General features: G+C 45.8%; 15 protein-coding genes and 1 pseudogene across 34 annotated transcripts; 8 read left to right on the top strand and 8 right to left on the bottom strand.

The window, feature by feature from the left end:
* Positions 1-33,930: 33,930 nt before the first annotated feature.
* Positions 33,931-73,576, bottom strand: LOC142560436 (ankyrin repeat domain-containing protein 13C). 3 transcript variants are annotated; one of them, XR_012823368.1, is made up of 14 exons: positions 73,421-73,576; positions 72,419-72,460; positions 70,145-70,249; positions 69,382-69,513; positions 67,859-67,925; positions 64,024-64,168; positions 59,090-59,245; positions 55,313-55,380; positions 54,919-55,012; positions 52,056-52,205; positions 47,684-47,712; positions 47,378-47,478; positions 44,875-45,451; positions 33,931-44,762 (listed from the first exon to the last, which is right to left on the bottom strand). XR_012823368.1 is itself a non-coding variant. In XM_075672552.1 (13 exons), the coding sequence occupies exons 1-13, from the start codon at positions 73,548-73,550 to the stop codon at positions 45,318-45,320; spliced, it is 1,353 nt and encodes a 450-aa protein (XP_075528667.1). In that variant the 5' UTR covers positions 73,551-73,576; the 3' UTR covers positions 33,931-45,317. The 3 variants fall into 3 exon arrangements, 2 of the variants coding, with proteins under 2 accessions (XP_075528667.1, XP_075528668.1); XM_075672552.1 differs by having other exon boundaries at positions 33,931-45,451; XM_075672553.1 differs by having other exon boundaries at positions 33,931-45,451; positions 59,090-59,221.
* Positions 73,577-82,558: 8,982 nt separating this feature from the next.
* On the top strand, positions 82,559-114,617 carry Cth (Cystathionine gamma-lyase). The gene is made up of 11 exons (XM_075672551.1): positions 82,559-82,900; positions 104,625-104,706; positions 107,073-107,168; positions 107,265-107,374; positions 108,045-108,176; positions 108,281-108,338; positions 109,114-109,191; positions 109,665-109,817; positions 111,144-111,318; positions 112,811-112,949; positions 114,540-114,617. Exons 1-11 carry the CDS (start codon positions 82,730-82,732, stop codon positions 114,549-114,551), a joined length of 1,206 nt encoding a protein of 401 aa, XP_075528666.1. The 5' UTR covers positions 82,559-82,729; the 3' UTR covers positions 114,552-114,617.
* A 4,907-nt stretch (positions 114,618-119,524) lies between these two features.
* On the bottom strand, positions 119,525-142,687 carry LOC142560424 (histone H2A deubiquitinase MYSM1-like). 3 transcript variants are annotated; one of them, XM_075672527.1, is made up of 13 exons: positions 142,437-142,687; positions 140,979-141,060; positions 139,901-139,971; positions 138,268-138,370; positions 136,520-136,618; positions 134,876-135,417; positions 134,289-134,455; positions 131,205-131,321; positions 130,731-130,891; positions 127,130-127,316; positions 125,089-125,364; positions 122,691-122,875; positions 119,525-120,752 (listed from the first exon to the last, which is right to left on the bottom strand). In XM_075672527.1, the coding sequence occupies exons 1-13, from the start codon at positions 142,508-142,510 to the stop codon at positions 120,651-120,653; spliced, it is 2,166 nt and encodes a 721-aa protein (XP_075528642.1). In that variant the 5' UTR covers positions 142,511-142,687; the 3' UTR covers positions 119,525-120,650. The 3 variants fall into 3 exon arrangements, with proteins under 3 accessions (XP_075528642.1, XP_075528643.1, XP_075528644.1); XM_075672528.1 differs by having other exon boundaries at positions 131,205-131,318; positions 142,437-142,685; XM_075672529.1 differs by lacking the exons at positions 138,268-138,370; positions 139,901-139,971; positions 140,979-141,060; positions 142,437-142,687 and having other exon boundaries at positions 136,516-136,606.
* A 235-nt stretch (positions 142,688-142,922) lies between these two features.
* Positions 142,923-147,899, top strand: LOC142560427 (kelch-like protein 24). The gene has a single exon (XM_075672534.1). It carries the CDS (start codon positions 143,083-143,085, stop codon positions 144,997-144,999), a length of 1,917 nt encoding a protein of 638 aa, XP_075528649.1. The 5' UTR covers positions 142,923-143,082; the 3' UTR covers positions 145,000-147,899.
* A 1,596-nt stretch (positions 147,900-149,495) lies between these two features.
* Cpes (Ceramide phosphoethanolamine synthase) lies at positions 149,496-222,907 on the bottom strand. 5 transcript variants are annotated; one of them, XM_075672537.1, is made up of 9 exons: positions 222,695-222,906; positions 169,430-169,475; positions 162,184-162,521; positions 161,115-161,288; positions 159,873-160,074; positions 156,882-157,036; positions 154,459-154,581; positions 153,159-153,239; positions 149,496-151,310 (listed from the first exon to the last, which is right to left on the bottom strand). In XM_075672537.1, exons 3-9 carry the CDS (start codon positions 162,490-162,492, stop codon positions 151,290-151,292), a joined length of 1,065 nt encoding a protein of 354 aa, XP_075528652.1. In that variant the 5' UTR covers positions 162,493-162,521; positions 169,430-169,475; positions 222,695-222,906; the 3' UTR covers positions 149,496-151,289. The 5 variants fall into 5 exon arrangements, with proteins under 5 accessions (XP_075528652.1, XP_075528656.1, XP_075528654.1 ...); XM_075672541.1 differs by lacking the exon at positions 222,695-222,906 and adding an exon at positions 222,399-222,417; XM_075672539.1 differs by lacking the exon at positions 222,695-222,906 and adding an exon at positions 222,233-222,385.
* Positions 222,908-223,845: 938 nt separating this feature from the next.
* Positions 223,846-224,840, top strand: LOC142559219 (uncharacterized; annotated as a pseudogene).
* An 8,063-nt stretch (positions 224,841-232,903) lies between these two features.
* On the top strand, positions 232,904-239,361 carry LOC142560430 (nucleoredoxin-like protein 2). The gene is made up of 3 exons (XM_075672543.1): positions 232,904-233,110; positions 237,254-237,555; positions 238,816-239,361. The coding sequence occupies exons 1-3, from the start codon at positions 232,919-232,921 to the stop codon at positions 238,955-238,957; spliced, it is 636 nt and encodes a 211-aa protein (XP_075528658.1). The 5' UTR covers positions 232,904-232,918; the 3' UTR covers positions 238,958-239,361.
* Positions 239,362-246,478: 7,117 nt separating this feature from the next.
* Positions 246,479-251,202, top strand: LOC142560432 (nucleoredoxin-like protein 2). Its single transcript, XM_075672545.1, has 3 exons — positions 246,479-246,612; positions 248,318-248,622; positions 249,668-251,202. The coding sequence occupies exons 2-3, from the start codon at positions 248,327-248,329 to the stop codon at positions 249,810-249,812; spliced, it is 441 nt and encodes a 146-aa protein (XP_075528660.1). The 5' UTR covers positions 246,479-246,612; positions 248,318-248,326; the 3' UTR covers positions 249,813-251,202.
* A 4,916-nt stretch (positions 251,203-256,118) lies between these two features.
* Positions 256,119-280,783, bottom strand: LOC142560428 (F-box/WD repeat-containing protein 9-like). Of its 2 annotated transcripts, none has more exons than XM_075672535.1 (9): positions 280,619-280,783; positions 279,038-279,258; positions 276,141-276,280; positions 273,277-273,399; positions 272,385-272,497; positions 266,124-266,367; positions 264,828-264,947; positions 261,236-261,400; positions 256,119-257,955 (listed from the first exon to the last, which is right to left on the bottom strand). In XM_075672535.1, the coding sequence occupies exons 2-9, from the start codon at positions 279,240-279,242 to the stop codon at positions 257,869-257,871; spliced, it is 1,197 nt and encodes a 398-aa protein (XP_075528650.1). In that variant the 5' UTR covers positions 279,243-279,258; positions 280,619-280,783; the 3' UTR covers positions 256,119-257,868. The 2 variants fall into 2 exon arrangements, with proteins under 2 accessions (XP_075528650.1, XP_075528651.1); XM_075672536.1 differs by lacking the exon at positions 280,619-280,783 and adding an exon at positions 277,595-277,673 and having other exon boundaries at positions 279,038-279,175.
* Positions 280,784-282,349: 1,566 nt separating this feature from the next.
* Synj (synaptojanin) lies at positions 282,350-399,658 on the bottom strand. 2 transcript variants are annotated; one of them, XM_075672521.1, is made up of 24 exons: positions 399,546-399,658; positions 398,070-398,121; positions 328,922-329,008; positions 322,302-322,575; positions 318,102-318,327; positions 317,617-317,700; positions 315,639-315,700; positions 315,398-315,494; positions 314,461-314,624; positions 312,304-312,385; positions 310,529-310,681; positions 308,745-308,901; positions 306,427-306,609; positions 305,511-305,616; positions 302,862-303,002; positions 301,711-301,903; positions 300,626-300,784; positions 299,586-299,739; positions 297,908-297,977; positions 297,423-297,629; positions 293,385-293,463; positions 290,236-290,404; positions 286,666-286,919; positions 282,350-285,959 (listed from the first exon to the last, which is right to left on the bottom strand). In XM_075672521.1, the coding sequence occupies exons 3-24, from the start codon at positions 328,968-328,970 to the stop codon at positions 285,237-285,239; spliced, it is 3,786 nt and encodes a 1,261-aa protein (XP_075528636.1). In that variant the 5' UTR covers positions 328,971-329,008; positions 398,070-398,121; positions 399,546-399,658; the 3' UTR covers positions 282,350-285,236. The 2 variants fall into 2 exon arrangements, with proteins under 2 accessions (XP_075528636.1, XP_075528635.1); XM_075672520.1 differs by lacking the exons at positions 398,070-398,121; positions 399,546-399,658 and adding an exon at positions 330,102-330,386.
* On the top strand, positions 330,864-432,363 carry LOC142560422 (uncharacterized). Of its 5 annotated transcripts, none has more exons than XM_075672526.1 (10): positions 330,864-331,121; positions 409,821-409,996; positions 410,104-410,187; positions 411,010-411,051; positions 414,041-414,249; positions 415,780-417,139; positions 417,390-417,542; positions 419,801-419,923; positions 421,961-422,227; positions 427,197-432,363. In XM_075672526.1, the coding sequence occupies exons 1-10, from the start codon at positions 330,998-331,000 to the stop codon at positions 427,365-427,367; spliced, it is 2,709 nt and encodes a 902-aa protein (XP_075528641.1). In that variant the 5' UTR covers positions 330,864-330,997; the 3' UTR covers positions 427,368-432,363. The 5 variants fall into 5 exon arrangements, with proteins under 5 accessions (XP_075528641.1, XP_075528640.1, XP_075528639.1 ...); XM_075672525.1 differs by lacking the exon at positions 330,864-331,121 and adding an exon at positions 354,077-354,475; XM_075672524.1 differs by lacking the exon at positions 330,864-331,121 and adding an exon at positions 368,631-368,928.
* A 4,406-nt stretch (positions 432,364-436,769) lies between these two features.
* mRpS21 (mitochondrial ribosomal protein S21) lies at positions 436,770-437,455 on the bottom strand. Its single transcript, XM_075672550.1, has 2 exons — positions 437,227-437,455; positions 436,770-437,053 (listed from the first exon to the last, which is right to left on the bottom strand). The coding sequence occupies exons 1-2, from the start codon at positions 437,304-437,306 to the stop codon at positions 436,870-436,872; spliced, it is 264 nt and encodes an 87-aa protein (XP_075528665.1). The 5' UTR covers positions 437,307-437,455; the 3' UTR covers positions 436,770-436,869.
* A 968-nt stretch (positions 437,456-438,423) lies between these two features.
* LOC142560425 (dihydropyrimidinase-related protein 2-like) lies at positions 438,424-517,872 on the top strand. Of its 3 annotated transcripts, XM_075672531.1 has the most exons (16): positions 438,424-438,774; positions 439,822-439,892; positions 491,188-491,282; positions 492,611-492,684; positions 494,965-495,078; positions 496,761-496,922; positions 500,599-500,738; positions 501,196-501,264; positions 501,829-501,949; positions 504,635-504,791; positions 506,913-507,054; positions 509,526-509,609; positions 511,102-511,281; positions 513,176-513,262; positions 513,924-514,134; positions 516,347-517,872. In XM_075672531.1, the coding sequence occupies exons 1-16, from the start codon at positions 438,651-438,653 to the stop codon at positions 516,430-516,432; spliced, it is 1,917 nt and encodes a 638-aa protein (XP_075528646.1). In that variant the 5' UTR covers positions 438,424-438,650; the 3' UTR covers positions 516,433-517,872. The 3 variants fall into 3 exon arrangements, with proteins under 3 accessions (XP_075528646.1, XP_075528648.1, XP_075528647.1); XM_075672533.1 differs by lacking the exons at positions 438,424-438,774; positions 439,822-439,892 and adding an exon at positions 447,489-447,913; XM_075672532.1 differs by lacking the exons at positions 438,424-438,774; positions 439,822-439,892 and adding an exon at positions 462,183-462,994.
* A 16,496-nt stretch (positions 517,873-534,368) lies between these two features.
* On the top strand, positions 534,369-544,233 carry LOC142560433 (uncharacterized). Of its 4 annotated transcripts, none has more exons than XR_012823367.1 (5): positions 534,369-534,752; positions 535,494-535,584; positions 538,341-538,526; positions 540,332-540,493; positions 544,128-544,233. XR_012823367.1 is itself a non-coding variant. In XM_075672548.1 (5 exons), the coding sequence occupies exons 1-4, from the start codon at positions 535,343-535,345 to the stop codon at positions 540,352-540,354; spliced, it is 303 nt and encodes a 100-aa protein (XP_075528663.1). In that variant the 5' UTR covers positions 535,180-535,342; the 3' UTR covers positions 540,355-540,493; positions 544,131-544,233. The 4 variants fall into 4 exon arrangements, 3 of the variants coding, with proteins under 3 accessions (XP_075528661.1, XP_075528663.1, XP_075528662.1); XM_075672548.1 differs by lacking the exon at positions 534,369-534,752 and adding an exon at positions 535,180-535,345 and having other exon boundaries at positions 544,131-544,233; XM_075672547.1 differs by lacking the exon at positions 534,369-534,752 and adding an exon at positions 535,180-535,345.
* A 9,095-nt stretch (positions 544,234-553,328) lies between these two features.
* On the bottom strand, positions 553,329-560,124 carry LOC142560431 (uncharacterized). The gene is made up of 3 exons (XM_075672544.1): positions 559,978-560,124; positions 556,341-556,570; positions 553,329-553,561 (listed from the first exon to the last, which is right to left on the bottom strand). The coding sequence occupies exons 1-3, from the start codon at positions 560,119-560,121 to the stop codon at positions 553,402-553,404; spliced, it is 534 nt and encodes a 177-aa protein (XP_075528659.1). The 5' UTR covers positions 560,122-560,124; the 3' UTR covers positions 553,329-553,401.
* A 10,146-nt stretch (positions 560,125-570,270) lies between these two features.
* Positions 570,271-574,967, bottom strand: LOC142560420 (uncharacterized). The gene has a single exon (XM_075672519.1). The coding sequence runs from the start codon at positions 574,894-574,896 to the stop codon at positions 570,655-570,657; it is 4,242 nt and encodes a 1,413-aa protein (XP_075528634.1). The 5' UTR covers positions 574,897-574,967; the 3' UTR covers positions 570,271-570,654.
* Positions 574,968-576,716: the final 1,749 nt, after the last annotated feature.

Raw genomic sequence — 576,716 nt, 5'->3', positions numbered from 1 at the left:
CCAATGCCTGCGGGGATCGGTTGGATGATATGATGTCGTCGACCTTTCTCGACGTATTCGCCTCGGCAATCAACGGTCCGTTCCTTAAGATGGGGGCGACGTGTAGGTCACTCGTGTATTCTCCTCCAAGGCTTTCAGGCATGCAGTATATCTCACTCTTTTCGCGGCGATCACATGGGCGCTGCCATGTTTGCTCACGTGGTGATGCGTCCATTGCTTGTCTTCTTTGCCTCCGTGCTTACAATGGATGTCTATGACTCCGGTGCGGCTTAGAAAATCTCTGTTTCGGGAGGTATCGCAGACGGTCACAGGGTATACGACCCTAAGCTTTGGCCATAGCTTGAGAAAACATGCAAAAGAGCTTTCGAGGCTGATTAAGCTATATAGGTCTAAACTGCGCGAGCAACGTATATGGTGCTCGTTCTAAAAGCGGGGCTAAATATGTATTCCAAGCTACCCAAACTTTCCGTTCATGAATTGAATGAGGATTAGTGTGTTTTGCTCTTCGTTTTTTACTTGGTAAATATAATGAAGCAGCGGCTTGTCACATTTCTGACTCAGTAAGGTTCCTCGGTGCGGTCACTATTTATTTTCCGCCTAATCACTCACGGGCGTGCTCAGTTCCGATAGATTTGTTCGTGCTGGACAAAAGGTTTAAAATGTATAGCTGTATTGTATATTGAAATACATTCTAGCAATGATCTGTTATCGTTAGTAACTTGCTTACTCTTGTGGCCCGTCACGAAACATTCAGCTTAGACCATTCGTGTGCTATCGGCGTGGTCCGTCATTTATTGTGCATATATAGTGCGCATATATTCAAATGTGCGCCCATTCACTTATTCTTGGCACACTGGCGACAGATGGGGCGTAAATATCTGTTCCAGTTGGGGCAGATGTGTGTAGACACTGTGCGCGAAACTTAATTACTATGACAAGAAGCGGTGCGACTCCCTTTGTCATTGTTTAACGAGCGGTGCTCACTCTTGCCGAGGTTCCGGGGCTGAAGCCCTTTCTTTGAGAGTTAGCGATACCACGCTGTCGGATGAGCAAATTTCTGCATCCTCGAGGAAAGCCGTACCATCTCGAAGTACCGGTAACACGTATGCGGAGAGTTGCAGAAGCGGTCCGCGAACTTGGCCACGCAGATTCATTCCATTCCTTAATATGCCAGTCACTATTTTTGCAGCCAACTACTGAACACGTCTTCAATCCACATGATTCAATCCAGCACGAGTGGAGCACAGTGCGTTAGCGAAAACTCAGTTGCGTTTCCGACAGCTGATCGCAAAGAAGCAAGGTAGAAGCGGTAGTGGTTTCGTATTCGTGCGCTGCCGCTGAGGCCACGTGCGGTGTGCCGCCGAAAGCGCCATCTCGTTTCTCTAGAAGAAACTGATCCGCGAAAAGGGTCAAGAGGCGTTCACGCGAGCGTAAGCGCGTGTGCACCGAAGAACTACATACAGGTAACGGTAACGAGAAACGCAAATAATAAACTGCAGTCTCAGATAATTTAAACATTACTTTATGGCACTGTGGATGGAAATCGCAGGTCACGCAAGGTGTCATGAGGAAAAAGCACGAACGAGAAAGGTGGTTTTGCGTCCTCGATAGGCACTGAACAAATGGCCCAAAACAATACCTTTCTAGAATGCTTAATTTGACAGGACACCATGTAACGTGCGTGTCATCCATGCCAATACAGCCTCGGGACAGGGAAATTTGAAGTCAAGAACGGTGTTACTCGAGTTCTCTTCATTATTGCGATATCCATTACAGGGACACTCGAGGCGTGTTCGCGCTGCAGCCGTCGGCGTTGTACTGAGTTTCCTATCAACGGCGCATGCGCGGCTGGCGCGCGGAGTCTTAGAGGGTTTCCAGAGACGCCGAGTGAGTTTTGGCTGCAAAAACGACGAAGCGAAGCGCACGCACCCGCCAACGCTATATAAGCTCAGTCACCTCTGTGGCGAAGCGAGGGCAGAGTTCTGCCTCCCGCTGCTGGCATAAGCACTGTGCGCACGCGCATTAGAAACATACCATAGCATTCTTGCCGAGCTGCTGCGTGTATGCTGATCAGTAAAAGTCAAGCTATGGCGTTACGTAATGTTTCACTTGCCGTTGACTAACGATCGACCGTGGTTTCCCGCCTGTCTCGTCTCGATCACCATCGCGGTGCGACGCCTGCCGCGACACTCGCCGCGCTCCTTGTCACGCCAGCGTTCTGAGACGCCTGGTAGCTGCCGGGGGGATGCTTATTGTGCACAGCAGCAGTTTCAATGTAAAACAGTTCAAGCCCCTAAAGTGAATAAGAGTTTAAACATGTCTACAACCCACACGCTTACACAATTTCTTTAATGTAAAGCGTCTGATGATGATGTAAAGCCTTGACGTAAACCTTGCTATCGGTGTGATTTGTTTCATGAGAATCTTTCGACATCCCTGCGACCGCGAAGACTTTCAAAATTTTTTAAAGCTTGCCTGTGCCAGATAGCACAATTGTAATTTATGGGCTGGTGTACCCGAAGAGGCGGACATCACTTGCACAAAAACATTGAAATGCATAATCGACTAATTAAAAACTTCGCTAATTAAGTTTTGAACTAGTTACCTCATGGTCCATATTGCAATCTACATATCCTAGCGGGTGCGACTGCAACGCACATCCATTTGAAAGGAATTGTGCGGACGACGCCATTTACGACATATACGCCGTCAAACTTGCGGTAAAAATGCACTGTCGTTCCACTTAATTTCCTAACAAAACGTCGTTTTCTGCATTCAAGCACAAAAGTAACTGGAAAGGGAATAAACATCTTGAAACTGGTGTCATCCCAAGAATTCGTTCCAAGTGGATCCGCCTCGCGAGCTCCCCGGCTAAAATGTGTAAATTACAATATGTGCCATACAAGGCACACATAAGTTAAAAACTTAATTGGTGAATTGGCGCAGCGGTGACACGTCACGCTCACCCGTGTACTTAGATTTAGGTGCACGTTAAAGAACCCCAGGTGGTCGAAATTTCCGGAGTGCCCCACTATACGGCGTGCCTCATAATCAGAAATTGGTTTTGGCACGTAAAACCCCATAATTTAAACATGCAACGCTTTGCGTTGTTTCTACCTTTGTCTGTGCGCCGACGCCAGCGGACCATTTTCTAGCAGGCTATAATAGCGAACCTTTCGACCACATCCAGTGTTTCACTTTGCGAATGGTTTCATTGCACCTTCACTGCCATCGGTCTTATCTGCTGTAGTGGCACGCTCTGCTATATATGACCAGCACTTAGATGACGTCTCGCAACTGCTGCCTTTCTCTGCTTTCGAACAATACATCTGCTGTATGCCGCACATTAGAACTCGTCTTACATGTCTCCTCTAAATCAGCGACTCTCTGTGCTTTCATAACGCCACGCTTAACATTCTCATTCGACAAAGATGATGGAGACAATGACGCGTTTTTTACGTATACGTTCGTTCTTTTATAAATAACACTCCTGGAAGACATCCTATGGGTGTACATATACACCTTTCTTTAGCGTTAGCCTTTGATTGTTTATTTTATTACCATTAATATTATTCGATGGTGTGGATTCCTATGCGGAACCTCTAAATTCGCGACAAACTGCATGAATGTTTGAATGATATGCAGGCTGTGCAACAAACAGGTGGCGCTTACAAAGCAACTATATTGCTTTGTAAGCGCTTTGCTTTGCACTGTCAAAGCTTTAGATATGTCGTAGCTGCATTAGTAGTTGACGCTTACTGAGACTAACGAAAAAATTCTCTCGCGATAAGTGTTAAGCAGAACATTAATCCTATATGCCACATATTTTCGGAGCGCATTTCTCGAAAGGCGTGCAAGGCACGGGATTGCAAGCGAATCGGTATGATTCGCGTACCGGATATCTTTGCATTAGAACATGTGCCAAAACGGTTGTTGCAACCTGAATTAGTAACTTTTAGTTAGTCACGTGCTTGAAGGGCGCAATTGTTCGCGCACGTAAATTCCACTGCGGGGAGCATAAAACAAGCCGCATAACTCGCGTAGACCTCTGAACGTACCTGCCGATGTTTTCATTATTGATAAATGCAAATAATTAAACAGCTACTCCGTAAGCCGTCAGCACTGCCTACCCGCAAGGGAAGCAGTAGTGTTGACACATGTATCACCATCATCAGCCTATTGATGCGAAAACCCATTGAGCGAAAAAGCCGTCGTCCGTAGCAGCAAAACGCCGCCTAAATTCCCATTGGCTGCGACGCCAGGTCACGTGCGCGCCTCGAAGGAGCAGAGCGGGCGAGAGGGAACAACTGTTGCCGCGCTGGCGCGCCAGGGGTTGCGTGAGGGGAGACGACATCGCCGCGACGCCACGTCATCCTCGCAATCCTGCGTTATCTGCGCATTCTTTGTACGCGCAAGCTCTCGCCTGCGTTCTAACATCGCCTGGGCAATCGGAACGAAGAAACTAATGTGTGGAAAAAAACAGAATAAACTCGAAAGGAAAAACATTGGCGGTAGTGAGTTCCGAGCCTACGACCCCACGCTCAGAAGCCGAGTGTCTTGCCCGCTGGGCTAACCCAGCGCCTCTCAGGTAGCAGGCCCGTGCACTCTGCTTTATTAAATTGTGCTACTTGGACCGAAATTTCCATTGCCAAGCCCGGCGTGACGAAAGTGGTAAAGACAAAATCACCGTGGCTTGCTCGGGAGTGTCCCCATTAGATTCTATGGCAGTCGGGCAAGGTAGCATGGCGTCACGGATCGAAGTGCCCCGGCTTTGCGCTATCTACGAGACGTTGGCCGAGCGTCTCAACGCGTTCGCTTGCCCGCGAGGAGTTCATAACTCGAACGATCGCTCAGCGGCGTTCAAGTGGACATTAATGATTACGCATTCACTACTCAGAAAAGTGCTTAGGTGTCCTCGGAGTTTTATTTTTCTATGCCCACTGCGAGACGAAGCGACACCATCGCCCGTATCATGCGCAGATACGACGTCAATACTGCGCGTGTGCCAACACACAAACTAAGAATTGTTTTTAGTAAACTTAAAGAAGTCGCCACAGAAAAAATTGCCCGGTGTAGTCTACATCATAAAGTGCGATGACTATATATGATTACACGTACACCGGCCAGACAGGTGACTTAGAGAAACGTGTGAAACAGCAGAAGTATGACCTCGAACGGCACGTGGCCTCGAGTGCCCTCGCTGAACATCTGGGATACACAGGCCACAATATTGACTGGGCAAGTGCACGTGTTCTGGCCAAGGAAAAGAACATTGCGTCACGCCTGCGTCTAGAATGCTTGCACATACAGACCACGGCACAGACGCTGAATAGGAATTACGGGACACTTCCGACGGTGTATAATCACTGCTTGTGTCACGTACTGAAACGCAGTTAAATACGCTGTCTCTGCTACGGGTCTTTTATTGTGAACAAGGTTGCCGTACGGGGAGCCGAAAAGTCGCTAAATTTCCAGTTCTTTTGGTCGGTGTATCTTTTCGGTTTTCTTCAATATGCATGTCCCTGGCCAGACGGGTTACCGTAAACTTCGGATTTGGTAGAGCGTTTTTGATTATAGGGTATGCAAGCCGCACCCAAGCGTGGGGGGTCGCAAGCTGCGGAGCGTACAAAAGAACCCAAAATGAGCACGAAAGAACGCGAAGGGCCCACGACGGAGTTTGCGCCCCCCTAAAAGCGCTTGGGCGCGGCTTGCGTCCCCTAACCTAAAGCTCTCTAAAGAGAGCTTTAATATAGGGGACGCAAGAGCTAGGGGCGACGGTACTGCGCATGCGCAGATCCCTGCGCCTAGGTCAGCGCATGCGCAGTACCATCGCCCCTAGCTCTTGCGTATGCAAGCCGCTTGCGTCCCCTAACCTAAAACTCGCTAATAGAGAGTTTTAGCTTAGGAGACGCAAGCGGTTTGCGTACGCAAGAGCTAGGGGCGACGGTACTGCGCATGCGCAGACCTAGGCGCAGGGATCTGCGCATGCGCAGTACCGTCGGCCCTAGCTCTTGCGTATGCAAGCCGCTTGGGTCCCCTAATCTAAAGCTCGCTAATGACTCGAGAGAATTCGTTCTCGGGCCATAGTTCGTGCCTTCGCGCTGCGGCACTCGACCTTTGATAGCGCAAGCGCGTCGGTACACCGCTGTCGATGAATCACCGTCCCTCCGCGCGTCTTCTTCGTAAACGCGCGCAGAGCACTCGAGATGGTCCGAAGAACGGGGTGTCGTATACACACGGCCAAGAAAACATCGCCAAGAGGCCGCATACCCGTCGTCAGCAGCAAACTGATTGTGCCCACTCGACACCGTCTGTTCGCGGCTGTTTTGATTTCATTCCCCCGCTGTCGCTCGCTATCAGAATGTCCTTCGTGCGCATAGAGTGCAGGGACAGCTAGTTCTCCGAGCCAGACGGCCTGGCGGTTATGACGCACTGCTGGAGCAGCAGCTAACGTTACGGAGACAAATATTTGCTTGATCAAATGATGTAATGCGTGTGTACCGTCGGTCTGCCTCACTGGCACGTGATCGTGCAAAGAAAGCTCGGTTCAAAACAGAGAACACGCTGAACGGTAGCGGTGCGTGCGTATGGGTGCGTGTGTTTGTGCGACTGTGCGCGTGCGCGGGGGAGGGAGGTGGTAATCGGGCGGGCGAGTGGACAATATAAGCAGCGTTCGCCGTACACTTGCAATGTATCGCGAACGCAAACGTCAAGTGCGGCAACTCAAGTGAAGGCTAACAAAAAAAAGTTTTTTTAAAAATGCCAAGTACAGTGAAATCCCGATAGAGAGAACCTCACACTAACGATTTTTTCAAGTTAACGAATTTATCGAGAATCCCCCACCAAGTGCCCATTGGTTGAATGCAAAAATGTTTTACTACAACGAATTTCAGAATAGCAAATTTTTCAGAATAACGCATCGAATTTCATCGTCATCGTATCTTAAGAACACTTCACAATAACGAATTTCGAACGCAAGAATCTGCTCGCAAAGGCACAAACGACGACAAATGTTCCGTATGTGCCACTGCCATCACCATCAGTAAGCCTGCCTATATTTCTCTATGCTCCTGCCCTTTCTTAAACGCGCGTTTGCCCTGTCGGCATCGACTGCACTTGCAATGGCGCCTCACGGGCCCTCGCCGTCTTTGTTCCGTCAACCGGGTAGCTCGGCAGGTTTGTCGGAGGGCTGTTTTGCTTGCTTCAAGCATGAGACGTTCGTTTCTACGTTCGCGATGAGCTCTGGAAGCAGCACGGAAATAAAAAAAGTGGAGGCAATTCTCTTTGCAAGAAAAGGTGGATATGCTTTCTCAAGTGGACGCTGGAAAAAAGTAAATCGACATTGCAAAGGTGTGGGGGATTGAACCATTTCTTCAAATAAACGTTCTTTCATTTCCGAATTGCTTTTTTTTGCGTGCTTTTACACATTAACGCGTTTGCATACATGTGTTCCCAGCAAAGGTAGGCGACTGCTTTTGTTGCATTTACGATTTTGCAGGAGAATCAGATTTTCTTTAATATTACGATTTTTCAATATAACGAATGGTTTTTAGCGCTCCCTTGAGATTCGTTGTATCGAGATTTGACTGTAGTAGGTGGCTTAACATTAAAATAAGCTTTAAGAATTGGCTGATCTCTCTCTCTTTCTCTCGGAGGAATTAGCCATAACAGAAAAAGTGAAACGTGTATTCCAAGAATTAGCGGCTGCCTCGTTGCACGTTCACCAATACAAGTCCATGAATGTGCGCCGTCTCTTATAATTACTTTCGCTCGAAGGGCGAAGATGAAACCTTCATTTTTGCGATAGCAGTAAATACGGACACTCCAAGTGCATTTTTGCCGTCGCCGTGATATTTCGTATAAAATTCAAACACGATAACGTCGTCGCCGCGCGCCGTACGCTGCATACGTTGTCAGTGAAAGCTTGCGAGGGTCAACCGACGATCGCGGTTGTCTTGTGGGCCCGAGGGGGGGCGGGAGCGCGCCGTCTTTTGTCGCACGCGAGGCACGGGGAGAAGGCGAGGGAGAGAGGGGGGCGTGCTACCCCGGCGGCGGCTGCTGCTTACGGCGAGGCCGCCTAGGCCTCATCTTCAAAGCGATCTGCGACGTGAACGAAACGCACGCGCCGAGTACCGGCAGCTTCGTATGCGCTGTGCTTTCGACGTTCCGTTCGCGTTGAAGCGAGAGACAACTCGCTGTTCTCACTGCTGCTTCAGCGCTTCCTAACTCCAGAGTTCTGACAACAAGTTTCCACGATCACCAAGCGCGATGTGTTCATGTTTACCTGTGCGCGTGTGACACCGTGCTTGTTAATTTAGTTAGCGAACGTTCGCAACTTTATACGGACGATAAAACTACTATCCTTACGTCGTATAGCTGCCTACCGCTTTGCCATCGCAATCAATGCTTCGCCTTTCGGGCGAAACTGCAAGTTTTCTTACAGAAAAATTGGTCATAACGCGAAAGTTAAACGTGCATTCTAAGAAGCAGAGGCAGCTTCATTGTACACTAACTAATACGGACCAATACAATATGGACCAACAATATGGACCAATACAGATCTATAAATTTAAACGGATGTACTGAGTACAACGGTTCTCTATTGCTGGCTCTGTGCGATGAACAGAACCTTAAAGTAGCTAACAGGGAAAATAAGTGCCATGGGCAGGTAACGTGGCAATGTGGAAATAGGGAGTCACGTATCGATTATGCCTTAGTCTCAGAAACGGTGATGACGATTATTAGATTCTATTGGCGCAAGGGCATCTAAGGTCAAAAAAGCGCCAAGACATGTCTCGTGGTTTTGCAGGATTGTAAGTTCAAAACAGTGATATAAATAAAAATGACTTTAAAGTATTTAAAATAGGCTGCATAGAGGCATACGCGTAAAGTAAATCTAAGTATTTTAGTGCATGGATTTTAAAAGAGAGAGAAAGAAGGGAAGGAAAGGCAGGGAGGTTAACCAAACTGAGTCCAGTTTTCTACCCTACACGTGGGGAGGGGAATAGGGAATAAAAGAGAGAGAGAAAATATGAGTCTAAATAGTAAAATAAATACAAGGTCTCAAATGCATTGGCTACAGGCGCACACATACTCACTGAGGGTATGAGCCATTGAGGAGGTCAAGTGAGTTTATTTTTTTACAACTCGACTAGACGCTGCGTTTCTGCACGTTATATGCGTGATCCCAATGGATGTACAATGTATGCACTCTACGCTTCACTTTGCTGACTGCTTGTTGTCTCTGCATTACGAGAGGGTTTGCCATTGCATTTTTTTGCTTGCTTAGGGAGGTATGAGCCATTGATGATGATAGTTTTTATACCATTGAACCGGACGACACGTTTTTCTTTTTTTTTTTTCAAGGCTATCGGGAGTATGATCCACGTAAGGCTTTCGCCTTGAAATGGTTAGGGCGCGATGGCGACAGTAATAGTACGAACGTTTCGATCAAGTCCCAATGACAAACGCGGCTAGATGACACGACCGCAACGGTGATGACGACAAGGACGACGCTTGACATGTAGATTTTTGAATTCATTACCTGAACAAACACATAAGCAAAGTCTGCCCGACTCTTGGCCAATCCACGTGAGTGGGCATGCGCCAAACTCATCAAGGGCATCATCATCATCATGACGGCAATGGCACATCTACTACAGGGGTGTGACGAAGACAGCACAATAGAGAGTAGAATGAAATACAGAAATGAGGTCGACGATGGACACGTAGACGGCGACACCAACATGCTGAGCAAGAAACGCACAAAACTATACAACTACGGCGATACGACGACCGTCTGACGCTAACTATGATATCAGCGGCATGACTACTGAAATGCTGTACAGGAAAAAATTGTGCATGAATTAACTACGATTACTGTCAAAGTAGGCTAATAGCACGAACGAAACAAACAACGACTGAACGAGCGAACTAACGAACGAACAAATGAACGTTTTCCTTGTCAAATTCGACAACCGGCCATCAATGGGCGAAAAAGGCAAAAAATAAAGGAGTCAGTTAAAAAGTGCAACCGACGATGACCGCCAAACGAACGAACGAACCAGCCAGCTACGATGATTGTCAATGTAAGCGAATCGCATGAATGAATTAAAAAACCACCGAACGAGCAAACTGACGAACAAACAACTGAACAAATGCATAAAGGAACGAACTAACGAATGAATGAACTAGCCAACTAACCAACGAACGAACGAATGAATGAACTAGCCAACTAAACGAACGAACGAACGATAACGAACGAACGAACGAACAAAGAAACAAATGAAAGTTTTCCTTGCCGATTCGGACCGTTAACCACCGCCCAACCACGAAAACGGGCGAAAAGGGCCAAAAGAGCTATTCGCTTAAAAGTTGCAACTGTAAACATTAGACAGCGCGCTGCTGATGTTATCAACTTCTTCCTGCAATAGGCGTTAAGTAGTCATGCTACTAACGACATAGTCATGAAGTCATGTCAACGTGGTTGTGTCATAACTCTGTTATTGTCTGCACAAAATATTGCTGTCGCTTATTATTATTATCATAATAATTGCTATTATTATGATTATTACAGGTTGATAACACAATGCATTAAAAAAACTGTGGTCGACAATGAAATCTTAAAGTATCACGCGAATACAGAGTACCCGGAAGCTACAAACGGAAGTGAACATAAGTCAGAAGGTCCATATCGCAAACAAAGATAAATATCAAGGATAGTCCCCAACAAGAACAGACTTGGGCACAAGCAAAATGTTATACGATACACTGGATTCACAAATAACGCAGTATGGTCAAGGAATTGTTTCCAATTTTAACCTAGTCTGCTGAAAAACGCCGAAGACAAACTTTTTTTTTTGTAAGTATAATATAACTATTAAAATATTTTGAGGGACACAAACTCGTGGCTGCAACAGCAGAGGGTACATGGCCGCCTGTGACAGCCTACGCAAAGCTGTCGAATCGCGCTTTCTCAAGATTACAATTGCCTCAAGCATGTCCCGAATTCGTGTCAGATATGTGTCCTACTTCTATGTGCATACGGACATGATGTCATCAGCATTCTTCCCTCGACAAGCATAATACATCGTCTTCATCCTCATGACATCGCTACGCAGACGTCTCACACTGTCTATCCACCTGATTTGGTGTTTGAACTTCAGAATATATTCTGAACGGTGCAAAACAGAAGTCTAAAAATTGCACGAGGTGAAGGTTGTGCATGAACATTGCATTAAGTTACTCATTTCATAGGATGACATCAAAGAATTGTGAGCATAACCGTCAGCTTAACAATATTTATCGAAATATACCGCTTCAAATATATAACAACATGTGCGTTGGAAAAGCATACGATGTTTCGTTCTGTATATTGTTCAAGGCATATCTCTGATTCAGCATTTCTGCCGACACTGATGTCGTGACAGCCAAATAGAAAACTAAGGCGAAATTTCGACAACCCTAAGGCAGCCTGCAGTATGCCTTGAATATACTATCACCAAGTTTGGAATTGCGCTTCGCAAAGTGGAACGAACGGGTTATGTTTTCAACGTGTAAATTCAGGGCGTGCTGCACTGAGAAAACAGCTGTGGTGCATTTGTCTAACCGTTTGTATGCCTACATCACAGGCACGAAGAAGAAAACGTTTACAGCTGGAAGAAGTGAAAAGAACTTCCCTTATAGCTGCTACACCAAAAGTTCATTCAGTGTAAACAGCTGCAACGATTGCACTCACCTCGTCTGCTGGGAAGTGGAACTTGGCCAGGCTGTCCATCCGCAAGCTGTTTGCACCGACATCCACGGGGATTTACACCTTACACGACTAGCCAGCATTCTTTCAGTCACTTCGTGGTGTCTTCAAAAAAGCAGCGTGACTGCATACAGAAGCGAAAGCTATTCAGGAAAGCAGGTAAGCGCTCTTGCTTGCAGCCGCATGCACATACAATAACAAAATATATCAAAGGCACAAACGAGCCGCATTATCGGTGCTGGCTACACCACCTGTTATTAGGGTGAAGGCAACGTTTAAATACAAAGAAATGGCCGGAATAAAACAGAAAGGAACTAAGAACGCAGACGCTCATTTCCAGGCTGTTATCCTACCAAGCCACCCAGCTTGCCGTGTTTATAGAGAAATCGTGATGGAGAGAAACAAACTTTTGCCACCTGTGATTAACGCACGCGTGATTTTCACGATCTTCTGATCAGCGCTAGAACAGCTGGCCACTCGATTCGTAGGGCGGGCAGCAAAGACATAAAGACACCAGGACCCCTAGAAGAACTGGCATATAGACACAAGGACGCCTAGAAGAATTGGCCAGCAGGCGCGTAGAGTGGACGAGGAGGAAATAAGGGGAGACGGCAGGCATGTTAGCCAGCATTGCGTCTGGTTGGCACACTGGCGGACGAGAAAGGGTAGGATGGCTAGCAAGATACCAGGCCGGTGGAACAGATGGCCACCATGTCTAGTGCGGACATGAAGACACTTGGCAGCTAGAAGACCTGGCCGCCAGGCCAAGAGAGTGGGCAATAACACACCAGGGGCAAGAGTGCAGATCGTTGTTCGAAAGGAGGGTTCAATTTGCGTTCAGTTTGGCCTCACGCGATAGGCCTCGCCCAATCAGCTTTTCAAACTCTGCTGTGTCAAATCGTTCATCAGGCGATATACAAATGGAACAATATAGCCCGAATAGCCACTGCCTCGAATGAGCTTTGGAGGACTACATGCTGGCACGCAACTGACTTTTAGGCTGTAATTGCCACACCACCTGAAGAAAAATTACCATTATTTCGATCTTTGCGAAAAACTATGTATTGCCTTAAAAAAGTTCTTGTTTGTCGACGTTAAATGTGTTTCTGGAATACAGGACAGTCTTGGTTGATATTCCTTTAGTAGATCTTTGACATCACCTATATTGTGAGATGGGCCCCTGGCATTCCATTGAATTTTGTTGCCATACTGACAAGAGCACGTGCTAGGATTCATAAACATATTGTGTAAAAGCACGGTCCATTTCTTGGCGCAGTTACAGGATGTTTATGCTTCTTAGCGCGCTCCAGAGCGCTGATCTTTTGGCGTCGATGACACCGGGGTTCATGGATCGACCTTCATAGTCTTCTCCGAGGCGCTGGAGGACCGCAAACTAGGCGCTGAGACTCACGACTCAGGCCTTGGAGTTCGGTTTGGCTTTGGAACTTGCGGAACCGAGGTCTGCAGGTCCGTCTTCGTAGATGTTGATGGAGCAGCATTTGCTCCTGCGTCAGGGGGGTGGACGGAATGATTACAGGACCACTGTCAGTGACCGCGGTAGATTGCCGAGGCATTTGCGACTTTGCCCTCCGTCGCACCACCTCAGAAAAGCTGATGTGATCTAGGTATATGAAAGACGTTTTTTGCTTCATGAAATGTTACGTTTTCGTTGACCTTTGGCAATGATCTGTTTCTTCTTCCATTTAGGACATGTCCAGGACTAAGCTGGACGGCTTGCATGAAAGTTCACACACAATGTGAAGATGAGTCGCAAGTGTCTGACGTATGATTATTCAAGCTATGATGATATTTTAGTCCTGAAAACCCTCCAACAGTTGCTCTTCACTAACGTCCAAGAGGTCGTCTTCTGAGATTACTCTACGGCTCGTGTTCATGGATCGATGTGCCGACACAGTGACTGCCACATCGCCAATGCATTTCAAATCATTCATTTTCTAGTATTGGGATTTGTCATTTAGCTCAAGAAGCAGGTCTTTATTGGTCATCTTCGAGGCTTTGTAGCTGCAGATCCGATTGTGTTTGCGAGAATGGGGAGAATTCACGCACACTCGCGACGCCTTCACTGCGGATCACATGTCACTTAGGGAAGTTTTCTGCGTTGTTTTTCAAAAATAATCTAAAAGTTGCATCGGTGCGCCCTCTTTTCAAAGGGGCGATCAAGGCAAATCGGGGTACGGGACGCCACAATATAGGGCTCGTGAGCTCGGCAACAGCGCCAGCCGCCCACCGCTGGAGCCAACATGAGGACGAAGCAAGTCTTGCGAGCAGCTAGACCAGTGCTCGCCAGATGTACAGTGCCACTGTAACTTAATATGGTATACTCAAGGTTGGCCATCCACACAAGGTTAACCCCCGCTGCCTGGAAAGTTGGAAGTAAACAGAAGAAAGTTTATTTTTTCCTTTCTTCATTACAGAAAGAGGAACCAAGAGCTAAAGGCCATTCGGCCTGACAGGGGCTCTTGCTCCTAAGTGCGTTCGGCTTACATGATGAACCGATGTACAAACAAAAAAGCAAATATAACAGGAAAACAAGCAAGTACGATGCTCTTGGTTCCTCTTTCTGTAATGAAGAAAGGAAAAAATAAACTTCAAACTTCAAACAGAAGAAAGTAGAAGACCAGAAAGAGTGAAAGTGAGAGATCAAGACGTAGATGGGAGAGGAGGATAGGAAAAGGCAACTACCGATTTCCCCTGGATGGGTCAGTCCAGGAGTGCCGTCTACGTGAAGCTGAGGCCAAAGGGATGTGTTGCCTCCACCGAAGGGCCTTAACGGTCCAAAAAACTCATCATCGGCTCAACTCCACCGGATCCCCTTTTCCTCGGATACGGCTAAGCTGCGCACGGCTACACGAGGGAGGGTCCAACCCTCATGTGCTCGGGTCCGTGGTGTCGCCACGCACCAAACGCCTGCTGACGCAGACGCCCCTGCGGGGGTGTCAGAAACGGTCAACGAACGACCACACCAAATTATGATAAATAAACATAAAGATAACCTGGGTAGCGATCATAAACGTTTAAGCTTAAAATCTGGGAGATATACTATCGCAAAACACGAACTAATCGCATCATAATTTTTTTAAAACGAATGAAAAGCAAATAAGAGGGATTGCAAAAGAAAAAAAGACACAGAGAAGAAAATGAAATGGAGGCGCTTTCTACAGCAGTCTGGGAATATGAGAAACTGGTAGGCGTTATGCAGCAGGAGATAAGAAAGACACGGAAAAAAAGTTGTAGGATTGGAAAGACGAAAGCACGTAAGTGGTGGAACAAAGAAATGAAGAAGCTATAGAACAGCGTAATCAGTCGCCTAACGATCACCGAGAGGCCAAAAAGTTGGCATTACACGAAGAGGCGCTCCTTAAGTGGAACAAATACCGAGAAAAGGGCAGCGATTGAGTTCGTGCAAGAGTAAATTAAATGTACAAGTGAATGTTGGGTGCATAGCATTCGCAAACTAGACAAAGGCGCCTCAGAAAAGATTTTGGAACCACGTGTGAGCACTCGTAGTTCCAACTAAAAATTCGCGGATGACTACAAGGGATGAAGTCGATAACATCTTCGAAGGAGGCGATGCACTGCGGTAAATTAGAGACATTATTAGGGACAACTTCGGCACAAAATAAAGCGTACTTCAGACTCAAACAGATCCAGCAACAGCAGAGAAGCCTGACAGATCAAAAGTTAGCATAGAAAGCTTAAATGGGAAAAAGCAGAAGAAAATGTCCCTAATAACACGGTCGCAGGACCCGACGAAGTCCCAGTACAGCTAAAATCAATAAGTTCGGTCCAAAGAGCAAGGCACTGCTGACTAATGCCACTGAACAAGTGATCAAAACGAAGAATATTTCGGTGAGTCTATGCGAAAGCAAACAAATATTCCCACATTGTTCCTCATATCAGAAGAGTCGGCTTAGCCGGTTTCGTCCTAATGGGATGTCTGCTATTTTTGGAAGCTCGCTGGTGGGATGTTGAAGTTTGTCCAAATGCAACGCAGGGACTGTGGGAACCATGGCCCCCATAGTGGAGGATTCCGGATTAATTTTGACCACGGAGAGCGGAAAATGCTAGAATTAGGGAGGGCCACGCGATGACACTGAAGCCAGAAAGAAGTCAGCCCAACACGTGATCGTGTCCCGGTATTATTTAGTGTATTCCAATGCCGCGTAGGCGCGCTCAGCACGTTCTTCTGAAAAAGACAACGGGCACGGCTGCAAGGCTGGCACTTTGCAACGAAAACGATAAATGTTTTAGTTAATACACTGCAGTAGACAACCGAAGTTGAACAAGGATATCGGGAAAAACGTTGGCAAAACTCCTGAACAAGGGTGTATCCAAAATATATTCAAGGGGCACCGAGCTCTCCCTACGTGGATGAATGCGAGAGCATTGCGACCACAGCGGGATGCCGATGCTCTTTCAGTCGTTGAGTGACTAGTAGTTCTTGGTTCGACTCCCAACAAAGGTCGTGGGTTATAGTGCATTAATTAACTATACTTTAATTAACTGTGCCTTAATTAACATTGCCTTAACGCCAAAGGTCGTGAGCTCGACTCCCACCAAAGGTCGTGGGTTTGAGTGCCTTAATTACCTTGGCCTTAACACCAAAGGTTGTGGGTTCGACTCCCACCAAAGGTAGAGGATTCGTAGCCTTTCTGGACCGTCGTGTGGTCACGCCAGCGCCGACAACGCCATATTTTCCGCCTCGCGAGCCATGTAATGCTTTCGCAGTAGTAAAACCTACCGATAACCGATCACGCTGGGCCGAGCCCGCCGAGCTGAGCGCACGCAGGGTCACGCGTTGGGCCCGACTTTTCTGAGGGAGGAAAGGCGAGCGGGATGGCTTCGTGGAGCGGAGATTTGGCTTGCGAAGGCTGACTGCGTGACGCGACGCTGCCTCCTAGTTAATGTCGGCTTCCTCCGCGATCTCGATTCCGTGTAACAATTAAACCTGTACACGAAAGCTCTTCATCTCCACCACTCCCGGCGAAATCACGGTCTCGCTCTCAGCAGCAAAATGCCGCAACCTCTGCAGCTCTTCTCGGTGGCTTTATTTAGAAGAGGCCTTCATCATCGGTTGTTGGATTTAATACACCTAAAAACAGCATACGCACAACCCGTCACATCAACATTGACCGCAGAAAAGCGCCGAAGACTGTGCGCTTCAATATCCCGTTTCGTTCGCTAAAATACATTTGAAACGAAACACGTACAATAATGTATGCACGTTACGACCTTCGTACGTTATTTTCTTATCACAACCGCCTTTCGTCGCGAGCATTGGCCGTCGCGGAGCACAACACCCATCAAAGCACGCATGCATAATTTGTACACCCCATGCACTCAAGCATGCAGCCTGTCTCCTCCACTGCCTTATTAATGCGTTAGCACTAGGAGTGTCGAAATTGGAGAAAAAAGTGTGTGTGTGTGTGTGTGTGTGTGTGTGTGTGTGTGTGTGTGTGTGTGTGTGTGTGTGTGTGTGTGTGTGTGTGTGTGTGTGTGTGTGTGTGTGTGTGTGTGTGTGTGTGTAAAGTGCGCGAAGCCAGTCACGTGGCAGTCACGCTTCCCGAAGAGGCAGGACGTGTCTCGAGTAATCTCCGCAATGTGGTAAACACAGTTTAAATCACGGAACTGGCACGTCAAAAAGGTGTGATGTATTGCTAATGCATTTCTGTCACATTTACCGCTAAATCACCCCTGATATTTCTAATGCGACAGCAATTACATGTACATTCCAGGCGCATCTCTGCCGTCGGCGTCGCCGTGAGGTTCCGTATAAAGTACAAGGGCGATAAAATCGCTGCCGCGCACTGTGTGCTATACGTGCAAGTGAAAGCATACGAGGGTGAGCCGGCGATCGCGGCTCAATTTCGCGCACGCAACGCAGGAAAGCGGGGAAGAAGCGCGCCTTCTTCAGTCCCGCGCATGGTTCCGTGGGGCGGTTAGAGAGGAAGGGACGCGTTATACTCCGGGCGGCCCGGTGTAGAACGCGTTTATGTTTGCTTGTGCACGCGTTACAGCACACTTATTTATTTAGTATACCTACATGTCTACAACTCTATACGGTGGGTAAAACTATTATCCTTACTTCGTATAGCTGTCCACTGATTTGCTATCGAAATAGGTGCTTCGCTTTGCGGGCGGAACATACTTCTTTTTTTACTTCACATAAGTGCTGTAGGTTCATATTACTAACATATCAATGTGAGGACACAACCAGACGTCTTCAATATCCGTGTCGTTCAGGCATGCAGAATATACAGCCTATTAGAATTTAACAGCGAACCTGCTAATACTAATGGAAAGCTTTTTCTTTTTATGTCAGCAAGAACAGCCCACAAAAGGGTGAGTGCAAGAAAAAGAAGAGAGAAAGAAAAAAATGAAAGAAATGAAAGAAAGTATCCCAAATTACGAGTCCGATAGGTGTGAAACTTTGCAGAAATGTGGAACAATTCACGTACGATCTGCAAAGAAAATAGTAAAGATGTGGGTTAATTCACATGCGACCACATCATTAGCCCTACATAAATCCAACGCACACGCTCTCACGGACATCCGTTTACCAGCGTGATATCTTCAAAGGGCGTCTAGTGATCCATCCGTAGCAAGACCCGAAAACCGAGCAAATGCGCAAATCCCCATGACATCGAGAGACGGATGTCTCAGAATAATGCCCACTAGCAAGAATAGAACAAAAGCTGAAGCTCCTAAATCCTCAAGTTATCCCCAGCAACAAGCAGCGATACGCTATGACGTTATTTCCTGCCCCTTTCTTGCTTCGTTATATCGCGTCTTTCACACCTCAACAAGTTTGAACAAAAAAAGCCGAACAATAAGCAGTGATAAATTATGTTATTAAAAAAATCCAACCGAAACCATACGATCTGAGGATCTTCCTGTCGTATAGATGACCGGAAGCGGCCACACAAGATAGCAAACAACCACGACGTCTCATATATACTAAAAAAAAAAAATTTTAAAATATCGAAATGGTATACAAAACAGGCAACATGTTGGTGATGCATATGATGATGATGATGATTTACTGGCATTCCCTTTGAGATGAGGCGGTGAATCCTGCTTGAGTTAATCAGGTATATGCTATACATGCTTTTCATTTTATGCTTCTTTTTTATACACCTCCTTAATCTTTTTTTTTCTCTTGAAGGCTCTATATACCCTGTACCGCTATACTTATGCCTGCAAACGCATCCAGTCGTATCAATCTATTTCCTTCCTTTTTTTGTACCAATACTCTACAAACGTCTTTTTCTTATCTAGGAAGCTGAATGGTTGGTGCCTTCCGTCCACTTTAAATCCAAGCGCTTCTGGAAAAGGATGTGCGCTATCGTATTGGCGGCGCTCTTAAGCGTGCGCCGAGCCTACCGCTTATCAGGGACGACGGCGCCTCCTTTCCGTGTGCAGCCAAGGAAGACGGTTCGCATTTCATTAGGATGTGCCGAGCGATCTGTGGATTTTTGCCGCAGCAGACACACGCCTCGTCTTGTTGTGAATGTTTGCTACGGTATGTTTTCGTCGTTAGGCGACCAGCTCGAGCCTCAAATAGCAAGGCACTGCCAGTTCTGTTATCGTACAGACTTTCTCTTCTAATTTCTTTTATTTTTTCGCATTCTTGTAAATCTCCTTCTCGTTTTCGTTATTTGCATCTAATTACCGTTGTCCTGTGTTAACAAGGCGTCATACAGAAAGCATCTATAAGCAAAAAGACCAAGAAACTGAAAAAGACGTGAAAAATAATATACACAGATTGCTCGTTTAGCCTAACGCTTCTAACAACCCAAATGAATCAAAAACCAATAAACTTGCCACTTTGGCGCGCTGCTCCTGCATGCGCCGAGAAGGCACTTCCAATGGGCACGTACGTACATACATGTTCCCTTTGGCGTCATTCGGCGCACTGGAAGTTGAAAACCGCCATCTATAGTGAGGGTTAGCTACACCACAAAATTATTTAACAAAGGGCTTAGTAATAGCAGAGCTATAATCAAATGAGAACTGTTTTGTTTAATCATCCGGTTTTACGAGGCCGAAACCCCGATTTGATTACGAGGCACGCCGCAGTGGGTGACTCCGGATTAATTTGGACCACCTGAGGTTTTTTTAATGTGCACCCAATTCACGGCGCACGAGCGTTTCTTTTTTTTTTTTTTTTTTGCATTTCACCTTCATCGAAATGCGGCCTCCGGCCGGGATTTGATCCCGCGCCCTCAGGCCAGCAGCTCAAAGCAACAACTGCAGCGGAATCAAGTTGTTCAATGTTACACATACAGCAAGGGCGATCATTTTGGAACATGAAGATCAGATCAGATCTGGGCTCGTTCTACAATTTTGCGATCACGTCGCGTCAAATTTAACGAAAACCTTTGTTCGCGAAAAAGTTCCGCTCGTAGGTCTCCGTGGATATACTTGGAAACATTCTTATGGTGAAAAGACAACAGAGGGGTATTTGGTTCGAGCATGTTTATTTCAGACAAGTCTCTACAGAGGTGAGACCGATAACGGCAAAGTCGCTGCAAACGCCCGTGTTATAATCTCGAGACAATGACACTGCTTGTCAACCTCAGCTCTTCTAAGTTTGTTGTTGCAGGGAAGAAAAAGTACTAAATAAAAGGAAACTAAAAAGAAGCGAATGAGGAAAAATGGCTCGTCGCAAGAAAAAAAAAAAAACGACCGACCGACCGACCGACCGATCGGCTGACTGGCTGTCTGGCTGGCGGACCGACAGACCGACCGACTGACTGACTGAAAGGACTTGCACTAACAAGTTCAGGTCTGTAGCACACAGCGAATTTGATGTACGTATGCACTCTTGCTCATCAATCGCTGGTTAAGGTTCACGATGAGATGTTGCGCTAGCGCTTTCATGAAGAATAATGTTTCTTGCGGCTCTATATTTTTATGCGGCGCTGCGGACGGGTGGAAGTTATGAGCGTCCCCTTTGAAACGGGGCGGTGGGTTGTGCCATCAAGCACTCGTTCTTTTACAGCGAAACAGTATATGACTCGGATCCCGTGATTTCTTCGTCTCCGTCTACAGAACAGTCGACAGAAAACCATTCCACGAATTCGAGCGAAAAGTGCCTATCTCCACTGTAATTACGCGTGCAAGGCACACACCCAGTCTTCGTTTCAATAAATGAAAGCGCAAAACAAGCGTCAAAACCACGTGATAGATGATAAGGCGCGTTCGAACAATGCGAAGCACGTAGCGTTCACCGCATGCGTTTCCCAGTTATTATGGCTGCATAAGCTGTAGTTGCAGGGAAGCGGCAGCTGTAGCATACGAAGAAGGGAGTGACGCCACTACAATTTAATGTGTAAAAGAAGAATCCATCATATTTGGGGTTTTACGTGCCAAAACCACTTTCTGATTATGAGGCACGCCGTAGTGGAGGACTCCGGAAATTTTGACCACCTGGGGTTCTTTAACGTGCACCTAAATCTAAGCACACGGGTGTTTTCGCATTTCGCCCCCATCGAAATGCGGCCGCCGTGGCCGGGATTCGATCCCGCGACCTCGTGCTCAGCAGCCCAACACCATAGCCACTGAGCAACCACGGCGGGTAAAAGAAGAATCCGCCTAGCAACTGATTTTCATTTGTATTGTTACAGCGTTATGGGACTCGGGACTCCCGAAAAGCAGTGTGAACACGATGAGCGATGACGGGAACAGCAAAGTCAATACGCACAACGGCGTCGTGCTCAGGCTGGGCAGGACGCAGCGCTTCCTGCCCAAAGCAAGCCACGCACATTTAGGACGCCTGAAAAGCAAGAAGCAGTTATCAATATCGTTTCAGAGAAAAAAAGGTTTGGTACAGTGCATTTGTCTTGCTGTCAATCATTTCATGTAGGGCATTGCTCAATTGTTCAAGGCTACGTAAAATTGGCTTATCGGATCAGGTGATACATACCACAGCTTCGCTGGGCAACCACCTTCACAGCGTGCATTTCAGCCCCCACCCTTTTTTATTGTCTAATATCCTAGCTATCCTCGAAAAACACACACACACACAAGGATAGATGGATGCTATCGGCGTCCCCTTTGAGGAGGGGTGATGGGTTGCGCCACCAAGTTCTTATTTTGCCTAACGTCCTACCTATCTTTACGGAAGAAAAAAACAACACACGTACACAGAGAGAATTCCCAGCATTAAACCTTCTGAACGACTACTGGACTTTGTTTTTGTACGCCTCCGTTGTTTGTGGTCTCCATACTTTTCTGCCACCAAACCTCCAATCGCTCCTTACTAATCTCTATTGCGGACACGCTCTTTCCCCCTGCTATCCCTTAACCCAAGGGTTTCAAGGAGGCCAGCAACGTCCGAAATTCCCAGCATGGCGCCGCCATCTAGCATGAACTTGGCGAACGACGGCTGCTGCTTCCGAGATTATAGTGCACACCTTCTCGCCCTTCGCCGATTTTATCCATTGTGTGATTGAACATACGATACGCAACAGGCTTCAGACAATATAAAGGACCAGTGCTAACACGAGATAACTTCATCGCATGCAAAAAAATAAGCGCAAACAGTCAAGGAATGTAGTGAGCGAAAAAAGGGATTTATAGAATGCGCCAACGATTACGATGCTCCCTAATGCGAAATTTGAGCGCGGCTGTATACGTGTTTTCATTTCGCGATATATTGACTGGCGCGCACAATCTGTCTCGTGCGGCACGTTGCAAACAGAGCGAAGTGTGGCGCGGCTGACTAGCAAATCGGGAGATCGCGAGAGGCAGCGCGTGGGTGACGCGTGGGCGCGATTCACAGCAGCCGCCGCAGACAGACCTCCGCTCACGCAGCGCTTTGTTGCCATTAGAGAGCTTTAGTTTAGGGGACGCAAGCGGCTTGCGGACGCAAGAACTAGGGGCGACGGTACTGCGCATGCACAGACCGCTACGTCTACTTGCGTCCTTGAGTTGTTTGGCCGGCCGAAAACATCGCTGCCCCTAAGTGGTCACGTTACCTACGTGACCCTCGCGGTGTCGGAGAACTTATGAGTAGCTAGCGGGTAGATAATCTAATAAATATTTCGGCAAGTGTCGACAGACGTTGTTTATATATATATATATATATATATATATATATATATATATATATATATGTGTGTGTGTATGTATATATATATATATATATATATATATACGCAGGAAAGAGACGACGAACTTTTTGGGAGACTTCTTTTTCTTACTTAACGTTTTCGGCTGGTGGACCAGCCTTCGTCAGAGTACAGTGAAGGCTGGTCCACCAGCCGAAAACGTTAAGTAAGAAAAAGAAGTCTCCCAAAAAGTTCGTCGTCTCTTTCCTGCGTATTTTACGTCGGGTCCTGCGTGCTGAACTTTGAAGAAAACCCCTATATATATATATATATACATATATATATATATATATATATATATATATATATATATATATATATATATATATATATATTAGAGAGGTTTGGCATGTCCGGTATTCGGATAAACGCAGTTGGGGCGGAGCCTTAAACGGGAGCGGCCTGCATGGTGCATCCATCTGGCGGCGCAAAGCTCAAACGGAGAAAAGCAGCTAATATTGCTGCAACCAAGTCTATTCTACTTCGCTGCTGGTGTAAATTTTCGGCACTGGCGTAACTGTGTTGCTGCCAAAAATTTATACCCGCAGCAAAGTAAAATACACTTAGTTACTGCAATATTAGCTGTTTTTGGTCTATTTGAGCGTTGCGCCACAAGGTGGCTGCACCATGCAGGCCGCTCCCGTTCATGGCTCCGCCCCAATGCCCCAGCCTGCGTTTACCCCACTAGCGGACACTCTAAATCTCTCTATTAACTGCTTTTAATAAGAATAGTTTTATGTGCTTTACTTCATATGCTTGATTTCATGTTTTAAAAAATGATAACGCAGCAAAGATCAGACGTTGATGGCGCTGCGAGCGCATGAGACCTCACTGCGGCTTGCATTTGGGGCCGCTAACCTATAACGTGTTTTTGCTTGCGTACGCAAACGCAAACGCACCGAAGCGCTAGGGGCCCCAACGCCTTGCATCCCCTAAACTAAAACTCTCTATTATGGTATCGCTGGACGGGCTCGCCACATGCCATCGATTAACAGACGACGGCACGCTACTCTGGCGCCATCTCGTAGCGGTCGTCGTCTCAAAGCCCGTCTTGCGCGGCACTACGCTTTTCTTTTCAGGCTTTCGCCACTCCTTCGCTTTCCGTCTCATGGTTCCACTGCACGCTCCTTTATCACTTTCATCCTGCTCTCTTCACTATCCCGGTCTTTCCCGCTGCACTCCGCGTTCGCTCTTATCCTTCGCTGTGCTCGCTCACTCGATTACGAGGGGCAACGCCGACGCTCGCCGAAGGAACGTGCGCCTAATTGCTGCGCTCTAAAACATGAGAATGAGAGAACGGCGTGAAGAACAAAACAACGGGAGGAAAACGTTCAGAACGAAGGAATGGGGAAATATGAAATGGGGAAAAGACTGGTGCTTGTATTTAATGCGCCAACACAGAAGTACTGTTCGAATTCCGCGATATCCACCCATGCACAGCGACCGTAGCAAGTTTTAGCGTAGTCGGGACTTCCACTAGCATGATTTTATTGCGATAGCAACTGTATGGACACTCCAGGCGCATTTCTGCTGTCGGCGTGATGTTCCGTATAAAAGTCCGAGGGCGATAACACCATCGCCACGCGCGCCCTACGCTGTATGTGCGAGTGAAAGCATCCGACGGGAGCCGACGATAGCGGCTCAATTTCGCCCGCGCGAAAATGAACAGGGAGGAAGCGCGCCGACTTCCGTCGCGCGCGAGACACCGGTGGGGGGGGGGGAGGGGGGGGGCGTTCTACTCCGGCTGCAACTGCACATGTGGCAGCTCTTGAGAGCGATCTGCGTTGCAGGTGCGTCGACGGCTCGTAGCTTTGTGCGTGCTGTACGTTCTCGGCGCTCAGTTTGCGTTGAAGCGACAGACAGCACGAAGGTCACTTCGCTCGCTGCTGCTGCTGCCGCGCTTCCTAACGCCAGCGTTTTCACAGCGAGCGCACGCGGTCATCGAGTGTGATGTGTTCATGTTTGCTGTGCGCATTGACACCATGCTTTTTAATTACTTGGTAAGCAAATGTTTACAAGGTGGTACAGCCGATAAGAGTACTATCATGACTTCGTATTACACAATTCGAATTATTTAACTGGACTTCTCGCAGACGAGGACCTGCACAAAATGTTGAAACGCATATGTGACTAACAAATTTTTCACGAATTCATGCAGCATTGCACAACGGCGCATATTGAAATTTAATAATTGTAGCCAGTGAGTTTCCATGGCACTGGTTTTGATATGCAACTTGGGATAAAAATGTACTGTTCTCGTTCACCTTTCCTTTTTGACGCCATTTTATGAATTGAAGAACAAAAGCTTCTGGAGCTAGCGCCAGTGTATTTCGTCGCACTTACGTAATGAATATGTCAAACTGGTGTCGTGCTGAGAATTCACTCCACGCAAGTGCACGCAAAGTATAATCAAGTAGCACGTCTCTATTATGCAACGTTGTTTGCCAGTGAACACGGCGCCATCGATCCCCACTTGATCTTTGTGCAGAGAGAAAGCTTCGCCGACTTGAAAGAAGTAGCAGCGGGAAAATTTTGGGCACGATATAGAAGACCTCTACCTCTAAAACTTTGTTTATCCCGCGCAAACGGCAACAAGAACTCTACCACTACCGTGTTCACGACACGTGCCAATGATCATTCGAAGATCACGAGAAAAGGTTCATGGCTAACTTGGTGCACCATTACCTGTCAGTGAGAACGCGCCAGCATGCGTAAGAAAAAAATAAGTGGTGAAAAAAAGCTCAAAAATTTCAGCACTCGAAACTAGTTCATTTACACTTCTGCGTTAAATCGTAGCGTCGCGCTATTCCCGCGGCCTTTGTTTTCGTCGAGCATTGTAAACGAACGATTATTCAGTCTCTAGAGTATTCAAGGTGTGTTCACATGGCAAGCAACATGTCGCCATTAAAATTGTTTAGTACTTATTCTTTAGCTTACTTGTCTATTGTTCTTTGCGGGTCTAAACAATAAAAAGAGTGCTGATAGCGCAACTGAACAATTCGCTTACCGCTCTTGCATAAAATAACCTTATCCATTAGCTGAATACTACGCGCAATTACTAACATATGTTTACACTGTACACTCCCCAAGAGGAATTTTCACACCTTCGGAATGTATACACGCGCGTCGCTCACATTAGGCGACTTATGTCACTCATGTCGAGATCGCCCGCGCCCATGTCTAATTAAGCTCCGTACAGCCTGGTGCACTCATTTTCGTCTGTAAGGTTGCTTTAAAGCCTCTGCAGGCCTTTAAGAACGTAAACGACCTCTTGACGCGAGAAAAATTGCGATAACCGCAGCTCTACAAATGGGCCCTGAACCACCCCTCTGGGTTGGTGAAATGCCATAGCCCGCGGGGGCATACGCTGCTGCGAACATCTACACCAAGTTTTGCTGTCGTATGCGGTGCGTGGCGCTGGCAAGCGGATCGCGAAGTCCACCTTTCTGTCAAACGCTCTCTTATAAACAGAAGGCCCTGTCCTCACTCTCTTCTGGACGCTTTTATTTCGTCATTCCCTCAGACGGCTACTATTGGCCGTTGGCTGACATCAAGCTGCGGTGGGCCACATGGCGTAGATACCGCGGCCGCCGCGGGTTGCCGCCACGAGTCGACTGGCTGAGCGCAATGCGGTTCACTCAGGGCAACCGCGTTTGGCCTAAGTTTAGCGCGTGGTAGGCACCAAAGGCGGAAGTCGTGGCGTCTACGTTAACATACAAAATGTAATTTGAACTGCGCGTCACGGTGACGTTAGAGACAATGGAGAGGTTTAGCTTCTCCGGTATTCCGGTAAAACGTAATCGTGTTGCTGCCAAAAATTTACGCCAGGAACGAAGAATACGCTCGGTTAATGCAATATTAGCTGTTTCTGTCTGTTTGATCACTGCGCCACCAGGTGGCTGCACCATGCAGACCGCTCACTTTTACGCCTCCGCCCCAACGCCCCGCCCGCCTGCGTTTTACCGGAATACCGGACAAGCTAAGCCTCTCTGTTTAGCCTGTCCGCTATTCCGGCAAACGGGGGCGGTTTGCGCGGATTGCCGGAAGTGCAGGGGCGTAAACGTGAGCGGCCGGAGCGGTGTAGCCGCCTGGTGGCGTAGAGTTGAACCAGACAAACACAGACCTAAAACTGCAGTAACCCACTATATCCTGCTTCGCTAATGGTGGAAATTTTGGCAGCGGCGTAATTGTGAACACGATTACGCCGCTGTCGAAAATTTACACCAGCAGATAACCAGAATATAGTAATTAGCTCTGTGTTTGTGTGGTTGAGCTTTGCGCCACCAGCTGGCGCCACTAATCTGGCCGCTCACGTTTACGCCCCCGCTAAACCGGCAAACCGCCCGCGCTTGCCGGAATACCGGACATGCTAAAAGTCTCTAATTTCATTGCGTCCGGTATTCCTGTTCCCGTTTACGCACCTGCAAAACCGGCAATCCGCCCAAACCGCTCCCGTTTACCGGAATAGCGAACAGGCTAAAAGTCTCCATTCTCCATTTAGAAGGCGTAGCGTTCTGCACACGCCCTACTGTCGCCTTCGCAGTTCGAAACATTGAAGGAACGGGAGCACGGCAGAGGCAGTGTTTGATTGCCAATAACTCCGCTCCTGCTGAACGCATTGAAGGAATTTTTGCAGCAAGGTATTTCCGAAATAGCCTATTTTCACTTCAAATGCCTTTCTCCACTTCGATAAAAAAGTGGTTCGGGGCCCCTTTTAACAGCGCACCGAAAGCTTGCGAGTGCTTCGATCGACAGGCCCGTAATACCTAATACCGTATCGCCACCTGGCGATCTTCGAAGACACTCGGTAGCTGTGGCATGGCCTCCGAGATCCATCGCGGCGCGCGTTTTTCGAAACGCGCGCGGGGGCAAATCTTGGAGGCCATGGCTGTGAAGGCACGATAGCGGCGCTTGTTGGCCATTTATCCAGAGTTACTGTGTAATGGAAAAGCTACCTCACAAAAGCTAGCACATCACGCTTCCCTCTGGACACACTACTCTATCTAGCCGCGGAGCGCGAAGTACCTCCTTCCTTTAGGTGGCCCCAGAGAATCGGTAACCAATGGGCGCCGCCACGTTGCTACGCCGTGCACATGCATATCAGATACGATTCAGATGAGACACGCAATCCATAGAGTTCGTATAACTCTATGGCGCAATCATCCAGAGCCTGGATGGATGGATGGATGTTATGAGCGTCCCCTTTGGAACGGGAAGGTGGGTTGCGCCACCAAGCTCTTGCTTTTGTACTGCCTAATGTCCTACCTAGGTTAAACAATGAAAAAGAACACAATGAACTACCACGCCCAAATTTTTTGATCCCCTATTGCGAACTGTGTTTTTGTACGTCTCCGTCTTTTGTCGTTTCCCTACTTTTCTTCCACCAATCCTCCCCAATCACCTCTTACTAATGCCTATTACGGACATGTTTGTTTTACCACTGCTCCCGCTGAACCCAAGGTCTTCAAGGAGGCCAGTGGTGCCTAAATCGACCGCTGGGTAGACGTCTTCACATTCCAATAAAATATGCTCCGTTGTTTCCCTAGCTTTACCGCAGCAAGCACATGCTTCTTCTTATATCTCGCTTTATAGGTGCGTGTTCTAAGGCATCCCGATCTCGCTTCGAAAAGTAATCAGCTTCCGTTTGAGTACCCATTGCCGTCACCCATGAGATTATTTCAGCCTCTCTGACTTTCCGCTTGACCTTCTTTGTTGCTGTGTTGCCCACCATACAGGCCGCATACTTGCTGGTAAGCTTCCTAGTTCTTTTCCTCCACTGTGAATCAATGTTTTTTCCTGTACAGATACCTGAACACCCTCCCAGCCCATTTACTTTCTTTCATATTATTCAGCCGTTCTTCATACTTAATTTTACTGCGAGCTTCCCTCACTTCAAAACTAGTCCAACCCATATCACCCTGCACAGCTTCATTTGTGCTTCATTCACAACTCTGTGAATTCGTATATACGCATCTCTTCCTTATACCATCATCATTCATCAGCCCTTTCCCTCCCCGTCCCTTTTCCCCAGAGTAGAGTAGCAGGCCAGAGCAAGTTATAGCTCAGGCCGACCTCTCTGCCTTTCTGTAAATAAATTTCTCTCTCTCTCTTCCCGTGAGCGCCCAATGCGAGGCGACCCACTGAGCTTTGGTTCCCGTCGAGTCCTGGTTGTACCCCTGATTTAAAGCAAACAACTGCATTTCCAAAAGTAAGTCCTGGAACCATTACACCTTTCCACATACCTAGGAGGACCTCGTACCTATTGTATCCCCATAGCGCTCTGTGCTTCCATTGTGGCTGCATTTCTCTTCCCCATTACTGTTATGGTTTTTTCGTGTGTTTCCATATATCTATTGCCTTCGTTTATCCATATACCAAGGTATTTATATTCTGTTACCCGAGGTATTTCTTGGCCCTGTATCTCCACTGTCTGTTCACTGTTTTCATTGAATACCATAACACCTGATTTTCTAACACTAAATTTCCAACCTAAATTGTTGCCTTCCTGTCCACAGATATTAGCCAGACGTTGCAAATCACTTTGTTTGTTAGCTAGCAACACAATGCCGTCCGCATAAAATAAACCTGGGAGCTGCTGCTCTATTACTGTACCCGCCTGTTTGTATGAGAGATTAAACCCGATATTACTTCCTTCTAGCGCCCTCTCCATCCTCGCCATGTACATCATAAACAGCAGCGGGGATAAAGGGCACCCCTGCCTGCAGTCCCTTGTTGATATTAACTTTCTCCTCGCTCATCCCTTCCCATTCAGCGCAAACGGTATTTTCTAGGTAAATCTCTCTCAAAAGCTGTAGACAATCGTTACCTAAGCCTTCCCCTTCCAGAATATCCCACAAAATCTTGCGGTGTAGGTTGTCGTGGGCTCCTGTAATATCTAAAAAGGCCACACACACTGGTCTGCTTCCTGCTTTTGATATTTCAATACACTGAGTAAGAACAAACAAGTTATCATCCAAATGCCTACCTATTCTGAAGCCATTCTGAAGCTCTCCCAAAATGTCATTATTCTCTGCCCATGCTTGAAGCTTTGATTGCCTGCATTGCGAGCCTGTATATTACCGATGTGATGGTCAACGGTCTATACGAGACAATTCCGTCTTTCTCCCCCTTACCTTTATAAATTAAATTCATTCTACTTTGTCGCCAACCGTCTGGTATTCGTCTCTTTTAATGTTTTTTTTTTCAGTACTTTCACCAGAGCTTCCTTACTTTTTGGTCCTAGTTCATTTATCAGCCTAACGGGAACCTCGTCTAGCCCAGTGGCTGTGCGCTTACGAATGTTCTCTTCCGCTTTCTTCCAGTTTAAATTTGTCAGCACCAGCTCCTTTTCCACTTGGGTCTCTTTCATACTCTTTTTTTTCTTCAAATACAACCTCGTCATTGCCTTGGAAAGATTCGGCTGTCACTTTTCGGATGTAATTTATTGCCGCTTCTCCTTTCAGTCTGTTTTCATCTTCGTCTAGGATATGTTGTATTGTTGTCGACTTGCTAGTCTATGGTTCCAAAATATTCTATAGGTACGACCTTCTTTTTCTCACGTATTTCTGACAACCAACGTTCACTTTCACCTTTTAATTTTTCTTGCATCAGTATTTGAACCATAGACTTTTTCTCTCGGTATATTTCCCATTTACTGGTTACTTCATCCTGCGGCAACTGCGCGTTCTTTGCCTGCCTGTGCTCTCGAGATGCTTTCTGTCGTTCGGCGATCGCTTCTCGTATCCCCTTGTTCCACCAGCTTTTCGGGTTTTTTCCTTTCCAACAAACATGTTGTTTCTCTTTCCGTATTTCTGTCGTTATTACACTTAGAAGCTCACCATATTCCCACTCTTTACTTGGCCATTTGCCAAGTTCTTCCACAACTCTAGTGACTATATTTGCTATTTTTTCAGCGTTTAAATTTGGACTGGCCATTTTGCTCTCCTTGCTCTCTTTCCCAACTACATATCCCATATCATATCACTCCCTATGCTGCTATGCCCTTCCTCATCAATAACCATTTCTCTCAACTTATCATGAATTCCTTCTGTCCTCAGACAGTAATCAATGGTTGATTGCCGGTTTCCCACTTCCCACGTAATCTGCCCTTCACACTTAGGCCCTGTGTTCACGATAACGAGGTTATGTTGCTCACAAAGGTCTAGCATTGACTTCCCGTTACTGTCGGTATAGCCATCTAAATCCTTTGTGTGGGCATTCATGTCACCTAATACGACAATTTCAGCACCATTCCCGAAACCCTTAATATCAGCGCTTATGCATTCCACGAACTCTTTATTCTTCTCTGTGCAATTTTTTCCGGTCCACAAATAGGTAACGCCCAGCCAAGTTTCCTTCCCACTCATTGTACCTGATAACCAAAGATGCTCTTGACATTGTGAATTTACCCTTTTGCATTTGGCTCCCTGATGGATGAGCATTCCGACTCCCCCTCCCTTTCTTTCCGACTTATTTCTGTTGCACCCCCTTCCCAAACATAATTCTCAATAACTGGCGGCTCTTCCGATTCTCTAAGGTGCGTTTCTGTAACCGCACACACCCCTATTTGTTATCTATGTAACTGCTCCTCAATCTCTGCCCACTTTTCCTTCCTTCTGCCACCCTGCATGTTTATGTAGCTTATTGCATGACGAGCACTATTTCTTGCTTTCCTCCTTTTTGTTTTCGACGGCGATGCTCTTCTGATGATCCCCTAGGGGACCTTCTTCATTACTATCTACTTGACCTCCTGAGCTGCCGCGGGCCCCTTAAAAAAGCAACAGCGCGACCACCAAGTCGCCAGCCCACTTCTCGTGCCAGCCTGTAAGTGAAGTGGATCCCGTCTCGTTTAAAACCACCACTTCTCACTTCCCGGTTTACTTCGACGACCTCGAAGCCTTTCTCTCGGCTTATTTTCCATATCGCCTCATTAGCAGCCACTACGGCTCTTTGTACGTCACTGTCACGTACAGGCACCCCCGGCACCGTGCACACCACGATCTGCACCTGAAGGGATAGCTCGCGCAAGTCGTCCACCCTCTTCGCCAAGCGCTGGGCTAGTCCTGGCCCTTTCCAGCTTAGGACGTCATTTAGCCCACCTGCTACTATGACAAGGTTGCGCACGTGGGCATTTTCCGCGAGCTTTTCTTTTGCTCGCTTTATGACAGAACCGTTTCCGCCCTGGAGATGTCCCTACCGCCACTCTTTTGTCGCCTTTCACCCTCTCCACAATTGCTTCTGAGCACCCAGCGAGGTTTGAGTCGCCAGCAATAATCACCCTTTCACTCTCTCCTACCTCGCCCTGCTTTCCTTTCACATTTTCCGCGTGATTCGGGCTGGACAAGGGGCCTTGTCCCCTGGGCTCCTGCTTTTTCCGCGTGGCGGCCTCAACGTAGGTGCCGCTCTTTCCAGCTAACCCTTCATCACCCCGCATGCATTCCACGTATTTCGCTGACCCCCCTCGCCTGTCACGTCGGGGGTCTGTGTTCCATTGTCACGCACATTCTCGTTGACAATGGCGACCCTGTTCAGCTTTTCCTCGGCTGCTTCAAGTCTCTTTTCAACTACCTTCCGTTCATCACGCTCCCTGTTCAGCTCATTTTTGAGCTCTCGCACCAGTTTGAGAAGCTCTTCCTGGAAAGCCTCCATTTTCTGCAGCCTAGTATTAACATCACATTGTGTGCCGGTTGATTCGATGCCCTCTCCATTCTCGTCTGTCTCCTCATCTGCCTTGAGGGACCCCCCACGCAGTGCTTGCTTTACCGTCTTTCTCGCCATGTATTGCACGGCTTTTTGCAAATACTACAATAGTATAATAATGCTACTACTGATGCAAATACTACAATACTATATCAATGCAGAGCGCGTGTCTTTTAGCAAAGACCGATACGCACAGGATCCAAATCCTCAAAATGTCGCAAAGCAACTCTCACCACTGTTTCAAAAACAATCAATGCCGCGGAGACCGAAGGTATGACACGCTCTCACTCGTGCTCAACCACGCTCCCACTTTCCTACCAAAACACGCACAGAAAAACCACTAACAGCTATTGTCTTGCCATTTCCAAGCTATCACTTAAATACTACAAACACTGAATGTCCCACCCGGCTGCACGTGTTGGAGCAGGTGGCACGAAAGGAATGCTCTGACCATCCTGCAAAACAAATGTACACGAAGCACACCCGCGCACCCGAAATACGAGACAAAAAAAAAAGGAAACAAAAAGAAAACCACTCAATTACAATTTAAAGGCAAAAAATCAGCAAATAAAAAACAGAAGCAAGCTAAAAGCATGCACAAAAACTTATGATTTCGTCGTCGCCGCCACGGAGCCCCGAAAAGCACGTCCATTCGCTACAAAATCCAAACCTCCCTCAGTATGGTAGCGCCATCTAGTTCACACGCCTGCAAACGCACCTTTTCACGCACCGTTAATTCTACGCAGAAATTTTTTAACTTTCTCAGAACTACGCGGAATGACCTTTACACAATGTTCATGCGTATGCGCCAAGCTTAAACGCTTGTTCTTGCATCACACATTTTGATTCTTTTTTTTTTTTTAGACTTACACTCTTAAGCAAAATTACACCCTTTCGCCACACAACGATAATCGGCATCTGTCCTGTCCACATTTTCTTTTGCGGCGAGTCCGGTCTTTTCCAGAGCGGTATGCGCGTAATCAGCTTGACACCGCATTCGGGACAAAAAAGTAGCGAGAGCCGAGTGTTCAGGAGAGGAAACGCAAGCAAGACAGATGATTATAGTTTGGGGACAAGATAAGCCCCAAAGGGTGTAAACTTTTTTTAGAGTGTAGCAACACGGCGGCACCATTGCAGTTGCCACTTTCTTCGCGCAGCTTTCCTTCTAGGGTTGGTACAGTAACGCTATGATGCTGACCAAATCGTCGTTTATAAAGCTGTGGACCAAATAACCTCCTCTGCGCTATCCTTGCTGCTAACCTTGAGAACTTCTGCTTCAGTGCTCAGGAAAAGAGAGAGAGAGCATTCGCGGCACAGTGCTAGAATCCGTTAAGACTCCGCTCAGCATCAAATTAATTTTTTTTTTATTGAAGGAAATGCGGCATGAAGACAGATAGATAGATAGACACAATGTGGCTGAAGTCCGCTAAGAATGCAAATCCATATGCGCCAACTTTATAACAGTTTCATAAAACTCCACGGACAAACTGAGGGGAGAAAGGGCGGGGGTCTGCCCTTTTTTCTAAAGCTTGCCCTGAACACGTGGCTTTCTAGGGATGCATACGAAGTTTATTAAAGAAATGTTTTATCTTTAGAAAAAGCAAAGAAGCACCACCAAACTTGGCATAAATATTGACAAGCAGCACACTTAGATAAAAGTGACTTTTTCAGTAACTTTGGTGTTCGTAATTTCACCTGCTTCAGGAACTTGTCTGCATAAACTTGCTCAGAGCAAGTACCACATATGGCATCCATTCAGCACCATAAGACTTCCAATGAAATTTTGGTGACTGCTGTCCAAAACGTTCTTGCAAAGGGGACTTAGTATTCATAAAGCTTGGCATAACATACGTGAAATCATAAAACAGGTCCTAATTTGTAAATTTGAGGAAAATCTTGGCGAGTTGGCAGGTATGCTAACTGCATTTAAAGAACACCTGGCATACTGAAACAGTAAAAGGTGTAAACACTAGCAGCAGAGTGGATAATGGTTGGCATCTTGAGATGTCTTAAACCGAGATGTGCTCTTAACGGAGACGTGCAGGACTCTTATAGAAAAGGTACAATTTATCTTCCCGGGGCCAAAATGTCCACACAATTATTTTTTTAAATTCTTTTGTGCAATGCAAGGATGTTTCTGGCATGTAGTTGTTGATTGCACAGTGTCACATGTTGCTACCCATTCTGCTATTCCATTTAGGTCTCTCTAGCAAGAGTAACTTGTACACCAACAAAAGAAAAGATAAAAACATTCTAATTCAGAACATAGCTGCAGACAAAATCAAAGCAAAATTTTTTTCAGAAGACCAGGAAGCTGGACAACATTTAACAGCGTTGTAGAAAACGATTCTCAAAAAGAGAAGTGAGCAAGGAAACATTCTTTCAGAGTGAGAAAACACCTGCTAAACGTTTCTAACCGAAGGACACTTTCACTCTCTTCTTACACAAGTCCACCAACACTGTAATAAGCGTCTCATGGGCTAGTTCTTACAATGAAGTCAATACTCGGTACAGCAAAGGCAACTCTAATAAATGACAGGTCATTTTTTATTATTATATATTTATTGCATTGACCAAACATCTTCCTTTCCATTTTTTTACCAATACTTAGTCATACACAATTAACAAAATCAACTCCTCTTCTCTCTCATTCTGCTTGCTACAAACAAGCACAGTATTCCATATAGACAAAAGCCCCTTAAATCACAATTCAAACTGGCAAAACAGACGAGATACAGTTTGCACAAAACAACCAATGTGACGATGCAATGTCTTTTTTTTTTTTCCTTACTGCAAAGGGATGGTGGGTCTGTAAATTTAAAGCTATGAATTTACTGCAACAGAACAATAGCTTCCACATCAGTAAAAAAATCGCTTTACAGGAAGGGGCTACTATATTTTGTCTAAATGTGGATAATACTAAAATAAACATCTAAGTTCATGTCATCAAAAAATAGTCAAAATAGTTACACTATATATTATCCTGCACTGTTTAAATCTGTATTTGGAGGCAGCGTGTTTCCAGTTCCTGCTTTGACAGGGGATGAGAGCAAGGTTAAACCACACTGTACCAATCGTATAGCCTTGAGGTTTCATTGCCAAGAGGTGCTCTACCCAGTGCTACTACCTCTATCCTTCCCTTTCTTCCTTTTATTTATTTACTGTACGAGGCCAGTACCTAAGGGATGAAATGATCACTTTTACGTAACACTGTTCAAGCATCCTCTTAAGCTAATCGGCGCAGTTTGTTAAACAATGCCAACAAAGTGCACATTCATTGCTTCAGTGTGTCACACGGTGTGGCGATATTGTCAATCCTTTAAAAGCGAATTACACTGATTCAGAGCAACTGCAAACCAGAGGCCTTGACCACCAATTGGAAGCTCACACTTCAGATCTAGACAGGGTGCACATTCATTGTTCAGTGTCACACGGTGCGACAATTATCGTCGTGCCACGTCAACTGCGAACACCAATTGGTCTGTCGGAAAAACTACAACCTGGAGACATATGTAACAGTGGAGATTTAAAGTCAACACACTTCAGCTCTAAATGCAACCTACACCATCATGTGGTATACTGCAACCACCTTGGTAACCACACATACCTCACAACCATGTCTCCATGCCCCCACCAGGCAGAAACCGGGAAACACGCACGCTGGGAACAACACGCCACCACCTTACACAGCACTATAGGGGGTGGGGTTTCGACTTTGAAATGTTCACTTGAGTATAGTTTTCCTTTAGCTATTATAGGCATAAAATAATGTTTCGCTCTGACTCTATAGGCTTCACTTCATTCTTTGATGCTTGGCGGAAGGTATTTGCATATGGTCTCTGGAATATATTACACCTTTGTACAATAATGGTTCACATACGTACAAACAACACACACACACGTTAAAATCAAAATGACTGGTGAAGCCGTACCAACATACACCGCTCACATTGCAGCTTGAAGGCTCCTCGCCAAACTCGGGAACAATAAAAAAAAATGTTTGGCTATACAGGTGCATGTAAAGAGGGAGCGAATCGCGAGTGAGCTAAGTCATGTATGATGCATCGAAGCAGACGACACAATGCCATTCACCAAAACAACATATGCACAATACATAGCAGATGTGCAATGGCACAACAGTTGTTTAAGGGCCACCGAACAGGCTGATCAAATTAAGCTGGATTAGTCAACCCCACTTTTGGAATAACAACAATTTCAGTCATCCTCCAAGTGAGAAATTTGTTAAAAAAATAATATTAATAATAATAATAACAAATAAACAAGAAATGCGCAAGGAACACAGTGCTGGCCCCATCTCGAAGTTCGCACACCATCTGCCCACGCAAGGAGTCTGACAGGGCCTACTCAGCATTAGTCTATTATTTATCAACAAAGGATGATTAGATTGCATTCTATACAAATAACTTAGCAAGTGTTAACAAATTCCCCTGTGCAAAGATGTCCCACATACATGAAAACTGCATGAAATCCATGACACCCATTTGATGATGTGGACTCAGCCTCCCCCAAGTTCGATAAGGGGAAGTTTGGCTTTCATCCTGTCTGCTAAAATATAAACTGTTTTCCACCAGAAAAATGTAAATAAATATTTCAAAGAATTTACCAGCTTAAACAGATTTAAGAGAAAGCTTTAGCTAGCTGCTATCATTACTACAACTTTGGCCACCTACCCTCTTTGCATGCAACAGTTGTGCCACATTGTGCGTACCCCTTGGCATGGCTGAGCTAGTATGTGCTATGCCAGTGCACATAGCTAATGTGATAGCAGTGCGTTAAAACTCTCCCACGCGTCCTCCCCCTCCCACCCCCCGAGTGTCCTGTTAATTTCAAACTTTCTGCCCACATGATACCAACACCGAGCAAGCTGGCAGTTACATGACAGATGTGCATAAAAGAAAAGGCTGTTTTGAATGTCAGCTCGCACAGTTTTCGTTGAGACACAGTGAGAGCCGTTAGCACAAGCAATACCATGCAGTACTGCTGCCAGATTTCACATAGACACCAAGCAAAAATGACAGTGAGAAATTTTGCGTTACACGCTGACACCAGAACAGTCTGTGGGGTGCTGGAATTGAACAAAACAATCACCAAATACAAGAAACACAAAAGTGTGGCGATGAAACATGAACAATCTGCAAAGAAGCCCCCACAAAGACACACTGTGCTACAGTGAGCAAAGCAGTTTCTTGCAAGCCATTCCATGCTCCTGACAATTATTTACTCTTGATGTGAATGCTGCAGCAATGCTCATGCCCTAACTAATCCCACAAACATTTGAGCAATATTTTAGCATACAATATTGTAGAATATAAAGAAATGCGGACTAAAGACAAGTTCCAAAGTCCTTAAAGCAGTGCCTTTGCATTTAGTTTCTCTGGGTCATGTAGTTCGCACGGGAGTCATTACCAAAGTCGAGTTTCTTACGCAAGGCGCACAACAATTACGGTGCTCAAATAGAGCGCGGCCTGCTCCGTTGTTTGCCAGATCAGCTGTGTTTTAACGTTTAGACAAAAAGACTTGCAAATGTTTCTTTCCTCAGTACGCATAAAGCTGGCATTAAAAGTTTATGGGGCACGGGTTCTGTGAAAAAAAACTCCATTTCAGCTCAATTTCACCTCAAATCACAGACAAGCTGTCAGTAATAACGGGCATATATTGGAAATGAAACCACTTCACTGCAGTGTTCCTCAGGGGAGCATACCGGGTCCTTTTCTTTTTGGTATTTGTATTAATGACATTGTGCACATATTTACCCCAGCAAAGTATATCATTTATGCCGACGATACAAGTAAGCCTTCTTCAGGAATTGAAGCAAATGCTTGTGTAGCTACTGTGAATTCCACCCTCTGAAATTTATACGAATGGACACAAAAAAAAATTGTTTACAGGTTAATGTCATGAAAACAAAATCACTTATTTTTAGATCAAGAAATAAGCCAGTTATACTGACAAAAAACATTTGCTTCGAAAGTGTTTATTTAAGTGTAGCAGCTACATTTAAAACATTGCGTGTTGTATTCAATGAAAGAATGACCTGGGATGGCTATACCTACTTTATTGCCAGCAAACTGTCGTAAATTATTGGTTTACTTTGTCGATATTGTCAACTACTGCCACCAAGAACAATGCTGGCAATATATCATTCGCTCTTTAGTTCTCACCTCAATTACAGTAATTTAGTGTGGGGAAAAATGTCAGAAGAAAACAGCAAAAAGTTTCTCATAATGCAAAAAATCTTTCCAAGAATAGCAGAAAATGTTCCTAAAACATTCCATACACAAGAGCTTCTTCCTAAACATAAAATACTTCCGATCACTGAACTGTACAATTTTTGCTTATGCTATGCTTTGAAGGGTGAGAGTGCCAATACAACCTTTTTTTTTTTCGTGAACTAACAGTGAACAAAGCTACGAAGTACACAACACTTGAAATCTCGATCAGTGGCACATTAGAACATACAGAACACATGGCTACCAAACACTTGAAAACATACTACCAAACATCTAAATGCCCTTTGTTACAACAATATTGCCCTAGAAACCACCTCATGCAAGAAGCTGTTCAAATATTTTTTACTGACTGGTATTCCATCGTATCTAAAAGCAAATTACTGCATTGTTCCCTTCGTTGCTTTATGTATGTGATTTATTTTTTTCATATGGGAACTACCTGTTGCGATCATATGTACTATTGTATCAGACACACATACTGTAATTTGAAAGTGTCACCCATTGTTTCTGCTGCCAAAGTTCATGACCAGGCATCCATGGCCAAGTCAAGCTGTCCAAGGGGTAGCTTTTACTATGGGCAACCTGCCACCATGTATATTGTGGTGAAATAAACTTATTATTATTTTGGGCTTGCACCCTTAATGAGAACAATACTGAGTCGGTCGCAAGTTGTGCTGTGAACTGCAACTTCTCAGATCCAAGCCACCCTACTCAGGCTGCATGGTTATCGAACGTTTTCAGAGATTCTGTTAACTTTTGATACCAACAGACACTGTTCACAACATAAACAGTGATATGGGCAGTTTCTTACTTTGCATTCATCTCTGCAGCAATAAATATGTTTTTTATTAAACAGTAAATACGAGCAACTTCTTTTGATGTACAGTCAACAAAAAAGCTTACAGGACACAGTATTTGAATAAAAGGCGCATTCCCATGATGCCTGGACACAGCCTTGAATTCAAAAGCTTCCCAATGTGTTGCACTGCCTACACTACAGCGGCTGCTACCTACACATTTATCATCAAATTACAAGTTTCTGCCTTATTAAAGTTGAAATTCATATTCGTCTTGAAACTCGCATGCCAGAAACCTTTGCGACTAACTGTGCAAGTGCTTGTTCTGTTTACAACACATTGTAACCTTGCCTGCCTTCGAAGATACTCAACACATTAATTTTCCAGCTTTCTCCTTTTCGAACCAAAAAATTTTAAAGAATATGCTTTCTCTCACTCATTAGGTGGCTTTGAAGCGTTTTCAGACTTTTCATTTTGACCTCTGACAAATAAAACAAAAACAAACCAATGAAAAAGATTACGTACATATTAACTTTTCTCACCAATTAAAGGGTTAAAGCTACTGAAATCCTGTATGGCCAATACGGGTAGCATGCTTGCTGGAATCGGGCCATAGTGCATGTCGACACAGTGATAAAAACGCCGTGACAACATACAGATAATGCCTTCTCGCGCGCAACTTGCTCTCAAATACTAAATCACACCTATCTGCAGCACATTTACATTTAAGAATTTTTTTCCATCATTTGTTCAATTTCGGTGCAAATAATTTCCACTGAGCTTTGTCTTGGTGCAATGCTTACTGCGAGCAATTATTGAATCCTATGGAATTTACCCTGCGCCATTACTTTACCCTGTATTCCAGGTAACAGTTGATGCCTTGTTGTGTTTACACCATTCACGAATTATGGAGATGTGTCTGCACTTAGCACTACACAAGAAATATCTGTTTTCATGATTCATGCACGCTAACGCAATCATTGTTAAAAAGGTGTACGCGCAGCACATGCATTCAAGGTTTCAGCTAAGACAAACAAATTATTATCAACGAAAAATGAAATTTGAAAAAAGTTTTAAAAATATTGAAATGTATGGACAAAAAACAAAAAAGCTTAACAAGCCTGGCAAATTTTGCAGGAAGCATCACACCAAGTTAAACGTGAAATCAACGACGGATGCATTTAGAGCCACCAGTAAAGCCCAAAGCACTGCACAGCATTTCAGAGGAATTCCTTGAGTTGACACAGCTCCTTGTTTAGTCGGCATAACACCTTGCTTAAAACTTCTCCTTCCTCCTCTCCCAAAGAAAGAAGACCCCATCTTCTTTTCTCAGTGCACTCTTTCCCATTTCAACTAACTCGAATTTAGCAAACATTCCAGCCTACTATTTCAAGCATCTTCATGAAAAACGACTAAGTACAGTAATGTGTTGTCCCAAGTAGTGCCCGTTGAAATGCTACTGTTTAATAAAAAATGAACTAAAAGTCACGGTTCTGTTTAACAAACACCAAACACATTGAGTTCATAGCAAGCCAACCAATGTTTCAAGATTTCATTGACTGAACCAGAATCTCAAATATTCCTAATCATAATTGTAACTAAACCATTTAGGCTACAGTACCTGTATTGTGCCTGTATTGTGTGTATTGTGCATGAAAGTAAAGGCAGTGAGTGTGGTGCATGTGTAAGAGGCGAGGACAAAAGGTGCTCTGATGCTTCGTGTTTTCTTTTCTTCTTCAACTGACATGCACACAATACGAGCTGAATGTGTAACATCAGTACTCCATTAAGGCTAAGAAGTCACCACGCTAAACGACTACAAAAACCACAAGCTGTGCTCTTAAAACCACATTGCTCCTTATTATTTTTTTAGTTGCACAATTGTCAGGATTAACAAAACATAAACCCTAACACTTGCCAAGAGGGGCAGCAGCTATTAGATCGTTGATGGGAGAAAAGTCCATTTGAAATCAGCAGTGCAAGTGCACGTAACTGCAAGCATACGTAATGCCCCCCCCCCCCCCCCCCGAGTTTCCTGGACTTCAAAAAAACAAAACTCTGCAGCTAAGAATTCAAATTCTAGCCTTGTCAAAGAATAGAATTATAATTCTAGTTCAAGAATTCTAGGCACCTGTTCAATTAGGTCAACAGACTTAACACGTTTCACAGGCAGGTTAGTGAAGAAAGATAATCCATTTGAGGCAACAAATTACCAAGTGTGACAGACACAGTACCCCATTCGTCATTGACATTTTCCTAGGAATACGATGCAATATGCAATGGTCTTAAAGGTCTCTAACCAGAACCGAAAAATATTCTGTAATCATCTCACACGGGTAGACAGACATGCACCTGTAGCCCACTAACATAGGTGCCAATTATAGTGTGCACAGAAACTTGTAAATGGATTAATGTGCACCCTAACTCCTTGACAGTGTCTTATTAACAAAGTGGTCCATGAAAAGCCCAGACATTGATAATGTTATAGCTATCACCCCAATATTTCGGTTGCCTCTCTCAACACTGCCTGCAAAATTAGCTCGAAATGCAAGAAATAAAATAAATACATAGAGAGAGAAACAAGACAAGTGATCAGAGTGTACAGAAAATGGAGAAGAGAGATCATTCAAATAAGAAGCCAGGGGCCGCAATTTCAAATAATCAATTCATTTTTCATTCTTTTTGCCTTTTGTAGTTGGCTCCAACGTGGGTTGGAAGCCAGCATGCTACCATTATCGCTGGGACAGGCCCCTCACCATGACGCCTGATAAGAAAGAAAGAATGGTAAATGAAGTGGAACATTGCAAAGTACAGGCCGGGAGCTCGAGGCACCACAAATGTTGCAAATTGCAGGCCCGGAACACTAGTAAATGTTTTTAGATAAAAGCTGCAACACAAGCTCGCCTCACGAAATACTGCAACAGCTTTTAAATCAGCTGAAATGCAGCATTAGCAAATACGTAAAAGGTATGTCGCATAGTAGGTCAGAAGGCAGTATTCTCTAAAGCTTCCCTCATGAAATAAAACAAAGCAAAAACAACGGGCAAAAAGTAGCCTCAAGTGGGCTACTCAAGTCTGAGTAGAACGTGCACAGCAGTCACAAACAATGCTCAATGATCAGCAGCTACATGTAGCAGCTGGAGCTGCAAAAATGTAAGTACAAGTGTACAAACGCATGGCACACATTTTATCATGACTCAAACTTTGGAACTTTGCCTCACACAAGATAAAGCAGCGAGACTGCCGTGATACCACATGCACACACGCACACACACACGCAAGCATTGCTGTGGCTGAAGATCAAGGAGTTTTCAAGAATGAATTTCGGCAACACGGCCAGCTTTCAAAATCCAATGCAACGCAAAGTTTCATTAGCACCATGTCTATGATGTACTTGGCAAGAAATGAGGGAGTGCAGTTATCTCTCGGTAGCCATGCCATGTACGCTTGCCAATGGGGAGATAGCCATAAGCCACGGCCTCGAAGGTGCAGCACGCCAGACAGAGTACACGTCCCCCTTTGCTTTAGTGGAGCACATCGCACAATGTAGGAACACAGACGCTACACCTGTTGTCAGAGTTTAGCTGCAACTTATGTTTAAGCACACAACCAACGTCAAATTGCCAGCCACACTTAACACCTGTTCACAGTTGTGTAACAAACGGGCCACTTGCACAAGCACCTATGATACAAAATGCTTCACAAGCCAACTGTTAAGTTGAAAAACATTTATATGTATGCATTTATGCAGCATCGTTCTTGTAACACTCTGTTTACAGTAACCTGTTTAGCAACATCCAGATTAGCAATGTGGTAAATGTACTGGTAAGGTACGACAGTGCTCAAGGTGATGAAGGTGTCGCAGCAACAAACAAGAACAGAGTGAGGCTGCAACCAAGGCAGCGATAAAGATTTGTTCACGACTTTCGCCTGTAAACTGTCACTTGTTAGTACGTAGGTGCAAAGTTTGATGCGGAGCACTTAAGACAAACCACTTCGCTTAAATTCAAAGTGCTCTCGCAGTTCACCAGCTTACATACAGTAGGAGCATGCTTTCAAACAACAATATCCTGGCTTTGGTAATGGTTTCAGCATTCTGCAGCATTGTACAATGGCTATAACGCACCATGTCTTACCGCCTTTAAGAGTAAACCACTGAGGTAATTACTTTGTCGTCTCAGCTTTTTATGTATGACATCGATGATGGTTGGCACTATAGTTACTCATCCCTTTAGGTTAAAATAGAAGCTTGCAAACCTGACAAGACAGCAGTCTACAGACCTGATAGCCATTTTTCAAAACAAGTGGCTAGCCCGGAAAGTAAAAAAGCTGAGGAATATTGCCTGCATTCCCTACTGAAAAGGATTCGTACGGATTCTCATAATTCCACATTCTCCGCATTACCCACACATAAACGACAGGACTCCCATGTTTTCCGTAAGAATAGTTCAGAAGACACAGAAGCTATAAGAATGCGCACAGATTTTTTTTTCTTTCTTTTAATAGGGTTGGTCCACTGTCGGCTTAGAAATGCACGGCTAGTCAGAGTTGAGTCGTTTCAGTCATTTCTAAAACCGAGATGAACCAGAAAGCCCGACATTTCTGTGTTAGCCATTATGATTGAGCAGCAATAAATGCAATAATAAAAAAAAGAAAGCCACCTTGTTACAAAAACACAATCTGTCATCAAAGCTTGCACAAGTCATGCATCGTACATAGGTGCTATCGACAAAGCTGTGTTCTTGTCAGAGCTAAGGACAAACGCAGCAATATGCGCACTGCAAAAATAACCCCATACATGAGGACATTCGTTTAAAAAAAAAAAAAAGCGTGAGAATAAACTTGGGGAGCCATGCCCTGCAAGGCTCCGCATAGAGTCGTCATGACATCACCAACGATTCACACAGCAGGCAATGCCGTTTGTTTGTCCGGAAAGCCCATCAAGGCAGGAACAAGGGTTGACGAGAGAGACACGCCAGGCAGCACTCTCTAGCAATCGACATGGTATGTGTTTGACAGACGATGAGGACAACTAAAGGAGTCTTTACGCACCTTTGGAGGGGCGCAGGATTGTTGGAAACGATGGGTACGGACAGGTGACCTCAGCCTCTGAAAAGTGGGGAGGAGGCTGGCGGGAGGGGGAGTTGCGTTGACACACACATAAGGGTTATGGACAAGGTCAAGAAAAAAAAAGGCTGTTGTGATCAAGTGTGATGGGAATATACAGAGGATGAGTTCACCTTGCTCTCTGATGGAAGGCCGGGGGACCACATGTCAAAGATGACAAACAATGTTGAGGAGATAAGTGCGGCTGCAAGTTAATGTGATGGGAATGTCCAGGGCAAGTTGACTTAACCTCATGGGAGAAGGGCGGGGTGGTGTGGTGTTGGGGGCATCGCACATCAGCACCGACACAAATCTAGAAATTGCTTCCGCGAGCACGATGGGAATGTTGAGGGCAGCCGGAAAGGGGGAGGCATCACACATCGACGACGACAGACAATGTTGAGGAGAAAGTGCTGCCGTGACCGAGTGTGACAGGAATGTCCAGTGCGACAACTTCGACGCACATGGGACGATGGCGATGGCGGACGACGCGGGAGGAAGGAGTCAGACGGGGTCGCCGCGTCATGACGACGCGGTGGCGCTCTTCGAAAGTCACCAAAAGCAAGTCGTCCAGGCATCATAAGTCTGGGAACCGGTTGCGGTCCTCCGCGTAATTTGTGGGGATCTCAAACAGTGCATCGTCTATGTTGTCCCGAAATTCGAAGTCCTGGAACGTGATCCGGGCAGTCACCGTAGGTAGAATTGGTATATCTGCACATAAACAGTTGGGAAAGATATGGGTGAACAAAACTTCTTCTATGCACAACAAGCTTCCAAGCTTCACATTATCTACATGGCAATCTATAGTCGACAACAAAGGAAACACAGTTGTATTTTGTTACCTGGTGGTTGTGCTACGAGACATTTTACTTTACGCTTTAAGGTGAAAACTATGCAGGTGCGCATGCTAACATAATTTTGCTGCTGCCTGAAATACTCGCACTTCATCATGGTACAGGATGTACTCAAGGTCATCTGCTTAAATAGTCGAATTTCATAAACCATAGGAACCTTGTCGAGTTTTTCTCCAAAAAGCTAAGTGGAAAAGTGCTGCTTCGGATTAAATAACAGTCTTTTGCACAATTTCACTAGTCGTCTGGCCACTGAGACACAGGGAGAAAAAAAAAAAAAACGAAGAAAGTGTCATTTTTGTTGTTGTATAGCAGATATGTAAATTTCACAAGCGATGCGCCAACGTGCATTATTACTGTCTTGGACACAAAATTAGCAGGTCTCTACTCAATTTGGTGCTGTATTTGAAAAAGATACAATAACTACTGTTTTTTTTTTCCATGAACATAAAGTCAAACGGTGCATCCACAGTAGGTGTGCAACTGTCGACTTTCACTGAAAATTTAAGTTCCGGGACTGCAGCGCTGTACATACTGAACTTGAAGACATTGTGGTGGAATTTATTCGAAAGCATTGTGCACAATAACTACACACTGTGGGTGGGGATGGGATGTCTCCTTGGCCACAGCAGTCTGCAAGCAAGACACAAGAAACCTGAAGCTGCTACTGACAGGAGTTGAGACTATCAAAACAAGTTGAATGGCCGGCAGTCACGCAAGGGTGCCTGCAGCGATCGCCAGCGTGCATCTTCAGTGCCCGGCGTGTGCCACTCATTGCGCAATGCCTAGTCCTACATAACAAATGCCTTGAGTATCTCCGATGATGTGCTGTGGGATGTCATACATGACTAGCAGTCGTGCCTGGACAACAATCCTAACAGTTCACATGCAGTTTTCACCTCGGACGACGAATGAGCGTGTTGATTAAATAAAGCATGTTCTGCAGTTACTGAATTGAGGAATTTTCTTGATTTCAATGTTATTCATCTCAACGCCAGGGGTCAACCAATATTCTGAACTGACCTTTAGTCCGGTTTTACGGCACCCAAGGACAATGGTTGTACAACATTGTAAGTCAGCACATTTGCCAGATTCTAACGATCACTTTTTCTTTTTTTCTTAAAAAAAATGTTGGAATATTGCATGTCTTACAATCAGATACAAAGCAGAAATCTCATTTGCAGAGTTCACAACAGATTACCATCACGGCCATCACAAGATGGCAACAGAACTTTCCATGTAGGTTGGCAAGGATGATGTGCAACATTTAATTTTAATGTTCATTCTAAGAGGAGCTACTTTACATTTAAAGATTGCGGGAACAAAGTCCCTTCACATATTTTTGTCATTCAACAGATTTAAAAGCAGTGCCAGATGAACTATCTAAATTATCAGTCAAGGCACAGGCCACCATTCTGCTTGCAATGTTTGCAGAGTTGTTCAAGAAATGTGGATTTATCGAAAGCATCGAACCACACTGGGTAAGGTATGCTGTAGTTCATAAATATTAGAGAGCTGTCTGACAGTTACAACAATTGACATTAAGTACGAATAAATTTACAATTTGGGATGTTAAATGCCACAGATTGCATCTTCTTCCAATTGTGAAAATCAGAGGCATGTTAACTTTTGTTATAAAATCAGACTGTGTGTATGATTTCGTCAGCACGTTATTCTTACTTTGAACCAATAAAAACTGGGTATGTGTTAGCTACAAGGGCCCTTTAGATAGAATTAGGTAAACATGGAACATTAATTCATCTATGAAACAAACAAGGAATGTCACCTATTTTAACAGGAAAACCAGGAGGTAGCTTCATCTGTACAAACTCCCGAAGCTTGTTGAAGTGTTTGAATGGCGCTATCACTTCCAGCACATTTAGGAGGCTGCCAAAAGTGTGAAAAAAATAAACAGACAAGTCAACGCACTGGATACAACATTTTTCATAAACGGCCACTTCCACAAGCCATAGCCAAAAAATTATCAGTCACGATAAGGGGAAATGGAATTAGGAAGCATCTCGGAATCATGCAGTAGTCACTGATGCAGCGAGAATGTAGCCAAACCTAGAGAAACTCAATCGGTACTCACGAATTTACAGTGAGGGGGAAATGTTGACTCTGAAATGAGAAAGAAAAAGTCATAACTATCATCATTATCAAATCTTTATTATCTATAAATATAGTGTAGTGCTAATTCTGTATACAATTCTTTGTAAAACTGACATCGTTGATGAATAAATTTGAAACTTGACACATCAAGTTCTTGCCAGAGAACTGACTAATAAGACAAATAAATGAAAAGTATATATTGTATAAGGAATCAAAAAGAATAAAGAAAAGCCACTACTAAGACAAGCTTTAGGTGGGGAGCTCCTACTAAATACATGGGAAAGGTGAAATAGTTTTCTCGTAAACCACTGCACTGATTTTCATGACATTTGTGGCATTTAAAAAAATTATAACCCAGCAACTCTGGGAGTTACATTTTCAATTTATGCTATCAATTCATTTTTAAATTCTTGAAAATTGTAAAGTTTCAGAAAAAATTATCAAGTTTGCAACTCTGAAACTCGGCAATCAATAACAATATCATGATTCTATAAAATGCACTTAGCTATATATCTAAAGTATACAAAATTTATGTATTATGCACCACTCTAAGGTATACTAGTACTAATGTTTGAGTACAACGTTTTGCAAAACCCTTGTAAGCATTGCAACTATTTCCCTTAAGCTGTAAATTCATGTATATCACAATTGTCTGTTCAAGATGCTCTAACATATGTAGTTTAACCTTTCCAGTGTTTAACTCTTTCGTTACAATGAGAAAACGGTAATGTTTTATAGGTCTAGGAAAAAGATTATTTACCCCTACAAATAATATTCCAGCACACACTGCAGCATAGCATACTATGCACAATGAAATGCTCTTTCCAAAAACAAACGTTGCTAAACAAAAAAAAAATATTAGGTAAAAAAAAATTCTAGACAGTGCCATTTTTGCTGCCAGTTGATTAAAACATCAATAAAAAAAACGATATCTACAAAAAAAATTAATATCAAAGGAAATCCAGAATATACATTTCAAAGATAAATAACAGAGGAATAGTGTCTGAAAAATGCTCTGTACACCGCCGTTCTTCGGGATAAAAAAAATAAACTAAAACCAGTTCATCACTCATGCCATGCGGTGAAGCAGTTCCTGGATTTTGTGAAGCATAGGTGCGCTCCGGACTTTTCCCACAAAACATCTGGTTTTTGTTCAACTTTGCAGTCCTCGTAACACATTTTGCAGTTCCGCCTTTTCGGCATTTTTTGAAGATGGTCCAATGAGAAGCCCCAGGAACGTACTGCACCAGTTCGTCTAGAGGCATGCACCTCTTCCGGGACCAATCGCTTTCAGCCTTGCTAGGCAACTACGAGATTATGCATCATATACCTGTTAGGTTTTTGCAGATTGTCATTATCACATCTGCAGAGAAGAAGAGTAGAAAGAAATTCCACACCATTGTAAACTGTCTTGCGCTTATCTGTAGTGCTGGGCCAAGATGTGCTACGGGTGGCCTTGGCGTGAATAGAAGTTTCTTTGCTGCCAATGGCAGCACATTATAACCAAGCAAAGTATGCGAAGTACGTCATAACCAAGCGAAGTATGTGACCTACTCGTGACACCTGAGGCAGAAAGGATGTTCCACATCCAACGCCAAGGTTTGTGAGCGGTGGTGCTGGCTATCACTCCCAGGGTCAGTTCTAGTAGCAACACATAAACACCCTGCAATTTGGATAGGGAAACGGCGTCGCAGTAGCTCAAATGGTAGAGCATCGCACGCATTATTTGAAAGACATGGGATCGTTCCCTATCTGCGGAAAGTTGTTTTTTTACCCACTTCATTTATCCATTAATCTATAATTTCTTTATTTCAATTAGTCAGTAGAAGTAATTTCCCGTGTTGTCCATGGTGTCTGTTTGTTGGCTTCTAATGATATGATTAATAAAAATCTGGCCCCTCAGTTAACCCTCTTCTCGTAGCCCTGGAATAATGTCACTCATAAAACAACGGTGTGACGACGACTCCATGACTACTATGGTACGACGATGATGGCATGATGAGTCAGATGACAAAGGTAGAATGACAACGATGGAATGGCTGTGACGGCATCACGATGATGGTATGATGACAACTCCATGATGACGATGGCATGACACACATTTGTGGGGACACGGGACGTTGACTGTATGACGACAACAGTGCAACGTCTGCATTGCGAAGACTGTGTGACAATGATGATGACTGCATGGCGAGAGTTCGATGACGAAGCTGGAGTGACGACAATGGAACAACTACGATGGCATCACGACAGCGATGAGTGTGTGACGGCTGCATGACGACAATGGTGTGATGACAGCCTGACGACATATGACTGTATGATGACGATGGTGTGATGACAGCCTGATGAGAGTGGGATAAAAAAAGCTGGAATGACGGTGCAACGACCGCGACAGCATCACGACCAAGTAGCTCGTGGCCCAAGCTGTTAGATAAATTAGGTTACTGGGTTGGTGCAGAAGGCTTGACAATGACACGACGGGAATCAGATCATGAAGCCGGAATGATGACAATGGAACAACCCCAATGGCATCACGACCATGGCCTAAGGTGATAGACAACCTGGGCCACTTAGTCGGTGTAATGGGCTAGACAGATAGGTAGGTAGGCTAAAAACAGCTGAAGTAGACAAAGAATGTTAATTGCATTAAAGAGATTATTCACATCACCAAAAGCGGAGGTGGCAGTCCCGCAGTAACACAAACAACTGAGGAGTAAAATGCCACACAATGAGTGTTGCAAAAGATGCCAAATTGACCCTTCGAATTAAGCGCTTTTCTTAGAAATGTATGGGAACTTGCTCTCCCCTCTCATCCCATTCAGTGCAGAATCAAGACTCAGTTTTCGGTAGCATGGTCACAGTATACCAGACACCAATCAGCGGTGTCTGGTACGACAAGACTGCCACATCAAGTTTTGGTGACATGAACAGACTCCTCTTCCTCATCTAAAGCCATGCTGCTCTTGGTGCACATTTTGAACTGGTCACAATAAAATGTAACATATAATCAATTATGTTGCACTCTCAATGAATTGATGCACTACAGTATTAACTAATGGTTTGACAGCTGTCCAATAAAGAAATATAAGCACGACGACAATTTTCGATCAATGCCCCTTGAAAGCCGATACCACACACACGATGTCGCCTCTACGTGTCTTGCACTTGCCGCACCTTGCGAGGAAAGGCAGTCAGCACCTACAGTTTGCGCCTACAAGAGACATGCACCAGTACGCATTCGCTCCTGGCTAGATGCCTTGGCAGACATTGCTTCATGTTGAGCAATCGACAGTGCTTCAAAATCCGCAATATGGATTTAGCTACTATCCGTTGGTCAAGCTGGTACAGAACAAACCAAGCCCGCACCAGGCAGCATGGCCAGACTGGAGCACACCAGTGCGAACATGCATTCCAGTTCGGCCATGCACATAGCAAACAATGGCCTATATGCATTACAGTTCCACGTAGTTGCGTCTGCTGCATAGCATAGATACCATGGCTGCCGCGAGGTACCACGACAAGCCCTCTCGCTGTAGAGACACTTAGACAACCACATGCTCCGATTGGGTGACCTGGGTGACGTGGCTCCAGGCTAATGGCAACCCGAGCCAGCCCAAGCAGCCATATCTGCCTTGAAGAGATATCCAAGCTTACAACGCGCTTCGACGCGCACAAACTGTCTCGCACCATACACACATGCGTAGACAAGTAGACAAAAAACTTGCGCACGCAGACAACTCTATGTGTGGTGTGGGTTTAGCATTGTACTTTCAAGTCATGAACTACATGCACGTATGAGCAAGACACGGTGTTTTTGACCAAAAAGGAGCAGGCACAGAATGCTATAGAAAGGAATTGCATGAGAGATATATGATGATTATAGTTAAACAAAATCAGCTAAGGAAGAGGTAAAAATTTTCTCTTCCACTTTTGAGTAGAAGCGCTATAAAGATGCCATTAAATTTACCTGCGGATAGTTCACATAGCAGTCTAATTACAGACAGGTTGTTAAGCTGCCTTACAGCAAGCCTTGGACTAAGCTTCCTTGTGTTTGATTGGCAACACTTCTGCTGACATAATGGAATTGGAAACCCGTCAATTTCAATCCGACTGGGTTTGCACTATTTCTAGACTCCATCCATCAACTGGAGATGCAACACTTCGATAATGCTCCTCAGCATTTCCTAGTATACGACGAGCAAAGAACAAGCATCAAAATATCCCATTTCATTCTTTTCATCTGCAGAAAACGTTTTTCAATCCTTTTTTAGGGAAGCTCATCTGCTTTCATTCACACAGAAAATTTTTTTAATCTAATGTCGGCAAAGTAACATTTCTTTTTACACACTCACCATGGCCAGGGTGGCCTTGAAAACTTTGGTAGTTGTCTTGCTGACTGGTGTTCGCCCCAGAATGGGCGGGTTTCCCGGTGTAGCCGAGATGTAATCTTCAAATGTGACGTCTCTTTGTGGAGGCGGAGGTAGCGACTTTCTCCGCTGCGGCTGCAGAGGGCATCACAAGGAAGAGTTCGTCAGTAATTTACTAAAATTAAAATCAAATCCTGGGGTTCTATGCGAAAAAAATTTCAATATGATGGAGGCACACCATAGTGGGGGACTCCAAATTCATGTTTACCACCTAGGGTTCTTTAGCATGCACCTAATGCATGGTAAACAGGCGTATTTGCATTTCGACGCCATCAAAATGAGGCTGCTGTGGTCGGCACTTGACACGATGGGCCAGGGCTTATCGGTGCAATGCCCAAGCCACTATGCCCCCACGGCGGGTAGTAATTAAAAAAATAAACTGCGGCAGAGTTCAACAGCTACACTGAAATCCATATCAATTGTTAGACATAAATTGTCCCCACAAGGTTTCCTCGGAGTACTGCCTTATACTCCTCCTCCCCCATGTGCATACATAAAAACATTGCTAAGGAAGGAAGTTGCTGCCCGGATAAAGACAAGTCTCCTTGCCAAGGCATGGGCTCCAGCAACATTTTATTGCAATAGCAATTATATGGACACTCTTAAGGTGCAATTATAGTCCGACGTTATCGGCGCGCGGGCGAGCGTCACTTACGGCCAGTCACGCTATGCTGCTTGCATTGCGCCAGCCAAAATGCCATCCCCTCTATACTTCAACGTGCGCAGCGTCTGTTGCTCTCCTTGCAGCATGAGCTTCCAATGGGCGAAAACGCACAATAATTCGAACACGCAAGCATTTGCGACGGTTAATTCAAACATACTGCACTCTGACAATGCTCTCAGCAGTGCACCAAATCATGCGGCAGTGCCTCCGACAAGCATTCCTCTGACCCCGCCATAGAGCTTGGAGAGAACCCTCAATGCCACGTGCAAAAAAAATAAAAAGACCATGGCGGAAACTTTTGCGCAGGCATGTGTGGGCTCACGTCACCAATTAATTGTTAGTGACGGGTGTCCTGTACAGTAAACGACCGATTTTCCCGACCCCCAATTTTTCAGACATTCCCAATAATTCAGGCGCTTTCACAGCACCGCCATGTGTCCTATAGAGTCAATGTATAGGAAAGTCTGAAATTTTGGACGCAAAACACCTTTGCCATCCGATTCTCCAGACTTCTTGCCATGACTGCAGGTGCGAAACGACATTAACTGAAGCCACCACCACCAGCATTTTAATTATCGCACCACTTTGAGCTGGCACTCTCGCATGCAGATCTGCCGGCAGCCGTAGCCACACAGCGGCAACGCTAGGCCTAGCAATTTCAACGTTCGCTACCAAGCCTGTTGCTGTTCAGTGCCGTGTTTTTCATTGAAACAATTCGCCGCTGTTACCAATGGCGCCTACTCCACCTTTGTAATCCTCACCAATGGTTACAAGGTGCGGAAAGCGAGACATGTTGCATAATGCCGGTTCCCGAAAGTCAGCTTTGCCCTGACACAGCAGTGTTAAGCGGCGACGTATAGGAAAAATTCGAAGTGGCAATTGTCACGGGACGTGGTACATTTCCTTTACTTATACATGCGTGCACCCGCTGCCTCTTATCACAGTACGAGCATTGATATGCCTAATAACTGATTGTCAATTGTAAGTACTTCCAACTCATGTGTTAGCTCAGTGCACAGGTAAGTCTTCCATTCAATTAGCTTCCTTTAATTCGAACTTCTTTTAATTCGAACAAATTTTCAGGCCCCTTCAAGTTCGAATTATAGAGACTCAACTGTATCATGTCTAAATTTTTTAATTTTCAAGATTAAAATTTTGCAACATCTCTAGCAACGTATCATCAATAAGTTTGTATATAAAGCATCTGTATATAAAGCCTGCTAATGTGCAATTTGTTGCACTTTGGAAAAACATCCAGCGCCAAAGGGTTGAAATGGTGCTGAAGAACACAAAATCATTTTAGACTAGTAAAGTATTCTTTCAAAACTATTTCCCATAATATTGCATAAGAGGTTGATTATTACAGAAAAAAATATGACCGCCGAACTTGCACTTCCCGAACTTCAATCCAAAACCCCATCACTCGCATGTCAGTGTGACGTCGTAGATTCCTCGTGTTTTGAACCATTGCGGCACAGTAAAATTTGATGAAACTTGCTAAGTTAAGACCTTGGCTCCTTTAGAATATAATTTGGTTCACATTTACCAATAGAATAACTAGGCTCAACCAGACACCACAAAAAACCATAACGTCATGGCAAGCTGGTGCAAGAACTTCAAGACGGCAGCGCCACCTGTTTTTGTTTTTGCACGTTTTGCGGCTCACCGCACCTCCTCTCCGGTTTGAGCGAGAGGAGGCCTGGTGAGACTTACCTGCAATGCCTGTCAATGAACGTTAACATAAAACAGCCATGTCCTCCACCAACATCTCTTTCAAAATTAATCTACTACCACTACAATGCTGTGCTGCCACCTACGATCAGCACGTGGAATTGACAGGGGCAGCTTTAAACATTTCAGATCCTAAAAATGCGTTCATAATTGTTACAACCCAAGCCAAGCATGTCCAAAACAGTTATAGTTAAAGCCATTCAGATGAACAGCTTGTAGAAACAAGGCAAGGGTTAAACTGGTCCCCTGTAATAGTGGGCACAATAATAAATGGATAGACGGCTTGGTCATAGCTGCTCCTAATCAGTATATAGTAATAATCCTCCTAGAGGCAACGAGATAAAGTGGGGAACACAATTCTATGCAGTGATTGGCCTAGATCTGGTGACGCACCTCTGCATTTTCTAGGACAGTCGCGTTGCCTCTCGTAAAGCTCTCGATTATTGCCCTGTTCTTGTGAAGATCTTCCTCGGTGAGGTGCTCCCTCCTGCAAATGGAAACACAAAAGTCACACCACATGGCAATGTGAACCTAAACAGGAATCAAGCGAGATAACAAGTGCCCACAACTTCATAACTTATCTGGTCAATTGCAGTTTCAATTGATTAGTGACTCATTAGTGCATCCCAGTCACTTCTGGTGACCACACGTGGGACCAGCAGTGTAACTTCCACTTTCACTACTGCACTGTCTTTGCAATTGCCATCTCGACCTCTAACGAGATGCACGGTATGCTAATGCCAATCCTCTACTTTTGTTACGCGACATCAAAGAAATGCACACAAACCTTTTTCGAGACTCGAATGTTAGGCCATTGATGCTGTAGAAATCTGCTCGAAACTTCCCGACCATCTCCTGCAAAACAAAACGTTCCATAGTACCTATCGTAACACATCAAAGGCCGCAATACAAACACAGCTCTACACCTGGGTCACTGCTTTCAAAGCAGTGAAGTATGCAATTATAGTACAGTGACTAACAACTTCAACCTGCAGTTACACGCATTCAAGTTCTGGTAATCTGTCTTTAGGCTTAAGAAAACATTTAGCACACTCCCACCTCATTATGTCCATCTTACCCACACGATTGTGCAATAGTGAGAAACAGTTCATCTTAATTGCAGCAGCTACAACTGCACAGGGCAAGGGCACTTCATTACAGGCATCACCTTATGGTGAAAAAAGTGTTGGCACATGAATCCAATTGCTCTTCTTTTACTTCAGGGAGCCTGTACACGCGGTCCTGCTGTGCAATTTTGTTCGTCAGCAGATCTCAGCACGGCAAAGTTAAAAATAGATTCAAGCAAATTAAATGTACAGAAACAGGCAAGGCGGAGGTAGAATCCTGAAGGAGAAAAATTGGCATCCACCCGAGAAAACCTTTGTACAGCCCCCCCCCTCCCCCCCCCCCCCAACTCCCAGAGGTCATTTAATCATTGCACAAGCATATTCAAAATATTCAAGTTGTCGATTATTTTGCCTTAGTGCTGTTGTTTTTAAGTTGGCAGGGCTAATGCCTCAGTCAGGAAGCAATTCTGGGTTCAATCCGCCGACCAGGACAAAAACTTTCAACTACGCAGATAACCTTGTGAGGAATCAGTTTTACTTTTCCTAACGTACCTGCAGACCTGTGAACTGTAAATTTTGTAAAATCCACAGGACACCAAAATGAAGGGGAGGGGGGGATTAGAAAGCATTCATTTAAAATCTTGTCCTGAACATACGCCTTCTATACTAACATGTTTCATTACTGCCATGGCCATGGATCTCTAGATAATTGAAAGCAGTTGTTTATTATTTACAAGCTTCTCAGTTGTCCACACATCTAATTAGTAACAGTATTATTACATATATGTGTCAATGTACACAGTCAAATCACGATATAACAAACAATATAACGAAATTCTCGATATAACGAAGTATTTAACTTTTGAAAACCTTTTGCACATAGAACACCATGTACTTAGAATCTTAATGTAATGAAGTGTGTTTGTATGTGATTTCAATATAACTAAATTTCACTGCCGCCGCAAAGGAATGCAGAGACAATAAATGGATAAGAAAATTCTACGGCCCCTTTCTGTGTAAAAAATATTGATCAGCGACTGTACTTACTTGCACAAAAGGTCGAATTTCAATACAATGAAATTTCAATATAAAGAAACAAATTTCCAATTTTACCGACTTCGTCATATCGAGGTTTAACTGTGCTAGCCTGGTTGCCTCTTTTATCGAATGGACCAGATGCTGTTTTCATAACGTATTTCATGTTCGATTTGATATTCGGTCGTCACATTTTATTAGAAAATTTTACTATTCACACGTTTCTGTACACCTAAACATTGTTCAAGAACACTGAGATATACATACCTGCCAACTCACTCAAGTTTTCCACAAGGTTAATGCATTTGGGCTCGTTTCACTATATTATGAATGTTGCGTCAATTTTACACAGACTAAATTCTGTTTGTCCAAGAATTTCACTCGACAGTCCCTGAGCCTTCCATTGGAAGTCTTCTGGTGGTAAACTGATCCAAAAGGGGGGTAAACTTGCATTGAGCGAATTTATACATGGCAAGTTCCCGAAGCAGACAATATCGGTGGCACCAGCCACCGAAAATGTCACAGTGATCTAAGAGCAGTGTGTTGTTTGTAAGTATATTTGTTGTGCCTATACTGTCGCTGTTTATGCTCCAAGCTCTGAGGTAACCACACAGTGGACTCTCTGCAAATGGAAACTCAAGGGACCAGTGAAATTGGTTCCGTTTATCAAGAGTTCCATTTACTGATGAGAGACTAAACTGAATGCAATTACATGAATACAAAACCGAACAACCATGAGGCTGGTGTTTAATTTTAAGAGGCAGTTCCATTTAAGCGATTTCCGTTTATCAAGATGCCATTGTATTTAATAAAGTGGGTACACGTACAGTGTTGTGTTGGCAGAAGGAGAGAAGTGTGACATTACAGCACCGCACACTGTTCTAAAGGGATGCAAATGTGGCCAGACTGGTCAAACAATAAAACATAACAAATTAATCCATGTGCAGCATAAAAATGAGCCATTCCTAATGAGTGACTGGAGATTATGAAGCAGAATTTATCTGCAATGTGCGTTCACTCAAGAACTGCTGTGCCTGCCAATTAACCACAGCTATTCTGTAGCAGAATCCTTCAAAATATGGTTGTAACATTCATTGTTCTATGTCCCTTAACAGTCCAGTAAGTGCTTTTATCTCTTATATATTCATAACAGATGAATATTGTTATGTACTGGGAATTACTTTATTCCGCACATAGTACACCTAATCAACGTAGCCTTGTCGGAGAGATGGCGACCACACTACATCACTTGGCGCAAACACACTGTCCACGTGATTGTCCCACAACAGGGCTTGCCAGGGATGTGGCACCACCCATCGGCACAGTGGGGAATGTTCACACATAGTTCCGGACACTCCCCACTACGCGGCTGCACCCGTCCGCATCCGAGGACCGAAACCCGAACTAATCACAAACACAACAAATATTTGACAACTTCAAATAGTGAAGTGAATACACGTCAAACAGCAAGGACTGTTCAAGTGATATTTGAAATTTTTAATATTTGCATAACCCCTACATTTAGATATACACCAACCTTCTCTTTCATAAAATTAGATTTCATATAATCCCACAGTTTAATGAATCAAAAGTTTGATAACATTTCATTTTGTCAGGTTAAATGTCAAAAGAAAACAAGGCAAACCCGTCCAAATAAAAGGACACGGGTGTTTCAATTTGTTAAGCCTGTTTCACATGCAAGCGACTGTGCCGCAGCAGTGACGGGAACTGTGCGGCACCACAAGTTTTCATTTTACATGCACCCTTCTTGCATGATGCTTGTCGCTGTGATGAGAATCTCGAGGAATGAGTGTCCGCAATGGGTGCTCACAGAAAGCATGTGCAAGCAGGGGAAGTTTCCATGTTCCCCAAAAGGTGGTGCAGAAACTCAATATTTCAGCGCGTGTGAGATGCGGGTTTTGTCGCTCAAAAAGCAACGTTAGTGCTCTGCATTTTCAAGTAGAAATACACTGTGCCGATTCCCATTTCCTTTGGTTTTAGTTCTTGTTTTAAGGCCTACTACCACTATAAGCTTCATACTGTAATTTGGCATGACATGCGTCTGTTGCTGGTTCTTGTTCTGGAATGCAGCCCGTGCGCAGTCTCGACCACAAAGATGAAAACAGCCTGGTGAGCAGGAATGTGTGGCTTCTAACCAATCTTTCGTCCCCTTTTCCCCACAGAGCCTTCGAGCAGAACAACAGCGGTCTCTTGGGTTTATAAAACTGGGATGACCTTTCAGTGAATAAACACGAAACTAAACTACGAGCACCGTACCCACAGTTAAAAACAGCTGCGTGCATCATCATGCATAATTTGCTATACTCAGGTTCATTATAATCAGGCTTGACAACAGTGTGCCCAGCAGGCTTTTAAGATGCGTACGATTTGCACGACGGTGAAAAAAATGCAAGCATTGGAGCACAAGAGTAAAGCTGAAGCGAGTACATTGTGCCACTCACGGTTTTGTCCTCCCGCATCAGCCAGCCGGACTGCGCCCTCTGGAAGGTCACCGTCTTGGTTGAGATCTGGCCGGCCACAATGTCGCTGCTCATCAGTATGTCCACCTCGTCCTCAATCTCGGTTTCTGTATCCTGCACAAGGGGGTCAACTCTTTCCTTACCATGGAAAAAAAAAAGCCCTTTTTGAAGGCGTTAGTACATTTTTATTGAACTCACCAAAAGGTATACATAACATGTTAACATCAATGGAAAGCTCATGAAATGCATGTTCCAAAGATATAAATTTCAAACACAAATTTCAGGATTTAAAGCACAATTTGTGAACAAAAAACTACTGAAAAATACAGGAAATCTTTACAATGTTGTGCTGATAAAATAAAAAAGAAAATCTGAGAAAGCCTAAGCACTTGTGAGTTGGGAACGTGAAAGCACCAATTTCCAAATGAACGCGGCTGAGCGGTACTTCAAGTTCTGTGCTTCGGCTAATATGCCATAGCGGTACATGCTGCCCAAGCCAGCAAGCAGCAGCCTACGGTGCCAACACCGCATGCCACCGACGTCCTGCATCATGAGAGACCGAGGGAGCAGCAGCAGCCACCAAGGCTGGCAGGGGCGCCAAGCAGCTAAGCCCAGTGGGGGTGAGAGAGAGAGAGAGAGACACGGACCGCACACCAGCTTCTGAGAGCAACAACGAGAGTTACGTGGCGTCACGGCGATGCTCTCTCCCCTCATGCAACACTTGACATGCTACTGCGGCAGCGGGTGGCCCCTTTCGCCCACTCTGCTCCATTGAGGTGCACTCGTGATGTGGCGTCCCAGTCAATGGCAATGCAAATTTAGGTGCTGTTTCGCTGTTACAGACGAGACACTCCGACTCTTTAGCTCAGTGGGCCCATTTGGCGCTTTCACATCATTAAAAGAAAATAATATTCTCGGATATACTTAATGCTTTCACTTTGATTTCCAACAAATGATGAAGGTTTCAATGTTCTAGCTGATAAGTGATGTGTGCTAGAAAAAATATTGGGTCCCCAGCAGAATTTGCCTGTTCCAGATAGGTGGCACAGATACTGGGCAAAATGTCACATTATCAGTAAAACAAATTAATCCTGTCAGAAGGGAGTAAACAAAACTTGCTGCCAAGCAGCTGCCAAGTGTCCAGGTTGGTTTGGCAGGTTGCCACTGTCCAATTGAAATTTAATGATCTGACATCATCTTCAAACTTACTGCGACTAGCAGCATCCTAACAATCATTTGAAGGCACAACATAATTGCAAGACCGCCATCGTCCAGAGCCCAGCTACAGGAGCGCATGCCATATGGTGACAATCACAAGGTACACACTGCTTTTTAATAATCGCATCCCCCAACGAGGGCAAGGAAATAACTTGGAAAATGAAAGTCTGCACCTTGGACTACATTGTGGCTGGTAAAGGAACCATGGAGAACCCTTAAAATCGGCACTCATGAGTTGCCCATGATGCATGTTCGATGGCCATGGTAAGGAAACAATTAAATGCAGAGGGGTTTAAGTCTCTAAGTATCTGGCTGAGAAGTAGTGAATGCTGGGCATGCTGGTATTCCACATTCAATAAGAATGGTGCGAAAACACAGATGAGAAGGAAAACATCTGCACTCATTCCTGTGTTTTCACGCCATTCTTTCTTGAATAAGTATCTAGCCGACATTTCTGTCATAGTCTACAAGGGAACTTACGCCTTAGTTGCCACACTCATGAATCGGCGAGGAGCAGTTAACCCTTTCCTTACTATGTCTGAAAGAATGGCTCCCCCTACCCCCACCACCACTCCATTTTACCATTTTCCAGATACATATTTGAAACATGTATGCCAGGGCATAATACGTAATTTTAGAAATACTAACTTTACTGAACATTTAAAGGAAATGCTTACAGGTTTAGACTGAAATAAATAGAAGGAAAATAAAAAATATTTTCACATATAAAATATGTTTCTAGCTCAAATGCCTGTATAACATGAGAGTTTTAACGTTCTAGCTCATCAGGAACATGACCTAGAAGAAACGTATTCTGCCTAGTGACAACGGCCTTTTTCTGGTAGGTGCCACAAATTTAGTCAAAACATCACACACTATCCGCTTCAGGTGCCTTTTACACAATTGTGCATGTTAGCATAGTGTATCAAAAGCAAATGCAGCTATCAAATTAATGATACTTATAATGGCTCACTTACATCTCGGGAACACTACTGCTTGGGCCTGTGCTAGAAGCTTGAATTATACATTTAGTCGCTGACCGATAATTCGGACATGCTTGACTATTCAGGAGGCTCTGCGGCACCACCACTGGCCCAACAGACCGCATGTCTAAGGATGACCAATATTTTGGGCCCCTTACAGTGCATCGCATGATAATTCAGACTCTGACTGCATGGCCGTGTCTTGACTTCACCGAACTTGAGCAGAACTAGAAATACTTTTGTTATCATGGACTGTCAGGCCCAAGGTGAGCATATGTGCGTGCAACAACGTGCTGACAAATTTCAACCGTATCCTCAGAAAACCACTTTCGAAGATACTTTCACTTTCCTGATATTTCAAATGGCTAGCAACGAACACGTCGATGGGTGGCAGTGCTTCCACAATGTGATAGGGTAGCTTACCCCCTTAACCTTAACAAAACGTAAGTTAACCATAACCACTTAACCATAACTTAACCATAACCTTAACAAAACTCACCACTGATAACAGTGTATCCAACAGTTATATTTGATCATAAACATTTGGAATTACTACTAAATATAATATTAATTGTCATATGATTGATTGACTGATTCGAGGCGTTTGCCATCACAAAACAACACAGAGGCTATGAGAGACGCCTTAACGTAAAGTTCCAGATTAATTTTGACCACCTAGGGCCTTTTATCGTGCATCTAAATTCATGCACAGAAGTGTTTTTCTGCGTTTCGCCTCTATAAAAATATGGCCGTGGCAGCTAGGAATCCAACCTGTGACCTCGGGCTCAGCTGTTCAACACCACAGACACAGTCACCAGCAGGGAGTGCACCCCGTTAACACAACCTCGCTTTCTGATACAACGTAATGTAAGGCAGCATCTGCTGTCGCCATGGCAATTACGTTAACTGTCATCGCTATGCTGGCTTAGCAACCTCATTTATGAAAGTGTATGAAGAAATTACTTACAACACAATGAATCTGTGTGAAAAGAAGTACAAAATGATAAGAGACGCAGCCATTTACTACTCGCCATGTGAATGTGCCCCCTGAGTGGCCTGAAAGCAAAAAGCAGTTGCCGACAGTGCCCGGGACAAGCCAAGCCACTAAGTTGTAAAGGCTGTATTTGCAGTTTGTCAAATGGTTTTCACGTATTAAGCATTTGTTCCTTTACATGTTAACTTTTTCTTTCTACAGGGCAATGAACATGAAAAAAATGTCTTTCTGGGTGTCAGTATTGGGTATCAAGTTTCTGGTATCCTCAGCCAACAGTGAATTGCAGGCAGCAAGCAACATTTGTTGGTTTGGAGCAGGAGCACAGCATGAGGAAAAAAGTTTGGCATGCGATTCACTTTCTTTTGAGAGCACAGTAGGAGGAGACAGGCTGATGCAAGATTTCTGGCAGCAATGAAATCACAAATGTAACGTAAAGCAAATACAATATACACCTAGCATATGACGAGAGGTGTCTATCAAAGTTCCAAACTAAGTCGTCGGTGGTTTGAGCTGAAGCCCACATCCAGTTTACTGCTATGTGTGTAGCTCCCCTATAACCAAAAAAAAGGTGTCAGCAAAATATTCTTCTTTCTTTTTGTTGACTGCTTACTCTGATGCACTCTGCGCATTCAGATAGAATATATAACATTTCTTTCTGGTATTTATATGTCCCATCCTGAAAGGGTTAAATAGTGACAAGTTCTTGAGAGACTTTACTGGCTGCTACTACTAATTTTTGATACTCGTAATTATCAAACAGCTTCGACTGACGACAGCTCCACCTTCAATGTCAGCACCAGCAAGGATGACAATGATGCTAGGAAAATTCCAGACAATGACTGTTGCAAAGAAATTGTACAATCGTTCTGTTATCAAGCCACAGCCATTCTCGACTCAAGTCGCCAGTGGACAGTGATTTGGTACATGCATAGAGCATACTCTTATCTACATGTAAATTAAATTATCCGGTTCTAAGTGCCAAAACCATGATCTGATTATGAGGCATGCTGTAGTGGGGGACTCCAGGTTAATTTTAACCACCTGGGGTTCTTTAACATGCACCTAAATCTAAGTACACGGGTGTTTTCGAATTTCGCCCCCATCGAAATGCAGCCGCCCCATCCCACGACCTCCATGCTTAGCAGCACAACACTAAAGCCACTAAGTAACCATGGTGGGTGGTTCATCTATCTGTAGTGAGAGCATGACAATGACAAAAATACTGCCTGATCAGGTCGCATGCAAGAATATGTGAGTGCTGCAATGCTTTGACAAGCTATTTGTGGCCACTTCTGGACTAAAGTTCTTCTCTGACGAATCCAGTGGTTTGGACTCCCAATTATTAACTTCAAGGTGATCCCTGCAGTATCAATCAATGAGCAACTCTATTCATAAGGAATAAAAAAATTCATATTGTATGTCAGCATACACTACCCCCTACTTGCTGTAATGGGCAGCAAATCACCTAAAAAGCACTAGAATGACACTAAATATTGTAGATCGTGTCACAGTAAATATATAAAAACTTATGAATTGTGTTCGTAATGCACTGTAATGGTGAAATGCTATTGCGACCTCATATAGTCATCACATGACTTTTGCGACAATTTTTGTGCAAACAGTATATAAAAGTCGACGCACAAGAGCAAGAGCAAAGTCCATGCCATTGCTGTCACAAATGACAAAGTCGCTGCTACAGGATGCAAAGCCAAAATCTTCACCTCGTAACGGACATTCTGGTAGACTTTCAGATTGTTGTCCAGCACTGTTAGCGACTTGGACGGTTTGTCGTTGCCCGTAAAAAGAAAAGTGATGTCACCGCGCTCCCATTTCATGTCGTTGAAGTCGACGAGTGTTGTGTCTAACCTGAAGGGACAGAGCAAAATGTCAAGTACAGGAAGAGAAAAGTGTGGAGGAATTGACGTAATCTGAACATGAATTGTCAGGTCCATGCTTTTTGCAACAATTTGTTTCTCTTGTTACTAGCCCCAGTGAACGTGACAATGTTTGCGTGCCAATGACAACTGCGCTGAGCGGTCAATCCCAACGAAAATGGCCTGCGGTGGCACACACAAACCAGTGATGAAGGGTGAAAAGACGTGGGTCAAGAAAAAAAATTATAAAATCTGGCTTCTTAAGTGTACATATCTTGAATAATTTTGATACATATGTTGTTGCAAAGTTAAAGAATCACAGACCTAATTTATAACTTCCTTAATTTTCTTTAACACTAAAACCAAAATTCTGCAACAAATTCCATAAGGCAGTTTACAACCACTTAAAGGGCAACTTGAGCATTTTTCTTGACTATATTAGGATATTGTCATTTTCAAATGGTATTGATAGTCATGTCACCAGTAGGGTGGTTCAATTTGCTTAGAAACTCATCAATAATTTTAAATAGCCAATAAACGAGGTACTGAAACCAAAACAGGTAGCTTCTTTGTGCGATGTCTACAATGAGTTGATGAGGTCAGATCCTACACCACCTTAATGCAACCATGGAGAAAGCGTGCTGAACACGCAGTACACATGGTGCTAATGCCAAACAAGCGAAGCTGATGACGTATTCCAACTACGAGGGGAGCTTCTCCAGTTCTTTAGAACTCTTTCAAACAATTTCAGCGATGATAATGAGTGCTGAAGGATCGCCTTTTGCTTTTGACCCATCGCCGTCACCGTGCGAGGCAGCTGACGAGCCCCAAGCTCAACGCCTCGTGCTACGGTAAGACGAAGAAAAGCACTGGTCATCACGTTTGTCAAAACGACGATTGTCGGCCGTCGTGTCGTAGGAAAAGGAGCCAGCTTCGACGTACCTTGGTGAATTGGGGGTGTAGACTCTCACGTCACAAACACATGGTGGCCAGAAAAAAGTCACACATTCGTGGACATGAGTTTATCTTCAGGAAAATAACTTCAGGAAAATAACTGCATTGCAGTCATATTGTTTGGCACAGATAATAAGAATGCAAAAGATAATTCAAAGCTTTATCAAGGTCAGTGGACATCAAAAAATCGCCAGAGTTGCCCTTTAATGACAGAACTTTTACATTCTATGACAGAGTTATTAGCAAATTCAGAGCTAGGCCGGGGCTAAAACTTTGAGGCAGCTGTTTCTTCACAAATGAACCGCAAGTAGAAAACGGACATGTATGAGCCCTTACAGTGCTTAAAACGTCAAAGAAACTATCCATAGTACAAGCAAGGCAAACTGCTCTTCTGCGACCCTATTATTGCGATTGCAGAGTCACAACTCAAATAATACACAACATAAAGTCAGTTGCAACGGCAAGGTTTCAGACACTGACAAGTTAGAGCAACGTCCTTATGGGCAATCTATTCAGGCAGGTAAAACATCCGGTTATTTGTCAAATACCTGCATTGTCGCTGCACACTGTCCGGAGAAAATGATAACAAGTGCGTAAATACTATGTCCCCTCAAAACATACACCGTACTATCCCAGAACTGGGGGAGGGAGAGATAAGCCTTCTAGATGGCAACAAAGGGTTTCAGGGACACCTAAAACACAGAACCAATCAGGAATACAAACAAACAAGACACACACCCTTTCACCGTGAATTTTTTTCTACTCACAAGTAACTTGAAGCTGAATCAATTCAAGCAAGGAAAACAATGAACTGAGCTCCCGCTGTACACTGTTCATGGATGGCAATAACAAATGGGCTAGTGCTGTGTTGTCTCAAAACTGCCTGCTATCTAAGACAGCAGCCCGCTTTCTCACCTTGGCAAGATGAGATAAGCTTTCTGAACAACAACAGTTTCAGGGACAGCTCAAATAGAGCGTAACAAGGAAACAATGCGAATGACATACGCGTTCTAGCAAACTTTACATATAAATGCATTTGAAAGGGTCTGAAACTGACAAGTGCAACAGGTTTACAATGCAGGAAAATACATCACTCTTCCCATCGATGAAAAGACTGGTTCATTAATTCGTGGGGTTTAACGTTCCAGTTTGACACTAGGACTACGAGAGATGGAGGGCTCTTGTTGAATTTTGACTAACGTTCCAGACTAACACTAGGACTACGAGAGATGGAGGGCTCTTATTTAATTTTGACTACCTGGCGTTCTTTAACGTTCCCCAAAATCTAAGTATTCACGTGTTCTTGCACTTTGCCCTTTAAAATGTGACTACTGTAGCCGGGAATAGAACCCAGAACCTTGTGCTCAACCAGAGAGTGCTGAAGCCACCACAGAGGGTACTGATGCAAACAACCACAATGCTTTTCCGTAAATGGCGAATTCGCTTTCTTTACAGGTGATATGTGGAATCCGCAAGTGGGCTTCTCCAGACATCTTGTATCGCCTAAACCAAGATGGTGCACCTCCAGGTTAGAATCATAAATAAGCCACCCTAACATGGACTCGTTCCACCACCTCTGCGTTCCTCCAATGCTCATCCAGGTTTTAAAAATGCAAATGCCAGCTTCAACAGCACAGCCACGAACACAAGCACAGCCAACTTGCCTAGCCTTGCCAGAATTCCTGCGTACTGAACATTACACAGTATCATCTATAGGTGCAGAAAATGGTAGAAAAGAATACACTATTCCATGGTGAACTACTGTTATCAAGTGGCCATGAGCTCTCAGAAATATACACGCATTCATCATCAGAACATCTCTTACATTCCATCAAATTATTTTCTTAAATTGCTTAAATTGAACATTGTACCTCCAATGGGTTTTTGACTGAACTGAGGGTACTTTCTGGTGAAAAGTGGGGCTACCAGTACACCACACACTGGCGCACTCGAACACATTTCCTTGCCCTCACCGGATTTTTGAATCGCCACGTATCGTCACAATGTCAACAATGTACAGCAATGCAAATTTTTCTCTCCACACCTTCAATCTCTGAAGTTTATCTACTCAAATATCCTATCAGTTCAACACGTATCATGCAAACAGACACCCTCGAAATCACTCCTAAATACACAATGGCAATACAAGCACAGCTCTGAAGTGCTTGAGAATGTCTGACAAGGAAAAAAGTGCCTATCTATTAACATGCAAGTTATTGAAGGAATGTGTTACATGTCACAGATATCTGCAGGAGCCACATTCGAATTACTAATTTAATGAAAATTTATTCTGCATGCTGGAAAAGTGGTAATAATGTCTAATTACTGTTTTTCTAATGCCATATCATCGCTTTCTGCTACCAGTGTTGCCAGCATCATACAATGTAAATAATTCTCCAACCGTATGCTAAACATTATTTCATATGCCTTTCAAAGTAACTGTTGAATGTCTCGGCAATTTGAATTACACGCTTCCTGTTGCCTCGGAAAAAGGGGAGTTTGTAAAGACTCTTTAGACAAGGAAAACATCCCGCCATCCAGCAACTTTCCTCCCACACACATTCAAACAGCATTCAAACCACATGGTGAGGCTTGCATGAACGTTCTAGCCTACGAAAGAAGGCCCCTTTGATGCTTTGTCTATGAAAAGATGCAATAAGAATCCTAGAATTACAAATAACTTCAGAGACAGCTGGGAATGTGGTGAAACTGAGGAACAGAAACGAACCGAATGTTTGATCCTTTTTTGTGAATTTTACAGATGTCTGATGGCAGTATCCTTGAGACCAATGGTACTGCAAGGAAAAAAAAACATAAAAAGAAAGTAGTTGGTCAAACAAAACGGTTAGAACTACACAGCCACAAGATTGCAACAAAACTGAACAAGAGGAACCCGCTGCAACTGTGACAAGAGAAATTCCACAAACAAGGTCATAAAAAATATCAGGCAACAATTAAAAAATGCACTCATTGGTTGCAGATAAAGCAAACATGTGACAAAGGAAAACAGCACCACTGAAATCTTTAAAAAACAAAGATTCAATGAAAGTCACAGGTCTGCATGACACACGTTACAGAGTTACAACGAAAGCTGGAGAACAGAAGGCTATCTCTTTACGTCATTTGCACTAAAATGAACCGAACTGTCTGCCTCGCATTGGCAGCGAGCTGCGGCTTGCGTTGCTCTCTGCTGAGCCTGACGTTGCCTGGTTGCCACCGTGCGCGTAGCTCTACAATTCACTTCAGAAGCGGTTCATACCTTGCAAGGAGGTGCCATAACATGCACTGAAGAACAAACAGAGGTATCGAGACTATGAGGCGCACGTGTCACATCCCCTGACATTTGGCATGATACAACGCAACTGCTGCATGTCATGACACCTGGTGGAATACAATGCAACTGCAATGCAAAGTTCGCATGTATTGACACTGTGCCGCGCACATCTCACATCGCGTGACAAGTGACACGATACATGGCATGCTACCTGGTGCAATATCCAAATGCAATGCAAAGTGTGCACATACCGATGCTTCGGGACACGCATCTCACATTGCATGACTCTTCACACGCTAGGACACCTGTATAGGACATTTTTCCATAGCAGCTAGCAAATGCTGGTGTTGTGCAGTGGTACAGTAGCCGACAGAAACTGCTTTTTTTTTCCTCATTCCTGGCAATAGCTGCAATGAACACCGACGGCGGACATCGCTAACCGAAACAGCTATTGAATTCATCCCATAACAGCTTATGCTGTAAAATATGCAAATAACTAAACACTGTTGTAAATGGCTTGGCCTAAATCAGTGCAACCGAAGGACATTTCTAGTAAGCTATACACATGTCAAGAAATAGCCACATGCAGATGCATAACCACATAAAGCTGCCAAGTTTGATGCTTTACTCTCAAAGTCCAAACTTGTAAACAAAAATGAGAGAGGCTTATAGAAGCTGGCGAAGCGCAAAGCACTCCTCCCAAATCCATAAAACAGCATTTATAACATTAGGCTTAACAAGCATCCTTCATACAATTCTGCCTTGTCCCACACAAAAAAAGAAAGAGAATGACTAAATAACATCTATAGATGGGAAAGTGATGAACCCTTACCAACTTGCCCAACTGTCAGTTCTACTACACACTATATCACACCTAAGGTAGCTAATTGCACCTAATTCGTCTGCACTAAACAACCTGTATACGGACAGTTTTGTCATGTAAAAAATTGAAAAGAAATGAGGTGAAGTCAACTCACTCCAACTTTGGAAGTCCCACTTGAGCTCCATGTAAAAATCGCCCATGAGTTCCAAAATACGCACGAGATCTGGCCTCCGGAAGTCCATTGCTTCCCTCGACTGCTGCTTGAGTTTCCGTAACAGGGAGAGTACTGCGGATACCCACATGAAAGCATGTCGAAACAATAGACACAGTTCCATTTAATGCAACATACATTTATCAAGATGTGAATTATGCACAGAGGCCATGTATTTTCCTATGATTGCTTTCAGATACACTTCACTTGTGTGCAATGAGGTCTAGCACTACACCTCACTGGAGTGATGGGCATACCGTCCACTGGCTCAGCCGTTCAAAGCACACTGACAGCGATATAGCCAAAGTAATCGGTGAGAATACGGCCTCGGAATATCGAAGCAAATTATTTCAGCAACGACCAAGTTATTTCACAAATATGATATCTGTCCGTTTTGATAAGTACATCTGCTTCGTACTTTTGCAGTTCAAAGTTTGCAGTTGCAGTTTGACTTCATAGTTTGTACACAAGCAAGACATGGCTGGCAGGTTGGTTTTGGGAAACTAAACGCATCGGACATCTCACGCTGGTACCCAGTCCTACGGTACACTAAATACCAATGTCGCTGTGATATGTGGATCTCCAAAAGATCCTTAAAGTTGCCCCTCAAGCTTCCTTGCTAAAAGTACGTAACAAGGACACTGCAAATGTGATAACAGAAAAACAAAGTATTTCGTAGAACAACGTTGGCTAGAAATCAACTCACTTGTCTGACGATCCCCGTAACTGACAGCTTCTGCTAGGCAGTTCCAACCTTGGCTGTTCTTCACTTTGACAGGAGCATTGTGTGCCAAAAGTAGTTGCACACACTCTAAATTTTAAAAAAAGAAACATAACACATGGTAACGCACAGTTAATTCACACAGTCTGTATTAAAAAGGTTTAGGCTGCTGCAGAAGACAAAAACACAATGGTGCACACAGGGCTGCGATATTGTAGCGATGCTTTTCCCCGATGCTAATGCCTTCCGCACTTTTTGCATTTGTGAGGGATCAAAAGATGTTCTGCCCTGGATGGAGCATCGTACGTGGCCACTCACAAACGCGAAAAGTTCCGAAAGGCATTGCTACAAAATTGTGGCCCAGCAAAGGAATAATGTCAACCACATAGGTCGCCACTACCGCATAAGCTCTCAATGTCTCAAAAGAGCAGTGCAATTCATTTTTCTTCCCACAAAAAGTATAACACAGGAATCAAGGATAGATAAACAAATAGATTAATAATGGGAAAATCAGACATCCACCCGTTTGTAGCAATTGCTACAAAGGAAACCCATACGGGTTCCTCGAAAGACAAGCCTCAAAGTTAGTTTTTTTTTCTTCAACTCTGAGGCTTTTCTTTCGAGGAACCCGTATGGGTTTCCTTTGTAGCAATTGCTACGAGCGGGTGGATGTCTGATTTTCCCTTTATTAATTACTTCTCTCCAACTTGCGGGTTTCCGCAGAACTACTACGATAAACAAATAGCGCGCAACATTTGTTCTACATATCTATGTAGATTCTGTGTTTCATGAATATGTGTTGCCCTATGTGCAAAAATAAAAGCATGGACATCTCTCTAGTTAATGTTCACAGGAGAAAGCAAAAATGCGGCAAGAATATTGTCAAATGTGTGACATTACCTGCAATTAAAAGGCAACTACCAATATACAAAGTTACTGAATTAACAAATGGCAACCTGTAATCTGGTTTGCCTTGAGTCTCAATAATTTCGACTCTGAAGAAAGGGTACAATTTCATTACCACATACACAGTGCTAAACAAAACAAGCCATGCAGAAGGGTGACATGTCAAAAACTGTGTGAATTTTCTTATCTTGTGACAACACATTTTTGCTTCACATAGTACATGTAATTGAAAACATCAGCACAAAGTAAAAACAATCAAGATCACAAGCCAAGTTCCTCATACTGTGCACAAAGCTCGACTGTGTTAGGACAGAAGCAAAGGCAAGCACCCTGCACAAAACAACTGCTGCAGCCACTTAGGTCAAGGGGCATGATGCATACAAACACAGGCACCTGCTTATGTGTTCACACAAATTAGTTGGTTGAAAAAAAGCTAATGTTGAGAAATGAATCTATCCTCTTCCCTGCCTTGGAGGAGCTGGGTTCGTTCACACATTTCTGGTAAAAACGGTCAAGGACAAGCTCAGCTCCATCAGCAGTACTTTGCATTTTTAGCAATGCCATGGACAAGCCTAGTTTTGTGTTGGCACTTTTTGTAGATGGCAGTGCACAACAAATGGAATAGTGCATTTAGAAGTGAACTTATTCTTTCTGAGGAACTAAATTAATGTTGGCAACTGGGGTTTTTTAAAATAATTTGGCCATATTTGGTAAGGATTCTGGATATAGTGAGGCACGGAAGGGTTTAAAATAATGAGGGGTTATCTTCCCCTGTTTATCAGTGCTTCTGATAATTATAGCTGATCCCATATATTGATAAACTGCAGAACACAATGGTGAGTTAAGCAAACATAATGCACCTCAATTCCATATGAACACCACAATATGTGTAATGAGCTGGGCATGATCTGGAACTATAGAACAATCTAGTTTGTGGAAAAACTCGACTTTCAACTTAACATTGCATCTGCTTTCATACAGTGGTCTAGACAAGGGGTAGCGTCAACAATTGAACTTAAAAAAAAAAATGTGCACGTCTTTCAGCATGGCCTTTCAACATGTTATTGCCTCACATCGACGAGAAACGTGAGAGGTGACGAAACAGAAAATATATTTCTTTGTGTGAACAATGCTCAGAAACTAAAGGCACAGATGGTATGACGTAAACACGAGTCTCTCGAATACAGCAGGTGACCTTTAGTGAGCTAACAAGACATGTCAATGCACTGGCCAAAAAAAATTTGCTTTGACACTCTGCAGTTAAGCACGAAACAAACAAGTACGAACCACTCAACGCTGCTTAAGTGCTTGCATTATAAATTTCGAATTAAAAAGAAAGTTCATCGGACATACCCTTCTGACCCAGCATGACAGCCAAGTGAAGTGGCGTGTTTCCTAAAAAAAAAAAAAAAGAAAGCGAGAGAAAAAAGAAGTCAGGTGTTGCTTTCGTACTTTCGTCACGCAAGCACGTCCTGTCATCTCAACTTGAAAAGGAAACAGGTTAAACTAGAACACGAATCGGTGTTTCTCTTTTTGTTCGTTACCTCTTTTACGTTTGTTAACGATGTCGAGTACATCGGCACGACACAGGCTCGAACGCCGAGCCTTTGGAGCCGCGGAACGTTCACCAGCTGGCTACGGTACGATGCCACATCACGCGAAGCAGAACGTTCTCATTCATTTCTACCATTTCCACATCGGCTCGTTGTCGCAGGCGCTACGCGCGTAGACATCGTCGCCCCATGCAAGGCGACACATAATCCGTTTACTAACCTATGCCGTTCCGCTGTCGTGCGTAAAACACGCCGACATCCCAGCGTCAACGTTCCCACGGCCGTAGTTTTATCCCACGGAACGAAAGCGTTCCAAGGCCACGCACATGTGAGCGGCCGATATACTGTCAAGACTGGAGCGGAAATTCCTTAAACCGCTTCCTCTCTCGGGCAGCCGTTAACAAGCGCGCCCGCGGGGCACGCCGAAAGAAAGTTGAGGGCGGAAACGCGGCAGTAAGAAAATTATGCGCTCGTCAAGTGCAGCTCCTTCCGTCAAACACGGTTCACGTCCGCCAGCGCCTGGACACCGACAGACGCGGCAGACCTCTTCGGAACGTTTTTCGTAGAGTGTTTCGCGGCGGTTGTCTCAACGACTAGATAAACAGTGGGTCAGGCTCGTTAATTTCGAGGTCGACTCTCTTCCGACGTCGGTGGCTCCTGCAAACGGGTGGGCAACGGTTTAGCTTTCCCGAAGTCGAAACGATGGGGCAGCTCTCGAGCTCTCCAATGCCCGGCTGAACGGGCACGGAACGAAAACTAGTCGCGAGAGGGCAGACGACCGGGTAGTGCGGGACCGTCTTACCGTGAACGTCCTTCTGCGCGACGTCGTGCGTCCTCAGGAGCGCCGAAACACGACGGACATCGCCTAGAAATACGTTTTCGTGCAACGGATACATGCTGCCGCCTTCACTGTCGCCGTCGCTGTCCGCCATGTTTACCTCTCGCGTCGCCTCGTCGGGCGTACGTTACGATGCGAGAACGAAACAAGGAAAAAAAAAAAAAAAAAAACGCCGGCGGCCGACGCGACGCGGCGCGACGGTACTTTTCACGTAGAAACAAACAAACAAAAATGTGGAAGAGGCGCATTTTTTGGTGCGAAAAGTTTAGTGACCTCGTGCTTTCTAAAATTGTCCGCGATCTTGCTCTTCGAATGGGTGAAGTGGCAGTGATGCTTCTGTCACAAACTAGCTCTGTTCAGTTCCATGAAAGCATCAACGACGTTATTCATTGAAGCCTCAAATTTGCGGTGGAGTAGAACTCAAATGCAATTTTCATAATAGTCAGGTTGAGAGAAAGTAGGAGGGAGGGGGGGGAGGACAAAGAAACTGAAAGCATAAACAAAGGCCAACATGGCGATAAGGTAGCATAGTTAAGTAACAACTGCTCTTGTGCTTAATTTTCAGTTGATGGATTACAAGTTTCAAGATTAAATTCTTGCACTTCAAAATTGGCCAAGAAAGAAAGCAAACTATATCAACAAAGCGGTAAGGGCCATAGAAACAAGAAATTATTTTTCTGACAAAAACAAGTTCTCGTTCACTAAGAAAAATATGACAGTCCCTTTAGCATACGCCAAAGAGGGTGAAGGCGAAAATTAAGTTTCTGCGCTCAAGAGACATCCATTAAATTACTTTACTTTCTCGAATGCGTTGTTACTCCTTATTCCTTGTTTTCTCTCACTAAAGGTCGTGGGTTCGAGTGCCTTAATTAACTGTTTCTTAATCAACTTCGTCCTATAGTGAACACCAAAGATCGTGGGTTAGGCTCCCACCAATGGTCGAGGGTTCGAATGCCTTAATTTTATATCGATTAATTGTGCCTTATTCAACTTCGCCCTAATTAACACCAAAGGTCGTAGGTTCGAGTGCTTTAACTCTATTAACTAACTGTGCCTTTTCTTGGCATGATCAGCGGCGTCGATGTGGCAGCGATGTGGAAGACGACGACGAACGCGTGAGAAGTGGCACGAGCGCTCCGATTTTCTGTGCCTCACAACGCGACCTTGAAACGTAAATATCCCTTAACGCCTTTCGCCTTAAAATTTGAATAAATTGTAGTAATACACGCAGCTTTCTTTTCTCCGGCTTTCCGCGAGTTCTTCGTAGTTTATGATTCGTAGAGCCGATATCCGTCTAACAGATTTTGGCTGACGTTTGTTCATCACCCACTCGTTTATTACGACCTATCGCGTTACAGTGGTAAGGTCCTCAGCTGCGCGCCCCACCTCCAAGTACGTATAATGGCTGACGCGGCTATGACGCTAAGAATTACAGAAGTGGGCTTCTCCGCACACGACATCTAGTTGAGGAAAAGCCAGTTACGTGCAGACGCGTTCAGCATCATGCCACTTGTAACAAGGAAACATTTCACGAAGAAGAAAATGCAGCCTCTAGGGGCTGCCATACTAATTGTCTCTTCTCTATATATTATCACGAATGACTATAGTAGGATACAACTAAAGAAACAGCCGTTGGCAACCAAGGCACACGGACCGCGCGGCGTTGTACGTGTTACTCCCCTAGCCCATTACAGAAGCAAACAAAGTCGTCGCCATGCGACGTTTTCGAATTGGCGTCGTACTTGATACCTCCGCAGCGTCTGCTGTTCTTGAAGAGTCTTTTCATCGGCGGAAGCGATGAGGTGCGCAACAGACATGGATAAAGTATATGGATCGAGTCTGAACATTTCACTCTTCAAAAGTCCTGTGTGCAGTTCATTTAATTGCTGAGCCCGTTTTACTCGTGAAACTTCACTGCCAACTGAAGTGGAATTTGACAGTAAATAGTTGCAGCGAAGCAAGCGTTTTATTCAAGTTCAAAAAACAATTAGGCTTTCGCCGTTCCACTATAACAGACGTGCGAAAACGCATAAAATTACGCTTATAACTTTATCTTTTGTGGTTGCGGCCTTATGTGTTGGTTAGCCGTATTATCTGTAGACCAACCAACCAACTACCCTTCCGCGAAAGTGGTCAAGCGCTAGCTCAGGCCGACCTCTCTGCCTTCCTTTAATTTTCTCTCTCTCTCTCTCTCTCTCTCTCTCTCTCGATGTAAGCTGACTTGCATTGATGTAACAAGCCCGGAAAAAAGCGTGGTACGCGGCCGTTCTTCCAGCAAAGGATGCGTGCTTTTCTTTCCCCACCTCCCGTCGCTATACGAGTCCAGTGAGGCAGTCCGCTCACTCAATCTCCCCCGTGATGTCATTCAACACCGCACTGAAGAGAGTCCCGGCTGTTCGCGGCCTCGCCTGATGTGAAGTGGGGGGGGGGGGGGGGACGTGTGGCCGTGCAGGAGGGAGGGGAGAAGGTGACTAACAATCGCCACATCTACTGGACCTGCCCTAGACCTGCCCCATCCTCAGAACTCGACTAACACCTCACCGCCCCAGTAAGGCATTGGTCCCGGATTCGAATCCCGGACAGGGCGAATTTTTTTTTCATCTGCGGAGCTTTCTTTCCGAAGAAGCCGTCTGGGTTTCCGTTGTAGCTTCGTGCTACAGTCGGATGGATGGTAATTTTTTCCCCTTTCATGGACTTTCCTCCACCTTGCAGGATTCCGTTGAACCGATTTTCCAAAACTAAATTATATGCGTATTATTCTCATTCTATGCAGTTTATAATATCGTGAAATTTCTATATTTTTACGTTATACTTATCCCAAGCTATGACGAACTGCAAACCACAGTTCACGAGAACGCACGCTGTCCGAAGTCGACGCACTGATGTCACGAGGACCAATTGAGGCGATGTTCGATATTTGTCTATAGAAAAGAAACGTGAGGAGAGGACCGGTGTACCCTGAGAAAAGCACGACGCGAAAGACAGTTGCAAGGTTCACTGTTAGCCGGCTTCAGTCCTGCGTCGTTGGCCCATCCAGCCTTTAGCTATGTGCTCCTGACTGGGTCACTCGCATAGAGAAATTGACATATGCATGCCCTTCTCGCAGTGCTAAGTTGATTACAGTTCACACTGTCGTTGATTTCTGTGTTGTCTGTCTTCGGCACATGCAATGAAGGAAGAACACAAAAAAAGAAAGATTGTGGTGTAAGGTTGTCGCGCTATCTGCGAGAGCCCGAGGTTTTGGAATAATCCCCCATTTCTTGGCCAATCCCCCATCGTGGGTAGGAGCCACGCAGGTGATAGGCAACAACAAGAACAACAACAGAGCCCGAGGTGCGATCGCACTATCAAGCACGTGTATTCGTTTTATTTTCGCTGTATGAACTTATCCAAGTCCAAACTTTATTGACAAGATATATCCTGAAAGAGAGATACCAATCAATTGCGAGAAGTGCAATGGCATCATTGCTCTGGATCACATGCTTTGGCAGTGTCCTGTGACTTTCACAGACTGTGACAAGGAGAGAGACTGGTGGCGGCGAGTCCTACACAGTGGAGTTCTTTTCGATCAAGTACAGGGCGTCCAGAAGGCCCATGATACGGCGGTAAGGTTAAACCTTACTGTCCCGACGTGGGAGCCGCCTGCGTCAACCTAAGGGTTGATCTTCAGGACATTGAATAAAGTTCATCATACCATATATATGAGCGACTCTCGGTAAGAGCAGCAGCAGCATCCAGCAGCAAGCCACAGTCAGCATCAGTACAAGATTTTTTCTTTAACTAACTGGCCGATATGATGACGCATTGCGCTGGCATTTAACGATTTATTACTGTCAAAGTTTTCATGGCCAAATATGAGCTCTTGAGAGCGCTTCAATACTAGCCAGGTGTTCTGTCCTTAGAGTGGACGACGCTGAACACGCTGTCACTCGACGCCAACGTCAAACATTGGCGGGTGACGGGGGAGGAGGCGCCGTACTTCGTCGCCTCAACGAGAGGAGGCGTTAGCGTCGCGATACTTAGATTTATGAGGATTTGCGGCCTTTGTGTTACTTCCGCACCGGGTCTATGACCGGGTATCGCTCGTAAGCTCGCTGGATAAAGCGATATTTCTTATCTAGGAACCTTAATCGCTCGAAGCCGTTAACGACCTCGCGCGTTATTTGCCGAGAACTTGGCAGATCGTGGCAGCCTACAGCAAATACCAAAGTAAACGCAGCGATGACTTTCCGCATTTCTCTCTTCGTGGGGCGCACTTAGGGTGATAGGGTTGAAGCAAGGGTCATTGATCCTTCAATATATTTCGTAGACTTCTATAGTGATAAAGTATATGTTCCACGTTTCTGCTCCCTTCCTCACAATCTTTCGTAGGAACTGCCTCGCTCTTTCCTGAAGACTTGGGTTTGGGGCGCACCCTGCGCCTTCTGTTACCTGGGCCTGGGCTCGCACACCTGAAGACCCCGGCCGTGGGCTAACGGTCCCGAAGTATCCAGCCCAAGCTGGACAATTATAAAAATTCTAAATATTGCCAGGCCAATATTGTCTGCGAACCGACCAAGGCCGGTTCGCAGACAACATCAAACAAGCGTCCGCCTAATGTTTATAGAAATAAGAGCGTATCTTTAAAGATCCGGTACAGAACTGATCTATCGATGAGGGGCAATGCGAAAGCATCTGAACGAAGACTCGAGACGACTCGGCAAATTCCAATGGAATGCAAGGGTGTTCACCCAGCGAGAACTGCAGTGAACGTCCACCTTCCAGAAACGCTGCAGGGCTTCGGCACGTGGGAGCCTAAACTGACCAGCGGATAGAGATCAACGAGAAACCATTGAAATACTGATGGAAGGAAAGTAAGGAAGAGATAGGAACGGGATCGTCACTGGCAAATGCAATTTTACGAGATAGAACAGAGAATAAGGACAGCCTTGAATGTTACATTGCAAACAGCGAGGATGGAGGGAGGAATGGAGTGCGGTTGGGGTAGCAGCGCAATTTCGTGCGCTCACATTTTCTTTCCATTCATTTTAAATAGATACTAAAATTAGTAAATTACCCTTCGATAACAATTTACAGAAAATTTAGAGGATGGAGGCATGTTATAGAAAATACGCAAAAATAAATGAAAGACGGGTGGCGACGCCACCTTGAAGTTCCCGCACCAGCTGGCCGTAAACATGGCCTCCGGGATTTGAGCTCGCCAGCTGGCGTGCGCAAATCCCGGAGGCCATGTCATAACGTCATGAATTTTGACGGCGTGTGCGCGGATGTATAGTTAAGTATTTATCCGTAAGGAGGGAGTACGTTGTATTCTAAAAGCGCGAAAGAGCTGACCTTAGCAAGGTTTAACAAACTTTAAGAGTTCCATTCCGACGTAAAATACTTTATCCGTCTGAACTGTTCCTTTGAATTTCTGCACCAGCCGCGATAGCTTAGTACATGGCTATGGTGTTGCTATGCTGAGCTCGATGTCGCACGTGGTCCGATCCGGGTCGCGACGGCCGCATTCCGATGAAGGCGAAATGCAAAAAAAAAAAAAGCACGTGTGTACTCATATTTACGTGCACGTTAAAGAAGTCCAGGTGTTCAAAATTATTCTGCACTCCCCACTACAGCGTGCCTTATGATCATACAATGGTTTTGGCAGGTAAAACCGCAGAACTTCATTCCTGCTTTCTCCCAAATGAATTACAAACTCGGCCAAGTCTCTACCCTTGTGGTAAATGCTGCTGCAGTAAAATGATTGTAAATCAAACATTCCGCACTACGGGACCGCGAACACAACGAAGCATGGTCTGCGTCGCATTAAATAACATATTCTGCGCTAAGTGAAAGAGCGCAGCGACCATCGTCAGCGCTCCTCGCTCCCGTTTCTGTCGTCTACGTGTGTCTTCGTTTAGGCTCCCGGCTTGTCGACCATTTGACCGCGTAGTGCCACTGTTTGTTGTGTGACAATAACGGCAGCGGGAAATGCGTTTTTGTTGCATGGCATAAAGAGGAGTGAGCAAAACCATCGTCAAGAAAAAAAAATGGCGCTGGGCAGGTCATGTAATGCGCAGACTAGATAACCGTTGGACCATTAGTGTGACAGAATGGGTACCAAGAGAAGGGAAGCGCAGTAGAGGACGGCAGAAGACTTTATAGGTGGTGCGACGAAATTAGGAAATTTGCGGGCGCCAGTTGGAATCGGTTGGCGCAGGACAGGGGTAATTGGAGATCGCAGGGAGAGGCCTTCGTCCTGCAGTGGACATGAATATGAATATGATGATGATGATGATGATGATGTGGACCATTTGACCGCGTAGTGCCACAGTTTCTGGTATGACAATAACGGCAGCGGGAAACGAGTTTTTTATTGCGTGGCATAAAGAGAAGTGAGCGAAAACATCGTCAACTGAAGGTCGGCCACCGAAGCAACAGACGGGGCGACGAATCTAAAGAGAGAGAGAGAGAGAGAGAGAGAGAGAGAGAGAGAGAGAGAGAGAGAGAGAGAGAGAGAGAGAGAGAAAGAGAGAGGGGAAAGATGACGATGCTTTATTGGCATTCTCTTTGAAACGAGGCGGTGACAAATAGTCGCCTAGACCGAACCCGCGACCACAGAGCCGCCAGTCTGACAGAACGCGTCACTTCGGAGATCCGCCGAAACGCGGTCTGCAAGCAGGTGGCGACCGCAGCTTTGCTTTGGCGCGTGAGAGTTCCCAAAGCCTGCATACAACAACTGTTGTTTCACATACGGTTGCAACGTACCCACCGACTGCCTGAAAACGGGGGAGGAAAAAGTGTGCCTCGAGGACCAATCTCGTTGCGCGCGAGATATTGCGAGAAAGGATAAACAGAAAGGAGGAGGAGAACAAACATCGCTAATCTGTAGGCAAGACAGGCAAACTAGACAAGGAAAATAAGCGACAGGACGGGCGTACACCGCGGCTAGTTTAGTCACGGAAGTAACTCGAGATCTCTGGAAAAAAAAAACAGAAAAAGTAAAAGACGCCAGCGAGAGTTAGAAGCGATTTCCATGTTAGATTGATCGTTCTCCCTCCCAACCATAGCTTTCTTTTATTTCTTATCTTTTATTAACTATTATTGTTAATATTATTATTATCTTATACCCGGTTTTCATCTGATTCTTTCCTTTTTCTCCAAACACAAAACGTTTACTTTTAAACTCACACGCCCAAATTGTTAACTCCCTTGTTATCATTATTATTTAGGCACCTAATTAAAGCGCCCGATTCTTGGCCAATCCCCCACTGTGGGTATGTGCCACGGCCACTCAGGACAACAACAACAACAACAACACCGGATGACGGTCGATCGCCCGTGCTGTGTGCGTGATTTTTGGTTGTTTAAGCGACAAGAACGAGAAAGCGATGGCAAGAAATAACAATAAACAATGACCCAAGACGTATGTATACTGAACATCACCGAACAAAACATAATAGAGGTAAAGCATCGTCACTCAGCAGTCAAAACAAGTAAATCTGGCACCACGGATCCCCTGTACTGGGTAGCTGCCAACTTGGCATTGGTAACAACCACTGCAAAAACGACATCGCACTGTCACAAACCCTGCAAAACGCGCAAGATTCGCGTCCGGGTTACTGAACTCCAACTTTGCTACGTACCTCCCACGAAAAAAGAAAGAACGAAAGAAATAGAACATTTCTTTCCCTCGTTGCTCACCCTTTTTGCCACTCCTCTGACAAGGCACGGGTATACAATACATAACAATAAGCAACATTTTTGTGCATTATGTGTCGACCCCGTTAGAAATCTCATACGGCATATATACGCCACATATCTAATAATCACACACGAACACATATGTTTTGCATGTGTTCTCGTACCATCATATGAGGTCGTTGAACATGTGTCATATGAGATTTTTTCGATTGAGCACGTGTTCGATTTCGTAAACATGAAGCGGTGGTTTTCCACGTAGTTTGTCTGAATACAAAAATAGGAAGAATGAATTTCCTTTCACTTTCCTAGAAGTATAACAGAGAACGCGAATTGGTCTGCGTTTATTATTGCAGCCTCACAGGTATAGCTGTTGGATGCTGTCACTTTTTTCACACACACATAAAAAAAAAGGAATATCGCAATACAAAGGATGCACGATGTGAGCAGACGACCCGCAAACATATCTGGCAGAAGACGCGCAAAAATTGGAGCCACATTCACAAATTCTATTTGGCGACAGACGAGAATGCTACTTTACATAACATACATGCGTTCTCTTTGTCGCAGACGATTTATCGCGAACTAAAATGACTATTATAACATTGAATGTTCGACGATGCTATATATCAACGTTCTGAAAGCTAACCAGCCTTTGTATAAGCTTGTTAGCTTTAGCTCCACTATATTTTTCTTACCATTGTTAATAATTGCCCATTTTCTCTGTCTGCTTTTTCTATTTTTCTCTTTTGTACTGCGTGCACCTGTTCACCAACATCCCGGATGCCGAGGGCTGTTGTCAGAAAGTCACTACACGAACTTGGCTGGGACCACAACTCAGTACAAATGGAAGGAACCGGGCAGATACATCAGCAGCAAGAGTATTTATAACACAAACAAAAAGCTTCTTACGCTAAATATGTTCGTAAGAGCATGCGCAGCCAATCGCGATGCACTACTAGCGAAGGCGCCCAGCCAATGGCAAACAGCTTTTACGAATAAAGAAGATTCGCGAATGTGGCCGCTGGTGTGAAAGGGAAATTAATGCTTAAGTGTGGAAGGCGAATTATTAAGCGACGTTTCTTAATTGTAAAAATACAACGCTTTCGTACGTAAAATCGCTAATGATGTCTTCGGATGTTTAATGGCGCCAGGCGAAGCAGAACTTGCAGATGATATCCCGACGAACTGCAGACAACACGCGAGGGAAGGAAAACGGAAAGGGAAATCAATGGAGAGGGCGCCGACGCGTCTCTTGTGAGTGCGTTAACACGCGGTGTTCCGATGGCGCGCCATGCACTTTCTTCCTCCCCGGTCATACGCACGCGTGAGGCGAGCTTCTCCTCTCCTGGCAACATTTTTTTGCTCGTTGTTTGATTGAGCCTTTTTTTCCTAGCATCCGCTGGGGGCTTGCTGGCGCTTCGGGAGTCAAACAAGCTCCACAGAAGACGGCGAGCCGGCAAAGCAGCGACAGCAGCAGTAGAGGTAGCGGGCCCTCCAGCAGACGATCAACACCGGCGCGTGTCGTCTGCTCACGAACGTATACGATATATTGACAGAGAAGGAAGAAGAAGCAGACGACAGACAGACAACATGGGTAGCAACAACGCATTGAATGACCACCGGCTCGACTACGCCAAGCTGCATTTCGACACCAACGCCATCCATGCCGGACAGGAACCAGATCAATGGACTTCGCGCGCCGTGGTGCCACCAATCTCGCTGGCTACGACGTTCAAGCAGCGAGCGCCGGCAGAACCGTTCGTGAGTACAGCTGTCTGTTCCACGTACACTAACGCACGTGTCACGCTTCTTAGAGGGAGTAGTGATTCAAAACTCGTGATAATTCGGATTACCAATAAATGCCTGCAGACTGACGCCAGAAAGATGTCTGTCCAGCTTAGATATGAAAGCTATGCAGACCACCGCTTCTTAAAGATGTGTCGGCCCAAAATGTTTCACGTCCCTTATCTTTGTCCAAGTTATGCGTGAAAAGTAATGTTGCTTGAATGCAGAAGTTCATTTATGTATGACACGTCCTTAAACTACATTTAGGCACCAGGCAACACTGACCCTTCGATCGAACTGCAAGGGCTCAGAGACGAAGAAAAAAAGACCCCCCCCCCCCTCCACACACACGCACGCGCGCGCACTTTCGAAGCATGCAAGCAATGATAGCTTGAACATAAGGTTTGTCTAGTTCCACGCAGTCCCTAACTTTTGCTTACGTTCGAAGCAGCTGCGTGTCGTCTGCTTCACGCCACAGCGAGCGCTGATGTATGCAAAGCGCCGCGTTCCTGATTTTCGTTCTTCTCTACTCATTTTCTTCTTCTTGCGAGTGTGGCAATCTGCCGAGGCGAATAATAGCCGCGCGCCCAGAATGGAAAGGCGGAACCGCGCTACAGCTGACGCACGAGGAGCGGGTAAAAGCGAAGGCTTCTACTGCCGTGTCAGGTAACGAACGTACCGCGTGTCTCCGCCCGCATCACGGCGTGAGAGCCTGCCACGTGTTCCTATACGGGAACGCGCCCCTGGTGGCGCGCGCTGTTTAAAAAAAAAATGATCTATAGACGGACTTCCGAGGGCCGTCAACCGACTCGCCGGAGCGGCAGTGATAAAACGACGGCGACTCGCCTTGGCAGAAAGCGAACACAGCTGCATTGATCAGGGCTCGCTTATCGCAGTTGATGTGCACTGTACACGAAGCACTATCGAGATTACTCGTTGCGTATGGCAGTATACAGACTTCGCGACAGTGTTCCTTGTAAAGGCACCACTTTGCCACCTGTGCTCAGACAGGGCCATTCGAACCGCAACGTTTACAGCGAAAACTTAGAATTTTCTGGCGTTATAGTATCTACCGGAGCTGCAAGCATGACAATAATGGTTAGAACGTAGATGTGCCTACTCACATCGTCCTTGCGGCTTCAACCAACACTGTTTCTTTGCAAGCTAGTCGTATTAAACACAGTGCGTTCAATATTCAACAACACGCAATGTACGTGCACAGCCTTATCTAGCTCCTTGCTGCAGAAAACTATAGGCGCTTTAGACCAGGAAGGCAAATAACGCATCTACTACCCGTAATTCACGTGCTAGCTAAACGATTGCAGCTCCCCAGTTCCCCTTTAGTAGTTTGAGTAAGAAACAGTTCGCATGAAACATATTGTCTAGATAACCCGTTGGCATGCGACACCACACATTTCGCGTGTTTCAACACGACGCCGTTTCGCCACTGATGCTATCAGACGGGGCTTTACAAACCCTGTGGGCATGAATGCTAATGATATAGAAATAGGGTACAACGGGTTTTACGTTCATTTATGAAGCCGCACGAACCTTATTCTTTTTTATGCGTCTTAGTATGCGCAGCGATACACAAATGAATTCATCCCGACACGCTATCCAGCGATTCGTCCGCCGCGGCATACTTTAGTGGCTATGGCGTTGCGCCGCTGAGCTCAATGTTGTGGGTTCGATCCCGGCCGCGGCGGCCGCACTTCGATGCGGGAGCGAAATGCAAGAAACGCTCGCATGTTTTTAGATTTAGGTGCACGTTAAAAAGCCTCACTCACTCAAAATCAACCCTGACTCCCCCACTACGGCGTGCCTCATAATCGGATATCGTGGTTCTAACTCGTCAAATTCCAAATCTTTTTTTTTATTATTGCGATAGAAATTATACGGATACTCCAGGCGCATTTCTGCCGTCGGCGTCGCCGTAAGGTCCCGTTAAAGTCCAAGGGCGACAAAATCGTCGGCGCGCGCCGTATGGTACGTGCCAGTGAAAACGTGCGACGGTGAGCCGGAGGAAAGCGCGGAGGAAGCAAGCTGCCTTCCGTCGCGCGCAAGGCTTTACTAGTTCCCAACATTCCGGTTAGGAATGTGAGGAACTAGTTAGGGAATGTCAACTGCCCCTTTATATAGTGCGACCGTGTTGAGGTGACGAGCTGCTTTTGTTTCACTGATGTCTTCACGGCATCGAAGAGCATCAGTCCTTCCATTATAGTGCAAAAAGAGAGATAGTCAGAGAGAGAGAGAGTACCACGGAGATAGGCATGCGATATGAAAATAAACAACGTATGCACGGCATGCAAATTACCCCTATAAGCTTTAAATTATCAGCAGCGACGAAAAGAAAGCAAGCAAACAAACGCAATAGAAAAAGAAGTAGAGTTGCAGACGAACTCAGAGTGCACAGACATGTATATTCATACTTATTTTTTTCTTTTTTCTTGTTTTTGTTTTCTTCTTTTTCTTTTGTTCTACGAAAACTTATTCATTTGTATATATGCTCTGCTCGGGGAGCGGTAAAACTGCTTTGTGCGCTTTGTTCGAGCGGCTGCGAAAGTGAATTAGTGATATTGCAGCAGCAAGTTGTCAATGAGCAGCGCCGCGTGGAATACTAGAATTCGCCACATCCATCACCGTGGAAACCAAGTACACGACGCGACCAAAATATATCTTTAATTTCACGTCTAAACCTCGGTACGATGACTTCATTTGTGACGTCACACATTTTTTTTTATACTTTCACGTGTTCGGGATGCGTGCGGTATGTAGAAGAGTTCCCAGGCGTACCCTTGGTTAATTTTCTAATGCAATTTAATTTTGCTTTTTTTTTCTATCAATGAGACACTGCCACATTATTTGAGGTCACGGGCAAATGGCCCGGGATTTTCAAGGAAACGTCGCCTGTTGCCTTTAGGCATAGACGTTTCCTGGCATTCAAAGCTCGCGCTCCAGATACGAATAATCTCTGCAGTTCCAGAAGCGTACGAACTGTTCAGTCTAAAACCGAATCACTGCCTTCAGCACGCATCCAGCGAATAGTTGGGAAACCGTCCCAAAATCCCGCAGTATACCCGTACGGAAATCGCGAGGAGAAATGCAGAAACAACGGTATCTTGCGTGCGAGCTCTTAAGCGCTCGAATCAAAATCAGATTTTATGGAGGTCGCCGTGGAGTGACTCCGTAGTTGAAGCGCCGAAACAATTTCGACGCATGGAGTTCTTTGACCTAAGTGTAAGTGTGGACATAAGGCGTCTCGCCCCCCTCTCTCAGCCTTTATTTTTTTTCGCCCCCGTTGATATATACCGGCGCCGTGGCCGGTCACCGAACCCGTGACCTCGTGCTCGACAGCCGAACGTCAGAGAGCCACCGAGGTCGAGTTCGAGCTCTTACGCTGCGCGCGTGTGTTATAAACATCACTAGATGCTTCAGACGTACAAATCCTGAAACACGTGTGCTGCATAAAATAGGAAATAAATTTAGTGTCTTCTTTCTTGCTGTTTTTCTTATTGTAGCATATTATTGCCCATACTGTCCGCTCTGGGGAAATACGGTATGACTTTTTCCAATAACTAAAAGAATGACTCGCACAACGGAAACACTTGTACATATACCTGCTGTGAGCATAAACGCGAACGAGCGCAGATGGTGGCATGATAGTGCGACGAACGTTTTTCTCCCTCTCGCTCTCTCTTCTCGCGGCACCAACGAACGGCCTTATAAGGCATCCTGGTAACTTTACAACGTAAGCAAAGCATGCTCGACCGCGTCAATCCTACTCAAGACAAAAAGACGGGGCGACGCATGTGGTTCTCGATGACGGAACGATTCCGATTGAAAGGGCGCGTCCGGAGTGGGGGACAGGTGCGTTAACAGCGATGAGCTTAGCTAGAGTCGGCAGCTTACTGTACGAACTGAAATCGTTGAATTTTCGGCTTCATGTGTACGCTCAATAGGTTGGGCCTCTGCGCAACAACCGCGGCTCTTCTCCAGCACTTATCCAAAACCGTGTTCACATATTTTCACAGGTTTTAAAGCGAAATAGCGTTTTGGATCTTTCGGATGTTTTCGTGGTTGGTCGGTCGATGGTCAGACTCGGCAAGCAAAACGTTTGTTATCCCGATCTCTCGCTCGTCAATGGTCAGACTCGGCCAGGGAAGCGTGCGGTCGTTCGTCCACTCCGGCTATTCGCGTACGCTGACAAAACATCCTCGATTGTTCCTGCAGTTTTCATTTTCTCGTACTTCAATAGCTGTTTCATCCCTTGAACAGGAAAAGTAACATTAGACAATTTCGAATAGTGAATTCTCGAATCGAATAGGAGAGACCGTTCGATTAGTATTCGAAATTTCAAATATTCGCCCGCTCGGGTTAATTCTACAAGCCGCGAGCCCGCAGTGCTGGCGAGCGTCTCGACACAGCCAACGCCTACAAAATATCTGCCAGCGGTCATCCACGTCACGCGACATTACGTCGTCTAGTGAAGCCGACGCTGTCGTTTGCGAAATATGCGCTTTGCGGAATAGAAGGAAGCTCCAAGCGACGACGACGTTCTACCGTGATCGAAAGTACATTTAGCCAACTGTTTGCATCATTTTAAAACGACGTGCGGCATGCCGTGGCACCATACTTATTTGCTTCAGCGAACACACGTTGGCGACATGCTGTTTCGTTCATTACCGTCATTGTCATGACGCAGCACTTCATTACTATTGTTATCAATCATGTAAACGTATACGAACACCACAAATAGAGAAATAAAAGTGGGCTAGCAATTGTCTCCTAAAAGGTACACTACGGCCACCCGCTTGAAGAGGAGAGGGAAAAGGAAAAGAGAAGGAGATGAAAAATGGAAAAAAAAAGGGGGGAGGGGGATGGAACACCAAAACTCGTCACAGTCACGCAAAGTACGAGCATGGCAGACGAGTGTTAGGCCCGTGGTTGACAAGAATTCTAGCACAGCTTTGTGAGCCTCATATCGAATTTAAAGCACGGCCTTTTTGGAAACGAGATATGATTTAGCGCAGTTCGAGCAAGATTAACTTGCCGTTGGAATCTGCTTAGCAGCACGTCGCGACAACCGTTGAATGTCGGGCACACTAACAGCGAGTGCTCAAATCCGCTGTTTATCACACGTAGACAAAATACCATCAATTTACCAAACATCCAATTGTGAACGGCATTGTATACACATGCATGAAATAACGTAAATACATCAGCCTTTCCTTCCAATATGTACTCTAACTTCGTATTTCATCGTGTTCAGAAACTACAAAAGAATATCGAATATTGGTGTTCGATTCGATCTGCAAGTTTCGCTACTTGAAAGCCCGTGGTCGGAATGAGATCGCTTGAACTGAATGGCACGCCACAGGGCAAGGGCCTATAGCGACGCGCTGTCGCGGACGGTCAACGGCTCGCTAACACGTCAACGGTCACGATAACACGTCGCGATAAAACGTCTCCGTCCATGTTATCCTCTGCGCACAGCTGCTACAAGAGGCGAAATGATATACAGGGTCATCCCACGACCGCCCGGTGTAAACAACGGCGGCCCGGTTGGAGTAATCGCACTCGATCCTAGTGTGAAATGCGACACACAGCACACCAACACTCTTTAAAAGAAATGAAAAAAATAAGAAGTCGTTGTAAGAACGCAGTTAGAACCAACGCGGGTACAGCGTTTCTAGCCTGCATAACGCATGTATCGGACTCGCTCTCGAATACGCCAGAGCTGGCCCTATACATGCTTTATATAGGCCAGAAACATTGTACCCTGTGGCGCTATAGCTGCGTTTGGAATTGGTAGCATAGGCCCATTACTAACAGCGACTACCTTGTTTAGCCGGTAACTTTACTAACTCAACCGTTACCAACTTCATTTGTACCAATGCAGTAAATAACTTGACAACTAAGTAGCTACTACACCACCTGTTTATTTATTTTTAATAGTGTGAAGCATACTCGAGTTTAGTGTGATTAAACCCCACGTGTCTTGTACGATTACAGCCCTGTTAAATCTGTGTTAAATCAATCAGTGGCGAGGGAAGTGTAAAGCAGTCTCGCCCGCTCTCGGGCTAATATATATATATATATATATATATATATATATATATATATATATATATATATATATATACCCACTATACCGAGACGGCTCTTACTGTGTAACAGTAGCCGTTTCGTTATTGCAGAAGCGAAGTTATCAAGCGATGTATGCTCATTTAATGTTACTCTTTACCGCCACTTCGTAAGAAAATCATCTGTGCAAGATTTTGCAACGTGTAATGACAGACGCCGCCACGGCCGCGGACAACGACCCGAGCCACTCGAAGATGCTCGCACGCTGTCGCTGTAAAGTAGTCCACGGCGCCGCGTGAGAAGCGGCGTGACGTCATTCAGAGTCGACGTCATTCTGCGACGATTTCGTCACTGTACGGAGCAGGACCGTGCGCAAACTGCACGCTGACGTCAATCGCGCGCTCGCGCAGATAGTTACGACGGAAACGGCAGCGCCGCGGCGACGAATAGACCCAATTGACGAAAGCTATACATATACTATTAGTGAGCAAGTCTCCATGGCTCCACGTTCAACCCTGTTAAGCTTCTCGGCGCTCAAACAGCACGCGCACGAGCGTTAACACACGACAATCGCTTACGCATTCGCGTGCATATAGCTCTTTCTTTTTCTTTTTCCTTGATGGAGTGAAGTCGACCGGAGCGCCATCTTAGCGGGGAGCTGTCACGACGGGACCACATTTGTAACCTGCTTCGAAGGCGAAAGCCTGTCGCCATCCAGTCTGGCGACCGCCTCTTTAAAACTAAACGAGCTCTAGCAGCTGCGTCAACGTGAGGCTGTTCCTAATGTATAGGTCGACTATTGGATGATCGCTTTTCCACTGAGAGACTATGATTAAAGGCGCGCAGAACCTCGGCATAGTTGGCGAGACGCGTTGCAAACGAATAGTGCAAGAAAGCGCGTAAACGTGGCACGGAACGCATAAAGTATATAGACAGGGCAAGCATCGAGCGCTGTAATTTATTACCTTCGTGTTTATCATCGTTAAAGAAAAGGCAGACAAGGGGTGCGAGTGTATCTTCAAGTTTGTCCGTCTTTTGTTATACGGAAAACAAAAGCACTCACAGATCCGTGCGATTACAGCTAAACAATCGACCGCACAACGCGACAGCGTTATCAAGATCGGCCCGCCGACTCCTTTGACAGTACGTTGCCTCTGGCGGTATCGGCCGGCGTTACAAACTTCATTGAAACCCTCCGGAAGACACGCATCATGCAATGAAATCAGGATCATCCCACTGTTGCCTTCGATAATACACTGCCTCCGAGTTTGTCCCCTCCTCCTCGCCCCCCCCGCCCATATTTTATTTTACATCAATATAAGAACGAAGGACGGCGAGTTTCCTGTACAATAACACATCGCATTAAAGAAATCGAGATAGTTAGGGGACAAGAAACAGCAAGAATGAGGGCCAAACGTTCGTTTTGTTTCGCTCCCAAACTGTGGCGCCGGTGACGTCAACGCCTAACATTATTGATTCGGTACAATGCATTGATTCCAGCTTTCGTAGCGAAGGAAAAGGAAAAGGAAAACGTCCCCATAGCAGCGCCTGCTGCTTTGAAAGGCGAAGCCACGACCATTTCTTTTTGATCGAGAAGACCTTCGCCTGTTCACTCTGCCGGACAAGTGGTTTGCGTGCCGCCGCCATTCACATCCATAGATCGGACCATGCGGGCGAAAGAACTGCGCACATAAGTGCACCACGCCTTTCGTTGCAGGATGCCGTCTCCCGTTCATCTCTGTAATGACCGGCTGCAAAACACTATGCTGCAGCTCGCACTCGCCTGAGCTGTAATTTGGCCAAATAAAGAATTAAAAAAAGAAAGAAACAAGAAAGACCAAGATAATGTAAGGTTTCCCCATACGCGCGCCATGCGGGCTATTTACGCAGTCTGCGAAATCGTCGCGGCACTTAAAGGTGGGGGCTTTGAAAAAAGAAAGGGGGGGGGGGGGTAACATTGAGCAGGCTTTCCGCAGACGAGCAGCGCTTTCGTAAACACATACGTCAACGGGCTGTGATAACGTGCTCAGTTTTCGCAACGTAGAAGTTTAGTCCTGGCGCTTATATGTACGCCTCGCGGATAAGACGGCATAATCCGCTGCCATCCGACCAAACGCACAGCACGTATCGTTCCAACGAGACGCCCAACACGTGTGCCGCGTTTCCAACAGGTGGCAGCAGGTTGTCTCTAATAAATCGGCATCCTTTACGATATCGCCGCCATCGCGTGCCAAACGACATCTTCAGAAACTGATGCCAATATACTCGGCCCATTGAGCGAAAAAAGCCGGCGTCTGTAGCAGCGAAACGGCGCCTAAATTCCCATTGGCTGCGAGGCCACGCCACGTGCGCGCCTCGACGGAGCAGAGCGGCCGAAAGGGAGCCAGGGGTGTTGCGTGAGGGAAGAAGGCATCCATAATTACTTTGTTTAGCGCAAAACAACGGACACAAGAAAGACGACAGGACAAGGCGCTACTCTAGAAGGCATCGCCGCGACGCCACGCCACCCTGGCAAGCCTGTGTTATCCGCGCGTTCCTTGTCCGCGCAAACTCGTGCCTGTGTTCTGATTTCGCCTGGGCAATCGATATGAAAAAATGAGTGTATATAAACAAAAGGAAATTCGAAAGGAAAAAAACACGTTCGCGGTAGTGAGTTCCGAGCCTACGACCCCACGCTCAGGAAGGAAGGAAAGAGTGGAGAAGGAAAGGCAGGGAGGTTAACCAGTTTAGCTCAACCTGTTTGCTACCCTACACATGGGAGCGGGATTGGGGGGGGGCTGAAAGATGGGGAGAGAGAGAGAGAGCACATAGCACGCTCAGAACCAGTGTCTTACCCGTTGGGCTAAACCAGCGCCTCCTAGATGGCGGGCATACCCGCCGTGGTTGCTCAGTGGCTATGGTGTTGGACTGCTGAGCACGAGGTCGCGGGATCGAATCCCGGCCACGGCGGCCGCATTTCGATGGGGGCGAAATGGGAAACACCCGTGTGCTTAGATTTAGGTGCACGTTAAAGAACCCCAGGTGGTCAAAATTTCCGGAGTCCTCCACTACGGCGTGCCTCATAATCAGAAAGTGGTTTTGGCACGTAAAACCCCAAATATTATTATTATTAGATGGCGGGCATGTGCACTGTGCTTTATGACATCATGCTACTTGGACCGAAATTTCCCTTGCCAAGACCGGCGTTACTTAACCGGTGACGTCAAAATCACCGCGGCTGACTCGGGAGCATCCCCATTAGATTCTGTGGCAGTAGGGCAAGGTAGCATGATGTCACGGATAGAAGTGCACCTGCCTTTGGTCAAGTGTCTCAACGCGTTCGCTTGTTCGTAAGTCGAAGGACCGCTTTCAGCGGCGTTCAACTTGACATTAATGCTTTCATATTCACAACTTAGAAGGGCGCTTAGGCGTCCTCGTTTTTATTTTTTTCTAATCAACATTATTCATCAGTGCGTATATTATTCACCATTATTGTAGTATTCGCATTGTGGAATTTAAGGTTATAGAGTGATTTATTTATTTATTTACTTATTTATTTATTTATAACGAGGAAGAAGCTAGTGATCTAAATATGGTGAAAATACATATGAAGATTGCGTACTTCGCTAGTACGAAATATTCACGGGTGCCGTCAATTCTTTTGTGTCACTACATAACGTTTGAAGTCACAATAACAAATATTAGATTGCGTAGATTGCCATTGTAGCTGTACAATCGTAGTACGTCTCAGTCTGCGGCCGTATTAACAGTTCCCTCTAACTTTTGTAGAAACCTACAAGTGCCTTTTATCATATCACCAACTGTGCTCTGGAGTGCAGAATCGCAGAGGTTACGTGAACTACACTGTTGTTTTTTTTTTCTATTGCGAGGTTGGGTTGATTGTACTGAATTCCTCGGTGACAATATATTAACGAAGGTCAACACCACTGACTTTAGAGGTCATCTCGCAGAGCGTTACACACCGGCTCGTGCGACGGCGTGTGTCGACCATGCTGCTGGTGAACGAAGGTGTTCAGACTGCGCCGCCGTAAAGAGTAGCGCGGATAATTTGGTCACCATATATATATAAACACGCGCGGCCAGCCGACAGGACCGAAGCACTTGCTTTATTATATAAACACCGGGTGGTCGGGCTCGTTACAGCCCGATAACACCGGAGTGGTTGCACAATTGCGTCGGGACGCGGTGTTGTCGACCCCTCGATGAGAAGCAGGCAAAAGTGTTTGCTGTACATATATACCGCTGCCGGACTGAAACAGAATCCTACGTATATATACGAAGACCTTACGGCAATTTCGTGTGGGGCACGGATGAGTAATGATGAAGTTAACAGTCGGGCGCATAAGCGTATTAAAAAAAAAAATTGCATTCGAGGGTTTTACGTGCCAAGAACCACGATCCGATTATGAGGCACGCTATTAGGGGGGTGGTCTCCGGATTGAGTTGGACCATTTCTTTAACGTGCACCAAACGCAAGGTACGCCAACGTTTTCTTTCCTTTTTTTTTTTTCATGCCCCCCCCTCCCCCCCTCATCCATCAAAATGCGGCCGCCGGGGCTGGGATTTGATCTCGCGGTCTGACTCGTCGTGCTCAGAAGCGCAACGCCAAGGCCACTAAGCAACCACGGCGGGTGGGCATAAGCGTATGAACGACTGAGTTACGCATCTGAGTGAGCTCGCTGCTGGGTGGTTAATAAATTAACGAGTTGGAGTACTAATTACGTAAGCAAAGCAATTCGGTGAGCGCCCAAGTCGGCGAGTAGAGTAAAACTGAGCAAGCGTATAAGCGAGATTTGCATAACTACAGACTGAGCGAGCGATTGAGTATGCGAGCATGTATATAGAATGAGTGAGTCGAGCACTCACGTCGATACGGAGCAGAGTGCATGCTGGTTGTGCTCTGTGTGCATAGATTGCATACGGCACGACAGAAAGCCATAGCACGTCGCAGTCGTCGAGGTGAAGTGACCAACGTGGCCCCTCTGACTGACACGACCCACGCAGTCCGGCAAACAACAGGGGAGTGTAGTAAGCCGTGAAGCAAAAGCGTCCTTGTTTTAACCGGTTCACTGGGAAGCAAAAAAAAAAAAAAACGAAAACGCGGGAACGCGATGTGCGCCAGCCCTCTCAATTTACAAGGAACAGCAGACTTCGACATACGTATCATCTATAGGAAGCCATGCAGATGCATGACTTCCTGTAGCATGACTTCCTGGTGTGCTCGGTGGTATCAACCAACGAGCGCACACGAGACGCGCGCAACCAGGCATGCAACTGTTCAATGGCTGCTTCAATGTAATGCTTCGGCGAAGTGGTACGCCATTCAATAATGCGTGACATCATCAGACATGCGGCTAGCACGCGCGCGCACGTGCGAATACAGAGACGTAGACGCGTGCGCTATTGGTTCAGCGTACACCGCCCACGATAAGCAAATGAGCAAACCGCAGCACACACACCCCGTGCCAAGGTGCATAAATCTACGGATTTCGCGCAACGTTAAAAGGCAACGATGCGCTCAACGTTCTGACGAATTAGTTAATGCGTTTCTTGCAAGTTCATTGAATGCGCTGCCCAGACAGTTAGCATACGTAGTGTTGCGCTGACGGTACCCAGTAAGCGGATGCATCATTGTGAGGTCACAATACATATGCTTACTCAGTTCATTGCGAATTTTGCGGCTGCAGCAAGGTAAACATACAAGGTAGCGAAGCTTCGAAGCTTCCGTAGAAAAGTTCAAAACATGGCGGTTAATCGGTGGACCATAGGGTTACCACAGATTTAATAGGAGTTACAGTATATGCTCGATACTCTAGCGATGATGATGTAATGCGGCTAAGATTCATACGGCTTAGCGTCATCGCGTGACAAGGAAACACTTCCGGCGGAACAAAAATAATGTGACGTCATACCCGTTACAATCAAAAGTGACATCCCTTTGTTCTCAAAGGCGCGTAATTTGTTTTGGTGGCCTGCCTTTAGAGCTGTATTTTCTAAGGGTGTGCGAATATTCGAAATTTTCGAATAATGTGTCGAACAGTATCCTATTCGATTTGGTCACTATTCGTAAATGCGGATAATTTTTTTTTTTCGAATTTCAAAGCCTCAACTGCATTCAATTAAAACATAAAAGTGGAGTAAATGTAGATAAATTTCCACCCCCTCGGCCACAGTGTAGACATAAAACGTGGGACTTTGCGCAGTAGAGCAGGCTACGTCGCTTAGGCAGCTGTACACTTACGCAGCAATCATTCGCATTCTCTACTACTTGTTCTCCCCGTAATGCTCAATTTGTGTTTTTAGTAAACAACGCGCTTCACCGTACTATGTAATGACAGAAACTTGCTCACTTTGAGAATACTTCGACGTGAACATTGCGATTAACGGTACGTTCATTATCCGAAAAATTACTCAATATTAGCTTCAGCTCGCTTCTGGCACTTTTCGTTTCGGTCTAAAAAGATCGCTATTCGCACACCCCTAGTATTTTCAAATGCCCCGCCATCCGAGTAGGGACTTCACCACGTGCTCTATAGATTATTTTGCGGAAGCGTTTAGGTGCCGCCATCTTGGGCTGCTAACGCTGCTGTTTTCTCTCTCTAAAGACGAGGCGTACGTTAGTATACAGTCGATTCGCAAGCATGAAAACAGTTATACAAATGCGTTCAGCGTTTCGTGACCATGTTAGGTCGCTTTACTTCTTATAAAACATATAAATTCTTTGTGTAACAGCCCAAAATGGGGCGCCGGTTAACCGAACGTAAAATCGTCTATACCACCGCGGACTTTACACGTCGCCGCACTCGCTGATGTCGGTGACAGTTTGTTCTGAATCGCTTTTTTTTTTTCGCCAGAAGCTTCGTGACCTATTTGGCTGCAGCTGCCGGCCCCACGCGAGCGAAGCCCGAGGACAAGCGCAGCACTTTATTACTACTGTTATTTTTCTTTTTTTTTTTTACGAGCAACGTCACCGCGTTACACGACGTCAGCGAATTTGGTCTGTGTCATGTCTACGTCGTCATAGCGTGGCCAGATATGGCGTTTCAAATTAAAATGCTTCACAATATTCTTACTTGCTAACACGCTATGTATATAGTGGAAAAGCTATATATCACACTCGCAACGCATTTATGCTACATATCGCCAGCATACTATGAAAACAATCTTTTTCCCATATTGGCGGCAAACGTGATTGTTTATATTGACTGCGATTTTAGTTTTTTTTTTCGTATAAAAACGTGTTAAAAATGTCGAAATAAAGATTTCGTTTATTTTAATTCTCATCCTGTGCGTTCGAGAAGCGCGCGTCGCAGCTTCTAAAACCTTGCAAATATGCCCACACACTAATTTAAACGCGAGCGTATTCTATGAAATGCGTTTACTCGACCCAGTTTTTCCAGTCATGCTACGTAGAGAAGTATTTAGACTTGAAATGTAGAGTAATACTCTGCCACTCTTGAATAGTGCGCATAATGTTGTCGCAAGAGAACAGCGATAATAAATCCTGCGCGCATTTCTTACTTTAACGCATGCTTAATTAGTCCGCGGCAGTCTCGGGTGATTTCTTAAAGGGCCCCTCACCAGGCCACATGGCAAATTATGGTTATATGCTAGAAGTTCTTGCGTGCCCTCTCTACGGAGCGTACGTTCTGCGGCTAGTTTTCCAAATTGTTTCAACAATAGCAGAGCTAGAAATATTTCAGTGCCGCTACCCCCACGGACTTCGGGAGGCGATGTAGCCAAACTAATCCGTAGTGCCCCGAAACGGCGTGCCTCATGATCAGATCGTGCTTTTGCACCGTAAAACACTAAAATTTAATTTAAAAAAAAAGATAAGCTGTGATATTGCCATGCGAAGCAGTCACGCTAGCGCAGGAAGCGTTTTTAGCACTCTCTTCGCTCCTAGGGTGTGTATCGATCGGTCGGACTCTCCTTGCGAGCATATTCACTCCTTTACCAGTACACACACTCTAAAGAAAGTTTACACCCTTTGAGTCTTGCCACACAACAATAATCGTCATCTGCCTTGCTTGCATTTCCTTTCTGCTTTCCTGTCGGCAATGCTATGTGATGCTGATAACGCGCATGCCGTTCGTGACTTGGAAGTACTTGGGATGGCAACGTTAAGGAAATGCGGACAAGACAGATGACGATTATCGTTGTGTGGCAAGATACGACTCAAAGGGTGTAAACTTTTTTGTAAAGTGTACTTCGGAGGGGGAGGGGGGGGGGTGTTCTGAAAGTGTATCGAGCCGTCGAACTCTTCTTCTGAGCCCGCTCGCTGCCCTTTCGCGTCGACGCACTGCGCGGTTTTTTCCTTTGGCAAACGCAAACGGGCGGCGTGATCACGTGACCGGCGGCGCCGCGTGTTTGGTCTACACACGGCTGCGCCGCCGCTCCAGGTCCTCCGTATCGGCCACCCGAACAAAGCACTTGCGCACACAATGACACCATGCGACGGCGCGCGCCATCTTTATCGAACGGAAACGTGCCAACCGAGAAACTCGGCGCCGGCATACGGGCACTGATAGCGCTTCCGCTGGCGAAGACCGACCCCTTCCACATTCGCACCCCTGTACGTCGAAAGGCATTGACCGCGTGTCTTCGCCTTAAAGGGACACTGAAGAGAAACATTTTGATATGTTAATAAATTACCCTTCTATAAAATACAAGAAGAACGCTCTTATGTGAGGTTTATAGAAGCCAGAAAGAAAAAAAGAACGCAGAAAAGTGAACTGGGTGCCGACGCCCGTAGAGTTTCATACAATAATTACTGGAGGGGACTCTGGTGCTATTGTCTACAGAAGCTGCAGCGGGAGCGGCTGATCCAGCGTGGGGATTATGGGAAGTATAGGATTTGCCCGAGCTTCGTCCTTCCGATCGACTTCGTGACCATGTGAACTCATTTTCAACAATGTGCTGCGTAATAAATAATTAAGGAAACATGATTGAAATTGTCTGATGGCGGGACTCGAACACAGGACCTCTAGCATAGACACCCTATATTCAAACCATGGACGCTTTTTTTTTTCTTTACTGCCTCGCTCGACACTGTTTACTAGCTCAGAAGAACAGAATAACAAGATGATAGTACCGAGAACCGTCAGCTGTTTACCGACTACAGGTAGGCACGTGCAAGATTTCTAATCTTGTAACCCACTCTGGTACACACGTCTGCACCTTGGACGCATGCATCAACAAGCGACATATTTGCATTTATCGCGGACAATTGAGCCCGCACGCCAGCGCCTCGAGACGCTTGGCGCCTTCCTATTTGGCCGCCTCGACAAGCTGAATCGTTGCCAGTTCTAGCGACTGCGCGTGTTCGCAACGTCTCCTGCACTTACAAAAGTATAGATTGCTCTGAAATTTACGACAGTGAAGGCACACAAAGCGTAATAAACGAATCCGCAAGAACGTCTGAATCCACAAGCACGAAGATCAGACAAATCCATGCACTTCCCATCATTCCTATGGTGGCTCAACGATTGCAGCGCCGGAATTCCCTTTATAGAATACTGCAGGAAACTCTACGGCGACGCCGCCTTCAAGTTGCCGCACTAGTTCGCCATGACGTCATGAATTTTGGCGCCGTCTGCTCGGGAACAACTCATTCTTTAGCGGGAAAGGCGGGCAACAGCCAAAGAGAGCAAAAGAGTGAACTTAACGAACTTAACAATTTTCAAGAATTTCTACCAAGCCACAACGGTCCAAATACAAAAAAAAGCTTTGAAATCCGTGACGTCACACTAACGTAACGGAGCGGGGTTACGTGCGCGAAATTAAAGAAATCGAAACTTTGACCATTGTGTCTATAACGATTAAACTGCAACTGCGAAATTAACGAAAATAGAGCAGAAATTTGGGCTAGTTGGTGTTGATGCATTTGCTGAGACACATAGTTACTAGCGCTAACAAGACTAACGGAACAAAAGGAACTAGTGCTCTGTCCTGTCCCAACTTTTTCTTCCGTTAGTCTTGTTAGCGCTAGTAACTATGTCTTAACGAAAATGGCCTTTAAAAATACTTTACTACCTAGTTGCTCATTTAATGTTTCTCGTTAGTTCCCTTTTGAAGAAAGAAAAACTAGCGACATTAAATCAGTTTCGTCTAGTCATGTATGCTTTCAAAACGGCATTATCCGAAATTCGCCAAAATGTTTATTACTGGCGGAAATAAACGGCAAAGTTTTTCTTACACACCGGTACGACAGTGTGACGTTGCCGATTCCAAGGTACTTCCACGTATTTACGATGAGCAAAACGTGAACAAGGTGAATGCAGGAGCCAACGTTTCGACAAGTGGACTTGTCTTCTTCTTCCACTTGTCGAAACGTTGGCTCCTGCATTCACCTTGTTCACGTTTTGCTCATCGTCTTGAATTGCCATCTCCCGCATTCCCCGTCTTTTCTCTGGAATTCCACGTATTTAGTTAGATTACGACCCGGGAAAAGTTGTCCAAACTTCCTTGTTGAGAAATAATTTGGTTCATTTAGAAGCTTAATGTACGCCTTTCTTTACTGATACACAATAAGCTAGGCTCGATTAGACGCTTTCAGAATCACTGAAATCAGGTCGCGCCGGTGCGGGAAGATCAAGGCGGCGTTGCCACGTGTCTAGTCTTCGAGTCTTTTCTCGCTTACGGAGTCTCCTCTTATGTGAAGAACAGCCATTCTGCTATTGCAGAAACGTAATTCACAAGTTCAGCTTGGCTTATTACTTCTCCTTCCCTGCGCTTCCCTTACGGAAATACAACAGCGTTTTTTATAAGTTTACTGAAGGCTATATAAAACCTTGGCAGAATATGTTGCTGGGCCAGTTGGTCCATTCTTGGAATAATAAAAGCACAAACTTTAGACGGGACAGTGAGACAGACAAACGGACAGGCGCTTACTATTCCACGCTATGTAGAAACGGCTGAAACTCGTTTTAACGCCTATGAGCATTATTGTTGAAAGTGGGTCGACATGCCACCTCCTCAATTTTCTCCAATTTTAATGAAACCAGGTTTGACGAAAACTAGTCTGGTCGGCGATGATCACGGTAAAGAAAAGCGGGAAGCCGACCACGAAACAAAACTTTAACCGAAAACGGAAGTGACGTTTCGACTCCTGTGCGGGAGACGAAACGTCTCTCTTGTTTTCTTTTAAAGCTCTTACTTCGTGGTCGGCGTCCACATTTCTTTACCACTCTCCAGTTTTACTCACTCTCTCTCTCTCTCTCCATCTCAGATTTGTACGATTTGAGTTTCCGCCGATTCCGGTCGTTAGCCGTACTTGCACGAGTCCTTTTCCAACGCTTCCCTCTTCTGTATATTACCCTCGCTTGACGTCTCATTTTAACAGAGTGCAGGGATTTAACTCGTTCATCCATTTCAAGATATCAGTGGTTACACCCGGCCTACCTCCCAGTCAAACACATCTTGCTATTTCGTCCACACACACACACACACACACACACACACACACACACACACACACACACACAGACATATATATATATATATATATATATATATATATATATATATATATATATATATATATATATATATATATATATATAGTGCGGGCGGATTTAGTATAGCGGGCATTAGGTCTTAATTATGTTCCTTTAGTTTTCAGTGATACGGCGGCCTCGCGATCTGACCAAGTTCGACCTCCCCTGAGCAACTGTGTAAAACACTAATTACGTCGAAAAAAAATAATTATCCTGTTTTCAATTTTTTTTTTGGGGGGGGGGGAGCTGCGCTGAAATATGCTACTGGAACGGTATAATAACGGCAACAGAATGTGGCAATGCGTTATTTGTATTGGCGATGAATTATTGCGCAGATTCTATTGTCCGCCACTGTTATTAAGCGTGGACATTACTTTGCATCGAATAGCTTACTTCTAAGTCTGAGGCAGGCTTCACAGTAAATCGGGAGACCATGTAAGTGTGTTCAGCTTATCAGGTTCAATTATGCGAAATTTTCGTTTTAGGGCACAAATTGCGCTTGGAAAGATGTTAGAAACACCAAGTGAAGTTGTATTGCGCAACGTACGTATTTTACCTGCTTCGCTTTTTTTCCGGCTCTGAAGAAAGCCTACGAATCATCCCTACTTTGGGCGCGGTGTGTACAATTGTACACGCCAAGACTGGGCATCAAGAGGAAAAAAGCACTTACGAGAATAATGGTGTTTAAAAGCTGTCGCATATATTTTGAGGCACTTATGATTTGTAGCTTTGCTGCAGATTCGAATACAATGTACCAAGTGTCTCAGCGAAAGTAGCTGGACGACAGACATTCGGGCGTTTACGTTTACGTGACGCCATGTTGCGGGGTCGCTTCCTTTTTTTGCGGGGTCACCCATTTTTTTCAAGTGACTCGATGCGCGATTTCCGAGTACGCCGAACAGGCGGTTGTTGCTGTTCTGATGCATTGCAGAGAGATCACGCGTGGTGTCTACGTTTTGCAAACTTCACAAAACTCGCCGAGGGCGATGAAATAAAATGAATAGAGCACTAAAAAAAAAAAAAAAAAAAAACCAAGGCGCGTACAAGAGCGCGCCTGTGCTGTTTTCTGTCTTGTTTTTTTTTTTTTTTGCGTCTCGTTGAAGTAACACGTCTCGTTGAAGATTCTTATAACGTGTCCTACTGTAGTATACGCTTTCAACAAATTCGAAGGCGCAAGAAATGTAGCGCAAGTAAATTTCCAATGGGCAGAACAATTCGGTGCGTGAAGCGGACGTGCAAGACACGAGCTCAGGACGCGCTTACGCACCTGGGGAGTTGTTCCGTAAAAGTCCACCTATAGCGGACATGCCCATTTAATCTGTTGCTGAAGTGCTGACTGGCTGCGACGCCTGGCTGCTGCGGACGTGCGGTGCAAGCCCAGCCAATCGGAACTGCAACGGCAGACGAAATGGACGTGTCCGCTATAGGTGGACTCCTGCAGAATAACTCCCCTGGATTAGAGAGCCTTTAATTCAGTCGTGTTTACGAAACAACGAAGCCCCCGCACGCGTGCAAAAGCGACCGTTCCGTCCACGGGACAATGCGCCATAACCCGCCCCCGACACGCAACCGACCGCCCATTGTATATCGCGCCACGAATTGAGCGCATGCGCAATAATTAGGCGTTGCTCGTTCGGTAGCAAGATGCACGCATAACGAGAATCGTAGCGTATGCATTTCGCGGCTGAGACGCAAGGGCTCGAAATAGGCCTAAAGGGAACGTGGCAGAGCAACCTTGTAATATCTGACACAAGTAAACGCAAGGGCAAAGCTAGCTATATATTACGCCCGGCACAACAGGATTTGCTTCCTCGCTTGGGACGATCGGTTCTCTCGCTTCTACCGTTCCAGCCATATGCGATCGCCCGGGGTTTTTCCGGGTCGTAATCACATAATCGTCCACTTATCTAGATTACGCCGAATTCAGAGAGGACCGCGCGCTTCGCGGCAGGAACCAAGCATTCCTGTTGATCCTGCTTCAACTAACGTATTCGTTCCCCCCCCCCCCTTTTTTTTAAACTGACTTTTCGTTCGTGGAACAAGCTTGAGGAGCGGGTCCAGTTTTTCTTTTTTTTCCTTCTTCCGAGGCAAGGGCGAGCTTCTCAAGAATGGCAGCGATAATGATGACGCAACTATAAACTCGTAATTTCGCGCAAACCTACCATTTTAACTTGGCATGCAACATGCGCCTTTGTGTAGCAGCGGCAAAACTCGTCTCTGGACTCGCTCTGTATAAGGGACGTGCACTAAACAATAGCATATTTAGACACACAGTATACCTTAGCACACAGCAACATATGTCATCTACGGACTGTTCATCAACTTAAAGTTTCATGGAATTTTTAGAAGCCGCCTGTGGAACGTAATTCTATAGTCCTTGAGCTGGGTTATTCTGAGAGACGAGCATCACTCGCATGGCAAACCAGGCGTCGCAGTCAGTCAGCACTTCAGCAACAGATTAAATGGGCATGTCCGCTATAGGGGGACTTTTACGGAACAACTCCCCAGGGGTGTAAGCGCGTCCTGACCTCGTGTCTTTCACGTCCGCTTCACGCACCGAATTGTTCTGCCCATTGAAAATTTACTTGCGCTACATTTCTTGCGCCTTCGAATTTGTTGAAAGCGCATACTGCAGAAGAAAATGATCACTAATTCACTTAAATAATTACTTTCCGGCACATATTGCAATTTTGGAATGGTACCCAGCGTGCTTGAAAGGCGTATGAATTTCCAGAATAACGCCAGATATGCGCCATCAAACTCGATGTAAACACTGCCCCACACAAGTTTTTCAAAGAAAGCTCTTTTAGGCATGGAAGCCCAAAAGCAACTGGAACGCCCATGCATTTCGTCCCACACTTTGGAAAATATCTGAAAACAGATTTCATCCTCGAAATTCAATTGAAGCGGAAATGTCTTGCAAACTCACAGGCTACAATTCGTAAACTGCAACATGCGCCACAAAGTAATTAGTGATTACTCCTTCAGTCGAATCTGTGTGTGGATTTCTCGTGCTGGTAATGTCCGCCTTTTAAAAATTTTTTGGATAGATTATATATATATATAAAGCACCAGAAAACTCGAGAGACGAAGAAAATATCTAAAAGGCATTGTAATAGGCATTGCACAACGGAATTGCATGACATCCTTTTGTGAGGGACGATACACCACAGAAATATGAGAGGAGGTCGGGACATTTCAAGTACGCTCGTTGATCCACGGTGCAGTTGCCCGAGGTGTCCGTACGTGCTAGCTGCAGTTGAAGGGACACTAGAGGCAACTATTTAGTCAAGCCAAAGTGATCGATTAGTGCTCGAGAGCGCCTAACGCACTAATATTATATCGCGACCATAGCTTTAGTAATAGAGAAATTAAGGTCACGTGGGCCCTCAGTTCCGATATCGCTTGCGGGATCTGGCGGATGCAGCGAGAAAGACTACCCCTGCCGCGTGGATGGCAGCTCGCCTCCTTGAGCAACGGCCTTTGAACATTTCATTTGCTTCTATATCGGCCACTATACTAAACACAATTTCTAAAAATTCTGCCCGTATAACTCTGCCTGTACGCGGCGCTTTTCAATTCACAGTGTATAATAAGTATTTCTGGCGGGGCCTGATGAAGGGACCCTTCAAGAATGTGTGCCAACTAGTCCAACGTTTATAGATACTCCTGTAAACGATTTCCCTTTTTGAGACCGAAATACCCATTTCACGAGTTTTACTATGCGACTGCTACACCAAAGCACGCCGGTAGTAGCAGTTTTTAGCGGGCTGGAGGGCAATGGTTAATATATGTTTGTACGGCGACGAATCTGCTTAGGCCTCGAGATCAAACGGTGGGGAGATAGTTTTCTCCCCACTGAGTGGGTTGAGCTGCTGCACCCCGAAACTTCCCCCTAATTCCCCCTTCCCCCAACGTTATTTTTTAGCCTAGGGAAAGTGGCGAAGGCTACTGTCATCATTGCGCCAGCAAGACCGCTGCACATGCGCGCTGAACGTAGTGAAATCGGTCTACGAAAGCCAACAGCAACTGATTGGGAACTTTGCAATGCTGTTCAGCAGTAGGTTATAGTTCTGTAAAAGCTAAGTATGCCTCTTGCTTTATCTTGTACGTCGCAGCAATTCGAGTACTCGAGGTCCGGAAACCCGACCCGCCATTGCCTGGAAGAGTGCATCGCGGCCCTGGAGCACGCAAAGTATGGTACGTCTGTGATTCATGCAGTATTCGCGGCAGATTAGCGTAACACCGCAGACACGAGGAGCGATGCCCATGTTTGTGACCATGCTTGCAGCGGCGTGACGCATTGGAAGCGACACACCACGTACGAGTGAAATTAAACTGAACATTCTCATACATAGTATCTTTCGAAAATGAAGAGCAGGAACGCGTCGTCTGCAAACTGAAACTTTTGCGAAACAGAGGTTTACGTAGGACGAGGGGCGTCTCGGGCTAGATTCAACGCTTGCACAAAGGGGGCTTGTCGGCGAGAGTAGTGTCCTTGACAAAGATAAGCTCTCTCGTTGAAATGCCGGTATCAGCCTGAAACATTCCTTGCTCAATTACTGTTGACATCGCTTAAAGTTAACTTTACAAAAAATTGCGATAGGCCACTCTCAGAGGTATGAAAAGCCAAAGACACAGTGAGCGAAGTAAGAAAGACGCGGGCATATCCCTCTCAAGAATATTATATTCAAGAAGGGAAAAGTAGTGCGATATGCGAAATTTATGTGGCAGTGAAGCACGCAACGAGACTGTGCAGCAATTCCGTTCGCAGCCGGGCTTCTGGGAAAGGCTGCTACAAGGGCAAGTTCTTGACAAGAAGTGTTGCCGCTGTTATCCGCTGATAACTAGCCCACGTTCAAAAAGTCACCGCTGCAAGCAAGTTGCTCGTCCAGTGCCACCACAAATAAGGTGGGGATGAGGTGGAGATACGGATGGGGAACCGATACCCGTCTGCCCGGCTGATACTTCAATGACATATTCAGATATCATTTGCAAAAACCCTGGCTGTATGGCTGAAGCTACGGGTGGACTGCTCTCAGACATCCATCTCCAGAGCACTTCCGACAAGCCTCAACTGAGCTCTTGGACGATTGCGCACAGGTCGCAGTCTTCAGACGCCTCTCAAAGATAAGTAGGAAGGATAGGTCGTGACAATGATGGAAAGGTTGCTCAAGTAGGTACAAGTGGTACATGCAAGATAGCATGACAAATCGCCAGACGAGACACAGGTATTCGGTTCGCTGAAAAAATGACCATGGTGCTAATCTTTGCTATGCGTTGTCGCGAAACTCTCAACAAGCTTCTCAAGGATTCTCTTTTCTCTCCCTCTCTATATATTTAGAGTTCCAGCTATGCTGATATATTAATTCCTGCTAGCCAAGTGACGGAAACATCAAAGATGGTACTACTATACATTTGTTTCTCACTTAAATGCAACTGAGCCGCTTTACTGTCCCATGAGTTAATACCGATGTCACTTTCTTTGACCACAAAACTCAAGCTTAATGCAACAGACATTTGTGTCGTCCTTTTTGTTTGTCTTGGTCCCCATGTTTTCTATGCTTGCCCTTTCAAATCATAAAACTTCAAAACTTTCAGCCAACATAGCTGCAGTTTCTGTAATTTACTATCAGGCAAAACCACTTTGGCATTGTACCCCCCCCCCTCCCCCCCCGCCTCCCCGATGGTTCAGATATATGCATTCCTGGCCATGCCACAACTGCATTTCAATGAAGGCAGAGCACCAGTGTGCTTACAATTTATTCATACACACGAAAATACACTAAAAAAATAGCGATATAGATTGATATACCACACATCTCATTTTTACAAATTAGCTGACCTTATCAATGAGCAGGAACTTAGTAAGAAAGGCCGCAAGAACAAAATTAGATTAGCAGTTTAAACTCGGCATTCATACATGTCATAGCATTTGACAGCGTCTACTCAGTGTAACTTAATTATCAATGAAAAATAATTACACTGCACCCTGAAGTAAGCGCATTCCAACTCATTCTGCCAATATTTCAGAACTTTTCTTGCTTGAATGCGGTTAAAATATGCCACATTAGTACTTACTGAGAACCCTATATTTCACATTGATGCAAATAGGGCCACGGAAGATTGGTCTTGATCTTATTTGCTAAAAAAAATGACGCTCTTCTCCTAAATAAAAGTAGACAGTTTTGAAAACTAATCTACCAATCTAATTTTATTTAGTGTTTAGCGTTTCTTTTGAACATCACATGGTTGAAATCAAACAGCTTTCCACTATGAAATGGTCCATGCCCAGGTGCCAGCTTTGGATTGCAAAGCACCACCAACTAACTTCGCAGTTTTCTACTGATGATTTGTCAAGACATTTGAACAATCGGTAGATTGCAGCCATATTGAACCGTACCCTTCTTCTTTATTTCTATTGAATATAATTGCGATACTCAGTAGGGGTAGCAACAGGTGATTCGGACTTGATGACATTGCAGCACATACATAATTTCAGCTTTTGCATGTTGCGAAAACTGCAAATGTCCACTCACATGTATTTTTTTCCTTATTCTCACCAGCTCTCACATACGCATCAGGCCTGGCAGCCACACACAACCTGACGCATCTCTTGAATCCCGGTGATCACATGGTCAGCTTTGACGACCTGTATGGAGGTAAGGAACATCGCCACCCAATAGCTTTTTGCAGGTCCACAAACACTGGTTCATTAAGATAGCCATTTCAATGAGAGTAATGTGTGACATTTTCAGGTACAAACAGGTTGTTCAGGAACTTGCTGGTACCTCGAGGATTTGAAATGACGTTCGTCGATGCCACAGACTTAAAGAAATTCGAGGCTGCGCTAAAGCCCAACACAAAAGTAGGTATTGTGTTTGTAAGTAACAAAATGACATTGAGGCACATAATTTTCTGTGTTTTGCAAAGGTCTGATTCAGGCGCAAGAAATGAGGGAATGGGGAACAACTTTTCAAACATTTTAATGCCAGTAAAAGTTGCTCTTGCAATTTTCTCAAGCTAGAAGAGTTATTCTCGGCACCGTCCAATTTCACCGGTTTACGTTTTCAGCCAATCGGAAAAGACTGGTAGCCATCCTGTCCATAAGCCAATCAATGCTGAAAAGATGGCAAATTCGACGATATGGTGAAATCTTAATGAATTTAGCCACCCTGCGTTGAGCGGCCTGCAACGACACATGCTTTAATTAATTAAAATCGGATGAAGTCTAAAGGCTGAAAATTACATTCCCAAGTGTTCTACTTGTCTGTCACTGAATTGCATATCAGTCTGTTTAGCATATCTTTTTAAAACAAAAAGAAACACCTTTAATGTTCTTTGTTTTAATTATCGCACGAACAAAAAGTGTTGAGAGAGCTGTTGTGTTTATTCAAAAGGCTTAGCACAATAAATTTGTTATTTCAGTATTCGTCAGTGCAAACACGGTGGGTCGATAAGCTAACTCAGTCTAATAACACACTGACTCGCTTAACTTTTTTTCTTTCTCACTTATTTTGTTCACTCCTTCTTCCAAGCTTGTATGGCTGGAAACGCCAAGCAACCCGACCATGAAAGTTGTTGACATCAAGGGGGCCTGCGAGATTGTCCGAAGAAAGTGCAAGGCCATTGTCGCTGTTGACAACACCTTCATGTCTTCCTATTTCCAGGTGCGTTTTACACTCGCGTCAAGTCTTAAGGTTTAATTGTTGACCTCTTTTTTTGGAACTGAGCAAAACTAAAACTTCGCTTGTGCACAACTTCTTGCTTGCAGAAGCCTCTTCTGCTTGGAGCAGATGTTTCCGTCCATTCTCTCACTAAATACATGAACGGTAAGTGCCCACTTCACAAAAACTGTCATCAAGATCTCGGCTCACATGAGTAACAAGCATTTCTGTGCCATTTTTAATCCACTTGCTGACTTGCAAGTTAAACGGACATGAAAAAGGAATACGAAGTTAATATAGACTTGCAATTTTGATTCCTGGAACACCAAGAACGCCAGTACTAATGCAAGCGGAGAGAGTGAAAAATTTGAACAAGCTGCCAGATTTGGTCAGATTCTGATCAGGGCTACTTAGCATTTTATTGATAGGCAAGAGTTACAGTGCTTTACAAATGAACCCAAAGTTGAATGCTGTTTAGAAAGGTTTCTCCACTGATCAACTGCCCAAGTGTGCAAAGATAGCTTGGAATTCATCATGTAACACTGACACTGACATGCTGTGGTTCGTGGGCGAAATTCTAAAAGAAAATCTTTTTACTTCATTTTCTGTTAGTACCTAGTAAGCTGGCTTCTGTCAAACAAATGAAGACAGCATCTTAAATGAATATTGCATGATTACGAACCAATATAATTGAATGTTGGCAATTCAATCTTGAACAGCACGCCAGTATCGCATGAGCTATCAAGAGCTAAAGCCACGCAGATAATGTCTACCGTGATTGCTCACCTGAAATGAGTAAGAATGCTTCAATATTATTAAATAATTATAACACACTTGTAATCACTTGCAATCAAATGTGAGTTTGCTTCAATACATGATAGTGCTTGGTAGATACACCAATTCACCAAGCAATAGCTAACACTCGCTATTAAATCTGCAGGGCACTCGGATGTGGTCATGGGTGCCATCTGCACAAATGACAAGGAGATTAATGACCGACTACGATACTTCCAAAATGGTGAGTATATTAGAATGACAATGTGGCTGGCAACTTAGTTGCCTCTCAATGACGTCGACCTAATGTACAAGGTTTGTCAATCCACAGTTTCATCAACAAATATCTGAAGTGCTAGCTGGGGTGTTCAGACCTGCCCTCAATGCAAAGTATGTTGGCAGAGTAAAACAGCAGCTTATATTAAGACATTAGTACATTCGTGATGCACGAAGCAACTTTCCTCAGTTGTCTAATGTTTTATGTATTAATGGCCAAGATCAGAATTAGCGAAACTTGAGGGTGAGAACATGATCTCCTAGAGGTCAGTCACACTGACATACAAGGGAGCACAATGAATGGCCAGTGACCATAGTGTTTTCTCAGTGTCTGGAAGGAATGTGCCAAAGACACAGAGCATTAATTCCTTCACATGTCTGCTAAGCCTGTGATCTCTAACCAAGTTCAATAAGCGAGTCACTTGCACACGTGCTATGCAGCTGCTGGTGCCGTGCCATCGCCTTTCGATTGCTTCCTCGTCAACCGTGGCCTGAAAACCCTACACGTTCGCATGGAGAAGCACATGGAGAATGGCCTCAGGGTGGCAAAGTTTTTGGAAGCCCACCCTCTTGTAGAGAAGGTCATCCACCCAGGTGAGCTTCAGCAAATAGGCCAATGAAATGCAGGGATATTAAAGCTTGTTTTCATAGATCAGCCTTTTTCTTTGCATGACAATGATTAACTGCATTAGCATATCCTATGCTAAACACCCTTCCTTTTAAAGCAAATCGTCCACTGCCCATGCATCTGATATGTTTGTCTGAAGGTATGTCTTCACAAGCGTCGCAATACCACAGTGGCATTGGGCTGTTGTGTTGCTGGTGAATTACTAACATTGGAGCATATGTAATAGCCAATATGGTGGAGAGTAGATGTATGTAGGTGAAGTAGATCATAAAGTAATCATTCACATGGGCAGTACGGATTAAGCGAAGCCAGCCACGCTTTTGTGTGCACTCCACCCCGGCGGCTGATAGCGTCGCCCGGACTGGGACGACAGTATCATGAAAAGCGCTGGCAGCTGCGAGCGAATGTGTCGTCTGCCTCTAGCACCAACGGGTCACCGAAACTCGAGATTATGCACCCTCTAATACTAAATGCGCGGGAGGACTGCTTACATGATGCCATGCCGTCTCGGCATGCCCACTCTTTGCACATGCGGCATACCTCTAAAGCAGAGTGCGCGGCTATATGTGCTCAGCTGCGCTTACAACCGTATGCAGCCATGGCTGAGACGCGCGCCAACTTATCCCCCACTCCTTTCCCTCGCGCGCGCTTGATCGCGTTGCCAGGACCTCGCTCCCCTACCATTCTTTCCCTGTGCTCACGCAGGAAGGTGGCACTCGTGAAGTGATCTTTCTTGTCTCAGCCTGCGCACTTTCACTCGGCACTCAAAGCAAACAGTGCACAGGGCGTGACAGGATTTTATCACACTTGTACTTTATACAGAACATGATGTGGCTCCACTTCCGCGGTCGCTCTTGTCGCGTGGGGCGCGATTTGAGAGGTGCGCTTGCAAGCTGCCGCTTGTAATTTAATATGGCCGTCTACGTTCGTCGAAGTTTCGATTTATTGTCTCGGCATTCCTTTACGGTGGCAGTGAAGTTTTGTTGTATTGAAATCGCATATAAACACACTTAGTTATACTGAGGTTCTAAATACCTGACGTTCTATGGACAAGAGGTTACGAAAAGTTAAGTGTTGAAGTTCGTTATATCGACGTTTAACTGTAATTGTTCTTGGCTGACCACGGAAGGGAAAGGAAGTTCATGTGGATGTGAACGAATCATAATGAAATGATAGGACACCATCATGCTATCACATTATTGTCACATGAGGCCCTGCGAGTTTTTCTCAAAAGGCACAGACAGCACAGATGAGCACTCTTTCATTTACACACAAATGGCTAAAACATGCAGGCCTGCCCAGTCACCCGCAGCATGAGGTAGCCAAACGCCAGTGCTCCGGGTTCAGCGGCATGGTGACCTTTATGCTCAAGGGTGGCCTCAAAGAATCCACGCTCTTCCTCAAGAATCTCAAGATAATCACCCTGGCTGAAAGTCTTGGCTCCATTGAAAGTCTTGCCGAACTGCCGTGAGTATACCTTACATGACAACCTTTATTTTTTTTTGTAGCAGTAACAGTTATTATAATGACTAACAAGGTGGAAAAAAATTGCAACTGTTTACATCTGGCATAAAGAATAGTAAAACTTTGAAGTTCAGCAAATTGGTGCTTTGATGCCCAAGAGGATTTGGTACAAAATATACGCGCACACTAGAGACACTAACAGGAACAAACTCCTCTTTGTATGTTCAGATTACCCAATGTAGTATTGATTGCATAATCTGCTGTTATTTATTTCTGGGAAAGGTGAAAATACATCTAAGTTAACTTTTTTTTTTCAGTGGATAGCACCACACGTCCCTTCTCTATGTATTCTCACTATATCACCAGTTTTAAAATTGGCTAGCAATGATGACAAAACATTATTTATTTCGTTTCGATACCTTAAACACTCCAGTTAAGGGGTTTTGCATAATATAAGAATGTCACTGGTCATGGTGTCTGTATGTTCAAAATCTAACTATTCTATCAGAACTAGACAGGCCAATCCCAACAGTTCAGTAATACACAATGTTGCTCATGCAGGCGGAAGGTGACATAACCAAAATGCATGTTGGCTGAGCTGTAAAAGCATGTTTACTGTGTCTCATCAACACTGTGCACAAGTGAACATGTTGAATGAACATTCCACATGCATTTTATTGATGATGTCTTCAATAGCTGCTAGAAACAAGTATCAAGATGCTCGTTGCAATATTTAAGTTACAAAAAGCTACTTTATGCACGGCCAGACCTATCGCACCATATTTTTAGGAATTTTTGCTTCCAGACTGGGGCTAGTTTCACATTTTCTAATAAATGGAGACATCAAAATTATTGAGTAGTTCAGCTGAAGTAGTGCAGAATTGTGATATGTCACAAGCAATCTTGAAATTTACACAGCTCAAAGGGAGCCTAATGAGAAACGCCAGGCAAGTTTAGACTGACAAAGTATTCTTTCAAGACTTTACTTCCATTAACTTCGTGATGATAGGTTTGAGTAGAAGAGAAAATGAAAATAAAATGCTTTTTTTTTTTTGCCAAGTTTGTGTTAAAACCTCTGCACCCCTGCGTCACTGTGATCCCACAGATTTCAAAGTAGCTTATCCTATTTGGGCAGCATTGGCCAAGTCAGAGCCCATGAAACTTGCCATATTCCATCTCTGGCTCCTTGAGAAGACAATGTGGTCCATTTTTAGCAATAAAGAATTAACTAAACCTGAGCAGATGCTGTCGAAATCCGTGACGTCGCAGCAAGCTGGCGCAGGAACTTTTCAGACTTTTCTGATTTGCCAAGTCTCTTCTTACGGTGGTGTTTTTGGTACAGTAGCAGGGTACCACTTACTAATACTGGCATTTTTCTCGTCAGAGTCCCTTTGAAAAAAATGCAAAAGATTGGGGTTTCAAATAGGCTTTCTCGGCTACATGCCAGGTACTTCCTCCTTAAAAATAGGACTTTCATTTCTTTTTTTTTTTTCAGAGTGACCATGACTCATGCATCAGTACCTGAGGATCAAAGAAAGGCACTCGGCATTACCGATAACCTCATCAGGGTCTCCGTAGGGATTGAAAACTGTGATGACCTCATCAATGACATTGATCAAGCCCTCAAGAAAGCTGTAAGACACAATGTCTCAACTATCTACCCATGACATGTACTTTCTACATGATAAATATGAAAAGCCTAAATTTACATTTGATAGATAGGGGGCTCAACATCTAAGCTGCACAAATATGCATTCTGTAAGAATAAATGTCAAAGGAGAAAGCTACCTTCATATACACTCACATATCAGGTTTGAATCTACACTTCATGCATAATCGTTGCTTCAAACCTTTTCAAGTTTTCCCTTATACCTGTACTGCTCACAAGTGGGCCCCAATGCATGCCATCTTGACCAGTGCATTGTCCAAGTTCTTGTGACTGCCTTAGCTTACATCAGCTTACAATTGCATGCCACAAAGCACTGCACTCACCAAACTGTTCACACACACTGTTCGGAGTAGTGTCTTGTTCAGTTACGTCACCACTTTCCCTCGCATGTATTTTTATTACCATGTACAATAACAGCGACACGTGGGCACATTCAAGTGCAATCAAGACCAATTGGCGCAGAATTTTTTTTGTTTGGCTCCCTTCAGCGAGCTTTTGCACAAACCGATTAGGAGCAAATCTTTTTTTTTGCCACGACTGGTTCCTCTATGCAAAATCTTGCTGAAGGAAGCCAACTGCAATAGAAAAACTTGAAAACAATCGGGTTCGACTACAATTGAAAGTGCATGTGTGACAACAATATGAGACACTTGCTTAATGAGCACTTTTGTATGGTTGTATAATTTGCAGAGCTTCTTAAGAAGAAGCTTTAACTTGGGTGCTCCCATCTGAATACATGCAGAAGAATTCATTTTTTCTCGGCAACCATAGCACCAAATTTGACAAGGTTTGTTGCATTTAAAAGAAAAACTTAAAATCTAGTGACTGATGGTTTCGAATTCTTGATCTAGATTGTTCATTTTTTTATTAATATTTGGCAAAAAATCTAACATTTTTCAGAAACTGAAACTATCGAGCTTAAAGCTCTGTAACTTAGCAATGAAAAAACATTATCACAATTCTGTGAATTGCACCTGATAGTACATTTAAAGCTAACAAAATTGATATGTTACACAAGCCTGAAAAAATTTAGTAATGTGGAAATATAGAACCCTTGTATATGTAACAAATTAACGTAAAATGCAACTTGACATATCGAATTTGTCTGCTTTGGATGATCTAATGAATGCCATTTACAGTACCGTGATATCTGTTCTTGATGCAAAGTTATTAACTTATAAATTTTGTGCATCTATTTTTTTTTATTCTTTGAAAATCTTTTAAACAAAATTCAGGCCCTAAATCGAAATTACACTTCCAACAGTCACTAGAATTTAACTTGCTCTCTCAAATTCAACAAACTTTATTAAAATCAGTCCAGGGATTATCTCAGAAAAGTGTTTCTGTGTTTCACATGTACGTATTTGAATAGGCCGTGTCGGAGCTGGGCCCGAGCTAAAGCTTCATCTTAATATTAATTTGTTCAGAAGCCCATTCCTTCACTAAGGAACAAAACAAACAAGAAATTTGCATAAAAGCATTAAAAAATGTAGTTAAATGGTTTATCGCATTGTTTGACTTATTTTCCCTAAGTAGTATGCATTCTTCTTTACAGATTCATGCCTAATAGGAGATTGTGCCACGAAGACACTTCTAGCAATGTTTATCTATTGCCTAATACTTGTTTGCAAAAGAAGAAAAAAAGAGAGCAATAAAATATATAACAAAACAAGATAAGCTTTCCTCACTTTGTTCAGCCTACTTGACCACTGCGACTGCTCGATGCCATGTCATCAGGTGAGACAAGATGTTGGATCACGAAAGAGTAAAATAGGCAGCTTGACGAAGTGGCTATGGCATTATGCTGCTAAGCACAAGGCCACAGGTTCGACTCTCGGCCACTTGCCTATGGAGGCAGAATGCAGAAATGTTTTTGCACAACTTATACTCCGTTTCATACTTAGTAGGCAATGCTGCTGCAGCCACGTAAGTATGGATCAAGTATGAAATAAGAAATGGATCACTCCGCGCATTTCGTAGTGAAGTCACTTTTCGATATGAGGCACCTTAAACAGACTAACGTCTTTATTTATTAAAACTAATGTACAGAAGTATTGTTTGTTTGCTTTAAGCTTACTACATTTTAATCACAAATGCAGACAGTGTGCTGTGGAACCTGTGCCGCCGTGCAAACATGTCACTCCGCTTCTTTTCATATTTGTGACGCCTTCTATGTAGCATATGCTTCACATATTGCAATTTTAATGCACAACGTCGACGCTATGGCTGGTTACAGCAACTTATGCAGCACATTCTATTTCTTGCCGTCATGTGGCACACACTTATTTGTTCACAAATGCAAGAAGTGCGAAAACTTGCTCTAGCCTCTGCAGCCTTCTGCTATATGTGGAACGGAGTGTAGGTTCACACTACAGAACCCCAAGCCGTTGAAATTGATCCAAAGCCCATCACTATGGTTGCTCCGCGTGCTGCTTTAGAAGGTTAAACCTCGCAATTTGATTTACAGAGACTCAGTTCCATGGTAACAATGAGCACCAGAACACTTGTAAGGCAAACTGTCTTAAGCCTGTGTACAAAATTCTGCATACATACTAGCACCAAAATTATTCACACTACTTTGCAGTGATAAAGAACATTTTAATACTTAATAACTTCACTGAAAAATAGATTCCACAGTGCACCTTCAGCGGAACAAGCAATGCAGGTGGCAGTGTATTCTGCAGCATACTTCAATGAAATTTGCTAAATATAGCTTATGCACATCGTGCTGCTAAGTCTTGCGTATTTTAGACCTCAATGGCCAGACGACTTTACCGCTTTCAAGCAGAGCTTTCATGTGGAATCAGCATATGGCGCATCAGGATTTTATTTGCAATGTCTGCTTGATGTACACAAAACTCCCCGGTAAGAACTAGATTACGGCACGCAGGGAAACTTCTAATACACGTAGTCAGTGTATCATACCGAAAAATGTAATGCTGTAAAGTACTAAAGATGGAATCGCACAGGTGAATGATGCATACATCACAAGAGAGTGAAGTGCAAAATGAATGAGTGTAAATACTTGCAAACACACCAACAGTGATACTGTACTAGCATACGTTTTAGAAACTACACAAAACACAAAAAAATATCGAAACTTACAGTGAGATTGTGTTATACCAAGGCACTGGGGACCATGGAAATAAACGGGGACCCACTAGCTCACAAAGGGAGCCATTCACCGCAAGTGGAAAGGGCCCGTACAACACATTCCAGAAGGATGTGAGCCGCAAGTACCCTGAAAACTGTTCCAAGCGTCCAGCCGCTCAAACATCATTCCTATGCACACACATTTCATCGTCACACGATTAAAACAAGCCTAATCAGAAAAGTGGAGACAGGGGAGATGCCAGATACACATCACATGTATGCACATTATAAACATCATGCATTACTCTCTCAAGAAAAAAAAGAAACTTTGCAAATGTATGCAAATCCCAGCAAACTAACATCAAGGACAGCAAAGGTGTATGGAGGGAGTTCTCACACTTCTTGGACTACCGAAAAGTGTGAGAACACCTACTCAAGACTTCGCAAGTACTTTACTAAATCAGTATTTTCTAACAGTTCATCATATCCAAGCTCAGTACTTTGGTGCGCTTCGCTCCCCACGTGTTCCCATAAGCTGCAATTTCAGCTGCATAAAAAGCCTCGACAACCTTTGTGTGAGGCAGGATGGGTTCTGTAATTATCGTTATGCTATACCAGCTCCTATGATATAACATCTCGCAATTAAAAATGGTGAACTATAGTCAACGAAAGGTAATTGCATTGCATTTCAACACGAAAGACATGCAATTACATTTTCCTACAATTCCCCGCTGCTATCTTTTTCGCGCCACTGTAAGAGTTGCTTTTTTACAAAGTTACCTATATAAGTTGCAAGGGAGTGCCATTCTGGCACACTAATCATCCTTGCACTCTCCCATCATTGCTGATGTGCGATTCACTTAGCGGGGCAACGTGGCATTTTGGCTGGTTAGCAGTGGCTTTTCTTTAAAGGTTCCAAAGCATGGTTCATGCCGACATACACACGAATAAGAATTTACTGCAAAGGATACAGTTAATAATAATAAATAATAATAATAAAGCTAATACATGTATCATCCTCCCCTCCTCTAATCTTCCTTCTACATGGAGGAAGATTAGACATGGAGGGCGTGGGAAAGGGGGAATGTCACTACCTTGAAACTTGTCTAGGAAACTTGCTTTATATTAGGGCTTTTGACAAGAGTTTCTGTATGCTGACACATAATAGTACCTTTACTATTTACTGCAGTGTGGTGCCCTCTCTGTCTAGCTTCGACTCAAAACTGGCAGTAGCATAGAGCTGCTGTCCATGACCTGAGAATGCTGAACCACTAGGTAAAAGTGGTGGTCCAATCATTCACAATTTAAATTTTAAGAGAATACGTAATGTACAAGAAAGAACTAGTGGACACCTCAATGGTTACATCCAGCAGTTGCAATAGGCAATCAGTTCCTAATACTCTGAGGTGGTCATCACTGTGGGCTGCAACGTGGACGCAGTACATTGTGTAGCCCCTTCAGCAGAGGCTTGCTCTGCAACTTGGTCCTCTCTTTGCTGTGGACAAATGTGACGTATACTTCTCTAGAACGCCAAGCAAATCAATCTAGATTGATTGAATGTTTGTTTTGAGTCTGTTCAAGTGTGGTGTTGTGAAAAAGTATTACAGGCTTTCACATACTAAGCAATGCAAGGGCTACGAGTTTCCATTTTGGTCCCTTCGAAACAACTGCCATGACCGGGACTTGAACCCATGACCTCATCATCAGCAGCAGAAGAACATTACTGAGCAATCCTGCAAGAAAGCATTGCGTCTTTTATACTTCATTGTGTAGGAAGAAGAAGGCGCATTACTCGACATGATGAGACGAGTGGCCAACAGGCGGAGGGGTCTGAAGAAATCGGACACCTTGCGCCTCGTTGAGGCCTTTGTTATCTCACGAATCGTCTACGCAGCGCCGTACCTGCAGCTCCTCAAGAAGGACGTCTTACAACTTGACCCAATAACCAGAAATGCCACGAAGCAGGCCCTGGGTATTCCCATAAATTCATCAACGACAAAATTACTTCAAATGGGAGTCCACAACACAGTAGCCGAGCTCGTAGAAGCCCACCTATCCAATCAAAAGGTATGCCTTAGCCAGACCAAGGCGAGCAGAAGCGTCCTCTGCACGCTAGGAAGCAGAAGAAGCAGCAATAGCTCTCGCACTCCTGCAACCAAACGTCACCAAGGTCGTCCCACACACACACACTCACAAGCTGTGGCACTAAAAATTCTTGGTGAAGCTACGCCTCCTAAACAAGCAATCGAATTAGTTTGGGTCCCGGCTCACTCCTCAGTTGAGGGCAATGAATATGCTCATCAACAGGCCCAAGCGCTAAACTCCCGGGCCAACGAGGAGGACGCAAGGGGATGGCAACCCATCACAAATTACAGAGATATAGTCAAATATTACAGGGATGGCAGGAAGACATTCCCGCACCCCCACCACTCCTTGACCGGAGCCGAACAAACAATATACAGGCAAATCCAGGCAGGATCCTTTCCCCACCCCTGCCTCCAGAACAAAATATACCCAGAGAGATATACGAACACATGCCCTCACTGCAATGCATTAGGCACCCTTCGGCACGTCATAGGAGAGTGCAATTTTTCCATAGACCACCCCCCACCTATACCCATAACTAACCCCCCTGCTATTCCCACCCTGTACGAGCGATGGGAGATCATGCTGTCCAGCCCCGCCCTGGAAGACCAGCTCCGCCTGATCCACAGGGGCCAGGCGGCCCTGGAAGCATATGGAGCCCGCGAAGAGGGAGCCACCCCATCAGACGCTTAACGCGTTTCATTTCATAATGGACCAGCAAAGTTGTTTCTCTCTCTCTCATTGTGTAGTGTTGTTGACATTAACTATTTGTGTGTAGTCTTATTGCGAGTTAAACAGCACTACACTTCTCCAATAAGATCCTACAAACAAGATGTTGAGGTTTATAATAATGAAGTATAATAAGTGATTTCCTTCAATAATTGCATTTCTTGAGGTCTACTGTACTTCCCACTGTTAATGGAAGCACCAAGCCAGTAATAAAGTCAACATAATATGAACATCCCTTCACTTTTATTTGGAAGAAGTGGGCAACAGAGTGAACTAGATGTATAATGATCAGTGACCCAAACGTAATAATTTGACTGCATGTTGGCTGGGGCTTTTTGTGCCACCGGCGAGTGCTGGGGGTCCAAATCCACCACAATGCATTACAAAGGCTCACTTTCATTGTAACCCACAATGCATCACCTTGGTGTCATACAAAATTTGTTTGTAGGCCTTTATGTCGCATCTCAGTGATAATGGCAGAATGCTAAGTTCGTACTCCTTTGACAATCCATTGTACTGCATATGCAAACAATGTGCTCATAATGTATGTAAACAGGCCCTACAGTGAAACTGTGCCTGCATGCAAGGCTCACTTTTCAATGTGAGCAAAAGCAGTAGGGAAATAAGTCAATCTCTCATGACAATATCTTTATTATACATTTCAACAGTAAAATAATTGTAGTGACAACAATGATTTTAAGTTTTATGTGATTCTCAAAAACAAGACAAACAATAAGAAAACCCAGCGAGATGCTGCAAAACCACAACATGAAATTGCAGAGGTTGGAGTACTATTTTAATTTTTACCAGATCATAGCTGTTACTCGTTTTCTTCAGATATATAGAATTATAGAATCTATAGAATCTACAGAATCTATAGAATTTTTAAGTAGAGCTGTGATGTAACCTTTTCATTCTCTTTCACAGCTGTAACTAGAAGAGACGTCCTTAAAATAATAATGTACCAGATTAATCAATGGTGACGGAAACCTTCTGAATGCTGGTTAACAGCTGCAAATACGTATTCCTTGTTATGTTGTGCTAATATCTGCAATCACTATAGGCACCATGACTACCACTTGGCACCTTTCCACAGGCAGCAATTTGCAAAAACAAGCATTTTACCAATTATTTGCATGCAGTTTGCAGTTGTCAAATGGTCACAAAGTTGAAGTCCCCAGTGCATATCATACAACTGAATGAATGAATGAATGAATGAATGAATGAATGATTCAGTACAATGATATAAAAAAAAGCAAACCAATGGTGCTTCATTTGCAACAATATATGCATTGTATAAAACAAGAACCAAAGACAAAAAAAAAGAAAAGGCTTGCAGGAAAGGGTTTGTACCCTTTGAATGGAGTAAGTCTGATGGCTCAAGGATTAAGTAATGGTACAGGAAGTAGTGTCAAGAACTGCTGAGACGAAACTTTCAGACTCAAACAGGGCATAGTAAAAAAAGAATGAGAAATGAATCAACTAGTGCAACCAGTAAGATTACATATTTAATTCCTGCTTTCGTGGTAAGCTCATGCTGGAGTGAAAGACTACTATCTATGACTTGTTAAAAAAAGCTCACACCCTCCGATTTATTTTGCATAGTACATCGAGGACTTGTTTGAGCCACGAGGTTGCATTGCACTTAATTTTCTTAAAGACAGAAATGATGATGACAATCAAGATCAATGCAGCTCTCGTATTACTGGGAAAAAAAAAGCTAGCTTATGTTCTGCATATGAATGCCACATGGAAGTTGCTAGGTGTCTGTTAAGGCTGCGTGAATGGCTTGCAAAATTTCAGTAGCATCTTCCACTGAAGTTTCCGAGTTTGTTATGTGAAACTGGAGGCTGGCCAGCATCTATTAGGGAGAAGAAGAAACAAAGAATGTCCTTTGTTTTCAAAGGTGTCTAGACAGGTAGACAACAAAATGGACATTAGGACATAATAATGTTTGCTCACTGCAAATATACTTACAGTTCAACCTTGCTAAGTAGAATAGGACACAAAAATACCTCCATTATGTCCATTATTTGCTATAAGCACATATAGTATTTGTTACATGCTAACATCAGCTATAAATGTGTTACATTTACCTTGTTATATCCCATAATTTGTTAAATAGTGGCGTGGCCGCATTTGTATATAAAATTCAAAACATCTCAGAAATATCATATTCAGAAAAATATAATGCATCTAGTAGGCAAAACAGCTGATTGCCTAAGTGGGCAAGCAACACTAGCTGGCATAAAGCAAATGTCTTAAAAATTGCAACTGGAACGAAAGCTGGTACAAGTTGAGATAGAGCATGTGCTAAACAAGTTCCAGAAGTATAACTGGTTGTAGCACAAACAGCGAAGCAAGATTAGTGAATTAAGGGGCAGCCTTGGTCTAGCCTGTTCATTCTTTCACTTGTCTTGCTTCACCGTTAGGCTGCAGCCAGCTGAGTATTCCTACAAACTAGCTCACTTGCATGGCTTCCACAATTAACCATGTTCATGGAGTTTTGGTCCACTCTGCCAATGTAGTGAGAACATTGAACAGTCTCAGCTGCTCTCTGGAGCTCATCAGGTGTCCCAGTAAGAGGGAAGAATGTTGCTTTGGAAGTGCTCCGAATTGGCCACTAGAGTTAACCATTAATGTAGATAGACTCATAAGCATTAATGCCACCATACTTTCCTGCTACTCTAAGGAGCACTGTTACTAGTTTTGCGAAGACTCAACTTCGCAATTAAGAGGTTGGCTTTTCAGTACAGCTCAGGTATTTGGTGGCTAAGCTTGGAACTCACCTTCGCAATTGGGAGGTTGGCTTTTCTGTACAGCTCAGGTGTTTAGTGGCTAAGCTTGCCACATTCAAAAACTTGGAAAAAAATTTAATAAAAATAATTGTACTGGGTGCAATCACTGCAAAGTTCCAAATAAAATGACACAACCTTTATAATTTTGACGTGGGGTGGATTTCACACGGAACCAGGCCATTTGGTCAAATTTTTCAGGCTACAAGTTCCGGGAACACTTTTCTTGATTTGTTTGTTGAAGCCAGCTCCTCTTTCTGCTTCAGCCACCAACGTATGTACTTGCCGTTGACACAGAAGTTTCGGCCAGCTATTTGCTTACCGTTCTCCTCGACGTGCGCAAAAACCCCAAGCTTAAATGTAGCATTGTACAGTGCTCACAGAATGAAATGTGTCAATTTAGGCTTAACTAATGCGCACACTTTCATTTACACCGGCTGCAGTTCGTGACGCATTGATGTAATTTTCGCGCGTACACTTAGATCGGAGTCCGCGTCACCTTCGGTGACCAGATTCCTAGCGACATGACATGATACTCTTGAGTACTTTGCACATACGCAGGGTTCTACTAAATGCTCCCTGTCGCGTTTCATTCCGTGTCCGTGAGCACTGCACACCACCAAAAACTTCCTCTCCATTGCGGACACCTTGCAGATGAGCCAAGGGAGCTGGCAACGAAAACTAACCTCACAAACAAAGATGATGCCAGCATCTTGCGCGCTGCCACAGAGGAATACAGAGGAGCCAGCCCTGGCTGCACACTGGATGTCAGATGTCAAAGCACAGCTCTCTCCATCTAGTAGCGGCACACAAAATCACAGTGCGCGCAAAGCTTCGTTGATGTGCACGAGCGGCATCAATGTGCCGAATGCGATTGCTTCTTTGTTGGCATTCTTTTTTTCGAAATTTTGGGCTGCCAAGTTGGGGGAGCGGCCCACACACGGATGCGGCCTTTACCCGAGAGTATAGGGTACACAATGACCTGGAAAGTGACAACAACTTGCCTTGTCTAAATAACGAAGTGAGGCGCGCCAGGGATAAGGTTTGGACAGCTCCACCCGAGCAGGGCAGGACGACACCCTGTTGACCAGCTGGTGAATCACCGCTGCGACGTCCTGGACAAATGACTGGTCTGCCTTCAAGAGCTTCACACTGAAGGCATAAGGCACAAGAGCTGGGATGCCGGCTCCTAACAACAAAAGAAGAGCGATATTCCTGGTCAGTTTGCGTGATCAGCGCAACTAGTGATTTTCAAGCGAACACAAGTAGGCAGTGCATGTATTCACCACAGTCGCGGGTAAAAGCCACTCCACCTCACGCAACCTCAGAAATATAAACTTAGTCGGTGTCTATAACAGCAACGTCACCTCAGTCATCTATTGTGACTACACTACCACAATCATGCTATGTAAACATATGTAACTGGTTACAGAGCAGAGAAACCAGAAGAATTTGGTTGTGTAACTAGTTTACGCAAACGACATAACTTGTGTGAATTACACAACTGTGCCGCATACTAATTAGTTACACCAAATGTTGCGAAATTTATGTAAGTTATGAAAGTTATGTAAATTAGATGTGTTACCTCATTCTTCCGATTTCTCTGTTCTTATTCTGCTTGGTACTTCTGCTTGAACTTCGTTATTTTCTGTTGTTCTCGCTCTCCAGCTCGTTTTTGTTGTCTTTTCATATCTAGTACTGCTGCACAAAGCCTCTTAATCAACCTGGGGCAGCTGATTACAATAATATCACTCTAATTTTGCATTTTCAATTAATTTTCTTCCTTTCTAGCCAATAAATTGAATACCAATCATTGCTTAAGTAAGGTTTAACATGATTATCTGATTCTAATGCACATCTTAGTTTATTGCACCCTCAGTTTTTATTCGTTCAAAGAAAAACAGTTTGCATCCTACTATGACGTGAACCCAATTTTTTTTATACATATGTCAGATACCTCCGATCTTCACTAGCTAAAAAGAAAAATATAAAACCAGCAGCGTTAACCTCTACAGAATGGAAATTTATTCACACGTATTGTCCACGTCATGACTCTTAGATAACTCTTATCATTGTCTATGGAGCACACCAGTTTGCCCTGTATTGCAATTCACTGCGTGTAATATTATACATTTTTACAGCGAAGCTGCTTATGCAGACCCTGTGCCGTTGTTGTCGGACTTCGCTAAAACTATCATCATCAGCAATGGCTCGACATCGTCATCTTCTTCCACAGCTGGCTCTATTGCCACTCGTCATTCCAGCGTAGTATTTCACTTCTCTTCTGTCGTCGTAATGGGGAGGACGTGTTTAGGGGGGTAGGAGCCATTGCTTAAGGGGGTATGAGCCGTTCATTGTCTTACATGACGGACAGATTCAATTTTCAAGTGATTTGATTTTGAATAATCGCAAGCAAGGTGGATGCTGCTAACCACGCTACCGAGCAAACTCGAGACATTGAATGCAAGCGACAATGGCGGACAGCAGGCATACGGTCATTGACGTTATTCTCTCCGTCGCACCACGTGAAAAAAGAAAAAAAAAACACTGGGAGAAACAAACACACAAAGAAAGCACTCCTAAAGCATGTTTACCATGTGCAGTGCACGCAAAAGCGAAAATGAGGTGAAAGAATGGTGAAAGAAACATTTTTACAATATAGACTGCTGGCGAAGCTGACTCCCCAACGATCACGAATGAAATGATGGCCTAGGTCAGGCCTAATCACTTTTCGAATACTTCCTGCAATACATGCAAGGCTATGAAATCTAGGGAACACATGGTGTAGCACTACTGCTACTGGCATAGCACATATAGTAACCTTTACTTCAAAGGACTCCTGAACCACCTCTCAGGCGTAGTGAAAAAATGCAGTCCACGGATGGCAAATGCTGCTATGAACATCTCAGCCAAATTTCGCAGTTGTGTGCGGCGCGTGGAACTTGCAAGCAGAGCGCCAAGTCACATATCTTTCAGACACTTTGCCCACAAATACGGTTTTTGTTTCGTAGCTAGCTGTAATGTGCGGCCAATTTCGGGACCATTTTCTTAGAAGAAAGAGGTGCATAAAATCGGATAATATGACAGTTATTCATTGTGGTAATGGTAATGATTGTGTTTGCATTATAAACTCACCCAATAGTTGGATAGGTTGAAAACTAAGTGAGTTCTTGCCACGAAGCCGTTCGCACAATTCAGCTATTGCCATTAGGATGAAAATTTTGACATATAGGATTTGCATCTTCAGGTAAAAGGCAAGAAAACTATGACAGAGATATAGATTGACACACAAGGCACGACGCCGACACACACAGGTGCATTGAGAGTGTCGCTCTACATGTGCGTCGTAGTTTCGCACTTTTATCTTAAGCAGCAGCTACAGCCAGTCACACTTCGACTCACCTGCACGGCTTGTATCGTCATTATCTCGCACAACCCACCACTTGGTCCGGGTGGCAAGCCCTTTGGCTGGCAGAATGGCTGTGTCCAACTGCAAGAATGGGCTCAAGATGGCCGCCACGAAGGGCCTACCCTGGCTAGAGAAGAGAGCCTGGTAGTCGCGCTGTGTGGTGAGATCCCGCACCGATGGGTTCGGCACGAATGTCGGGTGTGAGTGGTACCAGCCAACGACATCACAGCCTAGCTCCTGAAGGGAATCCATGGCTTGCGTCTGAGACACTGTGCTCATCAAGAAAGGAAAGAGAGAAAAAAAAATGCAGCACCCAAGGAGTGTCACACACCACAGTACGTAACAGGACTCTACCATAAAACTTCCCTTACAGAGTACAGTTGACTTCCATTAATTTGACCCTCACGGAACCGACGAAATTGATCGAATTATATGGCAGGTCGAATTAAACAAGATGCACAAAAACACCGCTGACTCATTTGGCCGTATTTTCTTGAATCTCCGCATGCGTGTTTTAGCAGCGTAGTTCAGCACTCTGAACATCGAAAAATCACATGCATGAAGGGTCCGACTGCCCGCTGGCTGCAACTGTGCAAATTAACAGAAGCCGGTTGTAGAGAGGAGAAGTGGGCATGCTCCAGAACAACAGTCAACATCAATGTGGTTACAGGGACACACAAAACAAAAGAAATGATAAAGCAACTCCAAGCCAGTTCACTATATTCTATGGAGACCAGAAATTTGAAAAAGCTAGCCACAAATCATTGCATTATTTTTTTTAAAGATCTTTTTATTCACAAGAAATATGCAATTGGCATGCATGACATAATCTTTATTATCTTGAATATCTTTATGCTGTTGTTACGGTGCGATGTGCCTTTCTTGTTTTCCTTTCATGCATTACCTTACGCTGATTCACACTTCATGTTTATTCATTTTTATTTTCCTGAAGTAGAAACTAAAAGTGATCGCTTATGTGCTGTTCACTTTGTAAACACAATTTGTTGACATTCTAGTTTAGACCCGCTATCTGCCTATGGCCATGAGTCTAATCGGTGTTTGCCTATTTTAAGCATAGTAAATAAAGTGTAACAAACAAAAAAGGAGATGATTGTTAAAGTAGAATGATAGTTCTTGGGGTTGGATCGCATACGGCAGACATTGTCAGCGCCCGACTGCAAGCTTACCATTATCACTGAAAAGGAAGGTGTACAATGACTGAATTTTACCGGTGCTGACATATGGGGCAGAGACTTGGAGATTGACAAAGAAGCTTGAGACCAAGTTAAGGACCGCGCAAAGAGCAATGAAACAAAGAATGTTAGGCATAACGTTAAGAGACAGCGGCGTGGACCAGAGAGCAAACGGGTATAGCCGATTTTCTAATTGACATTGAGATAAAAAATGGCACTGGGCAGGTCACGTAATGCACAGGTTAGATAACCGTTGGACCATTAGGGTTACAGAATGGGTAACCAAGGGAAGGGAAGCACAGTCAAGGACGGCAGAAGACTAGGTGGAGCGATGAAATTAGGAAATTTGCGGGCGCTAGTCGGAATCGGTTGGCGCAGAACAGGGGTAATTGGAGATCGCAGGGAGAGGCGTTCGTCCTGTAGTGGACATAAAATAGGAGGAGGATAATGATGATGATGATGATGATGATGATAGCTTCTAGTAAAGTAGCCAATGCATGCTGCTGGGGACATTTATTGGTTAGCTACTGTGAGACGTGTGGGAGCTGCAACACTGAGAACGGGCCTACGTTACGGGTCACATTAAAATCTTTGCAAGGACACCCATTGCGCACTGGTACTGAGGTTGGCCCATTAAAGGCTGCCACCTCTGTTCACACTGTCTTTAGGATTGGCCCAGTTTTACTCAGCCGGACAGCTATCAGCCACAAGGAAAGGGAGGGGGGGGGGATAAGCTAAACAAAGCTTCGTTTTAATACCAGCCTAGGAGTTCATTCAAAGCAGAGCTTTTGTGACTGGTCCAATTTAGAAACTCTGCCCAACACCCCTTGACGAAACTCACCAGAGTCCATTTCACACTCAAGGTCCGTGCTAACAGAGTCGCACGCTTCTGCAGTGGAGACGACCAGACAGTTCCTGTGCTCATCGTAGTAGCCGCCCAAGAGTCCAATCACCTCAGTGTTCAGAAGGTGCGCATGAATGTCCATTCGCAAAAAGGCAGTCACTGAGACCTCAATGTTGAATGGCTCCTGGAATGAGAGAGAGAAGTTGAAACTTTATTGACAAAACTTTTGTCACTAATAGCACTAAGGTCTACATGAGCATCTTGGTCCAGCCAGCATGGAGAATAATGGGCAGTACATGTATTTGTCTGAAACTTTGTCCTTTTGGATTCAAATAGCCTGTGACATTGCAAAGCATCATTTTTGAAAAAAAAAACACTGCGTTATAAATGCAAGAATTCTTAGCGATAATGCATGTGCATAGAAACTTATTGTCCTGCCATGTTTAAAACAATGGTTCCTTGGAAGTTTAGGAATATAAAATCATAAAAAAAATTATGCCACAAGGACGTTTGAAGCCACAAGCATGAATAATAGACAATTCCATGCACTATACACGACAGCATTAGGGTAGACGAACGATGGCTGTGCTGAAGTTCTGTCCAGTAATTTTTGTAGGGAACTCTGTGGTTTTTTGCACAACAACCCCCGCTTAGCCATCAAGGTAAAAAGGCAGAGAGGTGAGAATAAAAAGTTTCTATAATAAGGTTGGAGTTTCTAAAACCTCCAGTACTAAATGCCCGGGAAGACGGCGCACATGGTGCCACACCATCGCGGTAGGCAGATTACTTCTAAAATGGGGTGCGAGGGCTGCATATATGCTCGGCCATGCTGACACCTGTGCAAAGCCACAGCCGTGCTAGAAAAGGCAAGGTGCGCCAACCTGTGAGACGCCCACAGGTCCCGTGACAATTAGCAGACCCCCCCCTTTTCCCTATTGTCGCCATTCAGCTTGAAGAAAATGTGACCGCACATTCTTATTTGAGAATCCATTTTGATTAGTTTCCCAATCACGTGTTCATGCAGTCACAATGCACCGATTTGCTCAAGATAAGATACACAATGTGTTTGCTCACGGTAAATACACAATACACAATACACCTGAGAATGGGTTGGTAGTGTGCCCTTCTTCGCGTCCATTTTTGTTTGCCTTCCTGCTCGATGTTCTTTTTGTCCCTATTGATTTATGCCGTACATAACGGTAAAAGAATTAATGACCTGGCACTTGTCCCTGAGAACGTAAGGTATTTGAGGACATAATGATGACTTCAGGAATAGCATCAATATTTCAGACAAGATTCGGTGTACACTTTCCGAATATTTTTCAGTGTTTTCTTTGCTGCTTTTCTAAAGATTCTTAAATAAAACCACCTTCAGTCTCAATTATACACTGAATTCGGCTTCAATAATACTTACACACTTGAATGCTGGGCAGTGTGTCCACAATAGCAGGCTTTGGAAGATTTTATCACTGAATGGCTGTTTGTTAGTCAGTCTTCTCTCAGTGACACCCACCATACAATATTTGTAATTAGGACACCATATTGAGGGTGACGTGGTCACAGAAGTTCGCAATTAGATGTTCCTCGATGGCACAAGCACTGTGGGCTCAAGCTAATTCATAACTTCATGATGACACTTAATAAAATTATGCACAGGAAGCTTGATGTTTGTCCGCCATTTGAAGCTGATTGTAAATGGCCATAATAGGGTTGTCACTCATTATGACCGCCACGTGCTGGAGAAATTCAACCGTCTGAATGACATGTTACCACTGGCAGCGCTTACTTAAATATCCTTGTCCCATATGAAAATTGGCCACAATCGCTTGTCTCATCCTGAAAACTAATCATTTCGCGATATTCAAGAAAGTGGTGATTACCAAGTCACTGTGGTCGGCACACCAGCCGATTACGGGAATGTACTGCTTCATCTCCAGTGTGACTGATAGCTGATACCCTGGAATAAATGTGCTAGATAGGTGACAGAGGGGTTGGTGTGGACCAATGTTACTAGACTAGCTTCAGTTGTAAAACTCTCCGCCCGCACCCTTACAGCCGTTGTCGCCAGATGGCAGCGTCGTTCCATCGAGCTCCACTGCAGACGCCTCGCCGCAGCCTTGGGCTCGTGCGGACGGGCAGTTTACGCGTGTTTCACGCTCGCTGGCATTCTCCCTTGTCCGAATTAGTGATACCATGAGAAAGTGGTATCCACCTACAGATTATAGATTTATAAGATTTATAGGGCCAGTTGGTTCATACTGAAAGAAGGGTAAATTGCACGAACGGAAGAAACGCATACAGCGAAGCGCAGAAGCTGTGTTTCTAAATGTTGCATGTAGATCCTGTCGTCTTAACGTTTCGCGCAGTTTCTTAACGTTTTGCACAATTTAGGCTCAGGAGCCTGAAGATCTGGCCAAAGTGCGTGATTGTAGGATGATCTTCATTTCCACAGAAGCTTCTCACCACACCAAAGAAGCGCTACAAGAAGATGAGGTCAGTCTTTGAACACACAAGCCAAAAAAAAAAAAAATCGTCGGCTCTTCCACTCCGTGAAGATGGTTAACAAGCGAAGCTGAAACGTGCGGCCCCTGTGTTTATCACTGGGTTAATTCCGAGGGTTCATTACAGTATTTCTCAATTATGAGGTTACACACACAATCGGCTGCAACGGAGAGAACGTCATCACTGACGGTATGCCCGCAGTCCACCGTTGTCGCTTGCGTTTGATGGCTCGAGTTTGCTCGGCGGCATGGTTAGCAGCCTTTGCCCGCCATTTTCAGCTTGTGATTTTCCGAAATTAAATTTCTTAAAAATTAAATCTGTCCATTATGTAAGACGATGAGTGGCCCATACTAACTTAAGCAATGGCTCATACCCCCGTAAACGCGGCCTCCCCATTACAACAACAGAAGAGAAGTGAAATTCTACGTTAGAATGATGAACGGCAACGCAGCCTGCTGTGGAAGACGACGACGAACGCAGGAAGCAGTGGCATGAGCGCATGCCGTGGATTTCGCAGAGAGTTCCCAGTCGGCACGAGGAATTGCTCTGTTCCACGCCGAGCGAAGCGTCACATTGCTTGGAGCACAGAAAAAGTGGCGCACCGAACTGTCGACATCGATCCGATAGCCGCCTATGCAGCAAGGTACACAGCACGTTGGCATCGTCTGCTGATATTCTTAACAAACTTGGCCAAGGCTACAGTTTCGCGGATGACATGCTTGCTGAAATTCACCGTCAACAACGAATAGAGAACACACCTGCACCGCGTGCTTAGTCCGGCCTGCCCGCATAGCCGGCTAGTGAGGAAGTGAAGCTGGGCGCAACTGCAGTGCCACGAAGGCACGGGCAAGTGGCAGTTTCGCGCAACGGCGCCAAGTTTGAAAACTGAAGCTAGTCTAGTAACGTTGGTGTGGACAACGTTAAGCACCTAGACGGATAGAATGAGAATGTCTATGGAGATTTAAAGCCGCGTCCTCAAGTACCTTGTGCACTCAGTAAGTTCATTTTCTGATCCTATCCCTTTTTATGTGACCACGAAATAGTGTAGAGTTAAGAGAGCAAAGCAAAACACAAACAAGTCGTGAAAAACAATCACCTGGCCCTCGTCATAACTTCTGCAGGGTATCAGCTTGAAAGGATTCTGCTGATGCCGGCCTGGCTTTGGCTTTGAGCGCACGAGCGTTTGAGAGATAACGCTTCCCTCAGAGCCGTGTTCCAGCGTCACACCGCCCCCTTTGACATCAATGTTGAGCACATCTGCAACAGATGTAGCAAACAGATACATGCTGGCTTCCAACTATCTAGTTACAAAGAAATATAAAAAAATATATATATAAAAGAAAGTAAAGCAAGCAAAATCCATGACACTATCAAGAAAAAAGAACTTGGAGTAGCATATATAAACAGCATAACAGCCATACCAGCTGTGAAAAAGAACTGCTAAAAGCAGTGGCTATGTTAGCGATTCTGCCCCAACTCCATCAGCATTGGCCAGTTACAGGCCAATTACACAGCAGGTCCACTTGTTTATTGTGGTATCAATGCTCCTTAGGTCAAGCTTAAACCTTACCTAAGCTGGCAGTTTTCCGTCTCTGTGGCCTCTCCATGTCTGCTCTCGGTTCTTTCCTCTTGTGCAAGGGCTTTGTGTGGGAAAGATACTTCGTTCTTTGGTATGTCACCTGGGCTGCTTGATGCAAAAATATTCAAGTAATAATTTTCAGACTTTGCACCTCCACAAGCCTAAGAAGGCATATGATTAAGTTTGAAACATGGTAAGTTTACTGTACTCTGCCAATATTATCAACCACATGTAGACGAGTCTTAATGCATGCATAAACGCTGGTCCTTGCCACTGGCTATCCCAGGCAACTACCACAACTTTCTTTTAGAAAAAAAAAAGTGCACGCCTGAAACCATCAGTGATACATGATAGTGTGATAGCACAACAGTGCATAAATAAATAAATAAATGCATAAATAAATAAATAAATAAATAGATCTTTATTCGGCATTCATTCACTTACAAAAATGAATGCTGGGACAAGAACTAAAAGCTGCTTGTTTGCAGCTTCAGGTTCTTGCCCCTATCCGTGACAATGAGGACAAATAATGAGGCATAACATGAAACTGTGTGCGCATTGAGGCTGTGGGTAGATTCAGCAAATCAATACCAAGTGCATGTATGAATATGCGGATAAACAATTGACATCTAACTATTTTCAGGTGGCGAACAATGTGAACTTCACCAAATAACATTCTAATGAGTCTATTAGAACTAGTACATTAATTGAGATAATACATAACTGGGATGAAACATACACGTTATCTTATCCCTACTGCAAGCTTTAGTAAAAGGAAAAGTTGCGATATCTCAACCTGCTTTCAGAAGCTCTACAACCATGCTGCAAAAACAGATTATGTGTGGTGTTTAATGGTGCAAAGGCCAGATATGACCAAAGAGTGCCTTGACACAAGATGACGTGTTGCCAATGAATTCTGAACGAAATGGAAAAATTGAGTGGTAATGGTCGGAGTAACACTGGTGTAAAATGCCTAAAAATCAGTCACTGTAAATCGTGTAAAATGTATAGCTAATAAAATAATGGCAATGGCTAGCTTGTCTATGACAAGTAAAATTTCGTTAGACTAGGTGATGCAATAAAGCATATCAGTTACACCAGCAACAGTGCTCCACGAGTGCCTGTAGAGGCCAGCACTGATAGACAGGCGTGTGCTACAAATATCCTGGCAAAATAATTGTCAGGACGTTTGTTTCAGTCAAAAGTTTAAACAGTTTCTTGAAGTTAAAAAGCAGTCCATTACTAAGAGAGAATTATGGGTGCAGAGGGATGTGTTCACGACATGCAGAAGGGAAAAACTTCCTCTCTGCTTCTATAGCAAGGCACTGGAGAACATGGATACCTAACTGTTAGGGTATTGCTACACTTACTACAAGTCAGAGAATTGCTTCCCATCAAGGGGTAAGGGTGAGTACCTTGTATCGTGCTGTTTTCTCTGATATCGAGTGCCCTAGTATAGGTTTTATCAAGTGTAGTTTATTGGATACCTCGGTATCCTACTGCTTCTGCCAGCGCTTCTTCAGCTTCTGCCCTAAGTATGGTTTGATGTCGGTGGCTGGAATGGGTCTGCTTGGGCGGGTGCCACTAATAACTACTGAAGTACCGTTGTCATCAACAGCTTGATTGCATCTTATGCCACTGTGGCCAAGTACCCAGCATAGCATGATGACAGGGCTCGGACTACATTCAATGAATGCGTGAACATGATAGTCCTATTGAGATTCGTTCGCTTGACGTGCTTCACTGCAGAAAGTATCGCGTATGCTTCCGCCACAGAAACATATGTTTATGAATTCAATTTACCGGATATTAAAAATGATGGTCCTAGAGCTGCGTAAGCAACACCAAAAGAAAACTTCGAAGCATCTGTGTAAAATTTAGTACAGGAATGTTTCCCCTGAAGTTTCCAGAAAATATGAATGTATATGTGCCTCAGGTGCCCATTTTGATATTTCTACGTGAGGTGTCACACTGGATACTCTGCCACTTCGAAGGCGGTGGAAGCCACATAGGAAACAGTAGGATATTCTTTAGAAGAGAGACGCCTGTTTCTTTGGACGTTGCTCCCAACCGGAGGGACAGAGGAGGCCTAGTGGCTGGGTGGCTACAGGACAACCTGGCTGCGCACAGGTTGCTTTTTACGAGACCGGTCCTGAATGTACCTGTACCAAGATGGATAACCAAGTGGTGGACGGAATCCAGCATCTTCAAAACACTAGGCAGGAAAGAGTCATAGACAATGGCTTCGTAGTCAAGGCACGACTGTATGAGACTTTTGTACAAGCTCAAGAGGCATCTTCTGTCACTTCCCTAAGATGTGCGGGACAAGAGCTTCAGTAGATTTGTTGTCTTCAGGCACTTCACTTTCAGATATTTCAAGTGTGCATTAAAAGTTAATTTAGAATCTAAAATGAGGCCTAAAAATTTATGTTCATGGCTCACAGATAGCCGTTCACCATTAAGATCAATAACAGGATTCAGTATTACAACTCTCTTGTTCGAGAAGAGACCGCACATACTTTTCTTGAGGGTTTAGTTTAAAACCGTTCTCATCCGCCCACTTAGACAATTTATTCAAGCCAAGCTGCACTTGTTGCTCGCAGATACTAAGATTACTTCGCCCTGCCATCTGCTAGCTGCCTGGTTAGCTCAGATGGTAGAGTGGCTGCCCCGGAAAGGCGGTGGTCCCGGGTTTGAGTCCCAGATCAGGACGAATTTTTCTTCAACTCTGAGGCTTTTCTTTCGAGGAACCCGTATAGGTTTCCTTTGTAGCAATTGCTGCGAATGAGTGGATGTTTGATTTTTCCTTTGTTCATTACTTCTCTCCACCTTGCGGGTTTCCGCAGAACTACTACGTCAAGAAAGAGGGTCATACAACTACAGAACAAAACCCCAGTATTTTGGGTAAAGAAAACAAATGTGATTGATCGGTTTCACAATTAGAGGCATGCACAGCAAGTTATCGCGAGTGCCAAATCGAACCAGGCATATTGCCTTTAGTCCCAACATCCTCATTCTTCTACAAGGAAACAATGAAACTGAAATGAAATGAAAATGAATGTACAGACCACTTACAGCAACCGAAGTTGATAGCTCCAATCTGTTCTAAATAGTCGTGAATTCTTCCGATGCAGTTCACGTCACCACAGTTCTTGAGCCCCTGCCTTGCCTGGGTCTTGTTCAGATACCGTGGCTTCTGGCTGTTCCACGCATCAATTATGAAGTTTCTGATTCTAAGGTACCTGAAATGTGAGACCACACAAATTTTTCTTATCAAGAAAGCTGAGGCCTTCTTTATTAAAGAAAAATTTCAACACGCTTCAGTTCACTAAAAGGTGCAGCTGAGTGAAACACAAGTGTCTGCACAGACAAAGATTAATGGTACCTAGAAAGGTACCATTACCATGCGATCACGCCTTTCAAGACTATGTGGAGTAGGAAAGTTATACATGAGGTCAAATGATTACATGGCCCGTAATATCTAAGTATGCAGCACTTTTTAGGTTTTTCCATATTTATATTTTGTGTAGTACCTTGATTAGCAGAAAGAAGCAACCACACTCTAACTTTAGAATACAGAAAATACACTCTATTTTCGAATTTGTTTTACTACTCAAAGAACCCCACAGAATATGGTGAAGTCTTGTTAACTTTCACAATACCTTTCTGGTGTCTTGGACGAGCTTCCGGAAAAAAACTCTGAATGAACCATCTTTTCGTCTTTGCTAACTGCAGACTTGTCCAGCACAACTTCAGCGACGGGAGGTTCAAACTTCACAGCAGCGGTCGCACCTTTCTCCAGGCCCTCGGGCAACAACCTGTCTGGGCTTGTTTCATTCTCTGTGTCTTCTGCGGATGAGTCAGTTGCCAACTTGGGGGTCGCAACTTCAACAAATGCATCGCTCTTCCGAAGAGGAGAACCAGGCGGTGAAAACACGACATCGTCGGTGCCATCGCAATCAATGTCTATTTCATCCTCTTCGTCAGCAGACTTGTCAATACTGACAATTTCACTCTCTGGGAACTTGTTCTTCAAGGTCTCGATGGCTTCGGCCTCCTTGAGCACGATCACATTCTCATTACGCGAGGTTGTCTGCGGTTTCATCTTTGCCTGTTTCTTGGGCGGTTTGGCCACCGGTCCTTTTGATGTGACGACAGGCACAGAGGTGTCATTGACTTGGCCAGAGGTTTTTCCTTGGAGAGCCTGAAACAAAATCATCCATGTCGCAACTAACGACAGCAAATGCTGATTGGACAACAAATGCTGAAAAGTAATAAAGCCAACTCTGCAATGCTGCCGAGATGAAACCTAATTATTCTGACTACTTTGTCAGCGTGACATCATATATTTCCTTGTGTTTTCTCATATTTGGGACATATTCATGAGGCAAAGATTTTCTAAATTTGCTAAGCTGTGTCTCTGGTTCCTTTAGAATGCCATGTATAGTTCTTGATCTGCGGATCCGGATCATGAGACGGAAATAATCAGAAGAATAAGAATGGGCTGGGATGCATTTGGCAGGCATTCCCAGATCATGAACAGCAGGTTGCCATTATCCCTCAACAGGAAAGTGTATAACAGCTGTGTCTTACCAGTACTCACGTATGGTGCAGAAACCTGGAGGCTTACGAAAAGGGTTTACTTAAATTGAGGACGACGCAACGAGCTATGGAAAGTGGAATGATGGTTGTAACGTTAAGGGATAAGAAAAGAGCAGACTGGGTGAGGGAACAAATGCGAGTTAATGACATCTTAGTTGAAATCAAGAAAAAGAAATGGGCGTGGGCAGGCCATGTAATGAGGAAAACCGATGGTCATTAAGGGTTACGGAGTGGATTCCAAGGGAAGGGAAGCATAGCAGGGGGCGGCAGAAAGTTAGGTGGGCGGATGAGATTAAGAAGTTTGCAGGGACAACATGGCCACAATTAGTACATGACCGGGGTAGTTGGAGAAGTATGGGAGAGGCCTTTGCCCTGCAGTGGGTGTAACCAGGCTGCTGCTGCTGCTGCTGCTGATGATCGTATAGTTCTTTTTTGACAATAAAAATGACCTAGATGTGAATAGGCACTGTCTAACATAATGAAGTCATGGTGAACTCGTGCAGAATTTTCCGAACAGCACCGCCACACGTCTCCACCCATCTTTCATTTACGTGCATGTTCAGGTTTAGCAATCCTCCTCTTGTGGCAAGAGTGGCCATTTCGTGATTGCATAAGTGTAAATTGCTAACACAGCTTATTAAGAGATAGCCTGAAGCATGTGCTATTACTACACTAAGCAATGCCATCATGTTTAATATACTCGCATTTTTCTTCAGGAGGTAATGAGCATGCGTCTTGACTTGTATGGTGCTTTTGGTCTTGATCAGAGCAGAAATCTTGCTCCATTTATTCCCGTGTTGTTCCTGCCAGAAAAAAACACAGCAACGAACAAGTAAGCATCCTGCGAGAAATTTTAGAAGTGAAGGTTGATTGACGAAATTCTTTTGGATGCTGCCACAATTAAGCTAGCTAAAAGTACATGCTTCAATGTTTCACCCTGTGATAAAAGCAATAATGTCATTGTACAATGGAAATTATTTCACATTAGCAATATTAAAAATTACATAAAATAATGCAGAAAGCACTGTAAATGTTTCTGTTTCAGTTTATTATTCATTCATAACAATTGGTTACAGGAAATGATATACAGGCAAGGGTGCCATAGTCAGAGACTGCACTGGGACCATTGGATTAAAAGTTATAAAAAAAATAAAGCGGAATAAGGAGCAGAGAAACAAAATATGGAATAAACAAAAAAATAAGCAAGAAACTTAGTGATGACACACATAGAAAGCAAACGAAGAGGAAAGATGCACTATCATTGCTAATTACACAGCGACAAATTAGCAAAATAAAATTATAGGCAATTAATCACACAGCAAATAATTTTTGAGCTCATATTTAAACGAGTACAAGGTGGATGACAACTTAATGGAATATGGTAGACAGTTCCAAAGTTTAAGCGCGCAAAAAGAGGAAGCCATCTTTCTGTAATTAGTATGACATAAAGGCAACAGAAAATTTCCTCGTGCTGCAAACCTTGTGTTATTAGGATTAAAAAGATCAGAACTAACAATGTTGTAACGAACTTGTTGAGTTGTTAATTTGAAAAATAATATAGCTAAATGATAGTTAAACAAATCAGTAACTTAAAGAATTTGGTTTGTACGTAGTTGTGAAGAGTCGTTAAGAGAAAAAATGGCTTTGCGTTATAATGCAAATAGCTTGATTTTGAATGTGCTGAATAGAGGAAAGATGACAATGATAAGTATTACCCCAAGAAGCAATACTATAAATGATATGACTACGAATGAAAGTGAAGTATAACGATAATAATGCTTCTTTGGAAAAAAATTTACATGATTTGAGTAGCGCTCTAAAGCCAAATGCTGCTTTTTGTTTGATGTGCGCAATGTGGTTAGTAAACTTAAGGTAGGGATCGAATTTTACGTCGAGGAAAGAAACACAAGTGGAGGCGGGACTGTCATGCCCATGACAAAACAAAGCCAGCAAATGAAAAAGAACATACCCCACCTGCAGGTTTCAGTAACGGAGCAAGAAAACTTCATATTTAAAAACTCTACTAACAGCTTATGCCAGACTACGTCACAAACACTCCAAGTGACTCGCAGCAATTACAAGCTATCATCCCTCTGATAGATGGAAGAGACAACACACCTACTGCTCTCTAATTGCCATGACTGCAATAAAAAATGTTGCTCTTTAGCTCTCCCTGCATCAGGTAATGCCCATCGATTCTGTCCCGTCTGAGGATTTTTTGCAATGCTCCCCGATTGCCTGACTTACGCAAGGAAGAACCTCTGGAGAGGTTCTTCTAGGAAGGTTCTCGTCTTCGGCGCCACGGTTTTGGTGGCGTCACCGGCAAGATTCACCAGAATGGAACAACACTGCCGTACTAGCAATCACATTGCAACGAACAGCCCCTTGTATTTATAGTGCGACTCGGTCTGAACAGCCAAGAGGCGAGAAAGCAGAGCTTTGAAACACTTGCCATGCATTGCAACAAAAGGGCTTCCTCGTCAGCCGTCCATTTCTTTCTTGCTGTTGGTGTGCCACTAGTTCCTGCAGCAGCAGTCGGTGACTGCTTCTCAGTCCTGAAAATATTGCCACCAGTATTCATCAGTATAAAGCGAGAAGTGCATAAGCAAAGCAAACAGGTCCTCTCATGTAGGCCTCGACACAATATTAACCCTTTTAACTTGCAAGTTCTTTCGCAAGTGTACACAATTTACCAATATCATTACATCTTGATTTGAAAAATATACGTGCACTTTACCTCTTATAATGACTTCAAATATCAATGAAAGAGATCTGATGAGAAAAAGAGGCTTTATCTGAGAAAAAATACTTTTTCTTAGCACACGTGTCAGGTTTAAACATACATTATTTGAACAGATGATAAAGAAAGGAAATGAAAGCATCGAAAGGTATGCTCAAATGCCGAAACTAACATGGACGACGTAAACAGAGTTCACAAGCACAGCTTGTTGCTGGCAAGCAAAGCAGAAGCAGCTGCGTGGATGAGTACGACCCCACTTTGACGATATACATACTAACAGCTCTGCTCTAGTAGTTGAAGGGCTAGTCCTCTGAGTGCCGGGTGTTTTGACTATTTCTGCCCACTGTTTGCACAAGTTTTCTATAAGTGAATAAAACTCAATTTCTGTTAAAATAAATAAATTAGCAGACTTTACATTCAAACTGTATTTATCGGCAATACTTTGTTGAACATGTCTCAATTTCTTTTTTTATTGCAACATTCAAACAAAAAAATTGTGATTATGCTCATAACCGATTTTAATTCGGGCGATTGGTACCTACTAAAAAATGAGATTTCATGTGGGTTATATTACGACTGAAGTGCTCCAACCGATCTTATCTCAGTTGATTGGTACCTACTAAAAAATGAGATTTCATGTGGGTTATTTTATGACTGAAGTCCTCCAAAAGGTTTATAGAAAGTTATTGAATTTTAGCATCACTCAACAAGTGCTTGGGCTTCTTGTGCGGGACCACCAAGCCAGAAATTGAGGGACATGTTATCCGAGCAACATCGACTCATGAACGTTTCTCGCAGAATCTTTCACATACAAATAAAAGCTGCCATGAAATTTCAGTTTAATCAACTTCTGTACAAATGCCATGACCAGTTCTTACAATACAGATGTGATGACAATCGTGAACAATACAGGGAAAAGCAGGCAGCGAGTGAAAAATGTTACATAGCTTAACTCAGGCATATCAAGGGGTGCGCACAGACGTCCAAATGAGATAACTTCGGCACGGGACTTCGCAGGTTCTTAGCGGATTAGATAGGGACAGAAATTTCAGCCTTCACTTCTTTTTCCTGCTAGCAGTGCTTGAAATATTATTGCTAACTGGATAATGCAATATAAAAACCCAGCAAGCATGGTTTTGGTCTGGGTTTTTTCAATATCAGGCATGACATCACAACTGTGCAATATGCATAAGAAACTGGTCCCTTGGCCCCTGACGATAATTGCATGACTAAGACGTGACGACATGTGGCATATTGTTAAGCACATATGTTTCTGCACATTTATGTAGCCTCACAACCTGATATACGTCATTTGTTAAAAAGCGTGAGAAAAAAAAAAACTTACTTTACTTCAACTGTGTTAGCTTCTGCTGTGCACCCAGCCTCATTCTCAACCGTTCCATCAATGGTAGCTGCCTGCGGACATGATACATTAGTGAGCATCTATATCGGCTCAGACTACATATGTTTCACAAAAAATGATGTCTTTCTTTTCTGGACAGGAAAAACAGTTATGAGTGCCAGCTTTTAGTTTCACCTGCTGTGCAGCTTTTTGCTTGTCACTGAAGAACAAGTTGACAAAAATAATTTTTTCATTCAACACATGTGAAATTGGATGCAGGATTGAGACCATTATTTATTAAACAGCACTCAAGAGACTAAAGACACTAAAGACCATCGAGGATGTGGGAGTAGACCTCAATTGTTTCTTTACTTTTCAGAATGCACAGAACCTTCATGTCGGCCTTAACTGAACGAACCTCATCATTTGCTGCCACAGCCAAAGGAAGCCTCAGTTTAAAATAGCTTATTCTTGGGCAAGTTGGCTGATTGCTGATGAGGCAGTTGTAGTGCAAATAAAATAAATACAAAGAACAGAAAACTGTGGTGTCCAGTCTAGTAGCATCCATGGTGTCTGGTCTTCTGTTCTTTTGTATTTGTTTTATTCCCACTGCAATGGTTTCACCAAATCTCCCTCCGTCCGAACGGAAAAGAAATGTTTACTTCATCTATGATACTGCACTTTGCATAACACACAAAAGTTGTGGCATGCAGTGATCATTCTGGTCCATCTTTTTAGCACTAATAATATATATGTCTGTCTTTAAGAACACACCAACTAGCCCAATGTTCCACTTTAAATGCATACACTTCGTCATTTGCTGCCAGTTAAAAGAAATCTCACTCTGCCTGAGAGTAATAAGAAAAGATGTCAATTTCATCAGTGACACTGCCCTTTCGCAACATTTTAGACACTAATAAGGTGAATGGGATTCAACGTCATGTGCACATGTAGAAAACAATGACACATAGCTTTACGCGTCCTTTTTGTATAAACGTGCAGGCAAAGAAAACCACACAAGGAGAAAAATTGCTGCTATATGAAGACAGGCAGACTTCAAGCAAAGAAAATAGGAACCTACAATTCGAGCATCTGTATGCCACAAGGGCTTGAATGTGTCGTTGAATTCAAGCAAGTCATCACAGCTGGCATCTCTGAAGAGCCTGCAATGAATATAATTCAGCTCAAACAACAGACTATGTTAGCGAATATTTATTTCTACTAGTAGAAGGTGCCATGCTACTATATAAAAAGATGAGTGCTGTTTATCAATCGCTGTACAATATGTGTAATGAATAAATATGGGAAAGCAAAGAACTAGCGTGAAGAACAAATCTGTGTAAATGTGCTGCTCCATTCAAATATTCCCAAATGTGCCTTCAATCGAGCCACTTGTTTGACACTTATGTAGTGGATAGCATTGAAACAAAGTAATCATTGCTAAATGTTTCTGTCCTACAGTGCTTTATAGTACTTATACACAATAAAATTCCGGGACGGAGAAGGAGTGTCATTAAAGACCAGTGACTTGTCAAGTTGAGGGGCTTGGCTACACACTAGCAGACGGATTAGAGGAAGTGGTTGGAGTCGGGGCACGTATTACGGCAAAGTTCTGACTGGCGTTGCAGAAGTATGTTGCGAGACTCTTGGGCAAGCCTCGGGAGATAAGTGAGATTACAATGAAGCGGGCCGGTGGTGCAGGACTTAAAGTCACCCAAGAGTCAGCGGGGGGATCAAAGCTGCTACCAATTCGGGCATTAGCTTTGGTACCCTGGCAGCGCCGCCAAAGTACACCGAGTATTGTCACGTTGTTTACACTTAGTACTTGCACAAATTCTCATTTCCCTCGCGATTCTCACTGGCTGACGACTGTGGCTCGCACTGGCAGCTCAATTTACTTATGTCACGCCATTCAGGTTAAAGACGCGTAATGTGGCGTTTTGTACAGTGTTTACGACGCAAAAAAGAAGCGCTGCGGACTTCTGCAATAGCAGTCGTAACCTTTTCACAGACTAACCACGACGGGTGCGCAAAACTACGCATGTTCGAGAGAGCTACCGCAGCGCTATCGTGAAATTGTATATCAAGGGGGAAAAATTCACATCCCCCGTCATTTCTGTCTAGAGCAATGAAACACTGTGCTGCTGATAGAATAATCATATATTCTAGGGCAGATTTAGGGCTTCGTGGATAGTGCTAGTGCTCCAGAAAGTAGACTACATAGCGTTCAGTAGTGGATACTGAACCTAGAAATTGCTGTGAGCTTACGCTTTCTTTTATGGCACAAGATTCCAGAGCTACAGAGAGCCGTGAAGGCAGCTATACGGTGTTCTGCAAATTGTTTTTCTTCAAGTGGACGGGAAAACCGCAGGTGAGCGCGAAACTGACAAGTGAGCGTAGTACGTTGCGTTTAAACTCGTCTGCTGACGCACGCGCGCTGCAGTGGTGGCAGTGATGTGCACTCAGTCATTTCCGTCCTGAGGATAAGTCAACTGGAGTCGGCGACAATCAAAGTTGTTTAGTAAAAGTTTGCACTCACGCTGTGTCGGCTTGGAAATCACTTTCGACATCCACCGATTCCCAGAAGCAGACATCTTCTTCGAAGGACGCCATGAAACCGACTGACCGACGTTGCCTCACGCCAAATTATTGCCTACAAGCATCATACCAGACGTAACGCTCAAAAACTACCCTTGTTTCAGATGACATTGCGAGAAGGAGGCGTTCTGACTGCTGATACAAAACAAATCACATGTGCGTTTCAAACAGTAAACAACGCTGCCATTGCAGTTCTCAAGGAACACTAGTGCCAATCGGTGACGCCGCTAGGCGCAATCGCAGCAGGCGGCGTTACATTACCAGCAATAAAGGAGCTATTGTGTATTTCAGCACGCTTATATTTTTGCATAGCTATAATAATCGCAGTTAGGATTGCCTACAGAGCAAGATGAACACTTCTGAAAACAAAATTGTAGGACATAGCCCGAGAACGCACACATTGCCCGCATGGCGGCTCGAACGGTTACATATCCGTGTGGGCGGCCATAATCGGGAAGTCAAATCAGTGAAATTGAAATGGTCAAATGACGATCGGAGCGACGAGTTCGCTCGGCGTTGCTTTGTAAGCGGGAAGGCTGCTGCGGGCGCCTTCGGCAAATCGGAGTAAGCTGTGCCACAAACCACCAATGAACTATATTCGGCGGCGCAGCGTCTCCGTAAGCTCGTGCGGCACAACCCGCGATCCGACCGACATGGAACTAGTTTCGGAGTCGTTCAGCTCCGAAAGCTGTGAGACTAAAATGAAGGATGAGTACAAGTACATGGACGAAGACCATTCCGACTCCATCCTCAAGGGTCTCAGCGCTTTTCGTGCCAGTGGAGCGTTCTGCGACGTCGTACTGTGCGCCGAAGCCGCGGAGTACCCGTGCCACAAGGTTGTGCTTGCGTCTTTCAGCCCCTACTTCAGGGCGATGTTCTCTAGCCAAATGGCCGAGCAAACGCAGAACCGCGTGGTCCTCAACGGTGTCGAAGCGGAGACGCTTCGGGACCTTATCGACTACGCCTACACGTCCACCATAACGATCACCCGCGCCAATGTCCAGTCTCTTCTGTCAGCGGCCAACCTTCTGGACGTGGCGCCGGTCAAAGAGGTCTGCTGCGCCTTTCTCGAGCAGCACATCGACGAGACAAACTGCCTCGGCATCCACACGTTCGCCGAGATGCACGCCTGTACGGAACTCCAGGCCAAGGCGAAGGACTACGCATGCCGCTCTTTCGAACTGGTGATGCGTCACGAGGAGTTCTTAGAAATCTCGGCCAACAAGCTCGTCGAATTCATCTCGTCGGACAGCCTGAAGATAGAGAAAGAGGAGCATCTGTTCGAAGGCGCCCTGTCCTGGCTCAAGCACAGCACCGAGTCGCGGATGGAAGGTTTCGAAAAGATCTTCGAACACATACGCTTGCCCCTCATGAGCCCATACTACCTCGTCGACGTGGTGGCAACGACCCCCGCCGTGTCCCAGAACCAGAGATGCTGCCAGTTGCTCGAAAAAGCAAAGGCTTACCACTTGCTACCAGATAGGCGGAAAGAGAGCCACCAACCGTGGACTACTGTCCGGAAGAATTCCTCCATGGTTGAAGTCACTATCTTGGTTGGAGGTGAAGATGATAAAGTGGTTCTGCGAAATGTAGACTGTTATGCCCACAGCAGCCGGTCGTGGCTGAGCCTTGCTTCTCTCCCATATGCTGTGAGCAAGCACGGTGTGACTGCTACTGGCCAGAACGTTCTTTTCATGGCTGGTGGAGAATACCCAGATGGATCTGTCAGCAAGGCATCATGGCGCTTCGATCCAGCATTGAACACCTGGTCTGAAGCAGCCCCAATGAGCGTTGCAAGGTCTGAAGTGGCCCTTGCAGCGCTAGATGGTTGTGTGTATGCCATTGGTGGCTGGGACGGCACGTCACGTCTCGCTTGTGTTGAGTGCTACGACCCCGCATGCAACCGGTGGGACATTGTACAGCCAATGAAAGTTCCACTGACAAGCCCTGCTGTGGCATCGCTCCAGGGAAAACTGTTTGTCACTGGCGTGGCAGTCGCCGACATTGGAAGCAGTGCTGACAATGTCAAGTCCTACAACCCAGTTGCTGACGACGTTGACAGCATCGACAGTGTTCAGTGCTATGACCCTAAAGCTGACTCTTGGAAAGAGCTGACTCCAATGTTGATGCCAAGGTCAGGTGCAGCCTCGTGCGTGTTTGACAAGAAAATCTACGTGATCGGCGGCTGGCACGTGTCAGAAGAGAACACAAACAAGGTCGAGTGCTTCGACCCACGGACCAACACGTGGCGCTTCTGCAGGCCCATGAGAGAGCGCCGTTACAAGCCCGGCGTGGCTGTCGTTGGGAACAAGATTTTTGTGTTTGGTGGTGAAGAGAGCTGGGACCAGCACCATGCCACAATGGAGGTGTACGATGCACAAGCCGACACGTGGCTTGGTTTGTGGGAAATGCCGCTGAAAAGGAGCTGGCTTGGGTGTGCCACGCTAAGCATCCCGCTCCACATGTTTGACGAAGAGCACGAGTGGGTGGCGCCAGAGATGTGAAACGCCAGTGATGTGCTGCTCGCCATTCACCAGCATTTCTGCCTTCTTTGCAGCTATTGCACGCGGCTTTAAAACAGTGCGTGCGGCTTTTTTTTTTTTTTTCGTTATTGTTGTGCCATCAGTGGACACTTGTACAGTTTCATGCGATGGAACAGTGCTTTCCAAACTGTGGTACCCGCAACCTGCCAAAGCTATATCAAGCTGCACTTTGCCTCTACCTACCAACATCTTTAGCAGCTTCGAGCGTGAACAGCAATACAAGCATTTACTGTGAAATTTACTTTTAAGTTAACAGTGCATGAAGCAATTTATAGAGAGCGTGCAGGCCTCTAGGAATGCTTATGTAATAACCAGAGAGCTTGTTTGGCATACCAGAGGACTTTCTTCAAAACAGCTTTGCCATACTGAATTTTGAGTTAAGGGTAATGGAAAACTACACTCATCTTCAGTCCGTACAAGCTCTCGAACCACTGCAATTCTGCAAACCAGGCAATTCTGATACGGCCTCTACTTTACAGAAGCAACAGCTCCTTTCCCTGCCATGGTCGCAGCCCACAGTTGAAGCACTGTTGTATTGCTTTACAGCTGCATGCTAGTACTCGCCATTTTTGCCAGGAGCCACTACTGCCACTCGTGGCCGTCTAGTCATTGATCTTATTTCCAAGCACCGTTTATTGGTGCCTGCTTTTATATGCGAAAGTTTGTAAATTTTAAATACATTGAGTGCTAGCTGTACCACAACTGTTTCATGTTCTCAGCTGGGATTAGAGGTGCATCTGTGTTGGAGTATTCAGAGACTGCACGATGCGGAGCTGTGAAGAAGTGTGTGACCATACACACATACCTTGTAATTGCCACTAGGAGCTATCTAGCTCGCTGATGGGGCTCGTGCATTTATTCTCTGGAAAACCAAGTTGACATTGTGATATGTGCAGAAGAAACCAGGCTATTTGTTGCATGCTTGGCATGAACCTTTATTATTTATTTAAACAATTTTATGCTTGAATTCATTTTACTAAAGTGGTCACAGCCTTGAAGACTTATTTCTATCTATGTGAATAAACGTCATGTTTACATTACAGCAGCAGGACATTACATGCACATCTAAAGTGCACCCTAGTACAACTGCTCAACTCTTCTGAGGAGGCTTTAGACACTTGTTGCAGATGCAAGATGCTTCCCGTTTCAAGATTGCCCGGGAATCGTAAGCTTCAGAACATGTTTTTATTGATCAATCACAAATTTTTATCACCTAGTTATAAAAATGTATACATGATTTGATGTATGTTACAGGAAGCACAGATACTTTGGCTTTAAGTACTAAGGTATGAAGGCAGAAGTCCACCCACCTAGTACGTGGACGAAGGTATGTAGTATTATCTCTAAATAGGTACCAAACAGCTACGCGTAGTCCACCTTGGATTAGGTATGCAGACAAAAATCACTGGGACATGCGAGTGGCAGCCGAGATGTGTTTGTGTTATCTGCCATTTCTTTAAGTCCAGAAATGAGCGCACAAGCTATGTCGCTGTCCTAAATCCACGCATGTCAACAGAAATAGTAGTGACATGCATGTCATGAAGACTTTTGTCTGCATTAATACAAGAGCACTGCTTGTCTTGGCTGGGACGGCTATTATCTACGCACAACTGACATGACCCACATTGCACTCTTGACACGAAACTTGTCGCTTTAAAACCACATACAGACTGCATTTTTTTTTTTTTACATATAATAGCCCAGTGAGAGAGACCGACTGATTTAGCAGGTAACCAGACAAAGCTCGTCTATCATTTTCAGCAGACTTCACGCTCTCAGCAAGTCCACTGTTGATTTACATTTCAAAGCACAAAATTCAGCTCCCATTGCTAAGACTCAAAACAGGAATCACTTGGCCAAAATTAATGGCGCTTTCAAGAAAGACTTGTTGACAGAATGTTGTTAATCCAACATCACACCAGAAGATGCAATGAATCGGGCAAGTTTGTGTAAGGGCAATGCAATTAAAGAATGTTCACAGGCAACCCTTCACCTTGCCAACCTAAACACACATAGGCAGTACATGATATGTGTCGCTTGATACATAGAGTAACCTTTGTGCAGTTACTTGCAGCCTTCTGGGTTGCTATAAGCAACTAAATTGAAAGTGTGCAAGGCTACTTCCTGTGCTCGCACTTCATAATGTATTCAATACCTAGCATCATTGGATATGTACATAGTAAGGAGAGGATGGGACCATAAATCCCTGTGCTTGAAATTAAGTGTTGCCTAGTAGCATGTTAGAGAATGCAATGTACAGGGAGGACTAAACTTGGCAGGAACAAGTGGCTCAAGCTTCATACCATGCCAGATACTGGTGTCGGCAGCAGCAGCATTGGAAATGCAGTTGTGAACGTCGCACAATACATTTTTGCTTGCCAAGGACTGACACAGGTAAACCAAGGAGTCTTTGGCACGCACAAGTGAATTGGTTATGCAGCTAGTTGGATAACACCTGGTGCCACAAGAAATGACTGAGCTCTTGTTACCCCTCACAGCCCTCTTGGTGTACAGTAGTGAGCAATACGAGTGGAAACTCCAAATTTCTTTTCGAGAAGCAGTTGCTTGTGACGTGTCAATTCAAATGTGGCATTTTAAAATGCAGCAGGTAGATCTGCCTTTAATGCTTGTTGGTACTGAGCACTTTTTGTGTTGGGAATGCAAGGTGAAGCCACTGCATTATTTTGAAGGCAATTTCTCTGTTCCCTTACATATTGCTTGAGGGTGCTGTGCCATCAGGGCCCAAAACCAGGGCGACATGAAGCTGAAGCCATGCATTCACACTTTCTTGCTAACGTTACTCCCCCTTTATACATAACACCAGCAGGATGCTATGAACTCCACAAACTTGAGTCAATTATGCCGATCCCCCAAAATATTGCTAGGTGACCACAAAATAGGTTCGACAATTTCAGATGGCCAAGATAAAAAAACATCAATAGAGATAGGATGCAGTCACGAAACTCGCTTTCCAAGCTCCTGTACCCAACGACCAACTGCACTTGTTTGAACAACTTTTTCACATACTAAACACACACACATTGTAAACCCAAGTTTCGTAAATATGAGTGAATTCACTCTATGCAGGTTGCTTCTGGTATGATATGTGATTCATAAGTTTGATACCTAACTCAAACAGTTGATTGCACTTATCAGTGTAAAAAGCAAACATGGCCTCCATCTAAAGACCCTTAAAGTAAAAACCCAATTTTTCGCATTTCAAATGCAATTTGCAGTAACCTTGTAGCAAATTTCACATTGTTTCTGCTTGTGCTTTCGATTCTCAACATGAGAAACTTTTATAACGAGGCATTCTAAACAATGTTGCTGAGCTAGAACATACCGAAAATGCTGCCTTGTGCCACTACGTGCTAGTACATCTATGATTATGAAAAGTCAAAAAACATTGGCCACACACTGGACACTTCCTTTGAATGAGGTGCAGTCAAATCCTTAGTTTGACACAAGTTAGGTCATATTTAAGCTTAATTTGATTGGTTTCAGGTGTCCCACAACAGGTACTCTGCATAAATTCAGCTTAGAAAAGGAGCTTGTTTGATTCGGTCACGATACGTCAACTGTTAATTCTATTTTACTGAAGCAATGCAAGGTAGCTGTAATAAGTGCAGCTTTACCTGTTACAGACATGCGAGCAAACAGCTGTGAAATATGCAAAGCAGTACTGCAGCAGTGATGCGCAAATCAGCAACTACACGTACAAAGTGATATTTTTTTTTTAGACAGCCAGTGTCGGCCCATTATGAGCATGCCATTGCATCGTTTCTAGGAAAACATCTTTTGACAACTTCGAGCAAGTTTGCACCCTGAAATGTGCAATCTTCTTGCACTTTCTTTTCGCCGCTTGGTATCCAGCACCGAGAGCTCGGCAAGCCAAAAGCTTTCCTCAATTCGGGCTTTGGAATGTGGGCACCAATTTTAAAATTTTATGCTGGCTACCTAAAAGACTACGGCAGCAATGAAAACAAAGCGCTGCTTTACATGCTAGCGTTTTGCCTGTTAAAGGAATGCCAAGAATGCACAATGTAGTTTTGTCCCTACAAAGTCATTTTTCAAGGCACATCTGTTTCCAAGCAGTAGTGCAGTCTGCTATCAATAATAATTTCAAATAAATAATGAAATCTTATATAATTTGGTCTTCAAATGAATCAAATCTACATCTACCACTGGGGTCAAGTTATGCAAGTCAACTGCAGTAAATCAAGGTTCTAAGACATGTTTCGAAGAAATATATTCATCCACTGCATTTCGTTATCAGCATACTCAAAATGCTTATCTTCCCCCATAGCAGCCGTGACTTATACTTAACGTCACACGCTCACTCTATTGTTAATAGCAAACTGTGAACAATAATGGATGATCACTTCAGCCCCTGTATTGCTTCTTAAAAAACGCCACCAAACAATACAAAATGGATTTGGTGTTGTGTGTACTCACAATAAAAAAATACATCTTTATTTATAAACAACTACAAACGTTCACTCGCACATCTATTTGTACAATCATGTCACCGGTTAAACATACTACTTTGATCTCTTACTCAAAAAAAGAAGCATTTGCCTAAACCACATGGCACAACAACACGCATTCATTGTCAAGGCCCTGCGTTACAACGCCCAAGAACCAGCAACATTTGTTCAAAGCATCCCCTGTGCTTAGCACACGAGAAGGGGGGACGCACATAAACGTTGCATTCAGCACACATGCCCACACTTGGGGAGCCTAACAACTATAAATAAATTGTTCCATATCTACACACCATTGTACACGTAACACTCTACTTTGATGCAGATTCACATGGTATCACAATGAACACTGCCGTATGATAACTGCATAGTCTTCGCGTCGCAGTCTTTCATTACACCGTAGCTGTGCAAATTTTCATGTTTGTTCATCAGTGATGAAAACTAAGCTGTGAAAATGGACTAGAAGTTACAAGAAAAGCACTAAGCTAGCTGGGGTATTGCACCGGTTAGAATTTTAGCCGCCGCCGTCACTCAATTTGTAAGACGTGGTACAGCTCGCTGCACAAATCTAAAAATTTCTACAATTTTTCGCCGCCGCCGCTCTCACCCCACGTCTCATGCTCACGCGCACGTGCGAGTGATCCACCCTGCCCCCTAGCTGCCTCAGAATCGGATATAGGAACACATTAGAGAAAATTTGGCACGTGGTGTCGGCACATTTCACTCAACTATCCCGATATGCACGACACCACAAGGTCAGATATGTATCCCCTGCCACTGCACTATCGCAGGAGCCAGTCACGTCAAGCCCGCGCACCTGAAGGCACAAATCGTCCCCACCGCCATGCCGGGACAGAGCTATAGACTGAAAAAAATAAAGGAATACCTTCTATCAGGCCATTAAAAACATTCACAAAGGCACCGCGAAGAATTTTCGGTGGTTCCGAATTTAGCAGTCCAACAACAGAGCTTGCTCTAATGCAATGCCTGCGTTCACCCTACCGGCGAACTGAAGTGTCACACCAACCTCAGAAATAGTTAATGCATTCGTGGCAAGAGAATTAACAAGTTTGCGATGAAAACAAGACAACATAGGATGCGCAATTTTGTGCAAGATCCCGTACGTCGTGTAGCAGTGCTCGGTTCTGGTCAAGGCATTCTTACAGTCGCATAGTTTTTTTTCTTCTGTTTTGCTCTTTATCTTTATCGAATACCAGTGTAGATATGAGAAAATATGTCAATACGGATGCTTTAGGGTGGGAAGAACGAAGTCAGATGAGATTGGAATGTTACAGTGCGTGAAGAAACAGGGAAAAAAGAAATGTTCAGAACAGAGCAGAGATACAGCGCTACAGTATGGGACAACTAGCAAGCGAACCGAAACCACCACTCCACAATTACTGCCGATGCAGGACAGTGGCACCAAGTTAGATGAAATTACACAAAACGGTGAAAGTAGTAGTCCAATGTGGCATGGAGGGGTTGGGTTCTGCCATCGGGCAGGTCTTGGAAATGTCACTCCAACACTCTGCTTCCATGCAACATGTCCGAGCGCAGCACCAAACTAACACTGCTCCTTGCAGCATAAAAATATAAGCACCACCGAAAAGAAAGAACGCAAAGAAAGTGCAGAAACATTCGGGCAAAAAAAGATGGATGCCTCGCATCCTGTCTGCTGCAAATGTGTTGTGGAATGCAGCTGGGTGAATGGTGACTTAGGCCTTTGTATTGAACTGCCTCTCCTCTTGAATGCTTCTGCCTGCTTTTTCATAAGAGGTAGCTCCGGATCTGCAAAAATTTTATTTATTTATTTATTTATTCACTTATTCATTCATTCATTCATTATTTGATGTGTAACCTTTCAAAGCAACACATGGCTAAATTTTATGGTTGTGGGTAACAGATATCTCTGACCACATGGGACTCTTAATGCATTCCTATAATTTAACCCGAGAAGCCTTAACACCATTCCACATGGAGGAAAATTAAGAGAGCTTGTTCAACATTATGTCTGGCAATGGAGAATATATTCATACAGAAAGAAGCCGCTAACAAATGGTTAGAACTTAATTACAGTATGGTAATCATTCATCAGTAATTGGTGTGCTGCAAGTATTCACAGTTGAAATCTTGCCTCGGTGTACCAGAAATGCTACTACTACAAGCTTTGTGTCAAGTTCATTGCCCTTACATCGAAATTTTGAGGCATCGAACTCGAAATACTGACACGGTGGGAGTGGGCTTTGTGAAGTTAAGATGTGCGTGAATTCTTGCATTTCGCACCTGCAACTGCTGGGAATCAAGACTACGACTTTACGCTCAGCAGCAAAACACCATAAGTGCTGAGCCATTACGCATCGTAATGAGTTTTTTTGCCATCAGTGTGTTTAGCAGTGAACATCTTTGAAATCGTTTGCACCATTTGAAGATCTTCCTCGGACAGATAGATAACTGTTGATGCACCATCAGAACAATAATGCTAGTGCGTTCAGTATTTGATCAACATAAACACTTGCAGAAGATGTTTGCATTTTTTTTCCTACTTAATCAAGTGTCTAAGTTGAATGCATGGACCAAGTTGAGTGTCGGCTTAGCGCAAGCTCCATCTGGAGCATGCTTAGAGCATGGGAAGACACTGACTCCTGTAGACTCTAACTTTCTAAATCTAGTTTCATGTGGTCTACCTTCCATAATTGCATATCATATGAGCGCCTGTTCCAAAACTGTCCAAATTAAATGGATTTATTGTACCATTCTTTATGTAGTTTCTCGTTAGGCATATGAAACAGTAAAAGAACATTCAAGTCCTAACAAATGACCCATCTTTCTACCTTGCAAGACATCTATCAACTGTTGCTACTACAGAAACAAAAGAAGTGGCCATTTACTAAATGGAACCTGTGTTTATGTCATTTACTGAGAGGTAAGGCATGCATACACATCTTTCTTTTGTGTGAGTGCTATGTAACTTAACATCAAGCTTGCAGCATGAGTATATATACTTTATATGTACTTAACTCATCAGCAATGCATCCCATCAATGCACTGTGCAAAGTGTAATATGCAAACTAATTTACAAAACAGCAAGAATCTTAGCATAAATGCAAGAATAACGAAAAGGTCTGCAAAGATATTGTCGCATTGTAGTGACGGTACAGAATAGAACTGCCAAAAGATTTAGTTCAAAATTTAACTCTTTAGTGGGTGAACTTCTGCCCAGCAAAAAATACAACACTAAAAGCCCAACGATAGCAGTGAGCACAAGTCACCGAAATCTGATCTCCAGGTCAAAGCACTGGCTGTTTATATGTATATGACTCATTGTCACCATATTTTTAAAAGACAAGGGGAAAAAAAGATGCCATATCAGTAAACTATATTGCAGGAGGTATATTTTTTAAGGGCTGCTAAGGTTATACTGTTATATTTAGTAAGTCATTATTTATGTTGTAATAGAGTAATTGTAACATTGCTAGTATTGTTAAGTAAATGCAGATTTGAGCTGTAAGGTACTACAGAAATAAAGCCTCCTATAACAGTAACAAAAGCTGAATGCATGAATCACATCATGTTGTCAAATCATATTTCCTATGACAAACCAGAGCCTTCTTTTATCAATCCCACTGGTGTACTTACAGTCCTCAGATGAAATTCTGTGAAGACCACCAGAGTCCCAAGCACTGCAAATCCAATGTATTGAATCCACAACAGGAACTCCTGTAAGATTCACACAAAAGTATCACCAAGTTTTCACCGAGGAAGCTAAAATATGCGCTAGTAAAATAATGATTTTGAATATATAGTAAAAAACAAAACAGTGCAGTCAAACCTTGCTATAATGAAGGTGAATCCAACATGAAGATACCTTTGTTACATCTGATATTCATCACAAGAATATTAATATGTGCATTCATTTAAGAAGTCTGGAAAGTCATCGTGACAAAGACAATGAATGGACATGCATGCAAGCTATCAGCTAGATTGGTTAGTTACAATTCATTTTGTAAATACACCTTGTAAATAGACTTGTGCATAATTAGTACTTCACTTGTGTAATAATCTCGTCGAGGTGCTGGGCATCAATCCCAGTACCTCTTGCACTCGCTATATTTCTTGTGCACTGTTAGTTGATTTTGGAGGAGCGAACTAGATTTGCGGCACTTTAGTTCCTTGCTCTAAATTTCTTTTGTTCCCTTATCCTAAAGGCAACTTGCCCCAATGTTGGTTAGCTGTCCGCGCAACACTAGTTCAGCCCAACATTTAAGCTTTTCCCATACAATAAGTCCCTCTCTCTTTATCATGCATGATGCTTCCGAGTGGATACAGGCATGCCGTGGGTTCATCGCAGTGTTCATTGGAAAATCATTGGAAATATGCACAGTGTGTCACCCTAAAGACAACCCTGGAGAGGCCTAAACTTTCCATTTTTCTACATTAAAAATAATAAATACTAAGCATGTGGTGATATGCTATGCTGACAGACAACTATACATGATGTCAGGATGTAGCTTTTCGCAGCTCAAGAAACCAGCAGCAGCCCAGAATCATTATGGTGTGAAACCAGGACAGCCAGCAATTTGAAGAGGTCGTAGGTGCATCTTTAAGGTTATCTCGCTGTCCATTAGTGGCATTACTATCTTAATATTATCTTCTCAACCGTCAAAAGTCCCTCCGATTCACAGCGTACTCATTACAGTTAAACAGACATGGTACAGTGTTTCCCAAGTGGCATTTGTGCCCGTGAGTTGGCATGCGAGAATGCGTGCAAAAGGCACTTAAGGAGTCAGTGAGATATGACGCACACCCCTACCAAGCATGGTCTGAACCAGGAGCTTTGTGCGTGACATCAGTTTCAACGAGCTTGCAAATTGAAGGATTGCAAACACATAATGAGCCCTATCAGCGCTTATAATTTCCTTTGGTATATGACACTCACCCACATACGATTAATGAAGATTGCAAAGAGGAACATTTGCATGAGTGCGTGAGCATTGGCGATGCGCCAGAACCACATAATGATCCACATCATGGAAGAACGCAGCACCTCTGTTTGAGCAACCTGTAAGCCAAAAAAGAACGACAACAAAGAAAAGCAGCAGAGCTTTTTTTTCTTTCTCTCTCTCTCTCTGAAGACGGCGATTGAAGAAACCACAAATCAGATGCATGGCGCATCGTACAGTGTTTAATAAAGTTAAGAGTTAATGGGGGAGAATTCCCTGCAGCAGACACCGCAACTGTCTCCCTTGAGGTGGACACCTTGGGGCACTATTCCCAATCTATCACCTTTGGGGCATGTGATTTCCAGGGCACATTGATTGGCTAATACCTAAGTCAGCAGTAGCACACAATGAATGGAAAGCTCTGCTTAAAATTTCATGGGTGCTATTCCAAACACTGTCAAATTCTCCCATTTTGTTAAATATGCCATCTTGTAAGCTCTGATTGGTTCAGAATTACCTGGCTACATTTTCTCCGACCAGGAGTGGCACCAAGGGGGAACAGGGAGTGGAGGTGGTCCCTGTGGTTTCACCAATGCCTCTGATTGGCTAAGAATGCAAAGAAGGCGGAGTTGGACAAAGTAGCAAAATTTGAGTATCCAGAATAGCACCCTCAGCATGCTTGAATACAACTGTGGGGTTTTCAATTATACTGATGCGTCACCAGCAAGTAACAGGATGACAAGTATGAAACACGAAGAGACAAATATGAAGAGTTTTGCCTAATGCAAATGACTGAGATGTACAGCTGCTGAGCCATTTCGTGGCAAAAAGGAAGCCGCCAACACCGGGCATTTCCAGGTGCCCTCCCTCTTAACAAGTGACCATGCGTGACACCGCCTGGCTTTTTTTAAGCATGGGAGAACTGGTGTATTCTGCTTTGAATAACCATCAGTTGCTAACTAGCAGTAAGAAAAAGTGCGAAATAAGGTTTCTTGTTAAAACAAAATAAACTCAGCTCCTTGTTGCAGAGTTACAAGCCAGTGTTGTTTACTTACGCATAACGCTGTATAACTTACCTCTGATAAACGCTGAAAGAAGAAATACTTTGTCATTCTTCAGGCACTGGCACCTCAACAAAGTACTTTGCTGTGTCACACATAGTATGCCTTTTAAGTGTAGAAGCTACAGCATGTCCCTGCGCTTTACCAAGATCAACAGAGCACAAGAGACGGATAACTCTGTGGTGCTGAATACACTTGACAGTTAATACACTCCTACCCTGTGCACTCTACTGACTAGCAATCTCTTCTATTTGTTGATTTGGAGATGAGGTCTACAACCAACCTGGTGGAAGAGTTGCAAGTCAAATGAGCAGAGGGTATGGGGAAAGGGACAGACATTTGTAAGAATAGCTAGTACCAGTGGCAGTCACACTGAATGCTGGGGGTTGATCTGTCACCCTTACTTGGCCGCACCAAGTCTATGAAGCCACTTATTTATGGCAATGTGTGTGTGTGTGTGCGTGTGTGTGCGTGTGTGCGCATGCGTGCGTGCGTGCGTGTGTGTGTGTGTGTGTGTGTGTGTGTGTGTGTGTGTGTGTGTGTGTGTGTGTGTGTGTGTGTGTGTGTGTGTGTGTGTACTGTCACATGAGAAGGCTTGGGTAGGTTGGCAGGTGTCGTGCAAAGAACATCTATTGGGAAATCTATATATAGAAACTCCTTGTATACATACGTGAAGAAGAGCGTCGGGCAAAAGGTCAGTGAGAATTTGCAACTCTAATTAAACGCTTCTAAGCTTGCAGCTTTGTTAATCCGATTACAAGGTTCATAATTTCATCTCATTATATTCACTGGTATTTCGCGCATTTACATTGGGTCTACAGAACTCTTGCAAAGCTTCACCATGACACTTCAACTCTCGTGATTGTAAGTATTCTTCATAAATACTTTATCATTATAATCTCTGGCAACACCCTGAATGGGATATGACGCCAAAGGCTCTTCAATACCAAGTGTGCACACCCGTATTTCCAAGTTCCCTTGCAACTTGGTTGATCACAGGCTTTAGGATTTCACCAGACACTTTTTAAGGAACTCACCAATATATACAACAGGCTATGTACTCTATCTCCGAAGTTTCGACCCCTAAACCTCTAGCATGTGCAGATACTCTAAAAATTGGCCCTGCACACGACGAGAGTGGAGAATTGTTTCAATAAACATATTTCAATAGCCCACCAAAGACAGGATAGGGGAGAGGCAAGAGGACAGAGCTTGTCCACAGTGCCATTCGCGGATCCCCTCTCCCCCCCCCCCCTCCGAAGTCTGAGAGACTCCAGAATCTCTGCACCGACAAAACTGAGCAGTGGCTCCGGTTCTCCCTCTCCCAGCTTCGTTATTCCTTTGCATTGATGACGCACCTCTTTCCTGGAGCCGGGCGTCTCCAGGAGTATGTGGTATTCGTTGATATAGCGGTCCCAGAAGAAGCAGCTGATGGCCATCTGGGCACCAAAGCAGAGCACCACAACCATGACCTTCTTTACCGGGTGCTGGACCACGGAGAAAGATGAACCACCTGTGGAGTGAGACACATGAACCAGTAAAGCCAACCGCTATTGATTTCCGAAATCTAGTTCCATGATCGTTGGACACTAACTGTGCTTCCGTGACTAAAAACAACTCAGGAAATAAAGATATTAAAGGCGGACTAAAAGGGAACACTGAGCTAACACTTGAATATGTAAATTACGTTTCTGGGACACCGAACACGTCAGTCTCTTCACATACGGAGAGTTTGTAAACCCGTAAAGGAAAAAAAAAAATAAAAAGAGCTGGCAACGCCATTTCAAAATTTCTGCACTGTCTGGCCCGTGACGTCATGAATTTAGACAGAGTCTTCTCGATACTGATTAACATTTTGTCAATAAAATATAAGGAACTACACCACATTCAGTGCACACAAATAAGCCAAACATTCGAAAATAAATTGAAATTCATGTCGTAACACCGACACTGACGTTGGGGCGCTCCGATTTTCGCGCGAAATTTTAAAACAAATCAGAGAGAGAGAGAAAGGAACAAGCTCTGACCTTTATTTTTTCCATTAGTATAATCCTGCCTGTCCCACCAAATAAATGAAGGCGACGTTTTGAAGAATGCTTACCGGTTCTAAACTTATTTACAGTTGCTTTTAACTGCGCTTCGAATATTATGATGCTATACTGATTGATTCGTGGTGTTAAACGTCCCAAAGCAACGCACTATAGGGTCACTAGAAACGCCGCGTAGTGGAGGGGGCCCTGAAGGTTTAAGCACCCGAGATTCTTTACAAAGCACCCATATTATTAGTATTACTTTCTTTTCATTTCGCCACCATCAATAATGCAGTCGCCGCGGCCGGGAATCGAACCCCGCGACCTCGTGCTGAGCAGCAGAACAGCTTAGCCAGTGACGTGGCATTAACGACCAAGGATGCAACCAGAACGCCCTCGTATGACGCGATGTGCAATCTCCTACGGCGATGCGGTCGCTACGCTTATAAAACTGTGGCGCTTGGCGATTATATGCCTCGAGGCATAGCGGGTCCGGGCGCTCACGCGGCGCCTAGGAGGTTGCGCGCTCGTGGCGATTGAAGCTTTGCGAATACGCATCGCGGCGGCGGAGCTGCCCTAAGGCATCAGCTATTTCTATTGAGCGAAGCAAAGGAAAAAAAATGCTAGTGACACCTATTTCATTCCTAGCAGCTTTGTTCGCTAGTGAATCGTGCCTCAATTCGCGCGCGTGCGCATATCTATCAGCGTTCGCTCTTGAACACCCAGAAGCTGGTTTTCCAGTATGGCTCAGTCACCCGGTGGCCGAGTTTACCGCTTATTGAAGTGGTAAAGTGCTGTGGCGAGGTGCGGTATGTGCGGGAAACGAAAATCGGTTCAAATACAAAGAATGGTTTCGAATACAACGCAATGCGCTTTGCCAGCTTGGAATTAAAATGAATAAAATTAAGAAAGGGAATAAAAGGTCGAGTTGTACGCGTGCAAGTATACGGTAGGTGCGCAGAATTACTTATTTGGAATATATCTCCTTCGGGCCGTATCTTTGCCCGCAACAATAATCGCCATCTGTCTTGCGTGCAGTTATTTTATTTAACGTTGTGGACCCAGTACTTTCATGTTACTAACGGTATGAGCGCAGTAGGCGTGACATGGCAATCTTGACAGCTATGAAAGTAGCAAGCGCCGAGTTTTCAAGAAAGTAAATGCAAGCAAGACGACGGTTATTGCTGTGGGACAAAGACAGGCCACAAAGGGTGTCAAATGCTTTCAGAGTGTACTTAAATGCTTCCATGCACCCAGCATAATAAAGAGCTAGGTAAGGTTATGCACACATTCTGGCTATGAGATATGCCGCAAAATAGGGCGCCGAGTCAGTGTTGACCATCGGGCATTGTTTAAAGCATAAGCACGCATTCAAAGCTGGGCGGTCTGAGCGTTTTTTGCATGCACCCACAAAGGAATGGGACCGTCGCCGTTGAGAATCGAACCTGTGACATGGCGCTCAGCGGCAGAACACCGCAGCCATTCTCGGTGTAACGGCGCCACAGAAAATAATAATAAAAAAAAAACTAATTAAGCAGACAGAATGGATATGAGCGCCTACTCCTAAATAAAGCTTTACAGATATAATATACAGTATAACACGTGGTAATAAGTCACCACCAGACTCGCGTTTCAGCCAGGCTTGAATGACCAGAAAACACGCGAAATAAGCCGAGTCTCTGCACATTTCCCGTCGGTCTCCTCTCGTGCATCCAACGAGGTGAGATGCCGGCAACGCCTCTTGGCGGCGCTCCTCTTCACGCGAGCGTTGTGAGACGCCTGGTAGCTTCCAGGGGGCTGTTTCACCTGCCCTGCAGCAGTTGATTTGCGTGCTACGCCGCATCAACACGTGGCACCCCCCTACAGTTAGAACACCAACCCGACGAGTCCAAGCGCACTGTTAAACGTCGCTGTTGCTGTCGGAGCTTCATGCTTCGGGCGAAACTGCCAATCTCTTTTTTTTTTTTACACCGTTTATGTTATGTGACACCATTACACCAGGAATGATACTTTAGAAATAAACCCGTAACATCTAGCACAGCTTTCAGAACTTCTAAACGCCATAACCGGCTAGGCCGCGGCGGCAAGATGCTTTCGCTTTGTTGTCAACTTGTCGGTGTACAGTAAAACCTCGTTATAACGAAGTTGAAGGAAAGCCGCAATCACCTCGTTATATCCATTACTGAATGCACTGCAATATGAACATCTATGGGGTTTCAAGAGGAATTTCACTTATTTCGTTACATCCCGTTTCGTCATAACGAGCTCCGACTACACACCGCGTGGTCGAAGCAGCGTGCGCGCCAATGCGCCGCCTACCGTTGGGCAGGGACTTGTCGACGGCCTCGACCTGCACCATGGGCAGGTAGTGCTTGGACGAGAGCAGCCGGCGGCGCAGGTGCAGGAAGCAGCCGACCAGGAAGGCGGTGAAGCCAATGGTGTCGGCCACGCCGTCCACCATGTAGCCCGACGTCTGGCGCATGGACATGAGCCGCACGATGCCCATGCGGGAACGGGCAACCTGCGCGATCCACGGAGGCTCGTAACCTTACCTAATCTAACCAAGACAGTTTTAGAGCTTCGGAAAGAGGCACTGTAGCATGACAATCTTGTGCCGGAGACGCTTGCTCTGTTTACTCTTCGGCAGCCGGCATGAGGAAACATAGCGTAGCTGCTCCTAGTAGACTTGTCACCTGTGCACTTTTTTTTACCACAGTCCTCGTCTTCTAATTTCATTTTTAACTGCGCTCATTCCATAACTGCGCTCATTAACCATAAGTATTAGGCGGTGAAATCAGGAATTAGGTAATATACATGATGAGATTATGAAAGCGCAGGCGTATGATGATGTTGGTTAACACAAGACAAGGGCAATCGGAGATCGCAGCCTTCGTCCTCTACTGCACGAGAATTAGTGTGCCGCTTCTGCAGCGATTGATTAAGATGCTGTTAATGTTGACAATGATGGCGAATCAAGTCAGAATTAATACAAACATAGCCCAACAACGGGCATCTACCGCACCTTACTTCCCTACAATCGACAAATTCCAGCCACGGATAAAATATCCTACGAACACTACTCCTCAGCATACCGTCGAACATGGCGGGCGTTCTCGAACTTTTCGAAAGGCAGACGCGAGCAGCAGAAAGCGCTCGTGGCGACGTATTATGGCGGTGCGATTGCAAGAATATATTCGTGGTGACTATACGTAGTTGAGAAAATGTTTTATCCAAGCGGATAAGCCGGACGCAGTCGATCACACTCACAGTATATCAAGAGAACTCCCTTACGAGGGCGTAACTATATGTTCCACATTAGACTCCACATTCTAAACAATAAAGTGGCGCAACCAGTTAGGTGCCCCCACAAAAAAGAGAGTCGCCGGCGCTCCCTGTCTTCCCGCTGCCGTATAGGCGGCCAAAGAAGGCTCAACACCGTGGTCATCTTGCAATGCGAACTTCGCATAACCATAAGATATGTGGCAACTAAGAAGAAAGCCAAGGAAGATGAAACTGGGGCAAAGGGCAACGAGATACACACACGCACGCACACGCACGCACCTGTCCGTCGAAGGCGTCCAGGAAGGTTCGCAGCGTCATGAGGAGCACGGCGAGCCGCTGCATGGCCAGACTCTCGGCCGTCACCACCTTGGCGGCAGCCAGCGCGCTCACCACGCCCGCCACGCTGATCATGTTGGGCGTGATGAAGTAGAACACCTCCGTGAATCGGGTCACCTGCGACGAGAGGGGGTCATTCCAATCCCTCGAGGATGTACGGCGAGGCGAGGGCTCGCGTATCGTTTCATCCGAGCTCGTTTCGGTTATCGCGACGTCAAAAAGAAAAAAGAAAGAAGGGAAGAAAAACGAAGAGGCGATGTTTTGCTTCTCCGCGCGGCGAGATGTGGCGCGCGAAGGATGGAAGGAGTAAAAATGGAGTTGCTTTCCGAGGGACGTGCAAGTAAACAACGATTCGTGCGGAGGTCGGTAAAGGGATGTTAGGGAGTTTAGCCTGTCCGCGTATACGCACTACCATTTTACAGGGAGTACCGAAATGCCGGAGACGTAGGCGTCAACAGCAGCGCCGGTGGCGCCCTCTCGCGACGCTGAGGTCAGCCAGAGCGCGTGAGGCCATTATTCAAACGACACGCTCAGTGCAGTGCGACTTAGCTGGTGGCACATAAAGCGTCGGCACCGGCACCGGCACCAAATCGTTAGCACCTATATAGTGGCTATTATGAATGCGGCCGCCGCAACAGCTACACGGTCTTGTGCTCGGCAAGAGAGCTATATACGACGGCAACCGAAAACAGTCTATGCGCTTTTAATAAAGTATTACTAAGATTTCGGTCTAGCTGGCGCATATCCGACAATGTCTGCGAAGCAAAGGATAAGCGGTAGAAGGAAGATCGAGAGGGACAGAAAGAGCGTGCTTGACTGGCGGCACTGCACATCGTAAAGCAACTTGCACCCTTAAAAGTGAATAAGGGTGTAAGGGTGCGAGTTGTAGATCGATTTAAACCCTCATTCACTTTCAAGGGCCTAAATTATTCTACGGTATAGCGAGGCGGCCTCGTCCTTTTTCCTTCTTTTCTTTCTCTAGCAGGCAAAGTTCGCGCACACGCGCGCTCACCCGGTCGAAGAGGTTGGCGAGCGGCGCGTGGACGTAGTTGTTGACCTGGTCGAGCATCATCATCTTGACCGAGAGGCCCGTGAAGGGCGAGAACAGCCGGGACGGCGCCGGCGCGGGCGTCGGTCCGGCCAGCTGCAGGCTCTGTATGCGGTGGTAGAGGGCCACGTCCATCCACAGGAAGTAGGTGAGCAGCGCGAACGACGCGAGCAGCGTGACGCGGTGCTCGAGCAGGGACGTCTTGCCGCCCGCCACCGCGCCGCCGGACGAGGAGGAGGACACCCCGCGGCCAATGACGCCGTTGAGCAGCATGCCGCCACCCACCGTCCGATCAGCTAGCCCTGGGCGCGCGAGCGCGGTGAGCGGCCGAGTCGGGCGGGGTTTATTTGTTCGCTTATTTTGGTAAGGTTGCGTTGAAAGCTGCTGCAGTGTGATCGATCGATCAATCAATCAATCAATCAATCAATCAATCAATCAATCAATCAATCAATCAATCAATCAATCAATCAATCAATCAATCAATCAATCAATCAATCAATTTTATTTCCTTTGGATGGGAGGAGTACGGGTCTAAAAGCTTGAGCAGCTTGACGAGGTCGCGACCCCGTTACAGTTGGCAAAACAGCAGGATGACGGTCAGTCATGCACGAAGAGTTCAAGTAAATCGATTAATATTACATGACATCGAGCAACGCAAAATTTTGTAACAAAGCGCGAAACAATAGAACCCATTTGGATAGGCTTCAAATGGCATGAACGTGGTAAAGAAACGATCGACAAGCAGCGATATCACGTGACGAGCAGATACGGTGTCGTCGACACCGCGCTGGCGTACGATCGCAGTGCCCCGCGTATGTTTGTTTTAATGCGGATAATTACTGACGAGTTCAAGCAAGCTTGCTGAACGCGGCCAATGACGTCGTTGAGCAGCATGTCGCCACCTGGCGTCCGATCAGGGCCTGCGTGTGTGTGTGTTTTAAGGCGAAGCAATCTCGACGAGTTCAATCCAGGTTTCGGTGACGGGTGCGTGGCCGTATTCGTGGCCCATCCCGAATACAGTGCAGTTTAAAAATGCGGGCCGTTCCCGCGAATGTGCCGCTCTTCAATGAACCTCTTTGACGCTAACTTGGGCCACTGGCTATCACAACAGACACCTCAACAGTGAGATCTATGTCAACTGGAGTTCACTCTGCTTAATTTTTTAATTCTTACCGTAGGGGAACGCCCCCTAATATATATATATATATATATATATATATATATATATATATATATATATATATATATATATTAGGGGTGTGCGAATATTGGAAACGTTCAAATGTTATCGAATATAGACGTAATACTTCTGCGGAAACCCGCAAGGTGGAGCGAAGTAATTAACAAAGGGAAAGTGAGACTTCCACAAGGACGAATTTTTCTTAAACTACGAAGCTTTTCTTTCGAGGAACCCGCACATGGGTTTTCTTTGTAGCACTTAGCTACGTTTGAGTGGATGTCTCACTTTCCCTTCATTAATTACTTCTCTCCACCTTGCAGGTTTCCACAGAAATATTACGTCAAACTCTTGCCTTTGCATCTGAGTTGTTGATAAATTCGACTTCGCCTGCCATCTGCTAGGCGCCTGGTTAGCTCAGATGGTAGAGCGGCTGCCACGAAAGGCGGTGGTCCCGTGTTCGAGTCCCGGAGCAGGACGAATTTTTCTTCAACTGCGAAGCTTTTCTTTCGAGGAAACCGTATGGGTTTCCTTTGTAGCACTAAGTTATCGAATATTATATATTTAATATTCGTATTCGATTCGAGAAATAGATATTCGAAAATGTCCGAATATTCGGTTGGATACGAATATTCCAATCAAATCGAATATATTGCTGACTGTGCTGGAACGGTTCCTAGCATTTGTTTCTGTCCAACCTAACAATATTAGGACGATTTTGTGCTGAATTATGCGATTTCGTGCTGCTAGCGAAATTTTGCCTGTAAAGCACAGTTAGCCATTAAACGTTGAAACATTGCGGAAAAGCCAGCTTCTCAATAGCAAGGGGCACGGGCTTGCGAACAGCGATCACGACGCGCAAGCGGGCATGTCACGTAGTGTTCTTTTTTTTTTTTTTTTTCGCGGGCATTCGCAGTAAGCTGAAAAACACTAATATTTAATAGACAGAAATACAGAAACATTTTATTCGGACATTTTGCAAACCGCTCTGCAACTTTCTAACTAGGAATTTTTTTCTAGCTTCGTTGCTTCAGATATTGGTTAATTAATATTGACTAATTGGTTAATTAGGCAAAATAAAAAAATCGCGCGACACGCTACGTACAAAAGCGAGCAACGTGCATTTGGTCGTGTCGTCTTAGAGTACATCAGCATATGTTTAATTTCTGGCTAAAGTTAGCTCAAACACCATATGTGTGTGTGTGTGTGTGTGTGTGTGTGTGTGTGTGTGTGTGTGTGTGTGTGTGTGTGTGTGTGTGTGTGTGTGTGTGTGTGTGTGTGTGTGTGTGTGTGTGTGTGTGTGTGTGTGTGTGTGTGTGTGTGTGTGTGTGTGTGTGTGTGTGTGTGTGTGTGTGTGTGTGTGTGTGTGTGTGTGTGTGTGTGTGTGTGTGTGTGTGTGTGTGTGTGTGTGTGTGTGTGTGTGTGTGTGTGTGTGTGTGTGTGTGTGTGTGTGTGTGTGTGTGTGTGTGTGTGTGTGTGTGTGTGTGTGTGTGTGTGTGTGTGTGTGTGTGTGTGTGTGTGTGTGTGTGTGTGTGTGTGTGTGTGTGTGTGTGTGTGTGTGTGTGTGTGTGTGTGTGTGTGTGTGTGTGTGTGTGTGTGTGTGTGTGTGTGTGTGTGTGTGTGTGTGTGTGTGTGTGTGTGTGTGTGTGTGTGTGTGTGTGTGTGTGTGTGTGTGTGTGTGTGTGTGTGTGTGTGTGTGTGTGTGTGTGTGTGTGTGTGTGTGTGTGTGTGTGTGTGTGTGTGTGTGTGTGTGTGTGTGTGTGTGTGTGTGTGTGTGTGTGTGTGTGTGTGTGTGTGTGTGTGTGTGTGTGTGTGTGTGTGTGTGTGTGTGTGTGTGTGTGTGTGTGTGTGTGTGTGTGTGTGTGTGTGTGTGTGTGTGTGTGTGTGTGTGTGTGTGTGTGTGTGTGTGTGTGTGTGTGTGTGTGTGTGTGTGTGTGTGTGTGTGTGTGTGTGTCGGAAGTCGATATGCTTCCATATGTGCTCACTTAGTGTGGCATGCATAGGAACAATGCTACAAGTAGCGTATATACGCGAGCACACAGAGGAACGTATACTTTTTACCTGTTACGTTACGGGATATTTTCGTTAGGAGAGCACGTAAAGCAATATTATTTTTAGCTGTACAGGAGCGCAGCCGTATATCTTCCTTGCCGGAGCATGCACCGAGACACTTCTTTTAGGTAATACGGTAGCACACAGAGGAGCACTACTAAAAGATAACCAAGCGGATCGTCTGATGGCTTCCTATTCTTTTTTCTTAAACTGCCTTTGTCACTAAACGAGAAAGCCAGAAAAATCGATCGCGTTCAATCACACCGCTAGCGTTTAATTTAACAAGCACAGCTCTTTCTTTTTTTTTCCCCTTTCCTTTTGGCGATTCTACGCGGATATCATTCCTACGTATTACGTCGACGGCACAGTTCAATTTCCAAATTAATAACCAGCGTGCGCAAGAGCCAGGTGCCACTGACAGAGTGATTATAGAACATAAGCGCAGTCGCCACATACCGGTCTGGCACGCTAGAAGATACAAAACGCAAGCTAAGCGAAAACCTCCCCTTATCACGCCTCTTTTTTTTCAGTCTTCTGAATAAAAGAAAGAGGAAGAAGACAACGGGAAGAACAGCGTTCTCAGAATTGTTCCAATAAAATTTTTTTAGGAACTCACATGCTGCAGTGCGAGGAATCTGTCCTTAAATTTTACGGTTTGCGATGAAAGAAGAAGTAAACATCTTCCTGAGGCATTGTGCAATCTGTCACTGCGTTCTTCGGAAATGCAGGAGCACTTCGAAATCTCCGTTTAACACGTCTTTTTCCGAGCCTTAGCGAACGAAATAGTTCAAGTCGGAATTGGCACCGGGCGCCAACCTCGCATGCAATGACACGCATTACACTCTCACTGCGTTCGAAACGGCTGCAGCACTTTCTCTCCGGCTGAGTAAGTGACGCCGAAGCTGAGTACACGCGAAGGCTGTACATGATGATGATGATTTGGGACTTTTATGGCGCAGCAGCCGTGCAGACTATAATGCGCCAAGAACAAAGGCTGTGCACAAAGCACAGGAATCGCGCAGGTACAGTGAAGATTCCCCCTTACCTGACGTCACGCGAGCTAAATGATCACGTGGGAATTCCGAATCACGGAAAGGCCTAGCAAGGAATCGTACACTAACGTTGTGGGAGTGGTCGGGGCGTACAAGTTATTCGACTCACAAAGTCGAGATACCACCTGGCGATCAGACACGGTGTCGTCGACAAGGCGTCCAGAACTCGGAGGGCGGGGTTCGCGGCTCTCGCCCCTCCCTTCGCTTCTGAGCAGATAGGGCAAAAAAACCGCAAGTCACGCAGTCGAATACGCGCCCTATATAGCTAATTGCGCAAAAAAAAAAAAAACGAAGCTCGCTGCGCAATATTGCTACCATCGTTTTCCACACTGTGCACATTCGTATCCCATCCCATTCGACCGGAGTATACGCAGCGTAACGACCCATATAACGCGCCAGGTATACAAGGAACGATGCACTTGTACATATAGGCTTAGAGCGGCTGCATTCCTTGCAGCACGCAAGGCTGTTTCTATGGCAGCTAGCAAGCGTTTCACAACGTTGGCTTTGCGCCAGTAACACTGATACCGCCTCTTTCAAGAACTATGGGGGTTCGAGCCGAACACGCTCTCGACAGGCCATAGCCGGGCAGCGTGCTCCTCGTAATCCATTAGCCCGCAGCGCAGAAGTTTGCTCTCCGCATGCCAAGACGTCGCACAAGGAGAATCCGAACGCGCAGTCGAGGGCCATTCGTATTCGCTGCCACGTGCGAGTGTATCGTGCATGTACACCCATACATGCCACATCGTTCATTATGCAGAAAGGCCACCGCGACGCCGTAAAAGCGTGCCCCCGCGATGTCGTGCGGGGAATCCATTTCGACTTCCGCTCCGGTGAGCTACAGAGAGCAAGCGCACGGGAAGTGACCTCTGGCGAGTGGAAGCGAAACAACTTCTGGGACCCAAGCATCGAGGGGTAGAAGAGTTCGGACCCCCGCCGAGCACGAGGTTTGCCGGCTGGCGCTACGCAGAGAGAGAGAGAGAGAGAGAGAGAGAGAGAGAGAGAGAGAGAGACCATTAAGTGCTCGCCGTTAAAACGCTCTTTGGAGGCCCGACGAAGGGGGGGGGGGGGGGCGCTTCCGCCGTAAATGATTGCGCTCTCAAAGCGGCCAGCCCGCGGTGCGCTTTCGGAAACGCATACGACTAAAGCACGCCACACTAGAGTTACTGTATATGCTACCAAAAGTTACGTAGAGTTACTGTATATGCTACCAAAAGTTACGTAGAGTTACTGTATATGCTACCAAAAGTTACGTAGAGTTACTGTATATGCTACCTTTGGTGGCATATACAGTAACTCTACGCCACACCACGTGAGAGCGCCACGAGCGGTCAGTTCTTTTCCCGGCGCTCGCCGCGGCTCGTCCTTTGTGAGTCGTCCGCTCCACGCCGTGCGTGGTCGACTCTTCGGGCCAAACAACCACTACATACGCGCGGCCGAAAACCGTGCTCGCTGGCAACGAGCCCACCACAACCGTTTGCGTACTCGTGAGCAGTGTGCTGAAGCGCGAACGAGCTAACCCGCACGACACAGTGAAGTGGGAAAGAGTCCGGGCGCATCCACGACTCCATAACATACCCTGACGCCATCTGCTGGAACCTCTCCGTGAAGAAGCGACGTCACGTGACACCGGCCGCGAAGTGTTCGGCATCTCAAGCGGTTTAGCCACGGTTAATTCCTAGTGTCTGCATTGTTTTAAACGCTGTGTTTGTGTCGTCCTGGCTGCGACACAACCTAGCGCGTACATACCGGCGTTGTGGGTAGGTCAGCAAATGTTTTTTAGCGAGCGAGCAACCTGATTCGTGCATATCGGTTGTTCAGTTCGCGTGATCTTTGATAAGAGTGTACCTATACACACCCACACTCTTTGCCGCAATGACAGTATATACTATTCAGAGCATTCGTCACGGGGAGTGCGTGTTGCCACACTCGCCAGAATTATCGCGGGACGATGATTTATCACCGGTCTATTAAAATATTATTATAATTTTTTTTCTCTCCTCAATTTGCGCTTCCGCCGTGTGCACAGAGTAAAATATTTTACACCCTTGTTAAGGGTGTGCGTTGCAAGTCTAGCGCTGAGCTCTTTCTCTCAACCTTTTTTTTTTTTAAAGCATTTATTCGCGCTGACAGCCGTACAATCTTTATGGGATCTCCTATTACAGTCAGAAATATGATCGTTAGGCCTTGCGAAGATTCTTGAAAGGACGCGTACTAACGAGGGATATTGAGTTGATATGTAACAGTAAATTACGCCTCCCTCCGTGAAATATAAAATAAACGAAAGAATAATTTAAAGGAAAGGAGAAACACCCTAAGTGAGACAAGTAGCTTGGCGAGCTATAAAAAGACGCAGGAACAAAAGACGGGCAGCGATGCCGCTTTGAAGTTCTTGCACCAGTTGACCCCGACATCATGGTTTTGACAGCGGCTACTCGGATCAAATTGTTTACCGCTAAACAAGAACTACATCGCGATATGAAGAGACCGATGACTCGCAACCTGGTACCTTTTGATAACTTTTCCTGCGTAATATATATATATGGGAATATGCTCGGATATATCAGTGACGTCCCACTGACGTGCAGGTACAACAGGCGCAAGAAGTTTCGACGCAAGATTCAGGAGAGCAAACACTTCGGCATTAAATTTTATCCGCCTGTAATAAACTTCCCTCAGCCAAATTAATGAAAAGTGTACCCTGAAAGAAATATTTTACCGGTTTAAACTCGGTTATACAGCGGTGCGCAAATAGTATTTTTTTTAGGCCGAATAGAATAATAATTTAGCATTCCCAGCATCGTATCGAATTGCGTGGTGATTTAGTGCTCCTCGTGTAAGTGTCCATCGGTGCAGCACGCGTTACGAAGGTATTTTGCATTCGACGGCACATTCCAATGAAAATAAAACTAGGGCCACAGCGACTTACCCAAGGGAGTGTCCAAGTCGATCCGCGATCGCTCTCATCGATGCCGCTGCAAAGTTGAAGAGAAAGAAACAGAGAGAGAGAGAGGCGCGTAGCCAATCAGAAACAAGTTGATCGTGGCCTTCCTCTTTCGCTCGCCCATTCCAAAAAGCAGCAATGCGAAGTGCATCGAACCCACGTTCTCTAATTTTCTCGGCTACTCTACTACTGCCCCCTTCCCCCCCCCCCCCCCAATCTCTTCCGCCACACAGAAGGCAAATACTGACATCTCGTATCTCGGTGTCTTATCTCGTGAAGTCGCTTGCACGTCCGATACACGACATTCCGCTAGCCGCGAGCAACGTTCGGATTAACTGTCATACCGAGCTATAAAGGAGATTAAAAGGCGGGGGGGGGGGGGGGGGGGGCGAAAGAGAGATGTCAGGTTGTCCTAGACTGGTAGGACATAGTGGCATTTCGGAGTACCAAATATTGTGATCCGTCATCCTTATTGTGATCCGAGGTTTGGCAAGCAAGACTCAAAAATAATAAAAGCGTGGCGACACCAGCGTGAAATTTCGGAACTACGGAGCTGCTCGCGACGTCAAAGGTTTTGACAGTCCACACGCTGTACAGTTGGGTGTTTATTAGCGAGTGAAGGTTACAGCATAGTTGAAAAGAAAGCATAAGCTCAACTTGAAAAACTTCTGCGACCGTTTTTCATCACAAGAGTTGCCAAAGTGCGCCAGAACACTATGAAATCCCCCATGTTGTACTATATCTTCGTGGTTGTGGCGCAATATTCGAAAAAAGAAAAACTCGGTCTTTGTTTGCTACATTAATAAGCTTTTTTGGGCTAAAAAATCCTACATTTCTTTACTATCAGCATAAGTTCAAACACGAAAAGGAAAAAAAAACTAATACAAAGCGTTACAGCGTTTCCAGTTCCGCCTGCATTCCCGTAACAATGGCTTAACTCAGACTCCAGAACGTACACACTTGGGACTGCTCTAAATGCTTAGAAATCGGCTACGGAGCAGTCACACGTCGAACTTCCATGTAACTACTCGTAACAGGAATCCCACTCAGTTGTTTTGTGTTCGCGTTTCAATTTACGCTGTAAGTACATAGGAAGAAACAGGTTTTTAAAAGAGAGGCTAGCAGAGTCAATGCCAGACGCTATTCTTTTGTGGGTCTTAATTACACGGTACACACGGCTTATGTGCTTCGAAACTGCGGAGCGAGCAACACTGTCCCTCTCCATCTTTGGGACCTAATAGCAAAGAAAATGTCTATAGCCGCCCCCCATACCAAGCGGACTCGATAAATATTCTGTCGCGCGCTAGTTGGCTAGACCCCACGTCTCGTCATTCGAGGCGGCAATGCCCGCCGCCATGTTGGTTCAACGCGCCCGTGCTGCAGCAGCGTCGGTGCATGGAAAACACCCTCAAGGGTGCAAATTAGTCTATAGCGCTTACATCTGTAAAGGGTGTGAGTTGTACACCGACTTGCATCCTTAAGGGTGCAAGTCGGTTTACAGCATATATACGCGCTTTTCGTCGTAGAAATTTGAGGATTACACAATTGGCTTCAGTGATTGAGAATGGATGGTTTGGCCATGCGATGGAAACAGGTATACACTGACAAGGAAGGCAATGATTGCCAGCCACTGATGTGGCGAGATGAAATGCGATCGACCGAGTGGTGCCAAGCCAATATAGAGACGGCTCGAATACCAATCCCTCCGGTGAGCAAGGTTGTCTTAGTACCCGCGGGCGGACAACGGACAAATCCACCGCTGAAAGTGTCCCGACAACTATAGACAGCGTAAAACTACGGTGCGCACTGGCACGTTGAGAACTGTATGGCGATTGCGTGGAAAGAAGAACACAATGGCGAGCGCTTTGTGCGTGTGATCTGTGCGACGTTTCCATGTGACATAGCCTTGGTTGTCTCCCATACGTGTGAATTCCCATCTGGTCATACACACGGTCCAGACTAATCAAGAACCATCCACTACAGCGTACTTCTCTATAATCACAAAATCATTTCACGTGTCAAATTGACCTTTTCATTTGCCAACGCAGAGCGGTAGTCGCAAAGTGATCATTTTACAAATGTAACTGCTCCAACCATAGCTGACAGTGTGCGTCGCCCCCCCCCCCCCTCCCCACCACAGATATAAGTGAGGGATAGCACGCGCCAAGCTATATACTATTAAACAAAGCTAGTCAACGGCGCAGGTCGCATTCGCGCATAGACCCGGCTGTCATCCATATATCGCACACGCGATGAAGCGTATGGAAAGCCACGGGGAAAAAAAGCAAAGCAAAGCGACAAAACCAGACACAATGAGCATTCACATTCACGCCTCTCAATCACACGTCAATTTGTAAACAGTTCAGAAAACCAACGTCCCTGATCTTGTCCATGCTCGGTCGCATAAGCGCTATAGCTGCCCGGTCACGTCATCACGATTGCGCATATGGCAAGAGCAAGGCACGATGTGCTGTCGGCTACAAAAAATTTATGAACCACGGGAGACGGGAAAATGCAACGACCAACTTTGTCACGGTCGTAAGCCGGCAAACCTATAATTCATACGAGCACCTTATTTAAACTTGGCGGACAAATACCGTACATCTGTCCGTTCCGAATAATAAACGTGCCTCCGGTGATAACTAACGGTTTTTACTGGACAACGTCACAGTACAGAAACATTTGCGGCCGACGGTGCACGAAGCTAAAACTCTCCATATTGCGGTAACGAAAATTCGTGCACGTTGCGCGAAGATCCCAACGTTACAATGATGAGTAGAACTTGTTGCTGGGCGAGTTGGTTGGTATCTAATGAATGCATTGTTGCCCCCCCAAAAAACAAAATAAAGACTTGGGAGGGAGAGTACGAAACGACAGACTGACGCGGCAGATCAGCGCTCAATCTGTCGTCTCGTACTCTCCCTCCCAAGTCTTTATTTTCCTTTTTTTTTTTCGGCGCAACAATGTATTCATTAGATCCCAACCAACTCGCCCAGCAACAAGTTCTACTCAACTACATTTCTAGTACAGTGGGCCCCTTTTCTACCATGTCTTCAAACTCGGCGCTCAATCTGTCGTTTCGTATACTCTCCCTCCCAAGTCTTTATTCTCCTTTTTTTGGCGCAACGATGTATTAATTAGTTACAATGATGTTCGCGGCTTTTTAGCGGCATCTGTTACGGTCCACGAAAATTTGCGCTCGACTGTGCGCCAGGCTAAAGCACCTAATATTGCGCGGAAGTCCCCAGCTTTATCGCAACGGCCGCAAGACGTCATTTTCCGTGACGTCGCCCAGTTTCCGCGGCCCTTTCCGTACGTTAGGGTGCTTCCTTTGGAGGAAAAGGCTAAAACTAAACTGAGTCATCTATTCCTGACACCAACGTAATTTCTGAGTAAAAACGCATTTGATGATCAATATATATATATATATATATATATATATATATATATATATATATATATATATATATATATATATATATATATATATATATATATATATGTCATGGAAACAATCTGTGACAACCGCCTTCTGCTCTCGCACCCTCTTATGCCTCACCAACGCTATAGCTGCTCTTCATTTTCTAACATGACATCGACAACTGCCGTTCAGTGACGGGAAGTGTGGTGGCACGTGTCAAATTAGCCAACCACGAATCGGGAAAGAAAGTGTTACAAAATGCGACTTGGCCTACTTCGGTTACTCGGTTTTCTGTTTCTTTTTTCTTTTTTTTTTCTGCCCCGGTTAGTCACTATGCACTACGCCTCAGGTACGTTAACAAATATCCTTCCCCAATTACTGACCAGGGCGGATACTGCTTAGCACGGCGCGTACATCGAATGACAGCCCGGCGACGTTAACGCTGCGGTTAAGGTGAACCTCATCCGCTGCCTATAGGCTCGGGCACAAGAAAAAGTTAACCGTATACCCGCGCATATGCATGCGCAGCCATCATGTCTAACAAAAACACCTGCCGTCTTTTTTTTTTTTTTTCGTTGAACATTACGTAACTCCGGTAGCCTGTGCACGAGGGTCGGGTTTACTGTTGTTAGCGTGCTGTTGCAAGCGTGGGTTTTGTCTATAGGGTGTCCCAGCTAACGTTACCCAAGCTAATCGATTTAAAAGAAAAAAAGAAGAAAGAAGAAAACGTGGTACAAGATGCGATCTGAAGACCTACGGTATCTGGTCGCCAGAAGTATGGCGACTGTACACCGTATGCCTTAAGATCGTATCTTGCACCATGTACTTTTTTTTAATCTTTCATTTTTTTTTGCTTGAACAGCTTGGCTAACGTTAGTGGGACACACGGTATAAACACAGCGAGTATAGGTAATTTAAATTCTGCCGTTTTACACTGTGAAAATGTTTACACCCTTAAGGGTGTTATTTTTCTCGTCGCACTGGTAACACCCTCACCGTTAGGGTCTTGCAGAAAATTTATAGAGGGCAACAACGCGGCTCTAAACTAGACGTCCGATGGCAAAAGACGTGGTTGAGAACTACGCAATCACTCCGACAGCTTTGGGCGCGCAGAAATATCCGACAGGAGAGTTTCATATCTCTCCCTGTGAAGTTCTGTCGAATATTTCTGCGCGCCCAAGGCTGTCAGAATGATTACGTAGTTTTCGACCACGTCTTTTGTCATTGCACGTCTAGTTTAGGGCTCTGTTGTCGTCCTCCATAAATTTTTTGTAAGACTCTAACGGTGAGAATGTTACCAGTGCGACAATTACAAAAACACCCTTAAGGGTGTAAACATTTTTACAGTGTACGCGTGAGAACCACGATCCGATTATGAGGTGCGCCCAGTACAGTGGGGAGAAGGGTGATCCGGAATAACTATGAGCGCCTGTGGTATTTTAACGTCGATTTAAATCTTAAGTACACAAGCGTTCTTGCATTTCGCCAACATCGAAGTGCGACCGCCTAGGCCGGGAGCGAACCCACGGCCTCAAGCTCAGTATATAGCACAGCGTATACCGCGGCATGTGAGTAAAGGTGCATTAATATAAGTTAACCCCTGCGATTAGTTTAAACCAGCTCTAAGCATTGCAGCGTCGCTAATATTTTTTTTTAGCAAGAACAGTATGTGACTACACGACGAATAGGAGAGGCAGCGTTTGGTTGATTACAGTTTACGCCCCGTGCTGCTAAATATATGAGGGACGATGTAAAGCGGAGACGCTGGATTCTTATTATTATCGTCACCATCAACATAATTTTACCCTTAAGGCCTCTTTACAGGGCATTATAAGGGAGGGACGAGACATAACAAGGACATGTCACAAAACGAATGCAGTAATAAACAAAACGGCCGGCGTTTTCCAAACAAATAAGTATAAATTGAGTACAACAAAGAACAAAATTTCAATCGTTAATATTGGGTATAGCAATCGAAGTAAAGCAGCCTTAAAGCGAACAAACTGCCAATACATTGAGGACGATGAGCAAAATAGGAACTAAAGGTAGAAATATATACAACGAAAACAATGATTAACAGCAATTAACATACCGACAGTCAACGTGCGATGAAATACAAAGCGCGCACAAAGAAAGCGTTGTTTTACAAGCGTTGTTTTCTATCAGGGATTATACATCTATAACAGTAGTAACAAAAATAAAAATGAAATGTACGAGACTTTACTCAAACCGTACCTCACATGAAGAATCAAACAATAAGTGCAACAATCATTTTTTGAGCATTTGGGGTTCGTTAACGCGCACCTAAGCACATGCACATCGGCACCTTCTTTCTTTCTTTCTTCGTTCTGTCCCCGCCAGTATGAAACGCCAAGCGAAGGATCGGACCGGCGACCTTGTGCGTCAATTTTGTTTGTCAGACCCCTCAACACAGTGAATTAATACATCACGAATAACAAAGCTATAAAGCTTATGCGTACGCGTTGAAAAGCAACGCTATTTGTCGCGCACAACGTGAGACTGCAGGACAACTGGCCTTGTGACGTCACAAATGGGAGCGTGCCGCGCGATCGAACACAATGGGAACGACGCGAGAAAACAAACAGCCTAGAAAAAGAAGAAGAAAAAAAAAGAAAGGCGGACAGGCTGCTGAGCGGTGACCGTCGCTGTTGCATGCTGCGACACGCGCCGAATGTCACGGCCTGATACGCACGTACTACACTACGGAGAGCTCGAGCGAGATCTACGAAAGACGGCGACGCTCCAATAAAGTTGTCACGGTGTCCTCCCCCCCCCCCCCCCCCGCATATAGACCACTCTCGCGTGTCATCAACAACGTCTGCGCTCGCCGGTGGTGCATACATTTAAGTGGAACATGGTGGACCGAACGGGCTCAAGCGTTGGGGGCTGGCCAAAACAAATACGCAGTTGATTTGTTTCGGAGAAAACATTGACGGAGGAGTGGAGAACAAGTATCCCAAAACACAGGGAGTTTTAAATAAATGTACGCACAATAAAGGAAAATAAGGAATCGCGTTTGTTGCGATAACGTATGAAAGCTGCGTTAAGCACGCACACTGGTTCACCTGCCGTCGCGGTTGTTGTTGGGCTTTTATTTATTGTTATCCCGAATAAAATTGTTAGAATACTCAGACGAGTTTCTTTTCGGGCTATCTAGCCACCCCACCAAAAATGTAGGCCCATCCCGAAGGTAGTGCAGTCTAGAAATGTTGGCCGTTCTCGTGGGCACGTGCCCGTGGATATGTGCCGCTTTTTCGGTGACCATCTCCGACGCCCACTTCGGTCACCGGGTACACGCGCGGACTTCGCGGCGGCGCCGCCAGAAGGCGCAGCTTCTCAAGAGGGAAGCCTGACAGAGGAGCACGGCACTCCTCGCACATGACGCGTTTCGGCTATTCGCATATTGGATAGTTCGTCGTAGATGAGTTACGCTCGAATTAGCCTTTTTTTTTTTTGCGGCGACCACCAGGCCTTGACCACTTCCATGTGTGGCAGAAGGGGTATACGCTGAAATGGGAAGATAGACAGTGCGAACGAAACCAAGAAAACGCAATACACGTAAAGAACACAACGCGTAACACCACGACCGAACGCCAAGTAAACCAAAACATAATAAAGTGCCCATAATAAAGCCGACTGAGACTACTGGAGAAGGCTACAAGCTAATAACGCAGTAAAGTACGCTGCGGCTAATTCTCTACGAATTAAAAAAAAAGTGAACTGAAATACGCATGCAGGTGTCTGGACCAAAAAAAAAAAAAGTACGTCTAAAAGGAACAACACACATACGGTAACAAGCGCCACCATGCGCTACGCTTCCAAATCTCTAGCGCGCAACAACCGTTATCTTCAGCGAGATAGATCTTGATCATGCATGAGCGGAAGGTGTGTAAGACGTCAGAACGAATGCTCTCTGCCTCGAATTCTTCCTAGCTCGCTGCGCATTGCCGTGTGCGCAGTGTCGTTTTAGTGGCATGAACATATTGGTCGAAACATAGCCAGCAACTATAACTTAAGAGGTTACTGAAGCATTTTATGCTAGAAGGAAGTAATTGCGCCAATCAACCGTCCATCGCTTTAACAAAGAATTTGAACCTTTTGACAACGCAGGTTGCGTACCGCGAACCCAATCGTTCGGGCTTCCCAATAAAATTACTTCAGAGACAGAGCATATGCCATGGTTTTCTTGCCTTCATTCCTTCCTTCCTTTGCGCAGCGCCGCCGTTTGTGCGGTTAAGAACGGGCGGGCTACACACGGGCAGACACACGGGCTGAAGCCGATGGCTCAGAAATAATTCCCACATACTTCGTCGTTTCCCGGTAATATAATCTGTTCCTCTCAAGTTGTAAAAAAAAAAACGAAAAGAAGAAAGATGTTCAGCCTCCCTTGAAACAACATTTGAATGATAAAGAATTCCTTATCGTCCAATATACACGTGGCGGCCGGCAAGATTTTGCTCCCGTAAGTAACGCGAGAACAAAGCGGGAAAACATTCGACTCCGAATCCCACTCCAGGATAACGCCTCCGATAAAGAAAGCCGCCCCCCCGCCGCAACGTCCGTGACGTCGGATGACGCTGCTCATGGCAACGAGCCGCCAAAAACTGAAACGCTATACATATCCATCAAATGTCGAGACGGCCCCGCTGCATTCCAGGTGCGAATTCTGGACCGCCGATGGAATGATTGGCATGGGTTGCGTCACAAGATGCATTGACAGCGGCCCATAACTCAAACGTTTGCTCGTAGTCGCGTAGACATACCCGCTACCGTCTGTCATCGTCATAACCTGTTGTTATTAGGAAAACAGCACGACAAACCTGCTTCATGGGAAGAGATTACACGCACACAGGGCAACAATGAAAAGAGCAGGTGATAGGCGTTGCGGGCCAAAACCTAGAAAAACACGGCCCACAAGGAAATAAGACACGATAGCATCTAACACACAAGCGACTGCCAAGGAAATAGAAACGTATACATCGGTTCAACGAATGCAAACTGAACCAGAATTTGTGAGAAAACTGCATTTGCATGCGCTGTTTAAAAAAAAAAAAAGAACTGCATGTATACAGCGACTGTAAGCGATCTGCATTCCGATTACTGCGAAACTTCCAACGCTGGTGCCTGTACCCATGTCAAGACACCGGTATTACATCGGCCTTCGCACGATGAAAATAAAGTTTGTTATTATATTTTTAAAAATATTTTTTTTGCTGGTTGCCCCAACGGGTTCGACAACAACATTTCTAGAGTAATCGAACATCGCACCAACGCTTTTTTATTGTCACCAGTTCCGTTCCGCCGGATATTGCCACGCGAGCAATGAGCGGCGACATTGTCACAGGAGCGGTGGAGACTCGAGCGGATTTCAAAGGCTTCTGTCGAAATAATCAGAGGCTAAGGCCAGCCCGTTAAGGAGGAAAGAAAACGCTAAATGCGGCACCGACGCTCCGTGAAAAGAAGCGCAGCTGTCGGTGACGTAATGGACGCGATGATCGCGCGAATTTCCGCACCTGCGGAGAAGCCAATTACGCTTTCAGCGATCGCTGTGCTGCTCCCCGCTTAACGGCTCGTTACGAAACCCGCGCTAAATACACGCGACAGGGTTGCTGAGCTTGCTTTTACTTATTTTTTTTTCTTCTTGGAAACGATCCATCACGTTCACGGCATCCGAGCACTGTCAGTGCGGTCTGCAAGCTAGTAACATACCACCGCGTAGAAGAGCGAGAGAGAGAGAGAGAAAGAGAGAGAGAACGTTTCAGTGAAGAGCAGAGACATTTGATAGGGCGCATGTTTAACCCTGCAATGCCCAAAGTTATTTCAACATCAAGAAAATTTAAACAACTTGTTCACCTTTATTCCTGTCCATGGAGAGCAGATTTGTGCGGAAAAAAAAACGGAGTAAGGACCTAATTGGCATAGCTAGTATATACTTCATGTGTAATTGAGCATCTATATAATTCAAAACTGAAACTTCGCTACAGAATAAAATGGATACTATAGGCTACGATATAGGTTTCCCGTAGTTCAATAAGAAATCGTGGTGTCAAACTCGGAGTGGCATAAACGATACGTTGGGCACTACAGGGTAAACCGCCAACATGCTGTTATTAATGTGGCAAGAAATAAGAAGGTGGGAGTGGCAAAGTCTTGTAGAAGTAACAGGGAGGTCGGATGATAGAGAGAAACGTATGAGAATCAGAGGAGAGAAATAAAAAAAATGATCTTGGTATTTTACATTACACGTGAGACGACAACAATAAAAGTGATCTGTAACGGATCTGTAATGATAAGACAGAAACGAGCTTAATTAGCGCTTCTAACCCTCCCTGGCTGCTTAGTGGCTATGGTGTCGGGCCGCTAAGCACGAGGTCGCGGGGATCGAATCCCGGCCACGGCGGCCGCATTTCGATCAGGGCGAAACGCGAGAACAGGTGCGCGTTAAACAACCCCAGGTGGTCCGAATTTCCAATTTCTCCCACTACAGCGTGCCTCATAACCGGGTTGTGGTTTTGGCACGTAAACCACCATCCCACCCCTTCTTCTTTTTTTTTTTTTTGACTAACGCTTCTAACGCAATCAAATGGTCACGTAAGCCAACGTAACTAAGACAAGCGCAACGCAGCGCCCTACGGCCCGGACCGACGCGGCACAACCCAAGCATAGCACCGTGCAGGGACGAGGATAAAAGAACGCGAAAGCAGGAATAGTTAAGGAGAAACGAATCGAACGTCGATTTTAGAGTCGGATGGCGGAAGAAAGTGGGCAGAAACAGCTCTCCGTCTGACCGCTCTGAATGCCGAGTTTGATTTGACGAATGCCCGTTAAAGTTTAAAAAATAAAAGTTGCGCCTTGTCTGTGAGGGACACCTCTGCGGCAGCGAGGGGTGGTCTCCGGATTAACGATTGCCCGGGCTTGATTTGTCGAAACCGTGCTCGGAGATCGCATTTGCATGCGATGTATGAGGCCACATTCCTGTATCATGTTTAATTCTACAAGTTGGAGAAACCGTTCATCTTGGTCTGCATGTGCTGGCTTCATAAGCTTGCCAAAGTTTGGGCACTTCGATGCCTTGTATTTTTCTCGTTCTACGCGTATCATTCGTTGCGTTATTTTCCAACAGAAACCGAATTACAAATAAGACTAGTCTATATTCGCCACGAACAAACCTCTAATAATAAAAGAAAACTCACCTAATTCATAGGTCGAGGTTTAACAAACGAATCTTCTAGAGAACGTATAGCCTGCACTCGAGTTTATGAAATGCAGTTTCAATTAATATACATACTATTTGCATTGTCAACAAATAGGTCCGCCAAAACTCTGACTGTAAGAAACAGCAATTCTGCCTTTCAAGTAAATTTCAACGCAGAAGTTATCCCTGGCATCAGCAACAGTGTAAATAGAATTATTGCTCCGGTAACCACCCCAAGGCCGAGGCTAAGCTCGACTAAAATTAAGTTGGCGCACGGCCATTTTGTTCTGATTCAGCGGTCTAACACTTCGCCGCACACAAAAGCATCTACGAGATAAGTTCCTAACACAATAATCATCACGGATACGAATTTACTTAATGCAGTGTGCTGGAAAGCGGTAACTATGCAGATGTAATGATATGTATTTCGCGAGAAATTGCTAGCAAAAAAGAAAAAAAAGAAGAAAGAAACAGAACATCTTCATAAAAACTGACGCGCAAAAAGCGATACGTTGTCTTCAGGCTTCCCTTGTTCTTTTTTTTTTTCTTTCTTAACTACATCACTGATATGAACTACACAACGCACGCTCGCACCAAATAAAAATAGCGACACGCAATATTAACCGATTACATTAGTCACAGAATCAACTACCACCCCTCGTATTTCACAGCAGTCAAAGCAACATCGATTCAGCATGCTCATGACAATACTACCATTACTGCCTTGTCAGAACTTCGATTCCTAGAAAAGAGGTGTGCAAAACTGCGGGGGCCTTAGAAGCGGACGGCGAGTAAGGGGGGAGAGGGGGGGTGTACTCGACAATGGAGAAAACGCAAGCGACGAATCGACAATAAGAATTACGGCGAAATTCAGGGGCGAAAATATTGGTTTCGGTTACGTACGATTAAGGCTCTGCCAGTCGTTGCTCGAGCGTGCAATACTCTTCCCAGCAGCCACTGCGCGATGAAGAAACAGTCACTTGCTGCGCACTGCAGAGAAGCAGCTCTACCGTTCCAACGCCACTCCGTCAAACCTCAAGCGTTCTTCTAAAAAAAAAAACCAAGTGAAGGAGGAGGCCAGCCCAGTCTCGAGTGCTGCTTAGTCGACGGGGGATCGCACCACTTTGTCACGCAACAAAGCAAAAGATTACCAGTAAAGAAGAGCGAACACATCAGCCGAGCCACTTTTGTTCGTTACGTGGCTCCCCCCGATCAGCAACGGACGTGCCGGCTTCGAGATACGGCGCGGCTTATCAAACGCGGAAAAAAAAATCGCGCGTCGCGTGACAAAAGCAGGTATCGGCAGATGCCCAGCTGCAGGAAATAACGGGCAGAGCAGCGTTCTTGCCCACACAGATAACGCGCGCCGCGGGTGGGATAAGCGTATGCAAACACGTCTCTCCGATAAGTAATTCGTGTGCCTCTTCTCTCGCACTTCTCCTTATCTCCTCCCTCGCCTCATCTGACTCACGCACTTCACATCGAGAGCTAGAATGATTGGGCGGGGAAGGTTAATGTTTACACAGCATTTTCGATAAGGAGTACAGATATAGCGCCACGCGCGCAGACAGCTTGCAGTGATATGAGGCAAGCACACCGAATGGCGAATCTCTCGCTTCCGTTAGAGGAAGAGCTAACCTTGGTGCTGTCTCAAAGGCTCCTCTAATCGATGATCCGCTCTGGCTCCAAGAAATAGATGGATGATACGACTATTCACTTGGGCGGCAGGTGAAGGGCCACAAGGTTAGCGACCGACCTTGCTGCACCGTCTTTGGTGGTGGGAGACCATCGAATAAGTGATGGGGTTCAACGTTCCAAACACGTCCCAACGTGCGGTAGGCGGTGTTCAAATTCACACACTGGGCCTCTTCGATGTGTCGCCCCTGTCTATTCGGAACTGCCCGAGATGCTGCATATACTCAACGTTCGTTGGCTAAAAGCACCGCCTTGAATATGTTTTGTTGGATGCGTCACTGAATTACGCAGTGTGAAGGCCGACCGTGTCACGGCAAAGTCAGTGGCCTTTGGAATTAGAGATAGTATATCGAAAACGTAAACGTCTCCGGCAAAAGTGCTACTGTCCCACCCCATATGGGTACGTGTACATGGAACCCGAGATGTTCGGCAATTAATCCAGAGCCTCGAACTATATATCCGGCGCCTCTCATATAAGTGATGTTCAAAACATGGCGTCTGTGACGCGTTTCAGGATCTGCAATGGCTTCCGGTGTATGCAGCCAGAAAAAGCACGGCCTTCCGAGATCCAAACGTGCCTGGCGGTGAAATCTATAACCACGAAATCACCGAACAGCGTTAATCAAGCGCAGTCGTTACTTAATCCGATGGCCGGCGCCACAATCACTTTCTGCAAGCGTGTCTTGCGTAGAGTAGCTTTCACTCCGGATATGAAATGTTGACGTGTAGCGGTTTTTAAAGTTGGTCAGAGGGTGCCGCTTGCTGTGTAAAGCCGCATGTAACGAAAACTCGCTTATATCGTCTTATACCGACGCTCATATATATTTTCAGCCGTACTACCCACGCGCCTTATTTTTGGTATAGTTGCGTAGAGGAACGAAGCCAGGATTCCATCATGCATGAGTTGCGTGCACAGATGACTCCGGTGTCACGCCACGCCATGACGCAATCGGAGCTAAATTTAAGCCTATCGCTCCCGGCGTTCACACACAGGCGTAACTCGGCCGTACGTTTGTCGATCCGAGCGGGAGTGGTCACGTTTGAGAGAGGCTGCAGCCATAGTATAGCTACAATGCATCGAATTCAAACGACTGGTAATAAGCAGTTACAAGGACTAGAAGTGTGCAAATAGTTGCAGAGGCTATGCGCCCCTGCATGCGGATGGGTGTCGGTGCCGTTATATCTGCTGAATTCTAGGCAAGCACAACCGTTATAAAAAGACTGTGGCACACGCAGTCGAAAAACATTTTAAAAAATATAACAGGACTGATGGCAACTCGGAAGCGGTGTCCTAACCTCGTAGCACGCAGGTACCTCGGGGAAGGTTGCGAAAGCAACATACTGACACGCGCATTCTTTCGCCGTCTAACAAATGTTAAACATAGTCGCTCGGCGCAAGACGCGTGCCTGCATGTATCAGAGTACTAGGGATTGTTGTTGCGAATTAGTCTATATGTTGTTTCGTGTTGTCGCTGAACCTTTCGTAATCGGATTGCACGCGCGACGCGAATAGTGGTTGTGCACATTCTCCAACTCGTGCGAGCACCAGCGATTACGCAGGAACGTTCGACGAGCCGAATACATAAATAGCAGACGCGTCAGGCCCACAAATCAGATGGGTCAGATACCGACGATCGACAGCAGTGCTCGTCCCAGTCGTTCTATACTCCAGTGTAACGATAGTTGTTTTTTTTTTTCGCGGGCACCGGCTCACTCAAGGAATCACCGTATTTATTCGAACATAGGGCGACTTTTTTTTGTTTCTTTCGACACTGCTGCCCAAAATGAGGCTATCGCGTCCTACATTCGTCACCAAAGAAGAATCGCGATCTATGTTCGTGTACAAAGCTAGCAAAAGTACCGAGCTGACGGAGGCCTCCATCGCACCCACCGTAAAATCAGTCTCGAGATTATCCAGACTGGCTTTAAGGGAAATTCTGCATATTCCACGCATTCAACGGCGCCGAGGACCACGTCACTTTGGGTGAGAAGGACGCCTGCGAAGCACCCAACGAGGGCGACTTCTCTGGCAGTTCCAACGAAGATGCAGCTCGTGGCATCGACTAGCGAGGTTGAGTAGCCGAGTTTACAGTAAACGAAGTTGCGCCACGTTCGAACTTTTATTTTTCTCTCAAAAAACATAGGTCGACCTATGTTCGAATTATTATCTTTTTTATATATATATTTATTTATCGGCGAGTTCAATGTACAGGGGTCGACTTACATTTGTGTTCGACCTATATTGGAGTAAGTACGTTGGTTTCGTGTTTCACAGCTGTTGCCACCGAGTTCTTCATCGTCGCTACAACGTGACAATGCCAGTACGCGCGCTTTTCTCCTGCATATAATAATAAAAAAATAATAAGTTTGCGTTCAGCGCTGCTCATGTTCTTGCTCAAATTTCGTGGCAAGATCGCAATTTTATGGTTCGGATTGTTCAATATAACATTTTGCGTTCTTAATTGCCTAGTTTTCAACAACAACAAACAAAAAGCCAAGTTGTTTTCGTGTAGGCCCATCGCCATAAATTGGTCTTAAAAACATGCCGGCTATGACTTGGTCGTTTTCGCCGTTTGCGATACGGCAAAAGATGATTTTCGAGATCGGGCTCTTTCATTTGTTCCAGTACTCGCTAGGAGATGTAATGTGGATATCACGAGACGCCCAGACGAAGATAAATACGCAATTTTGTTTTCCTTCAAGATTCCGCAAGTAACAATGCCAAGAAGTATTATCCGGACCATCAACGATGCGGACCATGAAATCTGTTCCTTTGCATGGAAATTTTAGCAAGAACAAAATATTGCAAAATATCGTTTTCTTTAATGGTGTGTATGGAAAGTCGCAGTCTCTGTATAGGATAAGTATACCAGGTGTTCCTACGAATACTAAGTAACTTTTAAAGAACCGCCTATGACAGGTAGAACAATTCTAGTCCTTGAGTTGGTCTAGTCCAAGGGGCGGACATTACGTGCGTGAGAAATCGAAATGCATAATTGACAAATTACCAATGATGTTTTCAACTAATTATCTTACGGCACATACTGCTATTTACAAATTGTAGCCCGCGTGACTGCAAGGCATGTCAACTTGAAAATAACTTTTGCAGATGACAACATTTTCGAGATGTGTACGCCATCAAACTCGCGGTAAAAATGCATTGTCGTTCCAATTACATTTTTTTTACTAAAAACCGTTTTATGCATTGAAGCATAAAAGTAACTAGGCCGCAAATACATTTTTTATTCGCAAACTCTGGGAAGCTGAAGTGATATCTCGAAACTAGTGTCATCGAAAGAATTCGTTCTAATCGGATCAGCCTTCCGAACTACCTGGCTACAATTTGTACACTGCAATACGTTCCGTAAGGTAATTCGTTTGGTTTTAATCAGTGAATGGTGGTTAATTATTCGATTATTCATTTCAATTGCTCGAGCAAATAATGACCGCCTGCTTGAGAAACCCAGCTCAAGGATTATAATTCTGCTATCTGCCACAGGTGATCTTTGAAAATTGGTTAAGGTCACTACAGAAGCACCCAGTATACAATGGCTATAACATTTCGCTCAGTAGGTGAAATCACTCTGAACGCTTTCAGGGAACGGGAAATTATTTTTTTCACAGCGTTACGCATTCGTTTCGCTCATATTCCTTATGAGATTTATCCTCGTTTTTTTTACCGGCCCTTCTAGCTTACATATAAGCTGCTGCGAAGGGCTCACCTACGGCAGGTACGCCAGGAATTAAGTGGTCAGGTGACCGAAAACACTCCAGATTCTGTAGTCGCAGAGAGCGGTAATCCACGCTGCATACCTCGCAAAAAGGTAATGATTCTTGCTCATCACGAAGCAATCAACGTTCTGCGGTGCGACATTTATGCCCTTGCATAGTCGGAGAGCTTTGAACGCGCTTCAAAGGCATTGAAGAGTAACGCGAAGTCTGTGCAGACGGCATGTCTGTGTGACGTCACAGATTCAGAGTACTTTCACAAGTTTGGGCCCCATTTCTGTTAGGAAAAAAATTTCTTCATGTTCGCTAGGTTGAACCTTAGGTTCGTTTAAGTTAGGATGCAAGGTAATCCTCGTCAGTCGATCAGCTATTAACCGGTCCAGGCAGACGCTGTCCAAACTTGTGACGTCACAGAGAGCTGGGGCGACGACTTCGAGCCCATCTCCTTCTTGCGCGCCTTTTTATACACCCTCGCAAGATACCATTCGCAGTAGCACTGATGGTGTTTCCGGTATTGAAGAAGTGCTAATTTACCGGTCGAAAAACTAATTATCCGGCCCCGTGTTCGGCCCAGGGGCGACGGTGGGTCCATTTCCGAGTGCAGAGAAAAAAAAAAGAAGTTTAATTCGAAGAAAGGCAGAGAAGTGAATTTGACGTACGTTCCTCTAGCCAGCGACTCCGCTCTGGTCTGGAGGAAGCGGAATACAGAACAAAATAGGAACAAAATTGGTGACGATGATGACAGGAGGAGGAGGAGGAGGAGGAGGAGGAGGGGAGTCAGAACACAAAACGGGCAACTCTACTTACAACCTAGTATCAAGGCCTGTACTTCAAGAAAAGAAAAAGAAAGAAAAAAGAAGAAATTAAGCGAGGCTTGAATGGCCTGAAAGCTAGATCTGAAAACTAGGTCTGCACAGTCACGCCAAACGCACAATTTAACGTCCTCCGACAACGGTTGACTGCAGAGACACTTGCAGTGTACAGGTTAGTGGGAAACAATATGTATAGTAGGCCTGTACGGCGCTACTTAGATGTCGAAGACCAACTATAGCCATTCTACAAAGCATTCTTGCGGGTATATTTGCACGCCAATTAACCCTGCAATATGCCCAGGCACAGTTCCACATCTAGGGGTACTAGGACAGCTTGTTCATCTTCAATGCTGGCCACGGAGACTACATTTCCACATAAATGCAGTTAAACGTTATCTGAGGTAAAGCTCAACCGGTATCATAATAAGTTATTTAGTGAATGGTTCGCGGAACAATCTACAACCGAAAACTCGCCCCAGAGTAACAAAAATGCTACTACAGGCTACGCGTTACCTTTACCACGCTTAAACCGTTATTTTGAGGCGTAAAACGCGGTGTAGCATATGTGATAGGTTAGGCGTCACGCTGTTAACGACATCGCCAATGAATACGCCAAGGCCGATGCTGAATCAGGGACCGAAAATAATAGCGGGCTCCCAAGAAATAAAACAAAAAAAGAAAAGGAGAAATAAAGAGGAACACGCGAAAGACGTGCGCTTCAAGAGAGTAACAGAAACACCCACACTGCTTTCGATGGCTGCTGAGAAACAACCTTTGCGTTTGCCTCGGACAGGAATAGAAGGAACAGCGCAGGCACCCGGTTACACGCCCTTTCTCGGCGGCAAACGAAAGGCAAAAAAAAAAAAAAAAAAGACGACCTCGACCCTGGAGAAACCGTTTTCCAGACTCGTAGAGGCACGACGGTATACAGAACGGTGCTCCAGAGACGGCGCTAACTAGGTTAGCGCGCAAACAGACGATACGCGAATATCTTCTAAGGTTGAGAGAGAGAGAGAGAGAGAGAACAGGATGTCTGTGGTCGCCACCTGGCTCAAGTCGTTACCGCCACTTCCCTTTCACACTCTTCCTCCCCTCTCCACTCTCAACCCTCGCTTATTTCCTGTGGGCTTAGCTTTAACGTTAGCTTCCAATGTGGCTCGGCACAGCTGTGGCCTGGCTCCAGAGGTCCGGGCTTGTTTTGCTGCTCGGACGGCGGGCAGCAACGAGTATACGTTCTTCACGTACGGCTGCGCTCAACGTGAGCTGCGACACGGTGCCCGTGGTCGAAGAAGACTTCACGCCGGCGCCGGCAAACGAAAAAGAAATGTTTAGCTGTTTACCAAAGATGATAGGAAACAAAGAATTGATTCAATAATAAATGCCAGTAATTGGAAGGGCGTTCTCAATTTTTCGCGCGTCGGCACCGCCTTGAAGTCTTGGGGTTCCTTCGGCCACGGCCATCGTGTTGCAGCTTGTACCGAAGGCGACTGTACTTGCGGTCACATTGTCGCTACAGACGCAATCATACACTCCGCCTTGCCGTAACGGCGCGGTAAGCTAAGTATGACTTATCTGGGCAGTCTAGCGCCATCTAGAGACATCTTACTATCCAATCTGTTGAAAGCCCGTGGTCATGCGGCTTCTGTCAGCATTTTTACGCGCATCCTTTCTAAAAACAACCAGTTTGGAACTGTTAGATACGGGACCTTCTCCTGAGCCTCCTTCGAGTTCACCAGACCACATCGAATCGCGTCACCGCTAATTAAGGGGCGCAGAAGCGCATCCACCACGTTCCCGAGGCGCGGCAGGTGCAAACAAGTTGGCGTCCCCCACCTCGTGCGCCGCAGGTGGAGCTATTCACTGCTTGACTCTTCCGGAAAGTGTAGCGGGAGCCTGGCACGGTTCCAGGTAACGTGAGTCCCGAGGCAAGACGGCTGTAATGCACCGTGAAGCCCTGGCAGCAATCCCCCCATCCGCCTTTGTGAAGGCAGTTGCAAGCCAGGAAGGCGATACCGCAGAGAGAAGTAAGCCCTCGGACAATTGGGGCCCAAGGAGCGACCCTCTGCGCCGGGTGTGACACAATCGCACGGGCGCCTACCATTGGCCGAAAATGACGCCACCTGAGCGGGCTCGCCGATTGGCCGAACGTGACGTGACTTCGAAACACCGAAAAGGTTAAAAGCCAGAGACCGGGAGCAGCAAGGGAGCACTCCTTCATTGATCTCTTTCGAGCTTCTTGCCACGGGCCGCAGCGTCCGAGTTGCTGCCCGCCCGCAATGACTTTATGACTGTTAATTTCTTTGTACTCTCACTGTAAATAATGTAAATAAACCTCCAGTTTTCATCCCGACGTCCTCCTCAACCTCGGCCAACTCCCGCACCCAACGGCAAGGTCCAAAAATCTGGGGGACAGCAATTGGGATTGTCCTCCAGATCCAACAGAACTCTATGTATACTACAATTAATTAAACTGAAGGAAATGGACGATGTCTGTGTGCACACAGTGTGTATTACATATTCTTTCTACACTGTAAACTCATAAGTCCCTGAAGAAGGGAAATCCTTGAAGTCTGCGGACAATTTACACAGCATCGGAGTTCATGATTATAATGTAGTACAGAGGCTATAGCGATGTCCGTCTGCTCGACATGGGACGGAACTATGGGGGCGGAATGCCTTTTCGGCAGTGTTTAGATTCCCAGAAGCATGCTATAATCACGCCCAATTATTCTTTCTTTCTTTCCTTTACAGCGAAACTCTTAGCCTCTAGTTTGTCGGGATTTCTCGGTCAGCGCTCAGCCCAAGAAGGAAAAAAGAAACAGTACCGCCAATATACGGCAGCTGGAAAAGCGCTTTGGGTTTGGGTTATCACATTTTCTCGTATATTCAAATTACAATCCGATGCTATCACGTATGCAGGTTGTGTGTAAGTTTCACTTTGCGAATTTTCTGACACAATTTACCTTGAAAAATTCCTTTAGTTTAATAAGGCACTTGCGCTTGACGGATGGCATAGAATAATAAGGAGTCGTGCTGCACTTCCGCACACGTGCGTGCGTGCGCGCGCGACGTATACGTCACTTGTGGTGGTGCTGCTTGTGCAACGTCGGCAGAAGCTTCGCTGCGCATCCACTTTCACAGGGTGAAATGAAGGCGGATTCTTTCTTTCTTTCTTTCCTTCTTTCTTTCTTTCTTTCTTTCTTTGCCTGCAGATCTCAACCACTCAGCCGAGAGTGGCCGGTCTCCGCGATGGCGGGAGCATAGCTTCATGCAAACCAATGAGATGGGGCAAGAAACAACATCGATACTGCATTTTTCATTTTACTCTTGTTTCAAGGTTAAAATCACCGTGCATACATCGAAACGATGAGAAAATAAACGGCAAGGAAACTAGTACATATCTTCTAACTTCATTTTCTGCCACTATACGTAATACAGTGACTATATATGTGCAAGAGCAGCTCCATAGACGTAAGCTCCACTGAGCAAAAAAAAACTTATGCGGACGAGGAATTCCGCGATAAAGCCGATTTTCCTGTCCGCCTACAAGACTGCAACTCTAAATTGAGGACCGCAGTCCAAACAGGGCGTTCAGTTCACTCGTCAATTTCAGTTTGTGCGTCTGAGTTAAGAAGATTTTTGGCATCAAAGTTTTTATTGCGAGAGCGATTATGTGGACTCCAAGCGAATTTTTTTGTCGCCGTCGCCGTGAGGTTCCGTATATACTCAGGTAAGTGTATGCTTTGCGCCATACCATGCTGCATGACATGCGGTATGCGCGGGTTACATTGCCCCACCATTCTATCACTAAACTTGCTCACACCAGGTCTTTTATTCTTGACAAGATTATTCCTCGGAATTTCGAGAATGGCAGCCCACAAACAAATATTATGAATCAAAACACCGACAGCGCATGTCTTTCACCTTAAATCTTCTCAGACTTAAACATTAAAAGCGCGAAAAAACAAAAAATCGCAAATCTTAAACTTGTATATTTATATTGACGCGGCTGTGCATTACCTCCGGGATCGGCCCAGGAAAGAGGTTTGAAACATGCTCGATACGGAAAAGTGGTCTCAAAGTCGCTAAGAAGGAAGTTTGCTTAATTAACATAAATGAAATTGTCCAATGACAGGATTCAAACAGAGGACCCTCAGCACAACAGCTCGTCTTGATTTAGCTTACGTTTACTCCAATTCGTACTGCCACTACAGCTACGAGTCTTAATTATACGTTTCGTGTAATATTCTAACATGTTGCTATCGCATTCATTGTTTCGACCCTACGGCGAAACTGTGATTTTTTTTGGGGGGGGCCCTGTGGTCCGTAAATTTTTGCAATAAACTGTTATACCAACATACAATGCGACAGCCAAGCGCTCCGCCCACCAACCACATCTCCATTTCGGGTGGTTGCTTGGGCTAGTTGGTAATTCGTGATAAAAAATGACGTGCAACGCGAAGGACAAGGATTTACAGCGCGAAGGAAAGTCCTTGTCCTTCGCGCTGTGCGTCATTTTTTATCTCCATTTCGGGATCCGGCGGTAAATCAGCGCGGGCCACAAAATCCGCACAACAACAACGACAATCGCTTAACACAAAGACGCCTCACAGCGAAAGACGGATGGGAAATACGGCCGCCCAAGCGCTCGCACTAAACACAGAGCGACGGTTGGAAACGCATTTATCGTCATTTACAAAACCAAGACGCCGGGCGCTGTATTTAATGTCAGCGCGTTCGGAGCGGCCGCTTTTGCGCGGTTGATTTACCTCGCAAGCGTGGGAATCGGAACAAGCGCATTTCGTTCGCCGCACGCGCGCTTAAAAACATGGGTTCGTTCGGACAGCTCCATTTATCATACCAGGGACATTAAATGCGCAGTGGTAAATAACGAGTTAAGCGGAGACTTAAAACCCAACATAAAATCAGTTCAGGCGAAGTAAAGTATTCGTTTTCAAGCTTTATTTTAATTAATTGGGCAAGAAAACCTTGGGGGCAACTCGAGGGCAACAATGTGTCAGTGTGGGCAGTCTACCAAAAAACATTTTTTTCTTTGTGCGATATTATTATATGGGGACTTGCCCCCAATTTGGAGGTATCGGAGAGTTTTAGATTAGGGGACGCAAGCGGCTCGCGTACGCACGAATTAGGGGCGACGGTACTGCGCATGCGCAGACCGAGACGTAAGTGTGTGCGCATGCGCAGTACCAAGGCTCCTACGCAAGCTGCTTGGGTCCCCTAGTCTAAAGCTCTCTATTTTCGGGCTCACAAAACGTGGGCCCGTCCCGAAGGCAGTGTGCACGCTAACACGGCATCTAAAAGTCCTAGCTGTCGCGAGGGAAGAATGAGAGGCACTGACACGTGACACACTGACACGTGATGCGCGTGCCTGACGTTTCAAAGAGCGACTGTGCATGGATACGAGAGAAGCATGCGTGCTTTTCGATCTTGTTATATGCGCTCCTGGGCCTGCACGGAACATGTCAAACACGGACGGCTGCGCACAATGCATGGCATTGACCTGTTCGCCAATATTTTTTTTAGAACCGAAGTGCAGAAGGTGCAGACGTATATGCATGTACCGGAGTGAGTTCGCAGACTTTGTTACACATGACGAAATACTAGAAACGTGTAGTGATCCGCAAACAACACCTGACGGCTCATCGTATATAAGATATTTTGTACCATTCTTTTGAGTTTGCCAGCTCTGTGACATGCGAGTCAACAAAGAAAATAAAAATGGCGATCGTGACCTAACGGTTAGGGCATAGGGCTGCTGTGCTGGAAGGCAGAAGTTCGACTCCACCGTCGGTAATGGATTTCTTCATAGCATCGTAGGCGCACTTCACCCACTTTCAATGCATCTAAACGAAACCAGAGGCTTGCTGAGCGAGCGTGTCAATGTGCATGAAATCCAATATTTTTCTTACATCATTCGTTATGAAAAGGGTGGTTATTCCTCAAGAAAATGAAAACCAATCTTCCCTCTCTTTCTTATTATTACATTATCTTTTCCGTTTATTTCTTTTTTTTTATCTCAGCCCCGGAGTGGCGCTCGAAATTCAAAGCACACTTTCTCGTATTTGGTTTGTTTTAGAATGCTAAACTAGAGTCACAGTAAAGGGAGAACATGAAAAAAAATCGAAATGAAGCGTTCGTTGTAACGAGGGTTCACTGTAATCTGAAGCAGCCTGCAATTCAGAGTTTACATTGCAAACATTGCCTTGCATTCGTCGATTTCGTATCGCCGGTATGAGTTGCCGGGGGCGCTTTTGGCACAACCCCTGGTCCGTCAACTTTCCATTACAAATGTACGTTCATCAGGCAAGCGACGAACAGATCCGAATAAAATCTGTTGAAGAAAAAAAAATGTGCTATTGTGGCGACGTAATTTGCATATTCACTGCTCGATTGTCAGACTGTCAATTGTGCGCTGAGTTCCGTGTCTGACTTCACATCTCCACACTTTTTTTATCGTAAGCTTACATCGTAGGCTTACGATAAACTTCAACAAACCTTCGATCGCTTATCAAACACGCCCAATTCCAGCTAATTTCGTAGGAGCATCATCCATTCTTTCGTTCTTTTATATTCAGTTCGCAGGAGATTAGTCTTTATTGCGATAGCGATTATACGGACACTCCGGGCGCATTTCCGCCGTAGCCGTGAGGTTCCGTATAAAGTCCAAGGGCGATAAAATCGTCGCCGCGAGCCGTATGCTGTATGTGCGAGTGAAAGCGTACGAGAGTTAGACGGCGATCGCCGCTCAATCTCTTGCACGCAAGCGAGGAAAGCGGGGACGAAGCGCACCGTCCTCTGTCGCGCGGAAGGCTCCGGCGGAAGGGCAGGGTGGGTAAAGCTAAAACCCCTTACACTTCGTAAAGTAGCGACACTCTCTTCCTCCGCCTTCACTCCTCCTCGTTTCTCTTTCCTTTCACGCTCCCTTCTCGACCGCGGCGCCGCCTGCACTGCTCTATCATAGCGACGGCGCCAACATGCGCTCCTCGCCACTCCGTAGGCGCTTCTCGAGCAAATGGCGCTGATGCACGGCGCAAGGGCCCACGTGATGCTATCAGGCCAATAGCGACGCGGCATCGGCCAGAGCGCGCGAGGAGGAGGCGGCACTCTTCAAAGCGTGGCAGCAATTTGCGAAGTTTAAGGGGCTCTAAGGGTGGGGGAGGGCACCTTCGCCTTCGGGCCGCTGTATCTTGAAAGCCATCCACGACGGGGACAGAGTCCGCCCGCGCGCTGTGTTCGCGTTGATGCGAGACGCAGTACGAAAGTCAGTTCGCTCGCTGCTGCTGCCGCGCTTGCCCGCTCCAGCGTCTTGACAGCGAATTCTCGCGGTAATCGAGTGAGATGTGCTTCTGTCTGCTTGGGCGCGCGTGACACCATGCTTTTTAATTTAGTTAGTATGCCTAGTTTATATATGGCCGACAAAAGTGCCATGCTTCCTTCGTATAACTGTCCACCAATCTGCTATCGCAATCGATGCTCCGTATTTCGGGTGAAACTGCGACTCTTTAAATATCAAACTCTAATCTAATTCTGATTAAATAATTCTAATCAACTGTTCCTTTCCGCTTTAGTTTACCGCAACAAAAAATTATGGAACAAGCTACCAAGCAGCGCCAACTCAATAACATAGTCTCACACACTCAAGCGAACACTTCGTATATACTTGAATTTTAATCACAGAGATGTGCAGGATATTATTGGCCATTTAAATTTTACCGTGCAACTAACTACTAATTAGGCTACCCTATTCGCTTTGTGTTAGTTTATTGCACTTTACTACTGTTTTAATGCTTTACTTGTTATTTCTTCGTTTTATTGTATGACACATACTTGTAAGGTTCTCTATTCAACTACCCCTTTAATTATGCTTTATGTCATTGCTTTCATTGTAATATAGATTTTCGCTTAATCATAGGACCGCTCACAAAACAATGACAGGACTTTTGCGGTCTTGCCTGTATATAATTTACTTTGTATTTAATTATGATCAATAAACATTTGATTGATAAGTGAACCCGATGACGCAGAGTTCTGGCATTAGAATAATAATAAAGAACCCAAACTCGCATTGCGGTTGGCTTGCTTTGATTTGCGCCCGGGAATCCTTCGGAAAAATAAATGATAATCTGGAACTTTAATGATACTACGACATCGAGCGTGTAAGCTCTTAAATCTGTAACAAAAACAGATCACGGTATTCGGTAAACAGCATTTATACCTATAAACTATGTATATTTTTACGACGCCTACTGCGGTATGCACACACTTAAATGTAGAGCCAGCCACGAAAGATTACGGGACGGGATAGTTCCACGACGAGTGAGAATTTTTACTCCGTTCATCAGCCATGGCGCTTGTAATTTAATAGACCACTGTGTAGGTCGCGTAGAATATTATTTAATGAACAACGAAACTTCAAGTTTGCGGCAACGTGCTAGGACATCTTGGAAACTCCGTTTTTTAATGCGTTTGCATTAGGAGTGTCAAATGAAAAAAAAAGTGAAGTTCTGTGTTTGAAGTGTCGGAAGCCAGTGACGCAATATACGTATATGACAGTGACGGTGGTCTGATCCGAACCACCGTCGGATGCAACTCGCTCCTCAAAGACGCAGGACTTATGTCGAGTAAGCTCCTGAACAACACCTTGCAATGTGGTGTGAACGCGGTTTAAATCCGTGGGTTCAAAGAGAGGTGCGACTTTATGCTCACGTATTTCTCTCGGGTTTACATCTAGATCAGCACAGAATTATGTTTTTTTAAGCTTCGTGTTCCGTAAACGTTTTGCGGCCGACTATAGACCGTTTCATCGGGCGAAGAGGATAGGGCGCACGGAGAGCCTTTCCTCCTCTCTGGCTTGGGCGATCCGGCGCGGCGCTGCAGTGCTTGAAAGTATTGCTGTCGCGTGCTGCGGAACGATTTCGAGATGTTCTAGATGGTACTTTTGAAATTTACGCCATGTCCGTTCATATAACGTAGTCAGGGAAGCTTTTCGGTGCATCGGTAAGTATAGTAGGCGGAAATATCTCTTGGGGGCGCAAAAATGTGACGCGTTTTATCAGCCGCGGTGTACGCACATTATCAGTCGCGGTGTGTGTATGTGTTGTGAACCATTTTGCTTATATCGGTTTTAATTCAACAAAGAAAACCACCGTCTCTGTATTAGCAGCATGAAATGGTAAATCTGCTCAATATCTGATCGCTTGGCGTAGGGAGTAAAACATAAAGCGTAAGAGCGCATGCTCGTGCACGGCCCACCTAAGGCAACCACGAAACATCTAAGCGGCAGGCGCTGTCACATATTTGTGATGCACCGGCATCGTTCTCGCGCATTTCAAGTCTAGTAGGCTTCAAATTACCATATATCTACGCTAGCCTTCCTGCATGAGGCCGATGGCGCTGCTCAACACAGCGATCACTGCGGTTGGTGAACCAGCACGGTACATATGTAAGCTGTGCGCTTCGGCATTGGCTTTTTGGCCTGCATACATCCATAATATATGAGAGATCGCATATAAAGAATGCGATGCCTATTTTTGATGACAAAATTTCCGTAATACGTGTGAGTGCGTCGTGGAGAACTGAACGAACACAACCGAAAAAAAAATTCGGTTATCATCCTCTTTCTCAAAAAGCAAGAGAAAACGGGCTAACGCCACACAACGTTTATAAATATATAACCGCTGATGTCATATGCTTGTACCATGCGGTATATAGAACAAAGATATATGTAATCCAGCACCTACCAGTACTTAGGACGCTCGCGCAGTTCGTAAACAGTCCCTTTGCTGGACAAGCGTAATTCAGACTGTAAGGTATGCTGCTATTACTTGCCAAAACTATTTTATTCAGGGACGGAAACCTCATCCATCGAACCAAGTAGTCACGCAATGCAACCTGCAGCGAACAGTTTGAACGCTTGCCAAAGTATAACATCACAGCTCCTATCGTAGCAGAACGGTACCCACGCTCACGCTGTTACGATCGTCGCGTATGTTTCATGGCTCCTAAACTGCAGCTTAGAAATAGAGGATAGTACTGCAATAAGGTCACATTAGTGATTGGAACATTCAGAAATACACAATTGATCTCCGAGGCTGATTGTAGACTCGAATATGTGCGCACACATCACGCTGCGTGTTCCGTCCACCTCAACGCCAGAAGAAATTCCGGCCATGACGCCTTAAACCACTTCAGCACGTCTCATAGAACCGTTTACCACGTAGAAGACGCACGTCATACTAAACAGACCGCACGACCGCGAAAGCAAACGCCAGAAACTACCGCGGAGCGTAAACCTGCCATGCAGAAGACCGCTTTCACCCAAGCCAGTATGGCGCTGCTCATAAGCGGCGCCACTGCGTTCACAATATGGCGGCGCCTACGAAAAAACGGTCTATATATGCCGTTCTCTACGTTAGAACATAGGGACGTCATATGCCTTTGTTGCGGAATGGGGCATATAATCCGAATAGTCTGTAAGCACTTTCGATAGGTTAGGTTAGGTTAGACATTGTTGACATCTAAGGCATGCCCTGACATCTCTATCTGCCCATCGAGGACAATGAGCCGATGGCTGATTGATTGATGATACTGGCAAGTAATAATCATCATCATTAGGCTGTGAGGGGGCCGGGGGGCATCTTTGTTACACATCTCGTCCGTTTACTTTTCTTCCTTTCTTTTGTTTCTTTTTCGCTATTTAAAGGCACAATAAAAAGTAAAACACGATGAGATATGTATTAGTAAATTACGCTTCTACAATACTAAAAAAATACAAAAAGAAATAGAGATGGTTAGCGACGCCGTTCTGATGTTCGCGCATCATGTGGCCCTGGCGTCAAGGATTTTAACGGCTTCCACTCGGGTGACATATAACTACAATCGTTCAACAGAAAAAAAAAACATCCATTTATCAGTTATGCAGCTGTCTCTTAAACGAGCCAAATACTAAACTTGGCACGTTTTAAGGAATTTTAATGCGCCACAGAAGGCCAAATATGCAAATACTTTGAAGTCCGTGACGTTCCAATGACTCACCGGAGTTGTTCTATCGGCGTGAAACGTATATATACATATACATATATAGAAGAAGAAAAGGAAATTCGGCCTTCGGTCTCTCTATAAGCAACTACTTGCCGCGAAATTAACGAAAATTGAGTTTTTAACGTCTCGAAAGAGCTCGTTATCTATATGAACTGATCTGTTGTTTCTCTGTAGTGTGACTTTAGAAAAGTAAAGTAATAGACTGGACTTTCGCGTGCCAAAAGCCACGATCCGATTATGATGCTCGCCGCAGTGCCGGACTCAGGATTAACTTTGACCACCTGGGATTCTTCAAACTGCACCTAAATCTAAGAACGCGAGCGCCTTTCGCATTTTTTGCCTGAATCGAAACACGGCCGCCATGGCTGCGGGATCGAACTCGCGACCTCGATGTTAGCAGCGCTACCACATAACCATAGCAGAGTCCTTATATGGCTCTGGCCCTATAGTAAGCTACCGCGGCAGGTGAGTGTGGTTTTTAGTCTTTGTGACTATACAGTCTCAACTACGGTCAATCACCATACGGACGAGCTTGCCGTGTTGAATAGAGACATCACGGTTACACCCCCGCCCCTCCCCCCCTTCCACGAGCTAAGAAGCCTTCCGAATAAGAACCGTTCTGAATACCCGGAAAACGGCAATGGTAAACCAAGAGCGCAGATTGGTGCGGCCGTACGAAGACGGCGAATGGAATATATATATTCTCGTCTCCCGCATTGTACCCGACGAATCAGAATTTCAGATTCGAAGCTTGGAATGCGAGTCGGCCATCGATGCATTATGCAGCGTGAGGCCCGCTATGCGTGGATGCATGCATTCCCTTTTCAATCGTTCGTTACATGTGCACGCTCCAAGGGGTAGGCGACCAACAAAATCTGAATAATCGTCCCCATTCAGGTTTCTGTCATATATATTGTTTTGTATTTTTGCCCGGAAATAGTAAACACTTCATTGTTTTTCCTTCCTTCCTTTTTCTTCTTTGCCCAACAAAAAGGAACGCAATTAAGACAAAAAGCGCACGCACGCACGCACGCACGCACGCATGCACACGCATACACGAAACGTACAGCATGAGCCCCCGCTGGATTGAAAATAGTAATGCTGCAAAGGGACGTAAGGGTCGAACAAAAAAAAAAAAGAGAGGCGTAAACTGTATAGTAAGGAGCCACACGTGTGCACGCAAGCACAAACCCAAGCACACACACACACACACACACACACACACACACACACACACACACACACACACACACACACACACACACACACACACACACACACGTACGCACACACACACGTACGCACATCCGCACATCTATAATCGCACACTCCAGTATCCCAGATGGGGCGGCGATGGTCTCGAAGGAAAGGAAAAAAAAAACGAGAGAATTCGATCGCCGCTTCGCAGTACATTGTCACCGCAGGAGACGTACGACGCAATTCGGCAGCGCGACAAGCCCGACCTCGCTACAGCTATAGGGAACCTTAATACCAAGTCTCTAGCGCCAGCGCCTACACTTCCGCGAGGGAGCGCTGCTGCTGTGCAGCAGCTGTAGACAGAAGCGCACACATAAAATACAACCGCACGCAGCGTGTAGAGGCTGCAATTCCCCTGCATTTCTACGTGCGTGCGTGCACTCTTTGGGAATTGATACATAAGGTGGCTCGCCCGCAGCCTTACTATTTTCCTCTCCTGCCTCAGGCGTGTACTGTGCAAAGAAACCCAATGTGATATTTTTTTTCATGACAAGATCTCAGGGAAGTGATCACGGTCGCAGAAGAACAGGGGGGGGGGGGGGGGGCAAGATTGCCAGCGTCAATCTTGGCAACGGCAGCACCCTGATGTGCGGGACGGCGGCCAGTTTGGCACGGCTGCATCTGACAGTACTATACTGGAACGAGATTTGCACGCGGTGTGTGCCAGTGTATACCTGCGTCCGTGCGTGACTGTGTGTGTTCGGGGGGGGGGGGTGCCTTTTTGTGAGCGTTGTGCGTTTGTCTGAGCGTACGTGCCATGTGCAATAAAGAGTTGGAGAGAGAGAGAGAGAGAGAGAGAGACGGTGGCCATTTCGAAACCTAGCGGTAAACAATACCACGGACGCAGAAGAAAAAATAAAAAACACCAAATTAATATTTCGAGACTGACTGCAGTTCAGTTTTGACACGAAGACTTCGCCGATAGCATTCATTTTTATCAATGTAAGTCTATGTAACACGCAACATTATGCACATATTTTTTTTCCCTATATGAAGTTAATAGATGCGCTGGTTTGAATACTAATGAAGTATTTCATTAGTATTCAAACCAGCGCACCTATTAACATAATTTAATGGGGGCACGTGTCCACATGAAAAGTGGGCCATACACGCACGTAAACGGAACTCATCGCCTGATGTCTGGCGTGGTGGCAGTGGCCGCACGGCAGCGTTCGGTCTTTCGTCGCATTTATACGTACCACAGCCAACGACCGATGACGCACAGTCGACTGAAAGAACGAATCGACCGCGATAATAACACCCGAGAAGCCAGGTCACGTGCGGACGCTGTAAAGATGTTCCCAAGATTGAAGATTGGGGAAAAAAAAATATAGCAGAAAACATAGCTCTCGACAAGCTACACCGAGCGTCGAATGAATACGCATACCGTGATTACGGGGGCGGTCGCGCAGCGATCCCGACGTTTTCCGGCGAAAGCAAAACACGGATCACACCCGGCGGGTCGCGGTAAACAACGCGAGAAGCCCGTCAGCCAATGCGGACAGCCGCGCGACGTCAGTCCGAGAACAAGTGAACTCGACAAAGCAATCCTGGTTCCTTATGAACAACAGCGCGAGGAACTGGAACGGTGAAAAAAAAAAAGACAAGAACGAGCAGTGCCCTGTTGCTGTCGTTCTTCCGTGTCTGCACCGTCCGGTCCCTGCTTTTGGCGCTGCTGTCGATAGAGAGCTTCAGTTCAGCGTAAAGTTCTTGCACTGACGGACGACGCGACGCTATCTTATACGCCGCAGAGTGCGGCTCGAACTAGTCGTGCAATACCGTGCAGAACGCTCAATCGCTCGCCAAAATAATTAGGTTTTTTTTTTTTTTCTCCTCCTTCACGAAAACACACTGACGTATAAGTAAACATTCTCGCCAGCTGCCACACAAGCTCAATGACGCGTTCGTCCTAATTCGATCACGTGATGGCATGCATAACGCACTCGTCCGCTCGTTCACACCTTATTGAAATGCTAAATCTCACTCGCTTACTCGACGGCGCATTCGCGTTTGCTCATCGATGCACTTACGGACAATATCGCTCGCACTGACTGATGTAACACACGCAAGCGTACACATATTCAGCGGCTATTCGATCGCCAACAGTCGGGAGACGTTGTTAGACCCATTTACTGATGTACTGATTCTGACGTAACCAAGCCAAGTTAACATACTCGTTCTGATGTCATTAACCCACACTTAAGTACATTCATTCTGATGAGACCAACCGAGAATGATGAGGCCCGCTCACTCACGTACTGATTCTGACGTAACTCATCTACACTGACGTACTCGTTATGACGTAATCAATTTACATTGGTTGTACTGATTCTGATGTAACCAATGTACGTTGGTTCTCACTCTTGCGTAGCCAATCCGCATCAACGTACTCACTCTGAAATAACCAACCTCTGCTGATGTACCCACTCACTAGGGTACTCATTCTGAAATATCCGACCCACATTGACATATTCATTCCAATGTAATCAGACCACACTGACGTAATGATTTTCATGTACTCAGTCGATACTGACGTACGCACTCTCCGACGCGCTCATTCTGACCATGTCCACACTGACCACGTGGCCTTTCTGATGTAGCCAACATACACTGACGTGCTCATTCGGATATGATCGAACTATACTGATGTGCTCCTTACTGATCACGACATACTCAATCCAGGCTGATGCACCTACTCACTGGGGTATTGATACTGACGTACCCACACTCATGTACCCTCTCACTGACGTAATGATTCTGACGTACAAAACCCACACTTATGCACCCAATAACTGACGCACTAACTGTGACGGATTCAACCCACACTGATGTACCAAACAACTGACGTACTCAACCTAGTGTTGTATACCCACTCACTGACTTACTCAACTCATACTGACGTACATGATGTGCCAAACTCCCATTGCCGTGCCCGCCTTCAGCTACACCTGTTCGCATTTCACTTCAACTGAACGTGTTTTTTTCATATCACACCCAATGGGCAGCTGCGTGGTTGCTTAGCGGATGCAACAGAGCGCAAGGCCGCGATTTCGATTCCAGGCCGGCCGCGTACTTCGATGGGAGCGGAATGCATAAAAACTCGCATGCCGAGCTTAACGCGTGCGCGTCAAAGAAACCTCAGCGGCCAAAATCGATCCGGAATCCTCGATACGGCGCCTTCCACAGCTCTCATGTCGCTTTAAGACGCGAATAAACCCCACAAGTCACGCATTCGTCCACCACTCACTGACAAGATCGAACTCGTTCACTCAATAAGACGCATCCACGCCGGCCGCTCACCGAGCCACTCACGCTCAGCCACTCGAATTAACGCACACGCGCACGCAAGGAGACGGATGAAAAGGAATAAGCGTATATAGGAACGTCGGGCACGCTACGTATACATACATCACAGCTGTCCCCGTCGACGTCGCGCAGCTTGCGCCTTCAGCCGGGGTTTCAGTCGGGGCGAGGAGAGGAGGGGCAGAGGGCCGCGGCGCGAAAGACCCGCGGCCGTTCCAATCTCCGCGGCCCCGCGATTTACGACTCGTGGGCTAGTTGCCTCGACAAGAAGCGGGCGGCCAGGAGAAACGGTCACGAGACCGTATAAGAGGAAAGCGCGAGGAAGTATAGTCGGTATAATGAAATGCGCGAAACAAAACAACGCTTGCAACGATCGAGTTTCGAGCAACGAAAGAAAGAAAGAAAGAAAGAAAGAAAGAAAGAAAGAAAGAAAGAAAGAAAGAAAGAAAGAAAGAAAGAAAGAAAGAAAGCAGAGGGAGGTGGGATTGGAGCTCCATAGGTAGGGGGGGGGGGTTATATATACTAGGCTCAGGAAGACGAAATGGCTTCGCACAACGAAGCCGTGCGGACGTAGCCGCAGTGACGCACAGGAAACGCTTTCCACACGCCGCCGGCAAGTAACGTCAAGTTACGAATCACTTTCACCTTCAGACCCTGCGGAAACCGCTGCGGAGGTGACTAATCTGTGTTTAGTTGCGGTTTGCCCGGATTGCGGAACGACTCCGTCCCGCTCGCAAGCTAGCATTTGCCGCAGCGCAATCACGTGAAGCTCGCGTCAACGGCTCCGCGCAAAGCGGCCAAACGGGGTTGGACGGCAACAACGACATTCACGGCGCGGTGTGCGCGCATTCCTCGAGGATGTGACAGTTGCCCTCTCCGATGTGCGAGTACGTGGGGCAAGGAGATTACGCAGTTTTACTTCGTGAGAGGTTGACGAACACAGATTAGAATTTGTTCCCCCCCCCCGTAAAAAAAAAAAGAACAGCCGCAAGGACACGCAGCCGCGGCGAACAACATTGTTGAGAATTATTGTTAGTAGTAAAGAGAATCAATTATAAATATTATTAATAAACCTCCATTGTGACAAGGTCATCGGGACAAGAAATTGACTTCGTTATAAGCAGTACTTCGTTCAAAGCGGAAGAGCTATAGGAGAGTCGCAGTAACGCGAGAACATTAAAAAGCTGCGCATGAAGCTGTATTTCGGATAAAGCGACTTCGCTATAACGAGGGTTCACTGTATAAGAATGAACTTGAATTTAAAGTAAAGACCTACTGCCCGCGAAGGCTCAGTGGCTATTGAGCACGAAAGTCGCGGGTTCGAGTCTTGACCACGGCGGCCACGTTCACTGACCGCGAAATGAAGAAAAGAAAGAAACCACGCTCGTGCAGGCTGCTTAGGGTGAACGTTAAAGAACTCCAGGGTAGTATATAGATTAATATATACCGAGCGCGTCTCATACGGCATCATTAAAAAACACGTAAGTTGCTTTGAAACGTGTAGGACCCATAACTGAATCTTTAAGAGAATTAAGAAAGATAACGCGTGGTCGTTGCTCACCATCAGGGACCACCCAATATGACCCGTTTTTGCCACCGCTATAGCAACGAAAGAAGCAAAATATAGCGATGATAATAACGGAGGATTTTTGAAGGCCTGAATAAAACGTGCCATTACGTTCGTTGGTGTCCGCGGCGTACCGCGACAACGAATTAAAGCATGATTTTTGGGCCCTAAAAAGCTCACGCGCACACGGCGTTCTGCGAGACTGCCAGTGTGTTTCCCCCTCGCGTGTGTCTTTTTCGCACCCTATCACCTCTTTCAAATCGCTCCAACTTGCCCAAGAAGAAACTTTATTACAAAATGACGCAGATAGAACCACGATGAAACGTCGAAAGAAATAGGCGCGAGACAAAGAAATAACACACACACACACACACACTATATATATATATATATATATATATATATATATATATATATATATATATATATAGAGAGAGAGAGAGAGAGAGAGAGAGAGAGAGAGGGAAGAAGGAAAGGCAGGGAGATTAACCAGACTGAGTCCAGTTTGCTACCCTACACGTGGGGAGGGGAATGGGGAGTGACAGAGAGAGAGAGAGAGAGTGAGTGAGTGCCGGCCCTTCAAAAGCGCAATACCGGAACGACGAGCAGGGTACTACAGATGTACTGCCGAAGCGAGGACCACGTTTCCTTTAGGGAGCATTCACATATATTTATATATATAGGCGCCTACACGAGGGGAGGGGAATGGGGAGTGAAAGAGAGAGAGTGTGTGTGTGCCGGCCCTTCAAAAGCGCAATACCGGAACGACGAGCAGGGTACTACAGACGTGCTGCCGAAGCGAGGACCACGTTTCCTTTAGGGAGCATTCATATATATAGGCGCGCGCTCGCAGGTTGGCCTACGCACGCGTACGAAGGCACTTCCTAGTATCGTTCGTATACAACGTCGCGGTCGTATACATATCGCACCTCGAGATCACATTTTTTTCCCAGCTCGTTTTCTTCGTACCGCAGGTATATACTCCCCAACGTGCCACTCCGTTTATATGCCATCTCTCCACAGCCAAGCAGTCCTCTGTCGCATTTTCTTTCTTTCTTTCTTTCTTTCTTTCTTTCTTTCTTTCTTTCTTTCTTTCTTTCTTTCTTTAAATTTCTTGCCCGTGCCCCTACGCAGGATCGTCTTGCGATCGAGTCAATTTCAGAAGAGCATGTACACATATCCAGACAAAACGGTCCACGGCGGCGCGAATGCGATTGTACTACCTATATGCGAGTGAAATCTCGACGTAATGCGATATGACAGCGGGGAAAAGAAGAGTCGTACATCTGCAAGAAATACGAGGGGATAAGGCCGGCATTGTAATGGGAAAAAAAGCGAAACGCGAGCTCGGCGTGGAGGCATTCTATTTCCGAGGGTTTATGACCATCCGGAAGGCGTTCCGTTTGTATTTGTAGCACGTTGGTTTAACCCGTATATCTTATCTCGGTTCTTCGCGCGAAGAATTGGGAGAAAACGCGCTCGTTGCTTGGAAACCGTTCCTCCATCCCCCCCCCCTTTGACATTTCATATGAAAGTAAACAACAGCAAAAAAAAAAAGTCAAGATTTCGTCACACATGTTGGTTTCAAGGCTACGCGAGTTGTATGCGGCTATACTGCCACATGCAAAGCGTGCACAAATTTGACTCGCTCACCAAGGGCGAGTTGTGTAGCGTACGTATTACGTGTTTCCGACCGTATTTGATAGCGCGCGCTTTTGATTAAAAAAAGAACGAAAGAAAAGCAGCTCCTACATCAAAGGCAGCGAAGCTGCAATGAGAGAGTTACGACACCCTTCGGGAGGGCTATACGGGTCTATTTTGCCACTGCCCGAAATCTACCCGCGGATTTGCAATTGCAAACGTTATCCGATGCAACTGGTTCCTTATACGCTTCCTTATGGACTCCCGATAATTCAACTCTTGCGGGACCTCAAGATTTGGTGGAATTATCCGAAAGGTCGAATTAACGGACAGCGGCAGAATTAATTAATCCGAATGTTTTATTTATAACTGTTTGAAGTAATCTGTAATGCATTTCTTGTTTCTTGCTTTTGAAGCGCGATTCAACCAGTACGAGGCGAAAAGAGCCGACGTGTTCAGAAGCTGCTTCAGCGTGACACGACATTAAATAGGCGGGAACGAATAGCCTCACGGACTGAAAAAAAAGGATAAAGTACAAATTTAAATAGAAGAGCTTCACACCTGTAGGGAAACAGTAGCACCATCTGCAAAATGTGTTGTGTTTGCAAGCTATCAGTAGCCGCTGCGCGCATGAGGGGGCACTGGTCGCGAATTAGGGCCCAATCAACCGAAGCGGTATGCTATTGAGTTGGAACTGAACGAGTTTTCCTTACATATTAATGTATGTTCTTTCTTCGCTGCGGCTCTCCAGACGATCGAGTTAACCGAGATCGAATTAACCGGAGTCGATTGTAGCCGAGTATCTTCAAGCGCTTCACCAAATTCGAGCTTAGTGCCTCTGCAGTTCACGCTGTGTCCGATGCGTGTTCCTCTATAGGCTGCCACTGGCCCTACACCGCAAGATAACTCCCGCCCTTAAAAGTGTGTAAATGGGTCTGTAATTCTCCCCCTTACACCATTTTTCGGTGTAATGGTGAGAGTTGTAGGCCTATTTAAGCCCTTATGCGCGTTTCTAAGGGTGCAAATTATTTTGCAGTGTACTGCGCCCTCTTCCCCTTGTGCTTCGAACAAGGCGATGACGGCGGCCGGTAGGATTGAGCTATATTCCATGCCGATCACACCACCGCACGAAAACCGCTGTTGAACATGCTTGTACAGCTACGCTGTAAATAGAAATTACGTTCGAATGCGCCCCTGTCACCTCCTACATTGCTTCGCTAAAACTTCGCAATCAATGATTCGGAAGCTATAGTCGGTAACAGGTAAAGAATGCAAGCGGGAGGGTCCCCTCTCCCGAAAGAAAGCGTCATGCGCTTCGCCATTTATCCATCCGCGCTCCAGGAAAATGGTTCCTCGAAGATCCACCGGCGCAGAGAAAAGAAGTCCCCCGCTGTTCGACAATCGTACGGGCACGCTGCGATAAGACACTATATAATGTGTCTCAACCCGCGTCTTTGCACACACGTACCAGAAGCGCTCATCTAAATTTTAAAGAAGGCTCTCCGCTCGAAGCGCAGAAACACATGACAGTCTATAATGACATCACTTTTAAATAGGGCAGCCGACAAATAGGGCGGCCACTGTTTAATAGCTGTTTAAAAATTTATCGCAACATAGCAATCTGCCTATATATACCTATACCTATATATGTCTCTGACGATCTCATCCCCATCTCTTCTCTACTTTCTTTTTAAGCATGAAATGCTGTTAGCTCCCGTTGTCGGCGACCTTCAAGTGGCGTTGAGCCAAAAGCCAGAGCCGTTATCCGGACACTCAAACGAGAACTTCCGTGCAAGTTGCGAGAACAAAACGAGATCATCCAGGCAACCAGTCAAAACGTAAGAAAATGCGGTCTCTGGACCCAAACCCTTTGTACAGGGCCCCATTACATACGCTAGTTACTGCCCAAGCAAGTTACAAAAATCGTTGCTTCCGAGTTATTCCCAATGCTTGTTCACAGTATCACTCAAACTGTAACTTCTAATACGCTTAAGTTTTGTCACTTCCAATAGCGACGTTCAAAAGGCAAGATACAGGGCACCATACACTTAATTGTCATCTTTTGCCGCTGAGACAGGGTTGTCTGTGCGCTTTAGAACGCCAGCGGTGCGTGAGTTCCGCGGCGCTGGTTTCGCGTCGCCTCGAGAGATGGCGCCACGCAAGCGCTTTTCTTCTAGCTGGGCAGTGCGCTCCGCCTCCCTGTCCTCTTCAGCTGCCTGTCGCGCCGCCTTCAACCGGTTTTCTTCTTCTAGCTGGGTAGCGTCCATATAGACCGGTGCACAGTATAGCGTAGTGCGGTGTAGTGTGCTGAGGCGTCCCGTTGCGAATATGCACAACATCCATTTTAAGATCGCGGCTCGTATCATCTTCCACCAATATGCTTTGCCCGCGGCTATCTTATGCTTGCATCTACTCTTGATTACGAGAGTCGTTTTTTCTTTTCTTTTTTTCAACCAATCCTCTAATCTTCCCTTCTTTATCTCCACCGCTGATAAGTTACCGCTCCCATCAGATTTTCGCTGCAGCTCTTCTGGAAGGTGGACGTTTCCACTGGTTCTGAGGCGCTGCGGCGTACTAACTCTCTCTCTTTCTCTCTCTCTCTTTCTTTCACCGCTTATTGCTGGTTGGATGGAAGAAATAACGGCGAGACATTCCAAAAACGCCCGACGAGCGTGGCCTTTAAAGAACGGATGGAGTTTAGGTACGCCACAGGAAGTTCACAGCGCGCTCTACTTCCGATTCGCGTGAGAATCCCGCGTTATACCACGTGCACGGACGTCGCGGAATTTCTTAGCGCGTCGCGGGACAACGCATACAAAGGCAACATGCCTACTTCTGCATTGTCCGGCTGCTTTGTCCCCAGGGATAATTACTCTGAAGGCTACGCAATGGGGTTTGGGTTTGAACCTCCGCTCAGCGACTCTTCCATCCCCCCCCCCCTTTCTCTGCAGCCGATGCGCCCCTATTTATGCCCGTACACGACGAAGTGCTAACTGCCTTTTCAGCACTATACACTTGCGCGCATCCAGAGCAAGCGAAAACAAACACAGCCTCGTAAAAGCGCGCACGTATACCGAACACACGAGATAGTGCGAGACAGCGCGTGCGGTGCGTGTAGTGGACGAGGGGGCACGCCACATTACACGAGGGTCGTAAAGTGGCTGACTCCATATAACGATAACCTCAGTGCCGCTCTGGCGTTGGTAGAGCGCCCTGTTCTTCATTATACGAAATGGGGTCTTTTCCGCTCGGCCGCCCCCGGGCCATAAAAGAATGCGCACTCGCTGGATTATGCAAAAAAAAGGTCTTTGTTGCATTCGGAATGCCCTGTATAAGCACGCTGTTTTTTCGGACAGTAGTCTCTTTCGGGGAGGAATGTATGTTGCAGCAGTGTGCAATGGCTTACGGCCGGCAACGGCCTGTAACGCGTAAGCGGGGCTTACACACATCAATGCATATGATTTCGCTGAAAACCTGATACTCACAAAGACTTAATGCAGCACAACGAAGGAAGGGACATAAAGTATATGTTTGCAGGAACCCGATGAAGTCGGGTCGAGTCGGCTTGTCGGACCGAAAACCGGTCGTCGAGTGAGCGTCGAGGCGAGTTATGTAAAACCACTGGCTAGGGTTGGGTTGACTCACCCGATGCGTCTGACAAGAGACGCGTGTAAACGCGGTCGAGTAGGGCTGGGTCAATTCGACTTCCGACTCGACACGCTCGCGTCGACGTAAACGCGTGCTACACAGACACACATCACAGGCACTGCGTCTTCTCCGTCACGAGCATCTACGTCTTCCATCGTGGCTGAGCCCGCTGAGCTGCATTATGTCCTTGAGCAAGCATCAGCTAGCCAAACAGCACGTCCTTGTGCGCTCACACTGATAAGCTTCGCAGTAATCCGAACAAATCCTTCTCTATGCACTTCAATTATCGATATAATTTCGACACAGAAACGTTCGAATCGAAGAATTCATTTCAGCTTGTTCCACAGCGTTGAATATACGAGGAAGCGTTATCGCTCATCCACGTATATTGGGCTAGTCAAGTACCTCATCAAAAAAAAAAGGGGGGGGGGGGTCATGACTACCTCTTATTTCATTGCCAACACAACACCCGCTCTTTCAATAACAATATACTCTACAATTTACAGCATTGCTGACGTTAAAATTATTCTAATGGTAAACAAGATCATCGTGAATAATTAGCAATTGCCTGGGACTAACTTTGCTCACTGCAGACGCAACGCACGGAATCAGTTAAAAGTAAGTTGTCTAGTTTCTATCCACAATGCGTACGGAAAGCGAAGATTTTCAGAGCGTTGGCCCAGCACATGTGGAACTGCTTGTTCGCAAGGAACTAAGACAACCTGCCACTTTTCGGTCATCATTAAAACTATTATTATTACCTCCTTTCCTCCATTTAAGCCTACAGTTGCCACAGCCGTTTTATTTATTTATTGGTACCATTAACTTACATGTGATACATATTTCTTAATATGTATCTTACCTAATATACATAATCTACATCCTGCATGACTTATCAAATATTTTTCATCTGGTGACTTTACATCACAGGTATTGAAAATACGCACGCCTACTTGCATGCTGCCTGTGTTTTCTTGCGGTAGCAATTACATGAACACTCCAGGCGAATTTTCGGTGTCGGCGTAGGGCACCGTACATATTTAGGTGAATGTATATGATTACCTATGCGAAATACGCCAGGTTATACTAATACAATATTCAACCCCTAAAGTTGCTCACGCTAGGTCTTATGTTCTTGACTAAATTATTCCCCAGAATTTCGAAAATGTCAGCCCGCAAACAAACTTCGTGAAACATAACACTCAATGCGCACGCCTTTTATTTTAAATCTTCTCAGACTACTGAATATTAAAAGTGAAAAACCCCAACATGTCAGTGCTCAAATCTGAAAGTGATGAAATTTTAATGCCACGGCTCGGTACCGGCAGCGTAGTGGCGCCTGCGCGATGTCATCGCAGGCCCGACACGGTGTGTTAAATCTTTTAAGGTTTAAGGATGTACGGGTTCAAATGCGTTTCGGACACTCTTTATCTGTGCACTGCAATTGCACTCTCGCGCTCTTGTCGACCCCCAACGCGGTCCACAAAGATCGGCCTACGCGATCCGCGAACAAACCACCAAAAATATGTTGTGATCTCACCGACTTCTTCGCATAATGCGTGTGTACATTTCGTACGAGGACCACATGTACCGGTACACAAGCATTTTGCAGACACTCAACGGTCAAACAAAAACCCGTATTTAAAAAGAATGATTTAATAAGCGCTGCTGCCGCTTTGACGGGCTTTTAACGGGTCTGGACTGGGGGCCTCGGCAAATCCAGCCGCTGTAATAGTAAAGTTATCTCTCTCTCTCTCTCTCTATTGGAATGGTTCGATAACTATCCGGAGTTCTATAAAGGCGCAATCAAACGTAACGGGCGCGCTGACTCCCCACCCCTACCCCGCCCGCCCACTTCTCGCCCCACGCACACATACAAAAGAAACATTTTCGCGACCAGGTCTCGCGAGGGAGCTCATATGCGCTGCAGCACAATGGGAGTAAGTAACGCGGAAACAGAACGTGCCTCCCGATGAAACGATCTCGGGGTTCTGCCGTCTCGATTGAGCCCTGCGTCTTCGATCGACACAGAGCTCCATTGCCCCCCTCCCCCCCCCACCCCCTCCGCGGCTGTCTCTAATATCCATCCGCACTGAAGCTCTGATTGCTCAGACCATGTCCCCTCCATCCCGCACCCCTAGCGGCTTTCAGACTGCTGTTCGTCTTATTTTATGCACCCCGCGATTTGTTCGTGCTTTCCGCGCGCTGCTCAGTCCGTGTGTGCCTACGATATGAGCTAACCATCCCAAGCAAAGGGCTTAGTCCCACCCTTTGAGTCACAGCATGCTGCCATCGAGCTAATATTTAGAAACAGGGCACTTGCACTATGCACGTTGCGTGGTCTCTGTGTCTTCTACCCTGGCCATATATATTCAAGCGGCCCGCAACCGTAGAGAATAACCTGTCGAAACCTGTCCGCGTTCACGGATCGGCGCTTACGTGGAATCGAGCAGTATAGTGCTGGCGGCGCCATCTTGTGACGGACAGTTCTGTTACAGATAACACAATACACGGTTATCCGAAATCTTGAGGCGCCCTCATACTTCAGAGCCCGTACACAGCAGAACCACTGGCGGATCCAGAGAGGCGAGAGGAGGGGACAGGCGGGTACTGGAAGACAAAGGCCGGCGCCGTTGCTAACCGGCTTTTCGGCTAACCGTTACAGTGACTCAGCTATGTTGGTTCCGATAGTGCCATTCTTTCCTTTCTTCATCTAATATCTGTCCGAATCTTTCCCCAGTCACCAAAGAGAACCGGCTGCGTGACTCATGGAAAAGAAGGGGGCTCGCATACTGGACTCCGCTAATCCTTCCGTGATGCCTTCCATCCTACCGAGGTCACGCGCACAATGGGGGCGTATATAGCGGAGGACAGCGGACCACATTTTCTCCTTGCTGGTTCGCCTGACGCTACACGCTTCGAAAACACCGAAGCGCGTGAGACAAAGACGCAGGAAGAAACACGTCAGACACCGTGGTGTGCCTTCTTGCGTTTCGTTTTGTGGTCCTCGTCTCGCGAGCAGCAAGGTTTTCGAAGTATCGGCAGCCAACAAACCCAAAAACTAGCTTTGTCGCAGTGACGTGTAGGTTTCGCTGCACTGCACGGAGTCAATGAGACGAAGTATACAAGTCGAGCTGAAAGGCCGGCGTTTTCGTTGCATTGCACAGAGTCAATGAGACGAAGTGTACGAGTCGAGCTGAAAGGCCGGCGGAACGCCGACCACGTCGCCACGCCAGTACAGCGGAATCAGCATCGAGGCAGTGGCACGGGAGCCGCAATTCGAGGCGGCATCCGCGTCCCCACCAGCCGGCGTTGGCACGGCACGGCGATGGGGCAATCATCCCGTTCCGAGAATCCACGAAGGATGCTCCACGCTTCCCCCACCCCTTTGCCGCGGTCCCGGCTCGCAACTTCCGGGAGGATCGAGATGAAAGGAACCGAGCATTAGAGGAAACGAGGATACCGAATTAGCGCGATTCTAAGCAGCCTGCTTCGTCTCTCGCCTCTCTTCCTGCGCGAAATTCCTATATTCTCTGACAGCGAGAAGAATAAGGAATAAGGGCGTAGTGGCTTTGGCGTTGGCTGCTAAACCCGACGGCTCGGGATCGAATCGCGGCCGTGGAGGCCGCATTTCGACGGGGGCGAAATGCAAAAACGCCTGTGAACCATGGCGCACGATAAAAAAAAAAAACACACATTTTTCAAAATTAATCCGGAGTCCCCAATACGATGTACCTCATAATCATATCGTGTTTTCCGCACGCAAAAACCCAGGATTGATTGATTGATTGATCGATTGATTGATTGATTGATTGGATAAAATCACCCGATGAATTCGGTATCTTGTTAGTGTTAACGGGGGCCTCGAACTTGGCAGTCTTCATGCCACGAGGCAGCACACGAGGGTTTATTGTAGAATGTTCTCGCTTTGTTAGTGAAACAAAGAGGGATACGAAGTCGTACACAAACACTTTTCTGTCCTTCTCTGCGCACACGTGCCCGTTCGCGCCTTTCTTCTAACAGAGGATTTATTAGCCAGTCGCCCGCTTCTATATATGTGCTCATATACCATGCGACGCCTGCGGTTAACATGATGTCCCGCATCTGCCGACTCGGTCGTCAACAGCGCTGGCTAACAATCCCAGGGTTTTAATCTTGTACACGTACACAAATACCCAAGGAAGCGGAAGGGAGGATATAGCCCCCGCGATAGCGCTATTGATAAAGCGCCGCACGCGTGTAATGCGGAGGATGCGGGTTCGGCTCAATCTCTGATTGCGAGTTGTCTTCTCGGCCATTTCCATTTACCGTTTCTCTGTTATTCTTTTTTTACGTTCCAATTAAACACAATTAAGTTTTTTCTTACCCACGTTTCCTCTGGCTTCGTTGTTTGTTTCTTCGCATATATGGTCGTACTCTAAAAAGCTCCTTGCGGCACCGTTCGGCGCACGTTGAGTAACGTAACCTCTAAGTTCGCGAAGCAAATCGATGATCTACTCCGTCGCGTCAGTTTATGCAGGAAATGTGACAGCGCCCGCAAAAGTAGAGCCACGTATCAGGTTGCGATCTGTAATACGCAACCGGGGTGTGCGAGTGCGTAGGTATAGTTTCGTTATCTTCGGAGCGCGCTTAATTCAGTTAATTTCCCTCTCCCACTATAGCAGCACCGGATATTGGTCGGCCGGCCGCAGGGAGACAACGGTTTCCTTATTAACGCCCCGGCAAGCAGCCGCTGTTGCCTCCCAGGGCGGCCGAGAAATGAGGTATATACCGGCAGGGCTGGCGTATAGCAAGACGTGCGCTACACTATATACTATACTATACTATACTATACTATACTATACTATACTATACTATACTATACTATATAAGGTGTCCGAGAGAGAAAGAGAGCACGACTCATGTCGTCTTTCACATCGCGTTAACGAACAAGGCACTGCCATAAATACAGATATTTAGGAGTCGCCAAAGGCGTTCCGGAAGCTGGTAAATGAAGAGAGATTCATCGCCCTTCGGGCGCCTCGGAGCCCTCTACTTTCGCGACAAGCAAGAAGCGCGCGCCTCCTGCTCACCCATGGCATCAACGATGTGACGCAAGCGATAAATGTCAAGCCGTATGGCCGCATCTCCACCGTTAAGTCAAGCTGCAGATGGATACGCGCGCTCATTGAAACACAGTTGCTCGAATATGACGATATATACTAGGCTATTGTAATTTTCTACACGACACGCGCTAAATGGAAAAAAAGAAAGAAAAAAGAAAAAGAAGAAATAAAAAAGATACGAAATAACTGCGACCCTTAAGAAGAGGGAAAAAAACGAAAATCTAGCACATACTTTCTTTTTCTTTTTCGCGCCTCGTTGGACATTCCACACTCTGGCATCTGCTTACCCACAGTCATTAATAACGGCCGCCGACAGACGCAATCACACATGTTAAGCGGCAATATGCATTGTTAATCGGACACTTCGCCATTCATTTAACAGATCGGTACGAAGCCAAAGTTGAAGTCACACATTCAAATACGAAGAATTAAATGCGTTTAGAATCATGCAACCAGCTTTTCGTTTTCGAGGGCACAAACTTCAGGGAAACCTCCCCTTTTTTTTTTCTTTCTCTCTGATACCGAAACACCTTAACGAAGCGATTAATTATTCCTAACGAGAAAAACTGAATTAACGGCCGCCTTCAAGGAATCCGTCCGTGCTGCCGCACCGGAAAAGCGCCACCACCGCGTTCACTAACAGCTGTCAGGGCGGACTTTTAATTAGATGCTCCCTCGTTACTGCCCGCCCCGTCCCGGAAATTTGCGCCGTAGAAAGATGGGAAGAACCACTTCGACCTACACCGTCGTCAGTAAATCAACCGACGTGCTTACCGCTACACGCGCCAATGCCACATCAACAACTGCGTCGACCGTTATATCCCTATACCGAAGGCTTCCAGCAATGAAATCCTTAGCGTATAGGCACCCAGCAACGGAGGATTGAAAAAAAAAAGAAAAAACCCGACGGCTGTCCCCTTCACATTACCTGTGAAATAGAGCCTTGTCGGAGATGTGGTGGTCGCTTGTAGATCAAGTGCTCTGGCTCTGTTAATGTAAACGCTAGGTTAATGAGAAAAAATAAATAAAAGCCGGTTGTTTCCGACGAAGCTATTATCTGTGTCCGAGTGTTGATGGATGTTATCGCCAATAAAAAAAATAATGTCAGAACGTTCAGGCTTCATCCGAAAACTATTGACACAAAGATACACGTTGAACAGTATATGACTGTACGGCAAAAATAAGTTATGGTAGACTTCTGGGAAGTGGGGAGGAAAGCTCTTGCTTTACTGCACCCCTCCAAAGATGACGGCTACCCGGATTCACTTCCGAAAAAAACATTTCCTAGCGCAGACAATTCTTTAACGCGACTGCGCTAAGGACCCCGTGTGGCAGAAAATCCGGTGTCGGCGGAGTTGTCCGCGAGCGAAATTTTCCGTATGTATTTAGGTATACGACAAGTCTTGCTTTATGACATGCGGTATAAACGGGTTATATTTCCACGTTATTCTATGAGTAAAGTTTCTTACATCTTATCTTACACACTTGATAAAGTTATTCCGTGGATTTCCGAGGATGAGAGCCCGCAAACAAATGTCACGAAACAAAACCCGGGCAGCGCGAACTTTTACGGTAAATCTTCGCAGGCGTATATATTAAAAGTGCGAAACAAAAACAGAAACCTGAAAATTATGTAATATATATATATATTTTTTGGCGCGGCTGCGGACTACCTCTGGGACCGGACTACGCAAGAGGCCGCGTTTCTACCAGAAAGCTCGCCTTCGTGCATACAACGCTCGCCACCAGCGTTTCCCAGTAAACAGTACGGTTACGTACGCTGCTGTTGCCGGAAAGCGTGAGAAGCAGTCGGGGATCTTTTTAATGCTATCGCGTACAACTCTTAAAAGGCAACGCTTAAGCGTCCTCCAATTTTTTTTAACCTTCTCGACTCCCATGCACTCCTGACATGAGCTTTATGCGCGCATACGTTATAGCGTTACTGCGCGAGCAACCGCGTGCATACATACCCCACCGTCGTGAACGTCAAGCTAAATGCACGCAACCATTTATTTGGACGCTAAAAAAAGAAAGGCCGACGGCTTTGTTGTTGTTGTTTTGTTTCCCTTCGGTGTCGTCTCGCGCACAATCGAGGTGAGACAGCTGCAACGCCGCTGCAACGCAGCAAAATAATTTACACCTTCAAAAATGAATAAGGGTGCAAATCTGCCTTATTTTAGGGTGTACACCCGTAAAAGGGTGTACGGGTCTGAGCACACCCCACCCGTAAAAGCGTGTACGGGTCTGAGTGCACCATTTTAGAGTGTACTCAGACCCGTACACACTTTTACGGGTGGGGTGTGCTCAGACCCGTACACCCTTTTACAGGCGGGGTGTAGTAGTCAGACCCGTACACCCTTTTACGGGTGTACACTCTAAAAGGGTGCCCTCACACCCGTACACCCGTTTAGGGTGTAACAGTATGAATTATAGAACGACTTCTATGCCTTCATTGAAAATGGTGTAAGGGTGCGAGTTACATATGCCCGTTTACAGCCTCACTCACTTTTAAGGGCGTAAATTATTTTACAGTGTGACACGCTCCTCATCGCGCCAACTTTCCGAGACGTTTGCAGGGCGACGCTAAACCTTGGTCGCTGATTGATTAAGTGATCGACTGATTAGTGGGTTTTAAAGGCGCTAGGCCCAGATCTGACCAAAGAGCGCCACTTGCTAACCTTAATTACCATCGCTTTCGATGCTTCACCATTAGGCGAAAGCGACGTTCTTCTTTGTGTGCGTGTTTCTATCTTTAAGACGGCATATTCTTTTGTTACACGATCCCTCAATACAACGTAATCGCGAAGTCTGTGGGACCTTAGACCTATACAGTTAAAATTGAATAAGAAAGGCCGAGAGCTGAGTGAGCGGTTCGGTATATGCGCTTGTGCGAAATAAAAGCCAGCCAAGACAATAATAAGAACAACCTGGTTTCTAACGATTTTGTGGCTTCGCAAATTGAGAATATTCAACAAAATATTGGGCTATAAATGGAACAACTCGCCACGATTTGCATAGCGGCTTTCGTATATGCTCAGAAAAACATGATTCGTTGTAAATTTAGGCCGAAAGACCAGACATAAAGCGAAGTAAATAAATTTACAAGAACATCTGAAGCCACCTGCAGGAAGAATGGATAAATGCACGCAATATGTCCTTGCACCATTCCCCATAGTAGCCAGGCAATCGCAGTGGCCGAGTTAACTCCAGTATAACTTTAGCAGGAAATATACAAAAAGGAAAACTATACTTATGTTTGACATGACGTAACAAACAAGAAATGGAAAAAAAATTACGTTGTGGCACGCATTTCGGTCACAAGTATTGGACTGTTATCGCGCTCGGCGCGAAATGGAGCCCGAGGCACGGACGCAGGGCGCAACGCAACGCCGGAAGTGCGTCATGAATGCGCTCCCTGCGTGGTTACAGTTTTACGTGCTACCGAAGACACAAAAAAGGAGAGAGAGAGAGAGAGAGAGAGAGAGAGAGAGAGAGAGAGAGAGAGAGAGAGAGAGAGAGAGAGAGAGAGAGAGAGAGAGAGAGAGAGAGAGAGAGAGAGAGATGAAAGGAAGAGAGAAAAAAAAACTATAGCCCTCTATATACTTCCCTATACACTATACCCGTACCTGCAGTGACCAAGCCGCGAACGAGAGCAACGCGTTTTGAGACCTGACGCTTCCGGCCACCACGTGTGCGTGCGTGTGTGCGCACAGCGATACACCAAGTAGCGGCAGCACGTGGCTGTACAAAAACAAAGATATATGTAAAAAAAGCCAGCTAAACGCGGCAGTTACAGGATACTGCTGGCGCACGCAGCCTCTTTGCCGATATACCTGCCGTGCTTTCGACAAACTGGTGCGTAAACAGTTGTGACGTGTAGTACGACCGGCAACGCTAAGGCTTCGCCGAGCGAGCGAGTGCAGCTGCTACTCACTCCAGCACTGACATCGTTCCCGCTCGAGCGAGTCGTAGCGTGCTGAAACAATTAAAAAGCAGAAAAAAAATTATGGGGTTTTACGTGCAAAACCCACTTTATGATTACGAGGCACGCCGTGTAGCTGGGGGACTGCGGAAATTTGGACCGCCCGGGGTTCTTTAACGTGCACCTAAAATCCAAGTACCACGGGTGTTTTCGCATAAGATTAGGTGGGGTGACGAAATTAGGAAATTTACGGACACAACCTGGAGGTCAGCGTAGGACAGAGGTCGCTGGCAGAGGCCTTCATCCTGCAGTGGACATAAGAATAGACTGGTGGTGATGATGAGGGACGCTGTAAACCTAGAGGACTCCGAATTAATTCCGACCAGCTGAGGGTTTTTTTCTTTTTTATTTTGAAGGATGGAAGAGAAGGGGGGCGGTCCTGTAGCATCTTCTGCGAAAGGAACCAACCTCACGACTTCACTTAACAGTATACACGCTCAGACCTTCATGTTCGCTGACAGCAGGGCTGGGCAAAGCTACTTTGCAAACGTATCACGATACTGATACAAGATACTGAGACGAGAAGTATTATAGATACAGATACAAGGTAAAAGCGGATTAATTGCATCCGAGACGATACTTGTCATATGTACCATAAGATAATTCGATACAAAAAGTCCTCATTATAGTTGCGCGGCAGATGGCGCAACAAGTTATTAGGTTTACGGGCGCATTTCCTATCTCCCGTCAGCCAGACATTCATCTTTTCAAATTGCGTCTACTGACACGCATATACAACATTATTTCGATGTTCTAACAACTATCTATATCGCAATTAATCCCGAACAGTGTACGGGGCCGATATCACGCGCAGCAGTTAGTGGAATTACGCTGCGCAATCAGGATTTCTTTTTTTTCATGCCGCCTCTACCACCTGTACGATACACTGCTTTGCGGTTCTTCCGTAAAGCGGGTCAGTGTCTTATATTGAAGCGTGTTCGTTTGTATAGTTTTGTATAGTTTTATAATTGTGCCACATGAAGTTTCCGTGTGCATAATCTGCATATTACGCAATAAATATATATTGCACGCTTCATATGGAGATAACAAAGTTAAAAAAAATTTACACCGCAGTGTGCATATTTTGTTCCATGTAGCCGTCAGTAAACGGCAGTAAATATAACTTAGGATAAGAAGGTATTTTTTTAAAAAGGTACATGCACTGAAAAGTCAAAAGAAGCTTGGTGAGATCTGTCACCACCCAATTTCAAGGCGGGTACTCACGTCGTCGTCATCATAATCATCATCATCATCATCATCATCATCATCATCATTGTTACCACTGCAACTGTATAATGGGTTCACAGCAACTTTCAAAGTGTTGTGTAACTTTAGGTGAAGACTGAAGCTCGAGTTGGAGCAGTACGCGCCGCCGATGATGGTCTTGCAAAATGTGCATCCAAATTTGACTTTGCACCCCAGTCAGACGCAGAGACGGTAGACCATGTAGTTTTGAAGAAACAAAAAACAAAAAAAGAAGAACGTTTCGCACGGTGCAGGAAATGAGCAAAACTGTGGCACGAAAATAACCAGCAAATATTACGTAAGCGGAGGCGTCGAACTATGGAGGGGAAGCCAACCATGGAGCTTTATGAATGAAATTAAGAGAGAGATGCTTTCATATAATCGAAAACGCTGCAGCAAATGCTGTTCGAACTCACATTGAGGATACACAATTCTCTGAACGCGAAGCTTTACACAAGGAGAAAGATTGCCCATGGCGACTACTCATCCGTAGCGTCTGGAAATAACGCAGAAACGATCGAGCATGCTCTGTTCTAATGTCAAAGTATCCGTAGAGAGGTGAATATATACATTTACTCAGTCGAATTCCTTGAGTTTTAGAGGAATACTAACGAGAAACACTAAATTATTATAGACTGATAAAGAATATTCTTTCGGAATTCTATTCTATTCACGCTGGTTTTTCCGTAAAATATGACTATTACACCAGAAAATGAAGGTCAAATTTTTCTGTAATATCACGCCGAAATCCCAACGCCAGCGCGTCGGAGTGACGTCACACATTTCAGAGTATTTTTCAGCGTCTGCCGCGTTTTTTGCGCAGTAATAAGTTATTGAAACTTGCGGAGTCCAGTCCTCAGCTGCTTTAGAACACAGTGTACAAGTTCGCCTTTGCCAATAACAAATAATTCACTGCGCCCGAGCAGATGAGGTCAAAATCCATAATGTCACGCCGAGCAGGTGAGGGAACTCACAGGCCGCGTCGATGCCTGTCTTTCTTTTTTGGGGGGAGGGGGAGGGGAGGGGCGTCCTTTACGGTTTGATACCCAAGCCTCTTCACACGGTATTATTAGATCAGTTTTTTGGACATTTCCTTTTTTTTTTTGTAAGGGTAACTTAGTAATACAGCTCACATATATTTTTTTCTCTTCATCATCTCTTTAAATGTAGTATAGGAGAAAACCAAATGAACCAGCGGTGGAAAATATTAAAAGACGGCTGGAGTTATAATAGAGTTGGCACAAAGACCGTGCGGAGCGGCACCAGGGCTCTGAGTTCCATTGTAGACCTTCTCACGCTGCTCTCTAATTGTGACGGCCGCCAAACTGTTTCTGACTCGCGTCATCTAGCTGATTCCTAATGGTAGACTATTAAATAAATTCAATGCAGCATTAGTGAAATAATACGACAAGTTGTCTTTTACGCCACGCGACTTCAAACAGCAGCCGACGTATAGAGAGAGATGTGCGACAGCGGTGCGGGCAGGGCGATGGCGGCGGGCAGAGTAAGTTCAATAGAACAAGGCTCTCCGTTATTCCTACAGGAATTATACCGACTCTCGAGGAATATTTGCGCCGTCACCGTCGCCGTGCTGTCCTGCTATTGACAACGCCTGCGCGTGGAGAAGACGCACTTTAGACACAGACGCACATCAGGCGCTTGCAAAGTGCAATCAAAGTACTTAAAATTTGCAGCGATGTGCATTGGTGTTCCAGATATGTTTCTGCACTGTGCCAAGCACGGTGCGTAAAACTGCGGCCAGATCAGCCATGCATTTCACGAAACGTGTGAAGTCTGCATGTCGTAAAACAGGTGCTAAGCAGAACGTTTCAAGCAAGATGGTACGCTATAATCATCGACTTTACTTCCATTCTGCAGTTGGAAAATTTTACCTAAGGAGTATAATTAAAGAAGTTATTAAATCTTTATTCACTACCAATACCGGAGCCGCACAGCAGTCGAGTTTCTCAATCGTGTTTGGTTACAAGAAAACTGAGTTAGCATGAAAGTGGCGCCTCGGAATAAATTTTAACTGCTCTAAGAGACTCTGTTTCTTGGTGGATTTTGACATAGGTGTACCTTGTGCCTTAATAAGTACGATATACTTCGTACGACGCATCGAAAATACAGGTACTGATATACGTCTTGCCGAATGCATCACGATACAGATACAAGGCACCCAATAAGTGTCTTAAGATAGTATCACAGATATGTATGTTTCTTCGATACAGCCCAACCCTGGCTGTCAGGCGAACAATGTCACACGGCAGTGACGCTTCCCTTCATGTTTTACTCAAAATTCTAGACTCCAGAATGTAACAATTCCTTTTACTCTATTCTGCTTATTTCGTATAGTCCACCGTTCACGGCCGGCCGATCCGGGTGATCACGTGGACGGACCGTCGCTCTGACCACTGACGATACGCGAACAGTACTGGCAATGTAATGGAATCATTCCATTATCTGACCCAAATGGGTCTATTGCCGACATGTTATTCTACCCACTTTCTAACCTTATTCGTCGGAAAATCTCTTTTTGCTTGACGTTTAATGGTACAAACACATTCTTCAAAGAAGGATATACGTTTCTGGTCCGATGCATCTTGACCCTATTTGTAACCCAAGCTTAATTTAATGTCTTACGTCATTTAATTTATGCGCGGATATACAATGCGAATCGTTCTATTGACACGCGAAAGCGACGTGTTTTAATGTATCGCAGCCGTAAGCTGGAAAAATGGGGCACCTGTTACCACTTCTCATTTAGCAAGTGGAACGCGTCGTCTGCTACACGTTATTTAAAATGGCGTGCGCTTTTTGTGATCACAACGCTACCGAAGAGAGCACGCTCCCAGTCGAAATCGTCCCGCCAACAAAGAGGAACACCCATATATAACACCGCAACACAGAAGCACAGCATGCTCGACGCCTTTACCCCGGACGCTTTAGAGCCACAATGCGCGCACGCACATCGCACGGCCGCGCGCCACAAATTGTCACACATACATGCAACGCGTGTTTTGGAGACTCATCGCACGGAAGTCAGCGGCCGGGGAAAAGGGCGCGGATGATATGACACCGAGCAAATCGAAAGTGCAACGCTTACCGCAATTCGCGCACGACGGACTCCCGGTGTGATTCTCACTCCGCGCAGTGATCGACGCAGCGATTCACACCTTCACGGTCAACAAACAGTCCCACGCCAACTCAGCCGCGGAAAGAACGAAACAGACGACGCAGCTGGCCGAAAGCGCACATGCAGGTATACGTACACCAAGCGCCGTCGACGCCGCAAGCATTTCTGTCGGAAGCGACAGCTGCCGCGAACCCACCGCCTCCTCCAAACGCCACAAAAACAAGACGCTCCTGCGCTTCCCGAATTCCTCTGCTCCGTCGAACGCGATCAGCGCGTCCACGAGTACGACGCGAAATCGGCGTCGGTTTTTTTTTTTTTTTCCATCTTTTTTTTTTTATTTAGCCGACGGAACCGCGCTTTTTGTCTTCCGTTTCGGTAAAAAGTGTGGGAGAAGATGAAGTGAAACGGGGGGGCTGGCAGGTATACGCTCACCGTCATGCTAGTCGCTGCTCCACGGCGACTCGGCGAACCCGGAGGAGTGAGGCGGCGTTCGTAACCCATCGGGCGGCGGGATCACATGGAAGCGAGCTGTCAGCCAGCCACTCGCGATCGCGAATGCAAGCTGCTGCATAGGGAGAGAGCGCGGGCGGCCCGGCCGGCTGTGCTGCTGTGCTGCCTGCTTCTCCGCACACTCCGCGGGCAAGGCATCACTGACCATGCGCGGGATTAGTTGGCGAACGGCTCCAGAGATGGCAGCACGATACGCCTGCCCTCTCTTCTTTCCAACGGTGGCTCGTCTTTCTCGCGAAAATTGCGTGCGAGTGACAATAACCAGCTAAGAGCGTGTTCGTTGTAGAAATGGCCGCAAGGTGCGCTCATTTACAACGAGATATGCTCGTTACAACGAGATAGATACAACGAGATGGTGAAGTACCTGACGAATGGAGGCTAAGTAGGATGAGAATGATATATAAGGGAGAGGAGGACAAAGCTGACATAAATGACTACCGGCCTATAACGGTGACGTCAGTGGTTTACAGGGTGGTTATGCAGATTATAAAGGACAGACTGCAGGCGTGGGTAGAGAACGAGGGGGTGCTTGGAGAGCTACAAAATGGGTTCCGGAAGCATAGGAGGCTAGAAGACAATCTGTTCTCACTAACACAGTGCACTGAAATAGCTGAAAAGGTACACAGACCCCTATGGCTGGCTTTTTTTGGATATCAAGGGAGCCTATGACGGTGTACTTCAAGAGGGCTTGTAGGGCATTTTGGAAACTTTAGGAGTGCAACATGGAATAACCAATTTCTTAAAATATATCTACAAATGTAACTGGGTGATTATACAATGGGAAAAGCAGGATTCGGAGCCTCTAATGATTCGACGGGGGCTTAGGCAGGGGCGTTAATTGTCACCTCTGATGTTTATGCTGTACCTACAAGGTTTAGAGGCCAAAATACAGCAAAGCGGACTCGGCTTCAACCTATCATTTTTCAAACAAGGAAAATTGATTGAACAGTCATCAGGACTGATGTATGCGGATGATATTGTATTAATGGCTGACAATCCAGAAGATCTGCAGGAATTGATGGACATATGTGATACAGAAGGAGACAGATTAGGTTTGAAGTTTAGCAAAGAAAAATCAGCAGTCATGATTTTTAATGATAACATTTGCGGCGAGCATGAGATACAGGAGACCACGCTGGAGATAGTCGATAAGTACAAGTATCTTGGGGTGTGGATAAATAATGGCATTGAGTATCTGACAAAGTACGAAAAATATGTAACGACTAAAGGTAACAGAAGTATAGCGATTATGAAGAGTAGGGCACTGTGGAACTACAATAGGTACGAGGTAGTACGAGGGATATGAAAGGGGGTAATGGTTCCGGGCCTGACTTTTGCCAATGCAGTTCTATGTATGAGAGCAGAGACCCGGGCACAGTTGGAAAGTAGGCAACGTGGTGTGGGTAGGCTCGCTCAAGGAGCACATGGTAAGACACCAAAGCTTGAGGTGCAGGGGAATCTGGGATGGCCTTCTTTCGAGGGCAGAGAGGCTAGTAGCAAGATAGCATTTGAGGAGCGATTGAGAAAAATGGGGGAAATGCGGTGGGCTAGGAAGGTTTTCAGTTACTTATACACGAGGAATGCTGACACAAGGTGGAGGAAGCGAACTAGAAAATTTTCAAGAAGATACTTGGGCAGCAGTGAGGGGACAGGTAAGGAATCATCCTTCAAGAATAAGGTTAAGGAGACAGAGAGGGGTATGTCGAAAACAGAGATGTAAACCAAATCAGCATTAGAGACATACAGGACGTTTAAGCAAGAAATAGCCAAAGAAAATATTTACGATAACTCTAAGGGAAGCTCATTGTTGTTTGAGGCCAGGACAGGTGTGCTGCCGACTAAAACGTACCGAGCCAGATACCAGGAGATAGACTTGTTGTGCGGGGCGTGTGGAGAGGAGGAGGAAACGGCTGAACACCTGATACTTGCTTGTAAACAACTTCACCCTGCAGTTGAATGTAACGGGGAACTATTCAAAGCTTTGGGTTTTAAAGACAGTGAAAGTAAAATAGACTTTGAACAGGTAGAAATAACTAAACGGAGGCTGTCTGATTGGTGGATAATATGAACGCAAAAGTAAAGGAGTAAATATATAGGTATACATGCATATAGTACCATTCAAGGCTAGGTGGCGCGCGCCGCCGCCGCCCGATTCAAAGGGTTGAGCCCCATTCATCCATCCATCATCCATCCATCCATCCATCCATCCATATCTGTGCAGTATACGAAAATTTTGCTCCGTGAATTGTGATAGAAGGTTTATAGCAAAAATAAGTGTTTCTATTTGTGTCTGTGAGTATTCGTAGCGTGCGACTGAAATCTGAGCGTAATGTTATCGGCAAAAGGTGGCGGTTACGAACAGCGCAACTTGCGTCGGCTGCTCAAGCAAACGACAAAAATTGCGTAATATTTTCCCCCTACTTTCTTCTTTTTAAAAATAATAAATTCTGCGGTTTGATTAGCCAAAACTACTATCTGAATATGAGGCACGTCGTAATCGGAACTTTGACTACTTGGGATTCTCCAAGGTGTACCTTGGAGAATCCAAGGTACACCTTGGATTCTCCACCTTGGCTCGCGTACTTATACGCTCGCGTATAAGTACGCGAGCGTTCTTTTTTTTTCTTTTGTTTTTGTGTATTTAGTAGAGGACCGCCTTAACCACTGGATTACCGCGGCGGGCTTTTCCTTCCTTCGTTTCTTTCATTCTTTCTTTGTGTGTCGACATTCGAAATCTTTCTAGCAATATAGAATCATCCATCTGTGAATAAGTAAAATCCCATTAAGCACTTTGCAAATAGATAATGCAGGGGGGGAGGGATGTAGCGGACAGACAGCTCTGAGCATCATGAGCGGCTCGAAGTATCCAGTGCTAGTTTTTCCCTGATGCGGTGTTCTGGAAAATAGCGTTGTGTGCTCAGTTTCGTTTTTCACGGCGTCGATCAGCAGACTACCGCGCTTTTCGTCACTTACTACGACCAGGTTCTGAAACCGAGTCATAATGATATCATCATCACCATCATCATCACTGTGACACATACCCACTAAGGGGAATAGTGCAGCTTTGAAATTTTGTGCGAATACTCCACTTTGCCTGCATCGTCCGACTATATATATATATATATATATATATATATATATATATATATATATATATATATATATATATATATATATATATATATGCTCTTTAAACTCTCCCACCCCTTCTCTATCTGTACCACGGGACCACTTCCCACACTTCACACACGTACTTCTTTTCCCGCCACTCTAACATTCCCACTGCTAAAGCATTAAAATATACTATATCCATATACGTTCTTGTGGACCCCCTGTTTGAGTTGTTTTCTACACTTCAACAGACGGGGAAAAAAATTTAATGCACAAATAGCCGTACACACGACACGACCATGTTTCGCGAAAGGTGTTGTGCTGCTCATTTTATCACGAGCTGTAGCTGACGCTCATTATCATTTGCATTTTGAGCTTCTTGGCATCCGTCTTAGACCTGTAGGGCCTTCGAACGTATACCTTAGTCGGGAAAACGTCCTCTCGACGTCTTCTATAGACGTCCTTTCGACGTCGCACCCACCGCTCGCAATTTACAGAGCAACGTCAGCGCTGCGTTCCCTTCCTGACGCATTACCGCGCCATTTGCATACATACGACGCGCGGGAAACGCGACGCGCCGTTGTGCGGCGTTCGATCATGCAAACACGGCTACCAAACGAGCAGCTTAAGCCATCGCTCACGCGAAGCCGGCAGGCGGTGAATACAGATGCTGGTTTTTCGCCTGAACGTCAAGAGAAAAGAAAGCATATGAATTTGATTATTTTTGATAACGTGACACATATCTTGGCAATTTGCTCACACAAGGAGGAGAGCGTTTATTGGTTTTGTAACGCCTTCATTTAGTCATGCCGCTTACGAAAGGCCGTAACAGGAGAATATCCGGTTTAACCGAATTCTCATAACACTTCTTAGGGGCGTGAAAAAAAAAACAAGAATTATCTTGTTTACCACAAAATGTGCAATGCATTAAAGCTTTGCCAAGATGTACTGAGGTGTTCGTGAAAAGATATTAAAACACAGACAAGCAGATTAAAGAAGAAAATGTCATTGTGTATACGTGCGGTTTGTCATGAACAATAGGTTCCACAAGGCACTCACTCCTTCAACGTCTTGACGAAGAAGATGCCGCATTGCAAACTGTGTGTCGTGTAAACTGTACAAACGTGTATCGAAGAATATATATCTAACAGAATTCAGATTAAAGGCGCTCTCGAACGAGTGTCGGTGTTGCAGGAACAGCAAACAATAACACATGTTTTAATTACAAGCCACGCTATTGAAACGCAAGAACGAGCATACTACTATAGTTTCGCTATATTTATGCAGACAATAGCCCTACATCTCATGTTAATTTTACGTGAGAACGCACTTGTGTCAGGGGCTTACGTTTTCTGATTCCTCGATGAAAGTGGCCCTTTTAAGGCGTCAGAGAGATGCGACTACGATTGTTTGTGTTAATATGTATACTGATTAATTTAATTTCTGTCTTACACTGCGGATAGAGATGTGAGGGCATGATTGAAAGATAGACCTTTAGGAAGGACACTATCTTTCGTCGCTTTCTTTTCCCCAGGACTTAGAAAGCCGGAAAATAAAGGGTCCATTTTTACCCACTATAAAATAGGGTGCATTGATTATGCGATAGTCAGATTAGTGTTGCTTTGTAAGCACAAAAACTTAGGCGACGTATCATATTTCACATAGCTTGTTAACAATTTTTTTTTATGGTGGCGGTGGGCTGCATCTCCATCGTTTGTTGCTCCGAGAGCCAACCTCGACATGAATCACTTACGCGGGACACAAGATTGCACTTCTATCGGATAAAAAACTGTAGAGAGGACAGTCCTGGTAATTTGTTCATGCACAATGATTTAAAAAAAAAAAGTGGCTTTCGAAAGCTTCTCGTGTGCCTTGCCTAAAGTCTGTCCACGAATGTCTGGGTGGGCATGAAGAACATAATTGGTTATTTTTAAATGAGTATACTTGACAGAAAAAAAAAAAACGTCGTCTTATTTGCTTATTGGGTATACATGTCAACCCAGTAACTATACGCTGCGAAACCTCAATTTCTCGAGAACGCAGCTAGTCATTAATTACGTCAACTTTAACGCGACCGGTTCAAAAACGCGCTCCAAGTGCATGGCGGTGGAAAAACGCGCTATTCACTTCCCGCAAAGATGACGTGGCGACTTCACGGTGCTGGACACCACTGAGACATATACTCAAGCACTGATTGCCCCCGTATTCAGAAATGCGCCTTAACTTGAAGCTCATGCTTGAGATGGTCGAAACAACGCGTGACGTGGGCGTATACACCGAAGGATACCCAGCGAGCGTCCTGCCCTGTAAAATAATTCAGACCCTCATTCACTCCGAAGGGTGTAAATTATTTCACGGTGCGGGCACTTTCACGCCAGGAGTCATCTAGACCAAGTCGAGCGCGAGCTTCGAGTTTAAGCGCTTATCTGAATACGGGGTTAAGACTGCGCTGACGAAAGCCAAATCCGCCAGCACTCCACGGTACACAAGAGGCGAGAACGATCGAGTTCTCATGCGTTTCCAACAGACGCGCACAGTTGGAATGTGAAATATGGCAGCTTTACGGTGACATGGTCACTGTTTCGCAGACATTTCGCATCAGGATACTTCAAAAGTGCATGTAAGCCGAGAGGTGGGCAGTTCGGTGCAGCATATGCGAGCAGCCGCCCAGTAGTGTTAGAAATTCTTCCGCCAGTAGCTGTTCCCTGCAAATGAACAGCTCGGTGGTTTGGTAATCTGTCTCGTTATAAAAGGAAAGCCTTCGCGGAAGTTCCTCCTTTCCATTGGTTCTCAGTCTCGACGTGTCTTTTGCTGTCATCTTCCAAGGTGGCAGGCTGTAGGCTGCGCAACAAACATGAACTGACACATTTATAGCGCAAGATTTTTAAGGTGTTGCTAGTGAGAAACAATTTCATACACTAGATTTGATGTTAGAAGGGATTTCTCTTTTTTTTTTTTGCTTTGAGATGTACACTAAAGAAAAAGGCTAAATTAACTGAGTAGGAAGCGTGGTAAAGCAGAAAATATGGAAAAACGCAATCTGTGGTGGCAACGGTGCGCGCATTGGCTTGTCAAGACGTCATGGATTTTGACAACATTTGCATGGCATCTATATTTAACTGTTTTTTTTATTATTTATTGAAGAACTATACTGGGCGTTTCGGATGAATGAAACGCACAATTCACACCTAAACCAGTCCCGAATACGAGAAAAACCCTCAAAATCATGACGTCACACTTAAGTGACGGTCACTGAGCTTTTAACAAGAAATTTAGAGAAACAAATGTTTGGCCTTCATTATTTCTTCGATTATTCACCAACAGTTATATATATATATATAACTATATATATATATATATATATATATATATATATATATATATATATATATATATATATATATAATACCGCTCGTTTCTCTCTGTTCTGTTGTAAGTTGCGGGCATGCTCGACACTGACGCGTCCTCTGCTGTTTTTTTTTTTCCTTCATGGCTCTCGCGTCTCCTGTAATCTGGCTTCTCCCCGCCGCGGAAGCGCATTACGAGAGATGGCGCGATGGATGGATGGATGGATGGATGAGGCTCAACCTTTTGAATCGGACGGCGGCGGCGAGTGTTGCGCTGCTCACGCCACCTAACGGCAGGGTTAGCCGGGCGCGACAGGGAGTAGGCTGTAGGCTCTTGGGGTCGGCGACCGGCGCGGATATTTCGCCCGTGCGCCGACCCGCTTTGCGGGACCGTCTTGCGAAAGGCTTGGGAGCGGGACACCGGAATGGTCGAACACTATTGCTTGAAGGCGACACCGTTCGCGTGACTGTACCCGCGAACGATCAGGCGTTGGCGTCCAGCATGGGAGCGAACATATTCGCTCGCTATCCTGTCGCGGTGAGATCGGCATGTTCTATCTGCTGTAATACGGCTAGCAGGCATTACTGGATGAAAGGTAGAATAAATGCCCTCGTGAGTGTTTGCCCTACTGTGTTGTCGTTCCTTTGTTGCAAGAGCACATGTGAGATCCGACAAAGTTTACAGGCGCCCACATGTTTGACCTAGTTTTTGCGATTGCGGGTCATGTAATAGACCAGGCGTGACAAACGCACTCCTTCCGCGATCTGAAAAATCAGAAAAACTCAACTAGGTGTAGACAGCACACCAGCCTCGCCTCGCTAATAAAATACTTGTGCGCAGGCACTCGTGGTCAGTGGACGAAAATTTCGCAAACTACCAAGAATCTCCGAACGAATAAATAAGCGCGTTGTTTATTACAAAACGTCCTCATCTTGCCAAAACGTTTATAAAGGTGTCTGTGCATGTACCATCGTCTGCTGTTATTTTTTTTTACTTCCGTGTATGCTAAGAAAAGTGGATACTTTCCTTCAGTATTTCCAAAATTTCCGGAAAGAAGAACCTGGTTCTTTCATGGTATTTTTTTTTTCACGGCTTAAAAATTTCGGGAAATTTCACATTGCTATACTTGCGGCTGGGGCATCGTAAGCTTGGTACCTTCCGCCATGATTCAATAGATGTTACGTTCTGTTACCAAGCACGAGGTCGCGGGTTCGATTCGAACAACCACTTTTCAGAGGCATTGCCGCAGTCCTTGCACAACGCAAAGCCTGCACGTTTTTACATAATTTTCTTTTATTTAATTTCTTTTTTCTCATTTTCTCTTAATGCAAATCCTGTGAATTAAACAAAGGAAGATTATGGGGGCTCGATTCCCGGCTACGCCTACCGCATTTCCAGAAGCGCGTAATGCAAAAAAAAAAAAGAACTGTGTTTTTATAATGAGAGGTACCTAAATCAGTTGGCACTGATAAGGTATTCTCTTAACAGCATACTTTCACTAATTTCGTGGATAAAGGTTGATCATTAAAAGGAAAAATGAGAGCCATACTGCAGTACTCTTTCTTCGAACTTCGCGGCGAAAGCTTAGCGCCAGTGTGACGTCACAAATTTCAAAACATTTTCGCATAATTCAGCCGTTGTAGCGCAGTAGAAGTTCTCGAGGCTCGCTATAAGTTGGGCCTCTCGTTCCTTTAGAACACAAATGTGGTCCCTATTTGCGAATACAAACGAAACCAACTCTGTGCGCGAGCAGATGCCGTCACGAAAATCTGTGACGTCACGATGAGCTGGTGCGCGAACGTCGAGGCGGCGGCGCCACAAGTCCTTTGCTTATACGGCCGAGGGCGCGGGGATCAAATTCCTGCCGCGCGGGCGGCCGCATTTCGATGGAAGGCGAAATGACAAAAAAAAAAAAAAACCGGTCCTGTACCATGCATTGGGTGCACGATATAAAGAAACCCGGGTTGTCAAGATAATATTACAGAATAATAAAAAGTGCTGGTTATCCGCTCCGTTCTCAACGGAATTACGCAATAAAACAAGAAACGCCACCTAAACATACTGACTACAACGAATATACGGCCTCAATTAAGCGTATACTTCCTTTATGAAAAGAAGCGAGTAAGTTTCTAGAAGCGTTAGGCTATTCGCTTACACTGGCAGTCATCGCCGTGTCGTTCTGCACAAGGTTTTTTCCTTTACTAGTACGGCCAGTAGCGTAATTTAGGAATACAGCTCAACGTTCTTTTCGAAGCTTTAGTTAGGGCGCAACTCCGACGCTGCCAATTCAAGTACACATGTAAAACGCAGAAATGCTTTTCGAGTCAACCGCTGGACCGATTTGAATGGAAATTGTTACATTTGAGAGAGAAAGCTTAAATTCTAGTGACTGCAGGAAGAATAATTTTGGTTTGAGGCTTGAAAATTTTTACGAATGTTGCCGTAAAATTCGCAAGTTTGAAAAAAATAAAATAAAATAGGGCCCTAAGTTTACAAAATCCGCAACTTTGCATGAAAGACAGGTATCACCTTTCTGTAAACCGCGTCCGTTAGAGCGCGTCAAGCTAACAACTTTGATGCACGAATTCGCAGCTTAACGTAAATTTGTAGGTGTTTGCAAAGGCTTTGCAAATGTTAGACTCACAAATTAGTGTTATATTTCAGAGCGGTGTATACCAATCTTGTCCACTTTAGATGTATTATTACGTGCAGTTTACATGTCTGTGACATTTTTTTTTTTTCATTGCTGAGTTAGGAGTTGTAAACATTACGCTTGCTCCAGACACACACCTACCCTAGCCCCGCTATCTTACACCACTGCTATCCGCGTTTGTATCCAACAGACGCGTGTAAAACATGCGGACACAGAGCAACGCTGCGACACATGCGCTGGGAGTGTGCCGGCAACGACGGTAATCAAAGCAGCTCCGTTGGCGACGCGTCCATAATCGCGGCTGTTGCCAGAGTAGGAGAAGGCTCGAGCTCCGTTCTTCCCGATGCCGCCCCGGATGCGGGAGCCGCCGGGGACCTTCTCCGTAGGCGTCGCCGCCGCTGGGAGGCGGCTATCAGAAGTTCAGAGCTGGCAGACCAGCTCTGGGCCGTCCGGCAAGCCGAAGATGCCGCTCGAGTCCAAGAACTTCGAGCCGTCACCTGAGGCCACCACATCAAGAACTGCCGGACTATTCTTTACTAAAGTCTCTTCTTCTTCTTCTTCTTCTTAAGAATCCTTGCAGAGAAAAGAAATAACTGGCAGCCTGCAAAAAAATCCGCTTCCAACAGTCACTACAATATTACTTTTTACATTTCAGTTCAAGAAACCCTATCAAATTCGCGCTGCGGTTGTTGAGTAAAGCGATTTCAGTGTTCCCCTTGCATTTGGACAAGAGCCTCCGAGCTAAAGCTTCCTCTTAAAGGAGCGCAGGTGGGTGACAATGCGGAGGCTCTCACCGTGCCTGGTACAGCCCACTATGCAGTTTCGGAACGTTAAACCCCACAAAAGTGCTGGTCCGTTTCCTTCTTATCTCCCTCTGGGCTGCTGCTGCTTCTTCAATTTCCGCGCTGCAAATACAAATGCGAGACCGCAACTCGTTTTACTCGACACACAGACTCGGTCGCGCTTGCGCCCTAAAACAAACAAGCAAACACCAAGGCATTGTGCGAATGTTTTGAAGAAGCACGCTCGTCGCAATGCATACGGCAACGTGTTCTTTTCTCCATCGCCCCGAGCGTTGCTGCGTTGGCAGTCGCTTGCGGAACACGCCGCACATCACTTGCCGGCTCAACGCACAATATCGCTTTGTGTCTGCGGCGTCGTCGGCAGCTCGGACTAACGTGCAGACAGCTCGGAAGCTGAGTTCCAGAGTGTTACGGCTTCGAATCGTGAGTCACAAGTCTTCTATACGCGAGGTTTGCCCGAGCGATCGATGAGCAAGTTGTCGTTGTATGATGTCTCCGCTTTAGGTGGAAATACGTTTTGTAGGAAGGCAGCGGTGTGCAATGGGGAGCGAACGGGGGTGTATACGATATTTCCAGTTGAAGTTTACGGTGTTGGGGGGTGGGGGGGGGGGGGGGCAGGCCGTGTAATGCGTAGGGCAGGTGACCGGTGGTCTGTTGGAGATACAAAATAGGTGCCAAGTGAAGGGAAGCGCAGTAGAAGACGACAGAGAATTGGGTGGTGCAACTAAATGAGGAAATTTGCGTGCAACAAGATCGGGGGGGGGGGGGGGGGGTCAGCTGGCGCAAGCCAGTGACAATTGGCGATCGCTGGGAGAGACGTTCGTCCTGCAGTGAACATGAACAGGTAGATGATGATGTTCCTAGAATTTTTTTTCCCTTTAAGTTAGCCCTTATACCAACACTGCAGAAGTACGAAGTGCTAAAAAAAAAAATAATAACTGGAGCATCAGCGCATTTCGCCGCAGATTTTGAGCACCTATTTCTCGAAGCTAGCGTTACAAGCTCGTGACTGCCGCTAAATCGATGTTGCATTCATTAATGCTCAGATTCGATTCCGCTACGTGACCACGTACACTGAAGTGAATAATTGAGTAACTAATTAATAAAGCTTTGTCATTTACCGTCACACTGCGATTTGTCGTTCCGACTCACCCTCAGTTTAAGTAATCCAGATGACGTGATAAAATTTTGACACATGGTACAGGTTATTTCTAATAATAATAATAATAATAATAATAATAATAATAATAATAATAATAATAATAATAATAATAATAATAATAATAATAATAATATCCTTCGCATACTTGCAACCTACAGTTACCTTTATAATATATAGTCAGGTTTCCCCCCCCCCCCCCGTTCCGCGCCTCCTTTTCTTTAAAGCAATCGTGAAAGTTTAGACATTTCTCGTATCTATGTGCATCCGTTCCGAACATTAAAACCCGCAATTTATTTACGCTTCTGTTACCCACTGCTTTGTTTTTAGGTACGCACGACTTCGAGACAGCGGGCTCTTTAGTAGACCGACTTTCAATTTTGTCCCAGTTAATAAACAACAACTGACGAGCTTTCACTGGTATTACAACGGACGATCTCTAACATATTAGTCTATGTATATAGCTGGGCTACTTGATTCCAGTTACATAACGTTATGTATAATAATAACGCAGCAGCAGAAGGCTGACGAAACAAACGCTGATTTGTTTTTCTCCCTCTACTGTGTAAAATAATTTGCGCCCTTAAAAGCAAGAACGGGTGTAAATCGGCGTATAACTCCCACCATTACACCCCTGTAACGGTGGGCGTTATAAACCGATGTACACCGTTTTTCACTTTTAAAGGTGTAAACTATTTTACAGAGTATTGTCTCTATAAACCGTGCCTCTGTCCGTTCGCATTACTGTGTGCCGTATGTGGCGCAAGCCACAGTGTTCAGCCGTAATTTCTTGCTATAGCATATAGGTTGTTCCAAATGTGCTTTCTTTTTTTTTTTTCATTTAGGAAAAGCTAACCATAGCGAAACGGTAATAGTATTGCGGCATATTTGGATGGCCAAATATCCAAAGGCCGTGCAACTAAGCATCGCGCTGCTACCATGACCGCGAATTCCAACGGTGACAGTGAAGCCTGAAGAATACCGCGGTTGCACTAGACCTTTCTCGTTTTGTTTTTTTTAGCCCCTTAAGAGCTCTTTTCTTTTCTTTTTCGAAAAAAATACGCTACCATAATGACTCATTTTTATGGCATTACATATGTGTTTCAATAACAAAGTTAGAACGCAGAAGCTTGTCTGCTAATAGTGTGGAAAACAACAGTTCAATAAAAGCGACAATGATAGGATGCCTACGGGCAGAGGTGAGCTGATCACACCGCCAAAAAGTGACAATCCCTCATGGCCGACCTGAGGCCGTCAAGATCCCTTAGCGTCACTGACGTATCGGTACGTTCCCGCGTTTCTGTCCCTCCATGTTTCATTTGACATTCCTTTTGTCAAATACGAACGTGAGGACCACACCAAGAGGTGCATTTGCCGTTATACATGTCTTTTCTTTTTTCATTTCTGCACAACCAAAAATAAACTGTCATGTTCGTTTTATAATATCCTAGAAAACAAAAATAAGAGAAAAAGAACCCCCCCCCCCCCCCCCGAAGCTGGCATCGCGTGACCTCCGAAAAAAAGAGGGGAAAAAAATATACTGAAATGGTAAAGCGGTTAAGCGGCTAAGAAAGCGTTAAAGCTCTTTTACCCGACCTGAGCAGCGATCCCAGAGCCCCCTAAAATGAGCACACGAGTGCCATTAGTTGCTTTCTGTCCTTTTCTTTTTTAACGCTCCCCGATGACGGCTTTTAGCCACTGCGCCTCGTGGCCTTACGATCTCGCGTGTGCCGGCGAAAAAAAAAAAAAACACCCGTCTTGCAACGAGCTTTCGTTGGCACCGAGCGCGCGCGCATAGACAGCTGTGTCGCAAGTTGCAGCTGCGGCCGAAAGCGGTGCGGCACGCAATGCACAACGGGTTGTGAAAAGATTGCCTGTCTCTCTCTCTCTCTCTCTCTCTCTCTCTCTCTCTCCGTCCACAACATACTTTCGGGGCACTTCGTCGTTGTTTTGCACGCCGTCGGCCTACTGGAAAACTGGTGCGCCCGCACGCGCGCTCTCACAGGGAAGGTCAGCGAGACTTCGCAAAGAAAGCTTAAAAAAAAGAAAAGAAGAGTGGTTACAAATATACGGCCATGGCCACCCGCGGCCGTAATTCTGCCGCATAGTGGGAGGTATGCGGGTTCGATTCCCTCGCCAGTCGGGGTCGTCGAAAGTCAAATTTAACGCGCTGGCGTGTATACAGGCTCTGCAGGGCGGCACCTTTGCCGCCACAGGGCGGCCAAAATTAAATCCGCATACGGCGTCCCTTAATTGCAACACATTGATTAATAAACCACGCACGATTTAAATTATTTAAGAACACAGTTAAACTGGGCAATTTGTTTTTTTTTTATTTTTTTTGCAGCGATATATCATTTTGCTTCGATTGCATTCCTCGTTCGTGCCGAGAGACCAATTCTGACGATAATAGCGAAAAAAAAAGAAAAAGAAAAGGAGGTGTATCGGAAGGAAGGTACTTCCTTTGGACCTCCTTTGTGAAGGCTTATTTGATAAGAGCGTAGTGCGTCAGCTTAGCATTTGGCCAGATTATATTCATGAATTAATGAATGAACGAATGAATGAATGAATGAATGAATGAATGAATGAATGAATGAATGAATGAATGAATGAAGGAAGGAAGGAAGGAAGGAAGGAAGGAAAAGGAAGGAAGGAATGAAATAGTTGCAATTCGTTACCTCCACCACTCGCAGCGGTAAGCTATGGCGTTGCCCTTATGAGCTCGAGGTCGACGGTTCGATCCCGGCCGCATTTCGATAGGGGCGGAGTGCAAAGATAGGTATAGGTGCAGGTTAAAGGACCCCAGGTGGTCAAAATTAACCTCGACTCCCACAGTACGGCGTGCCTCGTAATCAGATCGTGGTTTCGGCAAGCAAAACGCCGGATCTTTTCTTTTCTTCTTTTCTTTTGTTACCTCCGATGTGATTCTCGCGCCAAAACTTATATAAGCTACGAGGATGAGACTTTGATGTGAACAAGCAAATTTAAGAAGGATCGTGCGATAGGCGAGAGCAACCAATGATAGGTGTAGCGTTAAGAAACAGGAATACGGCGGCATATACATAGATTACAAAGCGAACTGGTGAAAACACGGGGAAGGCGGGAGATGGATATTCAAGGCAGTGAGCAAAACGAGAACAAGCTGAAAGCAGGAGCCAACATTTGAAGAAGACAAGTCCACTCGTGGAAACGTTGGCTCCTGCTTTCACCTCGTTCTCGTTTTGCTCAAAGCGAACTAGTGTAGCTTATCTTCCGTTGAGGAACAACAACATCGTATGGACTGTAACAGTCAGTGTAGTATGTATATAGTTAGGCTAGTTCGTTGAATTTACCGTTATGTATAATTACTAGTTATTTAAAGCTTTTTATGATTCATCACTCTACATAACGTATAATATTCATCTCAGGTGAAGAACACTGTCATGTTTTGTGGCAAAACGCTGATTCGAGCGGACGGCAGCGAACACTCGGCCGACGAGGTGCTGCGCGACGCCAAAGTGGTGGCCCTGTACTTCTCGGCCCACTGGTGCCCGCCTTGCCGCCACTTCACACCCATCCTGGCCGACGCGTACGCCCAGGTGAAGGAAGCGCTTCCCTGCATCGAGGTCGTCCTTGTCTCGCTGGACCACTCGGAGGAGGACATGCTCAAATACATGGACGAGAGCCACGGAGACTGGTACGCCTTCAAGTACGAGGACCCCTTCCGAAAGTGAGTACGCGTATAGGAGAGAGCATCGCGCTTCGCGATTGCAAAGCCAAACGTATCGGCCCAACACGTGATGCAATCGTCATGTAGGAGCACGCGGTACGGTCTAGCGACCCGCTCTGTAGGCCACGCTACAGCATGCATGCAGAGCATGGAGGACGGAAAAGGTCACCGACGATTACGACACTCCCTAATGCGAAATTTGAGCGCAGCCCTATAAGTGTTTTTATTTCGCGACGTATTGGCTGACGCGGGCAATCTGTCTCGTACGGCACGTTGCAAACGGAGCGAAGTGTGGCGCGACTGCCTCGCTAATCGGGAGATCGCGAGAGGCGGCGAGTGGGTGACGCGTGGGCGCCCATTCACAGCAGCCGCCGCAGACAGACCTCCGCTCGTGCAGCGCTTTGTTTACGTACAGACGACGTGCACTACTCTGGCGCCATCTCGTAGCCACTGTCGCCGCAGAGCCCGTCTTGCGCGCTACTACACTTTCCTTCTCACGCTTTCGCCATACCCTCCTCCTCCGCTTTTTTCCTCGCGCTCTCTTCGCTATCGCCGTCTTTCATCCCGCGCTGCGCTCCGCGTTCGCTCTTTCATCCTACGCTGTGCTCGTTCCCTCGGTCACGAGGGACGCCGACGCTCGCCGCAGGAACGGGCGCCTAAGAAGCTGCGCTTTAAAAAGAAACGTTCCACGGGAAGCGGAAACGCCCATTTACAGGGAGAACGCCGGGTGTAACTATTTGTTTTGAACTCTGCTGCACTGGGATTGGGGTTGCGATCTTTCAAGATGGTGCCATTATTAAGGGGGGCAGCGAGGACGCGAAGTTTGGGCGCCGAGCGGAGAAAGGCGGGATAGGCGGTATGAGAGGCAGTAGCGAGCGCAGATTGGTTGACGCTGGCGTCATTAGGCCGCAGCGGGATGACGCCCCAGCGTTCGGGTTTGCTCGGCCGTGAAGTGGACGCGAAATCATTGCTTAAAAGCGATTTCAACTGTGCGTGGGGTGTACACGATTTTTTCATCATTATAATTTCTAGACGACGATGAGATAACACCGTCTTCACGGCTACATCGTACCGAATTTCACCCGTATTCACGACTGACAATCCATAAAGCGTAATTTATTTCTTCCCGCATTCGTACTTTTGGGTCACGTCGGTAACAGTTGTCGCCGCCACATCCCCACTCCGTAACTGATAAACTATCACTGCACTGATAAGCCTATTTATTTTTCTTTCCCTTCACCTCTTCTCCCAACAATAAAGGGAGCTGACAAGCAAGTACGTCAAAGGCATCCCCACCCTGATTGTTTTCAAGATGGACGGCACGGTGATCACTTCGAGTGGACGCGAACAGGTTCAGGAAGAGGGACCACAAGCTTTTCACAAGTGGACCGATATGGCATAGGTTTACCCAGGTTGCCCGCTAGAAGATCTTCGCATTGTGGGCGCTGCCTAATAAAGGCTAACTATTCTGGCTCCAACACATCATGATTCAAACCTGCTTAATCTGCATTTGTTCAGCCGCCAGGGTTAGAGTCTCTATCGCACCTACAGTTACAGCTAGCGTTTCACTTTCGTCACTGTGGCCAACTAATTAAGGCTTCTTCCCGGCACAATTCTTTTTTTATTTGCTATTCCAATTAGCAGTGAACGCAGTGACATTGAATAATTCATCTACGACTATATCTGTTCCCACTGCCACAGCTGGACTTAATCCAGTGAACTTGCTGATTTCAACAGCAAAATTTCGAGGCTCACAATTTATTCACTGCACTCCTACAAAATAAATTAACTGTGTTTTGCAACGTGTGCGTCTATTGTGTTATTTTGTGTATTTTTTGTGTGCGTTTGATGATGTGGATGGGGACGACACCGCAAGGTTGAATTCTGTCTGTGACAGCCAAGCTCAGACAGAGGAAGAATGCAAAGGCTATATTGTGTACTGTGATATTGGTGCAGGCCAAAAAGCCATCAGAATGGTTGAAATTTCAGCGTGCACACACCTCCGTTAATGCGCACACATAACTTGGGAGCGTAAAACTTAATAAGTTGAAAAAGTCGCAGTTTCGGCCGAAAGACCATTTAGTGGACAGCTATGCGAAATAAGAAGAGTAGTTTTATCGGCACACTAACTAAATTAACAAGCATGGTGCCACGCGCGCACAAGCAAACATGAACCCATCTCACTCGATGACCATGAAAACAGGCTGTCAAAACGCTGCAGTGAGGAAACGCGGCAGCAGCAGCGAGCGAATTTACCTTCGTGATTCCGCTCGCATCAACACGAGGTAAAAAACATTGGCTGAGGTTTAAACTCTTGTAAACCTAGTCATCACGGGCGAATAGTCTGATCGGCTTGATTTTGCAAAGACTATGCACACAGTATTTCATTAAAGTTAGGCCACAGTCTTTCACACGCGTTAAACACGCTTCCGAACGGGTTGTCCGTGAAGTCGCAGTGAAACCTGGCCATTGCAGTCGAGCCTGCCGCCAGCCGAAGGGTGTGGTTCGTCAAACGTTCATTGTGGATGGCGTTGTTTCTAAACACGGCTTCGTCTCATTGTCGCATTATTGTTCGTGTTGCTGAACGACGGTGGCGGTTGCAGCAACTTAGATCTTGGCACGCTTCCGCGCTTGGTAAGCTTCTCTATAACGTGCTAATCTGGCCTCCCTTTGCTCCGCTGTTTTAGCAGGCAACTTTGAGATTTCGCAGCCTGCCGTCTAGCTCGATCTACTGGATGATTGGATGAGACAGCCACTAACAACCCAGCCAGCGCGCCATCCATGGCGAGACCGAGCGACCAAGCGCCGGCGAAGCAGCCGTTAAGCCCTCGCCTAGTCACGTAGTACCACAGCGGCGAGGCTCCGAGCCACGGCCGGACTCGACCCTCTCAGGAGAGAGTCGAGTCCAGCCGTGTCCGAGCGAGCGCATCTGAGACGCCTCTCGGCAGCGGATCACGTGGAGTGACGTCACACCTGCCACGTTGGCGCTCCGGCGGCTCAAGGTCATGTGACGCGTTGAATGACCTTGCGAGACATGGCGTACGTAGAGCTTTCGCTCTAAAATGCGAAAACACAGCACAGCGCGGACTCTGTGCCCTTCGAAGATGGCTTTCAAGATACAGTGGCCAGGGTTTCTACCAAGTTGATATTTCTAAATTCCAGGTTATTCCAGGTTTTCCCTGAGCGCCTTTGCGAAATTCCCTGAGTGATGCAGAACTATGTTTTATGTGAAGACGGGCTGAAACCATATCGCCCGATGCTGTCACTCTCTAATAAGCATGTGAAAAAATTAAAAAAAAACGACTTAATCCAATTTGTAAACTAAGGAGTAGTGTTTATGTTATTCAACAAGAGAATAGAAGGGAGGGGTTAGTAAAATGCACAGCAAATAAAATGTCTTCGAAAAAAATTGCAAATGGAGTCGGACATTCTCAAATACGAATAAAAAGGAGATGCATACAGAAGCAAATATTTTCGAATATGAGCTATTTCTATCAACTGATAGCAAGCTCAGTGGTATGAGGCCCGAACTTTGTCACAATTGAGATTCTCTCTCAAGAGCTCGTAAGTCGACCTCAGCTGTCCTGACATACTCTCAGCCCGCGCACGACGCCTCAGTGTTGTGTTTCACTGCTTTAAAGAGTTTATTTTGGTTTGTATTAGAGACACCTGCATATCGGCATTAGCCAACACATTTTTGAGCTCAAGCTCCTTCAAAACGGCGGCAGAACGCTTCCTTTCCCGTTCATTACTCAATGCGTAGGTCCTTTTTTTTTTTTTTCTTGTCCTCCTTCTGCCACTCGTTCACCCCAGGGACCATTTGAAGCATCTTCTTGCTCAGTTGCACAGTCCACGTCCGATTTTTCGAACTCCCTAGGAGGCGCGAAGACGTCCGAAAAATCGGCCAGTTGGAAAAAATAAACGCATGTCCTTTACTGCCCTTAAGGGCTCAAACCGCCACAGGCACATTCGAAAACGCTCTGAAGGCCCGTCGGTACACGTATTAGGCATATCGGTGCTCGTACTGTGACAGGAAATACCAGGTGCACGCGTGTATAATTAAGGAATACATACTGTCCCGTGGCAATAGCCCTTTCCCACGCTTGTTATGCTTCACTGCAATACTTTTGCGCATGCTTGACGAATTAACATTTCTGTACAGAGGCAAAGCTGACTTTCGGGGATCGACATTATACAACGCACCGTGCTTTGCAAGCTTCTAAGCCAATCGCGAGGACCACAAAGGCGGAGTCCGTGCCATTACTGACAGCAGCGAATTCTTTCAATAAAAAACACGGCACCCAACGGCAAGAAGCTTCATAGCGAACGTCGAAGCATCTAGGCCTAGCGTTGCCGCAGTGGTGGCTACGGCTGCCAGCGGATCTGCGTGCGATAGCGCCGGTTCGAGGCGACGAGCTAATCAAAATGGCAGCGGTGGTGGCTTTGATTAATGCCGTTTAGGACCTGCGGTCACGGCAGAACGTCCGGAAAATCGGACGGCGAAGAGTTCTTGCGTCCGAAATTTCAGACATTCTGATACGCTGACTCTATAGAGTACGTGCTAGCGCCGCGAAGCCGTGCAAATTATCGGGAATCCGGAAAGTCCGTCGTTGACTGTACACTGGCTACTCATCCAGCCGGCAACAGGGCGTCAAAGACGATTCATTACGATTCCTGTCTGTTACTCGAGCCAGCATTACCGCGACTTTCAACCCTTTCAATAAAATTACAGCTAATTTTCCCTGATAGAGGCACAAGTTCCCTGAGCTTTTCCAGACTACTCAAAATCCCTGAGAATTCCCGGTTTTCCCGGTTGGTAGGCACCTTCGTGGCCCAGCCGGGGGCGCACGGCCGCCCGGAGTATAACGCACCTCCCCCTTCCTACCCTCACCCCGAAGACTTGAGCGCGACGGAAGGCGGCGCGCTTCGTCCCCGCTTTCCTCCATTGCGTACGCGAGATTTAGCTGCGATCGCCGGCTCACCTCACGCGATTTCATTCGCACATACAGCATACCGCGCGCGGCGAGGATTTTATCGCCGTTGGACTTTATACGGAACCTCACGGCGGCGCCGACGGCAGAAATTCGCCTGGTGTGTTCATATAATTGCTCTCGCAATAAGAGATCGGAACGGGTGAAAGTGCGAATAAACGACCGTTAGCACGTACACCAACTGACTACATTGAGTTAGGAAATAAAAAGGTTAAATGCGGTACGCTTTGTCAGACGACTCTTCAAACTCTAGAAGCCGTGCATCAGTAGGAATGTCGCACTCAAGATTTAAACGACTGTAACGAATAAAACTAGTTGCATTTTGAACGAGTGAAAAGATACCCAAGAAATCACTCAACACTACAGACTAAACCGCAGTACACTCCCACCACCGCATCCAAAGCTCACGAAGACGCAAGAGACAACGCACAGATTGTTGCAAACCAACACGTTTCCTCCCCCAAGGAGGCTCCATCTGATGTTCCTTTACTCTATATGACGAACAATGTAAATACTGCGAACAGCTAGGTACGCTCTGGCACATTGTCACAGATTGCAAACAAAATCCAGACTTGCCTCCTCTATGCCACCACCCCCAAAAGAGCAGTGGGAGACGCAGCTATCCAGCTCCCGCCTCTCGAACCAGATCGTGTCGTTGAGAGGGCGGTCGCAGCCATGACGGCGCGTGGTTTTCCATGAAGAGGGGACCACTCCTGCAAATCAAGCCATCCTTATGATTATTCAAGATGTTTTTTCTTCTCTCTTGACATTCTCATTCGAATGCGTTACTTATTACTTGTTTTCTCACACTAAAGGTCGTGGATTCGAGTGCCTTAAAGCTACCTTACTTACCATGTGCCTTAATCCGCTTAACCCTAAGCAACACCAAATGCCGTGGGTTCGACTCCCACCAAATGTCGTCGGTTCGAGGGCCCTAATTAACTCTATATTAATTAACTGTGCGGCATGATTAGCGGCATTGACGTGGCAGCGATGTGGAAGACGACACACGCGCGAGCAGTGGCACGAACGCTCCGATTTTCTGTACCTCACAACGCGACCTTGAAAAATCGAGATCTAAGGCTTTCTCATTAAAAAAAAGTTCGCAGTTAATAATTAAGCAGTTTGCAACATAGTCAAGGGCATCTAGATTACTCCAGCATAATTAGTTGCTACGGCAAGTTCTCTAATGTGTCGTCGAGGTCATGATGTTCGTATAGTTTTTTCTACATGACTGCAGCTTGCAATACATGTATTAGTATGACTGACAGTTTCTTCGTAATCTGGTTCTTTGGATCAACCGGGCCGCGCTCCTCATCGCATTGGCCTCATTTCGAGGGACAGCCGACGGTAGCATTCTTTCTATTTTCTTTCTTTCTAATTCTTTTTTTTTCCGGAACGTTGTGTCGCGAAACTTCTTAGAGCAGTTGGCACGTTTGTAAAAGTGGCATAACATTGGCGGGAACACTTCTTCGTGGGACCTGTAAGTATAGCAACGCGTTCGCGGGCTACACGTTATGTTCGTGCTACGGGCGCGTCTCGCGCTAAGCGGACCTCATTGCATGTCCCTGAGCCCCACGCTTCCTTCTCGATTGTCACGGTTGACCGGGCCATTGTGAGGTCATCGACGTCCAGCTGAAGGATAAACTCAAGTGTTTTTTTTTTGTTACAGCACTTTCACTGCCGCTAGAAATATGTTCATTTCCGGCCCTTCTACGTTTAAACGTTTTATTTCAAGACGTAGTAGTCGCAATGTGTGCCATTATGCATCAAATTATAGATTCATCACCGGTGTATTGAATGTATGTAAAGCACGTAATAATTATTCAAACAGATTTTGAGAATACGTATGTGAAACATCGGAGGATCGTCAAGAAACACGAAAGAAAGTAACAATGTGCTATATTTAGTAAAAGTACTTAAAGTAAAAACGACTAAAATACGCAAAACGTGCCTGGCTCCTACTTCCCAAATTTTGTAAGACAGACCACGCAAAAAAAAAGAACAACAACATTGAACAGACTTAGTGGCATCAATACTAGGCATAGTTATGCCTATGCTATGCGGAAAAGCAGCAGCTTCGTAAATAGGAAATCGCGTAAGCTCAATTGTGCAGCGAGCATTTGTGTTTTACTTATTGCACGAAGCAATGGTAGTCAGATCAGGGGGGCATGCAGAAGCCTCGTAATACTTGGTTATTGCGTTCGATCAGCTTTTCTGTGCAGGCAAGCTGCATCAAACAATACACATTCAACTGGCGCAGCAGTCTCCACATGCTTTGTTCAGTTCCTGTACAGTAGTGCACATCAGTGGGGAATGTCGCACGATATTCTACAATAATGAAAAAGGGCACTTGCACAGGGAGTGTTCAAAATGTAAGAGATTAGTCTTTCTAGTCAAGCTTCGGTGGAAGGTAGGTCTGAAATCGACTGCGTGCTTTTGTGTGTGTGAAAGCTCCACACGATGGGAAAGATTGCTCGTAATAATTTGCGCACGCGCTGTCGAAACGTTCAGTGGGTAAAAACAATCGCGGGAGGAACAATAAAATTGCACTCGATACTAGCGGAGCACAATTATCACAACAGCACACACACACTCACGGGCACTTACCGTTGTTCGAGACGTCGCCAAAACAGCCTAGACGTCGGATCTGAAAATAGGACATCCCGACAGAAGCTGCTGCTTCACTGATGCTGTCATCTAAAAATTAGGTGACTGAGTTGACCAAAGCGCCAGTTTTTCGTCGTTTATTTCGGAAGAGCTAAAAGCAGTGGAGGCAAGTTTCGACGATACTTCCAGTCGAATATTTAGAGCTCATTAGGCGCCCGTTTCTGCGGCAAGCGTAGGCGTAGTCCCTCGTAACCGAGCGAAAAAAGACATCAAAGGATGAAAGCGGACTCGGAGCGCAGCGGGAGATTAAAGGCGACGATAGCGAAGAGAGCGCGAGGAGGAAAGGGGAGGAGGGTGTAGCGTAACAATGAGGCGGGAAGCCGGGGAGGAGGGCATGGCGAAAGTGTGAGAAAAGCGTGGTGCCACGCTTTGCGGCGACGATGGCTACGAGATGGCGCCAGAGTAGCGCGCTTCATCTATATGGGAACAAAGCGCTGCATGAGCGGAGGTCTGTCTGCGGCGGCTGCTGTGAATCGCGCCCACGCGTTACCCACGCGCCGCCTCTCACGATCTCCCGATTAGCGAGGCAGTCGCGCCACACGTCGCTCCGTTTGCAACGTGCCTCACGAGACAGATTGTCCGCGCCAGCCAATATATCGCGAAACGAAAACACGTATACAGCTGCACTGAAATATTGCATTAGGGGGTATTGCAATCTTTTGTTTAACAACGCCTAGAAAAACTGTCAATCAAATTGATCAATTTCTACAGGCCTGGTAACAAAAGAGTTAATTCGTTGGCTTTTGCCATAAAGCATGTGAGGTTAAAACAAAAAGCCTCAAACAGATCTCATGCAGCCCCCTAAGATGCAGGTACTGCAACAGTGTCATTGATAGCATATGTGCTGTCTGTCAACTCCAGTATTATGACCCAAAATTATAACAGACTTTTTTACTGTAGCCCGAGACCCAAGGCACAGCCGTAAGGCCACAATGGGTTATGAACACCAGCTTTGTAGTCGTATAGGAATCGAGCACTTAGGGCGAATGCCAATGTTTTCGCAATCGCTGCGGTTTCTACAAGTATAAACAATAATAATGCAAGTATAGAACAATAACATTTGCGATAACACTGAAGGAATGTATAGGAGGGAAATCATTAAAAGGTTCTTTTTTTAACAATAGTAAAATGTAGCGAAAGAAATCTTCGAAAATGAACAATTTTCAAAAAACGCGCTCTTTACAGCACAGATTCCTTCTTTGGCCACGCGAACGCTGCGTTCGCGTTCCATTTAAAGCCGCTCCAAGATAGCTCGGCTTTCGGCTGGATTCCTGTCAAGTACACGCCCTCATTTAGTCGGTGCGACCAGTGTGCGACAGTTGTAAACTTGTAGTCGAGTCGAGGCCGACTAAACTCATACATTCTCCGTGTTTGTTTGCCGACACGTTCTTGAATCGTAAGTTACCGTCTTCTGTGAAATATTTGCTTGTGCGATAATCGAGCTGCTTTCCGCCTGTGAGTATTGTAGCTTGTGGCTGATGTGGCAACGGCTGAGCGCTAGCACGGATCGCGAGCAATTTGCTATCGGTGCGTTTGGCAAAGCTGTGGCAAGCGATCAGCGCGGAGCAGCAGCTGTAACCCGATTTTGCTGTTTAAAACGCATGTTTTGATAGCAGCTGCGCCGCTTAGTTGCCTTTACAATGCCGTCTCATCACTGCTCCACAGTTTAAACTGCTAAGCATGCAGTTTCCGAATGAACCTCGATTTTGGTCATGAACCAGGTTGAAGACAGCGCTATCAAGAAGTACTCGATCGTGAGGAAGCAGGCGGGAGAGAAATTCGGCGCAGCACGAGACGAAACTCGGGTGCATCGGATCGGGCCCGTCCTGCGTGGCTTATCCCGGAAACAAACAAAAACGGGATTTCCCACGCGTATTTGGGTTGGAACTAATTGCGGAAAAGCGCGCAGTCGCAGTTTCCAGTTGCGCTTTCTCATCCAAAATATCTCTGAAAGAAGACTCCTCATCGCGCATGCGAGCGTACGTACAATCGTAGCGATCGAAATGCAATCCGTGCTCCCCGCCTATATATCAAGTTTGGCCACATGAGCGCGGCACGGCGTTTGCAACATTCAGCCACGAGCTTTTTGCACGCTTCGAGGCGCAAAGCGAACGCGTAGGAGGAAGGTTGCCGCGAAAACATGTTGGCACGCGTCAGCGAAAGCGCGCCAGTCGACACCATCGGCGAGTGATTCACGAGGTCGGAAGTCTACCGCTGCCCGATGCTATCGGAACTTACGCCTTTTCGCTGCCGGCAACGAGATTGAGACAACTACGTTGATCCGAGCTGTTGCAACGTGTAGGGGCAATTGAAAAGAAGTGTTGGCAGTTTGGCTGCATGTGGTTGGCGCGTCTTAATATAGAGACAGCGTACATTTTTCCACGCCAGAGACCTAGCTTGCGTTTCTTTTGACTGAATGTATTAGGTGAAACGAGATCCCGATTTTGGATAGTAGCATATAGTAAGTGGATAGCATAAATATATTAAGGAAATGGTTAGATGAACAAATGGCCACGTTCAATGATGTGCATTCAGAGGAATAATTGTCCATTGTGACGTACACGCAGTCTGGAATGACTAAATTTTAGAAGTCCGTTGCATCAAAATAAATGTGGGAATTGTATTGTTTAACGTGACACCGACCATCAGTGTTGCGACGTTTCTTTCAAATATTTTATTTTAATTCGTTGCAAACAGCTCAGAAAGACTGGGTGGACAGAAAATTGTACTGCTTTTCGTCCAGTTCAAAGGAACTGTTGCTCATGGCTTTAAATTTTGTGGTCCTCCTGTGTGGCCGTTAGGCAGTACCCAGAAGTCTATTTCAACTACCCTTCAGAAGGACAATTTCGCTTAGGATATCGTGAATGGAGGTTTACAGCTTACACATCATGCGACATTCAAAAGGACACAAGTTGACATGGTTGCCAGTCCAATTGTCACCTGTGCTTCTGTCACCTTTGTGCTGTCTTTCAAAGCATTGATACAAATTGGCTACACCAACGTGAGAGCGTGAGCCTCTTAACATTGTTATTCATGATGCAAGCCTTCGTACCCAACTAATATAGCTGATTGTGAGCCTCTCGCATTGGCATCTCTCCCAGGTGAAAGACATGGACATCTTCAAGGGCAAGACGCTTGTGCTTAAGGATGGCAGCGAGCACCAGGCAGAGAAGGCTCTCGGCGATGCCAAAGCCGTGGCCCTGTACTTCTCAGCCCACTGGTGCCCGCCATGCCGCATGTTCACGCCAGTACTGGCCGAAGCATACAAGGAAATGAAGGAGGAGTGCGCGGCACCTATCGAAGTTGTCTTCATCTCGTCGGACCGCTCCAATGCAGATATGCTGAAATACATGGAAGAGAGCCACGGGGCGTGGTACGCCATTAAGCACGGCGACACATTCCAACAGTGAGTACTAGGCTGGTTTCTTAGGCTGTAGTCAGCAAAATGGGCCCATATTAACAAGCATAAGTGCCACCTGTGATTGGTCATTGCTGCAGTGATTGCCAAATTAGAAAGACGACCGGTATGATGAGTTGCACATTCACCAACCAAGTTTTGTGCCATCTGCGCTTGGTCGTTGCTATGGCTGGCTAGTTTCTTCCTGCCACTTGTAATACTCTTGATTGTACTAACCCACACTGCTAAAATTCCTTTACGGCATCGCAGTATCTAAATATCAATAATTTTGTTGAGTAGCCAGTGCCAGAACATTGGCCAATGGCAAAACAGCAACTGTGTTTGCTTGTTGCTGTGGTGATCATTTGAGTATCATGAAAATAGCTGTGATGAGTAGCCAGTGCCTGAACGCTGGTAAATGAGAAAACAGTTTTGTGTAAAAAGTTTTTGTCTCAATTCACAACGATTGCTGGTGCCCGAATGGCAGCAAATAAACAAATGCTCCTATGCAATGGAAGGTTTGCAAATACAGGCCAGATTTCCCCATGTACTTAAGTATTACTTAGCATACTTAGGTATCAAAGCTTAAGCTGGGTACTGAGAAGTAGGCATTTGAATTTCTTCTTTTTTTTTTTGCAAGTGAAAAGCCTTGCCAACTGCGGGATGTTTCAACATATTTATTTTATGCTGCATTATGCTCTAAAAGACAGACACTAGGAAATCCACAACTGCAACCAGGGTCGCTGTTTGGCTTGCATTTTAGTTTCACACTTAGTTTGTATTATTATCTAGCCTTACTAATACATGATGTGGCCAAATTTTGCTGCGTGTCATGACGTCACTGTAACATTGATGATGCCGGGTCTGGCATGTCGAGACAACCTTCGTATAATCAAACGAAAGCATTTTTATATGTGCTTCCCAACCTGCATGCTTGCTAAGTTATGCAAGAATCATGTAGTAGTGTTTTTACAAATCATAATAATGTGTGTCAGTACTTACTCCTTTTTAAAGGTCCTTTTCTTCTATCCTCTTTAACCCACCAAACATGAAGGGAGCTGAAAACCAAGTATGGCGTCAGCAGTATTCCCACCCTCATCGTCATCAAGAGGGACGGCACTGTGATAACTGCGAACGGACGCGCCGACATACAAGCCGAGGGGCCAAGAGCCTTTGTCAAGTGGGCCGGTGCAGCATAGGATTGCCAAGCTCGCCCGCCTCTTCGCTCTGTAGGCGTTTGCCTTAGAAGCTAGACCTGCCAGCTCTCTTAACATTTGTGCTTCCAACCTAGCTCTCTATTAGTTACTGTTGCAAAAAAAAAAAAAAAAACGCCTTTCTGGGTCGCCAGTTGTTTACAGCTCAAAAGTATACACGCTGCTGAAATTATTTACATTTCTTCTTTATCAGTGTCTGGGTTGTATAGTACACACTGCTAAGGACTCCTTTATCTGTCTGTGGTTTATATTATATATTAGATACATCTTTAATACTAACCTCACATTCTCTTTTACCCGGTGTCTATTGTGTTCCCGGTTTAACAAGCAGATGTAGTGCTCTTTTGCAAATGCATCAATGTGAATATACATTGCAGCAACTTAGTGATAGCTGAATGTCATTCAAGCATTTTTTTTTTTTTTGCATGGCTCTCAAGCTTTGTGCAGAACTGCCATGGATATTCAGGGTGGTGTTGTTGCTGGTGATAGTGAGGCGGGATTATCAAAATGGACCGACAGCAGATCAGCAAGTGAAATTTATGAAGCCTCCAATGCAGGTGAAAATATCGACATAACATGCATTTGCGATTGCAGATATGTTTATGTTGAAAAGTTGCAACTACTGTTATTCGGATGAGCCTGTTATACATGGCACAGTTGGGAGTGGGTGAATTGCACCACCTAAGGGAAATTAATTTTCCTGTTGCGCAGGCAGTATCGCTCATTTTTTGCAGTCGTACTGTCATGGTTGGTTTTGTGTCATGCATCAAGTCACCCTTTTATGTGATTTTATGTGCAACACGAGGCCTCACTGGAACAAATTGCATTGTGTCCACTGGCCTAGCCAACCGGAGCACACTGAAAGTGATAACCCCAAAAGTGTTTGTTCAATGATGAGGGCAGATATATGTTGCACCACTGAAAAAAAGGGGTCCTTAAAGATTTGTTGTCGGTCTGTTTAAGTACTTACGTGTAGAAGGATGCTGTCGTTAACTTTTATTCAGGCTTTCGTCGTGCAATACTTTTTTTTTTCCTTTCGTAAAAGAATATTTTTACATGTTGCAAGTATTCTGCCTTACCTTTCACAAGTATATTTTATGTGTTGCATGGCACTACCCAAGCTAGCCCAAAGACGCTGTTTTGCATAGCTATTCAGAGTATAATATATATCTTTGTGGTACTATACTATATTGTTTCAGGGAATTGATGTATGCCTGTCTAACATTATGACCAGTACCAAACCTGATTTATTTAACCCAAAGAAATTGTTCCCTTAATTTTATCACTTTGACATCCAACCTTCTTATTTTATTTTTTTTCACTGCATTTTATATAATGTACTTTCACAGGCTAAATAAACTCTTTGGCAAACCACTGTATGAGTTTGGTGTCTTTTGAAATTCGACAATGATTCCCTGCAGTGTATTAGCATTCAGCTAATATGTACAAAGCTTGACAGACTGCATTTTTAGACTAGTTTTTTGCATGCCTAGAGCTGAAAAATGTGAAGCAAGCAAAGGTGAATGGCAGACAGGTGTAGGACATCCAGATCGTCTTCATCCACTTTGCTTGAGCAATGTTTTTCCAGTCGGGAACACCAGACTGCATATTCGATTTTGAACTGCTGCAACCCAAGAACATTTTGAACACCTTCTGGAATGAACATGTCTTGAAAGTGAAGCTAGACCACTGCGATCTTACCAAGGGTGTGAAAAATAGGAAACGCTTCCTGCGAGCTTATGATGCAGGTTGTCTACTGCACTTTACAATTCCCCGATTTTTCCAGGTTTCTGCCTCGATGTCGTTACGAAAATTTTAGGGGCGCACCCCATGACAATGGAGGTTCGAGCATACGGGGGGGAAAAAAGATTGTACTTTGTAGGTTGTAAAGTTACTATGCTGGTACATAGTTTCAATAATTACTACGAGTAAACTGCAAATCAGGTGAGATGCACCACATTTGACTGAAACATGTGCTTCATGGTATCCTAGCCGCCAGGCCAGGCTCCCAGAACCAGCAAAAGACACCATTATTTGTGGAAGGAGTAGGTTCATTTGAATACTGTGCCTCCTTCTGGCATACCGCTAGTCTTTCCACAGCCAATTTAGGTAGCTATTTTATTTTAGCAGGAAACGAAGCTTTTATTTTCCAATAAGCCTAGCATTTGAGCAGCATGCAAATTTTTCTTCAAATTCTTGATTACTACAGAACCACAGTCAAAATCTGGCCCTTTTAGTTAGGCACATTGAAAAGCTCTAGGCAAAAACAGTTTTTCTGCTCTTGACTATGCCACACGCATCTTTGTACAAAGATGTCGGTACAGATTCCTTTTTTTTTTCTCATTGAAATCGATGGCAATTGTCGTTTACTTGTTTCAATGCTCTGCAAAGCTGGCAGAAGGTGAACTTCTCGCTTGAGCATGACAGTAACATTTCAGAACCAAAGAGGTTTTAAAATAAAATTGCTGAAGTGGACACGACCCAAAAGTGAAGCCCAACCTTTTTTTTGCCAGAGGCAAGAAGAAGTGTTAGCGTATAGTGGAGAACATAACAAGCACTTTATTCCTACTTGGTGCGGGTTTAATTTTGCTTCGCAGACTTTGCTCGACGTGCGTCTTTGTGTCACCGGTTTTCGGATGAAATCTTTATACCTTGGCAAATGTTATGGGGGATTATGATCTCAGTATTCAGCTAAAGGTAGTACTTTAGCCAAAAACAACATGCTTTTATTTTCTGGTTAGCCTAGTATTTACGCCATTACAGCAAAAGCACTTGACCTGCGAGCATACTCCAGCTGGGCTACCAGCTGGAGTATGCTTAACTCTGCTGGTAAGCAGCTCTGGGGGCTGCCATTTCGGAGGTATATTTATTTTAAACCTCCCTGCCACAGCTACACTGACCATGAGAATGCAGGAACATCTGCGTGAACTTTTTCATACAGGTCAAAACACCCTCGGACATTTTTCAGAGCCCTGTCAATGCTATTCCTGAAAGCTGACGTACGGCATTAAAGGGACACTAAAGGGAAATATTAAGGCAAGCTAAAGTGATGGATTAGTGTTCGAAAATCTCTAAGGCGTTAATATCATCACGAACGGAGCCTTAATACTCGAGAAATTGAGTTAAATGCAGGACATGATTAGAGACTCCTCCAGGACTTTCAAGCACTTGCCCGATGACGAAAGCACTCCTCAGGTAAATTTTACCAATAGTACTCAATCACTCATTGCAAAGGACATCCTTCTGTTGTATTATAAGACGAGATAAAATGCTACTTGTCCAGTTCTCTCATCTTTAGAAAAAAGAACTCAGAAAGAACAACACAATGCGGGCGGTTGAAAGGTTTCGTTTTCACTCGACTCTTTCGTGCTTTCGTGTTTCAGTAGGTTCATTGTCGCACAGTGCTGTGCTGGTTTTGCTGGCTCGTGAAACTCGCACAAGCTGCAAGTAGCAGAGAATTCAACTTCCGTGTAAATGTCGCAGGTTGCCCGAACGGTCTGCGTCACTTGACCAAACAGCAACTGCAGAGGCGTATCCACCGCTCTGTCACTCTGCCTAGGCTCGGTAACACCGTCTGCTGGACACCGTTTTACTCACCGACGGCAGCAAAGGGTGGTGATGGTGTATGCAACGTCACCATTCCCCCAGTTCAGTGGCGGGAGATTTGAATTTCGAAAATGGTATTCGGACTCTTCAGATGCAATTTTTTCGTAAACTAAGTCTTTTCTTGCCACGAAACAAGTGTTTAGAATTTTCTGGAATGGTATTTAAACAGACCACGTCGACTCAGTATTTGCCTTTAGTGTCCCTTTAAGGCATGACCGTGCAAAAATTGCATAACATTCTAGGCTGGTCTTATTTCACAAAATCTTTTTCACAAAGGTCACAACTCACCCTAGCTTGCACAGTGTTAACGTATCCCATGGCTACACTTTCATCAAACTTTCCCAAAAGTATTATGCGTCTTCGCGCATCAATCACAGTAGTAAAGTTGACACTAGCACAGTGAATAAATATTTACCCATGTTGGTTAATTCGACGTACTCCGTAGGACTGGGAACTCCTTTCTGAATCGATCACCTCTACGCAAGACAGTTTTCCTGCATCAAAAGCTAGTATTGTATAACCAAGAATCTTTTCTTATTACTGTACTCACCTGCACCACTTTACTCTGTACTGCCTTCAAGCTTTGAGGGTAGTAACAAATAAACGACCTTCAACAGAATTTGGCACCAACAGCTGACATAAGGACTTTTCAGCTGTATTTGCAGCATTGCAATACATCACCACCATCACCATGTCAACAATAAAATATGTTTATGAAAGATAAAGGAAAAGAAGGCATTCCAGCCAGCATTGAGCAGGGGATGTTCACTTTTGAAAATTGTGCCAGCAGCACATCCGAAGCTGTGCAAGCACCAATAGCACCACTACCTGATGAAACGGTCATGATACACACTACAGTGCACGAGACAATAAACTAGCACTTGTTAATACGGTCATGCAAGGCAGACAGACGGATCATGATTGGGATCAATCCCAATCGTGAAGGAAGTTGCTCCATGCAACTGGGTTATAAGAAATTAAGCAAAGCCGGCGGCAAAAGGTGAAAGGTGAGCTGGAAAGAAAAAGAAAAGCAACACCGGTAGTTCTCCAAAGCAGATCATTCGCATCCCACTGGTAATGTTTATTTTTTTTTTTCTTTTGCAACTGATATTGGATGAGACAATGAGTGCCCCCCCCCCCCCCCCCGGCACTGCATGCATTAATGCGGTATCACGGTTGCTGCTCCACGGACGCACATTTCGCGAAGCCAAAACACACTCGTTGCTCGTTCATGGCACCACAGTTCATAGAAAGGCGTAAGGACCTTATTACCATGGGCGCACTGACCTCTCTTCCAACGTTTTCATCAGAGAGCAATGCTTTCCTGAACAAAATATATTCATTGTAAGTGACTTTCAGCGTTACATTATTCAGCTGTGAGAATTCATATGCAGACTTCCTTAAATGGACTTAAAGATTAGACTTCTGATATAATAAATTCATCATTCTTAGAGAGAACAGAGCTTTTGTAAGTAATAAAATGACAAAAATGGAAAACGAGCAGCGCCACGTTTTGTGGCCTGTGGTACCTCTTGTGTGACGTCAGCACTGACCAATTCACAGACAGTGGCATAGAGGTAGGTCATGTCAACTCGTCTGTTTTAGTGGGGGCAGTTCAAACTGGTGAGCAGCAATGGGACTTTGGCCGGCAGTTTTCTACATGACAAAGTGATATGACGTAACAGTGATTGCAGATATAACTGACCACAAGCTTTTCAAGAGCACCTCAAGTAATGGTAACTAATAGGTAGAATTTCCACTTTACTGGTTCTCTGTTGTTCCATCTTGTGTGTTTTCTTTTTAAAAACATTATGTAAGATTTAAATTATTTGCTGTACTATTTATTAGTTTTTCAATATTTTGGCGTACTTTTCGCTTGTGTATTGTATTTAGCTCTAATGTATTTTATTACCTTATTATTTATTTGATTTTTGATGTAACCACTGCCCTCTGTAATGCTTCGGCCCTGAGGGTACAATACATGAAATGATATACTAGTACACAGAAAATGAAGATAACCTTCTAGACCTATAATCTATCGACCTAGCTTGACATACTATCTTCCTTTTGTGTCCCCTTTAATGACACCAAAGGACATTTGTCAACTGTTGCAAATTTTTCGTAAAAGTTACGAATTTCGGCTGGTTCTACATCTTTACGAACATTCAGCCAGGTATTATGAAAAAATAAATTCTGTTCACGAGAATATTTCAAATGAATTTAAAGATGGAGTGGCGCAAGATTGCAAGACCAAGGGACCAACTGCCCAGGACATATCCTGAGATTTTAGTGGAAATTGATGGACTGATTTATAGCGATAGAATGGAACATGCTGTGCATGGCTTAAGTAGGAATTATTTTAAATTGGCACAGAAAGTCTAAAAGAAACAGTATGCTGCAACGCTTTGCAGTGGAACTGTGGTACTATACTCCACTTCAGTAGTTCCTTGCAGCAGAGCCAAGGCTATGAATCTTGCGAGCGCAAATTCTTGAGCAGTGAGATCCGGTGTTTTGGTTTGGAACCCACTGAACAACTGAATGGCATTCACAAGTGGTCTTGCTGGCAGGTGTTTACTTGGAAGCTTCTCTGCAGGTCACAGCTGCGGTTTATTGCGCAATTTAGCTTCGTTTTTTTAGTAGAACATCTACCGAGGCTCTATGATATTGAAAAACAGAGTTCTCCACTTATTCAAATGAAAACGAGCAAATAAACAAAAAATTTATGCAACAGTGCCATACATACATTAACTTGTATTTAAAACAGTACAAACAATTGCTTTAAGAGTGGCTAAATGCATATTTGTCAGCGCAGCCTTCATGAGTAGTGGTAGCACTCCCACATGGGTAGTGGTTCGTTCTTCGCAAAAAATGGTGTCTGCAGACTTGCTTGTGTGGTATCGTTCCAAGCTGCTCTTTTACGAAAAAATAATGAATAAGCCGCTGTTGAACAGGCTTGAAACAGTGCGGAAGCACCGTGGTAAACATGCAAAAAATTCTAATCAAGAAAACGGCAGCACTCACGAATGTCGGCGAGCGCAACATGTTCAAGTGGATGTTACGAGAGGGGTCAAGAGGTGGGCGCCACCATCACGTGTAACATGCTGGCCTGAATGCTCTTTCCGAATCCTCCACTTCTGCCGTCTCTGCAACCCTCCTCTTCTGTATTTCAAAATAACCTGAAGGGGCATGCCTTCTTGGTATCAGAGCAAATATGCAAATAATTTTCTACCGCTGCTATCAGAACAGCTGATTTCGCCGTGCAGCTGCGCAACGTTCGTGGACGTTGCCGCCGTCTGCGCTGTAGCCCTCGCCAGTAGCAGACGACAAGGTGCAGGAGGACACCCTTAAGATGTGTTCACCCTCCTGATTGGTCTAAGAAGCCTATAGCTTCCACAGTGCTGTGAGGGACTACTGAAACAGATATGGCAGGATTATTACCAAGTGACTGCAGATTACAATGTTTTCTTTAAAAGAAAGAAAGAAAAAAAAATAAAGGTTGGTTTTACCTTCCTCCTTTTTAAGTGTGCGGAACTTAAAAGACAATTTTAATGCTCGCAGTTTGGCAAGTATGGATTAACAATGTTATGCTGTGCACATACAAGGATATGCAATTTGAAGTCATGCACTCTTGCCAAGCATACATCTTTCTACTAGTGCTCTTATGAACTGGACTCTCGACTCAAAACAGGTCGCTGAAAATGCTTTTTAATTATAAATATACAAATTTCAAAATGAGTCTCATGCTTATTTTATAAGCAAGATGTACACAGAGATATGAATTACAAATAAGTTAGTCTCTTGTAATTATAATCTAATTACAAGTAATTATATATGTGTTACAAGTCAAAAGTATATACCCTTTATCATAATGGGCTGGACACTCTAGACAACAGCAAAGGAGTGTCTGCATTCATTAAATGCCTTGACAGATGAGCCAGACATAAGCTATTAAATATTACACACTAAAAGCAACAAGGCCCATGCACAAGGCACAACATTGCATTGCTGCAACATGAAAGGCTCGTATTACTGCTATACAAAAATATTACATTAGCAACTGCATCCTTTTGGCCCTTGTTTCGGAAAACAAGCCACCCGCATTATTGCTATTGCTTCACTCTCGAAATAACGTTCAGGCTAGCCTAAGCACAAGCCATTATTGGATAAACAACATTGACATCAAAGTTTCAACTGAACAGAAACATGCTCCAGTCTTTGAAGCAATAAAAGTTTACGACAAATTGGAAATGAAAAATTATTCGAATCACCTGAAATTTCAGCATGTCAGCACAACAGCGCACGTGTCAGATCATAATTTACTGGCACTTCCGCAACTATTAGACCTGCAATTTCATTAACCTCATGCCGCGGGGTCCTTGCAATGTGCCGCAGCAAAAGCTGCACATTGTTATCACAGCGCACAGTTCATTTGCGGTCACACAATTCCAGTCTTGCACTTTGGATGCCAAACCTCGAGAACTTCGGAACCCACTGTTGCCAGCGTTCTGCCATCAAAGTGGAACTGCACAAAAAGAGAGGTCACGTGACAACTTGTGATTAAATCATTGAACTTCACATGTACGTTCATATCGTTCGACCTGTTTTCCATGTCACAGTGCTCTCCAACTGTAGAATTGGCAGTGTGTAGGATCAATGTGCTAACAGGTCTATGTTCATGGATCAACTTTCCACTAGAACACCCTCGGCAATCAGAACAATAATGTTAGGGGAAAAACTCGCTAGTGCATGCTGCACTCTTCATTATCTTGTGAGCAGACTGTAAAAGCATTGAGATCGCTGCAGTGATGCCTCAAATTATGCGGCTCATTACATCCTAACAGGCCTTTCTGATTTCATTATTATTGCGTTAGCATAAGGGCACAAGGATTGAAATCACTTCGTATAGTATGCATTACTCCATCATATCTATGAACAGTATGTATAGCTACTACAATATATGCCAGTTGGGGTGCGCAACCTTAAACATGCAATGATTGTGGCTTTGTAGCCTATGGAACCACTACACGGCTGTGTATGCAATGAAATTTTAACAATAGGGTAAAGAAATCTTCAGTTTGTCCAACATCCGACTTTTCAGCAGCTGATGCGACAAGGTCCAGATTGGTGCTGCAGAAGTCACAGGGCTTGTTTTTTATTTTGCAACAATAAATAGGATTTTTTCACACCTAGTGCTCCAGAAGGACACATGTTAGCAGGAAATGGAAACCTTGGGAATCATCTGACATTGTAGTAAAGCGGGCAACAGAGGATCTCCAAGGCACCTAAGGGTTAGCAGGTTGATCAAAGGTAGAACCAGGGCAGTCAGTCAGTTCAAGCCGCTGTGGCCTGAGCGAGCTGAGAGTTATTCGCATAAAAGAGCGGCTGTCTGTGATCTTATACACCTCCTGGCACATCGAGGCCTCGGCGAGCCTGAACTCATGGACAAGTCCAGGTGGCCTTTTTGGTGTCCTGGAGGCATCGCTAAAATTTACTAAATAATTACGTGTTGTTACGTGTGAAAAAAAAAGAAAGAAAGCAATCAAAGCTATATAATCATGCCCAGCCGCCAAATTCTGATGCTAAGTTCAGTACGAGCAGGCCCTGCGACTTCTGCAACACCAGTCAGAATCCTGCGACTGGTACGATCGCCTTTACGATAGATGCTTCCCATTTCAGCGTCTAGCTTCTGCTTTCCTCTTGGCTCATCCATGAAACCGGTGAAACGGCGACGAGGTCGAAGATAACTTGCAGGGTGCAAAGTGAGGTCTTTCGAATACCACGTGGCACACAACGTGGTGCGTCAACTACGCAGCTTATCGAAGCTGATAGGTTGTTTTCACATGGCTCCTGCTGTGCGAATAAGCGGGCCAGTGAACCTCACCACTACGGCATGGCTTGGCCAACTCATGACCTTTGAGACTGCACTGGTTCCGATGCAGTCTAAAAGGGCGGGTGTAGCTGCACCAGTCTTCTTGGCATGCCTCTATGAGAGACATAAGCAGATAAAGTGGTCCTTCACACCGTTGCATGTAGCAGTGGTAGTCGAGCACAAACAGTGGCTAAGCATCGCACTTTCTACCGCTGGGCACTGCGTAGCATGGCGCAAGCTAAACGCAGCTAAGCATGGCCTCCCAGATTGCACTGGTGCAATTAGCTATAAATGTGATCACAAGCGACTTTGTTTTCAATTGCCCTTTCCTAGTTTGTTCTCGTGTCGCCTTTATTTCTGCCTTGTGTTTTCAATAAATTCCAGTTGTTAGTTTATGCTTCAATTCCTTACTCTTGTATTTTTATGCTATTTCCAGGGTTGTGCAACCTCATTAACCAGTCCTGTATCAAACATTCTTGACATTTACTTCCCAATTTTATTTCCTGGTTCGATTTCACAAGCAGATTGCCAAATGACATCCGATGACGACAAAAGAGGTTCAGGCAGCACAACTAACTGTGGCTGAAGCGTGAATGGCGCCCTGCATCGAACAGAGGTATTTTCAGTATGTGGACAGCACGCAGAGTGCTGTGAAGAGCAGCTCACCTCACCAGGATTGCTTGCGCTGTCGAGCGCACAGTGAGACACTATGACAGCAAGGCACTTTCGGTGAAGAAAACCTATCAGCAAGCCCCGAATGCATCCACTAATGTAAATTTTAGGCAGAGCAAGGTCTGCACATTCTACCTAGGTCCATTTAACCAAAACAGCCTCTGCGATCCTATACTTATAGACAACTTGTGGTAACGAAAGGAATGCTACAGAGGCTAATGGTGCATTAGGCTGCACCCCAGGTGCTCTGCCAGAGCAAACGGAGCAGCCAAGTGTTCGAGTTTCTGTTATATCTCAGCACCACTCCCAGGTTGAAGGTGGGAGCGCCCCTGAGTGCACATAGATGGAGCACAGCACTCTGAATGAATAAGACGAATGTGTTTCGAGCGCTTGATTTCAACCAGCCAAGTGTAAACCGCACCGCGAGAGCGTTGATAGCGACCAGTCGAACGTACCATAAGTGTGTGACGCGCAAGGGCCGAGACAAGCGAGCCCAAGACCCGCGATGAGGAGCCACGGTTCTCGGAGGCCAGGCGCGGGATCAACGGTAGTTGACTGAGCGGTGAACAGGTGGCGTGAGTGCGGAGAGGACAGAGGGCGAGTGTGCGGGTGGAGAGTGGCGAACGGGAGAACTCGGAGTGTGGTTGTGTGGTGCGGAAGGTTGGCGTTCGGGAAATAAAGCGGTAGTTCGGGACCACGTGTGGCGTGTCGTCGATCGTGACAAGTGTGCACATGACAGCGCTACTAAAGACAGTCCACACCCCATTCGTGTTTGCATAAGCTCGGGAATTAACAGAAAACGTAAACACCCTATTTACAACAGCACTGATAGAAACATGACATAAGATATGAAACTCAGTGTTAAATATGAATTCTATATGTTCACTCTGCTCTTCTGCATTTTGGCTAATGCGAAATCATCACTTGAAACAAGCTGCCTGAAGAGCAAGTATGTTGTCAAAATGAAGAGTTGTTTATATTTATGCTGTAACCCCCCCCTGCTGTAACGCCAGAGGGTAGTGCCGTGTCATTCTTGAGTAATAAAAAAAGTAGCAAGCCAGACTGATTCAGTTATCTGCTCTAGGAAGAAGAAACAGAATGCACTGTCAAACGATGCCAGTCTACTTGACGCAGTAACAAGTGTGCAGAAGCTAGACTTCTGTAAACTTTCCTTTCACTGCCACAGAAAGTTGTCCACGAGTATACAATGAACCATCTCAAAGAAACAATTGTAAGCATGTAAAGGCACCCTGATGCTCACACGAGTCACTTGCTGCTGTTCGGGGCCCCAGGAAATCACGGCTGGCTCGAGCGTTGGCTCCAAGGCAACCATGGGCCTGTTGACAAACGACACCAGCACGCTGCCCAAGGTGTGCTGGATGCTGGACACCATGCCACGCGGTTCTGCTGGAGGCACGTCCACAGTCTGAAGAGGAACAACAAACTTATTTAGTGGGTTTTAATGTTGCAAAGCTATGCCTGAGCTACGAAACACACTACTGCTGAAGGCTCATGATTGCATTCAAACCTTGCCATAAAGAAGTAGCATCCAACAAAAAAATACCTTTGTGATATACCTTGAGTGAATAAAAGAGTGGAACCAGTTCCCATCACACATCGCTACCATATCAAACATAAGCAAGTTCCAAGACTTCACTCATGATGACCTTCAGGCTGTGACCTTCAGACCTTCAGCTGTCCCTGTTAAGTGTTCCACAAGTTTCTTGTTTCATAGTGTGCCTAATTATATAACTACAGTAGAACCCCGCTGATATGTTTTTTAAGGAGACCATGTAAAAAAATAAGAATGTACCAGCCAGGAAAATGTAACCGTAAGGAAGGGCGCAAATCGCCACAGCACGTCAGAAACAGCCCGAGTGGCTGCCAGCGCAGTTATTAGATGTCTCGGTTTTTGTACTATGGCAAGGAACGGCAGATGCACGTATGTATAGTTAAGGAGCACGCACATTGTTCCGTGACAGTAACCCCTACCACAATATTTTGTGTATGCTTCACCGCATAACACAATTCTACTGTGTTGAAGTTGACTAAATAGAACAGGCAATTGTGAAATGCAAATAAGACACTAGCAGGCCCCAAAGTAAATGTAGCGCTGTACATAAATCCCATTGACTCCTATGTATAATGTTCCCATCTGATAAAGCACCATGTTGCATTTTAAAGCAGCCGTCACGTAAATATAAAGGTGCTGGGAGAAACTGACTCTCACACATCGCAAAAAATTGGCTGACTGTCGCAACGAATTGGTCACTTGTTGCAACAAGCCACTTTCAAATGCAACGCAAGATGTGGGAACGTTACAGAATGGCGCTTATAGAATAGTGGGATTCAAATTTAGTCTGGAGTTTGGTGCTGCTGCGCCTGCACTTGAATCAGTAAACCATGTACTACATGGTTGCAGTAGTTAGAAGAAATAGCAGTTCAGTGAGTGCAAAGGACAGCGCAGACCTTGGCCAATTTTTACTTTTAGCAAGGATGAGTGCCGTTATGCTGGCAAACTAGAAGAGAGCCCTGTGTCTTCTGGTGGACAAGAAAGAAGCAGGGAATGTCTGTACAGACGTAGCTTGAATTTCCGAGTGCCAACACGGCAGCTCACTGCATGTCAGATCCTGCTGACAGGACTACTCAAGTGTGCTGACACAGCAGTGCAGTCTGTGTGCGTACATAACTTACTATTGTTCCCGTGCCCCGGACCAGCACGGCAAGATGCCGGCAGTTTATCAAAATATGCAGGAGACCCTCTGCTGGCTCATCAGAGGCACCATACTTGTGTTTCTTCTACACAAACTTGACTGCCATTTTTGTTCTGCCTAAATCAGCTTGTATGCTCATAACGAGTACTGGATGTAACAAAGGCATCTTTATGGCTGATGCGACTTCACTGTAACCAGGTTCAACTGTGAGCACATCATGTTTTGTCAACTGGTCAGTACAGACACAAGCGAGAAAACAATTTCGGGAGTCAAGTCATACTGCGACAGCTTTCCAAAGCACCACAAATATTTCCAATTCGCTAAAACAACTTTAGTTTCCATTTAATGATTGTCATTTGATTATCCGTAGTCTTGGTTAGCATGTGAAAGTGCATGCATGCACACACAGACAACTGTTATATTTCACTTCATACTTTTTCTACTTCATTTTTCTGAAATTATATCTGTAGCATTGTTCATTTTATCTGTATTCCCCCCCCCTTCCTATGGAATACCCTCAGCAGGAGGGCCTTTAAGGGTAACTAACTAACTAACTAACTAACTAACTAACAAAATAAATAAATAAATATTCTATATTCGTTATAAACATGTATTTGTTACACAGTGAGATCAGCGAGAAACATTTTAGATTTATTTCATTATATCTGTCGAGGTCTGGTTGCAGTTTTGCTCCCTGGGTACCTCAACCGCCCTGTAATTTCAGCACACAAATGTTTCTGCACACCAACTCCATTGGAACGCAGTCACTACGGGTTTCATAGTGACTTCGTAGTAATTGAACTCGGGAGCAATGCCTTTTCAGGGCAGTCACTCAACAATGTGAGCTAACCAGAAGGCTAGCAGACCAGAGAGCAATGGCGAACTAAGTGGCAAATTGATGCAAGATGACATTTAATTTGACAAATCAATCGTGCTGAAAGAAGCCCACCAGTTGGAGGAAGGCAGCAGAAAGCTACAGTTGGGCGGATGACAATATACCCTTTCAAGAATGAAATCTTGAATGAATGAAACTAATGTGCCAGTTACACGGTCGTGTCAAAGACCAGCTATTCACTAGTCTGTCTCAACTTCATAGTTCCGTTTTTGACAGGTAAGTGGGCAATCTCATGCTATTTCGGTTAAGCAGTACTACCGATTGTAGTACATACTTTTTCCAAGCTCCGGTCAACTACAGTTTAACGAGGTTTCACTGTATAATTATAAGTTGTATCTGTTCCCATGCAGCTCCCTGCACATGCTGCAATTGTACAAATACTACCACTATCAAATTTCTTTTTTTTTTTTTTTTGTAGTCCCAAAGATTGGGAAACCACTTTGTGCAAGAGGGAAGAAGAGATCTGTGAGAAAGTACGCATCTGTGTAGGCCTCAGACAGACACCCGTCACTTTGGCGGCTCACACCACATGTCGCACCAAAAATGTTCCTTTTTACGCATGGCTACAACTGGATTAGGCATTGGTAGTATATTTCAGTCCCCAATGTACTCTCTTGCATTTATCTGTTGTTACATATTTTTTGATCAAGTACAGCACATACCATAAGGTCAGTCTCTTTATCAATTATTTTATTTAATGCCTTGAAGTAGTGCAAAGGCATGGAGACATGCCTATGGATCAAGCCGAACCACCTGCGGTCCTTTAGCATACAATATGCAAAGCTCAGCGTGCAAGCATAATATATGGCAAGAAATACTATAAATTGTTTGGCTATTCAGTATGTTGGCTACTTATTAAAGATTTGCAGACTTTGTTCTTAGGGATGCTGTGAATAGTCGCAGCAAAAATTACCTTCATCGCAGACAAAGAGAAATGTTTTTGATTTTTATTCATGAAATGGCTGTTAAAAATTCGGCTGCCATTATAATGTTGGTTCTATCACCTGACGTCGCTGCCATAGTGATAAGCTCCACATAATCGACGGGTCTAAAAAATTTAGCCATAAAGAAACACATGCAGCGACTGTATGTCTCTTTTTGAAATTGGTTAGGCCCTAAACTATGCTCAAATGATAAACCATTAAATATTTGTGCCAGCATTACGGTTATAAACGAGTGCTAAAACTTCGGCAAATACAAAAGATAAGATCCCAAAAGTTGGCAGGTATGCAACATGCACGTACCTGGATAATCTTGGGAGGACTGGATGTCATGTCAACTGTATAAATGGTCCCATCCCCCATTCCCATCCATAGCTGGCGCGAGTCAAAAGACAGGGCCGTCACAGAGCTGTGCTTGAAACGCTGCGTGAACCCATGTAACAAATTGGAGCAATGCTTAGTGACCAAAGCTACAATTACACACACACGAAATATACAAAAAAAGGGGGGGGAGCACACGCACCCCAAATGGTAGAACTGAATATACATGCACTGCAAGACGACTGTTGCGTGAGAAACATGAACACTTTAAAGGTTTGATTTAAAGTGTTCATATTCTTTGAATATTATAGGTCCACTGAACACAAAATATCTGGAGTTGCAACACCTCACACTGCCACACAGCAGGAAATAGTCCTTTAGCTCTGGGAAGGTTGGCGTCGCAATTTGAGCAAGTTCTCCTTTTGATTGAGACATTCTCCACAAACAGAGCAGCCCTTTATGCCAAATAAGTATTCACAGAGTTTTCTGTACTGGGGTAGTTCACGATGCTAAAAGAAGATTCTATATAAGCCCATGGCTGAGTGTTGCATTTGGTTCTTCAATTTAAGTTTATAGTTAATATTATACAGGGACCTCCATATTTCACTGGAAGCAATCTTAAAAGATTTTGCGCTTCCTGCTGCACTGTTCTCGCTCAAATTTCGCAGAAAGATTGCATTTTAGAGTCTACGTCATTTAGTCTAACACTTAGCAGAGTCACTTGCCTGGTTTTTAAGGGCAAAGTTCAAAGTTGACTTCATTTATGGGGATGGAAACTGCTGCCGCAATGGCGCAAGCACAAATTTATGTTGCCGCATGTTGTCCGTGCCTCTGGAACAAGCGGCAACCCTTAGTGAAAGGCTGCATTCTGCAGCTGCCGGCTGGCGCCGCCCAAGTTTATCCTTATGCCATCGTAGTAGTAGCTTGCATCTTCATAAATGAAGGCAACTTCGCACTTTCTCCTTAATGACCAGGCAGCTAACTTTGCCAAGTGTTACACTGAACGACATAGACTCCGACATGCAATCTTTCTGCTAAATTTCAACAAGAACAGTGCAGCGGTAAGTGCGAAATACTTTTTCCAAGCACTTTAAGCAAAATATGCACATTCTTTTATTAAGTTTACTAAAATACGATTATTTTTTTACTTTGCCGTCTGTCTAACACCACCATCCAGATGACATATTCACATCATATTGTGTATGCAAAGATGGCATTTAAAAAAAAAAAGGAGAGCAAGTCCTTAAGCTTGCACAAAAGTGTCATCATGCTGCTCACCATGGCCAACTCCGGCTTGAACTGGCTCACACGACGATCAATGGTGTACAGTCGTGCTGCATTGGTGCCCGCCAAGATTGTTTTGTCATCTGCAGCCATGCAGGTGATGACGCCACCCCGGGTGGCACAATACGGCAACGGCTCCCTTGATTCCCGGAAGTCGTACCGGTACATGACCCCGTCGGAGCTGCCGAGGACGAATTCCCCGCCAGAGCTACAGATCGTCATCACTGGTGCCTTGACACTACAACAATGTGGACAGAAACGAGACTGGATGTTACACAGCAGATCATTGGCTTGCCATGTTTTCTGTTGCGTTGCGGAGGCAAGAACGTGAGAGAAAGAAAAACAAAATGCAGGAAACCCAGCTAGATGGATGCCTGGTCTGCTAACCCCACACAGGAAAATAACACTGTGTACACACACAAGATGGTACACAGCCTAGTACACAAGACAGTACACGAGCTTACAGACCTCAAGGACTGCAGTAGCACTTGAAATGCTTTCCCTGCCAATATCAAATGGAGCCAACAGACAATGAAGTCATTACAAAAACAAAGGCACCAGTCTTGAATTCCTTGCCTCCACTTGGTTGCTCCTAACAATAAGTCAAGCCCTTTGGTTCCTATCATTCTTCTCGCTTTTGTGTGAGTGACAGATTTCACTACGGCCCTTGAACTTTGCCTGAGGACATGTTTTAGGGTCCAGGCACAAGAGCAAACTACTTACACCATCAGACAAAATTCCATATCTCATTACGTATGGACAAGAAACAACTTATCTCACTACATCAGATTAAGAGAATGCCAACGAAGCCAGAAAGACGTGTGAAAACGTACAGTAACATTGACAGGAACAAGGGAAATGTAGCTAAAGTGATATATAAAGATGTCTAATCAAATAATGCTACTTAAATCTGTCTTGAATTCTGGACTACACAGAAGCGACTTCTACCAACATAAACCTACTGACTCCACTAAGTCACCGATTCATTTAATCATCTGCACTCAGTCTGTATTACAATATAACAAAAGATGAGAAGAGATACAGTAGACTTCCGTTAATTTGACTGGTTAATTTGATTTTTCAGTTAATTCGATGACGACCGAAGGTCCCTGCCACAGCCCATGCATTTCTATGAGCCCAAACGTTCATTATTTTGATCCTAAAGTTGGCATTTACTGGATGATTCAAATGTGACCAGTCCACAAGCATGTGCCTGAACTCTAAGGTTACTCCAATAATGGCCCCTTTAGGGCAGCATGTCTCAGCACATCTTATGGGACAGTGAATGTGTTGATCATACATCATCTCCTGCCGAAAACTCCTATTTTCAGCCCACCCTAGGAAGATTTTCGAGCAATAACAGTAGCGCATAATGTCTGGTTATGGTAGTTCTCATTCTGGCAAGCACCTTTTGTTTTCCAAGCAAACTGGGCACAAGATTGCCTGTGCAGTACAATTGGTTACGAAATCAAAACTGCCTCTACGGCGTTCATAAGCTTTGCCGCATAACATGCTGTACGACAACAAAGCTGACTTTTAGGAAACTGGTCACCATTCTAAAAAATCGGGTGCGCGTTAAGTTTGGTTAGGAGCTTTAAGTAATTTCTACATTAGTTTTCTACTTTTGTACACATACAAAGTGGATGTGCATTTGATTAGCATGCAAGTTAACCTCGAGCAAATACTGCAAAATGAATCAGTGGTGTGTTTTGACATTTTTTTCTGCATCTTGCTTAATTTGACCCACCGGATAATTTGATCAATTTCATTGATCCCCTCAAGGTTGAATTAACAAGGTCGACTGTATTGATACCACTAATATGAAAGAACGCTCACTGCTCACAACAGCATGTATCATAATTACACATCTTTGATAACGCATAATTTCTTAAGCAGGAAAACATTCTTCTGAGAATAAATGGCTACCTCTCAAACTTATTGCCGAGAAGGAGAAAAGAAGCAATGTTGAAACTAAAGCAGCTGTAACATAATGTATAGTCCAGGTCACTGTTGCAAAAAAAAACGGGTGACCACAGATCAGCATCGTGAGGCTATTTTAATTTCACTGAAGAACCAAACAGGAATCTCCCAATAATCTCCGGTTACCTTGTTCCTATGTCAATTGAACCCATTCCATGCTTGCAAACTTCCTAATCTTATCACCCTATCCATTAGGAATGCTGAGATTAGAAACTTAAACAGCAGCGTGTATTATAAAATACTACAAACTCTGTGCTGCAGAGCAGGAACCTTTAAAGGAGACTGGCACCTAGCCAGACACTCTGGAAGTGAAAAATGCTATCTTGCAATAATACTAGAAAACATTGCATAATCTCAAACGTTGCTAGTTGACAAGCATGACATGATAATTGCAGGGATAGTTTTCAAATACAAGGAGGTTTCTGCGCTTGCAAATAGCACATTGTGTGCACAGTGGTGGAACAGCCATTTCACTTTCCAGCACAGATCTTGGCGCAGGCAAAAAGCTGATTTGGCACAGTGTCGAGTTCACTACGTCTATACGCAATATGGTCTCAATATTAATGGAAATGGTCTACAAATATAGTAGAGCCAGCTTTATGCATATCAATGCCAGGATAAAAACTGCCAGGCTAGCTTAATTGTTTTTGAAAGAACCCTCACCAGGTCTGGTCACATTGAGCCGAAAGTGCCATGCATATAATGCACACTAACTGTCGTGTTTGCTAAGTATTACATCGCTACACACCGCAGAAAGTGCTGGAATTTCAAGCTGAATGCCGTTTGCCCTTCTCCTCATGGGTGACATGCTCCCAGCCGGAGAGTCTATGCATATCGCACAAATGCGCCTCCGCACATGGCCGTGCTGTGACATCGCTCATAGTGGAACGTGGTTTCGAGAATTATTCAAGGCAACTTCTGTTATTTATGTAATCTTTTGCTTTAGAAGAATTACAGTTTAGAGAAATAATAAAACATCCAAAACTAATGTCTGTGCGTTTTTGTTTTACTTTGCACCGCAGCAAGAGAGGCGTACTTCCGTTGCATCTGTTTATTTCCACGCTGTGCAGCCATGCATGCAGACAACGAAACTATGTCATTTTTTACTGTGTTCCAGCGCACGATCATGCTCTGTGAGTCACTTGTGTCTGCTTTAGTATTTGTGCAGCACTGACTTATACCGCTAGCCAGGTGTTGTCGTGCACAGTGCACAAAATCATGCGCTGTGTGAAATGAGACAAACACAACATTTCGCGTACTGTGCTGTCAGCAGAAGTGCACCACGCAGCAAAAAAGCGAGGCAAAAAAAAAAAAAAAAAGAATGAAGGTGGGGCCCGTGACAAATGTACCACGCGATGCTCTAGCTTCAGTATGGCAGAACGCAGGGAAGGAATTTCACATGCGAAGACTAGACGGGGCAAGTGGAGAGATTATCTCTCTTGGCAGTGGCACTCGCCTCCCAAAATCATGGTTTCGCAGAACTAAAATATTTCTAGCTCGGATATTAATGAATCAATTTGAAAATTTTTTATGGCAGAACACTCCCTACAGGGCACATAACAACTTGCAGCATATAACCAAAATTTGCTATGTGGCCTGGTGAGGGGCCCTTTTATGAAATGCCTTTCCCTGTGCCTTGGTATAAAGCTGCTTCTATCATTTTGACCTACAACAGGTGTTCGCTTATTCACCATGCTTCAAGCGAGCAAAAAAAGCAAACCAATAAAGAAAAAAAAACATCATGGAACAAGGACATGTGAGGAAGATTACGCCCTACAGGACTTTCACAACTAAACTAAACTGAAGTTACAGAGAAGATGCCCAAAGGCTTATTTGCTTGTAATAAGCAAAAGTCTCTCCTGCATAACCGTGAGTTGGGTCATGTATAAGCTGTTAAAATTATACAATCACAGAACCTGCTTTTTCAATTGCACAGTGCTGCAAAAAAGGTCTCCACTAATAGCAAATCCAGCAGCTGCTAACCTCCCTGGCTTTTTCCATCTCCTCCTCCTCCTAGCCAGCAGTTGAGTACGCATAATTCAAGGCATTTCTCAAGTGACACTGTCAACGACTATGCTAAACAATGTGCAACCCAACATCATCTGAAGCTGCTTTTTGATCGAACAGTCTCCTCGACCGAGCGTTGCGCCACAGTAGTATGACGGACACACAGCTGCACCACAAAGAGCATAAACAACAAGGGTGCATAGCGGGAAAACATTGGAACCTCCACCAGAGAGAAATGCAACAAAAGAGTGATAACAGCAAATGGAGGACCGATCTCATCAGCTAGAGATTTTTCCACTGGGTGAGGAAGAAAGGTCTGACAACCAGTGCAAGGTGACCCTTTCCTCCTCTCTGGCATGTGCGAGCCAATGATGTCCTGTTTGAGTGTGTTCCCATTGTGGGCTGCGGAACAATTTGGAGAAATTTGAGCTCATTCTGCCAAAGATGTACATGATGTCAGCTCATACAAGGTTGTTAGGGAACCACTGTGTAGCCTTTGTGTGCAGTAACTACAATATGCGTAAATTTTATTTGGCTGCGCAGACATGTGATGTGCATCGCCAACCGCAGTGCGTGTACATCTTGTGAACTATTTTGGCTGTACTCTATGAAGAGCAGCGGCGTCTGCAAATCGCCAGCGTGAATTGGAAAATATTGCATTTGATTGCTTGGCATGAGAACTGAAACATAAGAGCACTCATGTACAACTGCGAAGCGTCTAAGTGCCAATCATTATAGAATATTTGTGTCAGCCACTGACATCCTTTCTACAGTTTCATGTACACAGTAGTGTGCTACGGCTTTGCTGCCTTCTGGTGTAATGCCGATGGCATGGCTCAAAACAGCGGTCAATGCAGTTGGTATACCAAGTTTGGCATTGCCTCTTTGCCCTGTCAAGCAGCGACATCTGAAGGGGATCACACAAAAAGAACGAGATGGCTATTCGTGAGGGCGCAATTCCTATGGTTGAGTGCATCGTTTTATGGCTCCTACAGTTTGAATTGCACTTGTCAAGAGTGGGCAATCAGCAAATGTGGTCACCATCTTTTGCAGCAGAAATAAAGAAAAAAAAAACAATACACACACACACACACAGGCTAACACTGCAGTAAGACCATGCAAGGTCATGCTGCATGCTTGGTCCATGCACTGTAGAATGAACAAATCTATAACCAAGCAGCTGTCACTTCATCAGATGCTCGCGCAGTTCACAGTCAGCCGCTCGATCACTCGCCAAGCATGGTTCACTGTATGGTATGCCGTTATTACTAACCAAAGCTATGTTATTCAGGGGCAAGAACTGCAGTCAACAAACGAGGTAGTTCCACAATGTATCTACAGATAACAATTTGAACACTTGTCAAAGTGAACAGCAGAACTTATTCCATAGCAGCATGGTACCCATGTTGTTACGATGGTTGTGTATGTTTCTTAATACTTTTGCTGCTAAGCCCTAGGCTAGAACTAGAAAGATAATGCTGCAATAGGGGCACACTTGTGAAATGAATTTTTAGAAATATAGGACGGATCCCCGAGGAAAAGTGTGGGCTGAAACATGTACGGGCACATCATGCTAGGTGCTGCGTCCACCTCACCTGCAGCTGAATATCTGGCTAAGCCAAGTTAAATCGCTTGAGTACGCCTCACAGAATTGTTTCCAATGTAGAAGATCCCATGCCATATCAAACAGAACATGTGAGCCTGAAAACCTGCAGTTGAAACTCTGGCTAAGCTAAGTTAAATTGCTTGAGTATGTCTCACAGAACCATTTCCAATGTAGAAGATCCCATGCCATATCAAGCAGACCACGCAATCCTGAAAACAATCGCCAGGTATACGGTGACAAGCGTATACCTGGCACACAGCATGAATCATTCGACCAAGTCAGCAATCGGACAGCTCATTGCTGACGCCACTGCCTATGCAATATAGTGGCGCCCATGAGAAAAGGCTCTACGTTCGTCGCCATGTCCGCTCTGTTATCAGGACATTAAACTGACATAAAAAAATAAACAAACATAGCATCGCACTAAAGCACACAAAATGTCACGTATTTGCATGTGTTAGGATTTTGTTTCAGTTATACTAGCAAAGCAGCTCTTATGCTTTTAAAGCAGAGACTTGGCTCAATTTTCTGGTAAAATGCCGTTTTGGAGTAGGATGGCATAAAGGCCCACTCTCGGTGCAATTTGGCACAATTGGTGCTGCTGTTCCACCATTGTATATAACTTCACGCCACCAGCTGAGGTTATGATGTAATGAACTCACGTGAAGCATTTGAGTTCGCGGAGTCCACACTCAACGTCCCACAACTTGAGCGTGCTGTCGAAAGAGCTGGTGAGCAGCTTGTTGCCTACGCAGTGCAGGGCCCAAATCCAACCCTGGGCCGAAGAAACGAACCAAATGCACAGATCGAACAAGTTCCGTGCACTTAATACCAAAAGGAAATCTAGCTCAGTACAGGCAAGCATAGTGTAGCAGTAGCATTTTGGAAAAACTTGTCTAATGATGTAAAGCTTTCTGTTCCCTCCGTTACAGTTCAGAAAATACTAGTACTGTTTCTAACAGGAAGTTGACATTGCTTTTATCACGTTTACTATCAGCATTTTAACTGTCTGTTCTTGTTTAACTGAACAAAATTATTAGTTTCATCTCTGTCGCTTCACTCACTTCTCTCTGTGCACTCTAAAATAGGAGGGCCCTATGCTGAACTTAGCTATGGGACCTGCTTCTATACTTTCAACCCCGTATGTGAAGCATTTGCAAACAATAAGCATTTTGATTGACAAACAGACATACAGACAGACAGACAATAAAGGGAAAATCAGACATCTACCCGTTCGTAGCAATTGCTACAAAGGAAACTCATACAGGTACCTCGAAAGAAAAGACTTGCAGTTGAAGAAAAATTCGTCCTGGTCCAGGACTCGAACCCGGGACCACCGCCCTTCCGGGGCAGCCGCTCTACCATCTGAGCTAACCACGCGGCTAGCAGATGGCAGGGCGAAGTCGAATTTGTCAACAACTCGAAGCAAAGGCAAGAGTTTGACGTAGGTAATAGTTCTGCGGAAACCCGCAAGGCGGAGAGAAGTAATTAATAAAGGGAGGGAGGGTGGGACGGACGGATGAACAGATGGACGGACGCACAGACAGTACTCGCCTCATGCGCATCAGGGGCTGAATGCAGGAGAAGGTCTTCCCCTTCTGCAGCTCTGTCCCGGTCCCTGACATCCCAAACTTTTAGATCTCGATCACGAGACCCAGTGACACACAATGAGCCATCCTGGAAAAATGCAGGTGATTAATTTTAATTCATGAGGTTTGAAGAAAGGGGGACGAAAAAAAAAAAGGAGAAAGGCAATAAAGGTTAACCGGACCCAAAAATCCAGTTTGCTTCCCTACAGTGGGGGCAGTGCATAGTCTTTTGCTCAAGGGGGGGGGGGGGGCATCACACATGTGTGGGATGCTCGTATGCTGTATGTTTTCAGGTATGCAGTAGGTAGGTACGTAGGTGAGTGCACCTGAGTGCTTGTGCTAAGAGGAAGCTTTAGCTTGGGCCCGACTTCGATGCCGCCCAACGCAATGCCGCCTGACTTTAATGAAATTTTTTGCATATTGGAGAGAAAGTTAAATTTTGGCGACTGCTGGAAGCGAAATTCAGATTTAGGGCTGGAATTTTAACAAGAATTTAAAGAAAATTGTGAGTTAAAGAAAGAATGAATGCCCAATGTTTGCAAATTTGTCCCTCTTCATCAAAAACAGATATCCCCATTCTGTAGATTGCATGCCCACTTTAGATGTGCTATGAGATGCAATTTACAGAATTATGAGATAATTTGTAATTGCTGATTTACAGTTATAAACTTGATGGTTTTATTTTCTGAAAATTTGCAATTTCTGACTTTTTCTTTGAAATATTGACGGTCTAAATAAAAAATTTGCATCTAGCAGTAAACGATACAATAAACCTGACCAAATTTGGTGCATAGGTTACAAAGAAAAACTATTTCTCCTTTGCTATGTATTTAGATAGGAGCGGCCACACAAAACATTAAGCCCTGACTTTAATCTTTAAGCTTAAATCTGCCATACAACAATAATTGTCATCTGTCTTGTTCGTGTTTCCTTTCTTGAAAATGCTGCTCTCACTACTTTCCTGTCGAGAATGCTCTGCCATGCTGATAACGCGCATGCCGTTCGAGACTTGGAAGTACCGGGCTCGCAGTATTAAAGAAAGGAAATGCAGACAAGACAGATGACAATTATTGTTATGTGGCAAGATACGGCCGAAAGGGTGCAATTTTGTTTAGGAGTGTAACAAACAGGCTAAGGTTTATTCACTACACAATGTGCTACCATCTCATGAGCTTAACCTTTTACGAAAACTAATACCCGTGCCATATGGGCACAAGAAATGATATTCGTTTAATGCCGTAAGTTCCCTAATGACATTTCTTTCTGGTGGAATTGCCACAGGTCCAAATTTAATGGCATTTGATGATGATGATGCCGATGACAGCATCCTGTCAAGTAAGCAATTTTAAGGCGCTAAATAAAAAATAAATATTTACAAGTTAACTTTTCACCTTCATGAACAGTGAATCATAAAAGCAAAAATACTAGAGTGCTGTTAGCTTGAGTTTGTTGCTGTCTTTGACAACGTTGCAACCAACCATAGCTACTTTGGCCATTCCAAGTCAAACCCAAATCCTAAAATCAAAATGGCACTTAGCCCGTCGAAGCCGTCCCAATGTTGACCGGATGAAGTTTACCAAGTGCAACTCCTTGCAGGAGCGTTGTAGTTAAAAGTTATGTACAAATTATTGTTGTTTACATGGTAGAGAGTATTACAAATACTTCAATTATACTGCACTGTGCAAGGTATGGAGTCAAGGGTACGCATTTCTCAGTCAAACGAGTTCTGGTGAACGGATTAGATAACGAATGACATTAAGGCAAATGGCATTAGGTTTGTCCATGTGGCATCATGCAAATGGCATTAAAATTTAAGGCATTAGCAAGTTAATGTCATTTTCTGTGCCTTTGTGGCATGGGTATAAGAAAATGTCACACAACTGCACTTAGGGAGCAACAGTCATGTATACCAGTTATGCTAACATGGGTAACGGCTAAACATTTCGCATACTGCACTCATAAATGCCTTGCAATGTGTTCTTCATCATCCTCGTAATGCTTCTTGCAAAGCTCAATGCAGAAAGAAATAATATACTGTGAAGCCTCACTAACATCTTTTTAAAGAATGAAGTATGAAAGAAGAAAAATGTGCGATATGGAAAGGCTTTCTTGCTTCCTCTGACATTCATTTCCCCTGCCCGACTTTTATGCTTTCTGAAGTTAAGCTTTTCCACCAGAAACGCATGCCCAATGGCGAGACTCAATGAGTCTTTCATTCGCCCCCCCCCCCTTTATTTTCTTTTTTTTTTTTTACGTGGGACTTCTAGTAGGGATGTCACAGTTATGCAGCTGCAACGAGAGATGGTGCGAGTGGCGAGTGCTGTGTGAGCAAGAAATGTCCTTTTATATGGTTGGACTACCATACGTTCTGACCTTTTTTCCTCTAAGAGCTCTTCAAAACTTGAATAGTTTCCATGTTTTACACTGCAAGCATACAAACCGGAAAACCATGTGGAGATTGTAAGGATTTCTCTCGGCGATTTCTGGAATTTCCCTGACGCACAAAATACCACAGAGAAATCCTACTTTGTTTTCACAGTGGTGGTGGAAAGGGCATACAGAAGTCTAACAGGTTCTCACAAATGACTATAACGCAAAAGCTGTAACATCACTTTGGTGACTCTTGACAGCCGGACGTCTCCAAGAAGTACTCATCTTTTAATTTAAGTGAAATATGAAGAACAATACCCGAAGTGCCATGCCAAGTTTCCAATGCTGACAGTGGCTGTTCAGCTGACCCCAATAGGGCTTTTTGGTGCAAGGGCCAGGGATGGCCCAAAACTACTTATGTTGACTACTTACGGAAACATAATGAAACGCCTTACTTACATTCATTAACAGGACTGAATGTATCATCCCTATGTGTGCATCAGCAATACGAATGGATTTCATCTCATCCTCCCAGTTGGTCCACTGGTTTAAGTGCCGCTCCCTTTGAATGCATGCTTCTTTCCAGTCGAAGTTTTCATCTAGCGTAGAAACAAGCCACGCGAAAATTGTGAGCACATTAAAACAAGTTTATCCAACTGTCACACAAAGGTGCTGTCAACCCTCACACTCCGTTTTACACTTAACAGGCAATACTGCTGACGCTACACAAAACAGTGTAAATGTAGAATCTTCACTCTGCACGTGTCACAATGCAGCTGTGTCTTATCTGCAATGCTTTCGACAGAATGAATGCCTCATATATTACAACTGCAACTTGTGGATGCAATGCTATGTCACATCACAAAGTATTTCAGCATCTTTGCGCTGCCTGGATGCGACATACTATGCTTTGGTTGTGAATGTAGACAGTGTGCCGTGGCAGCTGGTGGCAAAAACGAGTCGCTCTGCTTGCTCGATGGTAAACAGGTTCAGGTCTACAATGCCTCCTACTTAATAATTACATTGTATTTTTCAACATAGAAGTATGAGACTTGATGTTACGTCAAATTACATGATGCACACCTATACCTTTAATTTTCAGTTGCAATGCACTATTTTACGGTCACGAATGCGGCTAAGCGAGAAAGTCTCTCTAGGGCTGGTATAACGTAAAAGTATTCCAATCTGTTTTTATTCCAAATCGACCGTTAACCCTCTATGATAGTTCAAAAAGGCTCGGGCTCTGCCCATATGGGTGCGGTGCCTGCCCACATGGGCTGGACCCGAACCATTCTGACCAATCAGGGAGGGCTAATGGCCGATTTGGAAAAAGACAGATTGGAGTAGTTTTACATTACAGGGCCCTAGGCCTCACTGCATATATTACTATGCACGAAAATGGAGCATAGATGGTTCATAAGCACCTGGACGCTTTCACAGTATTGATCATTGCTAACTGGAACATTGATGCATTCTACTCATGTGATTTGTGGGCATGTTTCTTGAAATAGATGCTAAACACAGAATCCCTGCCATAAGTGTCATCTAAGATGAGAGCAGGTGTGCTCCTCCTCCCTGCCTTTTTAAGGAGCCAAGCTTATTTTCAGACAAGCTTTGCTGCTTGTTTTGTGAGGGCCAACTGTGTGTCAGCACCGCACAGCTTTTGGTATGGTGCATAGGCCAAGCAATGCTAATGTTTTCAATCCAGGCTTGGAAAGTGGTACAATGCTGAATACCAAAAATCCAGATACTAATTGTCAACAAGTGTAGATTAGCACCTTGTCTATGGACTCTTAAATAACTATTGCTATAGTTCCAACAGTAGAAGAAAAATGCATTTCAACATGGAGCACATTAGGGCCACCTGGTGCATAGGAACTGGAAAGTGACAGTGCTGTAATGGGGCGACGCACTTGTGAACAGGACAGCACACAACCCTGTCATCCCAGCTGTCAACCTGCTTCACTGCTGTTTTCCAGAAAAGAATTGTACCTGCAGGCAGCATTTAAAATCCAACAAGCAAGCATTTAGGTGAGATTTTGCTTCACAAAAGTTTGTACAGTAAGTCATACAACGTGGGTGCTATCAAGGATATAGCATGGTGTGAGTTCCATGAAAAGGGTGGATTTTGATGAAGTTTGTGCTAGTACAGTCAAACCTGAATATAATGCACTTGAGTACAGCGAATTATTTTCTACATAAAACACGCAAAACTTATTGACTTATGGCTATGTAACGTAACTCCCCCATAATGAACTGGGCATTGAACATATCGCACTCAGGGTGTCCACGGTCAACACATTAAAGGTTTGCATGCAGCAAATGCAGTGTTCAGGGGGAGATTTGTTACTTTTTTTTTTTGACACAGTCTTTTTTAGCCCTTTCTGTGGAGGTACTGCACTGTCATTGAAGGAAGTGAATTGGAGCAGGTCTACACAATCTCCTACATTGAAAATGTTAGTCATGGTGATGCAGTGAAACAGTTCAAGGCACAGTAGAAAAATACTTGGTGAAAGTACTATGTACCATGTTCGACGGTGCATTCAACGTAGTGCATTCTGGCAGGAACATAGAAGCACTTTTTTCTTGTTAGTAATGGATGCAATCAGTAATAAAATTGTGCATATATGTATGCTTAAAGCCTGTGAATAATCTTTTTATGCAAAAACTGAACATTACTGATTGAACAACAATAAGATGATTAATTGTTCCCTAATTAGTTATGCCACAAGGATAAGCATTTGAAGCGTTCTGAAAATGGGCTATGTACAGCTTTGCCTTACTTAGTGGACATGTCTGTGTCATACAGGCTAACGCAGATCTTGCAGCCTTTTCCAGAAAATTTGTCAACATGTTAAGATGCAGAGACAAGGTAGAATTCCATGGTTCAGCAGTCTTGCTGAGGTCAGAGTAAGGACAATTAAGAATTGTAGCAGTATTTTCGATAATATGGCACGAAAAACCTGTAAGCTTGACATCCCAATATCACAGGAATCCAGCTGCAAACAGAATGGATGATGCATACAACCTGTGATGATTTAGTGTCAAATTTATGTGCTTTCCGGAGCATATAATTCTAATCAAGGCGGTCAATAACGCGCATTACTCAGTGCATCATGATCAGCTCAGAGGTGACATTCGGACGATGTCAGAGATTGAACTTTGGCTCGTTGTGCATGCTCAGACAATGAAGGAAATAGCCTGATCTTACAACAGGATACAGAGCAAAATGAAAGAACAAAGAAACTGTACTCTCATGCTTGCCATATGCTCTGAGGCTTGTAAGTGCCATTTCTTCTATCACTAGACTCTTTCAAGTCAAATGCAACAACAAATTGCACTTTTACAGCCCTCACCTGCTGGTAAGGGGTATGGCTTGGGCCACGTAGTGACCAGCTTCGCTTGCCAGAAGCTGGGATCACTGAGCACCAGTGCAAAGCGAGTGCAAAGCTTTCCGATTACTTGGTCAATGAACTGGGCATCGAGTAAAGAAAATATCTTGAAGAGAATTTCGTTTGGCAGTGCCTCGAGCGACGACACCTCCGTCTCCGGCACGGCCATGCTTTCTGGAACCCACCTGAAGGAAATTGCAACACACGTACGAAGCATATCTCAAGTGAAAAAAAAAAAAAAAAATTGCTCACACCAGATTAAAATTTCCAATTGGAACAAATTGGTTTTTCATTGGTTAATTTGGGTTTAATGACACAAAGGCAACTAGGCCATGCTGTGTCAGTCACAAGACATGAACAAATTGGGTATTTCCAACTGTGTTTTGGGACACCCATTGGAAAAATCCAACAGGTTCGACTGGACCAACTGACTTTTTGATCACAACTGGACCCGAGTGGTCTCTGAATTAAGCTTGCTGGGACCAACATGAAAAACAACAGGAAAGGAGAAGTAAATGCCTCCATAGGCCTGAACCTTCATATGACATGAATATACTTGAAACTCCTTTTGAGGAGCATACTCAGGTATGAACACACTACGGAAATTCTCTTCAATGACATAGCCAGCATTCACCACTTCACTATGAGAGATACAATGTCAGGTGCTATATATATATGCAAGAAAAATTTGTTTGACCAAGTGGTGCCAGTGGTTCTCGAAAAATTGGTAAAATTTCAAGAGAGATTTTTAACTCTACAGAAATAAATGCTTCTCTCCATTCATCACACTGAAATACGGAGATCCATTACTTGAAAACTAACGTTACAACTGTGCTATTATTAATACAAACGATTTTGTTGTTTCACGAGATTACTCATCTGGTGACTTGGGACCAGTTGGCATACCAAGCTCCAGTTATGTCCAAATGGAACCAGTTGGGTCCCATTGAAAAATCCAACTGGTCTCAGCGGTGTTTTTAAATTTGACTGGGATATAATAATTGACAGCAACATAAAAAGATGCTAATTGACATATCAATATCCTCACGAGACCCAAATGCAGCTACAGTGCACAATCCTTTTGAACTTTTGAAGCTGGTTTTTATTGTATATATATGTTACGAAAGTAAAAATCATTTTTTTTTTAATTTACGTATATACCACGGTTAGATTCCAAAAGCTGCACCTCCATATATGTGGAAGAACTAACCATATCACCTCATGTTCACTACAGTAAAAAACTGCATTTCGTTGCCTAAACACAAGAGGTACCGGACGCTCTGCCAATTTCCTAACTGGCCTATAATGTCACTCGCGAGCTATCAACGCATCTTAGTCCATGGTTTACTAGCATTTATTGCCAACTAAGAGCGCACTCAAACCGTGCAACGGCCAAATTCAGGCAACAAACTCGAAATGTAGAGGGTTTGTTTTTAAAGCACGAAAGCCGAAACGTTAAGCCCAGCTGGTTGTGTGCGAGAATATCCCAACAGAGCCAGCCGCTAAAGAGAGCGCATCTATGAAAGATGAACGACGTTCGCATACCTCCCTGGGAGGCGCCAACTTGATCCCGCAAATTATGTGCACAGGGACGCCTAGCAACCGTCTCACATATTTGGAGAAGACGAAAGGCAGCAGCGTGAATGCATCACATCAGCTGTTTGCAGCGAGAAATCCCCAAAGCACGGTGTAAAGAAACCAAAACAAAAATTCGCAGGCTACCGACAGCGGCACCTGGTTTTCAACGGTCTTTCAGAAAATTTCGTAAATTATTCAGACATTTGCCTGAATTTGTGCGAATTATAGCCTTTTATAATACATACAAAACAAATCAACAAATTGACTGTGCCATTTAATTTAAAAAAGATTAGAGGGCAGTGCTTCAGCGTGAACAGCCCGCGACGCCACGCGACGGTTTACTGCTTCACTGCGAAATAAATTTTTAAAAAGTGCGTTAAAGTATAGTAGTGTACACATACGTCTCAAGAACAATAAACAAACTTGAAGTAAACAGCTTTCAAGCCTTTCACTTCGTTCTGCCCCTTAAAATCACCGTCGTAAAGGTGGCAGACTGCGGGGCGTCTGCTACAACGCGCACAGACTATTAGCGTCTGTAGTACCATAACTGCACCTGGCTATTAGTTTGCTCGCGCTAAATTGTGGTCACTGAATCAGAGCCTAATAATGAACGGTGCGTGCCGAGACTCTAGCTTCAGCGAAAACGTTCAACAGAAAATATTCAGGCATTTGCTGCAGTGACTATTTAAAACACAGCTACCGCATCACTCGCTCGCCGGCCACACGCACGCACACACACACACACGCGCGCACACACACACACACACGCACGCACACACACGCACGCAAACGAAATTATAAAATCGCACAATAGAACGCGGCCGTGGGCACAAGCGAACCCAATGAGGCAGAAAGCTGAAATGAGGAAAGTGAACGAAACTTGAGATAGGACAAATCCATGACGAAAATTTACTAACAATATTGAGGCACACTTAGTTCATGCAATGTTCTTTTCAGTGTACAGCACAACGTGTTGCTTCTATGGTACCGCCAGGAACGGCCTGCTACCAGTTGCCACAAAGCGCCAAGGACAAACAAAATTTAATGTTTGCCATTAACCGTGGCCGAGCAGCAACCAAATAGTAGTCATTACCTTTGGCTCTGTCATAGTTGTAGCTTGTGTTCCTTTAAGGCATGGAACAAGTGTGCATTACCTGAAAGTTTCGCAACTGCCAGGAAAACTCGAGTTTCCATCCTTGTTATTAGATATTCTACACAAATGAAGTCTGCTAACTAATTTGAGTCAACAAATATTAGTAGAAATTGCAGCACAGCACATTTTGGGGATCACAACGTTGCAAAAGAAAGGACTCGAATCAGTCGGACAAGATTCAAACGAAGTGTCCAGTTCAGGGTCACGAACACACGATGATGAACTGTCGCCAGCTTTACTTATTCGGTGTGGACAGCCAATCCTCCATTTTCAATGATCTGATTTCAAAGAAGAATGACAGGATACCTACGAACGTATGGCCTAAAGTTTGCGATGCTGAATGCAGCTTCAGGCCTTTTGGGACATTTTTCCCTACCAACAAGCTGTGCAAGCACAAGTACATGCATTTATGCTCAAATGAAAACGACTCGTTATATTGAAGTGCATACAAGTAAAAAACAAAAGCTTGAACTTTTACGTATTGTGGAATTTACAGAAGGCTAGTGCTGACGGAAATAAAAAGTAAGCACAGTGAGGAAGGCATGTAAAATATAAAGTACATTTTATTCGGCAACAGCAACCTCCGGTGGCCCAGCAGCCAGGAAGGAAAAGAAGAAAGGAAGTGTGTGACTCTGGGAATTTTGTAATTAAATAAAATCTTTTACACCACCGCACCCCATATGCAAATGGCGGAGGAAGCGTCACTGAAATGCACAATTTACACAAAGCGCTTAGCATGTATGTGGTGTACACAAGGGGCTGAAGTATATTACACATTGTATATATTATTGCCCGCTGCCACGCACAACAGGACAGGGACCGCACACATGTGACATTCAATAAGTGGCAGACATCGAGTATTTGTGATTGCTGCAAGCTAATGATCAGAGGACGCCACCAATAACAACCACTACGTATACACCACCTGACAGGATTTACCTGCCTTCGAAAGACTAGAGGCCATAGGGCTTCTTACGGTTACCTAGGAGGAAATGCAGCGCCGTCACTAGAACCCACAACCTAAAAAGTGTAGCCTTTGGCTTACACCCTTAAGGGTGTAATGAAGGAATGTAGTGTTCATGAAAACCTCGCAGTGCTGCAAATATAAATGTAAGCTAGATATGCCACCAACACCGCACTACATCTCACAAATTGCAGGCTCTGGCTACCTGCTTTAGGATGCCGCAATTGTAACGTCCAGAAGGAAATGCAATGCCTACTTTTTCATGGTTACAACCTACAGTACAACCCCCAACCAACAAGGGTCCCTTATGGCCCCACACACTTTAGGGTGCAGTCAAATGGTGTAGTGGTTGTAACAATATCCAAGAGTCTCAGAGTGATGTAACCATAATATGTCAGCTGGAATTGTGATCAACACCACATTACAACCCACAATTTAAGAAGTGCAACCCCTCTACCCCCTTCACAAAAGTTTCTACACTTTGCTGCACAGCTTCACAAAGAAGGCTCACTAGTGCAGTAAGTCAAAAAGAAAAAGATACAACTGCAAGGATAACATTACCAGAAAAGAAGGTGCAGGGAATTTGCTTCTTTTCTCCAGATTTAGTGAAGCCCATCTACAGCATTTCTCGCATTTGATGACTAAGTATTAGCATGGGTAGTTGTGTAATTAAACATTTTTTCACACCGCCGTAATGAAAGTCCTTTATGTCGTTTTGGCATGATAAACCCTGCCCCTTTAACAAACAAACATCGGCCCGGTCACTAGTCGCACCAGCCAAATACTATGTACTCACATAATGTCCTTTGTATAAATGTAGTGTCCCATGTTGTCAATGTCTTAATACTACACACCTTAACTTAGGTATCCTAATATTCTATAACCACTGTTTCACAACACACTACTAAAAATAAAAGTGCTTTCTATGCCACCTGAAAGTGCATTAAATCGTAATGACAGACATGACTCCGGTCACTCATTGCATCTGACGTGGGGTTCTCAGACAGATGTCAATCCAAAGCCAACACATTCCAGCTTCCTCATGGCGGCTGAAGGACTACAGCACCGATTTCCAGGTAGATAACCGTGAGAGACTATGTTAGAGATGCTGTTCTTGGGAACATTGACGTTTGTCTCTTGGTTTTGCACCAGCCAAAAGACAGCAAGAAGCAACTAGCTGCTTTAAAGACAAAACAAACAGCAGCAGTCAACAAGACAAGTTCACTGACTCGGCAGCAATGGGCAGCTAGGAGTTAACTTAAGGCAAGCCGCAATTTATTACCTGTCCAGACACGGCATGAGTTAAAGATAGGTCGAAGTATTTTTCACATTAAGTCAGAAACATCTGCATTAAAAAGCTAGAGTAAAGAGTAAAAACCACGACACAGTAAAACATGCAACACAAAAAAAAGAAGTTGTGCATTTTTTGTTTATGTGCTAACAAGTCCACTGATGGATCATTTCGTAACACGTTGAGATAATGCACTCCATTTACTGCAATAAAATATCTCCGAGAATATTAAGGCAACAATAAAAACATCACGCTCAGATTTCAGATGACTGTGCATAATTCGATGAGAAAATATAAATATTAACATAAAGAAAAGTAGAGGGCAAGACTCGCACGAAAAGGGACACCCACTAAGGAGCATCTAGGTTTCTAAGAGGAGACTCCCACATATATGTCCACATATATGTCCACAGACTGTTCCTACTTAAATAAAGGTATGTCGGTATGACTAGAGACACAGCAGCACACAAAACTAGGGTAAGCTGAGAAGCACGCTCACAGATTGCAAATATGCAAATATGTAATTATCATCGACAGCTACGAATGGCTGACACGGAATTCTATTCAGAGAATGTGGCCAGTGAGTACTAAGGAGTACCATAATGAGAAACAAGGACCTTATTCATATAACAAAAGTTGTGTGTGTGTCTGTGCACATAAAGCAGTAAATTAGAGCAGAATAGTACTAGTACAACAAACCACCAAGTTGTCAACGCTTACAGCCCTGCATGAGTAATGGCTCAGAGTTATAAATACTTGGCTTGGTTAGCTTTCCCGCAGATACCAGTAATAGTTACGAAGAACTTTTGGTCTCGACTGGCTGGTGAAGATTCCTTCACTATTAGCGCTAGGAATAAGCTCCTGCATTACTCGAGGAGCACGACAGGTCATTTGCATCAGGCATGCTGTGCTGTGCAGAAGGATCTCAATTATTAATACGCACCCTTCTAAATAGCAGCCCCAGCTTAGATGTGGCAGCATCGACAAACCTGTTGACACTATCACATCTTTACCAGTATGTTCTACCATCTGCATGCACTTTCCCTGAATTTCCACCGCATATGCATTAACGATGTTCTGTTGCAACTAGAGCCACAAGTGGAATGCTTTCTGCAATGCTTCCTCCTAGGCGCAAACTCTTGTCATCAGTGTAATGAATGCGGCGCCTTCAGAAGCTTCAGTTGTTAGGCCTGGTGAACACCGGTGGACCGGCCTTTGACCTAGCAGGAATGGGCGGAGGCTTTGTGTCGGCAGCCTGCATGTTAACGGGTGCCATGACCTTCGGCCTCGACGGTATTGGCGGGGCTGGTGGCAAACTCGGGGGTGGCCCCACGGGTGGAGCCGTGTGTGGCGGAGAAACCACGCTGTCAACCGCAGGGGGTGGGGCATGGGGTGGGGCCTGTGGCACAGGAGGAGGGGCCTGCAACGGGGCGGGTGGCAAAGGTTGTTGGCTGGGATGAGCTGACTGCGTAGGGGGAGCTGGGGGTGCAGAGGTTGGTGGGCCGAAGGAGGGTGGGGCCGAAGGAGCAGGATGTGTGTGAGAGGGTGGGCCCTGCGAGAAGGCAGGTGGGGCTGATGGGAGCACGGGATGCTGCTGACTGTGGAGTTCATCTGCAGCGGAAGGATGAGTGGGTGGAGGCGGGGCAGGAGGCAGGGTCTGCCAGGGGGATGAGGGTGCTTCTTCTTCCTCTTCTGTGCCTCCAATGCCGTTCTTGGCAGTGTCCGGCGGACTCTTCTCGAAAGAATCCACTCTGGGTGGTGGAGGCGGGGGAGGAGGTGTGTCCGGTGGCGGACCGGCCGAAGCAGACGCCTCAGGAGCCGTAGCAGGCGGCGGAGGCCTTATAGGTGGCGGCACCGGTCGTGGTGGGGGGACTCGCCTTGGGGGAGCAGCAGATGTCGCCTGAAATTGTGAGGGAAGATGAGCATCTTGATATTAAGCTAACAGTATGGTGTTCAGTACCTTATCAATGTTACGTTGAATTCTCTGACAAGTTGAACAGTTTTAGGGCCTTTGATCAGTTCCACAGAGATTCAGAGCCCTTCTGTTAATTAAGATGAACCAATTTTCAGAGTCCCTTGATGTGTGCTTTAAAACAAGTCCACCATATCTGGCTCGATGGCACTTCAATGATTTCATTACTTTGCCAGAAAATTTGAAGAACAAGGGGACGTGCTCCTCGTAGATCCATTTTATTTAACAATAAAGCAACTGGATGTAATTTATGCACGATATAGAGTAACCACCTATTTTCGTGTGTCTTCAGATCTTGTCAAGCCTGATTAATGGCTTTTTGTTTGTGTCCATCACACACATTTGATACTGAAGCAAAAGTTGGTTGATTGACAGATTTTGAAAGATGCTTATAATTTCTCAATACCTTATCTGGCTATGGAAAATCAGTTCTGTGGAAGCTCACAATGTGGAGGAAGGTTCATAGAAGGGAAAATTGTCCGGCTATTTTTGTGTGCTCCCTGTAAGTGGGAAAAGAAGCATGGTCCCTTGTGCAAGGCTTGGGCTAGGGCTTGTGGCGTTGGCTGTAACCCTAAAGGTTGTAGCCATTGGACACAGATAGAAGTGTAGGCTGCGAGCAAACATGCCAGCATACCTGTTCCTGCACGCCAGCTTTGACCTCTGGCTCGGGTGGGGGAGGTGGCCGCTGGGGAAGTGGTGGCCTCTGTGGGGGTGGTGGCCTCTGCGGAGGTGGAGGCCTACCCGGTGGGTTCATGGTCGGCGTTGACCGGCCCGGCACGGGGGGTGGGACGGCCGACTCCTCGGGGGCAAACCCCACCTCTCCGGTGAAGGTAGGGCTGCTTTTGCCCGAGGAAGACTGCGAGTGGCACTCGTAGTCGTTTGACCATTCTGCATGTCGTGAAGAGTGAAGGCACGCCTAGCTGAAACCCACGCTCTTAAACAGCATTTAGAAGAATCTGTTCATGGTTCACCTTGGATTGCTTTAGGCCATCCAAGGTGACAAAACGCTAGTGGGCAAGATTGATATACTTGTAGCAATGATTGCGTTAGCCAGAAGTTGTGGTCACAGTTTGACTCGCTTTTTATTAACAGTGCAAATAAAGATAACCTTGAATACTACATGTGTGGCCAGTCAGGTGCACCAGCAGCATTTCGTATGAAGTTGGTACACTGTAACTAAACACCATAATACAAAATACAAACAGGAGATGAAATTGTGTGAATTTTTACAGTAAAGAAAACAACAATATGAACACTCCCCACCTCACTTTGCAGTCTCGCATTCTTTTGCTGTTGTTCTCTTCGGGTGTCTACTACACTAAAACCAAAAAATTACAGGAACTTTCTATTGTCTGTGTTACGGTGCACTGGACGCACACAAATGAGGCACGATTGCACGGCATGATACACTTTTTATGCAGGTTAATAAAAATGTGTTGCGCTGATCCCGAATGCCTTGAATTGTACGGACATTGAAACTTTACGGAGCTAGTTTAGAGATTTATACACGAACGAAATTGCTAGAAAGGTAAGTGAAGAAGTTATTTACAGCATAAAGTCATGCAGATAATGCAAATCAGATATTGCGCACTGTCTCCAACAACCTTTCCAACGGGACGTCTCGGTTTAGACTCGTGATTGTAAAACACAAGCATGAATGAGACCAAACCAAGCCAACCAAAACAAGTGCGAGCGAGAGCCGACGCGAGCAGATGATAGTGCGAAACAAGCGGCCTGGGTGAAACAGATGCGAGTACGAATAGAGTGGTCAGGTAGGTCCTCATGACAACAGTTTACCATGCGTGTGTCACTGCAGGGGCGCCTCATATTAGTCTCCTCCACTCGCGGCTCGCCTGCTGCTGCGGCAAGCCACGAAAAATCGGCCTAGGACCAACACCTCCCGCGGCGCGAGTTTTGCCGCTGTGTGGCTGGGGCATTACGGCGCAATGCAGAAACGGCGACCTTGCCATTTGAGAGAGGGTGGAATGTCCACTACATTCTTTCCTCTTTTTTCTTCATGCACGGCATTGACGGTTATCTCCTAAGCTTTTCCTCTATGCTGGCCGGAGGTGCTGCCGCGTGATTTGGCACGCTGCTGAGAACATTCTCGGAGGGCGGTACGTTCGAATTAACCGTCGCAAATGCTTGCATGTTCGAATTACCGGGAGTTTTTGTCCATTGGAATACACTTAACTTTGACGGGACCACAGCATCAGTTTGAATAAACAGGAAGTTCGAATTCAGCGTGTTCGAATTAACGAGATTCAACTGTATATATATAAAAGAATTTTAAAACGCAGAAGCAAATCCCAAACATGCAGAGGATCCCTTCCCACGTTCAAACCAACTAAAGGCCGTAGATTTACGATGTATTGCAGTGCCATGCACATGAATGGCTGCACTAGTCGCATATATCTCGCTTCACATATTCTACTACTTTACTACTGCAAATGGAACTTGTTATTTTGCACATGTATATGCACAATTTAAAATTTGCCACTGGGATTTAACGGCCATTGGGCACCTGCCGAAGCTACCATGCTTTCTATTTCTGCGATAGTATGTAGATCAATATGTGGCCCATATTGGCATGCGGAAACACTGCCTATTCTCTTGCAGCGAATAAAAGCTTAAAATAAAAACAAGGAAAAACTGCTGCTGCGTAATACTGCCACCACCAACCGAAGTTCTGCGGCAGTAAGATGACAAACATTGAAAAAGTAAATGCGTGATGGCACTGAAGTGCACTGAAGCATACGCTCAAGCACGTGATCAAACTTTATAGGTACGTTATTCAGGCCATGTTATGTTCTTATATTCAATTCTTAAAATGAAAGCACGATCAGATCCTAGGTGTCTGTTCATGCTAGTAAGTGACACTGAAGAGCCAGGAGATATATTAGTAGCACTTCATGATGGGCTGGTTAGTCCAGCTTGAAATTAGTAATCAGCACAGGACCACATATACAAGGAAGTTGGATGGGAAAAGTGATAATCCTCTCTTCTGTTCCTCTGCAGTGCTAGGAACTTAATGAGAAAGTCGCTAAATTTAGTGAGCGTTTAGTCTCCTTAGTAACAACTTAAGCTTTTTTCAGAGTTTCAGCGACATCTTTATTGAACATTTTCATGGACATGAATAGCCAGTACATTGCCTTGGTAAAACTACCGCGTACCGCGACGAGAGACAATTTTTTGAGCACCAAATGGACATGATTTGCCACGAACCGTTAACGTTACCGAGCATCTTAGGTCCAATGCCCGGCCCTTCAAACCAGCGACGGGTTTTGGATTTATTGTTCAATTACCTGACAGAAATTGGTCAAATAGGAAAGCTTTAAAAATTGCATCCTTCCTATACAAAAGCTTAAGTTTACCCGCCATGTCACCTGTAAATATTAGTATCAGGTCCACTCGGACATTTCATATTTACTTTTATCCTTTCTTTCTCGGACTCTTTTCTGGAATCTTTTAATCCCATTCCCCATCCCTATACAGAGTAGCATGCCAGCAGTTATATACGCGCCGGCAAAATTCTCTGTTTTTCCAATAAAGAGCCCTCTCTCTCTCTCTCTCACTCAACAGACCTTGACTAAGTTTTATGCCTCGTCCCCATTTCATCCCAAAGAAGATATACGTGCCTTAATTTGTCGCTGCTTCTAAAGACAAACAAACGAACCTACTAGCAAGAAATATGGGTACATTAAAGCTGCTCTTTCCAAGCAAAGCAAAATCTCGAGATGTGATATCCTTTTAGATCAGGGTTTGCTTTCCCATTTCACGTTCCGACTGTGTGACTCACCGCAGAAAAAGGCAGTTTAATGTAATAAATCTTCAAAATAATAAGGAATACGCCTAGAAAAAACGAAAAGATATGAAGCATACTATTCCAAGAAAATCATCATCACTTAGGGACTCGTTGCTGAAACGAAGCACCGTGGTTCCCAGCTTGGTCACTTCCCCCTCCCCCCCCCACAAAAAAGTTAACAACACTATTCGCTGAACTGGTTGAAGATACCCTAGATAAGGGGGTGGACTAAAGGTGAAGGAAAGAACGAAAGCAGGCTATAGTACTAGGGAATGCCAGCAAATTTGAGAGTAGAAAAAACTCAGGAGGCAGAAATAGACAAAGAGACAGGAAGGAAGAACTAGCCCAACAAGCCACTCTCACGAAAGCAGGCTAAGACAGGCAGCTGCATAGACAGACCATCGGGTGCGGCATCGTTTCCGTCCAGCGGTGCCGCCTCCTCCTCGGCATCTCTGCTGGAGGGCTCCGCCAGAGGAACCGTGTTGTTGCAGCACAGCTTCAATTCGTGCTCCACCGCCTGCGCCCAGTTGGTGGTCTTCAGGGTCACCACTATGCGCTGGCCGTCCACCTGCAGCAAGGTTGCAAGTTTATTCCAAGCCGCAGGGCATATTTTTATACACTGCATCTCTATTAGCAAGGTAATAGGTACAATGCCTGATAAAGCCCACCCTCCTGGTAGAACAAAGTGTTTACCCACATCTCACCGATCCATCCATACATCTATCTCTCCATGCACATCTATTCGCCACAAGATTTTCTTGCTTTTGTCATATGACATGGCTCTTGCCGTGTGACATGATTTTAAGGTGTGGTTACGCATACTCCTGACATAGTGAGTTTCGGTTTCGTGCTGAAGGTAAGACAGAATGCTTCATAGCAACGTGCTTTAAAAAGGGGCCCTTGAAAATATTTTCTTAAAAGCCAATTTGTCACAAGCTTGCCCTCAGCTACGGTATCCAAGTGGTAATGGCTGACTAACATAGATGCCTAAAAAGTTATTTAGCGAATATTTGTTAATCAGGCTACTAAGTGATTCTTCAGAGAATTCTATCTTGTACACACTTGACCCCAATCTTGTCCAGCAGAGACTGTCACCGTGTCTGAAATCTCCTATTTTTATTAATTAGAGACAACTGTGGCTGAAATGCCTAATATAAAAAGTTACACTACAAAGCATTTACATGAGAAAGCAAACCGTACGTTTTCTTGTCCTGCATCTAACAATCCTGTACTAGTTTGAAACAGTGAACAGGGTCTTTAGTACAATCATTATTACAGCGAAACTGTTGAGGGCTACTTTCCCCACTATCGTGTCTGCGTGTAGACAAAAATCCCGAAGATAATGCAATGCAGGGCCAACCCGCAGCGGGGCGAAGCAGGCGTTAAGCACTCCCCATAAGTAGGCTGATCCTGAAGATAGTGCAATGCCGGGCCGAGCCGCGGCGGAGCTGCAGTTCGCCATCAAGGGGCCCACGTACACAGCTTCGCTAGTCATCCTTCACACAGCGGAAGGGCACTGAGTTTTTTATTATAATTATTAAACAGTGAGGAAGGCAACATTGTGAGGGAACCGAATGAAGGGACTGCAACATTGCTTCAGAAATTCTGCATGAATTTGCATCCGCTGCAATCACTTTCAGGTTCCATTATGTCGACTTCATCCAGAAGTGGCCCGCTGGAATCAATTCCACTGCAATGACACTACTATTCACGATGTTTAACATATAACCCAGCCATGCAATAACGGCAATATTAGGCTTAATTATATCTCCTTGAACTGTAATTCTTTATTACTACTCTTAGTGCAGTTATTAGGGGTTTCCGAGGTGGCTTATGTAGGATTATGAGTAAATAAAGCTTGGATCACTCATGAAAGCCTTGTGGAAACACCAGCTGGGGGATGAGGCAGTAACACAACTCAGCGTTTTCTTACAAGACATAATGGCAAGGAACAGGGAAGAACCACAAGTAGATGGTGCACAGACTTTTAAAAACTCCTCCACACAGTCCAGTACAACTAGCAAAGTCCCCAGCTCACAAGGCACCCCACCTAGATATTTAGGGTATACTTGAGTTGTACAATTGTGCTCAATATGAGCTGCAACGCCAATGACCGTGGTTGAAAGGGCTCCAAAAATGCATGGTGGCGTCAGTGCACAAAAAATTGCAGAACAAAACTTAGTTACAGTTACTGGTATTTATTTAACCAATATTTCGCTTGTCAGAGCTGTCGTGCAGCCTTAGAGCCCTTTAAACCGTAGACACCTGTGTTGCATCTAATACTGAGTGCGACTGTACGTGCAAGTGTCCCTGTTTGAAACAACTAAAAAATACTGAATTTCAAAACTGTACTCAACAACTGACGATATAAATGTTAATAATACTAAATTTCAACATAAAATACTAAGCAGTATGGCCAATTTGACAACATCTTGCACGAGTATTCACCCTGAAGAATAATTATCCTAGTGCTAGTTGACTTCCACCGAAAGTAGCCAGTAGAAGTTGAGAAAGCAAGGCCTCAAAAAGTACTAGCACTGCTACATAAGTGAGCCCGCTCATGAACAATGGGAGAACAGTGTGGCCCCTTTAAGTTACAATTTTGCTGCCACTAAGTCATCTCTCAGCATTGAACAAACTTAGTGAAGTTCTGCGATGGAGATCTAACAGACTGAAGTCTGTGACAACTTAGGAGTGCTGCGGTAAGTACACCGCTGTGAAACTTTGGGACAATTTGTGGACATTTATTTGAATCTAGACTGGCCTTGATTCTAAGTAGAGCCCCAAAATTTATGAGGTCAGAACAAGAAAAAGAAAAAAAGAACAGAAAAATTTTTTTCCATGTATAACACAAACAGAAAAAAAAGAAGGAATTAAACTGTGAGAAAAGCTGGATTTGATTGCGGTTTTCGGTGCTCGTCGCAAGCATATGCAACATTAATTGTTTTGTCTTTTCAACATTCTGGCTTTCTTTCATTGATTCTTCCCACATTGTACTGTCCTCGCTTACGATGAGACACTAAGGTTTAAAAAAATATAAACCTGCCGTGCACACCAGTCCATCAGCTGTAATCGTGGCCTTCGGAATCTCATGGCTTGCTGCCAGATCTCAAAATCTGCACGGAGAGATCCCCCCAGTTTGACAATTGCGGCCAAACCACGTTTGAATCAAAGCCAATTGCCGACTTTGTTACATTCATTACGGACGTGCCAACCAACTGCATTCTCTCATTCCGTGTGAGATCATACCGCGTCCCGGCGAAACTACATATTGCTGTGCGAAGACACAGAGGCCAGGTGAAGAGCAGTTGTGTGAGGGAAGCTTGTACTGAATTCTTAGGTTGCAATATAGTGCAAATTGATTCAATGCATTCTTGGTGCCTCTATAGGAGTATGAAGATGAAGAGAAACGACTCTTTCAACCACATAACATAATAAATAGGTTTTAAATAATATCTTTAAAAAAAAAACAGAAGCAGATTTTCTGTACTACAAGCCTACGAGGGCACCCTCCACCATGTAAACTAGAGGGGTTAAGGAAAGCTCACCTGCGTTCCTGAAAGGTGCGTGGCTGCTAGCGCGCTCTGGCCTTCCAGGAATGTCACCCAAAGCATGTCAGCCACGTACCTGGGAATGTCCAGACTCATTGCATTAAGTATCGACTGCATGCAATGACGGCAACACAACAGTGACGGTGGTGTGATGACAACAATGACATGACGTTAAGTACAGTGGCATAACAATATAGTACTTCACTGACTGACATCCAAGACAGCAAAGAGCTGTCACTGTGAGCTAAATGCTGAGAGTGACTCTTGTGCTGTAAGTTGCTGTGAACAGCTACCGTGTTGCACATCGGCCGTGTTGCATTGTGAAGCATGTGGTGACGTGACAGAGTGACCTGATGACGCCAACACAATAATGGCACAGTGACGATGACATGACAGAAAGGACACATGGATGGGCAGAGAAAACTAAAATTCGGTACCTTAACTGCTACTGCAATAAAATGTCGCTGATATGACAGCCAGGCAGATATCCATTAAAGCAGTACCGACACAAAATTTTGAAGTTGAGTTAACGTGTGAGATCGACTTATGTAGGGCGCACACGCATCGTCTGCAAAATATCCACGGGAAATGTAGCCTAGAACATATTTAAAATCAATCTTAAAGTATGTGTGCGCAGGCAACTGCAAAACGCAGCACCTTCCGACATCGACATCAAGAAAGGATTGTAAACAACCAAGAAAATGATACATGACGAATTTGAACTTTCTCGCTGCTCTGATTACCCCGGTGTATTTAAAATAGTAAATCATTGGCGTGATTTTGACTCACAAGCGGTCAGCACAGCCGCCGCAGCAATCATCCCTGCGAAGCGGCTTGCCTGGCTAACATGTTTTCTCATCGCTACCAATGGCGTCGGGAAAACCAATTGTATTGTCACTTATGAGTCGGCCTCGGATCCAATGGCCAGCGAGCTAGGCCTATGTCGTTTCGCAGTGATCACGAGCTCTTCTGGCCAGCTCGTCCGCTACCATCGGCATCGATAAGTGGCACGAATGATCCAAGTTCTTGCGTGCCACTGGACGCTTAGAATGGACCCTTTGAAAAGCAGTCAGATTTGCTGGTTTCATTTCGAGCTTGCCTGGTATAAACAAAAGCTGCCGAGCCTAGAGCAGTCCGATGATCTTCCACCAAGACTACGTACCCCCAAGCCTGATGCTGTGCTGACTTTTACCCCGCGTTGAGTCCTGCTCCGGAATATGCTTCATTCCCAAAGTGCCCTCGACGAATGGTTTGTACTACTTGTATCAATGCATACACATATTGATAGATATCGCTGGCCGCACTTTCCGAGTCGCTGCTTTGTAGTGGAGCCAATTAAAAGTGGTCGGCCACGTCTAATACGGTAACCACTCCCGCCTGCAGGAAATAGGCACCGCAAGACGATGAAAACGAGGACGACAGTGATCGCGAGGACATCACAAAGCACGTGCAGGCTTAGAAGACGAACTAGCAACATGAAGCTCGTGTGTTGGTGAGCGTGTTGGCGTGCACATTTCACAGTTTGGTGCGATCACGAATCCAATGGTGCTTACAATCCTTCTTACCTCCTCTCATTGCTCTCTGAAACCGAAAATTGAACTGGTCGCTACAAACAAGACTCATTTAACTGTCATGCTCTGAAGCAAATGATGTTTCGTGCCATGATTACTGGGTCATTAGCTACTTATTGCAGCAGGAAAAGATAGAAAAATTTTTTGTCAGTAATCTTTTAACAAACAATAATTCTGCAAGCATTCATTTTAAAGTAAAACTGCTATGGCTGCTTCAATATAATTTTCAATTAAATTTTGGACTGTCAAAAGCCTAGTGTCACGTAGTGCAGAAATAGATAATCCTATGAGTAAAATTTTACGACTGAAATTTAAGCTTATGATTGAGTCACAACACCTTGAAAGAAAAATAAAAAATAAAAAAAATGTTTTCAATACTAAAATTCAAAAATAAAAGCGCTTCTTTGTTGCCTTTACAAATGTACCTGAATCTACTGACAATTTATTTTTCTATCCTGCCGCCAATTCTCAAGAAATGTTTTGGATGTGCCATGTTGCGAGCTTGGGCTATTGCGAACCTCCTCAGCCATTCTCTACATCGGTGCATCTTTGCTAGGCTTCATCCACATGGATGCCTGCATTGTAATTTACAACTTTATTAGGAAAACAAAACAACAACCTTACTAAATTTTCAAGACTAGTGATTGCTTCTTTCACTTTATTTTTTCATGTTAAATTACTTTATCTGAAAATTCATTCTACCGTTTCTTTCTAGGAGTGTAGGAATACTCAAATACCACCAAATCAAATTGTGAATGTTTGAATCATTCGATTTGTGAATAGAATATGCACTGCTGAATTTTTCGAATATTCAATATACTCAATTTGGAGACCCGTACAGCGCCACGTGTAGTGTGCGCTGCCGAGCCCCTCGTGCTCGATTCTGCCCAAGCGTGCGTTTCACTTTGTTTTAGGCGCAAGAGGAGAGCAGAACACTACGCCGTGGAGAAGTCTGCTACCAGCCGACGCAGTAGCGGACCTTGTCACTGTAATCGCTCCCCAACATCGGCTCAGTCAGGGGACTACACATACATCGCCGGAGCACCCCAGTTTACAGAAGGGTGCCCCGTCAGCCGGGCCTGCCTCTGTCGGCAAAGGTTCGTCAGGGTCGACAGTACCGACTGAAATGATAAAGCGATGCGGACAGAGCAAACTGCAAGAAAAGCAGTATGGATTTCGTAAAGTATGATCGCATGCTCTAAGATCAGGTCAATTAGCTGGCAACATGCAGGCAGATCGTGTTGGATACATGGCGATGGACTTCAACAGCCATCAATCTAAACCACACATGTGGTCTTGGTACCAATCAATGATAAGCCACCTGTACATACATATTAGCAATGTACGTACAATGAAACGGGGCGGAAGGCGCCTGTTCATTACCGTCGATGCCAACCAGATGTGGAGCAGTGATCAAGCCGTGTGATGCTCAGTCCTCTCATCTGTCGTGCAGAATGGCCTATCGATAACCTATCTGACAACCCACCTGTTGTGAAGCTGAGATAGCCCTTCTGTATTTTGGAGAAAAAGTGTAAAGCAAAAGTTTCTATGCACCAATTAAAGGATTGCCGCAAAACACAGGTACAGTGTTACACTGAGAGCCTCATTGGTATTCAGTACATCAGAACGTCAGTTTGTCATTAGTTTCAGAGAAAAAAAGCATTTGATTCTATTCAACAAAAATTTTATTGATAAAAAAATATTTTACAGACCTTCATAAACTAGAATTGAGCTGTAATCAGTGCTGATATACTAATTTGGTGTTCCATTTAATAAGAGTATAGACCATATTCTATATCTTGATTATGTACCTAAGTTACTGATAAATTGCTACATTATTGTTAAGCAATACTAGGAGATTCCCAAGCATGTGAAGCCCTTTATTTCCTTGCACAAAATTTGTAAGCATTAAATTTTGTGAGACATTTTCTGATATTCGCCTTTTTTTTTAAATTTGATTTGATAATCAATTCAATATCTACTATTCGGTATTTGCACAACCCTACTTCTTTCCCATTGATGCATTTTTTTTTCTATCACTCACACTCTAATAATCTAAGTTTTACTTTGGTTATGAATTATGAACCGCTATGGTTATGAACCGCTTCAAGACCAATACACCCATAGTGGGTAAGAGGCCGTGTTCCAGAAATAAAATATAAGCATTGCCATTAGCACTTGCTGGAAATTGGGTTGAACCTGGAATACTGAAAACCAGCATGGCACCTGGGCGTGACCTGTGACACAGGGCTGCGTTGTGGCACGCCGTAAATCTCTGAGGCCATGTTATGGGATTCGAAAACCACCAGGTGCCCACGTTGTCAGCTAAGGTGTTACTAAAAGGCTGCTAATCAGAAAACAGAAAATTAAGACGATTACCCGCCTCTCCGCTGTATTCATGCGAACACGTGGAAAAGGCACGAATGTCACTTCCGAGTCCAAATACGCTATGGCATAGCTTTACCTGATCAGGATAACTTCTCCCACGGTTGCAAACGCCTGAATGAGTGCTCCAAGGAATGTGTCTTCAAATGTGGCCCCTTCTTCTTCGAGGTGCACCACTACTGTGCCATCCGGTGGTCCCATAAGCTCTACGACCTCTCGGAAAGTCTGTTCTCGAACTGCTTCATCAACCTGGGAAACCTCGATGTCAATGTCAGCCACCACGGGCCTGAAAAAATCGCGAAGGGAAGAGCCATTGTGAAAACAGCTATCTGCTGTAAACAGAAACAACAGCAAAACAAGGTGCCAACAGGAAGCAATGAGAAGGAATTGAACATGGCACATCTGAGCCATTGCCCCTACTAACGAAAAAAGTCAAGCAAAGTGACACAGGCAAGGTAAACGAGGAGTGTATCTAGAATTTATATCAATTCGGGCAGGATCACCTCTAAAAAATAGGTTTGCATAACAACAAAATAGGCAAGTCGGGCACATCTACTCCCTCACCTGTGATCAGACGTTTTGAGTTCAGCTCTACCGTAATGTGCAATGCGCCCGGGGCTCCAGAAAGGGTCCTCTGCAAAAAAGAGTACGTTTTTTTATGATCAGCAAGATCGGCCAGTTGTACATGGCAGACAATAAAGGAATAGAATAGAAAAGGAAGAAAGCAATTGTTGCACCGTACCGGCCAAGAAAAAGGTAAGCCATAAGACGTTTGAACACGAGTTGCGTGAATGGGAAGTGCTGTAGCTCTTCGAAAACCATCAATAAATATTCTGTGACGTTCTGACCCTAATGTATGCAAGTGTGTTACAGATCAATCAATCAATGAATTTTATTATTACATAGAAATAATATACAGGTAACCTCCAAGATGCTAGATGCGTAACCTCCAAGATGCTAAAGAACACAGGAAAACAAGTACGTTTCGGTCTGTTCAGACCTTTTCGCGCTTTAAATTGCTGTTAATAGCGGTAAACTTTTTTAAAAATTCAACGCAATGATTTATGCAAGGAAATCCAACAAAAGGTGATTATAATACAATTAAACTGCAATGTAACAAAGACGGTAAGATTGGCAATTTACTTCGTTATATTGCAATTTGACCTTCTATGCAAATTTACTTCGTTCTATCGAAATTTCCTTATACTGTAATTTTACCTTTGATCCAAATAAGTACATTTGCCGAAAAAATGTTCTTAGGCGGAAAGGGGCCGCACCATTTTCCGAATTATCATGCAATCGAAAAAAGCCAACTTGGAGGAGAAAATTTATTTTGGTAATTCTGAGAGTAGGCGACTAATGATACTGTTTCATGCCACGTATGTCGACCATATCTTCACAACGGCGGTCTGAATTAATCGAAGTCAACCACGCTGTCGCGTGCACTTCGCCCCCGTAGCTGATAGCGTTGCCCGACTTGGACGACACTATCATTAAAAGCGCCAACAACGGGGAGCGAAGGCTTTGTCTGCCTCTTGTTCCAACGAGTCACTGAAACTCGAGATTACGTAACCTCAAATACTAAACATGCGAGAAGACAGCTTACATGATGCCATGCCGTCTGGGCACACCCACTTTTTGCACACGCGGCAGATTGCTTATAAATCAGGGTGCGCGGCTGCGTATGCGCTTAGCCACACTTACAGACATGCGCAACCACGGCCGAAACACGCACCCCCCCCCCCCAACTTAAGCTTCACCAAACTTATCTAGCAGTCACTTTTTAGTATTGTGCTTACAGAGATATTTGGGCAATTTCAAAAAAATACAAAAGAAATAAGTTTTGACAGCCTGCTAAAACACTAAAGTTGATTTCCTCCTGACAGCGTTCCTAGGGTGCTTTAGGTACTGCAGATAACCTAACACTTAGCATAACCTAACCAAGCACATCAATTACTAACATCAAGTTGCAAATGCCCTTTCCAGACAGGGAGAGAGAACTTGAGTTGGCTGACGTAGGGTAGCGAACAAGCTGAGAACACAGGCATCCAAATGCACATTTGAATGGCAGTGCATAACATGGTTTCAACAGAGAAGTGAGCGCTGAGTTTTATGGTCCCTGTTCCCCGCACTGCATCCGTGTTTTGCACTGCTGTTCAAATTTGCCTTTCGGCTAACTTCCCGAGTTAGTAAGTTACTTTAGTGTTACTAAAGCGCAAAGGAAGCGAGTTTACATATCCACCTGTCTCTGAAAGTAGTCGCCGTCTGCGGTACAGTATCCGGTCTGTCCAGGCTGGGACCCGGCACTTTTCACTTGTGTCATAGTCATCCGAGAAGAGGTCATACTTGTAAGTAGGCGCAAAGTTGATCTCCCCTTCTATAAAATTCTTGAACACCTGTTGTCAAGAGAATAGGCAGAGCCCTCAGATGTATCAGTAGACCTAATAGAACACAAATTCATGCTGAATGTAACACTTCTAGACAGAAATGTGTAAATACATAATACACCACTGAAACAACATCCCAACGCAGTGTGTTAATTATAAAACTTTATCCTTGCCGGGGCTTGCTTGACAAATAATTTACTATTGCATGTATTTTAGCCCATGCTTGTGCCTTCTTACCCATAAACATTCTTCAACACAGATAGCTCATCCAAGACCTAGCTTAAACACAGCAGTTTCTCAAACGGGGTCCGACCAATAGCCAAGTGCAAACAACATGCTTTGTACACTAGCTTTGATTTAGATGCCCGTTAAAGAAACCTAGCTGATCAAAATTATCTGGAGCCCTCCACTACGGTGTCTCTCATAGCCTCAGTGTTGTCTTAAGATGCTAAATCACAAAGCTTACTGTCAGTTTATGTTGCTCATGTCTTTCCTTTTCCAACATGGCAGACCAGTTCAAAAAGCCTGCGCATTTTTTTAATGATGCAGAAATTCAAGGACTTCTCCTGAAGTCTGGTTTCAGGTGACTTAGATGTTGACTACGAGGTGTCTTCAAGGGACAATGAGGCCGACAAAGAAGTCATGCCGCCTCAGAAACACTAATTATTGTAATTAAAGTAATTAATTAGCATAAGCAATTTTATATGAAAAATATAGTAAAATGTTTCAGCCACATATCATGACTAAACCACCCGGTACCCAAAGGGAAACAGCCAGCACCCGAAGGATTGATGATATGAAGTGTTCTGCTTCATACTTTTCATTAGTGTTTCATCAGGCACTAATAATATGGGTTGGCAACTGGGCGAGTGACCACAGGTTTTTGCCAACTGACCTGCCCCTGCTGCTGCTGCACTCTTAGCTGGTCATACTTGAGCAGCTCGGGCCAGTTGCCCTGCTTGACCAGGTCCTTGACTTCCTCGTTCTCCAAGTCCATCCGGTAGTTGAAGTCCCCGCACCAGAAGACGTAGTCGTGGGAATTCAATGTCCTCCCCTACGCAGCGGTGTCAAGAGAGTGGTGACGCTTACTCAGAAACGCCATTCTGCAATACTTTTTTGCAGGGCATCAAACCGTGCACCGTATCTACTCAATTCTCAAGCACTCTCGATCGTAAAATGCACTCTGGCCGTATTTCAAAAATTTTTAATTGCACTGCCCTTGACTGCTAACAGAACAAATCTTTTTTGAAAGTCAGAAAGTAATGCTGCTTGGTTCTCATTTGAAAAAATGAAAATGTCATTGCATCTGAGTCACGGCAGTCATGGGCTCAGCATAACTCGCTCATCCTCAGTCATCACTCTCTCTTATCACTGTCAAGAGCCCAGAACATTTTATCCTCAGTGCCATCACATATTTGAGATACTGCTCTTCTTCAATGCTTTGCAGCATTGGCAGCCTCACAAACTCATGGAATGGACACAATGTTGCAGTAACGACAGCTCCCAGCACCGTAATACCTGTCTTTGCATTTTGCTTTTCCATACAAAGCCAATCACAGGTGCACTCTCCTTGACATGTTTTGCAGACATCCATTAATAGCACTTCTTCCAACTTTTTTCGTGTTCTTTAATATTATCATCTTGTTTATCCTTGTAAGATCTTATTTGATAGAAATCAGCAGAAAAGAAAACTATTTGAGCCAGGATTTAATCTTAAATGAGTAATATATATATATATATATATATATATGTGGGTTGTCACACTATCATTTTACAGTTGGTGCTGTCATCGATGTGCTGGCATCATGCCACGTTTGTTTCCATCACACCGGCTACCAATGCTTTGGGTGACACAAGAGATCTTCCTCGGAGCAACCCATAGCGTTATCATCACTTTTTTTTTTACAGCACCAAAAATAGACAGACATTCATTAGCAAGTGCCAACAAATGCAACAAACCCGAGAACCCCAAGTTCTCACCATGGGGAAGGTGACCTTGCGTGTAATCTCGGCATAGTCTGCATTTCGTTCGGACACTTTAGACTGTCCCGCTGCGAAATGGGCACACACAAAACACAACGAGGTGCTGTGGAAGAGGAAGCGGATGGCCACACCACCCTTGTTTCCCGCTGCTCCGCCCAGGCCTGTCTTCACCGTGTCCACTGCCACGTCCCTGGAGGAAACACATAGAATGAAAATAAAGCAGCGTTAACCCTCATATGCCTAATTAATTTACTTATTTATTTATTTATTTATTTATTCATTCTACATGCTTTCAATGCCCGAAGGTGTTAAAGAAAGGAGTGCAGTCAACAAAAAATAATGCACCAAAAAGAAAAGGAACCAAAAATATTAGCAAAAGGCATTCTGAACAGCAGTCTTGAAATTGGTAGAGTCAGTGATGCGGAAAGGCGATTCCAGTCTGTGCTTGTCCTAGGGATGAATGAGTCATTGTAACGGTTTGTGTGGCACAATCACATCCCAACTTTAAGGCGGTGGTCTGTGCGGGATGAAATATAAGACGGAGGGGCAAAAAGGGTTTCCTTTAAAAAGGGGTTCAGATGAAGAACTTCGTGAAAGAGGCAGAGACGGGAACATTTATGGCATGATAAGAGTTCGTTTCATTGTTGAGAGACCTGTGTAGTGAGAATAATTACAAGATAAAGCGTGCACCTCAGTTTTGAGTACCTTCTAGAGTAGAAACTAATGAAGACTGAGTCGGATCCTAAATGGCTGAAGCACACTCAAATTTGAAGCGAACTAATGTTTTGTGAAGAGTTAACTTCAGCGAGGAAGAGGCCGAGCTAAAATTACGGTGTAAGTACCCAAGAATGCGAATGCGGAGAAAGTTTATTTGATATGTGAAGGCCGAGATACTTATAAGAGGCAATTGACATCACAGAAGCGCCATTAATAAAGTATGTGTGCATGGAAAATGAATTTTCTAGTGTGTTTTTCTAAAGATTAAGAGGGCTTGGACTTTCATTTAGTGCAAGAAATAGGCAAGCCGGAAACGTTGCGGCAGTACTTCAAGATGACCCCACGTCGTAAAGAACTTTTTAGACAACTCACGGGCAAACCAACAAATTGAGCTACTAAAGCAGGTAAGAGAGGCTCTGCAACAGACTGACCTGATGTAGGAGGCATGCTCAGGCCGCACGAAGATGAAAAGGCAGACGCCAACCAGCTGTGCGGACGTGAGCAGCACATATTTATGCTTCTGGCTGATGGTCTTCTGGAGCTCCACCATCCACTCCTTCTGGCTGGATGAGCTGCACCGTATTAAAGTATAATTAAGTTCCACAGTCTTATGTGCCAAAGTGAGGCCTACTACAGCGTGGGACTCCGCATTAATTTTGATCATTTCTGGTTCTTTAACGTGCATCCAATGCACATCACACAGCAATTTCTTGCGTTTCGCCCCCATCGAAATGCAGCTGCTAAGATTTATTCCCGCGACCTTGGGCTTAACAGTGCAACCCCAAAACGACTACACCAGCATGGCAGGTACCTGTACAGTATAGAGAAGAAAGGAGACAGAAATTGGCACACTGCGCTTTGAGAGAAAAAAACTCGCAGGTCCCCATCCTAGACCTAAGCGATTGATGCAATAACATTAAAGTGTCCTACCTATCATTCAATGACGATCAATCAATATCCAAATGAACTACCTACTCCTTCCAAAGTTATCTGTAAACTGATCTTACAATCTACTGGTACTACCTGCTTACTCTTCACGACCTCGATCCAGCAATGTTGCCCACCTACTTCTCACAAACCTTATATCTACTGACTCTGTCTATTTATGGTGTGTCATCTATATACGTCTCTACCATGGTGGTTATTACGCACCACTGTAAGTAGTTCACCAGTAACATAACAGCATGACTGCTGTTTAACATGCTAAGAGCACGATTAAACAACGCAATTATCCTGGGACTTCTGCTGCACTGAAACCCTTGCGATGACATACACTATGCATTAGTATAAGGATAAGAGCTCCCACACCCCTTTGATTGCCTCTAACTGCCTCTGAGATCGACCAGCTGGAAGTTTCGTGTCGACATCGTCAACAAAGGCCGTTGATTGTCCTGTGTAATGCTATTGCATTTTAAAAAGTTGGACAGTGCCCATCGTGCAAGTTAGTGAAATTGACACAGAAGCCAGGCTCACAAACATCTGCCCACAAACAAAAACACACAGAAAAACAAAAACAAAATATCACGTACGTGTCCAGTCTGGCCCATGAGCCTTGAGTCACATATAGGTGCTTTTTTTTTTTGTTTCCAGAAGCCAGGCTAAGTCTGTCTTACACATTCTTAACTGCATTTAAAGAGCCCCGCAGCAGTATTTAGAAGAGGCACGGAACTTTATTTATTCATGGATTGCGACTTATAGCGAAGAAACATGGGAGTTCCTTGGCTGAAGGTAACACAGACTGTCATCCAATTTGGCCGGTGGAGTCGCCACAGACAAAAGCTACAGAGAGCACTTTTCAAAACAAGAAGTAGTAGAATATGCATGTTTTACATACAGTAAACCCTCATAACGAGATAATCTGGACAGCAAATTTACTTCCTTCTAACTTTATAAGCAGCACTGCGTTAAAAGCGGAGGTGCTATGGGAGAGTGATAGAAATGCGGGAACTTGAAGAACCTCAAACAAAGCGGCATGTTTAATAAGGCGATTTCGTCATTACGAGGGCATACTGTGCACTCAATGGAAATATTGAAGTGCAACTCAATATCTACACGTCTGTGCTTCAAACTCATCAACACTGATGACACATTCATCCTCATCCCATTTTATTGATCCATAATCTCCTTCCTTGATTCTGGTCTGAACGAAGACTGACCAAGGCACCATATTTCCCCAAGCAAAAGGTGACCATCAGTATGATGCTCGGCAGGGTCAATTCGAAACTTGGGAAACTTTTTCAAATGATAATACTACGAGGCAGACTACATATGCATAATCGAATCACAGCCACAGGCTTGAAGGAGAAGTTTTCATCATTGTGCAACATGAAATGTGCCACATCAAAAAATGTCGATGCATGAACCCAGCATATGTGCAGGCATGCTTTGTGGCAAGAGATTGCTATGCTGAAACCACGGTGCACTAGGATGAGAGTGCAAGCTGCATTTGCATAGAACATGCCATGCAGGCAAGTATTGTTGTAACCAAGAGGGTTATGTGCTGCTACATGCTGACGTAGACACCCTTTCCTATTTACTGTGCTTTTGCTTGCTCGCAGATTTGTGCCTCGTGGTGTGCACACAGATTTCTTTTCTTCCTACAACCTCGAAAGGCCTTCCTCACAAAGCTCAGAATCCAAATAAATGTGCTTCTAACACCTTCCAACATAGAAGCACAGAAAGGAAATGCATTACATTTGAAGTGTGGTTCATATTATGATGCGACATGCTTTCTCAACCATGTGATCACCAAAGTGTAGCAAGAAAAGAAAGAGAGAAGAAAAAAAACGATGTTATCTTCGTGCTAAAAAACGCTAACTAATACACTACTTTGATTTGACACAAATATTAAGCCATTAAAATGCTTATTCTGATAGGGAAAGTTGCCATCCACTCAACTGTAATGCTGCAAAAGAAAGATCACATTGGCCCTTCCAAAAAAAAAAAACTTTGTGGTCGAATAAATATTAGCCCTCCATCAAGGAATCAACAACTTGAACACACAATACCATTTTGCTCTCACAACACAAAACAAATTCAAACATGGAAAACCATCTGAAAATACACTCTCATTTACTTACCTCGCATTAACAATGTTCTGCGCGTTCAGGTCAACTATTTCCTGAAAGCCGATGGCGTAAATGTCTGTGGCTGTCAAGTCCACTTGGTGGCTGACATCGACGAGGGCTAAGGAGAAAACAAAGCAAATTAGTAATTAGATCGAACTATGACAATACAGTGACTTCCAATCAACTGGATAACAGAATAACTCCATTAATATCATATTCTCTAATTATATACTGAATCATGAACATTTCTGCTGTGAAGACTTCCCTATTTAGCATTCTGCGAAAAGGTTTCTTGCCTAATGCTGTTCTACAAATTGTATCACCACTGTTTTGTCTAATGACCGAATATTCCTTTCTCCATAGTATACATCGCAACTGCATTGATCATCATCACAAAGTAGGCACCCATCGTGCAAAACAAAGGACTTTTGCATTGCATATCACAGAATTCGAACCAACTTCCCGCTGAAGTTTTCACCTATAATTATGACCACAAGTTTCATGAAGTATTAGCTGACAATGTAAAATTAGGAGCTTTTTTTCTACAACTTAGCTATTGTTACATGTCGACTGCTTTCTGTTCAATTGTTTTGTGTAAGAACATACTCATCTCAGTAAACTCAGTTGGTCCTGAGGGTAAAAATAAATAAATTTATTACACCAAAAAAGGGCTGCCACTGCACGAAAACCAATATCGCTATCCTGCCCCTCCAAATTGCATATGCATGCAAAGCACCAGAAACAGAAATATGAGGAAAGGCTTCCTTTAATGCGAAGCTTTTAAATAAAGTACCCAGAAGAACATGTCCTCAGCCTAGCTGGTACTTACTGGAGTATCACCTGTGTATATATTCCTTTCCGAAGCAGTGCTTCGGAAAGACTGCAAAACTGGAAAACCAATCAGTCACCATCGTAGCGATGTGCTCACCACATCCTCCGCCAACAGAGCTATTGTCGACGAGCCAGTCCGACATGGGGTGGTTGCGGAAGACAACGCTGTTGAAGTGCTTCCCACCATTCACATTCCATGTGGCCACTGTTATGCGGACCTTCAGGGGAATTGTGTATTCCAGCTGCCGACTGCACATGGCCCTCAGTACACTGGGGGGCACTGGGGCACAACACCACAACACACTGAGATGAGTCATCAACATTTCACATGACGTCAAGCTCGATTCACGCCACATGCAATTTTAACCATAAATTCCAAAAAGCATCCCACAGAATGCTTCAGAGTCATTTACACAGTAGTAGTAGTAGTAGTAGTAGTAGTAGTAGTAGTAGTAGTAGTAGTAGTAGTAGTAATTTTACAATGATAATGATAAATGGCAATGTTTATGGAGTATTAAAATGAAAGGAGCACACAAAAGTACAAAGATTAGAGCTCCAGGGAAAACACGGGGAATGCGGGAGATGGAAATTCAAGACGATGAGCAAAACGTGAACAAGGTGAATTCAGGAGCCAACGTTTCGACAAGTGTACTTGTCTTCTTCAAGGCAAGCAGGGCTTGTCGTCTTCAAGCAGGCCTTGAAGAAGACAAGTCCACTTGTCGAAACGTTGGCTCCTGCATTCACCTTGTTCACGTCTTGCTCAAAGATTAGGGCTGTAGCACAATGATGATGATAAATGCTTTTTTTTGGGGGTGCACGAGGGCCAGGAATGTCCGGAGTGCCACAAGGCTATAGCACAACTTTTAGCAATGCCACAACAGCAGCACACCGCACCAGTAAGAAAGACAAGTTAACATTAACATTTCATTCACCATTACACTTAATACAGGTAAGTACTCGGAACTTAAACCACATAATTGAAAAGGCATCGCACAGAACTATCCCAGAGTTGTTTACACAGCAGTGGTACTGTTGGTTGAATCTGATTATAATGACTTGGTGATCTTTACAAAGCAGCCAAATGAAGAAGCACACATGAACTAGGGCTGCAGCAGGCCTATTAGAAATGCAGCACAAAAGAAATGGTGGCATGAAAAGGAGTGCCCAAAAAGCCAAGCGTATTATGTGGGAGGCTCACTCTTGCAACCCTTTTTTTTTTTTATAGGAACCACACGAACAACAGAAGTGTTCTTCCACTTTAAAGCTCACAACTGAAATAGTCAATTCTTTCCGACCTGCTCAAGTAGTCCCACATTTTTTAACAGCTCAAATGATTGTAGACATTAGTGCTATGTTTCAGAAAAGAAGGAACAGGCAACAACACAGACATTGCTACTTCCAAAAGGTTGAGAACTAGATTTTATGCCAGACGACCACCCAATCAGTGATAACAACAACACACTTGATAAAAAAGAAGTCAGAGATGCCATAAATAATGAAAGAAAAATAGCACAGCACATCTGTATCCACAAACACAACAGCATAGATTACACTGCTAAATATTTACAACACAATAGATTACCAACTCGGCCAACGTTAATCCTCACGAACTCATTAATCTTAGGCAACCCAAACTGAAAAAATTTCTGTAGCGTGGTATTACAAGAATATAAAGTTTTGTCAGTGATAACACATCCTCCCCAGAAGTAAGAAATTTATTGTACTAGTATTTCTCTCCATGCAACTGTCCCGCTGCCCTCCTGAATTACAGGTTCTACGGCAATGATGCAACAAAATACAGGTTTTTCTCAGAATATGTGCTCAAAAAATGTTTCCAGTCAGTTGTATTCCCTTTTGGAAATATGTGCTGCCAAAAGAACAACCTTGGGAGTCCTCCACACATGTCACAATCGGTGACTAACCCATGTACTCCATGCCCACCGATGAAGATGCAACAAAATGTACCTTTTTCTCGAAATCTGTGCTCTGGAAACTTTTCCAGTCGGCTGTACTCTCATTAGGAAGCATATACGCTGTAACAAGAACAAGCTTGGGAGACCTGTACACATGTGGCATAAACCATGAGGCATGCTGTAGCGAGGAACTCCGGATTAATTGTGTACACCTGGGATTCTTCAGTTTCACCTATGTACGTGAGAGCTTTCGCATTTTGCCCCCAATGAAACGGGACCACCACGGCCGGACTCAAACTTGCAACCTCGAGCTCAGCATAGCAATGTCATAGCCACTGGCACACCACAGTGGTTGAAGAGAGAGAGGGGGAGGGAGGGAAAGGAGGGAATAGAAGCAGCTCTCTTATACATCCACTCGCCATAGCCACTGGCATACCACAGCGGTTGAAGAGAAAGAAAGAGAGAGGGAGGAGGGGGGTGGCTCTCTAATACAACAACTCACGGTGCAGCATGGCAGTGGGCAGTAGGGCCCTTGCCCTGTCGGCCAGCTCGCTGCACATAGCGCTGCCCAGGACCAGCACGTCAATGGCCTCCTGCTTGCTGCTGTCCAGCAGGTTGTTCTGGATGGTGCGCACCATCGACCGGGAGCCGTCCTTCAGCTGCGCAGTTGCCGCGAAATTTCAAATGCAGTGCAATTCCTCTTCACTGGTGAGTGATTAGCTAGCTTCAAGCAGATCGCGTACCTGCACACTGGTGAATGTGAGCGTTCGTAAAACCTCGCAGACAAGACATGAAGGAGGACGGTGAGAAAGAATACGTAGAACTCGTTTTTTCATTATAGCTTGCCTTGAGCAAATGCCTCTAGTGGAATACACATGCACTTTATTATAAACAATGATTTACCTTTAGACGTAGCACACAAGGAGCTTCAAACATTGCAGCAAGATTGACTGACAGCTGAGACTGACAAGCAACATATTGTTTTTAGATCACACTGACTTCTTCAGTAACTATGCTATTGCTGATTTCACCTGCTTCAGGAACTTGCCTGCATAATCTTGCTCTGATGTCCTTTCACCATCAGAGGACTTCCAAGGGAAGGCTGAATGACTAACGAGTGGGACTTTTTCGTGGAGCGGATTTTTCGTAATCCCAACATTCGATGCAACATTTGTAAAAGCTTAAGACAATTCAAAATTCATAAACATTACAAAAAAAGAAAAAAAAGAACATAGGAAGAGTTGGTAGGTGTGAAAGTGCCATAAAAATTGGATGTCATGGTGAGAAACTGGTGCATGAATTTCAGGGAGGCACCGCTGCCCACATATATTTTACAGTCAAATCTCGATATATAACAAACATGGATATAACGAAGCATAGGATATGATGAAGTAAATAAACCTAAATGTTTACCACTGATATCAGCATGTAACGAATGTGTGCTTATAGTGAATATCGGAAACAACAAAAGGAATTTTGCTGTCGGATGAGACTTTGTTGTAACAATGTTCAACCGCGCATCCTTCCTCTGTTGCCCACACCTGCTTATGTTAAAAGTGACTTGCTTTGCGTTTCATCATGGCAAACTTAATGTCTTGCTTTTGGTATTTCTAAATGTATAAGAGGGTGAAAGCACAACGGATATGAAAATGAATACAAAACACATTATGTTCACTGCCTGTTTTCCTGCCCTCTCTCAAAAAAGCGATAACCGAAGCATTTTCTCAAAATATGTTCGCGAAGCACAGTTATTCAACCCTGTCTGAGAGTGACCAGTAGCGATGGCTATATTCTTCTGACATAGCAGTACACCAAGCACAGTTATTCAATCCTGTCTGAAAGTGACCAGTAGTGATGGCTATATTCCTCTGACATAGCAGTACACCAAGCACAGTTATTCAATCCTGTCTGAAAGTGACCAGTAGTGACAGCTATATTCCTTTGACATAGCAGTACACCAAGCACAGTTATCCAATCCTGTCTGAAAGTGACCAGTAGTGATGGCTATATTCCTCTGACACAGCAGCACATCAAGAAAAGTTATTCAATCCTGTGTGAAAGTGACCAGTAGTGATGGCTATATTCCTCTGGCATAGCAGTACACCAAGCACTGTTATTCAATCCTGTCTGAAAGTGACCAGTAGTGATGGCTATATTCCTCTGACATAGCAGTACACCAAGCACAGTTATTCAAACCTGTCTGAAAGTGACCAGTAGTGATGGCTATATTCCTCTGACATAGCAGTGCTCTAACGCATGCAAGCACTGGCCTCTGCAGTGCCTCACCTTAGATTTTCCTTCCAAGGCACCAGTGCCAGCATAGATCTTGCTGACCTGGTCACCGTTCTGGACCCACATCTGGCGAAAGACTTCCACGAACCTGGACACCACTTGCTGCTTGTCCTGGAGACCCAGACAGGCTATTTGGCTGCCCAGAACCTGTAAAGAGGCCCGATCAAATGTTAACCAAGTGACATACGTTTAGTCAGTGACTCCTTCAACATGCCATATTTAATGTGTTGTACTTTAGAAAGAGAGACAGGTAAAGAAGGCAACATGCAAGGATAACAGGTACGCTCCATGAATGATGCTGCACACTGGAAAGCTTCTACGACATGAAAATAGCTTCCTTCTCTGCAGAGCCTTTTTATGCAGATGCAACGGACACATGTGCTTCTATAAATGGAATGTTACATGTTACAAACCACTATTATAAAAGCATGCATTAGGAGATGAGTTATGATAGCAACAAATGGAGTGTGAATCCAGAAAAAGACATAAATTGATTATCTAGCAACCTTAAACCTGGGGCTCGATGATATGACGGTGTTATGATCTTTTGACCTCGTGTGATTGGTCAGAACAATGCTTTTGACAGCAAAAACGTGTCTCACACCAGTCACACGAGGCCAAGCGAACAGTTCGATTTCAAGAGCTATATACAACATGATAAACCAGGAAAAGAGCTACTTTATGTGTATGCAGGTTGCTTTTGATGGACCTAGAGTGACCAAAGCAGGATGGCACGAAAATGGTGTTTGGCACATACGTAATAACGCCTCATGCTTTTTAAATTCCCACGCTAAGAATGGTATGGAACACCTCAGCTGTCCCTTAATTCCTTGATTCTTGCATTCTTGAAGCACATCAGAATGCGGACGCTCAGTAGGCAGCGTTTGTTCTTGGCTAGCAGCTGTTTACAGGCACACAAGGGGAAACAAGCCATATGTGACATCAAGTTTTCAGCCAAGCTATGTGGCATTAATTTTCACCCAGAAGTAAAGAATTAATACTTTTTATAAAAGTTTTGGTGGTCCGTTGATGCCTGAAAAAAATTTTAAAATAAAATCTTTTCGAAAAAATACTGTAAATTGCAGGACTTGTGATAGTAAGTTCAGTTCTCATTTGCACACAGTTTTTCTCATATATGTACCCTTGCTCATTAGTGCTGCTCCAGTAACATTTGGAAAAACTTGCACAACCAAGGTGCAGACACTTACATCGGTGTAGGCGCTGTGTTTTCTGAGGTGTAATACTGTGGTGCCAACGGACATTCCCTAAGCAAATAACAGCTGCTGCTGAGAGATAGACTGCGGTGTGCACTTTTGAGCCTTTTCTATATTCGTGTGTGTGTGTGTGTGCACGTGTGCGTGCGTGCACCTGCGCTCACGCAATTAGATCTATGCCACACAATAGAACTTAGACAAGGTGACAAAAAACAGTGCAAACATTAACTATAACTTCATATATAAAAAAGCGATCATGCATCATGGAAACTCCTACAGCACATGAAAGGTGTTGGACAAGAACATCAGACAAGACCAGAGCAATACTAAGCATAACTTGTTATTTCAAGTAAAAATATGTATACATTGTTTCGGTTACAAGGAAATGCCAAGCACCTTAAACCTCTGCATTTCTTGCATATCACCAAACAACCCTTTCAACAGATAGCTAAACAGTGATAACAAAGTGGCACTACCTCTGTACCAAAGATGATGTCACCAGCATGTGTCACACAGTAGAAACAATGGTGAACATGGCACAGCACAAGATCTTACCTCAAGGCCAATAAATGTCTGCACACAATTTGTTCTGTCAAGGCAGTCAAGGCAATTTGTGCGGAATGTTCCAGTCTGTCGCCTGGGGAGGGGGTGGGGGGAGAGAAAGAAGTGAGAAACTCATTTCGTTCACTTGCAACAAGTGGTGCATAGCAGTTAGGATTTCACTGTAGAATAGTGACGAAAATGCAAGATGCCTGACCACTGCCGTGTAATGACATGTTCACTTCTTGGTTCCTTTATTTTATGGTGCATTTACTGTTCAATTAAATTGTGGCATATTCCGATGTGCCAAGATTCATACATTAATAATGCCAAATCCAAATACTCATTTGGGTATGTACAGATCTCTTGGAAGATATATAAATCAACTGGGGAACTTTACAAACCTTTAGTTGAATACAAATAAACTCAGAGCAATGGCTCAATCAGAGAGCAAGGAAGACTATGTCTTATATTTGCAATTTCCATTCAAAATGTCTAGACATGTCCCTTCATACGTAGAATGTGGTTTCATGAAGCCAGATGTATTCAGGAAATAAGAAAGCAACATGGTATGGTAGAACACTGTTGATATGTTCCTCAGGCTACTGAGAAAAGAATATGCGAGAGCCAGGAAAATGCGAGAGACAGAGCACCAAAGGTAATGAAGCGTGGTTTCAAATGAAATATGCTTTATGTCATCAAATTTAGTCTTCAAGGCTCAAGAAATCCCAGAACGACTTTATTGGAGATGTTACCATGAAAGTGTTATTGCTGTTATTGCGACTGGAAATCACAGACTTTTGTCTTTTTCACCTAATAAGTACAACAGGTAATACACGTGAACAATGACAAAGATAACGCCAAGCAATAGGTGGCAGATTTTCAGCAACCGCAGCGGTACACTTTGCCAATAAAAGCTTGCACGTTTGAGTGCTTCTTCCTAAGATACAGTAGGCTAGTGCAGAAAATCCTTTACCTCTTTTTTTCTTTTTTATTTTTTGCACCAAGCTAAAGTTACATGACTGTCTTGCCTAAAATGCGATGCTATGGTTTGGGAACATTCACATATCCCACACTTGTTTTTGAGCTTCCTGATGTAGTACTAAGCTTCTGAAGGCTGATGTTGGTTTCCATAGGTTAGAGGGAAGCATCCAGCAGCTGTTTCCATAAGCAAGCTAGCCAGCAGAAACAAATCTTTCATCATCAGGATAACCTAATCAAAAGCTAGAGACAATAAGAGGAATAGACACAACACTGATTGCTGGCTACTAGAAATAGCCGCTGAATATATAGTTGTTTTGATGTCTACACTACACTGCATCTCTACACACATAAATACAAAAAAAATGTTTAAGTAGTATATTTACTCATTGCTGTAATACATATGAACAAAAGGGGGGGGGGGGTATGCAGAACTAGACTGGACGATGTCAGTTTTGGACAAAATGGCTCTCATTATAATTTACAAATTTCTTTATAAGAAACCCTCTACCAATTTCTCTTTTTGAAGTTTGTGAGAGCACTAGTATATTTCCGAATGTCAAGATAACTTAAATGAAAGATTCTTAAAGACAAGTAAACATTCTCACACTAACCCCCTTATTCAGAAATGCATGTTAACTTGAAGCCCATGCTTAACTTGATATAAATGGCGCCTCACGTGAATGTGCCCAAGACAGTCATTGCATTTCCTTTGGTGTGTTCACGACAGACGTAATTTAATTCAAGACAAGCGTGCGCTTCAAGTTAAAATGCATTTCTGAATACGGGGGTAAGACTTTATATTTGTCTCACTCGAACATGGAATGTGCTATAGATTTAATTGGTACTATACTGTGCAAAAGATCCCTCATTTTTGAAAACATCATTGCACATCACTTTGGTACATGTACCTTATAGTCTTGTCAAGCCATAGTTGTACAGGTGAAGAATATCCTCAAGTAAAAGCAACGATGACATCATTACAAGAGGACAGAATTTAGGGCAAAACCAGAGGTTGGGTAGAGTCTAATACTTTAGCACACAAAGGTACCTTTGTTTTTTACAGTTATTAATACTGGAGTAAGACAGCCTTAAAAGAAAATAGTAAGTTGAGGCGAGTGAGTGAATGAGGAATTGACTGAATAGAAACTGAACCCTACAATAAAAAAGTGGCAGCAGTGTTGTACTCACATGATGATATTGCTGCCATCAAAGTAAAAGCAGCCAAAACTGGTCAGGTGCGGCGAAATCTGGTTCTTGAGGTGAATCAGATTGTCTTGTCGGCCGCCGCGACATAGTGCATGATAATCGAACGACACCATGGACGTTTTGCGCCGAGATGCCTTCAAGTGGTGCTGCACATTTAAACACAAAAAGAAGAAAACATTTGATATGTTGATAACAAAGGCCCTAGATTCACACCATGATAGCATACTCAAATGATCTAATGTCACTACAGAAAGAGCTTGTACAACACAACTCTTTTTTGTTACTCTGCCTTATTCAACCCAGTTACCACAGTACAAAACCTCAATTACTGCATCATGCAATAAACATTCCAAGATATTCACAGAACTGCTGTGACCACTGCTGGTTATCATGTGGACTTCGAAACCACAGACAACCAAGATCTGTCAATCTTCACACAAACCTGGTTCCTGGTATGAACAGCCTTAAATGAACATTATGGAAGCTATGCCACTTCTTTATTTTACAGTCATGCTCCCTTTAAGTGAACGTCTCCATTGTAAGGTATTTCAGCTAAATGAACTGTTTTAAGAACAAAATTATGACACATTCCAAGCTGTTTGGACAAACTCAACTTCTTTAGGAGTGAGTTCATATGCAGAGAGTTGTAAAGTAAATAAGAAAAACACATATTGTGGTGTTGCTGCAGCGGTGTCGGATAACGCCGGCCGAGGGGCAGGCTTAAAAAGCAGGCATAATGGCCGGAGCATGGAGTGCCACAGAACGAAGCATAAGTCTTCCATTAACGAGGACCAAACAAAGACTACTTTTATTTCAACAGGGGGAAAGAGAACACGGTGCAGCACAATGTTGGGCATGGCGTGACGCTAGCAGTCAAACAATTTCGCAACCGAAACACAAGACGCAACACACATCATACCTGAAACATTTGTGTAAGCATTGTTTCTCCTTCTTTCGAGCCAAGAAGATTTATGATGACTTGATCACCGTAACGCTCCTTTATCATGGACATGTGCCTTCGGAAAGAAGTGAATGAAGTCAGAGAGGGGTCTTGAAATGGCACAGAAACTGTATTCTCAATGATAAGAGAAAATCAATACATCGGAAATTGGGCAAGAAAGCTGAAGCAAGTGGGTTGTAAAATCAGGAAGCCAACGTACCTTTCAAATGCTGGCACCGACGCCTCGCTGCCTCTAGACATCTTGACTCTGTGAGAACCAACCTGCAAGGAGGCAGGCAGCAAACGGAACATATATTTTAAGTTGTAAAGACCATGTAAAAGGATGTAACATCCGATGTTATGCCATAATGAAGGGCTTGAAATTTATCTGACCACTCATGTACGACCATACAAATGGATGAAGTATTCTCTCAAAACTCTATGCACATTAATTTCAACATAAGGGGTAGATCACTAGAAAAGAAAATGAAGGTCAAAGTTATCCTTTTATTACTTTCACATTTAGACCTCAGCAGCGGTCAGGTCACAAAAGTATTTTTTTAGTATTGGGGCTATTGTGGATTGGTAAATCATTTTGAAACATACCAATTTTAGTTTTAGCCTCTTTTAGAAGACGCTGCCATCCACCTTTACCGATAAGAAGTTATAAATAGCCCTGAGAAGATGCCGTCAAAATATCTGACATCACGGTGAGCTAATGCGGGAACTTAAAGACTGTGTCACCACCCATATTTTCGCATTTGCCACTTTTTCTCATATACAGGGCCTCTTCTCATGGTAAGAATGGCTTTTCTGGTGTTGTAGAACGGTAATTTATTAATACAGCTCAAATGACTTTTCTCCTTAATGTCCCTTAAAATGAGCCCCTAAGTACTATAGGTGTAAAAAATTATTGTTTTCTGTTCCCATCTATTTATAAAAACACAACAGGCTTAAGTGATAGGCCAGTGTTTCAAGGTGCCCAAGTAGAGGTTTTACAGGTGATAAAATCATGCAAATGTTGAACAGGGTTAATGACGCCACTACGAAAATGCAGTAGCAGCTTTGATGAATTCAGTTTGTCATTGACAAATTGTAATCAACCACTGATGATAAATAAAAGTCACTTACATGTAAGATTACAGCATAAAAGGAAAAGCAGTTTGGTCAATTTTATTGGGTTTTCTTATCGAAAAGAGATGCAGTTTCGCACGAAAAGCAAAGTATTGATGGCAATAGCAAAATAGCAGATAGAGATAGTACTTTTATCGGCCGTATCAACTTGTAAACATTCGCTTGCTTACTAAATTAATAAGCATGATGTCAACGGGCACAACAAACATGAACACATCCCACTCGATGACTGCCGACACTAGCTGTCAAAACGCTGGCGTTCGGAACTGCGGCAGCAGCAGTGAGCGAAGTGACATTCGTGCTGTCCATCACTTCTACGTAAAGTGAGCGCCAAGGACACACAGCACGCACAAAGCTACGAGCAGCCGACGTACCTAGACTGTGCCCCCAATGCAGATCGTTCTCAAGATACGGACACGCATCCGAGTACAGCCACCACAGGCGCAGTCTCAGCTGGAAAGAACGCTGCCCCCTTGAGCCTTGCAAGATAGGGTGCCTCGCGCGAGAGAGAAGACGGCATGCTTCCTCTTCGAATTTGTCCCTTTTGCATGAATGAGATTGAGCCGCGATCGTCGGCTCCACTTGCAAGCTTTCATTCGGACATACAGCGTAGGGCGTGCGGTGACGGTGTAATCGCCCTTGGATTTTAAGTGGAACCTTACGGCGACGCCAATGGCAGAAATGCGCTTGTGGTGTCCATTTAATTGCGATCGCATTAAAACTCACTCATGCTGATTTTAGCAGTGGTGGCATGAAAGTCGGTGTAAAAGAAGGGCGCATATTTCACTTTTCGCACATTGCACGGCATGGCTCAGGAGAACCACTTGAAAGCGCAAATTGAACCAGCAACTATACACGAATTCTGCAGCAGCAGCATGTCCCAGCCACTGGTTCCCGACAGTGGGCAGTGCTAGATCATAAACTTGGCGTAAGGAGTTGTGAAGTGAGCATTACTCGGTTAGGGAGTAAGATTGAAGAAAATAAATTTGAAGAAAGTAAGCTTGGAGCAGGGTAGCTAAAGGAGCTATCTACGCATCCAGTCTTTTGTTAAGTCCAATACTCACCTGAACACCAGGTTGTTCCCAAAAAAGTGGCACAGAGCCCCTTGTCTGGACGTATGATGTTATCTGGTCTTCCAAGTAGATTACCTGCAGGAATACCCCACAAGGTCATGGCACAGAGCAGCATAGCTACTCTTTACCAATGTAATGGCTAGCCAATAAAAAGCATTAATTTTCTGCTTAGCTTCTGCTCAGCAGCTCTATGATGTCACATGTCCTGAGATTGTCTACCTTGGCGTGCTTTACCCTGCGCATCTACACCGAATCTCACATTTCGCAGGACACATCACGGCAGCTACACAAGTAGAATGAAAGAGCAATGGTGGATCGTGATGACAAGAATAGTGCGGCGAAAACGTTGGTGGTCAACACTTCAGCATCATTAAAGCCTTGTGTCTCTCAACAATATTATTCAGTAAGCCACTGAATACTGCCCTGCACAACAAGCTATTTCCATATCAAAGCTGTTTCACTACGATCACCCTAACCTGTTCAGTCTCCACAAAGTTGGCGACGTGGCCATCGTCATTGGTGCCGCGGACATTGAAGCGGGTGCCCGCCCGCTCGCAGCTGAGCCGCGAGATGAGGCAGGCCTTGGCCTGCTGGTGGCCCAGGTAGAGGGTGCGCATCTCCACGCCTCCGCAGACTGCCTTCAGCAGCCACTTGTTACAGTCCACGCCATAGCGGAGCAGAGGAATGTGCAGGGTGCGGTTCCTGGAGGCCAAGCATCATGCCACTATTGCTGTAAGCTCGACTAGTTGGTTACTGCCATCATGAAGCACGGTTGCAGCGCTAAGGAAAGCGAAGACACAGACACGATATGCACAGGACATGCACTTGCTGTCTTGTGCTGGTGTCCCTGCACCAGTTAAAAAAGTATCGCGATGCACTTGTGCTTGTGTTTTCTATCTTTCTTAGCACTGCGGCATGTTCCAATTCTGGCCAGCATCGAAGACAGTTTGCGTAGAGTTAAGGAGACAGATTGAACCCAAGTAATGGAATGCATCTGGAACCATGTAGAAGACATGGGAAGACGTCTTAACGTAAGTAATCTCACGGCAACAAAAAATTTTAGTGAATGAACCTAGAAAAAGCAGATATTATCTATATTTTAACACTGCGCATGAGCACCTACGAAAAACATAATCTCATTTGCATTAGGAGCACAGAAAAGTGTGACTATGTTTTCTTGTGTGCCGATGATCTTCCCATCAAGTATCCAAGCATCGTGCTCAGCCACTCTTGTTTGGACAGCAACATAGCCTGCATCGTTTCTGACTTCTATGCTGTCTTTGTGAGGGTGTCTTATTTGATGGCTTCATCAGAATTGAGACAAGACTTATGATAGCCACTGTCCGTTTAGCTGTCTACTTTGCTGTCTACGGCGAGTAGACAGCAACATTGGATCATGTCGATTTAGGTGTAATCATGACCGCTTTGACATAAAATTCTATTTCATGCAAGATTAAAAGCGCAACAAATGTTTTACTGCTACAAACAAAGTGTTTGCAGAATGTGTGAAACATTGACATTGATGTGTCATGGTGTTTTATTTGTCTGCTTTTCCCCAGGTTCTTGAAATGTGCTGCTGTTCGTGTTTACCTACATTTTATGTCATTTCTTTAGAGCACAGTTCTTGGATGTCCGTTCCTGCGGCGAACACCGGTGTAACCGAGCGAACGAGCACAGCAAGATAAAAGCGAATGCAGAGAGCAGCTGGGCATGAACACGTGACGAGGAAAGCGGAGAGGAGGGTGCAGCGTAACCACGAGGCGAAAAGCAGAGGAGGGTATGGTGAAAGTGTGAGAAGAAAAGTGAAGTGCAGCAATGATGGCTATGACATGGCGCCCAAGTAGCGTGCATCGTCTGGGAGGTGTTTCGGTAGCGGCTGCTGTGAATCACGCTTATGCGTAACCTATATGGTGGCTTTCACGATCTCCAGGTTAGTGAGGCAGTCATGCCGCATTTCACTCCATTTGCAAAGTGCCGCCCAAGACAGGTTGTTCATGCCACAGTATATCGGGAAATGAAAACACATACAGAGCTGTGCTCAAATTTCCCATTAGGGAGTATAGTAATACATTGGTAAATTTTTTTGGCCCATCATTATGTTAGATAATTTTGTACCAGTGACAAAACCGTACGTACCATATTTGCTTATAACTGCTGGAAAAAAACACAAGCATTGTTTTCCATGAAGTACACACTAGCTGTAATGGCTATAGGGTCCTTGAATGCGTTGACATTATAATGTGTATGTTCTTTGTACACCTCCCAGCTAACTAACTAAATGAATACCTAACTAAAGAAATCAGTAAAAATGCCTCGAGAAATAGATAATACAGTTAAATATATTATAATGAAGTCACATTTGACACGAAAAAACATAAGCATAGATTCGCTACATGCTGATATAAGCAAGAAATATTTTAATTTACTGTGTTATGTTTCTATTTGTTATATGAAGGTCTGACTGTAATAAGGAGGCAGGTACCTATGTCCAAATCAGTATGGTGCAAAACAAAAATGTCAGCCATGGAAGAAACAATGGCACACCATTAAACAGCAATTAAATGAAGTTTGCACACGTGCATGCAATTCAGAGCTGTACAGAAGGAGAAGTGTGTCTCCTAAATACGACACAGCATGCATCAGTACCACAGCAACACATCAGTACCAGTCAACCAATGAGGTGAAGGTTTTGCCAGGGACACAGATTGGCAATGCTCATTATCTGCACTTGTGCCATTCCATGTGAAAGCACATTCGCTGTGTTTCCTCCTTTCTATAAGCACCCCACAGTCCAAGTTCCATTAGCAACATAAGCTATGACAAGTCACAATGACTAGTTTTACCCAGTCACTTTTTCTCACCGTATACTGCAAGTGGTTGGAATCAAAAGAAAGTGATTAATTGATTAATCAATCAATCGGTCGGTTGATTGATTGAGTCATCTTCCTTCCCCCAATGTAATGAAATGTGGACATAACAATGAAATGCTTGGTATGAAACAGTCAGTGTGAAAACTGAAACCTCCACTTATGTTTACACATCTTACTTGCAATGTCCACAGACCCTTCTCATAATTTACAAGTGTGTTTCTCTGCACTGCCCATATGACCAGCACCAGTCGCCACGTCAACAACACCAGTCATTGTTCAAGTGAAGACAAAGTGCTGTACATGCTGGGGTTTGTCTCGTGCACATGGTTTCATCATGAAAGCAATGCCTACATTTTTTATGTTGTAAAACAAGCCAACTGTGCTCGTACAGTTAGAATCACACTTGTCTAGAGTGGCCAACCTGTCGATCTGGCTGCCGTCCTTCGCAAAAAAAAAAGAAAAAAAGAAGGAGAGCACAAGCCAATGCAGCAGTGAGACCACGAATGGTCAGGCTGCATGCTTGGTTCATGGGCTATTCGGTCGTTCCAGCGATGCAGGCGGTGTGGCAGCGTGCAGCGTGTCACAGTTCTCAAAGCGTGCCGATAGTCAAACAGCTGTGCTAAATTTTAATTTGCTTCACCATACGCTGCTCGAGGCTTGACGAGCTTCGTAAATTGTAATATTTTATAGCCAATTTTCTTTTTTAAATTTACATTTGGAAACACACTAAAGTTTGTTTCTTACTGCACAGCATTAATTTGTTGAAACAGGAGCGCTTGAAAAACAACTATCTGTTACCGGTATGCACTTGCGTTTACTGTTTGCGAAAACAAAAATGTATGGCTTCATTCCCGTGAGAATTTTCAAGGCCAGTAATGACATACTGAACTTGGCAGAGCCTGTGTCTATGTGTACTGCGACGTTCACGCAGTGCGACGGGCCCTTGATTGCACTCGTCTGCAGGTAGAGCGATTCGACGTTGACCTCAGTGTCTGTGATGTACTTGATGCCACAGCATATGATGTGACCAGCTTCGAAAGTATCTTCGCCTTCATTTACACACCTTTGCGTCTCTTTAGCAAGAGAAAGTATGGTCTGCAGCGAAACTAGAGGACCTGACATGCTTTGCTGCTCGAGATGCACACGCTTGCGAGATCACCTTATCACCGTCACGGCAGCCATTTTGACCTACCGTAGCACCGCCTATAGTCGGTGGAGTGACCGAATAGGATAAGCATAAGTGCAAGCTAATGTGAGGTACCAGCTGCGAATGCTGGCGCAGTCCGGAGCCGGCCGCTCAACCACTCTGGACAAGCGTGATTCAGACTGTGCACGCTGCTTGGAAAAATGACTATGTCGCCACTAGTAAGGCAAACTGCCTTACAGGAAAGCTAATCTTATAATTAGGAAAAGGGTCTACAGCACATTACAGAACTTAAAGATATAGCAAATCGGTTCTGTGAAAGCCATGGACGAAGATTCATGAATAGGATAATTCTCATGCACGCACCTGCGGCATTAACTGCAAAGGAAACCCCTCCTACAGGTTTTTTGGCAGTTAAAAGGAAATTGTTCAGATTAGGACACATTTTTCTTTAATTACAAAGCTTTCTTTCTGAGAAACTCATGAGGATTTCCTTTGCAGTTCTTTTTACAGTTGGGTGGATGACAATTTTTTCCTTCAATAACTTAATAACTTCAATAACAAGGTGTGCATTAGTTATGTACCTGTATGCATTAAACACATTAGTATTGGTACTCTTTAATGAGACAGCAAACGAACGCCATCATGACAGCTGCACTCACCAAAAAAAGCGGTTATCCGTCTCGCTGGTCATGACTGCACGCTGGGCGCACAGGGTTAGGTCGAGAGCCGCCTCCGCAGTGGACGGTGTCCATGCAAAGAAGAATGTGCCTGCGTTGAGGACTTTGCGCACATCCTGAACCTTCTCGAGGTCTTGGGCATTGTTGCGCAAGGCCACAAAGAGGGTGTCTGTGATGCGGAACACCTCCGAGGCACCCAGCTTGCCCACCGACTGACAGCCCGTCACTAGCACCAGAAACTGGACCACTGTGTCACCTGCAGAAGCAAAGAGGATGACGTCGAGACTGACAGTGGTTCAAAGCTGGGCTAGCTGGTACAGAAAGCTGCCTTGGAAAGAAAAACAAAAGGAAGGACTGAAAGGGAGGAAACAACAACAGCACTGAATTACAAACAAAGACGTTCCGGTCGCGGTATCTGAGTGGCTACAGCATTGCACTGTTGTGCACTAGGTCGCACCCGACTGTGGCAGCGGCATTCCAATGAGGGTGGAATGCAAAGATGCTCGTGTATAGTGAACTGGGCATAAATTTAAGGAATACTAAATAGAACAATTATCTGAGTTGTTTTAGTACATTGTACTTCTATGATAAAAAAAAAATACAGTCTTGGTGTGAGAAGAAGCTTTGCAAGCCAGAAAAAACACAGAAATGAAAGACGAGTGGCGGTGCTACTCAAATGTTCCTGAACTGGCTTGACGTGATGTTATTGATAATGACGGCATCTTCTCAGGCCTGGCCAACGTTTCATTTGTAAAGGTCTACTGCACTGCGTTGTAAAAGAGTGAAAGACTGAACTTTGCAAATTGGAAACACTTTGATTGATTGACTGATTTATTTATTTACTTTATTTCCTGCTTTTGCAACATAAAATATCAAATCAACAGGTTCATCAACAATAAAGCATGCAATTTCGATGAAATATGAAATAGAACCTAAGACCAATCAAATTTAATCAAATATAACATAACATCAAAACTACATCATACAAAAGTATATACTTCAGAAGAAGAAAAAAAAAAGAAGACGAGATAAACATAATCTACAAAAAAAGAAATGCAGGTGAGTTGCACATTTGATAAATATTTAATAACGTCAGAGATTTGTTAAGTGTTCCATATAGTGGTGTTGTAGTGCATTAGCAAAATCAGGTGACATTGTTATTATGAAAGGAATGGTGTTCCAGATTTTAATACCACAGAATTTTAGCAGACGTTCACTGACGTAGACATTATCAGTAGGAAGTATAGTTAAATTACCAAAAGATAATTGTCTAGTACGACAACAAGGCACGCGAAATGATGACATATGAAAAGGATGATAATTTACAATGGCGTACACATATGTTGCTATTGTAATGGGTGCACTGAACAGTTCCGAGGGTAACGTCTCTTTGTAACCGAGGAGGCAGGTGACGCAGAGCAGGAACGGGTGGTTGCCCGAACGGTTCAAACTCGTGCCAAGCACTGGCGATCCGGCTGGCCCACTGGTTGCACAGCAGGCATGGAAGAGACGATCTGGCTGGCCTTGTTCTTGCGCTCTTCTTCTTCATTACACTATATTTAATTTCCATAAGAGGTCAAAGGAAACTGAGCCATAATGGCCAAAATAAGAGAAAATACCTTTAAATTTGTGATGGCACACTGACGAATCGGTGTTAAGGTTTCAGTGCTAAATTTTTTAAACAAATGAACTTTAACCTTTATTTTCTCTTTTAATAATCATACATTACTGCAAAATTAAATTATATTTTCAAAAGAACACATTACAATCTAAACTGATTTAGTGCTTCTCTTTATAGTACCTTTAAACAACCCCAGGTGGTAAGAATTGACTCACACTTCCTTACCACGGCATGCCTCGTAATCAGATTGCAGTTTTTTTCACGTAAAAGCACAGAAATGAACTTTTTTTACAACTAAATGTCTGTTTTGCAGATGGCCAAAGGATTAAACAGATCTACTGCTAAGCAAATATGATTTCTTTAATTGCTTCTTGTTTTCTTTATCTTTTTAGTTATAAATTTTGGAGTCTTCAAAGTATTAAACTGACCCGCGTAAGAACTATTTTTCGTTCCATAGCTTTGTGCAAGAGGTGGTTGCACCTTGGAACAACTGTACACAGTCTACACGTGTGAAATTCCTGATCGCACAACTCAACCCGATGCTCTGATACTTCTGATTGCTTCTGCCTTTTCCTCAGGTTGCAGCTCCAGTGAGCTATCCGTCCATTTCAGCAATGAAGGTCTCAAATCTTTACAAATAGGAAGTACAATACAAAATCAATTTTTACTGACTGAGATTCATAGCGAGGCAGATATGACAGTTTATGTGATAATTGCTGGTATGATCACTAATTCACAAAATTTTAGCTGTTGATTTCAGGGGCCATGTAATTCAACTGAAGTGAGCCAATACTGAAAGCCTAACGTTTTGTCAGAAACCCTAGAGAAATGAGTACTCAAAATCTACAGTGAAATGCATTGCTGTTTCATCTAATATGTTTCTGCACTGTGCAAAAATGCAGCAAGGCTGGCAAGCTTTGTTTTCCTTATATGCTTGACCTTTTCTATTTCAGGTCCTCAATAAATCACAACAGGACAATTTTGCCTGTAAATTCTAGGCTATTATTTATTTATCCATTTAAGAATTCCTTGCAGTTGTCAGATGATGCATTGCGTAAGAGCGACGTCATAGTAAATAAGTGGAAGTAGAGCAATATTCACACATGCAGCATAACATAAAAACATCGGAGCATCGCACACAAAAAAATGGAAGTATACAAAGCAGACAAAAGAGGCAGAAGGACGAAGCCAGCAAAACAACACACAAAAGTAGTCACTCCAGTGCTAGTTTAACAAGGATAAAAAAATACAAGAGAGGAAAAGCATAAACTCGTAGGGGCAACAAAGCTGCGTACTAACACATAAAAGTGTGTGAGAGAAAGAATTAAATGTTTAATGGTGAAAAAGCTAGTAAAGACTAATCCTTACCATAAAAGTGAAGAATAAAAAATACATCACGCCAATTGACATTGCTATGCAGTGAAATATTTGTGGATGAGCTGGAAAAATTTATCCTACCTACTTGCGCTATATCCAGGATTCTAAATGAGACAATGAAAAGATGGAGTGAATTTCAACAGAATGGATTTTGTTTCTCCTCTTGACCCCCCTTCCTGACTGACACTCCGGAATGTGTTTACGCAAGGCTCATCACTGCTTGGACACATGCGCGCATTTTTGCAATCCGGGCATCAAGTGGACATTCTACAGATGTGCAATCTATCTATCTATCACTCTCAGCAGAGCTGTCATGGCGTAACCTTCAGCATGATGTCCAATTTTAACAACAGGTGGTCTCTGACGTAACATCTCTGCTGAAGACAGTGCCAATGTGCTGGTCAACTAGTACACCACATGAAAGTAAAGCTAAATACACGGAGGCAGATATACGAATTAGTATATCCACAAATTTCTTTTTGTCCCATGTGCTTACACTGATTTTGGTAATTGGCCCTCTGCAGGCATTCTTCCCAGTAGTGGTAGATTAATGTTTACAGTCGCTGGCTCCATAGAGAGAAGAAAGCTTCACCCCATAAAGCCCAATGATCATATTACAAGTCATAAATCAAAACACTAATTTCAGCATGGGAAACTTAACAAAAAGGCCATAGTAGCGTTTCTGACATACTGGATCAACGTTTCAGTTCTAAATAGCTCAGAAAATGATAACCAATTAGTTAATTACTATACTTGTTATATACAGTTCGAGTAGCATTATACGCTCCTTCTTTTTCCTTCTTTCTTTTTTGAGTGTACTTTTCAAGGGCCGAAATAAAGGTGATCAAAACATGCTTTTGCGCTAGTTGGTTCATATCGGTAGTAAAACAGCGCTATACAGAGTTTGCTATACAGCGCTAAACAGAGTTGTTAGTGTGCCCTGTGTATGTGTCGTTCTTCTTCGTCTGGTCCCTTGTGTTCTCTGGCGCTGTTTTACTACCAAAGGTGATCAAGTTGTTCTAGTTTTCCTTGATATGTGATAGTGTTTTGGCTTTCAGGGATCAATACAGTGACATTCGAAGCTATATATTTAACACTTATAACACAGTTTACTTGACCATAGAAGAACACATGAATCAGGTTTGAATTAGCCAACATTTTGATCAAAAGGGATGCCGAAAAGCCACTGGTGCATCTTGAGGCTTTGGAATAGAACTGAATTAAAGAGAGTGGAATTAAGAGCATTTGGCTGTACAGATATAAAAGGGTATGGTGCGAAAGGCCTCATTTGGTTGCCAAAGTATTTAGACTGAATGAGATTTGTTGCATTTAAACTGGAAAACAACGTGCTAGTTTTTACAGTACCACAGTGCTTAATTCGGTTCTGTATTATTTTCTGCAATGAGAGGCAGTGAGGATGACAACAGCTCTGGTCTTCTGAAGCTCTGGTATTGAATTAGCAGAATACACAATGCAAAAATGGCAGAAAAAACTAAGAAAAGCAGTACAAAGCTTGTAGCACTTAACACAGAGGGCTATCACCTCAGGTTAGTCTGTACATGACAGTGTGTTTGTCTATTACATGTTTCTTGGTAGAATCTTCAGTGTTTACTAACTGTTTCGAACGTTTTCCAGCTATAAAGCTCAATGCCAGGTAAAGTCGGGTCATAGAGCTAAGGCCGCAGACATGCAGTTCATCTAAGGGCAACTCATACTGTTTATTCCAAATTACTTTGCCAGTGCTACAGAGGCCATGGAAAACAGCAACTAAACTTTACAGTCAGGATAAATAGGCATCAATAGTGAATCCAAATCAACACTGCTGAAACCTGCATGTTGATATCTGTGCAGCATGTATGCCTTCTTACATGAAATTTGTAGAGTTGCTAGAGCATTCTGCAATGTCCAGTTGAGGATGCCGTGTTACCATATACACGTCTAGGCATCTGTACACCTTGCTGCCCAAAAATTATATTAGCGCCATAAGGCGCAGTGAAGTCTTGCAGCTTTACAGCAAGTCTGGCTGCGAGCATTCTGGGCCAGAATGCCATGGTCTTACAGCGGTTGACTGCCATGATCCGCATTACTTTTTAACAGTTAGATTTCTAAAATTTTAGTTCATATAAGAACATTTTCACAAGAACCAACTTCTTAATGCTGCAGAATTTAAAAGCTTGAGAGCCAGAGATTCCTCTAAAACTTCAGCATAGTTTAAAACTTTGAAGTTTCAGCCTCACACATCTTAAGTCAATGTGCACATGACCGTGAAAATATGAATTTGCTCCTGTGCAAGAAGAAACTGGCTTATAATAGCTTGGCATAATCGCTCAGGATGAAGCCTGTCTAATTCTTATTACTCAGAGCTCTGTGTCATATATTACTAATATGCAGCAATAGGTCGCAACATTTATCATTACCTAACAATTCACTTTTATTTCAGCAGTGACAGAATATACTGCACACTGAGTGACTGGTTGCATTAATTTTTGCAGAAAGGATTCGACCCATAAGTTAAATTTGACCACAGGGAAAAAGCTAGGGAAAGTTTGCTGCACATCAAGCTGTTGTATAACTTTAAAGGAATTTAACATCCTAACATAACACATGGAGTATGAAAGAATGCATTCTCTCAATCATTTATTTTTATATTGGATAAATGACAAGGCTGCCGATTCTCTTGAAGCAAAATTAACATTTCTGCTTCATTGTTATCTTGCTGTATAAAGAAGTTTTTTTCTTTAAGATATATACAGTCGAATATCAACATAAATTATCAAATATAAGGAAGTAAATCTAAAATGTATATCGCCAATATCAGCGTGTGTAACAAATGAATGCTTATAGTGAATATTGGATATAACAAAAATATTTTTGTGTCGCATGCAACCTCATTATAATGAGGCTTGACTGTAGTCGCTTGTTTTGTTAGCACGGCACCAGTAGTGTGCTGCGAATAAAATAATGCTAATAACTTCTGCAGTATTGTAACATGTCACAGAGAGGATGAGAACACAAACTGTGCACAGTGTCTGTGGTATGTCAGTTTTTGTTTTATACAATGACCATAGCTTCCCACCTCAAATTCCAAAGTGAAAGTGTGAGTCAATAACATGAGTCACTTTGCCATAATAAAGTTGAACGTGTGAGCAAGATTTATTGGCGTTGGCATAAGTGCACAAGAAAGTCAATGAAAACTTGCAATGTTTTTCTGTATCAGAGTCTAGTGCGCACATGGCCAGCTATGAGTAAAATGAGTGGCCATGATTGTTTTGCAAAGTTTAAAAGTGAAGTCTACGGCATAAGATCTGTTAAATGCAGCTTCAGCGCAATTTAGTCACATTATGCCATGCATGCTACAAGTTTCTTTGCAAGCTCTTTTTTGACATTGCATGTCAAATTGGAACAATGCCTTCTTGTAACAATGACACGAAAAATCAAAATCAAGTTAACAGGTCCCCCACAGAGACTTCCAGCTGCTAACAGTTGCAGCGGTAAAGGAGCTGTTTACCACGTGTTTAGACTTCACATGTCAAGGTGTTCCCTCCAAATTAAGATGTTAACTGCACAACACATTCCTGTGGATAATGCAAAACATTGCACTAACCTGCAGTAAGCTGCAGCACTCCTAGACAGCCGTGGGCATCAAGAAGCATTGTGTATTCTTTTTTTACTGTGTCTGTTTCCTGTTGAGCTGAAAGAAGAAAAAAAAAATGGCGTGTAGCATGAAACACCATGTCCACACTTAAGTTTTAGAACATCATAACCACTTCGCTCGCACATCAAACAGGTGTAAGATGTGGAACTAATCAAGAACTATATAACATGTTGCACGCGTACCGGTAATCCGCACTACTGTAACGCGGGCATTTTCCAACGTACTCGCTTTAACACAGGTCGAATCGAATTGAGATAAAGCACTGCCACACGTAATATTCAAGCATGCTCGATTTCAGCCTTCGATCGCGCTCCCAAAGTGCAATGCAAATAGACTTCCTTTAATATCGCAACTACCAGTAATCATATCTCGAGGAGCGTGTGTCACTCTAATCTTGTTGACAGCTTTACGAACCTGCGGTGGTATATTCCATACCATGAAAACTGATAATCGTTCTTTAGCTTAGCGTGAGTCTACTCCGATAAGTGTCAAATAATGAAGCGAGCCGAGCGTGATGAGAACTTCAGCGCATTTATTAAAAGCAGCCGGCCGCTGTCAGGTCATCGCAACGTAAGGTAGTACCTGCCATTCGGGTCTCAGTAAACAAATACTCGGCACGACACATGAACGACACAACCATCGCATTACGTGCGAGTGAGAGAAGCAGAGATCGTCCTGCGCGGAGAACGGAGAGACTAAATACTCCGGCGAAAGTCGGAACGAGCACGAAATCTCCGTCAAGTTCGCGCTTCGATCAGGAAAAGACTTGGAGAACTCTCAGCCAAGCGGGACGACGATGCCAGGTTGCGGACCGTGACAGATGGCACAGAAGCATGACAAATGGGCAAGGGATTTGCAGCGCACAGAGTCGACACAGTTCAGCGACGCGCCGCAATTAAACCGAGCCGTCTGGCGTGCGCTAACCGCGAGAACCACTGCATTTGCCGGCCATCGGGTCCTCGAAACACGGCGCTGGCACGCGTTAAGCGTCTAATTCCAGCGGTAAAACCAAGATCAGCTGCGAAAGGAACGGGTCAGGTGATTATCGGCAGGTAGGAGGCGCAGCGGCCGGAGATACCGCCGCGATCCAACATTCACGGAGGGCTCGGGAAGCGAAGTTGAAACTCACACAACACTGCGATGGCCCTGGATTCGAAGAGGAGGGTTTCGTTCTTGGACCGCTGTTCGAGAAGGACGCTGTAGGGGTTCGGCGGCCGCACCTTGTGGTAGATGCGGAAGCTCTTGCCGAGAGGCATCGCGAAGCGGGAGTGCTGCCTGTCAGCGACTACGACCCGGACGATGCGCGGCCTACCCTACCCTCACAAGATCGGCGCAGCCGAGCAACTTTCGCTCGGCTTTGCCGCACGACACAGAGCGGCCACTCTCGCGAAGCCTCTGCAAGCCAACGCGATCCCGCGAGAATGGGATGACCCTGCTAGATATATGGTACAACACGAACCTTCGAGAAATTCAGACAATATGCGCAAGAGCTGAAAAATAATAGCGAAATGTAACACGCATATGTATTGTTCATTTTTGAAAACGCCCAGTCATATTTGCCTTCACAAAGAGTACACGTTAAGCGTTTGTACAGATTCACTCTTTAGTATGCAAATGAGGAAATGTTGTTGTAGCGTCCAACCTCATTTTTAGTGTTTACAATTAAGTGTACACTTCAATAATTTGAAGCAACATTTGCAATTAGATAGTTTATTTTTGTTTCCGCAAAGAGCGGCAATTAGTTCAGTGTAGACAAAAGGAATATGCCTCATTTCTCTACGCCACACGCAGCAGTAAGTGCTGCCATCTGGGGAATTCGGCGCAACTCTCTAGCTCGTTTCCTCTCTCCGCGCGCCTTTCCCGCGTTTGAGAGCGAAAAACAAACAAGAAATCAAAGCGAACCTGCGGCGAGTTTGAAAAGACGCCGTGCGGCGAGCGAAGCACTTCGCGCGAACGCGTACTTGCCGACGACGACGGCCTACACGGTGTGTGCTGGCGCGCGGACGAGAACATCGGCGTCGTCACATGTGTTGCCCCGACGACGATGCTCTTCGCTGGGTCGTCCTCGTGCGACTCTTCTACGGCACCGGTTTTGGAAGCAGTTGGGAGTACGCCTTCACCATCCACTCGATGAACGTGCGACGATTCGGTACGTTGCAGCCGCCCATCCTCATCGCTGAAGATTTTGTTTCTGTAACGTGAGCGAGTGTGCGAAGTTTCGATCAACACAGATGTCGGTGCACGGGAGTTCTCCATCGCTGTCTTCTTTACTCGACAGCTTTCTTGTACACGCAGCTGTGAGCGTGCGGATGCCTCGGTACGGAGCGATTGCCTTTTCTCATTACGATATTTGTACACAGCGGAATCGTGCTGAAGCGTGTTGTCGAACAGCACAGAGAACGGAGCTCGCTCGCAGTTCCAGCCGCGTCGTCCTTACACTTCTCGATCGCCACATTCGGTCGCACATGTGGCGACCGTCGTCGTGAAATCCCTGAGCGCGCGGTTTGACGCAGAGGTTGAAGGGTTGTAAAAACAAAGCGGCAGTGACGCAACAATAGCGCACTGCGTTCACGACGCTCTCATGTGTAAACATACATCATCGGGTACACTTGCTACAACTGTGTTCTTTCACAGTTACGTCAGAAATCACAAGTGAAGCGAGTCGTAAGTGAAAGAATAAACGTTAGCTTTTCTCTGGCCAAGCTGTGTGAAGCCTGTCCACGGCATGTTGCCGAGGGCGCCTGCTAAGTTCAACAGACAGGTGTATCTTTTCGTCCACTCGACGCACACAAGTCGTGCGCGATAGATAAGGAGCCCTTTTTCTTCACTACACGGGTTGACGACGATAATGGGAAAGAAAAGAGAGCCCACGATGACAGTTTTCTGTGCCACGCAAACTGGAGATGATATAGGGTACGGAGAAAAAAAGAACGCCTAAGCGGCAGTTTCGCGTTCACGTCATCGCAACCACTGGATTGTTGTAGATGCGGAGGGGAGAGGTTGAGAGGAGGTCGCTGAAGGGTGACAGCCGCTGTAGCGACCCTGGAGTGTCGACACGTAGCCACAAAGACCTGTCAGTCATACGGAGTCCTAGATTCACCGTACGCTTCGTAAAAGAACCTGTATCTGCGCGAGGAGAGGGAAGGAGCAATAAAAAATTGGGGCTGCACCACCAAAGCTTAGCAGAAAGGATCGAGGTCGTTAATTAGCACTCCAGCTGTACCGCTCTTCGATTGCCGCAATTAAATTATTCTATTCTGAGCGAGGAACCTAACATTATGTTTCAGTTAAATGTGTGCCGTCATTTGTGTACTTGCTCGGCCGAGCGTTATTGTTTGTTTATTTATGCAACGTAAAAACGAAGTGTGAATCGCATCCAGGTTGCCTGTGGTGACGCCAGATGTCGCGCAATTTTGTACTCTGTGCATCTCTATCTCATGCAGGCAAGTATGCACACTTGCGTGACATTAGGCTCTTTTCTTTTACTCTATGCATGAATCAGCGCTCTCTATGGTGCTCTTGGGTGGCGCAACCATGCTCAGTTCTGCAGCCATCAACCATTTATTTAAACTGACCTTTATTTGGCTTGACGTTTTTCCACGCGTTTTTCCAGGGCTGGGCGTTGCATCCCGTATAAGTTCACACGCATGCATACGTCGAAACTTCTTGGGTGGTTTTCTCTTTTTCATTTGAGGTGCTGCGAAGATTATGTGGTGATTGATGTATTGGACTGATTGTCAACTCTACGCCCACTGTCATGTTGAGCGATGAAGCCGTGTGATTTCGTGTGTTTTCGGTTCAATAATAAAGTTTGAAACATACGCTCACTGTGCGTAGCGGTAAACTTCACAGCTAAACTGTCGTGTTTACGAATATTCTTGTTTCGTATGCCGGCATGGTGGGCCTTCGTGAGCATTGACTAGTTTTAGAGAACGGACAAAAAAAAAAACGCAATGTACTTGCTATAGCGAAATCTTCGTTCTTGCGAACCTTTTTTTTTTGCGACACCTTTCTTTCTGTTTGAGTTCATGCCTTGTATTTTGCGTTCATGTCAACATTATGTGAAAGTTTGACTAACTACCGCCTCTTTTTCGTATTCTTATTTTAGTTATTCTCTGCACGATATTTACTGTTATTACGGCGGCAATAAGCTTTTCCAGCTGCATTAATGTTCCCTTTATGTTGTAATGCTGAGGTTTCATAACACGCTGACTGGTTGCTACCCGTTGCCACACTATCCATGTCACAGTACCGTTGCTTCAAAAGAATGTCACGTGCGCCACGTGAGAACCTGTCACGTGACAAGTTCTCGAGATCGGCCACCTACACGCGCAGAACTCTCTCACAAATGTTCGATCTATTTCCCGTCATTCACATCGCAGAATAAGCGTAATCAAACGCAGCCTATGGTGTGGCAACACTGCGTAATGCGCACCTCGCTTACCGCGACTGACGTCATTTCCTACCAGAGCTACAGCATCCAGCTATAGCTAATTCTGTTCAGCTGCGCTAATACGTGCGCCAGACAGGTAGATGCCTCAATGAGCGCGCGCGGTCTCTGTGTGGTGGAACTAGTCCCGATTTCGCCTGCGATTGCAGAAAACACTCGCTTAAGCCTCTTCTGCAACAAGTTGAGATCTTGAAGAGGAGCCAAAGTTCGATTGCACGACAATTAGCGGAGGTATTTTTCATAAAAAAAGAAAGATAACGTGAACAGCGAGTCAGCGCACCCTCTGCAATTCCATATCAGAATGCACGAGTATGAATTTTTGAACTGTCATCTTTAAACCTGCTCTGTTGACACTGGATGCAATGCGAGGTGTGCACATGTCCGTCACTTACATGTGTACACATGCCGTCGGAATAAACATTTTAGGTGAGTGCAGTGCTCTGTCCCCTCGCCTCCTCTTTGTTTTTGTTTTCTTTTTCCGAATTTTCGCGGTACTTCCGTCGTGAGGGTTCAGTGAGTGCAGGAGCACTGACCCTCTCTGTCAACTCTCAGGCTCTGTAGAAACGACAGTCTATCAAGGAGAGGGAGGCCCGGTATCCGGCCCAAAGACAGGTCCGGTCAGGCGCACTGTGACTGGGCATTTCGACGCGCAGATGGCTGTTCTTTTTTTGTTGTTGTTGTTGTTGTTACACGTAACCCATACGCGCTCACGATCGCAAACACCGACGCCCACACTCTCCACGTACGTATATCTACATCCAACTCACTGTTAAAGCGACTACAGCGTGCGGATCTCGTTTTGCTGGCGTTCTAGCCGCGAGCCCCGGCTGAAGGTGCGTGTCGATGCACCGCCCACGTGCTCGTGACCTACACTCACGTGTTCCCTTCAAGAGCGGACTGCAGATCACTGCACACACACACATTCGTATACGCGCCCATGGCATACGGCCGCGAAAAACTTTCACTCCACTTTCGCGACCGTATTACGCATGCTGCTCTTTCGCGCTTAATCCGCAATCGACGGTGGCCGAGGGAGCGCTGCTGCTGCGGCTATTCTTGGAACTGGCTCCGATTCTGCCAAGACGTGCGCCGGAAACGCCCCATTCAGAATCACAGTGGCAGCGCCGTGTGGAAGGTGTTGCTGTTCTTTCTTTCTTTCTTGATTCGCGGCTGAAAGCGTGGGTGGCCACCGTGACCGCCTGCGCGGTGCACTCCTCCACCTGTCTCACTTCAGTTTTTTTTTTTTCTTTTTCTTGTTTTGTCAGTTTTCGCTCACGCTCATCTTTCTCTTCTTTTCCTTTCATTCTTCCGCTTTTTTTTTTTTCTCGCGTTCGCTTGCCGATTTTTTGTCACACGCCGGCAACGGGGCAGAGGCTGCTCGAGCGGCTGTGTGTTGCTGTCGTCTTGGCTGCTTAATAACCACCCTGCGCACCCGTACATGTCCGGTGTCTCAAATGTTGTGTGCGCCTCGGTGCTTTCTTGTCTTGCGACAGTACACGCGCCGTCAAGACAATGGGCAAAGCGTTCCAGACGTCGGTGGGAAAGATGGCCACGCAAATAACTTGATTTTTGCCAGTTAGCTAGGGCGTACACACCACTGCGTACTTCAAAAGTTGAAGAAAAGAGGGGGAGGGGGAAAGCAAACGTTGTGGCAAGGAACTGTGACTTCTGATTGCATACACGATGGTATAGTGGTATTGCTAGTAGTAGTAACTGGATGGTATAGGAGCAGTGCAGTGGCTATAGTAGAATTAGTTATATAGTTGGGTGGTTGATACAGCAGTAGTGTACTTAGTACGCCCAATGCAAAAGGCAGTGGCGAAGATTAAACTATATATCGCAAGGAAAACACTGCACGCTGGTTAAATGCGTAATCTTCCGAGATTTACTTTTCAAGAAAAAAAAATGCAGCTTGTAATTCTATGCCAGACCGCTCCTGAGCGCTTTTTTTTATCATTGGAAGTAAGTAATGACTAACCTGGCATTAAATGCCTTTTCTTTACTACATCTTACTTGAAAGTTGGCTCTCATGTTGCGTGGTTCATGTCATAGCATTTCGCATGAACTCATATTTTAACTGCTCTGTGTACGCGTAGCTGGAGCGGTCGGTATTTGGAGCTACATTAATACGATACACGTTTTCACGCTTGTTGCCTCCGCGTCCGTAATCGTCCAGCGTTAGAGGACAATCAGGTCAACCTGTCTGAAGCTAACCGGGGCGCATGTTTTCTTTTCTTTAAGGTAAAAATAAAGAAACTGAAGAAAATATAAACCGGGATTATCCTGTTTGCTCGGTCTCGGGCCGAGAGAAATAAAATAAAAAAGAAGGGTTTCCGGTTAAAGGATCGGTGCAGCGCCCCTTTGTGCGCGAAAAGCCGGTCTCCTGCGCAGCGATTGGTCACGTAAACTACAGGGTTTCCTAAACGTGAACGGGCGCGGTTTTTACAGCGGTCACGTATACCACCGTGCTTTCCCACCTGAGGCGCAACCAAGACACGCGGGATATAAAGAGCAGGTCAGTTAATGCACACTCGACAACGTTATCCCGTGGCAGTCAAAACAATACCGCGACACTGCAGTAAGATTAGAGGTTGGATTGCGCAACACTCTGACGAGACACACGGAAGAGAAACACACACCACAGAGCGCTCTGTGGTTTGTGTTTCTCTTCTGTGTGTCTTGTCACAATGTTAATCCAACCTCTAATATGCTCTACCAACACGTCCAGTCTTCAACTTTGACTGCAAAAAGAAAAGAGAGATAGATAGATAAAGAGATAACTCTGAAAGCAACGATTCCCCTAAATAACTATAATATAAAATGTACACAGCGATAGTACAAACAAGAAACGCGAACGTATAAACCAAAACTATATCCATAACTGTAAACTATATCCGTTCAGGAGCCTGCAGTATAACCGGCGTGGCATTTGTGCGCCATCTCTTGCTACCTTATCCATAAAATATAAAATAAGAAAGAATGCAGAAATGTATAGAGCCCCACTTAGCATTTTCCCTTTTGATACGTTTTCCCGGTTATAGCGTACGCCGATGTTCTTTTTTTTTTTGTTAGCGCGATGAAAACTATGCTTCCTGTGGTTTACCAGACAACTTCCGGTCGCATGTGTTTGATAACCAATTTTGTCTATAAAATAAAATATATACTGTACTGCATTAATTTGTACCATCTGTTCTTTTATTTAGACCTAATATATATTTTTAATTGGCTTTGACAGATAGCGTTGTTTCACATTTCCTGGTAGAAATTACTTGCATGAGAAATCGAAGTGTCCAAATAGCGAATTGAAAATATTAATTAACTTTCCGATATTCACTTTAGGGCACAAGTTGTAGGTGCGATGATGAAGCTGAGCATTAAAGGAGTAATGTCTGCTTATTTTAAGTGATAGTGCGCATATGTAACACTTTAGCATGACCTTGTGCGTATGTTTTATTTATTTATTTATGTCGATTGACTTCTATTTAATTTCAGAACCTGTAGAACGAGCCATTTTGTATCTTTATTTTATATATTGACAGTTTGAGCGCGTTTTCAAAATGTGCTTTGTTGCCAGCACGTTTCTGATATCACGTCATGTTATCATTGTTTAATCATCGGACAATTTATTGTTTGTAAGGAGGCCGGCGGCACTCTGGTTGCCAACATTAACAAGTTCATCCAAATCTCTCGAACGCCTAAGCATGTAAAGCGGACAGACACTCACGTTAAATTATAGGGTTCTACGTGCCAAAAACACGATCTGATTATGAGGCACGCCGTCGTGGGGGTCTGCGGATTAATTTTTACCGCCTGGGGTTCTTGAACGTGCACCTAAATCTAAGCACATGGGTGTTTTTGCATTTCGCCCCCATCGAAGTGCGGCCGCCGTCGGCGGGACTCTATCCGGCGACCTCGTGCTTACCAGTGCAACACCAAAGCCACTAAAAACCACGGCGGGTGTAAAGCGGACAAATTCGATGTATGTGAACTTGACAGTTACATGAAATTTTTGCAATGTTCAAGAAAGTTTTGCAAAAGTCTTACTCACAGCTTATCAGTATACATTTCAGAGCGGTGTATAATACACCTTTTGGCGCGATAACGTTAGGGGCCCAGTGTCCGGCGTTTGGCGCGGGCGGCGTTTGGCGTTTGGCGCGGCGTTTGGCGCGGGCGTACCCGCGAGCAAGAATTCCTGTTTATGTTTAGGTATATGTATATGCCACGCCTTGCTATATGATATGCGATATATGCGGGTTATATTGCCACGCCACTCTATCACTAAAGTTGCTCATACCTTCCCTTACATTCATGACAAAATTATTCCTCGGAATTTTGACAATGACAGTCCGCAAACAAACGTCATGAAACAAAACACCGACAGCGCATGTTTTTTATGTTAAATCTTCTCAGACTGAAATATTATGAGTGCGAAACAATAACGGAAACGTGAAAATTATCTAGTTTTTTCGGCGCGGCTGTGCGTTGTGCCTCCGGGATCGGCCCACGCAAGAGGTCGTGTTCCTACCAGAAAGCTCGCCTTCTCTTTCACTCCCCGTTCCTCTCCCCAGGTGTAGGGTAGCAAACTGGACTCAGTCTGGTTAACCTCCCTGCCTTTCCTTCTTCCATTCTCTCTCTCTCTCTCTCTCGCCTTCGTACAGAGCGTTCGCCGCCAGCGTTTCCCGGCAAACGTTGTATACGATTACATAAACTGAAGTTGCCGGGAAGCGTGAGAAGCAGTGAGGGATCTTTGAATGCTGTAGCTAGCGTTCCACTCTTAAAGGCGAAGCTTAAGCGTCCTCCAAGTTGTGTTAGCAGTAGATGTATTGTAGGTCTATTTTACACAATTGCGATATTAAGAGCACATCTCTTATGCGCCCGTTCCTGTGTTGAGCGTCGAAGTCCTTGGGCGTAACCTAGCGAACGAAGCACAGCGAAGGATGAAAGAGCGAGCGCGGAGAGCACCGGGGGACGAAAGACTGGGATGAGGAGGAGGAGGGTGCAGCAGAGGAGGAGGGTGCAACGGAACCATGAGGCGAGAAGCACAGGGGGAGGGTATGGCGAAAGCGCGAGAAGTGTACTGCCGCGCAAGACGGGCTCTGCGGCGGCGACCGTAACACGAGATGGCGCCAAAGTAGCGCGCCATCGTCTGATCACCGATGGCATGAGGCGAGCACGTCTACCGATACCATATACGGAAACAAAGCGCTGCATGAGCGGAAGTCTGTCTGCGGCGGCTGCCGTGAGTCGCGCCCAAGCGTCACCCACGCGCTGCCTCGCGATATTCCAATTAGCAGGCACTCGCGCCAACTTCGCTTCATTTCCAACGTACCGCACGAGAAATGTTGTCTGCGCCAGCCATTATATCGCGAAACGAAAAGACATATTGAGCTGCGCGCAAATTTCGCATTGGGGAGTATCGTAATTGTCGGTGAATTTTTATTTTATTATTCCTGAGAATATGTTTTTTCGTTGGGTCTTTGGAAAACCAGCCAAGGTGGAACATGTTCCTCATATCCGAAAATTCTAATTATCCGGGTTCGTCCTGGCGGAGAGGGAGTCTCATGTATTTATATTTATCTATCGCACATTAAAGAACCACAGGTGGCCGAGATCAATTCGGATCTTCCTGCTACGTTGTTTCTAATTCCCCGTATCTTGCTTTGGCACTTTGCAGTTTGTGACATTATGAATTTCTTTTTATTTACTCGGTATAAAATACAGCGAAGGAGTATTTCAGTTCCTGAAGGTCGTTTAGAGAAACAGCAACCGGAGAAAGTTCACCTCTCGCCAGTTCGAGTGTGTCACGTACGCACCCCTCGAGAATCACACAAAAGTTTCCACTTGACTGTCACACCGATTACGAGCGTGTCTGGCGCGATTATGGCGTCTGCTAGCGTGCGCGGAGATTATCGCACCCCGCCCCCTAACCCCCTGCTTAAAGAGTGCTGAAGATACGCCCCAACAATACAGACACCTGGATGGTCTGGTTTTGATGCGCGTGATGGAAGCAGCAGGATAACTGATGCATTTCCAGCGCTCCAGAATAAACAGAAGAAATCTGAGAGTAAAAGAGAGCAGGACAGAGAGGACGCCTGTCTTGCACTCTTGAGTACGAGTGCGTCCTCCCTGTCGTGTTCTCTTTTACTCCCTGAATTTTTTTTTCTTCCGAAGCGCTAGAAATGCATCAGTTATCGGAAACCAAACTGGTCAAGCTTTCTAACATAAGAACAGCACGGTAAATCCGTGGCTCTGCTGTCGCTGTGGCTCAGTGAATCTGGCGTTCTGTCCGTTTTACAGCTGTTCTCGGTAACATCAAGGACGCGCGATGCTGGTGGCAGCGGCACTAGACGGCTATAAATGTGCTCAATGCGTTGATGTGCTATAGATGTGATGAATGTGCTGTATATGTGCTGAATAGTGCTATAGATGTGATGAATAGGAAGGTAAGTACAGCGTAAATGGAACTGCAGGTTACTACGGGGAGTCATAAAAAAAAAGAAATGAAAGAGAGAAAGAAAGAAAGAAAGTGAGAGAAACAGAAACGGTGAATTCGGTGCAAGGGATGGGAAGAAAAAGTTTCACAGACTCCTAAATACATTATGCCGAAGTTACTATATTTCAATTACATAAGAGTGGTACTTTCCTCACGCCATGCTAAATCGCGCGGTCAAACATTTACTTTATTGTGTGCTAGACATATGTTATACATACGGCTGTGTACTGTCGCAGAGGCATTTGGGTTCTTGGCAGACACATAAATTAGTCTGTCTGTCTCTGTCTGTCTTATCATCGCTATGACGTCTTCTGGCATTCTCAGAATTGATATTTTGCCACTTATAGTGAGAAGTGTATACAGTGGTATAAAACCTCGCTATAACGAAGTTGAAGAGGGAGACATTTATTCGCTATGTCTATTATTTCGTTACATCCATTACTGGTATATTGAAATATGAATATCCAAAGGTACATTAAGAGTCATCTCACTTCGTTATATCCATTATCTTGTTATATCCCATTTAGCTATAACGAGGTTTGACTGCATCACACCTTGGCGTGCGTATTTCGTTACGCAAAGACTTAAAGGAGCATTAAAGAGAAAAATAACTCGAGCTGTATTAGTACGTAGCTTACCTTAGCTAATTTTTATCGTTAAGTACAGACCACATTGTATTCTAAAAGAGCTAAAGACCGAACTTGTAGCAGGTATCATAAACTTTTACTGGCCACAGCAGTCAAAATACGAGAAAATACTTTGAGGTATGGCACGTCGCGCTGACGTACACGCGCTGGAGTTCTGGCGCGCTATTCGTAAGCAGAGAAGTTCGGCCTTCGTTTTCTTTTAACGCGGTTGGCGTTATTATGCGTACTTCACGCACTTTCCAAGCTGTCTCTCTCGCATAGTCTCTGACCGTTTTCCCGCCAACTTAGGTCACTGGATAGTCCATAGTCTAGTGGATAGAGCATCGCGCTGCTGTGACGAGGGAACCGGGTTCAAAACCAATCGTCGGGCTAACCTTCGGTCTAGCGTATTTGACATTGCGTATGTGCCGCTCACCAGTTAACCCGTCTCAAGCCAACCTGTGTTACTGAAGGCGGGTAGTCCATGTTCTAATGGGTAGCGCATCGGGCTCGTGTGCCGATGGAACAAGGTGCCAAACCAACCGTCGGACCAACTTCGGTCTCCATATAGGCATATGTTAATGGCGCTAGGTATGTGTCGCTGTTCAGTGAAACACTTCCATGCCAACTTGGAGCACAGTTATGTTCCACTTGTTCTGTGCCGCCAAAGTGGGCCACTATATAGGCATGTTCCATATTACATAGGTATCTGCATGCCGTTCCCCAATTAATGTCTTTTACAATGCGATGTAGTTCATTTTTACCGATAAAGAGTTTACACCGAGCAGACGGCGTAAAAGTACATGGCGTAGCAAATCTATAACTTGAAGGCGGTGTCGCCATCCGTATGTTGTCACGGACATAGTGGCGTTTCTTGTTCTTATAGAAACTTATTTTACTAATACGACCCAACACATTATTCTCTGCAGTGTCCCTGTGCAAGCCCCTTTTAGGCATAGGACGCTTGGCAGGTTTGATCACTGGTTCCATGAAAATGCAAGGTATAGGCTTTTTTACCAATAAAGGATTGACTATACTTACTTTCTTACACTTAATTTTTTTCAAGCGAATAACTTTCTTCGACTCTTCCTCCCGGTCACGCGTGGTGGTCAAGTCGACTTTTACGCACGACACTTGCATACAAAGGACCTCTGCATTCGCGCACCTGAACCTAACCTAGCTCTTTGAGATGCACGTGCTGTTGCCCGGGAGCTCTGTGGCGTCGGAAGGTTTATATACTACGGTGAAACGCTCAAGGTCACCGTTCCGTCCCCTTTTCCCTTTCCCCAGCGTAGGGTAGCCAACCGGGCTCAGCCCTGGTTAGCCTCCCTGCCTCTCATTTATCATTTGCCCTCTCTCTCTCTCTCTCTCTCTCTCTCTTAAGGTCCCTGAATGGGACCTTAGCAGTGCTCGGGAAGGACAGCCCCCTGGCGGCAAAGAGAGGAGAATGGCGGTCGCCCTCCCCACCGGCGCTCGCGCCGCTGGAGACTGGACGAATCGGTTATATATATATATATATATATATATATATATATATATATATATATATATATATATATATATATGACCAGCTTACGGCACAAATGCACTGGTTAGCGGCTCTGTTGTCTACGAAATTATGAAATGAAACAAAAAAACGCTACCTAAATGTCCTCACTGTCACCAAACATACGTTTTCGAGCGCGCACCGTTCCTTAAATAAAGTGAATAGCTTTCTGGAAGCGTTCGGCTATATTCGCCTACATTGACATTCATTGTCCATGGTTTCTGCGCAATTCACCCCCTGCCGTTGTTTCTGTCGATTCAGAGCACGCATATAAGGTGCCTGAAGCGTACACTAGTCACCACTCCCGCGGACGACTATAGTCAATTTGGTGCCGCCCTCCGCGGGGGTGGGAGGAGGAAGACTGCCCCTGCTTCAGCAGGGAGGATGCACGCGAACTCTCTAGCTGCATGCGAAGTAGCGGGTGTGCGCCTCCGGTGGGATCGTCACGTACTGGCCTCTGCAGGCCTGAGGGGCCGGTCGTCGAATAAGCACACGCACGAGACCACTTTGTTTTTATTATTATTTTTTCATTTTTAAAGTGGACCTTTCTCTGCCTCTTCCTCCCACTTTGCGAACGCTGGAAGCCGTGTACCCGCGTATGCAACAACTCGGGTCCACGCGGTGCGTACCCAAACAGACAACTTGGGACACTGCAGTGTCCCAAGTTGTCTGTTTGGGGGTATACGTGAAACGGGGCTGGTTTCCCGAGCGTCCTCCATGGCGCAGCTAGCGGAGGACGAGCTAGCGGAAATGCATCAAGGAAAGAAGCCCTGCAAAACCGAGATCAATATTTCGAAAATGGCTGTTATTCCTAATGTGCACGGGGTGTCCCATCGATTGAAGATGGCCGATGGCAGGGCGGGAGTTTCGGTCGTTTTTTCAGCCCCAGGCAAGCTGAGCACCTTATGCACAAACGTCAACCGAGACGACTCCCCCCTCCCCCCCCCCAAAAAAAAAAAAATAAAGGGGAGCGGGGTGTTGCAACAAGAAGCACCAGGCGCCCTTAACCAGCTGCGTCACTGGAGTGGCTTATGACATATCCTTGAGCGGAGGGCGCTCCTACGTATATGACAAATGGGACGCTGTCTCAGTCATCGCCTCGTCATAATCCAAAAGCGTGCTAAACTCTGCACGCGTGAAATTACCGAGGCATTTGCCATCATCCCCCGTGGTCCTTCGTGCATCACTTCACCATCCGTCCTGTTATCGGACAAGGAAGACTCATATCTGCAGATTTAACGCATCTCCGCCCACCTGCAACCTTACGTCATTCTTCTCGTGTTCATTACGCCGTTTGTGTTTCGCTCATGCTTCTCGCCTGTATATTTCGCGCTCGCGCAATAAACTTATGTGTTAGAAGTCAGAGTCTGTGTCGTGGGCGCCTTTCCCGTGTCCCGCTTTTTGCGCTGTTTGCTGAAATATGTATTCGTACCGACAAGCCCGGCTGGCCACACTTGTTTAGTTGGTACATGCTACTTAAAGTGAGTTATAGACGTACAACATCAAAGGAAGAACCGACGGTATACTACACTCTAAGAACAGTTTACACCCTTTGGAGTGCCCCTTCTGCCACACAACAATAATCGTCATCTGCCTTGATGCGTTTCCTTTCTTTAACGCTCTATGGTGTTGGGCTGCTGAGCACGAGGTCGCGGGATCGAATCCCGGCCACGGCGGCCGCATTTCGATGGGGGCGAAATGCGAAAACACCCGTGTGCTTAGATTTAGGCGCACGTTAAAGAACCCCAGGTGGTCAAAATTTCCGGAGTCCTCCACTACGGCGTGCCTCATAATCAGAAAGTGGTTTTGGCACGTAAAACCCCAAATATTATTATTATTATTTCTTTAACGCTGCGAGCCCGGTACTTTCCAGTAACGAACGGCACGCGCGTTATCAGCATGATAGCATTGCCGACAGGAAATGCTATCATGCTGATAACGCGCGTGCCGTTCGTTATTGGAAAGTACCGGGCTCGCAGCGTTAAAGGAAGGAAACGCATCAAAGCAGATGACGATTATCGTTGTGTGGCAGAAGGGGCACTCCAAAGGGTGTAAACTGTTCTTAGAGTGTTACAGGGTGTACAAGCTCTCTAGTAGCGATGGCATATGGCTGAAGCTCTCTATTAAGGGGTCCTGCCCCCAAATTATGCACGTTTTCTTTCCAAATTTGCTTACTAGTCTCCGCTTGTACACTCTTAAGCAAAATTACGCCCTTTTGCCACACAACAATAATCGCCATCTGTCTTGTCTGCATTTCCTTTCTTTAACGCTGCGAGCCCGGTACTTCCCAGTAACGAACGGCATGCGCGTTATCAACATGACATAACATTCCCGACAGGAAAGTAGCGGGCGCTGCGTTTCCAAGAAAGGAAACGCAAGCAAGGCAGATTACGATTATTGTTGTGTGGCAGAGATACACCCCAAAGGGTGGAAACTTTGCCTAAGAGTGTATGTACTCCGGCCGCGCGCGTCCTGTCTTGGAGGTAATCTGCGGTAAGTGTTGTTACGTTTCGCCTACAACGCGCGGTATAGCCGGCGCGGATGCAACGGACGCCGGGGCTTCGTTCAAAGCGGCGGAGATTTTGGCCCGTTCAGCGCCGCCGATACGCCTCCCCGCTAAGCGCGTCCAGGCATGTTTCAATGCCACGTGTCTTCAAGTGTGCCTGTGTGTGTGTGTGTGTGTGTGCATGTTGGTGCCCACGCTTGTCAAAGCGCGGCAGCCGGGGAGAGGAGCTCCCCAACTGTGAAGCGAGGAGGTCTGATCGGCCCGGCGGATGCGTCACTACACTCGTCCCAACGTGTTTCTCAGCCTGTCCGTGCCGCGCATCACGTGCGCCTCTGACGAGGCGTTCCTTCTTCCCCTCGACTCCGAGAGTATAAGAGCAGCTGCTCCCGGACGCCGAGAGAGGCTCCGATTTCTTCTGTCGAGTAACGTGCTCTCCCGTCTCTCCACTTCGGTCGCCCTGACCGCCCGCTCTTTTGCGATGCTAGAATAAACAAGTTGTTCTGTTACCAGTCGACTCATGCTTTGCCGGGACCTTCGGATGCTTCCAGTTGTGCCCCAGGCCGCCAGGCCAACGCTACCCTTGGGGCTTGCGACCCAGGTGCAACAACGGGTGTCAGCGCTGAGATTCCAACAGTGTGAAGCCACGCCAAGCCGAGATTGCTGATGGCTTCGTGTGCATGCTGTGTTGTCGCGCGCCTAGTTCGCGTCGAAACAGGAGGCTGAACGAAGGGCAATTCGCTCGCCGCTGCTGCCGCTTTTCATCACGCCATCGTTATGACAGCAAGCATCCGCAGTCATCGAGTGAGATGTCTCCGTGTTTGCTCGGATGATCTCGTTTTGTTCTCGCAACTTGCCCGGATGTTCTCGTTTGAGTGCCCGGACAACGGCTCTGGCTTTTGGCTCAAGGTCACTTCAAGGTCGCCGACAAAGGCAGCTAAAATAATTTCATACTTAAAAATGGTCGCAGGACGTCCCTTTGAATAGTCTGGTATTCCTTTGTACGCGATGGTGTTGGCGAAATCTTTTCCTTTATACATTATATGACGCTTGTTATTCACAACGCCTTAGGCATGGACACTTGTTCGTGCTGTATTAATGTTCTTGTCGAAAAATGACATTTAAAAAGGTAACGTGTTCACGATTACGCTGATGCCGGAAACTTACACCACGCAGCGGAATAGAATACGCTTGGTTACTGCAATGACAGCTCTATGTTTGTCTGGTTGGGCTTGTGCAGTTACATGTCGTTCTTCGCATGACAGTGATGTGTATATACTTGCGCATAACGCCATATACATTTACCTAGCGCCTACCGGCTCCGTCAGTATAAGTCATTCAGTGGTATATAATTAAAACAAACGTATAGTCGGTTAATTTTTCTTTTCCTGCTTCAGCGCCCACATCGGAATGCCGCCGTAGCTTCTGAGAATCGAACTAGCGACCTCATCAGCTAGCACAACGTCATTTAAGTAGTCGAGGAGGCCGCTGATGTGGGCAAACGGTATCGTTATCATTATTAATCTTACGGCGATTACTTCCGTTGTGATTTATGCGCGCCGCCCACTTTCCGAGGATACGTATCTCGATTAGGACACCAAATCTATACGTGCAGTTGATGCAGTACTCAGTTAAGTGCTTAGCGGTCGAAACGCGATACTAGGCCCCGCATGGCGGTCGTCGCTTTTTTTTTTTTTTTGCGCCACCTGTGGACGCTGCAGGCGACAACTAGGTCAGGCATTATGGTAAACAAATGAAAGCGAGGGCTTTTTCTCTCCCATTGTGTCTGTATTTGGCCACACAGCGATCACCCAGCGCATACCCGGTGGCGCAGAAAGCACCACCCGCATGCATTCACGCCCACGATAGATTCTCCGCTCCGCCCAACAGCTGAGCGGAGCGGAATCGCGAATGCGCATGCGCCGTCCGCTTAGCCGTAAGCTGACTAGCGGAGCAGGGAACGCATTACAAGCGCACGTCTAGATACTTCATGAAGAAATAAGTTACAAATATTCGTTTTATTTTATAAAAGTGATCAATGGGTGTTTTTATTTTGTTTAATTACCCTGAATTTGGCCAGGGGGCAATGCAACTACGAAAGGATCCGCTCCGCTATGGTGGGTAGAAAAGCTACCTTAAACGTGTAACTAAAACGTTAAAATCGCCCATCGCTTCGTTGTGCTTTAGCGGGGCGACTCGCAGCGGAGCGTACCCCGTAAGGACGCTCAACTAAAACACTCTAATGTATATGCGCATACACAGTAACTCTATGTTATGCGTAGGGTGTCATCGACACCGATGTTTCTTCTTTCTCTTCTTTTTTTAAATTTCGCCTTTGACATTACTGCAGCCATGCGGCATCTGCTATCTTCATTGGAATATATTTGATAGACGAGATGCACCGTTGTAAATACGGACAAAAATGCGCCTTATACACACCAGAAAACAATTATATATATATATATATATATATATATATATATATATATATATATATATATATATATATATATATATATAAGCCCCAGGCGGCGCGACTGTATACATTCGTCAGTCACCCTTTGGCCCTGCAGCACGAGTGTGTATAGGCTCCATGCAGTATAATTCGCTCGCGAGGCAGTAAAGCCCGAGCTCAAGCGGCGAGCACAAAAGGAGATTGCCGTCCTTAAAAAAAATAAAGGCCGCATAAAAGCAAGTGCCGCAGGAGGAACCGCTGTTTGCTCTCCGATGTGCGCAGTACATCTCGAGAGGAGAGCTGAGGTGCGAGATGGTCCGCAACAGCTGTTTGCCTCGTCTGTGTGCGCGGAGAAGAGAGGGAGAGAGAGAGCGCCCTCTGGCGAGGAGCCGCCATCGCGTGATGGCTCGACGGTTTTTTTTTATTATTATTATTATTTTTTTTTTTGCTTCTGTTCTGGCCAGAGCTCGCCTCACGTTCCCGACGGATAGTATGCCTAGTTCCGTGCAGTTCCCCTGGCAATAAAGCTCGGAGACTAGGCCGTAATATTGAGCCCGTAACGGCCGGTCAATTTCGGCGATTTCGTCGTATAACATCCCCGATCCGGAGAGCTAGCTTGCGGTGCGATTGTCGTATTGATGCACAACCATAATTTTTTTTTGCTTTTCTGATATTTTCGTCAATTTTATAGCGCACGCAGTCGCTGGCGGGTTTCTCGGAGCCTGGTATTTCCGACGCGTCGACTATTAGGTCTTAGCCTGGAGCAGCGACACCGACTTATACAGTAGAAGCAACGTTTAACTACAAGCAAAACTTTGGCAGCCATTATCTGAATATGTCGGAGCTACAGTTCATAAAAAATTTGTTTTTCTATGGCACACGATCATTCTTGCCGCGACTATATAGAGCAGAACGCCTGTTTACCGCATCCATACAGAAGAAAGGTTGGAAGCTTCAGAGCAATCAACACCTTGAGTAATGCCTAACAACGTTCAGGTAATTTCATAAAACTTTAGTTATTGTCGCCTTCGACTGTGGTATTTTTTTTTTTTTTATATTCGAAGCTTGGCAGGTCTGTGATATCAGTTGTTGTTGTTGTTGTTGTAGGTGACTATAAGTTCATCGTGCAAACTTGCTTGCGCGCACGTGTTGTATATTTCCGAGTTTAGCGTTTCGTTATATCCACCGGAAACTTTTGTTGCGTGACCTTTCCGATTTCGTTCGCCTTCCGAACGTCTGCATCTCAGTCAGATCGCGCTAACACGTATTCCGTTTAACGCGTCTCGAATTCAAACTAATGAGCTACTGCGGACTGTATGCCGGTTTCTCTAAAGGCACTTTTCAAAAATTGTTTGAAATGTAGAAGCATGGGAAGGTATAGGTTATACATCAGAGCCGGCTATCCCGATATCGCAAATCGGTTACCCTGTTGCAACGATAAAAAGGAGGAAAAATGGAAGAAACGGTCACATGTAGCACGATACACACACGAACACAAGCGTACTAAGATACTAAGATAGTCGCATATACGGAAACCAGCATCGAAAGAGCAGTACATAATAATAATATTTGGGGTTTTACGTGCCAAAACCACTTTCTGATTATGAGGCACGCCGTAGTGGAGGACTCCGGAAATTTTGACCACCTGGGGTTCTTTAACGTGCACCTAAATCTAAGCACACGGGTGTTTTCGCATTTCGCCCCCATCGAAATGCGGCCGCCGTGGCCGGGATTCGATCCCGCGATCTCGTGCTCAGCAGCCCAACACCATAGCCACTGAGCAACCACGGCGGGTAGCGCAGTACAGGATGGTCGCTCATTACACAGGAGTGAAAGAGCACGGACAATTAATTATTCTCATATACACGTAAGGACAGCACCACAGCGAGATAACACGTTTAAAAAAGAAAAAAAAATAGAACCTCAATGTGAAGAAGCACAATTATAAGGGCTGTGGACTCTCAAGTTGTATAACGACTGCTTTTATCTGCACTCCTCCCATTCGTTTCTTTTTTTGATAATTCGTGGCAATATATATATACCATAAGAAGCCAACAAACACTGACACCAAGGACAACATAGGGGAAATTACTTGTGCTTAATAAATTAAATAAAGAAACGATAAATTAATGGAAATAAATGTGGATGAAATATACTAATATTACTAATAAAAATCGGGCCCCTCTGCTAACCCCATTTCCTCTCGTTTATATATATATATATATATATATATATATATATATATATATATATATATATATATATATATATATATATATATATATATGCACACACACACACCCACACTATGGCAGCCTTGATGTCAGACAGCATGCGGGGGTTTTTTGGCCACGTGCCTGCTTTCCTAAGTTCACGTGTTACGTGACATCATCGGGCAAAAAAAAAAAAAAGGATGTTCCACATCAGCCCACCATGGCTCTGAATGGCGCTGGCTAACACTGCCAGGGCTAGATCTAGTAAAACATTAAATACCCAATTTAGTGGACGAAATTATAACCGTCGCCGCAGCACAAATGATAGTGCAACGCACGCGTAAATGCGGAGGTTGTGGGTTCGGATCCCGCCGACGACACGTTATCGTTTCGTGCACTTTCATTTCCCTTTATATGCTTTTCAATTTCGTCCGATGCTTTCCTTAGCTTTCATTGTCTGTTGGCTTCACGTGGTCATGATTAACAAAAGATCGAGACTAACAAATAAATATGTATAAATAAAAACTTATACATGTCGTTTATACGCATTCTATTAGATTAGTCTACAGTAGGAAATCGCGAAGGGCACTTACAGCAAGCCTCTGCTTATCAGGGCATGACCGCGGTCCAAGCAATTTGCTTACTGTGTCAAGGATGGTCAAACGGTCAAGCAGGTGAACCCGCGCTGTTGGTCATATTGGGTACATTCTATGATATATGCTCGACTGAGGCGTCCTATAGTTATTGCAGTAACTACAATGTGGGGACGTTCGTCATTTAGTGATGTATGATACAAGAAGTGAGGCATGTATAGGCAACGTCTAAGAGTAAACGATGGAGGAGCGTGTCGAACGTGCGGTCAAACCTTTATTTAATTCGGTGAAAAACAGCAGGAGCAAGTGAGTCAACGCTGTGTATAGGAGCGAAGACTTCGCGCGTTCGTCGAACCACACGTCTCTGCCAAGTTCGTGCCGCAGAGTGCAAACAACATTCTTGCTGTCTGATACGGGAAATGTCCCAGGACGGGTGCCAGGTACACCTAACGTGTGTGCTGCGGTAGCCGACACAAACGCACTGTCAATACGTCTGTGGCGTCTTCTCGCACGGGGACCGTCGACTCGATGTCGGAAACAAACACTGACCTTGAAAATTACGCGTTGGCAAATGGCTAGTAGCATCACACGCGCAGTGCTCTACCATCAGTGTCGTACCCACGAAAACCTATTCGCGTCGACGAGAAGACCATATACGTCGGCCACGCCCGATATCGACCAGTTACCGTGTGGAACGACTCGTCAGCGACGATCTGATGTCATCAGAAGCTGCGATTTATGAGTCTGACCTTTCACAAGTTCACTGACACGTGCGCGTATAGCATAGAACAAGTGCGCTCTGTCGGCTGAGAGTTTCAAGGGACATCAAAGAGAAAAAAAAAATGTTTTAGTGGCATTAGTAAAGTACCCCTTATGCAATACCAAGAAATAAGCCATTCTGGTAAGCCAGAAAAGACTGGGAAACGAAACATGGTTGGCGACACCGTTTTGGAGGTTCCCGCACCACTTCGCCGTTACCCAATTAATTTTGACGGTGTCGTGCCTCTTCAGGCCTAGGTAGCGTTTTTCCTTCTTTTTTTTAATGTAAATATAGGCAACATTTTGTTCTAAGTGGGTCAGTGACTTAGCTCAGCAAGTTTCAAGAACGTTTACGGAGCATTAACTAACATACAGAGGAAAACGTATCTCCTAAATCTGCGGCGTCACACCGCGCGTTCCCACGCCGGTGGTTTCGGCGCAAATTTTTCAAAAAAAAAAAAGAAAAGAAGAATGGATGTTCGATCTTCGTTTTCTCTGCAAGTAATTGACCTCTTACCGTCAAATTAGTGACGATAGAGTTTTCAAATAATTATCTGTCAGTTTTGACTGATTTAGTGTTTCTTTTTAGTGCCCGTTAAAAGCAACAGCAGTGCAGTCTTACAATTTAGAGCGCGAAACCAGCCGGTGTCGAGGCTCACCATGTAATACTAACTAATCTGGCTCGCGACGTTAACGCTTCATCGCGCCTGTACAAGGTACTTTGACGCGTGCCCAGGCGTGTTTTGTAGGATGGATTGGGCGTATCGATCGAGGCTGCCTTCGTACTTTACTCCCCCCTCCTCCCCCCTCCCCCGCCCTTTGTTCACGTAGTAAAAAGAAAAAATGCACTGAAACTTCAATGACCTCAAATTGAGCTACAAACGCGACCGCCAACTTTCACATTCGCTTCATACGCGTAGGTATATGTATCAACCTTTATGTCCATAACCTCAGTAATTGCAGTAAACGTGCTTGTGTCAGCATTTAAATGTTACTAGCCTGGCTTCAAAGAACGGTAGCTGCCGTACCAGCTCTGATGTTTTGGTTACGTTTAGGGGCGCGTCAGAATAGCGAAATTCTCCAATCGAATCGATTACGAATATTCGAGAGAGAGAGAGAGAGAGAGAAGAACGACCTCCGAATGTCAAATCGAATACCGAACCGTTTCGAATTTTCTAAACAAAAGTGATACGTAAAGGTTCCGTGGAATCTGGCAACAAAATGCTCATTTACGTTGTTTTACACGCCTATAAAACGCCGTTATCAAGTGGATTTGAGCTAAACTGAGAAGCTTGCAAACGAGTCGCGAGAAGACCGGTGGTCGTATCAGATGCACCATGACAATGACATGCACCATGACAATGACATGCACCATGACAATGACGTGCACCATGACAGTGACAGTAAAGAGCTAGGCGCAATACTATATACCGCGTGTACCGCGAATCGTTTGAAAGGAACCCAAACATGGTGAAGCTGGGAAATGATAAAATTGTCTGTGCCTAAGTGGACACATGAAATACATAGGTTGCCTAAGACAAGACACGCTTATTAAACGAGTCTACTCTATCGTGCAGAAGTGATCTCCTCCGCGACTTTACCCTGAAATTGATGCGTCTGCGCAACAGCCGCGTTTCTCCTGCGGCATAATGATTCGGGAGAGTCTCCACTTGCATCAGAACCGTATGTCATTGCTCGATTAGAAGCGAAACGCAATACAGCTATTTCCCTAACATAAAGCACAGGCTATAAAAGATACTCAAACGTATCAATAGTTAAATCTTGCGACAAGAAAAGAGTGCGAATTACACGCAGTTATGCAGATATTATAAAAATGTAATCAAACAGATTGCTATTTCAAGAAATGTCGCTGTAGTCAACGCTTCGACAAGTGGACGTCTCTTCGACCCGATCGTGACAAATCGAAGACTACGCCCCTCGCCGAAACGTTGGGCTCAGCAACCGTTCCTTGGTCTTCCCTTGGGCATCGGCGCATCCTACCACGACCAAACGAACAACATGCGCATTTGAGTACATCACAGAGGGAATGCCGCATAGTTGTGAACCATTGAGAATGCTTCCGCAAGTTCTCGCACGCGAGCTCACGCGAAACGATATGCCTCTCGACACGAGCGACGAGTCTGACGACCGTGCCACTGCTACGACGGCGACTTTTCGGGGTCGCGCCCGGCGCAACCTCCCGTCGCGTTCCGCCAGGTGGCAGGAAAGTGGCCCCCTCTCCCCCATGAGGAACTCGTTTCGGGAAAGCGCCTCCCCTTTCCCGTGCCGTTGACCCTTTCTTCACTCCTCACTTTCTCAACTTTTTTCCTTTCGCTCCACGCGGAGTATGGTCTGCGTTACGGTCACGTGACAGTTAAGAAACTCGTTCTCGCGTGTTTGTCGCGAGCTGGACGGTGGGGGGGGGCCAGCTTTGTCGCCCCGTGGCCAGCTGAGAAAAAGAAAAATCGACCACCAGACAGAGTTCGACCGAGATCGTTTGTTGGAGTGCGTGCAATTAGGTGACGTCTGTCGTTCTACTTCCGGAATCAGCAATACAGAGCCACGGGTAATTACATTTCCATCTCAAGGAGGAGGGGGGCGAGCATTGATTCATCCGACGCAGCGACGCGCAGTCTGAGGTGAGCGGACATTTTCTTCACAGCAACGGCTCCCGCCGCATCGCATTTCACCGCTTCGCTAGCTTCGCCGGTACTCCGTCACACTAAGCTTTTTTTTTTTAATTATTATTATATATATTTTTTACATTTCTGTTTTCTGTAGGGGGCGTCTGCTGCGAGAAACGTGCGAAACAACGGAAAAAGAAAACGACCTCGCGCATCTCAAATTCGTGCCCAAAGAAGGACGCGATGGAGAGGAAAGCGGAGGCGTTGAGTAATATATCCACCCGGCTTCTCGATGACGAATAGCACTGTTATACGCCGAAGCGCTTAGAATTTTACAGACGGAGGAAGGCGTCAGTCGTTTGGCGATGTTCCCGGGCTCGGACTCTGTTGCGCGACCGAGGAAGCGACGTTTCGGACACACCCGTGGCCGTGGCACACTTTGAAAGCTCTCCAGGTGTTTCAAGGGTCAAGCATCTTCGAGCGCGCTATCGGCGTGTTGCATTTTTTTGTTGTTGTTCTTGTTGAATAACCGCAAGGTCGCGGGTGTTGCTACCTCTCTACGCGATTGTGAATACCTGAGTGCGCGCGCGTGTTTGCGCGTGTTCCCGCACACAAACCCTTCTCCGTTCGGCCAGCGCTTATCGACGTCCCAGCTGGATAAAAAGAAGTGCGAAGGACTGCGACCGGCTGACAACAGAAAGCTCGAGCGCGGTCAAAGCGCGCTCGCGATAACGCAAGTTGCTCCTCCTCCATCTCCACCCAGCGTTTCGTACATCGTTGTCGCCACTGCAGATGTTTGTCGCTGGCATTACCGGTGCAGCCGCGTCAGCTGTGCGGAGATTGGACGGCCGGTGGTGATCGCGGGTGTAGGTACACCGGAGCCACAAAGCGTGTGTATATATATAGAGCGAAAGTCGTCACAGCAATCAAATTGCCCCGAGGCGGACTCGCGGACCGGAGGACTTCTGCGTGCCGTCGACGCGTCCGCGGTGTCCCGATGTCGCGACAAGTCGACGAGAGACCTTCCTGCGTGCGCGTGGCCTCAGACCCTGCTTCGGAACGCGTTGGAGTTCCGGAATGCTCATCGAAGCCAGTGTTGCCGTCGCTCCCGCTTCACCGGCGGTGCGCGCGTTGGGCCGGAAGCTGTGTTTGGAGCGCGCTCGTCTTCTGTTTCCTGTGGCCGTGCTTCCTGCTCCGTCTGCTGTGGCGCGCCTGGCTGCGTCTGCTCAAGGGCTTCCTGCGTGAGTCCCGCCTCTTACAAAAAAAAAAAAAAAGTTCCGACTAAATCTCGGCAGAGTCTCCAAGGAGTGGCTAGAGAAGTCTATATAGAGACTCGACAGGAGTCCCGTAGTGCTCTGCAATTATTTTTTTGTGACTGCGTACACTGGAAACACCCGCTCGCGAAAGCGCTACAGGAGTACGCCGATTAGATTTGCCTGTCACATGACCGGAAGATGGCTGTGGAACGCGCCCCTCCACTTTCCTGTGGCCGTATATTGTCGTACTGGCGCATTCTGAAAAGGGTGTGACAGTGACCTGAAGTTATAAGAGAAAAAAATTATCGAGTGAATATGATTTGTTGATAGCATGTGGTGATGGGGACAGAAGCAATTCGGCAGGTTCTGGTAAAACGTCACCGTATGTGAATGCAGTTTTGGCTGTCCGGAATGCTTTGCGTTTTACAAGAACCGTATTGGGAAGCGTATAATGAATCTGCGGTTGAAACTAACGAGAAACGACTGGAGGAGCAATGGAGCAAAGGAATAAAACGTGCAATAAAGTAAACTTTCTTTTTGCTTTGAGTAACCTAGCTTAGTGTGTATCCTCTAATAATGCAATAACAACAAAAGTGGTGACACCCATCCCCACACCGTTTCAAAGTGGCTGCACATATAATAATAATAATAATAATAATAATAATAATAATAATGATAATAATAATAATAATAATAATAATAATAATAATAATAATAATAATAATAATAATAATAATAATAATAATAATAATAATAATAATAATAAATAAAGTGTTTATTATAGCGTGCAAGAATAGCTACGGAGCCTTCGTACTGGTGCACCTAAAAAGTAATACGCGATACAAAATGTACAGAGATGAATATCGCAGGCAAAACAATGTGAGATAGAGAAACAAATATGGAGACAGGAAACGAGGAGGCGGGCGTAAAAGGGAGTTAATCATGCAACATGATTATATACATACAAAACGCAAGAATTGAACTGTATCAAATTAATAGTCAATCAGTCATTTATTTACCGTGCCCATTAACAACCACGAGTTCTGAGTGCTGGAGCACGTATACATTTAAAAAAAGGAAGAAAGAAAGAAAGAAGCATCGGAATATAATTTTAAAAAATCTACAATTAATAAAAAGAGAAATCTTGAAAAGAAGAGTGTGCATACAGCAAGGCGCAGGGTGAATTAATACAAAAGAAAAAGGAGGAGAAGGGCAGTTGAACAATACGTGAAACTAACAACGCGAAGATCGGAAACGAACAATGAGAGCGGGTTATGAAAAATATCAAGACCATGAAAATAAGCGTTATAAAGACTCTGTATTCTGTGGGCGGTTGGTTGTCGGTGATGACAGGCAGGAATATGGAAAGCTCTATGTTCTCTGGTGATCTTGCGCGGAATACGAAACATGATACGGCTGAGGAGTTCTGGGCAGGTGAGGATAACGAAAAAGTGGCCTGAGAAGAGCGCGATTACGTCGGCAGCGAAATAAGGGCAGCGAAAATAATCCAACATTGCTAGAAGAAGGTCCAGTATACCCGTGTTAGTAAAGCAGTGATGACACATGCTTAGAAACATTTTCTGGCGTCGATATATAATGTCACTGTTAAATCTAGAAATGCCATTGTAGACGACCGACTCATACTCGAGTTGAGGAAAACAGATTGTTGTGTACAACTTGCGGAATGACGTAACAGAATTGAATTCTCTCGATAGTCTGTAAACAGAGCTAAGACAGCGCATACACCACATTGCAACGCGTAATGTGAGCCTAAAAGTTTAAGGCTGTATAAAAATACACCGAGATCATTGATCTCACAGGCCTTATTTATTTATTTATTTATTTATTTATTTATTTATTTATTTACGGGATACTGCCGGCCTTAGTCTTAGGCCTTGGGCAGCAGTGGACAGCGCGATATACAGATGAACAAAACAAAAATTAACAGCAAGAATCATTACAAGAATTCAATACATTGCAATAGACATATTCCCTGATACGCACAAGCCGTACAGAGCATTCCAACGAAAAAAGCATCACAAAATTTCAATATATTTTAAAATACGGATATTCGCTGAATCGCAAAAGCTGTACAGAGCATATTGATAACAACGCGATATTGATAACAAGGACTCGCATTCATAGTGGTATGCTGAAAGACATCGCGCACGCTCGGTAGGCTGAGCAGCAAGAAATTTACAAATAGTAATGACAAGCAAGCGAAAATAGCACTTCCGTATATTGTAAATCAAAAAGGAAAAAGAAAAATTACATTCATACATACATATACATATAACATCAAGTCTAAATGCTATTCAGCTATTTGCAGAATGACTGGACGGTCGGGCATTCCACTGTACTCGCAGAGAGCGCGTTCCACTCACCTATCGTCCGAGGAAAAAATGTGTTTTTAAATACGTTTGTTCTGCAAGAAAATTCCTTTATTTTCTTCTGATGATTGGATCGTGTTGCACGCCTAGTGACTAAAGTAATGTACATATCCTTATCTATCCCCAGCATATCATGGTAAAGTAAATACATGTATTTCAGACGGTCCCTATATCGCCTCAATTTTAATGTTTCCAGGTTAATTTCGTTGATAAGAACTGTCGAAGATACGTGCCAGCTATAACAGTTAAACACGAATCTAACAGATTTTCTTTGAATATTTTCCAATTGGAGTAATGTTTTTCAGGGTGTACGGGTCCCACACTACCGAGGCGTACTCAATAATTGGCCCAATATACGTTTTGTACGCTAAAAGACGGATTTCTTGTGTGGACTGTCGAAGCGACCTTCTCAAGTAACCAAGCTGGCGCATTGCCTTTTTTGAAATATGAGATATGTGATCGTTCCATCTCAGGTCGGATGAAATTACGAGGCCTAAGTATTTGTAGCTACTAACACTGGTACAGAATCTACAGAATAAAAAAAAAATGCTCGCTGTTTTGCATGTGAAAGTCATAACTATTGGTACTAGCAGCATTTAAGGTGTGTATATATCTTTGCACCTTTTACAAAAAAAAAAAAAAACACGTCAGACTGCAGGATGCGACAGTCATGAACAGTATGAATTTCCTTTAAAAATAATAATAATGTTGTGTGTTACTCTTCTTTAGTGGCGACACAGCAGTTTAGGTTTAGCGATGCGGCAGTGCGCTGTGGGAATGATGCGCCCAGCTAGGCAACAATCGTCCTGGTAGGCAATAGCGCGGTGTCACTGACATGGGAAATGTAAACCTGTCCAGCTGCTATCGAGCATGGTATGTCGAGGGTTCGCTTCCCAGCCTCGGCGCGGCCGCGTCCAATATAGGGCCGGAACAGGATAACGCCTCTGCATACCGATGATATCAGTGCACGATAATCACCGACGGAAGAAATTAATCTGGAGCGCTCCGCTGTGAGGGCCTTCGGACGTATAGGACTCTCCAAAATTCAATATCGAGAGAACCAATATGGAGGCGCGTGCGGTTGAATAGAAGCGCGGGGTGAGGGGCAGAAGGGTTTTTATTGAAATAAAAGAAAAAAATATACCAGAATGATAAACGTATGGTCCGGGGAAAGAGAAGAATGTTGTATTGGGTGCAGGCGTTCACTGTAGCAGCGCATGCTTGAATGGACGCCCCTATTGCATTTGGTCAGTATTTATTGAAAGAAAAGAAAGATATGAATAAATACAGAATTTTAGTGCGTCCGGTATTAGAGACTTTGCCTGCCTGTCCGCTATTCCGGCAAACGGGGGCGGTTTGGGCGAAATGCTGGACGCGCGGGAGCGACCGGAGCGGTGCAGCCGCCTGGTGACGTAGAGTTCAACCAGACAAACGCAGAGCTAAAACCGCAGTAACCCACAATATCCTACTTCGCTGCTGGTGCAAATTTTCGGCAGCGGCGTAATTGTGAACACGATTACACCGCTGTCGAAAATTTACACAAGCAGCTGTGGTAGTAATTGCAGCAATTAGCTTTGTGTTTGTGTGGTTAAGCCTTGCGCCACCAGCTGGCGCCACCAATCTGGCCGCTCACGTCTACGCCCCCGCCCAACCGGCAAACCGCCCGCGCTTGCCGGATGCTTGCCGCGCTTGGGCGGCTTGCCGGATGAGCGAGGGCGTAAACGTAGGTGGCCAGACTGGTGGCGCCAGCTGGTGGTGCAAAGCTCAACCCCATAAACACAGAGCCAATTACTATTTTCTTCTTAGCTGCGGGTGTAAATTTTCTACAGCGGCGTAATCGTGTTCACATTACGCCACTGCCGAAAATTTGCACCAGCAGCGAAGCAGAATATAGTAGGTTACTGCAATTTTAGCTCTGTGTTTCTCTGTTTGAGCTCTACGCCACCAGGCGGCTGCAGCGCTCCGGCCGCTCACGTTTACGTCCCCGACCGTATACGGCAATCCGCCCAAACCATCCCCGTTTGCCGGAATAGCAGACACGCTCTGCTAGGGCTTTGTTCTTGAAGATGACGCTTACCAACATGCTCAGGTTTTAGTTCTAACGTGGTTGTTGCAGCTATATATTTCTACGTGTGTCACAAGATGCCGCCACCAGAGCTGCATTGCACGTCTGCGTCTCCGGTGTTCCATTAAACAGAGTTTTAGGTTGTCCGGTATTCAACCCAAGCGAACTGGGCGTTTTACCGGATGAGCGTACGCGCAAACGTGAACGTCCTGCACGGTGCAGCCACCTGGTGGCGCAGAGCTCAACCAGACAATTAGAAATAATAGTGCAGCACTCAGGTGTATTTTACTTCGATGCTGGTGTGAATTTTCGGCAGCGGCGTAATAGCCTTGCTGCCGAAAATTTACCCCAGCAGCAAAGCGCTTGATTACTGCAATATTAGTTGTATTTGGCTGGTTGAGCTCCGCGCCACAAAGTAGGTGGCTGCACCGTGCAGGACGTTCACGTTTGCGCGTGCGCTCATAAGGTAAAAAGCCCAGACCGTTTGCATTTACCCGGATACCGGACATGCTAAAGCGCTCTACTAGAGTTTTAGAGTATCCGATATTCTTAGTAGATTATTATCGCGCGAAACAGACAACCATAAAAAGAAAACGCGCATAGACGGGACAGCGCCAGTCCCGTCTTTATGCGTGTTTCTTTTGCGTTCGTCTGTTTGGCGCGAGAATCTAGGCCGCTTATTGTTACTGTCATGCACCAACTAGCCCAAGCGACGTGTTCTTCCGGTGTTCCAGTATTGCGTAAACTCTACGGAAAGGCTGGAAGTGATTTAAACCGTCCGGTTTACGTTTCACCGTATTGATGGCCCTGTCTTGCTGTCGCCAGAATTGGCTCGCGCTTATCTGCTGTACAGTGGAGACAGCGCTGAGAAAAATGTCGCTCAGCGCTTTCGTGTATATGCCGAGTCACAACGGGGACACTGCGTGGTCTTTTTGTAGCGACGCGACCTCGTCGCCTTTTAATGCCATAGCGTTAAGGGCCCGGTGTCGCAGAAAATCCGGTGTCGGCGGAGTTGTGCGTGAGTGAAAATTGTTGTATATATTTAGGTATGGTGCCACGCCTTGCCATATGACTTGCGGTATATGCGTATTATATAGCCACACCACTCTATCACTAATGTTGCTCATATATCTTGTCTTACACTCTTTGAAACAGTTACTCATTAAAAATTAAAATAAATTGCTGTTAACGTGCCAGAACCACCATCTGATTAGGAGGTACGCCGCAGCGGAGAGACTCTGGAAATTTGGACCACCTGCGGGTTCTTAACGTGCAGCTAAATCTAAGTATACGAGTGTTTTCGCATTTCGGCCCCGTTGAAATGCGGCCGCCTTGGCCGGGATTCGATCGCGCGCCCTCGTGCTTAGCAGCCCAACAACGCAGCCGCCAAGCAACCACGGCGGGTTTGACTAAGTTTTTCCTCGATATTTTGAGAATGACAGCCCACAAACGAATGCCATGAAACAAAACACCGATAGCGCAGGCCCTTTATGTTAAATCTTCTCAGACTTAAATATTGAAAGCGCGGAACAATAACAGAAAGCTGAAAATGATGTTTTTTATTTTATTTTTTTGGCGCGGCTGTGCACGACCTCCGGGATCGGCCCACGCAAGAGGCCGCGTTTCTACTGCAAAGCTCACCTTCGTGTGTGTGTGTGTGTGTATATATATATATATATATATATATATATATATATATATATATATATATATATATATATATCGTTTGCCAACTTCGTTTCCTTATAAACTTTACGGTTACATAAGCTGCAGTCGCCGGGAAGCGTGAGAAGCAGTCGGGGATCTTAGAATGCTATCGCGCTTTCCCCTCTTTAAGGCGAAGCTTAAAGCGTCCTCCAACAGGTTCCGCCAAGCTGATGTGTTCGGCGAAGCGGACGCGTATGCATGGCGACCGCAGTGTTTGCGTGCTGTCGGTGCGCTGCGCGACCTTGCGCGCGGGGTAATGGAGTTCGCGCGATAAGAAGATAGCGGTTTGCGCGTGTTATCGCGCGTGCCGTGCTTCGCACTTGGGGTGTCATCACCGGCGCGCTTATCACCCGTGGCGTTCTCATTTGCTTTCGCTTGCCGGCATGAATGAGAGAGAACAAAGGGAGCATGCATGCCGCAGCGATGACGCGTCACGCCTGATGGGACGCTCTACAATTGCTGACGAAGGACCGAAGTTCGTGATGTTGCTATGTTGCTCGTGCTTAGATTGTAAACGAAAGAAGGGAAGAGAAAAATAGCAAACTTGTGGGAGTTGGTGTGTTTGCATAAGTATTTTCGTCGATACACGTGTACAGGTATACCGCCAAATACCGCCACACAGGTATACCGCCATGCAGGTATACCGCCATACAGGTATACCGCCAAATGAAGCAAACAGGCAGTGAAGCCGTATAGAAGGAACATGCTACGTTAACTGCCATCTTTATTATTTTGAAACGTATAAATCGTAAGGTAAATGGAAAAATTAAACTGCATGAGGAGACAACTTGCGCACGTGGGAGCCGAACCCGCATCATTCGCATTACGCGTGCGTTACCTGCTTTACCATTTAATCTATACTGCGGAGCCTATCGCCCCGTCCATTTTCTCGGGCACTGGCGTATTTCACTGGTGTATTGGTAAATTTCATTTCACGTTTCCATCTACTTGTTTCCATTTTCCTGGTTATATCTGCATTTCAATTAAGCATAAGAGTTCATTTCCCCTATATTTCAAGCTACATGTGGCTTCGTTGTCTGTCTGCTTCATATGTAAATGGTTGTAACTAAACAAAAAGCTTGAGCGCCCGTCGTCTTGCTTATTCTCGCTCGTTACAGATATACCGTTACAGATATACTTTGTGCGTTCCCGTCGATACGTATGTAAGGTAGTGCATGTGCCTGTCATCCAGCTAAACAATGCAAGGGTTCTGCTTCGGCTAACACTACGGACAAGCTGCAGAGCGTGGCGCAATGCAAACGCGGCAGCACTGCCGTCACATTCCGTGCGGGCAAAGCAAGAAAGAAACAGAAAGGAAAAAATTAATCGACAAATGAACTCCACTAGGCGTGAACTCTCCCTTAAGGCAAGCTTCAGAGACGTGGCCAACATTTTAAAAAGTTACCTGGCAAAGCAGCAAAACAGCGGAAAAGAAGCACCCGTATGTCAACGCGTTCGTCTCATATCCAGGCGGGGAACAGCCCTAAGAACAATGGACGGAGGTAGAGGCATATATAGAGAGTGACATGTTTTACACTTAGCTTTATTTTTTTTATTTTTTTCTTGCTTCCTTAGCTCCTGCATTGTGCCCGTTTGTTGACAAACACAGACGGCGGCGCTTAAGCGTCAGCACGCCCTCTATCTCTATATCTCTCTTAGGGAGCCTCCATGTACGGCGGCACACGGAGACTGCCTAATCTCTCTTTGATGTGCGGGACCTCTGTAGGTTGCGAGTTGTGTCGTGCGCCTGAAGCTGTGTACCTGCCTTTTTAAGATCCTCACAAATATTCTGGCAGAGATTCTGTTGTGTATTGCTGACTTTCTGTTGCCTTCAATACAATGTCTGCTTGCGTTTAATTGAACATGTCGCGCGTTATTTTTTCGAGATTGCGTTCACCCTCTCTACCTGCTCAATCGATGTACGCGCGTTGCCCATCTTCTCTTGCCCGTCTCGACAGCCAGCCGTTGTCGCAGAAATTTTCATTCTTGCAGTAACATACAGCAGGTTGGGCGAGGTCATTTCAGTTCGTAATGAATGTTAAACGCGCTAAAAAGGGACCCCTCCCCCCCCCCAAAAAAAAAAACAAAGAAGGAAAAAAGGACGATGCGTTCGATCGTCATCTCTTCTTTCTTGTCCATGGTCCCTCTTTTTTGCGCTTCCAGCATTCGTTAAGAATTATAATTCTTGCGTTTAGCGGTATAGCACGCAACTTCAGTCTACGGGCCCATCCAATCCTTTCTTCGTTCTCTGCACAACACGGGCTCAAATTCGAAAAGTTTGACTTGACCCAGTGATCACGTGCTTGTACACTGTAAGCGCGCTTCATCCCTCTGTTCGTCACTTCATCTATCGTCATCATCCTATAGCCGCCGTCGCGGCTCTGTCGCTGTGACGTTCTATACTGCCGAGCTGGAGGTCGCAGGTTCGACACCTGCCGCGTTCCGATGGGTGCAGTGTGCTCGTGCACTTCGATAAAGGGGCACGTTAAAGAACCCCAGGTGCTCAAAATTAATCCGTAGTCACCCATGTACGGCGCGCGTCATAATCAGAACGTGGTCAAATCGGCACGTAAAACCTCGCAATTAAATTTATCGAACCTGATTTTAATAATCCCAGACCGGCGTTGTGTACCGTTGGAGATCTGTGCCAGCTATAGGCATTGTGTCGTTTCGATAATTGAGGAGTTCCCCCGCTCCAGCTAGATTCTTATCTGATATAACAGTAATTGCAACTGTGCGCAATTATTTAGGTATCCGTCGATGTCGAAGCCGTTGATAAGTTACGTATAATTAACAACGCAAGCACATACCAATCAGGACGAGCAAAGGCGGACACGGTTCATAACTTTGACCTTTGCAGGCAGATCGAGTAGATACGTCATGGCAACGAGGACGGCAATGAGCCGCGGTGTCTCTCGCAAACCGCCGCAGAGATCGGGCAGCGCTGTCCTATCTCGGAGGCCCCCGTGAGAGGTCGCGGGTTCGCTTGCCGGCCGCGGCGGAGCCACATTCACGTGAAAATTGTGTTTCTATACTGTTTACGTCATCTCTGTCGCGAAGACGTGGCCTATATATGATAAAACAGAAATAGAAAAGAAGGGGAACAAAAAGAAATGAGAACGTACAAATCTTAATTCACGTCGTAGTATGACTCTCCATATCCAAAGGCTGTCTGCGGTGAGCCCATAGTGTGTAGATTTTTCAGATATTTCCATAGCTAGAACGTGAACATAGCACGCCTGCATAACTCTCTAATTTAATACAATCATCTTCACCGCCTTTAGCTCTTTTTTATTTTTATTTCATGTACGGTTCCGATACCCTTCGCGAAGTATGAAGTAGAACTTCTCTGGCGGACCACCCCGTCTTTCATCAAAGACCTCTCTCGCTGTTTGCGACTAGCGGTTAGAAATTTAGCAATTCAGTATTAAAGAAACAAATAAAAAAATTGCGTGTTAAAGTACATAAGCGTACGTTCATTGCAAATACAGTTCATCCGCTCAGTTAATAATTTTCTTCCGATCTGTTGATTTTATTAGCCCAACATTTCCTATGCTTCTATTATCATTTTCTCCCCTGGCTTCAGTATCTTAACCTGACTAGCTTGCATGCGTAAGCATGACTGTGTTCCAATACAGGCTCTGTTTTTAGTTCTCAATGCGCTATCGATCACACGTGGCCTCACATCAGTTTTCACGTACAGACTCTCCGACAGCGCGCAAGCCGAGCTCGACCGAATTGAGCAACAGTGGCTAAATAAAGTACGAGAGCTTTCTTGCGAAATCCAGTGCATGCCGTGTGCACGGATCGTTTCAGTCTCTCGGAGGCATCGAAAGTTTGTATTCGAAACATCGACCGATCCTTGTCTCGACGTGTACTCTTACGCACATCCGACTGTTGTTACAAGGAGCCAATCTGTATGCACGCCATCGTCCGCGTTCGACGTGAACGCACGTTATTTGCGTAATACAACAGGTTATTTCCAGCCGAAAGGAAAGAAGGTTTAAAGGGATATTACGTTGGCCTCTGTGCGAATGGGACCTGCAGCTGTGTCGTTGTGTCACTCGCACGGTTATTTCCTTTTCTGCATTTGCTTTTTTTTTTTTTTTTTTTTGCAGATTGGCATGCCCATAAGCTAACGCTTCGGTTATTGGGGCGTTGAAGCTCTCGTACTCGTGAGTTGCTTCCGACAGAGGTTCACGTGGCTTCAAGGTAGAGAATGCCGATGGTATAGCGCGAACGAAGCATATGTTTCTCATGTTTACAAATATTTCATCAATATTTTATTTTATTTTATTTACGAAAATATAAGTTTCTAGTGTTTCTCAACATGAATTTCTCCACACACACACACACACACACACACACACACACACACACACACACACACACACACACACACACACACACACACACACACACACACACACACACACACACACACACACACACACACACACACACACACACACACACACACACACGGTCCCCCGTCTTCTAGTAAGCACACACACACGCAAGGGAGAGCGGTGCGCGGATCAGAAGAGAGCAGACGGGCATAACCGATATTCTAGTTGACATTACGAGAAAAGAAAATGGAGCTGGGCATGCCATGTGACACGTCAAGTAGATAACCGGTCGGACATTAAAATTACAGAACGGGTGCCAAGGGAAGGGAAGTACAGTCGACGACAGCAGAAAATTAGGTGGGTGATGGAATTACGAAATTAACAGGCTCAAGTTGGAATGAGCTAGCGCAAGACAGGGATAATTCGAAATCGCTCGGATAGGCCTTCGTCCTGCCCAGTGGACGTAATGATAGGCTGATGAAGATGAGGCTGACGTATACACCGTACGAAACAGTGTTATAGTGTTCACGAGCACTTCGTTGAGTTGAATCTTCCCACAGTTATGCAATATCACGTGAAAAGCACGGCGTCTTAATCGATATTTGAGTTCGCGAATACAAGCGACATGTCAATGACTGACAAAACAGTGGCTGGAGAATGCAAAAGTCGACCAGCTACTTGCTTCAACTCAATTTTATTATTTCCTACTCACTTCCGAACATTTGTGCGCCTATTTTTACTTCGATCGGAATGACGAGTGTATATATGCGCGCAGCGCTGTCACTGTCACGCTGGAATTCTGATGGATTTCAATATAGCGCGGCGGCCGGTCCCGAACTTTCGTGACGTCATCAACCTTTGGAGCTGGGGTCACAAGCGCCACGTCTTTCTTCTTTCTCTCTCTCACTTCTTTATTCGCCCAACGGGAGCCAGGTGCCCATATGGCAATATCGCCAACTTCCCTCTCCCTTTCTCTGTCTCTGCACGACCCTCTGCTCCCTAGCCTTTCGTCAGCGTTTCCCCAATACCCCACAACCGTTTTAACAGGCAACGAGGACACTCGCACTGGGTGTCAGTTTAGTTCTGTGCAGTTGCGGTAACGCCGAAGTGCGCCAGCTGGCTCGTCGGTTCACTGCGCTGCAGAACGTAGTCCCGCCCCTTGGCCCTTTCAGTTCTCGTCTCATGTTCGTGCGTATTAATCGACCCCATCACGCGTTAAGGAAATAAATAAATGCAAGAGCTACATTACAAAACATCTCGGGTTCCGCCTGAATTATTGGTTCAGAACAAGCCTCCAAGCGGTACTCGCGGAGTGACACAGCGGCGGTACATGATCGCGAGCCAGATTGAAGTACATGGCTGGCTAACGACGGTGTCTTTTGCCCCAACAGTGCACTCAGTGCACGCGACTTCCGCGCCGGTGGTGGGGAAGTAGGGAATCAACCTTGCGCGTTCGATCGATCCCGGGCTTGGTCACGTGATCGCAGCGCGTCACCCCAACGCGCGTGCGCTTTCGGCTCCATCGTGGGCCAGCCGTCGCGGTGCCCCCCTTCTCCATGCTCGTATGTGTATACATACACCGTGCAGTATTAGTCCCGACAACAGAGCGCCGAACTAGTAACGTCGGCGCCGCGCGTACGGGGGGGTTCTCGGTGGGAGGTGGCTCCTCTCGCCGTCGGTCTTGTCTGCCATGCCGGCGACGACCTCCACGAAGCAGGAAAGACACCCAGTCCGGACCGAACGGGATTCGCGGACACGCCTTGCTCACAAGAAGAGCCGTCGGTTTCCTGGCAGCGGGTCGGAACGGTTGCCTCTCCCGGAACGCGGTTGCCATGTTTACGGTAAGCAGCGCGCCGTTTCGACGAGCGAGATGTCCGCGGCCAGCGTTCTGACGTGTTCAAACAGCCCGCAGCGTTTTTAAACGGGACTGAATCAGCAAAAAGGACTGAAGAAGAGGTCGACGCGACGGCGAAGGCCAGATACTGAACGCTGGATTGTTTGGCGTCTGCAACTCGGCCGTGTTCAGGACAAGTCCTACTGATCGGACGGCCGCCGATGAATCACCCTATCTCCCCGCCGCTCTGTGGATTATGTGCCAGAGACGTTTAGATGCCTTTAGGATGGTAAGAGACCTTTCCGGACGCCTGTCTAGAAGAAAGCGTTTTGAACAACGAAGATTCCGAGGCCTCGGCGGTGAAAATAGAGACGATAGGCCGCAGATGCTCAGTTCAAGGTCAACGCTTGGCGGATGCTGTCGCCATGGTATAAGCTCACGGGTCGGTATTTAAAACGGTAAGCGAATGGTGTGGAATGCTCTGAATAGCCCGCCTTTGCAGCACTGAAAGAGAAGGAAAGAAAAGGAGACTTTGTCAAGGTCACGGCGTTGTTACCACGGGCATCCAAGTGCAAGTGCAAATGCCACGGAAGTAGGGCGTGCGAGCGGTGCTCAGGTGATTCCCCGATTTAACATTAGCATTTCCGGTTTTCCTTGTTCAATGAAAGCTCTTGGACATGAGGTGGAGCCGTCTTGAGCTCTGCTTAATTGTGGTCGTGGCTTCTTGATCGCTCAAGGATGGATAACAGCGTCACCAATGATATGCGGTTCTCGCTGTGGTGTGGTGGCTGTTCATTTCATGATCACAAGAAGCTATGGTGTTAAATCAGCAGCAGTTATGTTGCTAACAGTTGTCGCCCTTCTAAATAGGGTCTTCCGTGTCATACCTTCATCTAGCGCGCAGTGCATCAGTGAAAGCAGCTCCTGAACACTGCTGCGATATAGGTGTGCCAAATGCCTGTGGGATTCAGGGTGCGTGAACGTCAGTGTCAGAATCATAAGGTCGTCGATAGAAGGCTAAATTCCGCCAAGGTTTGGATTCTCAACGGACATGCACGGACACGACTTCACCCGATCATTCACCCGTCTTCGACACGTCTGAATGCTCACCATCGTCTGTAGGGCGCGTATGCTGCGAGTCTTCGGGGCCGTGGAACAGTCATCAAGGTTGTTGATGTCACACTGTGGGAGGTGTACAGACGGGCGCTTCTCGCGACCAAGCATGCTCGTTCGAAACGTCAAGCTGGAATTCACAGTGGTTCTTGCGAGGACAGGACTCACCGTTCTTCCACATGGAGCGTAACGAGGGTCCGAACACGTTGTATCGGTGAACGCGCTGACACTTCGGACTCGTGCAGGCGTCAGTACTTTCTTGCTGCACCCTTATCCGGGCCTCTCCGTCAATGGAAGCCTCGCGGTTGCGGCGGCGACGGCTACTGTGCTGCGGCCCGCGTATACACGCAAATGTCTCGCACAACCCTTATCTGGACTCTAGCGACGGCGGACTGCGCGGAGGCTTGAAAAGAGCGGTCCCCTCTTATCTGTCACGTAGCATCATCGGAAGAGCGACATCCGGATAATGATCACCCAGGAGCGCCGCTAAACCATCCGAAACTTGCGTCGACGACCTCGACGAAGGAGAAGGGCACCGCTGGAAGCGTTTATCTTCAAAGCGGAACGGCAGCCTCAGCGCTAGGAGGTGATGGAAGCTTGTGGTCACGTCGTCGCAGTCTGTAGGCGACGGCCCGCTGGTCTGCGGTGGTCCAGCTAGCGATCGCCTGTTTTTAGGGAGCGCCTTTCCTCCCTCCCGATGGCACCGTGTTCCTGGTCTCCGGTGCCGACGTTCGGTGTCCAGGTGTCGGTGTGCGGTTTAGAGTTCTCCGCGTTCTACGGACCGACGTGCCCGGGATGCGCTGCGGCTGACGTCTCGGGAAAGACCTGCGGCGTCTCGTCGGCGTGCGGACTTCCCGAGTGGCTCGGCGGAGGCACGGCCACCGCGGCTCTCGCGTCGGGAAGCGCCCGCTACCATCCCTGGAGGCCTCCGCCGCTGGCTGAGAGCGCGTCGTCGCCGGCCTGCTTCTTCAACGACCGCGGTGCGTACATCCTCTTGGCCAAGAGTTCGACGAAAACTGGTCTTGCGTAGCGTATTAGAAAAGACACAGAGGTCGCTGACCGAGTCAAAAGTCGACCAACGTTTGAGGAGCCCGTACGGATTACTTGTTCACGATCACACACTCCTTGTTCACCACCATTGTGTTCAAGGAAAGGAACATGCGGTTTCGTATTGTGAACGACGAACCCGTATGGGTTCCGGAACGTCAATGCACTTTCGGTTTGGTCAGTTACCATAAGTATTTGAGTATATGCCTCCTTGTGTCATCTGTCGCGTCGCATATAGTGATGGACAAAACGAGCACGTGTGCGGCGACCGTGTTTCGGTATCTCGGAGCCACCGTGTTGAAAACTACGGGCGTTGACGTGCATCCGACAACGTCGGGTCGAGCCGGCTTTTTTAGGATGGGATACCTGTCGTTTGGTTCATGGACACGCTAGCGAGTCGAAGCGGATCGGATCTGCGTGTCTCAAAGGAGTGGGTCGACCCACTTGACAAGATATATGTAAACAAGATTGGGCGGGGCAACCGAGTCGCCTATTGGGAAAGAGGAGGTGATTTTTATAGTAGCGGTGTGTTCTGCGAATTTGAGAGTGCTTTTCCAGGGCGACTTTGCCGACGGCTGAGGGGGTCGGGTGTTTGTGCGTGTGAGTGCGCGCGTATATGTGTGTGCGTTTTCTTGCCCTCTGAAGCCGTCGGAACCATGATGGATAACAAGCCCAGCTACTAGTTCTATAGTTTTTCTCGACCCTCAAGGTCTGGTTGACAGGTACTTTTGAACACTTGCCTATCATTGTTGAGTGGTGCGGTTCCAAGCGGTTTTCTTCATTCAACGCCAGACCCCGTCGGTTTGCAGACTTGCTCATAGTTGCATACTTAATTGTATAAATCCGCAGCTTCGCTCCGGATTTATCGTAAGCAGTGCAGCTGGAAATTTTCGGTATTCACAGCCCATGAGTGGCAGCGTTTAAGAGACGTATACGTGTACAAAATCAGGCTGCAGACCAGTAGATTACACGCTCGGAACTCAACTCGAATTCACGCCCAAGCTGAGACGCCCGTATCCGTCAGTGACGTTCACAGATTTACCATGACGTCATATGCAGATATCGCGGTACGATGTGTCGTGGTGCATGTTCACGAGGTTTTGTGAGTGAAGATGGCTCTTGTTTACTGGTTGCTGATCTTCAAGCGTGAAATTTGATTCCCTCATTATTCATATTTCGCGCCAGTTCGCCAAGTACCTCGTCGAAATTTGTCCTCCCCGAGTCTTTCTGGTCATCCCCAACAAGAGAGTGTTATAACTGAACGATGTTCCGCACCTAAATTTCCAGAGGTCGTTAGAAACGCTGTCACTCTTGCCTCGAGCGATTCCATCATATATACAGCTGCAGCGAGGTCCTCACGAGGAAGACTGGCGCGTGACTGTACTCTGAACAGCTTACTGTGGCTCGGACCCGGGTTTTCCCACAGCTAGCGCCCCAGCGTGCGCCGTGTCTTCGAAGGGTTTTTGACGTTACTCTTCCGTGTCAAGCGGAACACAGTTTTCTTTTCACCTGGTCTGTAGGTGTATACATGCAGCCATTTCAGCGCTCATTAAAACAAAACAAGATCTAAGCGGTTCCGCTGCAGCGGGCATTTCATTACGTTACACTCGATTCCATCGACAGGTGGTGCTATGTAATCGGATGCTGATTTCATGGTGTGTTGCGACACCACGTACCCGCGAGCACACGAGGGTTGGCCCCTCCCGCCTTCTTTCCTCTCTCTTCATCTTTTTCTCCCCACATCCCTTTCCCTGCGCAGTGCTGTTGAGGTGTCCTCTCTCTCTCTCCTCTGAGAGACAGTTACGGCACTGCACTTATCTCTTCCATTCTCTTTAAAATCACTTCTAACACACACACTGATTTCACGTCGCCCTATGCTAGCCGAACACCCGCTTTCCTCTTCGCTGCTGCCAACCAATCTCTCTCTCCATATATATATATATCGCTACACACGTGTCCACCCGTTTCTACATACCGCGGCTCGCGCACAAAGCGTGCAGTGTCGCCGCTTCGCGGCGGCTAGCGTTCACACAACGCCCCGCGACGGAACGCGCCCGCTCGCTGCCCTCCATACCGAGTGACCCGCTCTAGTGTAGAGAGAGAGCACTCGTTGTGTGTTGTTGTCCCGCAGCGTGTATATTATATATACCGTCTGTAAGTGTATACATACACACGCACACACATACACACTGATGAACACGTTCACCCTATACTAAGGGGGCTGGAAAGGGCCCAAGCCCGGCGGCAACGCTGCAGTACGCATTGCAGCACGCGTTCGTTCGTTCGTTCGCTCGCTCGCTCGCTCGCGCGCGCGCGCGCGCGCGCCCACACACACACACACACACACACACACACACACACACACACACACACACACACACACACACACACACACACACACACACACACACACACAAAAAAAGTATGGGAGCGCGCACACCCGCCTCGAGCGAAAACAAAGCGTCGACCCACATGGGACTATAAACGGAACGCAGCTCCGAGCGCGCCGCGCCGCTGTGTCGACGTCGGCATGCGGCTAACGGGCTGTAGGTAGCGAATCCGGCGAACCGGGGAGGGGGGAGGGCATGTAGACGGCCGCGAGCGAAGGGCCCTAATCGCGATATGCACGGTGGCTCCGCGACAGTGCAAGTGAGGGAGGAATGTCAGAAGCAGCAGCAGGCAGCAGCAGCTCGAACAAAGAAAAAAAATTAAAAAGAAAAACTGCCGACAGCGCGCCTAGGTAAGGGCCGATTTAGGGCCCATTTACGTTCGAGCCGCCCATCGCCGCAAGCCGCACCGCACGCGTGCGGTCGCGCGAGAAAGATTGCGCGTATCAAACACTTGTGCACAAATTAGCGTTTACATTGTGTACACAGTGCATACCTTACACATTGTAAACCGAAATTTGTGCACAAGTGTTTGATACGCGCAATCTTTCTCGCGCGACCGCACGCGTGCGGTGCGGCTTGCGGCGATGGGCGGCTCGAGCGTAAATGGGCCCTAAAATCAGCCCTATAGGCCCTTTGCGACCGGCAGGCGCGAACGTGCTCCTGGCCACGCGCGCGCGGTCTGTAGGCTCTCGACGTGGAAGTCTGATAGCGCGACCTTGAAGAAGAGTTCTGGTCTTTTTTTTTTGTTTCTTTTTCTTCCGGTAACAGCAGGCTCTACGAGTCCGTAATGAGGTAATTGCTCGGTAAAAGACTGCCGTTAAACGCGTCTACCTGGTACGCGCGCTACGCAGTCTAAGCAAGGGACGTCAAAAAGACGGCCAAACCTTATAAGCATAGGCCTTGGATTGAAGACGGCACTTGACGGCCGCTAATGTAGACGGGGACGCGTTGCGTGTATTTGTCTACTCCCGGTTTATAGCGCTGTCACGCCCATTGGGCTAAACGTATAGTCCAGATGTTGGGTAATAATTAACGCGACTCCGAGTTTGGTTGCAAAGCACGCGAAGCTGTTGCCAGTTCTTGTGCAGCCGACTGAAAAGGTAAGCGGGACAGGTCCATCTGCGGCAACAGCATATTATGGGCCTGCGTGTGGACGCGCCCTTTTCTTGGCGCTTCACTGTCTTATTGGCGCTTCACTTTCTCCCTTCCTTCTGTCCCTTTTCAAGAAATGTATTTTGCGCCACAAAGTATACATAGGAAATCTAAGCACCAACTTGCCCAAGAAGAAGTCCTTTTGGAACATCTTTCTCGTACAGTGGGCTCCGGGTCTCTCTTCCCCGGAAATTCTTCGTCAAGGCTTCCCGATGTGAACAAGGTGACACGGAACATCGTGGCAGCAACATGCCAAGCGCGCTATCTAGGCTTCTGCATAAGAAAATTGGCGCTTCACTGTCTCCCTTTCTTCTGTCCCTTTTCAAGAAACGTATTTTGCGCCACAATGTATACCTAGGAAATCTAAGCACCAACTTGCCCAAGAAGAAGTCCTTTTGGCGCCCTTTTCTTTCTTTCTAGCCCCCCCCCCCCCCTCCCGGCGAGCTGCAGCATGACTTTCTTGGTGTGGGGCAGCTGTTCCATGGACGTTTCCTTGAGCTCTTTGCGTACACTTCGCCTGCTCATTAATTAATTACAAAGCCCTCTTGGCTTCGGAACAAGGTCTCCATCTTCTCGGCTCTCCTTAGATCCACCGCGATCGTTCCGCTGCATAAGAGCCAGGTCGCGGGCTCGATGCTAAGCCGTGCGCTGAGTCCACACCCGCCTCTTTTTCCGTGGTTCTTATAACCGCTCGTCTCACGTCGTTATTTTGGATATATAGGATGATCATTTTTTAAAGTTTACGGATTTTTTTTTAAGAATAGCCTGGTTGCAGTCCTGGAGCTGGATTACTCAGAGATACGGACATTACTTGCCCCAGAAATCGAAACATATGCGACTAATTAACAAAAATCAACGAATTATCTATTGAATTAATTACTTTACAGCAAATGTTGCAATTTACGAACGTAGCCGGTGACTTTGTAAGGCGTATCCACTTGGAGTGGATTTCCAGAATAAAGTCAGTTTGGAGACATGCGCCATCAAACGTGCCTTAAAAATGCACTGTTGCTCCATTTACCTTTTTAAGAAAACGCTCTTTTATGCACTGAAACAGAAGAGTAACTGGGACGCCCATGTATTCGGTCCCACACTTTGGAAAATAATATCTCGAAACTGGTGTCTCCTGGAGATTCACTTGAAGTGGAGTATTTTGTGGATTCACTTGAAGTGGAATACTTGAATGGACGTCTTGCAACCTCGCTGGCTACAATTCGTAAATTGTAAAATGTGCCACACAGCAATTAACAAGGACATTAATTAGCGATATTCTGTTAATTAGTCTCGTATGCATTTCGATTTCTCGTGCTATAGTATTGTCCGCCGCTTCGACTAATCTAGCTCAGGGAAAAGCAATTTGCTACCTGCCACATGCGTCGTTTACAAATTCCGGAGAACTTGAAAATGATCACACTGTGTGTACAGATGCAGGAACGGTACATTTGCTTTCTGCATATAACCCGGCCGTGCGGTCCAGTTCTGACGCACCAGTTTCTCGTTTTCGAATTAACTCGGAGGTCGTCACTGTATGCATTACGAACGAGCCGCCATTGTTGCGTTTCGCCTGCGACACGTGGTTTTGCCGGCGCGACTGCGGCGGGGCGGCAGACATTTTGGCCCGATCGTCGTCGCCGCAACACTCATCGGCAGGTGTTTCCAGGCGCGACTGCGGCGATGCCAAAGCAGGGACCACCCTCTCATTCCAGTCATTGTGCCCGAAACAGGCGATGCCAAAGCAGGGACCACCCTCTCATTCCAGTCATTGTGCCCGAAACAGGCGATGCCAAAGCAGGGACCATCCTCTCATTCCAGTCATTGTGCCCGAAACAGGCGATGCCAAAGCAGGGACCATCCTCTCATTACAGTCATTGTGTCCGACCGGCAGCGCCACGACAGGGTGCTACGAGATCGTGCTCGACATGGTGCTACGGCATCGCTACGACAGTGTGCGTCACCATTAGCCCATTGTACATTCACGTGCTCGTCTTTTGAGGGGTTCCTTCTTGCCCTCAACTGCGAGAGTATAAAAACAGCTGCCCCCGGACGCCAAAAGGAGGGCTCCGATTTCTTCTGTTGAGTGAAGTGCTCTCCCGTCTCTCTACTTCGGTCAAACCTGACCACCAACTCTTTGCGATGTTAAAATAAACAAGTTGTTTCGTTGTTACCAGTCGACTCATGCTTTGCCGGGACCTTCGGATGCTTCCAGTTGTACCCCAGGCCGCCAGGCCAACGCTACCCTTGGGGCTTGCGACCCAGGTACAACCACGGGCGTCAGCGCCGAGTTCCCAACAGATCGTACCAGCAGGTCGGATCCAAACATCTGGTTGGCAGCGGTGAGATCGCCTACGACTTCAAACAACTGTCTGCCAGCGGTGAGATCGCGACAACGGAGGCCAGCAGCGAAGAGATGCAGTTGACTGTATGCTGAGCAGCTCAACGACGATCCGGGAACAGTGCAACGAGCCCTGTGTGATGACTGGTTGCCTGCAGCGGAACGACTGCGCTGGACTCTTGGCTGCGAGGTTTGGTGAGTGCGGGACTTTCTTCTTCTGAGCTTTGCCAGGCTTTTGTTAGTGTCAGAAACAGAGCTGGTAATTGTGGTTGTCGTTGCTGCCGGGTTAGTTTGCGGCAAGACAATAGTAAGCAGTAGAGAAAGCAGCATTCAGAGCAGCCATGGATTTGAAGTCGTTGCGCAAACCGAAATTGTTGGAGCTTGCAAGAGAGTTGGGTCTGGATGTCTCAGACAAACTAAGAAAACCTGAACTGTTAAAGGCTATTCTTGAGTTAGAGGCTGAGGATGACGAGCTGTCGGAATGCCTTGAGACTATTGAGGAGAGGTCAAAAAGACAGGAGCGCGAACTTAAAGAGCAAAAAGAGAAATATGAGCGCGAACTTAAAGAGCAAAAAGAGAAACAGGAGCGCGAACTTAAAGAGCAGAAAGAAAAAGAAGAGCGCGAACACGCTTTGGAAATGAAGCGTCTCGAGGTAGAGATGGAACGCGCTCGTAATGGAAGTCAGGCACACGGTGCAGGAGAACGAGTATTGTTCAAAATGACTGACCTGATGCGGCCGTTTAAGCTTGGAGAGGACATTGGTTTGTTCCTGGTTAACTTTGAGCGAACGTGCGAGAAGCAGGGGTTCTCTCGGGAAACGTGGCCACAGCGCTTGCTCACTTTGTTACCCGGCGAGGCGGCCGACGTAGTCGCTCGCTTGGATAGAGAGGAGGCAGAGGATTTCGACACAGTGAAATCGAGTCTTCTAAAAAAGTACCGGCTGTCTGCGGAGGCGTTCCGTCGGAAGTTTCGGGAAAATGAGAAAGGCAGAAGTGAGTCATATACAGAGTTTGCGTATAGGCTTATGTCGAACATGCAGGAGTGGCTCAAAGAAGAAAAAGCGTTTGGTGACCACGATAAAGTTCTGCAGTGTTTCGGGCTAGAACAGTTTTATAGTCGGTTACCTGAGAACGTGAGATACTGGGTCTTGGATAGGCCAGACGTTTGTACGGTGGCTAAAGCCGCTGAGCTAGCCGAGGAGTTTGTGACGCGTCGGGCTCGCGGAGCTAAGGACGGTCAAAAGGGTGAATTTGGCTCGAAGTTTGAGAGGCCGAAGTTCACGCCCATGAGATTAAAGGGGGACACGCGTAGTGCGGATGCGAGCGAAAGCAGTCCGACCAAACGTAAAGAGACGGCGGCAGCCAAACGCAGAAAGCGGTTCGAGATGAGGCGAGCGCGCTTGTGTTATACGTGCCAGAAGCCGGGTCACTTTTCGGCGCAGTGTCCGGAAACAACACCAAAAGTTGTGTTTTTTTCAATAGGCAGCACTGACGAGAACATGAAGCTTCTCGAGCCTTACATGCGAGACCTCCTCGTGAACGGGAAAGAGTGCCGAGTGCTTCGCGATTCCGCAGCTACGATGGATGTAGTTCACCCGTCTTATGTAGAACCCCATATGTTCACGGGCGAGTGCGCATGGATCAAGCAAGCCGTGGAAGTTCATAGCGTGTGTCTGCCGGTAGCAAAAGTGCTTATTGAAGGACCTTTCGGAGCGCTTGAGACGGAGGCGGCAGTGTCATCTATGCTGCCACCCCAGTACCCGTACCTATTTTCAAACAGGTCCGATCACCTCCTGCGCGAGAAGGGGCTTTTGTTTGGTGAAGCTAGTGTTCAGGCCTTAACCAGATCGAAGGTTCGGGAGCTCGCTGCAAAGGCGGTAGTTGCGGGGCCGACGTTATCAAACAACGAAAAAGGGTCAGAGGCGCAGCAAGCTAATATTCAGAGCACGCCCGAACTGAATAAAATTGAGTCTGTAGCGTTGAAGGCGCCAGATACTGGAGAGGAAAATCCCGATTCGGGAAAGTTAGAAGAGCTATCTACTGATTTGCTCATCGCGCCTACGTCAGACGGACTTGATAGGTTGCTAAAAGTCAGCCGGTCGGCTTTGATAGCCGAGCAAAAAAAGGATGGCAGCCTGGAAAACGTGCGCTGCAATGTCAAAGAAGGTATCGCCAGGAAAACTGCGCGTTTTGTGGAAAAAGGTGGAGTCCTGTACCGGAAGTATCTAGACCGCAGAGGAGTGGAGTTCGATCAGCTGGTCGTGCCTCAATGCTATCGTCAGGATCTGTTGCGCTTGTCACACGGGGGTTCGTGGTCCGGACACCTAGGAGTTAAGAAAACTAAGGACCGTCTCTTGCAAGAGTACTATTGGCCAGGGTGTTTTCGGGACGCAGACCATTTCGTGAGGACATGTGACACTTGTCAGCGGGTGGGCAAACCAGGGGACAAATCGAGGGCGCCGTTGAAATTGGTACCTATCATTACGGAGCCTTTTAGACGGCTCGTTATTGATACTGTGGGACCTCTGCCGGTAACAGCCACGGGGTACAGACACATTTTGACTGTGATCTGCCCAGCGACAAAGTTCCCTGAAGCAGTGCCGCTTAAAGAACTCAGCTCAGTTGAGATAGTTAATGCACTACTGTCCATATTTGCGCGAGTTGGTTTCCCTGCGGAAATCCAATCAGACCAGGGCACAGTGTTTACTAGCGCTTTGACGACAACTTTTCTCGAAAGGTGTGGGGTAAAGCTGTTACACAGCTCAGTGTACCACCCACAGTCGAATTCCGTTGAGAAGCTCCACTCCGTCATGAAGCGCGTGTTGAGAGCGTTGTGTTTTGAACATCGAACTGACTGGGAGCTGTGTCTGCCTGGGGTGATGTTTGCGTTAAGAACCGCGCCGCATGCGGCTACGGGGTTTTCGCCAGCTGAACTGGTGTACGGTCGCTCGCTTCGATCTCCGCTTCGCATGCTTCGAGAATCGTGGGAAGGTAGGGGCGACGACCCAGTCGTGGTGGAGTACGTGCTTAAGCTCCTCGAACGCTTAAGAAGGGCACAGGAGTTGTCAGGTGAAGCAATGACAAAGGCCCAGCAGAGGGCCAAGGTTTATTATGATCGGACAGCCAGGGCCCGTCGTTTTGAGGTTGGCGATGAGGTCATGATATTGCGCACATCGCTAAACAACAAACTAGACGTGCAGTGGGAGGGCCCAGCGCGAATTGTTCAGAAACTGTCGGACGTTAACTACGTGGTAAGTCTGCCAGGAAAGCGGAAAGCACAGCAAGTTTACCACTGTAATCTGCTCAAACCTTATAGACAAAGGGAAGCAGTGGTGTGCATGATGGTAAACGTTCCTGAAGAGCTTCCGGTCGAGCTTCCGGGACTAGGCTCAGTGACGAACAGGGAAGACACCGGTCAAGTCATTAGTGACCTTATCAGTAAAGCACCGCTGTCGCCCGAGCAGAAAACCGAACTACACCAGCTATTACAAGAGTTTCAAGGTCTGTTCTCTGAGAGGCCTGGTAGGACTTCTGTACTTACTCATGATATAGAACTTACCTCCACAGAGCCAGTACGATCCAAGGCGTATCGGGTGTCACCCCGCCAGAGCGATATTATGGAGGCTGAGGTAAAGAAAATGCTACAGCTCGGTGTTATTGAGGCAGGTGAGAGTGATTATACCTCCCCTTTGATTTTAGTTGAGGTACCGGGCAAGGAACCTCGTCCTTGCGTCGACTACCGCAGGCTTAATTCCATCACTAAGGATCAAATTTATCCGATCCCTAACATCGAGGAGCGCCTTGAGAAAGTTAGTAGCGCTCAGTTTATTTCCACCCTAGATCTTGTCAGGGGTTATTGGCAGGTTCCACTTACAGAAGAGGCTAGTAGGTATGCGGCGTTCATTTCACCAATGGGAACATTCCGTCCTAAAGTGTTGAGTTTTGGTTTGAAGAACGCGCCATACTGTTTTTCAAGTCTCATGGATAAAGTGTTGCGGGGACAGCAAGAATTCGCTTTACCGTATCTAGACGACGTAGCGATATTCTCCGCATCCTGGTCTGAGCATATGACACACTTGCGGGCAGTGCTAACCCGCCTGCGCGAAGCAGGCTTGACAGTAAAGGCTCCTAAGTGCCAGTTAGCACAGGCCGAGGTTGTCTACCTCGGTCACGTGATTGGTCAGGGTCGTCGCCGCCCCTCTGACATAAAAGTGGCCGCTGTGCGAGACTTTCCGCAACCGCGCACCAAGACCGATATTCGGTCGTTCTTGGGTGTCGCCGGCTACTATCAGAGGTACATCCCTAGGTACTCTGATATCGCGGCTCCCCTGACGGATGCTCTAAGAAAGACAGAGCCTCAAACAGTCGTCTGGGACGAGACAAAGGAAAGAGCTTTTAGCGCCCTAAAGAGTGCCCTAACAAGCCAGCCTGTGCTACGATCGCCAGACTATACAAAAGGGTTCATTGTTCAGTGCGATGCTAGTGAGCGAGGCATGGGCGTTGTACTGTGCCAACGGGAAAATGGAGAAGTAGAACACCCCGTCCTGTATGCTAGTCGTAAGCTGTCCAGTCGTGAGCAGGCGTATAGCGCCACCGAGAAAGAGTGTGCGTGTCTCGTGTGGGCCGTTCAGAAATTGTCATGCTATCTAGCCGGCTCGAGGTTTATCATTGAGACGGATCACTGCCCTCTCCAATGGCTGCAGACCATCTCTCCCAAAAATGGCCGCCTCCTGCGCTGGAGCCTCGCTTTACAACAATATTCCTTTGAGGTGCGTTACAAAAAGGGGAGTCTCAACGGTAACGCCGATGGCTTAAGTCGAAGCCCCTAACGTAGGAATCAGCCTCAAAATTGTTTGTTACTGATGTTTTTCTTCCTGAGGCAGGATTTTTTTTAACATATTGCTTTTGTTTAGTGTTTCAAAGTGATGATATGCTTTCTAGTGCAATTTTTCAATTTGTGGACGCGTTCTGAGTGATGCTAGACTACTGTAAGGAACTAGGCAGTGGTATAAAAAGGGGAAAGAGCCTGGCAGGGCTTAGTGAGGGTTGTGCCGTGCTTGCTGACTGAGCGGTTGAGTTTCAGCGTAGTTCTAACACTTGCCGGGAACGAGAACAAAAATGTGAACTCTCCCGAAGTCACTTTGCAGTGTCCCGTGCGAACCTGAACGAGAGAACGAGGCCTTCTCTGTGCGCTGCGCTCAAGAAACGTCGGGGGACGCCCGACTTCGGTTATGAGCATCATCGAGCGACATCCCTCCGGACAGCGGATGCAGTCCCCTGTCCATCGGGATCTCCTTCCCCCGGCGGGGCGGTCTGTTGCGTTTCGCCTGCGACACGTGGTTTTGCCGGCGCGACTGCGGCGGGGCGGCAGACATTTTGGCCCGATCGTCGTCGCCGCAACACTCATCGGCAGGTGTTTCCAGGCGCGACTGCGGCGATGCCAAAGCAGGGACCACCCTCTCATTCCAGTCATTGTGCCCGAAACAGGCGATGCCAAAGCAGGGACCACCCTCTCATTCCAGTCATTGTGCCCGAAACAGGCGATGCCAAAGCAGGGACCATCCTCTCATTCCAGTCATTGTGCCCGAAACAGGCGATGCCAAAGCAGGGACCATCCTCTCATTACAGTCATTGTGCCCGACCGGCAGCGCTACAACAGGGTGCTACGAGATCGTGCTCGACAGGGTGCTACGAGATCGTGCTCGTCATGGTGCTACGGCATCGCTACGACAGTGTGCGTCACCATTAGCCCATTGTACATTCACGTGCTCGTCTTTTGAGGGGTTCCTTCTTGCCCTCAACTGCGAGAGTATAAAAACAGCTGCCCCCGGACGCCAAAAGGAGGGCTCCGATTTCTTCTGTTGAGTGAAGTGCTCTCCCGTCTCTCTACTTCGGTCAAACCTGACCACCAACTCTTTGCGATGTTAAAATAAACAAGTTGTTTCGTTGTTACCAGTCGACTCATGCTTTGCCGGGACCTTCGGATGCTTCCAGTTGTACCCCAGGCCGCCAGGCCAACGCTACCCTTGGGGCTTGCGACCCAGGTACAACCACGGGCGTCAGCGCCGAGTTCCCAACAGATCGTACCAGCAGGTCGGATCCAAACACCATATAAGCTATTCCGTATACCATTATCGTCGTCGTTCCTCCAAGACAGTGGCATCCGACAGCGGCCGACAGGCCACGTTGCTATAGCAACGCTTCTCTCCGCCGCTGTATGTGTATACTATAACTGTCGCTGACGCGAGGCTCGAGAGACTACACCTGCCCTCTCGCTCCTGTGTCGCCTCATTATGCGACTGGCGGATAGAAGCTCTGCGCCCGGTGACGGAGTTTAGTGTAACCCGCACTGCAAAGCGAAGGCACCCGCGGTGACCTTAATTACAGTTCTCTCCTCTTCTATGCGCCTTCGTTCTTACTCGACCCGTAAACCGGATGGCGTGCTTGGCAACGTCCTGTTGCGCGTCTGCGGAAGCTGATACCCCGGCCGAGGTATCTTGTGTGTCTCCGAACGCTGAGTCTGTTTTGTGTCGCCGAGACGCACTTGCACCGTGCCCGGGGAGCCTTGGCGCCGCGCTAGACAGAGACATCGTAGCCGTGCCTTAATTATTAGCCTCGCGCATCTTCTTTGTCGCTGGAAACTGAGGGGAAGGGGTCGAGTTATCCTTATGGAGGAGTCCCTAAATGGGGAAAAGGGAAGAGCTGCTATCCACCCGAGAGCTGCAGAAATACACAAAAGGAACCCGTATACGCAGGGCGTTTTTCGGAGAAAACTCCGCAGTTGAAAAACATTTCGCCTCGGTCCTGGGATCGAACCTGGGACCAACGCCTTCCGTGGGTGGTAGTGCTACCACTTTATATAGGCTAAGCAGGATGCTAGCAGATGATAGCGCCGTGCCGAGTTAACCGAGAACTCGAAGCGCAGTAAATTGGATAGATTATGGCCTCGGAGATCGCGTGTGTGCTCCCAATCTCGAAGGTCGTGGACAGAGCAAATAAGTTATGCGGGGATCCGCAAGGTGTCATCGAAGAGCTTTGTTGCGAATTTCGAACCGCGTGGACATCAAAGGTTAAGTGCTAACGACGTTTCTTGTCACGTGTGCGAGCAGAAGCGACGTCAAGTTTCCAGAAGAAAAAAAAACGAAGCCAATTAGCACTGTGTGCACCTGTACAAAGAGTATGCCAAGCTCGGGTCAGTGATTGGGCCGCACACAAAGCGCAGGGCAACGTCGCGAAGGCCACGTGAACAAACAAAGCGGCGTTGGCAGCCGAGTGCTCAAGCGCTGAACCCATCCGACCATAGGCGTTAGCTAAAGCCCCCCGTAATCTCACTTAAGCCCCAGTAAGCCCCTAAGTAAGCTTACTCTGAGGACTTAGCGGAGTTGCGTGACATTGCGGTAACGGCTGGGAAAAGTACGCGACATCTCTACGTACGTAAAAAAATTACCTGGGGTTAAGCACCTTATAGGAGCCTCTGAACTGTCGTGACTTCGCTCCAGCAGCGCTCACGCTCGCACTCTGCTGTAGCTGCGTCCATTTACAAAGACTGCCTGAAAGAAAGTGCTCAAGTGGTGTCGGGGTATACCGCCTGACCATCTGTTCATAAAAGCTGCGTGCGTTTACTCATTGCCCACCAGTTCCACAAGCCACGCCAGTTTTAACGACTAAGAAGCAGGCCTACAAGATTCTTAATCGCCCCATTGCAGCAAACACTACTACTACTACTACTACTACTACTAATAATAATAATAATAATAATAATAATGATGATGATGATGATGATGATGATGATGATGGAAACTTGTATAAGTGAATGCAACCCCTTATCGGGCCGGAAGACCAGTAATGCTCTGTAATGAGAGCCATCTTCAATCCACAAGCACCAAAACAAGTGGTGCACGTCGGTGTCTTGTGCCAGGGCTGCATACAGTTGGCGCATGTGGCGTCGTCCTTGACGGAGCCCTTTTTATTTTTCAAGTGACAGCACGGGTGAGGGCCACACCCCAGCCCACCGTCCTTGTGAGGTTCCCGGGGAGGACTTCCCGGAGAGAGCGAGCATACGGGGGAATAAGGAACACGTGCGTGGTGTCGGAGGGAATTTTGGGGAAGTTATGAGAATGGGGGGCAAGAGGTGTAGGCGGACGCGTGTTCTTCGTGGCGTCTTGCTAAAACCAAGAGCGTGAACACAACATAGAGACAGAGGTGCACACCGCAGCCATCTCTGTACTCTGTGCGTCACCGTTGCTTTCATCCACACTTTCGCTGTATCGTGGTCATTCGGCTATAACACGGCAGACCCGTGCTTCACGTCGTAACTTATACCGCGCTGTGTTGGGCAGTGTTTCCTCTCTGGCTGCCGCCAACCTCATCGATACGTACGTCCCACTCCCGCTGTAACGAGGACTCCTTTCTCCTTTTCCCGACAGCTCTTCTTCCTTTTCTGCGGCGCAGTTTGCTCCGATCGACAACCTTGAAACCTGGAGCACTATCGAGGCAGGGTGTGGCTGGCCACTCGTTTGAGGACAATGTAATCTATCTTGTCTGTTGGTTTAACTTGGGCGTATACGATCGTCGCTCAGGAGGTCTCGTACGCCGCGATGTTAGTCGTAAATGGGTCAGACCTGTCAGAACACGTCGTATATTTTTTTTTTCTTTCTTTCTTTAGTAACGTGTGCGTCTGGGCTGCATGGTCACTGTGATGCAGCCTTGTTGTGATATTGGAGACCTTTGCAGCTATGGATAAGTAGGACACGGTTGTTCATTGCGAGATCGCTGTTCATTGCGAGATCGCCTTTGGATATGCGTCACGAGATGTCGCCGCCGCGGCGCTGTTGCTACGTCTCCGATACTAAGAGAAAGCTCTATAGCATAGCGTGGACGTCATCGGCGTGTGCGTATATGTCAACAATGATGACGATGTGATGGTAACGGTGGCATCTTGCGATGCTGCGCTCAGCCATAGGCACGTTCTTGCGTTGCACGGTTCTTCCTGTTGAAAGACCGAGTCCGAATCCGTTTGTGAAGGTTATTACCGACGCCTGTACAGCCGCGGATAAGCAGGGCAGTCGGTCACTGAAAAGTGAGTTCCACGCGCTTTCTCAGTGGACACAGCGTCCCATCACCACCAGCGATGGTGTTCTTGTCTACGTATTTGATTTAATATCTCAATCATACATAAATATTTATCATAACGCGGACGTTCTAGCGGAAACCTAATACATGAGGGGTACTACACTCATTCGCTCATTCAATCATTATTCAGCAGATAGCACCGGATGGCTACCTGGGCTAAAAGCTGCATAGGCAGCTTGACAAAACCTGAGGTAGCCAATACGAGGCAGACACAGCAACCGAGCAAATGCAAACAGAAGCCGATATAGTAATGCAAATGTGTTGCTAACAGAGTAAGTATCAGTAAAGAAATAAAGCAAGGGCTATAAGAACCCGAAGCACAAGAAAGAGATACAGATACAAGCGACATACATCAAACAACTGTTACAGCATTTTCACAAAAAAAAAATGCCCGCAATTGAGGCTTCAACGTGTACTATGTTTGTTTTCATTTACTTAGGATTGAAGGAAGATTGTGCTGTAGAATTTGTAGTTTGTAGTCTGTACGAAAACGTGATAGCCTCCACATGCTGCGCGTACTTATAACAGGCCTATGTTCACGCAAGAAAGCCGTTCTTTCTAAGAAACTGCCTAAAGGTTTGGTTTGAATAATAAAAAGACGGTAGAACACGATATTCACGCACGTTTTCTTTAATGCTAATTATGTTAAATTTTTGCAAAGCGTTCACAGTAGATCCGTATGCTTATGGCAACAGCTGCAATAGGGACGGCATCTTCCGGCGACGTTTTCAACCGGAGAGCTTAATACTCTCATTGCAATAAGCGAACACGCATGTTCCACCCTTCTAGTTGGCGTAAGCAGCATACTGGCAACGACGTGCTCATGGCGATGTATCCTTATCCCTCATTATTTTCGATGAAAAGTTGCGGAACACAAGGTAGTTTCTAAACTACTACATGCGAATAAAGCGCCACCATGTGTCGCGGCTAGCTCTGGGAGAAAAGCATTATTACTTTATGCAAAATAGAAGTGAGGCGTGCAGACAGGACACAAGAGTATAGAAGTGGACAACACGAGGGCAGTGAATCCTTACCAACTAGCTCAGCTTTCTGTCGTTCTAAGCTCCATTATTACTTAATGGATGCTGGAGATGTTTGTCGGACCATGCATACGCCTGCTGAATACGCCATGCATACGCTCTGCTGCACGGAACTATTGAAACAGTATGGTATGGTACTTCTGATGACGGGCGTCACATATGAAATGATCCACAACTTATCATTCTAATACTGCAGGCATGGTGCGTATACGTTGTGATAAACTCCCTACTACAGTGAATTCTCACTTGAGTGAACTGAAAGTTCACTAGATTATGGAACAACAAGGGCAAAGCAGACATCCAGTAAAAAGTGAGAGATGCGATTTATGGAGTTATATATATCAATATATACGAAGTGCGTAACAGTTACGTTGCTGCCTATCTCATATTGAAAAAAAAAATCAGCAATTTCCATTTGCAGTGCATGGTGCTTCTAAAGCACAAGTAATAACAAGGCTGTCCAGATAGTCTATGTTTTTGTGCACTTCCTCTGGCACAGCTTGTTCTTGAGGCACGAAACCTCGCGACTTTCCAACGCATCCTACAACCTCGGTTAGGATTGCAGGATATGAATCTGCCTCTGCCATTTCATCTTCCTCGTCGCACTTTTTTTCTTCGGTACGAACAATGGAAACAATTTCCAGATATGATAGTTTAGCACAGGTAACCAGCTCACTGTCATACTGCACGCAGCCGCTGCTGGAGGGGCGATTTGGGGGCGGCGGGCATCGGCTACGCCAGCGCTGCAAAGCGCCAAACTTTGTTGAACTGATTTCAAAAAGGAGCCCGGGTCCACTGATCAAGTTCGCTCAACTGAAATATTCGCTGTTCAGAAATTCGTTAAGCTGAATTTTTTTTTGCATCAAATGCATAGAAAGACTGCCGGGAATTTTTTAAAGTTCGTTATTCCGAAATATTCGTTAAACCGACGTTCGTACAACCGAGGAGTGTGCGGCGGAGGGAGACAAGGAAGGAGGCGGAGCGTCGCGGAGGAGGAGGGTAGGCGGAGGCGCGCTGGGTTCACGTCCTCTGGCAGTTGCCATACGGGCTCTGTGTGCGCTATGGACGTACCAGGTTTGTCTGGCGATCGAGCGGCCGAGGGAGAAGGATGCAGCAGCAACGCAAGCGGCGGCAGTACGAGGGCGAGTCGACCGAACCCGAAGGCAAGCGTCGGTCACGTGGTGAACAAGACCGGCAAAAGGCGAAGGCTAGGCGTGTCCCTGAGACTCCCGAAGAACATGCTATAGGCGGCTTGCGGCAACGTGGGCCAATGCATAAAAAAGTAATAGCACCCATACGCTTGCGCGTAACTCGCGTTCGGGAAGTGAAACGTCACTGTAATTTCATTTATTCATTTGATTTCTTTTTTTTTTCAGCTCTGGACGTATGTGCATACGCTCCTGTGCATACGTTGTAAACATGGGAGGTGCTGGCGGAATACAATCACGGTATACGCGTCGTGCTCGTTACGTCTCATATCAGATTGCCGCGAAAGCAGCAACAATAGAAAGTTTCAGCATTTCCGCAAACATAACGAATTTCCCTACGTAATTCAGAACATGACTCCGTAAATGTTTACGGCATACCTGAACACCGGGGGAACCCGTGGCACCGTCAGCACTGGCAACGTCATCTCGGGACGCTTTTTGTAACCACAACGTCCGATAAATGTTCTTGAGCAGCGTCTCTCTTATCGCAGAAGGAAGAAAGACGGAAAAAAAAAAGCAAAACCGCCGCATTAGCGAATGATGGTTACTGCATCAGCCTTTGCACCAGCATACAGATAGAACATTGTTTTTTTTTTCGATTATAGTTTTATGTGCTCTAACTAACGTCAATTTGACAAGTTCGCGCCACCAGTGCTACCGCACACGTCTGTGTCTCCAATAGTAGGGTATTTCGTAAACTGTAATACGTTGACCGACGGGATGAAACTTTCTAATTACAACTATGGACCGTTGTCCTTTTGAACGCTATTTCCTCGTTTTGCTTTCTAATCTCTCTCTTCCCCTCTTATGTTTTGCAACAATGCATTTCTCATCATCCGTTCGGCGCACCTGCACTGCCTGTATAACATTAGCGAGACGTGGTAGCGGTGTTGGTGGCAGGGGGCGGGGGGTGGCAGCGGGAGGAGGGACATTTCGATTCTGGGAACGATCGACGCCGTCGTGCACTGAAACACACAGGCACGCGCTCCATACACGATACAATACGCTCGTTTTGCGCCATGCCAACGACCTTGCTCGCAGCGCCGTTCCGTCCACGTTTCTCTGCTTTCTTCCTCCCCGCAGTCGACCTTCCCGCGCACGTTTGTCTGGTAACCGCGGGAGGTCAAAAACACCTCCCCGGGGTCCCGCAACCGCGCGCTTGCTTCGTTTATTTGTCTTTGGTTCTCTTTTTTTCGTGGTCGACCCGCCTGGCCCGCGCCTGTCACGGTGCGCCGACTCGATCCGATGCTCCATCGCGGTCACCGACTGCTGCGCTAACAAACCCTTTCTATTTTCGATGCGTTCCCGGAGGATTGCTGCTTTGCGGCGAAAGCCTTCCTCCATCCGTCCACTCTAAGTTCTCTTTCATTCATTATTTCTTTCTTCACCGTGAATCCGCTTCTTTCAGCAGACCTCCACCTTCTCCTCTAAGAATGTATATACATTGTGTGCAACGGAGGGGTTGCAAATTCGTGTCAGCCACAGGAAATATGAATGATTCCGGAAGGGTACATCTGAACAGGGAAGCTACGCTGCACTGCATAGATGATAGGAAACACACATGAATGCGATGCTCAAAATCGTGTGTGACTCCGTGTTTTTTATTCTTCGCATGCACACGCTATATGCAGCGTAACTTGCACTTTGGATGCTTATTAACCAACTTTCTGATACCTTGTATTCCGTAAGGCACACGCAGCTTGTGTTCATTTTCGGAAAGATGAGGGCAGAGAGAGAGAGAGAGAGAGAGAGAGAGAGAGAGAGAGAATTTATAGTGATCACGCTCTGTGCATTTTTCAAATCTCCAGCCACCTATACCGATCGAGTTTGAAATTTAGAGCCAATCAACTACGGAACAAGTGCCAACTCTACGCGGTTAAGAATAGCGAATTATGCCTCCTTGATTATTTTTTTCTTGCGTGGTTGAATTTGTTGTCCAGGCAATTTTGTACGCATATATTACGGTTGTCTGGGTGCAACAAAGTAAGTAGCGTCAGTGATGTACGTCACGTGTTCCTGCGCATCTTTTGTCCGGCCGCGGTTTCCTTGCGCTGTTACTTTTTTTTTTTTTTCTTGTCAATGATATGTTTCATCGTTTCTGCAGCTGGTTAGACACGTCACAAACAGCCTCTGCAGGCTGCGATAAAACAGTCCTCGTTCATGCCTCGAGCCCGGTGAAGGCACTTCTGACATTCCTAACAGTCACATGACTCACTGAGAGGCGTTGCAGTTACTTGTAAAAATGCACTGTTGTCCTGTACTGTGTTCGTGCTCTCATCAACGCCTGCTGAATTCGTAGCATGCTACTTGCCACAGCAACACAGCCTAAGATGACGCGACAAACAAGCCAATGGAAATATATGTAATAATAATAAAGTTTTAACTTCGTTCAGCTTTTCTGGTATCTCTTTTCCCGCATGTAGAGAGGTGGTCTTCCGTAATCCGGATACGCACTTCTAATAAGTCTTTCCTGTCCCACGCGTAGCTTAGGGAACCGTTGTCTTTCTCTGACTGTCTCCCCCCCTAACACACACACACACAAACACACGCGCGGTGCCCCAAGCCAAGGTTGCCCACGCACTCCGTCCACTCTGAGAACCCGTTCTCTCGTTCGCTTTTTTCTCACCATGCGACGCGGCTGTCGCATGTTCGTGAGGGTGCCTGAATGGTATGGCGAGGGAGAGACCATTCAGGCACCCTGATATTCGTAACCTTCCGAGCGCGAGAGAACTACACGAGTAACCGGACAGAGTGCTTGAACGATTTCGATGCGCCGTCTCAATGGCGGTTGCATGACAGAAAGAAACAAGAAAGAAAGAAAGAATGAAAGAAAGAACGAAATATTGCATTCTTTCTGAGAGAAAGAAGGGGCGGCGGCCTCGACGGAAACAATGGGAGCGGGTGTTATAGAAATACTTTATTCATGAAGCGGGAGGGGGAGAAAGCGAGAGTCGGCGCTCTGCGCGAGTTCGGCGAGACAAAAATAGGTGCCACAGAGAAAGAAGTGAAAGCGAAACAGGTGTTCTGTCCTGTCGCGCAGGGAGAGGGAGGAAAGAGAGAGAGAGATAGAAGGGGAAAAAAAGCAATCTAGCGGAAAAAGCGATCGAATGACATTGAGGACACAACGGTGTGGATCCATGGTAAGGTCACACAGACAGATGGCCGCAGTCTCGATTGATTGATTGATTATTCTCACACAATATTAAAAAAAGAACGAAAGGAAAGAAGTAATATCGGCCGTTTCTGATTTGCCATTCCCGTCTGGTTGCTATGAGAGGAAGCCGAACTGTGAACCGAAATATTACAATAAGGCACAGCTGAAAAAAGAAAAGATTTTAATTTCTGTACGGAAATGTATTATCTTACTGCGCGGTGTAGCACGCCAGGTGTTTTTTTTTTTCTTCTTTCTTTTATATCATAACTTTTTTTTTTATGAATCGCCTGTGGCAGATAGCAAAATTATAGTCATCGATTCTGGATCACTCAAATAGGCGGGTATTTCTTGCACGAGAAAACGAAATGCGCTCTGCACCAACTAACGAAAATTCCCTAGTTAACTCATAATTTAATTACTTTGCGGCGAATATCACAATTTACGAATTGTAGCTGGCGAGTTCGCAAGGCGCGTATCCACTTGGAAGGAATTTTTCACGACGACGCCAGTCACGTGATATTGATTCGCGAAGCGTGCGACGATATATACCGGCGTCCCAGTTACTTTTGTGCTTCAATGAATAAAACGAACGGAAATAAACGTTTTTTTTTTCTCTTTACATAACGGTAAGTGCAACGACATCAAAGTTTTACCACAAGTTTGATGTCGCGTGTCACGAAAACGGTGCCATCCTTAGAATTAGCTCCAATTGGATATGCCTTGCAAGGTGCCACACCGGCTATAACTGGCGAATTGCAATATGCATACCGAAAATTAATTAATTAAAAAGTGAATGAGCGTGTTTTTGTTGATCAGTCGAGTATGCATTTCGATTTCTCGCGCGAGCTGTAGGCCGTTTCTAATAACCCAGCTCAAAGATCGCAGTCACGCCATCTGCCACAGGCGATTTAAAAAAAAAAAAATCCGCGTGGTCTAAGATTCAGTGGCGATTCAGCGGCAAATGCGAGAAAAATGCGATAGCGTTACGCTGCACCTCTCTGAGGTCACGGATCAATGATTTAAACCGCGCTCACCACGTTGCGCAGCTCCTGCACATTGCACACAGGAGCTCACTCGACACATGTCCTGCCTTCTTCGAAGAGCGAAGAGCAACTGTCAGTATTTCGGCGGAGCAGACCACCGCCATTTGCTATACATATGTGTGTGTGTGTGTGTGTGTGTGTGTGCGTGTGTGTGCGTGTGTGTGCGTGTGTGTGCGTGTGTGTGCGTGTGTGTGTGTGTGTGTGTGTGTGTGTGTGTGTGTGTCTACCACGTGACCGGCTTCCCACACTTTAAGCACATAGACTCTTTTTTCTGTTCACTTTGACATTCCTGTAGCGCTAAATCATCTTAAAGAAGCGTGTTTTTATCCGCATGCTTTCCATAGACCGCCTCGGTGCATTAGTAGCGCTTACGCGTTGGCTCCAAAATGTTTTTTCCGCTCCAAATTCAGCTCCTTTGGAGCCTGTGTGCAATGTGCAGGCGCGAATAAAGCTTTAGCAGATATTGCTCTTAAGGAAGAGTTCTAGAAAAGTATAGCTCCACAGTTTCCTTACACGATCATCAAAAATGCTATAATTTGGCCATTTTTAACTTGCCGTAAGAGAAGTGAAAGCATATTAGTGCCCGAAATAATGGAAACGCAGTGTGCAGTCATTGCAAAAATGCAAGTCCTGCTACAAAACGTGGAACATTCGATTTTCGGCAATGTTTTATCTCACACCTGGTTTCCTACCTACCACATTGTGAAAAAAGAAATCTTTATTTCACCCCAAATATTGTAATAATACATATCTTTCCACCTAATAAAACGAGAGTGCTTTCTTTTTCATTCTTCTTTCTTTCTTTTAAGAGATCGGAGAGAGTCAAGTTTCTGGCTGGGTGCATTTGACATGGAATGACCAAGTAATACAAACCCGACAAAAAAAAAACATTTTCGGGTTGAAATATAGGGTGAAATAAAAGTGAGTAAATGCATTTATAGCTAAAAAGAAAAGCACTTTCTTTTAGCAATAGGAACAAGAAATATGTGACCCCCTAAAGACTCGGGTCGCCCTTTTGCGTCGTCTTCAACACCACCATTGTCACTTGCCGATGACGACTCGATCTAATCACGTGGTGCCACACATTGACTCGGCGCACTCTCCATCGCGATCCAGAGCGACGCGGACTTCTCGATCGCGATCGGCTCCCTTCCTCAGCCTGCGCCAATGAGCCTATCGCGACGGAGAACTTCGATCCCAATCGGGCTCATTCGCGATCGAAAGTGCCCCGTGTGACACCGGTATAACTCTCTGCTGCCCTTGCATAAGAGGCATCGTGTGTGACACGCCCGATTTTACGGCATAAGCTGAGCGCGCGCTAGCAGCAGTCACCTAGACGAGCGAGAGTACGGTGAACTCGACCGGGGCTTTGCCCGCGAAAGATGGCGGGGAAGAGAGAGAGAGAAGGTGGGACGCCCGCGATAGATGGCGGGGGAAAGAGAGATAGAATGGGAGAGGGCGGGCGGGAGGAAGAGAAGGTGGGACCTCGGGGCATTTTATTTCCATCCAGTGCGCATGCGCTGATTGTCGATTTTCGGAAAACAATGGCGCCGGAAAGGAAGGATTAAAAAAAAAAAAAAAGCGAGGAGAGCAGGGCGAGGACGAGGGGAATGGCGGCCAAGGTTATCGACTGCTCGCCGCAGCTGCTGCCGTGTCCGAAGCTACAAGGTCCATGCGTGGCCGTTCATTGGATTGTGCTTGCGAGGGATGGAGCCGTGGGCGTGCGTGAGGGGGGGACTGCTGCCGAAGAATTCGGGAAAGGAGGCGGATCCGTGTTTCAACGCAAAATTAACAAATTGAGGAACACGTTGTATTCGATCGAAACACAGAAACATTTAATGCTCACTGCTTTCCGTGCCTCTTGAAATTAACCTCGAAAGCGATTACGTCCAATATTCGTCCCGGATGCACAGTTGAATGCATTGAATGCACCTGTTACTGTATATAGGGTGTCTTAATTTTTTTTTTTTTTAGCTGCACCAATTTAAAGAAACAAAAATAAAAAAATGCTTGTTGCAGATAGCACAGTTCTAACCTTTAAGCTCGATGAAGCGGCCATTATTTCTACGAGAAAGGGAAATGCCTGATTCAATAATTAACAGAATTACACAAATTAACTTCTAAATTATTTTCTTTGCGGCACATATTTCAATCTACGAATTCTGAAGCGCCGGTTAAGAAATATGCGGTGCCAAACTTGCGCTAAAATTTGACTGTCGCACTTTTTTTTTTTTTTTAAGAAAACGCTGTTTTATGCATTGAAGCACAAAAGTAACGCCAATGCATTTCGCGGTACTCTTTGAAAATTATTATCTCGAAACTGGTGTAGTGCAGAGAATTCGTTCGAAGTAAATTGATGTATGTGCGGCAGAGTAAGTAACTGAAATGTTAAGTGGAGCTATTATGTCAGTTATTCAATTACGCATTCTTATTTCTCGAATAGAAGGGATGGACCGCCCCATCCAGCAATTGGCAATTGATAACAATTTGGTGCAGCTAAAAAAGAAAGAAAGAAAGAGAGAAGGAAAGAAAGAAAGACATGGTATATGGAAATGCTTCGATCACGATCTTGCCGTCAGGTTTCGTGAAAATTGACACAGCTGGCCGTGCGGTGGCATGAAGTCGCGGGTTCGATCCGCATACCGATGGGGGTCGGAATTAAGAAAAAAAAAAGAAAAACAAAGAAAAGACCAGCAGTGGCCGAAATGGGCCGATCCGTAGCACTTGTGCAACAATTTTCGCGGGCCTTCCATGAGTATATTGGGTATCTGGGCCTTTAGGGTATTGAAATAAATAGAAAATAAAATAAAACTTTAAATGCACCTTTCGACGCAATAACTGTCCAAACTCGCTAACGCAGGATCCGAAACTGATGCTGGCAGAAGTAGTCTGCCGCCCTCTCCTTTGTCAGTCGAGGCTGTGGGTGGGAGCTGTGCAGGCAACATTACTTAAAGCGCCCAACCAGACCTCTGGCTGGCCGTTATATACGTATACTGCCCTAACGTTGCATGCGGTTCATCCTTTTCTGAAACGATTTTATTTTTTATCCTTAAAAGCGATCTTACTGCCCCGAAACTGCGTCTAGGCAGGGAACTGCGATTAGTATGCCGAAAATAATCCTTCTGTCGGCATACGGCGAGTCATTGGCCGCTGTTTGTGCAAAAAACGTAGCTGTCATTCGTACATGAGCGGCGGGGACGGGCTCGTAAACGGTCACCAGGACGATGATGGCGCGAAAAAAAAAAAATGAAGAAGACGAGGATATAAACGCAAAACACATACATAGTAAAAGCAGCGCGAGAAGCAAGGCGACAACAAGACAGAGAACTACACAGGAAAGTCGCGTACAGCGGGCAGGACAGGCGCCTGTCCTGTGTACTTCTATGTCTTGTGAATTGTCTTTTTTTTTTTTTGCGCTGCTTTTACTATGAAGATATCCACCGACTCGCCCATACAGTTTTGCACACACGGGGGCGGCAACTGCCAGCAATTAGCGTTCAGCAACGCTGCTGATGCGGATGATAATGATGATGGCATGGCTCTTTTTCCCTTTGTAGCGGGCGGACGTGTTGGTCACGTTCTAGCCATAATAACGATAATAATGAGTGAATAAAAATACAGTCATATGGCGCCATCTGTTAAATGGAAACGGACACACATTCCCGCCTCGATGCCGTCAAAACTAACAGTGGATCCCAATCATCATCTTCATGAGCCTATTTTTACGTCCACTGCAGGGCGAAGGCGTCTCACTGCGATCTCCAACTGATTCCAACTTGCGCTCGCACATTTTCTAATTTCATCACCCTTGCTAGATCTTTTTTTTTTTTCGCCCTCAACTGCACTGCCCTTCCTTAGGCACCCGTTCTGTCCTCGAGCTTCTTTGTTAACCTCCGCGTTTGTGTCCCATATGTTAGCACCGGTAAAATGCTGTGATTTTATACTATTCAGATTGTACACTGTTCAGATGAATCTGAACGTCAAAGACAATATAGCGCTTACACTTAATCTTCAAGGCGATACGAGACTATAAGCGACGACTCATTTTATCGTTTATTTCTTGCGGTCGCGACGTCGAGGGCAATTAGCAACACAGGCGAATCAGCATCGAAGCGGGCATCCTGGTGCAATCAAGCTAATAGACTGTAACCGTCCAGTAATCTTACTGGAGCCCTGTGAGATCCGCGCATCCGCAGCCGGCATTGAAGAGGGTATAGCGCCATGCTAAAACTGTCTGATATCACGTTTAATAACTAGGTCGATTATCAGAATAGAAAAATGAAGGTTAAAGTTCACTTCTTTCTTTCTTTTTTCCTATTCCGCGCCGCAACCGTATACAGTGCTGAGACGTCAGTGTGACGTCACGGATTTCAAGTTATTTTTATCGTATTTTGGTCGCCGCGGTGCAGCAGAAGTTCTCGAAACTTGCTGCCAAGTTCTGTCTCTGGCTGTTTTCATAGGATGCGATGCATTCGATATTTATCGACGACGACGACGACAACGACAACAATAATAATAATAGAAAATTAATGAAGCCTGGGCAGACGGCGTCAGAATCTATACTATATACGTCGCGGCGAGCTGGAACTTCAAGACAGTGTCGCCGTCCGATTCTTCGTCTTCTTTTTTCTTTTTTGTTTACCAAGCCTCGTCTCACGGTATTACAGCAGGCTTTTTGGCATCTTAAAATGGTAATTTACTAATACAGCTCAAATAACGTTTCCTCTTTCGTATACACCATTAAAACCTGTTTCCTTGCTACCTGGGCCGATCAAAAAGGGAGTCATTAATTAAGGGAAAATAAGACATCCACCCAATCGTAGCAATCGCTACAACAGAAAGCCATACGGGTTCCTCGAAAGAAAAGCCTCCCAGCTTAAGAAAAATTCGTCCTGGTCCGGGGCTCGAACCCGGGACCATCGCCTCTCCGGGGCAGCCGCTGTACCATCTTAGCTAACCAGGCGCTTCTTTTCTTCTTTATTGCATGGAATTATGAATAGTATCAAATCAATATTGTTACATTACATTTGAACATGCATGATAAACAGCTTCTAGCCTGGATGTCTCATTGTGTGTAGTGGATGTCTCATTTTTGCTTAAATAATTACTCATCTCCACCTTGCGGGTCTCCGCAGAACTACTACGTCGAAAGGGAGTCGTGCTGGGTTAATTAAACGAATCCCGAAAGTGGTGTATTGTCGAAATACCGTCATGAAGTGCTAGCTGGCACACAGTATAAGGGTGGCGGAAAACGTGCTCCCGCGTACTCTTCTTTTTCTCGCGAAGCTATTGTTGAATTCCAATGGCGGAGTCGGAGCAAGTTTTTCTGCTCGTTTCGGAGCAAGTTTGTTCCAATGGCAGAGTGAGGGCGGGAGTAAGGTGTTCCAATGAGAGAGTCGGAGGGGATTCAGAGCGGGAGTCAGTCCGTGAAGCAGAAAAAGATGCTCCGCCAAAATCGGCGGAGTGGACCGGAACTCTGCGTGACGTATTTCCTTTACTACGTTTGTCTGCTAGGAGGCGCCACTGGTCACGACTCGCGAGGAAGCAAAAGCTGCTGCACGCTTGGCGAGATATCCATTCCGCGCTTTTAAATAAACAACAGGTGAACGGCGCTGAAGAGACAAGTGACCGGTGCAGCGGTGCTGGGAGCAAACAGCGGAATGAAATGACAACACGCAAGGTATCCTGGGTAACTCGGTGATAGAACTTCCGCTTCCGCTTTGCTCCGGCGGCGCAGGTTGTGTTCCACTCGCGGATCTGGAGGCGTTGCTCTGCGCCAGAGTCGAGTTCTCGCTCGCGGATTCCGTCGGCTGCTCCGACTCCGCCATTGGAATTCAACATATGTGTCGTGCACACGCCGTCGTTGTTTATTCAAACGAGAGCGTAGAGACCCTCCACATGCAAATTTTGCAGTATAGTTGGCTTGGCGAACTTGTCCATGTGCAAACGCCTGTAAATGTCTGCCCGATCCGTTTGGAGCTTGGCAGCTCTCAGCTTTTGCTACGCGACGTACGTGACAGACACGCTAACCGTCTCAATTAAAGCTCTTTATATATAGCTTGCGCGTAAAAAGAAAATTGGTATAACGTTGTTATTCGCTCGTGCCTTCCTCGACCGAAACCGTTAGTGTCTTTTTTTTTTTCGGCACTCGAACTACCCGACCCTGTCGCATTCTGTCGTATGATATGGTATGGTAAAACCTTATCCTCGTCCTGCTGAACCGTATTCTGCCATATTTAATAGTTTGTTCGTTTTGTGTTTGGTTGATATACGTGTAAAGTCGACTTCGGTCAACTCATCCCCTCGCGGGGCTGCCGCGCGATTTGGTCGAATTATCCGAATGGTCGAATTATCCGAACGGTCAAATTCAAAACTTTTTTCCACTGCTTGAAGTGTCCTCTTGCTCTTCACCACAACTCTACCAGCACACGGCGAAGAGCGCCAACAACCTTAAACTTTGCCTCAGCGTGGCATGACAAGAGACAATCGGGGAAGGACGACTTCACGGTTGGAAGGAGCGTCGGCCACTAAAAATATAAATATAAAACAGGCTCACGCCTAGGGAAGCGCTAGTGTCGTCTGCTGAATTTATTGCGTTTGCTCAAGTTTTCTTACCACATGCGCCTCACGAGGAGACGCCGCTGGAGGTCGAATGAGCCGGCGTGGCATGCTTTCGGATTCGAGCTAAGCGATATTTCTTGCTTCCATTGCGATTCATGGTTTCTTAGCGACATTTTCGTGTACGTTCGAATTAAGCGATAGTCGAAACAACGGATGTCTAATTAACGGGGTCGACTGTATTTAATATATATATAGCCCGTGCATGCACACATGGGTACAGCAGAAGCGTCGACGTGAGATTTTGAATGAACGATGACTGCCTTTTTTTTTTTCATATATTCGGCTGCCTCATGAGTCAAATAGTCACTGCAGGATTTCTCTCTGTGTGTCTATTCCACGTCATAGCTTGCCTAGCACAAGAGCCGAATGATAACGCACGGTTAACAAAGGCGCCGATGAATCACCACCTGCAAGTTAACTACAAGAGCCTCGTAAATCTAGCACATCGGGCTGGAAGCTGTCGTTTACAATTGCGTCCCGTGGAGGAAGCCAAGCGAAAACGGCATTGTGCCGGCGTTCTGTGCAGCATATTTTTTCCCTGTACGGACGTTGAACAATGCGCTGTCGAAGAGCCACGCGGTTGGTACGCACATTTCATTCTTGCAATGCGGTTGTATTATATTTTGGCTCGACAGAGGCGTAAATACTGTGTCCTTGTGATGACCTTCTGCGCAATGCGCCGCAAGTTTGATTGATTGATTGATTGATTGATTGATTGATTGATTGATTGATTGATTGATTGATTGATTGATTGATTGTCTCTCTGTTTATTTCTCATATATATTCTTCTTCATGGTGGCCGTCGATGCATGAATTTCGGCTTAGTAGCTATACCGTCCTCCGTGAGGAAAAAAAAAGAATTCCGGTATTTGCACTTCTTAAGGAGCGTAATATTTAATGGCATTTAGATGCAGAGTGCCGTCACTATATTACCTCTTATCTCTTCCCGAAAGAGACCCAAGACCATTCATTCATTCATTCTAATCTGTGGTCGCTACTCACATGTCTCTGCGGCTGCAGTGATGTAGCTGCTGTTTCTCCTGGCGGCCGTTCACTGCAAACAAAGCGATTAAAGTTACAAGACTTTATTTACAAGACTTGAGAAATTCATTGTGAATTTGTTGTGAAGTGCACAGTGCCAGCTGTTCTAAGGGTGACCAGGACCTTGTCAGGCTCTTGCCTTTTGTCTTGGCGCCCTCTTTTCGTTGAAAGGAAATAAACTCCCGCTTCCAAAATGCTCACGGTGACGTCAGTGTAGGCCGATTTCACGAGAAGTTTCACACCCCACTTAAACGGGCGCATTGAACTGTCATTGAGCCGACGGAAGTTGAAGTCGACAACAGTTTCCGTCTTGAAATCTGTGCAATCAGGCGGCGACGATGCCGCCTCGAGGCTCCCGGAGCAGTTCGCCATGACGTCATGAATTTTGAGGTCATACATTGTGCTTGGGCCCAGTTTACGGTTGAGTTTTAGCTTAAGGTAGGAGGGGGGACGCAATCCGCATCCAAGCGTTGGGGGAGGTAAACCGCTGGGCATGCAAAAGAACCCAAAGCGAGCACAAAATAGCGGACAAGGCCCACAACATAGTTTGCGTCTCCCAATGCTCAATTGGCTGCGGCTTGCGACCCCCTCAGCTAAAACTCTCTAATTTTTTTTAATCAGTAAAGATGAACTACATCGTATTCAATGGAAACCAGAGACTGAACTTGGAGAGTTTCGAAAATATGTTCGCTGCGCCACAGTGGCCCGAAATAATTTTAATTTAATTGTGGGGTTTACGTGCCAAAACCACTTTATGATTATGAGGCACGCCGTAGTGGAGGACTCCGGAAATTTCGACCACCTGGGTTCTTTAACGTGCACCTAAATCTAAGTACACGGGTGTTTTCGCATTTCGCCCCCATCGAAATGCGGCCGCCGTGGCCGGGATTCGATCCCGCGACCTCGTGCTCAGCAGCCCAACACCATAGCCACTGAGCAATCACGGCGGGTAGTGGCCCGAAATAAAATCTGTTATTTTAGTGGCCCGAAATAAAATAACAGATAAAACACACTTTCGAAATACGTCACGTACGCACTGACGTACCGGCGGTCGTTCTTTAGCGCGAAATTAAAAAAAAAAAATGAAGGTTAGCCCTCGATTTATTTTTTTTTCTAGTAATAAATACCTTCCCGCGATATTAACAAAACCATACGATTTAAAGAACGCTTTATCAGTCCAAAAGAATGTCTTCCTTCTCTTTAGAGTCGATCCCTATCACTAAGGGCATAGTAAACGCTGCCAGAGATACACGACATGGCTAAGGCTAGTTGGAGGGCGCGCGTTTCGCTTTCTCTACTACAGGTGGCACCACCGCGCTTCCATGTCGGAAAAATGTGCATTTCGGTCTGACGCTGCCGCAGACGACGCATAATTCACTCCGTTCATTCAGGCGACACAGGGTACCACTCCTGAGCGTGACATCAAATATAACTCACCGCAAAATGCGACCTCGATGCCAAATTTGAGCGCCAACGAGCTGGTGGTTGAACTTCAACGAGGAGAGGCATCTTTGTCCTGTGTTCCTGTAGTGTACGTCGCTTGTATTTTTGCTTTCCAACATTCGGTACGAAAATGGACTGCGCATCAAGGGTCGAATGCATGTAGATTGTGTGGTACAGACGTCACATCCTCGCAATATGATCAGTTCCTGTTCTTTTTTTCTTTTGGCATTCGTTCCGTACGTAGCCTTCGGACTTTTGTCAAAGACTGCATTGTGTTACTTTCGCGATCAAAAGCGTTATTTGCATGCAGCACGCGGTAAAAAAAAATGGGGGAGGGGAGGAAGAAACGAAATAAAAAGAAAGAAAAACTGTTATATAAGCATTTTTGTTAAATATGCGAAACGATCTGCCAAGCATCGAGTGACATCCTATAGCGGGAGAACTATGCTTTGAATGTTGAATCATCGCCTCTTGCCTAGCTGTAGCTTTCGAAATAATGCAACTTCAACAGCCTGCAGTGACTTGTGACAGTCGCTTTCGCGGAACCTAGGCTAAATAGAAAACAACACCAGAGAAAAGAGACTCTCCCACACACACACACACACACCAGACTCCAATCATTTATTCCGACAGCTAAGAGCAAGTTTTTTCCGCTGCTATGAATCATGCGGACGTTGTTCCATTTCTACAATATCTTCAATTTCCTCGAATGTTTCAGAAATCATGCTCAAACTCTGCGACATCCTCCGCTGCCTATGAAATGCTGCGCAATTTTATCCCGGTGTTCATCCTTTAGGAATATTGTTCAGTGTATACCTTCCCATTACCGTGTTTCTTTTTTCTTTGTCTTCTTTCTTTTACCGCATACTATCTAAAGAAACGCTGCGAACAATATGAGAATCTGCTTTTTCTACCTGCCTTATTCCGCCTCTTCCTGCGAAGCTTGTGACAACCATGTGCAACAATATACGGAAGCATAAGCAGTTCCCTCGCTGCTGATGCCCGTTAACCTGTATATACATACTTGGACTTCGGACAACGTAAAAGTTGGCTGTCGTCGCGTGTGTTTCGTAGCCGAGGGCAGAGCTGTTGCGAACGCTTACCTACTGCACCGCGCAAACTCATTTCGTGCCTCCATAAACTGTTGTCGCAGAAAAAAAAAAAAAAAAGAACACGCTATTCAGGCAAGCTATGTTTTCTTTTTCTTTTTCCAGCTTTGCAATGTAGTCTCCTGATAACAACTGCTCCGGACTCTCTAATCTCTTTATAACCACATTCAAGCCCATTACATAGACCTGTACTCAGGGTTCCATTAGCGGGCTTGTTTACTGTTTCTCGCCACTTTTTCTTGCGTAACTCTGCCTCGCCAGTACACGTGCTAGTCTATCTCTGCGATCTCTGCGCAGCAGTAGCGCAGATTGCACAACTTCCTGTGGCGCGGGGGAGGGGGCGCCACGAGGCAAATTAGAGAAGCCAACGCGCTGGAACGGCGCTCCCATTACGTGCAACTGGAGCGAATCTGCTGCGCGCACACGAGTACGCCGAATAGGATCGTCCCTGGCCGCAGATCGCTGGGAGCAATTTACACTGTCGCACATTAACCGGGGATATGTTTGGCTCGCACATACGTGGTTCGGCGCAAGGCCTGCACTGCGCGCGTCGGGGGCTGACGTCACTTCCGCTCGCAGATCACCTTGCGACGCGTATGCGCTTCTGTCTGCCTCTCTCCCTATTGTGTCGTCTGCTCTTGGGGTTGTCTTCTGGACGTTAAATTAACTCGGCTCCCCGGCGCTGGCGCGAGCTCCAGATTACGTCGTCGAGCTCGTTATGCGCGTAGAGGCTTCCGAGCGTCCTGAACGAAGATCGCGTAACGTTTATCAGCGTAATCTCCTTCATTATAGCATAGCCAAATGCGTGTCTTGACTCCTGTTGCGTGACATAATCTTGTTAAATACAGCGGTAGAGCCTTCGTACGGGCTGACGCATCGTCATTTGGTGAAGCCATTGCAGCGCAAATAAAACAGCACAAAGAACACAAGAGCGAACAACGCGTGTGCTACACTCCTTAGAAGACAAAAAAATTAAAGAAAAAAAAGTACACTATAACGCCAAGCGCACAGGTTCATCAAAGCTCAGAAAAAAATAAGAAACAAAAACAAAGCTCGCTTCCAAATTTCAAAGCGCAGCCACACAAAGAAATGATATCCGAAATGGTATCCCGATAAGGTCGAGTGTTCGCCACTGGTATTTATGAGTGCCTACACCAGTCTATAAAAAAGAGTGCAGCTTCAGAAGTACGGTCAGTCTTGGAGGAAGGAAGACGACCCATGGCTGACATACAGTAAACCCTATTTGTAACAAAGTCACCGGGACAGGAAACCGGCTGTCATAAGTAGTATTTCGTTCGCTATGGAGGAGTTAAAGGAGTTTCACAGTAACGCGAGAACGTGAAAAACTGCGAATAAAGCGATGGTTCCGATAAAGCGATCTCGTTATAACGAGAGTTTTCCGTATTTAAACTACGGAACCACTCAATTCGAAACAGGAAACGCACTTTTGGAGACGTCATTTGCATTAGCTACTCTTACAAGAACCCTGCAAAGGAGGGTCGACTTGATTTGGCTTGTCGGGCTGAAAAACCGATCGTCGAGTTCCTGTATACTAACACGTCCGGGCGAGCGAACGTCGAAGATACTCACTTACACGCTTTTTTGCGACTCCCAAATATTTCCTGCCCACGCCCACCATTGCGGATTGCCAGCTGAACGCTTGTTTCAGTGAGCACGTGCCCAACGACTCTCACTAGCCTAGCGGTCGAAAGGAAACAGACGGCACTCAAACAACACATCCCTTAAATGCGTGCTGTACCAACTCCTCCTAGATTGCACAAGACCTGCCCACTTCGACTTATGACGTCATGCCACCTTGCCAGACTGACATAGAATCTAATAGGGATGCTCCCGGGTAAGCTGCAGTGATTTTGACGTTACCGCTTTCGTCGCGCAAGACTTGAATGCGGAAATTTAGGTCCGAGTATAGCATGACGTCATAAAGCAGAGTGCATAGGCCTGCTGTCTAGGAGGCGTTGCTGTACTCGTCGGCGATTTGAGCTGCATTCACAGCTGGGCTACACTTTTGAAGCTTGAATATTCGAAGCTCGTGCCTATACGATGTATACGAAATATTATACTCATTGTACCACATATGCATTTGCAAATGGCCACGCAGGTGTCCTTGCGCCTTAAGCCCAATGCAGAGGCCCCGAAGAAGAGAATGTCCTGAGAATGCTTACCTTATTATTTTTTTTTGTTTTGTTAATTCTCTTTGTCGTCAATAACTAACACAGTCGAACGCCTTTGCTTGGGACCTCCGAAATCCTTCGTTATACAGGTGACTTCGTTGTTAAGGTCCCGCACCACACCACTCACCGTATAACCGGGACACAATTACTCCTTCGTTATACCGGTCATTTCGTTGTAGAAGTGTTCGACTGCACTATTATTATCTCTTGCGTTTGTTGTCTCGGGGAGTTTAACCGTCAGTAGCCATTTCGCGAAATTCGCAATAGCGTAGTCTAGGGCACCTTTCATTTAGGACCAACCGACCAACCGTCATTGATGGCAGCCAGCGCACTAACCGTCATTGATGACAGCCAGTGCACTAACCGTCATCGATGGCAGCCAGCGCACTAATATCGAAGTCGAAGTTGTTGAACTCCGGCTGTGCGTTGACCAATCATATCGCCTTCTCAATTTCTGAAAATAACATTCCCATCACAGTGTATCTTCACTCTTGAGCGCACACACACACACACACACACACACACACACACACACACACACACACACACACACACACACACATATATATATATATATATATATATATATATATATATATATATATCCGGAATTATAGTCATACATTCTCAGAATAGGAAGCCAAATATTTTCACACTATACTTTAACGGAGAAATGGTCGTAGCACTCTCGAGCGGTGAAAACTTACGCAAGCTCAACCAAAATCTATTGCCGCTTTGTTTTGCCTGACGGAGTCTTTTCCAAAGCGGCCGGTTGCAAGATTTGGGTAGGCAGCTGGGCTTCTACGTTTTTTGATCGGAAGGGACGCGTGTAACTTGCTTCAAATTAAATGACGTACGCGTCGGTTCAGTATTCCTATTTTACACTAACTAACGATGTACTATAAGAGCACTGTTAACCTATTATACCGCTGTTAACCTGTTATAACACTAACCAAGTTTATTTCAAAGAAACAGGAACTGAAGAAAATAATGGTAATTAAAATGGTGTTATTGCACTTACTGCTGCTTGTGAATCACTCACGGAAGCGCCCAGAACTAAATAGTGTCATTTTCATGGAGCCTATGTTGCTGAGGAAGGAACGAACCTTAAGCGGGAACATGTTTGTGTTGAGTGTCCATTTGTTCGTCCACGTTATGAAGTGCGTCGTCCGTCTCCCATATTGATGGGGATTTCATTTGAAACGCCGTAGACGCGGCCATCAAAATGTAAGGATATTTGCGACAAAATCCCAAAACATTGAAAATGCAAAAAAAAAAAAAAGATAAGAAAACGGTGTGACGATACGCGAGAGTGAAAGCTCTATTGCGGATAAAATGAACCCCACTTATCCGATAACATTTCGCGGTTTCTTTGTTTCGCGCCCGTTATAATATGTGCACGCCCCGATATATTGTTCACTGCGGCATTTCGACGCCTGACGTAACGAGCCGGACGTCGTGGTGACTCGTCGGACCCGAGCAGACCGACTCTCGCTCCCTTGTTTACGCCTCGTTGTGACTCAGAGCCAGTATCTGGCCTTCTTCATCTTTCCCTCGGTCGATAAAACGACGACGAGACAAACTTGTCTCGGACGCGAAACGAAATCGCACTGCGGCTGAGCAAGCGGCCATCGGGGACGTGCTCTGCGGCGTTCCGTAACAGCGCGGGCCAACTGATCGAAATCACTGGAGAAACAAACCTGAAATAGGAAATCGCGCGTGAACCATTACGGCGTCCTCGTTTTTTTTCCCTTCATTTGGCGTCGTTCCAGGTCGGTCGCCGCACGCGGTGTCGTCCATCTTGTAAACCGCTCTTGGTTTTGCTTCTTTGCTTACCCGCGCCGCGCAGTCCGGCGGCTCTATTTGTTGTCCCCGCCTGTTGGACGCGTTATCTCCGCTGCGAGATAAAAGGAAGTACCGGAAGATCATTCGCGAACGATAATGATTGCAGTATAATCTGTTGACCCGGCCTCCCACGGCACCCAACGAGAGGACGAAAGGAAAAGTTGAGCAGACGACATCCTCACTGGGATAACTTATTTTGCGCAGAGCACGGACAACCGCCGAAAGCTGGTCGATGCGCTCATGGTTGCTTCTTTACAGGGAACGTAGGACAGCGTGAAGCTCTTATTAAGGCTGGTATTGTACCTCAATTTTGCGAGATTATAAGTTGCGAGCGCGCGCTGCGCAATTTTGAACGTTCTATATTGAGAAAATCTCAAGATCTTTGTCTTGTACATTTCAATGAAAAGTTCTATGTATTTTATATGACGCTTGTACTGCCGCGTGTACATAGGCCTAAGCTCATTGAGAACATGTGTATTTAGGCTCGGGAGCTTGCATGTGAAGCAACCTTTTTCAAATGTTCATATCAACGTCAAAGCACGCGAGGAAGCAAGCGCAAATACGCGTAGCTGCAGCGCGAAGCGACGGGAAATGGCGCGCATTGCCTGACCCTGCCCGAGTCGGAGGGATCCTCGTAAATGCGAGACGGCGGCGGCACCACGTGACCACCAGCTGTCTCCGCGGTCTCCGTTGGAAACAGGGGAGCTGCTGCTTGCTGGCTGCGGGGACGCAAGGCAGCAGTCCGGTCGGTCGCGCCGGGCTTTGTTTTTAACAACAGCGCTGTCCAAGGATTGCTAGCAGCTTCGCCGCCGCCGCCGCACATGTGAGTTTCCTGAAGGATGAGCCATTATTTCTTCGTTCGCCAACAGCTTTATTATTTTGCCGCGGCGTGTGCTTCGCGTGCGCACTCTGCCTTCGCTGCTCGCATCCCGTCCATGCCCGGTTCTCCGCACCGAAAGAAAGGCGACTTGTCGCCGAATTTGCTTTTGTATTTCCCGAGTATCGCACGACGTTTCGATGAGTCAGCCCGTCATTGTTCGGTGGATTTAGCCACCGGTCCCAAGTGGCTGTCACGCATGGAAAGCGATTTTCTCCAACGTCTACGCGCCTTGCTGTGCAGCCGCAAGCGATCGTTCACGGCCTGCAGCGTGAACAGATCACTTTGCGGGTCACACAATACCAGCGTGCCCTGATCCGAAGTCTCCTTTGTTTTGTGTGTTGTCCGCGTCGTCGCCGGCCTGCACAGAGTGTCGGGTTTCTTTGTTGCCGATCCCGTGGCTTTGCGTAAACATCTCTACGCGTCGCGTAGCACATACACGAGTCTTTAGGAGATCACACGCCGTGCCTCTGGTTACGGCAAAGTTGACTACTGCTCGGAACAAACCGAGAAGCAAGTTGCCCGACTTGACGCATCTGCCCGAATGTCTCTGTGGTTCGAGTTTCTGAGCTTAGCAGCGCATAACTTCTGGTTCGAGTCCCAGGACTTCGCGCATCACCTTTGGTTTGAATCCCGGGACCTGACGCATCGCCTGTGGTTCGATTTCCTCAACTTAGCGCATCATCTGTGGTTCGAGTCTGCCAGCTGCGCGCATCACCTCTGGTTCGACTCCCAGGACCTCGCGCAGCGTCTGTGGTTTGAGTTCCTGCACTTTGCGCACCATGTGTGGTTTCAGTCGCTAGACTTAACGCGTCGTCTGTGGTCCGATTCCCAGGACTTATCGCGTCGTCTGTGGCTTGAGCTCCTGAACTTAGCGCGTCACCTGCGGCTTGAGCTACTACGCTTAGCGCATTTCATCGACGGTGAGCAGATTTGCTTTAACTCTCGTAGAGCCCTTACAAGGTAATGTTTTCAACCTGTTGAAGGTGTAGTGACCTTGAACGCAGTGCTGCGGCCGCATATTCGGTACAGATGACACCGCCAGCGACTGTCACCGGAAACGTCATTGTTATGTGATCGCAGTTTACAGAGTTGTTTTTCCAAGAGCCTGCCTCGCAATGTGCCCATATGTTAGAGCGTGCCGTACTGTGAAAATTTCTCATGAACTTCGGTTTCCTCGAAGAGCAACTATATATCTTAGAAGACTGAGCCTTGAATAGGAACCTTCCTTTATTTAGAAAGCACTCTGGATTATTGAAGCAAGATTAGCAGTTCCCTTTCTTTGAACGGATTAGTGTACGTATGACCTGGCATTAGTCTGGTAAGGTTGTGAAGAAACAGCTGTAACATCCTTGGGTTGTGCAGTGTATGAGTCATTGAGAGATCATTGTCGACGTCAGCACTGTAGAACCCTTTGTAGTGTACACTTGTCTTACATCTTACATTGCAAAGTCAGAAGAGCTACTTAGGTGTTTGGTGCATTGCAAGTTTCACTGATAGTAGCATGTTTTAGAATTGTATTTACCAAAACAAAAATAAATGTAGCTTCTGTCAAGGATAGCAGTAGGTAAAGCTCTCTTATTGCAGTTGCTGAAAGTAGTTGTGGCCAAGTGCGTAGGTGCAGTAGCGTGTGACAGTGATAAAGTGGGTATTGTACTTAATAACTATCTCGTGCATACGACGATCATCCTGCATTGCACGCTGTCGATTCTGGTGTTTGGACATCATTGACAGTTATCTTGAATGCACACCATCTGGCATCTTGGAAGATTGTCAGCCTTTCATGCAACGTGGATAGTGTGTTTTCTTCTGCACGTTTTTTTTTTTTAGAGCTCTCAGAAATGTTAGGAGCTCTGCCATGCCGCATTGAAATTTCTTTGCGCTATAGCTTATTCATGTAAAAGTACAACTTTCACTTGTCTGTTGTGTACTTCCACAACCCTAACGTCAGTTACGACTGGAAGGCAGGCTCAACGTTCCTGGCATGCCTTGACAGGAAACATAATATATGAGTATACCAACTGGGCTTGCTGCGGAGCTGCAGTTCTGTGTGTTTCAATTCCTGCACGTCACTCATATACCCAGTAGTTAATGATCTTTGGCAACTGACGCTAGTCTCCTTAAGGTGGAATTTTGTACAGTTTCTATTGCTAAGTGTTGTGCTTGTACAAGCGGGGTACAGTGAACCTAATTATAGGTCGCTTGCATTCATTTCTTTTGTAAATGTAATCGATGGCCAAGAGTCACAGCTGCAAATCTGCTTTCTTTGAGCTCTGTACAGATGCTAAATGTCACAGTGGATCCAGGAACGCTGGCAATCTGAACAGACAGCAGTGATCAAAGGCGTTTGCGCTTTCTTGTTGATTTGTCCGCATGCAAACGTAGGTCATCGATACAAGTGCTTTTACCGGCTGTTGCTGCAACTGTTTAACCAGTGCAGTGGTTGATTACATACTGGTTCACTTTCCTTATAAGACGTGTTTGTCAAGTTTCAGCTCAGAACAGGTACATGTGGGGAAACGGAGTTGCTGACATTGGAGTCACTGTTAAAAGCAAAACCAAGATGGTTCAGCTGCAAGACAGGTACTTTAGCATGAAGGGCGACAAGATATACTTTGGTGGCTGGAGAAACTGAGGTCAGCCAAGAGCAGTCAACAGCACATTATTCAGAAAGATTTTGCCATTTGGTAAGCGAAAATAGAGCAGGTAACCTCTATGGCAGAGTGGACTTAAGTTGCCAAATTTAGCAACCTTGTCAAGGAGTGATGCAGAAGATGGGCAAGCTTGTTTCTAGTCTTGGAAACAAAATCAATGCTAGTTGATGCATGCAAAAATGGGTAGATGGGTAGTTCCTGAGCTACCAGCTCCAAAAATTTGCAAAACAGGTTGGAATTAAAAAAATATTAATTGAGCTCGTCGAGTTCACATAGAAATGCAGCAGGCTCCCTCATTGTGTTAGTCTGTGATTCTGTCTTGTTTATGTAATATGTTATTTCAATCCTCAACATATCTGCCCATCCATATAGGCCACACCACAGAACTAGCTATTTGCACAACCCATGCAGTTACTTTGGGCACCTGCGTGGAGATTGTCTTGCTATACACAAACTAATGGAATACATACATTCTTTAAGCCAGTTCCAAAAAATTATGTGGGGGGAGGGTGACGCACTTACACCAAGGGGATTTTTCGTATTGTTAGCACAGGAAGCTTTTTTTTTTCCAAGCTTCAAGTTACGTGTGACGTTTCCAAAGCAGCAAATTAATTCTAGCGACAAGCCTTAGAAACAAGCCATAATAAGGATTAGTAAAGCAATGAACGGGGCTAGTTGGTGGGCGTTCAAGATTATATTGTGCCTAGTGTTACACTGACAAACATAAGGGACATGACATGGACGTACATAGCGCGAGTACGTACACGCAGACGCCGCTTATCCCATATGTTCGTCAGTGTAACACTAAGCACAATATAGTCATGAACCATAATAATGAACTGTTGCAAAAGTGAGAGGGGAGAACCAGTGCTTTTGAGAATGTTTTGCCACCAGTACACAGAGAGTGAGCCTTAGCTATTAGCTAGTGCGAGCATGGCAAGCAGAACCAACTGATCTAGAAAATTGTATGTGTTAGTGCCTAGGCAAAAAAGATGGCTCACCACTCCAATGAATCATTTGTAAAGAATATTATGAGAAGGATTGCACTGACCATGCGCATGCAAAGGGGTACTTTCTTGCCAATATCTCCAACACCTCCGCCCCCCTTTTTATGCGTGGATGCATAGGCATAGACTCCTTTAAAAGAAATTCTAATATGGTAGGATTCTGAACGAGTACTCATAAATACAGACTAATTAACTTTAAATTTAGTATACAATCAGTCATGCTGTATTCTTTTTTTTTTTTTTTCACGGTTTGTATCATCGGCTCAAACCACATATGCAAATTGATTTTGGGCTGCAGGCATTGCGAGGATGGAAAAGCTATTCCTTCACTTGCTGACGGGTACACAACATGTCGGAACATTCGGTCAAACATGTTAGTGTCTTTAGTAAGGCAATCATGCGTAGCAGCAATCTGCAGCCTGCAGTGAACTGGAACAACATAGGGTAAACCGAGGTTTCACATGGCTCGCAGCTCAATGTATGTGTATTTTTCTTCCTTGCCTACTGGACAGAAGTGGCAGAAACAAATTGCATACACAAATGTCTGCACCATGACTGAAGCGGATATATTGGTTTACAATGCAGTGCGCACCACTAGTGTCATCCTCCTGCTGGGCGTAGGCTCCTTCGTCTGCTACAAGCTCTACTGCCAGCTGAGGCAGCGCTTCCGCAGGCGCAGGAAGTCCAAAAGGGAGACAGCGTCGCTGCGGAAAGCCCATGTGCGAAGCTGGATATCAGGAGTTGAACATGGCAGCCTACAGGTTGGTAGATCTGCAGCGTATTGCATTAAGAGCTTGCACAGCTGTGCACAACTAGCAGTTTGACAACTCTTTCATGTATTGTAAGTTTCATCATGTCTGCTTTGCAGGAGTGCTACCTAGAAAGTGACAATGAGTCTGAGATCAGCGAGGCATCACTACGCGACACCAGCCAGGCATCTTTTGGCGACATTGTGAGCAAAGCTCTGATTATGCAATTCATTCTGCTTGAGTGTCTCTTGCCAATTAGCTGCTCGTGCTGCCCTGCCCTTATGTATCCCATACGCTTGCTTTGTCATTATGTGCCAATAGGACGTGTTTCAAAATGTTTCGCTGTTGCATTTTTTGGCAAGCTTTGTAGCCTAGAACGGCTTTCTTGCACTGTTTCCTGCAGACTGCTAACTTTTAACATGCTTATTGTCCTTAGGTAACTACGCTGCAAAGATAGTTGTTGCATCATGGAGTCTCAAAATGTGTTGCCTGGCAACATTTATTTGACCTCGGAACAGATGTCCCAACTTCAAAAACACACTGGCATCAGTGCTAGTTTTAATTTTGTTATACTTGGGAGTGATTAATGAATACGGTATAATGCTGGATCCATGAATGCACTGTAGATATTTGTATATGTGCTTATGTTTAAAAAAATCTAATAAGTAGCATTGGTTATATAAAGTCATCCTCACATGGTTGTTGTGCTGGTTTCGCGATGTCAAAATAATGTCAGCTAATATAGTTTTTTGGGAGTTGCAGGTGCTGCAACCACTTTACAGAGCTTTATTCTTAACTGACGCACTTTCGTGGATTTAATTTTGTTATTCACAATGCCTAATTGGTCCATATTAGGGGAAAAGCACAATAAAAAACTTAGGTGTTTCTGCATGTCTAAATGAAAATCCAGTTCCCTAGACAACGATTCCAGAGACGCCTAGTTGTGCAGTATTGAATGACACTCTGTGCAGTTCGTTCGTACATTCAGCGGCCTTTGCAACGCATTTGCTGCTTTGCCTTTTCAGCCCCAGCCTGTGACCGAGCATGCCCAAGCTGAAAAAAAATGTGTACGTTTTTCGTATTTTGTGTTTATGCACTTTTCTTGGCACCGTGACTTGGGAGCCTGTGCACTACTATCTCCTCTGCTTATGCATGATATCAGCGCTTCGTTTGTTTTTTTTTACCAAGAGCTGCACGTTTCTTTATGCTTCATTGCTTTGCTTTCTTTTCTTTGTAGTTTGTCGGGTATGCAAGTCGTGTGGTTTCTCGTTGGCGGACTAAAACTTGCTGACAACATTTTATGGCTGTGAACGTAAAGTTACAAGAAAGGGAAGCATCTGGATGTGTGTAGCCGCGCCATGTAGGGCGAGTTTGCTGTTGCCTTTGGTTTCTTTGACCGTGTGCTGCTTGGTCACTTTTTAGCAAGGCAGCCTCGGTTAAATTGGCTTAACTGTTGCATGCCATTTGCTTCAGGTGCCCCAACAACCATTTGTAGCCGAAAGCTTAGGTCTCAAAGGTGACAATAATGGCCTCAGCAACACCTGATTGCCATTTTTTTTTTTTGCTGAGAGAGGCATAGAAAGTTTTTAGTTTTGAGCCTTGCAGGTGCAGAACTTCAACTGGAAGGTAAAATTTTTCGCGACAAAGGATGTGCACAATATTGCAGGCCTGCGTTCAGCAGTAAAGCCATGCATGGACTTCATGTTCCGTAAATTGGCTTTCACAGCCAGAAAAGCTGCCGAGTGAATTAGTTTTGCTGTCGTTGAGCCTTGCAGGTGCAGAACTTCAACTGGAAGGTAAAATTTTTCGCGACAAAGGATGTGCACAATATTGCAGGCCTGCGTTCAGCAGTAAAGCCATGCATGGACTTCATGTTCCGTAAATTGGCTTTCACAGCCAGAAAAGCTGCCGAGTGAATTAGTTTTGCTGTCGTATCATTTTAGTATATTGTCAGGGTTTTACTATGACACGGCGCCAGTCTTCCTCTTGAGGACATTATACGTCGATCTCTCGCTGCCTACATTAATGTCAAGTTGTGTTGATCTTGATGTTCGGTGGCTGACAGCTGCTCAAAAGTTGTGACAGCGTAGTTTGTTTACTCTTACACATAGCACAGCACACGCAAGGGCAATGCAGGCACGCTACACTGGGTGTTCTTTCTTTCTTGTTTTAGCTGTACCAATTAAAAAAAAAAACTTGCCTGGGGCAGATAGCAGAATTCTCTAATCCTTGGGAGTCAGTTACTCGTCGAGGTGACCACTACTTCCGTGAGAAATCAATCCTTAACTGAATAATTAACACAGTCGCACTAATTGTCTTCTTAATTACATTATGCCACATATTTTAATTGACGAATTGCAGCCAGGGAGTTTGCAAGGCATGTGCAATTGGAATTAATTCTCTGAGCTGCACCACTTTTGAAGCACTCATTTTCAATGTGTCCGACGAAATGCATGGCATTCCGGTTACTCTGGCGCTTCAGTGCACAAAATGGCATTTTCTTTAAAAAGTAAGTGGAACAACAGCACATATTTATTGCACATTTGACTGTACGTATCTCAAAACCGGTGCCATTCTCGGAATTCGTTCCAAGTCGATATGCCTAGCCCACTATCTACAATTCATAGATGGAAATGTGTGCCTCAAAGTACTTAATAAAAATTTATTAGCATAAATGTGTTACTTATTCTATTAAGCTTTTCGATTTCCCATTGAAGTAATGGCCACCTCCATTGATTAACTTATGTCAAAGGTTGGAGTTCTGCTATTTGCCACAGGCGACTATATTTAAAAGATTTGGTGCCGCTACATAAATGCAGCCTGTACTATGCACGCACTGTTTGCCATACATTTTAAGCTCGAGCTAAACAGGCTCATTAATTATGGTTGTGGTGGACAAAATTTATAGCCTACTATATATATATATATGTGCTATATTGCAGAGCAAACGTCACTGCAGTCATTTCATTCAGCATAGTAGCATCTTAATGGAAATTGTTCAACTTTGTATGCAGGATGCTGAAAGGGAACGCGCACACCAGTGCTTTCACAATTAACAGCTGAACTATATAAATGTGTTCCCATATGTACTGCAGTTACCAGAAAGACATACAAGCAGAGCACAGGAGAATGCATTCATTTGGAACCAGGCCCGGACAACCATGCTCGTGTCTTTGTTAATTTTCATAATATCCCTTCAGGCGCACATTTATGATGGACTGTCTATAAATGTGTCAAATTTGTGCAACTTTATTCCAAGACACTTCATTGTAAGAAAGGCAAGAGTCACCATCAAATACAAATTAAATATATATTTATATACCAGTCAGTAATGTTCTGTTCTTGCATATAAAGAATGGAATCACAGGGCTAAAGCAAATGCACAACATTAACTGCATGCATTACGGGAAAAGAAAAAAATTTTCTTTCGGCACTGCTGCCGGAACACGGCACATCGCAAGTACGTACTATCAAACATTGCAGTGCTTTCAGAAAAGTGGTCATCTGTAGCAATATGCAGCACAATAGAGTGAAATGAGAGCACACTGATGCAGGGAGCACGATTGTTCGATGCTTCTTCTTGGCCACCTCACAGCAGAACTGGCAAAAACAAGTCACGTTCACAAATGTGGACACACTCCCTCAAGGGGATATGTTTTAGTGGTGGGGCAGATATCGGGGGCCTTCATGCATGGCAATGATAATAGTATTCGTGTAGGCCGGCCATACACTTGCTGTGTGATGGTGCAGGTTCAGGACATCTTCACTTGTTTCTCCTATTTTGTTGCACATTTGTTTGTCTACTTTCTGCATCCTATGCAAGATTTGTGCTAGATTTACGAAGATTCATCCGTCACTAAAATTGTCATGAAAGACATGGCAATTAGTGCATAAAAGTTTGGCTAAGCTTTCATTGTAACTAAATATAACTGGTAGTGTGCAGCTCATGTTTGGTGTGACTAAACTTAGCGTGACCACATATCCATACGGCATTAGCTGCCCTGTCTGTTGTGGTTAATGCAACTAAACTTTCCTCACTTCATGCACGGCATGCAGGACGGCAGCTCAAGCTGCGGTGGTGGCTTCTTGAGCGACGACGACATTTGGGACATGGGAGTCACGTCGAGCAACCCGTACGAGCCGGTACGCTTTGACAGCCAGTCAGGTGACGTGCGTTTTCAAGGATGTGCGCAGCCAAAGGCTTCAACGCCGCTCAACATTGTGAAGAACAACCAGAAAAGTGGCAGCGTGCGTCATCGCAACAAGTGGGTGTTGCCATAGAGCATGGTTCATTAACTTGGAGCACCCCTAAGCACTTGCGATGTTTCCTTTAGTTATTGAAGCTCCTTAAACGTAATAATGCGTTGCATGTGCAGTTATTACAGTTTTACCGACAAGCTTAGTAATTCAACTTCGCACATCTTCGCAATGTTACGTTGTAAGTAACAGACTTCGCACATCTGCCTGTCATGCCCAGATTACTTTTACATCTTTATGCAACACACACAATTGTGCGATTACACTTATGCAATGTATATGACCTTGTGCTATGGCCTTTTGAGGGCTCAGCCAGGAGACTTGAGTGACTACGAAGTTGGTGAAATAATGTTGCCTGTATTCACTATTACCTGCCAAATAAATCACTTTCCCACATTTTCTAATGCAACCTGGCTAGCACAGCACCATGGAAGCAATATTGTATTACATATAACGCTAAAGTAACTTCCCAATGAGCTCTGTCACTGGAAACTTGGTGATGGGCTTTGCATTTGTATGACAGTAGGCGTGAAGAGGCCTGCAGAACTTTTCAATGGAATGTTGAGATTCCGGTGAAAATCTGGAAATTGTGAAAGTTTCTATTTTAATTTTGCTTTACCATGTATGCCAGCTTTATGAGTACTATAAATGCATGTCAAATAAGGCAAAAGATCCTGGAGGTTGTTATTGTAGAAATTGCCACCATGCAAAAGAGCTGTACTGTGTCGCTTGAAGTTATCGAAGTCTGGTGTTGAAATACCTGTGGCTAAAAAAAACCCTGCATTAGCCTGTTTTTGCTTCACAGAATAAGGTTGGTCATGTTTTCAAGTGACTAAGGGAGATATGCTGTTGATATAAAAGGTATCGCCAAAAACTGTGTGAAAATGCCAACCTCATGGCAACATAAAATTTAGTACACTGCAGGTTTGTATATTTTGCAAGAAAGCTGTAGCATGTCAATGCACTAAAAAGTAAAATGTTGATTAAATTAAAATTGGCATAACAAAAAAGTAGTGTTGATGTGTTAATTGTCTTAATTCACAATCACTAATTAGTGATAGCAAACATGCTTGCACATGCACTCCTTCTAGGAAAGCACAATTAAGACTGTAATATCGGCGCTTATTTAGGCTTAGGCTGTAGAATAATCGTAGCTTGATCCAAAAATTCTCGGCTCAGATATTGCATGTTTTTCTTGCAGGGCATAACCATTGCAATCCTGCATTACCACTGTGTTAATCTTTAGTAAGACAATCCAAACGTAACTGTTTGCTTTGAGTCATGCCAGATCACAACCATGCCATGTTTTTACCTTCTCACCACCAACAATATGTTTGATTCATGTTTTCAGAGTCATTATAAGTATAAAGCTAATCCGAATGTTAACTATGCTGAACTATTTTTCAGTTTTCATTTCGTATTATAGTCTGCTCTCTCTGTGTGTGATGAGCCACGTAAAGTGCATCCAGTGCACCGTTTGCTGGTTCATTTTTTTTTTTGAGACTTCACACTGAGCATGCTCACATTACTTTTTCCAGGAAAGCAAAGTCAGATGAAAGTTGTGCTGTGCAGCCAACCAGCCACAACCCAAAGGGGAACCCAAGTGTCAAGGCAGACAGCGGCTGCGGAGATATCTCGGCATCTGTCAAGAACAATAACAACAACGATGACCGAGCGCCGCTGTCTGATGACTCCATCTCGCAAGAGCCTGAGGGTCTACTAGACTCGCTTTCCTATGAAGGCGGAGGTGAGGCAGCGACACCATGGGCGAATGACACCGTCTCCCTTCTTGCCAACTTCAGCATTGGCTCCCTGAGCGAACGCAACCGGCGCACGGAAGAGCTCATCTCATCTCGCGTCGACAGTCAGGGCGAAGAGACCGACGACTTCTCTCTGGGTGGTATGGTCTCCGACTCTGCACTGCTGCGGCTTCGCAATTCACACTCTCACCAGCTTTCTGTGGACAGCGAGGCATCTGACTTGAGTATCTTTGAGAAGGCACAGGCACCACTGGAAGTTCCGTGCGAGGCGTTTGAGACCATCGACAAGATAGAGACCATCCTCCACGACACAAAGCAAGAACTGCTTGACCTCGACGCCGATTTGGTCAGCCTTCGCGTGTTCCAAAAGCTTCCGGCCAACTACGATGTTGTTCTGGGCGATGTCGGCAAAAAGAGTGCCGAGGAATCCATTCGTCGTGCCAGTGTCCGTGATGCGGACATTCGTCCGGACAGCGGCAGCGACTTTGGCAACTCCCTCGAGTCGGACAGTGAAAGGCTGGCGAAAGAATCGTCGGGGCCCAGCTTGGAGTGGGACTCCCTGCCATTGTCGAAGCGCCCTGCCGAGCTGCACGAGTCCGATTCCACGGACTTTGGCGGGTTCAGCGAGTGGTCCGAGAGCGACGACGGCGCGCCTCGTCCGAGCGTGCTCGGCGTCGTGCGTCGCCACAGCAGTGGCAACATTCAGAGCAAGGGGTCGCTCCGCGAGGAGATTCAGCGCATTCTATACGCCGAGTCAGAATCTTGGAAGCATCACCTGGTGCGTAGCCAGACGCTGCCAGTGGACCAAAGTTTGCCCGAGTCGGAACGAAACTGCAGTGCTACAATGTCAACAATGCGGGATCCTCTCTCACTGAACAAGATCACCACGGTTCCAGAGGAGAGCTCTCTCAGTCCTAGTAGTGGGTCAGACTTTGCTTCGCTCACGGCGAGCAGTGATAGAGACGCTTCTATGGACACCAACGGAAATGATCTGATGGATGTGGAAAAGCACGACGAGGGGTCCACGTTGGAATCTGCCGAATCACTATTTAGCATTGAGGACAAGGTGACACTGGCTGACTACATTTTTGGGCTGCGCCGAAAGAGGAAGCACCAGCCTGGTGACGGAATGGAAAAGGTAGGTTTGACTTCAGATTATTCTTTAGCATGTTGCCACACGTGACTTGGAAGGAACGCTCATGGATTTTTAAATTGCAGGTCATTACTGCAGAGTTTTGTTTTAACCAGCTTAACAATTGCATGCATTTTACTTGGCCATTCAAACAACAGATTAAGGTGATTGGTTTTCTGGCTTGTCCACCGTTTGCCAATCCTGTGGTGACAGTCCTTAATAAAACTCCATCAATTATTTCCTTTGTGCTGTTTAGACCCTTGCAGCTGTGCTATCCGGGCTGGAAGTGAGGTCACTGCGGAGGATCAAGAACGATGGTTATGCCGCCATCCGAGCCGCTGGCTTCCAAATTTTGGCATCTGGAGGTTCCATCCTTGGTGGACACAGAGGTGCCAACGGCGTCTACCAGGTATGAATAGCTTCGTGCTGCTCATTGGCCGTCTACACCATAGTTTCATACAACATAAATTTACTAGGAGGAACTCTGGTGCCAATGTTTACAGGAGCTGCAAGCGTGTCAGTTCAGACAGCATGGTAATGACAATTAGTATACATGAATTTGACTAAGCATCATCCTTCTGGCTTCAAACAACTTTGTGACCTCATAAGTTAACCGTTTTCAACTAAAATAGTGTGTAACAAATGCAATACGGCAAATCAGTTCTGCAGAATCCTGCAAGGTGGAGAAAGATCCATGAAAAGAAAAATTGCCATCCACCCAGATGTAGCTTCAAGCAACAACGATAAATGCAACAATCCACAATGATTACCTATGCGTGCACTGGCCGGTGGTGGCACTGGCTGAGTTTAGAAATATGCCAGTGCCTGTAAGCTCAGAAAAATAAACTGCAATAGCCCTGAACTAAGGGCTGTATTATAATAAAATTATTTCTCTCTCTGTCTCTCTCCCAGTGATCTCCAAATACCTTGTTTTGCATCAGCCGACTCCATCCTATGCCTGCAAATTTCTCAATTTGATCAGTCCACCTAGTTCACTGTCGCCCTCAAATGTACTTCCCTTCCCTTGGCACCCATTCTGTAGCTATAATAGACCGTCAGTTATCTGCTCCATGCAATGCGCAGCCTCCTCAAATCCATTTCCTTTTTTTTTTATTATTATTGTTATTCTCAGCTGGACTATTGTCTAGCCCCTGTTTGCTCTCTAATTCACACTGGTATCGTCCATTCTGTTGATGATATGCCCATCGTTTTTCATTGCATTGGCACATATGCAAATACTCTACACTTTTCAAAGATAATGGTAAGCTACGAGTCATGATAATAATAGCGCCTGCCAAATGCACTCCAACTCATTTCTTTAATGCAAAGCTTTTCTTTTTTCCTTGTACCAAGGCACTTAACAGTCAATAGATAGGTCAGTAGGTGGCTTCCTGTCTCGCCTTGTTTCCAGCCTCTTCAAAAAAAAAAGTATATGTATGTGTGTCCAGTGGTTGGATTGAACCTAGGCCTTTCAGCTCAGATCGATGTTCCAACCACGAGGCCACAATTTTAAACGTACTTCTCTCAAGTCAACACCGACTAGTACTTTGAGACAACTGGTGTGGGCTTCAAGCCTCTCAGCATGAACGAGAACATGTGCGTATGAGCCAGCCTCCATTTGGCAGCATATGCGGGAATGAAATATGCAAATAATAGCAAACTTTTCCACTGTCTTTTGCATGTGTCATGTCACATAGCAACAAGTTGCCTAAAAGAGCGAGAGCGTGCCAGTTTACTTCATTCTCCTCTTGTGGCAACTAACACTTTGAGATGCTGTGCTTGACTGCATCACCTTCAGGATTGGCCCTGGTCATAACAGGACAATTTGGAAGATTTCTTATCCAGAGTACTAGAAAATCAACCATGCCGTAAATTTCATACTATATATCATCATCGTCTTGCTGCTGATATCATCTCACTATCACAATCACATACACTGATGTCGCACACACAAGTGCTCGCAGATTGTGCAGACATGTTGATAAATCTGGTAGCATTTTGAGGAACCTAAAATGAAGCAGAACGGCTGTCTGCCTGCAAAATGCTTTGCATAACATTCATCCACACAGTGTGCAGGATCTGCGTAATATTTCTTCTGTAAACTTCCTTTTCGTGAATGTGGGTCTCCTGTGACAAATTGGCCATGACAATTGTCATCTTGCACTGATTATGGAGGTTTGTTACCAAGCACAAATTCTCATTTTCTTGCAAGGATATCACGATGTGTTAGTTTTGAGCATTTCCTAAAAGGTGCAGCTTGTAGCATGTATCACATGAAGTAAAGCTTATTTAGGGTGTACTAAGCATACATGTGTGATAAGAATAGGGTCAGTATTCTCGGATGATCACTTTCGAGGATAGTATCACTTTTGTGAGAATTTAACATGACTAGCACTGAGCACATTAGCTTCTACGGAAGACAGCGTTCCTGGCACAGTGCCAAGACATCTTGTTTGGCAACTTGCGTACGGCCACTTGTTCATGAATATTTCTTCAGCGATACACTAATCTCATGAAAGTATCCCCGAAAGTGATTGTCTGAGAATACCATCCCAGATAAGATCACACCAACAGTTCACATAAGCAGCGCTTGGCTAGGCTTAGCTAAATAGGCTTGGCTAAACGCGCAGAGTGTTTGACGTTTTAAATGCTGCGCTTGCATTTCAGCGGTTCCACGACACATCTACGGGGGCCAAGACGTGGCTCGAAAGCTGGGCCTTCCACCAGAGACTCCAGTACACCCAGGCTCTTCAGGGCTTCTGGGAATGCCTCTCCTCACTGCAGGACTTGGTGAGACAGATACAGGACATCTTGAAACTGATGCTTAAAGGGACTCTCTTAAGTGACATTAAAGGGACTTGAGCTGTATTGGTCAATTGCGCTTCTACAGTACCCAAAAAAGCTGCTGTTGCTGTGAGAGTAAGCTAGATATAAAAGTAAGCAGTGTTCTTGCATAAACTCGCCATGACATCATGGATTTTGGGCTTAGTTAATATTTCGTTCTATCCTAAATGAGCCAAAGACTGAATTGAGAAAGCTTAGTGAAGAATTAGTGCTTTGCAACATTGACTACACACTTGCTGACTTTAGCGACACATTCACTAAGTTACCAACGCTTCAAAGCTTCTGCGGTCAGTTGTGCATGCCTTTATAGCTTCCTGGCTTCATTTATGCGAGTGCAATGTTCGCACGAAAGCAAACATTAAGAAATAATTTCACTACTCAGTCATCTACACATCGGGGATCCCCAGGCAAGTAGTGCCTACCCTTCCACATGGCCAGCCGCAATAGCGAAACTGCACTACTAAATACCACACATGGCTTTTATGAACCACCTAGCCCTGATCCCTCAGTGAACATGCATGGGCTTGACCAGTTGAGCCACCATTTTTGCACTGTTTCTCCACTCGCATGTGGCACTTTCACACGACTGTGTTGTTAATAACATTGACTTCTTTATAGACAGTTCATGATAACCCTGTATCCATCATAACCACTTGTGCACGCCAAGATGGTATAGCATAAATGAAAATAAGGATTTTTAAAACCTGTCGCAAACATCTTGCAACATGTCTTATTAGAGAGTTTTAGAATTGGGGCCCCAAACGTTTAGGGCTTCAAAGAAATAGCGTCGCAGCCACTGCGCATGCGCGAGACGCAAACTGCATTCAGGTTTTGCATTGGGCACGCTATTTCACTGATTTAGCGGGAGCCCCGCGAGCCTTGCATAAACAAACATGGGGGCACCCAGCGAAGCGACGCCTTTAACCTAGCACCAAACTTGGTTCAATTGGCGGTAACATGCGTGAAATTCACAAGCTAGGAGAACTGACTGTGGTTATTAGACGCCGCTGATTACGAATTCGATTGCTGAATTCATGGCTCATAGGCCTAACGCTGCTTAACTTGGCTGGTGAAGGCACATAAAGTGGGCTACTGAAAACTAAGCGCAATTAATTGCTTGCTGCTACTACAGTAACCTCTAAGTTGTATTTAAACACGGACACAGGAATGTCAAAATTACTCTTATCATACAATTGTATGTTTTATTTAATTAATTAGAATAGCTTTCCTCTGACACTGTAGTGCTGCTCCAAGCACAAGCTGCTACCTGCAAATGCAGACCCTATTCTAAAACACTTCGCTCCTGCGTGCCCCAACACTAACACCCACAAAGCTCTTTGGGGCCCCTATTCTAAAACTCTCTATTAACATGTGCTCCAACTTTGAGTAACAGTATGTGTGAAGGGTTTCAATGAAATGCGTTGGAACGTAGACAGTTGGGTGCATGCACTTGGTGTTGGCGGGTTGTCCAGAACCAGAAGTACTGAAAGTTGGGCGAGTTGGTATGCATTCATATTTAAGGAAGTTTCAACCTGCGCAAAAAAGATGTAAACAAAGGGCAGAGAACAGAGACCGGCCAAGTGCTGCTCGTCCTGTCTTTTTGAGCTGCTTGGAACTTTCTTAAATAACGCATTTTGTCGTGTAGCAGCTTCACTTGTTTAACTGTTTTTCGCTATATTTCACATTGTTGTAGTGGCTGGATAAGTATGCTTTCAAAGTACACTAAACATGGAAATAGCTGATTTCTCTATCTGACGTTTCTATGGAGCGATTGATCTCACACGGATCCCACATTTCGTAAACATGACAAAACTCGTCAAACAATTGAAAATCCTTAATCCTTTCTGCACCAGTGCACACTGTGCAGTTTTGAATATGCAAGAACTGTGGTGAAACAAAGTTTCTTAACGGCCAGCATTATTTGGCATCTGAAGGGTATAAGTCGTGATTGAACAGGTTATCCTGCTCTTTTTACTTTCTCAGGAGGATCAGCTGCGGTTGACACCCAGCCCAGAGGCAATGCTTGCCGGCATGTTGAACGAAGATCCCGCACTTGATGCGAAGCTCATGGAGGCAGTAAAAATTGTCATGCTCAAGTCTGCTTTGGACCTGTTTGTGGCGCAGAAGGATAGCGACACCCCTTGCCCTTTGTTCGCAACGGTCCTGTTTTCACAAGTCACGTCAACGTCGCCAGAGGTGTATTTGGTCAATCACATCAGTCGGCTTGGCAAAAGTCGGGCACTACCAGAGGTAAAGCACTTTAAATGCATTAACATTAAGGGGCATGTTCAGATAGAAACATTTTCAAATGAAATAAAGTGTGAATGTACTACATAATAGTTCTGCGGAAACCCTGCAAGGTAGAGAAAAGTAATTAAGTAATGGAAAATGAGACATCCACCCAATCGTAGCAATTGCTACAAAGGAAACCCATACGGGTTCCTCGAAAGAAAAGCTTCGCAGTTGAAGAAAAATTTGTCCTGGTCTAGGGCTCAAACCCGGGACCACTACCTTTCCAGGGCAGCCGCTCTACCATATTGAGCTAACCAGGCGGCTAGCAGATGGCAGGGTGAAGTCAAATTTGTCAACGATTGGAAGCAAAGGCAAGAGTTTGACGTAATAGTTCTGCGAAAACCTGCAAGGTGGAGAGAAGTAATTAAATAAAGGAAAATGAGACATCCACCCAATCGAAGCAATACAAATGAAACCCATACGGGTTTCTCGTACTAGTTCTGCGAAAACCCGCAAGGTGGAGAGAAGTAATTAAATAAAGGAAAATGAGACATCCACCCAATTGTAGCAATTGCTACAAAGGAAACCCATACGGGTTCCTCGAAAGAAAAGCTTCGCAGTTGTAGAAAAATTCGTCCTGGTCCGGCATTCAAACCCGGGACCACCGCCTTAATTCCTTTAATTTTCCCTTAATTAAAGTGTGCGCATACTTCAGAAATATTACTGTGGAATATTGAATCAAATGCTGAATATTTAAATTTCCTAAACAAAGTGAAATGTAAAGATTGTGTGGAGCCAGGTCAAAAGGGGTGCATATACTTCATTTTACATATGGCATGATCATTTTTACGTTTTCAGAAATTTTAAAAATTGCCTGTCACAGATAACATAGTTGTAGTCCTTGTGCTTGTGAGAGCTAGATTATTCAGAGAGGCTGACATTACTTGCATGAAAAACCGAAAGACACGTCCAACTAATAAAAATATCACTAATTAACTTCTAAATTAATTACTTTAGTGTACATATTGCAATTTGCAAATTGCAGCTGATGAGTTTGCTAGGTGTATCCACTTGGAATGAATTGCCAGAATGACACCAGTTTGGAGATACTATGCGCCATCAAACTTGCTATAAAAATGCACTGTTGTTCCACTTACTTTTTTAACAAAGTGATTTTTTATGCATTGAAGCACAAAAGCAACTGCAACGCCCATGTATTTTGTCCCACACTATGGGAAATACTATCGAAACTAGGTCATGCTGGAGATTTATTTCAAGTCGATACGTCGTGTAAACTCGCCGTAAGCAAAATGTGCCATAAAGTAATTCATTTGGAAGCTAACCCGTGAATTTCTGCAAATTAGTTGTACATGTGTTTCGATTACTCATGCTAGTATGTCTGCCTCTTCGAATAGTCTAACTCAGGAATAAGAAATTTGCTTTCCGCCAGAGGCAATCTTTTAAAATTTCGGAAAACTTGAAAATCATCACCTCATATGTAATGATCTTAGCAACCGGATGTCAGGTAAATCAAGAAGCTTGTAAATAAGAAGCAACTGAAAACTGATTGCACCTGGTGCGCTATGGTAGTTGAATAGCACATTACCATGTATTATTACCATGATTCCATTATACCATTACCATTATCCATGTATGCATTACCATGAATAGTAATGAAATGAATGAATAGCACATTACCATGTGCATATATTAGAGTGTTGTGTTCGTACAGTGAGCTAAGTGTAAGTTATTACAGTACTTCAAGGGAATCCAAACATGGTGATATAGGCCAAACAATAAGTTGCTTTGCCTAAAACAAGGCACACTTACCGTATCTACTTGCATAATTATCACACTTTTTTCTTTAAAATATTGACGCGAATTCAGGGATGCAATCATTAAGCTGGTTAAATTTCCCGCAAAAAGAAAAAAAAAATATATTTTAATCCCGCATTTGTTGCGGGATGACAACAGGTCAACGCACCGGCGGCTGCCACTATAACAGCGTGGGACACCAAAACAAAAATGGCAGCTGGCAGAGCAAACCGGAAGTGCCAAACATGATTTTTTTTTTCTTCTCGTGAGTACATTACGAGCATTCAAACAGTTTCTTCCGTACCTGTAATGAGTAATATCGGTAATATCAGCAAGTTTGCGGCTGTAATGTAGCCATGTCCACTTTGAGGGGACAGAAGCAGATGGGCATGCTTAGCTGCCAGTGACATAGAAACACATGGCACATATGCTGCAGAAACTGCAGCCAGGGTGTCTACCAAGTTGACGTTTCTAAATTCCCTGAGTTTTCCAGGTTTTCCCCGAGTGCTTTCGCAAAATTCCCTGAGTGATGCAGAACTATGTTTTATGTCAAGACGGGCTGAAACCATATCGCCCGATGCTGTCACACTCTAGTAAACATATAAAAAAATTTAAGAAAAGAACAATTTAATCTAATTTGAATACTAAGGAGAAGTGTTTATGTCATTGAAGAAGAGAATAGAAGGGAGAGGTTAATAAAATGCGCAGCAAATAATATGTCTTCGAAAAAAATTGCAAATCGAGTCGGACGTTCTTAAATACGAATGAAAAGGAGATGTATACAGAAGCTAATATTTTCGAATATGAGCCATTTCTATTAATTGATAGCGAGTGCAGTCGTATGAGGCCCAAACTTTTTCACAATTGAGATGCTCTCTCTACAGCTCGTAAGTCAACGGCAACTGACCTGACATACTCTCAGCCCGCACACGACGCCTCAGTGTTGTGTTTCACTGCTTTAAAGAGTTTATCTTAGTTTTGATGAGGGACACCAGCACCTCGGCATCAGCCAACACTGTTTCTTGAGCTCAAGCTCCTTCAAAACGGCGGCAGCACGCTTCCTTTCCCGTTCATTCCTCAATGCTTAGGTCGTTTCTGTTCTTGTCCTCCTCCCGCCACTCGTTCACCCCACGGACCATTTGAAGCATCTTCTTGGTCAGTTGCACAGTCCACGTGCGATTTTTCTAACACCCTAGGGGTCGCGAAAACGTCCGAAAAATCGGCCAGTTGGAAAAAATAAATGCATGTCATTTACTGCCCTTAAGGGCTCAAACCGCCACAGGCACATTCGAAAATGCCCTGAAGGCATGTAGGTACATGTATTAGGCATATCGGTGGTCGTTCTGTCACAAGAGATATCGGGTGCGCGCATGTATAGTTAAGGAATACATACTGTGTCCCGTGGTAGTAGCCCCATCCAACGCTTGTTATGCTTCACTGCAATACTTTTGAGCATGCTTCACCCAGTAACATTCCTGCAGAAAGGCAAAGCTGACTTTCGGGAACCGGCATTATGCAACGCGCCGTGCTTTCCAAGCTTCTAAGCCAATCGTGAGGACCACAAAGGCGGAGTTTATGGCTTTGCTGACAGCAGCGAATTCTTTCAAAGAAAAACACGGCACCCAACGGCAAGAAGGTAAATAGCGAACGTAGAAGCAGCTAGGTCTAGCGTTGCCGCAGTGGTGGCTGGCTGCCAGCGGACCTGCGTGCGAGAGCGTCGATTCGAGGCGGCGAGGTAATCAAAACGGCAGCGATGGTGGCTTTGATTAAGGCAGTTTCGGACCTGCGGTCACGGCAAAAAGTCCAGAAAATCGGACAGGGAACGTTTCTTGCGTCAGAAATTTGATACGTTCTGATATATTGACTCTATGGGGTACGTGGTCGTGCCGTGAAGCCGTCCAAATTATCGGGCATCCGGAAAGTCGGTCGTTGACTATACACTGGCAACTCCTCCAGCCAACGACAGGGCGTCAAAGACAATTCAATACGATTCCTGTCTGCTGCTCGAGCCAGCATTACCGCGACTTTCGACCCCTTCAATACAATCGCAGCTAATTTTCCCTGATAGAGGCACAAATTCCCTGAGTTCTCCCTGAGTTTTTCCAGATTACCCAAAATCCCTGAAAATTTCCGGTTTTCCAGGTTTTCCCGGTTGGTAGACACCCTGGCAGCATTTGTCTTCACTACTATCCCAATACGGCATGTTTTAGCGAAGGGTGGGCGAATATCTTAGCTGTGTTACAAGTGTCATGTATGAATAGGGTAAACTTCTGACATATCAGTGTAAACGTGGCTACTGTCGTTGCCACTCGCGATTTGTTGCGTGCCCAGGAGTTCAGACGAGAAGAATCGAAAGGCACCTTTTGTGTTGTTGACCCCAACCATTATAAAGCCAAATAAAGCCAAGACAAGCTTGGTTGTAGCTTTCTTTTTTTCATGGAAGTGCGGAAAGAGATGAAAGGAATGAAATGGAGCATCTGCTTAAGAATGTTGGTGCATGCAAACCGCTTGGTATGTCTTGGAAGAGTCGTTCGTGTAGCATTCGACGGATGGTAAGCGCGATCATCATTAGGTAGACTTGGCGCATGACATATCGCTGCGGCAAGTTTCGGGTGCGATCATTACATGGGAAAGAAAAAGGAAACTGACACTGGTACGCTGGAAAAACCACAGCTCTTGTTAGTAGGACAACGCTGCACTTGCATAAGTTTTTCCGCCTGTAGACTGTAGTAAACGTTATCCCTTAAAGTATTCAGACAGAAATAAATACTCGACAAATTCAACTGAATTATCCAATCAAATTGAATAGAAAGGACTTGTACGGAGGGTTATTCTTTGCAGACAATTAAGTTTGTAGTATTTGAATATTCCCACACCCTTAGGTATCATGTCTCTTAACGTTCACTGCAGCAAATATTGCGATGTGCCTTTGCTCTCCATCACTAAGCAAAACACCAGTTATCATTATATAAAAGCAAACTTCCTTTAAAACAAAATCACTTTGTCCAAAGTTCTTGACAGCCCATTTGCAGTGTATGCATTTTGGGCCTGATTATTTGAAGTGCAGAAGCACTGGACTCCACATAGAACGAAGCACAAAGCAGGAAATCGCCACCGTAACTTAATCATTTTTAATATCCCTGATGAGCCTTCGCTACCATTTTTTCCACAGGCTGACCTCTACCTCTTGGGCTACGCCCTGGGAACTACCCTGACTGTTGTACGGCCGAGTCGAGCAGGCAGCGAAGATTATGTGAGCCGCTACCCGGAGTGGCAAGTCGGCAGTTGGCCCGAGGCCGTGCTCGTCGAATACGAAGGACGCTACTGGGCTTGTGCAACGTGACTGCCAGCTTCTGAATGAACACACTGGTGGCTGCTGTGTCACGTGGACTTTCGCCAGCAGTCACAAACTGTCACGCGCGATGGTTGGCTCCTTGTGTTCCGACCGCCAACGATTGCTCGAGCCGAGGTTGGCACAGATGTCTTGTTCGCTGCTTCTCCACGTCGTTGTAGCACTGTGGCCTTGTGTTGTCTCCAAGACCTTTCATTAAGCAGACGGCGCACGAAGTCACTTACACCAGAACAGCACAAGGCTTGCATGGGGCATGGAGAAGCATTGCCGACGCAAACTGCCAGCCCTGCTGATTTAGTTAGCATCTTGTTTTCTTTTTCGGTGCTCGATACGTGTGTTTCTTTGTTGTTTTTAATATTACTTTTACGCGTCGGTGGTGCGGATGGGTCGACAGGTTCGAAACTGCACCTAATTCCGGCTGCTTTATGGAACTTGAGCCCACTGGAAGACTGCTGTTCTTTTGTGCAGAGAGGCAGTACTGCACATACGCAAGCGTAATGGTGGCTACTATAATTTGTGCGTAATGAAGCGCGCTGGATTTAAAGGGGCCATTATTGCTTGTTCCTCAGTGAGACTTGAGTGTAAGGAGTTCAACACTCGAGCCAAGTATAGGCTTCCAGTGTATGTATGCTTAGGCCTAATTTTCTGACTTGGGCTCCAACTTCTATGCTTAAACTTAAGCCAGCAGATTAGGTCTTAAGTTTTTAGGCTTACGTTTTTGAAAACTTATCCAGGTGCACTTTTGGTTTCGGTGACACGGCTAGGTGATGCCAAAGAGCATGAATGCACGAGACGCTATACGACCCTGTGCTTATAGCTTGTCCTCGTCGCTAGCATGTTGCACAAAGTATTGAAAATGTTTCAACCAGTCTGGTGCTGGCTGTTCAGAGTACCAGGAAGTGTGCGAGACTTCTTTTCTGCGTGTGTGTACCTCTATGCTTTGCACAAAGCGTTTGAAAGGTGCACTTAAAGGTTAGCACACTTTGACCTTCTAAGGCCAAAGAAAAATGTAGAGGGTTCCATAAAGCACGACTAGGTAAAGCATGTGGGGCACCCTGTTAAGCACAGCTGTTAAATTTTCCCAGCGCTCAACCGCAATTAAACAAAGCACTTGGCGGAATTTGCAGCAGGCCAAGCCAGCGCGCATTAGCCCGACAAAGGCTCTAGCGTGAGCAATAACTCCCACTGAGGGAATGGTGATTGGCAATTGTCTTGAGGTGTTCCGTAATGTGGTATTGTTCATGCTGCTGCCTTTGCATATCTGTATGAAAGAAAACTACATTATTTGGTGAGCTCCCTGTGTGCTGCCCGTGTTGCTAAACATGGTAAAACATGCCTGCCGCCGCTCGCCTTCACGTGTGATTCTGCAAGCATAGCCCCTGTAGTACAAAAGCTGTTTTGCTGAAGTTGTTTGTAGGAGTATTCACGCAATATTGTTAGTGTACCAAAGGGCTGCTGTCTACTCGTGGCTTGGCCAGGAAGAGCACAAGCCTGCAAGTCAGACATCTGCAAAGAGAAATCAAATGGCCAGCTAGTAGTGCTGCATTCATTCACACGAATCCCATTTACACCCACAGTGCTTGTAAAAATGAAAAATTTTTATTTCTTAACATACCTAGTAATGTAAGCTTGGTTGAGGTATACTTCCTGCATGTAAACTTGTAAGACTTGTTTTTTGAACTTTCAAATTATTTTCGTCCTGTAGAAAGTTAAAAAAGCAATGTTGCATGGAGCTGCCACGTTTCGGCAAGCAACGCTGTTGCTTCTCGCTCAGTGAATCAGGTTATGTCAGAGTTGCATTTTTGTTTTCTTTGTGTGTGTGCGTGATCATAGCGTTTAGCAGGGAGTAACTGTGCAGTACTGCTGGGCTTTGTAAGCTGTGTAAGGTGCCTAGAAAAACAGCCAGCGCACGAAGTGACGGGAATACACAGAAAGGAAGTTGAACGGACAAGCATTATCAACCACTTTTCTGTGTGTTCTTATCTGCTGTGTTGGCCTCTTTTCTAACTGCAACATATCGTGTTTCCCAACCAGCAGATTTACTGAGGTGCAGATGCTTGCTGCTAATAAGGTTTGATCTTCACACACTGCAGAAACATTTAACTACAAATTGGTGAGCGTGTGAATAGTTCTGTGGACAAAAAGTTACTAGGTTTAACGACTAAACTTTTTGTGAGCAACGGTGCGTTCAACATGTCTGACAATGACTAATAATGGTACACTAACAATATTACCAACACAGCAGAGCAATACGCTTTGCTGCTTGATGCTGTTCCTTGCAAAATCAAACCCCATAGCAGCTTGCAGCACCATTGCGCTGTTATCTGTGAAGTGCTGCGCATACTAGCTCAGCAAGAGATGCGAGGCCTTCTGTTGATGAATGTCGTCCTTCGTGAGAGTTCCTCCCTGCAGCTTTGACCGAGCAGCTCGCTAAACCCATCGAAGCTGCGCAACATGCAATAATCTTGTTCCATTGGGCATGCAGCTCTGTCTCCGCCATACCAGCTTTCTCATGAGTCCACGCAGCTTGACATAATGCCAAGTGCCACGTTCTTAAATGTTCATACTCTTAATGCTCCTCAACTTCCAAGAGCTGAGAGCAGCACCACTCCTTGCATGAAGTGGTTACTGTACTTTGCTAACTCTCCTCTGCGATACATTGCCTACAATTTTATTGTTGATAACAAAGAACAGAGGAGTGTTTTGTGAGCAAACTGTCACTGCTGAGGAGTGTTTCTGAATTGGGGCAACTACTTCAGTCTTGAAGTAGAGCACTGCCCTTACTCTCGGAACTTTGGGGAAGTGTTTCAAGAGCTGGAGCTTTAAAATAATAAAGAGGGCAACTGCTCTTCCAAACACAATATACTATTGCTCTCCTTATGGTGGCAAGGAAATGTGGCATATGCCACAGCCTGGCTCCTCCTCCACTTGCTGTTTCAAAATGTGGTTGTGTTCAAGAAGCCCAATATAACCGTGGTTGTTCAACGTACTTAGAAGCGGGTAACATGCACTGTATTGCTAGAGGTAGCCTATGCGGAAGCATTTCCTAGCTTTCCATGCACAGCAGCTCTCTGCTCGTAAAGTGCAATATGCAGATGGGCGTTGGCTTGGCTTTTAATGACTTCAGTGGCCAGTGCAAGTGCATGCTATGGAGAATTGCAATCTGTAACAGATGCGAAATTCCATCGTAATTGGTGGTTTGCATGAACTGGAAAACCAGTTGCGCTTTAAGCTGGCTGCAATGGCGCTGAACAAGAATTCTAGCCCTGTACCTGTCTAGAAGTTGAGTGTACGGTCAACACCAAGACAAGTATCAATCGGGCTACGATGCAACTGCATGGATCGTGGTCTCTGTTTTGGAGACCATGACATATGCTTCGGAATCTCTAATGCCACATTCAAATTCTGTAAATAAGTGGGAAATAGCTGCCAGCGTTATTGTTGCATGTCGTGCTGCACTGGAATGTTGCTTTGTGTGCACCCATCTTGCTCTATCTCGGCTTGTAAAAAAGCTGTACAAGTACCTAAATAGAAAGAAAAAAAAAAGGCACGCTAAACATTCCTGCTCTTATGCACACTTAATGCACACACACACATTCCTCCCTGCGAATGAGTGTGTTCCTGTTGGTCAGTGACCTCAACGTTTTATTCCAATGTGATCAAACCTCTGCTCACATGTACGTGTTATGCATGACATTTTTCCTCGTTCACTTGTGATGTTGCACTGTCATTTATCGTTCGAGCCGAGCACAAGTTATTTTTATGCTTTGTTCTCCAGTACCTTGAGAAGAGTTGCCATGCCAAAAGTTTTTTGGTGTTTGAAAGTACGCAGAGTGTCGTGTCAAGGGTTCTCATTCCCCGTTATGCTAAAGACAGGTGCGTGGTGTGTTGATGAAGCCCAGTTGTAAGTGGCTCTTCATGCTAAACTGCCTAATTTGTGCACCAGTTTCATATAGGAGCGAATTTCATTAATATTGTGCTTGGTTTTGGTACTTGGCTGCTTAACTTGAGATAAAAGTTTTTTGCAGCATGTAAATCAAATGGTAATTTTCTCGGTGGAGGAGATGGCAACGCCATCAGTGCCGAGGAGGGTGAAAATGCTATGAAGACAATGCAATGTGGGATGGTTTCATTCCCTGGGTAACAGATGCAGGCATTGTTTCTTCTGCTAAGAGAAGCCAACTTTTTTCTTCTCGTGTGGCCTTAGATATGTACTTGAAACATAACGGAAGGAAAAATTTACCTCCAAATCTAAGCACCAGCGAGCCTGCAGTTTAGCCAGAAGGGCCAGTTATACCAGACTCTATCAACGCAACATTCCACACACTGGGCTAGACTGTAAGTGTGGGACAAACGGAGAACAACACGCTTGGCACTGTGCTGTGCCGACTTCTTGTACACTGTCATCTAGAACTTCACGCAAGCCACATTTGTGTGAGTTGCTGTGGGTAGAATGCTTGACCATGTACAGTTTTAGCTTGTACAGGCAGAGTGAGAAAGCATTATTTTTGAGCCATGTCGCCCGACATGTACATGCAGCTATTAACAATGTAAAGAGGTGCAAAGATATTATAATGAGTTCAAATTCCTTGCACTAGGTAAACGCTTCAGTTGCCAAGTCTTGGGTACTTGCTGGTAAGGCAGGTCACAAGCATGCAACAGATAGTGGGAGGGGGGGAATGAAATACAAAGAAGAGAAATGGCACTACCATGTGCTCTCCTCTGGTTGATGCTGGACTGCTAACATGATGTTCAATGGACGTACACACATGTTCAAATGAAGTGTGTTGAAGGGCATTTGAGAATGTTACATACGAGAGAAATGTGTCTATGTGGGACCCTTGAAAGTCATTCGTCTGTGACCGCAGTCCTGTGCACATCCAGGGGCCAGCAACCAAGAGTTATCCCACATGCGCTATTGTGTGAAAAGTGCCTTTAGATGTGAAATATGAAGCAAAATGTAAATATAAAATGTTAATGAAACCTATGTGTGAATCTCTTGTGTCTGTTGGATATGAGACCTTAGAGTTTCCTATAAAGATCTGGCGTTAGAGGAGCTGCAAGCATGGATGTTCAGCCAGCATTATCCTTTTATAGGCACTACATCTGCAGGCGTAGAGTGACGCCTGACACCGGCAAAACATGCCAAGAGTGAGCGGGGCCATACTAATCCAGGTAGAACCAAATCGGGAAGGCCCACTAAGCTTCGACGAAGGCATTCCCTCACCTGAACAGGAATTGGCCTCCCTGGTGCAGTATTCGGCCACTACCTCCCAAATGATTCCTTCAATAAACCCATGGCCCTCAGTCCCCAGCAGCTGCGGAACACCTGACCAAGGCTGCGGTCAAACCTGTAATGCAGCAGAGGGTGCTAAGAATTTCTGGCTCGGGGACAGGCCGCCAATGGAAACTGACCCTATCAACCTTTAATTGCCGAACCCTGTTGAGTGAGGCTAGCTTAGCAGGACTCTTTTGAGGAACTACCAGACATTGTTTGGGATATCATCAGCCTTGATGAGCTTAGAACTGGTGAGGCTTATGCATTGCTGAATAACAGCCATGTCCACTGCAATAGAGGTCTGCCAGATAAGAAGCAATACGGGTAGGATTCCTAATTCATAAGGACATAGCGGGCAACATTGATGAATTCTACACCATTAATCAGAGGGTAACTGTAGTTGCAATCAAACTTAATAAGAGGTATAGATTAAAGGTAGTACAAGCCTACGCTCCAACATCCAGACACAATGATGAGGAAGTAGATCAGATTTATGAGGATGTTGAATTAGCGATGAGAAAAGTGCAAACTAAGTATACTGTAGTAAAGGGCGACTTCAATGCAAAAGTGAGGAGGAAGCAGGCTGGTGAATAATCAATTTACAACTACGGCGTCAATTCTAGGAATGCTAGAGGAGAGATGGTGGTAGGATTCGCAGAAAGGAATACGCTTCAAATAATGAACACCTTTTCAGGAAGTGTAGCAACAGAAAATCGACCTGAAAAAGCCCTAATGGCGAAACAAGAAATTAAATTGACTTCATACCTTCTGCTGATGTCAGCATAATGCAGGATGTAGAAGTGATAGGTAGGGTAAAGTGCAGCGATCATAGGTTAGTGAGGGCTAGGATTCACCTCAATTTGAAGAGAGAAAGAACCAAATTGGTCAAGAAGAAACAGGTCAACCTAGATGCAGTAAGGGTAAAAGCAGAAAAATTCAGGCTGGTACTTGCAAACGAATATGCAGCCTTAGAACAGAGAAATGAAGATGATATACAGATAACGAATGAAATTGTAACTAGGCTGGCTTCAGAGGCGGCAATTGAAGTGGGAGGCAAGGCACCAAGGTAACCAGTAGGCAAGCTCTCCCAAGTAACAAAGGACCTAATAAAGAAACAACAAAGAAGGAGTGTCCAACTCAAGAGATAAGATCGAATTCGGGAAACTGTCAAAACTGATCAACAAGGTGAAAATAAGTGATACTCAAAACTTTAATGTGAGAAAGACTGAAGAAGCCGTAAGAAATGGACGCAGCCTGAAATCAGTGAGAAAGAAACTTGGCATAGGACAAACAAAGATGTATGCACTGAAAGATAAGCAGGGTAATATCAACAGCAATCTTGAAGATATAGTAAAAGCGGAAGAATTCTATACTGACCTGTACAGTACCCAGAGGAGTCAGGATACCTTCAAAAGAAACTAATAAACAGGATACAGAAACTCGCATAACTAGCGATGAGGCCAGAAGGGCCTTGACAAGACATGAAATGAGGAAGAGTAGCAGGAGAAGATGGAATAACAGTTGATTTAATCAAAGATGGAGGGGACATAATGCTTGGAAAACTGGCGGCTCTTTATACGAAGTGTCTGTCGACTGCAAGGGTCCCAGAAAACTGGAAGAATGCAAATGTTACACTAATCCACCAAAAAAGGGAGATGTTAAAGAATTGAAAAATTATAGGCCCATTAGTATCATATAAAATATCTACAAAAATAATCTCCAATAGAATAAAATAAGGGCGACACTGGACTTCAGTCAACCAAGGGAACAGGCTGGCTTCAGGAAGGGATACTGTACAATGGATCACATCCATGTCATCAATCAGGTTATCGAGAAATCTGCAGAGTACAATAAGCCTCTCTATATGGCTTTCATAGATTATGAAAAGGCATTTGATTCAGTAAAGATGCCAGCAGTCATAGAGGCATTACGTAATCAAGGAGTACAGACCGCTTACATAAATACCCTAGAAAATATCTACAGAGGTTCTAGAGCTACCTTAATTCTACACAAGAAAAGCAGGAAGATACCTATAAAGAAAGGGGTCAGACAGGGAGACACAACCTCTCCAATGCTATTCACTGTGTGCTTGGAAGAAGTATTCAAGCTATTAAACTGGAAACGCTTAGGAGTAAGGATCGACGGCGAATATCTCAGCAACCTTCGGTTTGCCGATGATATTGTTCTATTCAGCAACAATGTAGACGAGTTACAACAAATGATTGAGGACCTTAACAGAGAGTGTAAGAGTGGGGTTGAAGATTAATATGCAGAAGACAAAAATAATGATGAATAGCCAGGCAAACGAACAAGAGTTCAGGATCACTAGTCAGCCTCTAGAGTCTGTGAAGGAGTACGTTTACCTAGGTCAACTAATCACAGGGAACCCCGACCATGAGAAGGAAATTCACAGAAGAATAAAAATGGGTTGAATCGCATACGGCAGACATCATGAGCTCCTGACTGGAAGCTTACCGTTATCATTGAAAAGGAAGGTATACAATCAGTGCATTTTACCGGTGCTGACATATGGGGCAGAGACTTGGAGACTGACAAAGAAGCTTGAGAACAAGTTGAGGACCGCACAAAGAGCGATGGAAAGAAGATTGCGAGGCATAATGTTGAGAGACAGAAAGAGAGCAGTTTGAATCAGAGAGCAAATGGATATAGACAATATTCTAATTGACATCACGTGAAAGAAATGGATCTGGGCAGGTCATGTAATGCGCTGATTAGATAACCATTGGACCATTAGGGTTGCAGAATGGGTACCAAGAGAAGGGAAACGCAGTCGAGGACGGCAGAAGGCTAAGTGGAGCAATCAAATTAGTAAATTCGCAGGTGTTAGTTGAAATCGGTTGGCGCAGGACAGGGGTAAGTGGAGATCGCAGGGAGAGGCCTTCGTCCTGCAGTGGACATAAAACAGGTTGATGATGATGATGACATGTGTGTGTGTGTGTGTGTGTTTGTGCTTAAACTTTGTCTTTCTGGTTTCAAACTACTACTAACTACCCTACCCATAATTCCAATTGTTGCTGAACTATCGCAGCTCTAGAGTTTCCAATCCAGTAATTTTTGTAGGAAACACTATGGGTAATTGCAATCGATATACACATAAATTACACTAATATGTGGCATTCACTGCCCTCCTGTCCATACCATTGAGCTGCTTTCCTAGGCAGACTAAAAAGCATGTGCACAACTTTGTCTTTCTGGCTTCAAACTACTACTAACTACCCATAATTCCAATTGTTGCTGAACTACCGCAGCTCTAGAGTTTCCAATCCAGTAATTTTTGTAGGAAACACTATGGGTAATTGCAATCGATATACACATAAATTACACTAATATGTGGCATTCACTGCCCTCCTGTCCATACCATTGAGCTGCTTTCCTAGGCAGACTAAAAAGCATGTGCATAACTTTGTCTTTCTGGCTTCAAACTACTACTAACTACCCATAATTCCAATTGTTGCTGAACTACCGCAGCTCTAGAGTTTCCAATCCAGTAATTTTTGTAGGAAACACTATGGGTAATTGCAATCGATATACACATAAATTACACTAATATATGGCATTCACTGCCCTCCTGTCCGTACCGTTGAGCTTCTTTCTTGGGCAGACTAAAAAGCATGTGCATAATGCACACGTTCACTTAAGATATATTGCAATTAGCTGCTAAGCTAGCAACTTTGCTAGGCGTCCCACTCTGGCGTCCCACAGTATAACTTGTTGAAATAATGTAATCTGTAGTTCAACAAAAGGGTGTATTCTCGAAAGACGAACCACTGGTGACACTCTGCATGAGAGCCTTCTTTGGAACATGTTTAAGAAATAAGTATCCGGGTATGGTTTAGGTTAGTAATAACGGCTCTCGTTCGGTGCACTACGCCAGCCATGGTAATCGTAGCGGTCACATCTGGAACTTGCTTACAGCCCAGTCTAGACAGCGACAAACGTTGCTCCGATAGTCGAGGAAGACGAGGAAGATAATCCCCGACAAGCCAGAAAACGGAGCGCCTAAGCTCGCGAGTTGGTACATGATTAACGAAGACGTTAAAAGCCTTGCTTCGCACGTCCGCACGTGACGAACGTGCTGCCAGGAATCGAAACCGTTCGGACCAGCAACTGACCCTTTATAACTACAACAGCGGAGAAACCAGAGGTAAGATGAGAGCCTGTTAAAAACAGGCGTCAGCCAAACGCGACGACAGTTCAATCATTTCCTAGCCACGGGTCGATTCGGTTTTTGCGCAACGTGAACTGGATCCGCCGGGCCATGTCCTCGTCGTAGATCGCCTTGCAGATTTCGTAGTTGATTCGCCGTCGCGTTTTAGTGGGCTTCTCGTAGTACCTCGTGAGCCTGTAGCGGTCGAAGATGCCTTCCAAACCCAGGATGCTAGGTTGGAGAAGAAGAGCGCAGGACAGAATTAGAGTGCACAGTCGTAGTAATACGCCGTGACTTCAAATTTCGATAACGAACAATTTAAACAACGTCGCAGTCTCGTAAAAGTTGAGACTGTTACTCATACGAAAAAAAAATCTCGAAACTAGCAAGCGGAGGACGCTTACCGATTCAGCACTCGCAGTGCTTCTTCGACTTGGTTGTTCTGGACAAGAACAGTGCGGGAAATGAAAAGTTTGTGACGCATTTTTTTATGTATACTGCAGCTACCGCTGCACCTAGCACCGGACGGCCAGTAGCGCAAAGTCAGTAGACCGCAACTGAAACTCTCAATCACACGCGATCACTGCTTCAACGCGTGCGTGCCAGCCGCAGCCATGACAGTTTCTTTTTTTTTTTTTTTCAGTGATGCTGATGCCGATTTTGCTGTCTAGCACGAAGCAAGCACTTTCCTGCACTTAGCAGACGACAGACACGAGAGAGCATTGGGAGAGACCTCACATTGTTGCGAGCGTGCGCGTTACTCGATTGTTCAATATAACTTCTAACAAATCAGCGTGTAATAATAATGTGTCACTGGATTGTTATATCTGTTCGCGGAGGACTAGAGGCGGCAATTCTTTTCGTGAATCGTCGCCTACGAATCCATGTGACTGCAAGGCCCGACCAGTTTCGACCTCACTGACCTCTTTCCGCTTTGAGGCTGACGCCTCTAAAATCGCTGGCCGTTAAAACAATAGTCGCACGCCTGTTAAGCGAAAGCTAACATCCTTTTGCGCGCACGTCTTCGAAGCGGATGCGCGGTAGTCTCTCAAACAACGAGATGTCAATCAACAGTGGAAAAGCGCGGAGCGTGCTTACGCAACGGAGACCTCCATAGCATTCGTGCCTTCCTCGCACGATCCGTGACCGCAGCACAAAACAAACGTAGAAAGTGAAAAGGGTGAAAGCTCGGAGCCTACGTAACTGCTAGTAGAAAGACTCCTCTCAAATGTTTGGTGCAAAAAATGACACGCACGCTGAACCGTTATTTGGTATTTAGAACCTTTAGCGCTACCTGTCGGCAAATAAAAACACTAATTACTTATTTAATTTGTAAAATTTTGCAGTGAAATTAACTTATTATTGAGGCACAGATGGCGATATCGGCAGTTGACGATTTTTCAGGCAAGGCGGTCGCATTTTGTAGCAGCGAGCCTTGTCCGGAAAAGAGAGAACTCCGAGCGAAAGAAAGGCCGGAAAGGATGGACGTCTAGCCCGCCTGGAACCGTGCTATTGATTACTTCCTCCGGCCTGACGTGCGCGCATGCGCAAGCATGGTCGGGAGAGAAAGGAGGCGCGAGTTAGCCTTCACCACTGGGCAGGCTCGCCTCGTGGCGTAGCCCGAGCCGATAGCTCCAAGGGGCCTCTTTGAATGAGGTGCGCGCGTTGTCGCGTGTGAGGGCCGAACTGCCTCAGCACAGTACTCTCCGCTCGATCTAAAACCGGACTCGCAGGAAGTTGTTTCGCATCTCTCTTTTGTTCATTCCCGTCGACTGTCCATCTAAGTGTCCTTATACTCGACCACGACCCATCTTTTGCTTCTTCCGTCATGTCTGTCAGCTGGTGGTCGCCGATCTTTACAAGGGTCCCAGACAAGAACGCTCCGAAGACATCACATCGACGCATGTTTCGTGACCACAGCACGCCGCGCCGGAGGTCCCTGGACTCATCAGGTGCATATTGTCGCTATTGGAGAAGAATCTTGCTTTTCCGCGCTTCCGATGCTTTTCTTCTCTTTCTTTCTTTTTCTTTCTTTTTTTTTCTTTTGCAAGAAGTTCGAACTCGACGCAAAGAATTCTCGCAGTCGACTGTTATGAATTTACCTTCTCCACTCGATAGCAAATGCGATTATATCAGAAAATTTCCCATGAAAAGGAGAACGATAATGCCAAGCCGTACGATATCATTGATCGGTGCTGTTAAAGCTATTCCGAGCGGAAACAATGTAGGTCACACAAGCCACCAACAGTTGCTCGCGCTGAATGGGGCCGTATCGTAGTCGGGGATCCCTGCTGAGCTGCTGAGGCTTTATAAGCGCAAGTGGTGCAAGCCCGCGGTTAATTTCTGCGTTACTTTATCGGCGGGCACTACACATACTCTAGATAAGCGAGTGGACTTCGGTACGGTGCAATCAAATCCGCTGCGCTGTTAGGGCGGCATGCAGTACTAAAAAAGAAAAGATAGAGAAGAAAACGTCGCAAAGAAGGCGATGCGCCAGTGCTTCCGCTTAGGCTAACGCCAGGGTCCTTTCTGCTAATGCTGTCGTTTGTCACGAAGCAGAAGCCTTCACTTTCTCGTAAAAGGCGCCCAGTTCAATCCACAAACGGAGCACTGTTATGGATTTGTCGTCGCGCAGAGCCGCACACGTCTGCTGCATTATAGTGCCAATAAAATGTACAACTGCACGTTCAGCATTTCAACATAATGACACTGAATGGTCACGAAAGAAAAAAAAATTGCATTTACCTTACTGCATTCACACAATATTTGATCTGAAAAGAAAGAAGGAAGGGAAGAAAGAGCTCGTACGCATGTTTTTGGAGTAACAGACGAATAGAACGCGGTCGCACATGATTTCTTCGGATCCGAAACTGCCACGCAGAGCTAAGGGTGTTGCAGGTGCTTGGGTGTGGAAGGTCAGAGTTCACAACCGGCGTCTTTCATTGCTCTTCCCGCGTCATTTTTATAAGCGTCTTCTTTTTTTTTTTTTCCCCCACAAGGCAATGAAGAGGCCTGGACCAGGACCGAGTCCAACGTGGTGTCTGCCCGGCCATTTCCGGGACAGTCCGGGGTACGTTGAGAATCGTACACTACGCCGTGCATACTATACGCACGTACGCTATGTGTTTCTTCCCCTCACACGCTCGTGACGTCACGAAAAGGCGGCACGATAGTGACAAGGGCCACGCGGACGCGAACGCTTTCTCCTTCGTACGAGAAAAAGTTCACGATCTCGGTCACGGTTTCCGTCCGGACTCACGCGCGCGGAAGTTTCGAAAACGGAGCCGGATTTCCCGGTCCTTGTTGCGCATGTACACCGTCGCCAAAACTTTTAGAGAATCGTTTTGTATGCGCCTGTTCACATAGTGCGAAGAACGCGCCGGACTACGTGTTTTCGCTACATCGCGTGGTTTCGCAATATCGAAAGTTCGCTTCAGTGCGCGGATTCTGCGCACGGATGGCATCCGAATACGTTCGTTAATAATTTTACGACAAATTATGTATTACGCTCGAAAGAATGTTTCCCTCAAGCAAAGTGAAGTTTAGATCGTTGACGGGGCTCGTAGAGTCTTCGTTCAATAAAGTGGTTTCTGTCGCGGTGAGCGCGATCAGGCAAGGCCAGCTGTTGTACTGTCGAAGAGACGAAGTATACATATAAACTTGCTACAAATGGAACGCTGTCCGCGTACACGTCTTTATTGTGGTACTATGCAGTTTGTCTATTTATGTCGTATTAATAAGTTACAAATATTGCTGCGACAAAAACCTCCTCACCCGTTGACACTGTCTGTATTTGCTGCACGGTCGCTGGCCACGGTTGCCGAGAACACCCTCCGCCTTTTCCCTCAGTACAACATCGAAAACGGGATTTCTGAAACAGCGCGAATAGCAAAGAAATACAGGGGAAAGAGGGGCACACAGAATACCCGCCGCCTTTGGTGTATTTCTCGTTCTTTCGTCCCTAATTTTGCGCTGTTTCGAAAATGAACGTCAACCAACTCGTTCAACTGTCGACTTTGCTGCAAAAACTGAAATGCATCGGACGGCCTGCGTGGTATAACCGCTTATCCCCCTTCCCCCTCCCCTGCCCAACACACATTTCGCTGAAATTTGTCTGCGGATCGAAACATGGATTTTGCAAATTATATATATATATATATATATATATATATATATATATATATATAAAAACAAGAGTGTTGTGTCTGAAGATCACGAAGTGCTGACACAGCGCGTTCGTTGTAGTTTGGTCTTAATTTATTAAGGATGTGCATAATAAGGGGTACTAAACACGGGAACGCTTTCACGTCCCATTTGCAGGCGCCTGCGATACCTTTACTTCGCACAAAAACTCCCTCCCTCCCTTACTCCCTCCCTCACTCCGTCCCTCTCTCTCTCTTTAAGCGCGTGCACATTTCTTTTTCATAGTATACGGAGTGCCGATCGCTTTATGCGACATCACCTGCCGCTGGCGCACATCTTTCCATACACGCACCCGCTCCCTTGTGGCGGAGAGAAGCGTGCATCACGAACTCGAGCCGTGCGTTCATAACAGATTCGCCTCTCTGCGTACGGACTTCGAAGGCAAGCGGCACGAAATAATGAGCCCGCGCATACGGCACACTCGCATTCATTACAAATTGTTTCGCTTCCCCTTTTTCTGTTCTCCATATCTTTTTTTTATTTCGTTCCTGTCCGGTCTTTTGTTTCGACACGATGTTACCCGCAAAGGATCGGACCGCAGATGAGAGGAGCACGCATTTAACGGGCTGCATGTTGAAACACCTCCGGAGAGCGTCGTATGCTCCACGACGCCTGCTCCGTGTGCGCATGCGTGACACGATGAAAAGTCTTTTTTTATTTTCCCTGTGTGATCACTATATTAAAGGCACACTAAATATGGACATATTATTAGGCTACACTACTGAATTAGCACTCAATAGCAGTGCGACCACGCTTATTACAAAAGGGGGGCTAGAGCAAGTCGGAAAAGGCGCGAAAACGGAAAGACGGCGGGTGGCGACACCTCCCGGAAGTTCCCGCAACAGTTTGCCGTGACGTCATACATTTTGACACCGTTTACTCTGCTCTGTAGTTAAGCGTTTATAGGTCAACAAGCAACACATTGCGCTCTAAAGGGAGCAAAGCTTCGGCCCAGCAAGTTTGATAAGTTTTCCGGCTCCAAAACAGCTGTAACACAAGAAAATACTGTGGAATTGGTGACGCCACAGTGGCGTACCGGTATTGATGTTTGGGCGGAAAATTCAAAGCAGGAACGTTTGACCTTCATTTTATTCATTGTAGCGATCAACAATTCTCCTCCAAACGAATGAAAATAGTGTTTTGGAAGAAGAGACTACCGCGATATAAACTGATTTAGTTTTGGTCTATAAGTGTCCCTCATAAGTGGCTGTCATCTAACGTGCTTATCCTCGCTCCGCCGAAGGCCTCGTTTGCCGTAGGACTATAGTACTTAATACGCTCCATCTTATAACGAACGCTTTTGGCTTTTCATTACGCGCATGTGTATAATTGGGACCGCGGCGGTATTTCTGTTCAGATCGCGTGCCCGAGAAGATCCAGCTTATCGTATACTTGGAGAATGCCAACAAACTTGAAGAAGGGGGAAAAAACGAGAAGCAGACATAGACAAGGAGACAGGAATGTGGCCGTTGTCTACGTCTAAGTCTGGTTCTCGTATTTTTTTCCCCTTCTTAACGTTTGCTGGCATTCTCCTAGTATTAGTATGTGCGAATTAACCCAACAAGCCACTCTTAGCTTATCAAAATCTCGCGCACAATAAATGAATCGCTTTCGAATGACTGGAGATATATGAACGTTAGCTGCATATTAGGCGTTCAGTTATTGTATAGAGAGTCCAAGCCTGATTCCAGGAATTAGTGCTCGTATAACATTTGCCTGCAAGCACTGCAGCAGTGCAGCTCCTTCTATGTCAGATTAGCTGATCTTCCACAAGTGAAACTGGGCTGTATGTGAGAGCACGTGAAACGTCTGTTAACTTTTGCTCAGGCGAACGTCTCGAAGTTTTCTTCTTTCTCTATAACAAGCACTCTCGAGCAAGTCACACTGCAAATGTAACGAGTGCGCGTGCAAGGAAGAGATTCGGAGCCCGCGCTATGCAACTATAGCATCGCACGCCCATATAGATTTGCTTGTCTCCGCTGTTACGTATTGGCATGTGAGCCTTCGGTTCATACATAGCCACACATGGCTCCGCATTACTCCATCAAAATACCACTTATAATGTCATTTATGCGATCTCTTGATCGTTTCGTTATAACGAAATTTTCCCTACACCTGTGTGTATAGTACAGATTTTTGTGGTCCGTTTTAAGCTTAATTTCACTCGAACGCGTGCCAGTGTAGTGTCCCATTTTCAGATGCTTTTTATTTTGGGCGTATCTGGGTGACTGCGAGCTTATGCTTTAGTACTGAACACACGACAAGTGTTTTTACCTCGCTTGCTTGAGTAGCAGGCTCTTCGACAACCACCATGCAACGCCGACGCTGTACATGTGTGATGACTGTGGTCGCGATGAGACTGTTCAACACGTTCTGCGCGGATGTCGTCGCCTACATACAGTGTACATAGACAATCGCTCGCAACCGCGTTCTATAGGTGTAGTTGATCACGTGCCCCTATCTGAGCAAACCGTATTGGAACGCCGACCTCATAGGTAATCGCAGCAGATGCTTTGGAGGCACTGCTAAAGTTGTTTTTCTTTTTTTTAAGAACAACAGACCTGCACTAACGGTTCTAGCCTGAACTGGTGTTCAATGTGAGACGTCGTTTTTACATCGCGAGTGAGTGCTTCGATTAAGCGAAAAAAAAAAACGCGGTAAAACGAAGGACGGGTGGCGACATCTCCGCGAAGGTCCCGCACCAGCCTTCTTGTGACGTCACGCACCTTGGCAGTGTGTCCTCCTCTATATAATTGTTCACTGATGAAAATGGAATGCATTAAATTATGTAAATGTAACAAGCACTCGGCATACAGGAAGTTTCGAGAACTTTTACTGCGCAAGAACGGCCCAAACACAATAAAACCCTCGAAAAATCTGTGACGTCACGGCGACGTGCTGGCGCGAAGTTCTCGCGCGAAAGTCGATTAAATGTAGCGTCTGCTTTCTTTCCCGCTAAAAAGCAACATTTTCCCACCGAAGTATAATGATTAGAGGGGCTAATATTCAGCTTTTTTCGAATGCGAAACGAATTCGAATAGTACGAATCTAATATCGAATAGTCAAACGCAGCCGCATATAATTACCGCAGGAATATTTATTTCCATATAGTTAGATACCATACTTGCAGAGACTAGTGAAAAAAGACAGCTAATTATCACGGATAATTAGAATCAGTTTCAAACACAAGATTACTCATTGTTATTAAAAGACTACGTTGAATAGCTTCTCAACATATTTAGAGCCTGATTGCAAACAAGCTTTCCAAGAATGAACGGCTGCTGTAAGACTAACTTTGAAAAAGCGCTAAATAACTAAATAACAGGTTACCGGGGAAAAAAAGATGTGAAGGAGCGGAAAAAGCTGCTGAAATACTTGTGTGCCGTAGACAGCTGTAATAGGGTCCAGTGCAAGAAAAAAATCACTTCTGTAACGTAAAAGATGTAACGTACAGATGACTAGACTGCCAAAAAACACCAAATGACTGACTAAAAGAAAAAAAAATAATAAAATCGCAGGGTAACGTGTAGGTTTCTGTCACGAAACCGACAAAAAAAAAAAGCTCGATTTTGTTTCTGCATTGCATCGCAAAATTTTCTTCTCGTTGTTTCACTTCCGATAATTTGCGATATTTTCAGTTTAGCCGACGCAGAAACGGTAGCCAGGTTTTAAACAGTCGGCTCTTGCGACGGATTCGGTTTTCTATGTTCGAAAATACCGAATAGTTCATTTACGAAGACGAACAATTAGCGTCCGACATTCGATTCGTATTCGATACTTCGAATATTTGCCCATATCCTAATAATGATAGCAAAGTACGCTGTTTCATACTGTTTCTGTTTTAGAGTTATTTTCAAGTTCCATTACGCTGCCAGCCGTTCGATACTTCTCAATTCTCGATGTTAACTCCCCCCCCCCCCGTACACACGCACGCACGCACATACACACACAAAGAAAATAAATAAGAGAGAGAGAGAGAGAGAGAACGCGTTAACTGTCTTATTTGTCGTGAAGGGAGACAAGCGCCCTTGTAAGAACGATCTGTTAGGGCGCGACGCGGCGGGCGGCTTGGCGAAAGGCACCGAGGAATGCTTTTTTTCGCGTGTGGGCTTCACAGACTGCACACCACACACCACCTCTGCCGCGCCCGTCATTCAGCCAGTTCACCGCAGCGCTGCGTTCCGAACGCGACGGTCTGAGCGGGCTTACCCGTACCTTGCACCGACGAAGCGCAGTCCCGCACTCCCGTTGAATAGTTACGTAAGCAGCTCCGAAGAGTACGGGGAGCGTATACACACGCAGTGGTTCCAAATTTCATAGGATACCTGCCCGGGCTGCGGAAATATTCAGGTTCTTCAAAGACACGCGTCTTGTGTTGCAAACAATAGCATATTCCGGCGTGAAACTGCATGATTCAATTTTGGATGCTATGATGTCGGCGTGCGTCGTTTCTTATGAAGTCATCACATGCGCATGGCATCTTTTCTTGATTCATATATCGCAGGCAAGTACACTCGTAACGTGCCGTTTCGGTATTTCACGCACCTTTTGGTCGAATAAATCTAAGTTCAGAACTTAGACGTTTGATCTGCGTTTACCAAAATAGTCTCCGATGACTCCAGGAGCAGTTTCCTTCCAGGCACTATATACCTCCTAAGGAAAACGTCTATTTGACGTCATCTCGTTGACCAAGACGTTCAATGGTCTTTTGTAGCTATCTAGAGACATTGCAAGATGTTTCGCTCTTGGTGGGAGGTCACTAACTGCTGTTGTCTTTTTTACACTCGTCTGTGTCGTAAGTTGAATGCAAACATTTGTTTACAGAAATATGCACTAATGCATACAACACTGATACTCCGCGCGGTTGAAATCAGCTCGGAGCCCTGCGTCGCCTCGTCTCTCGCAGGGCAAGTGCAACTTTGGGACGTGAAAAAGAAAAAGAAAAACAATAGAAAAAGAAAAGACTGATCAATATGTTTTACCAATGAGAAGAAAGTTTGTGGAAACGTGAACAGTAGTGAACTGTGGTATAATTCATGTCTACTTCGTCTTGATATTCCAACGAAACAAAGTCTCCACTTCATTATAACACTGTTGCGACTACAGCGACTGAGTCAAGGGCGGAGGCGCACAGCGCAAGGACGACGATGATCTTGGCGGGACACTCGCGACCCTTCCAGCCATGTGGCCTTAACAACACGTGACTTATGCAAATAGTGCGCAAATATATCTCTCGTCTACGTGTTGTCCACGTCTGCTGCTTTTGCAATGCACCACCGTCGGGGCGACGCCGGCACCGCGGCTGGGATTCAAACCAACCAACGACCGCTCGCGTTCTATGGCCTCCGTGATCAGACCTCTCCAGCCGATCTCATAGGCCATGCCGCCTACGTCAGAGGCAATGCGCACTCAGTCACGAGAACGCCACTGTCACTCGTCCAAAGCAACGAGGAGCTGCGTGACTCCAAGCTCCAACACGTGTGCCCTGTCCGATCGTGTCGTTTCCGTGGTCGACGCGCTTTGGAGGCTGTGCTGCACGGAAATAGCGCTTCACGCTGCAGACGCCCCAAGGAAAAAGTGCACGCAGTACAAGGCCGACGATTGAAGAGCACAGAGAGAGAGAGAGAGAGAGAGAGAGAGAGAGAGAGAGAGAGAGAGAGACGCTGGAATGAATGAAGGAGGCAAGAGAAACGAGACAACGAAACGGGAGATCACGGTGGAGACGGGAGGTATTTCGGAGTGGAGGTGGAGAGGGAAGGAGTAGGCTGCAGTAGGTTGTTCCAAGGTGCGAACAAGGAGAGGAGGAAGACGAAACGGCGAAAGTTAGCGAGGCCTCGATTTGGGGCTCGATTAGGACGCCGCGGGTCGGATAATTCCACTGCATCAAAGAGAGAAAGAGAGGGGGAGAGGGGGAAGAAAACTAGGAATAACAATACTGGCAGAAATCGTTCCTCAGGCGTACGAAAGTTGTTTTTCCGATTCTCCGGCGTAGATATTCGTTTACGTAACGACCACGATCGAACTATATTTCCGTCTCTGCTGTAGCCAACGCGTGCGCATATCTGACCGACTAACACGTCCAAATTTAACTAACCAAACTTTGCCAGCCAAAATGACGACCAGACCAACACGCCCAGATTTCGCCTAGTCAAGTGGATCATCTAAACCCAGCGCACACGCCTCGCGAGTAAATGTCATCCCCTCTTTGAGGCCTCGAGCCATGCGGAGAAGCCCCCGCACTCGGAAGATTCCTGCCAGCTGCGGCACTGGGTCAGCGGCGTAGAGCTCTTGGGCGAGAGCAGCAGAAGCGAGAGGCCGACGGTAGGCATCGTAGCGGAGGGGGAGGAGATGGGAGCGTGTGAAAGAGAAACGCGGCACGCCAGGACGGGGGCCGGCCCGCAAGAAAAAAACCACCCACAAGAGCGTCTCGCGCAGGCAGCGATCCAACATCTCCAGCTTCGGGTTCTCTCTCTCGTAATAGACGCCGGCCAGCAGCAGGCAGACCCGGCAGAGTTTAGCACCGACGTCAACACGTCGCGATTTTCTGCCTGCCCGCTCCAGCCTTGATTGAGATCGCTTAGTGGTGACTCCGGAAAACGTGGTGCAGCCGAAGTGAACTTGAGATCGCGGTCGTGCTTGCTTCTTTTCTTTCTTCTTTTTTTTTTTTAGAGAAGTTTGGTGGTGTTGTGTTCTGGTGTGTGTCCGGTTGCACGGGTACATGGGAGATTCGAGCAGAGCCGTGAAGTGAAAGGGAAGATCGTTTGAGAAGCACAGAGAACGCTGGGCCCCTGAACGAAGCGCCTGTGCCCGTGGGGAGCAGCAGTCGTCTATCGAAGCCTCGACGCCGCCGTCGATCGAGATACGGCAATGTCGTTCAGCGGCATCAAGGTGAGAAGGGGGGTCACGAGTCGAGTCGACTACACCGCCGCGTCACTCGCTGTGAGCAAATTAAATACGTTGCGCCGGCCAAGCGTGATTTTTGCTGATGCCGCAATTATTTGTCGTTTGGAAACGTCGAGCTCCACACACTGCACCTTAAGTCGAGCTACTGCTGGTGTTCACGTGAAGAAGTGAGGCGTGCAATCAGTCACGAGTCGTTCGTTGCAGTAATGTGTAGATAGGTCGCTTTCTGTATACGTAAGAAGAGCAATCGAGTGCATGTATCGTCTGGCAGATTCCGCGTAGCTCTTTTTTTGTGGCGCTGACGGCATACGCGTGAGCGTTGTCAGACTTTTTATACAATAATGAAATCTTCTTAATCAGCACCGCATACATGTTACTCCATATTGCAGCGCGTTAGATAAAGCCACCCATCCTCCCTCATCATCGCGGGCACAGCTCAGTTTGTGAAACTGCGCTGAATCATGAATCGCGCAAACAGCGTGACGCAGTGACTCCTGGTGCGCACAATCAATTTGGTCTTGGTGCTCTAGATTGACGCGTCCTAGAAACTTAGTTTTTTTTTTTTTTTTTGCACACCTGGCGGAAGAATGACACTGTATCCATACGTATAGACGATGACACCGCTCCACAATGTACCATACTCCGTGAGCGAACTCCGTATTTATCATTTTCATCCTCCTCCTCCTCATCATCATCATCATTCTTTTATTTCATTGATCATCTTCAAAGGGGAAGGCTCGTAACAGCGCTACACGAGACAAGGGCAAAAGAAGGTATAAAAGGAAGAAGGTATAAAACGACGTGTCGTCGTTTTATGCCTTCTTTTGTTCTTGTCTTGTGTTGCGCTGTAACGAACCTTACCATGAATCCCAACCAACTGGCCCAACTTGCCGTCTTGATGGGTTATACTGAGCCACGTGCTGCGCACACAGTAGCCGGATATAAACCTGAAGGAGCAAACCTAATGGGTGTTCGAGTAAGCAGTCGCCGCCCAGCTGAAACTTCGAACGATATTTGCAATTCTTGGTCGCATACCTCTCGCGTGTGGAGGAAATTTTCTCCCGCTGTAAGTCGTCCACTTCGTTACAACAGGAAAGTCGATGTTACTGAACATTCCTTTTCTTATCGGTTCTTGTTGTACGTTGTAAAGTTGACGTTTTTCGCTCCGTGCTTTTCTCGAGCGGCGTTTCGTCGATGTCAACTCGTTATTGCGTCAACAGGATGCAAAATAAATAAAAAAAATAAATAGAAGAAAAGGCCATGTACGAACTTTACCGATACGTTACGTATCCTAATATGCACCAAACCACCCGCTATAGCGGTAGTTGTAGTATCTTAATATAAATCTTGTTGGGCTAGTTGGTACATGCTTGTTTTCTTCACTGAAGAAGACGCGAATAACAAAGACGCAAACACGCAGAACACCTTTCGCCTGTCTTTTCCTCGGTGTTTTGCGTCTTCTTCGGTGTGAGAAAATAGGCAGTTATAGCCTGGACACTGAGACGCAGTAATTTGCTTTGTATATCCCGCGCGGGCTAACCAGTACAGGTGCATTTACATATCGGCTCCGACAAAAAGGAAAGAAAAAAAAAACACGGGAGCGGATTTGGACTATAGGCGACGTTGACAGCCAGACAAGTAGGTCAGTTTGCTAATGAAAAGAGACTACAATGAGGGGTGCGGCCACGTTGGAGTTGATGAGCAGCGTAGGCGGGGTTGTTTTATAAGGGCTCAGTCGCCTCCTCCTCCCGTTCAGTCGGCTCTGCATGCAGATAGATACGTCAGCGTGAGGCTAGCATTCGGTGCTCCCATTCCCACCACGATGCAAAACGGTTCATTGGCGAGTCTTCGTATGTATGCAGTCGCGTTCACTAGCTGACCGGAGTTGTCGATTTATTTATTTATTTATTCATTAAAATATACCTCAAGCACCCGGTACAAAGGGTTTTACATCAGGGGCGCGCAAAAAAAACAAAAAAACAAGTTAGTTGGTGTCTTTTTTTTTCAGTTTCAAAAGAAAAATATTCATCATTCAGTGGCGATTCAGCAGTAAAGGCGAGATGCGTTGGCATTGCGGCTTACTTCCCTGAGGTCCCCGGATCCGTGATCAAAGCCGCGTTGATCACTTTTGCAAAGTGTTGTTTAGGAGCTCACTCGACACATGCCCTTGCCTCGGCCAAGAGCTAAGTGCAACTTTAGCGAAATTAACTTACTATAATTAGAGCACAAGACAAGTACTAATTGTCGCGTGAATATCGCCTGAATTGTGGCCGTCATAATTCTCTCTTCATGGGGGTCTGTAAATCTCTATCCGAAAGAAGTATCATATAACACGAGGACAACAGAAATATGGAATGTTCCATTCTGCAGAAGGGTATTGCTCGTAATTGTTCCATACTGTCGCACTGGTTATGGTCAGCAATTGCTTCACAAGAAACTTCCGCGTTTACTAAATGACTATAATAATAATAAATAAATAATGGCGGCTTTGAAGTTAAACATGGTTGACAAGAAAGTCAGCGCCGACGAGAATAAGATTGTTCTAGTGGTAGGCTGTCACGGTGAAAAACAATTTTGAAGGTGCGTGGCGATGTCGGTACGGGGTAGATATACATACACCTTCAACATAGCTGATGCACTGATATGCGACAAGCTGGATTGATGGAAGAACAGTTCGCTGTTATTCCGCTATAGGCCATGCGAAAAATATTGTGATACAATGAAAGCCTGGCGATTTCGACGCGTACTTAAAAGACTTGACAGAAGTACTTTTTCTTAGTTACGCGAGGAGTGTGAGAGTAATCAGAATGTACAATTATTACCGACGAGGAGTTTGGTGACCGTGAAAACAACGTCGGATTAATGCGCTGAGATCGCAGCTCGATCGTACATCGATAACAAGCTGGCTATACGTTATTGACAATGCCCTGTTAGGCGTACATTCATTCAGAAGACATGCCATATATGTAGCAAGTTCAAACCTGTCGGTAGTAAAGAAGTGTTTCTCCTTTTAATAAAGTAAAATTTTTGTAAGTGGAATTTCGGTAGCCAGTATATACTAATTATCATCCACGGGTGATGCTGCTGCTATTCTCGCATAATGCTTTGTGGCCCTTACATAATGGTTCAAATTAAATTATGATCGACAAGTGTTAAACTCTCTGCCCAGGACAACACTATGCCCCCTGATTGTTCTTTCCAACTATCTGCCCCTGTTATTGCACGCGTTCGTCCCATCGTCATCATTAGCCGAGTGGAATGTTTCTGAGGTGTCTTGCAAGCATCAGAAAAAAAGGAAGGTGGGACAACGTCCCCGCTTCTTCCTATCGTCGATCTCCATTTGATTTGGTTAAGTTAGGTTAAGATAGGTTAGGCTAGGTTTGGTTAGATTAGGTTGGGATAGGTAAGGCTAGGTTAGGTTACGTTAAGATACGTAAGGCTAGGTTAGGTTAAGATAGGCTAGGTTAGGTTGTCCCGAACTCCGGAGCTGGACATTTTCGCTGTGAGGCAGCGAGGGCTTCCGGAGAAGCGCGAAATACCTCTCCGCTCCGGTCGAGCTCGGTGCGCACGTTTCGACTCGCAGCGCCGTGCACTACACAGCACCTGCCTGCGCTGTTTCTGAGCGCGCCCATCACTCCGCTCTCATTGTCCAGACAGCCGTGCCGACTCGGTGGAACAGCCTCGTTGACGCGTTCCTGACGCGGCTGCCACGGCGGAGATGTCGGTGTGTCAAGAGCCCCGCAGCGCGAACTTCGTCCTCCCGTCGCCGCGCGTAGTACGCAGGACTAGAATGCTCGAGCACACGCGGCTTCGACGTGCGTCGGTGAACTACCTCTCGCGCGAACTCCGCCGCGACGAAGCGTCAGTGCGAGCGTGCGCAGTACAATATAAGCGTGCCTACCGTGGCCCGTGCGTTCGCAAGCCAAGGTGCCTGTGGAAGTGCGCTTACACACGCTTACGCAGCGGCCGCCGGGCGCGGCGGCCTCGAACGATCCTCGACTTCGCCTCTCGTGTGTGTACCGTACGGCTTTCGCTAAGAATAAACGCCACCCTCTTAGCCTACCCCCTCTCCACCCCCTGCACGCGCGCTCTCTCCCCTCTTTTGCTAAATCCCTCCACAACTGTACTTCTGCGCTTCCCACCTTTCATCTGGCACGGAAAAAGAGAGGTGGGCGGGGGGGAGGGAAGGGGGGTGGGGGAGATAGCGTGAGGTCTGCACGCCGCGCCGACCCCGAAAAGCCTGCAGCGGGCACCGGAAGAAACGTCAAAACAGCGCGCCGGGAGTGTTTTCTTTTTTTCGCTTTTTTTTTTTTCGGCACCTTGCATCTCTCGCAAACGGGCCTATATATCTCGAGAAAGGGATTGCGGAAGCCTCTCCGAACGGCCGGGAGCAGCGGGAGTCCAGCTGCCCACTTGCAAACGGCGCCGTTCTCCACGCCGTGAAGCAGTGCGCGCTCTTTCGCATGTACGAACCCCATTTACGCGAGCAGTATAGTCGACCCCGTTTTCCTTAGACACGGCGGGTTTCTGACTCGTTAGTCACCTTAACCGCGGGTACCCGGTTTTCGTCGTTTTCTTCTTTTTTTTTTTCTCGTTTCGAATCTCGTACGCGGATATATATGGTCAAATCAGGCTTTTTGCTCTTTCAAGGCCATACCGAGGGCGCCGTTTAAGCTCGCATCGAGTTTTGCGCCTCTATATACATTTGTATGTTCGGGTAAGGGCTTATGCCGGGCTTTTGGGATTAAATATACAGCAAGTTCGTGCACTCATGGTCGCGGACCGTGCCGCCAAGGTGCATGCAGTATAACTGGTTGGTATATGCTCGAGGACAAATGTAGCAGTTTGTAGATGTGTTCCCGGCTTAAAAGCGCAAACTGATCACACAAAGAAAAAAAGAAAACCGAGGAAGGGCAAGAGCTCGTTGTGTTCTGTTTCCGGCGTGGTCATCGCTTCTGCATTATAAAATTGTGGCGAAACTGACGCGATGTTTATCATATGCAAATGCTTAGAGACATATGTTCGCGCAGAGACCTACCCGCGGTATCTGCTTAACCAAGAAATTAAAAACTTTGACTGTTGGGTGCTCAGGCTATGTGTTGTTAATTACCTGCGTTATTGCTTTACAACAAAGACTTTCTTGTACCCAAGTTTCTTTTCTTTTTCAATATAGTTTTCTTCTTATGTCACGTACTCGCTCTTGCTATATGTCTAGTTTGTGAGACAGCGGTATATATATATATGTAAATAAATATTAAGATACGCCACAAACAAACTCATGAATCACGATACAGCCCATGCTTATTCCCTAAACGCTTACAAGGTTCGTGTTACGCCTACAGACACCGCAGTGCTGTATTGCAGTGAAGTGAACCCGCGGGGCCATCCGCCGCGACGTTTCTCACAGCCCATGGCGCCACAGCTTCAGCCGAAAAGCAAAGCCCGGTTAAATACGCGACTGCGCGGCTATGCGTCCTCCTCGCCCGTTCTCTCGGCCACATATGTGTCTCGCACAGGTCTGGTCCGTTTGCACAGTTTGTGCAGCCGGAATTCCAAATGCGGAGGTGGTGCGTTGGTCGCGCGTCTGGTCTCTCCGTTTTTACGCGGACGCAACTCCGACGCCGACGGGGGGAACGGTCCTCCGTGCCGTGTTTGCACACGTGTTCAGTGTGTGCGCGCGCGGACCGCAAATACCGATTGCTGCCCGAGGAAGAAAGAAATAACAAAAGACTGTCTTACAATGTCCTCCCTCCCGATCTCGCCACCGGCGCCCAAAGACAGCGCCCCCCCCCCCTTTTTTTTTTTGTGCACCTTCCACATTTATCGCAGCTATGCTGTCGTAAAGGTGCTTGTCCCAACACGATGGAGGGATTCAACAAGAGCACAGTAATAAAGGACGCTCTACTGCTACTCTTTCAAAACTATGTTTCATTTATGTGGCAGATGAAAAAGGAAAATACTTCACGCACATACGTCAATCCGGTACCTATCACAGGCAGCGAAGCAATTGATTTCTGATACCTTTAGGAAACTGTACTACACTGTGAAATTATTTACACCACTAAAATGAGTAAGGGTGTAAATCTGTTAACTCACACCCTTTGACTAAAAAGTATGAAAAGGCGCGAGTTACAGACCAATTTACACCCTTATTCAATTCTAAGGGTGTAAATTATTTTACAGGATACACTCTTAATAAGGTTGCACCCTTCGGGATGTACATATGTCCCTCAACAACAATCGTTATCTGCCTTGCTTGCGTTTCCTTTCTTCAAAACTCGGCGCTCGCTACTTTCCTGTCGAGAACGCTGTGTCACACTGATTATGCGCAAGCCGTTCATGACTGGGAAGTACCGGGCTCGCAGCGCTAAAGAAAGAAAACGCGGGTAAGATAGATGACAATTGCACTCTAAAAAGTTTACACCCTTTGGGATGTATCTCTGTCACACAACAATAATCATATGCCTTGCTTACGTTTGCTTTCTTGAAAACGCCGCGCCCGCTACTTTCCTGTCGGGAATGCTATGTCATGCTGAGAGCGCGCATGCCGTTAGTTACTGGAAAGTACCGGGCTCGCAGCGTTAAAGAAAGGAAATGCGGACGAGATAGATGACGTTTATTGTTGTGTGGTAAGATACGACTCAAAGGTGTAAACATTTCTTAGAGTGTGTTGTTGTGGAACAGGATAGGCCCCAAAAGGTGTAAATTTAGTGTGTAAAAAGTGTAAACTCGTTGTGGGACACATATGCACCCAGAAGGGTGTAAACGGTCCTTTATACACTGTAAAAGAGTTTGCACTCTTTGGGGTGTATATCTGCCACACAACGATAATCGTCATTTGCCTTGATGCGTTTCCTTTCTTTAACGCTGCGAGCCCGGTACTTTCCAGTAACCAACTACATGCGCGTTATCAGCATGACATAGCACTCCCGGCAGGAAAGTAGTGGGCGCGGTGTTTTCAAGAAAGGAAACGCAAGCAAGGTAGATGACGATTATCGTTGTGTGGCAGAGATACACCCCAAAGGGTGTAACTTGGCTTAAGAGTGTAGTGTGGGCGTGTTTGCTACCTCGCAGCCTCGCTCGAACGGCGCAGCAGTCGAGCGCGGTCGTGGCTGGAAGTTTTTATATTGTTTATTGAGGGGCTCGATCCCACACAGACAGCGTTGCTTGCTGCAGCACCACGCGGTGTCCGCTTTCACTGCTATACAATCGTATGCAAATCCTTAGCTGACCTTCATCGCGAAGCCATAATACCGCGACGTGGGAAAAAAAACGCATTACTGGTTAAAAGAACGAAATAAATACAATGCCAATTTAGCAGTAAATCCGAAAAAAAAAATTTACATGCGGGCGCATTACGTCGCATCTCTTAGAGGTACGAATCGACGATTTCAACTGCGTTTCACCACTTTTTCAAAGCGTTATATATATATATATATATATATATATATATATATATATATATATATATATATATATATATATATATATATATATATATATATACAGAACATGAGCGGCTTCCCACACATACACTTTTTCTTAGACACTTTTAATGGTAACGCATTAAAGAGAAAAAGAAGACCAACCGCATAAATGTCGTGTATTGGAGTGATACCATATGGGGAACCAGCACTGACCAGAAGGCGCTACGGCAGTTTTAGTGTGCAACTATACAACGCGAAAAACTAAGAGAACCAATACGCTCCAACGACATTGCATTTCAGCTTGCTGTTTAAGTACGGGATGGGGTAAATACATCGCGTGAATGCCAAATCACTCCGAACTGAATATGCATGTTCCGTTAGGTCTCGACACGACATGTCATCGATTGTCGGCGTTCAATAATGAGAAACGGACTGCACAATTTGTGAAGTGTTCCCCCGCTCCCCCTCCTCCCCGCCACACACACACACACACCATTGCTTATAACCCTCAGCCTCGTTGTTGTGCAGAGACACTCTAAGCACTAAATCAGTTTAAGCGGATAGAATATTCTTTATATAATAGATTTTCATTAACTTCGCTGTGATAAGTTGGTTACTAGGAGAAAAAATGTGAAGTCAAAGTTTCGTTCCTTCTTTTTTTTTTTTAATTTCGCACCGATACCCCATACCGATACGTCAGTGTGACGTCACGAATTAAAAAGAATTTCGTATTTGGGGCCTCGTGGCTCAGTTACCGTAACCGGAAGCATGTATAAGACACAGAAAAAAAGACACTTCAACAGATTCTGCTCCAGATGTTTTCGTTGTTCACCCATAAAATAATAAATTGGATTACGTCACATTTTAAAGGGACAGAAGACTAAATCTAGCAAGTTTTGACCGCCTTTTCTTTTTCTGTACAAACGCGGAAAGCCACTGGAATCAGTGCTGTCACACTCACCTGCGCATGCGCAGTGGCAAGGAGCTTGTAGCACCCAGGACGCCGGGGCACATCGCTTAACCTGTAACCTGTAACAAAGGCGCACAGAAATGTTAAAATTACAGCACATGGGCCAGCCATAATGTGCGATAATGTTCGAGCAATGATTCCATAGTTGTGCAGCCAGATTTGCTGTAAAAGCAAAGACAGATGCGTATCAACCATTTCTCGAGTGGGGAAGGTGGGGGGGACAAGTAAGCCAAAAACGGCAAAACTTTGCGCTACATTGCACTTACGCTGAGCCCATTCTTTCGAAGTATAAAGTTTGCTTACTTGAAAATTTGGGAAACGCAGCTGATTACGGCAGCTCGACACTTTCGAAAGCTAGCTTAAGATTCTCATTTTTAAATATTTTTGCAAAAGCTTTATTCGATCAACACGCAATTAACATCGCACACAAAGTTGGCGTACCGTTCCCCATACGTTAGAGAAATTTGACCGAGGTTGTAATTGTAATTATGACAGGGAAGCGGCATAAGTATACCCCGCTCATTAATGACAGTAATAACGCTCCGGCTCACTTAAATACATTATCTATTGTAAAAAGGCACATTTAACCCACCTATTCGGAACGTTGCCTTCACATTACCCATACCGTGCCCTATTTTTCTTTAAATATGAACAAGGCACCTTGATTATAATCACTGAAGAGACAGGCGGTATGAACTGCGAGCCTCGTATGACGAACAAAAATCGGGGGAGAAAATGACGGTTCAGCAATTATTTACAACGTTACGTTATAACGAGTGCGCGTACTTTTAGCAGCGCCATTACACTAAAAACTATCCCTATTTTCACGAAATTTGAAGTTCATATAACGCGCAGTCGTTTTAGGAGTCTGGGAAACATTTGGAACAATGGCAGTATAACACCGTGGAACGCTTGAACAAGTAACTTTCTACAAAGGCTGCAGTGAACTCGCACCTTATTAAATATTTATCGCTCGTCATGCAGAACACGACTCCCACTCCAACGAAATATAAACAGCGTGGCTCACATAGTCTGCCGAGGAAACCAGGATAAGAAAATAATTGCATTGTATAACGCATAAAAGATGGAATCTCACTTAGTTTACCGAGGAAACCAGGATAAGAAAATAATTGCATTGTATAACGCATAGAAGATGGAAGCTCACAAAGTTTACCGAGGAAACCAGGATAAGCAAATAATTGCATTGTATAACGCATAGAAGATGGGAGAAAACAGCTATTTAAAAAATACTTTTAAAGCATGCGAGTAACCTACACGGTTCAAACTTTCGTTATGTATCACCCAAAAAAGTGGCCCTATTTCTACAAAATATGAAATCTCTACATATTTTTTTTTTTGCTTCTGCCAGGGAACGTGTTCTAGCGTAACGTTTATGTTGAAACAGCCTATAAAAATAAAACGGACAGACAACGTCACAAGTGGCGCATACCATAGAAAAAAATTCAAGGCAGTGTTGTAATGGTACTGTAATGGCTCTCCACGTTCGACAGTGCCGTTTTCTTCTTAAGGCATGAAGTACAAAACAAAAACATGACACAATAAAAAGCAGAAAGACCGCACATGACAAATTATTGATCGCCGACTCGCCCAGCTGTGGACATTCTTGAATGTCATTTTCATCAACATATCTAGGATAAAGCGTTTGTAACATAATGAAATTCGACAGCCTCGGGACATATATAAAGACTAAATAGTTCTGGTATTTGATAATCCAACAATTTCATGCCGTGAGGCATGCCATCGCTGGGTGCTGCTGAAAATGATACGTTATAATCCTCGTTCTTAGGCTAAATATAGCAAGCTAATTTCGCGTATCCAAATATGATTAGGCGGTCGCAAAAAGTTGTGCATGATGTAAGAAGCGCAACGTGAAATTTTATTATGGCGGGAACTCCCCAGCGCCAGGCTTCTCCGCAATGCCAGCGTGTGTGGCGCGCCCCGTTCGTCGTCTGCTGCAGCTCTTCGCGGCGAGGCACAAAAGACAATCCTCACTGCCCAAGGAGGGTACGCTTAATAAAGAAACGCATTACTTACGTGGCTGACGCATTCACAAAGAAAACTTGGCCTCAGATTTTGTTGGGTTTTCTAGCGTGCAGCCAAAAGTGCCCGCTTTCAAAAGTGGGGCAGTGCAAATGTCATACTTTGATCATCCACTTCTGACCTATTAGATGGGGAGCAAGTAGCTCCGCCCACCCCCACCCCCAACCCGTAAATACGCCCATGAGTGAAGAGAAGTCCGTTGCATGTTGCGGCAAGCGTGTTCCAGCCGCGATCGCGACGTATCGACGTGAACGGGAAAGCCACTGTTTCGGCCACAAGTGTTATCGTTTTGTCTGCGGGTACATCTGCTTTCACGCGCGTGATATGCGCTAGTATTCTCAGACACGTCTGCGGCGTATTTGTCCATTCGTGTGTACAGTTTACCTGGGAACCGTTGCATGTGCGGGACTGGCAACTCCGCGTGCAAACCCCTCAAGCAAAGCCCAGGATAAATGAATGAATGAGGGACTAACTAACTAACTAACTAACTAACTAACTAACTAACTAACTAACTAACTAACTAACTAACTAACTAACTAACTAACTAACTAAAACTAACTAACTAAATAAATAAATAAATAAATAAATAAATAAAAATAAAAACCACAAAAGCTTACGAACCACGGGATCTCGCAAAACGTTCAATTTCCGAGCAGCCTATAATAGTAGCCAGTAAAAACGGGCATCGCTATGTTGTTCGCACGTACTAGCAGCGACTGGAAATGCGACCACCAGGCTCTGTTGTGAGGCTGCTGAGATATTGGGCTCTTTCTCAGATTCCTTGGTCCGTAAAAATTTTGTGGGCGACTGTACATACGAAAAGCGAAAGGCGTTCAGATGGAAGCTTTAGCTCGGAAGCACTTATCTAAATACATGGGGCCGGATTCACAAGACATTTACTTCGTAAGTGCACTGCTTATTGCCATTGGATGACTGCCATCGCTAATTATATGTCCGGCATCAGGGTTGGCTGAAATTTTGTCTTACGAACAATTCTATCGTAAGTGCTTTTTGTGAATACGGGTCATGGGAACGAATAAATCGTTTTTATTTTCGAGGCATCGAGTAGCTTCAGGGTGCATTTTTTAACGAAAATTGTTCTAAATGGCCAAATTGAAAAAAAAAAAGCCTTGAGGTATTAAGATTTTAACTCTTTAACTCAGTGATAAATAACGGCATCGTAGTTCTAAAAACTGCAGCTATCAGTGCATCTAAAGCGGGCGACATTGATGTATTACAAACCGCTGTCAAACATCTAAAGCGGGCGACATTGATGTATTACAAACCGCTGTCAAATATGTGAGCACGAGTTTTGCGAAACCCTTGCAACATTTGTAACTACGTAAGCTGTAAACGCGTATATCAAATTTATCTAATTCATAAGGGATGCAGTTAAGAAAACTACAATATCTGCTTTTGGTGCGGCGCTACAGATTTGATAACTTCGTGCTTCAGTTTGTGTACTTCGACTTACCAATTTTCAGTATGTTTTAAAGAAAGAATGACGTCGTCAATCAATATATTTGATCCCAGTAGTTGCTAGAACCTACATTTCACTCTGAAATGCAACAAGCTTCACTCAAATTGGTCAAGCAGTCATCGTGTAATTGACTGTCTTTTTTTTCTTTTCTGTGAAATGTATGTTTTTGCATATTTTGCTGTATCTTTTGCATTCTTTGTCAGCGTTGATTTTTTCCCCTTGCGTCGTTTTGCTCCCAGTTAATGCGTGTGTGTGTGTGTGTGTGTGTGTGTGTGTGTGTGTGTGTGTGCGCGCTCGTGTGTGTGTGTGCGTGCGTGTGTGTGTGCGCGCGCTCGTGTGTGCGTGTGTGTGCGTGCGTGTGTGTGTGTGTGTGTGTGTGTATGAGTGTGTGTGTGTGTGTGTGTGTGTGTGTGTGTGTGTGTGTGTGTGTGTGTGTGTGTGTGTGTGTGTGTGTGTGTGTGTGTGTGTGTGTGTGTGTGTGTGTGTGTGTGTGTGTGTGTGTGTCCACACAGCTGGCCATGGAATAACCTTACCGCATTTAAAGAAAAAGAATCGCACTTAATGTTTTTCCTTCTTCCTTATTTACGAGAAGTAGGCCCACGTATAGCTTCTGCACTTGATGCAACCGGCTTAAACATCGTCTGCGCAAAAGCGAGCGATCGTAGAATAGCAATTTACACGGCCATGGTTTTGTAGTTTTGCTGTGCGCACACAGTGAACGTGTCATGCAAATTTTTCAGGCGTGGTCGGCTTCCTAGGCACATGTTGTAGACATAGAATAACTTTTTATAAATGCGCATATTTTCGCATTTAAGAGGCAACCGGCGCCAGTTGTCATGTTACGACCTGCATAAAAAAGCTTGGCGTTGAAGTATGTGTCAGCTTTTTTAACAACGTCAGTGTTTACCAATCTAACCTACCATAATGAAAAATTATCGAAACATCCAAGCCCACCTGGGTATCACCATTGTTCGAGGTAAAGAGCACCGGTTACCCATAAAACAAATTAAAACAAGTTACCCATAAAGGTTACCGTGTGTAGACTGTACGATGTCCTTCGAAGTAACGTTGACACCATCCTTTATTCATAGTCAACATAACGCTTTCGGCTGTAGGGAGCGTTCCCACTGCAGCTGCCAGAAGATTGGCGAGCCTCCATAAGCGTGGCACACGACATTAGAATCGCTTGCCAAAAGATGTAATCTTTTGTCTTCGGAGCAGCTGCCGAATTTCGCTCTTCGTTATAAGTCAAGTTCGGTGTCTTTGCGATGGAAGAAAATAAATAAATGAAAGGAAATAAAAGAGATATGTAATTATTGGGACGCTTGCTGAAGGCGTTCAGAGAGCGTCGGTTCGTTATTTCGGAGCGAGATTGGAAGGCTCAGCAGGCCCAGGAGGCTGGATCACTGGTTGCGTAACGAGGCAGAACGCCAGAAAGCTATAACGTAAGCCAGCGATTTCCCACTGCGGCGAGCAGAAGACAAACACCCAGGCGGATAGGAAGGCCTGACGGCTGGTTCCACCATCTGCCACGACGTGTCGCCACCGCTGCGGCTTGTGCTTCGCGGAGAAGTTTAACGATAGGAGCATTTGTCGGCGCTGCAGGAATGCAGAGTTCACCGCAGGTAAACGCGGGGCTGGCAACTGTTAGATGGCACGCGACGCGGAATTAGCCTCAAAGGGCTGAGTCCCTGAACTGTTCAAAATTCGGCCCCACGTTGGGGCCAAGGCTCGAGAGCCGTGGCTGACACGTGGAACTCTTACAAGCCATAAGTAGATAGCGCTTTGTCGCCGAGGCGTCACCATATGGCGGCGCTTTTTTGTCCATGGCGAGCGAAACAGCTTGCAAGCGTTCAGGTTTGGGACCAGATAGCATTGAAACGCCAGACATATGGGAAGTACACAAAAACCGACGTAGTCTACAATTTTCTGGATAATCTCTGTTTGGGGGCGTGGTAGCTAGTATGAAAAATAATGCTTTTATTTTAAGGTCAGCTTGCAATTAGCTGCCTTCTGATCAAAAATGACGGGAAACAAGTCTCGGCGGATAACGACAATTATCTCAACGATAAAAGGGGAACTCTTGCCCCTTAATCCTACGAACCCAACCCAATAAACAGCGTATATCGCAGCGACGGCAGCAGACGACAATCGAACGATGGCGCCGAGAAACGACGGGAGCGAAAAGAGGAGGGGGGGGGGGAGGCGCGTTAACCTCGATACCAGGCAACAAAATAAGGCGCGCTCCTAGTTCTCGGCGTTATCGCAACGCGGCGCCAGTGTCGTCGGCGGCGAGGCTGCGGCCTCGCGCTTCGCGGAGAAGCTTGACGACAGGAAACGCGGCGCACAAGCAAAAAAAATCGTGCGCACAGCGACGCGAGATCGCGCGCGCGTTGGTCCGTCGGTGCGCGGGTGAGGAAGTTTGCGGCGGTTATTCAAGCGGGCCTCCTCGCTGCTCTTCGATATCACGCCGGTGAAGCTCTCTAATAGAGACCACATCACCGGCGCTGCTGGTGCTCCTGTGTTGTGTGACCGGGTGCGAGCTCCACAAGAGAATTCAGAGGAACAAAAAGCAAACAAACGCTTCTACATACTGTAGCCCTTTGCGCCGGCAGTCAGTGATCTCGCGCCTCCGACTCTCAGGAAAAGAAATTGATCACCGGACTAGCGTCGCGGTCTCCGGAGGAGAAAGGTGCGGGGATCCGCGCGAGACCCGACGCTACAACCCGGGGACGGAAAAACGCGAGCCAGCCGCGGGAGTCTGCAGCCAGCCGATCGCAGAACGGGCGGGGAGACACCTGCTGCTGCTTGTGGAGGCAGCTGAAGGTTCCGTGTAATCATTGTTCGTCGTGCGTTTCGCGTTGTCTGTGACCTTCCTTCATCGCTGACTGCTGCAGTTGTGTGTTCGCCAGTGTTTGCAACGCTGCCTTGTGCGTGAAGAAGAGGACGACGAAATCGAGGGAAAAAAAGAAATTGACAGACGCCTGCCCGTGTGCGCACACAGAGCAGACTCCGCGAGCAACAAAAAAAGAACGAAAGGAATCCGAATCGGGAGTTAAGGAACGCCGCAATTCCGAACGATGGATTCGGTCAAGACTCCGGCCAAGAAGATTCCCATACACCTGAAGGTACGTCACTCCAATTGCCGCTCGCTCCCGCGACGTTTCGGATCAATAACCGAACCGTATACTCGACCCTCCTCCCCCATTCTAGCCTGTCGGGTGTGTTTGAGCGCGCGTAGTACGGAAGGCGTGGGTTGGGCGTCGTTCGCTTTAGACGGTCTCTTTGCGGACTCTCCTGCGGCCAGTTTGTACCACGCGTACCGGGTCGTTTCAGGACACCGTATCGAGGGATAAAGGCCCACGCGTTTCTGTGACCCCGTAGTGGGCGCGGCATATACCCGAAACCACGGCCGCACCCCCCCCCCCCCCCCCCACACACACATATTGAACGGCGCTCGCGTGCGGTGTGTACCAAGTGCGAGCACAGCTGACCTCGGTCACGCCATCATACGCAAGCCCACCCGCTCGATAACGTATGGAGGTTACGATAGGTCCGGGTGGCTTTAGAATTGTAAGGGTCCGGCTCGGCGTATGCAAATTATGCATCTGAACGTCGTTAACGTCCTGAAGCGTAGTCGTGTGTTTGCTCCAGATACTTCGTGCGATGCGCCAAAACCTGTGCAAGGGGACCACGAGTGATGGAAGTACTGGGGCTGTTTGTTATAGCTCGGTGTTCTTACGTCCAAACACCTTATCGCTATTTCTTTTTCTTTCTTTTTTGGTTGTGGAAATGGTTCATCGGGTTGAACCTCTATCGGTGGCAAGAAATTTAATGTTAAATTACCGTTTGCACTATCGGAGTCAGAAGCGAATATAGGCAACCCGGTTTTCTGGCCATTGCATAAAACCCACTTTGCACATTATCGATGTGAAGATAATCAACGACATGTCGTATACGTCAGGAATAAGTTGTAAGGTGCACTAAGGTGTCGATATGTACCGAGAAAAAGAGGTGGGGCTAGTTTCCCCAGGAAGGTGGTGCTCCGGCATAACGCGTTCGAAAACCAAAACAGCAAATTCTCACTTTCTCGTGTTTTATGTCTCCGTCGCTAGATAACTGTTTAACGCCTACGTCCCAGAACTACACGTAAGTTTTGAGAGGGTAGCAAACCGGACGATCGTCTTACTGCTTTCTCTCGCACTCTCTACCCATTGTGAGAGACACTCTAAGTTAACTGACGGCGCAGGACTAACATTCATTCGCACCGACATCTCGCCACACGAATGTTCTCGCACTCTACCTATATATAGACTGCACGCAGTATGGCCCGCGCTGTCGGAAAGCGAACCCGCGACCTAATGACTAGAAGAGTAAAAGAACGTGCATGGCAGTAATTCTTGAAAATCCTGAAACCGAAAGGGAACAGTATACCCATGGGTATGTAGTAAAGCGCAGCAAAAAAAGATGTCATTGTTTCGATTTCGGGTTTTTTTTTTTTTTTTAGCTTATGCGTTTGACCGGTTGTTCACAAAGCACGATCAATATAAATTGAGCGTCCTTTCAATTGTCTTTTGATTTCTCTATGGTATTAGGTTTTGTGCGTGTGGTGCATCTGTGTTTTCGTCTGTGCTACAAAGTTGAACACTACGCACTTCTTTTTTTTTTTTTTACCTCCTATCGCCGCACTCGTCTTCCGCGTGTTTATCCAGAATATTTGTTTCGTCTTTAGTCGACTCTTATTACTATTTTGCATCGCTTCATCGGTGTTTGTTGCTAGTCTTATATATCCAGATTCGTCCAATCGGGCGAGCGAAACGGCTCCCGCAGCATCCTTTATTTACATGTATTCTTCGCACGCTTTCCGTACTAATCTTACGTAGTTCACATAGATCCCATATGAATTATGCGTTAGGTTCCTAAGAATCTCACGAAAACCGTATTGTTGTATAGAAGTTACATAAACAGGCGCAAAGCGTCTCAGAAGGACTGGCCTACGTTTCGATAGGTCCACTTGCTGAAAAATAGGTCCACGTACCGAAACGTAGGGCAGTCTTTTTGAGGCGCTTTATGCCTGTTTATGCCCCCTTCTTGATTACGAAAACCATGGGGGAAATTCATAGGAGTGTTTCCGTACGAATCCGTACAAGTTTGTATTTTACCCGCACGCTAAGCGTTGGTTTGAACAGTGATAGTGTCGCAAATACCTTTAAAAAAACAAAAACAAAAAAAAAAACGCGCACACCAAGATTGCTTGGTAAGTATTCGATTCGTATACGTGCTCAGATTAATGACAATAATGACACGCAGAAGTCCACCTCCCATCTGCCGCTAACCTCGTACGTGTTCGGACTAATGGCACGCAGAAGACAGCTGTCCCATGTGGGCCATTTAGTTTGGCACGTGCTGTATTAATGGCGCACACGAGAAGCCTGTCTCATGCTGCGTGGTGGCTAAGTGGCCGTATGGGCGTTCTCTCGCCGAACAACGAGATCCCGCAGGTTCGGCACTCGCTGCCGGGCACTGCAGTCGAGACGGAATGCAGAGAGCCTCCAACTAGTCCGTCTCTCGTAACCTACTGTGCACGTTAGGACGTTAAACCCCGTAATTGAATTTTAATTAAGACGTCCACCTTCGTTAGTTATAAAGCCCGGGGGAGCAAGGACGTCACTATAAGACGATGGTCACCATTGTAGAAAAAGAAAGTGAAAAAAAAAAAGCGATAAAGGGCAAACGTAGAAAACAAGAAAATAAACATAGGATCGCAGTTCGTATACTACGCGTTTGTAACCTGCGAGGAGGAGGAGGAATAAACTTTATTTGTGCACAGCAGATTTGAGACCTAGGCCTCTACCTAAATGACGGCCTCGAGCCCTTGGGCCCTGGCGGCATCTTCGGCCTGCTGGATTGCTTTGAGTTGGTCTTCCGGTGCACAGCTGAGCAACGCGGTCTCCCACTGCTCTCTGGTCTTAATTATTTTATTCTGTATGGGTGTACGAGGACAAGCCCAAACCATATGTTGTAGGTCCGCCCTTTCTTCACAGAATCTACATCTATCCGTGTAAAGGTCCGGGTAGTAGCGGTGGTAGGCCACCGGGTTCGGATATGTATCTGTTTGTAAGAGGCGCCATGCCGTCGCTTGCCGTCTATTTAACGAGGAGTGTGCCGGGGGGAAATGGGCCCTTCCCAATTTATAGTGTTTGGTGATCTCGTTAAAGCTGGTCATCCGGTCTCTCTCGAGTGAAAAGAATATTGCCGCAGATAGCTCTGCACATGCGAGTTACGAGCACTCTCGTGAGGTACCATTCCAAGTACTACATCCTTCGAACATTCTGGTAGTACGACAAAATCAGCGACGTAAGAAAAACCTCGAATTCCGATTCTCGCTGTACATCTACCCAGGGGCGTAATGAGGTGCCCCCCAGCAGTACGTATCTGGGGTCCACTCCACGGCATCAAAACTTTTTTTCAGTTCCTTGGTGAGTGCATATCTTACGGCGGAATAATCGGCACCTGTGTCAACTAATGCACTCAATTCATTAAAACTCAAATTACACAAAGGGTGTGTCACTTAGACCGGTACGTGTTCACATTATAATGGCGCTTATAAGTCCGCCTCATATTACGAACCATTTGAAAAGTGGACACGATGCCTCTATATATGCGCTACGGAGGCCTTGCATTTTTTCTTATCGTGCTTCCAACGGACAACCGTGACCGTTAACGGTTGTGTTATTTCCCGTATATAAGGCGATGCAACGTTGCGGCGCTCGTGCCCCTTATCGAATGCGGCACACACGAAGGCACTCTCACCTGACCTCGAGACGGCGATATCTGAACTCTGCATACACGCTGCCTTTGTGGACGCAGGTCGGCCAGCCTTATCTCTCGGGCGAGAGGGAACCGGGATGCGAAGTAAAAGGCTGCGTCGTTTTCAAGAACTGCGTCAGTCTTGAAGACGAAGGTGCAGCAGAGTAATAGTATAACAGCATAAAAAATGACTTTCTACGGCCTACATATAGTCTAAGGACTCGAAAACAAAAATGTACTTTTCATTAGACTTTCTTTTTATAGCTGGCTGTAGACTTTACGAGAGAAAAAAAGAAAGCGTGTCCAGACTTTGTTTATGCACCTACAGGCGACCTCCTATAGACTAGTTATAGGGTTCGTAGACAAACATTATAGGCTTTCTATAGAACAAGCGCGCGCGCGCGCGCGCGCACACACACACACACACACACACACACACACACACACACACACACACACACACACACACACACACACACACACACACACACACACACACACACACACACACACACACACACACACACACACACACACACTGTTGTGTTGGCAGAAGGCTTCGCAGGTTGCTCTCCTCAAGAAACGAAAAGCGACGCAATGCGTCCTTGTGTACACTTATTCCTGGTGTAACTAAAAACAGCTACGGGAAAACGTGTTAAACAGTTCGCAAAAGAACGGACGGAGTTTAATATTACGTCGTTTAAAATACACGCAAGGTTATCCGGCGCTACAGGAACCGTACACATTCAAGATTTATACGAGCAAGCTAGGAGGCAACGGGGTTGCGCTGGGTAGGGCGTTCGCGTTGGCACTGCCACGCTATCGCATCTGGTGACGTCAGGGACGTAGCCACGGAATTGTGGCTTTCACCGGCGTACATATTCAGCACATAAAGGCGCGTCATCTTCAAGGGCACGATTACAAATGACTTCACAAGCAGACACCAATTCGGGAACAGTCACAGAGCGTATAGCGACAACTAAGGTAGCGCAAAGACTTCCTAGCACGAGTGCGTGAACTCCATCTTGAAAGAGCAGGAAAACGTCGCTCAAAAACTCCGTACAAAGCAACGTATATACGTGTTTGTTGCTCTCAGGCTGACACTGCATGTCTTCGCATTCCGTACCGTGCGAAGCAAGAAATAACGCACTCCAGAACAAGATAGAGGTTCCTAGGAAGATGGATGCTTGAAAGTGATGAACAGTGGCAGAACAATGAACCTCGCTGGACCCAACGTTTCCACAAGGAAGACAAATCAATTTGTCGAAACGTTGGCTTCAGCGACATTCCTTCTTTAACCCGATTAATCACGTGAGGCCCTTGACTACATCTATGTAGTGTACGCGGTTTGTTCGTGCTCGTCTCTATTTATCTTTTTACCCCCCCTTCACCCTTCCCCCCGTGCAGGGTAGCCAACCGGAATTGCCTCTCGTTAACCTCCCTGCCTTTCTATGCATCCTTTTCTCTCTCTCTTGACTGTGTATTACTAGATGCCGTTTGCCGGTGCAGGCGCGTAATGTATACAGGGCCAGGAATACATGTAGAGCGAGCGGGACAGTCGCGGTTAGCGACGTGTAGCGGTAACTATACTCTAAGGTCGTGCAGTTCTCCTCGCTTGGGAGATGAATTTGATATTGAAAAGCCAGCGCTATCCAAGGGCTGTCTGCTGCGACGCCTTTTCGCGAGGAAAGAGATTGCCTGCTGCTTCATTAAAAGGGCAGCCCTAGCGCACAGCTTGTCAGCTAGAGCAACGGGAGTATAGACGGATTCGCTCGCTCACACTGGGCGTTGAAAAAAATAAATTAAATCTAGCGCTTTAAAGAGCGCGAAAAATTGTGCACCGGTTGTGAGACAGCTCCACTCAAAGGGTTCCAGATGTTCGCTCAGCCTGCGCAAGATCGGTGCGTAGGAACTCATAACGGGAAGTTATATTACTGGGGCCGCAAACAACCGCACTATAAAGGAGATTTTTTTTTAAGGCTATAGAGATGTCTTCAGGGTATTCGGTTTTGAAAGAAAAAGCTGCGCCTATTGCGTGAAAGGCCGTCATGCGTCAATATAAAGGACGCTTTGGCCAGCCGCGCTGCGTTTTAGGAAAGATTTTAAACGAAATTGCACGCGGAGGGAGAGTTGAAAGGTTGTACAGTAACATCGGCGAGCCATTTATGTAAGCGAGGTCAGCTGCCGTGGCCTTGCAGGCCTTTACTTTCATTCGCGCAGTTATACGCAGACATCATAAAAGACGTTGTCGACATCATCTTTATGCGATATCATTAACGCCAGCAGTTAGCATGTTCAGAAGTCGGAAATAAAATAAAGCAACTCTGAATCGCTGTAGCACGGCACGGACGTTTACGTACCTGTGCCGTAAAAAGGGTTAATTACTGGCAGGGAGTACAAACTCCTCCTCAATGAATATACGGCGCCGAAAACACCAGCGCGTCAGTAAGCTGTCAAGAATTATGAAGTGAGTTTCTACAATTTCACCCGTTTTGTTGAAGGAAAATTGCTCGGTATTTGCTAGGTTTGGCCTGTGTCTAATTTAGAACGTAATGCGGCGTTTCTTTAACCCGCAAACAACTAAGTATAGACCAGATAGTTGATGTTGTGAAGATGAATAACGTCACGGGGCCGGGGCTGGCGTGAAAATTTCCCAGAGGGGTTGCCACCCGTATTTCAGACCTACAGTGTGCCTCCTATAGTAACGGTACCAGTGGGAATTTGCTACCGCTGCAGCGTCATTATTTATTAAGTTCATGCTGCTTTTCAGTGTCCTTGCAAAGGGACACTATCATAGAAACACTAAATCAGCTAAATTATTTTTTGTTACACTATCTTCGTTAATTTTGCGATCCTAGGATTATTTTTGCAAGAGGAAATGAAGGTCAAAGCTTAATTGCTTGAATTTTCTGCCGAAATCTCGCACTGGCTCACTAAAGCTTCCAGAAACTTGCCATTTCAATCTGTGGCTCCTTTAAAACACAATGCAGTTCTTTTTTTTTACAGATAATTAACTAATTAGACCCCAGCAGAAACCGCCAAAAGCCGCGAGGTTACGTCTAGCTGGTGCGGGAACTTCAAGATGGCGTCGCCACTCCTGTCATTTCTAATTTCATGTATTATTTGTTTTTGTTCACCAAGCCTCTTCTCGGGCCAAGAGTGGCGTTTCCCTTTTTTTTTTTTTTTTGGGGGGGGGTATTTTAGCAGGAGCGATTCGCTAATACAGGCGAAAGTTTTCTTCTCACTAGTGCACCTTTTAAAAGTTTCCAGAAACGGGCGCAGTGCCGAAACCCTGACCTTGCCTCCGCTTTCGGGGCCAGAGAAACGCGCGAGCACTTCGTGCGAAAGTCAGTATAGGTTTTTAGATTTAAGGGATGCAAGCGGCTTGCGCACGCAAGAACTAGGCGTGACGGTACTGCGCATGCGCAGCACCGTCGCCCCTAGTTCTTGCGTGCGCAAGCCGCTTGCGCGTCCCCTAATCTAAAACTCTCCAGCGTGAATGCCAGGATAACTTCCCGCCGTTCCCGGCTCAATGACGAGCGTCCGGGCCACAGAACGGCGCGGTAGCAGTTGGCAGGCACCCGCCATGCCGAGCTGAATGCGACGGCGCGCCAAAGCACCGTCCGCGACTAACTCGTGTGTACGTGAGGTTCCTCAGATTTCCTCCCCCGTAAACACCACAACCTTCGAGCACTGTCGTACATGTCTCGCCCAGGACGGCACTCATAGTCCGCAGCAGGACGCTCTCAGCATTTTCGTATTCTTTTTTTTGGTCTCCTGTCGCGCGTCTTCAAGGAAAACACCACACGTGTGCGCTTGCGCTGGCGTCCTCATGAAAACGCAACGAGGGAGAAGAAGGGGGAAACCTACAGGGACTCGAATTGTTGCTGTATAAATACACCTCGAACATGAAGCCAGCAGACACTGAAGCCAAGGAAAGCGAACGTGAAGTTATGTTTGGTCTTAATTTGAAATGTAAAAACGGTGAGTTATTGGGCAAATGAAAGTGGACGAAATAAAATGACTTACTGCCGGTGCGAGTCTAACTCTACCGCAAACAGACAGGTATACACGGTATCTCCGTGTATACAGACGCGTAGTAGCGTCTGTTTTTGTTTGATTTCGTATAACGCGTCTAGGAGGGAGCAGGGGGTGGGGGTGGAGGGAGGGAGGGGGGAGAGACGTATTCATAGGATGTTCATTTCACTTGTAAACTTGTCAGCCGACAGTGTAGCGTTTCTTTCTTATGTCTTTGACCTGCGTCAGTTTTCTTTTTTTGCTCGTAAACGTGCATTTCAACATAAACCAACTAGCCCACGCAAATTTTTATCCTTACAGGCTAACATTTGCGCATTACGTACGCGTGCGATGGCATTCAAACTCTGCTACGGCGACGGCCGCTGTTCCATCTAAAGTCTTTTGCCGAGTACCGCCAACTTCCTCCTCTCCTACCACCCTTTTCCTTGCGGATCGCGTCGGCCGCCATGTTCTTCCGGCGGCGCGGTTGCACGCGCTGTATGCGAACGGTATGCTCTTGCAGTCACGGCTTTACTGCGAGAGGCAGCAAAGAAACGTGGCAAATGAGTCGGGTACTGACAAGAAGGGAGACGTGCCAGTAATGCGTCCAAGCTGTTATTTACGCGCTGTCTTGTCGTAGACGGTGCGAGCGGTGAAACTGCGTAGTCGTAGTGCGGCTGCCTAGTTCGCGAGAGAGCAGAGCACGCGCCCGTCTTTGCCCATGTAGAGTGTGGTTGCAGATGTTTCGATCGGCCGCTCGTATACGTAGTACAATTCAGAACTGTGCCTGAACACTGGCGTACAAGCGGTGCAAACTTATTTTCGTACTTAGTCAACAGTGCGCGTAGTTCTTAGACCCTGTCCCTGCTCGCCATCCTCAGTCCCTCCCCTTGCCGTCTTCTTCCTATCCCTTTCATTTCTGTCGGTCACACGCAGCTTGTGTGCCAAAAGCTCAGATAGCAACTGCCGTGGACTGCAGCGTCTTTTCCTTTCGTTTTGTGCTATAATAAAACCACTACCGAATAACCTCTATGTTGCTGCTTAAACATTCAACAATAGCTCAACTAAGCAATTTCAAGTAGGACGCGCGGTTACGCGTCATTCACGCTCAGGAACGACCCCACGATCACAAAGCCAAATTTGCCGCTCATAGTGGAATCTGGTTAGCGCTATATTCAGACTGATGCTGGGATTTTTCGAAAAGTGCATTGCGCCCGTAGTTCTGCTATCTGTGCCCTTAATATGCGTAAATCATTGTCTTGAGGCGAACAACGAAACATTGCAGCAGCAGGCAGCAAGAAGCGTCCGGAAAGGTATACGCTGACTTCCAGCGAACAGCGACAGATATTCATAAGTCACCTTCGCCGACACAGCTACACAAGCAAGAAAACAAGCGTGCTAGTGCTGTCGAATTCGGCAGCTGGACCTGGCCCAGGAAGAACATGGCGGACGGAAGCAGCTCCCAGCCGGAAGTGGGCGCTGTCCAATGTAGTGCGTCGGCGGTGCGGCAAACCTTTTCGGTACTTAGCTATTAAAGCTCATAAAGGGAGTTTAGTTCCATCCACTTTCGCGGGTACTTATACAAGCATTGATATCGAGAGTGTTAGCCAGTGCCGCTCATAGCCATGGCGGCGGATGTAGGACATGTTTTTATTTGTGTTTAACCGCCGGCGTCACGTGGTACGTGAACCTAAGATCAGGCAAAGTGGCCCAAGTGAAAAAAAAAAAAGCAAATGTTTCGAGCTCGTTCTTTTCGTCATTTGCGTGTTTAGAAATGCGGACCAAAGGAAAATATAACCTGACTGTTGTTTCTTCGAATCGGAAAACGACCGCGCCTCTCTCTTGAGTTTCACACCTTCGTGAGTAGCTTCGCGATGCGTTGTTCGCACGCCCTTCCTTCCTTCTAAATTTTATCCCCCACTTCTGCTATACAGTATAGGCGACAGCTCCATTATTGCCCTCCTCTCTCCCTCTCCCCCGCCGCTGCTGTTAGATGTCCGCCACACGTAGCGATAAGCGCCGTGCTTAACAAAGGCTATAAATCTGAGCACGTTCGCTCGGGACGTTCACCCCCGTCTTGTTGTCCCGGCCGAAAAGCGCTCTATATTGTGTGCGCGCACTCTCTCTATCGCGCGCGGTAATCGCGCGAGCGCAATTAAGTCGCCACGCGACGCGTATGGGACACTTTTCATGCGAATAAGGCGCGCCGCAGGCGCCCTCTCCCGTTGACCGCCCGAACGAGCGGCATGCGCATAAAAGGGAAGGAGGCTAACCTCTCGTGCGCCATTTTGTTGTTACTTTCGTTGTTTTTTTTTTTTCGGCACTCGCAAAGCGTTTTTAGCGCGGGTGCACTCTGTCCTGAGAACCAAGGATGTGGCCGCCACCGACCTTTACGATGTCCTCAAGGGTTCAACAACCGCCTGTGTATATCTCACCCACGTAGCGTCCGTTCCTCTTCGTTGCAGCGTCCCCCGGCCCTCCGTTTTATTGGCGTCTCAAGACGACCGCGACGATGCATGTTCGATGCGGTTCGCCGCCGACAGCTTGGCAGATTAGATGCAGATCTTGACCAGAATGCGCGCACCTCGTCTCTGCGTGTGGCTACACGTCTCGCCTGTTTGGTGTCCGCATTGCTTGAACGCTTGTCTCATGGGGGTATCTCCTCAATGTCATCCGTTTAGTGCTTGTCGTGCCTGGAGTGCCTGTCCGAAGGCGCGGGAACAGCCCCGGAAGATACCAAGCGGGACAGTTCAGGGTCGGTCTCCCAAATTGTTTTCCTCGCCGCACAGACGAGTGTTTTGAGTGTTTCGGGGCGATGCCACGCGCATCGCGTGAGTTGACTTGGTATTGGGATACGCAGATGAGATCGCTTGCGTGAGGTATACGTGACCGACTTCCTACGTATCGTTAACATCGGTAATTTATGATTTCGTAGCGAAATGAGCGCATCAGCTGTCAGGCTTCTTGTTCCTCTATTCTGCGCCTGCACGCACGAGGTATTATATAGTAGTGGCGCGACAATTCTGAAGAAAGAAAACATATTGAGACGTCAGGACGTGATAGGTACGAAAGGTAGGGAAGAAATTTATCGTTAACCTGCAAACGTTCCACCCGCGCCAGTAGATTATTTTGAGTAACTAACATGAACAAAAACTTTAAATTTAGACTGGCGGATCGCCGCTTTTTCGTCAGCTATCACTCAAACGACAACCCGCTATGAAAAACCATGTCGCACGGCCTTTATGTTAAAACACACTCATTTGGCATGTCAAGGGCTCCCGAGAATCGCATAAAAATGAGAACAGTGGACGCGCATCATGTACTACTGAATGCCGAATTTTGTTTCCCCATCGCGTTTTCGACCCACTTCCAATTTCGCGAGCGTGAAATTTTGCGAAACGGGAGATCTGAAGGATGCGCATTGTGCACGCAAATGCTGATTTTCTCGCAGGACCTACTTAACGACAGTTTAACATGCACGGTGCCATACTGCTTGCGATTCCGCACGCGAGACTGGCGCAAATCGCTTGTACGTACGATTTTCCACAGAATACGCTGAAATATTCCTTGCGAAATCGGTCGCGACGGTGTGAACGCTACAGATTGTTCAACGCCATCACGGTTTCCTCACCTTCATAAGTTTTGTTTCGACCGTACAATAGATACAACCATAAAAAAAAGCGTTTCACGGAAACAGCTTCCACTCGTGCAAGGTTGTTTCACCACAGAAAGCAGGATGTGCCTGCACGCCACAAATTAATTGAGTCTTCCTCGCAGATGCGCCATACTCAGTTATTGTATTCCGAGTCTTCCACCGATAGATGGATCACTCAATTACTAACCTTCGCCGTTCGCTCTCGCGAAACGCGAATCCGCGAAGTGCGCGGCACAATCGCAGCGGCAGATCGATCCGCGCGAGCTACATAGATATATGCCGTCCGCGAAAGTCGCGAAAGTTACGCACCCACGAAGATATCGAATTGTTTATATACAGTTGGCAAGAAGCGAGAGGGCCAAACGAGTCGTCCTGCGTGCCAGGCGCCGACGTCTGTTTCCAGCTCGGTCATCTCCCTATACTCGGTCGCTCGTTGACCTCGTTACGGGGCGCTCGCAACGGGACCGTGCGATCGAGTGTTTGCACCTCGCGCTCCCAGCCTCCGGGATGACGTCGACCCCACGCAATCGTCCGATACACGCGTGCGAATGCGTGTCTTCCTTGTCAGTGTATGAGTATGTATATATATACGCACGCGTACGTCTCCGCGGAGCGCGGTGACGACGACCCGCGGGCGCGCCACGTACGTTCGCGAGCCGGAGGCGGCTGTGCAGCTGGTATCGAGGGCGTTTTTATACGAGAGTGTGGCAGCCTGCCACGTGGTAGCGACAGATGCCACGGGCCTTATTACGTACACGACAACGCGCACCCTCGGGGAATTGGTCCTCGAAAGAGAGAGCCTGCGGGAGACGACGCCTGAATTTCCAAGTTGTTTGTGCGGATATAATCGACTCGGGGGGGACGCGATCGATGTATACGTGCGTCCGTGACACGAGGGCCCGCTCCGTTCCGAGACCGACGCGACATTTTTCATTTCTTTTTCTTCTTTTTTTTTCTTCCCACGGCTGAATGAATGTGCTGGTCGAGAGACCGTAAGCTCTCTTTAACTCAGGAGATAACGGGAGCGAAGTCTAAATGAGCGGCTGATTGATGTTTAGCGGCTGCAAATGGCTCGCCTAAAAGCGACGGCGTGCGTCTACAAATATTTATTTATTTTTTCACCGAATATTTCAGCGCTATCGGCTTTGTGCTTGTGGGACTGGTTCGTCCTGCCTTTTTTCTTTCTTTCTTTTTCCCATGCGCGGTTCGAGCGTGGAGAGCGCAGAATAAGGTCGAAACGGCCCCGCGAGAGCATTTTGTGGCCAGGGCTGCCCCTAACAGCTCTGCACGTGAAATCGCGTTCGCACGTATACGGGCACTTACTCTCGTCTGGGGGAACAGCTGTACGAGCGCACTGCCGGAGTTCGTATCGAAGACGTCACCGGTAAAGTTTAGTAAAGCCATTGGCGAAATTCGGTGCGACGTTTAGCAATTGTTAGTGATCACCACGAAACTGTCGTTTTCGCAAACGGTGCGTCGACGAACCCCCCATCTATCTATCTATCTATCTATCTATCTATCTATCTATCTATCTATCTATCTATCTATCTATCTATCTATCTATCTATCTATCTATCTATCTATCTATCTATCTATCTATCTATCTATCTATCTATCTATCTATCTATCTATCTATCTATCTATCTATCTATCTATCTATCTATCTATCTATCTATCTATCTATCTATCTATCTATCTATCTATCTATCTATCTATCTATCTATCTATCTATCTATCTATCTATCTATCTATCTATCTATCTATCTATCTATCTATCTATCTATCTATCTATCTATCTATCTATCTATCTATCTATCTATCTATCTATCTATCTATCTATCTATCTATCTATCTATCTATCTATCTATCTATCTATCTATCTATCTATCTATCTATCTATCTATCTATCTATCTATCTATCTATCTATCTATCTATCTATCTATCTATCTATCTATCTATCTATCTATCTATCTATCTATCTATCTATCTATCTATCTATCTATCTATCTATCTATCTATCTATCTATCTATCTATCTATCTATCTATCTATCTATCTATCTATCTATCTATCTATCTATCTATCTATCAAGTACGTATGCATGCAGGGCTTTTAAGAAGTATTCCCTGAAACGCCAACCGTATATGTAGCTCGGCATGGCTGCACGAAGTGCGACGTACGTACCTACGTGACGATTGCCGGTGATATTTTGAATGTCTGAATTGTCGAGTTGAACACTTGCCCGCGAAGTGTCAAGCAAACACAATCGCGTGGTCTTTGCTCTCTCTTCACGATCTTCGCTCGATCGTTCATTTCAGCGGCGACCTCCATCCGCAGCCGACTTCGCGTTCGCGTAGTTTTAAAGAGCTTGGGGTTTTGACTTGGTCTGTGTGTAACGGTGCCAAGAGAGAAAAAAAAAAACAAAACAAAAAACAAACAAGCAAAAAGTGCACTAATGACTTTAAAGAAATCACAGGGATGGTGCGCGCATTGTATTCCCGACGCAAATTCAAGACATGAAGAAACACTGACGAGGACTTGATCATACGATTCTCGCAGAAGCTGGCTCTAACCTCGCCATTTCTTTCCCACAATGATCTTCCGCGCACAATTTCTCCTCGCCGATATAATTGACGCTTGCTCGAATATCCTTCGTTGCATTCGAATTTCAACGAGGGTAGGATTATAATCGTTCATTACGCATCAAACGAATGCTTCTGTGAGGGCATACATACAGGGATGTCACAGCCACGCCTTTGAGAAAGAATTTTAAAAATGCGATGAATTCGGAGGGGCAGAAAGTAAACAGCGCAGGGCACAGCTTTAGGAACGGGCACGCGCGGCGTGATAATTAAGCTATAAACGCTCGTTAATCGACGTGCCCTATAAAAATTACAAGTGAATAGGGCACATCGGTAACATACGGTATGAAATAAGACCTCATTTCACCCAAAGGAAAAATAAAACTGGACCCACTTACGGCATATTTACAGCATTTTTTAAATGCTGGGGGCTAGAGAGAGAGAGAGAGATAAGTGGCGATCGTCTAATTATTGACCACACGTCACCGTCGTCATTACCGTTGGTGTCCAGAAAGGAGCACGAGCGATGTGCTCGATTTACACATTAACCTACTGCGCATGGGGGTCGCCCGTGGCACCTCCTGGGGGTTAGAATGCAGGTGGGGGCCCGGCGTTGCAACGCGTGCACGGTGATATAGCGGGGTGGACCGAAGAGCGCACGTACCCCGTCTCTCGAAGGCAAGAGGAGCAGTTAGCAGCAACAGCAGCAGCAACGTACAACGCCTCTGCCGAACACACACGAGGGCTACGTCGTGACCCGCTGTCTTTTCCGGGGTCAGACCGGTTGGCAGGTTGTTCGATCGACTCTCAAGCACTGCTGCAACGGCACCGGGAGGAACGTTGAGGAGGAAAGTGCGCGGCAGCTGAAACGTACGCAGCCTCTCCTCCTCTCTCCCAACCAACCTCTCTTCGGCGGTTGTATACGCATGTACGCAGAAGCTTGGACCCGGGAGGGGAGGGGAGGGGGGGCATAATTTCGTTTCAAATGAGGGGGGTGCCCCTTTATAGGCAACCCCGCCGCGCCGTTCGGTTGCCATCATTAGCCGCGGCGCGTCGTGTGTAAAAAATGACGGCGAGGAGCACAGCGAACGAGAGATGATCAGATTTCCTTTTATTAGACCCCCTGGACACGCTCGATGCAGCGCTGTGCATTATATACAGACCCGACGATCCGCGAAACGAGGTTGCAAGTTGTGATTAGTGCGGGGCTGGTTACCGGCGCAACTAACCAGGTGGTCCTTCGGGTGTTCCTTGTCGATATCTCGTGTCGGTTCTTACATATGCGCGCGGGCGGGAATACGAGCCTTAACATACGCGCATGAATCTGTGTCGATGCGCGTGCGGGCGTTCTATGGCGTACGCCTGCTTATATGTGCGATTGCGTGCGTCTATAGGCTACGTGTATGTGTTCTCCCTATCGGTGCAGAGTCGCCGAAGCGCTCTGGCCATCGCCAGCCCGTCCCGATTACATAACCGGCGACAAGAACGAGCCGTAAGGCTCATCGGATTCAGCAGACGAGGTCCTTAAGACGCAGCTGTAATTAACGATGTAAAAGGGATACGAGTTACGTCACTCTTTGATTCTGCAAGCCGCCGGCACATATAGCGAGCTGGTGCGACGCGATGACTCGTTCCCATTACATTACGCCCGATTAATTTTCTTCGTGTTGTGCCAAATCTATCAGCGCTCTGCCCTCGCAAAAAAAAAAGGAAAGAAAGAAAAAAGGAACCTTCGCCGAATACGGTTAATGCAGCCGCCGTACGCCGCAAGCTCCACGAGCGAACAACCGTCCCATGGAGCATGAGTGAATGTGACAAGGGAATGAAATACCGTAATTCAACGATTGCGTTATGTTTCGTTATCGTTCCTCTTAGTTGGCCTGAGCGGCTGCCCGCCTTTATATATGCATCGTGATTGTCCAAAGCGGTATAGGTAAGAATGGTTCAGCTTCTTCCGTGCCTCAAGAGGGTATTCGGACTATGCGGGCTCCTAAAAGCAATACAACGGCATGCCACGATTGGGCGTACACTCGGCTGTGCTAAGAGCAAGATGCTCTTAGCACAGCCGCGCAAACGCGGAATTTTCTCAGGTGCATAACCTTGGTCGAACAGGCGCACATAGGCTGCACCACTTGGTTTCAGCCTGCGTGCCTTGGCTGTGCATAATTAAATCAACGTTCGCGGCATCTGTGGTCTCCGGACCTTTGCTCGCGGCCGTACATTCCACACTGACTTTAAAGTAACTGCGCAGGCTTGAGTGACGTGGAATGATTGCTTAGGCGGACGCCTCACCTTCGCTTAGTGGCTACCGTGCAGCGCATGCGTCGTAAATTAAGTTCATTACCTCATGGACACGTGTAGGCAGCGCGTAACAGTATATACGCCATGCTGGCCCGAGGGTAACTGCTTTTTTCACGTAACGCGCATACGCTAAGGGGCACCGCTAACCAAGAGCGATGGTTGTACGGTGCTCGGTGTATACATATCGGTATACGAACCTATTAGGTGTCGGTAGCGACCGTGTTAAGCAAATTCCGATGACGACAACATCTGGCGGCTCGGTCGAAAGCTCATATGACAGCTACATCGCTGTCAAACGAGAGGTAATGCGTTGACAGACGATGACAGTTATGCATTCCTGACGAAACAAAGCGGGACGGAGTAACAGGAGGTCGGGAGGACAGCGGCCGGAACAGCGTTACTGACAGATGCGCGCGCGAATGCGCGCGTAAGTGTTGCACGGATGTCAGCGGCGCGGTATGCAGTGCGTTGACGCGCGCGCATCCGCAGTGCGAAGAAAAATAAAAGAACACCAGAGTCGAGCGATTTTGAAGAACAATGGGATCGGCCCCGTTAATAACCACCGAAAGCTGACGCACGACGTTATAGTGTGACGCGACGTCCGCTCATTCCGACGCTGCACAGCAGCTGTAGCGTTTCAGCCGTATATGTCTCATCGATGCAAGAAAAAAAGAAAGAAAAAAAAGCGTCCGACTGTACTGCGAAAGCAGGAGACAACACATGGCATACGACGCGAGGACCCGACTGTTTGTTGGGAACTCCAAACTTAACCCGAAAGCCCCCCCCCCCCACCTCCCCCCCCCCCCCAAAAAAAAACATTCCAACCGTAGCACGACGCTATATGTGATAAAACCCGTACATATTTCTCAGAAGAAGCTCTCAAAAAGAAAACCTACACGCGGGTTTACCGAATTTTGTACATATTCAGTGTTCCGTTGTTGCTTCGAGTGGTAAAGAGAACGTGGGGCTTTATTTGCCGTAACCACGACCTGGTTATGAGGCGCACGCCACATAGTGGGGAAACTCCGAATTAATTTGGCCACGTGGGGTTCTTTGACGCACACATGCATCAAAGTACACGAGCATTTACCTCTTGTGATTATTGTATGAAACTCTGTGCATTCATCCATCCATCCACCTAGGGCTGTAATCTGCTAGCTTGCGACTGCCCCGGAACGGCTTTGGTCCCGAGCTCGATTCCCGGAACAGGATGATTTTCACTTTTCATTTTCTTTATTAATCTGTAACTTCGTGCTACTCTCGTGTCTGTAACTTCGTGCTACTCTCGTGTATTTCAATATTTTCCTTTTCTCGAATGTACCGCCACCTTGCGGGTTTCCGCAGAACTTATTTGCTATAAATACGAAATGGAACCCATCGGAAACGTGCTGGATGCGGCCGTTGGCATACGACGTGTCGTATACCGCGGATCGTATGCAAAATCGTACTGTGCGTCTTATTTGATCTTTGGGTCCAACAAAAGTGAGTGTGCAAGGTAAATGGCAGAGGATTACCAAGTGGCCTACACAGAGACGTTTAATGCCAGCGCGGAGACATGGCACGGAGCTAAGGAATGTATACTTACGACGTTGATTAATAACAATTTCGATTGCTCCTTGTCCCCGAAACGTGTCCCGAAAGAGGGAAACTAAGAAGGGCGCTCAAATACGCGTGCCGAAGCACACGTGACCGCGTCTGTGAATTCGGACTTTGATCAGGCAGCACCAACTGTGTATCCTCCACCGTAGCTGCGCTATATTTAAACAGCAACTCCGGCGTTTTTTTTTTTTAACCATATTAGGATATACTGTCATTTTCAAATGGCACTGACAGTCCTGGCACCGGTAGGGTGATTCGATTTCCTTAGAAACTCATCGATCATTTTAAATTACCACTAAACAAGGCACCGAAACCGACACAGGTAGCTGCTTCGTGTGACGTCACGATGAGTCGATGACGTCACATCCTGCACTGCCGTAACGTAAGCAGGCAGAACGCGTGCTAAACAAGCAGCACGCGCGGTGCTAACGAAAAAAAAAAAAAAGAACGAAGCTGACGATGTCTTCTGAACACGCGCGAAGCTATTCCAGCTCTTTCGAAGCAGACAGTGGCGAATTCAGCGAAGATTTCGGCGACGATATGAGCGCTGAAGGATCGCCGTTTGCCATTGACCCGCCGCCGCGCGAGGCAGCTGACGTTCGATGCATTGTGCTGCGACAAGACGGAGACAAGCACCAGTTACCACGTCTGTCAAAACGACGATTGTCGGCCGTTGTCTCCTAGAAGGAGGAGCCCGCTTCGTCGTCTCTGGGCGAAGTGGCGGAACGGTGGTGGCGGTGTAGTCCATGACGTCACAAACACAGGGTGGCCAGTAAGATTCCGCGCATTCGTGGGCATGAGGTCGGCAACACGAACGAATGTTTAAAATTAAATTTTAAGGAAGAATAAATGACTTGCAGTCGTATCGTTGGGCAGAGCTAATCAAATTGGAACAGAGAACGTGTATTCAAAATTTTGTTGAGGTCAGTGAACATAGAAAAAATCGCCGGAGTCGCTCTTCTTGAACAGAGCACGCCAGGGCCGCGACGCCCGGTTAGCCACGCGACGTCTACAAATGGCACGCTGGAAAAAAAAAAAAAAAAAAAAAACAGGAGTGCCCGTCGCTGTTTAACAACCACCGCCACCACAGCAGCGGCACACGGCAGCAGCATGGCAGCAGTGGCACCAGCAGCAAGCGGTTCGCAAGCGTGATGGGACCGGAAGAACTGGCGAACGGGGCGGTTCTCTGCGCGTTCTTTTTCACACGGCGACCAACTGGCGTGAAATTGCTCCAAGGCCAAACATGGCAGCCAGCCAGCGCCGCGCCGTGGTCGCCGCTGCCGTGCGCTCTCTCTCTCCCGCTGTGCCGGCGGTGGATATTGTTTGCCTTGCGCGTGAATACTTCTCCGAGTCTGCTGTGCGGGCGCAGCTGTCATCGTTTCAGCTGTGCTATAGAGCGACGTTCGCCCAACTCCTCTTTTACTTTCGGTTTGATTGAGCGAATGAAGCAGCAGTGTACTCTTTTCTCCCATTTGGACGGAAGCCATGCGTCTATTACGCCGTCGAAATTGGTGCGTGTCCTTACCCTCCCTGTGTATACATACCGACGTGGACGGCAGTCAGTCTTGAAACGGTTCCCCTGCTTCGGGTACTTAGGAAGATAGTCATTTTTTTCTTTATTTCTTTCTTTCGGTCGGGAACAATGCGTAATGGTGATGACATGCCTCTGTGGGCTCAGATATAAACTTGAAACAACGGAGGTGTCGAGGAAAAAGTGGCCTGGGGAGTAAGAACAATAGTCGTGTGGAACCACCTGTGATGACGCGGTAATGGAAGCTAAGAAAGTACGCACCTGTCTCTCTCTCCCCTCCCTCCTTCCCTCCGGGCAATTCAATGCGCATTGCATGCTGTGTTTCAATGACGTGAAGCGAGCGAGATCACACCGTGGGCATTCGGCCACATCCGAGGACGGGATCGTGGCTGTGTTGCCGAAATGCGCGGTGCGAGACGCCACCATTCCAGACCGAGGTGACTAGCCTTGTCCCTTTGGAAACGGAAACTATATGCACCATATATCCGCATCCAACGATCCAGAATGATCGCAAAGCATGCGATGGGCGTCGTGTATAAGTGGTCGTGCGGGGCTACGGCGTGTGGAGTTTGCCGAGAATACTGGCTTTCAGTAAATTGAGTAGTTGCACAGAATGAAGAAGGGCCAACGCGAAATACCCCGCGTTTCTCTATCAAAATGACGTGAAGAAAAAATGAATTCTGAGCAACAATCAGTAGCGAACGCTCTTTTCCTCCGTATTCTAGTGCCGTTCGCCTAAACGTACAAACACTCGTGGAGCTGACAGCGTTCATTCCCAAGGTCTCGCTAAAGTGCTTCGTGCGGCCGATCAGCCTCACCTGTACCAGTTTCTGAACGCCAAACCCCACAATTCCTTTAACTCGCCTATGGGCAAAGAACGAGTGACACCTGTCACGAGATCCTAAATGTCTGTGTGATTGACATCAAAAGTGAGCGGTCAAGACTCAACTCGCAAGACTCAACAGACGGTCGTGCATTTACTGCATGTACTACATGTAATAATAATATTTGGGGTTTTACGTGCCAAAACCACTTTCTGATTATGAGGCACGCCGTAGTGGAGGACTCCGGAAATTTTGACCACCTGGGGTTCTTTAACGTGCACCTAAATCTAAGCACACGGGTGTTTTCGCATTTCGCCCCCATCGAAATGCGGCCGCCGTGGCCGGCATTCGATCCCGCGACCTCGTGCTCAGCAGCCCAACACCGTACTACATGTATAACTACATGTACATGTAGTTACCCTAACGCACGCTGACAAAGCGGCGTATTGAATGAACTTCAGTAGGCGCTGTATCTATCTATCTATCTATCTATCTATCTATCTATCTATCTATCTATCTATCTATCTATATATATATATATATATATATATATATATATATATATATATATATATATATATATATATATATATATATATATATATATATATATATATATATATATATATATTATTGCCCCGAACGTGCACACGCTAGGGCGTGGCATCCGGCGCGCTCGACGTGGGCGTGCTTATATGTGTGCGCGTGCACGGCGATTGTCGTTCGCGAGCTAGGCATTCACGTGTGGTCTCCAGCCGACGCGTCAAGCGACGCATAACGCCAGGGCTGCCAAGCGTGTAACAGGCGCGAAAAAAGGCAATTTACGGAGAAGGCAGCGAGCCGTGTGCCTGTATTCAAGCCCAGGCACGTGACGCAACTATTCGGAGGACAGAGAAAAAAAAAAAAAAAAGAAAAGCGCTACGCCACATCCAGCACGGTGGGCGAACGCAGTTCCGCGCAAGGGGCAGGCACATGGATCTTCGGCGTAAAAGAACAACAGTTTTAAGACATCGAAACTATTCGTTCATGGTGAGCGTTGCTGCCCGAGTGCCATTCGAATTGATCGACACGAATACACAAATGCGTAGATACTTACTTATTCGCTATAATTTATGCAATAGACTATGCTTCAACGTGTTATCACTGGCTTTACTCAGCAATAAAATATAACAATGGCATAGACGTTTCGGAACATTTAAGGAACATTAAATGGCCCTAAAATGACTCAAGGAACATTTAAGGGACGCTACGAAAGCCATCCATGCCACACGCGCAAAGACGGAACTGGCGGATCATTAACAAAAGGACACATGTTCGATTTTGATAACGTAACCACGTTAGCACGGGAACACCGATGGGGCCCAAGAAAATTTGTGGAATCGTGGTCTATCCGTCGCAATCAATCTGCATGCACTTCTAACCGTGGCCCCATACCGGATGTTTACGGCAGTATCATACATAAATAGGATGTATTTTATAATTTGCTGTCATTTACGTACTGACGATGCCACCCGCATAGGTGGCGAAACGTCTACGTTTTTGATATGGTTTATTGTTGAGTAAAGCCAGTGAGAACAACACGTTGAAGTACGAGTTCCCCTGGCTTCTGGAACATTTTTTCACGCAATAGACTATGAAGTAGTTAGGTGACATAAAGCAATCAACTTCTCTAATTCTCTAAAGAAACGTGCTGCTAACGCACAACACAGCTGTTCTGCTATAGGAACATGTAAAACAAACTGCGGAGTGCTTCCTCAGCGAGTCCACACCGAGTGGCACAGAAAAATGTGCGGACAGTGAGAGGTACGCTGTACGTTACACGGTACACTGCGCATAACTATACTGTACGCTTTACATTATTACAGTGAGGAAACACTGTCACGTGCGGCTCTCGCTTTGATTCGCGCTCATGCTGCCAGTCGTGCTGCAGCTGAATCTGTGCCAGCGCGCGGCAATCGTGTGTACGAAGACGCCAGCGCCACCAACCACGAGTCATCGGTCGCATGCAAGGTCGAGTGACATGTATACTATACGCACTCGGCAGAGTAGGAAAAAATTCGCACGTTCTGCAACACACCGGCGAGCACACTCAATACTGTAATCGCCGTAACCCGGTGTAGCTATCCTGTCCTGCGTCAGCGGTCTTCATTCTACGGGGATTCCAAATGGCGTAATCTCCATTCGCTTACCTATGTCGCCTATTGCAATTCCTTCACGCTGGCACCCATTTTGATACTAGAAAACATCACCGATAATATGCTCTGCACCATTAAATCATCTGCCCAACTCTATTTCGTTTATCGGCATATAGACTATGGTATATGGTTTGCTCGCGCGTTTGACTTTCAATTACACATCCCTGTTTTTCCTGTATCTCAACGTTACGCCTATCATTTTCCGTTCTGTCGCTCGTCGCGCGGTTCTGATATGGTGGCCTTTCAATTAAGCTTTTTCTTCTGTTGTCCAAAGTTCCGCCCCATAGGTTAATACTAAGCAGAGTGCACTCATTATACGTTATCTTTCTTTTTTATTTCGTTTCATTTTTATTCACGACAGCTTAGGAGACGTGGCAAAGGGCTTTAAGATTTCTTGACTTGGCCATGCCCCCACACAGAGACTACCTTAAGCTCTTATAGCGAGACCTTATTATTTATTCTTTTTTTGCCTGAAGAGAAACATTCGGATTACAGTTACGTATATTTGTACGTGAGGTAAGAACATCCAAATTTACTCTGATATCATTTGTACACCAGGGGAGCCTTGTAGGCTCGTTCAAAGAAAAGATGGCACGGGCATCTAGCATAAAACAACTCCTTTATATTCGCAAATTTTTTGCACTGAGAAAACTCAGATTTGCCAGGTAAACCGTCTCGAATTTTAGGACAGTCTGTAAAACAGTCGGCACTGCAGAGATAGAGACTGCGAATTATGCACCTGAATGGATGCTGCCGCACGAATTTCTTGGAAGGTTCAGCCTCGTTCTAAGCGCAACGCGCAAATCGTTATTTTCCGATTTCGGCGATTGCGAACGCGCTTTATTGCTAGACCGACGACACATGACGTCATAAATCAGGCTTTACCTCGCTTAAAGCGTCGCGTCTCGATTTATGAGCTCAGATTCGGCACGTCGCGAAAATCGCGACAACAGGCTAGAAAACCGGCTGATAACGAACGTTGGTCAGATGTCATTCGCGATTCGGCAAGTTCCTGTCACGTGTGCTCCAATTCAACGCGCTCGATACTCGACTGCTGGAGGCAATTTGCAGAGCGGTGCGCCCCGTGCAAAGTTCGGGGCCAGTGTCGGTGGCGCAGAGAGACCACGAGACCGGGCAGCGGCCAGCATGACGACATCTTGTACTGCGCACTTCTTTACTTTATCGACCGTGTCGGTGCAGTTGCTCGCGATAAGGCGCGGCGTTATGCGCGCGCACGCAGGGAGAGCGGCGGGACACTTTGCTCGACACGCCTTTGTTTGCGCAGTCGGACGCGGCGTCAACGCACAGCGCGCCCCGTTTGCCCACTACCGCCATGTATCAACACCACCCAAATAGCCCAAGGCCTGTTTACTCCGATCCATGACGTCACGCTACCTGGCCCGAAATTTCGATTGACAAGGCTGGCGTGATGAAAGCGGTGACGTCAAAATCACTGTTGCCTACTCGTGAGCATCCCCATTAGATTCTATGGATGTCAGGCCAATTAACATGGCGTCATGGACTGGAGTGAAAAGGCCTGGTGCTATCTAGGTGGTGCTGCATGTATACATACATCGCCCACCCCCGCCGGGCCTCGATACAGCTGCGTGCACGAGAAATATTCGAAGCTGGAGATATCCATCGAGGGAGACCAGTGCTGCAACATTACGCCTCTATATCTTTATTTCGCAAAGGACCGGTGTGTTGCTTCACGCAAGCGGTGTGAACGCGAGAGTTGAGGTATACTGTTTCATTGTTTGTTGCCTTGTCATTCCTCTCAGTATTCACACATTGAGCGCATGTTTCGATTAAAAAAACGACAGTTAGAAGTCAGCGCTTAGTTTGTGTGTACAATTTTCGCTATACTGCCTCCAATTAGGTGCACGCAAGACCGGCGCGTCGTCTCGTGACTTTGTGCTTTTTGAGCCTTCGGTGGGGATGTGTGTCTCGATCCCGCAACGAGGCCACTTTCCGCGAGAAACGGCGCTACTACGTTTGTGCCCGTACCGACTTCGGATACGCTGCAGAAAAGAGCTTTCTTGTAAAATGGTTCATGTACAAGGTGCCCTACAACGGGAAAGAGAAAAAAAAAAAAAAGAGAAGAGAAATGTGCTTCAAAGGCAGCATAACCTACGCATAACGTAGTGCCCTCCATTTTGACCCTGGTGGTGCGTTCGTTACTATACACACTTGGCTGAAGTGCAGCAATCGATCTCTGTCACTCTAGAGGATGACAACTGAATACACAGCTCTTTCGAGCTGCCATCTTGTTCTCCGCAAATCCTGAGAATTAACGGAAATACATGGGTGTGTGTAATAAGTGTGGGTTTCGATGGAAAGGAAGGAGATAAATGTGTAAGCGCTCCCTCTCTTCCCTTGTCGGGGAAAAAATAGCTTTTTTGGATGAAAGATTACGATGTTGCTGATTTGCAGATGTTTTTTGCGAATGGTGTACCTATGCCTATGCTGAAAAAGCTATAGAATGGCTGGAGAACTTAAAATAAACGCACCAGTTGGCAGTCAGCGCTTGTCTGTGGTATTTGTTTCCTCGTGTCCTTGTTTTACTCGCGCTGTTAAACCTCAGTACTAAATATGAACCAACTAGCCCTCATCAAGATCTTACTGATGGATGGACCACCTGGGGTTCTTTAACGTGCACCTAAATCGCATTTCGCATTTCGACCCCATCGAAATGCGGCCGCCGTAACCGGGATTCGATCCCGCGACCTCGTGCGTAGCAGCCCAACACCATAGCCACTAAGCAACCGCGGCGGGTACATCATATACAGCAAAGCGCCGCACAATGCGGCGTACGTGGGTTCGACTGCCACCCGCGGCAAGTTGTAATTTCGTCCACTTTCATTTCCCTTTACCTTATTGTTGCGATATCCCAATTAAATCATAACACTTCGTTTCTTCTGTGCTGTTTGGATTCACTGTAGCTTTATTTTTTTCACACTACCCGCCGTGGTTGCTCAGTGGCTATGGTGTTGGACTGCTGAGCACGAGGTCGCGGGATCGAATCCCGGCCACGGCGGCCGCATTTCGATGGGGGCGAAATGCGAAAACACCCATGTGCTTAGATTTAGGTGCACGTTAAAGAACCCCAGGTGGTCGAAGTTTCCGGAGTCCTCCACTACGGCGTGCCTCATAATCAGAAAGTGGTTTTGGCACGTAAAACCCCAAATATTATTATTATTTTTTTCACACGTTTGTAACGAACGAGAAATCGACCCTTCGGATTTAATTATTCTGCTAGCTCTCTGGACCACTGTTAAACGAAACACATAACTGGTAATGAATTCCATACGGCTGCAACAATACTTTAGTTTGGGTCAGTTGGCTCTTCTTGAGTTTTCATCATAACGCGCTAAAGACGAGGACGAGAGGAACACGTACGTACATGATGCGGCCATTATGTACCAAATGCGCATTGCATAAATAGGTGATCGTTTGAAATGAACGCCAGTTGGAAGTTGAGCGACCGTCCTGTCGTATGTGTTCCTTCCGTCTTCGCCTTTAACGCGTTTTTTTTTTTATGAAAGCTGTCAATACAGGCGGTATTTTCTTCAAACTTTAACGAGAAAAAAAAAGTGGCTGGCACAACGTGTTAGATGTGTATGTGAAGTGACTTTAGAGAGAATGCAAGAGATAAGTGCAGTGCCGTAACTCTCTCTCACAGGCGGACACCTCAACAGCACTGCACGGGGAAAGGGGTGTGGGGAGAAAAAAATGGAGGAAAGGGGAAGGCGGCAAAAATAATAATAACAAATAAGAAGCGAATACGGGGCTCAGAGCCGCGCTCTTAGTTGCGTCGCACTGCAAAAGTCAAGTAGTGCCGCAAGCGCACTCTTGACGATAGACGAGTGTGCTACAGGAAAAAGCAGCGCCATGTCTCAGCTGTAACGGAGCGGAACACAGATAGTTCCCTTTGTCGTCAGATGGGTTCATTGGAGAGAGGCACACACCTGCAGCGACCCCTGGAGGAGCACATACCCAGGGGCGCGTACCTGCAGTGGCCCCGCGGGGCACGCCGAGTGCATCGCTCTGTACACCGTCGCGCTCGGCACAAGTGTATACGCACTGGGATTTTTCACGCTACACGTCATTGTGTCCTCCTTGCACACCGGCTTGAGCGCAGGAACACTGTAACGCTGGACCACGACCGCGTTCCCGCCAGTCGTCGCGAGCCGCGACTTCCGTCCCAGCGTTACAGAAATACGAACTGGTTACAGACGCGTAGCGTTCCAGCATTCTATATACACTTCGCGTTCCTTATAACAACGCGCGTCCGCCACAGCTCCGCACTGCTGTTGCTGTTCGCAACAACCGTGTCGTCGCGGCACGACTGAAAAAAAAAATATAAACAAAAGAACGAAACTATAGAGACACGCGGGACGTAGTTCATTGTTCTGGCGACGCCACGGACCGGCAGCCTCTGACGAACGTCCGCGGTCTCGCTTGGCCTGCTCGCTAGCGCTGCTCGCGCCGGCAACGAGGGGGGTGGGGTGGGGGGCCGCTACGGGAACAACAACGCGTGCACGCGTCTGTCCCGCAAGGGCCCGGCAGACCCTTTATTTTTCGCGCTGATTGTTAATAATGGAGACAAATGTCGGTGCGCTGGACGCTGCTCTGCTGTGCGCAGTGCCGCTCAACTAGCGCGAGCAGGTCGTCTCCGCTCGTTTTGTCTTTCGTACTGCGAAACAACGGGCAGGACGCTGTAAGCATGCGCAGTATATATATACTGCCGAGCATGCGGACGCGCCTTGTGCCTGCGTGTACGTGCAAGTATGGAGAGCCGCGGTTCAACGCACCCTCTTGGTTGCGGCGAGATGGCTGCGATGACGCCGCGCCGACCGACCTCCATAAAAAAGGCGGAAAGAACAAAGACTCGCGCGGTCAAAGGATAAGCTTTTATGAAGGTTCGTATCTCGCGAAATGGAACGTGTGCGCGCGCGACCCCGCGGGCGCTCTGGGGGGAGCTCGACTTGGTGGCACCGACATCTCCGAATCGCAGCTGTAGCTTCCGATGGGTTGTCATCGCGCGTCAATTGGGGGATCGGAAAATTAGCGCCACCTTCGCAGCGCGCCGCAAAGTTGTACCGCGGACACGGCGTGTGGGGAAAGCGCGCGCATCAAAACCGTCGGATCGACGCCGTCGGAAGACTGGCGCAAGCCCCCAACTGTTATAGAACTTGGTGCACCGCAAACGTGCTGGCAAGTTTACTCCGGGAACACGTATACTGAAAAATTTGTTTAGTGAGGCTGTGTAGGTACTAGTCGTACCATAGGACGAACGTTTTTCTGCGCACACGTCGGAGGACACCTGCCCCGCTCTTTCATGGCGGCCTTGTTTTGATTGGCGCGACAGTTTTTACAGCTAGCTAGCGGTGCGTCGTGGCGGAACGATGTGACGTGACGTGGCCATGTCCACGTCAGAAACACGCCGCACTATGTAGTATATATAACGGAACTGACCTGCCGAGAACGATAAGGTAAACCATCACGAAGGTAGACATGCACGTCGAAACGTCGGCCTACCTGTACGGTATACAGCTCCTCGTGGTTTAGGCATGTTTTCTTGCTCTTTAGGTCACGAGTTGCGTTGGAAGTAACTCCGTAATTTAATTTATTGTTTACAACTATTACGTACACGTTAGCTCAGCCTTGCAGCTAACAATTGTTAGCTGCAAGCCTGAGCTAACGTGCACTTTAGCATCGTCATTACTTTAAAGTTATGACGATGCTAAATCGCGTGGCCTGGCATAGTCGCGATGTAATGCACCTCGTTTTTTTCTCCACCGCAGAGCGCCCAGACCCGGGTGGTGATCAAGGGCGGCAAAGTGGTCAACGATGACATGATCATTGATGGAGACGTCTACATCGAAGATGGCATCATCAAGTGAGTGCTAGCGCATGCTGTGTGTAGAACGGTGGTTTCGAGTCAAGATCTTCGTTAACGAAGAGCAGCCACTATATCCTTGTATGTTGCTGGCTTGGTGACGTTTATATATATCGCAATAGAATATAAAGTTGTGCGAGTTGGTACGGTAACATGATCTTGGATTGTAGCGCGAAGTGACACGGACACAGACTAGCGCTCGCCCTGTCTGCTTCTAGTCTGTGTCCGTGTCACTTCGTGCTACAATCCAAGATCATGTTTTATATATCGCCATCAACGCACCCGTACGATACGGTGAACTCCGAGAAGACGCACAGTATAGCGTTCAATATGTGCTTCAACACGGGAGTCCGTGGTCGAAGGAACTCCAACATTACACGGCGGCGCCGTCGTGCGAAAAAGTGGTTTAACAAACACCCGTAACTGGAACGGTGTTTAGATCTTCGTGCACCTTTGACTTCGGAAACCGTGTTGTATCTCGTATTGAACGCGACTGTGCGTTATACAGAAGCTCGCGGATTCAACTGCACTGGATGCACGACGTTAAAAAAAAAAAAAAGCATGTGGTCAAAATTCAGAGCCTACACAATGGCGTCTCCTATAATTTCAGTGAATGAACGAATTGGATTTTCCGCCATCCTGTGGGAAGAAGTGGAGCACAACTGTGCCATCTTTATTTTACCATCCTCGTGGACCAGCAGCTAGCTATTTCTAGATGTACTTAACGAAAAACCACGCAGTTTGCGAGCCCATTATATAGAGGTCTCGCAATTGGTACTCAAGCAACGATTACAAGGCGCATATGAATTATAAGCCTCAACAGTCATGCTACACGCAAGGTATTGTTCTCACCAAATAATTCTCTTCGAAGCGCGCGTTTAGGTTCAACGAAGTTGTTGAACCGATTTAGGGTTTTCGAACGAAAGCTTGTTTTCCGTAATAATCTACGGTAGTGTGCAAATTCCTGTTTGACCCTCCCGCTGCGTTGTGACGCAAATATAGAATAAACAAGAATGTTCTACCACACACTTACCGCTATACACCATAGCCAGCGTTTGCTTACCTCACTGAGGCGGGAACGGTAACGTTACAATGGCAAAGGGGTAATTTAGTGAAACATTCGCATACATTCGCTGTATACGTTCGGCATGACAAATAACGCGCACCGCGCGGCATCTGTCCTAATCGGCAAGGGCGCTCGAAATAGCCGTTTAGACTGGGAATTCAGCATATGCGCGTGCACCGCAGAAAATGCGTCAGAAATACGTCAGAAATACGTCAGAAACACATTTGATATGGTTTGCAACGCTGTTCGTTGTTGCTCGCAGGCAAGTTGGCAAGGACCTCACCATACCGGGAGGCACCAGGACCATTGAAGCCAAAGGACAACTGGTCATACCAGGTACGGTAGCTCTTGCAATGTAAGCGTTTTTAAGGGGCTATCATTAAAAAGAAACTAAATAGAAGTCTAGAAGTGTAGACTAGTAAAATATGCTTTAAACGCTCAATTCTGTCGACTCTGTCGTAGTGGCAACTTCTTTCGTAAGCCCGACGACTTGTTGCTATACGACTGGACCAGCCCTGCCGTGACGACAGAAGTTGACGCTACAAAACTGCAGGCTTACGAAAGTTCTTGACGTCCGTTGGGAGAAACCCTGACGTGTGTGTGTGTTTTTTTTTTCAGTCCGAGGTAGCAGCGGCAGACATGAGTTAGGACTACCCGGCATATCGATTACGCGACCAACAATCTGTGCGAAACTAGTTTCCTTTTCGAACGAGCTTGTGGCTAAAGTATTAGAGGTGTTGCAAGTGCTGCCGTGACAAATGACGTCTGATGGAAATTTTCTGTGGACCTCACTACCCGACGTGTGCAGGGAAAAAAAAAATTAAATTAAAAAGAAGAGGTGAACGTCCGACTGGCGAAAATAAGTGGCAACCTACAGAGGTGGTATTGTGAACATTACCGACCGCCAAATACCGTTATATTAACAAATTTTGTAGCGTTGGCGTTGCTGTACAATCTGAGAGGGCGCAGTCGCGTCCCGAGAGCCAATCAGAGGTGACAAGATGTCCAATTTGACAATATTACTTAATTTGTCCAGAATATAGCACCCTCGGTCCGTCCGCGACATGGAGGTAGTTCTTGCCGTAGCGTACAGCGTACTCCAGCAGAGAAAGACTGCTGCTCTCTGACCCCACTGCTCAGCTCCATATGCATTAAAGTAAAGCCTAATCTGCCATTGTTTTTTTCGCATGGCGGAAAACGTTACTCATATCGCCATGGGCCGGGGCATAATACGATGTAGTTGAAGCCCCATTTTGCGAAACCCGATTTTACGAATTTCGTAATTTCTAAAGAAAAACAAATTCCAAGCACCCCGAATGCTTGCCAATGAGTTTAATGTGCTTGCGGATTCGATCTTACAAAATAAAGTCGACCACCGCTTCCTATTTTAGCAAGCCGCTTCGAACTAAAGACTCAGAAAAACAGGTGTAAGTGGTCGCAGGGAACTTTTCTACTTTTATTCGCCGCAGGTGAACTTCGCCGACTAAGTTGGGCGCTGGATTTCTGTGACTTAGCATCTGCGATCCATCATGGCAGATTTTGCGCAGAAGCATGGAAAAAATGAAAAACGTTGCATCCGTCTCCACGCATTGTTTTCCCCCTTAGTTTGTGTGCAAAACCTCTGCCGTCATAGATTTCACCGACTATACGTAAGCGCTTATGACACTCCAGGCCTGCACTCAACGGAAAACTTGGTTGACGCGGATCTTGTTAAAATCGTTGCCGACGTACAAGTGTCAGAAGATGAGGACGACACGGATGCAAACGTAGAGCGTGTGCCAACATCTAGCAAGGTCAGGTGGACTTCGTGGACCTCCTCAGGCACTCAGCTATATAGGTCTAAAGGAGGGAAAACAAGCTCTCGGCGCCTTCGCGAGAGTTGCGTAACGCCCTTATACCGACGAACCCTATAAGCAAGTCGAATTGCCGACATTTTCGCCACAAACACATCGGTCGTTTTTAACCGAGGCGGCTCTCGTATTATCGCGACAGCGTTAAGGAGCTCGTATCGCAGAAAAGCCGGCGTCGGCGGCGTTGGCCGTGAGCGAAAAATCCCGGAAGCCAATTTATAAATAAAGAACAACTTGCAAGATGCGCTGGGTGGGAATCGAACCAGGGTCTCCGGAGTGTGAGACGGAGACGCTACCACTCAGCCATGAGTTCGATGGTTCAAGCGGGACAAAAGCGCCTCTAGTGAATGCGGTGTTGCCTCAGAAACGAGCCGTAGAAAGTTATGCTGCGTTGTATATCGGTAATTATGAGCATGTAAATTACAGAAGTCGCAGTTAAACGAGTAGCGAAGCACGTTTCCGCTACATTTCTTCTGCGCTTGGCGCACACGCAGAGCCATCTTGCGGCAAACACAGAAGACCCCCTCCCCGCAATGTACGGCGCTGCCCCGACAGGTGGCGCGCTACTCGCCCGCTTCTCCCCTTCGTCTCGTCAAGAGCATGCCGAGCGAATGAGTGGGCGGTGCGAACGGGGTGCCATAACGCTATCGCGTTCCACTCTTGAAGGCGAACCTTAAGCGTCCTCCAATTTTTCTCGATTTTACAAAAGCTTCGCCACATCTCGTCGACTTCGTAAAATTGTATTGAAAACGTTCTGACTACGCAGGTGGAATCGACACCGCCACGCACTTTCAGCTACCGCTGCCCAGCGGCATCAAGTCGGCCGACGACTTCTACTCGGGCACGCGAGCTGCCGTGGCCGGAGGAACCACCATGATCAGTGAGTTGACAGGACTCTTCCAATCATACGGACTCTATCAAGTTAACGTTAAGAAAGAGTAAAGTTAGCGCGGGTACACGCAGTCATCACCTTGGAGGGCAGATGTTGCTAGTTCTTGAGTAAATAGATTCAGATATCGATTCTCTTCGGGCTGCACGTGATTTTGAAGAGCCCTGCGAAGGTATCTTGATCGGAGCGTGACATTTGCAGCTAAGCAGCTTGCCAGCTTGGAACCTTGGCGCCATTCTGAATCCCTGCTGTTGATTACTGCGCGCAACAAGTGCACGTCTGTTGGGACACGCTCAAGGAAACAAAATTAGACGTTGCTTTTCAAGAAAAAAGAAAGCGCGCTCGTATGGTTGCAGCCAGTGCTTATAGCTGCGGTGCTTCCACAGTGCTTAATTACGAAACTTAGTCACTAGCAAAGCTGAAGCACTTGGCAATTAGCCTCGTGGCAGTTATGAGCGCTTAGGGGTGCTACAATGCACAGCACTGGTCAATCTAGATAGGCGGGGAGGGGGGGAGGGATCTAGATGGATGAGCCTGCCTCTTTCCCTCCTTCTCTCCCTGCGCGCACTTCAGCGATGACAAAACTCAGCGTACAATGAAGTGACGTTTCCGATAACATTAAGGAAACGTTCGTTCCTTCATTTGCATGTTCGTTTGTTCATTCACATGAATACATCTACCTGAAGACACTACAGCAGGGGCTACACGACTCAATTCAAAGAAAGACATACGCTGGGGAAGAGGCAGCATGTGTTTGATACACAAAGGTAATCGAACGCAGATGAACGGACAATGGAAAAATAAGCAATCTTGTTTCCAGAGTATACGCACGAAGAAGTAAACACTGTTAAAACAACAAAAGAACTGCGAGGTGAAGAAGAAATAAATAAAGATAAAGTAAATACGAACGGAGTTCGTGCAACGTATCCTACAGCAGAAATATATATCACTCGGTCGCGGTATGTGGTTTCCAAATACTGCGGAGAAAACACCATCTCAGACACTCGAACGATGAATTCGGGAAGTTTGTTACATTCGTCTACGCTATGACGTCAATAAAGACAACCTATGGGGAAAAGAAGAGACAAAATACGTGGCAAACTTCAAGTACAAAGCTCGGCTAATTGGAACGTAGAAATTTGAGACATTTCCAGCGATCCAGAGGAAAGCAACAAACGAACGTAACGGGCACTGCGCGTTATTTAGAAACGAAGTTAAAAGGTGCCAATACGCCAAATTACAGGGACTACTAAAGGAGCGCAAAATGGACGCAGATGAAAAAACAAAGCGCGTACACACATAATAACACCGTTCATTTTATTCTTGTGACCATTTTACTACTTTATACCTCACAAAAAACAGCATGATCTGAGAATATGTCAGTGCGTACTGTTGTACGATAAAACCAGACAAAATTGACATTCTATCAAATCTACGCAACCCCGTGCTGGCATTCCAAGAAAATCAAGTTCTTCGCCGTTAGCAGGATAGAAAACATGTTTGCACACATGACCCAAAGTATGGAACACATGACACACATGCAGGTGCCTTTTTTTATGTCTGCGTCAAGTTAGCGCTTCTTTAGTCGTCCTTATGGAACGGCAACGTGACCAAACTCCGCCCCCGTCACAACCCTACATTATTTTGTTTCTATCTCCTTCTTTCTCCTCCAGTTGACTGCGTTCTGGACACAACATGCTCTCCGCTGGAGGCCTTCGAGAAATGGAAAAGCTGGGCCGACGAGAGGGTGTGCTGCGATTACGGCCTTCAGCTGGCTGTCACATCCTTCGACCCGAAGACAAAGGAGGAGCTTGAGACACTCGTCAGGGAGAAAGGTGCGGCCCGCGACGGTAGTCAAGAGAAACAAGTGACTAGCTTCGCAGTCAATAAAAAAAAAAAAGAAGAAAGCAAGAGCAAGACAATTGGAGGCTGTAACCCTCGTTACGCGCGTGGTATTGGTGGTCACGAAAAGTGGGGAAACAGTAGCAGGTTCCGACAACCCTGCTGCAGCTGCTGCGAACTCGGTAAAGCGCGCATTTCCTCGGTACTTTCGTGCTCCAGGGAGAAGCAGGCCTCGTGCCACCTTTGCCGATCGTTGAAACGAATAAAGATTCACCAAGAAACCCCTCGGACGATATCGACTTTCGGAGATACCTTCACATTTTGCGAGATTTCACGAGGTTAGCCCCGGGCACGTTCGGCGTCTCCGGGCCACAGTGTTGTGGCACTGTGTGCCAACACAGTGGAACGCCAGGAACGCTGTCGCTCGCATAAGCCGACGCTAGTCTCGTGAAATCTCGCGAAAGTAGAAAAAAGAGCGTCTCCGAAAGTGATCGGCCGAGAATATCGACCAGAGAATGCGTTTGACATGCTCTGAGAGGTCGTTATTTGTGTGGCACGATGTTGCAAGTATATATAGTGGGATGCGCTGCGCTTCCTCTACCACCGTTTCTTTTTCACGCGACAGCGTTAAGGAGCTCGTGTCGCAGAAAAGCCGGTGTCGTCGGCGTCGTTGGCCGTGAGCAAAAAATGGCGGGAGGCAATTTATATTTTTGCCCGAACGCGGGAGCCGACCCGCTACTTCGAGCGCCGCTCCCTCAATTTTTCACATGACATTTGTTTGTGGACTGCAAATCTCAAAATTCCAAGGTATAACTAAATGTAAAGAATGAAAGGCAATGTATGAGCAACCTTTGGTGATGAAAGAGCGGTTACGTGGGTGTGCGTGCTTCGAAATGATTTTTGCCGAAAAGACGGTCGACGCTGGATGCCCGTCGCGGGATGCCGACGACGGATTTTCAGCGACACGGGGACCTTAACGCTTTCGGTTTAATACGGGCTTTGCGTAAACTTTGCTCACTATCCTCCCGAATGGTGGCAACTCATACACTTTAGCAAAAAAAAAACGAAAAAAAAATTCGTCTCCATTTCACCCTGTGAATGTGGACGTACAGCGAAGGTGGTGCGGACACTAGACAAGTACCAACGATCCACAAGCACCACTACCACAAGCGACGTACGTCACACGCAGGCGTGCCGAAGTGCAGCATACATCTTCATTTCTCTAGGCCGTCCGCCAAGCGCAAGTGCCTTATCCAACTAAATTAACGTTTAAAAGTAAATTGCGTCCGAAAATTCGTAAAGTACGACTAACACTCAAGCTGTAGACATTATAGCTTAGGACTGTTATAGGATATACGAGAAAACATAAATCTGTTACGCGGAAAATTAAAGGCAAAGCCTTTTTCCAGCTAACGTTTGAAGTCGGAATTGCCGCAGCCGCTAGGGGGCGGTAACGTTAGCACAGCACATATGCTCATTCTTGTAAGCCCTCCGACTAGCCCAAATGCGTTATTGAAGTGATTGATTTGCTCAAAGTAGGATGCGTGAGAAAATTCGTGAAGTGTCACTTAAACACAGCCTGAAGACATGACAGCATAGGATTGTAATTCGACTATACGAGAAAACATAATCCTGTTACGCGGAAACTCAAACGCAAGACCCTTTTCCAGCGGCCATCTTTTAGGTGAGCACACCACGAAGAACTAGAGGCTAACGGCTTCGCTGCTAAAAAAGCGTACCAAACTCGCATGTTGGAATATACGGGTTGTTTCTTTATTTTTAGAGCCTACAGAACTGTTACAAGTTGCCTCCCTCGTATAGCGTGTAATTATATAGCGCTTGAGTTGTATTAATCGCAGCGGCGGACATTATTCGCACAAGAAATTGAAATGCATATTCGAATAAAAAAAAATAAAAATCACGAATTGACTTCCTTACTCATTACCGTACATATGCAATTTACGAATTGTAGCCGGTAAACTTGCGAGGCACTTGGAATTAGTTCCAAGTGCCTCGTTTGCAAATAACAAATAAAACAAATAAGATGCGTTTGCATCTTATTTTGTTTGCTTTGCTTCACAGTAACCTTCTGTGTGCCTATGTGGTTCTCTGTCGTAACTGTTACTGTTGCTGTTTTCTTGATGGACCATTAATATGAAAAGCGTCATGTACCCACTCCTGCCCTGGCTACCAAAAGGCGGCCGGCAGTATTGAATAAATAAATAAATAAATAAAATAAATAAGAATCGCACGGGTTCAGAGTGCAAGTGCGGTGCGAATCGCAACCGTTTTTCAAAATTTTCTCTAAATCTAGGTAGCAGATCTTTCACACGGCAGTTTGCACGTTGCTTGGTTCACGATGTAAAAGACGAAACGATATGGACCCCCTTATTCAGAAATGCGCCGTAACTTGAAGCCCGTGCTTGGTTTGATCTAAAAAAAAAAACATTAAATTATGGGGTTTTACGTGCCAAAACTACTTTCTGATTATGAGGCACGCCGTAGTGGGGGACTCCGGAAATTTGTTCTCCGGTTCTTTAACGTGCACCTAAATCTAAGTACACGGGTGTTTTCGCATTTCGCCCCCATCGAAATGCGGCCGCCGTGGCCGGGATACGATCCCGCGACTTTGATCTATAGGACTTCTGGCGCGACTGCGCTTTGCACTGTAAAGTACTTTGAATTCTTAAAAGTGAACGTGAGTCTAAATCGACATAAAGCTCACAACCATACACCCAAAAAGCGTGTAAGGGTTTGTGTTATAGAACGATTTACGCCCTCATTCATTTTTAAGTATGTAAATTGATTTACAAGACAGGAAAGAGTGTTATTTTCAGTCCCACCGATTCGTCACATCGTTTCGTTTTTTTTTTTCTTTTTCTATACACCATAACCAAGTCCCGATCGACTAGCCCAGCAATTACTTATTCTTACATTTCTTACTTACTTATTCTTACATTTGTATTACATTTCTATTATTATTTTACTATTTACTATTACTATAATTATTTATTTACTATTACTATTACTATTTACTATTACTATTTTACTATTACGTATGGTCTTTCCAGTCGCTTTAGTTGCGCATCAAGACAGCATAACCTTGCATATGTTGAAAAACTTGCCATTTGGCCAGTATATCTTTTTTAACGTGCATATGTTCAAGTTCACTTTACATTTTCTAGTTTCACTGCGCTGAAGTGAAATATTTAGCCACAAATGAATTTGAAGAAATACGTTGCCTAAGTTTTTTTTTTTGTTAGGCCACATACTGAGCTTTAGATCCTTATATTATATGTAGTGCTTGATCATTAGTTAGCCGATCACCGTGAAACCTAACAAGCTGTTGAAACGAGCAAAAATGCGTGGAACACGGTGGCTGTGGCAGTTGCAGTTGAGGTTTATCTACTTGGCAATGTTACATTTCGACGACCCCCCTTGGGTGAAGGCACACACACCGCATTTTATGCAGCTTATTGCGTTTATTGTATGCAGCGATATTGACGACGCTTGCACACCGAAAAAAAATAAGAAAAACTGGGCTGTCATTGTATGCAAATACTCAACTACTAGAGCATCAATGGTACACATAAGTAGGTCGCGTTTGACACAAACACGCTGTGGACTATGCATATGATAATTATAGTTTCGACTTTTTCACATGAACAGGTGTCAACGCCTTCCGAGCTTACCTCAGCATGGAGTCTCTGATGCTGAGCGATCTTCAGCTTATGCACCTGCTTGAAGTTTCTAAGCATTTGGGGGCTTTGACTACAGTCCATGCTGAACATGGTGGCATCATTACAGAGGTGAGAGCAACATTATCAGAACACTGAGCACGAGTATCGCTAGGCACGCACGCTAAAGCAATGCACATTATCGCCATATATTACTGTTTATGTGCTTCTGTCAAGATAAAGAGTTTGATCTTGTGACGATATTCATATCACGAACGATATCAATCATCAGCATTTAGACGTGCATGCCAAAATAGGCATAATATCGCACTATAAGCTGGTAACTACGTACTTCTGTCAAAATGAAAGCTGAACACGTTTTCGCTGTACACATGATAAAGAAGCAGTACAGCAAACATTACACATAACTTCTGACAATCTCATTTTAACTTTGCGAAATGCAAAATCACGGTTCGAACGCACTATTTGTTCTCGGATCACTCCTACTGAAGCAAAACCCAGCTGTGATAAAACTTATTGCAAACACTAATATGGAACTTAATATATTTCCTCTTGCCCGTGCCCGCAGAACCAGAAAAGGATTCTTGGCCTCGGAATAACGGGACCTGAAGGTGTAGTCTATAGCCAACCCGAGGAGGTGAGTCGCTGACACCGAAGACTGTGCATCCGCTACTCCTTTCTCCGCTGGCCACTAATAAGCCTCGAGAATGTCCCGAGTGGAATCAACGGGGAGTTTTCGTAACGCGTGTGTTTTGTGGGCTGCGGGCGCGTGCTCGGGAGCACAATGATGAAAGCGCGCGCTCAGCAGTTTCTATTTGGAGCAACGCTACTCGTGCTTTGCACTCGAAAAATGCCTACTTCTTGTGTTGTATAAAAGGTTTCTGCTCAACAGTGCTTTTGAGCGTAAATCTTTGTCTCACCATTACTGTTCCGAACATGCGCCTTTCTGTTGCGAGATATTGCTGATCATTTTATCTTAAGTGAACTATGTACCCCAGGAATAGAAATGAAAAAGGAAAGGAGAAAAAATAAAGAAGGAAAGAGAAAAGAATGAACGTAGCAGAACGAGCAGTTCTAACAAAAACTAAATTTCTTGTTGAGCTCGGACACTATCCGTTTCAATGCAGAATGGACGGTGCGCATAGAATGAGCTCGTGTTTATTTTTTTTCTCTCTCTCTTGCAATGATGCTTTCAAACTAGGTGGAAGCAGAGGCTACCCTTCGAGCAATCGTCATGGCCAATCAGGTGGCAACGCCGCTGCTTATTTCGCCCGTGATGAGCAAGTCTGCGGCCGAAATGATTGTACAGAAACGCAACGACGGTGAGTTGAACTTGGCACATAGTGCGCCAGTTAGGAGCGTTAAAAATGCTAACAATAAAACGTGGGGGGGGGCAATGGTTACACGTTTGCCAGGGTTGACACGCGCTTCATTTCAACAAAATCGGCGGTGGGCCTGTTTACCACATCAGATAAGCAGTTTATGGTAATGTATTCGTACGCTTATAGCAATACACAGTAAAAGCCCGGACATTCGAATTCACTTTGGTCACTTCGCCACCACGCATCGCCACAGTGACCTTGTCTACTACTCGTCCTCGGGTAGTCGTCCATTTGTTCCATAATGGCTTACCAGCCGTACAGCACTGGAATGCAGTAAAACACGCACAACCTGCAGCAGGACGTGTGAACGTGTGCAAGTACTAAGCGTAAACAGCGTGTAAATACTTAGTACACATTGGCGGCGGATCCAGGAAACCATATAGCACAACGAGCACGCAAAACTTAGAAACTGGACTGATCCCCGGGTTGGGGGCTTCCCGGTGCCACTTCGTACCGAGCTCGTATGCGAACCCCCAAATTCGCATGCTCCGGCCTGGGAGGCCCCAGCCCCAAGAACCGCCTTGGTTCCAACTTTTAATTTTCTCCGCTGCCTTTTGGATACCCTGGAAATCCTGCGCTGCCCGCTTCTTTTTTTATAATCTCACGCGTTCGCCTAAGGCATTTGTTCACGGGTAGTATGTTTATTTTCGCTTGCTAAATAGTCTCACCGCAATGCATATCTGCATTGCGGCGAAGCTTACCAAAAAAACATCCGCCATTAGCGAACGGGTATAACACCCTCGCCAACAGAAGTTGTTGCCCTAACACTAAAAATAAGCATTATTGCAAGGAGAATCGAATTTTACAAGCGAAATTGAAGTCAGAATATCGCTAAAGATTCGAGTTAACTGCGAAATAAAGCTTTAACGTTGAGTTAGGCCATCTTTGCAGCGCTTACGAACAGCTGGTCGAGGATCCCATGAGATCCCAATATTCAAAATTTCCGCGATGACGAGATCAGTGACACAGATCACTCTGTGCGAACGATTGATGCATTTTTATTAGCGACGCGGAGAATTAACACAACAGGCCTACATTGAAATTGAACCAGCTAGCGAACGCATGTTCATGTTTTCACAAAGCTACAAATGCAAGCGCAAAAAAACATGGGCACTATCCGGGAGGACGACACTTGGGATGGACAGATGGATGCCTACACTTCCTCTAGATATGTTTTACTATACTGTTATTTATATGAGAACTGCGACTCCAGTGAAAAAGATGCATTTTGAAGTAGTTCCGTTTTAAGGAAGCTAACAGCGTGTCATTATGTTACTGCACAGTCACGTTTAAGTTGCGTTAAATGTACAAATCCTTTTTTTTTTTTTTTGCTAATCGTTCTCTTGCGCGTAAAATTTGATTACTTCCATTGGCCAACATTAAAACTTTGTACGCGATTCGAATATTCGATTTGTACGAGAATTTGTACATCGATTGGTATGCGTCTGTCTATACGAATATATATATATATATATATATATATATATATATATATATATATATATATATATATATATATATATATATATATATACAGACAGACTATCAGTTCTTCTAGGGATCGTGAGGACAAAGCAGACACCGAACCACCATTTACAGCGTATACCAAATCTCTCTCTCTCTCTATACATATATATATACATATATATATATATATATATATATATATATATATATATATATATATATACGGACAGACTATCAGTTCTTCTAGGGATCGTGAGGACAAAGCAGACACCGAACCACCATTTACAGCGTATACCAAATCTCTCTCTCTCTCTCTATATATATATATATATATATATATATATATATATATATATATATATATATATATATATATATATATATATATATATATATATATATATATATATATATATACACCTATCAGTGCCTCTAGTGTGCCCAAGTTCTTTGAATCTAGATCCTCGGCGTTTGCCTTAACAGCGGCCTTCACTACATTGCGTCCTGTTACGTTTCGCCTACGACGCGCGGTATAGCCGGCGCGGATGCAACGGACGCCGGGGCTTCGTTCAAAGCGGCAGACATTTTGGCCCGTTCAGCGCCGCCGATACGCCTCCCCGCCAAGCGCGTCCAGGCATGTTTCAATGCCACGTGTCTTCAAGTGTGCGTGTGTGTGTGTGTGCATGTTGGTGCCCACGCTTGTCAAAGCGCGGCAGCCGGGGAGAGGAGCTCCCCCAACTGTGAAGCGAGGAGGTCTGAACGGCGCCGGCCCGGCGGATGCGTCACCTACTCGTCTCAACGTGCCCGAGCACCGCCATCACGTGGCCTCATCCCGACGCGTTCCTTCTTCCCCTCGACTCCGAGAGTATAAGAGCAGCTGCTCCCGGACGCCTAGAGAGGCTCCGATTTCTTCAGTTGAGTTACGTGCTCTCCCGTCTCTCCACTTCGGTCGACCTGACCGGCCGCTCTTTTGCGATGCTAGAGTAAACAAGTTGTTCTGTTACCAGTCGACTCATGCTTTGCCGGGACCTTCGGATGCTTCCAGTTGTGCCCCAGGCCGCCAGGCCAACGCTACCCTTGGGGCTTGCGACCCAGCTGCAACAACGGGCGTCAGCGCTGAGGTTCCAACAGTCCCAAGACCGCTTTGTTTTCTTCCAGGTTGCGTAGTGTTCGGCCAGCCCACAACGGCGAGCCTGGGCACTGATGGGAGCCACTACTTCAACAAGTGCTGGAGCCATGCAGCGAGTCACGTGACCTCACCGCCGCTGAACCCGGACCCTTCCACGCCTAGCCGTCTCATGGACTTACTCGGTTGGTAAGTGAAACTCGTGACGCTTTTCTCATATCCGCTGCTCTTACGGGCAAAGCAACAAACACGACACGGCTGAAACTATGTCGGCGCCTTGAGATGATGTATTTGGATTTCTTACCTTCACGCGATGGTGACAACGTCATGTAGACGAATCACACACTACCATCTTTAAGGAATGGTACCTCTTTGTTACGGCCAAATTCACTGTGAAAAATAACAAAATAAAATTAAAAAGCACTTATCGTGGCAAAGGCTGACATTTACGGCCGGCGATTGTAGAGCATTACATCGCAACCATATTCTGAATTGAGTATTATATTATATTGTATTGTATTGAGTTGCATTTCGCACCCTGGTTGACTGCGCGGTATTGAAAGAGCGCTTGCTATAGGCGATTTTTACAATGTAATTTCAGAATCCACGTAGAGAGCAGTTACCCTATGCTCTTTGAGTGAAAGTGAAAGACAATAAATACTTTAAAAAAAGAACACTGATATGAACTTCTATTTGCAACAAAGTTCTGGAGAGATAGGACCGACCGGTTGAGGCAGTTCGAAGAGTCCTGACCACCTCGTACCTAGTCAATCTGTCTGAAAGCAAAACGCGAGGAGTGAACGTTAATGAATGGTTCTACAGAAATCTAGACAGCACCGAAGTGAGCAAGTGTAGAAAAGAAATTACAGATACGTACACGACCACATAAATAAGCTATATTTAACAAGCATGTGCAGTTCTTCCTTGGAAAACTTTAACGCCGGGGCAGCAGAAGCAGGAGCACTCATATTTCGTTGTCTGTTTGGCAATTCTTTACGTTGAAATGTTCTGGACTGCCGGTGTTGTTCTAAATGCAGTGCTTTTTTTTCGTAGTTAGGCTACACGAAAACACAAGGTCGATTGAAATAAGGAACTGTCGCATTTTGTTTAAAGACAAGGTCTTCGCATTACTCACATAAATAAGGAGCGACAGTTGAATAAAATTCGCAAGTGTTACCACCATGCACGCAGCAATTTAAATTTTTTTGAAGTGTAATAAGTGGCCATTATCCTAGGTATCAGGACTAACGTCGGGCCAACCTTGTACGGTGCAGCGCTAATGTGGCCTAACATTGTGCGCGTACATTGGCGGGTATAGGGTCAGGAGTGCGTGCCCACCACGCCAAAAAGTGGCATTTAGCGCATTATAGCGAGGCATCGCCCGCTAAGCTATAAGACTCTTAGCTTTGTGATGTGAATCTTTACATATCACTTTAAAAACGGGATCCAAATATACGATAAGAACGTATCATAAATTTTAATAGACCTTTCACAGCGCCTCTGCATGGGCGCTGCCATCTTTGAACACGTGACCACACCATGCGCCATTGCGGGTCTGCCTTCCCGCTTCCCATAGCGTATGACGTGCCGAGTAAACGCAGAAAAGCGCTGTCTTCAATTTCTGGGTAAATTATTATTCATCGGTGACGCAACGCTTTCAACAGAATGTGCAAACGGAACGTTGCACCGGTGACAGTTTACGCTCGGCCTTATTTTAGCCTGACGGCGGTGAGCGAACAGCCCAAGTCCTGACGACAAACTGTTCAAGCCCAAGAACAGACGACAAACTGTTCCAAAGTGAGCGCGAATCCCGTCATCTGTACTCCAACTTTAGCGGTCCGCTGATACCTCTTATGCTTCATATAATTAATTGTACATGTAATAACAAGTTCTCACAATTAAACAAAACATGTTTTTGTGCAATATTAAAGCTAAAATAGCTTTTTACGTGCTGTTTTAGTACACGATGAACCATTGTGATGGACGTAACGGTGCTGGCCAGACGTGTCTTCGTGGTGTCCTTATCATCTGAGAGCGATGCCAATCCGAAACCACAATATACCGGCATTCCCATGCACACCACAGCGCAGCAGCGCCACATTTCCCTCTGGGTAATGCAGTGAGAAACACTATGCCGCTCCCCTGCATTGACGGTATTATGCCTAAACATGCTGGTTGCTTCCCACACGTAGTGGCAACAGCCAACAGCGTCCGCGAGATGGCTCTGTTCTGGTAGTACAAACTCATAGTCTGCCGCGCGAATGAAACGATGCAAATTTTGAGCACGAAAGGAACCACATTTCTTTCCAGCGGAGACCTCCACGTCACCGGTTCTCAGCACTGCACCTACACAACTGCACAGAGGGCCGTCGGAGCCAATGACTTCACCAAGATCCCGCACGGAGTCAACGGCGTGGAAGAAAGGATGCTGGTTGTCTGGGAGAAAGGAGTGGTAAGTACTGGCCTGATGCTCGGCTCCATAGTCAAATGCTTAAAAATTATGTTCTGGCGATTCACGTGCTGAAACCACAATCTAATTATGTGGCGCGCCTATACTAAGCTTACTTATGAGGCACGCTTACTATAAGTACTAAGCTACCGCGACGAGTGGTAGTTAAATGTTTATCGAGAGAGAAAGGCTAAATTCAGTTGTAAAAATAACAGAGTCAACCCAACAAGTCTTGTGCGAGAATCGATCTGTACTAAAACAGGCAATATTAAAGAAATGTGCATTGTTGGAAGGCTTTGCACCTACTTATAGGGTGGGAAAACGCACAAAATTGACAGCGACAGGGACGAGGCAGCTTGTTCATTCACAAATAAGTTGTGTGACTGTCCGCAGTTGTAATTGAACACTTGTCCTGTGACCTTCCTCGTCTCGCGCGAAATTGGGAAAGTGAATGTTTGGTCTTTATTTCCTCCGTAACGATCCAACCTCTTCCACCAAATTAATGTGAATACTGAATGTTTATCAATACTTTGTGAGTCATTAATAATTTGTTGTTGGGTCCTGTAGCAATTTCTTCCAGATATTTCGCAAGCCAGCGAGTAGAGTGCATGATAAAATGCTGAATAGATTAAAAAATATGTTACCTGAATTTTCTTTTTCATCCGTAGAAAATCACCTAAATATAACTTACAAATGTTTGTATATTGAAGCAGCAATATGATGTTGGAACATTCAAAATCAGTCTAGCATCACTTGCATCATCATCATCACAGGGGAAATTTCTTATTTAAAGGGCCCCTAAAACGGTTCGGACAAATTTCGTAGACACGTAGGGCACAGCTACAGTTAATAATTCGGAAGTTACCCTCCTCCACAGCCATGCATTTTCTCTTCAACACGTTCGCCGAGTGATCGGGGCTAAGCTCCGCCTTCGCTGGCTCTGCGTCATGATGGCACGTCGTGTCGCCTACTTCCGGTTCTCTAGGAGCAAGCGCGCAAAGCTTCTCCAACCTCTCCGCCAGCAGCTTGACAGTCGACCCGAAGCAGTGAAGCTTTGCAGAAGTACATAAAAAGTCGCAACAAGACTACACACACACACACACACACACACACACACACACACACACACACACACACACACACACACACACACACACACACACACACACACACACACACGCACACACACACACGCACACACGCACGCACGCACGCACGCGCGCGCGCGTACGGGCGCGCGTACGGGCGCGTACGGGCGCACACAAATTATACCAAGCTTTAGTTAAGCGGAACTGCTGACTACTATTGAATAGGACGGACACCTTGAACGCGTCATGATTTCAGAGACAGCAAGCTCATACGTACGCAGCGCGATTCGAACCCTTCTATCCGCAAGGCGCGTTTGCTTCGTCATTACCGTGCAGCCGCGGATGCGCCGAGGCAAGTGCCATCTGGTGGTGCTGCAATAAACCTAGCGGGGCGCGCAGCGCGCGTGCTCCCCTGTGATTGGTTGGCCTATTCGGCAAGGGAACTGTCAGGCCACAGCTCCCGCGGTCACGAAACCCGGCGAGGTTCACGAAGAAGCACTTCGCTTTTGAAAATTTCGCTACTCCTGGTGAAATTTTTGTTGCATCTCTGACGAAACACTGGAGATGGTTTATGGTGCGAAAAAGTGCCTTTACATAATTATATCGTAGTGCTATTTTCTATGTGCACATCCTGTTAGACATGATAGGCGAACCTTTTCACATGTTATAGCATCCTGACAAACAGCAGGTGTTGCAGGTATTACGAGTGCTATTTGTGCACCAGCATGAACGCAGCCATCCGGGTTTGTTAAAGTATTCAGACTATAAACGAACACTTCGTGCACGAAATGCTGTCATTTGAATGAGACAGTGTTACGCTTAAATGCTTTCGTTCGACGGCTGCATATGACGCCAGACGTCACATGAGACCGCGTGATTCTGACATCACACGACGTCACAATCCACTTACTTCTCGCTTGGGCGACCCAGTCCCACTCTATCAACAGTGGCAGAAAGGGACTGCCGCTTGAACCAAAGTTTCGACTTGTCCCCTAGCCGAAATGTTGGCTCTATACAGTCATTTCCTTCATCGACCACTGTGAATCACTTCAAACTTCCATCTTAATGTGAACTCATGTCTTTTTGTTTGTTTCTTTCCCCAAAGGAGCTTATAATAGGCAAGTTATGAAATCGCGAAAAGCGGTCGGACGAGCTAAACACTGAAAGAGTCATTAATATGTAATGTAATGATGTCCATGAAGTTAGAGTTTTATGACAGAGACTGCATCTGTGGCGATGAGGATGTCGTATGGTGACAGAAAAGTTGTTCTCGCATGCAGTGGCTCAGAAATGTCGCTCGAAGGATGTAAAACCCGACTCACGCGAACACCCAGAAGAATCTAATCACTTCTTTTCCAATCACATGGATGTCCTCATTTTTTTTAGATGACTGGCAAGATGGACGCCTGCCGTTTCGTTGCTGTCACCAGCACAAATGCTGCCAAGTTGTTCAACATTTATCCTAAAAAGGTAAACAAATTAATTCTAGTGCGTTTCTTTCTTATTTTTACAAGGGCTCTGAACGTGCTATCACGTAGAAAAAGAAAAGCAAGCAAGCATTAGCAGGTCTTCTTATTTTGGTGATGTAATCCCAAAACAAAACTATCAAGCAAGTTGTCATGAAAGCTTTAACACAGCACGTGTAAAAAACCAGACGAAAACAGTTCAGAACATTGTTTTACGAGGAAATAACGTAAACGTTTGATTCACTTTTTAAGAAACCCGTGCTCTGCGCTGCGCGTGACGTCACAAGGGTCTATGAGTGACGCTATATTTCACGATTGTGCCAGGCCTCCCCTCGCACGTCATCGGGCTCATTATGCTTCCTATAGGCGGTGCAAATTCATCGCAGTGAATAGCATTTAACGCGTCAGTTTGTAAGCAGTATCGGCGTGGTAATGTTTCATATCGGATGAACAAAGCGTGCTCCAAAAGTGCCCAGTGCAACGAGTGGACAAAACAAAATCCGTGGGCCACTTTCGATGCACCTAAACACGGCCGGCTTAGAAGTGCAGTTTGAGTGCGCGACAAACAACAAAAAAGAGAGTAGGCTCTTTACCAGAGTACTGCAAGCGATGCTGGTGTGTGCCTGCCCTGTAAAAGTCACATTCTTGAAAGTGAATAAAAGTATAAAAAGGATTTGCAGAAGGGTTGAAATCTGGACCAGTTGGTACATACTTGAACGAAAAAACCAGTCAAAAGCACAAAGGACGTTGTGTTGTGAACCTCTCCTCTTGTCCTTTGTGTTTTTGACTGGTTTTTTCGTTCAAGTATAAGAAGGTCTACAACTGACACCATTCCACCTTTCTTTGGGTGTAAGGGTGTGAGTTATAAACCGATCTACACCTTTATTCGCTTTGAAGAGTGTAAATTATTTTACAGTGTTTTCCAGAACACCCAGTTTTCAAAGGAAGAGAAGTTAGAAAACGGAGTGCGAAATTGCCGAAACCTTTCTTTTTTACCGATGATGCGGAACCAAAAACGACCAAGAAGTTCCTAAGCGAAAGCAGCCATATACAGACACCAGAATAGGTAGTGCGCTACCTTTTTCTTTTACGTGTTCTGAAATATGTACACTGTGCTTCTAGAAAATTCGCTTTCTTGTAACGTAGACTGCAGCATATCCACTAATCTTGTAATTTTAGTAGAACGAATAAAATGTATTGATAGTCTGTTCATATTTTTTTGCCAGTATAGAGTACAGAATCGTATTGCTACAAATGCTTGTAGTGGACAGGGTGAAACCTATTTTATCACCAGTGTTTTCTGAAGAAGAAACAAACAAAAATGTTTTTCCATTTCAGGCCATTCAAAACTTCCGGAAATGTTACATTTGCAGTCTTGCGCTCCTTCTTGTCTATGTGTCTGCGAGCGATAAAAACAAGTTCACTATGAAGGATTGTGGTCATTTGGCGTATTCCCATGGGGCGATCGCTTAATTTTATTTTTCGATGTTCTCCAGGGACGCATACAAGCGGGTTCGGATGCCGACATCGTCATTTGGGATCCCAAGAAGTTGACAGTGATATCAAAGAAGTCCCACAATTCCGCGGCCGACTTTAACATCTTCGAAGGAATGCACGTCCGTGGCGGACCACAGTACGTCATCTCTGGAGGACACGTGGTCATGGACGACGGCCAAGTAAGCTCCGATTTCCCATACCATATCGCCGCTTTCGAGTCAATTCGAGCAGAAAAACGCTTCTTCATACCTTTAAAGAGCACCTAGACTAGCGTTAGCTATATCCGATATTATGTAAGACTCAACACGTCGCCTCGGAGATTTCAGCTCACCGCCGGTGGTGCCTGATCTTGGAGGGAAGTCGAGCAGCTGTGTGTTGTCAGTATGCGTCATTTCCGGCGTGAGGTGATGGTTTGTTTCTTTTTTTTTAATTTTCATGTCAAAGACGTGTTTCTTTTGCGAGCCTTTCGCGACGCATCCACTCATATTTCAGACGTCAAATTTTGCACGGTGGCCCTTCTATACACGTACACTATCTCAAACTATAGACTTTCGCAGCCCCAAATTTCGTTACATTTGGTCTTTGCGTGCATGGGCCTCAGCTCAGCACATTGTTCACGAGATCGCGTCTTGTTATCGCAGCGAAGGGGCATGCGTCCAAAGGAACAAGACTGATTCCGGAAAGAGTCTTCAACTGAAGGCATGTTTAGATACCCGAAATATTCTTCGAAATGGCACACTGTAGCACCTACATTAGTGCCAGCAACTGTGCCACGCATCGTAGCTAGCCTCTAAGCTGGGACCTCTTTCAGAACCCACGTCTCACGGCAGCCTACATGTTTTCAACAGCCAACAAAATTATCTCCTTTCAAAGTTATTTAAGGTGGGAAAACAGAGAAGAGAATGATCGGCACCAGAAACAAAAAAGAAGCGGGCGCTGTGGGGAAGGGAGTCGTTACTACGATTCCTTTATTCACCAGAAACTACATTACGTACCGCTAATCAATACTGTGCTGCGTTTTATCCCGTAGTGCTATGCAGAGAGAGCATTTGGAGCGACCTGGAATTCGCAGCCTCGAAAAAAAGAGGAAGTGTGTTGGGCGTTTAGTTTAACTTAACGCCTCATAGAAACTGTCAGCCCCAGTCACTTGAACCGCCCCCCCCCCCCCCTATCCTAGTTGCTGTTGCTTGGCCCGACAGGATACGCTTTGCGGACACACCCTGTATTTTTACGTGCAGTGGATGGTCGTAATCTCAACACTCTGGTGACGAAGCTGCGTGCCACACTGCAGAGGAGGCTAGAGGTGAACGCTTTTTGGGCTATATACGAGAATTAAGAAATGCAAAATGCAAAATGCAAAGAAATTAACCGCTGAGAAGGCAGCAGGAATCTGAAGAATGCAGTTGTGCAACTGCTGCAGTCACCTTAATATTTTTTTCGAATGTTAATGTCGAACGCCCTACACAATCTGCTAGACAGAAATGGCGTTGAAGGTTGCTTACTTCATTAGGATAGTGGTACGCAGTGACTTACTCAGACAGTAATATGCTCGAACCTACGGGTGTCCCCACACGTGACTCGCGGTCGGCTAGTGTGCGTATGGCTAGACTGCATACGCAGAATACCACGTCAGCTTCTTCGCCTGCCTCGTTTTAAACTATACTTTTCATTAGGTTGAGTGGTCACCATTCTTGTAAACTAGGCCAGCGTTTCTTAGCTAAGATGAGACACGGTGAGGATTGGTTAGTTCGATGGACTGCCAACTAATTGTCTCTTCACAAAAGCGTTTCGACAGGCATCTTGAAGAAACGGTCCTGGAATATCGAAGATAGGTTCGGTTAGCCTGTTCTACAGTATTGTTCTTCGTCAGTCTGTACGAATGGGCTTCTCTGAACGATGTCCATGCTTTAGCACGGTTTGTTCCGCAAGCAACTAAGAGTGTTATGTCGACGCGAAAATATTTCGTGGCCTCTGTAGTGCCCCTATCGCATTCTTTTCTTCTTCTTTGACTTGCCAGTAACGTGAATATTGCACGAATGTTATCACATGAAACAACGCGCCATTTCTGCGCAGCTCAAAGTGAGTCAAGGGTCCGGGCGCTTCATCGGCCTGCCACCATTCTCGCCACATACCTTCAGCACTCTCTTCGAGAGGGAGCGGGTAAGTAAACGCAATGTAACCAACTTTGCTTCGCGACCCCACGTGTTTAGTGTCCGAACGCTTCTGCGGCGACCAGTCTCTAAAGCATTACGTCATTTTTGAGTATACACTAATAAAGATGGCCATATGCTGTCGCCGGACAGTAGATTGTATAAGCGGTTTGCTTATAACAAGCTCAAATGTTTGCTCGAATAGTTAAAATTCCAAAATGCTGTCAACAGCTTCCGATAATAGGTCCCGAGGTCTTTCGTGGCAAAAGAGACTTGATTGTAGACATTGTTTCGTTTAATTCGTCCTTCACGCCTCGAACGGCTCTGCGCGACTTCCCAGACTGATCATCTTCAACAACATATGGGTTATAAATGGAACAATTCGCGTCGGTAGTACATGTGCGGAGAGTCTTATCGTCTTCTGCGGTTAGAAAAACAGGTTCGCTTCGAAATTTAGGCCGGTAAAGGCGGAGAAAAGGTGATAAACGAAGCCACAAGAACGTGTGAAGCCACAAGCGCGAAGACTAGGCAAACCCATGTTACTAGTCATCATTCTCACAGTTGCTGAACGATCGCAGCACCAGAGTTTCTCTTAGTGAGAGGTAGTGAACCCTAAGCGCGACGCAGGGCTGTGGAACCGACTAATGTTGCGCGGTGGCGGCGGCACGCAGGCCAGCCAGCACCTCAAGGTGAACCGTGACGGCTACGACGGACCCGTGGGGGACCAGATGATGAACGGAGGCGACGGCGCTACACCGCTGAAGAATCAGATGACACCTCCGAGGGGACAGGAGAGTCCCTTCAGCCCGTCGGAGTTCCACACCCGCGGACCCACTCGCAGCGGAGGTCGCAACCTCCAGGACTCCAGCTTCAGCCTGTCAGGTGAGAATAATGCGCTCCTTGCGTTTCGCGACCTGCATCTTATACCGCTATCCTTGAAAAGAAAGCAATACCATCAATCGGGCAGAACTGATCTACGACGACTAATCAAGTATGCGAATAGCCGAAACGCACCATGCATGAGGCGTCTGCACTGCAGCCGAGCTCCTCTCTTCGAACTTCCACCTGGGCATGCTGTGCCATCTGGCGGCGCCGCCATGAAGTCCGCGCATACCGACCGCGACATAACATAGCGATCCAGGGTGGTGTCGAAGAGGTTCGTAGGAGAGCACCACATTCCAACGGTCTCGGGATCGGCCCAGCAAGAAAACGCGGAGCAGCGGCAACCATATACAGGATGTTTCAGCGAACACTTTTAAAATTTTTTTAATGGTTGCCTGTGGCAGATAGCTCAATTCTAGTTTATGCGCCAGTCTACTGGAAGCGGCGGACACTACTTGCACCAACTATCGAAACGCAAAATCGAATAATTAATAAAAATTCACTAATTAAGTTTTTGACTACTTACATTATGGCCCATATTGCAATTTACAATTCTAGCTGCGGAGTTCGCAAGGCGGATCCACTTGGAACGAATTTTTAATATGACACCAGTTTCGATATATAAGTTCCCGAACTTCGCGGAGAAATGCCTTGGCGTTCCAGTCTACCTCGGTGTTCAAATTTCAGTTTGCTGAAATGCCATCTATCTCGAGGTGTGCTAAACGGTGTCAATAAGGAAGTTGCACTTTCAAGCTGTGCACGAGTCAGCACGTGGCAGGAGCGCTCTTGCAGGACTGCAGCAAGCCTACATCGCTCTTATCACACCACACTGATCCGGCATTGACTAGTTGTTTTTTATGGCCATGTAATATTCACATTGTATTTTCTTTTGCCAAGCCGGTAATAAAGAAATAGGACTCTCGGTGGCTTGCACGTCCGAATCCGAGGGACAGTGCAGCCAAGTGTAGAGAACACATTTAAAAATGAAATTTAAATATAGAATTATAGAAAAAAGATGTCCTCAGACCGCGCTGTATCTGCGCTATTTCTATGGAATGTGTCGTGCTAACGACGCCGAATACCTCCCATAATCAAAACAGGGTTATATTTTCGATAAGCTTCATGTTCTTAATGAAGTAATGAGATGAAAGTGGAAGACAACGGAGCCGAATACAGCCTCCGCTACTACCCCGTGATTCCCCTATGATTTCCTCGGCGTTGCTGCGGGCTTTGTATGGCTGTCACTGAAGACGGCATATCTCTGACATGCGGTCTTGATGATGACTATTACCGGATGCGTATTATCACAACGACCCTCAGCAACCTCGCTATGTGCAAATGCGTAAACAAGGCTGAAACGTGCCAACTTTCAGTGTATAAACATTCGCGAAGCATATGGCTGTTTCCCAAGAGCTGCGAGAAATATGTTTGTGCGTGGGCCTAGGTTACAGCGCAGTGTTCCATAACAGGATGCAAAAAAAAAAAAAAAATTGACAACATACCATTATTGCTAGACTGCGTTGTTCAAGAGCGTCATGCGTTTTTCGCAACGAACTAAACTAAAGAAAGGGCATTTCAATTCGCAGCAGCTTGAAATCGGTTTTCACAGCAGCCGCCAGATGTCCGACATTTCTGGCAAGATGGCAAGTTATCGGCGTAAATTTGAAAGTAGAGCAAATGAATTTAAACGAGAGTGCATTTAGCAGTAGTGCTCGAGTTTAAAAAAAAAAAGGAAGTGTGGGGTTTAACATTTCGAAACACCACAATGGGTTATGAAGGATGGCTAAGTGGACGACTCCGATTTAATTTTGACAACGTTGGTTTTCTGTTTAACATGCACAAAAGGCACGGAACACGAGCACTCTTGCGTTCCGCCTCCATAGGAATGCGTCCGCAGCAGGTGGTGATCGAAACCGCGACCTCGTACTCAACAACGCAATGCCATAGCTACGAAGCCACCACGCCGAGTATTTTTCAAACACAAATCGCCTGGCACTCCAAGGTCCACGAACACATTTCTCAGGTCGTCGAGGCCGCAGCAGTCTCACTTACTTTTTTATTCATGCATGGGTGTTATCATTTCACCGTAGATAATAAATGGCTGGGAGAAACAGATAGCTGTACAAAACCAACACACACAGAGAGACACACATACACACACAGACAAGTTCATAAATTTGCAGAAAGACATTTCATCTCGTTATCTTTGCAGGAGCACAGATCGACGACAGCCAGGGCACCAGGAGCGGCATCCGCGTTCACAACCCACCGGGTGGCCGGTCCAGCGGGATCTGGTAGAGCCCGGATGGAACGACCAGCGCCGCCCTCCTTACTGTCGAATTATTCTCGTGGTCCCGGCCCTGCTATACGGTCTCTCCCTCACCCCCCCCTCACCCCCTCATTTTTTTTTCTAACTCCCTCCAAACAGTTGTGCGCATTGAGAAACTAGCTACCGCCTCCATAAACCTCATTGCCTACAATAACAGCAAAGCACATGCCGTGTTCGCCGAAGCTCTGTAAGCTTCCTCTGCCTCGTCTGAGCAACGTGCAGTGGTGGTATTCCGACGCTGTTTCACGAAGACTTGCTTCAAGTGCATAGTGTAAGCGATCAGAGCATGACAGCTATAACGGAGTAACTACGGAGCAGCTACGGCTCGTTATGGAAAATGTCATCGCGAGGAGAGGAGCCACTTAGAAACATTTTAAACGGCCATCCGAAACAGCTTCCTCTTCTCCCCACACATGCTCCAGAAGAAGAGACAGTCTCTCGAAAGGTAGCCATTATGAAGCAAGATGAAATGAAAAACCTCCATATCCAGCCTCCATAGCCATCCTACATTTTTCTTTGTTTTCGCAGCAGAAGGAAGCGTTTGGTGCCAAATGTGTGTCAGACAATAAACGAACAACTGCTTCACACGGCAGCGGCAAAAGTTGTGCTTTTTTAACCTCCTAAAGGTTGTGCTCTTAATGGCTTTGACGGATGAACGGAAGCGAGTCTTAGATAGGCTGGTCACAAATAATCCGCCTCCGGTAGGATTTGCATTGTAGTTAGACAGTAGTAAAGTACCTGAGTTTTTATTAATATTTTGTGTGTCCTTTAACAGAAATATATGTGCATTTTAAGTCGCTAAACATTGTCAGTTAACACAGCTGTTAAGTTGTCCACTAGATATGATGGCAGTGGCCGATAGAACTTTTTTTTGCATTTTAAAACAGCGTTCGCCATGTAACTTAAGTGTAGCAGTAAATAGCATTTCATACTTCAGACACAAAGGCGCCGGAAAAAGTGCACAACACAGCAAAAGCAGAGCCTATGTTTGAAGCACACTTCATCGTGTGCGGGTGACGATCTTATACTGACGATGACGTCCACTGTTCTATTGCGTTATTGCACCACCAGGGGAAGATGCTTAAAAGAAGTCGAGTGATAACACTTGGCATACTCGCATTCGTAAACAGTAAGAACTATTTGCAGCCCTTACAAACCGGCAAATAGCAGCGGGGAATTAAAGTATTGTAATGCCGGTCATCTATTCGGTAATTCACAACTGAGGCTTACATGCAACGCCTAGCGTTTTGTAACCGTGTTGTTCTGAAACGTAAGCTGAGTGTTCATATTCAGAAAATCAGTGATCCGGCAGACACATTGCAAGTGTAGCTATAGCCAAAATGTGTGAGTGATGTGTGTGCCTGTGTGTTTCCACGACTACGTCTGCAATTAAAGGAATTCAGACTGTACCCAGACGTTGGTTCGGTTATTCAGACGTGCACGTTGTCACAGACACGGCGGTCTAACAATTCACGTTGTGAGAATCCGCGATACTGCGACGCCATTGCGTCGAATTTTACCGCACATGCGAGCTTGCGTTTGCGTGAAGGCTTCGTATGGTGTAATTGAGGGATCTTTTAAAGTGAATAAATATAGGCGATTTGTAGACACAGCAGCTTTAACGCAGCAACAGAGCATAAGATATACCACCACATTTTGCAGCAGCAGTTTTTCAGTCTCATGTCAAAATTCTAACGTAATTTTCTAATCAAAGCAATTTTTAAACACAAGCGAGCTGTGCGGAGTTAAGACTGTCCGTCGTCATTGAGTCCAATGTGAGAAACATTTTCTTGATGAAGTATGATTGAATTCGGCAATGTCAGCCACAAACGCTTCGATCCCGCCCTACTGAATGCGTATCGGAACAACGTGAGACATCCCTACCGACAGGCATCGATCAAACTAGAGTCCCAACTGGATTCCTAGACTCTACAGCGAACGCCGAGTGAATATGTCTGTCTTCGATGTCTGTAAAAGAAATTGGGCTTAGAAACCAAGAACCAAAAGTTGTGCAGAAACTGCCGATGCTGATTATCTAATTAAGCGATCAGCTTTTCAAACCTTTCTAAATTACTCGTGCAACTCTGAGGATCAGTGAAATGCATCGGACGAACCAGCAAGACAATGAAAATGGCTTTAGCGACATCTATAGTGTCTTCTCGCGATTTCGCGACACACTGAATCTGAGACCACACATGCAAACGGGTAGCTTAAGCGACAGAAATCCTGATGACGTCATGTGTGGTCGTCCAGCAAAAGCGAGTCTGCGCGCGTCTTGATCTCCGATAGCGACTGCGTTGTTTCAGGGTCAGCGAAGAACCAGCACCAACCAACCTGCCGCCGTCTGGCCAAGCAGGCTCGCGTGGGCTGCTCGCCAAATGGCAAAGAACACTTACGACGACTCGGCAAACACTTTGCGCATAGTGCCCAGAACGAGGGTGAACCTTCCAAGAAACTCTTTTGGTTGCATGCCTTCAGACGGATAAACTGGAAGTGGCAATCTGCCATAAGATGGGACACGGTTCATCTACAAAGCCTGCGTTTTTTCAACACGAAAAAGGGCGAATACAAAGGCACTGTGTCGGGCTAGATACTCGAGTCATTTTTCTTTAAAAGAGTCTGCAACCTCATCCGAGGTAGCAAAAGGTGCCAGAATAACTTCGTATGCTCTCACCTCGCATACAAGCATTAACTGCAATTAGGATCGTTTCCAGGAAGAAATTCAGGCTACAAGAGCTCAAAAGCACGATCGGCCAGAGGGGGCGGCGACCTTGAAACCTCTCCTGCTTTCCCGAGACGAATCGTTTCACCGTGAAGTTTGCAGTCTCGTGAGAGCGGCGTCAACGTCAGGTTCATAGGTTTCCATGTCGTCGCCTTGTACGCGGGGGGGTGGGGGGTGGAGTGATCGCACAACACTGGTCACGGAGCCTTCGGCAACTGCGTTTCCGATTGGAGGATGGTGTGACCGCGGCTTTTCCTGGCCTTGGGATCATGGGAGAACAAAAGAATTTAAGCGGACTCTTTGCAATGTGCTCTGGTCCGCTGACGTCTCCCGACGTGCTCTCCCAGAAAGGCGTAGTCTGTCCTGACCTGTAGCTCGTGCTACGTGAACGTTGCACTGCGCTCCGTGCTCCGGCCAGTACGAGTGCCCCTTGTTTCGTAAATACGTTTGCCTCTCCTGTGTGAATAAACTCCCCCTGTCCCCTTTCTCCGACCTCTCGATCTTCTACTCCCCGCGAAAGAAGCAAGCCTCGTCAAGGAAACTCGGACGTTGGCGTGGGCCCCGCTTCGCGTGCGTGTGACTCCCTGGTAGCGTAGGCCAGCTGCCCGTTACGAGAAGCACCGGCGGCGGAGGCCGGGGGTGCGACTCTGTGTGACGCCAGGCTCCGAGGCCACGAGCCCCGAACCGTACAGAATTTAATGTTATTTTGACGATTCTAGCATGGTGTAGCGGCATGTAATGTGCTTGGACAAGTAGTGACCTGGCTATTAATACGTAATTAAGCTTTCTTTGAAGAGCTCGCCATCCTGTCACGCGAAAAGTGTAATGCCTTGTACCTGCGCAAGAATGGACGAACGTTTGTTAAATTAAGTGTTTCCTTTACCTTATGGGGGGCTCTCCAGAAATTACATCTTAGAAAATTGAACATACCGACAATGCGCAGACAGACCTCGGTTCCACTGAAGACATCCCTCAGCAACATCGTCCATTAGGCATAACAGAGTTATGCGCACGTGCAAATAGCCATGCCTGCCGGAGCGGGCTGTCGGGACATAGCTTTGAGGCATCTGAAGGTTTACATGCTGTGGTTATGAATACTGTGGTGGAGCGCTGGCGAAGAAAAGCCGGGAAAAACGCGCGTCGTCTCCCGCCACCCTCGTCTCCCGCCACCCTCTGGGTGGCAACCAGATTGCCACTTAGCGTGTCTGCCGATGTGCCGTGATTCACGGACGGGACGGGCATGGGGATGCAATTATCGCCATAATAATCATCATTACATATAAGTGATATCATCACCAATTAGACACCCATCATAAAAATTGAATAGAACAATGCAGGCCAGTAGCGGTAAAAGTTAAGCGGCGGCTCTTCCAGGTCTCGCTGGAAACGCAGAGTCGAGATTGTAATGTGTACTGCAAGAATGGGCAGCGTTGTGGGTGCTCGATGGCCAGTATAGAAGATATTGCGCCTGATAATATACGCAGCACTGGGCCACATTTTCAGGCTTTCGTCTACCGCAGCTGTTTGTTGGCGCTATGGTACCGAGAGCTGGTCTGAAATTCAGTGGCCCATACGGGCCCCGAGGATGACCACTACAACTTCAACTGCACGGTAAAGGGCAACTATACATAGATCTAAGACAACAGGTTTCTAGGTCGGGTTATCGGCTCCAGCAACCGCTATCGAGGCTGATGTGCCCCCTCCTGTCCGACTGAAAACGGAACGCGTGCCCTGATTGGCCAGTGTGTCGTCACAGCTGAGCCAACTCGGGCCACTAATGCCCATCGGCAGTGAGCTGGTTTATGAAGCAAACGCCCACCGCCTCCCACGATCGCAGGGGGCACATACTGTGTATGTTCCTCCACGAGAATGGTGAATGGTGTGGGCGCCGAGGCACTAATATACCGAGTGTTTCTTTTTATGCCCAACGCTTCAGATTAACGACAATATTGTTAATGGCACTCTTGGTATAATGCATGAACTTTCTATGATGTCTACGACAGGTTTGCTGCCAACGTGGCTCACTGGGTTACGTATAGTCCGTGGTGTAATGGGCCACCCAATATGTGACACTATATTGTGATGTTGGTATTTGCGCATTCTTGACGAAACCTCCGCAATCGACGTGCCAATGTGACACAAGGGATGTTTAGCTTTAAATAAATAGTTTGAGGCGACACCGCCCCACTCGCTAGACAATTACGCGTCAAGAGCGCCAGCTTGATGGATAGACATTTCAACCAAGTTGCAGGCAGAACAGTCGGGCCACTCCGGTGTTTCAACTGGGGTGAAGTGATTACAACATGCATACTGTGAAGGGTTTGGGCGCGAGCTACTTGGTACGGGACATTCATATTTAAAACAGCGCCAAAAAACACGGGCAAGGGAGGACACAGGACGAGCGCTGACTGCCAACAACACTGTTGACGCAGTTGTTGCATACTGTGTCATGGTCTTATTTGACATTGTGGTTGGCAGCGGGATAGCCATTTCGTGTGTGTGCGGTAGTCATGCAGTACCGTGTGTGTCTATGTCGCGTTAACAATAATGGCAACAACCTCGGCATTCATTCTCAGATGGGTGCATCCGGATTTTTTTTTCTTTCTCCACTCCTCCACCGGTATTTTGCCTTTCGTTTGCCTGACTATAGGCCACTTCTTATAGCAGAATTTCTATCTCTTGTGATGGCCTCGAATGAACTGTGGCCACAGCATGTTAACGCAGTCACTTCCTACTTTCCTCGCTTGCGCGCGAGATCGAGCCGCCATTCTTCTCGGCTCAGACTCGCACGTTTTCCATTGCACCGACAGGACACACAGCCCGCGCCCATGATCTTATTACACTCGGACTTGATACGGAACATCACTGCAACGCCGGCTGCGACGACGACGGCGAGAGAAATTGGCTTGGAGGGTTCATATATTTCCTGTCACAATAATGATGGGGGTACTAAATCGATTACGAATTCAATGGAGACGGCGACATGTCGGACAAGAATCGAATCGTCAGCAGAAGTCGAATACGCAGTCGGCAAATTTTGTAACAGCGTCTGCATTATAGATGGAAACTTCACCAGTATGATAACGCTGGCTCGCTTTCACATTTATTCTCCAAGGTTTCCGGGCTTGCATGTGCGACGAATCAAGTAACGAAACATTCCACACGCTATTTTAGAGATATTCGAGTACTCGACACGCTAGGCATTATCCGACGAAGGAACTGGAATGCAGAGTATTGAAATCATTAAAAGTGCCCGTTTTCTTTTGTTTTGTTTTTTGCCATTCGTGGAAGCGAGCCAATGTTGGAAAACGAGAACAAGAAATCAGAGACCGCGAGAAAGACGTTGATTAGGGTGATCCTGACGATGGTCGCAAAAAGTTGGTTTTGCCTAAGCGGGCACTCAATTGGCTAACAGTTTGAATATTCACTGCCCTCCATCACTTGCAAGACTGACTTTGACATCAACTAGTCCGGCTTCGCTTCCTCAGACTACAGTTACGACTGGATTTGAAAAAAAAAAAACCAGATCTGACGCAATTTTTCATCTAATAAAGTGCTTTCGAACCAGCGACCCATATTCGTAAAGAGTATTCAATTAAAAACCTCCAAGCAACGAAGTCGACTAATTTTGAAAGGTGCAGTGCGCAACTGACGAAAAAAAAAAAAAAGGAAGAAGCGAGTGGCGAACTATCACAGAGCGCTGCTTGTGTGCGAGTGTTTTGGTGAACAAATATCGAGAAAATATGGATCTGCCGGGTTTTCATTCCGGTGACGAACGCAGTCGACGTGTTCTGGAGGCTTGCCGATCCCGTTTTCGCACGAATGTTTTAAGTGCCTCGAGGTTTAACATGAGTTACCGATTAAATTATGTAGTTCTCCGGTGCTTCCACAATCTCTAACTCGAAGTTTACTTGCGTTACAGAATGATGTCTGTACGCACAGTTATACTGTCCACCAAGGGCTGGTCTGCTGCGGCCATTAAATCCAGCCCCAACCATGCGCCACCCTCGTTTAACCTTTTCAGCGCAAGCGTGTCTAGAAGGACTTGGAGTCTTCCGATGCCCAGAAACTATAGCGATAAAAATAAGAAGTATATTTCAATATTTTGGCACGATTCAATGGCACGGCAAAAAAGGCAGTGTGTCGCATCACTCACTCTATAAGACATCTGAGAAGCATATGATAGTGTTGAGCGCGTGATATTCCTGAATCAGCTTCGGAGCATTAACTTCCCAAGATACCTTCAAGCATTGATTGCGGAATTTTTAAGGAACTGAGAATTCTACTGCTTCGAAAGCGGCATTTCTTCGGCTGGGTACGTGCAGACAAGAGGCGTTGCACAAGGGGCAGCACTTTTTCTGTTCTTATTTAACATTCTAATGAACTCCATCCCATGTCATAATGACGTACATACGTGTGTACAGATGACATAGCGTTTTTATCATCGGCAAATGACATCCAAAAGGTTTATAAAATATTAGACATACTTGTCTGTCATAGAAAAATGGATTGATGCAATGCATCTATGTCTCAACGTTAACACACGCTCGGTGCTCGCATTTCCATTAAAGGACCCCGTATATATTTCGCTCACTTATCATCTAGATGTCATCCCACAAGTAGAAACTGTCAAGTTTCTTGGCGTGATATGTGATGGCTCTCTGTCGTGGAAGGCGCACATTGACTATAATGCAGCAAAGAGGGTTCGTGCGGTAGGTTTCGTACGTAGGCTCAGCAGTAGTCGATTAGGAATGCGAAAAAAAAAGGTATTCTGAATGTACCACGTGTATGTTCGCCCGTTATTGGGAGCGAGGACTTACGGAGTCGCCATCTGTCGGAAGCGGCTCCCTTGCGTAGTATGAGGGATCACGCGGCGTGCGCCTCATAGGTTTGGCTTACGGTGCTCGATGAAAGCACCACGCGGCAGTCCTCCTAGACATTTCTGTAAGTACACTCAAAACTAGCGAACTTTCTTACTGTCGAAATAGTAATCTCGGGCAAACTGAAAGCACAGAATCGTTTACAGACGCTATCTCTTCACCGAATACGTACAGTGAAAGCTACTGCACGCGGTCGCAGCGATGGAGTCTCCCGAACCGGCTTCCTGCGTGAAAGGTAGAGCAGTCGCTGAGCGCAAGCTGTGTGAAATATGTGCTTATAGTGGGCTGTCTGTATAACCAGATGGCGCATAACGGAATGAAGTCTCAATGCAGCGATTGCACGGGTTCGCGGCGACCGACTGTGCGTCTGCATTCATGTCCGCGCACGATGTTTCGCTGTCGCTGCGAGCGCGTTGTCGCACCGTGCCGTGAGCTTTAGGCTGCAGAATTTATGAGCATTTGACAGTGCAAAAGCAGCGATTGTTGCGTGGACGCTATCAGAGCTGTTAAAAAATAATTTCGTTATAAGACACCTACAGCGCCAGGCGCCGGATGTTGGATGGCTCCACCGCATGGTGCTCACTGCGCATGTTCCTCTGGTTTGAGCGGTCTATAAAGGAGTGACGCAATAAAACGATGTCACTTGAGAGTAGCGCCTTGTCCTGGTCGTCTTTCTTGTGCCTGTCGTTTTGCGCTAAACAAAGTATTCATGGATTCGCACCAACTAGCCCGCTAACGCATTGTGCTGACCTACAGCGACTGTGATGTGCCGTCGCGACGATTCAATCTTTGTTTTCTTCTAAATTTTTGTACGTTTCAGTGTTATTTCTCGAGCTGCGTCGCACGGTATGCTTATCGGTATTCCCAGCGAGCGATTTCCCGCTGCTTCTCTTTCGTAATCCAGTGCGTTAATTCATAACACAAACGTGACCATATGCCATGCATTTTTTTTCATATGCTTCTTACCGCTCCCTCTCCATTCCAGTGAACATAAAAGTATATATATATATATAGGCAGCGAGCGCGTGCGAGAGTCTCCGTGTGCGTTTTCTCTACTCGCAAACATCGCAGTCCCGGCGCCGTAGCAGAAATCTTCCTTTTGTCTGTGCTTGCTGCGTAGCCGATGGCTGTCTGCCGGTTTTAAGTTTCGCGGGCAAGCTTCACGCGGCTTCTTGTCCTGTGGCTAAGCGTGAATAAGACTGACGACACCGGGCTTCGTTGCGTACGTCCGGCACTGCGGCACCGCCTACCATGCTGCACGCCTCCAAAGGCAGCCACTACCTATTATAGCGATTTGTGTTGTCAAGCAGACATCCCCCAAGGCGGGAAAGCCTTACCACTTTATCAGAACTACAGCGTAGGTGGGACTCTAAATTTTCGTTTTCAGCTCGCTTCGGCGCTTTCGAAGCAGCCGACGCGGCCGCTGTGTCCACGTGATCCCTCATGCCACGTCACGCCGACGGTGGCGCCAGCTTTTCCAGTGGTGGAGCTCGCCCCCTATTGGAATTTGGGTGTGTATTGAAATCTGGAGCACCTACATATAGATATGGTCCCCTTGTTCTTCTGGAAAGGCAGGCCTTGCGACGACGTTTTGGGCTAGGTGCTTAGGGCTAGGGGAGAGTGCGGTGGCGGAAAGGTCCAAGAGGAGCGCTACTTTTGGAAAATTGAAGGGTTTTAGTGAGGCTTCGACGGGACCGCCACCACGGGAGAGCGAAAGAACAGAAAACTAGATAAGCAAACGCTTGGAACGACGACAAAGAGACGGCGGTGCGAACTTAGACATGGCTGACGCGGGTCGGCCTCTTGGCCAAAATGAGGGAACGTTTGCGCCAACACATCATCGCAGCTCTGCTCCGCACTGCGTGCCGGAATCACTTTACCATCAGTTACGGGAACTATAAATATTTTACAGGGAAGCTGTCTATGGCAACCCCCTGAAAAGAAATCGTGGCGCCGAACAGAAAACACCTCCAGGCAAAGCCAACTTTCTCGCGAATGCTCTCCAACTATCAACCAAATGCAGGTATCTTGGCAAAAATCATAGCGAAATCGGTCGCTAACACGACTCCACAATTACGCCGAGTTTCGTTTTGTTATCGTATTTAGTTCACAGTGAAGTTGTAGACACTTCGTACTCCTGCACTTAAAGAGTAATACGTAAGACAATACCAAGAAGACATATGTGGTGGACAAAACAATTCGATATGCAGAAGCAAATAGGAAAGCAAACAGCGATGAGGCAGCCGTAAAGTAGCGTTAATCATACAACATGATTACCTATATTTATCGAAAACATAGGAGATTAACTCTGAAATATGTATAGGCAGAATACGTGTTACATGCTTTTTGGAGTCAAGCCATAGGACAGTCTCTAAGGCAACAAGTCTATGCATAAAACGCGGAATGCTGCCTGGTATACTTTTGTGGCACAGAAAGTTGCACATGATCAAAAATCTTTTGACATTGCACTATAATTCCGTGGACCGCCCGATACAGGAACAGAAGCTCCGACTTAATATGTCTTAATTTTAGAGGTGCGGGATGAGGTACATATCAGAGGGTTGGACCATGGTGTCCAGAATGGCAATAGTGGTGCTTGGAATTAGGTATCAATTTATTCTGGGCACATTTAGTGAGGCCAGAATTGGATTGCCATATTCCGCCCCAAATAAACAGAGGCACACTCTAGTAGCAGAATGCACGCAATAGAATATAATTTCAGAGAGACAATTAAGAAGGGAGTGAAAGTTATGCAATATATCACCAACAACACCAAGAGCGCAAAGGGCACGTTGTACATTGTTCCGCATATTTAGCGTGTGAAGAGAACCCCAGCGTTTCGTCGAACACCAAGATCTTTCATTTCATGGGCTCTGGGAAATGGAACATCTCGAAAAGTCTATGAAAACTGCACGTGATGTGTTTTCCGTGTATAACATAATAACATAGTTTCGGAGGCATTGAGGAGTAGCCTAATAACTCAGCACCAGTTTAAAGAGTGAAAAAAAAAAGTCTTTTTGCAAGACAGTGCGGTCATGAATGCTGTTGTCAGTCTTAAATAGCTTCAAGTCGTCAGCATGTAGAAGCAATAAAGAGTGCGGAATTGCTGATGAAATGCCATTTATGAATAGTAGGAATAGAAGAGGGCCAAAAGGAACAGGAAACTCTACCTTCATAGCTAACAGAGCTCTGTCCATTATTGCCAACAAAGCACGACTTAATTATTGCTCAGTTAATTAGACACCAGGAAAGTAATGAAAGAAGGTATGCTCATTTGCACGGGCTTTGTAATGAGGAGCTCATGGCAAACTGCATCCAATGGTTTACTTAGGCCAAAGTAAACAGCGTCTCATTGGCAGCCCCCCCCCCCCCCCCTTACAACATTGGAAGCACGGGTAACAAATGTGACCAAGTTTGGTGTTGCGGCGTGCCTAATACAAAGCCTTTGTGTTCATCTATCAAAATGTTCTTGGCAATAACAGAAAGCAGGAAAAGCAATATATTCAAACACCTTTGCAACGCTATCACCCGATTCTTGTACGAGCACTGCCCGCGCTTAGAAGCGTGAAGGATAGCACATGTAGCGCCAGAGATATCTTCAAATACGCGTCACGCTGGATTCAGCTTGTCGAATGTGGTCATAGTGAGCATGTTGTGACAAAATTCGCAAAGACAACGACATCACCTAAGCTCGTTTCCACTTATGTAAGCCTGTTCGCCCAGCTTTTCGTGTGCAGTGTCTGTCAGCTTTAGTGCCGTCTTCAGTTCTATTGAAATACCAGTGAGGGAACATTGACAGTTTGAGCATTTTTGTAGGTATGAATATGCACATGCCATGTTAAATATTTTCGTAAACAAATTAGCCTGTTCATCAACATCAGCTGTGCCAACTACAAACCGCCAGTCAGCGTTTTCAAGATAATGGTACAAGCCAACGTAACCTACAAGGAAAAAGCTGAAGCTGCTCTTCGTGTTGTTGAAGGAACCAATGCTGCGTTTCTCTGCTGCCAGAATTAAAGCAACATTCAAGGGAGGGTGGAACTTGTCTGAGCAACCAGATGAACGTTGTTACGCATGACGGAAACGGTATCAAGATTTGCAAAACAAAGGCCTAAACCTTCGCCACAGCAGTTCTCAGTGCAGTTTAGCTGCTGCACGCAATTAAGAGAGATCAAGTCAAGGAACTGAGTAGTGAATCATAATAATAATAATAATAATAATAATAATAATAATAATAATAATAATAATAATAATAATAATACAGAGTCATATCCTGTGCTGTTTAATACATGCGCAAAGATGCTTTTTGCCATCCTAGCCTTTCATAAACTACTATTCAATGTAACGTTTAAAACTGTATTGAAATTTATGCACTGGCACCCACAGAACATTGAACATGCACGCAAGTTTGGCTTTCTCCTTGGGTGAGGCTTGTACGCCTCTTTATGAACATCCTTGAAAATTGGACAATAAATGGTTTTATGCATGAGATTGTTGGGAAGGCTATCCGACGGCTACCCAACCATAAACGTCCATAATATCAAACATATGCGTCATTTCTTCGTTTACATAGGGTGCTTTTTTCTTTCTAGCCACACTACTGTATTGTGTAAGGCTGAAACGTTGCATTTATTTTATTGTTGAAAAATTACATATAGGTGAAGTTGCCCGTGTGAAATAGTTGCCATCCAAATTATGGCGGCGATGACGCCAGTGGTCGCTTCCGGCGCCCGTAGTACAAGAAAGCACGGCCTTCAAGATGACCTTCCATTCTCGAAGAAGCCGCCCGCAGGGCGACGGGTCATAGAGGGATGCGATGTTCCCATGCAGCTGTATCACGTGGTACCGCTATTCTACTCTGGTCGTACAGTCACATATAACCCTAAAGATGACGTCATTCGCTCGCCGCACCATCGACGTCAACGCACACTACAGGCACCGCGAGTGCCACACGAAGGCTCACGAAAGCGAGCACAGTGGTTCCACCGACGCGCACGAGAAGGCCTCGTCGAAAGCCCCGAGTAGCCGCAAGGGGGCGCGACAGCTTGCAGGTCCGCCATTCCGCACGGCGCAGTCCTGGAGGAAAGTCGCCGCGCAGATATCGAGCACGTTACGTCAGTCGGCACACGGGAGAATTCACAACATGACGTCTGTGATGCATTTCGAGCTTCCGGCGTATGTTGCCAGTAAAAGCATAGCCTTCGAGACCTGGGGTGGCTTGCCCGAACATTTAATAACCAAAATAATAACAAATTTGAGATTGCGTTCCTAAATGTTCCATAACAGTTCCTTGTCCGAACTAGGAGGCGTTCTTGAATTCATTATTATATTCGTTATTAAATGTTCATGCAAGCTGCCCCGGTATTCTCATCCAGAAAGTCTTATTCAATGGGTCGCTTTGGCCGCAAGGCGACCGTTTATGGGTCAGTAACTTGCTGCTTAATCTTTCAGCTCTGCGACCAATCAGCGGTGCAGAAGCATGATGTCGGACTGCTATAGCGGTTACATGGTGTGACGGCCGGTGAAAGTGTGAAGGAGGCGTGAACGGTACCTATCGGTACGTTGCGCCCGCCGATGCGAATATAGGACCCCGTTATTCGCTCTTCGGACGCCTGGCCGCGATGGGTCGTCGCGCGATATCCGCGACTCGCCGGTGTGAATTGCATTCATTGGCAATGGCGAGTTTTGGTTGGAGAAGCGTTATGCATCTGATGGGGACACCGCATGCTGTACTGCCTCCAAGACCGGAGCACTTTCCTCATCACAAAGAAAAGGAAGACTAACGTACCAAAGGAGCTGAATTGAAATGAGGCTAACCTAAGGAAACCGAGACTTCTGACGAGAGAGGGGGGCAAGGAGGCGCAGGCGTCAGTACACAGCCGATATTGTGAACGACAAGGAGATAAGGAAAGGGAGTTTGGCATTTACATTCGGCCATATTTTTGCACTAAATATACAACAGAAGTTTAACGACTAATGTAACATCGATGCAGACTTATAAACGGTACTAAGACCGAATATGCAAAAAAGACATCCGGCAGATATTTTACAATGAGGCTATGCGAACAACTTCGTTGTTACACGTGACGTAAAGCCATGCGACAAGAGAGCCTCAAAGCATGAACACCGCTTGTGAGCCCTTGAGCGAACTGATGAGTGATGTCAAGACGTCAGTTCTTCGTAAAAATTTGGGTAAAGTTGCACAGCGCACCTTTTATCGCTCTAATCGAAGAGATAACACAAGATAATTAAAGAAGTTTTGTTTTTGTTATCAGTGTTCCCGATAGATTGAGAAGAGTCATTGATCGCACGTTATTAGACAACTTTAGTTTAGTGCACGCAACTATAGCCTACGCTAAGCAGCGCACGTTTGTTGCAGTTTTAGTTGCGCTGCGCGATGTTCGGATCTCGGAGACCATACGCCGTCGTTGCGGCTATCGCTCGACTGGAGCAACAGGTGGAGCTGACATCTCGAATATTTCTTTCGTTAGGCTTTGACTCGTTCAAAACGAGAAGCGATCTCGAAAACTATGCAAGGTTATCCACAGTACTCTGTCGTCAAAACAGCCTGAGTCTAAGCAAAAGCCGTTCGCGCACTCAGTTGCTACGAACGAAGCGCATTTTACAAGAGCAACGACAAATCGAATTCGAAGCAGGCAGCCGGGAACACCGCCATGTTTCACGCAAACTGCGCAAACCACGCAAAGATGTTAACGCTAAATCTGAAAAATAGCGTGCGTACGCAACACGCTATGGGTCGTTTAGCGTTCTGCGCATGCGCGGTGACGACCCGCTATATTATAGCGTACGCTCAACTAAAACTGTCTAATTGCTATGTTATGAACATTATTTCAAACACAGATGTCTCGTTTAAGCTTTTAAAGCAATGACGCCTTTGCATCGCATGTTCGGTGCAGTGCACCAAGAAGCAGTCGTTGATGGTGTAGGCAATCGGCAAAAAGCACGGCTTTGCTATACTGAGAAACGATTTCAGTGCGCATAGAACACATGCGCTAAATCCTTATTTTCACCAACGCAACGTTACTTGCCCTATTTGCATTTAATTTCTATTATGTTAAATGCAGTGTGCTGAATTAGTTTCAAACACTCACGAGTAGAAAGAAGTGACTTCGCCTATGCAGTTAGGTCTCTTCGACAGATAAAAACCCAAAACAGTTGAAGTGGTACATTATGTATAGGTTAGCTCAACCTCGCTCCAGAACTAGCAGTTACAGAGAAGCAACAGCGATCGATGACTTCTCCCAAAGTTGAGACCGATATCACTGTTAGGCGCTCTGAAGAACGTCGCCTTAACTGCGAGTATACGAAACACCGGTGCCGTACACAGTAAGCAAGACTCCAAATGAATCTCTCCTTACATAGACGTTTAGGCACGTGACAAAGACTAATACTTGGTCTAGTTGGTTGAAATGCATATTAGAACGGCAACACAAAACACAAACACGCAACACCACGAAACACAGCGCCGTGTTCCGAATCTCTTTCCCGCTGCATGCTACTCTAATTTGATGTTTCGGCATGCCTGCCTAAAACAACGGGGTACTCCTGCCTTCCGACCGCTATTTATGAAACTTTGGGCACAACGAAGAAGCCCATAATCTCGCATGGCGCACTTGCGAAGGGTAGTCACTATGTGACTAAAACGTGACTTGGTTGCGGGTAGGTGGCACGGCAGAGGTCCCAAATATTCGCAATCTGTACTTCCTTCCTCTTGCTCTTTCTCCAGCCACTAGAGCTCACACCATTCACTAGAAATGAAAGCGCCAAAATAAAAGAAAGAACGCATCATTCACAGAAATGAATACATGAAAGATTCCGTGGTGTCCTTTTCTGCGTGTTTATACTCTGCACCCAATCTAATAAATGTAGTGCAGAGGAAGTTAGGGGGAGTGCTAAGGCACCGTATAGTACGCAGTAGTATGTAGTTCCCAGCGTCAGCATCGTTATGCAAATAGGTGTAGTTTGACCGAAATAGGTACTGCAGCTGCCCGAAGTACGCAGTGACAACACTGAAACTGGACAGGTGGATCACCCCGTAAACAAAGGTCTGTGTCGCCCCCATCCATTACAGAAAATCGTTACTAAAAAGACTTGTATTTCTACTGAGTTTCTTATTGCATTCTATAGACTTCCAGTGACGACTCAATAGAACTTCATGCACCTTTTTTTTTGGTATTTGCCGGTTCCTGCCCCTTTTCCCCTCGATACTTTTTAGACATCTTTCTTTTTTCTTCTCTGGACACTCATTTCACCTCCTCCTTCGCTTTGGAAAATGTGCCATCCTGGCCAAACAATCTAAAAGGAAATGAAAGTTTGGCGCTCACAATTCAAAGGGACGCTAAAGAGAACCATTATTTGAGCTGTATTAACAATTTACCCTTCCAAGATAATTTTAAACAGAAGTTACCAAGAGGCTTGTTATGCCAGAAAAGGCGCAGAGACGGAAGGCAGGCAGCGACGCCATCTGGTCGAACCTAGTTGGGTATTTATCGTTAAATACGGGCAACATTGTATTCTGAAAAAGCTAAAGACTGAGAATGTAGGAAGTTTAGAGTACGTTTACTGGGCCACAACGACCCAGATACAATATTATACAGAAGTGTTGAAATTTATCCGGTCACACTGCACTGTAAAAAATTTCCGTAATTTTACGGGGGATTTCTGTCATTATACGGAGAACTGCAGATAAAAATACGGAAAGTATGTCATATTTCAAAAATACGGCAAAATCTGCCGTTAATATACGGAAAGTGCTCTCCGTATTCAGCTTTACGGACATTTTCACTGTAATCATATAACGGCTATACACTGTTTTGGACGAAACAGAGAGAATTCCGTATTTTTGTTATCTGAACATCCGTATATTGTGAGAAAATTTAAGCTGTCTGAATGAGCGCTCGTACAAAGTTTCAGCTAACAATACTTTATTGAACACGCAAACTGTACGCATTATGAAGTTGCGTACAAAATGTGAGAGCTAGCCTTCTACCAAAAGCTGCAATAACAGATCGTATAAATATATATACGCATCTTCTATTCCGGTCGCAGTTTGCCGCGCATATGGGCTTTGTAACGCTGATCATATGCGCAAATATATGCGTGTTCTCGCAATGTTCTCAAATTAAGCGCTTTTATAGTTAATAACACAGCATATATGTTTAAGTTAATGAAGAGCCGGGGACATACGTGCATACGTAAACAAGCTTGCGGCACTCAGGTGCTGGTGCATTTACGCCAGCATTTACGCCATATACGCCAAAAATTGTGCGCACTCTAAATCAGTACCGAAACGCAGGGAGTGGTATAATGACCGTAACTGCGTTTACATTTGGCAATAAATGGTCTCGAAGGGGACTGGCGGCCTATAGATCCAAGTACAACGGTCGGAGGAAATTTTCGAATGCGGCAAGCAATTAAACCAAATGTCAAAGGGCACTGCTGAACTGCAATGTAGTTGGTTGAACTCATTCCCATGATATTTACCAAATATCTCGTCTCTGACAATAACTGCCCATTCATTGAGACAAATCGATTACGCATAATCTTCACTGTTCATGTGTTAATTCTTGCGATAAGATGTAATCGCAAACATTTGGCGCTTCATCTTGAAACAAGACCGGTAAGCGCGCTCGTTCTTGTACGGTAGAATAAAGAACGCGAACATGCACCGACATGTGTGAACTACTGGAAGGTGACTGAAGATGAAGGACCTATTACCGTGCTAGTACTGTGTATACTGTCAAAAAAAAGAAAAAAATAATACGGAAAGACAGAATGCCCAGTGTCGAGATGTAACGATTCAAGCTTTATTTCTTTTTCACCTAGAATGCAACACCATTAGTTCCATGTGCTTTATGCATGGGTAATGTTATGACACAACTCATTATTTACCCGTTCATTACATGCACCAACCAGCCCAAATTATCACTGTACTAGAGCTTATGGACGCATCGCAGTGCACTGCTTTGCACTTTATTGTAGCACAGGGGTTTGCTATCGCCAGTAGCGAATGCTTTGGTTGACCTCCCTGCCTTTCAGCTTTTTGAATTCTCTCTCCCTTTGTATAAAACGCACTAACTTGTGGGAGAGAAAGCGTTCTCCTCTTTTAGAATTCAATTAATTGTCAAGCAATTATATTGCAGTTCGAGTAACTAGAGCACAAATGCGAAAACGAAACCGATTCTGTTCGGTTCTCCGCGCTCAGAGTGCGGCACCAGGGGGCAGCACGCGCTGCGCGTCCGTTGGAGTGGCGGACGGAGCTGCACATGTGTAGTCAGCCGGCATTTTTCGAGTCGTGCTGTAAGTGTTGTTAATTCGCCGTAAATATCTCTTGATTTGTACTCAAGAGTGGAGCAAGACCCCAAGGAAGAGAGATTGACGCATCGGGAGCGAAGAACAGAAACGATGGATGGTTACGCTGCTTGGGTCTCGGCACGTTCGAATTGGCAAAGTTCCGAATTTGTCGCTGTGTCGTGTACGCTTGTGCGCTCGTCATTTGCCGTCATCGCGCGGAGATATTTGCGCTGGATGTCTTTCACTTCGTGCACGCTGCGGCATCGAAGAAGTTGTCCTGTGTTTGGGTGCACGTATGCGCTTGGACATGGATAGCCTGCTTGCTCTCAACGGGTGTTCAACAGTCTACGCGCGCTCGTAACTTGCTCATGAGGTAAGCCCATTTTAATCTTATTTGGTTTGCATAACGTAGGTGTTAAAATGATGTGTGGTAAGCCGGTGTCGCGAACAGAAATATTGTTTCAAAAGACCACTATGCAACGTCTTAGGGCAAAAATGACGCATGAATGGGGAAAGGGATCACCCTATCTTTTCAGATCGATTCCAGTCGTAGCGCGATTGGCTCGATCGCAATTTCCGTGAGGTACTTCTAACCTTTTGTTCACTCGCGTTAAAAGCGTAGAATAAAACTGCGTTCAGTTGAGCTCTTGTATTGACGCTTGTATTGGCTTGAGAGCATACTGTATCCGATACAAGAACTTCTGTTAAAATACGGAAATAAATGTTCGAGGCAATAGCAGTCGCTCACTGCCTGTGATCGTTACTTTCTTGCTTGGGTGCACGTTTTAATTGTGACCAGAAGAAAAAGTTCTTTGCTCTGCTGTGTTTCCTTGGTGCAACTTTTTGCGGTGCAGCAAGACGTGTTCCTTCGAATGATGTCTGGGCAGTCAAGGCATTCGTGTCAGTAAGCAAGCAGTAAACGGGGTATCAGTGCGAAAAAATTTGGACCTACAAGAGAAGCGAATGGTATCATCATAGACTCTTTTATTTGACGAATAATTCAGTTGTGTTACTAAAGCGGAGAGTGGATATGCATGAAAGTCAGATTGTATTGATACTCAGCAAAAACAAGGTAACTTATCATTACTAATCAATCCTTTTCTTTTACTGAAAGGCAAGTTGCTGTTGTGCTGGAGCTGAGAAGAGGTCTGCTGCCTGCAATGGGTCCATCTCTCTCAAGTTATTGCAGTATTGTAGCTCTCAAGGTGAGTGGATTTTTTTTCTCTTAGCTATTTGCCACCTGAATCATGACCGTTTACTTAGCTGTGTAGGTGATCACTGTTAGTGACATAGGAGTGCTGGTGGACCAGCACTCCTTTATGATTGCAACGCATATGACAGAGTGCAGCTGTGGCAGTATGCAAAGGTGTTAATCTATAAGCCAAATTAGGTTCTTTGAGGTAATATGTTAATATATTGATGACATTGGATTGTGGTCTAGCAGGCAAAAATGCTAAACAAGAAGAAATTTTAATTTGCACTTGGTAAGATGTGCAAGCAATTCAGGCTGTTATACATGAAATGGGACATTTGTAGATGTCTTCTACAGTGCTGCAGTCCTGAATTGCTTCAGAGTTGAGTGATACCACTATAATTTCTCTGTAGAGCATGCAGCACAGTTTAGCATTGGGGGAGGCTGGCATCAACAGGCGTCTACTTACTGTGAAGTTCAAATGAGGTGTTACTGTTAGGGTGAATATATATAATTTATGGTTTAGTTCTAATCTTGTGTCAGGCAGACATAGTTTACCCACTTGGTTAAACAATAGAGATGTAATATCTATGTATACAAGTATTACCCATTCATTTATGCCATTTAGACATAGGCATAAATGTGTGGGTAATACTTGTGTACATAGACAATACATCACTATTGTTTAACCAAGCGGTGCCCCTGCATGCTAAATTTTACAGGGCTATTATTAAGTAATGTCAGCTTTTGTTGTAACATTAAGGCACCTTTTATATTATTACAGATTACCGCCATTGTGCACCATCATAGTGTGATATTTACACTAAATGTATTTGACTTTGCTATAAAACCCTGCACAGCAGTGCATCATGAAATTTTTTTTTTATAGTTTCTGGCCTCAGAATGCACTTCACGTTATATTCTTGTTTGCAACAAGACTATAATGCAGGTTTCTCTCCTTATGTTTTGTGGCACTTCAAACTGCGGCGAGCTAAACCACTGGGCAGCAATACTGGATACGCTACTGCGTGTGGAGCTGTCTTCAAACACACACAAGGAATACATCATTGCTTTTTTAGCTCAAAACAACGGACACAAGAAAGACGACAGAACAAGGTGCTACTCTCAACTGACATCACTTTATTGCGTCCCTCCTTTGTAGACAGCAGAATCTAGAAGGACATGCGCTGTGAACACCCATGTGCAGCAACCACCAACATCTGATCAAAAAAGCACACTCATGCGACAGAATCCAAAAAAAAAAACATATTGAGCACTGTACGAGGTTAAAGAAAGCACACTAATGCACTGTGACCCCAATGACTGTATGAAGAAAACTTCCGATAACTCTCTGGCGGAGGTATCACGGCTCTTTTTCAAAATCATAGCATCACGAAACATTGCGAACCTAAGCGATCCATACCAACAGGCACAGGTTCCCATTTGGCTCAACATTGTAAAATATGGAAGTGCAAAGCCATGTTTCGTGATACTTCGATTTTGAAAAAGTGCTGTGATACCACCTCCCGAGAGTTATCGGAAGTTTTCTTCATACAGTCATTGGGGTCACAGTGCATTAGTGTGCCTTCTTTAACCTTGTGCAGTGCTCAATATGGTTTTGTGGATCCCGTCGCATGAGTACACTCTTGTGATTGGTTGTTGGTGGTCTCTGCACATGGTGCTCACTGCGCATGTTCTTCTAGATTCTACTATTTATAAAGGAGCGACGCAATAAAGTGATGTCAGTTGAGTGTACCGCCTTGTGCTGATCGTCTTTCTTGTGTCCATTGTTTTGCGCTTAACAAAGTATTTATGGATTCACACCAACTAGCCCGCCAACACATTGTGTTGCGGGCACTTCTGAAGTACTGTCTGTCCAATAACCTTGGTGGCATGGAAGCGCCGTCCACTTCTATGCGTTGCTTTCTGTTTCATTGTGGCATCACATCACATTATAATCATAATGTTTATGTACTTTTTCCAAGAGACCCATATTCCTATCCTTGTGTTATATTTGCTGTCGCATTATTTATGTGCAAATGACTGACCAGTGCTCCAAGCTCCATTTTATCGCAAAGTAAACTACTGGTACCTAAACAGTTCTGTATATCAGAAAACCAAAGCTGAACTGCCGAACAGTACCAAGCGGGAGCCTTAGTGCAGTGTCAAGTAGTCAGATTTTATTGGTCATGCAGAGGTGCACAGGATAGCTCTTTATTACTTGCTGAATAATTAAGCTGTGTGAAAACTGAGCATTTACGTAGCTTCAACCACATGCTATTGGCCATTGCTCCTGCCCTCATCAAATGTGGAAGATTATCAAGGCATTTCCTATTCTCTTTTTCCTTATTACAGTGGGATTACTGCATGCGTAAGTAGGAAACGGATCACATAGGCAATCAAAAGCCAACAATGTGTAAACATGGAACATTGATTGTACAGTTTGATGACCCAGAATAAGTAGAAATACACCATAAACGATTGACAATTAACTTTTACTTGACACAGGGCTAGAGCATACAGTAAGCATACTGTATGCTCATACGGTGTCACATCAATTTAAATTTTAGTGTAGCTTTACAGTGTACGCTTCTATTGTTGCATTCTGTCAGAGGAATGGTAATGTTTCGTGTGTATAGCAACTAGACTGTCTATATACAGTAGTAAAAATGTGTGAACTGTATTTTTTAATGATTTGATAGAATGTGTAGCACAATAAAGCCAGACAATCAACGCACAGTGATGTGACTTTCTCTGCACATGTTGCAGGTTCAAAAAAAGTATGGTGGAAGCTGTTGCCAAAGTTCCGACCAGAAAAGACAGCCAGTATAAAAGGGTACACGCCACTGATCTCTACTACAGGGGATGAACAGCACATCGAGCGCCCTCGACTGAAGCTGGCCTTGTCCCGGAAGTTGGTGCTTCACAACTTTGCGGCAGCACTTTGTTGCACGGGTGTGTGGCATTTCTTCCCCTAACATGCCTGCCTGATGTGCCATAACCTACCCAAGCAGTGTTTCGAGGTGTCCAGAATTTTTCCATTGTAGTGTCTACAGTGTCGCTAACATAAGTGGCTTGCAATGGAAACACTGGTAAATCAGAAAAAACTTGATGTAAGAGAACACTATCGTATACGGGTTCAGATTGTCATAAAAGTGCTTACCAGACATGTAGAGACCTCCTAAAATGTGAAAAACCACAAAGAAAAGTTTTTCGGCAGCAATATTATCTGATCGCACGCACTAGTTAGTCCACCATATGCCCTGCTTCCAGGACAAGCGACTGCATGACATCGCATTTCCACTGGCTTCACCTGCATCCGGTGCGGTGTGCTGCATCCAGCGAAACATGTTAGAAATCAGTGGTGCACAGTGTTTTCTGTCCCCTTTCTCGACGCCTACTGAACACATGTTAAACTGTTTCCAAAGCAGACAAACAGAGGGAAAGGGCTCTGAACACATTGCATTTTAAAGTGGCTGGTACTGGGTAACGCAAGTACTGTGGCATAGTAGATTTGCACCAGGCAACCTGGGCGCCCAAAAAGGCTGCTGTTTACTTGCAAATGGCCAACATATTGTGAGCATGTTGAAGTACTTTTTTTATTCTCATCGCTTATTTAGCTAATGGAGACAGCTTTCACAACTGAAGAAGCCTTGGAAGCATGAAACACTTCACAAAACCAGCTTCAATATATCGTGTCTGCATCACAATTTCATGGCTGCATGAGTGAACCCTCTGGTTAACATGTAAGAGAGTTCATGATGTTTGCCATGCATTATCCACTTTATTTAGAGGTCAACCCTATCTTGAGATTTAAGCTGATGTTGCGTTTAGAGAAATTATGGCCGAGAGCCAGCTTTTGAGAATACAGATTGAGCTTGACAGATTAAATGCCAGAACAAGTCGTTGAGGATTTCAGATCAAGAATCTTCAAAGGCCAGTTCATTTAGTGGTGTTAATATTCTGCTCGAAGTTGTTGATTGTTACGTTCATATGGTGCCCAAGCATTGCGGTAACAACTTCACTTGGAGAACATAGCAAGGGTGTATTCGATGTAAGCTTCTGGCTTTTTTTCTGTGTTTTCAAAAACTGGTTTCTTGTTCAGTTTAAATTTTCAAATTTTGCATTGTTGATTAGGTGTTGTGTCCTGTTTCCTTTTCCTGCAGCTTCTTAGTTAAACATCTGAATAGTGAACACAACTTGACCTTTTGCTTGATTGTCTAATTACATGCCCTCGATGCAAAACAATTTCACTTCAAAACTGCTTGTACCATACTGAAAGAATAACTTTGAAGCAGCCATAGCCACCAATAACACGCAAGAGATGATTATGAAAATTTTAATATTGTTTTTGAGGGTGTCTTAACTATCATGCACCAAGATTTAGAAATATGTAAATGCGATGTAACTAGACAAAATGAAGGTGATGTTTGCCATCGCTTGGAGATACTCTGATTATATTGTGCATTCTGCCTAATTACATAATTCTTAATTAGTTATTAAATATCTCAAATAATTAAATGAAATGTGTCAACGAAAAGTTGTAGAGCAATATGAAAGCCTCCTGATACACTTTTTTGTTACTCTTACTCATTGTGTGCTACATAAGTGTTTTTCCAAGGAATAAGCCTGCGAATACACATAAAGTGTCTTGAGTGGCCAGTCATGTGTCAGTTTTGTGGTGCAAAGCCACGAATACAACTTAAATGGGTTCTTTTAAGAAATAGACTTAGCTCAGCAAATTATCTTTCTATGTGCAGCCTGTGGAGACAAGGTTTCTTAGACATGGCCATGGCCCTCAAGGAAGATGCCGAGGCCACAGGCAGTTCCTCCAGTGACCGTGAAAAGGTCCCCTGGGGCACAAGTCTGGTTTGGCACCCCCACCTTTCTCCTGCAGCTTTTCTGTCTACTTAGCTAACCAGGTGGGTCAATGATGGCAAAGGGAAAAAAGAATCAACAGCATCAAACGCAGAACTTGCTCAAGCTCAATGCATTTTTGGTGTGAAGTGTTTCCCTTATCATTTATCAAAAAACGGGTAATAAGTATATGATATGGTCTTCACACGGACACCTCTTTCCCACAGAGAATTAGCTGTAAAAAAAAGCAGCTTATGAAGGCTTGAATATTAGCGAAGATGATGTGGCATAGATAGGATAATGATTATGAATGTTTCTAATGAAGGTAGTGGTAGTAGAGTGAATAATCAGAGTTTATATATAGATTGAAAGACATTTCATTCCAATGCCAGAATTTTAAATCATCCCAAATAATTCTTGCATTTTATAGTCTTCATTTTATAGTTCTTGATGCTTGCTTCTTACTGACATCATTCTTATGCTGCATAATTCACCTGTTATAAATTCCCTATTTCTCCCGTTCAAGCAACTTTACATTCATCATAAGAAACCTCGTAGATGAGTTCCAGAAACTTGCTGATGAGATTAGGGGGCGGCGTGTACCCCAGGCTTAGATATGCATTCAAGAGCCTCATATCTTGCAAATGTTAGAAATACTCCTGCTAAGCAAGTTCTTGGTGTCATACAAGGTTATTTGCGAATACGAATTTGCCTAAATTTAGGAAACAGTCAATATAAAACATGTCAAGCGATATCGCTGACGATACACACACATTCCAACTGAACTAAATACAAATAAATATAGCACCAAATGCAGAATCATTGGCATGATGCCAGTCTTTCAGTGGAATAAAATCTGTCCTGCATTGTAAATCTGGAATCCTTTATAATCCAGACTACTAAATACTTATGAGGGTTGTGACGTAAAATATGCATGTATTTATTCCTCGTTTTTTTACTTTAGGACCCGATAATGCTTAAACAGCAGTGAAAGAACTGGGATCACAGTACCTAATACATTATATTGCTCCAGAAATCCTTTTCTCTGCCGATCGCAGCATTCGACACTAACAAGAAGGCACATGACACTTAGGGTGGTGCTATTCACTTTGATTGTTTGGAAACGAAACCCATAATGTACATGTTATGGCCCTGCGTGTCATTACGTTTGAACAACAAAAAGGTAGGGGGTTTGCGTTTTGCAAAACTGCATGGAGGTTTTCACTGTGTGCAATTAAAATTAGGAACCTTCCCAGCTCATACTAAATGCATTCTCCAAAGCTTTAGGTTATACAGGTGCACTACTTAACACAGAACACACTCTTTTCCCTCGTCACGGCTCACACTCTTAGGCAGAGTTACACCCTTTGAAGTGCCCCTTCTTCCACACAACGATAATTGTCATCTGCCTTTATGCATTTCCTTTCTTTAACGCTGCGAGCCCTGTGCTTTCCAGTAACGAACGGCATGCGCGTTATCAGCATGATAGCATTCCCGACAGCAAAGTAGCGGGCGTGGCGTTTTCAAGAAAGGAAACGCATCAAGGCAGATAACGATTATTGTTGTGTGGCAGAAGGGGCACTCCAAAGGGTGTAACTTTGCCTAAGAGTGCAGGTGGTGATTCAGATTCTTGAAAGGTGTTTCATTGTATGGGATGGCACACCGCGCTTCACTTATTTGCAGAATATTGCATTCCAATTGTGTCATATGAGATAAATCCATTAGAGAGCTTTAGCTTGCCCTAAATTTATTACAGCTGTGTACTGGTAAACTGGCCGCAGCTTGCAGTGCTTGTGGAAAAACAATTGTAACTGCCATATTATATGTAACTGTTAGTGCGCAGGCATCGGCAGCAGCAATGGTTAGGGTACACTTGTTTCTTCTATTCTGCGGTATGCATCCTCCACCAGAAAGTAGTTTTTTTCGTCTTCCTCTTCTACCATATTGGAATGTGAAATGGGGTGTAATTTGTAGGATATACTCTTGCATAAACTTCATGAGCATTTATTCTTGTCTGTGCCACAGATCATTGTTGCTACCACTGTAAAAGCAGGGTGCCTGTTTACAGCACCCGTAGGGAACAATCTGTGAATCTTTAACGAACAGTAAGGATAATGAATAATCGAATAATTTTTAGTAATTTTCAACAAATTTAGCACTCTTTGCTTTCCACTATGGTGTTTTTAAAACTCTAATCTTGGCACAAGGTTTGAGTGCAGGATGTCATATTGTGTGAAAGAGTACACTTGTGCGCATAACACCTCATCGTCAACATTCTGCTGCACAGAATGTCATTAGCTTTCGTATGCATTGGTCACTATCTCACAAACCGGTTGCTCCTTTGTTAGTTGGAATGTAGCATTTATGTAAAGCACATTTGATGTTCTAACAAAAAGCATTGTGCCCTCTTATCCCCTAATTCTCCTCATTTGATGCCTAGTGTTGTAATAGCATGGTTGACACCATAAGAGTCAGTGTGGTGAATAATTGTGTCTGGTGGAGTAGGGGGTGTACGTTAACTTAAGCAACTTTTCCAGATGACTTGAATCAGTATTGTGGAATGCTGTTTTTTTTGTTCAATCACTGTTACCAAGTTTCACTTTGGTTGTGGCAACAAGTATAATGTAGTTCGCTAGCACTCCTGTCAACACATATAATGTGCAGGCATCTGTGTTGAAAAAAAGACCAGCTAATGGTTTGCCAGGAGCTAAGGTCCATTTAGACCATTAAATTTTGAACTTACACTGGTGGAAATAACTGGTGAATGAAAGCACACCCAGGAGAGCTGACCATAATATTTTCTTTCATTATAACACTGCTGAAGCTTTGAACCGCATTTGAACTGGCTTGTTTAAAAAATGACCCATTTCCTTGTTCAAGTAAGACAAAGGTTCCACAGGAAGACAGAAACTTGAAGCCGTTAACAGCAGCATGAATATAAACAGCGTTCGACGTTTTGCAATCTTGCACCTGGTTATATTATCCATCCCATTTTTTTCCACAGGCTGTTCTTTACTGTTTTATGGTCATACCCAGTTTAATTTTAATGTCCCTATTTTTTAATATTTGGTTAATATATCTTTTCTTCATTGGCTTTCAACAAAATATATATTCATAATGTGCCTTCATTTACCATTTGCAGTGATCTTAACCAGATGCATCTTGATACAAAATTTATTTTCCTTAATTCTTCGTTTTCCTTTTCCAAAAGTGCAAACTGTTTATCTTGATACCTATTTTGTCTTCTGGGAAGATTGGGTCTACTGGATTAATGACTGCTTACATGTGTACATCGTTTTCTGTTTTGGTCACCCCTACTCTTGGCAAGTACTGACAGCATTGCTCATACCCGCTCCATCACAATCACCACTGCTAAGCACACCCTTCCTTCCTTTATTTTAACACTTTGGCTTCTCTTGACCTATTATATGCACCAGTTACTTCTCCCCCAATGAGGCTAGGGGCCAGTGAGATATGCACAATCCAAAACAACACAGCCAAGGAAAACATTTGCTACCCTAATGACAAGCACCTATGTCGAAATGTTGGCTACAGCAACATCCCTTGTTCCAACAATGTTGATCTACTTACATGTTTTTCTAACACAGAAGTTACTGCTTTGTCGTGTTCTGTGATTATACTTTTTTGCCGCTTTCTTTAGGATGGATATTCACGAATACTATTTGTTTCTCCTAACAGCAGCAAGTTTATCCTTGCAAGCGTTTGGAGTCAAGAACAACTTTCACCAGGAAGAAGTGCAAGACGAGTGATTGAAGAAAATAAAGTTGCTTCTGTGATCTAAGAACTTGAGGACTGAAATGTTGCACCTTTTTGTATATATGCTATGCAGTGCATTCATATCACAAAGTGCAAAGTGTTTTATCTCTGCAGCCATGTCAGTGTGTTGGCAAGACAATTTTCTCAATGGTGACCTGCTGCTTTGACTATGAGCTGCCTTCATGACATTTGCATTAAAGGAGATGTACTATCGTGGACAAAAGTACCCTGGAAGTGCGAGCGTTGACCAAATTGCATTTCTGCTCAGGACTGCTGAAAACAGTGGGTCACGTATGCACATTCCGAACGCAGATGGTGGCACGGCTGATCCCAGCAAATAGCACACCAATAAAATTCGGTCAACTCTCGCACGTCCTGGGCAATTTTGTCCCCGATGGCACATTCTTCGAATAATGGATATGCTCTGCAAGATGAAATACGGGAAGCACCTGTACTTTAACGGATATAGTACAGATTTAGCATACGGAGTCTTTCGTTTTCTGAATACGGCAAGCACCTGTTTTTTAACGGTTATAGTGCAGATTCAGCTTACAGTGTGTTCCGTTTTCTGAATACGAGAAGCACCGTACTTTAACGGTTATAGTACAGATTCAGAATACAGAGTCTTCCGTTTTCTAGATACAGAAGCACTCGTATCTTGTATTACGGTCTCTTTTTTACAGTTGTCCGTTCTACGGAAATGACCGTTCTTAATTTACGGAAGAGTGTTCGGTCACAAATTACCAGCAAATTTTCTGTAAAGTAAGGAAAATTTTTTTTACAGTGTGACGTATCGGCGCTGGAGCTTAGCCACGACAGTTGAAATATTCGAACTCCGACTTTTGTTCTCTTTTCTTACAACCAACGTGTTGCCGCAAACTTAACGAAAATGTAGTTTTGAAACGACACCTCACCTGCATAAATTGATTCAGTGTACGGCTTTAGCCTACCACTAAACGCTTAAAGTGCGGGACAGCTTCGCTTCGCGTGCAGGATTTCGGGAGGCAAAAAGCGGTCGCCCAGATGACGACGCCAAGCCGAAGGCACGGCAAAGTAGCGGGCTCTGTCTAAGTTGGCACGGCGTGGGTTACCTTGAGGCAGCCCGCTGTGTAGACCATCCTGGCCGGGCTCAGAGAGGGGAATCGGGGCAGCCGCGGATCTCTGGTCGCGTTCGTCGCGTCGAACGCCACGCCGACGCACTCGTAGGCCAGGAGGTTCTCGAAGACGCCGGAGGTCGGCGACCCTGGCGGCGGACGACACTCGGCGGGGATGCTGGCGGCGGAGGCCACGAGGTACCTGCACGGCGATTGCGCACTCGTTAATCTCTTGGAACGCCTTCCATGTGTTGCATTTACCTTCTTAAAGAGTTAGCAGTGAGAGTGTCCAAGCTGAAAAAAAATATATAGTGCGTACGAAGTGTGGGAAGCCGGTACCGTGGCAGCGGAATGTCATTTCATAGTGCTACGGAATAGTATTTCCAATGACGAAGAGGCGAGCAGTAAGAAGACGACGACGACGATTGGAGGCTAGCGCGGGCTGTTGCCTCTTGGCCAAGTGCGGCGTATTACGTTGTAAATATACTTGTATATAGCTTTTCATCTGAGTCTTCTTACGTAACATATCTGGTGGACGTGGAAGTTCCCTGTACCTCGTCACGGAGCTTCGCAGTGGACGGTACGTCGAGCCTTCCTTCATGGCTCCCGGCGACGACAGCTCGACTCTGCCGCCTCCGACACCTGCTGCCAGTTCGACGACCTACATCAGTCTCCCTGCTCCTCGTGATCCTGGCGTATTCTCGGGCAAAGATGGGGAAGACGTCGAGGACTAGATCAGCCTGTACGAACACGTCAGCCGCAATAACCGGTGGGACCCTATCACGCTCGCCAACGTAGTCTTTTACCTCGGTGGCACACCTCGAGTTTGGTTTCGGACGCACGAAGATGAGCTCACCAGTTGGGATTCGCTAAAGCAAAAGCTCCAAGACTTGTTCGGCAACACCTACGGTCACCAACTTTCCGCGCAGAAGGCGCTTTCCGGCCGTGTGCAGAGGTCAACAGAGCCTTATGTCACGTACCTTCAGGACGTCTTGGCTCTGTGCCGCAAAGTTGACGCACAGATGACTGAGTCAGACAAGGTATCCCACATCCTCAAAGGCATTGCCGATGACGTATTCAACTTGCTCGTATTCAACAACGTCGCGACGGTGGATGCAGTTATAAAAGAGTGCCGTCGCCTGGAACTCGCTAAAAGCCGACGTATCGACCAGCAGTTTGCCCGTTTGCCCAACACCCCAGCGACATCTTCCTGTGCCGACGCTGTTCGTCCCAACAACACTGGAGATATTACCAGGACCGTCCGGCGTGAGATTCAGGCCGCCTATCCGGCTGCCTTCGACTCCAGCCCCACCAACGCACCTGCAGTAACGGTTTCCCTGATCCAGGCAGTTGTCCGCGAGGAGTTCGAAAACATGGGTCTTCACACCATCTGCTCGGCCCATCGCCCTGATACCCACCCGGCTTCTTCGATTCCGCCCCGTCCCGCGTCTTCTTACCCCCTACGTTTCCGCAACCCATCTGAATGGCGAACTGCTGACGACAAGCCCATTCGCAGCCGCTGGACTTCCCCGACCTGGTCTGCTTATGCTGCCTACTCTCGCCCCTCAGGTGGCCCTTCTCGTCCCTATGCCGCACGCTCCGATAATGCCGCCACTGATTCTCCTGCGCCGAACCGCCCCTATTCTCGTTCACCTTCGCCCCAACGACGACAACCTCGCTCTCCCCAGCTCCGTCGCTCCTTTTCGCCGACTCCCTTCGGACGCCGCTTCCAGACGGAAAACTAGACGATGCAGCGCCTCGAGGTGGCGCTGCATTGCTCCCTACGCCGCCAAATCCTCTCCTGACGTTGCCCACTCATCTGAACCTTCTTGATGTGCAAGTCGACGGTGTTTCTGTATCTGCTCTTTTGACACTGGGGCGCATTTGTCGGTAATGAGCGCTGACCTTCGTAACCGCCTGACAAAAATAATCACGCCCGCCACGACGCCTGTTGTCCGTGTCGCCGATGGCGGAACAGCCCCTGCAATTGGTATGTGTGCCGCCCACGTCTCCTTGGCCGATCGCTCCACAATCGTGCTATTCACAGTCATCGCCCACTGTCCCCACGACATCATCCTCGGCTTAGACTTCCTGTCCGCACATTCTGCTCTCATCGATTGTTCTGCCAGTACTCTCCGCCTTGACCTGCCTGTTCTAGATCCCGCTGAACCACACCCCAGTCGCCTTAGTTCCGTCGACTTCGTTCGCTTGCCACCTTCGGCACTGACTTACGTTGACTTCTTGTCATCCCCACCAGTCACCGACGGTCACTACATCGCGGCTCCTATGCAAGACGTCCTGCTTACACATGGTATCACAGTACCTCATACCGTTTTATCTATGACGGCGAATTGCTTCTGCCTGCCAGTGGTCAATTTTGGCTTGACGACACAAGTGCTGCCACGCGGGATGTATCTGGCCCAGTTTTGCTCATTCGAGGATCACTCAGTAGCATCTATTGCAGTAGACGACAATTCAGCCGATCCTCCTCTATCATCGCAGTCGGCAACTTGTACCATCGCCGACTTACAGAAAATGATTGCGACCGATATGCCGTCCGAGCACGCTCGTGAGCTCTACCACGTTCTGTTTTCCAACCACAATATTTTGGCTTTAACGATCGTCCTTGGCCCAAACTACAGCCGTTAAATATCGCATTCATACCGGCGATGCCCCTCCTACTCATCGCCGCCCGTATCGAGTGTCACCGGCTGAGCGTCAAATTATTCACGCAGAAGTTCGCAAAATGCTTGCCAAGAACATCATAGAACCGTCATGTAGTCCATGGGCGTCACTTGTTGTACTGGTAAAAAAGGATGGCTCATGGCGCTTTTGCGCGGATTATCGGCACCTTAACAGGGTTACCAAAAAGGACGTGTATCCCCTACTACGGATTGATGACGCCCTTGAGTGCCTCCGCGGTGCTCGCTACTTCTCTATTGACCATCGCTCCGGCTACTGGCAGATGGTTACCTTAGCCCTGGTAGAAGCTGCCTTGCAGCACTACGATCTCGTTCAAGGACGACCAGGCAAGGCGGATGCGGCCATGGCAGGGCGGAGGCCAGGCAGTGTCTCCCATTGGCCGAACATGACACCTGTACGGGCTCGCCGATTCGATGACAATGACGCCACCTTTACGAGCCCGACGATTGGCTAAAAGTGACGGGACCCCGACAGACTGAATAGGATATAAGCCAGCGAACCATCGGTAAGGGAGAGACGTTCTTGCCACGGGCTGCAGCGTGCGATGTGCTGCCGGCCGTCGATGACCCTCTACTGTCACTTTACTTGTTCCTAACTCCTGTACATAATGTAAACAAACATTCCGTTCACTTAGTCCACCTGCAAGTGGGCCAACTTCCGCAACCAACAAGACCTAATACCCCAAATAAACACGACCTGTGATAGTGCTTCAGACATGTGACTGGTTTAATGAAGACAGATGACGACACCGTCGTCAAGTTCCCGCACCAGCACGCCATGACGTCATGGATTTGGCGGAGTCTGCTATGGCCTAGTTAATTCCTCTGCAATAAAAATCGACTACATTGTGCTCTAAATGAGTCAAATCCTGAATATGGCAAGTTTCGGGACACTTTCCTGAGCCAAAGCGGCCCAAATAAAAATATATATATATCTACTTCGAAATCGGTGATGTCACACTGACTTCCGGGGTTCGGGTAACGGCGCGAAATTCAGAAACTTAAGCTTTGACCTTTCTTTTGTCTTCTAATAATGAACCCATTATATCAAAATTAAAGACAACGGAGTTTTTCACAGAATGCTTTATCAGTCAAACTGAACCAGTTTTATGCTTTAGTGTCCCATTAAGTATCTACACAGAAAATAAAGTTGTTCATTTATAACGCCTTACTTCTAAGACACCTAAATTATTGTTGTCTTGCATGGGGGACAACATCCAAAACGAAAATTAATTGTATTATTCGACTCCAGAAAAAAAATAAACGAATAAATTGAAAAACTCACACGACTTCCCGCTGGAACACTATATCGCTCGGTATACTTAAAGTACAGCACCTTTTCCATTACAGCCTGGTGGAGCACCAAACAGAAATGAAAAACGGCCACGCAAATTTACGAACTTCGTAAATTAACTCTGTAAATTGAAATCGACGCTTTATAAATTAAAGCACAAAATTTCCAGAAATCTGGCAGGTGCCAAACGCAAGAAGAAATCGCGACACTCATATGCTTCGCTAAACTCTCCTGGCTTTGCTTAATATCCTCTCCACACTTAATTCGGCCGTTTTACGCGCCATAACCACGATTTGAATATGAGGCACGCAGTGGTGGGGAACTTCCGATTCTGACCGCCAGGGGATCTTAAACGTACCCCCAATGCACAGGACACGGGCGCTTTTTACATTTCACTCCCATCGAAATGCGTCCGCCGCGGCCGGGATTTGAACCCGCGACCTCGTGCTCAGCAGCGCAACACCATAGCCACAAAGCCACCGCTACAGGTCACCACACTGAAAGTTCAAGTTGAATGTTCACCTGAAATACATAATTACTATAGCACATTATAATTCCACCTCTAAGTATTTTCATTGTGCTTACTACACAGCGATAACATATTTTCTTTATTAGATTCTATTTACGTATGTACATATTTAATTATATTTCGTTGTTTAGACTGTAACCATGCACTGTCCAGTTATGATTGTATACCGTTCTCAAAGATTGCAGCGCTGTTAAATTTTGTGCCAAGCTTTAGTTGCCGATTTTCTTATGTCCTTTTCATACCCACTGTAAAAATACTACTTTGATTCTTTTCATCTGTTATTATTTGTTGAATGTGTGTTTTGCCCCCTGTTGGCTACTCTATGAGACTTTAATTGGCTCAGTCAAGTTGTCAACGAGCATCTTTTTCCCGACATCTCATCATAAATTGGTAAATTTCACGGGAAATAAAGTAATTTCACAATGAAGATTCCTCTGCACGTCTATGTGTATTAACAAGCTACGCTTCTGGGACACTCTTAAACAAAATTACACCCGCTGGGTTGTATCTAGCCACACAACGATAACCGTAATCTGTCTCGTCCGCATTTCCTTTCTTTAACGCTGCGAGCCCGGTACATGCCGGCACTTCCAAGTCACAAACGGCATGCGCGTTATCAGCATGACATGGTATTCTCGGCAGGAAAGTATCCACCGCAGCGTTTTCAAGAAAGGGAACACAAGCAAGGCAGGTGACGATTATCGTTGTGTGGCAAATCAGAGGGTGTACATTTGTGTAAGAGTGAATTGTTAAAACTGTCGCTTCCACCAAGAGGGCAGGATGGGGAAGTGGCAAAGGACGCAAGCAGTGTATATGCCATTCAACGTGTTCGCTCAGGGGCCATACCTGCCGACGAGGCGCCTCGCGATGAGGTGGCCGAGTCCACCAAGGTTGGCCGCCGCAGTCCCGCCCGACGAGTAGAGAGGCACCGTGAGCAGTGCCGCGGGAACGAGCACCGTGCCGTCGGCGGCCACCTCGACGTCGCCGTCGAGCGGGTCCAAGTGCGAGTCATTGGGCGAAATGCGCTGCCGCCAGGCCTTCGCTGTGGAGAGCCAGTCTTCGAAGAACGACCCGCGAGGCGTCGGGAACGACGCGTAGAACGCGTCCAGGCGCTCGAGGCTGTCTGCGTACGTTGGCAGGCCGACCACGAGAGGTGGAGGGGTCGAGAACGACGACAGCCACCGACCTCTGCGAGTTAGGGGGATTGTGCAGTCTTTCATTTCAGCGTGTCATACAGAAAGACAGACAGACAGACAGACAGACAGACAGACAGACAGACCAGAAAGAGAGATCGGACAGACAGACAGACAGACAGACAGACAGACAGACAGACAGACAGACAGACAGACAGACAGACAGACAGACAGACAGACAGACAGACAGGCCAGGCAGATAAAGCAGATCAGAGACACAGAAGTATACAGACCAGACAGACCATACGGAGACACACAACAGACAGACAGATAGACCAGGCAGAGACAGACAGACAAACAGACAGACGGACGGACGGACAGACAGACAGACAGACAGACAGACAGACAGACAGACAGACAGACAGACAGACAGACAGACAGACAGACAGACAGACAGACCAGGCAGATAAAGCAGATCAGAGACACAGAAGTATACAGACCAGACAGACCATACGAAGACACACAACGGACAGACAGATAGACCAAGCAGAGACAGACGGACAGACGTATCAGACAGACCATACAGAGACAGACAGACCGACGGACACAAGTAGACTAGGCAGAGACAGACAGACAGACAGACAGACAGACAGACAGACAGACAGACAGACAGACAGACAGACAGACAGACAGACAGACAGACAGACAGACAGACAGACAATACAGACACACACATAGACAGGCCGACAGACAGACGATACAGAGAGACAGAGAGGCCGACAGCCCATAGTAATTAATCACTGCAAGTACTCACATGTGCTCTCTCGCAATTATCAGAACTTTGCGAACCCCGCAAGCGTCGACCAAGCTGTAGCGCCACATCGAGGCTGCCGTACTCTAGGACACCGCGGGACTTCGCTTTCGAAACCGCATTCGGCGAGTTCAATTTGCGCTCGCAGGAGAAGCCACGCGGTTGAAATACCATAGGAAATGCCGCGCCATGTCAGCCGCGGTCACGCTGAGTCACGATGTTCTTACGGTTGGCGCCACGCGCTGCCAATCTGATAAGACACCAAAGCTAAGTGACTCGCCTGTCCGTTTATGATCTGTTGCTGACTCTCGCTTGGGTCCAGTGGAACTAACAGCGGATCCCGTTGAATGAACTCTCTCCGACGATAGTAAACCTGAAATGAACGCGCCCATAGCCTTGCACGACATTGGAACAAGAATGCCTGGCGGAAGCGATACAGTTTGGACTATTCACGCGAGTCTCACTTTAACATGGCGACAGCCTTCGTCAAGGCGTGGATATAGTCCGGTGGACACGTTGTCGCGCAGACATGGCGGCGTTTGACGAGCGTTGGCACAGCCAGCGAGGGGATAGAGCATGCCCTGTCTCACGCCGGAGTCGCCTGACCGGAGTGCATCGCGTGCTCTCTTGTCTGGCCGGCGGCATGCTGGGCTACCGCTCTTAAGGTACCTGCTGCCGTAGCTCAATAATTTGGGAGGGGGTGGGGGGCGAAACAGACTGACAAAAGGATGAATATGAAACTATTTGCCAAACTGGCCAGGAATGGTTGAGCAATTCATCAGACGTAGCCAAAAGGCCTACGGAAAGGGCGCCCTAGAGGAAAGAACTGTGCCCAAGTGAGTCCAGCGTTTTAGGGAAAACCGTAAGCACCCCAGGGACGATGCAGGATCGGGACATCTCTCCACCTAGCACGAGGAGAAAAGCTTCCAACATGCGCGTTTTCTTGCATTCAGTGACCGCCAAAGGTTTGTGAGAATGATACGAGAAGCACTTCGACTGAGAAAGTCGTTCGTCTGTTAACCGGATTTTGATTGAAAATGTGAGAACACGAAATTCCTGCGCCAATATGGTGCTGAAACTGGTGGCACCTAAGTTGCGACGGAAAGAATGTTCGATTCATTGGAAAACTTCGTACAACGGCGATGAATTTTTGCTGAAGAGTCGTCCCCGGCGAGGAAACTTCGATTTACGAATACGATCGACCGTCGAGCTGAACTTTGACCAGGTTGCGCCAAGGACGAGAATTTGTTGCAGCTCAAAGCTCGAGTCACGCTACAAGCGCGGTGCAGAGTCCGAATGTCTCTCTGACACAAGTAGCGGCAGCAGGCACATAAAAAAAAAAAGAAATACGAGAAGAGGCTATTCGCTCTCCAATACCGATGTCACACGGGGCACTTTCGATCGCAATATCCGGATCTTATTTCTCTATCGTGATCGGTTCGTCAGCGCATGATGAGGATGGGAGCCAATCCCGATCCAGAAATTAGATCCGCATCGACTTAGATCGCGATCGAAAAAGCCCCCATGCGAATGCGGTATTAGACACGCAGTACTGCCAAGTTCTTTGCTGGAATACACAGCAAGTGTCGCAAGTGCATGTTATGGATCAACTCCCGTGATGCCGCGTGCGTACTCACTTATTGCTGAGGCAGCTGGCTATCGCATTCGTCATGGCGGTGATCTCGGCGCGATCCTCATCCGTTACCACGTAAACCAGAGCAGCCAGAGCTGGTTCCATGACGTGCGCTACCATGTGCAGGCAGTAGAAAGCGAACGCCTGTCCGGTCGCCGACCTGACGGTTGGAAGGACGGCTCATGTTCAAAGACGCTAATACGAAAAAAATTTCAATGTATCAACCAATCAGCACTTTAATTCATTTTCAGTAGGAGGAAGCGGAAATAAAACTAAACGCTACTGATGAATGACCCTGCCCTTTTCGTTTCCCCATACACAACAGATGGCATAGCTGACATCATATGTCCTGTGCGTTTAACAAAAATACAACATACACGTCATACATATAATTTCAATGAATTTATCAATTCCTTGAATGGTCGATCAACAGATTTATCTCCCTAAACGGCCCAAAGCAACACATCGGGTGCAGGAGAATTGAATTATGGGGTTTTACGTGCCAAAACCACTTTCTGATTATCAGGCACGCCGTAGTGGAGGACTCCGGAAATTTCGACCACCTGAGGTTCTTTAACGTGCACTTAAATCTAAGTACACGGGTGTTTTAGCATTTCGCCCCCATCGAAATGCGGCCGCCGTGGCCGGGATTCGATCCCGCGACCTCGTGCTCAGCAGCCCAACACCATAGCCATTGAGCAACCACGGCGGGTGGTGGGTGGTGCAGGAGACGCCTGATCTCCTGTTTAATTCTGACCACTACAGGTTCCTGTAGCCTGCGGATAAACCCGGTGCACGGGCATTTTAACATATAGTTACTAGTCTGACTCAACGGACTAACGGATCTGGCGAGGGAGAAGACGAGGGTGAGAAGTTCATCGACCTAGGCAGCCAATAGAGTTGGCAGTCAATCTGCCCACCCATGCAATATTGGTCTATATCATTCTATAGAAGCAAAGGGTGCAGGAAACCTGGCGAGTATCCAACCTCACGCGGTCGCACTCAACCTTACGTTGAGGTGAGCTTCGCCAGAGCTGGAAATTCTGCGACTGAGATCGGCATCTCGTGCGGCAGTCTGAGATCGAGCGAAGCCAAATTGTCGGGTGAACGTTTTCTGCGGCGGTCTGTAGGTGCACATCTGAATCTCATGAACCGATGAGCTGGCGGTATTTAGTTGAAACCTTACTCGGACATCAATTTCTACATTTTTTTTAAGATGACGTCCCTACTCCATATTTAGAGGTAGTGTACCTCAGCTATATCAAATCTTGATTTCGCAGGTTACAAAGCTAAAAACTACTGAAGGAGCGTTTCCATGAAGCAGCCCGCGTCAGCGGCGCCGGAACACATTTACGTAGGTCTGTGCATAAGATATATAAATACCTAAATTCGATCACCATAAGGGACGCAACCACAACCCCGAAAATACGGTCGAAGTGAGGTAGCTGCCAGCAACTCTAAGCTGAGGTGAGGTTTCCTGAAAGCACCCGACATCATGCGACGACACGAAAGTTGAGTGAGGGCGTCAAATCTGATTCGAGACTGATTTGAGCCTTGGGTGGTTGAGGTCGTCTGCACATCTTTGGCGAGCTGCGACATCGCCTCAGAAATATTTGACGTAGCAAGCTGTTCCAAAGACGATATCTCGAAGAACCGTCTCTGTGCTTAGTGGTTGCGCTCCGCTGGATCTATAAGATGTTCACCGCCATGGTATGTTGGGTGTCCCAGCTAACGTTAGCCAAGCTAGCTCTTCAAAAGAAAGGGGGGCTGGAGGGGGGCGGGGGTTGAACAAAAACATGGTGCCAAATAGTTCTGACAACCGATCACCGCAAGTATTATAATTGAACTCATCATCATGCTTTCTTAATGTGTTTTTTTTTCTATGAGCAGCTTGGCTAACGTCAGCTAGGACATACGGTTGGCATCAATCTACCACATGCGCATCAGATGGCAGAGTAGGGAGGCACTTAAGGCAACTTCCTGCTGTCCACTGTGCTAAGGCATGTTAAAATAAATAAGAGGCCATAGGTTGTCTCAGGTGCTCAGTGTGTTGAACCATAGAACTACAGAAAGTTAACGAAGAAAACAGATCCCTTGCGTCATCGTGTTCCTCTTGTGTCCGTGATTTGTACGCTTGTCCTTTCATACGGTGAACTTGTGAAATGTTTCTGCAGATCTGCCGGAAATTTTTACAGCGAAGTTTGATGGGCGAAGTCACCCGGACTTCGATGACCGTGGCTTCTGCTGGTTTCTGCTGCTGTCTTGCTGATAAGCTCGCATACAGCAGAGCACTTGTATAACCAATCATGTTATGCCATACGTAGCTCAGTCTTTACAACCACTGCAGATGGGCTGGTTGCCGGCTCTCGTATGTACGAAATTACATAGTGAAAAAAAAAAAAAACGGGACCCAAACATCCTCAGTGCAAAAAAACACGTGCCTCGAAGGGCATTATTTCTTCATTAAAGCAAACTTCTCTACGCATTCTTTCTCCGGCGTTCGGCAGGTTGCTTTTCGAAGAACAACGTGGATCGGTCCTGACGATAATAAATTAGTAAACTGGGCTGATCACGGAGTTGACGTGACGCAAAGTGGAGCAACCTTGCGAGACAAAGTAATCGGCCACCGCGATCGCGCGGATTGCGCTGTCTCCCGACATGTATGCACTATACCTCAGCGATCTCGGGACACAGCGTTAATCCGCGATCACGTGGATCGCGTGGTAAACATTTCCGCGTGTCGCCGATTTGCCGGGCAGGCACGCAGTCGCTGTTTCGTAAAACGCATTGCAGGTGTAAAGATTTACGCGTCATTTAATTAACCCCTTGACGAAAAGCTTCGCATCGCACAGATTCCAAAATGCACTTTGGATCTGCGTAATTCCTTCGTTTCCTTTTTTTGTTTCCCTTTCTCCCTCAGAACGACACGAACGACGCACCCGGTAGAACCCGCCAACGATGGCTCCACGAACGGGGCGACCTGCTCGAGCACGTTCCAGCTGGTCCACAGGAACAGGTTTGGCACGGCCATGTGCTTCCACACCGACGCCAACGCGGACTTGAGAAGGCGCGATTCCAGCACGCTGGAGTTCCTCGCGTACGGAGTCTTGGCCTCGATCGCGTCTCCGAAGGCGCTGGTGCTGACGCCGGCGAACGCCAGGTCCTCGACCTGAGGCCGCGAATAAGGGCCGAGACAATGTGGTAAAAATGTAATTAGGGTTTACGCATACGGGTAAAATTAGATGAGGGGGTTTTACGTGCCAAAACTACTTTCTGGTTATGAGGCACGCCGTAGTGGGAGACTCCGGAAATTTTGACCACTTGGGGTTCTTTATATAACGTGCACCTAAATCTAAGTGCCACGGGTGTTTCCGTATTTCGCCCCCATCGAAATGCGGTCGCCGTGGCCGGGATTCGACCCGGCGACCTCGTGCCTGACAGCTCAACACTTCATTTAAGTCATTTAACCGAGTACCATAGCCGCTAAGCAACCACGGCGGGTATTTACGCATACGGTGCGTCGCTTTTACGAAACAGCAGATAAATTTAGGTCGCGATTAAGTTACAAGGACCGCACAAACGAGCGATGGAGCGAAAAATATTAGGCGCTAAATCAAACGACAGGAAAGCAGCGGATTAGAGGGCGAGCGGGGGATAGCCGATATTCTATAGATGGCTCGTACTGACGTCATCATAGGTGCCATGTCTGTGACCCAGCACGGTGAAAAGCTGCGCCCTTGACGTCACGTGTAAGCTATCCATAGTTGACACCGAGAGAAATGGGCCCGGACAGGCCGTGTAATGCATAGGGCAGATTACCGGTGGCCTATCGAAGTTACAGATTGGCTGCCAAGAAATGGGAAGCGCAGTCGAGAACCATGTAGGAAACTAGGTGGCATGATGAAATTAGGAACTTTACAGGCACAATGAGATAAGACCAGCTGGTGCAAGAAAGGAGAAATCGGAGGTCGATAGGAAAGGCTTTAGTGCTCCATTGGGCATACAGAGGCTCGTTATTATTATTATTATTATTATTATTATTATTATTATTATTATTATTATTATTACTGGTAGTAGTAGTAGTAGTAGTAGTAGTAGTACCAAATTTATCGTAGAGCAGAGTATGCTAATCTTTAGCTTTTCCATATACGCATTACCGTCTACGTAATAGCAAAATATACACTGGAAACGTAAATGTGGCTTCACCACCAGTGGCGACATCGTGCAACGCGGAGTTCAGTCAGCGTAGTGTATTATTGCAGAGTACGTGGACCTCACCAGCAGGCGTAAAAGTACCGGAAACGACATATTTATTAGGGGTACGTTCGAATAGCCAAATTTACGAATCGAATCGAATACGAATATTCGTGAAAAAAGAAAACAACCTTCGGATACCGAATCGAGTACAAAATATCTTCTGAATTGTAAGCAAAATGACATAAACTGCGCGTGGGGTCCGTGTAAGCAAGAAGGACAAGAAAAATAAGAAAAAAAGGGGAGAAAGCAAGACGGCTTGCTTACACTGTATAATGGATTAAATTCCGTCAACTGCAGAGCTCGTACATCAGAGGCAACCGAAAGTGATCATTCATCATTAAACAACATCATTCAACAACATCATTCAGAAAGGTCACTACATGTATCTGGTCTGCAGACTCCAACAAGTGTCGTTATCCCATGTATTAAAGAGGAAACAGGTCGAGGGATCGAATCCCGGCCGCAACGGTCGCATTTTCGATGGGGGCGAAATGCAAGGACCACGTGTACCGTGCATTGGATGCACGTTAAAGAACGCCTGGTCGCCAAAATTAATCCGGAGTACTCCACTACGGCGTGTCTCATAATCATGTTTCGTTTTTGGTATGTAAAGCTGCAGAATTAAAAAAAAAAAAACTCGGTGCTCTTTCACTCTGTGAAGAAAGATGGCCAGCGAAGCTGTCTATGTGGGCCCCTTAATGGCGAACTGCACCTCCGCCGTGGGTCGGCCCGGCATTGCCCTATCTCCAGGATCGGCCCACGTATGGGGAGTTTTTTGCTTACAACGGCACGAAAATTTCCTTGGAAGGTAGAGGTATACAGTTTCGCTGTAAAGCAATATATCAGAACGTGAATGAATATCCAAGAACTTAGATTAGTGAATTCTTGAATCAAGTACGAAACTGAATCGCAAGGAGCACTCGATTCCTATTCCAAACATTCCAAACTTCTAATCTCAAAATAAATTCCAGGGTTTTACGTGCCAAAAGCATGATATGATTATGTGGCACTACGTAGTGGGGAACTCCGGATTATTTCTGACCACCTGGGGTTCTCTAATGCACCTAATGCACGATACACGGGCGCTTTTTGCATTTCGCCTCCATCTAAAAGCGGCCGCTCTGGCCGGGATTCGATCCCGCGCCCACGGTCTCCGCAACGCTGTGCCAGAGCCACTACACCACCACGGCGGGTATTTCAAATCTTCGCACACCTCCAACAAGTATTATTGTGTAGTGGTGTTGTTGGTTTGACGAGAACCGTTACGCAACACGACAAGCTCAAAACAACTTGACGCAATTGACACGCTCGGCGACAACAGCCATGCAAACACGAAGGCTTTCTTCGCGCCATGGTCTAACAATGTCCCACAAGATTTCGCTACCAGCGATGCTACCATGCGCCCGTCTGTTTTCATGTCGTGTGTTCGAGTACTCTGTAAATGGTATATGGTTTCACAGAGAAAACTGCCCCTGAACATGCTACAGTTTACGGAATACGTATACACCGCAAACGTCAACGGCAGCAGCAGTAGCACTGGTAGCTAGAACCGCCTCATCACGCTTTCAACTGTTGCGTCATTGTTTCAAAAAATTGAAGAAGGGGAAATAAACGAAGATGCAGCTCTGGACACTGGCAAATTTCGCCATACTCTCGATTTCGCCATCCTAATTGTCAGCTCTGATTGGATCAGAGGGCTGTTACGCCTTCTCTGGTTACCTCGAAATGCCGCAATTAGAACATTTCAAAGTATGGCGGAACTTGACCACGTCCAGAATAGCATCCCAGGGGGGAGCATGACGTCAGGCAGCTGGCCTCGTCAAGCCAACCACCTTAGACGCCGCCCCTCCCTCCTTTCGGGGCATTGATTCGGGAAATAGGCCCTCAATGGTTGCCGGAGTTTTCAAAGCATTGTTTCGTTCATTACCGGTTTTAGTGACGACCTTGTCACGATCCCCCACTCGCCGCTATACTCTCCGCAGCGAGCTCAAAAATTGCCGCTTGCCTACCACGTGACGAGGGCCTATTTCCCATGAGCTCTTCGTTTATCATTTTTTTTTTATGACTAGGCTTCAAATTTGCCACGTGATGCTTTCTACTAGCATTTTTTCCTTCATCCATGGTTAAAGGGAAGAGTAGCCTAACACAAGTCCTTCGCCAGCAACTTACGGTTGATCCCAGCGGGACCCGGATGTGGATACCTGCGATGCTACTCCCGGACAAGTAGGTTCCTCCGGTATTTATTATTTCTGTGTTGTGCTAAAGAAAGGTCTCCGCTACGCGATAGCTATTTTCGCATGGCCTGACCTCATGGCTCACCTTCTTAACGACCACGGGCGTTGTCTCGGTGCCACTGCCGTGGTTCGCGGACACCGCGTCGGCAACCGCCGTCACCATGGCGTTGTGCAGCCACTGCCTCAGCTGCAACAACTCGACACTCTGAACCACGCCTGCGACGACCATTAAGTCTATGGTGTACCTGCGAAAAAAAAAAAGGGGGGGGGGACAGCAAAACCTTCTTTGTTTCGCAAGATCGTCACGTTCATTACCGTTTACGGTATTGTAGATTCGATTTCATTGGGCATAGCTATTTGAAATGTTTCAATCGGTTTTGGGAATTCCTTGCAGGCCCATAGACATTTTCGTCGAAAGCCGTAGAAAACAGGGCTTTCTTTATAGCAGACTCAAGAGTCACGTGAGTCTATTGCCATTGCAATGAGTACAACGATGGTGATAGTTGTGTAGATAAAAAGCCACGGAATGCTTGACAGAGGTCTACACCTCGCTTGGAGCACAGCTAGGCAGCAGGGTGCCCCTAAGTTGTAGCTTCCGCTACAGTCTACTGAATAAATAATGTGCAGTAGCGAATATTTTGAGTAGATATATACAGCGCGAAAAGCAGTAAAACAATTTTAAAAGCATGTTGTTACTCGTCGAAAACGAAACAAATACACCCGGCAAAATACATGTTGAAATTTAACAACCTGGCGCGAAAACATTTCTTTTCAGAAATCACAAAGTGTTTAGTACGCTTGGAAACACGTGTTTTGCCATTCGTTGACCGTAGTTTGTCTTTGAGAAGTAGCTTTTCCCCATACCTTTGGTACGTGCGCTTATTATGTGTTATGCACGTGCGCGTGTTATGTATAGCACAAGGTAAAAAAAAATGCCCAGCAAACTTATGCCGCTTTGAAAAACCACAACACAAATTCCGGCGAAGCGTGCTTCAAGATAAACAGGTTTCCGGTTCCTGAGGAAAGCTCTCTCGCCGCCCTCGTCCACGTGGTGGAACGAAACAAACTTTGCTTCCCCAAACCACCCGCCCAACTTTGCGTACCCAATCCGTCCCCTGCCCAGTGGGAAGCTGCTCTTTCCAGCACAGTCCCGGAAGGCTAGAGAAAGCTGATCGACCGGACCTGCCGGATGGCAGCAGCAAATAAGGCCCTGGACTAAGGGGTCCACTCTCTGGGATTAACGAACTAAATTCTAAATAAAGTATTTTTACTACTACTACTACTACTACTACTACGCCATGCGGGTGCATACGACTTCGAGGGTAATGCTGAGCCAAAGCTGTTGCACCGGCAGCAGCGGGTTTCAGCGAAAGACAACTGACAATTAACGCACTCAGATTACCTTTTCCTAACTTGAAACTGATCTTTCAATTTGAAATCGATCTTCAGTGAAAGTTTTGAGCACAACGAATACTGCAACGCCGTTGTGCAGCACGTCTTATATGTTTATCTTTATATGTTTATGATCATACGATCGCGCATAACGTTAGGCGATGATACGTAATTTTGTGAGCTATTTGAAAAATTAAAATCGTCTCAGTGCTTTTTATGCCTCTCGTTTTATGCGGCATAGTTTGAGAGCTACTATTAGCGCATATTTCTTGTTTGCCCGTCATTTACTTGAGAGATCTTCCTGAAACTTTCTTTCTCCTTAAGTACTGTAAAGTCAATAATGGAGGCGCTACTAAACTTGTCTGCTTAAAATGTTAAACTCGTCAAAAACCTCTACAACGAGAAAAAAAAGGAAGGCTGAGTCAATTAGGCCTTACAGCCATGGCTTAAAATTGTCCCGGTGTTTCGAGTTGTCCAATAATTCGCTTTCGCGCTGTGATCTGCTAGCCTCCTGGTCAGCTCCAATGCTAGAGCGACCACCTCGTAAAGGCGTTGGTACCGGACACGAATCCCTGACTAGGATGATTTCTTTTTTTCTCAACAGCAAATCGTTCTTTCTGAGAAACCCGTACGGGGGTGTTCCTTTGTATCTTCGCGCTACACATGCATCGCGCCGTCCACTCAGGCGTGGGAGTTTCGCTCGAGCGCAGAGGAGACCCCCGGTGACCACCGCTCACTGCCTGTCCGGAGGCTTGAGCAGCGTGCTCTTCATGCTGGCGTCGTTGAATTCCACGGCAAGCGAGTGCGCCACGCTGGGCCGGATCCTGAGCACAGCGCTCAGCCCGTAGGCGTAAGCCAGCTCGACGTGCAGCGCCAGCACCTGGTCTGCGGACGTGGGCGCGCTCGGAGGCGGGTCGAACAGGAAGAGGTCGAGCGCGCGCATGAACTGCCTCAGCGCGTTGTGGTTCGACCTCCCGGAGCTGCCGAGGGCCCTGCAGTCGCGCAGCAGCGCGGCGGCCTTGTGGCGCGCCCCGGAGCTGCGGGAGAGTGCGTAGCGTTCCGCGACCAGCCCCAGCCTCAGGTAGGCGAGCACGAACTCCTGCGCGCGCCGGAAATAGTGGCCAGCATCGGAGACAACGTATAGACGGATGACAGGACAGATTCAAGCCCGAGCAATGTAGCACGTCTGGAACAGTCTTGCAGACGTCACTGCGACGTGACGCCCCTTGGCGTCGATAAGAAAAATGCTAAGTACGTGCCGTAGTTTATTTTCACAGTCTGCTTGTGCTAACCTACGAAAAGCACAATCTTGCTTACGTTGAGAGCACAGTGACAGCGTGACTACGCTTTCTTGTGCTCGGACGACCTTCCCGTCGAGTTTCCAAGCTTCCTGCTCAGCCGGGATCTTGTTTGGAAAGCAAAGTGGCTTGCCATCGCTTCTGACCTCGATGCTCCCTTCGTGAACCTATCTTTGACGGCTTCGTCGGAATTGGAGCGAGACTTGAGATGGCTGCCGTCCGCGTAGCCGTCTACATTTGCGTCTACGGCGGGTACTGGAACATAGCCACAGACAAGCTGCAGAGCATGACGTTACGAAGAGATCGCGGCACAGCCGTCCCACTCCGTACCAGTAAAAACAATAATCATAATGAAATAAAACGACGAAAAAACAACAACAACAATACTTCATTGGCTTAAATCTTCTCGGAAGGGAAGATTAAAAAATACGTGGCCACCTTTTCAAAATTACTTCGCGAAGATTGTTGTCCGAAGATGCGAGACGCGACGATGGAAACAAGCCTGCATGAATGTATATAATAACGTTAGGCGGACTAGTTCATCCCCACGGACTCATCCTGTATGGATATTACCAGCACCAGATACAATTGGACACAAGTGGGACAAACGGGAACCACAAATGTGTCTTCTCCTTGCGTACCATTCGTTTTTCCGTAGGTAACTTGAATAACGTACTCAACGCAGTCCTAAGTTATTTGCTGGCCTACAGAATGCCTGTTTGTTTACCAGTATACAACATGTCTCTCTCTGTAGGGTGTGTGTCGAAAAATCCACTCGCGGAAGCAAGTGCTTTTTATTATTATTATTATTATTATTATTATTTAACTCCACGCACTTCCGAGAGTTCTCCTACGGACTGTGTATACACCCTATACGGACGGAGTCCGCTCGTGCCCCGGCAGGATGAATGCATAATTCAGAGCATAGTGTACGTGTCGGTCATAGCAGTGAGCGCTTATATCCGCTGACGATCTCTCTTCTCACGCACCTTGGTCATGATGCTTTGGCCGAGCCCACCGGCAGAGCCGCCGACGAGCTCGCCGAAGCGTCCGCACACGTATTCCTCGAAGTTGCGGCACGGATCCACGACCGGGTTCAGCGTGTCCCAGAGGTAGTCGGCTGTGGCCAGGCACCCGGGGGTGTAGCAGACGCTGCCGTCGTCGCGTTCTGGCGGCGGAAGCGGCAGCGAGGTCGAGGGTTCGTCTCCCCACAAGAACGCGACGACCACGAAGGGCAGCACACCCGCGACGAAGCCGGCCAGGGCGCCGACGCACCACACCGCCGCCACAATGCGCGGGGAGGACTGATCACGGATCGCCACGTTCTGCGGCTGCGGCGATCGAGACAAATGCGAACAGTCACATGGCGTGCGCGCCCGCATATCGTGACGCACTGTTTCGAACAACCGCCAGCTGTTCCAAGACGCGCAGAAATTGCCAGCGGCGTTGATTCGAATGTGGATTTTACTCCGAATTTTCGCCGTGATGCTCCGTATGAAGTCTTCGGCGGGTGCAAAGTCTCGCAGCGAGCCGGGATGGCTGACGGTTCGATGGCGTTCTCTTTACGTGAGCCTTATGCCGGAGGCAGCAATCTCAAGTTTCGGAGACGCAGTGAAGCGAGAGGCAGCAGGAAGCGCTCACTCCCCGCTGCCGGCGCCTTTCGTCACGCCAAGGTTGAGACAGCGAGTGCTAGCATAAATCGATTGAGATCTGTTCATATACTCGCCTGAGCGCGACACGCCAAGCTTTTAATTTAATTAATAAGTAGACGTTCACTGCAATTTATACGGCCTTGACGCAGTTGTCTAATACTTTACTATCTCTATCAATGCTTTACCATCCGGAAGAAACTGCGACTTCTTTATTATTATTATTGCCATGGAGACTTGCCTTAAAGTATGATGTTTGGCATGTATTATATGTGTGCTTTATGTCTCTGTTGTATATACATTTAGGCAGTGTATTCTGGTTTCTGGTATCATATTCCCAGTGATAGCAGCTGGTCGCGGCACTGCAGCGGAGCCGGCTCGCAAGCTTGGGCAAGTTCCTATTAAGTACTGTGTGCTTCCGTCACTGAAGGGGACAGTTTGTACACGCCGCACCCGGCGGGAAGTACGGCCAGCTCCAAGTACTGGTGAAAGCCGGTGTATATACCGGCATGGCCCGCAGCCTTCTAAGCACAACGTCATTCGCCCTAGTGAGGTGGCGGGGGGAGGGGGCAGACACACGGTGGGTACGAGCCTCCTGGCTTTGTTCGAATGTAAGATGCCTCAATCTGGGGGACGCTACACAACGTAAAGCTATTTCAAACTGTTTCTATACCATTTCTGCAATCAGCCATCCACAATTGGTCAAAAAAAAGAAAATTTAGGGCGGCGCGCGCGCGAGAGAGAGAGAGAGAGAGAGAGAGAAAGAGCATGATACAATTTTATTTATCCCATCTGAAAGGAAAAGGGGCTGCGAAAAGAAGGCAAGCGAGGTTATCCTACTCGCGGTAGGCCTGCTCTACAACCTCAGCCCACCTCAGGATAAAACTTCGCTTTCACCGAACTTCGCCACTGCGCTAGCTCGGCCGCACTGGTACCCGCTCCACTTCTGCGTGCTCCTCGCCTCTTGTCAGCCAGTTAAAGAGGAAAAATCTGTCAAGGTAGGCAATGGTACTCGCTTTGAAAGAAAGCAAAAGTGACCTTTTATGAACGAAGATGGCATTTGATTAGGTGGTTCAAACAACGCTGCCGGTTACCGCCCAACGCTTGCGTCGGAGGTTACGTAAATTTGACGCCTGGAGACTGGAATAAAAACAGATTTGAATGGTTTTACGCTATGGGTCCCCTGGCTGCTGCCTAGGTACTTTAATCAATTAATCGGTTGGTTGGTCGGTCAGTCACTCAATCAATTATTCAATCTTTATTATTCGTGAAGCGCATTCATACACATCATGACGTATCTCATCACGTATATTACGTACGATCTAGTTGATCTGCAGGCAGAACGCGCTCATTCCGAGACAGCAGTGACAACAAGCGTTTGCCACTGAGGCTTCGGTGCCCGAGGTTCCATAGGCTGTCGACACACCATCGAGATTGCGGTATAAGGAACTGATCTTGCTGTTCTCATGTGCGGGCTGATTCGCTTTGTTTTCGGTGGGTGAATATGCCCTCGTACGATGGTGTTTGCTACCTGAAGTGGTGTACCTTACTTTCAGAGGCAGGTCCTTCCTTCCTTTTGTACACGGACGTAACGCAGTATGACGAACTCTTACATTCCCGGCTGATATTCGTGGCAAAACCACGTTATGTTAAGACAGCATACCTGAAGTGGATCCGGCGAAGTCGCAGCCTGTTGGATATGGTCCGTGTCCACAAGCGGAAACTCTGAAGCCAACTCTGACATTGACCCTCTTCTTCTGCTGGTAGTCTTGGAACATGGCCCATACCCACAACGGGGTTATTCCAACAGCATGAAATTCGGTCACCACGTTACGCGGTAAACAGAAACATTTGTATCTACTAAGCAGGAAATAACAAATTGTGATTTCTAGGAAGCAATGTGTTCAGCATTGCAATTCAATATGATCGTCCCCAATAAACTACACGCATGTACAATAATAAGAGGGATAGAAGTTTTATCGGCCGTACAAACTTGTAAAAAGAGGCATACTAACTGAATTAACAAGCATGGTGTCCACGCGCGCACAAGCAAACAAGAACACATCTCACTTCTATAAACCACCCCCCTCTTCCTCCCTGTCTTCCTCCGGAAGCCTTGCGCGCGACGGAAGGCGGCGCGCTTCGTCCCCGCTTTCCTCCGTTGCGTGCGCGAGTTGAGCCGCGATCGCCGCCTCACCCTCGCACGCTTTCACTCGCACATGCAGCATACGGCGCTCGGCGACGATTTGATCGCCCGTGGACTTCGTACAGAGCCTCACGGCGACGGTAGAAATGCGCCTTGAGTGTCCATATATAATTGCTATCGCAATAATACATCTCGACCCAAAGAGGAGGCTAGAGTAGACATACCGTAGTGATTTGAAGTCTAATAGACATGAAAGGCGCGAGAACGATGACTGTGGCTTACTGACACAAATATTTTACAACGACTGGAGCTTAGATATTTCGGCGTTGCATTGAGTTGGCCGTACAAGAGCATATAAGAGCATGCACTCTTGTGTCACATTTCCCACACCAAGTGACCACATAGTGAGAATACTTTACAATTCACGCTGGCAATTCACCGACGCTGGCTCCCTTCGTCGAGCGAGAAACCGCTACAGTCAAAACAGTTCACAGCACATGCACTGCGGTTGGCGATGCACCTCACATGTTTGCGCAGCCAAATAAAATTTCCGCACACTGTAATTACTGCTGCACCGAAAGGCTACAATGTGGTTCCGACGACCTCGTATGAGCTGAGCTCATGCAAATTTCGATGAGAACGAAGATCTCCAAATTGTTCCGCATCGCGCGACGGCAACGCATTCAAGCAGAGTGGCGCCGGGTCGCACGAGCCAGAGAGGAGCAAAGGGCGCGTGCCTTTTCCTCGCCCAATGAGGCGTATATATTTCGCAAAATTCGCTACAGTAAATATCACCTACAAAAAAAAGAAGACAAAATACCGGAAATCGTGAATGAGTGATTGAATCATCTTCCACGTACTGCATAAAGATTAAAGAAGAAAGAAGCACAGGCGAAAAAGCGACACTACAAGAAACGCAAATATTCCTGATGCTTTCAATAATTTGTGAAGCATAAAACGGAATTCAAGTCTTCTAATACATCTCACTTATTTTATATTGCGGAGAACGGCTCAACTGCGCTCCGTACAAGTACTTTGTGCAAGCAACGTTTAACCCAACTCGGTGTATAAGCCCGTACGGTATAGTGTCTTGTACGCCCACACGTACGGCATTGAGCACCGGCTGAACCAAGCTAGAGAAGTCAGTGCGTATACGAGAGGATTGAAGAGGTTCATCGACTTCACACATGTCATCGTATTTCGTCATCCAAGTGCACCGCAGGCGCAGGATCCCGGTCACGACCACTATAATAATAGAGGCGACAGGACCACCCTCCAGCGCCTGTGTATGTCCTTTTTATCCGTGCGTGTACGCGTCAGATTTAAGTGCCCTGCTTCAATATCAAGGATTACGCCTCTCCTTCAACTGACAGCTCACCTACTTGCTTTCCCCCCAGAGCCCCACTCCACTTTCGTAGCCTCAAAAATCTCTTCTCTGGACCCCGGCACACACCGATGTTCCGCTCGCGGGAAACGAGGCGGCCCACGCCACGGCTCGAGGTCTCACACGCCGAGCCGCCGCTGATTATGAGGCCGCCTCCGCCCCCGAGAGCGGGGCATCGGATCTGCCGGATCGGGACACTACAACAGAAACACAGCAACAAGAAACACACTGGGCGTGGGGCGATCGCCTAACCACGTTCAGAGACCTCACCCAACACTACAGACTCGAAAGACGCACATTCCCGCCACCGCACGATAAATTGAACAGGAACGAGGCCGTAACATTACGCTTGCTCCAGACACACACCTACCCTAGCCCCGCTATCTTACACCACTGCTATCCGAGTTTGTATCCAACAGACGCGTGTAAAACATGCGGACACAGAGCAACGCTGCGACACATGCTCTGGGAGTGTGCCGGCAACAACGGTAATCACAGCAGCTCCGTTGGCGACGCGTCCAGAATCGCGGCTGTTGCCAGAGTAGGAGAAGGCTCGAGCTCCGTTCTTCCCGACGCCGCCCCGGATGCGGAAGCCGCCGGGGACCCTCTCCGTAGGCGTCGCCGCCGCTGGGAGGCGGCTATCAGAAGTTCAGAGCTGGCAGACCAGCTCTGGGCCGTCCGGCAAGCCAAAGATGCCGCTCGAGTCCAAGAACTTCGAGCCGTCACCTGAGGCCACCACATCAAGAACTGCCGGACTATTCTTTACTAAAGTTTCTTCTTCTTCTTCTGCTTCCAATAGGAGATGTAGGCTCTAACCCACTGTGCGTCTGCGTACCGAAACTACACAGTTGGTCATGAAGTTCTGAGGAACGTCGTAGTCGAAAACTCTGGGTTCACTTTGGCCATGGGGGATGTGAACCAAAATATAAGTAAACGAGCGTTTTCCTTTTCTTTTTTGTTTCACCTTTATCGAAAATGCGGCCGCTGTGCATCAAACCGCGACCTCGCGCTCTTAGCAGCGCAAATGTCACAACTTCATTCTCATACAATGCTTTGACAACGCACTGCGCCGCTTACAAGCTATGCCGAAATGCAAACACCAAATCAGACGGATGCCCAGTGCGAGGCGCCACCGCCGCAATGCCGATGAATGCGATGCGATTCTTGTGACAGAATGATGATGATGATGATGATGATGATGATGATGATGATGATGATGATGATTTTAAGGACATGTTGTGACGAGGGGTGTATGCACAGAGGAGCACAACATGCATCTAAAGATTCCGTCACTTTTGTGTCGCAGTGGCACATACCCCATGGTCATATAAAAGGAAGTCAAAGTAAACCAAAGAAGCCGCTGAATATGATGCGCCAGGCGTGATTTAGAAATGCCTACCTGTCGACATTGTACGTCGAAAGGGTATATTTCACTGAGCTACTCGTTTCCTTCTTCGAGGACTGTAACAGCAGAAATTGTGGGACACAGACCGCTACTTCGACGTCTGTTCGTTCCTTTTTGTCTGTGTCCCATAATTTCTCCTGTTACAATCCTCGAAGATATCGTAAGCACACGTTTTAAGTCGTTGATTACGCGGAACACATACATGTATACCCATCGGCACTGCTTCCTCAGCGAGCATACAGGGTTAATAACAAGTCAACTCAATCAACCCGCAGCATTCTATTCGGGCGGCAGTAAAAAAAAAAGTACGCGGTTTACTTTAACGATATACTGTACTGTTAACGACCACTCGTCCCTTGGCCTTCCCAGGTGACTTAACGCGCATCATCAGCTATGGGGAAGCACCAAGATTAGCTTCAGACAGCAGAATGACGGCAGCCCGATGTATCGGCGGGGCACTTGCTTGGAGTTGACCGATTTCAAGGCACATTGCTGCGTGCGCCATACAGTGTTCACTCTCTCCCGCTTTCCTCTTTCTATGACCCCTTTCCCCTGCTCCAGTGTAGGGTAGGTGGTGGTGGTAACAATTTTTTTGAGATTCTGCTCAGTGGAAGGCCCGAGTCCCAGGATGGCAACTCACGAGGAGCGACCCTTTCGGCTCAGGCAGCAAACCGGACGCTCGCCTGGTTGACCTCCCTGCCATTCTCCTTGCTTTCTATCTCTGCCGCAAATTAATCAAATCAAATTATTATATTATTACTATTATTATTATTATTATTATTATTATAACATCGTAGGTTAATTACAGCTTATAAAATATACAAACGAGAGTCCCAAAGTACAAGAATGCAACGGGACCGTGGGCAAAGATTACATATATTACAAGCATTAGCAGCAGTGTGAAGAATACAACAGATATATCAAGTAAGAAATAATAGTAAGCATAACGGAATAGAAAAGAAAAACGCATGAAAGCAAAAAAAACGAAGTTCACAAATAAACGCAGTATATAAAAACACAAATCGAGTGCAACACCCAAGAACATAAAAATATTTACAAACAACCTTTTAATGAAGAATCTGAACTAGGCATCGCGTGATTAGACTATTATTCTCCGGGACTCTGTCAAAACTAAACGTGAGAGACCACCTCAGAACAAAAGAAATGTCTTAATAAGGTACGGTACAGATGTACCACACCAAACTGCTTAATATGCAGTTTGATCATATTCTGAACCAACTGGTTCCCAAACACGTGGCCAGCAATTTAAATAAACGACCGTTGGTCGTGAGGCGATCACTACTCGCCACATGCGCGACATAATTAAGGCATCCACAACAGCAAGCAGATGCGCGTTCGCGTTGATACATGCACAGTATCGCAATGTATCGTTATCGCCAAAGCGTGCAAAAACGAATTAATGTTTGTGTCTAGTATAAGTAAGCGTAGATAGATTCCGCGGTTTCGCAATGTTTACGCGTGGCCCCGCTAAACCCCGGAAGGAGACGATCGGTCTGGCTCCCGATACTCCCGGCGCCGCGTCGGTTGCTCGTGGTGGACGCCACGCATCACGGAGCACGAGCCGTGCCTAGGCGGCGCCATGGGATCCTGGGCCTTGCAGTGGAAGGCCTCGGCGAACTCCTTGATGTGCTTGAGCGGCACGTTGACCCTGTCTTCCGCGGACATCGATGACTTGTGGAAAGCGGGGGCCGTCGACTCGCAGTTGTCCAGCGCGAAGTAGATGAAGAACAACTGCTTCGCGGACGAGTTCTCCAGGCCGGCGAGCCGGAGGTCGAGCTTCCAGATTTGCCTCACGGGAGGGAGCTCTTCAAACGCCTTCATCGCCAACAGCAGCGCGGACGTGCCGTCGAGGAAAGCCCGGCGCAGCTGCGAGAGGGCCTCCGGCGAGGTGGAGGAGGCGCCGAGGCTCGACTGGGCGTCCCCGTCGAAGCAGTCTAGCAGAGCGTCCAGTTTGGCCCGAGAGTCGTCGGTGAAGCTCGCCGGCACGTCCCGTTCGTACGGGTCCTCGTGCAGCAGCTGCACCAGAGCCCGGTAGAACCGAACGGCCACGCGCGCGAGGTGGAACACGAAGAACGAGCTGTTGCTCTCCACGGACGCGTTGAACAGCGCCGCCGGCACGTGGACCACCCGCAGCGAGCGGCGGAACGAAGCCTCGGTGGAGAACTCCGAACCGGCGGCGCGGCGCCTGAGCAGCGCGCTGTCGCCGCGCAGTTCCCGGAACTTCTGGGCTTGCCGACGCCGAGAGACGTTGGCGAAGAACAGCAGAGGGTCGCCGGCGCCCATCTGGTCTTCCAGGGGAGCGCAAGCGTCGTCTCGCCGCTCGCCGAGAGACTGGCCGAACTGCGTCAGGGCGCGTCGCTTGAAGCGGTAGCGAATCAACAGCGACGACAGCTCGCTCATCCAGGGGAAGTCGGCGACGTGCCTCAGGAAGACCGATTCCAACTGAGTCAGCCACTCTCGCGTCGACATCTGCTGGCCATTTGACAGGCGCCACATATGCGCCGCCTTCGCAAAGCAGCCCGGCAGAGCCTGTTCGACGAGCCGAGCGCAAAGCAAGGGGCTGTCGTCCTTGGTGTCGCCGACCGTGCGGCCGAGGCGGACCTCGGTGAACAGGTATCGTAGGCCTCGCAGCTCGTCGGAGAGGAACGGCGCCACGTGGACGATAGCGAGGAAACCCAGATAGTTTAGCGCGTCCAGAGGCGGCACCGTGTGCAGGACTCCCTGCAGTTCTCGCAGGAAACTGCGGACCGAGTGGAGGACCACGTTGTCGGAGCTGCCTATGGCGCCGTGCAGCAGGACGGTCAGGAACGTCTGTAACCCCAAATGTTTCAGCTGTCCGAACTTGACGACGGTGACGCTGTCGTCCCCGTAACCACTGCGGCACGCGGCTGCGATGAGAGTGCACGCTGACCATAGTTGGCCCCCAAAGGCGTCGGTAGCCGCGCCCGAGTCGCCGATTTCAGTGGCAGCTTCGCGCACAGCTGCGACCAGAAGATCCTCGGCTTCTTTATTGTCTTTGGCGATGCGAGCGTAGAGGCAGCGAGGTTGGGATAGCTCAATAGCTGTGGCGTCCACATTGGCCGGGTCGGTACCGACGCCGGCACGTACGAGTGTTGCCAGATTCAAGTCTCGGTTCAGTTCAGCAGCGAAGGTCCACACCGCCATTACGTCCTCAACTGCGCCGGTTCTAGGCCACTTCCCTATCTTCCACCGGGAGAACAGAGCGCCGATCGCCTCCTTGGATCTAGCGGCGCTGCGACCTCTGTCGGCACAGGCCTTGTAAAGGTTCGCCGCTACTTGGATGTCTCGCTGTCTCGCGCTGCCGACAACGGCGACAAGCTGGCGCGCGATGTTATCCTGGAGCAGCGTGTCTCGCGAGACCACCGACCCGGTGCTTAAAGCGTGCGCCGGATGCTCGCTCATCCAAACGTTGCAAACGTGCTTGTAGAAGTTATCACACGGCCGCTCTCGTTGGCTAAGAAGTCTCCCGATGTACCGTGCCTCCCGCTTACAATGGTCTGTCGTGCAGTAATACACCTGCATAGCTTCTGGCGTGCCTGGGACGACTTCTGGGGCGATCGGTTCGTGCTCCGGGTCGGGATACTCGGGTTGGGTAGCATCGCTGAAAACCGAATGGCTAGTAGCCATCAGTTGTTTCCTGCAGGTGATGACGTAATATATCATGATCACGCACGTTACCATGGTCAGCACGACGCCCACACTCGACAGCAGCAGACAGAGGTAGGGCGGCGCAGACTGGGACGCGTAACTCTCCGTAACGGTGTCTCTGCGCTTTTTCCGGCCTCTCCCTGCTCCAGAGGTCATGTGTAAATGAGACTTCCGGTGGGACGACCTGCCGTGGCCTTTCCTGTGTCTGCGTCGATGGTGCCTTTTCTTTCCTCTGTGTTTCCTTATATCCGATGTCGTTCGGTGCGGCGAACTGCTGCTGATGCTTTCAGACTCCCGGCTTCGCTTGCTTCTGGATCTGCGGCTGCCTTCACTTCTTGATGTGCTCCTGCTCTTTGATTCCTGGCTACGACTTCGCGATTTTCTACTGCTTCTGCCTCGGCTACTATGCCTGCTTCTCGATTTCGTCCTAGTACGGGATCTCTTTCTCCCGATTTTGTCTTCTCTACTTGTCTCTGGACTCTTCGTACTCGTCTCAGTACTCCTCTCGCGACTTCGCTCAGGGCTTAAGCTCCTGTCCTTACTACGGCTCTTCCTTTTCGACCCGTGGCTAGACCTGCCACTACGATGGCTTCTACTTCGGCTTCGGGATCGGCTCCTACGTGACCCGCTTCTTTCTTGACGCTTCGAGCCGCCAGATACAGTGCTTTCAGGTGTAAAGCTCGAAATTTCCCCACTCCTCGGACTTCTGTCCTTTCCTTTCTTCGATCTGCTACTTTTGGAACGTCGATGTTTGGAACGGCTTCTTTTGGACACCCTGGAACGACTTTTGTGTCTTGGAGAGCCATTTCGCTTGTGCTTCTTGCGTCTGTGCTTCTTGCCATGCCTGTGGTGTCGGGACTTCTTCCTAGAGGATTTAGGGCTCAGTGAACTTTCCTGACTTGTCGGAGTCTCACTTGACGGGCTCTGAAGGCCGGCTGGGCTGATCCTGCCAGGAGGGCTTCCTGGGCTGACGTCACCTGCGGGACCTGCAGGACTCGTAGGCCTTGTACGATTACGCGACTCGGCCGGGCTAGTTTCGCCGCTTGGTGGGCTTCCAGGACACATAGCCCCTTCTCGGCCCTTATGACTGCGATGACTGTGGCCTCTGCGACTCTCTGCGACGTTCGGACTCTCCTCAGCTGGACTCTCGTCAGCTTTGCTTTTTTTATCTTCTCTAGACGTACGCTTGGACTTACGCTTGGACTTCCGCTTGGACTTCCGCTTGGACTTTCTGCGCTTCTGTTTATCGTTAGGACTCTTCTCGCCATCCTTGCCCGCTTCTCTTCCTTTATCCTCTCTCGACTTCCGCTTCGACTTGGACTTCGACTTTGACTTGTGCTTCGACCTCGGTTCTGACATTTGTTGTGGGCTCGTGGTGCCACTTTCTTGCCCACTGGGTGGTGAAATTGCGCCGTCTGCCGGCAACTGATTTGGCTCTTCTTTTTCTGCTTCCTTCTCTGCCCTCGATGTCTTCTTTTTCTTGGAGGATCTTTTAGACGAGCGCTTAGACCTTTTATTAGAAAGTTGTGATGACGCGGAAATGACGTTGACTTCGCGTTTCTCGTCCTTTCGCGAAGGCGCAAAGGGCTTCCGCAACGACGACATCATGTCCGGAGCGACCGCTTGAGGGCTGTCGGAAGAGTTTCCATCCACAAGCCACGTGCTCGATCCAAGCTCGGCTTCGCTGGATCGCGTAAGCTCGGGCCGAGGCATGGTGCCACGCGTCACGGGCACCGGGCTGATGGAGAAGTGGAAGAGTCGAGACGGCGAGCCGCTGAGATCGTACGTTGATCCTGCGACGTTCGTCTCGGACTTCTCCTTACTACTCCTGCTGCCATCTCTGTGCCGCTTGCGCGACCGTGATTTCCTCTTGCGTCGGTGTTCGCCTTCGCCGTTACTCTCGCCACGCCCTCGACTGCCGGAGGACTTGGACTTGGTTCTTTCGTCGCGCTCCTTCGAGCGATGTCTCCTCCTGTGCGATCTTGTGCTCTCTTCTTTTCGCTTCCTGCGGAGATTCTCGCCCGCAGCAATCATCACCATAGGATCAAAGCGACTAGTACGTTTCTTTGGAATCGCGCAAGTACCTCTGTTGTCTTGTAGCTGGATGTCACCTTGACCCCCTGGAACCGGTCTGCGCACTCCGGACGTCTCCAGGGCCACGCGTTTTGCATTATCCGACGCGGCGATACATGCCGCGCTCAAAGGAACTCCTTCTCCTCCTACTACTGTTTCGGTTGCTCTGCGAGTAGGGCTTCTCCGGTGGTGGCGATGAGACGAACGAGCAGCGTGGTACAACGGCTGCAGATATTGTTCCGACCTTTGGATTGTGTCGTCTACGTTATTGCGGCGGCTATGGCGTGTGTGCTTCAAGCGAGAACCCTGGGCTCTGCCTTCTTCCCCAAAAGGGGCACCTTCTGACTGCCCCCGGAGAGTACGCGCTTCTCCTGAACGAGACGTCAACAATCCAAGTTCCGTTCTCTTTCCTTTTGCGCGAACTACAGTCGTCGGCAGTGCTCCCGGTGGGCCGCTTCGGAAAAGCCTCCTGGCGATCGAGCCGATGCCCGTCGATAGTCTTCCAAACAGCGACGACTTGGGATACGCAGCGTCCGCGTCAAATATGCGTTGCCCCTCTATGTCCTCGAAGCTGCTCGGTATCGATGCCTGACGGCCTGCGAAACTGTCGCCCGTTGTCCTGCGGCCTCTCGCCAGGAGGTGTCGGCCTGTTCTGGAGAAAACGGAACGCTTCGATTTCTTTCGTTCTTCAGCGTAGATACGGCGTCCGCGGCCGCACGTCATCGCTCTCGATCGGCTTCGCGCGACATTGGCTTTCTCGAGGACATCTGAGCGCTTTTCACCTTGCGTCGCTGGCGTCTCAGCTTTCTGGACCGTACCGTGCACTGTCCTAGGCGCTGAGGACTTGGCCCGGGGACCAGAACCTTCCGCGACGATAAGAGAGATCAGGGAAGACTCGTCAGTGCTAACGTACCCCGGAGCTTCTGCGGAGCTCCTAGACGCGAAATCTCCCGTCTCTGGTCTCAGTGAATGGGACGGTCGTCTCTCTGACGACTTTGCAGCTGAGCCTCTGGCTTTCCGCGATGAGTGGCCAAGGACATGCCGTGGCTCACGCCGCCGTATTGACTCCGACGAAGACGACGGTGTGAGTACTTCGTCCCGATGACTAGAGGACTGTGTAGAGCTCTCGTCCATTACCGAAACCTAAGGGCGAAGCTTCCTTGTCCTTGTTTTCTGTGGCGGGCGCCGCCAACCGCAGGCTGGTGGTGTGTCACTCCTCAGACAGACGGTACCTCGATCGTCCGTGGGTGGCGCCGATGCTTGACCACCACGCTGTTAGACCTCGCATTCACAAGGCAGGCCTAGGCCTGCTTCAGGGGATCAATAACGAGTGAAGATGCTCAACTCTCCCAGTCCTTGGTTGGTCCCACGAGAAGCGGCAGTCGCACCGAGATGCTGCGCGGCCAAGAATCAAGATGGCGTCTTCTCGTCGCGTGTGATGCGCTGCGCGCGCTGCGCGTGGGACACGGCGGGAGGTAAAGAAGAAAAGGAATGATGCGGCCCTGCATGACTGTTTCAGACGAGGTATTAAAATCTTTGAACACCTTGGCAATGTTATGTTCAAAAATGTACAGGCATTGCAAAAATGCGCACAAATCACGAATTCGTGCACACGGATCTCATTTTTGTCATCTTAGAATGCGGTTTAAATTTAATCTGCCGAGTAGACGTATGAACATTACTCAGTGGGGCACGTACTCGTCAATAAAATAAATAAATAAAATTAAGGCCGAATCACCCACCGTGGGTATGTGCCACTATAGAAGGAAACGAAACGAAATAATTTC

This window comes from Dermacentor variabilis, chromosome 10 (genome assembly GCF_050947875.1).
Source record: "Dermacentor variabilis isolate Ectoservices chromosome 10, ASM5094787v1, whole genome shotgun sequence".
In the NCBI taxonomy this organism is placed as follows: domain Eukaryota; kingdom Metazoa; phylum Arthropoda; class Arachnida; order Ixodida; family Ixodidae; genus Dermacentor; species Dermacentor variabilis.
The sequence above is the reverse complement of the archived record's forward strand: the minus strand, read 5'-3'. Positions and strand labels throughout refer to the sequence as shown.

Bases quoted from the DNA above. Each gene is read 5' to 3' on its own strand.
- LOC142560436 (XM_075672552.1), bottom strand. From the start codon at position 73,550: ATGGCGGACAGCGACGGCGACAGTGAAGGCGGCAGCATGTATCCGTTG. The intron at 72,461-73,420 runs GTAAGACGGTCC...TTTTTTTTTTAG, and splicing joins CGCGCAGAAGGACGTTCACG to GAAACACGCCACTTCACTTG. The intron at 55,381-59,089 runs GTGAGTGGCACA...TTTGTTTTGCAG, and splicing joins TGATGCGGGAGGACAAAACC to GAGATGGTCGGGAAGTTTCG.
- Cth (XM_075672551.1), top strand. From the start codon at position 82,730: ATGGGTAGCAACAACGCATTGAATGACCACCGGCTCGACTACGCCAAG. The intron at 107,169-107,264 runs GTAAGGAACATC...TGACATTTTCAG, and splicing joins CTTTGACGACCTGTATGGAG to GTACAAACAGGTTGTTCAGG. The intron at 111,319-112,810 runs GTGAGTATACCT...TTTTTTTTTCAG, and splicing joins GAAAGTCTTGCCGAACTGCC to AGTGACCATGACTCATGCAT.
- LOC142560424 (XM_075672527.1), bottom strand. From the start codon at position 142,510: ATGGCGTCCTTCGAAGAAGATGTCTGCTTCTGGGAATCGGTGGATGTC. The intron at 135,418-136,519 runs GCGAGTATATTA...ATTTTGTTTCAG, and splicing joins ATTACCTCCTGAAGAAAAAT to GCTCTCCAAGGAAAAACCTC. The intron at 122,876-125,088 runs GTGAGTCGAAGT...TTTTGTTGTTAG, and splicing joins TGACGATACAAGCCGTGCAG to GAGCCGGCATCCCAGCTCTT.
- LOC142560427 (XM_075672534.1), top strand. From the start codon at position 143,083: ATGAACTATATTCGGCGGCGCAGCGTCTCCGTAAGCTCGTGCGGCACA.
- Cpes (XM_075672537.1), bottom strand. From the start codon at position 162,492: ATGCTGCTCAACGGCGTCATTGGCCGCGGGGTGTCCTCCTCCTCGTCC. The intron at 154,582-156,881 runs GTGCGTCATCAA...TTTGGCTTACAG, and splicing joins CGCCCGGCTCCAGGAAAGAG to GTTGCTCAAACAGAGGTGCT. The intron at 151,311-153,158 runs GTAAGTACACCA...AAATTTTTGCAG, and splicing joins CAGAATTTCATCTGAGGACT to ATCCGGAGCTACCTCTTATG.
- LOC142560430 (XM_075672543.1), top strand. From the start codon at position 232,919: ATGCATACGGCAACGTGTTCTTTTCTCCATCGCCCCGAGCGTTGCTGC. The intron at 233,111-237,253 runs GTGAGTCACAAG...TATTCATCTCAG, and splicing joins GAGTGTTACGGCTTCGAATC to GTGAAGAACACTGTCATGTT. The intron at 237,556-238,815 runs GTGAGTACGCGT...CCAACAATAAAG, and splicing joins TACGAGGACCCCTTCCGAAA to GGAGCTGACAAGCAAGTACG.
- LOC142560432 (XM_075672545.1), top strand. From the start codon at position 248,327: ATGGACATCTTCAAGGGCAAGACGCTTGTGCTTAAGGATGGCAGCGAG. The intron at 248,623-249,667 runs GTGAGTACTAGG...CCAAACATGAAG, and splicing joins CACGGCGACACATTCCAACA to GGAGCTGAAAACCAAGTATG.
- LOC142560428 (XM_075672535.1), bottom strand. From the start codon at position 279,242: ATGGCCGTGCCGGAGACGGAGGTGTCGTCGCTCGAGGCACTGCCAAAC. The intron at 264,948-266,123 runs GTGAGCAGCATG...GGGTTCACGCAG, and splicing joins TCAAGCCGGAGTTGGCCATG to CGTTTCAAGCACAGCTCTGT. The intron at 257,956-261,235 runs GTGAGCATCAGG...CTTTTTGTGCAG, and splicing joins AACAGCAGCAAGTGACTCGT to TTCCACTTTGATGGCAGAAC.
- Synj (XM_075672520.1), bottom strand. From the start codon at position 330,228: ATGCCTCTCGGCAAGAGCTTCCGCATCTACCACAAGGTGCGGCCGCCG. The intron at 322,576-328,921 runs GTTAGTGCAATG...TTGCTTCTGCAG, and splicing joins AGTGCTGCAGCTTACTGCAG to GTGACACAGTGGTCCAGTTT. The intron at 310,682-312,303 runs GTAAGATCTTGT...GCCTCTTTACAG, and splicing joins AGACATTTATTGGCCTTGAG to GTTCTGGGCAGCCAAATAGC.
- LOC142560422 (XM_075672522.1), top strand. From the start codon at position 406,119: ATGTCTCTGTGGTTCGAGTTTCTGAGCTTAGCAGCGCATAACTTCTGG. The intron at 409,997-410,103 runs GTTGGTAGATCT...TCTGCTTTGCAG, and splicing joins TTGAACATGGCAGCCTACAG to GAGTGCTACCTAGAAAGTGA. The intron at 417,543-419,800 runs GTATGAATAGCT...CTTGCATTTCAG, and splicing joins GTGCCAACGGCGTCTACCAG to CGGTTCCACGACACATCTAC.
- mRpS21 (XM_075672550.1), bottom strand. From the start codon at position 437,306: ATGCGTCACAAACTTTTCATTTCCCGCACTGTTCTTGTCCAGAACAAC. The intron at 437,054-437,226 runs GTAAGCGTCCTC...TCTCCAACCTAG, and splicing joins GCACTGCGAGTGCTGAATCG to CATCCTGGGTTTGGAAGGCA.
- LOC142560425 (XM_075672531.1), top strand. From the start codon at position 438,651: ATGTCTGTCAGCTGGTGGTCGCCGATCTTTACAAGGGTCCCAGACAAG. The intron at 438,775-439,821 runs GTGCATATTGTC...TTCCCCCACAAG, and splicing joins GAGGTCCCTGGACTCATCAG to GCAATGAAGAGGCCTGGACC. The intron at 501,265-501,828 runs GTGAGTCGCTGA...CTTTCAAACTAG, and splicing joins TCTATAGCCAACCCGAGGAG to GTGGAAGCAGAGGCTACCCT.
- LOC142560433 (XM_075672546.1), top strand. The intron at 535,585-538,340 runs GTGAGTGGATTT...CACATGTTGCAG, and splicing joins GCAGTATTGTAGCTCTCAAG to GTTCAAAAAAAGTATGGTGG. The intron at 538,527-544,127 runs GTGTGTGGCATT...TTCTCCTAACAG, and splicing joins GGCAGCACTTTGTTGCACGG to CAGCAAGTTTATCCTTGCAA.
- LOC142560431 (XM_075672544.1), bottom strand. From the start codon at position 560,121: ATGGTCGTCGCAGGCGTGGTTCAGAGTGTCGAGTTGTTGCAGCTGAGG. The intron at 556,571-559,977 runs GTGAGCCATGAG...TCGCGGCCTCAG, and splicing joins CGCCCGTGGTCGTTAAGAAG to GTCGAGGACCTGGCGTTCGC. The intron at 553,562-556,340 runs GTGCGTCGTTCG...TCCAACCGTCAG, and splicing joins TCGTTGGCGGGTTCTACCGG to GTCGGCGACCGGACAGGCGT.
- LOC142560420 (XM_075672519.1), bottom strand. From the start codon at position 574,896: ATGGTGATGATTGCTGCGGGCGAGAATCTCCGCAGGAAGCGAAAAGAA.